Source organism: Gopherus evgoodei, chromosome 4 (assembly GCF_007399415.2).
Source record: "Gopherus evgoodei ecotype Sinaloan lineage chromosome 4, rGopEvg1_v1.p, whole genome shotgun sequence".
Taxonomy (NCBI): Eukaryota; Metazoa; Chordata; order Testudines; family Testudinidae; genus Gopherus; species Gopherus evgoodei.
In genome coordinates, this window is record NC_044325.1 from 43,616,348 (window position 1) to 44,193,063 (window position 576,716).

General features: G+C 44.7%; 6 protein-coding genes and 1 long non-coding RNA gene across 12 annotated transcripts; 3 read left to right on the plus strand and 4 right to left on the minus strand.

Annotated features, from left to right (window-relative positions):
- Window positions 1-15,936: 15,936 nt before the first annotated feature.
- Window positions 15,937-37,331, minus strand: LOC115649916. The gene is made up of 4 exons (XR_003999964.1): window positions 36,932-37,331; window positions 34,079-34,085; window positions 18,982-18,985; window positions 15,937-15,949 (listed from the first exon to the last, which is right to left on the minus strand). It is a non-coding gene; the product is annotated as an uncharacterized LOC115649916 (long non-coding RNA).
- Window positions 25,078-32,686, plus strand: ZDHHC22 (zinc finger DHHC-type containing 22). The gene is made up of 3 exons (XM_030559068.1): window positions 25,078-25,250; window positions 26,457-27,032; window positions 31,012-32,686. The coding sequence occupies exons 2-3, from the start codon at window positions 26,471-26,473 to the stop codon at window positions 31,275-31,277; spliced, it is 828 nt and encodes a 275-aa protein (XP_030414928.1). The 5' UTR covers window positions 25,078-25,250; window positions 26,457-26,470; the 3' UTR covers window positions 31,278-32,686.
- A 20,223-nt stretch (window positions 37,332-57,554) lies between the features above and the next one.
- CIPC (CLOCK interacting pacemaker) lies at window positions 57,555-78,904 on the minus strand. The gene is given in 2 exon segments (XM_030559066.1): window positions 57,555-59,255; window positions 78,630-78,904. Coding segments are annotated over 2 exon segments (1,062 nt in total). The 5' UTR covers window positions 78,801-78,904; the 3' UTR covers window positions 57,555-58,364.
- Window positions 78,905-80,338: 1,434 nt separating this feature from the next.
- On the plus strand, window positions 80,339-385,029 carry ANGEL1 (angel homolog 1). Of its 4 annotated transcripts, XM_030559059.1 has the most exons (11): window positions 80,339-80,377; window positions 306,224-306,326; window positions 375,110-375,709; window positions 376,271-376,497; window positions 377,511-377,580; window positions 378,155-378,588; window positions 379,328-379,454; window positions 380,275-380,385; window positions 381,427-381,496; window positions 381,994-382,157; window positions 383,201-385,029. In XM_030559059.1, the coding sequence occupies exons 2-11, from the start codon at window positions 306,290-306,292 to the stop codon at window positions 383,359-383,361; spliced, it is 2,001 nt and encodes a 666-aa protein (XP_030414919.1). In that variant the 5' UTR covers window positions 80,339-80,377; window positions 306,224-306,289; the 3' UTR covers window positions 383,362-385,029. The 4 variants fall into 4 exon arrangements, with proteins under 4 accessions (XP_030414919.1, XP_030414921.1, XP_030414920.1 ...); XM_030559061.1 differs by lacking the exons at window positions 80,339-80,377; window positions 306,224-306,326 and adding an exon at window positions 367,170-367,469; XM_030559060.1 differs by lacking the exons at window positions 80,339-80,377; window positions 306,224-306,326; window positions 383,201-385,029 and adding an exon at window positions 367,285-367,469 and having other exon boundaries at window positions 381,965-382,123.
- On the plus strand, window positions 181,410-185,428 carry IRF2BPL (interferon regulatory factor 2 binding protein like). Its single transcript, XM_030559057.1, has one exon. The coding sequence runs from the start codon at window positions 182,512-182,514 to the stop codon at window positions 184,696-184,698; it is 2,187 nt and encodes a 728-aa protein (XP_030414917.1). The 5' UTR covers window positions 181,410-182,511; the 3' UTR covers window positions 184,699-185,428.
- Window positions 320,446-368,870, minus strand: LRRC74A (leucine rich repeat containing 74A). 3 transcript variants are annotated; one of them, XM_030559063.1, is made up of 16 exons: window positions 368,700-368,870; window positions 357,281-357,406; window positions 355,656-355,831; window positions 353,122-353,229; window positions 352,076-352,172; window positions 351,274-351,323; window positions 349,664-349,745; window positions 345,658-345,743; window positions 344,360-344,554; window positions 343,896-343,991; window positions 340,761-340,904; window positions 338,488-338,595; window positions 337,621-337,706; window positions 332,703-332,798; window positions 332,098-332,222; window positions 320,446-321,854 (listed from the first exon to the last, which is right to left on the minus strand). In XM_030559063.1, exons 2-14 carry the CDS (start codon window positions 357,390-357,392, stop codon window positions 332,780-332,782), a joined length of 1,359 nt encoding a protein of 452 aa, XP_030414923.1. In that variant the 5' UTR covers window positions 357,393-357,406; window positions 368,700-368,870; the 3' UTR covers window positions 320,446-321,854; window positions 332,098-332,222; window positions 332,703-332,779. The 3 variants fall into 3 exon arrangements, with proteins under 3 accessions (XP_030414923.1, XP_030414925.1, XP_030414924.1); XM_030559065.1 differs by lacking the exon at window positions 343,896-343,991; XM_030559064.1 differs by lacking the exons at window positions 320,446-321,854; window positions 332,098-332,222 and adding an exon at window positions 332,228-332,288.
- A 6,554-nt stretch (window positions 385,030-391,583) lies between the features above and the next one.
- VASH1 (vasohibin 1) lies at window positions 391,584-409,956 on the minus strand. The gene is made up of 7 exons (XM_030559069.1): window positions 408,525-409,956; window positions 400,512-400,600; window positions 398,660-398,716; window positions 397,454-397,528; window positions 395,896-396,277; window positions 395,206-395,318; window positions 391,584-394,545 (listed from the first exon to the last, which is right to left on the minus strand). The coding sequence occupies exons 1-7, from the start codon at window positions 408,786-408,788 to the stop codon at window positions 394,473-394,475; spliced, it is 1,053 nt and encodes a 350-aa protein (XP_030414929.1). The 5' UTR covers window positions 408,789-409,956; the 3' UTR covers window positions 391,584-394,472.
- Between the last annotated feature and the right edge of the window lie 166,760 nt (window positions 409,957-576,716).

Below are 576,716 nucleotides of genomic sequence, written 5' to 3' on the forward strand. Positions count from 1 at the left end.
CAACACTCTGCACCAGCCTGGAGCTCCCTCCCATACCCAAACTCCTTCCAGATCCCACACCCTCTCCATTAATATAGTAGAAATGTGCGGCCCAGGATGACTTACCAAAATTCATGGAGTTATTGCCCATCCCTGCTCTAAATCCTAGAGAAGAAAATCATTAATTCCTCTTGTAAATGAGGCCTGAAGCTGCAGACCACAGCAGGCTGTGACTTTGGCCAGCGTGCACACTCTAGGCTGAGACTCATGACAGCAAGGAATGCAGAATAAATATTGTAAATGTGACAGAAGAGCTACTGCACTCCTTGTGCCCAGGAAGGACTCATTGTGCTATAGACCAGGGGTGAAAGTAACTTAAAGGACTTGCCGGTACTCCGGAATCCGGAGGAGGGGTGTGGCCTCCACTGGAAAAGGTGGAGCCTTTAAATCCCCAGGCCCTTTAAATCAGGATTTAAAGGGCCCGGGCTAGGGCTGTTGTAGCAGCAGCTGGGAGCCCCAAGCCCTTTAAATCACCCCCTGAGCTCCCAGCTGGAGAGGTGTCTGGGAGCCCTGGGGGTTGGGGACAATTTAAATGGGGCAATTTAAAGGGCCCGGGGCTCTAGCTGCTGCTACTGCAGCAGAGACCCCAGCCCTTTAAATTGTGGACGGAGCCCCAGGGCTCCAGCAGCAGTGCCTGGGGATCCTGCTGCCACTACCCTCCAGGGCCCTTTAAATTATCTCCGGAGCCCTGCTGCTGGAGCCCTGGGGCAGCAGCGGCAGGGCTCCGGTGGCTATTTAAAGGACCCAGGGTGGTAGAGGCAGCGGCAGCCCCGAACCCTTTCAATAGCCACCAGAGCCCTGCCGCCGCTACCCCAGGGCTCCGGAGGCTATTTAAAGGGCCCGGGCCCTTTAAATTGTCCTCAGAGCCCTGGGGTAGCGGCAGTGGGGCTCCAGTGGCGATTTAAAGGGCCCAGGGCGGTAGCAGCGGCAGGAGCCCTGGGCCCTTTAAATCGCCACCTGAGCCCCGCAGCCGCTACCTCATGGCTCTGGCAGCGGGGCTCTGGCAGCAATTTAAAGGGCCCTGGGCTCCAGCCCTTTAAATTGCTACCTCAGGAAGCCGGTCCACCCCGGTATGGCACACCAGCTCTTGCCGGCAGGGGTGGCAAGTTTGTAGAAATTTTGGTGGTGCCCAGAACCTGCCCCTGCCCAAACTCTGGCTCCCAAACTCCACTCCTCACCTGCCCAAGACTCTGGGAGGGAGTTTGGGTGAGGGAGGAGGTCTGGGGTGCAGGCTCTGGGCTGGGGCAGGGGACTGGAGTGCAGGCTCTGGGAGGGAGTTTGGGGATGGGAGGGAGTGTGGAAGGAGGGGCGCAGGTGCTGGGAGGGAGTTGGGGATAAGAGGGCATGTGGAGGGAGGGGGAGCAGGGGTGAGGGCTGTAGGGTGAGGCTGGGAGTAGATTTGGGATGTGGCTGGGGATGAGGGGTTTGGAGTGTGGGAAGGGACTCAGGGCTGAGGCAGAGGGTTAGGGTGCAGGGGGATGAGGGCTCTGGCTGGAGCTGAGATGAGGGGTTTGGGGTGCTGGAGAGGCTCAGGGCTAGGATAGAGGGTTGGAGTGCGGGGGGGATGAGGGCTCTGGCTGGGGGTGTGGGCTCTGGGCTGGGTCAGGGCAGGGATGAGTTTGGGCTGCAGGCAGGCTGCCCTGGGACTGGAGCCAGAGAGAAGGACTCCCCCCAGTCCTCTCCCTGCTGGCAGCAGCGAGCTCTGGGGTAGGGACCCCCTTCTCCCCCCTGGCAGCACATTCACTCCCCCCCACTGTCACTGCACGCGCTCCTAGGCCCCCTCTCAGGTCCAGGAATCCCCCTCGCCTCCCCTGTGGTGTGTGCCATGCCAGGGGCCAGTGTGGCTGCCATCACATGTGTGCCTCCTCCCCACTGCTGCCCCTCACTGTAGCCCCACTGGCGCTGCCCCTTGCCCAGCATGGGGCAAGAGAAGTGACTGCGGGCAGGGGGTGACTGTACTAGTGGAGGGTCCCACTGGAAAATGAAAGGGTCCAAGGGGGAAGGGCAGACTGCCCTGGCACTAGTAGAGGGGGGCACTAGGACCCTGTGGCAGCAGTGAATGCAGGCAGACAGCATGGAGCTGCAGGGGACAGGCAAAGACAAACACTCTGCTCCGGGACCCAGGGAGGTGCATGGAGGCAGCAAAGGGGGGCCAGGGCACACTCAGGGGAGGCACAGGGGGGGCAGCAGGTGAGGCCAGGGGGAGACCCGGCCCCGAACATTTGTGGAGCTGGGCTCCCAGACCCTCAATTTTGCTGGAGCCAGGAGGCGGAGTCAGAGAGGGAGAGAATGCTCCATTTTCTTGCCTGTAGCTACTGCACCTTTTCTTACCGGTCCTCCGTACTGGCCCACTTTCACCTCTGTATAGGGCTCAACTCCCAGCTCCATGGTCAGAGGAGCCTCCTGCCCTCCTTTGCTGTCATAGTCATTTTGCATTCTGTAAGGACACAGGCCCCCAGCATGCCTGAGCGGATTCATGGGGAGGACAAAACCAATCACTGGAATAAACCACTGGGATCCCTATAGCATAGCAGCAGGTGTCCAGCCTGCTATGCTGTGAAACTGTCTGCTCCCCTGCTGATTCCCTTATGCTGGGGCTCTGTGCACCCTTGTAATTTCAAACCAATTTGCAAAAATTACATGACACTCAGGCTACATGGCCAGGCCCCAACATGTTGTATTAAAATGTGCTAACTAGTTACAAGGTGCTACTTGATCATTACAGTCCAACTCTGCTCTGACAAGGGGCTGTAAAAATGGCAACACAAGGCTACTTGTTTATGGTTTCTCAGTGGCTCCAAGTGAAACCTGCTTGGTTTACAAGTAAATGGATGGCCTTTGGAAATACCAGCCTTGCCAACTCTGCCTGGGCTCTGAGAACCAAGCTGGGTTCTCTCCTGCCCATGCATCATCAATAGTAATGATAAAATTCTACAGGCCAATAGCCCTATGCATCCAAAACCACCGACAGGCATAATGGCATGTGGCTGCAGGTAACTGACTGATACTAGCAGTTTCTCTAATGGTCCTCCTGCCCTTTCCCTCATCCTCCACAGCATTGCTGCTTGTACCTTGGCCATCCCATCCCCATCCTAGACTCCTGTCTGTTCCCCACTTTCTTCCTACTAACCACCCAAATCTTGCCTGATTCTTTGTCTTTCCACATTCTTCTCCCTACTTCAATTGCTGTCTCTTGTGAACCTCAGCATCTGTTCCAATATCCAAGGGAGGTCTCACTGAAGACCTCCACATGTACCTGCAGGCCTGCACCTGCTTCAAACACCCCTGTTCTGGGGCACAAAGTGTGCCCACACAATTCTGAAAATAGATGCAGTGTCCCTATTGATGAGGCCATACCCCCGCTCACTAATTTGCACATACCTGTCCTTTGACACACACATGCTCTGAGCATGCCCAACGTCCTCTCTGCATGTGCATCTCTTTCTTATGCCCCCACAGGTGCATGTACATGGGGATTTGTGCCCATTCAAGCTGTGGAAAATGTGTTCCTATCTCCTCTGTGTGTGTTTAAAACAAATTATATACTTCCCTGTGAACAGCCTGCCTAGAGATTGCTAATACTTCATGACATGGAGGCCAGAGATCCAACGCAATCCTTCCCTACCTTTTGTATGACAAAAGGCCTGTCCTTCAACTCCTGACAGATTAGAAGTTCCAGGCTGAGCATCTGACCTACTGACTAGGTAAATGATATTTGTGTTGATGCTTCCAGCAGTGAAAGACTAACTGCAGGGATGTCTGAAAATGATAGTCCAGTAGTTTTAATGAGAATGTTAGTGGATTATGGGGGGGAATAGCTAGACTTCCTTTGACACCTTGGGAAAGTCACCACACTCTCTGTGCCAAAAGGCTGGTCTACACCACAAAGTTAGGTCATGTTAACTACAGCACTCAAGGCTGTGAAAAATGTCACACGTGGGGGATGTAGTTAAACTGACCCAAGGCCTCATGTAGACACCACTAGGTCAATGGAAGAATTCTTCCATCTACCTAGCTCCCTCCTCTCAGAGAGGTGAGGAAAAACCTTTCCTCACTGGAGAAAATGTCTACAGTGCAGCTTTTGTAGTGTTTCTAGTGTAGCCATAGCCTTAGTGCCCAGTCTTATGTCTGAATGGAGTATGTCTTCCTTCCACCTTTTGTCTGTCTCACCTGTTAAAGCGCAAGCAAGTTGGGGAAGGGAGTGTTTCTTACTGGTTATTTGTACTGGGGTACCAGTCTCAAGGGAGCCTCTTGGCACTGCTATAATGAGTACTAATTAGGGCTGTCGATTAATTGCAGTTAACTCATGCAATTAACTCAAAATACTTAACTGATTAAAAAAATTTATTGTGATAAATCGCACTGTTAAACAATAGAATATCAGCTGAAATGTATTAAATATTTTTGGATGTTTTTCTACATTTTCAAATATATTGATTTCTATAACACAGAATACAAAGCATACAGTGCTCACTTTATATCATTATTTTTATTGCAAATATTTGCACTGTAGAAATGATAAACAAAAGAAATAGTATTTTTCAATTCACCACATACAAGTACTATAGTACAATCTCTTTATTGTGAAAGTGTAACTTACAAATGTAGATTCTATTTTTGTTACATAACTGCACTCAAAAACAAAATCAATGAAATCCCTGCAAGCTGCAAGGGCGCTTTTTAAAGACACCATAATAGAGGCCCAACTTAAATGTATACCCCAAATTAAGAAATACAGTAAAAACTAAAAAAGAGCCACCATGGCTTAACAACCATGTAAAAGAAACAGTGAAAGATAAAAAGGCATCTTTTAAAAAGTGGAAGTCAAATCCTGGTGAGGTAAATAGAAAGAGCATAAACAGTGCCAAATTAAGTGTAAAAATAGAATAATTAGAAAAATAGAATGGTAATAAGAATAGCCAAAGAGGAGTTTGAAGAACGGCCAGCCAAAAACTCCAAAGGTAATAACAAAATGTTTTTTAAGTACATCAGAAGCAGGAAGCCTGCTGAACAACCAGTGGGGCCCCTGGATGATCGAGATACAAAAGGAGCTCTTAAAGATGATAAAGTCATTGCAGAGAAACTAAAATGGATTCTTTGCTTCAGTCTTCATGGCTGAGGATGTGAGGGAGATTCCCAAACCTGAGCCGGCTTTTGTAGGTGACAAATCTGAAGAACTGTCATAGATTGAAGTGTCACTAGAGGAGGTTTTGGAATTAATTGATAAACTCAACATTAACAAGTCACCGGGACCAAATGGCATTCACTCAAGAGTTCTGAAAGAACTCAAATATGAAATCGCAGAACTATTAACTATGGTTTGTAACCTGTTCTTTAAATCGGCTTTGGTACCCAATGACTGGAAGTTAGCTAACGTAACACCAATATTTAAAAAGGGCTCTAGAGATGATCCCAGCAATTACAGACCGGTAATTCTAACGTCAGTACCAGACAAATTAGTTGAAACAGTAGTTAAGAATAAAATTGTCAGACACACAGAAAAACATAAACTGTTGAGCAATAGTCAACATGGTTTCTGTAAAGGGAAATCATGTCTTACTAATCTATTAGAGTTCTTTGAAGGAGTCAACAAACATGGACAAAGGGGATCCAGTGGACATAGTGTACTTAAATTTCCAGAAAGCTTTTGACAAGGTCCCTCACCAAAGGCTCTTACATAAATTAAGTTGTCATGGGATAAAAGGGAAGAGCCTGTCAAAGTTAGACTCAGAACTCACAATTTGTCAGACCACTCTGTTTTATTAGCAAAGCGCTCTGCTAATACACCCAGATAATATGAGCACCATGCAAGACTCAAACTATCTTATTTATACAGATAAAAGGGCGTGAGTTAACAAGATAACGAAGGGAAGCAGAATCTGATAAGTTTACCTGGGCTAGACATGCATATCTTATGTCCTTACTAACTATTACCAATCTCCTGTTTATGCCCCACCATTAGCTTAAGTGGACCCATTGTTTTGTACCTTAATATTTCTCTTCCTGACAACTATATTTCAACATTCCTTATTTCTGCTTAAAGGAACATACGGCATTTCTTTAATCTATTCTATTTTTACAATATAATTCATTCTACTTTCACAGTCCTTTAATGGACTGAGAACTGGTTAAAAGACAGGGAACAAAGGGTAGGAATAAATGGTAAATTCTCAGAATGGAGAGGGGTAACTAGTGGTGTTCCCCAAGGGTCAGTCCTAGGACCAATCCTATTCAACTTATTCATAAATGATGTGGAGAAAGGGGTAAAAAGTGAGGTGGCAAAGTTTGCAGATGATGCTAAACTGCTCAAGATAGTTAAGACTAAAGCAGACTGTGAAGAACTTCAGAAAGATCTCACAAAACTAAGTGATTGGGCAACAAAATGGCAAATGAAATGTAATGTGGATAAATGTAAAGTAAAGCACTTTGGAAAAATTAACCCCAACTATACATACAATATGATGGGGGCTAATTTAGCTACAACGAATCAGGAAAAAGATCTTGGAGTCATCGTGAATAGTTCTCTGAAGACATTCACGCAGTGTGCAGAGGCGGTCAAGAAAGCAAACAGGATGTTAGGAATCATTAAAAAGGGGATAGAGAGTAAGACGGAGAATATATTTTTGCCCTTATATAAGTCGATGGTATGCCCACATCTTGAATAGTGCATACAGATGTGGTCTCTTTATCTCAAAAAAGATATACTGGCACTAGAAAAGGTTCAGAGAAGGGCAACTAAAATGATTAGGGGTTTGGAACGGGTCCCATATGAGGAGAGATTAAAGAGGCTAGGACTTTTCATCTTAGAAAAGAGGAGACTAAGGGGGGATATGATAGAGATATATAAAATCATGAGTGATGTGGAGAAAGTAGATAAGGAAAAATTATTTACTTATTCTCATAATACAAGAACTAGGGGCCACCAAATGAAATTAATGGGCAGCAGGTTTAAAACAAATAAACACACAGCACACAGTCAACTTGTGGAACTCCTTGCCTGAGGAGGTTGTGAAGACTCTGACTATAACAGCATTTTAAAAAGAACTGGATAAATTCATGGAGGTTAAGTCCATAAATGGCTATTAGCCAGGATGGGTAAGGAATGGTGTCCCTAGCTTCTGTTTGTCAAAGGGTGGAGATGGATGGTAGGAGAGAGATCACTTGATCATTACCTGTTAGGTTCACCCACTCTGGGGCATCTGGCATTGGCCACTGTCGGTAGACAGGATACTGGGCTAGATGGACCTTTGGTCTGACCCAGTATGGCCGTTCTTATGTTAATGTAAAACTTTAGAGCCTACAAATCTACTCAGTCCTACTTCTTGTTGAGACAATTGCTAAGACAAATAAGTTTGTTTACCATTACGGGAGATACTGCCAACTGCTTCTTATTTACAATGTCACCTGAAAGTGAGAACAGGCATTCGAATGACACTTTTGTAGCCAGCATTGCAAGGTATTTACTTGCCAGATATGCTAAATGTTCATATGTCCCTTCATGCTTTGGCCACCATTCCGGAGAACATGCTTCCATGCTGCTCATTAAAAAAATAATGCATCAATTAAATTTGTGACTGAACTCCTTGGGAGAGAATTGTATGTCTACTTTTCTGTTTTACCCACATTCTGCCATATATTTCATGTTATAGCAGTCTCAGATGATGACCCAGCACATGTTTGTTTTAAGAACACTTTCACAGAAGATTTGACAAAATGCAAAGAAGGTACCAATGTGAGATTTCTAAAAATAGCTATAGCACTCAACCCAAGGTTTAAGAATCAGAAGTACCATCCAAAATATGAGAGGGACGAGGTGTGGAGCATGCTTTCAGAAGTCTTAAAAGAGCAACACTCTGATGCGGAAACTACAGAAGCCAAACCACCAAAAAAGAAAATCAACTTTCTGCTGGTGGCATCTGACTCAAATAATTAAAATGAACATGCGTCAGTCTGCACTGCTCTGGATCGTTTTCGAGCAGAACCCATCATCAGCATGGACACGTTCTCTGGAATGATGGTTGAAGCATGAAGGGATATGTGGATCTTTAGCGCATTTGGCATGTAAATATCTTGCGATTTTGATGTGACATTCTGTACCTTCGGTGAGCGTATTGTAACCCTCATATTCTTCATTTTCATATAACTGTGATCTCACATATAAAGCATACCTTGTAAGGTATCAGGGGAAAAGTTATGATCCGCTGAAAGTCGTTTCTGTATCCATATATGTGTATCATTAATGCATATGAAGTTATGAAAACTGTGTTGTATGGTAGTCACTAAAGCATGCTGTAAGTTGGGGGAATCAGCCAGATATTAGCTCCCCAGAGGCAACAGCAAGGAAAGTAACCAATGCCCGAGTGGGGTGTCAAACAACCCATCAACAGCCATTGTCCAGCAAGGGAGCTACAATGCAATGACTCATCTGATTGAGGCCCCACCAGAGGAATTGCTGAACCTCGCTTGAAGAGACTCAGCAATGCCACCCAGACATGCCTGGTCTTGTGTACTACAAGCACATAGATTGAGTGTATAAAACAGGCAGAGGGGACACATACTGGGCCCTTCTCCTGTCCCCACCTATGCTGCAAGCACCCAAGACCCTGAGAAGAAGATAAGACACCAACACAGGAGATTGGCCCAGGTTTAAGGAACAACCCTGTGTATTAAGGACTGCAATATCCAGTGGGGCAAGAAAAACTGCTTAATCCAGTTGCTGCCCAGTCTAATAGGGTTGAGAGTTTAGACTGTGTGCTTATATTTTATTTTGTTTTCGTTACCACTCTGGCTTGTTATGCTTTGACTTATAATCACTTAAAATCTTTCATTATAGTTAATAAATCTGTTTGTTTATTCTTCCTGAAGCAATGCTTTTGGTTTGAAGTGTGTCAGAGGCTCCCTTTGAGATAACAAGCCTGGTACATATCAATTTTTTTGTTAAATTAACAAACTCATATAACTTTGCAGCGTCCAGCAGGCATAACTGGACACTGCAAGACGGAGGTTCCTGGGGTTGTGTCTGGGATCGGAGATATTGGCTACTGTCATTCGCTTGCAAGTAGCTGGGAGCAGTTTACATGTCAGAGGCTGTATGTGAATAGCCCAGGAGCTGGGGTTCTCACAGCAGTGCAGGGTCAGGCTGGCTCCCAGAGTCAAGGATTGGAGTGGCCTAGCAGATCACCAGTCCAGATAACACCAGAGGGGAACATCACAGCCAGATACAACAGTGCTATGTGAACGCCTGTTCTCATTTTCAGGTGACATTGTAAACATGATGTGGGCAGCTTTTTCTCCTGCAAATTGTAACCAAACTTGTTTCTCTGAGTGATTGGCTGAAGTAGGACTGAGTGGACTTGTAGGTTCTAAAGTTTTACATTGTTTTATTTTTTAATGCAGTTATTTTTTGTACATAATTCTACATTTGTAAGTTCAACTTTCATTATAAAGAGATTGCACCATGGTACTTGTATTAGGTGAATTGAAATATACTATTTCTTTTGTTTTTTACAGTGCAAATATTTGTAAAAAAAAATAAATATAAAGTGAGCACTGTACACTTTATATTCTGTAATGTAATTGAAATAAATATACTTGAACATGTAGAAAACATCCAAAAATATCTAAATAAATGATATTCTATTATTGTTTAACAGTTCGATTAATCACGATTAATTTTTTTAATTGCTTGACAGCCCTAGTACTAATAAACCTATCAATGTACTGGTCACTGTCTGTTTATGTTTCTGTAACACTCATGATCATCATTGGCCTAATGGGACCCTCGCTCTCCCAGAAGAGGCTGTACTGTCTTCTGTCACTTTTGAAGAGCTTGTCCAGAAATTCTAACCTGATCTTCATGAGCAAATCAAGTCTGTCCACAGAGGGGGCCTTTCCAATGAGAATGCTCTTCCCTCAGAGGAGTTTCAACATTGTTAAGGTTAGTGTCCTTAGTCCTTCATACCGTCCAGGTGCTTTACAAACATTAACTAGTTCAGCATCACAATACACCTGTGCAGTAGGCAGATAAATATTGCAATGATCCTGCTGGCTCACCATGAGTATCTTACACCCAGTGCAGCTGAGCTAGAGGGAAAAAGCCAGGAGAGGGTGCTATATTAACCATTTCTACAACCAGCCAGCAGTAAAGGGCTTGATAATTCCTGCATCACAGGAAATAGGCTATTAAAGAGTCACAGAGGACTGGCTCAAGACTGACCCAGGGGTTGCATGTGAGCAGCAAGACAGAGGCTGCCACCTGGGAACTGGCTACTGAGGGAAGACCAGGTAGCAGGCAGCCTGAGAGCAGGGAGTATAAGGTTGAGAGCTGGGCTGGCACAAGGCCAGCAGCTGCTACAGCCAGTCAGAGGGCAGCAGTCTGAGCACAGGGGGTATGGGACAACTAGGGTGTCAGGAGAATAGTCATTCAGGCCCCAGTGACATAATGCACAAAAGAACTGTGCTCTGGCTGGTGGAGGTGCTTCACTGCCTCCAGGAGAGGGGTGGACTGGAGGGTGTATCCCTGGCTTGCATGAGGCCTGAGGTATCCACTGGCTACTGTTACCTTTATATTCCTGGGTAGGACTGCCCCCAGGGTTGATATTGGGTTGGCCTGTGCTGAAACTGTTAAAGTAATTGTGCCAAGGGTCTTTGTACTTTTTGGTTTCTGGCAGCCCTAGTAAAGTAATCCCCCTGACTTGGAATGTGTCTCTGGGTACCCGGTGAGGGCTACAGCTTGTAGAATCCACATGCCACAGCAGTCACCGCAACACCCTGCAGTGGAATCAGTTACAGTATTTGTATCCCCATTGTACAGATGGAGAAATTGAGACACAGAGGAGGGAAGTACCTTGCACAAGGCCATACAGCAAGTCAGTGTCAGAGCTCCGATTAGAATTCAGGATTTCTGGTTAAAACTCTAAGCTCAGTGCACTACATTACTCTGTGTCTCATTTCTTATTGCAACACTTGCAACAATAGATCAATCCAGCCTGACAGGTGTGACGATGCAGTTCTGGCAGGACCCAGCTGGGAGTGCCAATTCAGCACCAATTGCTTAAACAGGGCAGTTACAGCCCTAGGCTGGGGTTCTTCCACCTCTAAGGCAAACCAAACCAGCCAGACAAAAATGACTTCGGTTTCACCCCACTGGCTAACCACAAGTCACACAAGCAATTTCCTTAGACATTCCAGTCTCCCAGTATCACCATCAGTGTCACCCGTCCTGGGGATGAATGGTTATGAAAACCAACACCCCAGTAAAAGAAAAAGGTTCTCTCGATCCCAAAAGACCAAGCCCCAGACCCAGGTCAATATACACATCAGATCTTACCCACAAATCACGCTGTTGCCAATCCTTTAGAATCTAAAATCTAAAGGTTTATTCATAAAGGGAAAAAGGTAGAAATGAGAGCTAGAATTGGTTAAATGGAATCAATTACATACAGTAATGGCAAAGTTCTTAGTTCAGGTTTGTAGCAGTGATGGAGTAAACTGCAGGTTCAAATCAAGTCTCTGGAGTACATCCCCCTCTGGGATGGGTCATCAGTCCCTTGTGTAGAGCTTCAGTTTGTAGCAAAGTCCCTCCAGAGGTAAGACACAGGACTGAAGACAAGATGGAGATGAGGCATCAGCCTTATATAGGCACTTTCAGGTGTAAGAACACTTCTTTGTTCTTACTGTGGAAAATTACAGCAAAATGGAGTTTGCAGTCACATGGGCCAGTTTCTGCACACCCTGCTGAGTCACAAGGAGTATTTGCCTCCTCTCAATGGGTCAATTGTGTAGCTGATGGTCCTTAATGGGCCATCAAGCAGGCTAAGCAGAGCTAACACCCACTTGTCTGGGATCTTTCCCAGTAACACAGCACAAGTTTGAAATATAGACAGTATAGAGCCAATACTTATAACTTCAACTACAAAATGATACAGACAGCATAATCATAACCAGTAACTCATAACTTGGTCTTAGACACCTTATATGACCCCCTTTACATAGGATTTGGTGCCACTACAGGACCTTGGTTGCAACCCACGTTCTATATGGTCCCAGTTTATATCAATAACGTCACAACAGGGCTGCGGGATTCCTCTTCCCACTGTTCTTTCTGGCCAGCACCACAGAGGGGTGAGTAAACCACATCTTCAAACCCTACAACCATCTAGTTTGGAAAAGTAACATAATCTGGTAGTTCACTGTTAAATCCTCTGTTAAACTGAACAGAAGATTGGATGCTCACATATCAGCCAGGTAGGAGGGACTCTGGAGTTAACCATAGAATAATCACTCAGGCAGAAGTATTGTCTATAATCCATTTACAGTAAACAGTTACTCAGAGAGGTCTCCGGAAGCTAGGTGTGGATTTAATTGTCTTGATGTCTCATCTGCCAAACAGTGCTGCAAATCTCTTCCCAAGACATCAACCCCTGTCATACTCAGGTTATGAAAGGCCACATAAAGTGATGAAATGAAGCAAAAGTTTGTAGAGATCTGGGACCAAATTCAGGCCTGGTGTAATTGGTGCAAATCCATTTGTTGTTAGTAGGAATTGCACCTGTTTACAGAGAGTTGAATTTGGTACCCTATGCTTTAGTATCAGTCTCCCTATCAGTGAGGTTTTATCCAGGTTCACTTCAGTAGCTTCATTGGCCAATAGCAAACTTCTCATTTGGAGCTCTTTAAGAGGTCTGTGTGAGGGACACTGTGCTTCAGATCTGTACAAAACCTGATGCTGGAGTCCATCCGGTGTGGCAATGTCTCTTTTCCCTTGGTTACTTGGTATGTGGAAGTTTGGGATTAGCTGATAGGAGTGGAGCCAGCTGTGGGAAACTGTTCTTTTCTATATGGCTGTTAGGTAAATAAAGCAAGTCCTCACTCACCTCTCCAGCACCCGAGTTCGTGCGGAGTTGGTATGGGGCACACAATTCTGTCAGAGACCAGACACCAATGCGTTGATCAACGGGCTCACACTATCCTTAGCTCTAAAAGCTTTAGATTAAGTGTGGCCCCTTTATTAGGGGTGATCATCAATATTTATACACAGAAGTAAACAAAGTGATTAACAAAAGATAATGGTCATGCATAATCAATCAAGATTTTACAGGAAAAGCAAGTTAACAAGTAAATGCCTAGAGATAAAGGCTAATGGCTACTTGAGAAAGGGGGTGTCATGAGTAGTTTGCAGGTCAGTGTTTTGTTCAAAAGGGTTCAGGAAGGATTATGCAGAGACAGCCAGTCTGGGTGTGTTTTGGCTCCCCAAAGTTCACCAAAAGTTTAGACCCAACATGGCTCTGGTGTGTAATTGTACCAAAGCTTAGCTGCATTGCTCATCAGATCTCTCACTGTTTCGATCACAGAATCACAGAACTTAGAAACAGAAAAAAGATCTTTTAGATCTTCTAATCTATGGGTTCTCAGTCTGGGGATTGTGACCCAATAGATGTCAGGAGGCTGAGTACCCTGCCTTTCCCATATTGTTATGTGGGAGGAGGGATTCCCAGCTAGATAGAAGGGGGAGTATGGTAAAGGTTTAGAACCTCTGATCTAATCGATTTCCCAGCCAATGAATGATTGTTGCTTGTTGTAAATTTACTAGGGCAGGGGTGGGCAAACTTTTTGGCCTGAGGGCCACATCGGGTTTCCAAAATTGTATGGAGGGCCAGTTAGGGTGTGTCTCCATAAACAGCCAGGCATGGTCCGGCCACCAACTCCTATCTGACCGGCCCCCTGCTTCTCGCCCCATGACTGCTCCCCCAGGACTCCTGCCCCATCCAACCCCCTGTTCCCTGACAGCCCCCCCGGGACACCTACCCCATCCACCACCCCCTGTTCCCTGTCCCCTGACCACCCCCAGACCCCGCACCCGATGCCCCCTGATGCCCCATTCAACCCCCCTCTCATTCCTGACTTGCCCTCGGAACCCTGGCCCCATCCAACCACCCCTTCTCCCTGTCCCCTGACCGTCCCCAGAACCCCTGCCCCTGACTGCCCCCCACTGCCCCATCCAACCTCCCCTCTCCTTCCTGACTGCCCCCTCTGGAACCCCTGCCCCCATTCAACCCCCCTTTTCCCCACCCTCTGACTGCCTGACTCCTATCCACAACCCCGCCCCCTGATCACCCTCCCTGCAACTCCCCTGCCCTCTAACCAACCACCCTGCTCCCTGCTCCCTTACCATGTTGCCTGGAGCACTGGTGGCTGGTGACACTACAGCCGTGCTGCCCAGTGTGCTGAGTCAGGCCACGGCTCTGAAGCTGCTCTGTCTGGCCACCCAGAGTATTGTGTTGGTGGCACAGTGAGCTGAGATTGTGGGGGACGGAGGAGAGGGGCGGGGGACTAGCCTCCTGGGCCAGGAGCTCGGGGCCAGCCAGGAGGGTCCCGCGGGCTGTATGTGGCCTGTGGGCCATAGTTTGCCCACCTCTGTACTAGAGCTTTGTCCAATCTCATTGTAAATGCCTCAAACAATGGGGCTTCCAGCACTTCCCTTGGGAGATGATGCCACAGCCTAAGAGAGTTCACCAGAAATATATTCTTAGAGCAAGTTGAACTAACTCTGGATTGATTATTTCATATCTCTAAGCCAGCAGGTAAGAGTTGATTCTGGGCTGAAGCCCAGCCCCCTTCCTAAAACCTATGACCTGGAAATGCTACACACTTCATTTTTGCCAATACTTCCCTCTGGTCTGATATTTTCCCCCTTCCATGAGATGACAGAATGGCAAAATATTTTAGGGAAAGTGAGCATATCCTGTCTGGGCAGGAGAGAAGAGGTTATCTGTGTCCATCTATATTCTGTCTATCATCATGATAGCCAAGTGCCTCACAAACCAATGTAGTAACACAAGAAGGTCTCTGTATCTCTCTCTTTGTGTATTTCATAAGGAGGTTTTCTGTGTGTGGTTTTTATATACTGCAGAGCATGACTGCCATCTTACCCATTACAGCATTGTCTGTCCCAGAGGGCCAAGACCAGCTTTTAAAATGAACTTGATGGAGATATTCATGCTGGCTGTGTTTAATATTTGGCTTGAGCCCATTTCCTGACTGTGATTTATGCAGTGTCCATTGGCGGGGGCTGTGGGGAGTTTTAGCTAAACAAGCAGCACCATCTATGGGCTTCATCTGGGATTTCAAACAGTCGATTTTAAAATCCCAAAGAGGGGTGCCTCTTTCTATTCTCATTTTCCATGTTCTGAGCAATGGGTCTCTCTCCCCTAATCCATCTCACTACCACGGAGTCTTTCCAGACATTTAATCTGTATTTTCCCTTCCTAATATCATCCTATTTCTTCTAGTTATACTTTCTAGGTCCACTCTAAATAATTACTCTCTCTCCTTAATGTTTGCTCCCTTCTAATCCTTTTGGATTTATGTCCCTCCTTTAATCCCTAATGTAACTGTTCCCACAATACTGAGGAGTTGGGATAAAGTGATATGTACAAGCAGCACATAGACTGGTTTTATTAATTTTCCCAGCTACCTTTATCCCTCAAAAACCTTCCTATAGACCAGGGATTGGCAACCTTTGGCCACGCCATGCAGCCTGTCAGGGAAATCTGCTGGCGGGTCAGGCCGGTTTCTTTACCTGAAGCATCTGCAGGTTCAGCTGATCACAGCTCCCACTGGTCATGGTTCACTGTTCCAGGCCAATGAAGGCTGCGGAAAATGGCGGCCAGCACATCCACGTGCCAGAGCTGCCTATCCCTGTTGTAGGATGAGGCCTAGGGTTGGGGAAAAAATGAAAAATAATAAGAGTTCCCCCTTTCTCCAGAGTATCTGAAACACAGAGTTCCTGATAGCAATACAATGAATCTAGCTTGAACTTGCTCACAGGGGTAATAAGGATGTTATTTGTTTGTTTTAAATTAAACAGGTGTGATGGCTTCTGTGTTCAGTCATCAACTACTGTAAAACACTAAGAAGCTGTTTTTTTTCTCTTTGCCTGATGAAAATTTTCTGCTCCACTAAATGCTTCCAAACTCTCCGTGGCAGGGCACACCCCTCTCAGTGAATAGCACAGACTTGAGACCTGTCTATAACCTTGTTGGGGGACCTGGCTACCACACAGTTAGAGTTGGACAGCCCAGGACTTTAGGACAAGTCAGAGACATACTTAAGATCCTGTCTACATTGCAAAATGGATCTGTGCTTTAGCAGTGTTGCGGAATTCTGACCCTCAGCATGTTTGCACTTGCAATGTGGACACGCTCTTGGTCTCTCATTAGTTCACATGAAGATTAAATGATGTTTAGGCACCAGAAATTATTTTAAAATGGTCAAAAGGGTCCCCATCCTCAGGAAGACTCAGAAAGAGATAATCATCTATTCTATATTCACGCTGAAACTGAGGAGATCCCTGTCCCCTAGCACCAAAGACCCAAGTGGCTCCTTCAGGAGAGACAGCATTACAGGATCTGTGTGTGCCTCTCCACTTACCTCTCTATCCAATGCATATGGGAATACTGATGTTATGATATTGCATTCCCTCAGACAGAAACACAGGATTGCACATCTCAGGGGACAGGGAAGCAGGAGCCCTGCTCTGGAAATTTTGCCACCAGAGATCCTGGAAATAGACTACCAAGACCATATAACTAAGGGAAACAGGCCCAGCTGCCTCAAAAATTCCAAAACTGAAGGCCTGATTCTGCCACTTTTACTTCTACTGAGCAGCACTTTAATTTGTCCCATTAAAGCAAATTGGTTTAATTGCAGAATAAGATGATATTCAACCTAAGTAAGGGCAGCAGAATCAGGCCCTGGATTCCCTAGATAGCACTTACTTTCTTTTCCCAGAGTCCTGCTGAGACTGGTGAATTCATTACACAAAGCACTCAGACACTATAGTTTTTCAGACACAAAGATAAGCATGGAGTACAATGTTCATCTTACTGCCACTGATCACACTTGCTGCCTTGTCACTAAGGGTTGTGTTCTCTTCAATGCTCACTAGTTTATCTGAGTTATGCCTGATGAATGTTTGTGTGGAAGATCCCCAAATAGAGCCAGGTCGTTACAGGAAGTGGTGCTGATGACTCTGTAAGTAGCAATATTGCCCCTGAGTCAGTACTGAAACATTGCCAAGCCTGGCAGCTAGGGAGTGTTTTGCGGTGGGAGTTACTTGGCTTCAGATGAGAGGTTAACTTGAAGTCCTAATTGCTTGTTACCTTAAATCGTAAATCACTTGTGCACTTCTCAAAAAAGTTAGTAGATTAATCTTTGTGTTCTGCCCAAATTTCAATTTGGGTAGCTATACTCAGCCTTCCTAAATTCCCCAGTAGCTTTAATTACTTAATGGTGCTATGACAATTTACACCAGCTGAGGATTCCTCCTCCCTTCCCCAATTCTTCATTTCCAGTCTTAAATCATTGTATCTTTGTATGCTGTTAAACAGCTGCCATGTCCTACCCCAGAGGTGGCAGCCCTTTGGTAATGAGGGAAGTGATCCCTGCATAGGTATGCACTTTGGGAGCCTTTAAGATGGCGGAAGTTATATAATGTAAGATATTTAGTCTAACATATGTTCAGTTAGAATCACTGATATATGCACTGTTTAGCAGATATATATAACATAAGCATGTGCAGTACTTACATATATAATAATAATATTTTACATTTCAACAGCACTCAAAGTAGTTTACAAACTTATATTCCTACACCACCATTGAAATACAGTTAATCTCTAGGGCAGAGAGTGACAGCCAGGAGAAACTAGAAGCAACAAGCATTATCCCACAGGACACATTGCAGCAGCAGTCTATTTTATAGCACTGGTTTAGAAATTTGTTCTGTTCTCCATGGTGAAATGTGTCATATTTCATATCGGACTTCACTCCTTCCCAGACTGAGAGGTTTCTTTCTCTAGGCAGAGGCAATTTCTTCAAGGAAGAGCCCCAGGGAAATAGCAAAAGGAAAGAAACATTTTATCTTTAGCAACTGGTCATTTCCATTTTGGAGGTAGCAAAAGAAGAACCATCTGTTGGGCAGTGAATATTCAGCACGTGAGCAGTGACTCGATTATGAATATGAGAAGGTGTTATTATTATTTATTATTTATAGGGTGCCCTAGATGTGCATTATTACTACTCATGACACTTAAAAATCCTTGGGCTGTACGATATGAATTCGATCAAGAATGCAACACAAAATAGCAACAGATCACCATGGTGCGTGGGTGTGAGGATGTGGGGGCGGCAGCAGTAAACACAAGTAGGAGTGGACAGCTCTTGGAGATGGCAATTTTTCCTGTTGACAGGAGGTTGTTTGAGCTGATCACTTTCACACATTCCTTGCTGTTTATGTAGGTTTTTAATCTGCTCCTGTAATTAATATTTACATTTATTATTTTACATTCTATACTCACTGAAGTGCTCTGTTTCTGCAGAACTCTACATGGAAATGACCAAGCATTAAAGGAACATTAACCAGCTACTGGCTCTAACTACAATATTCTTCCATGAGCAGTGAGACTGCTGCCTTCTCAGGAGCTTTTAATGCCCAAAAGCTTAAAAAGAATCAGTTTTAAACAAAATGATTCACAGAAATCAAATTGATGTGGTTAGGCACCTTTGCTGTTAGCCTTCATGGGCTTTAGTTCAGATACTATGATAAATTCTTGTTGAGTTCACTGGGAGCTGGATCAGGTCCTAAATGAACCTACCTGAGGTGCATAGAGCCTGAAAGATGCTGAGCTCCCTCAAATTGCAGTGAAGAAAATCAGAATTGGGGGCATGTCACACTTTGCAGAAGGTGCTCAGAACTTTGCAGGATTGAGCCTTTGGTTATGTTCTCTGCTGTTGGCCTCTTTTTTATTTGCCCCCACTCTCTTTTGCAGGGCTGCTTGAGAATTTTCTCTTATAGACCTTCCTCCCTGGGCTTTCAGCCATCTGTTTGCAACTAAGTTAAGGTATGGGCACCTTTCCCTTCATGTGGGGCTCCTTTTCCACCTGTCTCCATGGGAGATTTTCCTTCCAATATTTTCTATTTTAAGCAGATATTTATTGGCTTGCTGATGTTTATTTGATCATAGAAAGTTGGTGTTTCCCAACATCAGCAGCTGGCAGCAAATGAGTCAAATCTTAATTTCTGCAACAGCTTTCATGACAAAAAAGAGTACATGCTAAATTGTTACTTGGTACATTTGTTTTAAACAGGCCTGATATTTCCTTGCTCTATTTAGCTACCTAACCAGGTACTTACATGGCCTTCACCAATACAGTATCCAAACACCCCTCATTACTTAAAATATGACACTAGTCTTTTGCTCTTCCTTTTCTGCCACCAAAAATGGGCTTAGGGCATTTCTTGAAGATGAATGACTGAGCAAATTAGGGTACTATTATGGGAAAGGCTGAGTGAAGAGATGGAACTTATAAATGACTCTGAATGTGACAAGGCTAGTGGCCATTCTTATTTCTTGTCGCAAGAGTTCCAAGTTCTTGGTCTGTGAAGGTTCCATCTCCCGTGGTCACAAGCCTTCCCCTATTAGTCCACAGCAACATCATTAAGTGAAGTGTTGTGTGAGGGCGTTGGTTGCCGCAGGATAGACAGTTTCTCACGTATCCAGGTCCAATTTCATATGGGACTTTGCAAATCAAGACAGCTAATATTTTTAAACTTGACTTGGCCTGTGTACACTAGGTGCAAAGTCTTGTTTAAAATCATGTTAGTTAAAATGTGATAGTGAATACATTTTAAAACACAATCACTTTTCCTTATCTAGATCTGACTTTAGAGTTCATGCTTCTTGGTCCATTTGATTTTTGGCTTTTCTAATGAGAATGACAATATCCTGATCTGCATAAATTAGTATTTAGTCACTTCTTTAAAAGGAGATTTATCCTGATAGACTCAGATCACCCAAAGAGCCATTACAGCCTGTTCTGTAAATCTTTATAAATTCACAGATTATTGACCCTTCTTTGCCTTGCTCAATCTGCTAAGTGTTATAAATCCATGTGCTAAAGTTCCTTAGAACACTGTCACTGGACAAGGTTAACACAAGCAGGTGCAAAAGAATATAGTTCTAAATGAAAAGTAACTGTTTTTTCATTTTCCTTTCCCCCTATTTACTACATGGATTAATGACCTGAATATGTCTGACATACAAAGACATGTCTGAAATACAGCAGGTTAAGAATGTGTCTTTAGGTAGCAAACTTTCCAGTTAGGCACCTTAAAACTAGCCCAGACTGATTTTTGGCATGCGACAAAGTGTGAAAACATAATGTGTTCCCTCATAGATATATTATATGCCAAATTTTAGCCCACAGCATATTTTTAGAGCTGAGTTATAAGCCCTGGAAAAGACAAGACATAATGAGACATCAACAAATAAACAAACCAGACAAAAGCTTGGCCCACATAGATGGGAAAATACTGCTGTCATTTTGTGTATTTCCCCATTAAAGCTAATGATTGGCTGGATCAGGGAACAACCTATATATATTATAATTGGAGATATACCAATCTCCTAGAACTGGAAGGGATATTGAAAGGTCATCAAGTCCAGCCCCCTACCTTCACTAGCAGGACCAATTTTGGCCCCAGATCCCTAAGTGGCCCTCTCAAGAATTGAGCTCACAACCCTGGGTTTAGGAGGCCAGTGCTCAAACCACTGAGGTATCCCTCCCCCTGAATACTTCATTTTCAATCTCTAGGCCACAGATTCAAATCCAGAACAAGTCTGATAGTATCAGAAAGTGATCACCTTCTATCAACTGTTTAATAGCCCTAATGTGAGCAAGCTGATCTCCATCCTTTCCCTTATTGACGGATGTCCTCATCACTAAAGCCACCAGCACAATTTGCACAGCATGACTGGCAACCTAGGTCAAAAAACAGGAACATAATGTTATGTTCCTAAGTTCATCCCAACTGCCTTTCAATACTGCTCAGTGGCCAGTAGCTCTCAATTATAGACAGGAGCTTAATTTTAGTCTCTGGTTTTAGGAAGTCTTGGCCCTTGTTGACAATTTCAGTAGAATAGCTAAGGACTGAACAAGACCCTGGTACTGAATTCTGCTCTGTCCCATAATGTTGGTGCTCCCATCAATGCAGGTTTGATGTCTCTTAGTGAGTGGTGTGGGGTAATCTTGCCATTCTGATACACATTCTTTACTTTATTTCATGGCTAAACAGAAGACATCAGGTTTTGTCTGCCACATTTGATTAGCATTCAATCTTACCTAACACAACGAAACAGAAAACCCTCTAGATATTATGGATGTCCAGATTTTGAAAAATAATTGACTCGAAAAAAAGCAACTGGAAGGATATAAGGTTTATTTGGACCTTAAGTGAAAATTTGAAACAAGCACCACTGAATATACTACAGATGGGATCCATTTCATCCAAACTATAGAATCAAATAACCTGTATTAAATTACTCACTTTTGTGAAATATAATCAATGGGCTGTCTCCTGAATGCAAACCTAATGGGACTGTTTGAAGCTATGCACATTTTTATTGGAAAAATATAAAAGAAAACATAATTTGGGCTGTGATTTAGTGAGAGTTCACTGATGTTCTCAGAAATGAGAAGCTCATGGTGCAGGAGGGGGCTCTGGACTCGGACCGAGGGGTTCAGAGGGTGGAAGGGGGATCAGGGCTGGGGCAGGGGGGTTGGGGCACAGGGGTGGGGTTGCAGGCTCTAGGATGTGCTTACATCAAGCAGCTCCCAGAAGCAGCAGCATGTCCCCCTTTCTGGCTTCTATGCGGGGACACAGCTCTGGGCAGTTCTGCATGCTGCCCCGTCTACAGGTGCCACCCCTGTAGCTCCCATTGGCCGTGATTCCCAGCCAAAGGGAGCTGCGGGGGTGGCACTTGTGGTGGGGGCAGCATGTGGAACCCCCTGGCTTCCCCTACGCATAGGAGTGGATGGGGAACATGCTGCTGCTTCCAGGAGCCACGCGGAGCTACAGCGCGGAGTGGGCAAACTCCCGACCCTGCTCCCCGGCAGAAGCTCAAAGGCTGGATTAAAATGTCTGAAGGGCCAGATGCGGCCCCTGGGCTATAGTTTCCCCACCCCTGCTATAGAGACTTTCATCTACTATGGTCAAGTGTAGCCCAGGTTAGTGGTGACCAAAAGATGCAATCAAATGATGGCTGTTTGACAGATTGTATGGAATGAGTTAGTGAATTCCCAGTCTACTTCCTAGTAGTCAGTTGTCCACATCAGAGAAATCACCTTCACACTTGGCACTAATTGATCCTGTCTCAGGAGAGTCTTTAAAGGGTCAGTGGACCATGGAGATCAAAATCCCTCCAAGTCAGGGGTGAGACACTGGGGGCTGGCTCTGGAGTGGTGTCTGGAAGAAGTTCACAGTGCCATTCTCCAAGAAGTACCAGTGTAATGGGTAATAATAATAATACCTAGCCCTTTTATATAGTGCTTTTCATACAGAGATCACAAAGCCTTTATGAAGGAGGTAAATGTTCTTATTCCTGTTTTTACAGATGTGGAAACTGAGGAGTGAAGTGGTCAAGTGATTTATCTAAAGGCATCCAGCAAGCCAGCAGCAGAGCTGTGAAAAGAACCTAGGTCTCCTGTACACTAGCCCACACTGCCTCTCTAAAAGAGAAAATGGGAAACTTACATTTCTCTGTCAATCAGTCTAGCTTCTTTCACCAGTATGACATTGGGGACGGGGGAAGGGAGAGAATAATACCAATTCCTGAAGTAAATATTGATGTCATTTGTTTTAATACATACCCACAAATTAACCATTGCTCTTGTTATTTCAGTGAGTGGACAAGCTAATTTGTTTAGCTTTTCTCAAATCTCTCTCACACACACACAAACACAGACTCAAATTCCTTCCTGATATAACTCCACTGAAGTCAATGGAATTGTACGAGAATTAATCCTGACCCCTCTTCCCCAATTTCCCAATGCACAAACACAATAATGTGATAAGAGAAAAACAATTTATACCATATTTTTAAATATGAAGTCAGTATTTTGCTAGTCACAAAATTGTGCGCATCAAAGTCTGGAAGAGCATGTTAATGAAAGCAGCAGGCATAACTTAGCCACTGTACCACTCCAGTGGGAAAAGCTGCTCACTTTCTCTTATACATTTCATTAATAAACTGTAGCTTGTGGTGCTACCAGTATAGGAAGAATTAATGTCTTTCATGTTATTCATTCCCTTCAATCAATGATCCTCCATTACATGAAAAGGTTTCAATGTATTTTTTCTGTTATTTTGATGTAAGCTGTTAAAATAAGAAAACACTGATTGTTTAACAGTAGAAGCTAGGCTGGTATATTCCTTCTTTTAAGGCTCACTCTAGTTTAAAATCAATATATCAAGGAAATATTAAAAGATTTTATTTATTTGGGATCATGACAGGGAGATCATTAGGATGGGAGTGAAGGCTGGGTGAATGCTGCCCAGTTTTCCCCACATTTCTGCTGAAGTGCATTTCAGTCATGTCTCATTTCAGCTCCACTGTGCACAGGCCTGGCTTCCTCTGGCTTTTGTTATCCTAAATGGCTTTTTCTCTGATATGTTGAATCATGAAAGTGAGCTAAGAAAAAAAAGTTATTTATGCAACAAAACAAAAACGTATTAAATAAAAAACATCTGACTGCCACTAACTCCCACAGTGTGTGTGTGGGGTGAGGGGGTAGTTCTTTGTCTCACAATGTGTATCTCCTTAGAAGCTGAGACACAGGAGCACACTTCAGTCCTTCCCTGCCATGCACTCCACTTAGATGTGAGTGATGGGCCTCCATGGCAAAAGCAGAGCCTGCTAATGAGTCTGAATCACAGGATGGTTCTTAGGAAAGGGATCAATCCTAGGACCAGTTTGCAGCCACCAACCTGTATTTTCTTTCACCTGTGACCAGTTCAGAATTTGAATCTTGGTCTCCAAAGGTTCAAAGCACTAAGCCAGGGAGCCTCCTTGTGCCCCTTTCAAAGGTCAGACATTTATTTGACAAGCTGTGAGTGTTTGTCAATGTCTTATGTGTGTGTGTGTGTGTTTGTGTGTGTGTGTGTGCACATATTTTGGAGAGAGGGAGCAGTGCATGTGTATTGTGTGTTGGGGGGAAGAGTGTGCTAGTTACTCAGCACTTATGGACGTGGAGTAATTAAAGCTCTGTGCACAGGTTCTCTGGGACCCGTTTAGCATACAGCACAGTGCACTTCACTCCCCTCCCTTCAATGCTCATTAGTTGACTAGGGTGCCAGAGGTCCTGAATCTGGGAAAAAAAAGAGGAGGCTGCCAGCCAGAGAGAGAGACAGAGAGAGAGAGAGAACCCCTCCCAGACTTTCCAGCCTTCACAAAAAATGTTCCTCAGGGCTGCTGCTCTTCCCAGGAGTGGCTCGTCGGCAGCAGGCGAGACGTTTCCACCCTCCCCCTCTTCTGAGGCACCTGCTGGAGCAGCAGTTTCCAGCCGGCCGGGCTGCAGCAGGCAGGACCTGCTCTGGGCTCTGGGTGACTGAGCTCAGATTCTTCTTCCTTCCCGTCTCCTGCCCCACTGCCAGCAGCTCCACGGTGCTACAACCGGTGGAACTGGAGGGCTTTCAGAGAGCCCAGGCTCCAGGGCTCATAGGGACACCTTCCCACTGGGTACGGGGTGCTGGTAGGGTGGGAGGGACCCCAGGTGCCGGGGCCCGGCGGCACACAATACTCTGGCTGGTGCTGCAGGGACAGCTGCCTCCAGTGCCGCGGCTCCCAGGAGGGCTCCTGCAAGAGGCACTGAAGGGACAGCTCCCTATTTCCTGCTGGGGGTGCTGAAGGGACAGCTCCCCACTCAGCACAGGGCGGTTCCTGCTGGGGGTGCTGAAGGGACAGCTCCCTATTTCCTGCTGGGGGTGCTGAAGGGACAGCTCCCCACTCAGCACAGGGCGGTTCCTGCTGGGGGTGCTGAAGGAACAGCTCCCTATTTCCTGCTGGGGGTGCTGAAGGGACAGCTCCCTATTTCCTGCTGGGGGTGCTGAAGGGACAGCTCCCCACTCAGCACAGGGCGGTTCCTGCTGGGGGTGCTGAAGGAACAGCTCTCTATTTCCTGCTGGGGGTGCTGAAGGGACAGCTCCCCATTGAGCCGCCTGCGGCTGTTGCGAGAGGGCTGCAAGGGGGGAAGCTCCTCGAGCCTCTGCTGTTCACACTGCGGCTGCTGCTAAGCCAGCGGCTGGCCTCGAAGGGCCACCAGCTTCTTCCCAGCTCCCCTGGACTCCGGGCACAGCAGATCCAGGCAGCCAGGTAACAAGACCAACAACTATGCACTGCTAAAAACAGCAAGCAAGGGGATTTCAAGGTTATTCCGTGCGCCAGCCAGACAGCAAGCCGGGCGAGCGGGGTGAGCTGATCTGGAGACTGCCCAGCGGTCCCGCCAGAACCAGGCTGGGGCTGCCAGTGTGGGCACCACACAAAGTTCCCAGTGGCTACTAAATCTTTAAAGTGTAAGGGACAAATGTGCTTCTGATTTAAGTTCCAGGCTGAAGTTTCCTTACAGTGGTGGATAAGGTCCAGCTGGGGAGTGTAAAAAGCGGGCAGCGCTGGAACAGGCGGCTCCCTGCTTCATTTGTCATAGGTCCTTGTACCCTTGTACCTTTTAAATGTGTCTGGCACGGATGGAAAAAGAAAGAGCTAAACGTAGTCATCGCTGTGTTGGGGGAGCTGACATGGACCTGCAGAGATGGCTGCTGTTTTGTACCTTTGGTTTTCAGGGGATTTTGTTTGCTTGTTGGTGTAATCACGTGTATTGACTATACAATAACGACAGACAGACACACACACAGCGCTCTGCCGCTGTTACAGAGTTCCTCGCACAACGCCGAAGGTTGCAGCTGGGGCAGCAATTAGCAGGTGTTTTGTGCATTTCCTAATTTTGCGCATGTAGGGACAACAGCTCTGTGGCTGCCTTCAACGGATAAATTAGAATTCTGGATCTGATTCGTGTTGCAGTGGAGTAGAGCAACCATCCTTTCTCGCTTCCCTTCTTCCCCCACCTTCCTTCTGACATGCAACACAAAAATTGTCCCTGCCTGTAACAGGAACTCCTGTAGCAGAGAAATGGGGAGCCGCGGAGCGAGCTTGGTGCTGATGCAGCCGGCAGACAGAAGCTCCAGGCACCGCAGCCTCTGGGATCTCAGTGGCAGTGCCGCCTGCAAGCTCCCTGAAGCCAGGCACTGACTGGGGCTGTGACAGTAACAGCTGGGAAATGAGGAGCGATCGTTCCCCAAGTAGCTTGTCTCTGTCACACGCCACTGAACTGGTGGGGGTTTCATTGCAGGGGGTGAGTGTGGCAGACGGGAGGGAGGGGCGGGGGAGGGCAGGAGAGATGGCATTACCAGGAGCAAACAGGGGAGCCGAGGGGAGGCGGAGGGGATGGGGAACCTGGAAGGAAATGGACGCAAGTATCCGTCCGAGGCGGTGATGTTTGTTCTCTTCTTGCTCTCTCTGCAGGAATGTAATCCACAATGCTAGTTCTCAGGGTGCTCAATGTTGTTGCTCCAGCCTACTTCCTATGCATCTCCTTAGTGACCTTCGTCCTCCAGCTCTTTCTCTTCATCCCCAGCATGTTCAAAGACCCTTCCACCACCCCACTTTTCTCTCCTGCTCTGCTGCATGGGGCCCTCTTCCTCTTCCTCTCAGCTAATGCCCTAGGGAACTACATCCTTGTGATACAGAACTCCCCTGAGGACCTGGGCAAGTGCCTGAACTCGGGCAGAGGAGCCGAAGTGGTGGCGGACCAGCCGGACGGAAGCAGGTCCCCTTGCTCAGCCTTGCCCAGCACCCACTTCTGTAGACTGTGTGCCAGAGTCACCCAAAGGCATGACCACCACTGTTTCTTCACAGGGAACTGCATTGGGAGCAGGAACATGCGGAACTTCGTCATGTTCTGCCTCTACACCTCCTTGGCTTGTCTCGACTCCCTGGTGGCAGGGGTGGCTTACATTTCTGCAGTGCTCTCTATGTCCTTTGCAAACCCACTGGCCTTCCTCACCCTCCTGCCTCATTCCATCAGCCAGTTCTTCTCAGGTAAGTGGCCTCTCTCCCAGAGAAAGAACATGGTCTCCCTTTGCTCAAATGTGTGACGTGGGTCCTGCTCTTTCCTAGGCAACTTTGTGAGGGGTGGAGGCGGGGAAAAGGAAGGAGCAGTTTCTGTGCTCATGGATCTCTTCATTGAGGTTTGGTGTACATTTCCTGCAGTACTTTAGCACTGTGATCAAAGGCCCTACTGAAATCGAGGCTGGGCCCCAGCCAGGTTCCAGACACAGCCCTCTTCATAATTTATTAGGTTCTAAAAAAAACCCCCAAACCCGGTGCCTAAGACAGAGCATCAGTGAGCAGGGCTGGTGGGCACAGAGACAGTCCAGTGCAACTAGGCAGCAGGAGAAAGAATTTCACTCATTATCCTCCCTGGGTGCCTGGGTGTGGTTCTCAATTTCTTCAGAGGGGGAAACCATATCCTAATAGAGATTGACTGGGGGACACTTCCCCTTCCATTTGCCATCACCTGGTCTCTCCTCCACTCCCATTAGACACACACCCAGCCCATCACCTTTCCCACTCACCATCATCCAGCCCCACCTCCCCTTCCATTCGCCATCATCCTGCCCCAACTCCCCATCATAAAACACACACCCAGCCCCACCTTCTTTCCCATTAGACATCACCCAGCCCAATCACCCCTCTCATTAGACACAAGCCCAGACCCAGTTCCTTTCCCTTCCCAATAAACACACCTCACCCCACATCCCCTCCCTGTGGCAAGTACAGCAGCTGCTTGCATGGAGAATCAGTGTTAGGAAATTATGTTAGCTTTTTTTAATGCTATCTAGCAGGTGGAAACAAAGAAGAGAAATAGTATGACATGACCAACCAGCTCTCCGCAGACCTCCAGCTAGTTCTTTGCAGACCACAGTTTGAGAACCACCATTGATCTCTGAAAGTGCCCCATGCCAAAAACAAATGTATTCAGAGGAATAATGTCTTGCTGATGACCCTGCCTTTTTATGTCTTTCAAGGTGCCCTTTCTCCATCTGCATCTTTTCCTGCTCCTCATCAGTTCTCCCCCTACTCCTCTAAATTCTTTTCCTGATCCTACTTCCACAGCTCTGCCTCTGCACCTCTGGTTCTCTCCCTCCTCATCTCACCATGCCCCCGAGCCCCTCCAAATGCACCAAGTCTAAATCTGAGACAAAACCCTAGAATGAAGGGCATTTGAAAAGTCGCTACACAGAAAGCTTATAGACTAGTGGTACTTTGAAAGTGACTAAGTAAAAATGTCATTCTTTTAACCATCAGACCTGCAGCCTGTGTGTATCAGAATCAGAACTCCTCACTTTACTAAAACAGGACTTCTGCTCTGACTCCTGCAGAGCCACTCAGTGCAGGGAGAGGACCAGGATTGTATTCTGGGGTCATGAATCCACAGGACTGTTACTATGTTTTGGTTTCAGAAACTTGCTAATGATACATGAGCCACAAGGAACCCAGCTTGATTTTCAGATTCCAGGCTGAGAAGGCTGGCATTTAAAAACAAACAAGCAGCAATTTACTTAGAAAAGTATCCCATTTTGGCATAGTAGTCACTGAAAGACAATAGACATGGAACCCTGCCATGAGATTTTGATCAAGTCACTTTTCCAAGTAGAACCACATTTTAAATAACATTGGATAAACTTCTTCAGAATGAATAACGCCAGACTTGATGCTCTCCTCTTCTAAGCTATGCTTGACACAGCAAAATGGAGTGAGGGAAAAGGTGAGGAGGTCACCAGGGGGCTGGTTATGGCTCTTTGATTCTGTGGGCTGATCTTTATCAACCCTGGCATATGTTAGAGCAAAACCCTAGGCTTCACTAACTTATGCCACCAGTGTATGGACCCTAAGGGACCATGTATTAACTGAGGATCAGTGCAGCAGAGCAGAACTCCACCACACTCCAACACATCCTTTTCCTCCTCTGACATGCTCTCTATGGTGGCAGCAGGTGACCACTGGAATAGGAGATGGATCTGCAAGTTTTATGCCTGCTAGATTAATTCTCAGCTGGCTAGTTGTGGCCAGAATCTGTGATCAGGAGGCACAAAAGAGCCAGCATGGATATCAGAATTTGTCCCAAAATCTATAAATTCAGCATCATGATTCAGCATTTCTGGCATAAATAAGGTGCAGCAATAAGAGTGAGATCACATCAAGTTCACAAGGAACAGAAGTAAATTTGCATTTAAAATGGTCTCTGGTAATGATGGGCAAATGAGGGGCATTTTTGTAAATGTCTGTCAGATTGGATCTACTGACAAAACTATAGACTACTGTTTATTTGGATAACCTAAGAATAGGATGAACAAACCTTATGTCCATTAAGTATGGCTCAGAGAAGCTTTATACTTGCAAAAAGAGACAAAGGATTCCTCTTCTCACAACATGGTGACTTTCTGAATTGTGGTCTCAAATAAATCTTGCAGGCTTGTTGCAAAATCCCCAGCTCCCAACAGAGCATTATCAGGAAAAATGAACCAATCTCTATCACTCTTGCTTCCAATAAATGCTGAGAAGCTCATGCTTGTATCTGACCTTTCTAGTCAATATTTCAAGTTACCCTCACTAACCAAATTAGTATGAGAATTCTTCACCTCCTTAAGGGGATCTGTTCTTCCCTTGCCATGTTGTGCATGATGTCTATTGGGATCTGACAATGAAAGAAAGGTGATATTGAATTTAAAAAGCAATGTTTAATGGTTCAAGTGTTCAGGACTGAAAAGCCAGATGCTGTAGTCTGTTTGAAAAAATTCATCCTGTAAATGTTCTCTCCTAGCCAAGTCCCAAACTTGAAGAGAAGTCAAAGTGTAATCTAGCCAACAGCTAGACTATTAATTTCAGCATTTCAAGATGGAGAAGCTGGAATTCATAGATTTTAAGGCCAGAGGGGACTATTAGATCATCTTCTCTGAACTCCTGTATAACACAATTCCAATAACAGGAGGAGCCATGAGCTACTTACTGCCAGCCACCCAGCCCTGTTTTGGTGACTCCTGGTGAGAGAGGATGAGGCAGGACTGGCTATAAGACTAGCCAGCACTCCTGCACCATTCCCTATGGTGACTTCTGCTGAGAGAGGCTTGGATTAGAGTAACTTGAGTTATCCTCCCTGCACCATTCCTACATTCTTCTCTTCAGGAGGGAAAGGTGACATTAGAGAGGTTCTTTTAAAAGACCTGTAAGGAATTAGTTATGATACATTTCATAGTTATATCAGTACTAAAAATATTGGCAGATCCTGAGCGGGTGCAAATTGGCCCATATACTGATATCATACTATAGAGAGAGAGAGAGATAGGGCCAGAACTATAGCTGCTGTAAATTTTCACAGCTCCATTGACTTCAATGGAATTAGGCCAATTTGCACCCACTGAGGATCTGCCCATATTTTTTAGTACTTATATGTGTATAAAATTATATATAACTTTTTCAAAACAATGATTAGAAGTACCTGTCAGATTCAGTGTTTCCATAAGTCTTTTAGCGTGCTGTAGCCATGTACACAAGAGATGCTACTGTCCTGCAAGCTAGTGCATTGTAGATTCAGACCCTGCTTTGCTGTGCAAAAACATCCCATGTAGACAGGCCCTATGTCATTGAGGCACTTTTGAAAATGTTATTAACAATGATTAAAATACATTTTATATTTTGTGGAATTTTCACAAGCCCTGATGCTACATATTAACAGTATTAACCCTAGTCTAGTCTAACCTTTACTATTGTAATATTTTCCCCCAACAGTGTTAGTTGCATTGATTATCATGAATGAAATACTTCAATTAGAATAATTAGAATGATTAATCCTCTTTTTCCTTCTTGCTCTCCAGTTGTATAATTGTTATAGAATATAATTCAGTTTCCAGGGCTCTGCAAATTGAATATTTCTGGATTGCTAATATACTAATATGTGGGGTGTGTATAAAATGTTGTTTCTATTTTCTCTTCCCCTCTCCTGGCTCTGGAACTGCAGGAGCTCTCCTTAGCTCTGAAATGTTTGTCATTCTCATGCTGTACCTCTGGCTTGGAATTGGACTTGCCTGTGCTGGCTTCTGTTCCCACCAGATACTGTTGATTTTACGAGGGCAAACTCGCTACCAGGTGCGGAAGGGGATGGTGGTAAGAGCCCGGCCCTGGAGGAAGAACCTGCAGGATGTCTTTGGGAAGAGGTGGCTAATAGGACTTCTCATTCCTATGCTAAATGTGGGAAGTGACTATCACAGGCATAAAGACAAGTAACTGTCCACAACACACACACACAGATATACCCCTACTTTCTCATACTCTGCTACAACATGGCAAAGTTGGGATAGTCCCCCTCTCAGTAGTGCAGACTCTGTGGGGGAGGGATTGGCTAGCAAACTGAACAGACATAAGAGATTGTCTTTCTGTTCTGTGCTTGTACAGTGCCTAGCACAATGGGGTCCGCATCCATGACTAGGGCTCCTAGCTGCTATGTTAATATAAATAATAAATATTAATAAGGAGATCACAAACCATGTAGATGAAGAGATACTGCCGCTTTGTAGACACATCACTGCACCTGTGTACAAGGCAACAGTCTCTGTACTATTAGAAAAAGAATATTCAAATCCTCCTTTAGGCGCCTTTCTCACTCTTTTATCTCCCCTCTGTCTCTTGCTCTCTCTCTCTTATTTAATCTATGCCTTCTCCCACAACTGGCAGCAGGATCCTTCTCCAACTAGCTGATAGCCTATGCTATCATGACTAGATTGTAAGCAAAGTATATGTTCCTGGGTGGGGGTTCCAAGTTGGAGCTTTATGAAGCATAAAGTGACCTGAGACAGAAAGAAGCATTTAACAATAAAACTGTAGTGCAGCCAAACCCTCTAGGAAGAGGCTGCTAGGAAGGCAGAGAGAGTCTAGTCTCCATAAACTAGAAATTAGGGATGGAAAGGACTTATTAGGTCTCTTGATCTCCAATTATTCTTGATCTCTTCCCTTCGTAGGTGCATGAAGGGATAGCAGCTAATAGACTGACCACGAGGCCTGTCAGGATTGCAGCTCTATTGGCTGCTTCTCAGAGTATTTCTTCTTCAACTCCCCACCCCCAACCCTTGCCTTATGACACAGTCCATGGCACAATTGTCTATCTGGCTCCAAGGACCAGCAAGCAGATCTAATAATGGACCTTGGATCAAATAAGGCAGAGATACAAGGAAAGAAAACTGTGAGCATGAATGGAAAAGATGCATTTGAGAGTTGGGCTGTGTGTGACAGCGGTAGGCTGGGGGTGACTTGTGTGAGTGAGTGACAGAAAGTGCAAGCACACAGACTGGCCTGGCAGGATAGTGTAAGTGGCAGCACTTAAATGTACATCCTGATATAGCACACAGTCAAAGATGGTTCTTCCATGTTGAGTGGTGGTCAGAGTTCAGACCTCACTGGAAGACAATGGGGTTCTCCAAAGACACTTTGCTATAATTTTGTAGTAGTATTAAAAATTAACAAAATTATTACCTCAAACATTGCTGCCATACCTTTATCATAGACTCTTCAGAGGTTCTCAAACTGGGTGGGGGGAGCATGAGAAGCTTTAGGGAAAAAATTACTGCACATATTCAGAGCTGGGTGGCCAGAGTGTGGTGGCCATACCATATCATGCCATCCTTACTTCTGCACAACTGCTGGCAGCGGTGCTGTCTTCAGAGCTGGGTGCCTGGCCAGCAGCTGCCACTCTCCACTCTGCCTTCAGAGCTGGGCAGTCAAAAAGTGGCAGCTGCTGGCCAGGTGCTGGTGGGGGGAAAGTCAAGTAAATTACAACAGACACAAAGAAGAGGGGGTGCGATCAAGTTTGAGAACAAATGCTTTAGGACATTTCCTCCAGGTATAGTGGAGTACATTCATCATGCTGTATCTCCAACAAAGAAATTAACGGAGTTACTATTGGGATTAATCAGCCCAGAATGTCAGTATGTCCTGCTGCAGCAAACCCCATCATATCAGTGCTGAGACACCATGCTGATAGGTGCCTTAAAAAAAGACACTACCACATTTCAAAAATGATCACAGTTCTTTATTCCCAGGGGCTTATTATAATGAGAAGAAGCCTCTGCTATGGTCATGTTTGCATCAGCCAGTGTGGCCTGGATGGGAATCCACTACTTCTCTTAATAGACTGGAGGGACCACTATTAAGCAATGAAAGCCGTATTTCTTTCTTGAACACCGCTCTTAATCTACCCTGGGGGAGGAGCATAATACTCTGCTATCAAAGTTGTGTTTCTCCCATAGCAGTGTACAGCTGTCATTCCTACAGACTTTAGAACTGGCTCTCAGACAGCTCTAGCATGATCCCAGAGTGTACACAAGTAACAGACACAGTACATTGTGATGAGCTGCGTGACCTTGAGAATATACTGCAGAAATAACTAGCTGTGTAGGTAGAACACACATAAACAATACTCTTTCCACATTGAATGTGTGTTTGCATGAACACACCAGTATTAACATGTATAGTATGCTGTATTTTCACTAACAGACAACAATAAATTGTTTTGATTTTTTAAGTTATCTTCTAGATGTTGTGATCTTTAACTGCTCTTTTGTTCTGTTTGTGTGTGTGGACATGTATGTGTATAACAGCATGTTTAGCCATCTTATATGTACAGTAGGAAGAAATTAGGAGTCAGGTCTTCTGGGTTCTTTTCCTGGCTCTGCCACTAATTCAGTGTGTGACCTTGGGCAAGCCACTTCATCTCTCTACTTTAGTCACCCCTTCTGAAAATGGATCTAATAACATAGGAGGGTTGTGAGGTTTAATTTGCGTTTGTAAAGTGTTAGGAAGTCCTCAGACAAAATGTGCTAGAGAAATGTTACTATTATTATTATTATCCACAGACTGCTTGTCCAAGTGAATTACTACCTACTAGTACCTATACAACAGAAAAGTTCACCTTGACAGTATCTCGACTAGGAAATGAATTGTTTCTGACAGTCCCCTTGTTATTGGATTGTGAGGAAGCACTTTGCACTGTATGCCTGGCCTTAGAAGTATTCCCAGGATTATTCTTATTCCACAGTCTAGCTGATCCAACTTCCTCTTCTCATCACTGATTCTATGTTTTATTCCTAAAGGGGACAGACTTGCAAGACTTCAGCCAGTAGCTTTTCTGTGTCAGCACAAATTATGAAATTATGTTATGGAATTCTCATCCTCTGCATGTACCATTTTATTGGCACTGTCAGTTTGGTCAATTCCTGCTATTCACTGCCTGCAGACATGTTACCTCAGACTGTCATCTCACCAGGTATCACATACTAAGAAGGGTGAGGCCAGCTCAGTACTTGGAAGGGGGACTCTTCCAAGGAAAACCCAGATATTACACAAAGTAATGCTAGTGATTCAGTAAAAATCACTATTCTCTCCAAGTCAGTAACCAGTGCCCCAGCCTGATGCTAGAGACAGCTATGCTGACAGAAGGTCCTGACCATTTCAGTCATAACAAATTTCCAAATTTTTAGCAAGTGTTAATCCTGGTATCATAGCCAAATTGCAGTATGGGGAACTTTATTGTGACTCCCTAAAATTCCTCCTGCAATTTCAGTTATTCCTCACTTCCTGACCTAAATTGATGTGTTGGGTTAATGTGGGCTCTTAAATAGCTTTTCTGAACCATGCTACAGCTGCCTGCATTTTAGTGGTACTGAAGTGACTTCTGCTTGTATATCTTCTAGCAATTAATGTCTTTTGGAATGAAAGGCACTATAGAAATGTAACATTATTGTGGTATTGTATGTTGGCTTATCGCTCTGCTCTCCTCCCAACTCTGTGAACTGCAACATCCAAAATCTAAGAGTGGGGAGTCCCTTGGGAGCAGCATATGTCAAAGCTTCTCACTTATCCAACCACCCAGACATCTCTTCTATATGGTACCTAAAGTTTCATCAAAATCCCAGAGGGAAAAGAACCCAAATTTTAACAACTCCAACCAGAACCTTTGCTCCTGGCTGAGACTTGGCAAATTAGGTCCAAGCCCAAGAGCAACATAGTTTCTTTCAATAAATTCTCAGGAAATCAGTTTGATGGTTCTAAAGTTTGATAAAAGTAAAGAAAAAAACTCTTCCCATTTTCAGCCTTTGGAAGCTTTTTCTTAATGTTCAGAATAACAATAACAACAATTATAATAATATAAACACATTTTGCAAAGTGATGGTTTCTAACAGCAACTAACTGCTTCTACTATTTTGAAAACTAAATATTAAGGGCTTAGTCATGTTTGAAAGCCCGGCATTGTGCTGAGAGTGGTGTGAAGGTGGAGTGCACCATGAAGTTCTCCAGGGGTTAGAGGGTATTAGATGCTGCTCTCTGAGTCCAGTCAGGTGTGCTTTATTGGCTGGTACAGGGTGAGAGAAGCTGATTCATGGCTCCATGTCTTGCACCCTCTTTGTTGGCTGTGAACATGTATGGGGACCAGGCACATTCTGACCTTTAATATGGTTTAAGATACTGACTTTGAAAAGTGGCTATTTCAAAAAATAGTGATTTCGCTGAAGTCTGAAAAAGTCCTAGAAGTGACAGTAGAGACTAAACCAAATGAAAGCTCGCAGTGCAATGTCATTGCCAGAGAAGATGAGCAGCCATCTTCTGCACTTGGCCACCATAAGCTGGAAGTGAGGACAGCACGTAGCAAGAAAGAATCTGGCCTTGCTTAGGCCAACAAAAACATCTGCACAGGTGCAGTGTTACTAACAGGGGTAGACAAAGTGACAGATTCATGAGAATAAAAAGGGAGCATGAATAACTGGTTTTGAGTCTGGGTGTCTGTAATTATAAGTTTCTTGCTGGAGTTGCTTTACTGATAAGTAGAAAGTATGAGCTTTTTTGCTGTTGGTATGGAAACAGTCAGTCCATTAGGGGTTTCTTTTAGTTTTACTTTGTTTTGAGTTACCTATAAAAGAGTTTAGTTAGTGTGGAGAAGCCTGGAAGAAGTTCTTTTAAGAGGATTTCTATGAGCTTGGAGCCTGACTGCTACCTCCCCAGTGGCTAGGAGGAAGGCCGGTCACCAGAACCCTGCTGCTGACACTCAATCCCATCTCAGACTTTGAGTAACTATATTTTGGGGTGCTCTAAACTATTGTGATTTTAGAGGTACTCAATAAAACCAAGGATTTTTAGGTGGAAGCACTCTTGTATGTGCCAATCAGATGGAGGTGCTGTATCCCCCATTAATTTATTTCCTGACACCACCTGGAAAACAGAGACTAGTTACCACAGCTTTGAGTTCATTTAACCCTGGGTAACACCTAACCCAGCCAGGAAAACTGAGTCCCGACTTCAAACCACAAGATCAAATTTCAAACCTCCCAACTTTCAGTCCCAGCCCAAACACCAGATCCAATCTATGATAGGCTGTCTGAGTTGAGCCTACAGCCATTTCAGATAGTCCCATGCCTGTCAGGTTAGCCATGAAATCTTGAGCTGATTCAGAAAATCATGTACACGGACGATGAAGTTGGCAAGCATAATCAGTCTGGCAAATCCTCTAATCCTGCAGCAAGAAATTCATTAGCTCTAAGTACGGACTTTGCTGCACAGTGGGGCAATCTGCACACTAGAATCATCTTAACTCAATCATGGGACTCACATACAAGATGGAAATTCTGTATTAGATCAAGTGTTTGAGTAGGAGATCCCCTGTATTTTAGGCTGGTTGCAAACACACAGCCACAAAATCTCTCATTTGCTCACATTGTATTGAATGTGACATTCTGTATTCCTATGTACATCCTTTTTTCAAACTATGATAAATTTTATACAAACTATGCCTTGTAAGGTATCTCCTGAAAACTCATGATTTGCTGATCATTATTGTCCTGGTAAAATGTGTGGCAACATTTTAAAAGTTATAAGATTCCAATGTATGATGTTACTAACACATATTCCAAATCTGGGAAAGCAGCCACAATCCAGTTCCTCAGAGATAAAAGGCAAATTGATGCCTCAGCCAGATGTCAACAGAATCAAATAGACTATCACTTGTTTAAGAGGCCATTCTTTGGCAGGAAAAAGGGTGTGAGTGAGAAATGGCAAAAAAAAATCTGGAGGTTCCCATCCCCCTATACTTTCTGTCTCCTGAACCCCAGCAGGAGATGATTCTCAAAGAAGAGGGAAAGTGTAAGAATGTGGGACAGACACCCTAAGATATCTCTCCCTTAATCTCTACTCATGGAATCAACAACACTTGAAGGACAAAGGAAGCATCACTGGACTGTGGAGGGATCCTGGCAGAAATAAATTCAGCCAGTAAGACTGCTAGAACATGTGGCGAGAGAGAGACTTTTGCTTGTTAAGTTAGGTATTAGTTGTGTTTAATCTTTTATTTCTTTGTAACCAATTCTGACTTTTATGCCTCATTACTTGTAATCACTTAAAATCAATCTTTCTATAGTTAATAAACTTGTTTTATTCTTTTATCTAGACTATTGTGTTTGGACTGAAGTGTTTGGGAAACTCCATTTGAGATAACAGGATTTGCGCATATCATTTTCTATTAATAAATGACAGATTTTCTATGAGCTTGTATTATCCAGAAGAAGAGACCTGGCAGTACAAGATGCACATTTCTGGGGGAAGTCTGGGACTGGGAATTTGCTGGCATTGCTCTGCAATGTAATTCATAGCACTCATACAGTATAGCAGGGAGTAATTTACATGCTGGAGGCTATGTATGAATAGACCAGGAGTGATTGCTCTCACAGTGAAGCAGTGTAAAAGACACACCAGGCTGGAGAATTGAGGTGACACAGCTGTTCAACAGTCTAGATTGTAACCTGGGTAATGTCACAAATTGGCTGGTAACAACTTCGATCCATCATCATTATCTAACCAGATCTTATTATCTTCTGGGAAAGAGGAGTTTAAGGGGGAAGATGGGTATTGTGTTGATGGAGAAGGAGAGCAAAGGAGTGGAAAACCTGGCAAACTTAGCAGTGGTGCCAAGACTGACCTAGAGATGATAGGGTGAAAATGGACAAGTTAAATATGAGGTTCCAGTTAAATATTTCAGCATTTTGGGATGCATAAGATGATGGATAACAATGCAGGAAGTTGGGAAATGATAACCTCTGTCTATATAACTCTGATGCAACCACACCTGGGATATTACATTCAGCATTATATAGCTCAGACAAACTGGAGGTATTTCAAAGAGGAGCAACAAATAATTAAGGAGATGAGAGATGGATTTACCAAAAATGATTTTAAAAAACCCAATATCTGTTTATTTTGGATAAATTAAAGTGGGGTGTGTGTGTGTGGAAAGGATATGAAAATCATCTATAAGTATTTGACAGGAGTAGGAAGAATTATTTGGATGGGATCAGCAGATATAACTAGGAGTGATGAGATCAATGTAAATAAAATATAGGTTGAATTTCAGAAAATACTTCCAGACAGTGAGATCTGTTAGACAGTGAAATAATCTTCCTATGGAAGAGGCTGAAGCTCCATCACTTGGGAGATTTAAAACTAGAATGGCTAAAGCACTAAAGGCAGGGAACAATCCTGCACTGGTGAGAGGATGAGGTAGGGAGATGGACTAGATAAGACCTCATATTTTTCCTATCTCCAGTTTCTATGAAGAAACAAAGATATTTGCACTAGTGCCAGATATAACAACTGGGAAACAAACTTAAATGAGAAAGGGCAAGATGCTGAAGGCATTTAGTTAGCATTTCTTTATACACGGTGATGCCTACAAAACACTTGGCAAGAGGAGTTAAGCTGCTGGTGAGCTAATATTGTCTCATTATTTCCATGTATTCCCCCCTGTCTATCTGTATCAAATCTGTGGTATTTTGTCTTATACCTAGATGTAAGCTTCTTGGGACAGGGACCATCTTTTTGTTTTGTTTGTACAGCACCTAACAGAATGGTCCAGGACTTGGGCACCTGGTATAAGACTAAGGCTCCTAAGTGCTAAAGTAATAAAAATACAATAATAAATAACATAATAAAATGAAAAAGGATGTTAAGTGAGTAAAAAAATTAATCGTGATTAATCGCATTGTTAAACAATAATAGAATACTATTTATTTAAATTTTTTTGATGTTTTCTACATTTTCAAATATATTGATTTCAGCTACAACACAGAATACAAAGTATACTGTGCTCACTTTATATTTATTTTTGATCACAAATATTTGCCTGGTAAAAAAGAAACAAAAAAATAGTATTTTTCAATTCACCTAATACAAGTATTGTACTGCAATCTCTTTATCATGAAAGTTGAACTTACAAATGTAAAATTAGGTACAAAAATAACTGCACTCAAAAATAAAACAATGTAAAACTTTAGAGCCTATAAGCCCACTCAGTCCTACTTCTTGTTCAGCCAATTGCTCAGACAAACAATTCTGTTTATATTTACGGGAGATAATGCTGCCTGTTTTGTGTTTACAAGTGTTCGCATGGCACTATTGTAGCCAGCATCACAAGATATTTATGTGCTAGATGGCTAAAGATTCATATGTCCCTTTATGCTTCAACTACCATTCCAGGGAACATGTGTCCATGCTGATGACGGGTTCTGCTCGATAACAAACCAAAGTAGTGTGGACCAACACATATTCTTTTTCATCTTATGAGTCAGATGCCACCAACAGAAGGTTGATTTTCTTTTTCAGTGGTTCAGGTTCTGCAGTTTCTGCATCAGAGTGTTGCTCTTTTAAGACTTCTGAAAGCATTCTCCACACCTTGTCCCTCTCAGATTTTGGAAGGCACTTCAGATTCTTAAACCTTGGGTCAAGGTCTGTAATTATCTTTAGAAATCTCACATCAGTACCTTCTTGTGTTTTGTCAAATCTGCAGTGAAAGTGTTCTTAAAATGAACAACATGTGCTGGGTCATCAACCAAGACATAACGTGAAATATATGGCAAAAGGTGATTAAAACAGAGCAGGGAACATACAATTCTCCCCCAAAGAGTTCAGTCTCAAATTTAATTAACATATTATTTTTTTTAATGAGTGTCATCAGCATGAAAGCATGTCCTCTGGAATGGTGGCCGAAGCATGAGGAGCATAAAAATATTTAGCATAACTGGCATGTAAATACCTTGCAATGCTGGCTACAACAGTGCCATGAGAACATCTGTTCTCACTTTCAGGTGACGTAAAAAAGAAGTGGGCAGCATTAGCTTCCATAAATGTAAACCAGCTTGTTTGTCTTAATGTTTGTCTGAACAAGGAGTAGAACTGCGTGGACTTGTAGGCTCTAAAAGGTTACATTCTTTTGTTTTTGAGTGAAGTGATGTAACAAAAAAAAATCTACATTTGTAAGTTGCACTTTCACAATAAAGAAATTGCACTACAGTACTTGTCTGAGGTGAATTGAAAAATACTATTTTTTATCATTTTTACAGTGCAACTATTTGTAATAAAAATAATAATATAAAGTGAGCACTGTACACTTTGTATTCGGTGTTGTAATTGAAATCAATATATTTGAAAAAGTAGAAAAACATCCAAAAATATTTAATACATTTCAGTTGGTATTCTATTGTTTAACGGTGCGATAAAAAACTGAGATTAATTATGATTAATTTTTTTTAGTTTTTAATTTTTTTAGTTAAGCGCATGAGTTAACTGCAATTAATTGACAGCTCTAAAAATAAAATAATAACAATAAAATACACCAGTGACCACATTCTACCCTGACTTACACTTTGTGCCATCTCAGCTGGTGAGTGCAGAATGAGGCCAACTAATTAGTTGATAAAGTGAATAAAATACCAAAGCTTGAAAAAAACAATTAACTGAGCAAATAGAAAAAATTGTATAAAAAAATGCTAACTGAAAGGAGGTATTAGATCTAAATAGAGTTCTCTGGCCTCCTTGTGCCTCAATCCTGCATCTGTAGCATTATTTCCACATAGTAATTATATATATTCACAAGGGGGAATTAACTATCTGTGGACAAAGTAAAGGATTCATGCATCTCTAAAGCTCTTTCCAGTACAATGACCGGACACAGTAATTTTCAGTGTCTCAATACAGCCAGCAGAGGGCACATCCAAACAATCTCTTCTTGTTCTTAGACAAAGTGGGTGAGATAATATCTTTTATTTGACCAACTTCTTTTCGTATAAGAGACAAGCTTTTGAGCTACACTCAAAAGCCTGTCTCTTTCGCCAACAGAAGTTTGTCCGGTAAAAGATATTATTTCACCCTCCTTGTATATCTAATATCCTGGGAGCAACACGGCTACAACAACTCTGTTGTTCTTACTCTTCTTTTGTCCTTCCAGCTCAGCCTGGGTAGAATGGTCACAGAAAGCTGTGTCTCCACATCAGTGGGAATAGAACAAAGTTATTTCCTATTTAACTTATGTTTTTTCCCTTTCAAAATAAACTATTTCTACCTGATTTTCAGAGGTGCCGAGTACCCACAACTCCATTTAAAGTCAGTGGGAGATATACCCATCTAGCATTGCTGAAAATCAGGCCCTTTATATAGGACATACAAATAAATACATGAAACTTCAGATAGAATAAGAGAGCCGATCTAAGACTAAACTCCAGTTCTGGAATGGTTTTAAAATGCTGGACAAAAACACCTTTCAGATTGGCTCAGCATGACATCATAACACCAAAAATAGATCATTCTGATTAGCTCCAAGTGATATACATTTGTTAGTCATACTCAGAAAATGCCAGGGGAAAACATTTTAAGGTTTTAAATAATTAGTGTTTCCTAATAGCAGTAAATGCCTCAAATATTTTGTGGGGACTGAGATGTGCCTTGCAGTATACCCCAGAGCTATACAAAGAAACAGAATGTGTACAGTGGGCACAACGAGTAGCAATGCCTTTGGTCGTAAAATGCAGTGTCTCAGTATGGCAAAAGTAGTGAAATGCAGAGCTGTACTGCAACTCTAATCTGTCTCATTGTCAGCAGCAGAGAAGCAACAGGAATCTGTGAAAACTCATGCTGCTGCTGATCTTCTAAATACAAGGCCTCAGTATAGGCAGAGGCTAGAGTTCAGATCACACTTCATATCCCCTCATTTGAGATGATGTTTCCACAATACAGACAGACCACAGGGACTAGGTTGGTAAAGTCTCATAACTTTTCACCTCTAGGTGGGAGGCATGGATCAGTGTTCATATCACACTCCCCATCAGTGCCTGGTCTGGGCTGGGGAAGCTAATGATCCAACCAGCAGACCAAATCTGGTGATGAATCCTGGTCACGTGCCTTCTGAGACACATTCCACATAGGCTTAGAAGAAGACCTCTAGGTCTTTACTTCAAATCTCACTCAGCTGAAAATTACAGAAAGTGACATTTTGAGTTGACTACATGAGATTGATTGGTCTTAGGTCAATTCCTAATTGGGACAGGTTTTTGCATTACAAAAGCCATCATCAAAATTGGCCCACTGTTGACAGTTGCAGCAGAGAGATGTATGATTGAATGGATCAGGGAGACATGAATTCTCCTTTCAACCCTGTGAGGTGAGGCATGTTGGTGGACTTTGCACAAAAACTGCCTCTGTTGTAGCTGTTTGGTGATTATGCAGAAGACTTCAGTCTCCTGGACTGTCAACCTGTCACTTTTCATACAAGGTAACGTGTATTTTTTAAATATATGAACAAGCTAAACTTGTTGCTTGGGAAGGTTGAATGGAATACAGAGAAAAATAAAAACTTGCTTGGATTAAAAAGAAGCAAAGGATTCTTTAAATACCTCATGGCAGAGTATTACATTATCTCCGAAGTACTGAGGCAGAATCGACTATCCCAATACTCCTACTCTCTCTCATCCCTTGTCAAATGCAGGGAAATATTTATTCTTTTTAAACATTGCAGGTCACTGTGAAAAGATCACATGGAAAATAGATTCTTTATAAACTGCCTGGGATAGAACTGGAACCTCTCTCAGTAACTGGACACAATCAAAGAGGAGGAAGCTGGTGTTCTACTAGCTCAATTAGATGCAGAACAAGAGCTGTCTTTTCTGCTCAGGAGATGGAATTTGCTTACTGAAACTCCAGAGGAAACATAATTGGGGCACAGTTTACATTTCCAATCAAAGCCTAAAGCTAAGGATTATGCTGAAGTCAAGGTGCTTGGAGGCTGTATGGATTCTTACTGCCTGCAGGAGGTCCCTGAGGCATTAAGAGGATTAGTCCATAGCTAAGAAGAGGGTTCAGAAAAGTTCTTAGTGCTACTTCACAGGAAAATAATCCTTTACGTTAAGCTAGCTAGCCGTTGGATTTCTCTTCCCCTCCACATTAATTTAGGGTGGGATTTTCAATAGCATTTAAATGACTTAGAAACGTAAGCCCCACTTATGAGGGACTTGTGCTCCTAAGTCACTTAGACACTTTTGAACATTCCACACAGTGAATGCAGTAACAAAAATTGCACTGCTAGCTTAGGGAACTGTACATACTTGAGCTGTTTAGATATCAAATTATGTTTAAAAAATGTCTTCTGTTCCCTGTCTCTCTCTACTCTCAGGACCCCAAAACATCTATGTTTCTCTAAGAGAATTTTAGATACATATAAAACAAACATGGCAGAAGACTAAGAGCCAGAGAGAAATTTTGTATCCATTACTGAAAATAGGCTCGATTCCATCCAGGCAAACGTTTAATCATATGCTTAACTTTACGTACGTGAATAGTCCCATTGACTGTAGCTGAAATAGTCACTTGCTTAATTTTAATCACATTCTTAATTTAGATCAGACTACAGCACTCAGCATCTTGCAGGACCAAGCTCAATATGCTCTTCTTATTAAAATCTTGTGACTTCCTTCAGCTATATGAAAACACAGCAAATATAATCTATCTTGAGGTTTTTATGACCCCGTATGACTTTCATTGCTGTAGCACTATGATGTCATGAAAAGGGGTGTGTGTGGAGGTGAAGTAATGTGTATGGGAATAGTAAGGCAAGCTCTGTTTACACTAGGGAAACTTTCTAACATGATTTCCACTTCACTAATGTTAGCAATGGCAGGCTATTTAGAAAATTTCCTACTGTTGGCAGGGCTGTGGAATTTACAGTCATTTAAATAAAATTTTCTCTTTTGTTTTTCAAAACAGAAATGAATCAGGCTTCTTGTTGGGTGGTGGGATCACAGAGGCAACTCAGCCACTCAGTGGACAATTGATTTTGTTTCATTTGGATAATGTTACGGTTACAAATAGTGTTGAGATGCCTAGGTATTTATTCAGGCTTTTAAGGTGGTCTAATATCACAGCTATGACAACACAGGCATGACACATAATAAACAATAATTTAGCAGTTGTCAGCTGAGCTCCTTGACGCGCTTTGTAAAGGTAAGTACCATTATCCCCATTTTCCAGCTAGGGAAACTAAGGCGTTGAAATGTGAAGTGACCTCCCCAAGTTGAAGCAAGGAATTGAACCTAGACATCCTCAATTATAGTCATAAGCAATAACATAAATTATTAGCAGTAGCATGTTTGTACCAAGGACCTTTGAGCTGGGCTGTGAGGCATAGGACTAAAACCCAAGAATTTAAGCCCACTCATATACTCTGAGATGGGTAGGTACTCAGTACAGCCTCTCCATCTAGATGCATTGTTACTTTCATCTTTTTAAAAATCAGAACAAAAAATATTTGTTTAGATTTACTCCCTGTTTTCTTAAGATAGACTAACTCCTTCTAAAAAGATTTAAGACTGTAGCTCCCCCGCCTCCTGGTTACTTTAAAGTCTATTTTTTTGTATCCTTGTAAGCAAATTCCTGTATGATTGCTATTCCAGCACTGCTCAGTGCTCAATATTCCGTTCCTCTCTGCCTTCTTCGGTGCTTTTTTTTTCTTCGTTAACAGCTGCCACCCACTCACCGTATTCATGGGATTTTCTGCATTTTACCCCCCAACTTTCATCCTCTCAAATTGCTGAGATTTTAAGTATGAACCATATGGCCACTAGCTCCTCTCTCAAAATTCTCCCATTTTATCTCTCACCTAATGTTATTGTTTAGAATGTGGGAAAGAAATGGAAAATTACAGGTGCTCTGAGAACAGCGGGGGGATTTTAAAAAACACCATATTTATTTATAATTTCAGAAGATTGTTCACAGTCAATAGCAGTTACTGAAACAAGACTGAGCAGACATTATTACATGCCATAATGTCAAATATAAACCAAGATCTTATACAGATTAAAAAGAAAGACCTCAACAATCTTGGAGAAGAAATAGAAAACCAAAGCATATATTAGGAATCTAGAAGTTATTACAACCTAATGACATGAGGTAAAATATTACCTATCTGAACATAATTGTCTATTTCAATTGCATGGGATTTTGAGATCAGATTAAAGTAATTCTGAAAGTTAGCTAGTAATAGTGGGTAGGAGTGCAATTGGAAACTTCACCAGAGAAACTGAAGCCTGTTCCTACGATGTCCATATTCTACAAAGAAAGGGAATTGAAATTATTGCAGTGGGCCATTCATTGAAAAATGAGGGACCCACAAACGATTATCACATCAGAGGCAGGCTATGGTATTAAAGCAAATTTAAACCCTTCCAAAGCGAAGACATTTTTGAGAACAATCAGCCCTGTTGGTCTTGTCCCTATATTGATATCAGATGCATCTGATGGCCTGAGATTTAAAAGAAAGAAATGATACTGAATCCTTGCAAAGCTCCCAGCTGTTTGTTTTGATGTTATCTCAGCAGATTAGCTGTTAGTGCAGTCAGATTAGTAATCACACAGGTTCTTGTAGCACATATGGGTAGAGCATGGGTAGAGAGCCCATGATACTGATGGGAACAGGAAAGACATGAGCCAAATCCTAGAATTTTTATTTATTTATTGGTAGAAGTTCATCTGCTCCTGTTACTTCCATTGACAGGCTTGTGTGTGACACTGTAATTAACTCTGTAGCAGCTGGTTCTGATGGCTCAGACGGGAAGGAATAGAAGTGGAAAACAAGCAAAGGGAACTGGGGAACTTAAAAAAAAAAAAAGAGAGAGAGAAATCCTGTTTTCAAGAAGCAGCTTTTAGGAACAGAGGGAAGAGAAACTATATGTGGAGGAAATAAAGATTTTCCGAGTGTAGACATTTTCAGTGTCTAGATAGTTTCAGTGTCTACTCAAACTATCAAGTATAAGCATCTCTTTAAATCTAATTTTTCTGCCTGTATTACTACTTACCTCAGAAACTGCAACCTGATGGTTGGTAGCAGCATAAAAATAAGACAGTGAGCTGACTGGCATAATGGGGCAGCAGCACAGCTCTCTGTTCCCTCCTAACTTCATTGCTCCAAATCTGTCTGGGGGAAAATGAACAAGGTAAGAATGTGAATATGCACGGTGCTCTTCTCTTTGCACCTCAGTCTTTCAGGAAAATAGGCCTATTGACCTTACCTACAGTGCAAATATCTGGAACTCCTAGCAAGCCAGTTTCCACTGGTGCATAGACTTTCACACCTCCGTTTAGACTGTACTTGCTCTAAGCAAGGCTAACCACTTTAAGTCACTCTTCACTGTTATAACCAGCGTAGACAGCAGTAAAATAGTCCCACAATGCAATTAATCTTCCTACTCCCACTAAAGTGCATTGGCCACTATTTAGGTGTTAAACATGAGTTTTTACATTCTAATAATGCACGTTCAAGTTTCCCAGAAGTCTTTTATCTGTGTAATTAGTGCTGCACAAAACTTACTTATTTGTTATTGCTGTGTTAGCAACCCACTTTGGAGCACTCTCAGAAAAAGCCATTGTACAAGCATGCTGCAAGCTAGCACAGAACCAATGGTCGAGTTTTAGTGAATATTCAGGATGGTGAAGCGATCTGGTCCCAGCTGAATTCTGTTATCAAAAACCCTGATATAGGATCATGTCTGAACACTTGCTGAGCAGAGAAAATAAAAGGGACAAAGTTGTAGTATAATTTAAGGACTGGGATGCCATGCACGGAGTCATTCTGAGACAGGAAGCACATATGTGTGCAATGCCTGATCTTTTGTTAGTCAAGCACAGTGGTCTTCTTAACCCTGAATTAGTACCCAACTGACCTGAAATGATCTGGAATAGCTGGCCTGGCACCCACATACAATCACCACTCCCTTTTCCATGGTAAGCACAGTTCTCGTCCTCATGATCTGGTCCTGTAATGTTGACGCCAGCTGGTCTTCCTCCTCAATGGGAGATTCTTCTGCCATGTTGCTCATCCAAAGTCTCAAGAATAACTCTGTCTTGCTAGTTCTGACCCAAAAGCTGCACTCCATCCACTCAGCTGCATCTTGGAGTAATGCACAGAGCTAGCTACTATGGGGATGGGGAAGAGCACAACTTCTCACTAATTTGCAGCATGAATTTTATTAAACTGATGGCTTTTTTCTTTAGCTCTCTGCACATACTGTTAGAACCACCACCTGTCTTGGGCCACCACCTGTCTTGAGCCACAGGAGTCATTTGGAAATTGATTTGTAGGGCTGCTGTAAGAAAATTGTCTCAGATCAGAACTTGCTGTTTGCTCATTCAACCCATCCTCTGTTCTGAGAATACAGAAATAGCCACATTCCCCAGGGTGTTGTGTGAGGAAGGGCTAAAATCTCATAACTCCCTTGAGGCGGCAAAAAGCCTTGCCAACTTTCCCACAAGCCACTGCTTTTGGGAGTTGTGTCCGTAACTGCAGTATAGGTACCTAAAGGGTGAGGCCACTGCAACCCTCAACTAGAGTTCTGTACGTGGATGTAGGCAGAACTGCACTCAAAACAGATAGCTAACGTGGTGCTCTGCACCACTGCTACTTACGCCAGTGCGATCCCAGTTACTAATAGTTCAGTTCTCTAGTGTTGATGCAACTTTTGAAACTGAAACACAAAGCTTGTTTGGCTGCCACGGAGCTGCTAACCAGTCATTACAGAGCATGTACAGTTTTTTTTAACTCATCCAATTCAATCCAGTATCAAAATATGTTAAAAACATAACAAATGGAAAGGGATAAAGGTATCCCCAGCCACTCCTCTTTTCAAAAACGTGTGTGACTAAAATTGGTTCACCTCAAAACAAAGAACTGACAGTACAGTCTCAAGCTAGGTGCTGTGTAACTTTCCATTACCCAATAGTTCTCAAGTCAGCCCTGCAGTATCCTCTGCTCCTCCAGTCCTACCCACCATAGCTTTATCCAGAGATGCTGGAACAATTTGTGTAGTTGGGGTGCTGAGAGCCATTGAACCAGACTGTAACCTCCGTATATAATGGAAACCACTTCAAGCCAGGGTGTGCAGCAGCACCCCCAGTTCCAGCACCTGCTATAGCTTTACCAGTGCAATTGATCCTGACTACAGCCTCTTGTATTCTAGTTCTGTTTTCCAGTCAGATCTGCCAGTGACTTCCCTCAGATTATTTATCTATAGCACCAGAAAGAGAGGCACTTTTTACAACTTTGTGGCTGAGCTGAGAAAAGAGGTGGCAGGAAAAAGCTGACAGCTTCATCTGTACTATGTGAGGCTGCCAGGTAGGGCCTATACTTTTTGTCCTCCTTCAGTGGACATGGAGAACAATTGATCACTATCCTCTTAATAACATTATTATGTTCTCCTCGGTCTTCTTTTCTCACACTAAACATGCCCAGTTTTTTTAAACCTTTCTTCATAGGTCAGATCTTCTAAACTTTTTATCATTTTTGTTACACACTTCAGGACTCTCTTCAATTTATCCGCATTCTTCCTTGTGTGCCACCCAGAATTGGACACAGTACTTTAGATCAAACTAACTTGATACATATATATAAAAAATGAGATTACAAGTTTTGTTGATAAAGGTAATAGCGCTGATGTAACACACAGACTTCTGTAAGCCATTTGTCTTGGTACTGTATGATGGTTTGATTAAGAAAAGAGAATGATATAAAATCAACATGGCACACAAAATGGATTAAAACTGGTTAACTGATCTGTCTCAATATTTCATTGTAAATGGGGAATCATCACTAAGTGTGTGTTTCTAGTTGGTCTTGCTCTTTCCCCTATCCTATTTAACACTTTTATCAATGACCTGGAAGAAAACAAAATAATTACTGATAAAGTTTACAGATGATAAAGATTAGGGAAATGATATATAATCCCATCACTTAGTAAACTAGGGGCAAATAATATGTGTTTCAGTATCACAGAATGCACAGAATACATCCAGGAACAGAGAATGCAGGCCATGCTTATAAGATGCGGGGTGGGGATTTAGGGGGAGTGAAGAGGGGACTCTATTCTGGGAAGCTATGACTCCGAAGGAGTTGGAAGCCCTAGTGGATAATCCACTGAACATGAGCTCCCCGTGTGATGCTGTGGCCAAAAGGACTAATGCAATCATTGGATGTATAAACCAAGAAATTATCGAGGAGAGACGGGTTATATTACCTTTGTATTTGGCAATGACCACTTCTGGAACACTGTGTCCAGTCCTGGTACCCACAATTCAAGAAGGATGTTGATAAATTGCAGAGGGTTCAGGGAAGAGCCATGATATTGATAGGAAAATATTAAGTAATTGAACTCGAGTCTGTTTACCTTATTAAAGATAAGGTTAAAGGGTGACTTGTTCACAGTCTGTAAGTACCTACATGGGGAACTGAAATTTGACAGAGGGCTCTTCAGTCCAGCAGACAAAGGTGTAACAAGAGCCAGTGCCTGGAAATTGAAACTAGACACATTCAGACTTAAAATCATTCATACATTTTTAACAGTAAAGGCAATTAACCATTGGAACCACTCAGCAAGGATTGTGGTGGATTCTCCATCTCTGGCAATTTTAAAATCACTATTGGATGCTTTTCTAAAAGATACGGGTTAGCTCAAACAAGAATTAATTCTGAGTCCTATGGCCTGTGTTATGCAGGTCAGACTAGATCACAATGGTCCCTTCTGGGTTTGTAATCTATGAACTTGATTAAAAAAAACAAAACAAAAAAAACACCCCTGTTTTTTGTCACCCAGACATATCCCAAAGAACCACATACCAGCTATGGATAGCCAGAGTTCAGCCACTCCCTTTCTCCACTTTGCAGCAGGGGTGATGAGGAAGATAGCATAGCAGCCAGCTACTCTGCTTCTATGGATGCGAGCAACTCCTGCATGCTGGGATAATCCCTAACAGGATAGTGACTGGTTTCTGTTTCCTTTCTGGCACTTGGGCAGCACAAAGGGTGGGAAACTGGGAGCAGAATTTGACCCACATCACTGATCTACCAGCTTGACCTTCCTGAAGTCAGGGCTGAAAATGCTGGATGCAATTGTATAGATTGTGTGGTTCAAGAACACCCTTCTTGGGGAGAGACTGCAATTCTTGGATCCTGAAAAAAGTATTGCTTCCTCTTTGAGAGGAGATAGCCCACATTAGCAGTTTGCAATTTCAACTTTTGCACATTTGGCTGACAAGATTAGCAATCAATGTAGGTGTCTACCCCTACACAGACAGCATGCATCTTGCAGTTTTCACATAATTATGGAAGCTCGAGATAGGCTAGATAATCAAACAAATCATTTCTATCTCTACGCCAGCGCAGGATTTTTCACAACATATTTTGAATGTTTTGAGAAATCTAATTTTACCTCTTCTTTTCCAAACCGTTTGCCCCTTTAGTGGAGATATAATAGACATGGATTAACATTAAAGATCCTGTGGTACTTTTTGTAGGGACATGCTATTACATGCCACTTGTTGGTATCCACTGCTCCAGAACCAGCTGCATGTCACTGTAGTGCTGTCCGTTAGTCCTGGAGGAATTCTGCACCAAGAAATTAAGAATTCTACACATAATATTTTAAAATTCTGCAGATTGCAAAACAACACAATATAATCATGCCAGTTTCAATTATTTTGGTAATTTATTTCAAAATACCTGTCAGCAAATACGTCTGTATCAATACAGACAAAAAAAATTCCTGAATCTTTTTTGGACAAATAGATTTCTTACTAGGTATATCAACACAGAACTTTGAGTAATAATTCATTTAAATTACAATACAGAACTGTATTTCCTGCACCCCTCAGAAGCAGTGCAAAGGCTTGGCTGAGTCAGGTGTAACAGAGGAGCTGAGGGAGAGGGCAGTAATTGCTGGGAGGGAGCCTGGGAGTGAACTTAGAGGAAGAAAAGTAGAGGGGAGGGGAGGATTGGTAGGAAGTTGGGGAGCCTCCCCCATGAAGACTCTAGCTGATCCCTAGCCTCTCCCATTTCAGTCAGACACATCTACCACAATCCCCATGTGTCACTTCAACTCCCTGCCCTCCCCAGCCACCTCTTCCCCTATCCCTATGTGTCCCTGCACCCTCTACCCTCATGTGGCTCTACACACCCATTCCCATTCAGTCCCTGACTCAATGCTGTTACCACACTAGCTCCTGTGCCCACCCTAGTCTGTTATCCCCCCCACTAGCCTTTGTGAACCCCAGCCTGTATCACCCCCCAGCAGCCCAGTGTTTCCTGCTCTGTCCATCTCCCCATATCTCCTCACATGGCCCTGCGGGCAGGGTGCTGTGAAGAAGACAGCCTCTGACTCTCCCTCTCCAGGGCTGGCTGAGCCAGCTGTCCTCTCTTCTGGTTCGAAAGCAGCCCCTGGTGGGCGAAAGGTGTAACTGCAGCGCCTTTCTGGCAGACTGTATCTTCTGCAGGGGGAAAAAAAACATCTGCAGGAGGCATGAATTCTGTGTGTGTGCAGTGGCACAGAATTCCCCCAGGACTGTGTTTGCATAGAGTACTCCATAGTTTAATAGTATTATAGCAACCCACAATTTTTCAGGCACATACTTTATTTCATTCATATTTCACAGTCTGTCTCAAGAAAGTTTTACAGAAAAAAAATCACATTTTGTAATCAAGTTCTCATACTACATATTCAGATTTTGCAATGCACTTGAAGGTATAGAAAATATTTACATTCAACCAGAGTTATCAAAGTTTTAAAAGAACTTCATTAAAGCAATTAAAAATTCAAGATGCATAAAGCAACAAGGAGTCCTGCGTCTGACAAATGGGTATTCACCTATGAAAGCTTATGCTCCAATACGTCTGTTAGTCTATAAGGTGCCACAGGACTCTTGCTTTTTACAGATCCAGACTAACACAGCTACCCCTCTGATACCTGCATATGTATAAAATTATTAAAACTTTTACATGAAAGCAGAAGTCTGCTTGACCCATCAATCTTCCACTTTCCTTGTCACTTCAGCCAGTTGGTGGCAGCAGCAACAGCTCAAGCTGCAGAAACTGTTTAAATTACCTTTCAGAGCTCAGGACCTCTGGTTTAAGTCTAGGTTGTTAAAGCAAATTCTAGTTCAGTGTTTCCCAAACTTGTTCCGCCGCTTGTGTAGGGAAAGCCCCTGGTGGGCCCAGGCCGGTTTGTTTACCTGTTGCATCTTCAGGTCTGGCCGATCGTGGCTCCCACTGGCTGCGGTTTGGGGCGATTTGTTTTTCTGCCACATCCACAGGTCCAGCCAATCGCGGATCCGACTGGCCGCGGTTTGCAGTGAACTGCGGCCAGCGGGAGCTGTGATCAGCTGAATCTGCAGATGCGGCAGGTAAACAAACTGGCCCAGCCCACCCGGGGCTTTCCCTACACAAGCGGCGGAACAAGTTTGGGAAACACTGTTCTAGTTGATTCATAAATCAAAAAACCTCCAAAACCTGCAGGGCCAATCCTTACAGAATTGTTTAATTGAAGAGGCTGATGTTTTTGGACAATCTTGCTAGGGCTGTTTCTGGATTCAGTCTAGAACTGGCTTCAGCTTCAGACCAAGTCTACTAAAAACCAGTGAATTCTCTCACCATAGTTCCATGCCCTTTTATTTTACTAAACTTACAACTAGGGTAGGAAAGCTTTTGCTATATAAAGCTTCAGTAAAGCTTCCAGCAATAAAAGCAGCTAAGAGACGTATGAGTAAACTGGGGTTTGACAGCTTTTTGTATGATAGGGAACCCCCCCCCCCAACTCCACCTTACCCAAGGCCCCAGGCTTTTTTCTGAAAATAAAGTAAGAGTAGGCCCTTAGCTAGAAGCAAGAGTTTTAACTCCTGCTAAACTTGTTTTTCTGTACAAAGGGCACGCTGAGGCAAAAAGATGTGGTCAGGGCCCCAAAAAGAAAAACTAGAATTGGATAAAGGGGAACCAGAAAATCTGTTAAGTTATAACAGCTTTTAGTTTATTATAGTTTATTAAGTTGCTTGTGTGGGCGTAAAATATAACTCATGATCATTTGACCAAAGGTACACCAATAGGTATTTTTGGGTACATGTTCCTCAAAAAGGCTCAAGCAATGTGTAATAGCTTAACCGCAAGTAGGAGAAAAACACCAGGTGTCAATGACCTAACACTTACAAAACTTTCTATAGGAAAGTAGAAAGAGAGCAGACTTGCAATTAGCTCATAAATGATATATTAATAGCAATTGTTTTTAGTAAATGTTTAAAAGATGTCATTGTATTAGCCAAATAAGGTATCATCGGATGTATAAGCTCATATGATAATTTGCGGTTTTCAGCTTTATAAGCACAGGTATCACTGCTGTAAGGCAGAGCGACTTGCCCCTTGCTAGGGGACCTGTCGTCTCTCCGTGCATATGCATGTATCTCTGATTAATCAATAAAGAGAAGCCTCAGGCTGTCTGATCAACTCAACACGGTGGTGGTCATTTCCATGACAATTTGGTGCATTGGCCGGGAACCCACGAGAGGGCTTCTCCTGGATCGGAGGATCGCAGGCAGTTTCCTTCCAACCCCACGGCCCAATTAAAAGGTAAGAGACCTTTTGAAATCTCTACCGGGGCTTGGCAGAGGACTGGTCTGTAGGCTCCGGTTTGGGGTAAGTCACAAGCTGGGTTCGAACTTTTAGCCATCAGACAGACCTGACGCCCTTTCTCTGAGGTTTCCAGGTTGCATAAGTCTCAAAGGTATAAAGTCTTTCCAAAGACTCCTAAGGTTTCAAAGGTATCGCCAGCAGTCCACGGACCACGCTCCTTTCGGTCCGGAGAGTCCTGATCCGCTCCTGGGCTAGCATGCCCTGGGAGTTGATCGGGGATCCCCTTCCTACTAGGTTTGGTGGGGATCCGGGGTTCTGAGGTTTCTCGCCTTGACATCTGTGTCAAGAAAGTGCCTGTGTGTGAGGGCCAAGCGGCCAGCATGAATGCAGCTGTGGGAAGACGCCCCGAGCCTCCTGCGAAGCAAAAGCTCGTGACCGGGAGTGTCTCGAAAGCAAGCCCCACAGCTGAGCTTGGAGTGATTGTGAAACTTCCCAGCTGGCAGGCCTTGGTAAGTGGCTAGCCTGTTGGGTGCTTGTGTGTTTCCCCGTCATTTTCCCTTCCCTTCCATGACCTATGACCCTGTGACCGCTCCTCGAGCACTGTCCTCCCAGGACCGCAGGGTCCCTTTCTTTGCCCACTGGAGCCATAAGCTCTCTTCCCTTCTCGGAGAGGAGGGAAGCCCCCAGGAAACCGTACCGCTTGGTCCATAGCTTCAGAGGCATCGTTGGCTTAAAGGCTGGTGCTCTGGGCTGGCGACAGGCGTACGGGGACCACGGGTTATCCGGAGAGAAACCCATCCTATCCTTTACCTCCTTCCTTGTAGGTACCTGCTGTATGCGAAAGCCTACTCCTATTTCCCCTGCCCAGGGCAGGTAGAGAGGCCATTGGTGTTAGAACCGTGGCAATCCTGATAAGCGTTCCCTTGTGTGAGTGGCTTGAGTGAAAGAGGGCTAAAGTGAAAATGGGGTCTGGTCAATCTAAACGGATTCCTATCCCACCAAAAGGCACTCCTGCTGCTTATATGTATGTACATTATAAATCTGTCGACATGTAAATATTTGCAGAAGTGGAATTGGTATACTAGGGGGTCTTAAGGACTCCCAGGAAAAGTTAAACTTTAAACTTCAAAAAAAAAAAAAAAAACAACAACAACTAGTCCTTGTCCAGGGACTGTCGGGCCAGTCTGCAGCTGGTCCGAAAGCCCCTCTTTGGGGAGCGGCGGACTCTAGACCGCTGCCTTTATCCCCACCAGATGATTTAAATTACTTATTTATAAAATATAAACAGTGGCCCCACCGGTAGCCACTGATGAAGGGGAAGGTCAAGCTACCTCTCCCCCTCCCATAATTGCAATTGTTAATTGGTAAGGTAAAAATTTAGAAGGTATTTTAGCAGCTGCTGCTCAGCATTTTCATCAGCAGCTTGAAAGAAAGAAGGATGAAACAGAATCTAAACTTATGGTCCTGCAAATTTAAACCATGCAGAATTCTTATAAAAAGTTCTCCAGCCAGAAACAGGGTCTAGGAGCACCTGGGGTAAATCCTCGACCTAACTCTGATTCCTGCTTTTTGTGCGGGCAGGAAGGGCACTGGAAGGCTAAATGCTCGTGGAAAGAGCTGCGCCTACTGTAAGCAGGAATGCTACCTTATAAAGAAGTGCCGGAGCTAGCCCCTTTCCCGAATTTCCAGTTCTTCCCTAATCCGCCTCCTCTGCAGCCAGGTTGCCAGGTTGCCCTCCAGCATACTTCTTTAATGACCTTAACTGCTAATTTAACTGGGGACATGGGTCCTAGGTGACCCCAGATTTATTCAGTAGCTTTGAAGAAGATTTTCCTAATTCAGAATTTACTGAATAAGAAGTTGGGATTCTGACAAGCAGTATGATTTCTAAGCAGTTGCTGAACTTCCGTTCACAGTTTTACTATGTTTACATATATTTTATATAAAACTACACTAGTTAAAAAGATCCACCAGCTCTGAGTATACCACTTTTAGCCCACCCCTCGTGACAGAGCCTGTGATGTTGTGTGAACTACAGCAGATTTACACTGTCCAGGGTTTTCCTACATCAGGAAGTACACTATATCCTGTTAGGGTAATTTTCTGCCCTCTCTGCTCCACCAGAGAGGAGCAAGTGGGAGCCTCCCTCTCTTCCCTTCAATCATCTGGGACTGAATTTCTGTCATCCCCCCCTTCATTCCTCTTCATCTCTAAAATGTCCATCATTAATTCTAGATCCATCACTTCACGTTCTAGAACAGTCATTCCTAAATTCAGACCCTATTTATTAAGATTCTCCACAGCCTCAGATGGGAGAAGCAGAGCTTCCAAGGAAAGAGAAGGGACTTCTGAAGATAGGACTAAGTGGCTCACACGTCTATTCCCCTCTCCAGAATCCCAAACACCTGTATCACTCAGATCAAGGGAACAACCTTTACTCCCTTTCAATAAGGGGGTTGGAAGCTCCACTGCAGTAACTTTGTTATGATTCTCTAGCAGGCTCAAATGTCTCAGTGTTTGAGCCAGAATGTGTGATGCCCTCCTGCCACATGCAGCCTTTTGTTTGTATTTGGTGACACTATGCTATGTGTTAACAGTAGCAAGCTAACTTCAGATATGAGGCAACACAGGAAACCCACATAAGATTTTGGCCAAATTCCCATCCACTGCCCCCTTCCCCCTGCTTTCTTTGGTGGTGCTCTACCCCACAGCTGGGATGGTGCTTAATCAGCTCTATTCAGTTGGGTTTTGAGGGAAATCTCTCTCTAGCTCCAGAGGTCAGTCCAAGTCTGACTTTCATGTTCCATCTCTTCTTGAGGCATGTATGCAACTCCTTTTCAGCGAGCTAAGTAAGCCGCTGAAAAGGGAAGACTCTTCTCCTACCTCCAAAGTTTCCTAAGGCATTTGTTACAGTAATGCTGTAGGTGAATTCTTTAGGACCTCCTGCAATGTTCATTTGAGACCATCAGAAGGATGAAAGGGTCACATCACTGAATTTAAAGACAAAAGGCCAACTCAAACTTTCTAACTGGAAAGCTTTTAGGTTTCTTTTTGAGAAACTGAAATATATACGGGAATGTAAGAATGTCCAGGCAATACTTGATCACATGAAATGCAAGTTTTGCTTGAAAAACACTGTCAAACCAAAGGGATCAGACTCCAATCATATAATTTAGAATGGGAGAAACTGTTCACTTCATTCTTAGATGACCATATTTTAAATCTCCTTATACAGAGGAGTATTTGAAAGACATGGCTCAAGTTGAAGGGAATAAAAAGGAGAATGACAAGTCAAATTCAAACAATATGAACGTGTCTGTAGAACAGCTTTTGAAACAAGATTGTCGGGCACAGCTAACACTAAGGTCTAATGCCTCTACCAGCATCAGTGTGTAAGTGCATGTTACAAGACAATCAAGTTGCGAATGATAATACTCATACTGAAGAGAACATTAAACAGTGTTTGTCATATTCTTGGAAAGATGTCACCAAGGTGACCAGAGTCTTTTCTAGTGATACATTCAGATGTTTCTCATAAAAAGAAAAACAAGGCTTGCTTCACTCTAGGACCTGTACAACCATTCCCCCCGCCCCTTTAAACTCAGCAAGCTGATTTTACATCCAGAAAAGAGTCTCTCCTAAACTGGATAAAGACCAACGGGTGCATAGCTGGTCTTGCTAGCTGTTTAGCGAGGAACATATTTTGGGGAAGTTCTATAGCCTATGATATACAGGAAGTCATACTAATTGATCACAATGGTGCCTTCTGGCCTTGGAATCTACAAATCTTCATTGTAATGCATTTAAAAAATATCACTTAGCTTTTTTTTGTTTTTTAAAGTAACAGTCAGTGTTTAACTCATTGCATACTTGGGAAATCCAAAGCCACCTTGCTTAGAACAGATGTTAGCTGTTAATGGACAGTACAAATAAACCTGCTTTGGAATAGACACTTCCAGTGCAGATCTAGTGTCAAACTTTCACCCAGCTCTCAACTTAAAAGAAATTAAAATAGGCAGGCTGATATCACATCCCTCACTTCCCCGCCCCCTCTTTGCTCAAGCAATTCAACGTATGGAGTGCAGCTTTGATGCAAGCAGATCTCCATTTGTTCAATGTGGTAATTATCCAAAAGCAAGGCCACCTTGTGTCTTCAGAGTATTGACACAAAGCCAGAGATACCATGTTACCCATCGAGTTTCCTCTTTCCCTATCAATTCATAAGCGGCTACACTAGACCAGGTCTTTTGTCCCATTCTGTGAATTGGCTGCCTGGAGATAGGGGGTGAAAAAAGGTGCTTGCCAGGAAAGAGACATTTGCAATGTTCTCCATCATAAGAATGGGAACACATCACATCATAGCACTTTCACACCTCATGGCCCAAAGAAGAGCACAGTTACTCAATTCCAGGTCACATGAAGCAGTACAAATTCCCGCCTATGCCTCCCATTGTGCCAGTCTCACAACTTACATTTGGGACAATTTATTAATGGCATGCTGCTTTGTGAATGAGTTTTAAAAGTAGTCTCAACTTAGAAAATGCTCTTGTCAAAGCTTGAGACACGGGAAGAGAGGCACTCTAATCACTTGACCAGCTATATATCTTTTGCGCTACGTTGGGATATGTAGGAGAAGCCTCAAGGCTGCTGTTAGCTTTATCTGTTAGGGATGCCTCTAGCTCTGCCCAGGCCTGAGGAGCATTGCTCTTTATTGCCTGCGTGAACAATTGCGTTTGCTTCTTCAGTTGGTCCAGTTCAATTTGGGTTACCTGGTTCTGATGAATCAGTTCCTTGGTTTTCAAGGTGATCTCCAGCAATCCAGACCTGTGCAGCACAACAAAGGTATTTTGAAAGCGCCTGTGCTTGCGTTGCTGCTGCAACAATAGCTCAGGAGTAGTATAACGTTCTTCGGCTGCCAAAGGTGGGCTGCAGGTTGCTAATTGCACCATATGATGTACTGGATTCTCCATCTCAGGAGATTTGGAGTCTGATATCTGAAGGAGTCCAGCAGGGGAAAAGGGACTCAAACCTGGGTCCTTCTATTTGGCAGTAGAAATATACTGAAAGCCATCAATAGTTGACATTTTTCCATCTGCCATCAAAGCTGGAGAACTCTGCTGAGGAAAGTCCTGATCAGTAGAGTCAGGTGATACTTGAGGGAAAGCACTAGAGGGCAATAAACTAGTCTTATTGGACATAGCAGTATCTGTGCAAAGCCATTTCTGTCCACTGGTTCTCCCTCTTTCCTCCAGATCCCAGACATGATCTCTTTTGCTGGGATGTGTTGTCGTCTTTGCGCAGGAGTTCAGGATGGGCAGGTAATTAGTAGAGTCACTTCTCTTTTCACCAAGAAGGTAAGGGTTAATGGGAGGGCAGATGGCTGAATGAAGAAACACTAGCTGTGGCTGAGCTGGAATCACTTCAAAAGATGGCTGACCAGTCCAAGACTGAAGCTGCGATGAACTGCTTCCCTGAGAAGTATGGGTGGAAAAAGTGGAATTATCACAACTAACAGTGTAAGAAAATATGTTAGAAAAGTTTTATCAGAACAAGTGAGCCTAGTGCCAATCTCTGTAGACATCGTTGCTAAATGCTGCCAGTTATAATGCAATCTGAGTAGGTTTTACCTCCTATAAAAGCATTCTTCCCTTCTTGTGACATTTGAGGACACTGTTAGAGACAAAGCTGTAATTCAGAATCTATTTACTGCTGAACAGCAAATACGTTTAGAAGCCATTCAGTTTTAGCATTCCTATTTATGCTAACACAAGCTGGGAGCAACCCTGGACTTGAGGATATAATAAGAGAATAACAACAAGTGTCCAGACAACTTTGAAAGAAAGCCACAACACTTAAAGTTATGATTTTAAAAAACCATTCAGATGAATGCTGCACAAACATTCTATCTAGAAGTTGAAATTATATATTAGTTGAGACATAGGAACTCTAATCCTGTCTCCTATTCTTACAGCAAGTGGGTGAAACAGTCTCAGTTATTTCTAACACAGTAGGTGGTCACTAACAAGTGCGATAGTTTTAAAATTTACTGAAACCACATATTATACAAAAACCTAGCACCTGAAGTGTACCTAACGCCTATTAGCCCAAGGAGAAACACCTGTTCTACACACAAAGTTGCACCCTTTCAACACCACACCTTTGGTTAAACTGGTGCAAATTTGTGTGTTGACAAGCTGAAACCTATTACTGTGGGAGAAAAACACCTGTGCCGCCTCTCCCTTCCTAAAGTTACACCTCTGGCAATATTAAAAAATGAAATATTTGTAACATCATCAACCATCTTGATTTAATAAAAAAAAAAATCACTTACCACACTGATACTAATCGGCTTAAAATTGTGCCCTCAGCTAAACCTGTCCTAAGACACCCTACCTCCCATTTATTTGTCTCATCTACTTTTAATGGTGGGTCTTTTAGATGCCAATGCAGCAAAGCATTTAAACATGAGCTAGAGTCCATCTGTATTTAACAAAGCACTTTACCACACAATTAAGTGTTTTGATGAACAGCAAATGGTAGAGGAAGAATGATCCAGTGGTTAGGATGCTAGCCTGGGACTCAAGAGGCTCCACTTCAATTCCCTGGTATGCTGCCAGCGACCAGTATTACTTTGGGCAAACCATTTAGAGGCAGAGAAATTGTTTTTCATATGTAAAATATGAATATTATCTTCCTACTTCACATTGTGAGGTGCTCAGAGATTATGGTACTAGGGGGTTGTCAAGGTTTTTTCCCCCACTTTGAACTTTAGAGTACAAAAAGTGGGGACCTGCATGAACACTTCTAAGCTTAATTACTAGCTTAGATCTGGTACACTGCCACCAGCCAGAATTTAGTGTCTGGCACACTTTCTGTTCCCCCAAAACCTTCCCTGGGGAACACAGATCCAAACCCCTTGGATCTTAAAACAAGGAGGATTTAACCATCCCCCTTCCTTTCCCCCTACCAATCCCTGGTGAGTTCAGACCCAATCCCTTGGATCTTAAAACAAGGAAAAATCAATCAGGTTCTTCAAAAGAAAGCTTTTAATTAAAGAAAGAAAAGGTAAAAATCATCTCTGTAAAATCAGGATGAAAAATGCTTTATAGGGTACTTAAATTTATATAGTCCAAAGGAAACCCCCTCTAGCCTTAGGTTCAGAGTTACAGCAAACAGAGGTAAAAATCCTTCCAGCAAAAACAAACATTTACAAGTTGAGAAAACAAAAATAAGACTAATCTGCCTTGCCTGGCTATTACTTACAATTTTGAAACATGAAAGACTGATTCAGAAAGATTTGGAGAGCCTGGGTGTACGTCTGGTCCCTCTTAGTCCCAAGAGGGAACAACGAACAAAACAAAAAGCACAAACAAAGACTTCCCTCCACCAAGATTTGAAAGTACCTTGTCCCCCTATTGGTCCTCTGGTCAGGTGTCAGCCAGGTTTACTGAGCTTTTTAACCCTTTACAGGTAAAAGAGACATTAACCCTTAACCATCTGTTTATGAAAGGGGTCCATAAATAATTCAAATATACAGAATACAGATGGGCTGTAGAATTTGAAGCCTCAGGCTACATCTACAGCAAGTGGTAGGGGTGTAATTCCCCTGCTCATGTACATATACCTATGCTACCTCTCATCAACCTAGCACAAGTATAAATAGCAATGGAGCTGTGGTAGCAATGGCAGCAGCAGCAGAGGCATGGCTGAGTCACGCCAAGCACATACCCAACAATTTCAGGCAAGTTTGAACTCAGCATGGCTCAGCCTTGCTGCCATTACCAGTGCTACAGTGGCTACACTACTATTTATATTTGAGCTAGCATGAGTATGTGTACACAGGGGAAATCAATCTCCTAGCTAGCAGCATAGGCATAGCTTTAAAGGGCAAGCGCTTTGGTGCAAGGCCTGTCATTTACTATATGTTTGTACAAAACCTAGCATAAAGTAGCTCCAATTTGGTTGATGCTTCTACATGCTATCTTGCTCTTCTTTACTTTCCTGGATTCCTTTCTCATAATACATATTTTCCTATATTGTCTATTTCTTCCCTCCACCTTCCATCACTCATTTTTCCCCTTGACACTGTGTTCTCTGGTCTTTCATCTCCTACCAAAACCTCACTTTGTATCATTCTCCCTTTCTTTAAGTCATTCTATTCATCTCAGCCAATTCACATTTGGAAAGCTCACTTTACAGCTTTCATTTTAAAAAAAAGCTTAAATTTTGCAGTAGTCAACACCACCTGTCCAGAAAGGCTTTGTGTATGCATGGGTGAGTGACTTTTACAAGACTTGTAAAAACTTCGCAGATAAATTGCACTGAGTTTAACAGAATAAATTTTATCTTGTTTTTAGCAGAATTATAGTACCCTGCATTTTCACTTTAAAATCACCACAGCTGATCTGCACAGATAGTATGTGTTTCTATGTAGGAGGATGGTGCTGTTCTAGTAGTTCTCTTAAGCTGCTTCCCTTGTCTGAAACAGAGGAGAAAAAAGACAAAATGCTGATGGTCTAACCTGTGATAAAAAAAAAAAAAAATCTGTCTCATAGCTGTTGCACCAAGAATTGTGTAGGACAACAAATCAATAAACTCCCTTATTTTTGGCAACGATCACTGTATTCAAAGGATCATTCCAACACAGCTGACTGACCCAACATATCATGAGGCAGGAATGCATTTCATGATCATTAACCTATAATCATTGCTTTTGTTTACTGAAATAAAGTATTCCATTTTACTTTAACATGACTCCCACTTTATTTTATATAGAGGTCTGGACATGAAGATCAATGACTCAATGGACTATCTTCCTTGTTTATTCTTAACTTCTCTTCCTCACTCTACTACATTACAAAATTTCATAACTTAGGTATATTATAAAAAACCGGTAAAGTTTTGCTTGCACCATGCCCTGAGAAGTTTGTTAGCATACCAAGAGAGCCAGTATTTCATTTTCCACCTCTCACCCTGAAGGCATCAGTAGGAGAAGCTAGCCTAACCCCTACCTGACCGGAGATTTGTGCATCTGCTTAAACAGTTTGTCCACAATTTGCATGGGGGGGGGTGTATTTTGTCAAGCTAAAGTGAGCATGTCGTGGAGATCAAAGAACTGACTTCCCTATAAATGCCTACTCCAGACGTCTCTTTCATTGCACATCTTATCAGAGCCTCACTCTCTCTAAACTATAGTGAAGTTTAACCACATTTGCTTGCAACCATGCCAGCCTGGCCTGTGAATTTGTCAGATCTCACAAGAGAGTCAGGAGAGTCTAAACTTGGATTGTGGTTTCTCCTTGGAGGCTTCCCATTCATTTTTCCCCACTGCATTTTCAGGAATCTTTTGCTCAGATGGAAGGTTGAAGAAATTTTGGTCCTGCTCTGATAAGAGAGTTAGAAACATGGTTTCTCCCACACCTTATTTTAAGTTGTACGTGTTTCAAAAGTGGTTTACAATGTGCTGATAGACTGACAGAACAATGTGGCAGAGAAACTAATCAATTAATAAGTTCATTCAGTTGTTACAACTTAAGCCTTGAAATCTACTTTTTATTTAGCAATTGTTTAACATTTGATGCCGAATCATCTTAATTTAGACACAAAAATATAGATTTATTAGAACAGAAAAAGCTTTGACAAAAACCAATATAAGCAGAGATGGTTTCATATTTTATTAATTTTGAATTACATTTTAACATTTGCTTATACTATTGGAATCCAAAATCCTTCTTAAATACTTGAGATCTAGCAAGTGAAACTGACTATTCTAGTTTCACTGTCTAAGCTGAGTAAAATACTCCTGGGGGAATTCTGCACCCCTGCACACACACACAGAATTCACGTCCCCCGCAGATTCCTCCCCCACCCCGCAGAAATACATACTGCCAGGAAGGCACTGCAGATACACTTTTCACCCACCAGGGGCCATTGTGGTGCCAGAAGAGAGGGCAGCTGGCTCAGCCAGCCATGGAGAAGGAGGGGGAGAGGTGGTCTTCCTCACAGTGCGCTGCTCGCAGGGCCGCATATGGGGGGGATGGGCAGAACAGGGCACACAGAGTGCTGGGGAGGTCACACAGACTGGGGTTCAGAAAGACTAGTGGGGGGAAGACTGGGGCAGAGGTACAGGAGCTAGTTGGGGAACAGAATTGAGCAAGGGGCTGAATGGGAGTGGTGGTGCAAGGCCATATGGGGACGTGGGGGTGCAGGAACACATGGGGACAGTGGCAGATGTGCCTGACTGAATGGGAGAGGCTAGGAGTGAACCAGTGTCTGCATGAGGGAAGCTCCCCAACTCCCTCGCAATCCCTCCCCCCCCCCCCAAAAAAGCCCTCTTCCATACTTCTCCCACCCACACCCAACAACCCTCCACGTGCACTCCCAGGCTCCTTTCCAGCAATTACTTCTCTTTCTCTCAGTTCCATCACTAGAAGTAACTACCACAAGCCTTTGCGCTGCTTCCGAGGGGTACGGGAAATACAGTTCTGTATTGTAGGTTAAATTAATGATTACTCACAGTTCTGTATTAATATGCCTAGTAAGGAATCTATTTGTCAAAACACATTTCCTGACTCTGTCGTCTGTAGACATACTTGCCGACAGGTATTTTGAAATACATTACCAAAATTATTCAAACTGGCAGTTTTTTATATTGTGTTATTTTGACAAATAAAATATGCAGTTTGCAGAATTTTAAAATATTTTGCGCAGAATTTTAAATTTTTTGGCATAGAATTCCCCTAGGAGTAGTAAAGTAGCAAAGCATCAATGCAGAAAGTATGCCAGATTTCTAAAATTCTTTCATTTAAATAATCTGAGGTGCTAATAGTATTTTTTCTAAATATGTCTTATCTTTGCAGGAGCCCTTTAAAATAAAGAGATTTAACAAAGGTTTATGAGGCTTGAGAAACTTACGTTTGATCTATCTTCGTGATGCTAGCCTGCCTCTGGCCACGGACAGACTTACTCTAATAGATCTTCTACTGATACTACGATTCTATGAGTGTAGCAACAAGTTAGATGAATGTCACCCTTTAAAAGAGGTATTTGCAAAGTGCCCTTCTGAAAGGAAAATATATTTTCCAATATATTATTATTATTCCCCCCACACACCTGTTTGACCAGTGCATTTTTCATTATGACCACAGGAGAAAGTTCTGGGAAGGAATTGCTTGTGGTCAGTGAGTACTGCCAGGGCCCATCCTCTGTGTTCCAATACAATGCATTCAGCATAATCTCTGAGTTGGTCAGCTCCACAGAACTCTGACCTTCCATCTGGTAGATGCAAAGTCCAGTTATTCATTGTTTTATATGCAGCAAGCTTTCTAAGCTCCCACCCATTTCCTGATTCCATACTGTTCAATCAGATTGTGCACAATGCTGCTAATTTGATTTTGGACTTCAACTAACATGGGCTTCATTCATTGTCTGATGGCTGCTCAGTGGCCTCTGATTTTAAGTAGTAATTTTCAGTGATGGATTTTTTTTTTTAAAGTGGACCTTTCCTCACAACTGGCACCCTTGTAGTAGTATCAGAGAGGCCAAGGATTGTACTCTGTCTTCATGCCTATTCAATCTATTAAAGCATACTAAAGTATGACAGTGTTGCAGAATCTTGCACTGTCAGTTTGCTATGGCTGTTCTGTACCTAGGGCCTCATATCTCCATCAATCACTCACCTTTCACAAAATTATTTTTTCTAATGAAAGGGAAAGATTATTGCATAGTTTTGGTGTGTATTAAAACTCTACTTGGATGTGCCATTTTAGTCAACCTTACAAAAATTACTCTAGTGTAACAGGCTGTTTGACATTCTGATCATATGTAACTCAATAAGTCATGCAATGACCAAGTAGGAGCCCCTTTTCCTAGACAGTAGCTAAAATGAAAAATATGCTCATTAGAAGTAGAGACTCAAGCAAACCTCAATACCATGCAGATTGACAAAATGAGCTTTAGAAGAGTATTAAATCTTGGTTTTTAAAGTTTTTAGTACACTTCTACCCCGATATAACGCGACTGATATAACATGAATTTGAATATAACGCGGTAAAGCAGTGCTCCGGGGAGTGGGAAGCGGGGCTGCATGCTCTGGCAGATTAAAGCAAGTTCGATATAATGCGGTTTCACCAATAACGTGGTAAGATTTTTTGGCTCATGAGGACAGCGTTATATCAGGGTAGAGGTGTAGTTACAGGATTTTCAAACTTGCCCTATACACAAGTTCTCCCACCCTTCCACATATGAGTTTTCTGGAACTGTAAAAAGATACATTTGTTAAGCAAACTGTGAAGTTTAAAGGAGACAACAGGAGGAAAATTAATTATCTTTTTCTAAACCTGAGACTACAGATTCTTTGTCAGATTCAGCTGCTGGCATGCTGAACTGATGCGTCACTCTCTTCATGTCCATCACATTGCCCAATTTGGTTAACAGCCTTCTGGGGCTCTCTCTAGATGGGTACTTTCTCTCCATGCTTTTACAGTGCTGGAGACAGAGTTGTCAACACTTTTTCCATTGGGGTGGGAGAATGGGGAGGAAGAAATCTGGAAGAAAAAAAACAAACAAAACCAACCCAAGTCCCTCTGAAGCTGAGGAAGCTAATTCCACTAATGCAGAATAAGCTTTGCAATAAGAGAAGCTTATCTGGGATGCATTAACAGGTGTGTTGCGAGCAAGACACAAGAAGTCATTCTTCCGTTCTACTCTGCGCTGGTTAGGCCTCAACTGGAATATTGTGTCCAGTTCTGGGCACCACATTTCAGGAAAGATGTGGAGAAATTGGAGAGGGTCCTGAGAAGAGCAACAAGAATGATTAAAGGTCCTAAGAACATGACCTATGAAGGAAGGCTGAAAGAATTGGGTTTGTTTAGTTTGGAAAAGAGAAGACTGAGAGGGGACATGATAGCAGTTTTCAGGTATCTAAAAGGATGTCATAAGGAGAGAGAAAAACTTGTTCACCTCAGCCTCGAAGGATAGAACAAGAAGCAATGGGCTTAAACTGCAGCAAGGGAGGTTTAGGTTGGACATTAGGAGAAAGTTCCTAACTGTCAGGGTGGTTAAACACTGGAATAAACTGCCTAGGGAGGTTGTGGAATCTCCATCTCTGGAGATATTTAAGAGTATGTTAGATAAATGTCTATCAGGGATGGTCTAGACAGTATTTGGTCCTGCCATGAGGGCAGGGGACTGGACTCAATGACCTCTTGAGGTCCCTTCCAGTCCTAGAGTCTATGAATCTCTCTCTGACAAGCCCTTGAAATTATATTAACAGTTGGTTATCTCACATGCAGCTCTAGATTTGCCACTTTTATAAAAAGTTCAGGTTAGTACGTGGACTGTCAATAATAGCAGAGCTTATTCCCTGTAAACCTCCCTCTCTAAACTTTATAACCTAGAGTGCTAAAAATGCACAACTCAATATTGCGTCAAATACATATTATTATTATAGGCTGTGCTAATAAAAATGCCTATAGGTAAGGTTGCCTGACCATTTACATTAGACAACATAGTTTTCAGTTGCTTAGCTTTACCAGACTGCTTGGGTTGAAATTTTCCATGCTGGTTGTCTGTCTCAGGTTAAGCAGTTTTATTTTATTTTTATTTATTTATTTATTTATTTATTTAAAACAGAGTTACAGCTAAGTTCTTCTCATTCTGAAAAATGGCTGGTTAGGAAATATGATGATTTGTTTTGTTGTTAAAAATTCTTACAACTATTTCACTGAGAATCTCTAGCTCCTCCATGCTTTGGAGCACAAACTTGACATCTGGCAGGGGAGTTGCCCTGGTGTCAAGAATGTGCCTTTTATCATCCTTGTGAAAGTCCACCTAAGTTTGGCCAAGTTGTGAGCCTCTGAAACTCTGAGTTCATGCATGTTCAGTAGAGACTTGTTGGAATTCACAGCTAAATTCTCCAAAGATTTCATCTACACCAGGCGTCTCAAACACAATTTACCTTAGGTCCAGTGCCAGTCCTCAAATCCTCCCAATGGGCCAATAGTGTCACTGAAGATGTTGTTCAGAAAAGAAAACATTTATAATGTATTTTTTATTTTGAATTTCTTAGAAATAATAAAACTGTCACACAGCTTTATATAATTCTTTGCCTGCCAGAGAGTTTTTAGTGTTTGCCAGACACCTGGCAATGCTTCAGTTCTGTCAGTTTTATTGTTTGGCCTCAGTGACTGAGCAGTTGAAACCTTCAGGATTGCAGCAAGGTGTGCATCAGATAGCTGTGTTTGGTATTTTGACTTGTTTATATTCATTGTGGGGAAAAAAGTGATGCTGCCTTCATGGCTGACTCTGCCTGGCAACTAGTGATGGTATCTCTGTTCCTCTACCTCAGCCAATGGGAGCTGCAGCAGGCAGCACCTGCAGCAGATAGCCACGCTGCCAGCTCTATCTGTCTCTCCCCTCTGCGGGACGCAGTGGGGAGGTTCTCGGGCCACTGATGGCCCATGGGCCGGGACGTTGAGACTCCTGATCTATATTGAGCATGCCTCTGGGGCTAGCAGGACTTTTCCTGCAGTTGTTCCTCCCAGCAGCTAGGGGCTGCTGAGGCAGCAAGCACAAGAACTATGGGAATCAATAAAGTTCTACATGACTACAATTTTGTTTTTTTCAGTGATGTTACAAGAATGCTAAAGTTGCAGAGTCACACCCTTGCAAGTCCACTCTAATCACACACTGTTTTTTCCCCAAAAGCCCATTGCCAACCGTTGACAAGAAGGTGTATCAACAGAGGGAAAATTACTTTTTGTAGTGACCCAGCCACTCCCTGTCTTTATTTAGGCCTAATCTGATGTTGTCAAGTTTGCAAATTAATTCCATTCTGCAGTTTCTCCTTGAAGTCTGTTTCTGAAGTTTTTTTTGTTGAAGAATAGCCACTTTTAAGTTTGTTATTGAGTGTCCAGGGAGATTGAAGTGCTTGCCTACTGGTTTTTGAATGTTACAATTCTTGATGTCTGATTTGTGTCCATTTATTCTTTTGTGTAGAGACTGTCCAGTTTGGCCAATGTACATGGCATTGATGGCATATATCACACTGGTAGATGTGCAGGTGAACGAGTCCTTGATGGTGTGGCTGATGTGGTTAGGTCCTATGATGCTGTCCCTTGAATAGATATGCAGACAGAGCTGGCAATGAGGTTTGCTGCAGTGATTGGTTCCTGGGTTAGTGTTTCTGTTGTGTGGTGTGTAGCTGCTGGTGAGTATTTGCTGCAGGTTGGGGGGCTGTCTGTAGGCGAGGACTGGCCTGTCTCTCAAGATCTGTGAGAGTGAAGGATCGTCCTCCAGGATAACTTGTAGATCCTTGATGATGCGCTGGAGATGTTTTAGTTGGGGGCTGTAGGTGATGGCTAGTGGCGTTCTGTTACTTTCTTTGTTGGGTCTGTCCTGTAGTAGGTGACTTCTGGGTACCCTTCTGGCTCAGTCTGATACTCACATCTTCTTGTCAACAGTTAGGAATGAGCCACATCCACCCTGATTGAATTGGCCTCATTAGCACTGACCCTCTACTCAGTAAGACAACTCCGATCTTTTCATTTGCTGTATATTTATACTTGCCTACTGTATTTTTCACTCCATGCATCTGATGAAGTAGGTTATAGCCCACACAAGCTTATGCCCAAATAAATTTGTTAGGGTATGTCTACACTACGAAATGAGGTTGATTTTATAGAAGTCGATTGCATACGTCCACACTAAGCGCATTAAGTAGACGGAGTGCGTCCTCACTACCATAGCTAGCATCGACTTATGGAGCAGTGCTCTGTAGGTAGCTATCCCACAGTTCCCACAGTCTCTGCCACCCATTGGAATTCTGGTTTAAGCTCCCCAATTCCTGATGGGATAAAAACATTGTCGCGGGTGGCTTTGGGTACATGTTGTCATTCTCCCCCTTCCTCCGTGAAAGCAACGTCAGACAATCGTTTCATGCCTTTTTTCCGTGCAGATGCCATACCACAGCAAGCATGCAGCCCGCTCAGCTCACCGACACCACCGCTCTTGTGTCCTGGGTGCTGCTGTCAGCAGACAGTGCAGTAAGACTGCTAACCGTCGTCATACACCGCTTCCGCTGCAACTGTGCTCTGGTGCTCGTCTCAGCAGTGTATTTCTCCATGTTGTCTGTCACGTGTTCTTCCTCGGGAAATGTTTGTGGTGCTAACTGTCATCCTCTACCACTTCTGCTGCAACTCTGCTCTCCTGCTCACGCCATACCACGGGAAGCATGGAGTCCGCTCAGCTCCCCGTCACTGCCGCTTTTGTGAGCATTGTAAACACCTCATGCATTATCCTGCAGTATGTGCAGAAGCTGCAAAAGCAGGGCGAGGAGGCGATGACAGCGCAATCATGATAGTGATGAGGACATGGACACAGACTTCTCTCAAAGCACAGACGCTGGCAATTTGAACATTGTGGTGGTAACTGGGCAAGTTCCTATTGTGGAACGCCAATTCTGGGCCCAGGAAACAAGCACAGACTGGCAGGACCACATAGTGTTGCAGGTCTGGGATGATTCCCAGAGGCTGCAAAACTTTCGCATGCGTAGGGGCACTTTCAAGGAACTTTGTGACTTGCTTTCCCCTGCCCTGAAGTGCAAGAATACCAAGATGAAAGCAGCCCTCACAGTTGAGAAGTGAGTGGCGATAGCCCTCTGGAAGCTTGCAACGCCAGACAGCTACCGGTCAGTCAGGAATCAATTTTGAGTGGGCAAATCTACTGTGGGGGCTGCTGTGATCCAAGTGGCCAACGCAATCACTGAGCTGCTGCTATCAAGGGTAGTGACTCTGGGAAATGTGCAGGTCATAGTGGATGGTTTTGCTGCAATGGGGTTCCCTAACTGCGGTGGAGCGATAGACAGAACACATATCCCGATCTTGGGACCAGACCACCTTGGCAGCCAGTATGTAAACCGCAAGGGGTACTTTTCAATGGTGCTGCAAGCACTGGTGGATCACAAGGGACATTTCACCGACATCAACGTGGGATGGCTGGGAAAGGTGCATGATGCTTGCACCTTCAGGAACTCTGCTGCAGGAAGGAACTTACTTCCCAGACCAGAAAATTACCATTGGGGATGTTGAAATGCCTATAGTTATCCTAGGGGACCCAGCCTACCCCTTAATGCCATGGCTCATGAAGTCATACAGAGGCACCATGGACAACTATAGGCTGAACAAGTGCAGAATGGTGGCAGAATGTGCATTTGGACATTTAAAAGCTCGATGGTGCAGTTTACTGATTAGGTTAGACCTCAACGAAACCAATATCCCCATTGTTATTGCTACTTGCTGTGTACTCCACAATATCTTTGAGAATAAGGGGGAGACGTTTACAGCAGAGTCGGAGGTTAAGGCAAATCGCCTGGCCGCTGGTTACGCACAGCCCAACACCAGGGTGGTTAGAAGAGCACAGCAGGGCACCCTGCGCATCAGAGAAGCTTTGAAAACCAGTTTCATGACTGGCCAGGCTATGGTGTGACAGTCCTTTTTGTTTCTCCTTGATGAAAACCCACCCCCTTAGTTGACTCTACTTCCCTGTAAGCCAACCGTCTTCCCCACTTTGATCACCGCTTGCAGAGGCAATAAAGTCATTGTTTCAAAATCATGCATTCTTTATTAATTCATCACACAAATAGGGGGAAAACTTGCAAGGTAGCCTGGGAGAGGTGGGTGAGGAGGGAAGCACCGGGTGGGGTGCTGGATCAGGGAAGGACAAGGCCACACTACAATCCAAAACTTATTGAATGCCAGCCTTCTGTTGCTTGGGCAATCTTCTGGGGTGGAGTGGCTGGGTGCCCATAGCCTCCTTCCTCTCCCCCTGCGTTCTTGGGCATCTGAGTGAGGAGGATATGGAAATTGGGGAGGAGTGCAGGCAGTTATACAGGGGCTACAGTGGTGGTCTGTGCTCCTGCTGCCTTTCCCACAGCTCCACCAGATGCCTAAGCATGTCAGTTTGCTCCCCCAATAGCCTCAGCACTGCATCCTGCCTCCTCTCACCATGCTCCTCCCTCCTCTCATCGTGTTCATTTAATGCTTTCCTAGACTCTGCCATTGTTTGCCTCCATGCATTCTGCTGAGCTCTTTCAGTGCGGGAGGACTGCTTCAGCTCTGAGAACATGTCATCGCAAGTGCATTTTTTTCACCTTCTAATCTGCACTAACCTCTGGGACGGAGATGATGGGGGAGCATAGAAACATTTGCAGCTGCGGGAGGAAAAAAGGAGAGAGTAGTATTTAAAAAGATACATTTTAGAGAACAAAGGGAAGACTATTTCACACTGAATCAAGCAATTCTCATTACATAGGACATGTGCTTTTGGTACAAGATCGTATTTTGCCTCTGTGACGAAGTGGGACTGTTCTTAATGTTTTCTCTGACTACTGCGTGGGTGCCTCAGTTTCTGGCCGACACACTGTCTCCTGGCAACTAATGGACCGGGCCCTTCCCTCCTGCAAGGGGATGCTAAAGCTGTGGGAGAACAAAAAGGTCAGGTGACCTCCTGGCCTAGGAAAGGAACTCAGCAGAGAAGAAGGGGCTGGATGGGGTTTCAGTTTGAAGCTGACTGGGGACAGGAAGTAAGAGCAGATGGGGTTGTCTGGCTCGCTGGGCCCCAGAATGGACCCGGCTGAGGGGCCCCGTTCTCTGTACCTACAAGCTCTGTTTTAGATTGTGTTCCTGTCATCTAATAAACCTCTGTTTTACTGGCTGGCTAAAAGTCACATCTGACTGTGAAGTGGGGGTGCATGACCTGGTAGCTTCCCCAGGACCCTGCCTGGGTGAACTTATTGTGGAAAGCGCATGGAGGGGCATGTGCTGAATGTTCCAAGGTCAGACCCAGGAAGATGAAGCCATGTAAGCTTCTTGCCCTAAAGACAGTCTGCTCCAAGGGAGAGGAGGCTCCCCAAAGTCCTGACTGGCTTTGTGGGGAGCAGTTCCAGAGCATCGCCCGGGGACTCTGTAACAGCCTCTCATATTGAGTGCCTGCTGGTTTGGTGGGAGACATCACAGACGCTCTGCTGGGCAACAGAATTTGGCTTGCAGGCAGCCATGGTAAGGCAAAGGGTTTTGGCTTCTTCAACCTCATAACATGCGGGAATGGTTTCAAACAGCAGCGCCCTCCTTTCCCATACCAAGCAAAGCCCACTGGACTGGCCATTTAAAAGGATGGGCTGCAGTATCAGGGAAGATCCCTGTCAACCAAACGTGAACAGTTCAGCATGAATGGGCCTCCCACCACTGCGTGGCTAACAGCGAGGATGATTTCTTTTCAGACAAAGGCAAACAGCCGAGCAGGAACGGGCACCTCTGAATGTCCCTTTACACAAATTTCCCGTATTTCAACCAGGTGACTATGAATGATATCACTTTCCTGAGGCTAACACAGAGAGATAAAGAACGAATGTTGCTTGAATGTCACCAAAACCTGGGACCATTTGCTGCAATGCTTTGTTCTGCAATGATTCCAGACTACTTGCTACTGGCTTGGCATGGTAAAGTGTCCTACCATGGAGGACGGAATAAGGCTGCTCTCCCCATAAATACTCTGCAAAGGCTTTTAGAGTACCTCCAGGAGAGCTTCATGGAGACGTCCCCGAAGGATTTCTACTCCATCCCCAGACACGTTAACAGACTTTTCCAGTAGCTATACTGGCTGCGAATGCATCCCAAGTGCATCCCAAGTTTTCAGGGCAAATAAATCATTAAACACGCTTGCTTTTAAACCCTGTATTATATTTACAAAAGTACACTCACCAGAGGTGCCTTCTCTGGCTTCACGGTCCAGGAGCCTGCCTTGAGAGGGTTAGGAGGGTATTGGCTCCAGGATGATGAACGGTTCCTGGGTGCCGGAAAGAAGGGATTCTCCGCTTGCCTGCTGTGTGCTATCCTCAACCTCCTCCTCCTTTTCCTCATCCACAAAATCTTCATCCCTGTTGCATGAGACTCCTCCCTTGCAGGTGTCCACAGACAGTGGTGGGGAAGTAGTGGGGGGTCACCCCTAGAATTGCATGCAGCTCATCATACAAGCAGCACGTATGGGGCTCTGACCCAGAGCGACCATTTACCTCCTTTGTTTTTTGATAGGCTTGCCTGAGCTCCTTAATTTTCACATGGCACTGCTGTGCGTCCCTGTTGCAGCCTCTGTCCATCATGCCCTTGGAGATTTTGGCAAATATACTGGCATTTCGTCTTTTGGAACAGAGTTCTGCCTGCATGGATTCTTCTCCTCATACAGCAATCAGATCTAGTACCTCCCGTTTGGTCCATGCTGGAGCTCTTTTGCGATTCTGGGACTGCATGGTCACCTGTGCTGATCAGCTCACCACACTGGCCAAACAGGAAATAAAATTCAAAAATTCCCAGGGCTTTTCCTGTCTACCTGGCCAGTGCATCTGAGCTGAGTGTGCTGTCCAGGATGATCACAATGGAGCACTCCGAGATAACTCCCAGAGGCCAATACTGTTGAATTGCATCCACACTACCCCAACTTCGACCCAGCGAGGTTGATTTTAGCACTAAACCCCTCGCCGGGGAGAAGTACCAAGATTGATTTTAAGAGCCCTTTAAGTCAACAAAACAGGCTTGGTCGTGTGGATGGGTGCAGAGTTAAATCAACTTAAAGCTGCTAAATTCAACCTACACTTGTAGTGTAGACCAGGGCCTTAGTCTCTAAGGTGTCACAAGGACTCCTTGTAGTTTTTGCTGATCCAGACTAACACGGCATCTCCCTCTGAAACCTGAACTAAAATTGTTTCATACTGGAATTTAGTTAGCACACTATATGATAAGATTCACCTGGAGAAGACTCTCTGCATAAATATTCCCAACTCTGTAAAGACTCTTAAATAAGCTACTAATTCCTTACGTGTGACATGTGAATTAGTAAATGGAAATGTAATTTCTTGTATTGAACTGAGGAAAGGCAATGCCTGGCTCTGCTTCATTACTGTGAAGCTCAACAGTATGGTGACCCAGTTAAGTTATATATATTTATAGCCACTGTCTTATCTGTAATTAAATCAATGGTCCTTTGTGTAAAGTGGAATACTCATGTATATTTTAATTTCCTTACAAAGAATGCTGTCAGTGAGCTAATTGGAGACCTTTAGGAAGTGGAAGTATATTCAGAATGTGCATGCATCTTCAGGGAATGAAGTGTAGATAGAAGACTAAAGATGTAGCTCCATTCCCATTTCCCCAAATAGAGAGAACTGACTAAAAATCGAAGATTATTCAAACCAAACCAAACCACTGTGTTAAGGGGAGTTAAGGTTGCTTAAGCCACGTCTATACTGAAGACTTCTGCCAGCCTAGCTATTTTGGACAGGGGTACAATCCCTGACCAACATAGATATGCTAGCAAAAGTCCCTAGGTAGACACAGCTATTTGTGCAAAACACAGTTTTGCCAGTGTAGCTTGTTTTGTACAGTTTTGCTGGAATAAGATGGGTCCACACCAGAAGTATTTTACCAGTACAGTATACTGGTATATCTATACTGGTAAAGTGCTCCTGGCATAGACACGGTTTCAGAAGTGCCTTTTCTTCCCACACCCTTTCAGAACATGAAAGCTTGAAGTCTGAAATTATACTATGAAAACCATAAAAAAGGTACAATTAAGATAGTACTTCCCACACTCCCACGTCCTTCAATTTGCCCTTTTAGAGTGGGACAGGCATAACTCAAACTTCTGAAAATGAAGGAAATGAAGAGCCATTTCTTCACTTAGAGAGACAAGATAAGGTAAGTCAGACTTTTGTTAGAGAAAGTTGAGGGGACTAGTGTTGGCAAGCTGATCATATGACTGGTTAAATAGCACCACCTGAATGCCTATTATTTGACCATGGGCAAATACTGTCAAATATTTGAGCAAGAATGCCCTAATGTAGGGGGTGGCCTACTTTTTGATTGCATCATGGTCTCATCTGTTAGTAAGACATTTAATTATATGCTAACACTACTGGGGGGGTGGGGAGCACTAACTGAAAATTCAACATCTTGATTGGTTGTAATCTTCTAAACAAACGCTGTACATACCTATATATTTATTTGTTCACCTGGCTATCAGTGTACATAGCAGTTTATAAAGTACATTAAACATTAAAAAACATGGTCTCTGCCCCCAAAGTGCCTACAATGTAAACTGACTGGACAAACATACAGAAATTAATTCAAAAGGGAATGGTAGAAGGGAGCCTCCTCCTTCAACACAAAGAGAATAGATGTACAGCCATTAAGCTGCTTGACGAATTGGGCCGCTGCCTGTCTAGCGTAAGTGCACTTTAAATGCTCTTTTTTATAGTTGATAAGTATTTAATTTCTGTTTAATTTCACGTCTGTTCTTTAATTGTTCAGTCTTGAATAACATTCACATTTAAATGCTAACATAATATTGTTTTAAAAGGTAATATTGTGTCTTTTTTTTTTTTTTTTTTTTTTACAATTTTATTCAATTTTTCTATACAAAAATAATTCAGTTAAGTAACTTGTTTTTTGTAATCATGCACAAGTATCTAAGGCTAAGCCTACTAGATACCATAAAAAATTACTTTGTTTTTAAACCGTTCTAATATATTCATGTTTTGATAATATCTGACCAATATTTGACTGGTCAGCTGACCAATTATTTTTGGATCAGTCAAATATCCAACCATTGGGAGGACAGGACAGAGGAATTTATTAAGCCTAATGCTTTTTCATAAATGTTTTCATGATTTAAGATGACAAAAAACAAAAAAAACACACAGCATGTTTGGATCCAAACTTTCCTTTGCAGTTCTGCAGTATAGACAACTGATTTGTGCTAATGCATGAGAAATAAAAAGAGAACCAGACATTTGCATAAACACTAAAAATTAATTTTAGAAATTATTTACGTTTTATTACTCTTAGATGTTATTAGTTACACAGGTAGGAAATGTGTTTTTAAAAGCAACATTTTGCTCTAGTATGATTGCTTTAGAGAATAGTTCTGGTATGAAAAGTGAACTGTAAAATGAGAACAGAGGAATTTCTATAAGGGGTCAGATCAGTGGTCCATGAAGTCCAGTATCCAGTCTCCAAAAGAGGACAATGCAAGATGATGCAATAAACCATGTACAGGAATAAACCTACTCATAATTTTATTTTGAGCTCATGACAGCTAGTAGTTGACTGATGCCTTGAGGCATAAATATTCATATCCACTACAAATTTTCATTCTGTCTAATAACTGTGGTTGGTTTCCTAATCCACAGCAGAATTTCTAAGAAGTTTAGATATTGTAAGTTCTTGGCCTTGACATCTTGTGGCAGAGAGTTATACAGGTTAACTAGATAATAGTGCTGAGATATTATGATGATTAACACTAGGTAAAACTAAGATAGACAGACTAATGCTTAATGAAAGAGTGTATCTTTAATGATCCTTTCCCTCTGCCTCTATTTCTGCTATCTGCATGTTAAATCCTATCTGCTGACCTGTTAGCATTTACAGAGCCAATGTAACTGTGGAAGACCAAGCCAGATTCTACCCCAGCCTGTGCATCATTAACAGAATCATTAGTTAAGTTTTTAATGAAGAATGTTTATTACTCAAGGGGAAATACAGTTTGAGAAAGTATGTATCTGATAGATTCTCACATCACAGGTGAAATTAACATTTACAGTAAATAAGAATAAGATCTGACATTTAATCTATTAATTTTATCTAGAGTTATCACTCACTAAAAATAAATATGGACCCCAGGATTCTGCAGTAACTGCACATTAGTGGCCCAACTCAGTGTATGCGAGAGATGGAATCATTGCCCCATCTCTTTCTTGATCACTTATCCCTCCCTAAGACAGATAGGGGCGTTTCTTTGTAATCAGTTCATATGTACTGATAAGACACATTAACCACTGAACAATTTAACCAGAGACTGAGTCACATCGGAGGGTTTATCCCTTGAAGAGATTAGGAAAGGGTATAACAGGAATATACCACCCATGGGCTCGATCACAGTAACACTGAAATGGGAAAAATTTGGAAGTGTGATAGGGAGAGCAATAACATTTGCCCATTTCCCCCTACACCATTTTTTTTATTTTTGTTTTTTAAAGCACTAGGAGCTATGCAATGCTTGAGTTTTAATAGGATACTAAATCTCATAAATGTAATTCACTGCTTTTAGTCTGGCTCAGATCACTTAGCCAGTGAAAGCTGTAACCATCCAGCAGTTGCTCAGTGGCACATATGAAATAAATAGGTAGGTCCAAGTCTAGTGAGCAGGAGTCTATTTCACAACACCCCCCGCCCCATCATAATGGGTATAAATTGAACTGATGACCTTGTGAGCAATCTAAGCACAGGGAAGGCAGCAATTTAAACACAGAAGTTAGGCAGTGGAAGCGGCCACACCAGTATGCCTTTCCTCTGTGCTCCCTCCAATAACATGGGGAGGAATTCAGCCTCCAGGACTGTTATCGGTAACAGACATACCATTAAAAAAGGGAAGGCTTTCGAGTAAGATGTGGGATCATCTCAGCACGGCGCACGGAAGCGATGTCATTATCAAACACCATTTCTCAAGGCTCACGTGTTCCCGGCTAAACCTGCAGGCAACAGCAGGGCCACACCACCGCCCTTGCGGGACACCCCCAAACTAGGTGCCCGCTGGACACCCTGATGTCGGATCACACAGCCCCCTCTTTGCGCTCCTTGGCCCTCTTCTCCGCTACACCCTAAATGCCCCCCCCCGACTGACCCGGTTATGCCCCCATCAGGCCGCCACCTCAAGCCCCCACACGTCATCCCCCCAGAGCCCCCACTTTAAGTGTGCCCCCCCTGCGCTCACCACCCCTCATTAGGCTCCCTCCTCACCTTCTCCCGCAGCTCCAGTGCGCCTCCACGAATCCAGCTCCCCCGCCCCTCGCCCACCTGGGCACAGGTGCTACTAGCGGCTCTCCCTCCAGCAGCACTCCGACTCTCTCCGGCTGCCCTCCCAAGCAGCGCATGCGTCCGACCGGCAACATAGAGTACAAACCGCACCATCGCCTAGAGTAGCCCTGTCTTGAGGTCCCTCTTCCGTTTCCATCCTGGAGTGGGTGGGGTCTGTGCGGCCACGCCCACCACTTCCGGCTTTCCCCGCACCTAAGATGGCGGGTGGAAGGGCTTTGACACTTTTCTAGGCTTAACATTGAGTCACGTCTAGGGTAGCTTCAGTGCGTTTGCGTGGAACGAGCTCCAGCCTCTCTTTTTCTGCTTGATCGACCTGAGCAGCTCTACTGCGCACGCGCGGCCAGGTCTGCCGTCCATTTTTTTATGGCGCCACCTGCGTCTCTAGATGCGAAGTACGCGAGGGAGAGTGCGCCTACCCCTTTGTGTGTGTGACAGGGAGCCTACGTGCTGGGCCACCGTGCCCGCAGCCTACCTTACTCCTCAGTCGGGGGCCGCAGGACTGGGCATGAAGAGGGAAGGGGCAAAGCGAGAGGGAATGAGGAGAGGGAGCTGCAACTGCTTGGTAAGCAGCTACAGCCCTCAATAAAACCTCCACGATGTGTATCGGCCAAAGGCTGTTATCTGCGCCTGTCAGCCTTGGGCATCCAAAGAGGCTCGATGGAAGAAGAGGATGGGATCTGAGGTTGCCAGGATTAGTCTCCCTCATGTTTAAAACTTAAAAGTACCGCAGACTGGCCTTTCTCCTACCATGATTTATCACCAGCACTACATTGGAAGGGAGCATCTTCATTAAAGGGCAAGTGGTTATCCCTACCCCAAACTGACTTGTACAGGATAGTGTGCAAGCCTTGAGTACTAGCCAAATGCCTGCTTGTGGGGTTTGATTCTTTTATGGCTCAGAGTGATGAATGGAGTCTGCAGGCTGGATAGACCATGAGTTCCTGAGGCTTTTGGATGGTCTGAATACAGTATAAAGGGGTAACAACACAGCCCCCTTGAGTGACAGTCTTTTCTACAGTCTTTTTGGCCAAAATAATGAGGGTGTTTAAGGGATGGGGAGAACAAAGGAGGAAACAGCAGAATATTAAAGTATTTGGCCAAAGGGAGGGGGATGCAGCAAAATGAGGTAATTAGGAGACCTAGAAAGCAAGTGAAGAGAAGTACCCCTACCCTTCCAGATGATTGTGAAAATCAGCTAGTGGAATAAATATGAGAGTATGATGCCCCATAAGTGCTGGAGAAACCAGGCCCAATGATCAAGAGAGAGACCCTGTTCAGGCCTAATGGAGACAAGATATTGTGACTAGAGTAGTCTCATGAACTCTGCCAGAAATGGGAATTTACCTGCTCCATGTGCAAGTCTGCCAAAGACAGAATGATTTGCCTTTGGATATGAAGAGCAGTTTTACAGAGAGTTAATATAAAGACTAAAATAAATTCTTTGAGCAGAAGTGGAGAGAAACAATAATAAATACATTCAGATGGTGTTTGTGTTCAAGAATCTGAAACATCCCCATTAAAAATGGCAAACATAGGCCAATAAATTCCTGAATGGGTGAGAAGAGGAAATCACCTCCAACCCAAACTTACAGTGGATAAAACAACCAGTCACAAATGGAAAAGGAAACAAAAATGCCTTGAGTGTCAATTGAAAGGATGACCCAGATGAGGTAGGGATTTCTCATCCTATTGAAATTGTACCACAGGATGGCAAGCACCTCCAACCTCATTAGTCTTAAGTGCTCTGAAGGGACACAAAGAAGGAAACAGGTAGGCTGTTCCTACAATATATTATTTGAGGCTTTAAATAATAACATTGGGCCTCTATTAGAACATCAGATCCAAACAACACACCTCTTGACTTTGGGGAATGTCAGATTCAGTGTGTTAGATTCAGATCTCAAGACTAGGTGTTGTGAATCCCTTTCTATTTCCAGATTTGGAGAAGGAGGAAAGATTACAAGAATACTGTTTTAATTTATCTCCTACTCCCAGGCCCGTCCCTGGTTTCTCCAAGCCCTTCCTGACCCCCAGAGGTATCCCTCACTGGGCTCTCAGTATAAGGTTATGAACCTGGGTGTTGGTAGGAGGGTTTGGGGGGTGGGGCAGTCTGTGTGTGGTGTGGGAGTGTTTTGGAAGTGGTGAAGATCAGCCATTCACCTCAGATGGTGCCAACATCAGGGAAGAATGACCCCAGACTTCCATGCAAAAGACAACACCAGGTAGGAAGACAGGTGTTGGGGAGGGTCTCTCAAGGGTCTATTGGATAGTTTGGGTAAGCATCTGAACTTTTAAATATTTATCTGAAACAAACACCAAATCATTTGAAGCCCAACCCACCCCTTTCATTAAAATGTTTGTTTGTTTTTTTGCAGTGTTGGGGCCAGTTTCCTTTGTGCTCTTATATGCATTTTTGCTTATGTGAGGATCTGGTTTACCATACGCTTTTATGTGGATATTGACAGTGCTGAAAGGCTACTTTTGCCTCTTCCTATGTATATTCATGCATTGCTGAAGCTATTTTCCTGTATGCTACATGTACATGTTTCTATATTAATTATGGCTACTCTAAAGATTGCTTTCCTGTGGGCTTGTATTTGAATGTGAGCAACGTTGGAAGTGTGTTTACTGCATGCTCCCATATATCTTTAGCTGTGTTGTGCCTCTTGTACTGCATGTTCTTCAGTGTGTGTTTTGTCAATTTTCAGAGAAGGAGAGAACATCATTTAGTTCTTGCTCCTATAAGTATATTTGTATTGTTGAGCTTGGAATTTGCATGTTTTTTATTTTTTTATCTCTATAATACTAGAAGCAGGGCAAAATTATTCAAAGGTGAGAAAAATATTATATTTATTTTAGTGAAGTCTGTCAGGGGAAACTTGGAAAGTATATAGTCCTCCATATTCTAAAGCAGGAGTCGGCAACCTTACAGTAGTGTTGTGCCGAGTCTTCATTTATTCACTCTAATTTAAGGTTTTACGTGCTGATAATACATTTTAATGTTTTTAGAAGGTCTCTTTCTATAAGTCTGTAATACATAACTAAACTATTGTTGTATGTAAAGTAAATAAGGTTTTTAAAATGTTGAAGAAACTTCATTTAAAATTAAATTAAAATGCAGAGACCCCAGACCAGTGGCCAGGACCCGGCAATGTGAGTGTCACTGAAAATCAGCTTGCGTGCCGCAGGTTGCCTACCCATGTTCTAAAGGCTACATTCCTTTCAGCTGTAAAGTGAAAACTAAAAACTAGAGTTGGCTCTCATATTGTCTTTATGTAGAAAAACCAGACTGTGATAACTGAAATTTTGCTAATACAAAAACAAAGGCTTCATGAGTCCACTGACTAATTATAACCTATCAAAACATATATGGTTTTATAGAAGTATTAGGAAGTATAGCTTTTTTTAGATTGTAGCTACGAGAGGCTGACATGGTCACATATACACAAACAGATCTGATCTCGAAGACACTTGAGCGGGAAAGGATAGCAGTGTATACATAAAAATAGGGTTGCAACTATACATACAAAATGATGGGATATAAAGTAGCTGTTATGACTCAAGAAAGAGATCTTGGAGTCATGGTGCATAGTTCTCTAAAAACTTCCACTCAGTGTTCAGCAGCAGTCAAAAAAGCAAACAGAATGTTAGAAATTATTAGTAAGGCTAAGATTTTGTCATGTTTATTTTTAGTAAAAGTCATGGACAGGTCATGGGCAATAAACACAAATTAATGGAAGCCGTGACCTGTCTGACTTTTGCTGCTGCAGCTCCGTGGTTTTCCCCCAGCACCATGGTGTCTGGGAGCTGTGGGATTCCCCCTCCGCCCACGGCAGCTAGGAGCTGCACGGTGACCATATTTCCCAAACAGAAAATGGGACACCCCAGCCACTTGCCAGAGGAGTCCCCCCCTTCCCGTGCAAGGCGGTCGCCCGTCGCTGGAATCCTGGGGAGGCCCCCTCAGGAATCTGTCACTTGTCGCTGGAACTGCAGAGGGCCCCCTGTCACTGCTGTCGCCTGTGGATGGAACACTGCCAGGGCCCCACTGGCTGTCAGCTCCAGAGTCCTGCAGCCCCTGGACCTGAAGCAGAGAATGTCACAGAAGTATCTGGAAGTCACAGATTCCATGCCTTCCATGACCTCTGTGACATAAACATAGCCTTAACTATTAGGAAAGGGCTAGATCAGGGGTCGGCAACCTCTGGCACGTGGCTCGGCGGCAAGCCGTTGCCAGCACTTCCCTCACCCGCACTGCTTCTCGCAGCCCCTGCTGGCCTGGAGCAGTGAACCACGGCCAGCGGGAGCCACGATCGGCCGAACCTGCAGATGTGGCAGGTAAACAAACTGGAAGAGAGGATAGTGGGCTAGATGGACCATTGGTCTGTCCCAGTATGGCTGTTCTTATGTTTTTTAAATGTTACAGTGCTGGGTTGTTTTGGTATTTCCCCCCTATAAGGATGTTAAATTTAATTACATTATGGTCACTATTACTGAGCTCTTGAGTTATATTCACCTATTGGACCAGATTCTGTGCACCACTTAGGACTAAGTCAAGAATTGCCTCATTAATAGTGCAATCACTAATGCTACTTCAGTCATTAATTGTGTCTAAAAATTTTATCTGCATTCTATTCTGAGGTGATACATCTCCAGCCAATATGGAAATAGTTGAAATTCCCCATTATTATTGAGCTTTCTGTTTTTGTAGCCTCTCTGATCTCCTGGTCAAGGTGATCAGTAGTATATTTCTACTGTTATACTTTTATTATTCAAGCTTGGAATTTCTGTCCATACAGATTCTATGATACTCTATACTTTCTTTCACATATAGTGCCATCCCTCCACCGTCTGACCTACTCTATCATTCCTATATATTTTATACCCTGGTACTACTGTGTCCCATTGATTATCATGATTATCACCAAGTTTCTGTGATGTGTGTTATATCAATATCCTCATTTAATACCAGTCACTTAAGTTAATCTATTTTAGTATTTAAACTTTTTGCATTTGTATGCAAACACTTCTAAAGTTTGTCAATATTTAGTTGTCTGCTTTAACTTATACTGTGCATCTATGGGCAATTTCAGCAGACCAGAACAGTTTGGAGATCAGTGTGCTCTTAGCATACTCATTCCCTCCTCCAGTACATCCCCTCTCTTTCCTATCCACATACCCAGCATGCCATACATGGGAAGTCTTCTTATGCTGTGGTTATTTTCTGGTGGAGAGATCTACTGTCTTGGTGGTGCTGTTATATAGGTGTTGTGTTCCCCAAAATCGAGGATGTGGTGTGGTAGAAAACTCTACAGGCAGCATTTTCCTTTGTTTTTGGTTTGCTATTAAAACATTAGGCACAAAGACTAAGACACCTACCTGGATGCTGCGATACAGTAAGTCCTCACAATGCTTTTGACCCTTTGCCTCCCTGCCAGGGGAGGTAGAGAATTGATGATATCAAATGACATGGGTGTGGCAATGAGAGATGAGAAAGGGTTCCTTTCAAGGGCATCACTTGTGTTAAGTGATGCAGGACAACTTTTTCATCACCAGTTGTCCACACCACATTATTATCCCCAGTTAAGCTACTTCCGTGTGAGATAATTATGTCCAAAAGACCTATGTTGTTTTTAAATAACTGCTCCGCATTCTGGGCAGACATCCTGTGGTGCATTACTCTATCACTAGGCCTTATAAATTCTGGAATTTTCCTCACTGCTCTTTGTGGGATACCAACTGGAAGACACAGGAATTGTGAAACTTGTGGTCAAACTAAATAATTTCTATGATTCCTCTCATTTCATCCCATCATCCATCTTGTTACAGGCCAGAGCCATTTTCAAAACACTGTCAGGAAGCATGGAGAAAAGTTGCTGAGTGCTGTGACCCTCATGATGCCTAATATTAACAGGCTGCTGCACATATATGTCAAGTTGTTCAGTGACTTTAGAACCAGAGTGATACAAGCATCTGAGGTAGAGATGGCTGAAATTGAATAGACACTTTTACTTGAACTTTTTCTGGAGTGGCTTCACATGGTGGACTGCCACTTTTGGTCTCAGCTAACTAGCACTGACTGGTGGGACAGGATAATGCTCCAGACCTAGGATGAACAACAGTAGCAGCAGAATTTCAGGATATCAAAGGCCACTTTCCTAGAAATCTCAGCAGAGCTCACCCTGGAGCTGCAGAGATTGCACACATACATAAAAGCTGCCCTGAGCATGGAGAAGCACGTGGCCATTGTCATGTGGAGGCTCACCACACCTGATTGCTACTGGTTAGATACTGACCAATTTGGTATGTGTTGCTGTTTCTCCTGTCATTCTTAGAGATGCAAATTACCTTCTACTTCCATGGCTTATGAAGCCTTTTATTAGACACTTGGATAGGAGAAAGGACCTGTTTAGCTGTACCCTGAGCAGTTTCAGAATGACAGTGGAATGTGCATTTAAAAGGTAGATGGAGGCACCTGATGTCGAAGCTGGAGGCAGCTGATAGCTCAGGGGTGGGCAAACTTTTTGGTATGAGGGCCACATCGGGTTTCATAAATTGTATGGACAACCGGTTAGGGGATGGGGTCGTGGCTCAGCCCCCACCTTATATCTGCCCTCCCCCCGGGACTCCTGCCCCATCCAACCCCCTCTGGGAACTCTGCCCCATCCACACACCCCCGCTTCCTGTCCCCTACTGCCCCTGGACCTCCGCCGCCCCATCCAACCCCTCCTCTCATTCCTTGATGGCCTCCCCAGGACCCCTGCCCCATCCACCCTCCGCTTCTCCCTGTCCCCTAACTGCCCCCGGAACCCCTGCCCCTGACTGCTCCCTGCAACCCCATCCAACCCCCCTCCTTCCTGACTGTCCCCAGGACCCCTGCCCCCATTCAACCCCCTGTTTTCTCCCCAACCACTCCCCGAACTCCCCTGTCCTCTATCCAACCTCCCCTGCTCCATGCCCCCTTACAGCACTGTCTGGAGCACTGGTGGCTGGCGGCGCTCAGCCGAGCCGCCTCGCTGGAGCCGGGTCACGCTCCTGCTGCCACCACCACCACCACCACGCAGCACAGAGCACCGCGTCAGGCCGGGCTCTGCAGCTGTGCTGCCCCAGGAGCTGACAGCCCCGCCGCCCAGATCATTGCGCTGGTGGTGGAGCAAGCGAGCTGAGGCTGCGGGAGATGGGGGACAACAGGGGAGGGGCCAGGTTCTAGTCTCCCGGACCAGGAGCTCAGGGGCCAAGCGGGACTGTCCTGCGGGCCAGATGTGTCCTGCAGGCCGTAGTTTGCCCACCCCTGTGATAGCTGCTCAGGGCCACACGGGGGGGACAAGTGGGGCAATTTGCCCCAGGCCCTGAGCTCCGCAGGGGCCCCCAAGAGAGCGGCTGAGGCTCCCACCCTGGCCCAACCCCGGCTCCGCCCCTCGCCCGGAGCCTCAGCACATCCAGGAGCATCCCTGAACAGCGCAGCAGTGTGGCTCTGGCGGGGCCCCTGAGCTCCGCCTTGCTCAGAGGCGCGTGGTAGGGGGCAGCGCTGCAAGCTCCAGCAGGACCTGAGCTCCCTCCGCTTGGCCTGGAGCTCACAGCCCTGCCCCCTACCACGCGGCCCTGAGCGGGGCAGGGCTCTGGAGCCACACTGCAGCTGTCGAGGGAAACTGCTGGATGCACTGAGGTTCCGGTTGAGGAGGGAGCTGGAGGTAAGGGGCCTGGATCTGGGGGTTGGCTAAGGGGCAGGAAGTCCCAGGGACAGTCAGGCCACAGAGGTTCGGGTGGGGGTCAGGGGACAGGGAATGGGGGGTTGGATTGTGGGCGTTCTGGGGGTCTGTCAGGACTCAGCGGGGGCGTGGATAGGGGTCGGGCCAGGGAGCAGGGGTGGGGTCCTGGGGTGGTGGTGGGGGGTGGGGTCTCTGGGGGAGGTGAGGGGACAAGGAGCAGGATGGGTTGGGGATTCTGAGGGGGGGTGGGCAGTCGGGGGGCAGGAAGACGGTGGGGGTCAGATAGGGGGCAGGGCCAGGCTGTTTGGGAGGCACAGCCTTCCCTACCCTAAAGCTCATTCAGCAGCTTGAGGCTTGCAGAAGAGCCAAGCTGTTAGCTTTTCCATTAGGGCTACCATCCCTTTCACTTCTCAAATGCCAAATTATAGTCTATATTTAATTTCAGTGCCATAGGGAGATTCATGTCAGGGGAGGGTAGCTTCATTTAAAATTAACCACTGAGGGAGAGATCACATGAGAAGAGCAATATCCTTCCCAACCCTACCAAGGGAGACCCCCCTCCCCTGCATTCCCTGAAGCTTCAGAGGGGTTAATTCAGTGGTTCTCAAACTTTTGTCCTGGTGACCCCTTTCACATAGCAAACTTCTGAGTGCAACCCCTCCCCCCTTATAAATTGAAAACACTTTTATATATTTAACACCATTATAAATGCTGGGGGCAAAGCGGGGTTTGAGGTGGAGGCTGACAGCTCGGGACCCCCAGTAATAACCTAGTAACCCCCTGAGGGGTCCCAACCCCCAGTTTGGGAACCCCTGGATTAATTTAATTTTAGCACCGTGTCTCCATTCACATGCATGTGCTATTTTGAGCATTTCAGTTTTCACAACATACGCTCATCCCAGATTCTGGAACAAGCTCAAATGCTCAGTTCGTGGATTATGTACATAAGCTATACTAAAGACAAACCCACAGTAACTGTCTCCAGTTTGTGAGGGACCCCATGGAGCCAGTCTCTAGGAAACAGATAAATGCATGGAAGTTAAGTCCATTAATGGCTGTTAGCCAGGATGGGTAAGGAATGGTGTCCCTAGCCTCTGTTTGTCAGAGGGTGGAGATGGATGACAGGAGAAAGATCACTTGATCATTACCTGTTAGGTTCACTCCCTCTGGGGCACTTGGCATTGGCCATTGTCGGTAGACAGGATACTTGGCAGGATGGACCTTTGGTTTGACCCAGTATGGCTGTTCTTATGTTCTAACTTAAATGAACCCAAAGTTATGGAGACAGATACAAGTCAAGGAAGCCAGCAGAGTATCAGAAACCTGGAAGAATCTCTGGCTGGATGGGCTCAGGCATTTGGTCACAAGCTGAGGTGTTTCAAAAGTTTTGGATTTTTTTTAAGCAGAATTTTTTTATTGTTTCTTTAAACAATGAAACACAGCAAGCAGCAAGTATTTGGCCACACACTTCTGAAACCTCAAACCATATTCAGGTTTTGGCAGACTAATTTCAGCTTTTCAATTAAAAAACCACAACAAATTTTGAAGGAAAGCAGACAATGTCCATGATTTTTTTCTGCTTTTTAAAAACCCCTAGTTTTCGATCCAAAAAAAGTTTTGACGGAAAATATTTGTCCAACCCTTTTAATGAGCTTTAGTGCCTTTTAGCACTAGCTGATGCTGAGAACCAGTGATACCTTGTAAAGAAATTTTCTCAAATCTGGGTTTGTGCCGAGATGTGGAAGGTTTTTTTTTCCCCAGGGCCACCTGTTGTGGGGGGAGCAAGTGGGGCAATTTGCGCCGGGCCCCGCAGGGACCTCCATGAGAATATAGTATTGCAATTTTTTTATGGAAGGGGCCCCCAGGCCCCCAAATCCTCTGGGCGGCCCTGTAGCTGCTTTCTTTGTTTTGCACGACATATGTGAGAACAAGGAAAAGAGACTTGCTGATGGATTGGAGAATGAGGTGGGCAGCCTTGCTGAACAGCCAGAGAGGTGGCGTCTATGAAATGCAGCAACTGGCCATGGATGCATTAAATACGAACTTTGAGGTTAGGACAAATTGTGAGCAAAGTACACCTGATTAGTGCTCATGTGTTGACATTTTTGTATAGTGGTAGAGGAACTTCAGTATATATCTGATGAAGATTTTATTAAATCATGCAAGGTTCTTATAAAAACAATGATTGTCATGACATTTTCAATGAAATTTTAATAAATGAAACAGACACCAACTTGAACATTGTGAATTGTAAAAGTTTTATTGAACAAACATAACATGATGCAAAATTAAAAATCCAGTCCAAAAGTAAAATAAAGAGAAAGTTCTGAGAGTACTAAAGTATGTGCTTTTGAGGTCACAGATTTATGTATGGAGGGAGATGAAGAATGTTCTCTGTATCTTGTAGTGTGGGATGGCAGTAGAAGAACCTATGCCTGGTGAGTGATGTAATTAAGATGTTCTTCCAGTATGCACTTTTCCCCTTGTAATCTTGGAGTGTGGAATGTGGAAGGTAGGGTCTGTTCCTTGGATTTGGTGAAGTGAAAGGTGTAGCCCAGTAACCAGAGTTATCAGAGGAAAAGAGTTGCAGGACATGGCTAAGCAGAGGCACTCTCCTTGAACATACTGCCACTATGTTCTGCAGGAAGGTTGTGTGCTTCTCCATCATCCCCAGCAGTTGTTCCTGGCCAGATCCCTGCCCTTCTCTGTTTGGATGGGCCTGAATATGATCCTATCCTCACAGGGCAATGAAATACAGGACCTCAGTACGGGACCAGGCACAAACATGAGGCATAGTTACAGAATATTTGGTTTTGAAATTCAGTTATGTAAACTCACCACAAGCTGGAATTGCAAAGGTCCACCCATGGCTGAATGCCAGCATTTAAATGAGAGGTAACATTCAATCAAAACGACCCTGGAGCAGTAGAGGGTGCCCAGGTAAACAGAGAGGCTGACCCTAGGTAGCCAGCAAAGCAATTTTGGATATTAAATGTGGAACTGTTGTTTTGGGATGAGTGGGAAAGACAATAACAGAAAATGTGGAAATGGCAGAAGTGCTAAATAGCTTTTTATTTTCAGTTTTCACCAAAAAGTTTAGTAGTTATTGGACAGCTAACATAGTGAATGCTAGTGAAAATGAGGTAGCATCAGAGGCCAAAATAGGAAAAGAACACGTTAAAAATTACTTAGATAAGTTACATGTATTCAAGTCACTAAGGCCTGATGAAATACATTCTAGAATACTCAGGGAGCTGATGGAGGAGATATCTGAGTCTTCAGTGATTATCTTTGAAAAGTCATGGAAGATGGGTGAGCTTCCAGAGGATTGGAAAAGGCAAATGTAGTGGCAATCTATAAAAAAGGGGGAATAAGGACAATCCAGGGAATTATGGACCAGTCATCTTAATTTCACTACCTGGAAATATAATGGAGCAAATAATTAAGCAATCAGTTTGCAAATACTTATAACCTTATTATCTTCTAGGTAACAGTCAGCATGTATTTGTCAAGAACAGATAGTGTCAAACCAACCTAACAGTTTTCTTTGAGAGGATAACAAGCCTTGTGGATAGGGGGGAAGTGTTAGATGTGGTATATCTTGTCCAGGAATCGGCAACCTTTCAGAAGTGGTGTGCTGAGTCTTCATTTATTCACTCTAGTTTAAAGTTTTGATTGCCCGTAATACATTTTGACGTTCTTAGAAGGTCTCTTTCTATAAGTCTAGTTTAGTTATATAATATATTGTTGTATATAAAGTAAACAAGGTTTTCAAAATGTTTGAGGCTTCATTTAAAATTAAAATTAAAATGCTGATCTTACGCCACCAGCCTGCTCAGCTCACTGCCAGCCTGGGGTTCTGTTCACCTAGGCCGGCAGCGGGCTGAGCAGGGCCTGTGGCCGGGATGCCAGACCTGGGGGCGGGGGTTTTCAGGTGTCAAGGCAGAGGGCTGGGGGATGTGGGGGGTGTAGGGCAGAAGGCTGGGTGTGGGGGGGTTCAGGGGTCAGGGCAGAGGGATGGTGGCTGTGGGGGTGCAGGGCAGAAGGCTGGGTGTGAGGGGGTTCAGGAGTCAGGGCAGAGGGGTGTGGGGGTGTAGGGCAGAAGGCTGGGTGTGTGGGGAGGATCAGGGGTCAGGACAGAGGGCAGTGGGGGTGCAGGGTAGAAGGCTGGGTGTGTGTGGGGTTCAGGGGTCAGGGCAGAGGACTGGGGGTGTGGGGGTATAGGCAGAAGACTGGGGATGTGAGGGGGTTCAGGGGTCAGGGCAGAGGGATGGGGGCTGTGGGGGTGCAGGGCAGAAGGCTGAATGTGTAGGGGGGTTCAGGGGTCAGGGCAGAGGGCAGTGGGGTTGTGGGGGTTGCAGGGCAGAAGGCTGTGGGGGGTTCAGGGATCAGGGCAGAGGGCTGGGAGTGTGGGGGTGCAGGGCAGAAGGCTGAGTGTGTAGAAGGGTTCAGAGGTCAGGGAAGAGGGCTGGGGGATGCAGAGCAGAAGGCTGGGGGTGTGGGAGGGTTCAGGGGTCAGGGCAGAGGGCTGGGGGTGTTGGAGAGTGCAGAGCAGAAGGCTGTGGGGGGAAGGCTCAGGGCAGAGGGCTGGGGTGCCTGGCTCGTAGGGGTGCTCCCAGCCCCCTGCCGTGAGCGGCTCATGGCAGGAGGCTGGAAGAGATATGCCTTGTTCCACAAGGCCCTGTCTCTACCTCTTCTCTGTCTCCTCTATGGAGCTGGAAGCACGCTGCTGCTCTTCCTCCTCCCCTTCGCTAGGGCCATCAGCTGATTGGCGCAGGGAAGGAGAGGAGGAGGGGCAGGAAAGCACCACGCTGGGGGAAGAAGCGGGAGAGAGGGGAAGCTTGGCAGCCGCAGGACCAAGCTTCTGCCTCCTGCCCCCGCAGGGGAGAGTGGTGTGCGGGGGGGCTGAGTGGGGCTGGAGGCTGGGACCGCAGCAGCGTTCCACTCAAAATCGGCTTGCATGCCGTGTTTGGCACACGTGCCGTAGGTTGCCGACCCCTGATCTTAACTTTAGTAATGCTTTTGATACTGTCTCACATGACCATCTCATAAACAAAGTATGGAAATACAACCTAGATGCAGCTACTACAAGGTTGGTGCATAACTGGTTGGAAAACCATTCCCAGAGACTAGTTATCAGTGGTTCACAGTCAAGTAGAAGGGTATATCAAGTGGAGTCCTGCAGGGATCAGTTCTGAGTCCAGCTCTGTTTAAGATCTCCATCAATGATTTAGGTCGGGGTGGGCAAACTATGGCCCAGGGGCCACATCCAGCCTTTCAGATGTTTTAATCCAGCCCTAGAGCTCCCACCAGGGAGCGAGGTCTGTGGCTTGCCCCGTTCCAGTGCTCCAGCCAGTGAGTGGGATCAGGAGCTTGCCTCGCTCCATGTGTGCAATGGCTCCACGTGGCTTCCAGAAGCAGCGGTATGTTCCCCCTCTGGCTCCTATGTGTACGGGCAGCCAGGAGGCTTCACACACTGTCCGTGCACCAAGTGCCACCCCTGCAGCTCCCATAGGCTGGAAATGCGGCCAATGGGAGCTGCAGGGGCAGCACCTGCAGATGGGGGAGAGTGCAGAACTGCCTGGCCACAACTCCATGTAGGAGCCGGAGGGGGATATGCCACTGCTTCTAGGAGCTGCTTGAAGTAAGGGCCGCCCGGAGACTGCACCCCTGACCCCCTCCCATGCCTGTACCCTAGCCCTGATCTCTCTCCTGCCCTCTGAACCCCTTGGTCCCAGCCTGGAGCACCCTCTTGCACCCCCAGCCCCTCATCCCCAGCCCTACCCTAGAGCTCGTACCCCCAGCTGGAGCCCTCACCCCCACCACCTGCACCCCAACCTCCTGACCCATCCTGGGTCTCCCTCCAGCACCCTGAATTCCTCATTTCTGGTCCCATCCCAAAGCCTGCCCCCACAGCTAGAGCCCTCACCCCCCCCAACCCAACCTCCAATTTCATGAGCATTCATGGACTGCCATACAATTCCATATCCAGATGTGGCCCTTGGGCCAAAAAGTTTGCCCACCTTTGATTTAGGAAATGACATAGAAAGTATCCTTAAAAAGTTTCCAGATGATACCAAGCCAAGAGGAGTTGCAAGTGCTTTGGAGGACAGGATTAAAATTCAAAATGATCTGGACAAACGGGAGAAATTGTCTGAAGGAAATAGGATGAAATTCAATAAGGACAAATGCAAAGTACTCCATTTAGGAGTTGCACGCATATAAAATAGGAAATGGCTGCCTGGGAACTAGTACTGTGGAAAGGGGTCTGGGGTTCATAGTGAATCACAAGCTACATATGAGTCAACAACAGTCTAATACTGTTGCAAAAAAAGCAAACATCATTAACAGGAGTGTTGTAAGCAAGACACAAGAAGTAATTCTTCCACTCTGCGCTGATTAGGCCTCAGCTGGCGTATTGTGTCCAGTTCTGTGCACCACATTTTAGGAAAGATGTGGACAAATTGGAGAAAGTCCAGAGAAGAGAACAAAAATGATTAAAGGTCTAGAAAACATGGCCTATGAGGGAAGACTGAAAAAATTCCTGTCAGTGTAGTTAAGCACTGGAATAAATTGTCTAAGGAGGTTGTCAGGTATCAGAGGGGTAGCCGTGTTAGTCTGGATCTGTAAAAAGCGACAAAGAGTCCTGTGGCACCTTATAGACTAACAGACGTATTGGAGCATAAGCTTTCGTGGATGAATACAGGACTCTTTTTCACTTTTTAGGGAGGTTGTATAATCTTTGTCATTGGAGTCTTTTAAGACCAGGTTAGACAAACACCTGTCAGGGATGGTCTATAATACTTAATCCTGTTTTGAGTGCAGGTGACTGGATTAGAAGACTTCTTGGGGTCCCTTTCAGTCCTACAATTCTATAATTCTGTGTGTCTATGTGTACTTTATTGTACGTAAACTCATCTTGCAGCTCAGTAAACCTGCTTCCAAAGTGGGTGTATTAACCTGGGTTAAAACACCAGATGATTCACAACAAAAAGGTGTGTGTGTGTGGACAAGGTACTTTATCATGAAATAACTCAAGTTAACTTGCAACAATTTTCAAGTTTAGACAATCCTAATTTTTTGCCTTGGTTTTCAGACACAATAGGAAAGAGTAAACCAACACTTCTTGGGCTGTGTGTAGGATTGAGAGGAGCAATGAATCATTTTGAATATAAAATTATCAGTCAGATGGGAAAATTGAAATAGATGTTGATGTTTCACCTTTGGCTGGTCTACACACAGTTATTATGCTGATTTAACTAAATCAGTTTAGCTGTAGATATACACCTCCACCTCAATATAACGCTGTCCTCGGGAGCCAAAAAATCTTACTGCATTATTGGTGAAACCATGTTATATCGAACTTGCTGTGATCCACCGGAGTGCACAGCCCTTCCCCCCCAGAGCGCAGCTTTACCGCGTTATATCCGAATTCATGTTATATCGGGGTAGAGGTGTAGTTAGATCAGTGCAACCACTTAGTGTAGACAGTTATACAAGTATAAAGGTATTTTAATTGGTGTAACTTATATCAAAACAAGCTGTATCGATTCAAGCACCTTTATACTAGGATAACTGTGTCCACAGTAGGGGGGTTGTACCGATTTAACTATATCTGTTTCTAAATTGTGATTAAACAAGCCTTAATATTCCACAGTATAAAGCATTGTACATTTTTCTTCATTATTTTGTTTGATTCTGTTTATTTTTGTTTTAAAATGAATTTGGTGGCTGTCACAGGATCAAGTTGGGGGCAGTCATGCCTAGTGGTCGGAGCAGGAGTCATGCCTAGTGATTAGAACAGGAGTCAGTAGCCAGGGATCAGAACCTAGGGCCAGAACAGGAGTCAGAATCTATATGCCAAAGCCAGGGGTTGAAGCTGTAGCCCAGGATCAGAACCAGAGTCAGAGGCCAGGGCCAAGGGACAGAGCTGAAGTCAGAGGTGAGGAATCAGAGTTGAGGGTCAGAACCTGAAGTGAGGCAAAGCTGGGTCTAAGTCAGAGCAGGGCTAGGTGCAGGGGCTGTCATATTCATGGGCAAATGTTTTGAGCAGCCACTGACCTGCTGCTGCGTTTAAGAGCTGATCTTAAACTCTTCCAACCGATGAGCCTACTACAGGACATCTGTGCTTATTAGGTTGCCTGGAGACTGACTATGCTGCAAAACTAACTCTGCTGCAGACCCTGATTCCTGACAGTGGAAGGTTTTAGAGTGGCAGTTCTGAGACCAAAGTTCTCTATTTATCCCCAGAAAAAGTACAGTGCAAACAGCAGCAGTGCAAACTTCCCCACACATCCTCAATCAGTTAAGATCTTAAGGGGCCCCAGGGCAAAAGGAGGGTTCAGTATCTGCAACTCATTCAGTCTTCCTCTCCTTGGATTCTCTGCTGAAACTGCCAAAAAGACCAGTTATTTCTCAATGTGTTGGTGACTTTTTAAAATGGACACTTGTTCACTAGGGACTGAAACATGAACGATGAATTCATTTCATGGAGACCACCAAAACAGTCATTGGATGGTAATTACATTCTGTAACTATTGACTTGGAGCCAGATTAGAAAGAGTGATCTAGAGCAGTGGTTCTCAAACTAAGGCCGCTGCTTGTTCAGGGAAAGCCCCTGGGGGGCTGGGACGGTTTGTTTACCTGCCGCATCCACAGGTTTGGCCAATCGCAGCTCCCACTGGCCGCAGTTCACCGCTCCAGGTCAATAGGGGCTGCGGGAAGCAGTGCGGCTGAAGGATGTGCTGGCTGCCTTTCCCACAGACCCCATTGGCCTGGAGCAGCGAACCACGGCCAGTAGGAGCCGCGATCGGCCGAACCTGCGGACGCAGCAGGTAAACAAACTGGCCTGGCCCTCCAGGGGCTTTCCCTGAACAAGCGGCGGACCGGCTTTGAGAACCTTGGTTGTAACACATGTGCTTGTGTGTGTCCCAGGAACTATCTGTGATCTCTGTGTCTATGTGTACTTGTTACTTCCTGCATTAGGTCTATGTCTAACCTGACTGGAGCCATCATGTAAGCTGACCAGTCACCGGTATTTAATAAAATAATAAGATCTTCCCTAAACAGGATTTGTCTCACCCTAATCCAGCCCCAAGATCTCACCAGTGAAAGGATCTGTATCTCATTTCCATTCCCTGAGCCATACTTACTTATTTTTCAAGTTGGACATGGCTTTCTGGAGGAGCAGTGACAATAGGAGGTACAAGGAGATATTTAAATGCAAAATCTGAGAACAGAGACAGTCTGTGGTATATCATTACTGATTTGTATCCTGTAGCTAGCATATTCCGTGTCCTCTAAACTTTCAGTTACTGGCTACCAAGTGCATCAGGGAAAACAGTGTTGAATTCATAAAGCCATAATCAGTATAAGGAAGGTATTGTGGGCAGAGAGGCAGGGACAATGGCAACTTTGGAAGATTTTAGCTGCATAGAAGAGGAGAGCCATTCTGAAAAGAGGCTGGAGAAGAAGATGGATTAAATCAGTCCATTTTCACTACATGACAACAATCTCTTTTTTAAAAAACAAACCCATCCATTTATTTGTTCTTCGAAGGAGCAGTTACAGCAGTGACACTCTGACCTCAGTGGCTCAGGAGCCAACTTAGTGTTCAACATTACCCAAAAGAGCCACTGTAGTGTGAATTCATTGTTTCATTTACTGTAGAACTATTCATATTTAAACAGTATGACGGGAAATATTTAGTTTTTACATATATAATTTTCACAGCAAATAAGATCAACTTGCACTAAGTTATGAAAACTTAATTGGTTAATAACATAATAAAAACATCCTGATTAGTTAATAACTTAGATTGGTTAATAATTAAATCACACAGTGTTTTAATATCATGTGCTGCAAAGAGCCACAGGAGGCACATTAAAGAGCCACTTGCGGCTCATGAGCCAAAGTTTGCGCATCATTGAGTTACAGTATCATGCACGATAGAGTACATGGCTACAGCAGGTACAAAGACCATGCCAAAGCAGGTACATAGAGTATACGTGAAGTTATGGAGGTAAAGGACGTATGCAGGCAGCAGCATAGGAATATTAACAGTCTGTTGTGCTAAAAGCTGGCAGTCGAGTGTGTATTTGGTGCAATAAATCAGTTTGTAAACAAGTTACAAATGTGCAGGCTAGCCAGTCTATAAAGAGAGCTTAGTGTGGCAGCATTTTATACACAAATAGGCATTTAAAATGTTTGGGGTGATGTCGTATTTTCCTGGAAAGCTGAAATTATTTTGTGTTGGTATTTTAGTTCTAGGTCAAGATTGTGTGTTAGGTTTTTTAATTATTTCATATGTTCCAAAGAATAACTTTGTTCAAGCTCATCTTTACTGTTGAAGTTGGGCAGCACCTTGTCCTATGCCTTTGCCTTATATTTTGTCCAGTCATGTCTTAATCCTGTACAATTATCGTTTGTGAGCTGCAGTATTGTGGTGTATTTTATAGTATTAAAAATGGCCTTGTTCAGCCAGGTACAATTACCTCTAATGACCACTAGGTGTCGTCTGTCACTTTGTATTATTATAATAACGAAAAGGGAGTTCAAACCCAGTCAAAGACCGTATAGTGACATTTTTTCAGGATCAAAAGGGCTACACCTAATTTACATAAAATGACATATATAACCTATGTTTAAACGATGGTACTGCATTTATGTTGCAAGGTGAGCAAATCAAATGAGGGAAGGGTCCTACAGAAAAACAGCCTCTTTCAGTACACAACCTTGATTTATTTCCTGAGCACCATCCTGTTAAAAGATGCAGTGGTCTAATGGAAAAAATAGGAAGTGTTCATGTAATTAAGACTGTATCATAAGATATATATATGTCACGGCAGAATTAAAGTTGCACAGGTAATCTTAAGTCTTTAATTTCCTAGCTTTTGAAAATTTGAATATGTAACTTACATTGTATATTTTTTCATATATATATATTTTTGCATGTAATTTCCTGTTATTTTAGGCAAAATCAAAAAGACAAAAATTAATTCTATTATGTGCAACAAATCCATATAATGCATCACTAGTAGGGTTTGATCCTTAAATCTTCAGCACTGCAGTACAGACCTACTGCTTGGGCCTGAAGGATTAGCTGCATTAGCTGGAGGCAGGAGCAGGCTATTTTCTTTGGACCAGTCACTCCTGAGGACACATAATACACCAAAACTGGGTTAACTCTGCAGGAGTAGCCCTATTTTACAGATAGCAGAGCCAAGAATGTATATTTGGCATAATCTTTCTGAGCTACCATATTACTTAGTGGCTGTCATTTGGGTTTGCCATGTTACAGATTTGAATTCTATTCTCAGCTTGTGTAACCTTTAAGTAGCATATGAGGCATTGCTAAATAATAAAGGTTATTCATAGATTGGAAGGCCAAAAGGAACCATTGTGATCATCTAGTCTTACCTTCTGTATAACACAAGCCATAGAACTTCCCAAAAATAATTTCTAGAGTATATCTTTTAGAAGAACATTCAATCTTGATTTTAAAATTGTTAGCGATGGAGAATCCACCACAACCATTGCTACATTGTTCCAATGGTTAAATACTCTGACCATTAAAAATGTGACCCTGTTTCCAGTCTGAATTTGTCTAGATTCACCTTCCAGCCATTGGATTATGTTATGCCTTTCTCTGCTAAATTGAAAACTCGATTATTAAGAATTTATTCACCATATAAATACATATAGACTGTAATCAAGTCACCCCTTCTCCTTGTTATGGTATGAATTATAAGAATTATAAGAGGTGAATATAAAACTCAATCTCCTAGGTCCTAGTGCAACATATCTTCCCGTAGGCCAAAGGCAGGACTGGCCTACAACATTTTGGCACCTGAGGCGGGGAGCTCAAATTACACTCCCATGCTCCCTCGCTTGGGCCAAAACTTCGAAAGGGTTCAATTCTGCCTTCTTCCTGTTTTACTCCTCTCATGGTACTGCTCTGCTACCTACCCCAATAAAGGAGAACTAACAACTTAAAATGCCTTGTTCAAAAATTTTAAGTAACACGTAACTTTCAAACGCCTGAACAGCAAATGTAACTTTTCTTGTCTGCATAGTAAACACTGGCATTTTTATCTGTTTGAATAATCAAACCGGTGCTTTCTGTGCCTTCTTGGTTGCAGAGATTTGAACTCCTTCCTGCTGAAGCTCCACAGTCTGGGCCAACTCATGCGCTATTGAGATGGTTGCAAGGCCGACCAGCCTCTCCTGTGTCATTGTGGAGCATAGATGTGTTTTAATTAACTTCATCTTGAAGAAGTTGCATTCTCCACTGGCAACTGTTACAGGAAGTGTTAGAAACATGCGCAAAGCAACAAAAACATTTGGAAAGAGGATGGTCATCTTATTTGTGCACATATATTCCAGAACAGCCTTTGGAGTTGATCCTGCTGAAGTGTATCCTGAAAGGGCTTTCAGTTCATCACCTGAATTACTCGTGTCAATATTGTGCATGTCATCATGTGTCAACACTGTCTCTAGTGACCTGCATTGCTGGTATAGGTCTTTTTCAGATATAGTGAGGAGTTTTGGAATATCATACAACATCCCAAATATACTGCTGTGTTCCTTGAGCTGCATGAAACGTTCTTCAGCTGACTGTATTGCACAATCTAGCATCTAGTTAAAGAATTCAACTTTGAATTGTTGTTTGGAGTCTCTTATGGGATTATCCCATGCCTCGTAATCAAAATGTTGTCTTCTTCGGTGACTCTCGTATTATTGAATGGGTGGGAAAATAGCTTCAGTGTGAAGTTCCTCTGCCAACTTCTGTGCACTCTTCAGAACGTTTTGAAATCCTTTATCTGACGATAAGACTGTAGGTATGACTTTGCTTTGTCCAGTTGTTCCATTGCTCCAGATATATCAAGGTCAGCACCTTGGAGTCTCTTGCTTACAACATTTATTTCAAACATTATGCCATGCCACAATACTAAGCCACACAGAAATTTGAAGTTATGTATGTTTCTAGTGATTCCATTTCCCTCTGCCACTGTTCTCCCACAAATAGCATTATTCTCCATAATGGCAACTATGGCATCATCTGTCTTCCCAATTTGGTGTTTGATAGTCTTTTTTGTCTCCACTCGACTTTCCCATCATGTGGCATTCAGTGGTTTCAGTGTCAGAGAGGATGTTCCCAGATGTCGCTTCAAAATTTGCTATTGATGAGCTGATGCAGAGAAAAATACATAGATGCTTTGAATTACATTAAACAATTCAGCAGCCTCACTAGAAGCTGATGCTGCGTACTGACCACCAAGTTCAATGAATGAGAACTGCATGGGACAAAAAAAGCTCGAGGGTTTAACTCTTGAATCTGTGTCTGCACTCCTCTGTTCTTTCTTCTTATGTTGGCACAATCGCAATTCCCGTATCTTCCATCTTTTTAAGAAGCACATTTGTCATACCAGCTCCTACAGTATCATCAATGTCAATAAATTGTAGAAAATGCTCTCTGACAGTCACCATTGCAGGGACATTTTCACTAGGTTCTGTTATTATTACAAAACGCACCATTAAAGTCATTTGTTCCATATGGCTGATGTCAAGTGTGCAGTCCAGAATAACAGAGTATTATCTTGCTGACTTCAGATCTGCCAAAATCTTCTGTTTGACTTTTGTTGCCAGTAACTGTATGATCTCATTTTGAATTGTTTTTCCCAGATAGTGGTGTGTGTACATTTCTTGGGTGGTGACTCTTCTTAGGTGCTCCTGAAGTACAGCATCAAACTCAGCCATCTGCTCCACAATTTTAAGGAAGTTTCCATTGTTTGGCACATACAGCTCATCTGAAGTGCCACGTGGTGCTTGGTTTTGGGTGGCAAGCATTCTCACAATGGCAGTGAGCCTTTTCAGAACATTTTGCCAGTAAAGAGACTCTGATGCAATCTTCTCTTGTGGCTGATCATCTATGGTGGCCTTTAACCTTAATCTCATCTCAAGCTCTTTCCACCTATGGAATGCTCTCTGGTGATTTGCTGCCTTCTCATGGCATGCCAGATTTTTCGCCAGATTTTTCCAGTCCTTTGTTCCTGTAGAACCCAGTGTGGGTGGAACATTAGACTGGAAGAGTTTGCAACAAAAACAGTATGCAGCATTTTGGGGTTTTGAGTACATAAGCCATGGCCTCTCCACTTTGTCACCATTGGGGATTTCACGCCAGTAATGTGTTGGATGGAAACTTCTATTTTCATTGTCTTTGGGGAACATGAAGTTTTTTACTTGCTGTGGCCCATGCAGTACAAGGAAGTCCCTCAGGCTACTGCTCAAGTGGGTCCACAGTCCTGGATCATCTAGACTTAAGGAACTAAACTCAGCAGCAGCTTTTTCATGCGCCTTCACCACACTCTTCTCTGATCTACACTTTTCTTCAGGAATGTGCATGGTTACATCCAGGGGTGGCTCTAGGCTTCAGCACGCCAAGCGTGTGCTTGGGGCAGCAAGCCACTGGGAGCGCTCTGCCAGTCGCCATGAGGGCGGCAGGGAGGCTGCCTTAGGCGGCTTGCCTACGGAGGGTCCGCTGGTCCCGCAGCTTCGGCAGACCTCCTGCAGGCGTGCCTGCGGAGGGTCTGCTGGTCCTGCAGCTTCAGTGGACCTCCTGCAGGTGTGCCTGCGGAGGGTCCGCTGGTCCCGCGGCTTCGGCGGACCTCCCGAAGGCGTGCCTGTGGAGGGTCCGCTGGTCCCGCAGCTTCAGTGGACCTCCCGCAGGCATGCCTGTGGAGGGTCTGCTGGTCCCGCAGCTTCGGCGGACCTCCTGCAGGCGTGCCTGCGGAGGGTCCGATGGTCCCGCGGCTTCGGCGGACCTCCGGCAGGCGTGCCTGCGGAGGGTCCGATGGTCCCGCGGCTTTGGCGGACCTCCGGCAGGCGTGCCTGCGGAGGGTCCGATGGTCCCGCGGCTTTGGCGGACCTCCGGCAGGCGTGCCTGCGGAGGGTCCGATGGTCCCGTGGCTTTGGCGGACCTCCGGCAGGCGTGCCTGCGGAGGGTCCGCTGGTCCCGCAGCTTCGGCGGGTCTCCTGCAGGCGTGCCTGCGGAGGGTCCGCTGGTCCCGCAGCTTCGGCAGGTCTCCCGCCTGCCGCGGGACCAGCGGACCCTTCACAGGCAAGTCACCGAAGGCAGCCTGCCTGCCGTGATTGGGGCGGCAAAATGCCTAGAGCCGCCCCTGGTTACATCCATTTGAGATGGAGATATGGATGCTGCAATAGCTGCCAAGTCACCTGCACTCTGACTAACTGGAAGATCAGGCATCTCCTCACCATTCACATCCTCGCTGGGGCCGGAAGGCTCATCGTGAACATTTGTGTCTATATATCTCAAGATTGCTCCTTACGGCTTAGATAGAAAAGCTTCCTTTTTCTGAATGCTGCCCCAGAGGGGCGTTTTCTTCTTTCACGCATGACTGCTGTTCTGTTCCAGCTATAGTGGCTCTCAAAACTCCATTGAAGGGGAGAAACAAGCAGGCTGGTAGTAGGGCCCGATTGAAGGAAGATACCAGCGTCTTAAGGGCCTAACTGGCTCCTACTACTTTAGTTGACTGTCTGTGCTCCTCAAGTAGGTTTAGGGAAGCAGCAGGAAACAGGAAGCTCCCTGAGAAGCTAGTGTAAGCAGTCAGGATGAGCACTACCCTGACATCTGGTGGTGAATTGTAGAGAGTATGGAAAGAATTTTAAGAATTTGCATTGGCATGCACCGCCCCATTTGGCATGACTCCACAGCAGCTTGGGATGGGACTGCTTTGTGACAGAAATGACTCAACCTCAGTTGGGTGGTACTTGCTAAACATGGGACATAGGTTCCAAAACCCCATGAATTGAGAGAGGTTGGGGACTGGTGTGTGTACCTGATGGTATGGGCCCCTTCTGAGGGCCTGGAACACCAATTGTACATCCTCCTCTCTCCAATGTTAAAGAGTAGAGCTAATTTTTAATTCTATTAGGAGTCTATCTAGAGACTGCTGAGCTGAATTCATGTTGGGCCAATGGTGCACCAGCACCAGGGCTCTCCTGCTAAGAGCTGAAATCACTGAAAGAGCTAAATTGAGATCACGGAGTGCTGTGCTAACTCGTGGGGGAGCATGAAGACCGATTGTTAAGCGGCTGGCAAAGCAGAGCAGTTTGCAGTGTGTTGGAGCAGCCCATGGAACAGTGAGCGGAGTGAAGCGGTTTGCAGGGACCAGCTGGAGGAGCGGGACAGCTGGTGTGGTGAAGCTGGTCGTGGTGAAGGCTGCAGCAGAACTCCATGGAGAGGCGGAGCAGTTGGCCCTGGCCCACGTAAGGTGCCCCTTAACACCCTGTATGGACTTCCTCCCCCTTTCCATCCAGGCTGGGAGGGTAAAACTGCAGATAAACTCTCGAATTCTAGGGGGCACTGACCAGAGACTTTTGGGTTGTTGAACTTTGGGGTAATTGGACTTAAGAATCCTAAGGGGAAAAGGACATTGCCAAACGTACCTGGGGGTGGAGTTTTTATTTTTTTGTTTGTTTATGGTTTGTGTTACAATCCTGTTTGTGGTGTTTCTCCAGTGGGATGCCGCATTGTTTCCTTTCTTTATTAAAAAGATTTTGTTACACTCAGACTCCGTGCTTGCGAGAGGGGAAGTATTGCCTCCTAGAGGCGCCCAAGCGGGTGTGGTATGTAAGTGTCCCAGGTCACTGGGTGGGGGCTCAAGCCGGTTAGGCATGGTGTTATTGAAACGGAACCCCTGAATACTGAACCCGGCCCTTGTTGCTGCCAATTCAGAGGGGCAGAAGGGCTACACTGGTGTTAATCAGTCCAGGCTCCTGGGGATGCTAGAGAGGTACATAAGAGGCTCCTCTTCCTCTCTTTCCCTGTAGTTCCTGCTGCTTTCTGTTATTCCCTCTCACCTTTTCTCCTGCCCACCTGTTATGTCTCTTGTGCCCTCCTCCCTCCAGCACAGCACTCCACCATCTCTGTGCATCCAGAGCAGAGAGAATACATATGCACCAGCAGCAGACACAATTTTCTACACTTTGGGTCCTAGTGGCGCCCCCTGCTAGTCTGGCACCTGAGGCGGCCACCTCAGTTCGCCTCATGCTAAGACCAGCCCTGGCCAAAGGGTATTTTGAAGTCCATCCTGTGTGAGCTGCTGCAATGAGACATGGGGCAGTATTAATGGAATCTTGAGAATGTTTAACAGCAAGGCAAAACCAGGTTGTGAAATGGTGATTTTCAACAGTTTATAACTTGGTTGAATCTGAATGGATTTTAATAAGGCCAGCAAAAGGCACCTCCCTGTTCCTAGCACTATTCCTCAGCAAAATTTCAAAGTCCTGCTCCAAACAATGGAAGCATAAGAGCTCCTCAGAAAAAGATTATGTTATGCTGGAGTGTGGTGGTGGCTATGGGCTTTGATCTATAGGCAATCACAGACCGCTTTGAGGCTGATGTACATGCTCACCACCCTTCATTCAGGATAAATGTAAGAAGCAATAAAGATCCTTTATGGAGTAAAATAGATGAAACAATAGAAAACACTGCCCAAGGAACTAGGCCAAATGCAAGACTGATCAGAAGTGATCTGTGTAGTTAGGGAGAGGGGGGTAGCTGGGGGATGATTGCAAAGACAGGCTAGGTGTGTCAGAAGCAGATAGGACAGAAAAGTCAGAAGGGAGTCAGTGAAGCACCGGTAGCATGGCCCTGGAAGAAGGAAAAAGAGAGAGCTTCCTGGAAAGAGGCTGCCTGGAAAGGGGCTTGGAATTGTGAGCAGGAAAACAGGACTTTGTGTATACACTTTGTAAAGGATGTAAATAGGATGGAAGTCATACTGACTTCCCATTGACTGTGCTGCTGTCTTCAGTGGGAAATGGTGGGAGGTCAGCACTTTTAAATATGAGGCTACTTGGTTGGGTGCCTAAATATGGATTTGGGAACCTAAATTTAGTAGAGCTGGCCAAAAAATTTCTAATGGAACATTTTTCCATTTGAAAATGCTAAATCAATTACATTGAAACATTTTGTGGGAACATGTCAGTTTCATAAAAAAATGTCAGTGGGAAATTATATTATTTTTTAAATGGAGCTATACCTATCTCATGGAGCCCCAAAAGGTCATTGAGTCCAGCCCTCTGCCTTCACTAGCAGGACCAAGTACTGACTTTGCCCCAGATCCTTAAGTGGCCCCCTCAAGGACTGAGCTCACAACCCTGAGTTTAGCAGGCCACAACTCAAGCCACTGAACTATCCATCTGCCCACATTTAGTTTCAGTAAGGTCAAAATATGTTGTTTTGACTAATATAACAGTTGAAAAAAATGTTTCAATATTATTTTGTAATATTTCATTTTGTGAACAATTCTGATTTCTGCTTTTCATCCCAATTTAGGATGAAACAAAATGGTGAAATATTGAAGTTTTCCCCAGAATAGGTATTGATCAGCTCTGGACTTCAGGCATCCACTTTTGAAAATTTAGGCCCACGGATATCAGATGGTTATATGGCTTGGTTGCTCACATAAAGATGGATCACTGCATGCAGGTACTTGTATTGTCTGTAGGCTGTAAATTTCTGATATAGTGATAATTTATATAATTGCCATGGTGATATTATTCATCATGTTGGTTTCTGTGTTAGTCTGGAGAAACCACAATGAATAGGGTGAAGAAGTGATGATGGTACTGGGAAGAATGTTTATTTTCTCAGACAGGTAAAGGAAGGGTGTGATGCGACAATTAAAATGGCAAATGAACCCAGTCTGTCACACTCATGGCCAGCTGTGTTGTACCGACAAATACAGTGCTTCCTTAGAAGGGCATCAAAATACACTAGGGATGGCAGAATATTTAACAGCTGTTTAAGACATGAGTAATGCCAGGGCTCCCCTTGTGTAGCTGTGGGAGGGAGGTGGATGTTTTTCAGTTTGCCAGAAGTAGGAAAAATAAAATCTATGAGCAAGAAGCTGAGAAGAAAATGTTGCATATTTAGGACATTTTCCACATGATGGCAGTAAAAACCCCCATGGAATTCAGAGAGAGTTTATTTCTCAACTTCAGAAACCAAAGGGGAGAAAACAACCCAAGAAAATGAGGGACTGAAGTGTATATGGCTGAGCTGTTATATTTCCAGTTTTTCTCCTGGTAATCTTTAGAATCTCCAGCTTGCTTTCTCAACAGTGAGGCAACATCAAGGATGGCAAAGGGAGAATAGGTCACTAGTTACATCACACCAGTGCAGAGTATGACTCTTAGGCACCAATTCAAAGGAATTTTTGATTTCCTAAATTGTACGTATATGTGGAAGGAGAGGATTCAGAGAAAGGAATTTATTATCATCCTTATCTGAAAATGCCTATTTGCGTGCCCAAGGAATTGAGGCAATGTAACTCATCACTTAAAGCTTCATAACTGAGTTTGTCAAAGGACACTTGGATAAGGATGCTGTTTGACCAACTTGGTTTGATTTATTTGACAGTGCGAGATAGGAATTAGTTTTGGAAGGAGTTTGCAGATGAGGCTAAATTTGCCTGAGGCACTTGGATAGTCTTGTGTGTGGAAGCAGTTATAGGGGAATGTATTTAAAGAATCCAGAAGCAGCTGTGTAGTTAAAATTAAAATGTGTTTTTCTTTAATTTATTTTTTTTTTGCTTAGTCTCCTGTTTCAGACTCTGCACTTGTCTATGAGAGCAAATGGGAGGGAAAAGGGGTGGGGCAGGTGTGTGTGTGTGAAATTGAGCTTAGAAATTCCTGGTTTGGTTTTTACATCTTGGAAGCACAAGATATATGACATAAAAGGGGCTATATCCAAACATCTTCTGAATGTCTCCTCTTCATATTTTATATTTATATCCACAGGCACTGACTTTCCAATGTGTGTGGGGGGGGGGTGCTCAACCCCTAGCTCTGCCCCAGGTCCCTCCCCTACTTCACTTCTTCCCGCCTCACCCCTTCTCCCAAACCTCCGCCCCCATCCCTCCTCTTCCCTCCCCCGTTCCATTCTCGCCCCACCTCTTCCTATCCCGTTCTGGCCTTTCCCCTAAGCACCTTACATATAGTAATGAGTGTATCCTCATAAGACCTCCAGTTCAATAAAGGGAGAGCTGAGGCCCAGAGTAATGAATGGACTCGGCTAAAGTCACATGAGATGTCTGTAGCAGTGCTAGGAACATGAGGATGATGTGGGCAGCTTCTGTTTCAGTTTCCCTCTTTGATCATGTATTTCCTGGAGGATGTTGAGTTTTAGGCCCAAATATGCATGGGAGTCCAACAGCCCTTGCAGTCTGGTATTCTGTCTCTAACTGGTTTATACCAATTGCTTTGGAAGAAGATGTAAAACCCCATTATGGAATTTGCAAAGCTTGCCTTAGTCTTCCATATGATCTTTAATCAAATGAAGCAAGTATATTTTTATTATGTGATAAAAGCAAAGGAGCTGTTCAAAATAAATAAGCAGGTCAACCAACACACTGAACTTCCATATTTCAAATTTCAAAACACTTTACAAACATTGAAGCCTCACAACTTTCCTATGGGGTAAGTAAATTGTATAGCCATCTTACAGATGGGTCAGATGAAGTGATTTGCTCAGCAAGTCATTGGCAAAGATGGGAACAGAATCCAGGAGTCCTGACTCCAAGTCCTTTGCTGTCACAACTAGAGCACATCACCTCTCAACCACAGATCAATCAGAAGCAGCAAATGGAATTATATGTAGAACATCCTCCCTGGTACAAGAATGTTTTACATTCAAGAAGGATTAGATTCCTTGTATACAATAAGATAATAATAATAATGAGTCATGCACTGTGTCCTGAACTCTCAAGTGAGCGTCATTGTGAGGGTCACACCAGCAGTTTGAATTCTGACCTGTCAAGGATTCCCTAAAACAAATGAAACCAAAAAGTGGAGGGTGGAAAGGAAGATGTTCCGTTCCTCCTTTTTAGAGTCATCAGAATCTGAAAAGGCCAAATCTAAAACTGTTATGCTAAGTCAGCTTTCTACATCAGCAGTCACCTTGACCATCACTTCAGATGCACTAGGTCAGGTCCGATGTGATGAAAGACACAGGTATGGCAGTCTGATAAGTGATGAGGCCTTTGCAGAACCCAAGCTCTGGTGTTTTCTGCAGAAAATGTGGCTCTGGTATCCCTGAAAATAGTTCATACCAGGGGATCATATTTACATTTCTGGGTTTGTTTTTTATTCTTCAGAAATAACTTGTTTGTGAGTGATAAGTAAGAGAAGCACAGTGAGCAATTTTGGAGCTGCACGAGGAACGGTTGGTAATTTCTGAGTATGTTTCCCAAGTCCTCAGAAAGGTCATTGGGGGTCTCCATTACATGCAGTCTGGAGCCTCTTACAATTTTCTCATACAATTTAATCTGCTTCCTGGATGGCCTCCAGTGTACAAGCAACTGACAGTCTACCGTCTTTGGAATTGATTTCCTGGAATTGTGGAAGGCCTGTTTGGCCTCCAGATGACAGATGTGTGTTTTGAATGTTCAGTGCAGGAAGATGCTTTGCAGAGATGAGAGAAAATTTGCCTCATTTCCACATTTTCTATTAGCTTTTGAATCTTTCTCTAGAGTTTTGTGGGATAAACTCATTGTCGCATGCTAATGCCCCATTGAGTGGGCATCACTAATAATCCTTTGTCCTTCTCTAGCACTTGTCATCTATGGATCACAAAGAGGTTTTATAAACATTTATTAAGACAAACAACATCTTTGCTAGGTAGTTAACTATTATAATAATTTTACAGATGAGGAAACAGAAAACTGAAGCACAGAAAAATTACTTGGCAAAGTTTACACAGTGTGATTGTGTCTTCATTAGGAAAAAAGGTGTATTTTTAACCCTAGAGTTCACCTAAACCAGCTAACTTTGTTTAAAACTACAACTGCCTTATCTTCACTGTGATTATGACATGGATTAATTAACATGGGTTAAAAATACATCTTTTTTCATAGTGAAGGCAAGGCCTGGGTAACAGAATTGACAGAAGGACCCAGGGGTCCTGACTCCAAGTTCCCTGCTCTAACACTTAATTTTCTCTCAGTAGTATTGTATACATTCCAAACATTACTAAAACTGGGGTGCTGTTCTCTTCTCTCGTAGCGCATAACAGCAAGGGTCACATCTGAGATCAAGGACTATGTGGGCAAGGTCTTTCTGGTGTCAGTGGAAGGAGTCTTGGTAGTGGATGTACAATGGTAATAGAATATTTCAAAATATATGAAAACAGTACCATCTGAAAACAGTGGCCCAATATGAAATGAGTTGGTGGTGCCAGTCTGGTTCTTAGCAGGACAGGAGTCTGAATTAAAAACAATCAGTACTAATTATCTCCATTATCGACAGTCTCATTGGAGTGGCTGAAAACTGAATGTGCGACATAAAGACCAACTTTCCTCTCACTCCTAGAAATGGTCCTTCCAGGGCAGGGGTCGGTATATGTCAAAAGCCTGGCCTGCTGCTATCTGTGCTGTTCTTATTTTGTGGATAATTAGAGCACTTCAGACAACAAGGATGTCAACCCAGCACTTTCACCAGCACTGAATTCACTAAGACTTTATATAAAGGAAAATCTATTTTCATCCTCCAAGGACAATGGATGGAATTTTACTACACCCGTTAAGTATGATCTTTGGGGATGTATTAAGCAATTTTTATCTTTTGGTTCTATTTGTAATAGATATTAAAAGCAAAAACAATATACAAGCATTAGCTGAAAAGAACCAGGGCTTTGGAGCAGAGCCCGGAGCTGGAGCGTGGAGCAGCTCTGGAGCAGTGGAGCTGCAGGTTTTTGCCTGGAGCTGGAGCGGAGCCAGAGCATAGCTGCAAAGCCCTGGAAAAGACTGCCAAAGTTTGTAACCTAACTTCCCTTTCCCCCTCCTTTTCTTAACCAGTTTGGGCTTTTTTTTAAAAAATGAAAATGAGAGCTTCAGACTAACTTCTAGTTTAGTCAGCTTGGTCCCTCTATAGAACTTATGAATGTCACAATTGAGCTCCAAGGGAAGCTGCAATTTCCCTTTGAAGAACAATATTAGATGCTAGCAAAGGGAAAAGGGACTTTAAAGGGAAAGTGCTGCTTCCTGCAGAATCTGCTCATGGGTCTTAGCAGCAGTATAGATGCAGCATGATGCCTCACAGCAGGAGTGCCATAGCCTACTAATATATACCCTGTTGTGACTTATTGCTGTATTAAAGTGAGTTGAAAACTGGTTCCAGAATCTCACTGGTTTTCCCTCACACTGCCACTGTCAAAAATTCTTGCTCTTTTCAGATAGATAGGCACCCCTCTGTGTTGTGGAAAAAAAACAGTGTTTTTTGGTTGTGTGCTGGTTTATTTTTTTTGTTTGTTTGTTTTTTGTTTTCTTGTGGCAGCTTAATCTGCTTTTATCTTTTTGTTCCCTCCTTCACTTTTTGAAGTTCAATCATTCTCAGCTACATGTTATGTTAACGTAAAACTAAAAACTAAAAATATTATAGTAAAAACATTAAGCAGTAATTTCAGTCTGTGAATTAAAATTTTAACTGTTTTTTAAAAGTAAAAAATGAAGTGGTGATAACATCAGGGTTCTTGTTCGGGCTACTAAAAAACAGTAATAAAATTACAGAACTGCTTGGAAGCCTAAAGAGATAGTATGGTGTCATAGGTTATTAGAGAGAGGTAAAGCTTGTGGTGGAATCAGCTGTTGTTTGATATTGAAGAGGGAGAGTTGATGGAGTTGTCATCTTTAAGGGGTGGACTTGGTTTGATAGAAACTAATAGAAAATGGGACTGATAACGTGACTAGCTTGTCCTATTTTTCAGTCTTCACAAGACTGAAGCCATTACGTGGTTATTTCTCATTCTAACTTAGTACATGTAAAAACTGCTGGTCAATACTGCAAATAGGAGATTTATGTTTATTTCGTACTAAACATCCATGTATACATTTGTCTGAGTCAACATACCTAAATCTAAAGAATGTGGTAGGAAACAAGTAATTGCAGGGATTGCTGTAATGAACACAGATAATTCTTTTAAAGTAAAATGTAAGCATTGTCAAGAGTTATTAAGTGGCAAGATGGAAAGGATTTACACTCATCTCAAAAAAGAAAATTAGTTTCTTCAGATTCTCCAAAGATCAAATGAATGAAACATTGAACATGAGTTTGATGATGTTACAGGTGAGTCTTCAATGTCACGTGAGACAGAAATGTAGCCACATTGAAAATGTAATTCCCTGTTTCACATCTTCCAGAAGCTCTTCAAAAACAGCTTCCTTTTAGAGCAGTCTCTCTTCATTTTTGACAACCAAAATATGACAAATCAATTGGCAACTATGCCATAAAATCAACAGACAGGCAAAGATTTGAGTTTGATAAGAAAGTTGCGACCTTCTTTATTCTAAAAACATCACTTTCTGTGTAGCACAAAATGAACAATTTAAACATGATTGAAGCCCTTCACCCTGAGCATTCTCCTCCAGACAGATTTAAGGTTGTAGGTTCATACTGTATGCTGCAAGTGAAGAAATAGAGGAAAAAAATTAAGGAACGACTACAAGAATCAACTTTGACATTAATAAAAGATGGTTGGTTGAACATGAGAAATGATCCAATAATGGCTACAAGTATCCATATAGAAAAAAATGAGTTCCTACTTAATGCTATTGATTTTATGTCTGAAAAGAAAAGCACAGAATATTGTATCCAAGTTGCTGATGATGCCATCAAATAATACAGAGGAAAAATATGACAAAGGGATCTTTGTCATTTGCTCAAATGATGAAAATAAAATTTAAAGATGAGAACTGCTTAGATGCAGTGAGCCTAAGCTTCTGAACTATGCGTGTTCAACACGCTCGTTATAATTGAGAAAGAAATTAACACCTGACACTGTCTATAGCCATCAACTTCATTGGTTGGTTGATTAAAAAAAAGGAGGATCGATGCCTCGTCTTCTCAATGATGTTCAGTAGAACTCTAAGAAAAATGGTGGGACCAATTCTCACTTACGCTAAGGTGACTGCTTTTACACACAGTTGCCTTACACACACTTTCAGTTCACTTTACACTCCCAGAGCGAGGTAAAGTCACCTTTAATGTCAATGAGAATCAGACCTATAGTCTGTGTATTTATATGTTCAACACACTATGGGTGCTGAAATTGGCACTGAGCCCAAGGAGCACTTTGATCAAAACATAGAAAACGTTATAGAATGGTAGAAATATAGGACCAGAAGGGACCTCATTAGGTCATCTAGTCCAGTCCCCTGCCCTGAGGCACAACTAAGTATTATCTAGGCCATTCCTGACAGGTGTTTGTCTAGTGTGTTTTTAAAAACCTCCAGTGATGGAGATTCCACAATTTCCCGAGGTAATTTATTTCAGTTCATAATTACCCTTACAGTTAGAGAGTTTTCCTAATGTCTAACCTAACTCTCCCTCATTGCAATTTAAGATCATTACTTCTTTTCCTATCCTGAGTGGATAAGGAGAAAAATGTATCACCCTCCTCTTTATCACAACTTTTTATGTACTGGAAGAGTATTACGATGTTCCCCACTTAGTCTTCACTTCTCCAAACTAAACAAATCTAGTTTTTTTCAGTCTTTCCTCATAGATCATGTTTTCTAGACCTTTAATCATTTTTTGCTGCTTTCCTCATGACTTTCTCCAATTTGTTCACCCCTTTCGCAAAGTGTGGTGCCCAGAACTGGACATGGTACAGCTGAAGCCTTATGAGTGATGAGTAAAGTGGAAGAATTACTTCCCGTCTAGCTTACAACACTTTTGCTAATACATCCCAGAATGTTGTTTGCTTTTTCTACAATCATATTATATTAATAGCTCATATTTAGTTTCAGAGTAGCAGCCATGTTAGTCTGTATCTGTAAAAAGAACAGGAGTACTTGTGGCACCTTAGAGACTAACAAACGAAAGCTTATGCTCAAATAAATTTGTTAGTCTCTAAAATGCCACAGGTACCCCTGTTCTTTTTACATATTTAGTTTGTGATCCATGCTAACCCTCAAATCCTTTTCTGCAGTAATCCCTCCTGTGCAGTCATTTCCCACTTTGTGTTTGTGCAATTGATTATTCCTTCCTAAGTGTAGTAGTTTGCAATTGTCTGTCCTGAATTTCATCCTGTTTATTTCAAACCCATTTCTCCTGTTTGACAAGATCATTTTGTATTCTAATCCTGTCCTCCAATGCACTTGCAACCCCTTCCAACTTGGTATCATCTGCAAACTTTGTAAGTGTATTCTCTATGCCATTATCCATGTAATTTGTAAAGATACTGTATAGAAAAGATATTGGACCCAGGACAGATACCTGTGGGATCCCACTCAATATGCTCTTCTAGCTTGACTGTGAACTATTGATAACTACTCTCTGACTGTGTTTTTCCAACCCGTTGTTTACCTACTTTATAGTAGGCTAGGCTATATTTCCCTAGTTTTCTCACGAGAAGGTTATGTGAGACAATATCAAAAGCCTTACTAAAGTTGAGATATATCACATCTACTGCTTTTCCCTTATCCACAAAGCTTGTTATCCCATTAAAGTAGGATATTAGGTTGGTTTAACGTGGTTTGTTCTTGACAAATCCATGTTGACTGTTACTTTTCACCTTATTATCTTCTAGATGCCTACAAACTGATTGTTTGATTATTTGTTGTGTTATCTTTCTGGGTACCAATATTAAGCTGACTCATCTATAATTTCCTAGGTTGTCCTTATTCCCCTCTTTAGAGATAGGTACTATATTTTCACTTTTCCAGTCCTCTGGGATCTCTCCTGTCAGCCACAAGTTCTCAAAGATAATTGCTAATGACTCAGAGATCTCTTCAGCAACTTCCTTAAGCATTCTAGGATGTATTTAGTCAGGGCCTGCCTACTTGAAGACATTTAACTTGTCTAAGTAATTCTTAACTTGTTCTTTCCCTATTTTAGCCTCGGAACCTACCCCATTTACACTGATGTTCACTATGTTAGTTGTCTGATCACTGCTAACCTTTTTTGTGAAAACTGAAACAAAAAAACACATTTAACATTTTGGCCATTGCTGCGTTTTTTGTTATTTTACATTTTATGTCCCAAAGAAGCACTACATTTACAAAAATAACTGAAGAAGGTTTTTGAGGGATTGACAGATTACAGGCAGATTAATCTACTGTCACAGGATCAGTGGAAATATGTGGCTTGAGTTAATAACATGGAATTGGAACCACATAGGAAAATAGTTTTAAAAAAATTAGAAATGCCATTATTTAGCCAGCATCATTAATCCTCATAGTTTGAATCCAGAATAGGAAGACAAAGCTAAAATACGGTTGATGGAACATAATCTCGATTTATTTATTTCTGTTTTAGCATTTAAAATTTAAGATCCAGATTTCTGTGTGAAATATTTAGAAAGGAGGTTGTATCAGGTTATTGCATCAAAATTACGGAAAACTATGCTATCAGAATCACTGAAGATAGGACAGTTAAATTCAGAATATTGTCAGTTTTAAAAAGACTGCCACTCCTATCTAGCAAGCTCAGCATCAGTTGAACATGTTTTTAGCATATTGTGATAGACCCAGATCAGTTGGGTACAGCAGAATAGCAGAAAGCAGATATACTGGCCACTAGGTTAACAGTTTTCTGTTCCCCGACTGACCAGAGCAGGGGCTGCTCCAGGCTAATCAGAACACCTGACTCTAATTAACCTGCAAAGAATCAGGTGAAGCCATTCTGTTAATGTGACCACCTGACTCTAATTAAGGCCCTGGTGATACTATAAAAAGGGCTCACTTCAGTCAGACAGAGAGGAGCCAGGGAGCCAGAGGCAAGGAAGTGCGGCTGAAGGACTAGTTACTGAAGAAGCCCTCAGACCATCGTTAAAGGAGCCCTAAGGTAAGGGTGAAGAACGGAGAAGCAGGAGAGCTGTGGGGAAGTGGCCCAGGGAAATGTAGCAACTCTGGCAGTGAAAGGTTGGCTGCCAACAACTGCTACCATTAGGGCCCCTGAGCCAGAACCCGGAGTAGAGGGCGGGCCCGGGTTTCCCGCAACCCACCACTACAAGAACATCTCCTGGGAGGGGAAGTCAGGCCCCTGTCAGGACAGGAGGCTGAACAGAGACCGTGGGAGTTCTCTCACCAACCTCCTTGCGGGCCTATGATGAAAAGGGCTCAGTAAACATGGCCCTAGAGAGAGAAGGGCTATGTGGAGGGTCACAGTGAGCCACTGAGGCTAGCATAAACCGCCTAGAAACGTAGGACCCACGGGAGCAAGCTCTGCCACAATGTTTATATTTATTTGGTTAAAAATTGTATTAGGCTACTTATAGATGCTGAAAAAAATCAAGTTAATGTTGGTAAAAGTAGTAGTATAATGGATATACCAGCTCAGTGAGACTGATGAGGGATGTATCTGGGAACATACCCGAGGAACAAAGGATGCAGTTACTGAAAAAGAGAAAAAGGTCTTGAAATGTCAGTTGTGATTTGGAGAGAAATCGAGGCTGCTAATTCTATGTAGGGCAGGAGTTCCAAGACTAGGATGGGCTGTACCCCTTCTCATTTCACTTTTGAGGGTCTGCTGGCAAATGTTTAGAGTCCTGGGTTGAAACAAGCATGCTGGGAGAAGGGGCTTCCTCCCTGAAAAGGAAGGACTTGGAAGGAACCAAAAGGGCTCAGAAATCTCTCTCTTTTTTTTCCTTTTTTTTTTTAAATAAAAAGGAAAAGTACTCCCATTGTTTACTTGATTTATTCATTATGAGCTTGATCCTGCAAGGTGCTAAGCACCCACAACCAGTGATGAGCTGCCAAAATATTTACAACGGGTTCCCTCCTCACCTCACGAGGGGGTCGTGTCCCATCCAACCCCCCATGTTCCTTGACACCCCCCCAGGGACCCCTGACCCATCCCCCCCTTCCCTGTCCCCTGCTGCCCCATCCAATCCCTGTACTGACTGTCCCCTGCTGCCCCATCCAATCCCTCCTCTCATTCGTGATGGCCCCCCGGGACCCCTGCCCTATCCAACCACCCCTTCTCTCTGTCCCTGACTGCCTCCCACCACCTCATCCAACCCCGGCTCCTTCCTGACTGCCCCCTGGGACCCTTGCCCCCATTCAGTCCCCCTGTTCCCTGCCCTCTGACCGCCCTGACCCCTGTCCACCCCCCCAACCCACCGAACACCCCCTCCCTGCTCCCTGCCCCCTTACCACACTGTCTGCGGCCTGGATCTGGTCCGCTCTGCTGGGACTGCGACTGGTGCCGCAAGGCCCGACTCCCTGAGCCGGGCCGGGCTGGAGCCACTCGGCTGGCGCCTTGGGGCCCGACTCCCCGAGCCAGGCTGGACCGGAGCCACTCGGCCGGTGCCACAGGGACTGGCACCGCGGGGACCAACTCCCCGAGTCGGGCCGGGCCCCGAGCCAGGCCGGAGCCGCTCGGCCGGCGCCACAGGTCCCGGTGCCGTGGGGCTCGACTCCCCGAGCCAGGCTGGAGCCGCTCGGCCAGCACCGCGGGAATCGACACCGCGGGGCCGACTCCCCGAGCTGGCCGGAGCCGTTCGGCCGGCACCGGGACCGGCGCCTGACTTCCCGAGTCGGGCCAGGCCGGTGGCGCTTGGCCAGGACCAGCCCTAGCCAGGGGCGCTCGGCCGGGACCAAGGGGAGCAAGACTGGGCTGCGCGCGCCATGCCTCCCTGGAGCCCCCCGCCTAGCTTACTTGCCTGCTCCTTGTTTCAGGCTTCCCACGAAATTTGATTCAGGGAGGAGGGGGAGGTGAACTGGGGCTGGGTGGACGGCTGCCCTAGCCTTTGTTAAATTTAAAAGCTTCTTTAGAACCAGTTGTCCTGGAACAACTGGTTCTAAAAAGGCTTCTAAATTTAACAGCCGGTTCCTACGAACTGGTGCAAACCGGCTGGAGCTAACCACTGCCCACAACTCTCACTGAAGTCAGTGAGAGTTGAGGGTGTTCAGCCTTTTGAAGGATTGAGCCATATAGGTGAAACTGTTAGCTGCACCTAGAGTTAAGGTTTCTTAACACTTTGCCTTATAAGACCCTGTGTTCAGTTGCTTATAACATTACAAAGCTGTAATAATTTGGGTTGAAGTTTTCCATGCTGGGTGTCTTCCTCATGTTTATTTCTCTCATTTCAACAAAAATAGTCTGGCTGTTTCTGAGAATCAGGTGAGGGGGAAAATATATTGTTTTGCCAATATTAAAATATTCTTACAATTAATTAATTGAGAAGCTCAAGCACCTTTACGGTTTGGAGCAAAGATTTGAAATTTGGCACTCTGGGGACAAATAGGTGTCTTTTGCTATCCCCAGGATAATCCACCCAAATTATAACTCTCTGACAATCACTTTTGGAACACATTCAATAGAGGCTTATTAGCATCTGGCAGGTAAATTTGCTGAACATTCTCTTTCTACTGAGCATGCTTTCTTCTGACAGAACTCCATGCCAAACACAATAAGAATGGTCTCAGAGAGCTCTCTGAGCAAGCTCCAGGCAGCAGTAAGCAAGACTTTTCCTGCCATTGTTCCTCACTGCTGCCAAGAGGTGCTGTTCTGCTGTCTCCAAAAATGAAAGCAGGAACTTAGAAGACTTTGTCTCTTGTGGTCTTAAAGTTCCCCCTTCAAGCATATATGCAGCATGGAGACAAAGGAAAAAGAGGCCTGACTGGACTGCAGATGAGTGAACAGCAAGAGAGGAACAGGGGCAGGCTAAGGATGCAAGGTGAGTGGGGAAATAGGACAAGGTAGAAGGGAACAGACTAGCATGGGGACAGGAGCAGAGTGGACAAGCAAGGAAACGGGGACAGAAGGGTCTTTACCACTGGAGAACAATCCCCTACATATAACCCAGGATTCCTGAGTCCTAGCATTCCTCTCCCATCAGCAAATATCTCTGAAACTCACTGGCAAAATGATGTGTCTCATCACTTTCTAGTATCTAGTGCATATAGAGGATAATAGTCTACTACTAGTACCAGTTACTCTGCTAGCAAAAGTGGTAGAGTTCTGTGCAGTGAATCTAAATTTTCAACCCTTCTGATGACCCATGTGGAGATCAGTGTGGTTCCACATGATAAAATTTCTGGGGAGGGTTTCAGAAGAAGAGTGTAAATGCTGTGCCAACATTCAGAAAAGGCAAGCAGGCCAACCCAGGTAATTGTGGCCGTATTAGCCTGACATCAGTCTTGGGCAAAATGATGTATGAGCAGATACAAGATTCAGTTAATAAAGAATTAATGCCAGTGAACTTGGTTTTTATGGAAAATGACTTGTCAAACAAACCTGACTTCATTTTTTTATGCGATAACAATTTGGTTGATTAAGGTAACTGTGTAAGTGTAATATACTTAGGCTTTTGTAAGGCCTTTGGCTTTGTACTGAACAACATTCTTATTTTAAAAAATAGCACTGTACAGTATCCATTAAACATATGCATTGCTGATTCTGAACTAGCTAACTGATAGGTCTTAAAAAGTAGTTGTCAATGGGAAATCATCATTGAATAGAGGTGTTTCTAGTGGAGATCTGCAGGGATCAGTTCTAGGCCCAGTGCTATTCAACATTTTCTATCAACGATCTGGAAGTAAATTTAAAATCACTGCTGATAAAATATGTGGGTGACACAAAGACTGGTGGAGTAGGAAATAAGGATGGAGACAGGGCAGTCATACAGAGCAATCTGGATTGCTTGGCAAGCATGGCCTGTTCAAACAAAATGCATTTTAATATAGCCAAAGGCAAGGACATATATGAACAAAGAAGTCAGGCTATACATGCAGAACGGGGGACTGTATCCTGGAAAGCACTGACTGAAAGAATTTACTGTCTTATTGGACAACCAGCTCAGCATGGGTTCCTGCCGTGATGCTGTGGCAAAAAGGGCTATGTGATCATTAGAAGTATAAATAAGGGGGTAGTGAGTAGGGAAGTGTATGAGGCATTGCTGAGACCAGTACTAGAATACTGCATACAGTTCTTGGGTCCACATTTTAAAAAAAGATGCTGAAAAGTTGGAGATGGTGCAGAAAAGAACCAGATAATTATTTGAAAGCTGAAGAAAATTCCTTACAGAGGGAGAGAGTTAAGGAGCTCAGTCTGTTTAGTTTACCAAAAAGAAGATTGAGAAGTGAGTTGATTACAATGTGTGAGTACCTGCATGGGGAGAAAATACCAAGGTACTAAAGGACTTTTGAATGTAGCAGAGAACAGCATAAGAACCGATTATTGGAAGATGAAGCCAGACAAAACTAGAAGTAAGACACAAATTTTGAACCAGGAAGGTGCTTAATCATTGGAACAAACTACCAAGGAAGTGGTGGATTCTCTCTCTTCTTGTCTTCAAATAAAGACTGAATCCCTTTCTGAAGGTATGCTTTAGTCAAACGCAAATTATTGGGCTTAACACAGGGGTAACTGGGTGAAATTTGATGGCTTGTGACATACTGAAGATCAGACTAGACATTACTGTCCCTTTTGAACTTAGAATTTATGAAAATTTTAGGAAAAATACATTAAAAAATCTACATTAAAAGAGTTTTAAAGTTGCAGAGTCTTGTACTCATAAGTTAACCTACATTCTGGTATTTTCTTTCTGAACAACCTTAACTCTGCCCCTTGCATGTACGCGTTATGGTATAGTCTTCAGTTACATGATCAACTACTACTTTTTCCACAGAACCCCTGCCTCGTTCTGTGCGCAGTATGGATGGTACTTGGAGAAAGATCAGGGTCATGTATTACTATTTATATTACCAGAGCATCTAGGAGTCTAGTCATAGAACAGGGGTTCTCAAACTTCATTGCACCACTGTCCCCTTCTAACAACAAAAATTACTACACAACCCCAGGAGGGCGGACTGAAGCCTGAGCCCACCCAAGCCCCGCTGCCCTGAGCGAGAGGGCCGAAGCCAAAGACTGAGTCCTGCTGCCTTGGGCAAGGGGGCCGAAGCTGAAGCACTTGGGCTTTGGCCCTGGGTGGTGGAACTCAGGCTTTGTCCCCAGGCCCCAGCAAGTCTAACGCCAGTCCTGACAATTCCATTAAAATAGGGTTGTGACCCATTTTGGGGTTCCAACCCACAGTTTGAGAACTACTGTCACAGAAAAATTGTCTGTAGGACCAAGCCTGATTTGATGCAGAATTTGGAAGATGTGTAGTGAATGAGGCAGGCTAGTAAAGGGAGAAAAAAATGCTCTTGTGATTAAAGCAGTTGAATACCACCCTGGAAATAGTATATGATTATAATGTAACCTTAAATCTGGTATTTCCCAACTTTTGAATACTTGACTTTGCAAGCTTAATGTTCTTTTAACATTATTTTTAATGTAATTTTATATACAGTAGACTTCTGCTTTGGGAAAAGATCTCTCTGAGGAGGTGCAGTGCACACTTCAGAATTACCATAGAACAGGGGTCAGCAACCTTTAGAAGTGGTGTGCCGAGTCTTAATTTATTCACTCTAATTTAAGGTTTTGCGTGCCAGTAATACATTTAAACATTTTTAGAAGGTCTTTTTCTATGTCTATAATATATAACTAAATTATTGTTGTATGTAAAGTAAATAAGGTTTTTAAAATGTTTAAGAAGCTTCATTTAAAATTAAATTAAAATGCAGAACCCCCCTGGATTGATGGCCAGGACCTGGGCAGTGTGAGTGCCACTGAAAATCAGCTCACGTGCCGCCTTCGGCACGTGTGCCATAGGTTGCCTACCCCTGCCATAGAAGAAGAACATCCATGCTAAGGGATGTTTCTGTTTTTAAAAGTATTTGATGGGCATGGCCCTTTGGTTGTTTTGGCTTACCACATATATGGAAGGATATATGTGAAAGAGTGTTATATTTACCTACTCGGTAGACTGAGGATTTGAGTATTGGCCTAGATGCACTAGGCTGGCTGAGCTGTGCTTAATGCAAGTCATGAGAAGTTGAACTGGGAGGAGTAGATGTGGCATTAAGTAAGCCACCTTTGTGACTTTTTTTTTTGATTCTGAGGCCGTGAATGCTGTCCCAAACACAATATAGCAGATGCAGGGGTAGTCTCTAGCTCAGGGATGGGCAAACTATGGCCCATGGGCCACATCCGGCCCATCAGATCTTTAAATCGGGCCCTTGAGGTCCCACCAGGGAGCAGGATCAGTGGTTTGCCCCGCTCCGCGTGTGCCATGGCTTCTTGTGGCTCCTGAGAAGCAGCCAGCATGTCCCCCCTCCAGCTCCTATGCATTGGGGCAGCCAGGGGGCTTCGCACGCTGCTCCCACCCCAAGCCCCACACCTGAAGCTTCCATTGGCCAAGAACTGTGACCAGTGGGAGCTGTGGGGGCAGTGCCTGCGAACGGGGCAGTGCACAGAGTCGCCTGGCCGCGCCACGGTGTAGGAGCTTGAGGGGGGATATGCTCCTGCTTCCAGGAGCTGCCTGAGGTAAGTGCTGCCCGGAGCCGTCACCCCCGACACCCCAGCCCCCTGCCCCAGCCCTGATCTCCTTCCTGCCCTCCAAACCTCTTGATCCCAGCCCGGAGCCCCCTTCTGTACCCCAAACCTCTCATCCATGGGCCTACACCAGAGCCCGCACCTCCAGCCAGAGCCCTCACCCCCACACACACTTCAACCATCTGCCCCAGCCTGGAGCCCCTTCCCACACCCTGACCTTCTCATTTCTGGCCCCACCCCAGAGCCCGCAACCCCTAGCTGAAGCCCTTACCCTCTTTCCCCACTCCTACCACCAATTTCATGAGCATGCATGGTCCACCATACAATTTCCATACCCAGATGTGGCCTGAAGGCTAAAAAGTTTGCCCGGGTTTTGGGTCTTTTTCTTATATAGGCTCCTATTAACCCCCATCTCCTGTCCCTATTTTTCACACTTGCTATCTGGTCACCCTAAGCAGGAAGTACCAGTTGGGATTATACCCTGTTGTGAAATCCATTTCTTGTTTTTTCTTACTGAGAAGTTTTGACCTTTCAGACAGCTGAACTGAAAAAAATCCATGGAGGTTCCTTTTAGCTACATTTTATCCAACAGTCTCTCCTACTATCACACTAACAATAGCAAGAATAAAATCCATGTGATGATTACCTGTTCTGTTCATTCCCTCTGGGGCACCTGGCATTGGCCACTGTTGGAAGACAGGATACTGGGGTAACTGGACCGTTTGGTCTGACCCATTATGGCCGTTCTTTTGTTCAAGTATGTCCAGTAGTTTGGGCCAGTGATTCAGTACATTCATGTATTTATTTATAATAAGATAACTTTATGATTTAGCAGAGATTGTTTATCCATGCAGGAGTATGTCTACGCTACAATTAAAAACCCACAGCTGGCCCATGCCCGCTGACTCAGACTCATGGGGCTTGGGCTAAAGGGCTGTTTAACTGTGGTGCAGATGTTCAGGCTCAGGCTGCAGCCCAAGTTCTGGGACCCTCCCACTTCGCAGCACCCTAGAGCCCAGGCTTCAGCCTGAGTCTGAATGTTTACACCTTAATTAAACAGTTCTTTAGCCCAAGCCGCACAAATCCAAGTCAGCTGGCATGGCCTAGCTGCAGGTTTGTAACTGCAGCATAGACATACCCCAACTCAGTATTGAACCAATGCCCCATCCTGAGGCTGGAGTGGCACTAGGTACTGCTTTACTGATTGAATGTAAAACTGCGGCCCTGGCTACTTGCTATCATTAAAGATTAGTAACACTTGTTGCAAGAATTGAGATATTAATTTTTGTGTCCCAGCCAAACTCCAGCAGATTAATTATATTCCTCCTAAAGTTTGAATTGAGTGCAGTATTCTTCCCTTCTTGCTTAAAATGTTGTGTAGTATTGCTGTACACTGTTCAGCATCTGCCTTGTTCCATTCCAGAGGTGAATGCATGTTTAGATGATGGAAGAATTGAAATGTATTATCACCATGCTGCCCTGTAGAGAATGGTTCCTGGGGAATATTATATTGAGACATTGTTTGTCATTTTATATGTAACCCTTCTGGCAGGTGGAGCTGCCAGGAACCAGGGCCAGGTTCAATATCTAGGGGTCCTTTTTCAACAATACAACACAGAACCGGCATGAACCCTCACCCACTAACCTGGGAAAATTACACACCACCCCTAGGCGCCTCTGAAAGGCAATACTTCTCCACTCACAAACACAGAGTCTGAGTTTTGAAAAGAAACTTTTAATGAAAGGAGGGAAGTCACCTGACATTAATTAGGGAAAATGCCACAAGCAGGATTGATAAACACAAAATTGTGAGCAGGACACCAACCACAGAGTATGTGGGATGGTGTCTTCTGCCTCATGTTCTTGAGTTCTACAATCAAAAGTTCCTTTACTGTGCCCCTCTCTGCTCCCTAACCATACCCTACTCACAGTGGTTGTCTTTGGTCAGTGAGGACCGAGGGTTCAGAGGTGCGCCTGTGTTAGTTCACCTTCCACCTGGGGAAGAAGGCACGTGGCTTGTTCCACCATCTGAGCCCTTGCTCTGTGTGGCTGCCTCACCAGCTGCTGTTCCTTGGCACCTGGCCACCTTGCCAGCTGCTGTTCCTCGCCGTCTGACCAACTGCCGTTCTGCTCATCTGTCACCTTCTGCCACCTGCCTCTCTGCTGTGATGTCTGCAGGTCAGTCTCTTAAGAGTCCACCCACCTCTTAGGCCATGTCTACATCTAAAATTTTGCAGCGCTGGTTGTTACAGCTGTATTAGTATAGCTGTATAGGGCCAGCGCTGCAGAGTGGCCACACTTACAGCAACCAGCGCTGCAAGTGGTGTTAGATGTGGCCACACTGCAGCGCTGTTGGGCGGCTTCAAGGGGGGTTCCGGGACGAGAGAGCAAACCGGGAAAGGAAACCAGCTTCCCCGCGGTTTGCTCTCTCGGTCCCGGAGCCAGCCAGCAAACCGCAGGGAAGGAGACCTGCTTGCTCGGGGTTCCGGGACCGAGAGAGCAAACCGGGAACGCCGCGGTTTGCTCTCTCGGTCCCGGAGCCAGCCAGCAAACCGCAGGGAAGGAGACCTGCTTGCTCGGGGTTCCGGGACCGAGAGAGCAAACCGGGAACGCCGCGGTTTGCTCTCTCGGTCCCGGAGCCAGCCAGCAAACCGCAAGGAAAGAGACCTGCTTGCTCGGGGTTCCGGGACCGAGAGAGCAAACCGGGAACGCCGCGGTTTGCTCTCTCGGTCCCGGAGCCACCCAGCAAACCGCAGGGAAGGAGACCTGCTTGCTCGGGGTTCCGGGACCGAGAGAGCAAACCGGGAACGCCGCGGTTTGCTCTCTCGGTCCCGGAGCCACCCAGCAAACCGCAGGGAAGGAGACCTGCTTGCTCGGGGTTCCGGGACCGAGAGAGCAAACCGCGGCGAAGCTGGTTTCCTTTCCCGGTTTGCTCTCTCGGTCCCGGAACCCCGAGCAAGCAGGTCTCCTTCCCTGCGGTTTGCTGGGTGGCTCCGGGACCGAGAGAGCAAACCGGGAAAAGAAACCAGCTTGATTACCAGAGGCTTCCTCCTTCCACGGAGGTCAAGAAAAGCGCTGGTAACTGTCTACATTGGATTAAATCACCAGCGCTGGATCCTCTACACCCGAGACAAAACGGGAGTACGGCCAGCGCTGCAAACAGGGAGTTGCAGCGCTGGTGGTGCCCTGCAGATGTGTACACCTTCAAAGTTGCAGCGCTGTAACTCCCTCACCAGCGCTGCAACTTTCTGATGTAGACAAGCCCTTAGTGACTTTCAACTCTTAGTGAAGCAGGCTATGCAGAAATGCTGTCCCACCACTAGTGTTTTTAGCTCTAGTAAGCACTTAACATAACAACAGACTCCCAATGGAGCCTATTTAGCTCTGTCTTTGAACAGTGGGGAGGAACAGGTTAAACCAGACAGGGGATCCTTAAGAAGAGTCCACACCTCCTGGTTGGGACAGCTGTCCTCACCCTTCTTATTTTCACAAGGGTTTGGTATTCGAGCCCCTGGCTTAGCAAGTTCTTTTCAACTGAGGGTGACCCCTCAATCAGGACAGGCTCAGAACAGTTCTGCTGCCCTTTACTCATATAGTAAAAATAACATTCTACTACCACTGCATTCAGCTAATGTTAAAATTATATAATAAACAGGTTAAAGAAAGAGTGTCTGTACATCTGGGTATAGTGCTTAGATTATCCAAAAATACAAACTTTGTTTTAAAAGCTGTAAAATACATATACTACATAATCTCCAATAACCCAAATTTAGATTAAAATTAATGATGCAGTTTAGTTATTAGCATTCAAATTTTAAGGTACATCACTAATGAAAAGTTATACAGAGAGTTGGTTTAGAAAGCAAATATAGCAATGAGTGGAGATTGTCTCTCAGTAATTGAGCGTTTACAATTGATTGTTCCTCATTGAATCTGAGTCCATCAGAGAAGTATTTCAATTACTTTCCTGATTTTAGCAAAAAGAACGAGGAGTACTTGTGGCACCTTAGAGACTAACAAATTTATTTGGGCATAAGCTTTCGTGGGCTAGAACCCACTTCATTGGAGCCATGCAGTGGAAAATACATTAGGAAGATATATATATACACAGAGAACATGAAAAAATGGGTGTTGCCATACCAACTCTAATGAGACTAATCAATTAAGTCCTCATTCTTTTTGCTGATAGAGACTAACACGGCTACCACCCTGTTTTCTGATTTTGCTTCTCAACGGTGCTCTGGCTCATCTTTCCTGGTATTGCCAATATCCGGTGCTGTGTTCTAGATAGATGTTCCTCAGCCACCTGATGGCATCCGATTTGTAACCCAGCACCAGTGAAAGTTGATCACTTTGAGCAATACATCTACTCTGCGTAGGTATCCAGCAGACAGGAGGTGTGTTGATGTAAAAGCAGTTTGCTCCTGAAGTCTCTTCCCCTCCCCAACTATCTGTCAGAGGAGAGTTCATTCAGACCCTGCTTACTTATATTATTAATAGATTACTATTACTAGTATTATTATTTAAATTGTTTTAATGCCCAGTATTTGTAGATATTTTTCAAACATTTAAGAAGCTATGTCCCCTGTCTCAAGGAGTTTACAATCTGCAAAGAAACAAAAACAGACAAAGGTAAGGGAAAGGATTAAATGACAACGTTCAAGGGACTATTCAAGCCAAATAGATGTCTATCATTTCAGAAAATCGAAATGCAGCCCAAATGAAGCCACAGAAAGAATAAACTCTGGCAGATAAAACACAAGATGGAAGTTGGATGAAGTAAAAGGCATTATGAAAGGAAAACATCTTTGTTATACATCCGTTCTTAATACCTTCAGAACTCTTGAAATGACTGAACTGCTGAGAAAAATATGCAGTCTTTTATTAAAAATCTGAAATAAGTTATTACGGTATATCAGAAGATTGCAGAGTAGCAACGATTGTACCTATCTTTAACAATGGCGTGACTTCAGTCCTAGATAAACTGGTTGAAACTGATTTAAAGTAGACATATAAAACACTCCAATGTGATATAAGGATGTCTGTAAAGAAAAACTATATTTTTTCCCTTCCATTACATTGCCTCCAGAGCCACACTATAAGAGTTGCATGCCTGGGTAGGGAACTTTGGAACAATTTTTGAGGCAGACAGAAGGCACATGCAGTTCCTTCAATCCTAATGTTCCATATACTGATGGCATTAATACTCTGCCCTCTCTAATCATCACTCAGTTACTCTTCAGACCAGGTAGTTAGGAAACTAACCTCTTTTTTTCCTCATATTACACAAACAAGTGTAACTGTAAATCTGTTTTAAAATAATGTATCTGCTAAAGGTAGGCGTGTTAGATGGAAAAGTTTGTGTTTTATTAAATTATTTTAGCAGTTTGTCAAATTTGGGGTATTTTTTTAAGTGGCCTTGGACCTTGCCCAAGATGCAGACCCATTCTTCTTGCTCTGTAATAGTCCTCACTTCAGATAGGCAAATAAAATGTCTTTTATGCCTTTGGGAAGCACACTGTGCTAACAGCTGTGTCAGCACTTCTTTCAAAGGGCTGACATTGTTTGTCCAGCCAAAGCATCAAAAGTCAAGGCTTGACAGTGGCCGGTGCCAGATGCTTCAGAAGGAATGAATAGAACAGGGCAATTAGCACGTGGTCCATCCCCTATCACCTAGTCCCAATTTTTTTGCAGTCAGAGATTTAGGGATACGTAAAGCATGGGATTGTTTCCACGACTGTCTTGGCTAATAGCCATTGATGAACCTATCCATTAAATGATCCCATTCTTTTTTAAACTCAGTTATTATTTTGCCCTTCACAACATCCACTGGAGTGAGTTACACAGCTTAACTGTGCGTTGTGTGAAGTACTTCCTTTTGTTTGTTTTAAACATGCTGCCCGTTAATTTCATTGGGTGACCCCTGGTTTTTGTGTTATGGGAAGGGGTAAATAACATTTCCCTATTGACTTTATCCACACCACTCATGATTTTATAGATCTCATTAGATCCCCCCCTTAGTCATCTCTTTTGTAAGCTGAACAGTCCCAGTCTCAAAAGGCCACTGTACTTTCAAGGGGCCCAAGAACAGGTGAGAGGGCTGAGATCCCTCACAGGCCCTACAATCTTCCTTCTCCTGCTCTGTCAGTGGTTTCTTTGGCAAGGAGTGCTGAGGAGAGGAGTGGTCTCTTCTTTTTCATTTTATTTTAGGTTCTTATACTATACTCATCACCATGGTATTTGAGTACCTTTTCCCTTTAGATGGTCTCTTCTTCCTAAGAAAATTCCTGAAGGGGCCTATTTTATTGGTAAGTGTGTTTGTAGGATGATAGTGATGGTCATGGGCTGGGGGAGTGAATCCCGGGCTTAGGGAGGTCTGGCTCATCCTGCTCCTTCCGCCCGAGGCCCCCCATGGGCTCCAGCAGGAGGGGCAGGGAGAACACCAGGCTCGGGGAGACTAGTCCCTAGCCTGCTCCACCCCTTTCTGCCAAAGCCCCACCCCTGGGCACCAGGTGGGCGACGCTGCCCCCAGCCCTGGAGCACCAGGTAGCCGGGGTGGCCCTTCACCCCCAGAGCGCAGTCTGGCCCCCATTAGTCCCAGCTAGGGCCCCGGCCATGGGTGTTTAAAGATGGTATTAAGTATCCTTGTTGCAGAAGAGATAAAAGTTAGTTTAGTTGGGGGTAGTCAACAGGTGGACCATGGGCCATATCCAGACCACCAGACACTTTTGAACAGACCGCAAAAATCTTTTTATTTACTTGTTATTATTGTGGTGTGAAAGAATGTTTTTCTGGAGTTTGGACCTTGACTATACCTTGACCAAAAAATGTAGTCCTTGACAAAAAATAATTGACAATTCCTGATTTAGATGGTCTTTAGCTGTTCTTGAAAACCAGTCCTGTTTCAATGTAAGGCAAAACAAAACAGACAGATACACACAAAAGAATAGTAAAGATAACAAATGCATCTTTTTTGTTTAAGTCTTGCTTGCAACCTAACTGTTGGCAAATTACAGGCACTACATAGAAAGTTATTAGATACTTGAAGATCTGGCTAACTTTTACCAGGGTTGGGTTGTTTAAGACGTTGTTAAAGTTTCTTTAAAAATCACTGTCTTTACACTAGTATTGCAAAAGGTGGAGGTGTCATGGCTGTTAAGTGGTAAGCCAGATTTTTATTAAACATAAAGCAACATAAGGAAGATAGAAAAGAGGAGAAAGAAGGTGGTAGAAGGGGAAAAAATGAAATTGGGGAAGAAATAATAGTGGGAACCTCAGGTTCGTATTCCAGGTGTTAAGAAGTCAGCTGAACGTGATGGAAGTGATTATTTCATCTAGTTCCTTGTTTGCACCCAAACTTGTTTGGATACCTTTCAAGAAGCAAGACAAAGAAGGCCCAAAGGAGGGATAATAGATTTTGGAGGGCCAGTAGGTGGTGGCAGCCAAGACTCTCTCTTTTTCGAGGTGTTCAGTCTGCCAAACTTCCAATTCACAGCAAGATGCTAAGTGGCTGCCAAAAAAAGAATGTCTAGAAAGGGCATTTTCCAGCACTCTATCCCAGTCCTGTTTCTGCTTTCTGCTGCAATTGAAGAGTCTAGAGCTGAGAAAATATCATTGGACCCTGGGGACAACTGAAAATATTTGGAAGAAAGATTTATTTTTTGGCTGCCCGGGTACTTATAGCTGCCAATTATCAGATGTTTATGACCAGGTATATAATTTTTCACTCTGATTCAAAGCTGCAACTTGGAGCTGCCATTTGGGCCCAGGGCAGCCTCAAGGATAAAACTCAAGAATTTCTGGAGTTGTTTAAAAAAGCTAGGAAGTGTCCAAACATTTCTGGAGGGGTTTCTTTGATATCTGACACTTCTGCCTCATCTTTAGGTATGGCTGTCCCTTTGGGAAAGATTAGTGATTCAGATGTCACAGTGATGGACCCAGTCTAAGAACTTAAATAGAACAAGAAAGTTCTGACTTCGCATCTTAGATATTTGATGTGTCATGGACCTGTCTTTTGAAAGCACAGATGTCTTCAACTCAAGACAGACAAGATTTTGGAAAAGTTGAAAGGCACAAAGTTCTCAGGCAGTTTTCAGGTCTTGAATCAATCTGCTTTTTGCAATAAAACTTTTGGATTCAATAAGGGACAGTAGCAGAAGTCCTCTGTAGAAACTGGCTACCAGCAGAGACCCAGAGAACTGGGATGCCCGCTGATCCTCATTGCAGGAGACAAAAATCTTCCTTCTTGGCCTACGGACTGTAAGCCACTCATTATGTTAAACATAGCTTGCAAATATCCATGTGTATGACTGGACTTAGAGACAATCCTGCAACACCCAGAAATCCATCCATCCATCTCTTCTACCTCTCCCTTTGGTTATTGTTTATCCCAGTTTTTTCAACTATAACCAGCTAGGGAGCCAAAGAAGAATACCAGAGCCTTACTGGGGGAAAGGTTTTTATTCCCAATATTTTCTTATTCCCAAAAGAAACACTAGTTCTGGAACTCTAGTTTGAACCAAATACCCGAGGAAAATCAAATTCCACATGGTTTGTCTGGAGAGCAAAAGTCTGTCTTTTAAACTGTTCGACTGGATTGGGGCTCTTGGCCTTTGAGTTGCTTACTTCCACATCTAAACAGGACAAACAAACAGAAAATACTTCCAGTTCATGGAGGACAGTGACTACCTGTATAAGGTGCGATCCTTTAGAAGGGCAGTAGTCCCCAGGTTATCAAGTGCTTGGTGATAGTTGCAGCTCATCTGCATTGTTAAGTTCTGGAGAAATAGCAGTAATGTAGATGACTGGCTCATTAGAGTATATTCTTGCAGCAGGATAGTTCATGCTTTTTGGGAGATTTGCTACTTCTTCAAAGTCTCCCAGTTGGAGTAAGTGGAGTAAAATTTACTTTGGTCCCATCTCAGGTTCTTACCTTCATGGAGACCACCTTAGATACCAAACGGGTTCTATATTGCCTGCCTACCTCAGGACAGATTCTGAGAGGTAATCCAGGCAGTGGTCTTAGCTAGGTCCAGGCCAAAAGGTTTTAGTGAAGTTTTAGTTGTGAGTTTTAGGTCTAACAATGTGCAGCTTTGGATATGACCCTTGAAAGGGTGATTGAATCTACTGTAAAACCAAACATTTGCAGCTTAGACCTGATGTATTTCCCCCTCAGCAGGTCAAAGACTATGGTAGACACTGCCTGAGTGTTCCTTCAGGAGATGCCCTTCTCTCAGCCTGCTCCTCAGATCATGATTGGCATGGAGCTTCCAATCTGATTAGGAAAACGCATCTAGGATCTTTGACTATTTGTGGTGTTCAGAGACCTCCAGAGTCATGGCCCCCATAAACTTCCTACAGCTGAAGGTCAGACTGGTTCTACATCCCTCCTCCCACCCCCCACCCCTCCTAGGGTGACCAAACGTCCCGATTTTATAGGGAAAATCCTGATATTTGGAGCTTTGTCTTGTATAGGCGCCTATTATCCCCCACCCCCATCCTGATTTTTCACACTTGCTCTCTGGTCATCCTAACCCCTCCTCCCCCACAGATCAAAGCAATGGCAGCAGATTCTCACAGATAACATTGTTGCAGTATATTACCTGAACAGAAAAGTGGGTGTTTGGCTGCCTCTGTTTTGTCAGGAGGCAATCTTTTTCATAATGAGGACAACAGTATGTGGGTTTTAGCCCACAAAAGATTATGCCCAAATAAATGTGTTAGTCTCTAAGGTGCAACAAAGACTCCTCATTGTTTTTGCTGATACAGACTAATATGGCTACCACGCTGAAACCAGATCCAAGACACTGAGTCACTGCTCTGTGCAGTGTTGGAGCCAGACCAAACCTTTCAATCACTGGCAGGAAAGTGTGGCTCCACATCTGAGAAACAGCCAGTTTTTCTTCTACGCCTTTAGCTGCAGGTAGGCAGATTCCGATCCTCCGTGACATCACATCTCCAAGTAGAGCTCGTCTGGGCTGCGTCCATTGGCTCCTAAGACGCCTTCAAAGAGCAGTAGGTACTTTATGGGGTTCTCTGCTTGGTGTCCCCCTTTGGATCCCTGTTTTTGGCCCTGTGACCCTCATGCCCATCCCTATTTTTTCATTAATTGTTCCCTGTGATTATTGGAGCCTTGGGTCCAGTAGCTCCTCCCCTTCGGCTGGGGGGTGGTGCCTTAAGATGAGGGTGGATGCAAGCCTGCCTATTCCCTCAGAGCCTCAATAGGTGCAGGTAGGCAGACCAGCTCCTCCTTGCTGCAGAGCAAATTTAAAGAAGAAAAAAATGGCTTAAAATCTCTAGGCTTTGCCTTTATTAGCAGATGGATTCCCTTTCTCCTCATAGTCACTGATGCTGTCCATACCCCCCACTCACCCAAATGGAGTACAGAATGATGGAGAAGGCTAAGAAGAGAGAATAAATGAGACACTGTCTCATGCGCCTCTCTGTGAATTGAGTGCCTGGATAGAGATCTGTGCCTGCTCTCAAGTGCTCAAGCTGGGATTTCCTGCAGTCTCCCTCCCTGAACAGGATTATTCCCAGGAAGCAATGGCAGCACTTCAGCAGCAAAATCCTCCAGATCTGGCACAGGTGACAGCCCAAAGACGAGTGGTGGCTCCACTTCCCACATGGGGAGAGTGTAGATTGAAGCATGGATAGTCAATAGGCAGACTGTGGGCTAAATCTGGACTGCCAGATGCTTTTGAACAGACTCCAGAATTTGCATATACTTATCAATTATTATCATAATCTCTCGTGTCTGTACCTTGACTATACCTTCACCAAGAAATTTGGACCTTGACAAAAAAAATAATTGATACTGTGCTTCAGGGGTAGTCAAAGTGCCAGGGAAGCTTCCTGCCAAGTTGCTGGAGACTGCACTCACAGCCCGAGATGTTGACTGCAGAGCAGATGCCTAGCCTTGCCTCTGTAGCTACTACAGCAGTAGGAAGCTAATGACAGGATCTAGGGTAGATAGGGCAAGGAGCGCCTGCTGAGGGGCTCAACACCTCTTTCTGTTCTGCACTGCAGTATGAACCCTCTACCCAGCCTTGCAGTGGCTCAGGTCTATTATCTGCCAGCAATGTCAGCCCAGCTCTGTTTCCCAGTGCAGTAAGTGTGCCAAGGATTCCCTTTGAAACTCCAGGATTGGAACCCGGTGCCCCCAGAATGGAGTCAGTCTATGTCCAGGTCATGTCCAGGAATCTCGGTTACGCAAAGTGTGGGACCCTGGGAAGCTCCTTTCTTGACCCAGTCCAGGACAACTCTCCAATCTGAACACACACACACACACACACACACACCTCTCTCTCAGGGAAAGAAAGCTGCTTGAAAGAGTAATCACAATAGGATGACAATCATTAAGGGAGGCATAAGAAAAAGGTCTCTCAGATATTCAGACTCCTTTGTTGCCCCCCCCCCAAAAAAAAAACAACCACACACACTAGAGAAGAAAGAGCCTCCTGATTTTTTTAAGAAATCAAAATTTGAGGTGAAGACTTTAAAATACACACTAGCTGCCATCAACAAAGGGGACTCCATGACTTCAGTGGGTTTGAAGGATGCCTATATCCATGTCCCAATTTGACAGTGTCACAGATGCTTCCATGCTTTGCTGTTAGAGGTACACTAGCAATACAGGTCCTTGCCCTTTGGTCTTGTGGCAGCACTGCGTGTTTATAAAAGTGTTGGTCAAGTTAATAGCAGCTCTCAAACAATAAGGGGTCAACATGTACTGCTCCCTGGATGTCCTTCTTTGAGCCTCATCCAGAGTCAGTCATAGATGATACCACCCAGACAGAATGCTGGAGAGCCATGAGCTTTTGAAAGAGGACTTTAACAGTCTCAGCTGATTCCCCAAATTTTCTTATTTCAGGAAAGACAGGAGAAGCTGAGGGATCTTATAAAAGCAATCAACCTTCCAAGGGAACTACTCATTTATATGCTTCTGTCTCTTCTGGGATTCGTGGTCTCCTGTGTAGATATTCTTCAGTTGGCCTGTGCTCACATGAAGCCACTATAGAGCACCCTCCTTATTTCTCTTTCCACAACTGTCTCTTACCCAGCCTTCAGAGAAAGTCTCTCTCCCCAAGAAGATTCTTAGGTCATTCAAATGGTGGAGCAACTTCAAGTTGGGCTTCCCAGCAGGTGAACCAGTCAGGACAATAGTTACCACAGATGCAAGCCTGGAGGGATGGGCTGGTCACTCAGAATCAAGGACTGTCCAAGGGATCTGTTACAAACAAGAAAACAAGCATGGAACAAACTGGTGAGAGATCAGGGCAATGTGATCTTAAGGCTCTTCTGTATCTGGGCTCCCCTCATGTGCTGATCATGACAGACAACACCTCAGCCATGTGATAAACAGACAAAAGGGGAACAAAGTCTACGATCTTTCAAAAAGAGGTTAACATCCTGATGACTTTGGCAGAGGAGAATCTAGTAGCCAATTTGTTCCCTTCAGAGTAAGGAGAAAATTAATGCCTGGCTGACTGGCTCACCAAGCAAAAGTTAGATCATCCAGAATGGGAACTGCACCCAGAGGGTTTCCAGCTGTTGATAAAGAAGTTAGGTCTCCTAGCAATAGATCTGGTTGCTTCCCACCTGAATCACAAGATTTCAGTGTTGTTCTCTTGCCAGAGAGATCACAAAGCTAAGATGCCATGTCACAAAGATAGCCAAAGGGAATCCGACATGCCTTCCTTCTACTTCCTTTCCTCATCAGAATGCTACAGAAAATCAGGAGAAACACAGCACTAGTCTTTCTAGTAGCCCTATTCTGGTCAAAGAGGCCTTGTTCTCTGACCTCCTCAACATGGCACGAAGTCCTCCTATCCATTTTCCTTTGGAAGGGATCTGATATTGTGAAGGCCAGTTATGCACTGGAACCCAGATAGTCTGAGCCTAACTGGCTGGCTCTTGAACTGAGCCTCTTAAGCCAAAGAGGTTATTCAGAAGAAATACCACCTACGTTTTTAGCTTCCAGAAAGAAATATCCTAATTTAGTGTATTCAAGGGCCCAGATAAGGTTCATCCCACATCTGCATCTGTACCATGGATTCTTGAATTTCTTAAAGATTAACTCACGGTAGATATGGCAGCTCAGATACTCAAAGGTCAAGTTGCTGCTTTGTCTGGCATCCTTTGTGGAGAAGACAAGAAGTAGATTTTGTCTTACCCAAGTATCCAGCTTTTTTTTTGTTTTGAAAGCAGCATCTCTTCCACATTGTCCTGAAGTGCACATCGTTCTTTTATGGAATCTTACCAGGTTCTCATTGCCATTACAAGCCTTCCTTTTGAACCACTCATGAGTATATCATTACTTTCTAATCATGAAAGCGACCTTTTTGATAGCAATCATGTCAGTTCACAGGATGTTTGAATTGGGAGCCCTTTTCCTGAAACCTCAGAACTGTACCTTCCATAAATATATCAGAACTCAGAATCAGCCATGTCTCCATTAACATTAACACCAGGCTCCATGGAACATGGGAAGTTGTCCTTCAATCCTTCTGTCTAGCACCATCACACCGCAAAGAGAAATTGTGGTATACTTGGGATTTTCACAGAGCTCTCAAAGTATATAGTCACCTTTAATTTCAGAAAGGTGAATGCTTTGTTTGTGCATCATCAGCTGGTGTCAGAGGAAAAGAAGGCTTAAAAAAATCTTCCATTTACAGGTGGTTAAGGTATTGTATTTCAGAAACATACATGCCAAAAAGCATAGTCCATCGTCCAAAATCAGAGGTCAGTCCCTCAGAGCTGTGGAAACTTCATGGGCAGAAAGATCATATGCCTCAGATGAAGAATTTGTAAAGCAGCCACCTGGTCATCTGTGTCCAAATTCTACAAGCTGGACATCCAGCCATCATCTAATGCCGACTTTGGTAGATGAGTGCTCCTTGCTGTAGTGTCCGGGTAACTATTAGGAAAGGGTTATCCCCTTTCTCTTCTACATTTAACTGCATATGGTTTCTCCCTCCTCTCCTGAGTGGATACTACTATGAAAATCCCATTATCATGGATCTGTGAACCTCATTATATATAAGAATAAGAAAATGTATCCATGAAAATGTCCTTTCTTGAAGTAATGAGGTACAGAGATACAACCCACACTGAATGAGCTGGTAATTGAGGAAAGAGATGAGATTATTAATAGGCCCTTAAAGTTCATTGTTAATTGAATGCCTTGCTCCATAGGACAATTGTTCTATTTAGTCTTAATGCTTAATTTTCCTTATCATTTGTGATGGGGTTGATAAACCCCACACTGGAGAATTAAGGATACAGGAACAGTAGGCCTGTTGGAGGAGGGACTTAAAAGGGAATCTCTTCAGCACAGCAGTGTGGTGGGTGAAGAAAGGCAGATCTGTGCTCACTGCTATAGAGGGGCTATATCAGGAAGGCATTCCAGGAAGGGCGGTCTACTGCATGGAGCCGGGACTCCCTAGCCTGCTGAAACCTGTGGACCAGATTGCCAGAGACAACAACCAGCCACAATGAGCCTTGGTGGAGAGGGAGCAGAGTGTTAGGAAGAGATCCAGGGGAGTGCATTAGCTGGACCACAGGTAGTGGACTCCTGCCTTACGATGCCCAAGATTGCCCTGGGTTGGAACCTGGTGGAATGGAAGGGCAGGATTCCCCTATCCCTATGCTGCTAAGCAGGGCTGCCACTACAGACACTGTCTGCTATAGGTGGAGGCTTATTCCACTCACACCAGCATAGAGTGGTTAGATATTTCCTAAGCTGCGGAAATAGCTCCTCTGCCAGTGATTGACAGGCTTGGTCTGTTTTCAAGACTCCATAGAACAGAGACCCAGTGCCATAGATTTGTGGACCTCATTACTCCAAGAAAGGAAATTTTCGGCTAAGGCACATAAGAATTTTGCTATTCCATGCCCATTTCCCTGGCCACATCAAGCGCTGGTGGCCTGAAATAGTGGTAGGGGCACTATCTTAGCTATAATCCTCTAAGGACTACCCTTGGCAGAGAGAACCCTTATGGGCTGGTTTCACTAGCTTTAGGGCAGCTTTGTGCTGCTGGAATGGGACAGAATTTCCTCTATTGTACAAATGGATCTAGACCAGAGATGGGCAAACTACAGCTCACGGGCCACATCTGGCCTACGGGACTGTCCTGCCCGGCCCCCGAGCTTCTGGCCCAGGAGGCTCACCCCTGGCCCCTTCCCTGCTGTCCCTCCTCCCCCACAGCCTCAGGTTGTTTGCTCCACTGCCGGAGCAATGCTCTGGATGGCGAGGCTGCAAAGCCTGGCCTGACCCAGTGCTCTCATGCCACTGGGCGGTGCGGCTGGTAGTGCCACCAACCAGCAGTGCTCCAGGCAGCACGGTAAGGGGGCACGGAGTGAGGGGGGTTGGATAGAGGGCAGGGGAGTTTGGGGGTGTGGTCGGGGGGAAGGGGTGTGGATGCTGGTTGGGGGGAAACGAGGGGTTGAATGGGGGCAGAGGTCCCAGAGGGGCAGTCAGAAAGGACTGGGATTGGATGGGGTGGCACGGGGCAATCAGGGGCAGAGGTTCCGGGGGCAGTCAGAGGGCAGGGAGGAGGGGTGTTTGGATGGGGCAAGGGTCTTGGGGAGGATGGTCAGGAATGAGAGGTGAGATTGGATGGGGTGGTGGGGGTCTAGGGGCAGTCAGGGGACAGGGAGCAGGGGTGTGTGGATGGGGCAGGGGTCCTGGAGGGGGTCAGATAGCCCTAACCAGCCCTCAGTACAATTTACAGAACCTGATGCGGCCCTCAGGCCAAAAAGTTTGCCCGCCCTTGATCTAAACCAAGAACTCCTGGTTCTAGTGGAGCAGCTAGGTGGCATATCCAGACCTCAAGCCCCTTCATGTGATAACTTCTTAAGCTTATTTTAGAAGATCAAGAGAGTCCTGTTGTTGCCCCTTATTTGAAATCTATAAAGGTGTGCATGTGGTCATGACCATCCCTCCCAGTCAGGCCTAGCAGGAGGCCATGCCTCCTTGCTGCTGCATCTCTGCAAAGACTGGCTTAAAGGGGAATAAGCAACCTTGGAGACCCTGACTCTCTAGGCAGGGTGGAGCACCAACCAGTATAGGGGCTCGGGCCCTCAGGCTATATACAGTTTCATCTAATGTCCTGACTCAGGCAGACAGCTGACAAATGCAGGCCTCTTGGCCCAAGGTGGGTAAGTGGCCACTCCAGGGGTGGGGCAGCCATAGGGGATAGGGGGACCCAGGCCCACCCTACTCCATCAGGTTCCAGCCCAGGGCCCTAACAGTGGCGGAGGGTTCTGCCACTGGGTCAGCGGGGGTCCCACCACAACACATCAACCAGTACTATGGCACTACACCCAGATTATTGTCTGGTATCCCTGGACTACTTCATACAGTCCCTTCGCTGTGTACCTGCATTTAGTGGGTGTTCTCCATCTCCCCAGTGTACACAGCAAGTGGCAGTCCCAACAGGTCTTTAGCATCCCTATCGGCTGGCAGATCTGGCAGTCCCTTAAGGTCCTCAGTGCCGTAGAGGTCCCACTCAAGCACCATCCCCAGTAGCAGGCAAGAGGCATCTGTCTCCTTTGCCAGCTCTTGTCCAACTGAGCTCTAGGGCCCACCTTTTATACTTCCTATCCTGTCCCTCTGCATCCAGCAGGGCAAGCATGGCTTACTTGGCTCCGCCAGGGGGTGGGCGGTGGTTCCTCCCCATCAGACCTAGAGGGAGGCCACAGCCCCTTGCTACAGGGTGCTACGTTGAATTTGATTAATACCATTACAAATCATTAATCTTGCAACATGGTGTCAGAAGAGGCTATTAAGCATACTAACTTGTCTCAGCTGAGAGGGAAAATAGAGTTATGGATTAAATGCCAACTAAGAGGCAGAAATTGTTAAATTTTCTACATGGCAAAAGGTTAAAAGGGGGACACCCTAAGTACTGTACTAGCACTGGTTATTTGATATATTGAGCAATGATGTAGAAAAGAAGATGAGCAATGGCATGGCAAAAATTTGCAAATGACACAATATTATTTAAGTCAATAACTGGAATTCAGAATCCATACCCTACTCCCCAAGAAACGGCTCTGAATCTGTTGCATTCTTATAATTGAGGGATTTTTTAATTCCTTTCCATGGGATTGAGCTGCACAGTGCAATCTGCCAGGCACTTTGTTTTCCATTCTGCTGAGTGAGTTCTGCAGCTTTTGATTCTCAGCCTTGAGATGACTTGAAAAACTGACTCCATGTCCCAGTCTGCAGTGTAGAAGCACTTCATTAGTATACAGGGCAGGTATTGAGAGGAGGCTGTCTCTATGCGACAGATCTCGATCCACTCCTCTGATTAATATGTCTCAGGGGAGAGAGAGAGAGAGCAAACAGAGAGGAAAGGAAGAGAAAATCCTTTGCAGTTTTCTTTTTTTGATTGTTAGTATAAGGTGGGTCTGGAAATATTAGCCAAAATCTAGTGTTTCCCCCCATATTGCCAACCAGTCATTCTTTAATAAATTAAAATGTCTGTGACGATAGCCATGTGACAGGTGGGCAGATGCAGAGGAGAGAATAAACAAACAAAAAACAAATATACGAATTACCTGTTGAATTTGTTATTACTGGACTATTCTGAGAAATAGCTACTGATTTATGCAAAAAGATTTCTAAGCATCAGCATCAAATAGTAACCTATTCTTGTTGCTAATTTGTTTGCCTTTTTCTTTGGGCAGTGGGCTCTTTATCAAGATCAGAAGGCTAAATCCATTATAAATGTCTATGCCTATGTGGAGAGAGAACAGGAGTGAGAGTGACAAATATATTTCTCTACTGTCTTTCATCCCAAAGAATAGAAAAATGTTTTACAGATCATCTTTGCATCTGTTTTTTTCTTTCTCTAACATTTGTATAAAAGTGGCTGTTCACTCACCATTGAAACATAGCCACTGCTGGGGTAGAACATGAGAGCAACAGTACATAACAATTTAGGACAGGAAGTTAAGAAAAATGTTCCCAGATAAAATTGTAGAGGAAATTTAGGATGAAGAATATAAATATCCACATTTAAATTTGACTCTGAAAATGGGGCTTTTTCCTCTGCTCTTGCTTACAAGTACCAAAAGGGGCCCACTCTGACATTCTTTGCACACTTGGAACTCCCATTTATTTCACTGAGTGTTTTCCTTAAGTATACAGGGCTCAAGATCTTTAACAAGTGGTCAGGGCCCCAAATATTTTAGAGGCATACATTTTGTTAGAAACAGAACCTAAAGTTGTTCTACACCCAACATTTTGATCTTTGAAGTTCAATTGAGGTATACTGCTGCTGGATCCATTTTATAAAGAGCTAGGAGGAGACAGTCCTCAGAAAAGAAGAGAAATAATCTTCAGATTGAGCAATTAGAGATCAACTCTGACATAATCACACAGTAACTTCCAAGGCTCTGGAGGTACTGGCCTTTCCTGTCCATCAGTCAAAGATGATTCAGAATTATAATGCTTAATTATTGGTAAAGATTCATAAATGTGTACAAATAATTGATAATCGGCCATGTAATTGAAAGCAATAAGCCCATCAAGGAGTTCTAGTGACACCATAAACCACCAGAATGGAGTCCAAATCGCCTGGAGCTAGGATTGGGATTTCCTAGGATTAAGCTGCTGTTTATTCATAACCCAGATGTTGCATTTTTACTTTTCTGAGTTTATCGTTTTTACATAATTTGATTATTTGCTGAATTAAGAAATTATTTCTTATTATTAATTTCATTGAGCCTAAACTTTCCAGGGTTTAAGGAATGAATTTATACCTCAAATATAAGTATAATTAAGAAAGACTATTGACAATAATAGTCAAAGGAGTTATATAAGGAATGAAATTACCCTATAGATTTATTTACAGTGTATACATTTTGAAAATAGCTATTGAGAATAAGTTGTAATCAGCTGCATTATTTGAGGATGTATTTTCATAACAAGTTTAAAGCTTCATTATCACTATCAACTAATTTGAGTTCCCAATGCCCCATTTCAGCAAAGCATTTAAGCATGTGCTTAATATTAAGCATGTGAGTAGCCCCATTGATTTCAATTATTTCAAGGGGACTACTCATGCACAGAGCTAGACACACTATCCATCCTATGCCCTGAATAAGGCAGGAATTGTGTGGAAAAACTAGTATGTGATTATGTAACTAAAGTCAGTCTCATAATGTAGATTCTGAAAGAAGCTGAATTAAAGAATGTTCATTTTGCATTTCATACTTATGAGGGCTTAATTTTTCAACCTTAACAGTCTGTTTACATGATCTTTTTAGTATGTATACATTTTTGAAAATGCAAGCTAAAAAACACCCGAAGTTCCATCATGTGGAAATAGATTGAACCCGACATGGTTCATTAGTTGGGTTGGAACACTTAAATCCAAAGTACAGACTTCTGCCACTTGAGCTAACAGAGTAACTGACAGCAGTAGCAGGCTGGTATCTTCTCTGTGGACTAGCCTGTCAAGGGGCATAAAATACACTTTGCCAGTTGGTTTCATGGCTATTTGTTAGACAGTAGCATAATAGAATCCATGTTCTGGATGTTTGTGTACTAGTGGTTGTTCCCCTACAGCCTATCCCTTTTTGCCCCATCCTCTAGCATGTTCAGCTCCAACTCCCCCTGCTTCTGTCTCCCCTCTATCAGCCTGTCCCTATCCCCGTCTCTAGCCAGCCTCTGGGCCTCACCCTCCTGCATTTGAGTCAGATTGCTTCCTCTTTCTTTTTCACAGTCACACTCCCTGGGTGCACTGAGAGCACAGGAGAGACAGTGTCCCTGCTCTCAGTTCTGGTGTCTGGTGCCATGGAGACCCCTGAGAGATGGGGTGGAACAACTGCAGAGAAAAGTCTCTTCAGTCCCTGCACTGCAGTCCTGGACTGAGCATGCTCAGTACAGATGACATGATAAGTGAATTTAGCTGAGAGCCTCTAACAAGCCTTTTCTGAATTTGTGCAAATGGTGATTCTCAGATGCCTATAACTTGACCAAATCTGGATGACTTTCCCCTGAAGACAAACAAAGGTACCTCCCTGACTCCAGGGTAACCCCTTCCCTTTTAAGTCCCTGCTGCAAGTATGGAATTGTTAGAACTTCTAAAAAAAAAAATTGTAAGAATTTTTTAACATGGGCACAACAATATGTTTTTTCATAACTTCATTCTCACAGATGGCTGAATCTTTTATACTGAACATCTACAAAAAGCAAGCAAACAAACAAAAACAGTCTGAGGCAGGCACCTGGCATAGAAAATTTCAGCCTGAATGGTTAAAAGTTTGATAGTTATAAGCAATCAAAACAAAGTTTTAATGGAAAGTATTAGGCAACCTTTACCAAATATGTTGCTACCTGCTCTGTCTATAAAACCTTTCTTGTAGTGTTTGAAACCCAGATAAGGATATTTATGTGAGTCTGAGAACCAGAAAGTGAAACTACACAGAGACAAAAGTGAAACTGACCAGTTTTGTTTTAGTGTCCATGTTGAGAGAAACAAACAAACAAAATAAACAGCATAAATGGTGAAAAGTAAATTAGATTTAAATGAATTTTCCAGATTAAATAATCACAGATGTTGCAATAACAAAGGGAAGGATTTTTTTAAAAAAGGGGAAGAACTTTATGTTGACTGTCTTCAGGTTTCTAGTCACAGTATAAATTCTGAGAGCAATCAGAACTCTAATATAAAATACAGGCCCATAACAAAACAATTTAGTATAGTTTAATTCTTAGTGGAAACAAAACAACAGATGCCAAATATAAACTTGAACATTTTTATCTAACAATTTCCATCAGTCCCCGTCTTCTTTAATGTATTTGTATATGACCCTTTTCTGATTAAAAAAAGATAAAAATAATAATATTTAACATTTATATAGTGATGTTCATCTTCAAGTGATTTACAATCAGCCTGTTCAAAGATGTTTTGCTCTAGTAACTGACATTTTTTTAAATATTTTGACTTATATGTGTCACCTCATCTGTAACAAGTTAGAGTGGATCATTACTGTGTATATGACATCATCTCCGATAATGATACAGTACATTGTTTTGGTTCAGAACATCACACTATACATTACCAGTTAATAAGGGCTTGTCTATATGTGGAGTTGTTCCTGATTAACTCCATGTGTGGACAGTCTTATTCTGGAATAAGACTGCCTTATTCCTGTCTAGCATAACCCAACTTTCAAAGTGGGTTAGCTAAGCACTTTTACTCCGGAATAAGAATGTCAACACATAGCCCTGGTCTACACTAGGGGATGGTGGTGGGGTGTTGATCTAAGATACGCAACTTCATCTATACTGAAGTCAGCATATCTTAGGTTGACTTATCTGGCCGTGAGGACGGCGGTAAGTTGACCGCTGCCGCTTCCCTGTCGACTCTGCTTCCGCCTCTTGCGAGCTGGAGTTCTGGAGTTGACAGGGAGCGTGTTTGGGGATTGATTTATCTGCGTCTAGATGAGACACAATAAAACGATCCCTGATAGATTGATCTCTACCTGCTGATCCTGCGAGTAGTGAAGACCTGCCCATACAGTTGTTCAAGAATAGCTATTGCACTTTAAATTCATACCCTGCTTTAATCTGATACAACATTCAAGTGTAGACAAGCACTAAAAAGCTTATGGGAAATTTTCTGAAGCACACAGCATTAGTCTATGTTCCCATGGAGGTTAATGGGTGTTTTATCATTGCCTTCAGTTGATATGTCTACACTAGACTTTTTTGGACCTTAAGTTAATTAACTGCCAGTTAACTCAAAGTAGTTAACATATTCGTAAAGGATAGATTGGACACATTTATCCAAAGTACATACGTTTGTAGTTTACCTGAGGCTCTCTCCCCCCTGGGTTTACCTGGACCAGCTAACACATAAACTACAATAGCCTTGTCCACACTAAGGGCTGTGCTTCACTAGCGGGGTGGGGTGGGGGGAGTATCGAACTAAGATATACAACTTCAGCTACGTGAATAGATGTGCTAAATTGAGCCCTGATACATCAAACACTATCCGCCGATCCGATGGGTAGTCTAGATGTACCCTAAGATTTTACTTGCATTAAAATATCTTTTTTCCTAGTCTAGACAAATGGCCAGTGGGAGCAGAGTTAGGCCAATGCTGAATGCTTTTGGAAATCCTACCTATAACATATAAAGCTCAATCAGTCCCCATGTGTTAGAACCTCAAGTGAGTTATGTTGTGTCTGCTCATTAGTGAAAAGAAACCTTTAAAGATCAGATAGCCAGTGTATATTATGTATTTCCTCCATCCTTTTTTCCTCAGAACTCAGGGTAAAGACTGAACATAATTGAAATGATGGGAGTGTGTATATTTTTGTTTATGTGAGTTAGAGAGAAGGATCTTAGTCCTGTTGAACTTCTAATTACCTGTCAGCTGTAATATCATCAAAGAAGTATCAGTACATGTGTGTGTTAACAGTTAACTAGTCAAATAGAAGCAAAAATGTTCAGATGTTGCTGGAAATAGTATTTGGTCACTCAGTATAGGTGGTACTCTTCCCACTTAGTCACTTCTCATCCCAAATGCTGAGGTGCACTGTCCTGCTGGAAGTGTCATCCTTCAGATGAGTCTTAAACCTGAGACTTTGCTTAATCCTGTCTAAGACTGGTTATTTATAATATTTTAAAAAATGGAAAAATCATGGCTTTGTCATGGCAAAAAAATACAAAACCACAATTTTAGCTTTAAAAAAAATCTATAGTCATAGCATACATTTTTGTGAATCTTAAGTTTTTTTAGTATGAAAGCTTACATTAATTCAAATTGGAAAAAAACATAATACACACAGAATATTGAGAGGAAGAGCAGAGCAGCAAAGTCTTTTGTTCTTTTGAATGTTCCACAACAATCCAGCTGGTGTTGATGGGGCTTCCGTGTTGGCCAAGAGGTAACACCTTCTGTTGGAGAACAACACTTTATTCTAGTTAATGTCTCTCTCCTGTCTGATGATTTACACAGGCTTACAATAGAAATGCAAATATACAAATATTACCTTACAATATTGGATACAGATGCCATATATGAAATTAATGCATGCAGCAACTCTCAAGCACCCAAAAAAGTCTAAACACTAAACATATTCTTATAATCCTAATAACTATTTTAACAATACTAACATATGGTGAACCAGGCTCAGGAAAGATATCTTAGAGTCATTGTGGATAATTCTCTGAAAACATCCAGTCAATGTGCAGTGGCAGTCAAAGAAACTAACACAATGTTGGGAATCATTAAGAAAGGGATAGATAATAAGACAGAAAATATATTGCCTTTATAAATCCATAGTATGCCCACATCTTGAATACTGTCTGCAGATGTGGTCACCCCATCTCAAAAAAAAATATATTGGAATTGGAAAAGGTTAAAAAAGGGTAACAAAAATTATTAGGGGCATGGAACAGCTTCCATATGAGGAGAGATTAATAAAACTGGCACTTTTCAGCTTGGAAAAGAGATGACTAAGGGGAGATATGATAGAGGTCTGTAAAACCATGACTGATGTGAAGAAAGTAAATAAGGAAGTTTTATTTACTCCTCATAACACAAGAACTAGGGATCACCAAATGAAATTAATAGGCAGCAAAAGGAAGTATTCCTTCACGTAACTCACTGTCAACCTATAGACCTCTTTGCCAGAGGATGTTGTGAAGGCCAAGACTATAACAGAGTGCATAAAAAGAACTAGATAAATTCCTGGAGGATAAGTCCGTCAATGGCTATTCGTCAGGATGGGCAGGGATGGTGTCCCTAGCCGCTGTTTAACAGAAGCTGGGAACGGGCACCAGGGGATGGATCACTTGATGATTACCTGGTCTGTTCATTCCCACTGGGACACCTGGCATTGGCCACTGTTGGAATACAGGATACTGGGCTAGATGAACCTTTGGTCTCATCCACTATGGCCTTTCTTATGTTCTTAACTATCCTGAGTAATTTTGTATTGTCTACAAATTTTGCTGTCTCACAGTTCATCCCTTTTTCCAGATCATTTATGAATATGTTGAACAGCATAGGTACCAGTACAGATCCTATTCATCTCTCATCATCGTGAAAACTGACCATTTATTCCTACCCTTTGTTTCCTGTCTTTTAACCAGTTACTGATCCATGAGAGAACCTTTCCTCTTATCTCATGACTGCTTAGTTTGCTTTAAAGCAGGAGTGGGCAAACTTTTTGGCCTGAGGGCCACGTCGGGGTTCCAAAACTATGGAGGGCCAAGTAGGGAAGGCTGTGCCTCCCCAAACAGCCTGGCCCTGACCCCCTATCCGCCCCCTCCCACTTCCCACACCCTGATTGCCCTCCTCAGAACCTCCCACCCATCCAACATCCCCTGCTCCTTGTTCCCTGACCACCCTCTCCTGGGACCTCACCACCCCTCACTACCCCCCCAGGACCCCACCCCCAATACAGTCCGCTCAGGACTCCCACAGCTATCCAACAACCCCTGTTCCCTGTCCCCTGACTGCCACCCAGGACCCCCTGCCCTTTATCTAACCCCCCTGCTCCCCAGCCCCTCACCATGCTGCTCAGAGAAGCATGTCTGGCAGCTGTGCCACCCGGCCGGAGCCAGGCACACTACCGTGGTGCCCAGCAGGAGCTCGCAGCCCCACCACCCAGAGCGCTGGCAATACGGTGAGCTGACGCTGTAGGGGAGGGGTGACAGCAGGGGAGGGGCTGGGAGCTCATGGGCCGTGCAGGACAGTCCTGCAAGATGATTGTGGCACACAGGCCATAATTTGCCCACCTCTGCTTTAGAGTGTTTGGTGGGGGACTTTGTCAAAGGCTTTCTGAATATTGAGGGGTCAGTGCCATGGGCCCATTCCTTCTTCTGTGCCAGCCCATGGAAGTGGTTGGCTCCAAGTGCAGGACAGGGCTGGATTAACTTTTTGTGGGCCCCCCGGGGAATAATTGTAAAAGGGGCTGGGGGTAAAAGCACAGTGGGGCAGGAGCTAGGGTTGGTCTCTGGAGCAAAGGAGGGGTCAGGGGTAAGCTGCAAGCGCAGCAGTGCTAGGGAGGGGATAAACAGGGCCCTGCCCACATAGAGTGGGTACCTACCCGGTTCTAGCCCATTCTCTTTGTCTCTCTCTGCACTGAGCTGCCCCTCCTCCCACAGCAGCAGGACAGGTTCTCTTCCAGCCCTCTGGGGTGGATGTTGGGAGTGGGAGGAGCAGAGGCTAATGTGGTTACTCCTATAACTGGACATTTAATTTCTAGTCAGCACTGCTAATCGGACACTCAGGTCCCATTTTCTACTGAAGTTTCCAGTCTAAAACTGGATACCTGGCAACAGGGCTGCCAGAAAAGCCTGAGGGCGGGAGAGGGGCAAGCAATCATTTTTAAAAGTAAGAGGGCTAAGCCTTAAAGGGGGGGGGGCAAGTGGTGGGTGGGTGGGTTAGGGAGTGGAGAGGAGCTAGTGGGCAGGGCCATGTCTGCTGTACTGCCCAGGTAGGTTGTAGACTGTGGGGATCAGCTGACACAGTATCCAGGGCTGGTGCAAGAATATTTTGCACCCTAGGCGAAACTTCCACCTTGCATCCTCCTCCTCCCCCGAGCATCACTTATTATAAATTTTAAAAAATGAATACAGTGGAGTCACATCTTACGTGAGGGTTAGGTTCTGAGGTCAGCATGTAAGAGGAAAACTGCATATAGTGAAAATTACCGTAATGTACAGTATACACAAGAACAGGGGTCCTGAACCTAAGGCACGCATGCCAAAGATGGCACGCAAGATGATTTTTTTTTTTTAATGGCAGGGTCCCGGCCATTGCTGAGCCTGCTGCCAATCTGGGGTTCCGTTCACTCAGCTGCCAACTGGGGTCCCTCCGCTCAGTCTCCAGCTGTTCACCCAGGCCGGCAGGAAGCTGAGCAGGGCCGGTGGCTGAGACCCTGTCTGGCAAGGGGCCAGCAGCTGGAACCCCAGATTGTCAGCAGGCTGAGCAGGGCCAGCGGCCGGGACCCCAGACCAGCAGTGGACTAAGCTGCTCAGCCTGCTGCCAGTCTGGGGTTCCTTCCACTGGCTACTGCCAGCCGGGGTCCCAGCCACCGGCCCTGCTCAGCCTGTTAAGCCCACTGCCAGCCGGGGTCCCAGCCACTGGATCCGTTCAGCCTCCTGGCGGCCGGGACCCCGACTGGTGAGGGGCTAGCAGCCAGAACCCGAGACCGGCAGTGGGCTGAGCAGGGCTGGCGGCTGGGACCCCGGCTGGCAGGAGCCGGCCCACTGCTGGCCCTGCTCAGCCGGCTGCCAGCTGAGTGAACAGAACCCCAGGTCGGCAGCAGGCTCAGCGGCAGCCAGGCCCACAGCCTGCCATTAAAAAAAAATTAGCTTGTGTGCCACCTTTGACATGCATGCCGTAGGTTGAGGACCCCTGGTCTAGTGTATACTGTATTTTATGGTAATTTTCACTATACACAATTTTCCTCTTACACGGTGACTTTAGAACCTAACCCCCGTGTAAGATGGGACTCCTCTGTAACGTAAAAAAAAATTTTGGGCACCGCTTTTTGCCACCCCCAAATCTTGGTGACCTAAGCGGTCGCCTAGTTCGCCTAGTGGTTACACCTGCTCTGACAGTATCCCCAGCCCAGGTGACGTGACAGCCAGTGGTGGATTTAGAGTTAGTGGGGCCCCAAGCCTTGTGCTCAGCTTCATTTTTGGGGCTCCTCCTTGGGACCCAGTCAAGAAAAAGAACATTCTCTCTTATCTCCCCCTGCCCAAATTTTTCATTCTTTTTTTCTTCAGCCTCCTTCCATAAGTAATAGCAAGTAAATGAAAATAAAGTGAGGTACCTTGATTGTTCTTGTAGTCTAACTTATTTTTCCACAGACCACTTGAAAATCACAGAGGGTCTTGACGGACCACTTAATGATCTTTCCAAATATTGTAAAAAAATGTTCGAGTGTGGGGTTTGGCCAGGAGCTAGGGCGAGAGAGGGGGCTCAGGGTTGGGGCAGGAGGTTGGGGTGTGGAGCACTTACCTTGGGCAGCTCCTGTTTGGTTCTCAGGATGGGGGTGGGGATGGGGATGTGGGGAGGTGCAGGAGTCAAAGCAGGAGCCTGGGTGTGTGTGAGGGGGGTGCAGGTTTCAGGGCTGGGAGGCATGAGGGGGGATGCAGGGGCCAGGGCTGGAGGCTGAGGAGGTGAAGGGGGGTCAGGGCTGGGAGTGTGAGAGGGGGTACAGGGGGCTGGGGAGGTGTGAGGGGTATGCAGGAATCAGGGCAGGGGGCTGAGGAGGTGTGAGGGGAGTGCAGGGGTCAGGGGCAGGGCAGGGCGGGGCCAGGGGCTCAGGGGGCTGGGGGCGGTGCAGGGGGTAGGGTGGGCAGGGAAATGAGGGGGTGGGCGAGGGTCATGGGGGTGCTCACGCAGGGGGCTGGAGGGGGTGTGCTCCAATTCCAATGCCTTCCCCAAGGCCTCACCCTGCCTCGTCTTCTCCTCCTCCCTGGAGTGGTGTGCTGTGGCTTGCTCCTCCTTGCCCCCCTCCTGCCTGCAAGGCTGATCCAACTGACCAGTGGGGGCGGGAGCGGGGGACGTAGTACGCTGGGGAAAGAAGCAGGGGAGAGGCCTCATCCCCGCCTCTTCTTCTCCTCCTCACCCCCGAACAGTGTGCTGTGGCTCCCTCCCCCCACTCCTGTCAGCTAGCAGTTGATCCAGCTGATTGGCGGGGGTTGGGGGGGAGGGAATGTACATAGCACGCTGGGAAAAGAGGCGGGGCAGGAGACAGGCTGCAGGCAGAAGCTGTCATGGAACCGCAGCAGCCTGCAGCGTCAAGCTCTGACCCCACAGGAGAGAGGGGGGCGGAGGAGAGCACGCCAGGGCCCCTTTCAACCATAGGCCTGGCGCCATTATAAATCTGGTATTGGTGCAGGATAAACACATGCTCCACCCTTTTAAAGACTCTAGCAGTAGCCTTTGTACAGCATGCTGTTTTGGATAATTTGCCTCCAGGAGCTTGTGCTTGTCACAACTGGCGCTTGGGTGGTCAGACCTAATAGTTGGAGCAGTGGCAAAGGTCAGAATCAAGAACCAGGAGGCAGAGTTCGGGTCAGGAGTCTAAGAGCAAGCCAAGAGGCACGACCATCACTACAACTGGCAGGGGAATTCACCTTGTTGCACAGATACTGTCTGGAACTGTTGCTGGAACTCCTCCTAGGCTTAAATAGGGTGCCTGCACCAATCAAGGCCCAGGAGGGAAGCTGTCAGTCTGCTTTCCAAGGTGGTACTTTCTGTTTGTTTTTTTTTTCTTCATAGGGTTTATATGCTAATGTGCACAACCCTATCATAGCTGCTGGGTAGGGGTGCAGAGGTGTTGACCTCCCTGCAGACCCGGGTTGTAGTCACTGCAGGAACCTCACATTGCTGAGACCAAAGACATACATGCCTCAGTATGATCCATAGTTTGCTTTAGAATCTCATAAAGGTATCCTATGAATGTCAGTCATTATCATCATTGTTATTACATATTTCCTTAAAAAGAACAGGAGTACTTGTGGCACCTTAGAGACAAACAAATTTATTTCAGCATAAGCTTTTGTGCGCTACAGCTCACTTCTTTGAATCCACAGAATGAAAAAAAACTTTTTTTTTCTTCCTGCTGATGATAGCTCATCTCAGTTGATTGGCCTCTTCCAGTTGGTATGCGTACTTCCACCTTTTCATGTTCTCTGTATGTATAAATATCTTCTGTCTGTGTGTTCCATTCTATGCATCTGAAGAAGTGAGCTGTAGCCCACGAAAGCTTATGCTGAAATAAATTTGTTAGTCTCTAAGGTGCCACAAGTACTCTTGTACTTTTTGTAGATACAGACTAACACGGCTGCTACTCTGAAACCTGACATATTTCCTTGTCATTCTCTATTAGAAATCAGAGATGAAAAAAATAAACTAGAGTATCCAGTGCATCCTCATCATTTCCTCTTCTGTCAGTACAAAAATGTTCACTACATTGTGTTTTCCAATGATTTATTCAATCTGATTTTAAATGGTTTCTGGACAATACAAATTACTTTTGTTTCCTCTTTTTAAAAAACTAGTTGATGTTGAAGGAAAGAGTAAAATTTTATTAGTTGTATTTGTCAAACTCCTGTGGCATCATGAAGGTGGGTCACTGGCTCTTTTAATTTATGTCATTGATGTGGGCCAGATCACAAGCATTTCACCTGGCACTGAACATTAACACCTTCTGACTCCCTTTCAAAGGTGCCATTTCATACTGTCTCTCCTATCATATCTGTTTTGTCTGCTTTATATCTCACAGCCATTTCTTTTTTATCCTTCCTCACAAGCACACCTTGCATTTCTTTGGCTCCTTCAAATTCTCTCACACATCAACAGTTTCAAGAATAAAGTCAGTCTTTATGACTGGCCAAGAGACACAATTTATTTTATATTTGACTTGCTGCAGGATGCAGCCATTCCCCCCATGCAGACAGTTAACACAAGCTTATTTTCAGGTAACGTTAATTAGGTAGGTTTAATTTTATTTTGCTAATCAAGAATCATTTTTGTTCAGTGTTTTATAGATTCGCAGAAAAGACCTCTTGGAATAAAATAAACAAATGCTTATTTAGCTGAATTCTCAAGTTTGTATTTGGATTAAAAAAATGAAAATTGGAAAATAGATTATCAAAATTTCAGGGATTTTTGCTCTTTTCTTTCTGGAAAAACAGAATTCTTCCAAGATAAATGGTGATGACTGGCTGGATCCTCACATTTTGATTTCAAAGAACTATTTGAAAGTCATGGGAATAACTATTCTACGCTTTCCGATTTGATCTGCTTATATTTGTAAGCACAGACATTTTTTCCTGCTTTTTCCTTATGCTGACTCTTCAGTAGTACAGAATGGCAGTTCCTATTTCCCTGGGATCCTAAGGCAACGGATAGAGAACTGAACTGGATAGTGATACAAAAACTTTACCTCCAGGTTAATATTATGAATTGAGCCCAAGTCAGCAGTGACGCAAAGCCATGACCATTTTAGAGCTGTTTGCTAGTCTATCTGAAATGAGTTGGGGGCGGGGAGACTTCAATCTAGATCCTACCTGACATTTGTCCACACTGTTTAGTACCAATGGTAATTGTTTTCCTAGTTTCATTGATGGCGACTGCTGCAGAGAGACCAAGGACTGAATGATCCATTGAGACTGAACTTTGCTTTGACTCCTGGAGGTGGTCTCTGCATTTCAGGGTTGAAGACATTGCTTACACATTCATAAAAGTGTGGAAGAAGTTTACTCTGATGCTCTCTGTGCTGTGGATTAATAGAGATTCCAGAGCTGTCAATCCATCTTTTATCAGTACAAAATTAACTTAACTTTTTTAACTGAAAAAACAAACAGGTTAAGGAATCAATATTTGCCAGAGAAGCACAAAATCAGCTGCAGGGAGTGGGGGGAGCGGGTTGGTGGGCCAGGATGATATTTTCAGGATTATAAGAGAGTGTTGCAAGGACTGGAGAGTAAAATTAGAAACTACAGAAATATCCTCAGTGGTCCCCTTGTCTTGATACAAGTCGTGTCATGTGTTGCTCAGTCCTGAGACTCAAGGCTGGTCTTAAGGAAAATGTGAACTTGTATTTTGGTGTCCCTTGCCCCTGCTGCCTCCCTGAGCTCCCCATCCACCCCCTTATCACCCCAGCCTCTGCTGCCTTTCCAGGCTCTCCACAATGGGTCAGCAGCCTAAAGGTAGGCACAGTGACAGAAGGACACCAGAGGGCTGTGGTGGCAGGGGAGCATGGTGACCTGAGAGCCCCAGAAAGTGTGGGAAGGAACCAGGAGAGTACAGATAGCGTCTCACTAGTGTGGGGTTGCAGGGGTGGCAGTGACATGGGGGTGCCGGAAGGGCAGATCGGTCCCCATGTCCTAGTACTGTGCATCCCCAATATTCAAGTGCCCCTTCCCAGTCCCAGGGAAGGTGGGGTTATTGGGAGGGAGGAGGGAGAGGTTACAATGAAACACTCCAGTGCATTTGAGGTAGGGTTACCAGATAGGAACTGTGAAAACACAGGACGGGGTGGGGGGTAATAGGCGCCTATATAAGGAAAAAGTCCCCCAAAACAGGACTGTCCCTTTAAAAATAGGATGTATGGTCACCCTAATATGAGGTAGCTTGGGAGGGTAGTGATGGGGGAAGGTTCACTCCTGAAATATATCATCTCAGTGTCCCAGACACTTCTTTAGGGACCTGAAATGTCCAATTTTTATTTAATAAATCAAAATGCTTGTTTTTATAAGTACAAAATGTTTATTCAAGACATATTGTTATACCTATACCTGTGTTTAACAGGAATAGTCAAGTAGAAAGAGTGTTTAGTGTGGTGAACAGTGTTTGGAGTGAAGAGAAAAACTGAATGAGGGCAGACACTAACAAAGCTGTTCTTTAGCTCAAAGAAAATGTTAAGAACACTTGTTCTGTGTTTCATTCAGTACACTAGGGACTAGAATAAATCCTCCACTAAGAAATATTTGTCACTGAGTCAGAAACTGGCAGTAGTGGCATCAGCACATTTTTTTAAAAAGTGTACTTTTATCTTTTGTATAAGTAACTTATATCCTTAAAAAATGTCACAAAATCATCCCACAAAGTTTCTGATGACATCACCCCCACAAATTCATGATGGAGTAATGACAGCAAGGCCCTCCCTCCCACATAGTCCCCCTTTGGGGTGATTTTTGGTGGAGGTCTGTAGAGCAATGGGTTTCAGAGTTAACCATTTAGATGAATGAAGCAGTTCATACCTCTGAGTGCAAAGCATAACAATAATAAAGTTTTGAGGTCACGGATGCATCAGTTATTGTGTCTGAGCCTGAATCCAATGGGAGAGTATGCGGTATGACACTGAGGCTCCTTGGCAAAGGGTCTCCTGTGCTTTGCAAATAACTCTCACCTCAGAACTTTCAAACTCAATACATCAAACCCACGTCTTGCAGGATATTTATCCATAAAGAGTAATGTGTAAGGTATCTATGGAAAGCTTGTAACTTATCAAGATTCATAATCATTGTGAGATACATGTACAGGTAATATTTAATGAATAATGTATTCATATTGAAATTATTCTTTATGGACTTGGAGTAAAAATTAGTCACCAGGACAGCCACACCAGCTGTTGCTCCAGCGGCCCGGGCAGGCACCATGGGCGGGCAGCAGGAGCAGCTGCGGTCTGCGACCCTAGGCAGCAGTCCCCGAGCAGCTGGCCAGAGCAGCATGATCTGTGGCCCTGGGCAGTTGTCCCTGGCCGGCCAGAGCAGCCATGGTCCACTGGCTCCAGCAGTGGTCTGCGCCCTGCCAGCCAGAGCAGCCACGGTCTGTGGCGCCCAGCAGCTGGTGCCGCAGGTTCTGGGCGCCACCCCTGATCCACGCCTCCCCTCCCCCAAGATTTAATCACAGGTATTTTTAGTATAAGTCATGGACAGGTCATTGCCTGTATGACCTAATCATAGCCTTATGGATAATAAGTCTTGCTTGTGGCCCATTCATGCAGAAGAGAGTTGTCACCCATTCCTGGTTAGTCAGTGATGTAATGCAAGGCTCAGTTATCTAACCTTGCTCTATCCCAAGCCTTTCAATGGAAAGCCATCAGAGACAACTGCAAACAATCAAAACCATTTGGAGGTAAAAAAGGAAAGTTATAACAGATAGAGCCATCATCTAGCCTATGAATAAAGACAATAGACTGTTTCAGTATAACACAGGGTGGGAGAAAGCATTCTGTATGCTTTAACCGAGGAGACATCTTGGGCATTGAGGATGTTCTCATGAAAAATTGGATCCTGGTTCATGTGAAGCCAGCCCCAGTTGTGCTAAAACCTACTTTATTAGCTAGGAAAGTTAACTATTAATAATCAGAAAATTAGGGTTGGAAGAGCCCTCAGGAGGACATCTAGTCCAATCCCCTGCTCAAAGCAGGACCAACCCCAACTAAATCATCCCAGCCAGGGCTTTGTCAAGCCAGGCCTTAAAAACCTCTAAGGATGGAGATTCTACCATCTCCCTAGGTAACCCATTCCAGTGCTTCACCACCCTCCTAGTGAAATAGTTTTTCCTAATATCCTCCACTGCAACTTGAAACCATTGCTCCTTGTTCTGTCATCTGCCACCACTGAGAACAGCCTACTTCTTTGGAACCCCCCTTTAAGTAGTTGAAGGCTGCTATCAAATCCCCCCTCACTCTTCTCTTCTGCAGACTAAATAAGTCCAGTTCCCTCAGGCTCTCCTCATAAGTCATGTGCCGCAGCCCTCTAATCATTTTCATTGCCCTCCGCTGGACTCTCTCCAATTTGTCCACATCCTTTCTATAGCAGAGGGGGAGGGGGGGCAAAACTGAACACATACTCCAGATGTGATCTCACCAGTGCCAAATACCTCGATGCCTCGATCTGCTGGCAATGAGAATAGACTCAGGCTAGCATTTTATTATTTTGTTTTATATTGTAACCATTTGTTTCCATCACTCTCTTGTTTCTAGTTAACTCTTATTTTTTTCTTAAATAAACCTATTTTTATTTTATTGTAAGTGCTCACATGTGCGAAGTGATTTTACAGGAGCGGTGATTTAAGGTAAAACTAGTAAACCAGGGTACATTGCACCTTTGGGGACAGAGGTTCTGGTGGGTAACCAGTGTCAGCAGCTGGCTATCACAGGGAAATGATTAAAAGGGACTTGGGAACTGGGGTGCACCTATTGTTAACTTGTAAGGCAAAGATAGGGCTGGCACAGCCCAGAGGAGAGTGCTTGAGTGGCTGGTAGGCTGGTGTTATTAGAGAGCAAATGCCCAGCCATCACAGGCAAGACTACCTCTCACTAGAGGCAGGAGGAAACAAGGTGACTCACAGTCCTGGGCACCCCAAAACCATTGCATGATGTTTTTGTTACCATAGATGGAAAGGGGCATTTTTGCTGTGGGTATCCAGCTCTGAGGAGTCCAGGTGGTCACCAGCATTAAATCATCTCAAAGCAGATAACCTCAATGGTGATGTTACAGAATTGACAAGTTCTTTAAAGTGCTTCCTTTTCTATACCAGCATCACTTCAGTTATTCCAGGATATATCTTCAGCCATTGCCTTTCATCCAGTTACTAACCTCAGTCAAGCCCTTGTATAGCTGGGAGATTGTGCTGTTTGTATCTAAATGAGAAGGCTTGCAGTATGTGCAATTTAACTGAGGCTCATGTACTCTGTGCACAAATGGCTCTCCTCATGTGAATGTTAAATGGCGCTCAGATAGAGAGAAGCTAGCCGAAGAAAGACATTTTGAGCTCTGACTTGTTAAATATGCTCATCTAGTTAGATGGAAACTGTTAGCTATTTAGGATTTTTCATTTGTTTGTAATATTCTAACACTCCCAGTTTTGACAGTTTCCATTTGCTGGCCAGTGATTGATTTCCTTCCACATTCCCACTCTGTTCCACCCCATGTTTCTAACTGGCAGAATACAACATGGCTCTCCTTTCATTTATTTTCCTATTTATCTACTCACTCACTCACTCATGCCCGTCACCCCAATCGGGGTATGGGCCGACTAGCACCATGGAAAATGTCATCAAAGATACATACTTCTCTAGGAAGAGAGTTTGTTAGTGTAATTGATTCTGGGAGGCCAGCAGGGGGCTCCTACTGCTGCTCTGTGAATAATGTTAGATGCAATATTGGTGTTGCTTGACCAGCTGGAGTGGGGTGGGTAACTAGGCCAGCTCTAGAAATAGGGCTTATTAATGTTGCTGCTGGTGTAGGACCAGGAAGGGTTGCCCAGCCTAGTCGTGGGAATGGGTTTTTTTAGTGTAACTGCTGATGTAGCAGAGCCAGTAAAGGACACCTATCTCTATTCTGGGGAAGGGGATTCTTAATATAACTGCATTCTCTTTTGAGTCTGGGTCAGCTGATCCTTAGAAGATGGGATGGATCCCTTTGCTGATAGTTTACAACAGCTGTAGAATAGACAACAGAACTGTCATACATTTTGTGTATTGTATGTTGTAGTTATATGTGTGGAGGCTGATAGGGGAGTGTGCTGGGAGAGAAGCTGAGCCTTGGTTAGGGGGCAGGACTTCTCTGCTTAGGGGTCCTATAAAGGTAGCCAGCCAGTCAGGCAGCGGCATAGACAGCTGCAGCGGCACAGGAGCCAGCAAACAGAGCTGTAAATGGGAGTTTACAGGGGGAGTTTGTGGGGGAGACTTAAGAGAGCTAGGCAGCGGAATAGACAGCCTAGTGAAGGGAGTGGGTGGTGTTCTGCTGGTGCTCTGGTGCTTGTTGGGGGTTTGTTTTGCTGTAGGTGGTGGTGGTTTGCTTTGGTTTGTGTTTCCTGGACTAATAGGTTTTAGGTGGGAAGGCTATGACCCATACAGAGGCAGCAGTGAAAGACACAATGAGGATGACTGGATGTGGAAGCTGTGGCACGTACATGATCCTGGAGGGGGTACCTGAAAAGAGTTTTGTCTGCATGAAGTGCCGCCTTATAGAGCTGATGGACGAAAAGAAACTCTAACAGCTTAATGCAGGGGTCGGCAACCTTTCAGAAGTGGTGTGCCGAGTCTTCATTTATTCACTCTAATGTACGGTTTCACGTGCCAGTAATATATGTTAACATTTTTTAGAAGATCTCGTTCTCTTAAGTCTAGAATATATAACTAAATGATTGTTGTATGTAAAGTAAATAAGGTTTTAAAAATTTTTAAGAAGCTTCATTAAAAATTAAATTAAAATGCAGAGCCCTCTGGATCAATGGCCAGGGCCCGGGCAATGTGAGTGCCACTGGAAATGAGCTCGCGTGCCACCTTCGGCACACATGCCATAGGTTGCCTAACCCTGGCTTAATGGGACGAAATCGGGGGGCCCAGATAAACTTCATCCAAGAATATTAAAGGAACTGGCACATGAAATTGCAAGCCCATTAGCAAGAATTTTTAATGAGTCAGTAAACTTAGGAGTTGTACCGTACGACTGGAGAATTGCTAAAATAGTTCCTATTTTTAAGAAAGGGGAAAAAAGTTGTCCGAGTAACTATAGGCCTGTCAGTTTGACATCTGTAGTATGCAAGGTCTTGGAAAAAATTTTGAAGGAGAAAGTAGTTAAGGACATTGAGGTCAATGGTAATTGGGACAAAATACAACATGGTTTTACAATGGTAATTGAGACAAAATACAACATGGTTTTACAAAAGGTAGCTCATGCCAAACCAACCTGATCTCCTTCTTTGAGAAGGTAACAGATATTTTAGACAAAGGAAACGCAGTGGATCTAATTTACCTCGATTTCAGTAAGGCATTTGATACAGTTCCACATGGGGAATTATTAGTTAAATTGGAAAAGATGGGGATCAATATGAAAATTGAAAGGTGGATAAGGAACTGGCTAAAGGGGAGACTACAACAGGTCATACTGAAAGGTGAACTTTCAGGCTGAAAGGAGGTTACTAGTGGAGTTCCTCAGGAATCGTTTTTGGGACCAATCTTTTTATTACTTACTTTGGCACAAAAAGTGGGAATGTGCTAATAAAGTTCGCGGATGACACAAAGCTGGGAGGTATTGCTAACACAGAGAAGGACCGGGATATCATACAGGAAGATCTGGATGACCTTGTAAACTGGAGTAATAGTAATAGGATGAAATTTAATAGTGAAAAGTGCAAGGTCATGCATTTAGGGATTAATAACAAGAATTTTGGTTATAAATTGGGGACACATCAGTTGAAAGTAACAGAGGAGGAGAAGGACCTTGGAGTATTGGTTGATCACAGGATGACTATGAGCTGCCAATGTGATATGGCTGTTAAAAAACTAATGCAGTTTTAGGATGCATCAGGCGAGATATTTCCAGTAAAGATAAGGAAGTGTTAGTACCATTATACAAGGCACTGGTGAGACCTCATCTGGAATACTGTGTGCAGTTTTGGTCTCCCATGCTTAAGAAGGATGAATTCAAACTGGAACAGGTACAGAGAAGGGCTACTAGGATGATGCAAGGAATGGAAAACCTGTCTTATGAAGGGAGGCTGAAAGAGATTGGCTTGTTTAGCCTAACCAAAAGAAGGCTGAGGGGAGATATGATTGCTCTTTATAAATATATCAGAGGGATAAATATCAGGGAGGGAGAGGAATTATTTAAGCTTAGTACTAATGTGGACGCAAGAACAAATGGATATAAACTGGACACTAGGAAGTTTAGACTTGAAATTAGACAAAGGTTTCTAACCATTAGAGGAGTGAAGTTCTGGAACAGCCTTCCAAGGGGAGTAGTGGGGGCAAAAGACATATCTGGCTTCAAGACTAAGCTTGATAAGTTTATGGAGAGGATGGTATGATGGGATAGCCTAATTTTGGCAATTAATTTATCTTTGATTATTAGCAGGTAAATATGCCCAATGGTCTGTGATGGGATGTTAGATGGGGTGGGATCTGAGTTACTACAGAGAATTCTTTCCTAGGTGCTGGCTGGTGAGTCTTGCCCACATGCTCAGGGTTTAACTGATTGCCATATTTGGGATCGGAAAGGAATTTTCCTCCAGGGAAGATTGGCAGAGGCTCTGGAGGTTTTTCGCCTTCCTCTGCAGCGTGGGGCACGGGTCACTTACTGGAGGATTCTCTGCACCTTGAGGTCTTTAAACCACGATTTGAGGACTTCAGTAACTCAGACATAGGTTAGGGGTTTGTTAGAGGAGTGGGTGAGTGAGATTCTGTGGCCTGCCTTGTGCAGGAGATCAGACTAGATGACCATAATGGTCCTCTCTGACCTAAAGTCTATGAGTCTATGAGACATTGGCAACAGGGTGAAGAGGCCTGTCCCGCTACACTATGCACAGTACCTTAGAACTCTCTGGCTTTCTTTCAGAGCATTCATATTTTTCTACACTTTCCCCCTAAACTTTCCCCCCCATCTTTTGGGAACCTGCCTCCATTACTTCAAGTTACCTTCACCTCTGCTTGGGAGTTGAAATGTGGATGATCAAACACAGAAGCATGCAGCTGAAGAATCAAAGGAAGACTAGATCTTGCTTTCAGTGCAAGTCTCCCCTCACATCCTGGAGGGGGGGAAAATATGTCTCTTTTACCCTCAAGGAAGATTATCTCTGAGGGGCCTCTTTGACCTGAAGGAGATGGCAGTTATCATAAACGGATAGTTAAGAGTTAATAGAACAGAAGTACTTCATCTCTCTTTTGCCTGTAAAGGGTTAACAAGATAAGTGAGCCAGGCAGTCACCTGACCAGAGGACCAATCAGGGGACAGGATACTTTCAAATCTTGAAGGAGGGAAGTTGCTGTGTGTGCTGTTAGTTTTTGGTTGTTGTTCACTCTGGGGGCTCAGAGGGACAAGACGTGCAACCAGGTTTCTCTCCAATCTCTCCGATACAGGCTCTTATAAGTTCAGAATAGTGAGTACTAGGTAGATAAAGCAAGTTAGGCTTATGTTTGTTTTCCTTATTTGCAAATGTGTATTTGGCTGAAAGGAGTTCAAATTGGTATTTTGCTGAAAAGATTTTAATTTGTACTTGTATACTTAGGCTGGGAGGGTATTCCCAGTGTCTATAGCTGAAAGACCCGGTACCTATTCCATTTTAAATTTACAAAGATAATTTTTACTGTTTTTCTTTCTTTAATTAAAAGCTTTTCTTGTTTAAGAACCTGATTGTTTTTTATTCTGGTGAGACCTCAGGGGACTGGGTCTGGATTCACCAGGGAATTGGTGGGGAGAAGGGAGGGAAGGGGGAGAGAAAGGTTAATTTCTCTCTGTATTAGGATTACTGTCTCTCTCAGGGAGAGTCTGGGAGGGGGAGAGAGAAGGAGGGGGGAAGGTGGATTTTCCTCTCTCTTTCAAGATTCAAGGAGTTTGAATCACAGTGATCTTCCAGGATAACCCAGGGAGGGGAAGCCTGGGAGAGGCAATGATGAGGAAAAGGGTTTACTTTCCTTGTGTTAAGATCCAGAGGGTCTGGGTCTTGGGGGGGTCCCCAGGCAAGGTTTTGTGGGGACCAGAGTGTACCAGGCACTGGAATTCCTGGTTGGTGGCAGCGCTACAAGTACTAAGCTGGTAATTGAGCTTAGAGGAATTCATGCTGGTACCCCATCTTTTGGACGCTAAGGTTCAGAGTGGGGAATTGTACCATTACAGCAGTGGAGAACCCAAACCCTTCTAGGAAAATAAGCATCAAGCACTACTATATTCAGTCCCCAAGAAAGCAAGCAGACTCTGATTCAGTTGCAGTCAGGCATCTGTAGCATTGCTGAAGCAGCTCCAGAGGCTCAACCTGAACCACCTAGGAGATTCAAGTGCCCTTTATGGATCCTGAATTTGGTCTTGAAATCAATCCCCAGATAAGAAGATTCAGTGAGGCTCAGCTTATCTAAAAATCTGGCCTCCTTCGTTGTCGTAGCTTCCGCCTGATGGGCCTCAAAACTTGGTGCATTATTGATCAAGGAACAATACTGTACTTTTCACATAGAGAAAGGGGTTCTTTGAAGTCTGGATGACGTCATCCCAAAACTGAAGTGAGTTTTCCTAGAATTATGGAGATAGTATGATGGGAGTACTGTCCAATGTCAAAACATGAATAAGGAAAATGGGGGGTGGGGAAATACTTGTGATGTCAGAAGAGACTGGAAGACTTACTTTATTGGGTTTCTTTTCTCTGAGAATCTGACCCTTGTGTTAAGTGATTTCACTCTGTATAAACCAGATATGACTTCCAGTGTGCACAAAGTTGGGGACTGTGGTTCCCTTAAGAGGGAATTTAGATAGTTTGAGGCAAAGTGCTCAGTAAAAATATTTTCCTCAAATATTTTGGCATTGACTGCTGATAATCTTAAATTAAGTTGTATTAACCATGTATCTTAGCATCTGAAGCTTTGGACAAACTATTTTAGGAAGAGAAAGCAGGTATTTGGACCCCTTCACTTTGGTTAAAGGACCCAACCCATAAGATAAAGATCAGCAGATCCAAGATCTCAGAGAAAAGAAATTGACATGGAAGGGAAATGTTTCTTTCTGAGAAAGTTAAAATTTCTGCAATGTCAGAAATGAAGCACAAGAACTCAACAATACACCATGGCTAGTCTAGTAACAATACAATGTGCTAACTCATGGAAGGTTCATGTTCCAGACCTAAGCTCCTCTTGGCAGAGGGAACATCTTATATGGTTTTGGAATGGTTCCCCTTAGATCAACAATCTCAGTTATGCTACTTACAGTTCTAGGTCCTGTGTCCAGTCCTCCTTGATCAGAGATTGTTCACTGGAATAAGGGGACTTCGGCAGTAGGCAGATTAAAATGTGGGAATGAGGAAAGTCCTCTGCAAGGGCCAACCTCATGGGTAAAAAGAGAGGATTTATATGGGCCTAGCAAATATATTATCTCATTTAGGAGCTGGGGTTCCATTTCAGAGCAGTTGAGTGCTGGGGTTAATAAATAAATATTTAAAATTTGGAGATTGTTTGCTATGAGTTTTTAACTGCTTAATGTTGGAAGCCTAAATTCTTTGACAGGAAACCTAAATGCTTTAAAACATCTTCCTAATAGAAGAGAGAAGTTTAGTGGCATTGTGAGTTACAAGGGTGATAAGTTTGATGATTATCACAGCCTTGCTAGAGCCAGTGGAGCATCTCATGAGGCAAGATCCCTTTAAGTCAATTGATAGCCAACCCAGAATGGCCAGTTGGGCTTTAAATTCCACAAAATAAAACAAAAACAGTCTTTTTTCTGTGTGATGAGGTTTAACCCGCATGATTTGCAAGGGAAATGAGATAACCCCAATTAGTCATGTTCCGCATTTATGGGGTGATTAACTAATTGCCTCATGGCCAAAGGAGGTGGAGCTTAGTCTTATAAGTTGACTGAAGAAGCTCAGTTGGTGAGAGACTATACAGGAGACAGGTCTCTCTGGGAGAAGAGAAGACCTGGGATAGGGTTTAACAGGAAACTATGGAGGAATACCACTATAGGAGTAGGTTAGGCTTCTGCAGGGGAAGCCTTGAGGTAGGGCCAACAAAGGAACTACAGTGGAGCTTGACAGGGGAAGCAGGGGTATTAGTTTGCAGAATTGTTTGGACTTTCAGTTGGACCTGTTTGTGTTTCCCTGGAAGGGGTTTAGACTTTCATGTGACTTGGCTGGAGAGCCAAGCTACAGAATATCCAGAGGGTGAATCAGGAGAAAACAAAGTCTGGGAAAAACCATTCCAGGGCTGTGGGAAAGCCTAGGGGTGCCAGAGATGAAGAGCCCATGCAAAACTGTGACCAGAGATGGAGGAGGGGTGCCCATGAGGTGTGGAGTGTGGACATGCTATTACATGTGGTATCAGAAATGGGACTTGAAACCCTCCTCCCCCAAGGAAGGAGGGAAGATTCCAACTACCCTAAAGGTGAGGGGAAGAGGGACAGACTAAGGGTATGGCTACACTTGGCAGCTGTACAGCGCTGCTGCAGGAGCGCTCCCGTGGCAGTGCTTTGAAGTGCGAGTGTGGTCGCAGCGCCAGCGCTGGGAGAGAGCTCTCCCAGCACTGCAGGAACTCCACCTTCCTGTGGGGATTAGCTTACAGTGCTGGGAGCTGCACTCCCAGCGCTGCAGCACTGTTTACACTGGCGCTTTACAGCGCTGTAACTTGCTGCGCTCAGGGGGGTGTTTTTTTACACCCCTGAGTGAGACAGTTGCAGCGCTGTAAAGCGCCAGTGTAGCCAAGGCCAAAGACGCTTTTTCTGGAGTTTGGGGAATATGGAGGGTGTAGTCCTCATGCTGGTGGAGCAACAGGAGCAGATACATGCTCTTTAGTTGTGCTTACTACAAGAGTAGCAACAACAGCGAGATGCTCAACAGGAACGCTTCCTGCAATGCCTAGAAAAGTGGACCCCAGGGAACCAGTTTGAGGAGAAAAAAATTCTGACATCCCAGTAGTGGACCTCTCAAAATTGGCCCGGAAGCATTTTTGTGCACCTTCAAGAGGTAGCAACTATGGCAGGATGGACCTGATCTTCTTGAGCAACTTGAGTGGCCCCGTTCCTGTCAGGAGATGCTCAATTGGCTTACCGAGCTTTGTCCAACAAGCAGGTAAGGTGCTACAAATTTGTAAAAAAGGCCATTCTGGATAGACTGGGACTGACCCTGGAAGCATATCTCCACTAGTTTAGAACAGAGCCTTTCCCCTGCAATGGTGCCCTAAAGTGGCCTGGCAACACAATGGTTGCGGCTATTGAGTTGCCAGACCACTTTTGGGCACCATTGCTGGTTCTCTGGGGTCCACGTTCTAGGCATTGGAGGAAGCGTTCCTGTTGAACCTTATTGTCTGTTTGTCTGGCCAACCAGGTCATAAAAAAGGACTGCCTGCTCAGGGAGTGTGGCTATTTGAACTGCTACTACAGCCAAGTCTGTGGTTGGAATGTTCTGTCAGAAGGGGGTGTACTGCAGCCTACTAAGTAACTGCTGAAGTGTCTGTATGGAAAATAAGAGGACTAACTGACTCCAGGTGTGAGCAAACACTAGTTTGGGGGAATAGCCTCCTGATAGTGAGAACAGATCAGCATTTTCCAATGCACATCTCTTGTGCACATGGAGAACCACAGGTCTACAGAAGAGGGAGAGAGAGAAGATTGGATGAGCAACCTCAGGGTCAGCGTGGTAAGAGACCTCCCCTGACGTGTAACTGTAGACAGAGATTGGCCTAATTTCCTGGCCCTATTACCAGACAGGGAACTGTTCGTGCTTGGACCAGTTGATCATAAGACAGCCTTCACTTGGACATGGGCTGTTGGGCTGGATGGCTCAGCGCGAAGAGCAAGAAATCAACAGGCTGTATCAAGCAGGTCAGGAGAGCCAAAGGGGCAATATCAAGTCAATTGCAAGCCCTGGCAACAGAATTGCTTGAGACAAAATTGGAACTGGAAGAGATGAAAGCTGCATGACAGAAAATAATAGAGGAGGCAACAAAACAAGAGCAAGAATTGATCAGGCAAGACTAAACCTAGTATATGAGAAGAATTGGCAACAACTCAAACAGGTGCTGGCTATACTGTGAACCATGAAGTCATGTGACAATGGGGCCTCAGCATCTAGAGGCCAAGAGCAGGCCCCTGTGGGAGAGGGAAAAAATTGAGTAATTCAGGGGAGATAGACATCCTGAGGGAGGAGATGAGAGAACCTTCTCCTGATTGGGGACCCTGACCTGGCAGCTGGGGTGGCAGTTGACTCTATATAGATTTGAGAGCTCTGGGATCTGTTAGCCATTGCAGAGGAGGCCCTGTGAATAGACATGCAAGACTAAGAATACTGGAAAGAATATTACAAATATGTGCTAGATGACAGAAACTATTTGTCCACCCAAGTACGTGAATTACAGGAAGAACTGGAATGCCTGCAGGACCCAGAACAGTAGCTCATAGAGTACACTGACAGGTACTATCGGAAAAAGAAGGGAGTTATGTGTTGGAGCTTAACCACCATCAACTGCAAGGCAAGGGAAAGAGCCCCAGTCATGCTCCATCCCAGGAGGTGATTAACTAATTTCTCTTGGCAAGAGGAAAGGGCGCTAGGCCTTGTAAGTAGATTGAGGGAGCTCACTTGGGGAGAAACTGCAGAAGAGAGAGGTCTTTAGGGAAGAGAAGCCCTGAGATAGTTTAACAGACAGGAAGCAATGGAAGAAAACCACTACAGGAACACATTAGACTCCTACAGCCGAAGCCCTGAGATAGAGCTAACGTGAGAACTACAGTGGTTCCTGAAAGGGGAAGCAGAGGCATTTGTTTGCAGATTTGTTTGGACTTGTTTGTGTTACCACAGAAAGGGTTTAGACTTTCTTGTGACATGGCTGGAGGGCCAAGCCGCAGAACACCTAGAGGGTGAGTCGAGAGAAGACAAAGGCTGAGAAAAGCCATTTCAGGGCTGAGGGAGAGCATAATAGAGGGCACCAAAGAAGAACGTCCTGTGCAACGCTGTGACCACAGATGAGAGGTCACTCACGAGGTGAGGACATGTTATTACATGCTGACTCAGTAAAAAAGGTGCAATCAGCATTAGGCACCCAAGCAGGCCAGGCTTTTGGGGTTAAGACGGGGAGATCTCTTCCTTTGCTTCACCCACAACTGCCCACTGAAAGCAGCAGCCAGCCCTTTTTACCCTGTGTGATGGGCCCTGATTGACTTCTGCCCACTTCCGGCTCTTCTTGCCAGTTCTCCTTGATTCTCCCAGCAGCTGATCCTGGGTGACCTCTCTAGGCAGCTTTTGGACATCTCAACCTGCTGTTCTTTTCCTCCAAAAGGACACCTTCTTTGGGCTGGTGCTCTAAGCAGTAGGACCTCCAGCAGGGAGCATCAAATGCCCAGTCCCCTTCGTTACACAGATTTAGGCTAGTTCCATGTGGACATTTGTTCTGCATAACACTAACATACCATTCTACAGCAGGATTTCTTTTTACCTGCATGGAGCTGTGAGATATGTGAGCCCAATGTCTGTTTGGAAGGTTTTCCTAGTAATGATGACAGTAGCTTTATGGGGCTGTGGAAGCAGCAGCAGGACTTGGTGTTTCCAGGAGGCATTTTGGGGGGCATGGGTGGAGTCGTAATCAGTGATCACACAATGTTTAAGATGCTTCCAAGATGTGTGTTATTTGGTGTCTAATTCCAGCTAGCTGTATATCACAACACCCTGCTCAGACTCTGACTAGGAAGCTTAGACCTTAAAGGCACATCTTCCCTTCCAAGCCAAATCTTAATACCACCACTTAAAAAAAATGTAATATAACAAATAATTACAAATACTTATAACTAACTTCCTAAACTTTCTAACAATATTCAATTAATCTTTGAGGTGCCCTGTGCTGTTGCTTGGACCTTTGAGGCTGTTTCAGTTTTGTTCTGTATTCTCAACAGCTTCCCTATCTCCTGGAAGATGTTCTCAATTGTTTTAGTTCCCTGTTCCTCCAATGAATAGACCCTCTTGATGAGACCAAGGGTATGATACATTTAGGTGATAGTCCGTTCATATTGTGCTGCAATGTTGTCCATTGCACCTGTGAAGAATTCTACTGAGTTAGTGGTGCTGTTATCATCCTCTTTGCCCATGCTTGTGCAGACTCTGCTGGTGAGTGGAAACTCTTGCAAAGTGACATAATTCATTGCGGTTTTACATCTTTTTCCATATGGTGAGCATTGTCTTGGCTTGTGTTGTTTGCCATTGTATGTGCAGCCACGTATGCTGTTTTTGGTAGACTCTGAATTTGAACCCTGGATGCCTTTCTGCCTCAGGTCTCTTTTCTTGAAGTGTTTTGGATTTTCTGTCATGTCCACAGTATCAGAGAACTGTTCATCCTTTTTTCTAGACTGGATCTCTTTCTTTGCTGGGCAAATTCTAATTGCTTTTTCAAAGTTTTAATTCTGTGTATCCAGTGGGCTCTCTGAGTGTTTTGTCCCAGATCCCAATCACAATCTGGTCTCTTATCCAGGACTCTGTGAGCCCTTCAAAATTGGAAAATTGGCTCTTCAGCCTTAGATCAGTCAGACTTTTCTATGGTTTCACCTTCTTTTTGTACTTGAAAAGTGTCTCTCTTACATATTTCATCTTAATGGGGAGAACTCAAATTTCTGTAATACAGTTTCATAGTTATCCTCCTATGCCTGAATTCACTGAAAACTATTAAACACATCAAGTGCTTCAGAACTAGCTATTGTCAAAAATAAGACTATCTTCTGACATCTTCCTTTCTGCTGGCCCTTATTGCTTCCAGATACAGAGGGAAGCACTGTTTAAGCCTTCTCCAGTTGTTTTCCACATTTCCAGAGAGTTACAGCTCTAGTGGGAACTGGAATTTAACTCACTGTAACAATGGGACGACTCGCTGGCACAGCACCTCCTGCTGGTTGTCTCAGGAATTAGCTCTCCAGCTCCAGAACACCCTCTGCTGGAGGATGTCTTGCTTGTTGCTGGCCCCCACGTCCCTTACCTCAGGGGTCTGCCCTCTGCAGTACCCCTGCAGTCTTTCGCTCTCCCCTCCCCAGAGAACCCCCAAACCTCTATCCCCACCTTGCCTCAGTGGCTACTGCCAGTCATTGTCCAGCCCCCACTCACTGGGCAGACTGGAGTCTATAAACCACTTATTATTGGCAAGAGGGGTTTGGACCTGCTGCCTTTCCTAACCCTGGGCTGCGCCTCTGCAACCCCAGTAATTGCTTTGGGTCTTTAGCCAGGCCTGCAGCCTGGGGAATTGCTAGGCTGGAGCTTCCCCACTCCTTTGTCTTTCCCTAGCCCTACTCTACCTCAGGCACCCTGCTCAGCTCCCAGGCAGCCAAGTCCTTCTCTCTCCACCACTAGAGACTGCCTCACAGTCCTTTAATAGGGCCAGCTGTGGCCTGATTGGGGCATGGCCCCATCTGTGGCAGCTTCCCCAATCAGCCTACCTTGTTGGCTCCCTGGAGCAGCCCTTTCCCAGGGCTATTTTAACACTTTCCAGTCTGGAGCAGGGTAACTGCCCTGCTACACTGACCAGTTCTTTCTCTCAGGATATTTTCTTAGTTTGTTTTATGCCTGGTACCGTATGGTTTTCAGTGATCACACAGTGCTTAATTAAGGTGCTTGCAAGAACTGATTCCAACTGCTGGTGCATAACAAGAACGTTACAGTGTCCACACAGATTCTTTGTCTGGGAAGCTCAGCCCTTAAAAGCACAGCCCCTAGTATCACAGATGATGATGAGGAGGATGCTGTGGCAGGATGGCAAGAGTCAGTTAGTGACCTATGGAAAGGGTTATTGTGAAACTCAGAACAGTATCTCTTTTGACTGGAGTCACTTCTTGGCTGAGGACTGGCCAGGCTGGAGAGGAAAGAGGTGAGTGACTTCAGTCGTTCCCTAATTAAATAGCTGCCTGTATGTCCCTTCCAGTCCCCGTGCTGCAAAAAAGCTCCTTCATCTCACTTCAAGATGGGGTTGTGGTTTGTTTTATTATTATTTTTGTTTTGCTCTCTCAAGCAGTGACTTCTTTCCTATGCTCTTTCCTTCCCTAATATATTTGCACCATTCTCCTGGAACAGACTCAGCCCCAGAGGCAACAGTGTTGCACTGCAACCCAGACTAGCGGAGACTATTTGGCTTTAGCACCACTTGGGAAAGCTTTCAGTTTGAGATGGAGTTATGTGTATGGGCAGCAGAGGGAGGACAGAATGTTTCCTGGTTTTCATTACACATCTTGGCAAATGACTGAGCCACTTGCCTGACACTGTACATTTGTTCACTCAAAATTCTGATTAAGGGAAAGGAATCTAGCAGTATATAACTTTGTGAGTCTCTTTATCCCTTAGAACTTCCATCAGAGAAAAGGGCTCAGAAGGAGAGATACATTTCCAGCTGTCCATCAACGCCCCTATATTAGCCATAGATCATGAGACTTTAATTAGAGCTTTGAATGTGATTGGCACCCAAGAATGCTTGTCACTCAAAATGTTTTGCCTTTTTTGTTGTGTTTTTTTCCCCGTGGATGGAAAGAGGAGGGAGATAACATTAACAGTTTACATTTTTAGGATGTCTTTCATGCTGCAGGATCCCAAAGTATAGATAGATAACATCACCTGAAGAAATACAGCCACATGTGGGGTTGAACATGGTAGCTGTTTAACAGCATACATCAACTCTACACACAACTTTTTAGGCCATAGAGTGAAAAAGAATCCCATCTCCAGATAAACACAAACAGAGAAGCAAAATTTAGTTAACCACCTTGGAATTTGACTAGGACACAACACCTTTACATTTGTGGGAGTGCCATGGGATCTTTGAGGAGTTCAGGTGGCCATGGCATTAGTTTAGTCTCTGATTCAGAAGACTGCACATCCAGCAGCATAGTATTAGCAGGTAACTAGTGTTTGTGTTAGAAGTACACCTACTGAATCTTCAGCAACACTTCCTAGACCACCCAAGTTTTCCCTGATCTCCTATCCAAAGACTGACCAAACCCCAAACCTTATGCTTTCTTAGGCCTGGTCTACACTGAGTGGCCGGGGGAAGGATTGATCTAAGTTACGCAACTTCAGCTACGTGAATAACATAGCTGAAGTCGACGTACTTGGATCGACTTACCAGAGTATTTTTTTAAAAGCCCCTGGGATGAGAGACTTTTGCCCAGATCCCAAGCTTTGGCTGAACTATTCTTAGCACAGCTCAGAAGAGGGAGGTGCAAAGACAGCTTTAAGCCATCTTTGCATCATCCTGAGGCTGTCTGACTGCCAGCGTGTAGTCCCCAGTGTAAATTAGAATAGCATCAGGGCTACTGTGTTTTTACACTGGCTGCCAGTGCCCCCAAAGGGGCTGTTCTTGCAGTTGGAAATAACTGAGCTATAGAGATGCTCTGGGTAGTTACCCTTTTTCCCAGCTACAACCTTTGCATGGGGGCCCAAAAGTAGGAGTGCTCTAGGAGCCACTACAGTGTCTGTATGCTGAATGAAGATTTCTCTACCCTATACTGGGGGATCCTCAAGTAACTGGTTAAGATGCTTCTAGGACTACTTTGCACTGATAGAGTGGCACAAAACAGCTTTAATGGACTGAGGATCTGGCCCTGTGTGTGTGTGTGTGATATCAGTAATCCTCCCTCAATTGCCTTAAGGGTCAATTTGTTGCCTGCTTGCTTCTGGATAAAATAATTTGTGAGGGTGTAATGGAGAAAATGGTGACTGAAATTCACTCCCTAACATCCATGAATTGCAGCAGCAGGCTATGGGGAAAACGTTTAAATTTGTCTATGCACTAATGTATCCTGTTTGTGATTCAGTTTGTAGCTCTGTACTATGTAGACAGCAGTGTCTGCTACAGCAAAGAATATTTGTCACATAGGGCTGGTCCAGACTAGGGTGGGGAAATCGATCTTAGATATGCAACTTCAGCTACGTGAATAACGTAGCTGAAGTCGAATATCTAAGATCGGATTACTCACCCGTCCAGACGGCGCGGGATCGATGTTCGCGGCTCTCCGTGTCGATTCCGGAACTCCGTTGGGGTTGATGGAGTTCCGGAATCGATATAACCGCGCTCGGGGATCGATATATCGTGTCTAGATTAGACGCGATATATCGATCCCCGAGCAATCGATTTTAACCCGCCGATACGGCGGGTAGTCTGGACGTGGCCATAGATACCTAGGTGATAGAAGCTTTAGAAATAACTAAGACAGATATTCCTGCCCCTTTTCTGTATCTGTGTGAATTTCTGTATGAATGTGCTTGACAGAAAGTCCTTGTGGATTTGTGTGTGTGCGTATGCACATGTAAGCATGTCTGTGCAGTTTGCTTCATTCACTGCAGCAATAACTCATTATTAAGAAATACCTTTAGTCATCATGTTGAGAACATACATAAGGGACATGAGTGTTGTGTTTAGTTTTTTTTGTTTCACTGTGAACATCTCGATCAAATTCCTAAAGTATTATTTATGGAAAAAGTGTGAATGTTCCCAGCTTGCAAATGAAGTCAAACCCTTGTTACTGTTTACAGTAAAACAGCTGCTCTCAGCATTTATCTCTGAGCCTCAGATACCTTCACTCTTCCATAATCAGCCTTACATCATAGCAGCTGCAATAATAATAGGCTGGAAGAGGTCAGGAGCAGGCAGTTCACCTATACCACACCTTTGTTTAAGAGTGTTTTGATGGTAAAATACCTCCACTGCTGAATTTTTCAGCCTGACTGGACTCCACATAGAGGCGGGATCTTCAGACCTATTTTGCCAAAATCACTCCAGCACCATCAACCTTTGTCTGTGTTCTGATTTTCTCTCTTTATACATTTTCCCTATAAATATTCTATAGATCCAGCCTGGAAAATGTTCCCAAGGTTTTTCAAAGCTGAAGATAATAGTAATAACATAATATTGTGCTTTTTAGTAATAACATGTCGGCTTTTTAAAGATATAGAAAACCTAATCTGCATGCTAGAACTTTCCTAATTTACACTAACTGGGATATCCTTTGCAAATTATTGAATTTTATGAATTTGCAAGTACATGAACAAATACAATTTTTAAAAAATGGAAAAGCATCACAATGTATTTTATTTTGAAAACTAATTTCTTTATCATTATTTATGATACTTCATAATGCACAAATAGATATACTGGAATGTATTTTGTAAAGATAACAGACATAACATGAGACGTGGCTACTGCACTCCACTCTTCCAACTTTACTGAAAAGTGAGAGACTGTAATTTTTATGCTGTTTATGAAGTGTGTGGACTAATGAGGTTCTGTTTTGTATACATATTACAAATGTATGAAAGGAAAAATAAGAGGCTAAAGTAAATTTAAGAACTTTTTAACAGGTTGTAAGTAAATGTCCTAAATGCTGTTTACTGAAATCCTCTCTTCCTTTGAACAGCTGTTGAATATGTGTGTGTATCAGCACATAAGTGAAAAAGGATTCCTTACTGTTTATCACACTATCAAAGAATGTAGTAAAATTTTATGTTTTTACTTCAAAAATGAAAATTTGGAAACAGAAGTAGGAAGGAAGTTAGACTGGTATAGCTGCAGAGTCCTTATCCAGACCTACAGCTACTTTTCTCTACATACAAGGTTTTGGCAGTATTTTATTAGGTTAAAATTAGCTAGATTCATGGTGGTCACATGCAGAATGAAACCTATAAAACTGTTTAGTCCCTGAGTACCTGAGGAACTGCAAGCTTTTCTGGTCTTACAGTTTCAGGGTGACGTCATGAACGTCTCAGCTGATATCACAGATTGCAGCAGTATGTTGCTACAGAAGAGAATGTCAAGGTTGGAATGCTATAGGATACTTAAACAGGATCCAGCTACAGGACTGCATCAAAATGGCTTCTATGAGAAACCACAAAAGAGAAAGGCATAGAGATAGAGAAAATGGCAGTGAGCTTTGTAGATCATATACGAATACATTCAGAACAAAAGTATGTGATGGAAATTGTTGGATCTAACTTATAAATGTTACATAAGTTACAATTATTATTATGAATTATTTGTATTGCAGTAAAACCTAGAGGCCTAAGTCAGGAATAGGGCTTCACTGGGCCAGGCACTGTGCAAACCCATGGTGAGATACATTCCCTGCCTTGAAGAGTTTTTAATCTAAATATACAATGAACAGACAAAGGGAGGGGTGTGGCACGGAACATACAAGCAAAGTATTCAGGGTAATGATAGCTGCACGTAGTTCAGTTTTTTGCCCCAAAACAAGCAGCATACAGAGGGTGGGGAAGAGAGGAACAATCAATCAAAATATGTACATTTTTATAAACATATATATTTATGTATACATAATTATATACATTGCATACTTTAAAAAGATACACAGCAAGTACCATGGCATTTATTTTGTTATTATCAGCGTCCATACTTATAAATATCTGTACAGACTCAAATTGTACATTCTGTAAGGTTGTGCATATCTTTCTTTGGGTTATGGTGATGCATCCATGCATTCAGCTTGGTTCTCCTGGATTAAGTGTCACCAAAAGCCCTTGATAAAAATGTTGCCTTCTACTTTGTCATACTGGTGGGGAGAATATATTTTAGTGCTCCCACCGTAAGTATAGATGTGTCTGTCACATTGCAAAAAACAAACAGCAAAATATATTTTTCTGCCATCAGAAACTTAGCAGCTAAAAGAACCGAATAATATGTGTATGACTGGGATCTGGGTCCTTGTGAATAGGATACTGAAATTCTATATGCAGTTATCTTTCCAGCATTTCCTTCTCTTTACTTTTATACCCTGTTGTTGACTCTGAAAGAAAATGTAAGCAGCTGTTTCAATGTATACGTTTATCTCCTTATCTCCATTTCCAGGTGAGTGGAGCAAACAGGTTAGCTTTAGCTGATTTTTAACATGAACAGCATAAGCTCTTCTGCTTTTAGAGGAATGAAGCAGGGTTGTGGATTTCTTTTTCGGGGGGGGGGGGAGAGTTTCTGAATAATCAGGAAATTCCAGTGAGAGGAGCAGAATGTGTAGAGCGGGCCAGAATTACCATGACAACCATAGGCAAGAACTCAGAGAGACTCAAGTAAATAAATTACAGTTGAATTACAGTTAACTTCTCAATTATTTTTTAACCATACCGTTATGAAGAAATATCTCCTTTGACCTAACATTGTGTGGTGTGGGGGCTTGTGGAAGTGCAGGATTGTGCGCATTGTTGAAATTGCTTCACAAATGTGTACATGTAACTTTTATCTAGATTTGCACATATGACCCTTATTAGTCATATTAAATATCAAATGTGAAACTCAGTAAAAATCACAGCTGCCTTACTACCCTTCAATATGGTTTTGTGTTTTGCTAAAATGAATTCAGTCAGTGTACTGAGAGTCTGTGTTGTAGATGTGTAAATATTTCCATGTTTGTTCCAGGCATAAGAAGCATCTCCTTGTTTTCCAAATGACCACCATCTTCATTCAAACCTTTACTTCAGACACTCTCATCCATGAACCTTTTTAACAGTAAATCCAACTATCAATTTAAATGACCTATTGTTGGAAAGCTTATATAGGAAAAATTAGTCTTAAGAAAGGGCTAGAATGAAGATGGTGGTGACTTGAATAATCTCAAGCAAAAAACTACAGATTAACCGTCAACTGGTTAACTGTATAATCTGTGAAAGTTAGATTGTAAATTCATTGAGCAGGGATTCACTTTCTTTTGTGTTTGTTCAGGGTCTAGCATGGTGACAGTACTATCATACACAGTTAGATACAGTTATATTGGTTTCCAAAGCAGAGAGGCCAAATTAGTTTTTTGTTTTGTTTTTAAATTAAGCATTCAAAACTGGAAGCATTAAAATAGATACTTGACAAAGCACAAAGTTCCCAAAATATTGTTTTTTTTGTGTTTTAGTTAAAATGTCAATCATGGTATGCTTTGTTTGCAGAATTGCTCTTTATGTATACTCTATCCACAGATGTGTTCTCATATTTGATCTTTGTAATGTTGTACTTTATATCCCTGAGTTGTATAGCATGGTCTCACAAATAGAAAATATACACTGTATTGTTCCATGATATGATGTCATGCTTAGAATTCTCCTTGTTTTAACAGAATTGAATTTACTGTGCTTCAGCAAGATGTCTTCGGAGGACCTAATTTTATTGCTATTGCAGAAACAGAAAGAGTAATGTGTTGAAAATTATGAACATTAAAATGGATGTAAATTGCTGGTTAAAATATATGTTTTTGTTTGTATGTATAGATGTACATACTCATTCATAGCCATACTCAAACTATGTATAGCTGAGGGCTGTATTTATTTTAATCTTTGGGACTGTGATGAACTGAGCTTCACTTCCAGGGTTTATATTGTCACCACAATCTCTTTTTTAAAAAATGCAGCATTTCATCTTTTTTCCATACATCAACCATACATGGAGTCTACATAATGGGTCTGATCCTGCTGAGCACTGCAACTCCCAGTGACGTCAAGGAGATCTTTTGGCATTTGGCAGCTTGCAGGATTGAGCTCCAAATTAACTCATCCCTGCCAACATCTGAAAACTACAAACAGGGATATTTACAGAAAGAAAGGGGGCAGCCATTTAATTCTGTTGAAAAGCATTGAAATGAAAGAGATTTCTGGTGGGATGGACTGAGGGGAAAGGATTTCCCTTCTCTTTCTCTTCTTGTCATCCCTCAAAAAATTCAAAGACAGACTTTCACAAATAAGGATAGTTTGCAGGTACGTGTTAATCTTGTTCAAAACTGTTTGTAAGAGAGGTGTGCAATACCTCACCCTGTCGTTTCAAACCATCGCTTCCCACCCTTCAAGAGTTAACCTTTTCTAGAACATTTATTTCACCATCAAAAAAAAAAAACCCGAAAAAAAAACCCTGCAGAGCTGAGAGGCTGCAGATCACAAGGCCATTCTGATAGCCTTCTGTCCCCATGGCAACAGCAACGGCATTTATCAGTTCCTTATGAGAGCAGGCACAGCAAATCTGCATTGCACATGGCAGCCTTCCAGCCTTTCAAATGAAAGAGCACTTTGAACTGCTGCCAAGTGTGGAAGGAGCAGAGCTGTCAGGACTACTTAATGCTGGCAGTTTGTACTTGGGAGCCTTTCAGTTCCCAGAATCCTTCAGCTATGGCAGCCTGCCAGGTACTTAGCGGAAGCTAAAAACTAACCCACAGACCATTCACTGCAGTGCACTCAAAATTTTCCACATGTACCATGTCACAAGTGCAGACTGTACAATGAAAGCAAACGCCTGCTGCTTGGGATTCTGATTTTATTAATAACCTAGGAAAAAGCAATTGCAGATTACTTGGCTGACAGCAATACAGTGTAGCCACTGTTTATAACTCTGTATGAGTGTGTCTCAAATGTATATTTCATCCTTCAGAAATAGGATCAACTTCAGACAACGGGGAGTGCACAGCACAAATTTTGCACGCAGTACTGGAGTGTAGAAAGATCAGCATGAGCAGAAAATGGAATGTTGTTATTTATGATAGAATACATTTTATATCCAGTGTCACTAAGTGCTGAACAGTGAGAGATGGAAAAGAAAAAAAGTTGAGTAGTGGCTAGTAGATATTTTCTGCCCTTGCCTTCTGCATTTTGCTGACATTGTGAGAATCTCAGAAACTGGCTGATGAATGCAGCAGAGACACATGGCTCTTGGTGGGTTTCCTTTCAATGGAGAGTTTTCATGAGAACTTCTTATTGTTTTGCATTACTCAAGGCACAAGGACTTCTACTGGCAGAAGAAACAAATTGGCACAGCACTGCTTTTTTTTTTTTTTTAAATCTGCACTGAGATCAAGGGCAAGGGCTTCATTTTCCAGCACTGGTCATAAGCCTTTAGCACAAATAGAATGAAAATTGTCTGTCGCTCAGGCAGTTGGACAGGGTTCAGGAAAACTATGTCTGGCACTAATTCCAAAGTGGAGGTTTGCTTCAATCCACCACCATTAATTTCAGTAAACTGTTTTCACTAGTCTATATCCCACCATTCAAGAACTGTTTATTACCTTTTATTACATTAATTTTTTCAGGAAAGTAATGAAAACTATAGTAGGTACAATATATATATGTGTGTGTGTGTGTTTTACATTCCAATTTTTCATCTTTCCTTTTTTGTTCTCATATTTTGCTTTTTTCTTATACTTCTGATTTCCAAAAAAAATCCATCATACTAAACATAAGACATAATATTCAAAGTACCCCATGGGGGAAAAGAATGAGATGAGAAGCCCAAGAACAAACACATCTCCACAAATTTTGGAGCTTTACCACAGAACAACAAAGAAATGTGTGCTTCTTTCTCATCTTGCAGCTATCTTGCGCTGCTGCTTGAAGACTTGACTTGATTCATCTAAGCAATACTGTCTAAAAGTAATACACCAAGACAGTTAATTTTGGCACTTGGGGTCCCTTAGGAATTTTACCAGCAGTCTTTGAAAAATTTTTTTTTTATTTTCCTCCAATACCTCATCTTGATAGAAGTCCAAATAAAAAGAAAAACTCCTCATCCTCCCCACCCTCGCCTATTCCCACCCTTGTCTTGTGCTCCTAAACATCATTCTTTCAAGAGTACTGTGTTAATCAGCATTTATAACGAGGTTGGGGAAGGAGGTGTTTCACTTCTCTCAAATGGCCTGCTTCCAGAGGGAATGGGAGGTTATATTTTGTCAAATAGCTTAAAAGATTTGAGTTTTCCTCCTTGCTTAGTTGATTTCTTCTTTTTCTAATTTGGCTTTCTCTCCTCCTCCTTCCCACCTCCCACTTCTTTTTTTTTTTAAACACAGTAAAGTTTTGTTTAATTCTCAAGTGTTGTTAATCACTGGTGGAGGCCAAAAGCAGGGATATTTTTCTTGGCAGCACGTTCGATAAACAATCTGTGTATGGGGTGGAGGGGAGGGGGAAGACTGTCTTGCTGGTAACTAAGCTAATGTTTGGCAAATTCTTAACTGTCATGAAAGTGCAAGTGGCCATCGGTGTGAATAGCCTTTAAAAAAAAAACAGAATGTACCGATTCAGTTTATTCATTATTGTTGATTGTTTATGATGTCCCCAGGATGTAAGATGAATACATGATCCATGGATAAAATAATAATGGTGAAGGACCCAGCCTCTGACCACTCCACATAAAATGCACTGTCCATCAGTCACAAGTCATTTGCAGAGCAAACAGAATTAATTATAGGTGTCTGATTTTGCACTGTAAAGTTTGGCAAATGTTGATAACCAAAAATCTGGTCTCACAGCTGTATGGAAACTGGTTGGAATGGATATAACAGAGGAACCATGTATGCTTTGTGGAGAAGAAACTGGACCTTTGCATGGTTTAGAAAAAAAGTCATTTATTTTGTACACCCAGATCAGTGCTTGACATCATCATTAGCAGCAACAGGACTCACAGGTAGAGGAACCTGTTAGCTCTGGCCTGTATTACTGAATGTTAGTGTGTGGGCAATAGTGCAGAAAATGGTAATATGACAAGAAAAAAGGAGGAGGAAAATCAGCAATAAAAAATTCCAGAGATTGCGCACGGGAGGAAAATGTCACTTGAGAGAACGGCACCATGTACAAAAATAAAAATAAAGGAATGAAAATTCCTACCTAGTAGACTGAAAACAAGTCCTTCACTTATCAAGAGGACCCAGTAGCTGAAGAATTTTAGCACAGGTACTGTAATCTGATGAGAAAAGTTAACTGAAATGATAAATAGAAACATAATTACACTCTTATTCTTTGTACCTAAGTGTTTTGATGCTTCCTGGCAGTTTATAGAAGAATACAGTGCTGTTTAACTTTTAATTTGACAAAATTCTGGAATTCCCTGCTAAAGTGTTTGTGATTTGATTTCACTAACACACTTCCCTGCACAGCCTGACTAGTTTTCAGTGTTAATATTGTCATTGTTTTAATAAAACCAGAAATTTTATTCTGATATTATTTTTATTTGTTTTTGTTTTGTATTTTATTATACAAGGGTAAATTTATGTAAATCACACTCCTGATCTTTCTTTTCCTTCCTGCTTTTTTTTGTCAGCTGTAGCTACTATTTTGACCACTGAGGGAAATGTCAATTCTGTAGATGAGCTCTTAAAGAAGGAATCATTTGCTTATGACTGCTGAATTGATTATGTGCAAAACAATTCACAAATAGAGCAGAATATCAACAAAGATTTAAAAATATCCCTAGTCTGACCATTTAGAACCAGATCTTTTATTCTACATGTGCATAGTTCATGTGGTCCTAATACTGCTGGAAACTTTGGGGTTGTACTGTATTGTTCATCATCATTAACAATGTTCTGGTGATCAATAATTAATAATATTCTTGCCATGAGATTAATACTAATTCCAGTATTTTAGAAGCTAATGCACAAGAATGGTAGGGAACAGAGACCAGTTAACTGGTTTTCAGTCAGGCACATATTACATTTGTTTTTATAGATGCTTAATGGTTCATTGTACTCTCTACTTCCCATATCTTGTAGTTGCATTTAGAAAGGTGCCTGCTGGTTTGTATTCATACAGTTATTTCCACTGATCATTTTGTTTCCTTCTCTGATATTAAAGCTTTGCCTGTGCTCTTAATTAATGTTTTGGGTAAATAACATGGGAAATAGGAATACAGCAAAAGGGGTTATTGGTCTCAGACTGTAACATTTATCCTTCAACTAAAGGTAGAAGATGGCAGATTTTACTTCTGATAGTGAAAATTATATCCCCTGGTCTTTGGGGTACTGGCAGGTCATAAACTTCAGCTAATCTAAATAGAATCCCTAAAGTTGCATCTAAAGTGCTGACTGATGATTCTGACCAGAAAGAAATACATATGTATCAGTTGTTTGCTGCTTTAGCTTCTTCTCTCAGCTAATCCTCTGCCCTATTATTAAACAAACCACTGGGTATTTTGTTTTCTGATTTTGTTTTTGTTTATTTGAACCAAATCAGTACCTTAATTGTTTGGATTCTTTCTTTTCCTCCTCCAAACGTAATTTTAATTCTGGGATTATTTCAGAGCTAAATAAACATCAGACTTGTTTGGTGTAAATCCAAGAAGACTGATCTGGACTCCTATTGCCCTACCAATAGCATGGTAAAGGACACAAAAGAAAGAAAGAAGGGAGGTGAGCAGAAAGGCACACTGCTACCCTTCCAGGACAAATGCAGCCATGGATTTTATCTTTGTTTGTTACATTGCCACCATTCAATCTATTTTCCTTTAACAGACTAGATTGATACTGACAACCCGTTCCTTTTGAAGGTGCCACGGCTGTGGCATTTATTTGCATTTACATTGCAGTTCTCTTCTTCAACTAGTATTCCTGATATCACCATTGCTGCTAGCCATATTGTTGAAATGCTGGCATTTCATCCCCAAGTACTACTTGCATAATGGTACAGTACATGCCCATGACCAAAGTTTAAATAAAGGTTTAATCACAATGGAAAAACAAACATGTGTATCCCTTCAAGTAAAAGTAAAGGCAGTTCTGTTGGGTCACAGATGCTAATCTTCAGTTTCTTTCTAGACACAAACTATAAAGGTTGTTGACAGCACCTGTAAATGGTTTTGAGGCTAGATTATATCTAAGGTGATGATTATTTACACCCTCTATAAAGACTGTTCTTGTGAGCCAACGAGTCTGCCTGTTACTATGAGGTGAGTGTTACCAAAAAAGGGCTTTATTGAAGAAGGATTCAGTGGAGCGAAAAGCTTGGATGATGGGCGGTTCAAACACGGAGTGCCTTGTCATTTGTTGAGTATGTATAACCCTGGGAGTGAAATATAGTCAGGATATCCTAGAGTTCTGCATTCCCAGACACTCAAGATGAAGGGGAAAACTTCAACTCTCTCAATTTGAGTTTTTAAGGGCGGAGGTGACCTTTTCCCATAGCCCAGTTCTCCTCATATGAAGATCAACATACAGCAGTAAAAAGGACAGAAGAGCTGACCTAGTATGAATCAGAGAGAACACACTTGTTTAGTCACGTAAAGTCATATTCATGTAGAAATCCTATAACCTTCACTAAATCACTGTTGCTGGAAGCAGACTTTCACTTTAGCTTTCCAGCTGTCTTGCTTGAATCTTGCTTCTGTGAAACCTTTATCTTGTCCACAATTTAGGTATGAAATTCCTAAGTGTGAAATCCACTTTCCCTTGAGATCATCTCTTTCAGAAATTTTGCATAGAGGAGACTCAAATAATTCAAGGACTTTTATCTCTATCTGGTGCCTCTGTAAGCTTTCCCCTTTTAAAAAATAAAGTCACTTTGTCAGAATTGATTCTTTTACTGTATTTTATCTGCTCCTACCACTTCTGTAACTTTCTATAGTGTGCATTTCTTCAAGCTTTCTCTTAAAAAATAAGATCATATAATTACCAAATTAATGTTGCCTTCTTTATAGATTATCAGCAGACATTGGGATGTTTTAGACAATTAGTGAATTGAGAAGTATTGGTGATTTGAAGGGAATATATTTATTTGAAGAAATAACATCACCAAAGTGTGAAATATGAACAGAGTACAATATAAATTGATTTTGTATAGCTATTGTTATAATCAGCATATAAAGTGGTAAATTGCTAATGCTGTATATATGCCTGTGTATATGAGGGAAAGGTGGCACTATGCCATCGAAATCAGAACTGCCTTTACAGGACAGAGAAAAAAATCAAATGGCAATTTTGTCAATGTTTTTGCTCAATAAAGGAGAGAGTTGAATAAATATTAATATAAAGGAATAAGTTATCCAGCATAACCAGCTGTAATATCCTACAGCTTCACTGACTGTAACAATATTTTCCCTTGTGAATCTTGACTCACACTGGGTAGCTAGTTACATTGTAAGAGCTGGAATATGAGTGAGTGACGCAATGCTGTTTGCAGTATGCAGAGGGATACTTGCAAGTTTCTTAGTAATCGAGTCCCGACAGTGAAATGTATTATTCTTTGGGAGTGGACAGCAATTTCATTGTTTGCAAAAACAGAAACTGACTGCAGTGAGAATAAAAATGGGTTATCCACAGCCCCTCCTCTGAGCATGGGCACTGGCATGCACAACAGGGAGGGGGAGGGGAACATTCAAGTTTCAGAATTGCAGTTTAGAAAGTAAAAGTTGTTTTCTGTTAGTCAAACTAACCTACAACTAATTTGCATTAACGTAGGCTGCTTTTAATATTACGCTTGTTACTATAATGCAAACGTATAAAGGCTATTTAAAAGAAAAACGAAAGCCTTGAATTCTCAAAGCACTGGGGAAATCCTGTCCCTTAGCATTAATGAGATGATATCACACTGATTACGCACCTGCTTGCCCTCTCTTACACCCTTGCGCTATACGCTGCGCGATGTTTCTCAGTTCAGTCTTAAACACTCACCAAATAGGGCCCATTTACACACAACAAACGTGGAACAGCTCCTGATGTATTCATGGGATTGTTTATGTCATTCTGTCACCAGAAAAATTGAAAAAACGAAATCGGATAAAGATTGCAAACATGGTTAGTTTGGGAACCTTGCACGTTTGCTTTAGTAGCTGGAGTGCATGTAAAACCCACCGAAAGACTTGGTGGCAGGAAGCTTGTGCAATTGCCAGGGAAGCTAAATGGAGCGATTCGTAGCTAAACTCCTGCAAACGAGACATTTGAATTTAGAAAGCTAAGCCAGGAAAAAAAATTATTATTCTGCAGTGCTTCCTGGCTGCGCTTTCGTTTTGGAGACGCTGCCATGAGAGGTGGGGAGGAGGGAGAGGGAGTGATCTTGTGTTTAAGTTTCCAAACATAGCCCTTGGTATGTCTCTCCCTTTCATTTCCAGCGGTGACTTGCATCGCTTCAGCTGTCGTACACACAAGAAGGGAGGAAACGGGCAGAATGTCGAGCATGCGCAATTTCAGAGCAACAAGAGGTCCATAGACAGAGGAAGTGGGGGGAGGGGGAAGAAGCTGGTCAGTGCTCGAAAGGGGAACTGCAGAGAGGGGGAGGGGGAAGATGAGAGAGCGTGGCGGTGACGTGAGGGCTCCACCCAGGAGGCATCCGAGCCGGGGAGAGAGAAGGAGGGAGGAAAAGAGGGGGGAGAGCAGGGGGAGGAGGGGCAGAGCCGGGCTTGGAACGCAGAGTAGCACACAGTGACACTCAGGATTCCAAATTGAAATTCCGAGGAGCGATCGAGGATGTGAGTGTGGAGCAGGCGGCGCCGCTCGCCATGCTGCTGCCGCCGTGAGGAGTCGCCGCCGCTGCCCTCGGGCTGCTCCCTCATCTTGTGCGCCTAGGGCTCGGGAAAGTCGCCAGGGCTCCCGGGACCGAACAGCTCCTTGTGGTCTCCTCTCTAACCAGCGGATCAGCAGGTAGCTGAGTTCGAGCTCGTAAGGCATCAGCTGCGAAGAGAAAGGGGACCCCGTCTTCCACCGTGCACCCCCTTCCTCTCTGGGAGGAGGAGCAGCGGAAATCAAGACAACGCAGGGAAACAGAAGAGGCTGGAAGACGACCCCCACCCCCATCGGAACAGTAACAGCGATCCCCCACCCCAGGGGCAACAGTGTCTGCACCAGATAGAAGAAGCCCCGTCCAGCAGCCACAGTGAGTGAAAAGCTAGACGACCCCTGCCCAAAGGGGCAATAGCACCAGGTCTGAGAGCCCCCCTCTTCAGTACTAGTAGGGGGTGGTAGACGGAGCGATACCCCTGTCCCACCCCCACCCCTTCCACAGCAGCAGGCAGCTCCAGCAGCTAGCTCCACCATGTCCGCTGCGCAGGTGTCCTCGTCTCGGAGACAGTCATGCTACCTGTGTGACCTGCCCCGCATGCCCTGGGCCATGATCTGGGACTTCACTGAGCCCGTGTGCCGAGGCTGCGTGAACTACGAGGGTGCGGACCGCATAGAATTTGTGATTGAGACGGCCCGGCAGCTGAAGAGGGCGCATGGCTGCTTCCAGGACGGCCGTTCCCCAGGCCCCCCGCCTCCTGTTGGGGTCAAGGCTGTGCCACTCTCTGCCAAAGAAGCGGCCGCGGCGGCCCAACAGCAGCTCAACCATGTGGACGCCTCCTCCAAAGCAGCTTCTGCCGGGCTTCCCCAGTCCAGCCTGGACCGCTACGGACTCAGTGCAGCTGCAGCCGAGCAGCGCAGTCGCTTTGAATATCCGCCGCCCCCGGGAAGCCTGGGCAGCAGCCATGCTGCCCGTCTGCCCAACGGGCTGGGCGGCCCCAATGGTTTCCCTAAGCCGCCTGAGGACGGCCCCCCAGAGTTGAACCGCCAGAGCCCCAACTCATCATCCTCTTCCTCCTCCTCCCGCCGCGGGGCACACGGGGGCCTCGTGCCCGGCCTCCCCCCGGGGGCTGGCGGGGCCCAAATGAACGTGCCGCCCAATCTGCTTCCACAGACTTTACTCAACGGCCCTACAGCTTCTGGCGTGGCGCTACCACCGCCGCACGCGGGGCTCAGCGGCCGCGGCGGGGGACCCCCAGTTTCCTCCGCCTCTTCCCAGGGGGGCACATGCGGTGGGGGTGGCAGCGGCTCGTCCTCCGAGGCCTGTGGTAAGCGACCAGGTTCGGTGTCCAGCAGCGATCAGGAGCGGGAGTTAAAGGAGAAGCAGCGCAACGCCGAGGCGCTGGCCGAGTTGAGCGAGAGTCTGCGGAACCGGGCCGAGGAGTGGGCCAGCAAGCCCAAGATTGTGCGGGACACGCTGCTTACTCTGGCCGGCTGCACCCCCTACGAGGTCCGCTTCAAGAAGGACCATGCACTTCTCGGCCGCGTCTTCGCCTTTGATGCAGTCTCTAAGCCCGGCATGGACTATGAGCTGAAGCTCTTCATTGAGTACCCGAGCGGCTCAGGCACTGTCTTCTCCAGCGCCTCGGGGGTGGCCAAGCAGATGTACCAGGACTGCATGAAGGACTTTGGCCGCGGCCTCTCCTCCGGCTTCAAGTACCTGGAGTACGAGAAGAAACACGGCTCCGGCGACTGGCGGCTCCTGGGTGACCTGCTGCCTGAGTCTGTGCGTTTCTTCAAGGAGCTGGTGGGCGCGGACATGCTGCCCCAGCCCTACCTGGACGCTAGCTGCCCCATGCTCCCCACAGCCCTGGTGAGCCTGCCCCGGGGGGGAGCCGGAGTCGGCGGGGCGCAGGGGGGCGGGGCCGCTTCCAGGGGCCCCGGGGGAGGTGGTGGCGGCGGGGGGATGCGCAAAAGGAAGGCGTCCCCGGAGCCCTCCGACTCGGCCGAGGGGGCCCTGAAGCTGAGTGATGAGCAGCAGCGGCAGCAGTGGATGGCCAGCCAGAGCGAAGCACTTAAACTCACCATGTCGGCTGGGGGCTTCGGGGCGGTACACGGAGGGGGGCCCCCTCCACCACCTCTGGGGCCTCACTCCAATCGGACCACCCCGCCCGAGTCGGCCCCTCAAAACGGACAGTCTCCCATGGCTGCCCTCATGTCGGTGGCCGACACACTGGGCAATGCCCACTCTCCCAAGGATGGCAGCTCGGTTCACTCCACCACTTCCACCCGCAGGAATAGCAGCAGCCCGGTGTCTCCGGCCTCGGTGCCGGGCCAGCGTCGCTTGGCTTCCCGCAACGGGGACATGAACCTGCAGGTGGCCCCTCCTCCCCCCAGTGCCCACCCTGGTATGGACCAAGTGCACCCCCAAAACATTCCAGATTCCCCCATGGCCAATAGCGGGCCCCTGTGCTGCACCATTTGTCACGAACGCTTGGAGGACACCCACTTTGTTCAGTGCCCATCTGTGCCCAGCCACAAGTTCTGCTTCCCTTGTTCCAGAGAGAGCATCAAGGCCCAAGGGGCAACTGGCGAGGTCTATTGCCCAAGTGGAGAGAAATGCCCCCTAGTAGGTTCCAATGTGCCTTGGGCATTTATGCAGGGCGAGATCGCTACCATTTTAGCTGGGGACGTTAAAGTGAAAAAGGAGAGAGACCCTTAAAGATAGGAAATCAAATTCCTTCAGCTGCCTGAAGATGTAGAATTGTGAATATAACAAACTGCAAAAGTTAGTCTTATGTATAGACATTATTTTCGTCGTATGTTTCTATATTTTGAAACAAAGGTATGTACTCTTCTTCATTTGAAGGATAGAGCTGGTTTTTGTTAAACAGAATATACTATTGTTTGGTTACTACATAATACCTGTTCTCATTTCTTTGGCAGTGTGTTGGCTAGGTACAAAGTTATAGCCCTTAGCGATTACCTGCTGCTGGTGTGTATTTTTGTAAATGTATGCACTTCTTGAAAAAAAGAAAAAATACAAAAAATACAATTTTTTTTTTGCCAAGGCCAGTGTTGATGCCTAAAAAAAAATTGCTACAAAAATGGTGACAGCTTATGTTTTAGGAGCCCTGAGTGTTAGTCTTTCACTTTATTTTTTTGTTTTGTTTGTTTTTTGTTTGCAAACGGTGGGGGTGGTTTGGGGGGTGTTTTTTGTTGCAAGTTTGTAAGGGAAATGTTTCAGTTTGTTTCTATTGATCTGAACGTTTTTAATCTTATGTGTTTTTTGTTTTTGCTTTATTGATGCACGGATGCTTTTGAACAGTAGAGCAAAATGCTGTACATGGAAAACATGCTCTGTTTGTCCTTTATACATTTCAGTAGTTAACAGAACACTGTAATGTGCCTTGGAGCTTAGTAAATTGTAATAAATTCAATTGATATTAATACTTCTTGAGTAGCAAGTTTTATTTTTCTCAGAGCTTGGGCAACAGATGCAAAATGTTGTCTTTTAAAAAGTCTGTTAATCCAAAATCTTGCATCTCATTCTGATAATTGTGGCATTTGTACACACACTTGCATATATGTATGATGATGTTATCAAACCTATCTAGATCTTGGCTCTGTGCCTATTTACATTTCACCTTTAATGTTGCAGTAACAGTTGCTGACTAAGCATTTTCTGTTTACTGTTTCTGCGTCTCATTTCCCCTCTAAAGCTTTCCAGATGCAAAGTGTTTTTACACTTTGCATGTACAATATATTGAGGACTGAAATGATAGAAAAATTCAACCCTCTTTTATGCAAAAGTCCAGCATTGTGGCTAATAACCTTAGTCAATTAAAAAAGTGTTCATTGAAGCTTGGCAATGATAATGGACTCTGGATAATGCACAGCTATGTAATTGAGCTCAGCACAAAAAGGATAGCTAACAATTTATGGAGTTTGTGCTGCACTTGAGTATAGCTATTGCCTCTAGTAACTGGATTTCTATTTTGTTTTGATGAACATTTGATGAAAACTAAGTTGATAGGCAGTTCAGGGTTTGTGATGTCCCCTCCCCCCCTCAGGTGGATAATGATTACTAACTGCACTGCATAACAATCTATTCTTACTGGCAGTGGGTAAATGTGATGGTTCATCGTGTTAACTTTTTTAAGTGATATTTGCATTTTCTGGAGATGATGGGGTGGGACATTGGAATACCTATTAGGTGGTCAACAGACAAAGTAAATACACAGGCCTCTTACTGGCTAGAAAATGCAAACAAACCTAGTGTGAACTTTGTCCTCTTTGTGAGGCAAATGGGAGGAATGATAAAAAACCTTAAACAAAAACATCGGCATAGGTCCCTTTGCAGTATCATTAACAGACCAGAGAGGTGTCCCTAGGGCATTGTGTCATAGGTTGTGAGCAGTGGGTTTCATTGAACGTTGGGGACCCTGTAAAAAAAAAAGAAACACTATGATGTGAAGAGGCACTTTTAAAAGTCTAGTTGGCATTTGGCCTTGTATCTGGTTGCTGCTAATAATAAACTTGGTTTCTATTCCTGGTAGAAGTGATAAATGAAATGGTGGAAGCCTTAAATCTATGGTCTTTTTGTGTGCATTATGCATCCTTACTCTTTTTTGTAGATACAGCTATTTTGTGGTTTCCTTTCCTACCTGCTCTGAGACTCATCCCTTGGTATTATTATACTCGAGTTTTAAGAAAATGACCTTATATCTTTTTTAATCTTATGCCAAGTTTTGTATTGTTGCTTATGAATCTCATAACCTATTCCTCTGAGGGAATTAACTTGGGCTAATAATGCACAACAGAAGGTTCTGAGTTAATTATTGAATACAAACTACACCTTTTAAAAAAATGTGGATTTATATTGATAGTATTTTTAAGTGTATATTTTTTAACATGGAGCTACCACATAAGATTTTATTCCCCAGTCAGAGATAGCGGGATTAAAATGATGTTTTATTGATTATCCAACAAGGTTTTTACCTACTGCAAATACATGAAGTTTCAATTTAACACGTAATAAGAATAAAGTCATACTAATGTGTGGACTGTAACCACAATTAAAACAGAAAACACTGCTGGCGATTCAGCATTTCACTGTGTCATAAAAACTTGAATATGCTGGTTTAAATGAATATATAAGTAGAGCAATCTTTGTAATACTGCAATCAGTCATTAATTATAGAAAGCTCTGTTTTGGTGGATTTAGATAATTGAAAAGAACTATAGCTAAGTATTCTCCAAAAGCTTTTGTTGTTGTTTAGTATTTTTTTTAAATAAGTCAGTTTTCAAGAACTGCCAATCTGATTTTTAGCAGACAAGAGAAAGGTGTGAGACAGTGAACGTGTATGGAAAATAAGCTTGAATTGAATTGTAATACTGCAGTTAATTAAAGTTAACCATAGCTAGAAGGCATTTGTTGTATGGAAGGTTTTTTTTTTGGTAACCAAATGACCTTTTCTTTTACTGTGACCCATTAAGCAGCCAGTCTGGGCATATCAGCCAGCGTTTCTTTGATCCCACTCCATCAGCTTTTTTCTTTTTGAAGATGTCCACAGCTGACAAACAAGCTGTAATCTTTGGGAGGGGGGCAGGGTTCAGTTACAAAGATTCAGTTGATATATATAGAAGCTTTAGACCTTTAGTTGCTAAGAAATGGGGAAGAATAAGCATGGCTGAGGATATTTTTTAAAAACTTGGCATCTCTTTCTTAGTTAGAGATTTATATGTTTGAACAAAACTTAACACAGTTGTAGCAAAGGGGATGGGTTATCTATGTTGAAAATGTTGCACAGTTTGATTAGGAGCTGTGATCTTAGCAACCTTGGCAAGTCTTACTTAAAGCAAATCTTTTTTATCTTTGTGGTGATTTTTTTTAGCAGTGTTATGCATACAAACATGATCCCAGCGTCACTCAACATTTTAGCCCCAAACTGGCCATGTGTGCCTTTGTTTTGAAATTACAGTCTCTTTAAACTCAGACTGGCTGCCAACATACCTTTGAAAACGTGTAGTAGTCACCGGATAGAGGTTGTCTTACTTCTTTAGGTGTCTTATAACTAAGCAGAATTTTTCTTCACCTCAAGGAAAGGGCTTTGTCTCTAGAGATCTGAGATTCACAACTGTACTACTATGTAGTGGTTGGTTTGCAATTCTTGCCATTTTCTTTTTGCTGGTATGCAGCCATTCTCCATTCATAGTAGGCTGGTTTATGTTGTGCCTTAGCAGCCTCTCTCTGTGCCAAAGTGACACATCCTGTAAATTTTCAGTAGACTATTGAACTGTCAATGTAATGCTGACTCTTATAAGGCTATTCTTGAAGTAGAACAGCTTCCCCCTTGGCTTTCAGCCATCAGAATCCATTACAGCATGCATCTTCTACCAGAAAAACACTGCACATATTCCCTAATATTCATTCCTTGGAGGAGGAGCGGATGTGACTATACCCGCCAAAATAAAAGGAAAAATATATACTTTAAAATATTATCAGTGTTGGTATAAATTGCATAAGGATATTGGGATTGTTTTGAAGGTCTTTGGACGTTTTATAATCAGATTTCATTCTATAATTCAGTCTTTGCATTTGGAATTGCTAATAAAAAGAACATTTGAAGGGAATGGATCTGTCTGCATTGTAATATGAAAACAATTGCAGACATATTTTTTTCTCTGTTTATCTTTAAAATTAAAAATGCATGTCTGTAGTGAGGCTGTTTCACAACTATTCTTCTCAGAGGAAAGTGCCTCTACATGTGTTTGACATGAGAATGTTACAGTACAGCCTAAATCCACATTCCTTACCCTCCAAGAAAGGGTTTTGGAGGAATCAAACTCTCTCTTGGTGAACATTGGTTTTTCCCCCATTAAGCGAATAATGAGAGATTATATGTTATTTTAAATTTCTGATAGCAAACCCACCATGCCCTGTCAGCCATCCACAGAATTAAAAACAACAACCTGTCCACAGAGAGAGAAAAGCAAAGGGGATCAGTTAGATAAGTGGAGGAGGTGGTGTAGAGGGGGACACTTGCTACAAGCCTGTCCAAGATGATTTTCAGACCGGTTGAATGGGTTAAATTACATGGGGGCAGCTAGTTTAAAGGTAAGTATATTTTATAGTCCGGCTAGCTTCCTGCCTTTTTGAAATGGAGCTTGTTTGATTTCTTTCTTTTGCTGATGGTGGCTGCAGCAGCCAAAGAAATGTGAGTGTCTCATACACACACAAGCTTGCTGACTGGGTGATACTGCATTCCTCCTGCTGCTGTGTGGATTGCCTTCCCATTGCACCCTTCTAAGGTTATTTGAAGGAGGTGGGGGTGGGGGGGTAAGGGTGAGGAGGGTCAGGCTTCTTACATTTCAGCTGAGTTGGCATCAGATCAGAACCCTTTCCCCTTCCCCTTCAAGCCAACCGTAGCTAAAACACATTCTCTGTTGGTTTAATCCCCTTCACCAAGAAAGCTCAAAAAGTTGTTTGCTGCTACTCTCCATGTTAGGTGAAGAATGGTTTCTTGGAAGGAAAAGAACTATTCCTTCCCTATTCTGATCTGTTTTTTCCCATTGTTTCCCTCACTTAAAGAGAGCTGGAGCAAAAGCTGTGTTTTCTCCCCAGCTGTGAACAGTCTGTGAGTAAATACCTAGAGCTGTTAGGGGGATTGGCTAACTCAAAGGCGGGTTTATTTTCTTGCTAAAGAGAAAGGAACTTTGCTTTGTTTAGCTGCGCTGTGAATAAAGGTTCAGGCTGGAAACCCCACCCCACTTTCTTGCTGCAGCAGCAGCTCTGTTCTTGGCTGCTTTGCAGAGGCAAAACCCTGGGAGAGGCGGCACTGGAATGCCATGGCATGTGAACACAGATGGAATTAACTCCAGTTGACTGGGCCCTGGACTAGACAGTCATGTGACACTCTCCCCCCTCCCTCTGCAGAAAGGATTGGAATGGGGGACGTGAAACATGTCTGTACAGCTTCAAGGAGCCGAGCAGAATTCCCCACTGTCATCATCCTCCTCCCCTCCCTTCCTGCAAGCTGCCAGAGGGGAGGGCTGATTACAGTTTTGCTATTGTTCAAGTAACCTACAAGTGGATTTGCATGGAAGCAGATTGGTAGGGGATGGGGATGGGATTTATTAGTAGAGGCTAAACTCCTCAGGATTACTGTTAGGTTGAGAGATTCTCAATGGGACTGATCCCTGTGTGTGCTCTTGGGAGCAAAGGAGTTTAAATCTCCTTTTCTGCAAGTAGGTGAAGGGGTGGCTATATGAAGCAGAGGAAGGCAGGGTACAGCTGGCTGGAGGGAAGGAGCTTCACCTTGGCTTAAACTGTAACTCTCCACTCAGAACATGCAGCTCCTGGCAGCTAGGCTCATTCCAAAGCCTTGACTCAGGGTTATCTGCAGGCTGGGTAATAATCAGAATCACAGGAATGTGCAGAGAAAGCAGCCATGGTGGAAGTTTAGGGCAGTATTTCCTCTGTCTTTTGGGCCAAACAACCACTTAAGCAGCCTGACTTTGACTGTGCCAGCAGCCTTCTAGTTTAATGTGTGTACTGTCTCTGATCTTAGAGTACTGAAGCCCAAATGCCATGAGGAGGGTGACTCCAATGGGATTTAGGGGCCAGCACAGAGGCTTCTCACTGAGGTAATACTAATATTTTGCCCTGCTATAAGCAAGGCCCTTTCATGCACAGTTCTCAATGCTTTACTAATATTAATTAAGGATCGCAACACCAAGGAAGCAAGGGTATACCCACTCTGTGTTAGTTTACCCATTTTCCACAGGGGTAATCTAAGTGATTTAGCCAAGGTCAGGTACTGTGTGCCCTTTGATTACTGCTCCAACTATCAGAGGGGCAGCCGTGTTAGTCTGGATCTGTAAACAGCAACAAACAGTCCTGTGGCACCTTATAGACTAACAGATGTATCGGAGCATAAACTTTTGTGGGTGAATATCCCCTTCGTCAGACGCATGCTCCAACTACTGATCCCCCTCCCTCCTGGGTCGGAATAAGGAAACGTGTAATAACCACAAACGTCTGAAATGGTTGCACTGCTTACAATGCCAGGCTGTTTGCTTTCTTCCAGTGTCCTTCATGCAAATGGTTTCAAGGCTAGAGCCTGCTGCAGTTCTTGCTGATGCAATACACTAAGGACTGGGGTGAAGGATAGAGTGTGTATGTGTCAGAGGAAAGGAGCTCCCCCTTTGGCTGCAGTAAGAACTTAGTACATTCAAATCAAAGGCAGGAAGGTTGCTTTAAATTGTTATGATCAAAATCTGTCTTAAGACACTCTCTTCTCAACACAATTAATGTTAACAAAGAGTGAAAGAATGCAAGCCAAAATAGGAAAAGAACAGATTCAAATATATTTGGATAAATTAGATGTATTCAAGTGGGCAGAGCCTGATCAAATTCATCCTAGCATACTAGCTGAAGCAATCTCAGAACTGTTAGCAATTATTGTTGAGAGCTCCTGGAGGACAGGTGAGGTCACAGAAGACTAAAGAAGGGCAAATATAGTACTTATTTCTAAAAAGGGGAGGAAAAAGGACATGGGGAATTATGGACCAGTCAGCCTAACTTCGATACTGTGAAAAATACTGAATAGGTTTGCAGTGAGGAATCCTTGATTTCAAAAGGGCAAACTTAAAAAATTAAGGGAAGTTGACTGGACTGAAGCACTCAAGGATCTGAATGTGGAGAAGGTTTGAGATTACTTTAAGTCAAAATTGCAGAACATATCTGAACCCTGTATCCCAAGCAAGGGGGAAAAATTCTTAGGCAAGGTTTGCAGACCAAACTGGATGAACAATCATCTTAAGCAGGTTATTAAGGGCTTGTCTACACTTAAAATGCTACAGTGGCACAGCTGTGTCACTGTAGTACTTCAGTGCAGACAGTACCTATGCTGACATGGGATTCTCCCATTGGCACAGGTAATCCACCTCCCCGAGAGGCAGTACCTAGGTTAATGGAGATATTCTTCCATCGAACTAGCACTGTCTACATGGGGACTTAGGTTGGCTTAACTACACCCCTCGGGTGTGGATTTTTCACACCCTGATCAATGTAATTAAACCAACCTAATTTCCTGCTTACCAGGTTTAAGAGAAAGCAGAAAGCCTGCAGGGAATGGAAGAAGGGATGGATCAGCAAGGAAAGCTACTGCTTGGTAGTAAGAAAGATCTGATCTACACTAGAAAATTGGGTTGGTGTAACAATGTTGGTAAGGGGTATGAAAAATTCTTTAGTCAACCTAACTATTGCCTCTTGGGGAGGTGGATTACATGTGCCAGTGGGAGAATCCCTCCTGTTGGCATAGGTACTATCTATACTGAAGTGCTACAGTATAGACCAATAAGAACTGCCAAAAGCCAAGCAGAGATGGACTTTGCGAAGGAAATTCAAATCAATAGTGAAAGGTTCTTTAGCCATATAAATTAAAAGAAAACGGAAAGTAGTAGAACTACTAAGCATTGAGGATGGGGTTGAGATTAAAGATAATCTAGGCATGGCCCAACACCTATATGAATACTTTGCTTCAGTTTTTAATATGGGTAGTGAGGAGTTTAGGAATAGTGTCACAGTGGCTAATGGGAATGAGGAAATGGAAATAGAAATTACCACATCTGAGGTGGAAGTCAAATTCAAACAGTTTAATGGGACCAAATCAAGGGACCTGGATTATCTCCATCCAGGAATATTAAAGGAACTGGCACATAAAATTGCAAGCCCACTATCAAGGATTTTTAAATGAATCCATAAATTTGGGGGTTGTAAGAAAGGAGAGAAAAAAGTAATCCAAGAAACTTCAGGCCCATTAGTTTAACCTCAATTGCACACAAGGTCTTAGAACAAATTTTGAAAGAGAAAGTAGTTAGGGACGTAGAGGTTAACAATAATTGGGATACAATAAAATAAATTTTTACAAAAGGTAGATTGCCACAGACCAACCCTGATTTATTTCTTTGATAGGGTGACCAGATGTCCCGATTTTATAGGGACAGTCCCGATTTTTGGGTCTTCTTCTTATATAGGCTCCTATTGCCCCCTACTCCCATACTGATTTTTCACATTTCCTGTCTGGTCACCCTAAAAGATTTTCTAAACAAAGGAATGCTGTAGATCTAATATATCTGGATTCCAGTAAGGCATTTGATACAGTTCCACATGGAAATTATTTCCTGAATTGGAGAAGATAGGGATTAATATGAGAATTGAAAAGTGGATAAAGATCTGGTTAAAGGGAAGACTACAGTGCGTCATACTGACAGATGAACTATCAGACTGGAGAGAAGTTACTAGTGGAGGTCCTTAGGGAACTGTCTTGGGACCAATCTTATTTAACATTTTCGTTAATGATCTTGGCACAAAAAGTGGGTGTGAGGTAATAAAATTTGCAGATGACACAAAGTTGGGAGGTATTGCCAATATGGGGGAGGACTGGAATATCATGCAAGAAGATTTGAATGACCTTGAAACTGGAGTAATAGAAATGGGATGAAATGTAATGGTGCAAAGTGTAAGGTCATGCACTTAAATAGAATAGAATCTCAGGGTTGGAACGGACCTCAGGAGATCATCTTGTCCAACCCCCTGCTCAAAACAGGATAAATCCCCAGTTGTTGTTTTTTTTACCCCAGTTCCCTAAATGGCCCCCTCAACAATTGAGCTCATAACCCTGGATTTAGCAGGCCAATGCTCAAACCACTGAGCTATCCATCCACTTAGGGAGCGACAAAAATATTTTTTGCTATAAAATGGGGTAGGGATATATCAGCAGGCGGCAACAGAGGAGGAGAAGGACCTGGGTGTATTGGCTGACCACAGGATGACTATGAGCCACTGATGTGATGCAGCTGTGAAAAAGGCTAATGCAGTCCTAGGATGAATCAGTCGAGTTATTTCCAGTAGAAAAAGGGAAGTGTTAGTACTATTATACAGGGACTGGTGAGACGTCATCTGGAATACTATGTGCAGTTCTAGTCTCTTATGTTTCAGAAAGATGAATTCAAACTGGAACAGGTGCAGAGAAGGTGTACTAGGATGATCAGAGGAACGGAGAACCTACTTTACAAGAGGAGGGTTAAGAAGTTTGGCTTGTTTAGCCTAACCAAAGACTGAGAAGGAGATATGATCGCTCTCTATAAATACATCAGAGGGATAGACACCAGGGAGCGAGAAGAGTTATTTAAGTTAAGGGCCAATGTTGACACAAGAACAAATGGATATAAACTGACCATCAGCAAGTTTAGGCTTGAAATTAGATAAAGGTTTCTAACCATCAGAGGCATGAAGTTCTGGAACAGCCTTCCAAGGGGATCAGTGTGGGCAAAAAAACTAACTGGTTTAAAGGCTGAGCTTGATAAGGTGGCTTATCTGTGACTGCTAGTAGCAAATATCTCCAATGGCTAGAGATGGGGCACTAGATGGGGAGGGCTCTGAGTAACTACAGTGAATTCTTTCCTAGGTTTCTGGCTGATAGATCTTGCCAACATGCTCAGGATCTAATAGATGGCCATATTTGGAGTTGGGGAGGAATTTTCCCCCAGGTCAAATTGGCACAGGTCACTTGCTAGTTTGAACCACAGTAAATGGTGGAGTTTTTGTAACTTGAAGTCTTTAAATCACGATTTGAGGACATCCGTACTTCAGCTAGAGGTCATGGGTCTAGTACAGGAGTGGTTACTAGTTCTGTGGCTTATGACGTGCAGGAGATCAGACCAGATGATCACAATGGTCCCTTCTGGCTTTAGAGTTCATGAGCAATTATCTTTGAGAACTCCTGGAGGACAGGGAAGGTCCCAGAAGACAAGAGATGGGCAAATATAGTACCTGTCTTTAAAATGGGGAAGAAAAAGGACCCCGGGAATTATAGATCAGTCAGCCTAACTCTGATACTGGAAAGATACTGGAACAAATTATTAATCCATTTGTAAGCACCTAGAGGACAATGAGATTATAAGGAATAGCCAGTATGGATTTCTCAAGAACAAGTTATGCCAAACCAACCTAATTTCCTTCTTTGACAAAGTTATTGGCCTAGTGGGTGGGGGAAGCAGTAGATGTGATATATCTTGATTTTAATAATTTTTTTGAAACAGTCCCACATGATAGTCTAATAAGCAAACTAGGGAAATGTGGTCTACATGAAATTACTATAAGGTGCGTGCAAAACTGGTTGAAAAACTGTATTCAAGAGTAGTTATCAATGGTTCATTGTCAAACTGGGAGGATGTATCTAATGGGGTCCCACAAGGATCAGTCCTGGGTTTGGTGTTGTTCAATATTTTCAGTATTGATTTGGATAATGACAGGGAGAGTATGCTTATAAAATTTGCAGATGACACCAAGCTGGATGGGGTTACAAGCTCTTGGGAGGACAGGATTAGAATTCAAATGACTTTAACAAATTGGAGATTGGTGTGAAATCAACAAGATGAAATTCAATAAAGAAAAGTGCTAAATACACAACTACAAAATGGGGAATAAATGGCAAGAGGAGTTGCTGAAAAGGATTTTGGGATTATTGTGCATCACAAATTGAATATGAATCAACAATGTAATACAACTGCAAAAAAGGCTAATATCATTTTTGGGTGTATTTACAGGAATGTTGTATGTAAGACACAGGAGGTGATTGTCCCACTCAGCACTGGTGAGGCCTCAGCTGGAGTACTGTGCCCAATTTTGGGTGCAACGCTTTAGGAATGTTTTGGACAAATTAGAGAGAGTCTAGTGGAGAGCAACGAAAATGATAAAAGGTTTAGAAAACATGACTTAGGAAAGGTTTTTAAAAATGGGCATGTTTAGTCTTAAGAAAAGCAGACTGAGAGGGGACCTGATAACAGTCTTCATGTATGTTAAGGGCTGTTATAAAAAGGACAGTGATCAGTTGTTCTCCATGTCCACTGAAGGTAGGACAAGAAGTAATGTGGTTAATCTGCACCAAAGAAGATTTTAGGTTAGCTCTTAGGAAAAACATTCTAATTATATGGGTGTCAAGCTCTGAAATAGGCTTCCAAGGAAGGACATTGTGGAATTCCCATCATTGGAGGTTTTTAAGAACAAGACAAACACCTGTCATGGATGGGCTAGGTATACCTGATCCTTCCACAGTGCAGGAAGCTGGACTTGATGACCTCTCGAGGTCTCTTCCAGCCCTACATTTCTATGATTCTATCTTTCGCTAAGCATGTTGCAGAGTGAAGGAGAAAAATCAGCCTGGATTTTTATTAAACATGTTTAGACTGGTGTACAGCTGGGGTAGGGCAGACACTTTTTGTGGGGAAGGAAGCAGGGGCAGGAGGACTGAGTATCTGGCCTATTGTTGGAATTACAGATCTTAGAATTTATAGTCCTCTGACTGAGCTTGTGTTGCTGCTGACTTTGATCTGATCAACTTGACATAATAGGCGTTGGCTCCTAGTACTGGTTCTTCCTTTACTTTTCTGTAAAGAAAAAAATATTTAAAATAATTTTAAGGACGGGGCAAAACCCATGGAACTAAAACTAAGGAACAAGCTTTGGCATGGGCTCCAGCCAGGGGTAAACCATATACTTTATTTTTACTGTAATGTATTACTTATTTAATGCTATTAATGTCCTTGATACTGTACACTACACATATAATAAATATAAATCCCTTCCCTTAAGAGCTTACAATGTAAAGGCGAAAAAGGGCATTTAGTGCATCTATTTTATTTCACCTCCTTCCGTGAAGGATTGTTTCCTATTCTACTTCAGAAAGAAGCATCCTTTGAAGAAATGTAACTTGGTAAGTGTTGAATGTACTCTTATTCTTTTGACATGAAAAAATTTCAATTGCAGCCTGGAATTTAGTTTTTTTCCCCATCAACTTTATCCCTGACCACCTCCCCAATGTATAGTTGTACCCCTTGATCATTACTGTTTTGGGGGTGGAAGGGATGGAGGCAAAAGGGACACTACCAACTGTGTGATCTTCGCATGGACATTTGTCAAGCTGAGTTAAAAAGGACCAGAAACCAAGGCAAATTGATGAATCAATTAATTAATCTTTCCTTGAAGGGCTGACTGGAAGTTCATGTGACAGGTAAGTATTGGGAAATGATGCAGAAATTCCCAGTCACTTGTGTATCTCTCTCTTTTAATGCAGACATCTCTGTGCTATCTGAGGAAGCAGTGCTTCTTGATAACTGAATGTGTCTAATGAAGGAGCAACTTGTATAAGGTCTTTCCGTGATTGGATTGCAGCATCTTTCCTGTATCTTTTTAGTTCTTATGGTTTTATTTTTATGTTAGTGAATTGCACATATTTTACAAGTTAGGGCTTGAAACTTCCTCATGGTAGAAGGTTCTGTCATTTGGTAGGACCCCACCCTTTTCTTCTTCCCTGGAGATCTGCAATCCTCAGCTGTGTTGGGGCATGCCTAGGGAGGCAGGTGTAAAGAATCTGGCTGGATCATAAATACACCTCACATTACTTACAACTAAATATTGTTTAAATGAATGGGGTCGTTATAAGAATTCTCATGATCAAAGCAGATAATTGGGACATTTTGTTGGGTGCACCTTGCTAAACACCATTTCCATCCACGGTCCCTCTGCTTCATAGTCTGTGTATGACATAAGTAGGTTGCCATGGAAATGCTTATGACATCAAAGTAAGCATTGTCTTTGCTGTCCAGCTATGTAAGGCCCCAATGACAAGTGTGGATATGCAGCACCATTGTTTAAGGGACAATGTGAGACTAAAAATCATTTAAAAATCAGTTATTCGCCTTTCTGCTCTTACAAATAAAGCATACAGGACCTACCACAATGGAGTCCCGGCCCATGACTAGGGCTTCTAGACAGTACGAAAATCTGAATAATTACATAATTTAAAGTGATTTTTTTAAATCTACTTTTTAATGTTGCTTTAATGTGCTTTTTATTTGGCATTTCATTTTTGTACTGTGAGGATAGATGAATCAGGCTAATTGTATTCCATTACAGTAGCCCACTGCTTGATTTGCAAGTATCTGAGTGGAGGTTTTACATACTGCTATAAGTACATTCTCATCACTGAAGTTTTAAAAAAATAATTAACATTTGTATTAATATTAGATTTTTAAAATTGTTTTATTAAAAAGAATCTTGGGTCAAAATTTTATTTTCCCTGTCCACTTTAAAAACTCATGTATGCAATATTTAGCAAACAGGTAGGAAGTATATGAAAACCAAGGAAATCATGTGTAAAATGGCAAACAACATGTTTAGGGAGAGAAAGAATGGAATTCAGACTTTGCTACTCAAGACTTATGGAATCACCACCCCTTCCCTGCAGCTGTGCTGCAGTCATGGGAAAAGTGGAAATAGTGCTTGATTCTTTAGTCGTTATTCATGTAAATTGTCCCATTGAAGTCAATGGGACTTCTCACATCAGTAAAGGCTACTGAAACCCATTCTCTTGATAATCCTGAGCCATATCAACAAATGGCAGGCCTACTGTATGATGCTTGGCTATGGGGCAGTGATAGATCTGTATTAATTATGGTACGTGCATCTCAAACTGCACTGGCTATTTGATATTTCTTTTTAATGAGGTGAGGTGCTGCTTGTTTTTTTAGGAGCAATTTGAGGTATTCAAACAACTCATTAAATCCCTTTTGTCATTTGGCAGAGAGAGGTTTTCAGTGCTTTAGGTGTAGGCTTGAGGAAAGCTGAGGTCCTCTTGTGTTGTAGTCCTGGCCCTGAGGACTTCACCTGGCCTTAGGCAAGTCACTTAACCTCTCTGCCTCAAGTTTCTCTATTTGTGAAATGGGGATAACAACACTTACCTACCTTATAGGGAGGTTGTGAGGTTTAATTAGATATATGTAAAGAACTTTGATTATAAAAAGCCCTGTGTCCATTCTAAGTATTATTTCAGTCATGGGTTTTAGGTCTGGAAGTCTGCACTGCCTTGTGGCAAGAAACAGGTCCCATTACCATGCATCTTCATAGCTTCATAACTTCGGAGTTACCAACACCAGAGTTACAAACTGACCAGGCAACCACACACCTCATTTGGAATTGTAAGTACATAATCAGGGAGCAGCAGAGACAAAAAAACAACAACCAAAATACTCAAACACAGTTCAGTACTGTGTTAAATGTAAACTACTAAAAAAAAAAGGGAAAATTTAAATAAAAAGATTTGAGAAGATAAGGAAATTGTTTCTGTGCTTGTTTCATTTAAATTAAGATGGTTAAAAGCATTTTTCTTCTGCATAGTAGTTTCAAAGCTGTATTAAGTCAGTGTTGAGTTGTAAACTTTTTAAAGAACCACTATAACATTTTGTTCAGTTATGAGCATTTCAGAATTACAAACAACCTCCATTTCTGAGGTATTCGTAACTCTGAGGTTCGACTGTACTCACATTCTTGTTCTCCAGTGCTTTCCAATCCCTTTTACCACAGCATAGGCTTATAAAGGTTACATTGATGTGCTGCTGTATTTTTTCACTTACCGTATATAAATGAAATTGTTGGGTGTGAGAGGGGAGGATTGCTCTCAGGAAAAATCAAGAAATGAAAATATAGATCTTTGGGGTCACATGTAAAGGAGATGTGGAGACCCCCGATCTGAAGCAGAGTATGAAGTGAGGATGTATGCCATAGGCAGAGAGAAAGGAGGCTGGGAAAGAAGACAGAAATACTGTTGTTGTTTTCTATCTAAGTATTTGGAAGTTACTCATAAACTGTTATGGGCAACACGTACATACCTAGATGGACTGATACATAGAAGTGTTTTCATGACATTAAGAATCAGTGTAGGCACTACAAACAGAATAAAAAGGTGCCACCTTGAGGTGAGGCATCCCTTCCAATCACACATCCAAGAATGAGGGACTACCTACAATCAGTGGTTTCTGGGACAGGGGACAACATATAATCAAATCAAGCATGTCACAAGATGACAGCATTTGAGTTTTGATTTTGTCAGTTATCTTGATTATTATTCTTTATTTAGTATCAGCTAAAGGTGTATTAGTTGCTTCACAAAAGACTAAGACAGAGTCCCTTATTTTAAGAGCTTATAATTTAAATATTAGAGAAGACACAATGAGTGGGATGATGAAGAGTAGGAAGGGGATGTGTGAGCAAAGACAAAGCTTATAGCAGTAGTAGTGATCGTGCTTATAGTAGGTGAATGGGTGGCAGATGAAATTAATGATAAATGCAGAGATATGCACATTGGAGGGAATATTATGAACTATTTTCACACCATACTGAGTTCTAAATTAAATGTATTAACCCAGGAAAAGCATCACTATGGACTCTAAAAACCTTTCTACACAATGTGCAGCTATCGTCAAAAAAAGCAATCAAAATACTGAGATGCATAAGGAATGGGGTGTTGAATAATACATAAAATATTGAAATGCCCATTATATAAATCAATGGTTTGTCCTAACCCAGAACACTGTGTTTAGTGCTGGTCATCCCATCTCAAAAAGATATTGCAGAATTATAAGGGGATCAGAGACAGGCAACAAGAATGATTAGGGGCATAGAAAAGATGTCATATGAAGAGTGATAAAAAAACCTTGGGGTTGTTTATCTCAGAGAGATGAATAAGAGGGAACATTAAAATTATATAAAATCATGATACAGAGAAGACAGATCTGGAACATCTATTCTCCCTATAATACAAGAACAAGGAAACATTCCATGAAATTGAAAGGTAGAAAATTCAAAATTGAAAAGGGGTAATACTTTTTCACATAATTAGACTGTGGAACTCATTGTCACCAATGGCATTGATTACAACGACTTAGCTAGAATTAGAAAGGGATTGGTCATTTATATGAACAACAAGAATATTCACAGTTATAATAGTAAATACTAAAATAGTTTTGGAAGAGATCTAAAAGCTCGTGAATCAGGGCTTAATCCAATCTCTAATTATTAGAGTATTAGAGGTTATAAAATTCCCATGGCGCAGACTATCCTACGTCTCTCTACTGCAGATTTCTTGCATCTTCCTCTGAAGCATCTAATGCTGGACAATGTTTTAGAGACAGGATTCTTAACTTGATGGACACAGGATATGATTTAGTATGTCTGTACCTATGTTCTAATGAATGCAGTCCAGACAAGAGGCATGTCTCCCTGAGGGGGTGTCCTCAGTCCTCCCCTCTTTTCCTAGTAATGATCATCATTAACATATAATACTTTCTTGGGAGGGAAATAATCTTTTCCACTATATTGAATACATCTAAACACATTCTAGCTGTATTTGTAAGTTATAACAGATCCACAGAGTGTAAAAGTACACCACTACCTTGATATAATGCCACCCGATATAACAAGAATTTGGATATAACGCGGTAAAGCAGTGCTTGGGGGGGTGGGGCTGCGCTCTCCAGTGGATCAAAGCAAGTTCAGTATAACACGATTTCACTTATAACGCAGGAAGATCTTTTGGCTCCCAAGGACAGCGTTATATCAAGGTAGAGGTGTATTACATAAATGCAGATGTTGCTTTTGGAAAGGAGTATAAACAAAGGTATAACATTTTCTGCAGGTTTTTCCCATGCCACAGAAGTGGTTTGCATATTTAAACACTAGCTGCAAAATAACACCCGGGAAAAATTAAAACAACAATAGTGCAAAACAATTACCCACAATACAATTTTATTTTACAGAGTGTTTTTCATATAAACTAGTCAAAAATGTTTTGAAAAGTTAATTAAATTACAGGGGTAAATAAATAATAACGGAGAAAGAATGATGAGATAGAAGCAAGAGAGAAAACAAAAGTATTAGTTGTGATTATTTGAAATGAGATAGAGAGTCTGTGAGGCAGAGATATCAGAAGCTTGTTCCAGACAGCAGGAACTATAGAAGAAAAGGCTCTTGTAACAACATTGCTGAAACTGGAGGAAGGAACAGAGAAGAGGTTGATGCTAGACAAGAGGAGAGAGCAGAGAGGGAAATACAAAGAGATAAGGTCCATGGGAGTCAGTCTGTGCTGGATTTTACAAACAACGAAGAGCCATTTTTAACTTAATCCTGAAATGAACGGAACCAGTGGAGCTGTCACAGGATGAGGCAACATGATCATGCTTCTTTGCACTTGTTAGGGGACAGACAGCAAAATTCTTTACATGCTGGAGTACTGAGATCTGGGACTTGTGGAGGTCATAGAGAAGAGAGCTGCTGTAGCAGATGTGAAAGGAGATGAAGGTTTGACTATTCACTGCAGCAGAGGTGGAATTATTTATTTATTCATTTTACTACTAGAGCACCATAGGTGTACATGGTGCTTTATAGACCAATAAGACCACTCTGTGCCTGAAAAGTTTACCTTCTGAGCCACACAGAGCACAACAAAGGAGGATGAACCAAAGGAAGCATGGTGGTACATGTGTAGAGTAGCAGAGGTATGATAGACAGATCTGCAGACATAGGAGATATGGGAGAGAATAAGAGCTCAAAGTCAGGGATGATCCCAAAGCCCTTTCTGGGTATATACTTGTCTTGAAGTAAGCCAGCCCCCTCTCCCCCACTTGTGTCTGTGTGTGAGGGAATGCTTCTAATTTGATTGTCCCTAAGATGTGGCTACTCTACTTTACACCATACTGTACTGTAGTTCTTTTAAAAGTAGTCATGTAAGCATGTGATTCTCTGGCTGATGAATCCCCCGGTGGCTGGGTTTGGTGGTGTTTGTGTGGCAGACTCTCCTCCTTTAGCACCCCCTCCTGACTGCCGTTCTGGCACTCTGGTAGTCTGCTGCTTCTTGCGACTCAGCCCCTAGTGGTAAACCAGTAGTCCAACAACTAATAGTGCTGCAGCTTCACATTGGACCCTCGATCCAAGTTCAGACTTACTAGTCCTTTACCCCTTGTTGGGGGCGTGGTGTCCACTCCACCTTCCTCAATGGGCTGGTAGGGGAACCTAGGTCCTCCCTCTCCATTGGGCTCTGGTCCAGTGACCCTTGAATAGGCAGTCAAGGCCTGACTACACAGACCCCTTGCTGCCTCCCTTGACTCCTTCCTACCTTGCCCTGTCTTAGGCCTTTGCTTCAGCCCCTTCCTGGACTCCCAATGTATCATCATCAGCTTTCCTCTCTCTGAGTCTCTTTCACAGGTTCACTTCAGAGCTTTGTAGCACTTTCTCCCACCCAGCTGGTTCTGCTGCAGGATAGTTTTCTCCTCTCCCCTCACAGGGCAGTCCCTGAGTCAGCAGAAGTCTTACTGTTCCTTTCAGGCCCCTTCACCAGCCCATAGAGTTGTGGGCAGACTCACTTCCTGACACTCTTTCACAACTTCCCTGGTTTGTCTCCCTGTTGCAGATATACCTTTCTTCCACGAGATTCTGCCTGCCAGCAGTCCTGCCCAGCTCCCTGACTCCAGCTAGGTTTCTTTCTCAGAGTGAGAGCCAGAGATCTGCTCACCTTTCTGGTCAGGGCCTAAATTAGCCAGATTCAGCCCTTTCATCTCCTCCCTCCAGGTTTGACACTTATGGAGGTATAGTGGGGTGAGGCTGATTGCACCCACAGGCTCTTGTTAACCCCGTTAGGCCCAGTAAGGGATTGGTATACTGTGGCAGTTCTCGGGGTTCCTAGGACTGTGAGTCACCTTGTTACCCCCTGCATCCAGCGTGAGGGAGTCTAGCTTGTGTTAACTGGGTGTGAACTCCTTAACACCACCAGCTTTTCAGCCACTCAAGCACTATCCTGGGACTATGCCAGGCCTGTCTTTGCCTTGCAAGTTAACAAAATGTGCACCCCAGTTCCCTAAGCCCCTTTGAATCATTCCCCATTGATATCCATCCCCTGACACTGGCTACTCACAGAAATACCCAACATCTCTGTCCCAAAGGAACAGTATACCCCAGTTTACCAATTTTACCTTAAACTACCCCTCCTTTGTCGCACACACCACTTGTATTAACATAAAATAAGGCTTATTTAAGAAAGAATAGAACTTCAACTAGAAACAAGAGAGAGCAATGGAAACAAATGATTACGATTCAAAATAAAATAAAGTAATAGTTACCTTTTCTATCTAATAAAGTAGTTTTTCCCCTCAAGGTTCACTCTGTTGTTGAGTTGACTGACTATACAGGAACCAGGATCCAAACATTCATGAGAACAACTACCCCTTCTCCCCAACAAGGTGTTTCCTCAGTGAAAGTACACAGAGTGCCTGTTCCCCTCTGTGTTATACTGAAACAGTCTTTTAACTCTTTTCAGAGATCCCCTTTCTCTTGTAATGTTCCATTTTTGCCTTCAGATATCTGTGATTGTTTGCAGTTGTTTCTGATAATTTTCCATTGGTAGTCTTGAGATGGAGAAAGGCTTGCATTACATCACTGGCTAACCAGAATGGAATGACAACTTCCTCCTGTTTGAGTGGGCCACCAGCAAGACATATTATGCCTTGGTGACTAACTTTTACTCCACAACCATAAATCATACTTTCAGTATAAACACATTATTCCTTAAATATTACCTGTACAAACATCTCACAATAATTATGAATCTTGATAGGTTAGAGACTTTCTGTAGACACCTTACTGGTTACCCTTATGGATTAAAAATACCCTTCAAGATGTGTTTGATGTAGTGAGTTTGTCAGGCTTGAGGCGAGAGTTGTTTGCAAAGAATAGGGGACCCTTTGCCAAGGAGTATCTGTGTTACATATACCCCTCAAAATCCCCAAGACTCTAAGGACAATGTTTTCAGTTAGCTTCTTTTTTGTGCATATGCAGCTGCTTTTGTATGCAAACCACATATTTCTACACACTGAATGCCAATTGGGTTGCATGAATAATGGGGGGGAAATCAATGAATATTTGAATTCAAAAGCAATTTTTGATGCAGCTGTGTTTACAACTCTTTATTATTCACTTTCCATGAACATTCTAATACTCAAGCTTTATTTGTGCAAATACTGACAAAAATTGAATTTTAAGCTTTAATATTCACTGACAGCAATTTTTAAATTGTAGATTTGATTGTAGAATTCAGAGTTTGTTCTGAGTTCATTAGTTATACAGAGTATCCAAACAGAAAATAGATCCAATACTATTTTACTTATGTAATTAAACAACTCAACCTGAAATATTCACAATGAACAGTTCACAAACAATCTGCAAGACCCAATATTATTTGCTTATGAAATAGACAAATAATTTTGAATAAAAAATACTATTTCCCAGTCTGGTTGCAGATAATTTGTGAATAAAATAATATTAATAATATACTTTTTTTGTTGCACATTACTTGCTCAGTTCTAGCATTACATATTCAAGTCATGTAATTTTGCACCTAATCACGCGATTTGTATGCATAAATGCAGATTGTACATGTGCTAGTGATTGCATTCAAATTTACTACATCCCTATAATGGAGGGTGTATGCAGTGCTCTTATAACTATGTTGGTCCCAGGATATGAGAGAAACAAGGTACATGAGGTAATATTTTTTTATTGGACCAGCTTTTGTTGGTGGGAGAGAGACACGCTTTCGAGCTTACACAGAACTCTTCTTCAGGTGAAAGAAGACTCTGTGTAAGCTCAAAAGCTTGTCTCTCTCACCCACAGAAGTTGGTCCAATAAAAGATATTACCTCACCCACTTCATCTCTCTAAAATGGAGGATGTCTGACAATTTGGACCCAACTAGATAGATTTGAACTACTCATAGAATCATACCAATGAAGGGCTAAAAGGGACTTTGAGAAATCATCAAGTCCAGCTCCCTGCATTGACTGAGGCAGGACCAAGTAAACCTAGATCATCCCTGACAGGTTTGTCCAACCTGTTCTTAAAAACTTCCAATGATGGGGATTCCACAACCTCCCTTGAAAACCTATTCCAAAGTTTAACTACCATTATAATTAGAAAGTTTTTCCTAATATCTAACCTAAATCTCCCTTGCCGCAGATTAAGCCCATTACTTCTTGCCCTACCTCCAGTGGACAAGGAGAACACTATCCTCTTTATAGCAGTCCTGAACATATCTGAAGACTTGTTATCAAGTCCCCTCTGAATCTTCTTTTCTCAAGACGAAATATACCCGTTTTTGTTTTTTTTTTAATCTTTCCTCATAGGCCAGATTTTCTAAACTTTTATCACTTTTGTTGCTCTCTTCTGGACTTTCCAGTTTATCCACATCGTTCCTAAAGTGTGGTGCCCAGAACTGGACACAGTACACCAGCTGAGGTTTCACCAGGACTGAGTAGAGCGGGGCAATTACCTCCCATGTCTTACATACCACACTTCTGTTAATGCACCCAAGAATGATATTAGCCTTTTTCACAACTACATCATATTGTTGACTCATACTCAATTTGTGATCCACTATAACCCCAGATACTTTTCAGCTGTACTACCACTCAGCCAGTTATTCCCCATTTTGTAGCTGTGCATTTGATTTTTAATTCCTAAGTGAAGTGCTTTGCACATGTTCTTTTTGAATTTCATCTTGCTGATGTCAGATCAATTGTCTGATTTGTCAAGTTCACTTTTCTTTTTCTAAGAAAGACAAAACTTAAATTCATCACCATTTTAATAGGTCAGACTAAACTATATGTGAGCTTCTTCTCATGGTTTTGCAGGAGCAATAATCCTAGACCTGTGCACTTTTCTGCAGATATTAGTAATGACGTAAGTGCCCAGAGAGATAAGTAAATAAAAAGGGGTCATGCTGATTTCAATTCCCTTTTATTTACCATTGGAAAGTCACAGAAAAATATCAACACTTGCCAAGTGGAAAAGGATAAAGTCAGTCAGAAGGAAATGTGCGTTTAAAAGACTAAAAGTTGTTTTTTACAGAAAATGAAAGGTAAGAAAAATAGCCTATAAAAATACAATACTGAAAAACTGAGTGCATTAAAAATTCTTTCAGAGAATTTAATGCTCATGAAAGGCATTGGACTGACAGCTCTAATGACTGAAGTTCTCTGTCCTTGGGGAAAAGAAAGCACAGGCAGTGGAAGTACAAACTTCACCCACACTGTCCAACCAATGTACTCCACCCCTGACGTGGAGATAACGGAAAAGAGGAGCTCACGCTCCATGGTGTATTTCATCCTTGGCCTCTCTGCTGAGTTTCCAACAGTGGGATCAATTGTGTTGCTGCAGATGGTTTTTGTAATGACATGAACAGTTGTCCACCAGGAACTAGACTGATACCAATCAATGCCAGAATTTTTTTTGGTCTCTACACTGATCCCAGCTATATTCTAAGAGAAACTACTTGGCTATTGTCACACACTTATTCAGATTCCTTGTCATGTTTTATTTATACACTGGTCAGTATGTGACAACACCAGAATAAACATTCAAAGAAATTAGTAGAGACTTGCAGGCAGATATGCTTATTCATGCCCTAATTCTCATGTACACTAAGACCGCTTTACACTGTTTTGCAAGGTCCCTTTACACTGCCAAAACAGTAAAATGGCATTAGTGAAAATGAGAATCGGGATCATATTATTTTAAATCTTCATATTACTGACATAGGTAATACTGCATTTGAATATGATACTGGCTGAATAACACATACTGCTGCTCTGGTAGTTTGCTAACCGTGTCAGAGATGCACATGAAAAGATATTTAAAAAATAAATGCAATAAAATCATGAGCTATATTTCCAACTCAATGCTTGAGTATTTGACCAACACAACTTCCATTACATTGGAGAAATACTCCATTATTTAGAAAAATACTGTTACTTCTGCTTATTTATATTCCTCCGTAGAACAAAATATAAATGTTATTTATTTTATTTTTAAGTACTAATTAAAAGTGCTGGCTGACAGCCCTGGAACTGAAGGTTTCTGTTTATTCACAGACCGATAGCCTCGGTAAAACCAGTGGCAGCTTCTTACTCTCTACAGTTTCCAGTACCTCACCTCTTAACTGGAAAGGCTGCCTCTAGGAGTGACAGGTTAGTTAGTCTTCATGGCTCATTCAGTCCCTGGCCTCTTCACTGAAGCTGTTAGCAAAGGGCCAGTTAGAGCCTGTTGAGATGTATTTTTTGTGGCAGGCATTAGTCCTGTGCAACTGAACTGAAACTACAAACTCATCTGTGTTTGTACAGCACCTAGCACAATGGAGTCCATGTGATGGTTTTTGGGGCACCCAGGACTGTGTGTCAGCTTGTTACCCCCTGCCTCCAGTGTCAGGGAGTTTTGCTTGTGGTAACTGGAGGTTAGCTTCTTAACACCACTAGCCTTTCAGCCACTCTCTGGGGGCTATGCCAGGCCTGTCTTTGCCTTGCAGGTTAACAAGAGGTGGACTCCAGTCACCAAGTCCCTTTGAATAATTCCTCTGTGTTATCCAGCCCCTGGCACTGGCTACTCACAGAAATCTCAGTTCCTCTGCCCCCAGGAGCAGTTTAACCCATTTTCCTAGTTTTACCTTAAATCAGCAACTCTCAACCTTTCCAGACTAGTGTACCTCTTTTAGGAGTCTGATTTGTCTTGTGTATCCCTCAAGTTTCACCTCACTCAAAAACTACTTGTGTACAAGATCAGACATAAAAATATAAGTGTCACAGCACACTATTACTGAAAAACTTATTACTTTCTATTTTTACCATATAATTATAAAATATATTGATTGGAATGTAAATATTATATTTAAATTTCAGTGTATAGTATATACAGCAGTATAAACAAATCATTGCCCATTTGAAATTTTAGTTTGTAATGACTTTGCTAATGCTTTTTATGTAGCTTCTTGTAATACTAGGCAAATATCTAGATATGAGTTGATGTACCCGCTCAAAGACCTCTGTGTATCCCAAGGGGTGCACATACCCCTGGTTGAGAACCACTGCCTTAAACCACTGCTCATGTATCACACTCACTTGTAATAAAACAAAAGAAGTTTTATTTAAAAAAAATAGAAATTCAACTAGAAACAAGAGGGAGTGATGGAAATGGTTACAGTACAAAATAAAATTATAAAACATGAAGAAGGGCATATACTTATTAATAGTTACCTTTCCTAGCTAATAAAGTATATTTTTCCCCAAAAGTTCAGTGTGTCGCAGAGCTGGCTTGTTTCACGAGAACCAGGATCCAAACATTCATGAAAACACCTCCATTCCACAAGGGGTTTCCTCAGTGACTGAATACAGAGTCCTTCTCCCTCCTCTGTGTTGTACTGAAAATTGGAACAGACAGCAAATGTGAAAAATTGGCACAAGGGCGGGGGGTAATAGGAGCCTATATAAGAAAAAGACTCCAAAATTGGGACTGTCCCTATAAAATTGGGACAAATGGTCACCCTAACTGAAAACAGCCTTTTGTTTCTCTTTATAGACAGGCGAACTCGTCTTCTTGTAAAGTTCCTTTTTTACATTCAAGTGGGTTGATTGTTTGTCTCTGATGGTTTCCCATTCAAAGTCTTAGTATTGCACAAGGCTAAACAATTGCATCACCAGCTAAGCGGAGTGAGTTGACAACCTGCCCTGTCTGAATGGGCCATCCTTAAACACATTTCCCCTGGTAACTGATTGGTACTCCAAGTCCATAAAGCATACTTTCAATATAAATACATTATTCCTTAAATATTATCTGTACATATAGCTCACTATGATTATTAATCTTGACAAATCACAAGTTTTATATATATGTGCCTTAGATATTACTCTTCATACAAAATATCCTATACGCCATATGTTTGGTGTAATGAGTTTGTCAGGCCAGGGGACATTTTGCCAAGTGGTCTCTCTGTCACAGTCCATGAGTAGGACTCCTAGGTGCTATGATAATACAAATGGTGATATTCTTGCTAACAAAGGCTACTGAATAGCTATCTGATGGCAACACATTTTGGTCACTAACGAATCTGGATAGAATTAATATTTGTAGCCCTGGGGTGAAAAGCTTCATTTCACATTCGTGATCCCCTTAACCATCTAGTTCCCCCCAAAGTGGAGGCTTTATGAAAAGCGATGACATCATAGTTGTGTGTGGAACAGACAAACCTGAACCATTATCCGAACAGAGGAAAAGCATTTCAGAGCCATAACCTTTTCACTATTGCTTTGGAGATTTTATTTACTTTACTTTCTTGACTCAGATCTAACATTGTCTAGTGATCTATTTTTACAGAGAACTATGGCTTTCTCCTAAGTGCCTGTCTTATCCCAAACTGGCAGTTAAGGGGCCCCCACTATTTCTATGCATCTGGTAGCTGAAATGATTGCCAAGGAGCAAATTGTTTCATGATTACATCCATCCCATTTAATTAAATACAAACTGCAGCCTACCAGCATAATAAAGAAATAGGGAACCATTTATGCTTTGGAATAGTTGACTACAACATTCAGAATTGTGAAAGTTGTACAGTAGAACCTCAGAATTATGAACTCCAGAGTTACGAACTGACCTGTCAACCACACCTCATGGAATAGTTGGGTCATTACACTAACTGAATCTATTTCCCTGTGTTAAGTTCTCCTCACACCTTCTATAGGTCAACGTAATTATCACTTCAAAAGTTTTTTTTCTCCTGCCGCTGATAGCTCATCTCAATTGATTAAATTCTTCCTGTTGGTATGCATACTTCCACCTTTTCATGTTCTCTGTATGTATAAATATCTCCTGTCTGTGTGTTCCATTCTATGCATCCGAAGAAGTGAGCAGTAGCTCACGAAAGCTCATGCTGAAATACATTTGTTAGTCTCTAAGGTGCCACAGGTACTCCTGTTCTGTTTTCATTAGGGACTGGAAGTGCCCAATCAAGCAGCAGCAGAGACCAAAAATAAATAAATAAACAAACGCAGTACAGTACTGTATTAAACATAAACTACTAAAAAAATAAAGGGAAAGCAGCATTTTTTCTGCATAGTAAAGTTTCAAAGCTGTATTAAGTAAATGTTCAGTTGTAAACGTTTGAAAGAACAACCATGACGTTTTGTTCAGAGTTACAAACATTTCAGAGTTTCAAACAACCTCCATTCCAGAGGTGTTTGTAACTCTGAGTGAGGGTCTACTGTACATGCAAAAGTGACCATAATTAATTTCTAGTTAATGATCTTACAATTTCAAATGTAATTCAGCCTCTCTCATACTGTTTTTCAGTCTGTATGGCAAAACATGTTCACTATAACCTAAAATCTCTAGTCTCTCTGTTTTGTTACACCATGCTTTGTGATTGTTTGCACCACACTAGTTTGTTATTTTAGGGCTGCTTATGTGCAGTGGATTGCATACACGAGTTTGGTACTGCAGGATTGCACATGAATGCTGGACCCAAAAAGTCCAATCTTTTCCATTATAAACCATGAGAGTGATGCTTGAGTGCTTTCTTAAGAGCACCCCCAGATAAAATTAGATCCTCCTCCCACTGTTTTCTCTGAGCATATAAAGAAAGCTGCTCTGTAACCTAAAGTTGGCTGATCCAATGCAGTGTGTCACTGGGATTAGAATCCATAGAATTTTGTAGTTATAGGGTAAAATCCAAATTGTAAAATAAAGTCTCCAAGACTCTAGACTTTCTAATGCTGAAACATTTCCATGTATTTTCTGTATACACACAGATCATACACACATTCACAATCTCATCCAGGCATTCACAAGCTCACACATTCATAATCTCAAACACATTCACAGTCTCTCTCACACACAAAATGTGTTCTGTAATGTAGATGATACACAGGATATTTTTGAAGATGGAACAAGATGACTATAAATTGACACTTACACCCACTAATTAAAAAGAGCCAAGAAAACCTCAGTAGAGAATGAGTTTGATAATTAATGCTGAAAATTTTTCATTGACAAAGCAAAAAGAAGCAAGTGGATGATGATTTAAATGTTGAATGATTAATGCATAGAGAGGGGGCTGAGGAAAGAGACAATTTCAAGAACAGCTATGGATTTTTATATATGAGAGAGTGAGGCAGATTCTGATCTTAAAGGTTGTAAATCTATTACCTTTAATAGGGGTAAATGTGAGCTATTTCAGTGGGCTAAATTCTGCTCCTCCTTATGGTACAGGGTGTGTTCATGATTGTGTTTGTATGAGCCAGGGAGAGAGAAAGAGGGGGGGGGTGTGCGCGCACCTGAGAAAGGAATAGATTGTGAATATATAAGACTGTTTCTGAGTTTGTGTGTGAGAGGCAGAGGAAGAATGTGTGATTGTGTATGTGCGTGAGAGTTGTGAGTTTGTCTGACTGTGAGTGGGAGGATAAGAATGTGTTTGTTTCTAGACTCCCTGGTTCAGTAAAATGGCTCCTGGAAATGCCGTTTCAGATTAGAGAGCGCGGCTGGGGAGATGGAGATTTCATTACCTTCCTCTTTGTGTGATGTTTTGGAGTTGGTAATGTAAGAGCAGAGCTATAAATAATCCAGTCACAGCTGCAGTGTCCTGGAGATTTATAGTGCATGCTAATGCCAGGGATCTTTGGGGTGTTTAACTATGCAAAGTGAAATGAGAAATGATCACCCCACAAACAACAAAGCAACAGACCCCACCTGTCTGTCTTGACTTGCCAGGCAGGCCTGGGGGGGAAGAAGAATTCTGTTTCTTCCCAACAGATACAAAAGGGTTTATTGATGTGTTTGTGTTTAGTGCCCATCACCATGTAATAATGGTGATGTTGCTCATCTTTGCCTTTGGAGATGAGGTTGCTCACAACCTGCTTTTGGTGTCTGCATCGGGCATGGGAAGGGGTGTAGAGGTCACAAGCAGTCACCTGCTGTGTATAAGCTTTTGAGGCAGCAGGGTCTGTATTTTCAGCTACTCCATATTCCCTCTGCTGTCATGGCTGGGATGTGATGCTGAGGATTTTATTGCCATAGGGATGTCCCTACAGTATGGGACAGTCTCAGAAATGGACTATGCGGCAGAGCCTGGACTTAGTGCAGCTTTGTGACATTGGTGTGCTTCTCCCATTGCTGGAGAGAGAGAGGAGGAAAATAGTTCCTCTTGCGTCCTGTTGCTGCAGGAGGCAGAGGGATAGCTGCTGTGATTTATTGAGAGCGTTGCTGTAGGGAGTTACACAAGTTCCCATATCAATCTAAACTGCATTTTGAAGAATGAAACGTTCCTTTACATTTCTCCCAAACCTATCTATATTTTGTCTAAAGATTTGAAATTAATGTTTGCTATTGTTTGTCAGTGCATTTCCCAAGCATTTCTATAATCCCTCAGTAAATATTATTTTTAGATCTGGATACTAAGCATTTCCCAAAAGCTAGGGGCATTTCACTGGAAGTGATCCGACATGGCATTTCAGAGGAGGCTGCAGAGGGACTGCCAAAAATATAATGCTATGAGGACTACACTATTAAACTGGATGAGGTCTCAGGAAAGTATCCAGGGTTCGTAATGCTAGCAGGTTAGGGTTTGCTGAGGGCGTTAGAGAATCCCACAGAAAGGTAAATAACATTCTGGTCCACTGATCAAAGCACCTGCAGGTAGAAGTGTGTGAAATATTGGTATCAAGCCTGAATCCACTCGAATTGTAAGGGCACTACTTGTGAAGCTCAGTCCATGCTTTTGAAAGTTCAGTACTTCAACCACCTTGTTAACCAAAGCCTGCAGTGCACACATAGCTCCAGCTACAAATGATAATAAATGCTGAGTGAAGAAAGATTTGGAAAGGCATATTGAGTCAAATCTAAGCCTATCTGCTGGAAGCCAGAGTGGGATACTGTACTGTCTCCTGAGCTGTGTCTATTTCTGTGTCCAATATCTCAAGTGGTGAGATTGCCAGCACTGATCTAAGGAGATAATAAAAATAAGGAGTACAAATTATATCAAGGCAGTAGTGTTGACTCTTGCTTAATTCCAAATTCTAACTGAGGCTCCTTGCTGCCCCCTTGTTGCTGGAAATCGCAGTGAAAATAACATCTAGACTGCAAGGAGAATATTTTCACAGTTGTGATGTTGCAAGAGTGATATTCTCACATTTTGGGGGACATGGTAGCTCTTACATGAGAATATCTGCCTCATTGTTTTGGTGCCTGGAATAATAACTACAGTAATGACAGCAGTAATGCTTAGCATGTATCTAATGCTTTACATTATCAAAGTACTTTCTAAACATGAATGAAATTAATGAACTCTAAAGAATACGATTCTAATGATAAACTGTCTCCTGCAGAATACAGAAAACACACACTCCTGAGCAGTTTAGACAAAATGGGAAATAGGATTTAGAACTTTTTAGTTCCAGGTTACTGGTTCCATGCCGATCTTGACTCAGTAGTGCCATCTATAGTATATTTGGAAATCTGTATGAAATTATTTTGTCAAGTCAGCCCAATTCTGGATTGGCAGGTTGTCTCTATCATAGAAACTATCATCACAATTGATGCTAAATTGTCCCCTTATTTGGAAAGGCTAGTGACTGAATGAACCATACAGAATGAACTTCACTCTGTCCCCTAGAGGTAGCTAGATCAAGTCTGAGTCATGTTGGCAGGAGTCAGTAATGTGGAAAACTTGCCTTGCCATTATCTGTTCTGTGAACTAACAGAGCATTTTAGTCACACCTGTACTAAATTCATAATAAAAATTAAACACACACACACACACAAACAGCCCAGCAGGAAGTGGGATGTTCTGTTTGTCCTCAGTACTCATGAGTAAAAGTAGCTGTCATACAGCAAGGGAATTGTGAGAAAATTTGTTGGAGACTTGATAGGCAGTGGAAAGAGAATCCCAGTATTTTGGTGTTATCTCCAAAAGATACGTATTTATGCACTCAATATAAAACAAACAACATACAAGAATGTCTACAAGCAAACACAATTTTCAGGAAAGATAGAACAAATATACAGGTTGCTGCAGACGGAAATCATTCCTGGTTGTCCCTGAGAATACTGGAGCAAACCTCTCTCTCGGTTTCTCTCACATTCTCTCTCTCTCTCACACACACACACATTGAAAGCTCACAGTTTTCTTAAACTGGCATCGTTGGTGACCTCATGCACCTACTCGTCATCTCAGCAGTTTCAGCTTCACTATTCCTCCTTAGATGCATGACGAAAATATTTAATGTCCAAAGAAAGGAAGGGGCCTGTGGTCTCAGAAGCTTGTCCTGCTGTTCTCCTCACAGCCAGGCCAATAAAGAGAGAGCCCCAAAGCACTTTTCTGTGAAGCATATACTGAAGGTCTATGGGTGATTCCAGGACATTTCTACCCCTCATGAAGATGATAGAAAAGCTTCACATTTACATAAGACAACCAAACCCCAACCATGGTGGCCTTGAACATTCAGAGCTCACCAAATGGCAATTAGAAGGATCTCTCAACAAGGTTTTGCACTATTTTAAAAATACATATTTTTCATGCTTATAATAACTCTTCTGGAAGCCTGAGGCTGAAATCACTTTATTATTGATCTTTTTTCTTCTCAAATTTTCTTCTTGATCACATGCACCCAAGCTGGATGATGTAAGGTTGCTCAGATTTGTGGGGCATTGATAGAGTTTTTATATTTATTTTTATAAAAAATAACACTGAAGCTTTTTATTTGGAAGGTGCTTTCCTCAGATAAAGAAGGATAGGAGCTTTACAAACAGATTAAAACAAAATGATAGTAAAATATTGCCTCTCCATCCCAGTTCTTCATATTGGGCACGAGAGTTTCTTGTTAACTTGGCTGCTCACAAGTTGATCTTGTTGCTCTTACATCCATCTTGGTGTTTGTGCAGTTCAGTCTCCAGCCCTTACTTTCTGCAGGATCAAACAACAATAAACTCTGTGAGCAGAATTTTGACAGCATGGATGGGGCACTGAGCTGGTGGATGATTGTGCTGATGCTGCCACAGCTCCATACACCATGTGGAGAAAACTAAATTTGGGGAGTGGAATTCCACCTTTTCCCCCTCAGCCAGGAGCGGCGCCAGGGTTTTTGGCTCCCTAGGCGGGGGTCCTTCCGCACTGCCGGTCGTTGGTGCCAATTCTGCGGCGGGGGGGATCCTTCTGCACTCCCGGTCTTCGGGGCACTTCGGTGGCAGGTCCTGGAGCGAGTGAATGACCTGCTGCAGAATTGCTGATGACGACCCAGAGTGCGGAAGGACCCCCTGCCACCTAATTGCCGCCAAGGGCGGCCCTCCCAAATCCTGGTGCCCTAGGCGACCGCCTAGGTCACCTAAATGGAAGCGCCGGCCCTGCCCTCAGCCAGACTTGGATGAGCAGCTCCATCTCCCTGTGAGTATCCAAAGCAAATTACTTCAAGTCTCTGCCCTTTCCCCCCACCTCTTTTAGGGGCCAAAAAAAAAAGTCATTAAGTGCTGCAGTAAGAGCTGATTCAGGCCACTGTGTTTAGTCCTCTCAAAAAATGGGGCTGGGAGGGATGATGGAGGAGGGATTGCAGAGTGTGCTTGGTGCTGACCTGCTGAATTATGACTTTAATGCAGTCGCTTTAATAACTTGCTGTAGCTTCAACCACCAGATGCAATTTATGGCAAAGCAGGCGCCCAAGCGTTTTTCTTTCTCTGAAGACTAAGCAGATCTCTGATTATCACCTCCCTCCCCCAAGCCCATTACCTCCCGCTGCTTTCTCTGCTAATGGAAATATGCTCCGTGTCTGTGAGCTTTTTCCCCAAAACCCTGTTTTCAGAAAACAGTGGAGAATGAGAAACTAACACACACACATTGAACTCTTTTTACTCTCCATTTTTCAACCATACACAATTCCTAGTGCTTCCAGATCCTCTGATTCTTTTCCTAAATGCTTTAAAATTCCAGGTGGACAGAGGCAAGGAAAACAATGGCAAATTCAGTGATTTATTTGTTTGGGAAAAGCCCCCTAAACTAATTAGATCAAAATGAGCCCAAGCCTGACTGTTTTCACAGCACACTGAAAACCTTACCTTTTAATGAAATCCATCCTGCTCTCATGAATTCTAAAGAACAAATAAAAACAAAACAAGTAAAGAAGCTGAACCTAGAAGTAGTGCAGAGCAGAGTACTTTATAGAGAAACCTAATCCAAATGTATTTGGTGCCTGGATACTGTGGTGATGAGTGCGTTAAATAGAGAGGATAGATAGATAAATAGATAACAGGTTTCAGAGTTGCAGCCGTGTTAGTCTGTATCTACAAAAGAACAAGAATACTTGTGGCACCATAGAGACTAAGGCCATGTCTACATCTAAAATTTTGCAGAGCTGGTTGTTACAGCTGTATTAGTACAGCTGTATAGGGCCAGCGCTGCAGAGTGGCCACACTTACAGCAACCAGCGCTGCAAGTGGTGTTAGATGTGGCCACACTGCAGCGCTGTTGGGCGGCTTCAAGGGGGGTTCGGGGAACGCGAGAGCAAACCGGGAAAGGAGACCAGCTTCGCCGTGGTTTGCTCTCGCGTTCCCGAACCCCCCTGCAAACCGCAGGGAAGGAGACCTGCTTGCTCGGGGGTTCGGGGAACGCGAGAGCAAACCGGGAAAGGAGACCAGCTTCACCGCGGTTTGCTCTCGCGTTCCCGAACCCCCCTGCAAACCGCAGGGAAGGAGACCTGCTTGCTCGGGGGTTCGGGGAACGAGAGAGCAAACCGGGAAAGGAGACCAGCTTCGCCGCGGTTTGCTCTCGCGTTCCCCGAACCCCCCTGCAAACCGCAGGGAAGGAGACCTGCTTGCTCGGGGTTCGGGGAACGCGAGAGCAAACCGGGGAAGGAGACCAGCTTCGCCGCGGCTTGCTCTCGCGTTCCCCGAACCACCCTGCAAACCACAGGGAAGGAGACCTGCTTGTTCGGGGAACGCGAGAGCAAACCGGGGAAGGAGACCAGCTTCCCCGCGGTTTGCTCTCGCGTTCCCCGAACCACCCTGCAAGCCGCAGGGAAGGAGACCTGCTTGCTCGGGGTTCGGGGAACGCGAGAGCAAACCGGGGAAGGAGACCAGCTTGATTACCAGAGGCTTCCTCAGGTATGCTGGGATACCTGCTTATTCCACGGAGGTCAAGAAAAGCGCTGGTAAGTGCCTACACTTGATTACCAGCGCTGGATCACCAGCGCTGGATCCTCTACACCCGAGACAAAACGGGAGTACGGCCAGCGCTGCAAACAGGGAGTTGCAGCGCTGGTGATGCCCTGCAGATGTGTACACCTCCTAAGTTGCAGCGCTGTAACCCCCTCACCAGCGCTGCAACTTTGTGATGTAGACAAGCCCTAACAAATTTATTGCAGCCTAAGCTTTCGTGGGCTACAGCTCACTTCATTGTGAGCTGTAGCCCACAAACGTTTATGCTACAGTAAGCTCATGAAAGCTTATGCTACAATAAATTTGTTAGTCTCTAAGGTGCCACAAGTGCTCCTATTCTTTTTATAAATAGATAACTATTCCTCTACTCTAAAAAGCCATTCTCTTCCCAGCAAGAGGATGGATTCTTCCTCCCCTCTTCTCTACTTTCTGTGATTTGCATTATCATTTGCTAAATATGTTATGAACTATTTACCTTGGTCCACAGTTTCAAAAAGAAATGTCACAAATAAATCATGACCTGAACAATAACCCCAGATTCTGCTTTTATTTTCTCAGTTGAGGGAAGGAAATTAACTTAAAAAAATGTTGCTTTTTAATATCAATCATTCTTAAAAAAACAAAATCTTAGTAAGACAGGTGCACCCATGTCAGAGTTCTTGGGGTTCTTGTAGCTTGATTAGATCCTAGGATTAAACAAAAACATTTTGTATTTTATTTTTTCTCTAGTATTTCCTTTTCCCAAAGAGTGCAAAATTCCAACTGCAGCACTGGACAAAGGCATCTTTGAAAGGGTCTCTATAGACAACATCACAGAATAGACCTTTATGACTGTTAAATATCTACCAGTAAGGCAAACCCTTCCTAGGTTACAGCAAGTACAGTTTGCAATGACCTGCCTTCTGATCTTCTAGAAACAAGCAGAAGGTTCCTTCAAAATGTCCAGCTTCTCATTCAGCAAGAACAGCATTTCCCTCCTAAACATCTAGATTAACAGGGTTAGTATGTAACATACTCTTCAGCTTGCTCAATAAAGAAGTGGCAACATATGGGGGCACAAGAGTTCCAGAGAGAAAATTGTAATTTGCATGTTTCCATGTGAATTTAATCTTGTGTGTCTGTTTGTCCATGTTTGTCCATGTTTGTCCAATGATTTGGCCTTCTCAACCTTAACTACAGTAGTATTATTGCCTTGAACACTAACGTATAATGTATATAAATAAGCCTGTGAGTCTGTCACGGAGGTTACGGATTCTGGGACCTTCTGGGACCTCCGTGACTTCCACAACTGCAGCAGCTGGTGCTGCTGTCCCCGGGGATGCCCGAGCAGTGGCCAGTGTGGCTGGCCCTGGGGGCTGCCCAAGCAGCAGTCCCGGAGCAACAGCAGTGCCTTGTGTCCGTCCCCCCTCCAAGCAGCAGTGGCTCCAGGCCTGCCGCCTCCCCAGCAGCACCCGCATCCTGCACCTCCCAGCAGCAGTGGAAGGTCCCCCCACAAGAAGCAGCAGTGCCCCAGGGCCCCCCTGAGCAACAGTGCCCCCTAGAGCAGTGGCACTCCATGTCCCTCCCCCAAGCAGCAGCGCCCCAGGGCCCCAGGAGCAGCTAAGATTTGGTCAGGGGTATTTATGGTAAAAGTCATGGCAGGTCACAGGCCATGAATTTTTGTTTACTGCCCGTGACCTGTCCATGACTTTTACTAAAAACACCATGACTAAATCTTAGCCTTATGTATAAAACATTTATTTCCAATATTGCACCATGGATATGCATGTCACTTTACAGATATACAGCATACTCCTGATCATGAGGGTTTTAGAATCTAATTCAGATTGATATAAAACCAAAAATTAAAGGTATCAGAACAAATAACAATGAGCTAGATCCACAAAGGTATTTAGGAACCTAACTGCTACTTTAGACACTTAAATCCAAAATTTAGATCCCCAAAAACTCTGCTCACCTGCTGCCTAAAGTTATTAGGTGCTTGTTTCCATTGGCAAAGTGACTATGGTGCCTGAATTTCTGCCACTGGGCATATGCACTACTGCCTCAGACCTGACACCCAAATGCCTAAGCCTCAGCAGGATCGTCAAATTAGATGTTGCCCTGCCTGTTGGTCCCAGTCTGGTAGGTGTACTCAGAACACACCTACTAGAGTGGGCCTGACACAAAACACATCTGCTGCCCTTATAACTTTTTACCCACAGGCTGAAGCACTCATACCTACAGGATGGGGGAGACCCAGGTTCACTCCTCCTTGCACAATATCAAGCAAGGATTTGAACCTAAGACCAGGGGTGAAAGTAATTTACAGGACTTACTGGTAGTGCCAGAGTCCTGAGGGGGGCATAGCCTCATTCAGAAGGGGCATGGCCTCAAGATTTAAAGGCCCTGGGGCACCAGCTGTGGCTGGGTGACCCAGGGCCTTTAAATCAACCAGGGCCTCCCAGCTGCAGAGGTAGCTGGGAAGCCCTCAGAGCTCAGGGGCAAATTAAAGGGCCAGGGCTCTGGCTGCCACGGGGAACCCTGAGCTTTGTGGGGCTGGGGCAGGTATTTAAAGGGCCAAGAGCTCCTGCCTCTGAAGGGACCTCCAAGCCCTTTAAATCCTAGCCCCAGCCCGGCCACTAGAGCTGTGGCGGGGATTCAAAGGGCTCTGGGCTGCCCGCAGCGGTGGGGAGCTCTGAGCCCTTTGAATCTCAGCTGCGGCGGGGGATTTAAAGAGCTCTGGGCCAACCACAGCTGCAGCAGCCCAGAGTCCTTTAAATCCGGCCCCAGCCCAGCTGCCGGAGCCGCAGGTGGGGGTTTAAAGGGCTCTGGGCTGACCGCAGCCATGGCAGCCCAGAGCCCTTTAAATCCGGCCCCAGCCCGGCCACCAGAGCTGCGGGCAGGAGTTTAAAAGGCTCTGGGCTGACCGCAGCCGCAGCAGCCCAGAGCCCTTTAAATCCGGCCCCAGCCTGGTTGCCGAAGCCACGGACGAAGGGTTTAAAGGGCTCTGGGCTGCCAGCTGTGGTGGGGAGCCCAGAGCCCTTAAATCCCTGCAATGAAGGCCGGTGCACTCTGGCACGGCATACTGGCTCTTGCCGGTATACCGTACCAGCTTGTACCAGCTTACTTTCACCTCTACCTAAGACTCCCACTTCTCAGGAGAGTGCCCCCAATCACTGTGTTATAGCATATTACTGGGGGGGAGAGGATGCACTGTTTCAAGTTCTCCTGTTGAAAAACCTTTCCCCTGAATGTATATAGCATAGGATCAGGGACTTGAACTCGTTGCATCATAGATAAATGCTGTAAGCACTGAGCTACAGAGTCATTTGTGTGCAGTCTTTAGCCCAGCGATTGTTAAGTAGTTCATACAACATGGAACAGCTTTAACAAGAGAGATTGTAAAACTTCTCTAAAAATACCCCACAGCTCAGTGGTTAGGGTACCTGTAACAATAGGAAGCCCTGGGTTCAAAACCTTACTCCACAGCAGGCAGAAGGGGCATTTGAACCTGTGCTCTGGGCGAGTGCTTGAACTACTTGGTTATTGAGTATACGTGAGGAGCAGTGATATCACCATCACAACTTTCTGTGAGAAAGGGCATATGCAGCTAGCTCCAGGGGAGGGCGTGCAGCTGTGAATCCTGAGCAGAGGGGAGCATCTCCCTCTGACCCACAGTTATGTGCCTAAACAGCTTTGAGGGGTATAGCTTCAGCATTTCCTATTGACTAGCTTAGGTGGCTCTCTGCTGAGTGTGCTGTCTTCTGTGGGCCCCATTCTTAAGCACCTAACTGTCCCTGTGCAAAGTACGGGGAGCCTGGATGCCTGAGTCACATAAAATTGCAACATGGTATCTAAGTCCCCTTTGTGGATCTAGACCAACATCACTAGTACATGCGCATGCTATACATAAAAGCAGATTGTATCTAAAGTATATATTTGCAGATGTTTTTTGTACATCGAGACTGTGATCCTGGGCTATTGCCAAGGAACCTAAAACACAACTCAGGAAGAAAGTGCAAAGTTGTTTTTGCTTTCCTCCAATCCTGGACTACCTTTGCACCAAGGTAGTCCATCAGCATAAATTGGAGCAGCCTGAGGGCTTCTTTAATTTGTGCCAGATGCCAACAGCTCAAAGAGGAGTGGAGTTCTGTAAGAGGCTCCATGGCACTAGAAGGATACCTCATGCTGAGTTTATCCTCCTATGGCCGGCAGTGCCAGCTTCAGAGCCACTTTGCATTGGTGGTTAGTGCAAAGCTGCTGCGGTGCAGTTGAGGATTGAAATCTAAGACTGAGAAGCTTGAGAGAGAGAGAGAATGTATATGTCTTTGCCCAGAGACAGGTATAGCTATGTATAGTGTAGGGTGACCAGATGTCCCGATTTTATAGGGACAGTCCCAATTTCTGGATCTTTTTGTTTTATAGGCTCCTATTACCCGCCACCCTCTGTCCCAATTTTTCACACTTCCTGTCTGGTCACCCTAGTATAGTGCTAGTTTAGCCCATCCTGAAGGTTGCTGTGATTCTGCTGTTTTTTATTCTTCTTTGAAGCAGTCCTCTGATTAAAAATCCTTTGCTTCCAACTCACAGTGTCTTTTAAATGGCTCTGCAAAGTCCTCTCATGGTTCCCAGCTCACATCAGAAGCAGAGAGCTGTAAGTGTTTCACTGCAGAATAAACATATGGGCTGTAAATCCTGTGATTCAAAAGATTCGTCTGCAATATTCCCCTCTGCTGTTGCCATAGGTAACCAGGCTCTGCAAAACACCATTTACCCTGGAATGCAAGGAGACGTGGAGCTCAGCAAGGGCATTCTAGTTAACCCCTTCCTAGCAAAAACAATAAAAACAAAAGCTCTCTGGTAACTCCAGCAAGAACAAAATGAATTGCTGCCCAATAGTCACATGTGCTCAAATACACATACAAATATATACACCATACCCTGTTCAAATAACATAAAAACAGATTATCCCCGCCCACATACACTTTGTGACATAGTACCAGGATTCTCCTGTCACACCTTGTTAACAGGTGTTGAACCCTTGAGAGACTGGCAATTCAATTAATGGAGACTCATTGGGCAGGTGTGACTCATTAGACTCTACCCTGAATAAAAGGCAGATGGTTGGCATCTGCTGGTGGGAGGATGAGTTGCTGTTGCTTTTGGAGAAGCTGAGTCTGGGGCAAAGTCTGGGCTGATGGTCATGAAGTGTTATTTTAGAATTACATTTTGCTAATGTAAATGGATTTCAGAAGAGATGACTTTGACTTTGTAACAAAAATGTAGCTTTTGTTTTAAGCTGGCTGGAGACCACAAAAGCCTATAAAACATATACATCCATACATACACCAGGTATGTCTTGCATATACACACCAGCAATATGTTGCGTAGGCACATACCACATACTGTTATCACGTGAACACTACAAAGATACATATCTATGCTACTTAAATACATGTTGCACATACTGAATGAACCTACTTGTAGGTTTGTCAAGTACGTGCAATTTCAAATTATTATTCTTTACATATAGTGCTGTAGAGGGCCATGCACTTCTCCAAGCAGGTAAAAGGACAAGGTTCCTGTTCCAAAGATCTTACCATATATATTACTTTTGCATCAAAAGTCTGGCTGGAATCTAGAAAATCTGGGAAATTCAATTAAGGCTGAGATTACATCCATAAATAATTTTGTGGCATCTAGGAATTGTAGTCCATGTATGGAAAACCTGCACTGAAACTGCTGTAATTCTTGGTCAAAATGGGGAGTGGAGGAGACATCAGTGTTTCTTTCAGATTCCAAGGCATTAATGGAGGGGAAGGATGGGAGAGTTAGTCCCTTTGGGTTATTGAATAGTGACTAAGGCCGTGTCTACATGGGCAAGTTTCTGCACAGTAAAGCAGATTTCTGCATTGTAACTCTCGAGGTGTACATACTGCCAAGCCACTTAGTGCGCAGAAACTGCACTGTTGCAGCGCTGTAAAAAAACAGGGAAGCCCATTTGTGCAAAGCCATTGACAATGTCATGCATGTTGCCCAGAGTCACAGTCTTTCGGAGCAGGATGCGATTAATGGCCCTGCAGACTTCCGTCAACATGAGTCCAATGGTCAACTTTCCCACTCCGAACTGGTTGGCGACCAATCGGTAGCAGTCTGGAGTAGCCAGCTTCCACAGTGCAATCACCACACGCTTCTCCAACAGCAGGGCAGCTCTCATTCTTGTGTCTTTGCACCGGAGGGCTTGGGCAAGTTTATCACACGGTCCCATGAATGTGGCTTTCCTCATCCAAAAGTTCTGCAGCCACGGCTCGTTATCCCAGACGTGCATGACAATGTGATTCCAGCCACTCATAACATGTTAGTCAGAGCATACTGGTCAACAGTGTGGGATCCATTTCTGCAGACTGAAGAGGCAGAGCACGCAGTACAGAAACCATTGAAAGATGGCGCCAAATGCAGGTGGAAGCACAGAGATTGCTGGGATGTGAAGCAATGCATCACGGGGCATTGGGACAGGACCCAGGATGCCCTGCGACCCCGTCCGCCTTCCCACAACTCTTAGCAGCAGAAGAGGAAGAGATGCTCTGTGGGATAGCTGCCCAGAGTGCACCGCTTTGAATACTGCTGCAAGTGCCTCAGGTGTGAATGCACTATTGCGCAGGGAGCTGACTGTGTGAACACACAACAGCAGTTTCCCTTCAGCACTCTCTGAGCACCACTGTAACTACCAGTGCTGTAACTCTGCCATTGTAGCCATATCCTAAGCGGTTTTTAGCTTCTCTTTTGGCATTACACTAAAGTAAAAAGGAGCAAAGAGAAAAAATTGCCCTGAGATTTCTTGGTAGTCAGGGGGTTGCTGGTCTGGGAATTGTGCAAATATGCAGTCAAATCATCTTCATGAAGACCATTCTTCCCTGACCAGTTTCAACACTACAAGAGGGAGATATAGATGGTGAAGGAAAGGGTTAAGGCCCAGGAGCTTTCAGGGATCCCCAATGATTCTCCCATGAGGTGCTGCATAGACCATAGTGAGCAAAGTTCTCCCAATTACTATTATACCAGCTATCACACAGCCTAAAAACCATGCAGTGATACAGGTGCACAATGACATTTCAAAACATGACTTGAAATCTCCTGGGCTGTGCTTGAACTATGCTGGGTTCCTTATTTCCTTGAAGTTCCCTGGGCCACTGTTCAGACCTAGCACTGGATTCTCTATTCCCCTGGAAGATCCTGTGGGCTACTGCCCAGATCTACCTTCTATATAATATGCTTGACTCTTGTGACATTGTGGGTACCTGCCCAAGTGTGAGATTAATGTGTGCATGTGTAAGTCAGAAACAGCAGCTGTCTGGGAGGCAAAGCAGACTCTAGTCAACAATAACGTGGCCATTCACATTTAAATAAACTACCCGAAGGCCAAATTGCAACTGGAACCTCCTTTCCCCCACTACAGGTACTGAAGGAACAGAGTTTGGGGTTTTTCTTGGATCTAGATCAATTGCTTCAAGACTAAGGTTTTTAAATGTCAAATTTTACATAGCTTCTATAAATAGATATAGGTGTGTTTATGTATAACATGTATCATATATACATTGTGTGTGCCTGTTTATATATTTGTGTGTGACAAATACCACTGGTTTCATAAAGTTCTTGTGTCATTGTAAAACTGAGATGAAACACTCCCATTGTTCCCTTTCTGGTAGAAATCAGTAGCGTTTACTTCTTGGGGGATAGGAAATCATCAAAGAGGCAAAGAAGGGAATTTTTCAGTTCTAAGCTGGGCCAAAAATATTCTTCCCCAAATCCAGCAGTGGTTGTTCTTGTTGGCTGTGTCTGCAGAAACAGAACGAGAAAGAAGGGATTGAGGGGAAAGCCTGACAGAGTCTGGACTGGGGCATGAAGGGGTTACTGACTGCACTGCATTCGCTGTCTGCAGCTCCAAGCAAAACCCAGAGAGAGACAGTGATGTCAGCACTACCTTCCATTGCCCAGGGCCCCTTGCCTGACAATTGTGGATGATCCAACACATTCCGAACTACCACAATAAGAGCGTTTATGCTGCTATTTCATGACTCTTCAGATTAAAACATGTGGAGTTAAATATATATATATACAGCCTGATGCACACACACATACATTGCAGCAGAAATAGACTGATGGGAAACTAACTACAGCTTTCGCCGCCTGGCACTCAGTATCTGTGTCGATCTCATCATTGAGAAAAACATGTTTAGGGGAATGAACAGTGTATATTCATGTAGCTAAGATACAGTTCCCTTGTGAATGTTTCAATACTGAGTTCAGCCAGCGCCATCGCATGTGAAGGAGCCAGAAAGGGTTGGAGATAGATTAAGTAGAAGATGGGGGTTAGGAAACTAGGAGAAAGAAAATTCAGACTTGTAAACAGAATAAAACATTCTTTATTTTCTAGTGCTGCCCTTTTAAAGCACTTGTGACAAAGCAAGGTCACAAGTGGGTTGCTCCTGCAGAGCAAGGTCACAAGTGGGTTGTATTGCTTACGCCCAGCTGATGGAGATAAAGAGCATGTTACAAGGGATACCTGTGCATGTTGCCATGTTGGAGTGGAATGAAATGCTCTGGAGAATCTCTGGCAAAGAGAAGCTTTTTGTTCTCCTTTCTCCTAGAGTGGGAGCCAAGTGTTGAAGGAAACTTGTAGTAATAAAATGATTTTATTGATGATGTCTACGTATGCATGTGTTTGTTTTTGAATATGTGTGTGTTCCTGTATCTATATGGTGCTTTATATGTTATCTGTATGTCTCCATATTTGTCTGTCATTCTATGTCTATATTTCTGTGTATGTCTCGTTTGTAGGTCTGTGTTCCTCTGTGTGTACATATGCAGGTAGATCTGAGGATAGTTCTTGGTTAACAAGAGGTTTCAGGATTCAGAAACATGAGTGAGAAGGAAATTCAGTCACCTTTTTCTTTCTTTTCTCTCCCTTTTGTTTTTGTTTCCAGCTTCCTCTCCTTCCCTCCGCCCCACGCCACAGCATTTATTCCTCTTTTCTTCAGCTCTTTCCATCTCCCATCTTGTAAATTCTTGTTCCTGCAGAAAAGTCTAAAAATTAATCTATCATGCTTGTTCTTAGAGTCAGGCTCCTTTCCACAATGTGCTCCTTGTACATTCTTCTCTTTCTTTTATTTTTTCTTTTTAAACTTGTTGAAGGCTTCCACTTTGCAAATTCCTGTGGGCAGTTCTGGTTTATGTGTCTCCCCTTCATTTGGCCCCTGACTAGAAGACTCATAATTTTTTAGAAAAAGATACAAAAGGATGCAAACAAAAATAACTTGCCTAAAATGCAGCTGTCTCATTGGGGTTTTGGAGGCAGGTTTAGCTGGTAAAACCCTAATCAGGTGCTGGAAGGGGTGAGGCCAAAAGTTTAATGTAGGATAAAAATGCAAGCCCCTTAAATCTCTTAGTGTTCGGCTTAACCTCGCCTTGACTCTGCAGAGATGGCTGTAAGGAAGGATGAGCTTGTATTAAACAGGATTCTCTCTTTCTGGCCAGCCGCTGCTATGCCAGTTCCAGTATTAATCAGTATCAATAGTGAAAATTTTCTGTATTGATTTCTGTCAGTTTAAGGGTCAGACCTGCCTAGCTTCCCCATTAGTGTAATCAAAGCTGAGACACTGGCATTGCTCTCAAGTGCCTTTTTCCTCTGTTTGCTAAGATGAATTCATGCCCTGCCCTGGTGCAAGATCACTCATCCCTCATGTAACTTGGAAGGTGGAAAAGCTGTCAAGAAAACTTGGGGCAGGTTTTAACAGACATTGTATTTCACTAGTGGTAGAATGGGGAAGCTGCCCCAAATGTCAATCAAATGTAATGAAGCATATAGACAGAATATAGTAGTAATATGCATAGTGCCTGTCATCCCAGGATCTTAGCGTGCATAGCAAGCACCAATTAAGCCATTAAACAGAAGAACTTGAGATGGGTCTGAAACTAGAGTGCTAGTAGGCTTCCTGGGAAAGGGAGCATAGTCTAGTGATCTGACTGCAAGAAATCTTGAGTTAATCTCCCATCTTTGCACCTGACTTGCTACTGCTATATCATCTTAGGCAGCTCCCTTCGCTACTTTGTGCTTCAGTTTCCCCCCAAGTAACAGCTCCATAACTCACAAGGGGGTGTGAGGATTAATGAATACTTCTAAAGCTCACTGAAGATACAAAGTGCTACAAGTATTAATTGTATATTTACTATTATGTATTAATGAACCCTCAAAAGCAATCTGTGAGATGGATGTAATAATGGATATACAGACCTCTTTAGCAGACAGGATAACCTGAGACAACAGAGTTTTAGTGACTTATGCGATAGGTTTGGTCTACACACTAAGTTAGGTTTGGTCTACACACTAAGAACTTATGTTGGTATCACTTCATTGCTCAGAGGTGTATATAAAATCCACACCTCTGAGCAACATAGTTATACCGAACTAACCCCCGCTGTAGACAGTGCTAGGTTGACGGGAGGGCTTCTCCCGTCAACATAGCTACTGCCCCTCGGGAGGTGGAGTTCCTACGCCGCTGGAAGAAATTCTCCTGTTCGCGTCTTCACTGAGCACTATAGCAGTGCAGCTGCACTGTAAGTGTAGACAAGCCCACAGTAAAAATGGGAATAGAACCTACAAATCTTGACTCCCAGTCTCTTACACTATTCAGGAGAGCACTGTCCTGAAATTTGTGGACTATAGCACGAGGTTCCAACAATTTTGTTAGTAACGTTATTTCCATGGAGGCCTGGAGGCTTTGATTTTTCAGACAAAATCAAGCAGTGTTTTTGTGTGGTTCATGGAGTCAGCGTATGCAGCTGTAACTCTGTGTTACCCAAGTAAAGCAGAATAGTAAGGGGCTCAGCTGACTATTTTGATGGAAGAAAAGGGGAAGAAATCTATGTAGCTCAGGTTCCCAATACCATCTTCCCCTTAACAGCAAATATTCAATCACGGCTGCCCAGAGGACATATTCTGGAAGATTTCAGAAATTTATTGAGTAAATGCTAGTTTTCATTTATGACTGAAATAAACAAGGGTGTCAGCCAAAGCAGTGCTCCTGAGGAGCTTGTCGCACTCCAGTGCCAGGCAGCAGTGGCTGCTGCTTTGGAGACAGATTTATTAAGATTATTAGTAAGTGTTATTTGGAGGTGACTGAAATCACTGGGTGAGCTCCAGAGGATTAACTTTCCAAAGATAGCAAAGGCAAAAAAAGAAACTCCAGACAAATAAGCCACCTAGTACCAGTTGTATTTATTTAATGAAGTCCCTACACAGGATTAGCTCACAAGCAATCACTTGTTTTCATGGCAGGAGACACGGGGGAGGGAAAACAGGAAACATTTTAAGAAGCAGCTCACAATGTGGGAAGCACCCTCTCTTGTCTGGTTCAACAGGTAGGAGATTGCCTGTGTTGGGAAGGCGGGGCGAAGAGGCATCACCTATTCTTGGGTCCCACTACATTTAGGGAGCCCGCATACAGCAGCTGTGATACAGAATTAACCTTTATTATGAAGGCTGTATACAGGGAAAAGAAGTCAGTTAAAATGGATACCTGTGTCTTCGGCATTGGTCCAAACTGGTCTGAAACAGAGGGGCAGTCTGAAGGAGGATGAATAATAATCAGAGTAATTTTCTGCCATTCTCCAGAAACTTTCATCAGAGGATCTCAAAGTCCTTTGCAAACATGAATTCATTAATCATCAGAACCCCTCCCCTCCAGGAGGTAGGTCAGAATTATATTTCCCAGATAGGGAACCTGAGGCTCTAAGAGGTTGTCCGGTGACCTGTAACAATAGAGAGAGAATGGACATAATTATCATGGACTGAATAGACACACTGGATTTATGGCTTATTATAACAATCTATAAGCCACTAACAACCACCCTCCCAGCTGCCTTCCCCTCCACCCCCCTCCCCGCAACTGGAGGGGTGTTAATAGGCCACTTCACCTTGAATGGTCCCTTGAAATATGTGTTAACTACTTAAGCTAAATAATCTGTTCCACCTTGTATTTAGCTGTGATGTATGTTTCCCAGACCTGAAGAAGAGCTCTGTGTAAGCTTGAAAGCTTGTTTCTTTCTCACCGGCAGAAGTTGCTCCAATAAAAGATATTACGTCACCCACTTTGTCTCTCTAATGGAGAAACTTTGAGAGAGAGAAAGAAGAAAAAAAAAAGGATCTCTACAGAATAACAGCAGGAGCACCGAAAGAGGAAAACAGAGTAGTTTATGGACAAATATAACACAACTCTTAATTTTGTACTTGTGGCACGTTAGAGACTAACAAATTTATTAATCTCTAAGGTACAGATACTGACTAACAAGGCTGCTACTCTGAAACCTGTCTTAATTTTGTATGTGGTGCCTAGATAGTATAGTGATGGGCACATCAGAAATGCCATTGATGAATTGATTGATGGATTATCTAGAATGGATAGATGGGGAGGAGGGATAGCTCAGTGGGTTTTGAGCACTGGCTTGCTAACCCAGGGTTATGAGCTCAATCTTTGAGGGGGAAGATCTGGGGCAAAAATCAGTATCTGGGCCTGCTAGTGAAGGCAGGGGACTGGACTCAATGACCTTTCAGGGGCCCTTCCAGCTCTATGAGATATAGATGTGTATATATATAATGAACCCCAGAGTCCTGATTTCCAGTCTCCTACTTTAACCACTAGACAACATTGCTTCCCAATAAATGTATCATGTTGGGGAGATTCAAGTTCAGGTCTCATCCTTTCCAGGCACTGAGCTGACAGAGCATGCTAAACCCAAAGAGTAGGAAGTGCCTTGTGGTAGTCTCTAGTGCTCCACTAGGGCCATTCTCTAGCGTGGTTTTGATGGACTCTGGAGGAGACCATGTTCAGGACTAAGCAGCCAAGGTTGCCCTAATGTGTGGCAACAGGGATTCCCCTTGAAATCAAAGGGAGTTCCTTGTATTCTGTGTTGGGAAACTGGACCTCTGGATCTATGCTTTCTCCCTGCTTAGGGGCTTGGTGACACTCAAAACTCCAAAGTTCTTCCCGCGGGAGTGCTCCCGCGGCAGCACTTTGAAGTGCGAGTGTGGTCACAGCACCAGTGCTGGGAGAGAGCTCTCCCAGCACTGCAGGTACTCCACCTCCCCAAGGGGATTAGCTTACAGCGCTGGGAGCGCACTGTTTACACTGGCCCTTTACAGCACTGTAACTTGCTGTGCTCAGGGGGTGTTCTTTCACACCCCTGAGCAAGAAAGTTGCAGCGCTGTAAAGCGCCAGTGTAGCCAAGGCCTAAGTCTCCAGAAGTTGTAGCCCTCTCTCCTTCCTTCAGAGCAATGCACCATTTTGATCTGGGACAATATACACCATTGCTTGTGCCTCTCTTGACTTCATTAAAAACCACACCACCAGAAATTGAGCTCCTTAATTTGGTAAGCCTGTTCAGACAGGAAAGGCCTTTAATTTCACTCAGACTTGAGCAGAAGGGAGACTATGAATGTAACTTAGCAACTCATTCTTCAGCCAGAGGAAGGGCAGGACACACAGCTCAGCTCTCTTGGGATAAGCTGTCACAATTGGAAATTGGAGGAAAACATGGACGAATGGGATGGGAATCTGACTGAGCAATCTTACACTTGGGCAGGAGAGTAGGAGTAGAACCCTCTGCTGAATTTGAGCTGTGTATTTATTTCTATGCAGGGACTAGAGGGCGTGCCAGCAGTGCTCAAAGAAATAGACACTAACTAGCTGGTGTAGTGCCCTGGATACACACATGCAACTCCTATAGATAGCAGTTTATGGCCCTAAAATTCTTATAATTTAAATAATTGATTTCCAACTAATGAAAAGAACTGATAAAATATTGGAGAGAGACTGAGAGCAGAGGGAAAGGAGAGAGAGAGAGACTGTGAAATTACAGGGTCACCTCCTGACCTCTTTTTGGCAGGCTCCAATTTTCCTGTAGCAGTAGTTACTTCTTCAGGTGAAGCTGGTGAAAGCAGAAGCCATTTCCTTTCATAAATAAAATTAAAGAACATGCATTGAGATAAGAGAGACAGAATTTTCTCCTCTTGAGAATTTCTTTCTACATCTGAAAAATATTCTCAGGCAAAAGAAATAGAACTTAAAATTTCCCTGGAAAACCTGAGGAATTTTTGCAGCAAGAACAAAAATATAATCTGAGTCTGGTATTTTATAACACTTGATATACAATAGAGTCCAAGGAGTTTTACCTTTTCTCTTTGGAACCAGTTATCTAGAACATATGGGCCATTCTGTGGCATTCTGTTGAGCCGTAGGGCTGGTCTACACTAGGGGGGGAAATCGATCTAAGATACGCAACTTCAGCTACGTGAATAGCGTAGCTGAAGTCGAAGTATCTTAGATTGAGTTACCTACCGTCCTCACGGCGCGGGATCGATGTCCGCGGCTCCCCCTGTTGACTCCGCTACCGCCGGTCGCGTTGGTGGAGTTCCGGAGTCGACAGGAGCTTGTTCAGGGATTGATATATCACATCTAGATGAGACGTGATATATCAATCCCTGAGAAATCGATTGCTACCCACCGATACGGCAGGTAGTGAAGACGTAGCCTTAGGCCATGTCTACATCTAAAATTTTGCAGCGCTGGTTGTTACAGCTGTATTAGTACAGCTGTATAGGGCCAGCGCTGCAGAGTGGCCACACTTACAGCAACCAGCGCTGCAAGTGGTGTTAGATGTGGCCACACTGCAGCGCTGTTGGGCGGCTTATGGGGGGGTTTTCGCGGACGAAGAGAGCAAACCGGGAAAGGAAACCAGCTTCCCCGCGGTTTGCTCTCTCGGTCCCGGAGCCCGCCAGCAAACCGCATGGGAAGGAGAACCTGCTTGCTCGGGGTTCCGGGACGAGAGAGCAAACCGGGAACGCCGCGGTTGGCTCTTCTCGGTCCCGGAGCCAGCCAGCAAAACCGCAGGGAAGGAGGACCTGGCTTGCTCGGGGTTCCGGGCACCGAGAGAGCAACACGGGAACGACGCGGTTGTGCTCTCTCGGTCCCGGAAGATCCCAGCCAGCTAAACCGCAGGGAAGGAGACCTGCTTGTCCGTGGTTCCGGGACGAGAGAGCGCAAAACGGGAACGCCCGCGGTTTGACTCTCTCGGCGTCCCGGAGCCAGCCAGCAAACCGCAGGGAAGGAGACCTGCTTGCTCGGGGTTCCGGGACCGAGAGAGCAAACCGGGAACGCCGCGGTTTGCTCTCTCGGTCCCGGAGCCACCCAGCAAACCGCAGGGAAGGAGACCTGCTTGCTCGGGGTTCCGGGACCGAGAGAGCAAACCGCGGCGAAGCTGGTTTCCTTTCCCGGTTTGCTCTCTCGGTCCCGGAACCCCGAGCAAGCAGGTCTCCTTCCCTGCGGTTTGCTGGGTGGCTCCGGGAACGCGAGAGCAAACCGCGGCGAAGCTGGTCTCCTTTCCCGGTTTGCTCTCTCGGTCCCGGAACCCCGAGCAAGCAGGTCTCCTTCCCTGCGGTTTGCTGGGTGGCTCCGGGACCGAGAGAGCAAACCGGGAAAGGAAACCAGCTTGATTACCAGAGGCTTCCTCCTTCCACGGAGGTCAAGAAAAGCGCTGGTAACTGTCTACATTGGATTACCAGCGCTGGATCACCAGCGCTGGATCCTCTACACCCGAGACAAAACGGGAGTACGGCCAGCGCTGCAAACAGGGAGTTGCAGCGCTGGTGGTGCCCTGCAGATGTGTACACCTTCAAAGTTGCAGCGCTGTAACTCCCTCACCAGCGCTGCAACTTTCTGATGTAGACAAGCCCTTAGACTGGTTTTAACTGACCTCTGGAGGATTCTCCCAGGGCAGGGTTAGGGGAATCCTGCAGTAGAGCAGCTGTGGTACTTCCTAAACCACCCTCTTCCTGCGTGACAGTACAAGGAAAAAGGAAGAAATGGGCTGGGTGGGGTTTCGCTATGCTTGTCTGATTCCCAGCACTTCAAGAAAAAAACTGGGAGCCATTGACAGCAATCATCAGTCTGGTCTAATTTACATCAGGGATCAGGAATGGGGCACTTCTCTTCAGGTGTCTTAAAGCCACCTTTGCCCCCTGCCTCCTTCAGGTGTACACTGAATGCTTGTCAGCCATACTCAAGAATAAGGATCTCTCATATATACAAAGAACTGTGGTAATGATTCCATATTTAGCACTGTAAATAGTTTTCTATGATAAGGTTGGTTTTGAAACCACTACCTCCAACTTCCTTGGCACGTATCCTTTCTACCTGACATTTTTGATATTTGGTCTCCTGCCAAAGGTTAATTCATTTGGAGAGACTGAGATGAATTGGCCCAGATTCTTAATATGGGAGTTTGAAAAATGAGAGGTTTTAACTTATGGAAAAGTCTTCTAATAGTTGGAACATCATATCTGAAAAATGGTTTGGCTTAGAAACTCCACATTTGTTTGATTCATTCCTCTTCAATGAGAATTAGTGTCTTTGAATATTTTAGGGAGGATGAATTTTTTTTTTGAGTCATTCATTGTGGAATTTTGAACTATATAAAGTCTATATAAAACTATATAAAGTCAGTAGGCTCAATGGCATAGTTTAGAAATTCCCAGGGGCTGAGAGAGCCACAAGGGCTCAGAGCTAAACTGGGACGGGTAGAAAGAAGTCTACAGTTAGCCTGCTGTATAAACTTCTCAAAGTCTGTAACCAAAGCAGACCACTTGACATACTAATTATGGGATAAACTCCTGAAAGGAGGAGAACTGGCTGAATTCAAAAAAGTTCAGAAGTGCATGGGACTAGCCTGCAAAGTTCCTTAAGTCTGTAGCTGAACTGACATGGTTGAAGGACTTTGTCATCAGAAACAACTTGAAATAATCATTGGTTTTTAGGGCTCCTGTGAAACAATAAACCTGAGATTAAAAGCCTGCTATATTCTGATGACCTGATCATATTATTATCCACAAAGACAGCCTTCAAAAGAATCTTAATTTGTTTGAAACATTCAGCAACAGATGAGTCATACCAGTCAGTCTGCAAGAGACCAAAATCATAATCTTGGAGAAAAAGCTGTAAAACAAACTCTATTAGAGATAGAAATTGAACACACCCCAAATTATCCGCTTCTGGACCTTTATACATTAAAGAGTTTCAGACTGTCTAAAAAAACATTGTGAGGAAGCACTCTGCAGGTTCTCTGTATTATAAAGAGACAACTATAAAATACAATCTACTGATGATATAGCTGGCTAAAACTTAATGAAATCCATGTAACCCATGGAATCCAGCTCGTTCTACTATGTGAGAGTGAAGTGTGATGTAACTGCAAACTAAATTGAATGGAACAAAGCCAAAGCTCTCCAAAAGATGGAAATATGTATTTGTAATATTTATTCAACTAAAAAAATGTGCAAAATTCACAGTGAATATTACTTGCAATGAATTATCCAATCGGCTCCAGACAAAGTTTCAGTAGAATCCCTGCCCATACAGTTCCGCAAACAGGTATTATGCACACACGAGCACTCCCCCAACAATCCTACAGGCAGAGCCAGGATGATTCCCTCTGCCACTCAATATACCGGAAATGATTCTGCACTTCTGGTAGCAGCTCAGCCGAAGTAACACATGCTTCCTACCCGGCAAAGCATAGGAGGCCAAAACAAAAATGCGGTAAGAATGCACTTCATTCTTACATAGTTTCACATTCAGTCACAACTAATAAACTGCAGTTTTACTCAGGCAGAATTCTCACTGAAGTCAGTGATAGTTTGCTTTAGTAAGGACTAAATAAAACCTGTATATAAACCTCAGGACTTAACTAGTTATTAACAAACTATAAGACCCATGATACAACAGTCCAACTGAGAATGAGTAGTGAGCAGCGTCATACATAGACCAAACCCTGAAGAAAGTACACAGCATTATGGAAAGAACAGATCGTAAAAAACTAAGCTAGATTGCTAGAATAAAGCCCTTCACTCTAACAGACTACTTTTCTACAGCAAAATTCACAGAGCACATGCAGACCCTCACAAAATACAGAATCAGTGAACGCATGTAGCAGGGGTCTATGTGTATGTGTGTGGATGCAGGGGTGTGTGTATGTGTGTTCATGTGACACATTTGTGCATGTGGCATGGGTTCATGCATGTGTGCAAAGATAGGCATGTATGTATGTATATGGCATGAGTGTATAGAAATGAATGTGTGAGTGCTGTACGCGGCATAGGAACATGAGGATGCATGTTTTTGTGGCATGAGTGTGCATGCATATGAATATAATATGGATGCATGAATGTGCATATATGTGTCTGATTTTGGAGCACAAGTGTGCTTTCCTATGAATGTGGCTTGGGATATGTGTATATGTGGCATGCATTTTATGTCTATAGAGTGGTGCATATGGATCTGTGGAGTGGTTCCATGGGTTTGTGTTTCTGTGTATGGAACATTGGTGCATGGATGTGCGTATGGTTGTGTGTGCATTTTCCATGTCATTTGCAAGTTAATCAGCAAGATTTTCTGCCCTTGGCTAGGAGTCTTTTGCTTGGGCACAGATCCAGAACTCCTGTTTAGCAGCAAGCAGTAGCAACACTAATTAAGTGAGGAAGTGCTGCATATTACAGGCAGATTTGTGGGGCATTTGCTTGAGACAGGGCCTGCGTGTTGGTGTCGCTTGTCTTTATTCCACACACCACCTATAATTCAGGTCAGCACTTGTCTCCTTGCTGCTGCCTGATCGTGCATATACTGTGTTCCCCAATCCACACATTCCCCCTCCTTCCCTCCACTCTGGAGCCTGTTCATTCCTTTAAGATTTAATGAGAGGCCCTCCCAGCCTGGCAAGCAGGGCTCTTGTGTCACTGCTGAAGCCAAGATCAAACCTTGGTCAGGAATTGTCCATAAGTGCAGACACCAGTGTGAAGGGAAGGAAAAAACAATAAGAGCCATTTATTTCCAATTGCACTTAGTGCTTAAAAAAAAGTGACCCAGAAATGCTAAGTCAGCAGTGTCTGACAAATTAGTCAACAGAATGAATGGACCTTGGCTGCTGGCAATTAGCATTGACAAAGCTCTGTGTGTGTGCATTTGCGTGCATGTGAATGGGTGTGTCTGTTTTCCTGTTAGCCAGGCTTGCATGCCCAAGGAGAGAGGAGGGATTGAAGAAGGAAATGACTTGCTTTGACTTCACAAAGGGATTTGCATTCCCAAGGACATGCAGCAGTCTGCTGCCTTTCTGTTTCAGAGGCTTACAGGCTGCAGCTATCAGGAATGTGATATGCTGAGTCTCTTAGAATGGTGATGTATCAGTAGAGCTGGGGGACAGGGGAGCCCAGGTCTGGAGTAGTAGGGGGTGCTACAGGTCAGGAGTGATGTGTATTGAAAAGCTATAGGATTAACTCAGGGCTAGACGAGCAGGGGAATGCTGTATATCAGGACTGAGAGTACTGATGGAGATCAGGAGGAGGTGGGTTTTTTTGGGAGAGCCAGGCGGGGGATGGGGGGAAAGAGTTAGGATTAGAATAAGGATGCTGAAGACCAGGACTGAGGAGTCTTGGTAGAATTTAGGAGGGGGCGGGGAGTGTGTGCAATGGCAGCCCAGGACTGGAATAGAAGAGAGTATTGCAGATCCAGATTAAAGTGCATTGCCAAAGCTGTTTGGGAAGCCCTGGGCTAGAATAGCAGGTGGGGCTGCAGGTTGAGATTAAACTGAACATGTTGAGCTGAGGTTTATCCCAGTCTGTCTGAAATCTGCCTCTAATGCTTCCTGGCAATGTCACAACTCATGCAGTGCACAATGACAGTTCCTGGTTTCATCTTTATTGAAACTGCACATAAGCTTTTTGTTGTTATAATCCTGTGAATCTCCTCCTGTCTTCCGAGTTTTGAATGCTAGGTCATCACTGGACTCTGACTGGATGGGGGTTGGGAGCAGTGGCATAGCCAGGTTCTAACATCAGGGGGAGTGAAACACTTAAAAAAAGGTGCCACCCGACATATCAAATTACTAATTACATACTTTTAAATTCGTTATACATATTTATTTTGTACTTAAAATAAAAACACAAGAATGATATTGTTTTACAAGTACCTGAGCCCACTTAACAAGTTTTATTGTCCTTGGGTCTGGCTTCCATCCTCTCTCCAACTATTGCAGCTGTCTAGAGGTGCCTGCCTTCCATGCCTTCCTTATTCACACCTCATTCATTCAACAGGGCAATTGATTAAGGGGTGGGGGAAAATCTTAGTCTATTCTTAGCAAAGAGACATTTTTCTTCTGTCTTATTCTATCCTTAGGGGCTATAACATTATACCAAGGGCAATGCAAAGTTTCTACATGAGGCTTTGATACAAAGTTTTCTATACCAAGGCTCATCAGTACAAGGTTTCTATATGAGGCTTTGATACAAAGTTTCATGAAAACAGAGATCACACGTGGGTAGACCCACTACAAGGTTATATGAAGTGGCACAATGTAAAGTCATATGAAAATTATCAGAGATTTATCTACAGAAGCCCATCATTGGGGAATCATGTGGGGGCGGGGGGCTGACTGGCTGGTCCTGCTGCTCTCCTGTTCTACAGGAACAGAAGTGATTCTAGGTATCAGAGCCAACAATCCATCACCTCTCTCCCGTGCGCCATGCAGTCCAATAAATAAATATATTTTTTTAAAAACCTCCCCAGTTTCATTTACTGCTGCGAAATGTCTTCAAAGGCTCAGACAAAGGTATTACCAGTGACATGCGCAGAATATCAACTACAAACCCATTCGGGAAGGCAGTGAGCAATTCCAAGTGGCTGAAGGCTTAGTGCTGAAAGGCTAGAGAGATGCCTGAGAGCTCGGATTAGGTGTCTGGGTTTTATTGCTGGAACCTACATTGTGCATAAAAGAACCTGTGGCGAGGGGTGCTGGGGAGCACCCCACCAACCCAGATATGCAGGGGGACTGCATGATATGTGAGAGGGATTCAGTGGGGACCAGGCCATCTTCTGTGCCGGTATGGGGGAGGGGTCTGATCCTGGATGTATTTTTAGTGTGTATGTGGGAATCAGATTCACTCATCTATGGGTGTAACCATTGGGTAGGCTGTGGAAGTGCGGTGCCCCCTAGTGGCTGGTTCCACTTACAGCCAATGAGGTAGTTCCCTTGGCTCAAGGGGGTTGGGACTTGTGGGGCTACAGGTCCAGGGTACAATTTCTAGGGTGGGTTTTTTTGTAAATATAGCATTTAAAGCAGCCAATCCTGCTGCTGCTAGAGAAAACTCAGCTGCCATCTTGGAAAGTGTGGGGTACAGACATGAGCTCTGGAGCATTTCCCATTCTTTAGGGGGCATCTGCAGCTTAGAGGATGGGCTTCTAGATAAGGCAACAGACTGGGTCTTGGGAGATGTAGGTTCAGTTCCTGTGTCTGCCACAGACTCTCTGGGGGGATCTTGGGTAAGTCACTTAATCTCTCCGGGCCTCAGTTCCCTGTCTGTAAAATGGGGATAATACTCCAACCTCTGTCTGTTTGGAGTGAGGGGACTGTCTCTTACTAGCACAATGGGCCCTCATCTAGCTGGAGCCTCCAGGAGCTACCTTCCTAATACCAGAAGAGTTTTTTCAGACCATATAGGCTGCTTCCATAAAGGTGACCTGAATGAGTAGAACAAGAAGAGATCAAACCCAATACATATGTGGGAGGTGGCATGGGTCTAGTGGATGGGGCACTGGACTGGGAATCAGGAGAGCTGGGCCCTGAGTCTCACCATTCCTTTGCTAGGAGCAAATAGCGGTGAAATCCACTGGCAATGTGTGTGTCTCCATCCCTTTTCAGTGGCAGGGCCACAAAGAAATAACAGCCCTCTAGTACTACCAGTTACTTCACAAACTCAACTGATAGAGGACTGTGCTGTGAATCTAAAGATCCCAACCCTGCTGATGATCTATGGAGGGATTAATATCATTCTACAGGATATTTTTTGTTTTTCATTTTTAAGTTTTTACAAAACAGGAGATTACATCCAAAAAACTATATTTAAGAATGTTAAGGTTGCAAAGTCAAGGACTTAAACGTTAGAAAATGCCAGAAATAAGATTGCCCATGAAATTTTAATTTGGGCCTGTTGTACCTATGCATCATGATACAGTCTTAAATTACATGATCATATGTAATTTTTTTCCACACTCACCTCATTCAGTGCACAGAATGGACTTTGCTTTGGGAGTGTACCAGAATTATGTAATGAATGAGGCTGTTGTTTGTAGGATTCATGCCTCGTTTGTTGTAAAAGGTTGGAAAGTGTAGAGATTGGAAGTTGTGTAGTGAATGAAGCAGGGAACTGCAGAAAGGATGGACAGTTGAATCCCACTCTGGAACTAGAGTCTCTTCCTGCCTCTGCCACGGAGTTCAAGTGTGAGGCAGAGGAAGTCATATAAACTAGAATTTTGAGAGGTGTGAGTTCCTCTTTATTTTGGGTACCCAACTTGAGACACCTGGGGTATGATTTGAAGAAGTGCTGAGTGCTCACAGCTGCAAACTGAGGTCAGTGGAAGTTCTACTCTGAATTTATAAAGTACTGTGACAAATCAAGTTTTGACATTCATAAATTGGGCACCCTAAATTAGCTGATACAGAAATAAAACCCAAAGTTGACAAAAATATCACAGCTACATCTGTGTAAAATGGGGATAATACTACCACCTCACTTCACAGGAGTGTTGTGAAGGTAAATTCATTAATGTTTGTAAAGAACTAAGATATTAAGATGGAAGTGTGTGGCAGTGCAGTGCTGCCTGCTGGTTATCTCAGGAATTAGCTCTTTCCAGCCTAGAGCGCCCTGTGCAGGCTGGTGTCTCACCTGCTACTGGCCCCCATGTCCTTCCTGGACCCTGGTGCCCTCTATGTCAGGGTTCCATCCCCAGCAGTAACCCACAATCTGGTTCTTTCCCCCAAGGGAACTCCCAACCCTATATCCCACTCACTGGGGCAGACTGCAGTCTATAAACCACCCATCATCAGCAAAGGGGGGGTTGGACCTGCTGCTTTTGCCTATCCTGGGCTGCACCTCTGCAACCCCAGTACCCTTCCCAGCCTTTAAGCAAGGCCTGCAGCCTAGGGTTTTTCCAGGCTGGAACTCCCCAGCTCTTCTGCCTTTCTCTAGCCCTGCTCTACCTCAAGTACTAGACAGCCCAGTCCTTCTCTTTCCACCACTAGAGAGAGACTGTGTCCTTCTAGCCCACCACCCTCTTATAAGGGCCAGCTGGGCCCTGATTGCACTGGCTACAGCTGTAGCTGCTTTCCCAATCAGCCTAGCTTTTCTCTGCCACAGCCCTCTGCAGGACTGCTTTAACCCCTTCTGGGCCGGAGCGAGGTCACCACCCAGCTACAAAGTGCCATAGAAAATCTCATGAGGAAATTAATAATTCTGTTTTCAATGCAGGGTTTGGATGGTCTACAGTAAATAATGTATGAGGCCACATAGTGAACAATGAAAATAAAAAGAAACATTGACTAGCTATTCATTCATTCTGCACCATCTATCTTATGCACTGAATGAGACAGTGATCCTGTGGAAAAAAATATGTGATAATGTAATTAAAGACTTGTGTTGTAATATATACACATTTCTGGCATTTCCCAACTTTTGAGACTTGACTTTGCAACTTTAATGCTTTTTAACTTAGTTTTTTATGTTATATTTATAAAACATGTAGAAAAATAACTGTATTATTGCTGCCAATTGTTTTTTCCAGCCATATTAGCCATATCCCTCTTCCTTATACACAGCACTGCAAAACACAAACACACTGACTAAGCTAGTACATATGGGAGCCATGCACTAGGGACTTTAAAACATACAGAATCTCTGCCTCTCCTAGAGTTATTTTTTCATAGTTATGTCTCATCAAACATTGGACATTATGCCATGCTGTTTTGTGGTCCACATAGTGTTATCTTCATAGATCACTCTTAATCAGCCCTGGACAGAGCCCTGATGGAAGAGCTGTGCTCACTGCCACCATGGTTAGAAACAGATCCTGTTAGTCATGTCTGTTTATTGGGTTTAAGCAGAATTTCCTATTTCAATATATTTGACTGGGATAAACTCTAGGGAATAATCTGGCGTTAGTGCTCAGATTAAGGACCTGATAGATGGGACCTTATAGATTGTTTCCTTCCCTAGGAACAAATGAACGCCAACACAAGTTACATCAGCATAAAGCTGCCACAGTTAGTATATCGCTTGTGTGCATACATATTGGCTCCTTACATCAGTTCTGCAAGTACTCACCAGGAGTATGTTTCAATGCATAGTGCAGTGCACCCTGGATAAGTATGTCAACGTGCAACTTGCCACCATCCAGCACACTTTTTGGGAAGTTTTGGCAATGTATGGTGGCAGGGCTGCCCAGAGGGGGGGGCAAGTGGGGCAATTTTCCCCAGGCCCCGGGCTCCGCAGGGGCCCCCAAGAGAACAGCTGAGGCTCCCGGCCCGACCCCGCCCCTCTCCCGGAGCCTCAGCACATCCAGGAGCTTCCCTGAACAGCTGCAGTGTGTCTCCGGCGGGGCCTGAGCTCCGCCCTGCTCAGAGCCATGTGGTAAGGGGGCAGGGCTGGGAGCTCAGGCCCCACTGGAGCTCGCAGCCCCGCCCCCTTACCACGAGGCTCTGAGAGGGGAGGAGCTCAGGCCCCGCCGGAGGCAAGCTGCATCGCTATTCAGGGACACTCCTGGATGCGACGTGCTGAGGATCCCGGTGAGCGGGGAGCAGGGGGTAAGAGGCTGGGGCCGGGGCCAGGGGTGTTGGGTAAGGGGCAGGGAGTCCCGGGGAAAGTCAGGGGACAGGGAGGGGGCAGAGGTTGGGGGGGCAGTCAGGGGACAGGGAACTGGGGGGTTGGATTGTGGGCATTCCGGGGATCTGTCAGGACTCAGCGGCGGGGTGGATAGGAGTCGGGGCAGTCAGGGGACAAGGAGCAGGAGTGGGGTCCCGGCAGGGGCGCCTCTAGGGATTTTGCCGTCCCAAGCATGGCAGGCAGGCTGCATCTGGCAGTTTGCCTGTGGAGGGTCCGCTGGTCCTGCGGCATCGGCAGACCTCCCGCAGGCGTGCCTGCGGGAGGTCCACCGATGCCGCGGGACTAGCGGACCCTCTGCAGGCACGCCTGGAGGAGGTCAACCAAAGCCACAGGACCAGCAGATCCTCCGCAGGCAAACCGCTTGAGGCAGCTTGCCTGCCTCCCTCATGGTGCCGGCAGAGTGCCCCACATGGCTTGCCACCCCAAGCATGCTCTTGGTGTGCTGGGGCCTGGAGCTGCCCCTGGGTCCCGGGGTGGTGCTGGTGGTGTCTTTGGGGGATGGTGAGGGGGCAAGGAGCAGGATGGGTCAGGGATTCTGAGGGGGGTGGGCAGTTAGGGGGCAGGAAGTGGGTAGAGGTCAGATAGGGGGCAGGGCCAGGCTGTTTGGGAGGCACAGCCTTCTCTACCCTAAAGCTCATTCAGCAGTTTGAGGCTTGCAGAAGAGCCAAGCTGTTAGCTTTTCCATTAGGGCTACCATCCCTTTCACTTCTCAAATGCCAAATTATAGTCTATATTTAATTTCAGTGCCATAGGGAGATTCATGTCAGGGGAGGGTAGCTTCATTTAAAATTAGCCACTGGGGGAGAGATCACATGAGAAGAGCAATATCCTATACCACCTACCTCCTTCCCAACCCTACTAAGGGAGACCCTCCCTCCCCTGCATTCCCTGAGGCTTCAGAGGGGTTAATTCAGTGGTTCTCAAACTTTTGTCCTGGTGACCCCTTTCACATAGCAAACCTCTGAGTGCGACACCGCCCACCCCCTTATAAATTGAAAACACTTTTTTAATATATTTAACACTATTATAAATGCTGGAGGCAAAGCGGGGTTTGAGGTGGAGGCTGACAGCTCGCGACCCCCAGTAATAACCTATAACCCCCTGAGGGGTCCCACCCCCCAGTTTGGGAACCCCTGGGTTAATTTAATTTTAGCACCCTGTGTCCATTCACATGCATGTGCTATTTTGAGCATTTCAGTTTTCACAACATACGCTCATCCCAGATTCTGGAACAAGCTTAAATGCTCAGTTCGTGGATTATGTACATAAGCTATACTAAAGACAAACCCACAGTAACTGTCTCCAGTTTGTGAGGGACCCCATGGAGCCAGTCTCTAGGAAAAAGATAAATGCATGGAGGTTAAGTCCATTAATGGCTGTTAGCCAGGATGGGTAAGGAATGGTGTCCCTAGCCTCTGTTTGTCAGAGGGTGGAGATGGATGGCAGGAGAGACAGATATGAGTCAAGGAAGCCATCAGAGTATCAGAAACCTGGAAAAATCTCTGACTGGATGGGCTCAGGTGTTTGGTCACAAGCTGAGGTGATTCAAAAGTTTTGGAATTTTTTTTTTTAAGCAGATATTTTTATTGTTTCTTTAAACAATCAAACACAGCAAGCAGCAAATATTTGGCTACACACTTCTGAAACCCCAAACCATATTCAGGTTTTGACAGACTAATTTCAGCTTTTCAATTAAAAAAAACCACAACAAATTTTGAAGGAAAGCAGACATTGTCCGTGATTTTTTTCTGCTTTTTAAAAACCCCTAGTTTTCGATCCAAAAAAAGTTTTGACGGAAAATATTTGTCCAACCCTTTTAATGAGCTTTAGTACCTTTTAGCACTAGCTGATGCTGAGAACTAGTGATACCTTGTAAAGAAGTTTTCTTAAAACTGGGTTTGTGCCGAGATGCGGAAGGTTTATTTTTCCCAGGGTCACCCGTGCCCAGAGAGCAAGTGGGGCAATTTGCCTGGGCCCTGCAGGGGCCCTCACGAGAATATAGTATTGCAATTTGTTTTATTAAAGGGGCCCCCAAAATTGCTTTTCCCCAGGTCCCCTGAATCCTCCCTGCATGGTGGGGCAGAAATGAGTACTGCAGGGGTGACTGGGACTGTGAGGTCAAGTTTCCATCATGCTGCTTTCTCCACCTGATAATGCCATCTCTAGCCCATAATTTTTGCACCTATTTTGAAAATCCCACAAACCTGCACAGGATGCCATCTCTGACAGAAGCATGAAGCCCGCATTGCTCTACACTATTGTCATGAGTGTTGCAAGCACAGGATGCATGATCCTCTGGTATTTGCAGAGCTGTAAGAAGAGCCACAGGGAACATGATGATTTCCTGGAGGGCAGATTCTGTGGGACATAGTGAGAACCAATTTCAGATTGTTGGTAGCATTCGCAGAGCAGCTGCAAACAGTAGAGTGCCATTTCTGGGCCCAAGAAATTAGCACTGATTGGTGGGATTGCATCGTAGTGCAGGTTTGGGATGACAAGCAGTGGCTAAAGAACTTTTGGATGCGGAAGGCCACATTGCTGGATCTGTGTGCCAAGCTCACCCCATTCCTCCAGCACAGGGACACGAGAATTAGAGCCATACTGACAGTGGAGAAGTGAGTGGTGATAACACTGTGGAAACTTGCAGTGCCAGTCAGTGAGAAATCATTTTGGCGTTGACATATCCACTGTGGGGGCCTTTGTCATGCAAGTGTGCAGGGCTATTAATTGTCTCCTGCTATGCAGGACTGTGACTTTTGGCAATTAAAGGACATAATGGATGGATTTGCAGCATTGGGGTTCTCTAACTGTAGTGGAGCGATAAACAGAACACATATCCCTACTTTGGCACCAGACCACCTTGCTACAGAGTACATCAACAGAAAGGGCTACTTTTCTGTGGTTATGCAAGCACCGATAGATCACTGGGGATGTGTCACCAACATCAATGTTTGCTGGTTAGGGAAGATACATGACACTCACATCTTTAAGGACAAAGGACTGTTCAGAAAGCTATAAGCAGGGACTTTCTTTCCCAGCTGGCAGATTACCATTGGTGATGTTGAAATGCCAGTAGTGATCCCGAGGGACCCAGCCTACCGCTTGCTCCCCTGGCTTTTGACATCGTATACCAGCCACCTCAACAGCACCAAGAAAAGATTCAACTACTGTCTCAACAGACATTGAATGTGCTTTTAGTAGATTGAAGTGGCACTGGTGTTGTTTACTCACAAGATTGGACCTCGGTGAGAAAAATGTGACAATGGTTATAACTGCCTGCTGTGTCCTCCATACTAAAGTAAAGTAAAATATAGTAAAGAGGGAAAAGTTGCTGCTGGGGTGGAGCTGGAACAGCTGTCTGCTGAGTTTGAACAGCCAGACATAAGGGCTATTAGAAGAGCTCAATGCACAGCTATACAGCTCAGGGAAGCTCTGAAAGAGCAGTTTAACAGTGAGCTACAGTAATGCACTATGGTGTACTGTGCTCTACTGGTCCTGCAGTTTGGGAGCCCGTTAGGAAATGTGTGGTGCTTGGTGCACATCTATGAATATGCACCTATTAATTTTGTGGTGCTCGCTGTACATTTATGATTACTATACTGTGTTTGTCACTGATCTTGTGAGTTGGATCACAGTGTATAAAACAACTAGGTGGGTGCTTTCACTACCACCCAGGGCTGGCGCTTCCATTTAAGCGATCTAGGCGGTCGCCTAGGGCGCCAGGATTTGGGGAGGCGGCATTTTGCCACCCTCAGCGGCAATTCGGCGGTGGGGGGTCCTTTCGCGCTCTGGATCAGCAGCGGCAATTCTGCGGCTGGTCCTTCACACGCTCCAGGACCCGCCACCAAAGTGCCCTGAAGACCGGGAGCGCAGAAGGACCCTCCCGCCACCGCAGAATTGCCGCCAACTACCAGGAGCGTGGAAGGACCCCCACCTAGGGCGCCAAAAACCCTGGCGCCGCTCCTGCTACCACCAGGCATTCTACAGCATATGTTGGGGAACTAATAAAGATGAATTATTTTGCAAACAATAGAATCTTATGAAGTAATGAAAATACTTAAAAAAAAACTGTACAAATTAAAAGAAATACATTAAACCTTAATAAATTTATGCAACAGGGGTTAAAGAAGGGGAAGGAACATTCATGTCCATTTTAGCTACACATTCACTGAACTGTGAGAGCCACAGTTGATGTATGTGACGCTCTGGTTGTCCTTTATATCCCCCAGTGTGGAGTGGTAGAGGTAGGGATGCGGTCCCTGATGCCAATGCAGAGAGCAGGGGTGTAGCGAGGTGCTATATTGGGGTTCTCCCTGGATTGCAAAGGGAGGTGAGCCCAGGGCCAGGATTGTTGAACCTGTAGGTCCACAAGAGGCTGTGACATCTGTGTTTGCTGCCAGAGAAGCCCCATTATGTCTTGGTGCATCTCCCTCTCCTTGTCCTGCAGGAGTCCTGGGCCTTTCTCCTGTCTGCTCTCCTTCTCCATGCAGCCTACAGTATTCATCCTCCAGGGCCTCTGTTCATGGTCTGATGCAGCACTGGCTTTCAGGATCTCATTGAACATGTCATCCCGAGTCCTCTGCTTTCTCCTCTTTATCTAGTACAGTTGTTCCACTGGTGTGGAGGGAGAACCCCTCAAGGCCATAGAGATAGCTCAGTGGTTTGAGCATTGGCCTGCTTAAACCCAGGGTTGTGAGTTCAAGCCTTGAAGGGGCTATTTAGGGGTCTGGGGCAAAAATCTGTCTGGGGATTAGCCCTGCTTTGAGCAGTGGGTTGGATTAGATGACCTCTTGAGGTCTGTTGCAACCCTGATATTCTATGATTGATTGTAGGTGGGCAAAGTCCAGTGGTACACTCTGGCTTGGTTCCAGATATGAGAAAACACAGCAATACCATTGTCAGTATAGTCACAGTGGAAGTTAAGATTCAGAGCTCCCTTCCCTTGCTCACCTAAAAGTTTTAAACAAGACATGTTTATTGACACTTGTCTTTTGGAGTCCTTGTACACAGCACCACTCAGAGCAGTCACCATGGATTGTATGTCCCACTGGGGGTGAGGGAAATGAGAAGGGAATTGCTCAGTTGCATGAAACTATGAGTGTAGTTTGACACTGAGTACTGACACCATTTTCCACAGACAGTGGGAATTTTAGCTGATAGCTCACTCCTGAGGGTTACAAAGGCACAGAGAGTACAGCTGCTGCTGGTGTCCCACCCTGTATGCTGCTAGCCTTTACTGCAGTGATGCTGGCCGAAGTTATAACAGACTGGCATGGGAAAGCGTCCTACCGCGGATGAAGAATTAAGGCTGCAGAGTACCTCTATGAAAGTTTCATTGAGATCTCACAGGAAGATTCAAGGGACATCACTGTGTACATAAATTTCTCTGCACCCCCATCCCCAGCCTTACTCTACACGGAATGAAAAGCAGATAACAACACTATCTCCCTTTGTTGTACTGCTACCTCTTCCAGTATGAGTAAATTAATGAAAAGTTGATCACAGAGTCATGCTAAGCTGGGGGCGCCCATGCAATAGGAAATAAATGTACACACTTACTGGAAGTTCCTTCCCCTCCATCGGGCTTGCCCATGCTTGACTCTTGAGACTGACTGGACTGCAGTGTAGTCTTAAACAATTCTGCCTTGCAGCACAGATGGATCCTCTGTTTGCATGTCTCCCATTCTTCTCCTCCTCCTCCTCCTCCTCCTCCTCCTCCTCTTCTCTTCTCTGTTCCTGCCAGAGGCCTATGATGTGGGCTTCTTGGAGGTATCCTCAGTGGTGTGCAGGGTAGTGATGGGGTCTCTGCCAAGTATGGCATGAAGCTCTTTGTAAAAGCAGCAGGTCTGCAGCTCAGCACCAAATCGACTGTTGGAATTCCTGGCCTTCTGATATGCCAGCCACACGTTCTTTGCTTTCAAGTGACACTACTGTTGATCCCTGTTGCACCACTTCTCCTGCAGAATCTGCTCATAGGTGTCTACATTTCTACAGCTAGTCCATAGCTGGCTTGCACAGCCTCTTCTCCCCACAAGCCCAGCAGATCCAAAATCTCCTGTGTGCTCCAGGCTGTAGTGCATCTAGAGCAGGGGTGGGCAAGCTATGGTCCGGGTGCCACCCTTCAGATGTTTAATCCAGTCCTCAAGCTCCTGCCGGGGAGGGGGATCTGGGACTTGCTCCACTCTGGTGCTCTAGCTGGGGAGCGGGGTCGGGGGTTTGCTCCGCTCTGCGCATGCTGTGTCTCCATACGGCTCCCAGAAGCAATAGCATGACCTCCCTCTGGCTCCTATGCATAGGGGCAGCCAAGGGGCTCCACATACTGCCCCCACTCCAAGTGTGGCCCCCACAGCTCCCATTAGCTGGGAAGTGCAGCCAATAGGAGTTTCAGGGGCAGCACTTGTGATTGGGCAGCATGCAGAGCTGCCTATGTGCCTCCACATAGGAGCCAGAGGGGGACATGCTGCTGCTCCTGGGAGTTGCTTGAGGTAAGCGTTGCCCAGAGTCTTTACCCATGAACAGCTCCCACTCCCCAACCTCCTGTCCCAGCCCTGATCCCCCTGACACCCTCCAAACCCTTTGGTCCCAGCCAGGAGCACACTCCTGTACCCCCAACCCTTCATCCCCGGCCCCACCCAGAGCCCACACACCCAGCCAGAGCCCTCACCCCCCCAACCTCCTGCCCTAGCCCGGAGACCCCTCCCAAACCCTGAATTCTTTATTTCTGGCCCCACTCCAGAGCCCGCACTGCCAGCCAGAGCCCTTACCTTCTCCCACACCCCAACCCCCAATTCTTTGAGCATTCATGACCTGCGAAACAATTTCCATACCTAGATGTGGCCCTGAGGCCAAAAAGTTTGCCCACCCCGATCCAGAGCGTGTAGCCAGCATGGTCAGCTGGGAAGTTGCACATAACAACGGAGAATTGCTAGGTGCACTTCCAAGATTGACAATCAGGAAAACCCTTTTGGTTAAAAAATTCATGGCATTATAAAGAGTGGAAGGGCTTTTGGTCTCCATGACCCCTGGACAGTAGAGTTCACAATGATGACCATACTGGTCAGAGTTGAGCATTGTGGGCAGCTGCAGGAGGATTGGTAGGGTTGACATAGGTAATGCAATGTCTACATTAATGCTTTGTTGACTTCAGTACATTAATCATGGCTTAATTCAGCCCAGGGAGGTGGTGTTTCTATGTCAGCATAACAGAGAGCTTACACTGATGGGAGACAAACTTAAGTGTAGATACATGCACAATTAGGACAACGCAAGGCGGCTTGCATTGACGTAACATTTTACTGTAAACCAGAGCTAGGTCTCTGATTCCTTGAAACAGCTGATCTGTGGGTGATGTGGTGACAGCAGGCAAAGAGTTATTTGAGGGCAGGTTCTTTTTCATTCATTTTGTTTCCCTCTTTCTGTAGCTGTGTAGCAATTACAGTCCCTGGCAGCGGGGAAGCCAAAGGGGATGGGGGAGGAGCTGTATTAGAGACAGAGGATTCATCATGACCGTTTGTCCTCTCCGTGACTGCAGCACCAGCTTGGGGGAGGGAGGGAGGGAGGAGGAGTGGAGCCTCAGGCTCATTCACAGCTGACCCATGGTTATTTTTAGCAATGGAATGCTTCTTCCAAGACCTTCAGGGTTTATTTCTCTTCTCTTGGCAAATGGCACTTTGTGAGCTCCTCAGCAGAGGCATTGGAGGGCACTGGAAAAAGTCAAAGGGCAGCCAACCAAGATACACCCCAGAGAGAGGGGCATTTGGAGGGCCAGTGCATGCCTGGGGAAAGGGCAGGGTCACCTCGTACAAGCTCCACTTGCTTATCAGTTGAGGCTATCCAGCTCACCAGGATAAGGTGGTAGGATCTAATTTGAAGGAGAGAGGAAAAGATGAGAATGCAGAGAGGAAAGGAGGAGAGAGAGAGAGAAGAATGAAGCAAGAGATGGAGAAGAGGAGAAAGAGAAGGAAGGGATGTGGAAGAGAAGGAGCTGTGTTGGGAGGTAGATGGGGTGAAGGAGGGTGGGATGAGTGTGACTGAGAAAAAGGAGAACTAGGAATACCAGTCTGCTCCCCAAATCCTCAGGATGGCTTATTTGGCACTGACATGGTTTGTCAGGCTCCTCCTCAGCTGGGGAGCTCCTGAAGTACCCAAGTCAGTCCCATGAAATAGAAACATTACAAGAGGAGGTTTGGGGTTTGTCCACTAAGAGAATGGGACTTTTTTCCTTCTCCTCAGTGTGGGAGTCAGCCCCAGCAGAGATGGCTAGCTGGCCTAGATTCAGTGAGGTGAGAGAACTCAGATGAGATGGCGTTACTATGCCCCTGGGAAAGGAACCAGGCAGTTCTTAGTTTTTAGGAAGAGAGTCCACTCCAGCCAACCCCTCTAGAAAGCCTTTCCCTGCCCCTTTTGGAGAACTCCCTGTGACCCAGCCCAGCACCTGCCTGGCAAAGCCCCAAGAGAAGTCTCAGATTGAAGACCTAGTATCTAGAGTCCTAGTAAATGTCAGAAGCCAGATTCCTGGAGCTCTATGACAATATTAATGTAAGATCTAAAACACAGGCAGCCTCTGGTGCCTGTGAAAAATGAAGCAGTTATTGTTTGGAAATTAAAGATAGTAATAAGTGCTCAAGTGCTCAACTGTGGAGTCTCCAAATGTGTGGGAGCTCCAAGTGCTTGAGCTGCTGTGCTTGCATGTTCCAGAATTGCTTTCTTCCTATCTGTTTACGTCAATGGCAACTATTCAGATAGTATTTGAGCCACACAAACATTAATGAATTTATCCTCACAATTCCTGTGTGACTTAGGGATGTATGATTATCCTTATTACACACATGGGGAACTGTTCCTGGGAAATGCATTAATAACCTTTCACCATGTATTGTAAATTTGAAGATAAAATATGCTCTGATTTCCCTTCTCTTATCAGGGACCTGGCAAGGAGCTTGCCTGCTCCACACTTGGGCTTCTGCACTGGTGATCATTGCTAGGCTGAATGTCATGCCAATGTGAGACAGAAATAACCTACTCAAAATAACATGGCTCCCCCCTCTCTGCTTCTCTCTCTCTCTTACAGTAGCTTCTCCTTAGCTTTCAAAACTCCCAGCTGTTTCTGCTTGTGTAAGGCAAAGGAGGCTTGTTGCCTGGATACCAGTCCCTTTGATGAACAGTTCAGTCCCCCAGGAACTCACACTGCAGCCAACACCCTCCCCCCTCAATCATGCAGCATTGTTGCTGAGTGTGAAAGATGGAAGCCAAGCACAGTTTGGTCCTTGCAGGGCTTTAAAATTCAAAAAAGGGAAAGTAATAGATGGTAAAATGCCCTGAATGGCAATATTCTCTTTCTCCTCTCAAAAGAATAACCAGCTGTAGTGATCGTAGAAACAGAAGTGGCCAGTAGAGAGGAGACCATCCTGGCCCTCTGCTGGGGGGCCAAAGCAGGATGCAGTTCCTAAACATATCAAATACTAAATTGATAAAAACTGATCCTGTGCTTGAGTTGAGCCAAGAGGCCAATTCAGAAATCTGCATTACAGGAAGCAGAGATGCAAAATGATTGGCATATCCTGGCATGGGGAACCATAAGTGTGTTTGCTCTACTACTGATATAGGCACTGCCCTCAGTACAACTTCACATGCAGGGACAGAATTGGGAGGGAGCAGGATGATGATTCCCTTTCACTCAAGCTTTCTGTGCTCCTTCATCACTACACAGTTGTTTGGCTCTGATGCAGTTAACTCTGGCTGGTGATGCTAGAACAATCAGTTAACTTGGCAACGTTGCAACAAGGAACAGATCTGAGAGGGCCTATAAATGTCCAAGAGTGTAAACTCCAATGAGGGAGAGGAAATGATCAGGTTGTTGAAAGGGGTTTTAACTAGTAAGGCAGAGATTAAAAGAGACAATGGCATACTTAGGGTCAATATCAGAAAAAGTGCTTGGATCATGAGCTTTCTTTTTATTTAAATACAAAAGAACACACAAATCTGAGTTCAAAACACCCGGTGATTACTTAAAACAAAAATTTGTACTAAGAATACTACTCATCAGCATAGTTGACACAAATTGCTGTTAAATTAATCAGTCAAAAATTCCTAGCAACCCAATATAGCTTAAAGCCGCATCACATCCTATCCTCTGCCCTCTTCCAGGTTTCGTGCTCCTTCCTCTGAAGCATCTGATACTGGTCACTGTCAGAGACAGGATAATGAACTGATCAGATTCAGCAGCAAAGAATCCTGTGGCACCTTATAGACTAACACACGAGCATGAGCTTTCGTGGGTGAATACTCACTTCGTCAGATGCATGATCAGATTCAGTGGCATTTCTTCAGTTCCAAAAGCCTAGCAAACAGATACTCTTTGCAGCATGCCATGAAGTTCAAGAGATTAAGGCTATTTCAGAACAAGAAGGGAGCAAATTCCTAAACTGAGAGTCCCTAACAGATTGTCCTGCTAGCAGCACCCTCTCCTATTCTGACTGGGCTTCAGCTCATGTGCCTCCGCTGATCACAGCTGTGCACTACCTCGCCAAGAGAGAGGTATTTCTCAATTACTCATGGCCTGGGCCATTCATGGCTCTGTAGGTCAGAACAACCAGTGTAAACTCCACCAGGAAACCAATGGGAACTCACTGCAGATCCCCAGGCACTAGTGTCTCATGACGAGAAATCACAGTTAACAAGAAGGCTATTGCATACTGCTGTAGCTTCAGTTTTGAAATAGATTTAAAGTAGATCCCCTCATAGAGCACATGACAGTGGTTTTAAAGTGACAAAAGGCATAAATGACAATAGTAAGGTCCTCATCTGAGAGAAAAGGTTGTGAGCTCCTGATCAAGTACAGATGGAAAAATGCAGCACTGGTGACTGCTGCACTGTGATCATCTAAAAGCAATTCAGACTCTAACAGCACCCCTGTGATGCAAACTCAGATGACCAGTGGTAGACAGATACCTGCAGTCAAAGGGGCTGATAATTACCTTTGCCATCTTCTTTGGCTGCTTCTCTCAACCTACCATCAATACCTCAGTCTGAACTGAGCTTTCGGCCATGGCTACACTAGAGAGTTGCAGCGCTGGTGAGGGGGTTACAGCGCTGCAACTTAGGATGTGGCCACACTTGCAAAGCACGGCCAGCGCTGCAACTCCCTGGTTGCAGCACTGGCTGTACACCCGGTCGAGCCTCGGGTGTAGGGATTCCAGCGCTGGTTATGCATACCTGAATCTCAACCAGATATTGGCTAAAGCATTCAAGAACACAAGATAAAGAGGCAGAGCATTTACCTACAGCTACCCTTTAGGATCTCTCTCAGATATGGCTATGGAAGTTTCCCAAGAAAAAGAGGGGAGTCCCCATTGCTTGGATTAAAAAGAGGGATACAGAGCAGGCAGGGGAGTTTAAAAAGCAATTCCCTTAAAACCGAATTAGATGAAGCACTGCAATATATGAAGAAAGGAGCTATTCCACAAATGTCTTTGGGCTGGGGACAGGATAGATGAGCTATCTTAGGGATTTTCCCTCTCTAGACTTCATGAGATTTGGATCAATATAATAGGGACAGATTTTGCTGGGGATTTTCCCAGTTATGTCCCTTCTGCTCCACTTCATTCTGTACTAGACATTCATTCAAATCAAGAGATCAGACACATATTTTGTGAGTTGTAGTGTGAGTGGGGAAGGGGAGAAGGAGGGAAAAGTCTAATCACAGGGTCTTTTAAAAAAATTTGCTCATTCCCATTTCAGAGAGAGGGAACAAGAGAGAGAGAGAAAGAGAGAGTGAATCATTTAACATATATTTTAGCTGCATGAGGACTGACATAAGTGTGCAAAATTGGAAGGAAGCACATGAGTAATGCAGAGCAGGGCTCTTTGCAGCAGGAAGATAGTTACTGTTTCCTCTGCTCCCAGCTTCCCAATGCAAAATGAAGTGAAGACGGAGGGAATATGAAAGGTCTGTGTGATCATTTCACTCAAATAAGGTATTAAGAATCCATCCCATACTGAAAATCATCACCTTCCTCACCTTTCTGTCTCTATGCAAGATTAATTCCTATGCCAGCACTGAGACCAGCACTGAGACAAAGAGAACATGGATTGCACTTCACTGATTCTGAGGCCTCTGGGTGCATGTGAAGTATTGCCTTAAGTTTTGCCTCAGCCTCAGTGGCCCCTCTAAGATACTGCAGAAGTACAGAATCACTGGGTATAGATCTGCTCTGGCTACCGCTTGACATGCACCCCCTACTCAGCACGGCAGAATGCTAACATTCACCAGGACCTTCGGTGGGAAGCCATGCACAACCAGAATTGACACTCCAGAAGGGGGTCTTTTGCATTAAGGATATTACTGGAAGGACTTATACCTGCCCTCCACTGCTCCACTGGTGCAAAGAGACCATAGGTCACAGATAAATTCCCCCCATCTATCTAGAGGATCAAATAATAGAAGTGTAGGCCTAGAAGAGACCTCAAGAAGTCATCAGGTCCAGCCCTGTGCAGAGTCAGGACCAAGTAAACCTAGATCAATCATGACAGGAATTTGTCCAGCCTATTCTGAAAAACCTCCAGTGATGGGGATTCTACAGCCACCCTTGGAAGCCTATTCCAGAACTTAACTACACTTATAGTTAGTACATTTTTCCTAATACCTAACTTAATTCTCCCTTCTTGAAGGTTAAACCTATTACTTCTTGTTTGACCTTCAGTGGATATAGAGAACAATTCATCACTGTCTTCTGTATAACAGTTCTTAATATATTTGAAGACTGTTATCAGGTCCTCCCTAGTCTTCTTTTCTCAAGGCTAAACATACTCAGTTTTTTTAACCTTTCCTCATCGGTCAGGTTTTCTAAACCTTTTATTATTTTTTGTTGCTCTACTCTGGACTACCTCCAACTTGTCCACAACATTCCTAAGTGTGGTGCCCGGAATTGGACACAGTGCTCCAGCTGAAATCTCACCTGTGCTGAGTAGAGTGGGACAATTATCTCCTGGGTCTTACATACCACACTCCTGTTAATACACCCCAAGAACATTATTAGCCTTTTTCACAACTGAAGCACGTTGTTGCATCATATTCAGTTGGTGATCCACTGTAACACCCAGATCCTTGTCAGCAGTACTACCACTGAGGCAGTTATTCCCCATCTTGTAGTTGTGCATTTGATTTTTCCTTCCTAAGTGAAGTACTTTGCACTTATCTTTATTGAATTTCATATTGTTGATTTCAGACCAAATCTCCAATTTAACAAGGTTGTTTTAAATTCTGATCCTGTTCCCCAAAGTGCTTGCAACACCACCCAGTTTGGTGTCATCTACAGATTTTATAAACATACTCTCCCTTCCATTATCCAAGTCATCAATGAAAATATTGAATAGTACCATATCCAGGACTGACCCCTGCAGGACCCCACTAGATACATCCTTCCAGTTTGACAATGAACTATTGATATCTACTTTCTGAGTAGTCTTTCAACCTGTTACCGTGTAGTAAATTAATCTAGACACATTTCCTTAGTTTGCTTATGAGTATGTTGTGTGGGACGGTGTCAAAAGCCTTACCAAAATCAAGATATATCATGTTTACTGCTTGCCCTGCTCCCCCGGCATCCACTAGGCCCTGTCAAAGAAGGAAATTAGGTTGGTTTGGCATGATTTGTTCTTGACAAATCTGTGCTGGCTATTCCTTGTAATCCTATTATCCTGTAGGTGCTTACAAACTGATCGTTTAATAATTTGTTCCAATATCTTTCCAGTCATTGAAGTTAGGCTGACTGGTCTATAATTCCTGGGGTGCTCTTTGTTCCCCTTTTTAAAGATTAGTACAACTTGCTCTACCACTGGCCTGCTGGTTGACCTCAAGCAAGTGACTTCATTGCTCTGTGCCTCAGTTTTCCCATTATAATGCACTTTGAGATCTACTGATGCAGTATGCTACATAAGAACTAGAGTATTACTATTTTTTGTCCGAGAGAGCCCATCACCATAGTATGTGGCCTCTTACATACTGTCATTAAGGCACAATTCTGTCCTGAGGATAGTGTTCTTATTTCCTCCCTTGTCTTACACTGTTTGTTGATTGGGATTTTGGATCAATTCTGTGCACTGTACGTTTGCTTTCCTGACCCATATTCCCCAAGTTCTCCTGCACATTGATGGGGGACCCTGAATCTATTGTGTCTCTGAGGAGTTCAGTAGTAGCACAGCTTCCACAGTCATCCAGAAGCGCTGAAAAATTCCCAAAGTCATTTGAGGGAAGATGTTGACTTACCCAGTGACTCTCTCTCTCTCTCTCTCTCTCTTTAATTTACTGCTATATTAGGACAGTGAAAGATATGATCCATCATTAAACAGGTTTACAGATGTTACTGAGATCGGAGGACGAGAACTAGGATGTGAAGGCTTCCAGATGAAAGAGAGGAGCTTACGTGGAGAGCCATGGATGGGCATCTTCCAGAAGGGCTCTGGGGACTGGTACAGGAAGGGGCGGGGGAGTAGGGCTAGGACAGACTGGGATGTGAGGACAGAAAGCATGGAAAGAGTGGGGCTAACCTTTGGATCTGGAAGGAGGAATAGAAATGGAAAGATGGAAAGAGGCTGGGGCTCAGAGGAAAGGAATGTGGAAGACCCAAGAGGACTCTAAATAGAAAGAAGCTTGTTACTGAATCATATCCATGGTAGAATAGCCCTTCCTGCACAAATAGACATTCTCATACCCATCCTGTCTATCCAGCCAACCTTACAGGATATAAAAAGGCAGACTGCGAAAAGCCCTGTTTCACGTAGAGACACGTACAATTTTAAATACAGCAGCATTAAAAGCAGCCACTATGGAGAAGCAATGACGCTGCTGCAATGTGGTGATGGAAATAAACCAGCCTACTGCTGTGAGGATTGAAAAGGCACAGTGGCTGCATTCCACCTCGTAAATCTCCTGCCTATCAAAAATTTGCATTGTAACCCCTCACCAACCAATAAAGGCATAAGACTTTGGCCTAAAACAGCGTCCCTCTGTTTCCCCCTTGTTCTTACTCCATTTTCCCATAGTGTGCAGCAAAAGGCAAGGAACAGCTTGGCAGGAGGCCAGCAGGAACTATAAGGATTTCAATGTATTGCATTTTCTGTAGCATTAGTAAAGTGCCCTGCATTTACATTTATCTAATATCTTTTCACCCTGAAATGGGAGCTGAAAGGTCTGTCTAGTGCAATGCTACTCAAAGTGGTGGTCCGTGGACCGGTGCCAGTCCACAAGCCATCAGCTGATGGTCCACAGCAAGTTTCCAGTGCACTGCCCCGGCTCATGCTGGGTCGACCCCGGCCGCCGCTGCAGCAGCTGCCAGCAACTCTGCCATGGCCATGGCCATTGGCCAGGTCGCCCCCCTCCCTTCACCCTTATGCCGCGGAGAGGGAGAGGCGCTGCCTGAGCTGGAGCGTGTGTAATGTAAGTGTGTGTTTCCTGCACGTTGTGCCATCCATTCACGCTGCCCCTTGCCCAGCCCCAAGCAGGCAAAGCCCACGGACACACTAATAAGGAGAAGACTCATTAATCTCTGGCAATTCCTTGGGCTTGGCTGCCACCCCCTCTCCTTTCCTCACCCCTCCACCCCACTCCAAAAAAATAAAATAAAAGTAGCCCCTTGATGCTGAAAGACAGTTTAGCACAGGTTTGGGGAGAGGAGGATTAATTATTATTGTTGGTGTTGTTGCTCCATGAAATTTGACAGCATCTGCACTGATCAGCGGAACTGGTGGAGGAAAAAGACACTGCAGCAGGTTGTCGGGTGGGAGCAGATAAGCCCCCTGAAAAGGAGGCACATGAATGATCCTCTCTTTTCTGCCCTCCCCCACCTCTGCAGGGCTGCAGCTAGTTTCTCATGTGATCATATTTCTTTAAGAGTTTTGCTGCATGCAATAAAGCAGAGAGAAACATTTCTAATAGCTCCCCCCTTTGACAATTGCAGCCCAGTTTGCCCAGTCGAATACATCCAGCTGTTCATTCTGCCCCCAGCAGAGAAAAGTAAGAGATAATAATATGGCTCAAATATGGTACAGGTCCCTGGCAAATATAGTACCAGTCCCTGGCACATTGGGAAAAAAAAATTGCCTGTCCGCCACATCAGATAATAGTTTGAGAAGCACTGGTCTAGTGTCATTGCAAGTCTTTCTTATGTGCTGCTGTTAGAAACATTTAAGTAAGGGTAGCATAAAATCCCTCCTTTACCTGTAAAGGGTTAAGAAGCTCAGATAACCTAGTTGGCACCTGACCGAAAGGATCACTGGGGGAAAAGAGACTTTCAAATCTGTGGGAGAAGGTTGTTTGTTTTGGGTTTTTGTGTGTTTTGTCCGGGTTAGTGAGAAACCAAAGTTTTGCCTAAAGGGAAAATCCTCTGTGTTTTAAATCTAATTACCCTGTAAATTACTTTCCATCCTGATTTTACAAAGGTGCTTCTTTTATTTTTTCTTTATAATAAAGTTATGTTTTTTTTTTAATCTGATTGGGTTTTTAGTGTCCTAAAAACCCAAGGGTCTGGTCTGTGCTCACCGTGGTCACTCTCAAGCCTCCCCAGGAAAGGGGGTAAAGGGGCTTGGGGGGATATTTTTGGGAAATAAAAACTCCAAGTGTTTCTTTTCCTAAGTCTTTGTTTAACTCACTTGGTGGTGGCAGCAGTACTCATCCAAGGACAAGGAAGAATTTGTGCCTTGGGGAATTTTTTAACCTAAGCGAGTAAAAATAAGCTTAGGGGGTCTTTCATGTAGGTCCCCACATCTGTACCCAAAGTTCAAAGTGGGGAGAGAACCCTAACAGCTGCTGAAATGTTACCAGTGGACTTCCCACAGCAATACCCCTTCATGATTCCCAGTGGTGATCCTTCCACTTGTCACAGCAACAGAACATAGTGAAACTATTTGTCCTTCTCTAGTGTTAGGAGGACAGCAGGGTAAAGAGTATCGGGTTCTGTGTCTGGTTCCCTGTGCACCCCTCTGAAATGTACCCCATGTATTATTGATTCCCATATATCACACCCAGTAGTTATAATACTTTCTCCAGTATAATACTTCTCTAGTTATAATGTTCTTACCAGTATAGCGTCCTCTCAAGGTGTTCACTGGTGAGGTAGTTGATAGTGGAGAGAGAACAGATCTGGGAATCAGAACTTCTGGGCCCTATTCCTGACTGCGACAATTGCTTGCTGGGTGACTTTGAGCATGTCATGCCTTAACCTCTCTGTGCTTCAGTTACCCCATCAGTAAAATGGGGATAATAATGACCTACCTCCCATAGGGCCTCTGAGGCTTATTTAGGTAATGTTTATAAAATGTTAAGTATTAATAGGAGTGCAAGAAGAGTTCAGGCTCTGTGCTCCTTTCAGTCCTTGGCCTTGCTGCAATGAGGTGGCTAATTATGTTGGTATTTTTTTATGATTTGTTCTGGCATATGTACTCTAGGAATTATACTGAAACCCACCAGCTCGTGTCACATAGACCCCCCCATGACCATCAAATAGAAGTCACTTTCAGTCATTGATAACCTGAGCTACAGTTAAACCAGTAACCTAAATGTGAAAGACTCCATATCCCATTCTCCACTGTACCTGAGCCAACCAATTACAGGAAGCTTGACTTTCAGTAGGCGATTACAGAAAAAATCTCATGCTTCCCTGTTGGAGAGGGATCCTTTGGGGGTATATATAGGATAACTGTGATTAGTGTCCTTTTGAGAGAAAGGAATAGGTCTGGAACAGTAGCTCAGCAATGCAGAAGGATCAGCCACATCCTTGGAGAATGCATGGTGTTGTGATGAAAGAATTATGCCAGCTATAGATCTCATGGAGAAGCTGCTCAGGAACCTATTGCCCTTCCTTCACATTCCTTATTGCGGTAGCCCTAATGCCTCTGCCTGATGATGCCCCGGGGATCTGTAAAGAAGTCTCTTACCCTCTTGCACACTTAAAGATGCTGCCATAATGGTGTGGATCTGGAATCCATTACACCCATTTCTCCACTTGCACAACTGATTTACAACTCATAACAATACCCTATAAAGGAAAGCAAGCCATATTGAATCCAACCTTCATAAATAAATAAGAGCAATATTAAGTCCATCCCCACATAAATGGAGGGCTGTGTTGAGTCCATCCCACTATAAAGGAAGGTGAGACATATTGAAATACAGCTTCCCACACACATAAATGGAGGCAATTTGTATTGAGTTTACCCCCCACATAAGTAATGGTGATCTGTACTAAGTTTCTTCCCATAAATGAAGGCAAGCCCTATTGAGCCAGCACCCAGACATGAAGGCAAAGTAGTCTGAGTCCAGCCCCACCCATGCATAAAGGCAAACTATATTGAGTCCATCCCTTCATATATGAGGATGAGACTTTTTGAGTCTATCTTCCTCACATATGAAGGTGAGATGTACTAAATCCATGATCCCATATATGAAGCCCAGCTTTATTGAGTCCATCCCCTGCAAACATGAATTACAAGCTGAGCCATAATGAGTCCTTCCGCCCGTACATGAAAGCGAGCTGTATTGAGTCCATCCTCCCGTACATGAAGTTGAGCTCTGTTTAGTCCACCTCTCAGATAAAGTAAGACAAACTGTCCTGGGGCCTCTCCACATAAAGGGAGAGTCATATTGAGTCAACTTCTTCTAAAGGAAGATGGGCCATGTCAAGTCCAACCAACCACCCACATGAAACTTCTCTGTAATGATTCCCCACCAATAAAAGAAAGCAGACTGTGCTGAGTTCACCCCCAGAAATAAAGATGGGACATACTGAGTTGGCCCCAATCCATGTAAGTGGAAGTGAGGTCCATTGATTCTACCTCCCATAACTAAAGGAGAGCTGTGTTACATTCCACTTCCCAACGTAAATGATGGCAAGGCATATTGATCCCACCCTCCATAAATGAAATGTGAGCTTTATTGAATTTTCTCCAAAATAATTTCCTTTTATGTGCCTCAGTTTCCCTGTCTGTATAAAAAAGATAATAATCCTCACACAGCTGTTAGAGGTTGGTGTGGATTCATTCACAAATGCTCACAGTGTGCTGTCTTGATGTTATTTTGTTATGATGAAGTCCCATAAGTCCTGGGAATGCCAGTGGAAGTGGTTAGAGGGCTGGTGCTTATTGCCCAGTCTACTGTAGGCCAGGACAGTTTCAGGAACGAGGTGAATGATATGCTCTGTGTTTTAGGCGGGATGGGCCTATACGCTGCCAATAAACCATCTGCCAGAAGCTTCCTGGGAGCCCATGATGATCCCTTTTCCTCTCTCTTTTCTCATGCTTCCTCCCTCTCCCTCAACTAACAGCATATTGGGTTTAACTGAAGGGAAAGCTGCCAAAGGCACCCCACCTCAAAATCATGCACTGGTGCAGGAATTGGAATGTTTGGATTGTGACTGCTTTCATGTAAAACCACTGGAAAGCAAGTGCACATCTTCAAAGGGAATTGCTGAGGGTCTGCTGTCCATCTTTGTATGGAGTTGATTGCAGTCCTCTGCAGCCCAGATAGTCAGTGAATGAGCAAAATGGGGCTCCTCTAAGATGGAGCTGCACCAACCATACTAGGTGATGTGCTTCTGTTGGCAGCACCTGCCTTAGAGAGGAAGAGCAGAAGGAGAGTCAAGTAACTGGAGTAGAGAACATACCACATTTAGCACACTCTGACTTCATGCTGCCTTGAGTGCTCCCTGCCATAACCCCTGCCCCTCTTGAGGGAGGCAGAGAGGAGCTAGAGACCACTCCCCAAAAAAGGAACCTGAGTGGGGAGTAGAGAACAAAGGGGGCGGGACAGAGGTGAGGCTAAGGGTTGACTGCTCATGTCAGATTTTCGGATGCCCTGACTGAGTTCCCATGTACCCAGACATATGCTGCTTATCTAGTCCTGGCATGAGTAGGACTAACTCAGCAGGTGAAATTGGAGTTGCCTTTGACTATCCTCCTGACCTTTGTTCAGGGCATGCCCAGGATCACATGAGGCAGCACATGTGTAGCCTCGGCTCAGCCCTCATGGTCCCAAATCCCATTCCCAAAGCAGTCACAAAAGATGAAACATTTCTAAAAACAAATATTTTATTTATTTTTACAAAACATCAGTGGGACCAACAGAGATTCCTCTGCCAAAATAAACATTAAGGAAAAATTACAGATTGTACAGTCTGCACACAGCACACGTCTCCCTTTCAAAATTCCCTTTATTCTGGGTTGCCTGGGGGCCTGCACCCCATCCAGAGGAACATGTACAGCCTCCAGAGTGCTGAAAAACATAGGACAGAAAGGGAACATCAGTGAGGAAACAAACATAGGCTCCCCATTTCTAGTTCCCCACCCAAAATATCCCCAAGGAACTATATTGACTTCCCCATAGTACTCCATCATTGAGTAGTCATTCCCTGTTACCCCTGATGAATAACATAATCTCTGGGGAATCAACTGGAAAAGATAGAAGAGGGTGGAAATTGACTGGGCCTCATGAAGGGGCCTAGTGGTCTATCATCCTGTCAAAGATGATCTTCACCACTCCAAGTGATGGCTCCTAGAGAGAAAAACAAAGAGCAAAGAAACATTCAGGCAATGGCCGCAACACCAACAGGTTATACACAAGTCAAAAAAACATGGAACATCAAAATAAGAATTTAAATAAACACAGAACAAATAATGCAGTCATAATCAAACCTTCATCTCAAGCACTGCCACTCAAAGGCAATATGCTTCCAGGCACCATGCCCAGTGGTGGTCAGGCAGGGATTCTGGAGGATACTCCTAGCTTGTTTCCAGCTGTCCTCCTGTGTGAGGATTTAGCAAGGTTGGGGCTGGCATAGCAACTATCTCACATAGTATATATGCAGTATATATGCAGCTACTCCTGCAGGACAGAGCCATATGTGGAAAATCAAACAGATAAATGGAAGTATATTTACTCTATGGCTCTTTGGCATTATGTAACTAAAGCATGGAGGAGAGCATCCTAGTTTGGGCCAAGACCCATGGTTGTACAATCTTTGGCCTTGTCTTCACTAGGAAAAAGGTGTATTTTAAGATGTACTAGCTGATGTGCTACTGCAGGGTTGGGCAAACTACGGCCTGAGGGCTGCATCCGGCCGATCAGACTTTTTAATCTGGCTCTAGAGCTCCCACCAATGAGTGGGGTCTAGGTCTTGCCCCCTTCCAGTGCTTGAGCCAGGGAATGGGGTCGGAGACTTGCCCCGCTCCATGCATGCCATGGCTCCTGGAAGCAGTGACATGTCCCCTCTCCAGCTCCTAGGCATAGGGGCAGTCAGGAGGTTCCACGCGCTGTCACTGCCCCAAGCACTGGCCCTGGAGCTCCCATAGGCCAGGAACCATAGCCAGTGGGAGCTGCAAGGGCAGCACCTATGAAAAGGCACACAGCCACCTGGCCATGTTTCCATGTAGGAGCTGGAGTGGGGACATTCTGCTGCTTCTGGGAGCTGCTTGAAGTAAGTGCTCCCCAGAGTCTGCACCCCAGACCCCCTGCCCCAGCTCTGATCCCCCTCCTGCCTTCCAGACCTCTCGGTCCCAGGCCAGAGCACCCTCCTGCACCCCAACCCCTCATCCCCAGCCCCACCCCAGAGCCTGCACTAGATGTGGTTCTTGTGCCAAAAAGTTTGCCCACCCCTGTGCTACTGTGTTAAAATCCCAGTGTATACAAGGCAAGGCATAGTTTTAAATGTGTTAGCTGGCTGAGGTAAACTCTAGTCTCTCCCTAGATGGCCAACTTGTAACTAGTATTTCCAAAGAAATTGGTGTGCCCACAATACACTGAAAATTCCTGTATGACCCTGAGCAGCCAAACCCAAGTGTCCAATTTCTCTACTATGTACCCATTTCACCAGCTTTCAAAATCCCTCTGAGAAAGAATTTAGTTTGGGTTTTGTATTGTATTTATATAGTGTGCCTCATGTCCTCCCCAAGAGAGTCAGACAAGGTTTGCTCCACACAGCACCAGAGATGCAAATCTCATTCCTGTTTCAGTGCAGCCTTTCAAAGGGGCACTAGCACCGTTTCCATGGCAACCACACATATGAGTCAGCTGTAGTTGCCATGGAAACAGGAGGAAATGACTGGGAACCAGGAGAACTAGTCCCAGAGGAAAAACCATGTTAACAAAAAATAAATAAAATTAAAAGTCCTGCTCTGAAATTCTGAGGTCTCAGAAACAAGGGAGCAAAACAGAAGTGGGTGCAGTCACTCTCCCATCATATTGTTTGCTTTATTTTTTACCTTCTTGGGAGACAAAGGTAAAGAAGCAGGTACTATCCTGGTGATTACTATGAGGTGAGCTTCTTGAGGTCCTTGGCCTGGTCTGCTGACCCTGTTGGGATGATTTGCACTAATTAATCTCTAGCATGGAGCTGCAGACCAACACTGGCACTTCAGATTTCTCTCCCCTCCACATTGTCTGTGTCCTGGAGTTGGGGCTGCTCCCGAATTTTGAAACTTTTCGTTGGAGAACCGAAGCTTCATCGAGGGGTATCATGTCCACTAATAGGAGGCAGCATGCACTGTCTGGGACAGTCAAGGCCTTAGTCTGGGGAACTCACGTAACTGCTGGAAATGTTCCAGAATCATAGAAGTTAGAGACAGAAAAATCCTACTAGACTACCTAGGGGCCAGGGCAGGATTATTCCCTGCAGTCTTTTCTCCACGGGTGTGTCCAGCCACATTTGAAATGTACAAAAGATTTCACAGCTTCAGATATCTCACTATAAGGGCATTTGGCTGGAATTTATTGGTAACTTACATTCTTCTTGGAGTGCTTGCACATATCCATTCCAGTGTAGGTGTGTGCTTACCTCGAGCACAGCTGACAGAAAGTTTTCCTTCAGTGGAATCCATCTGGTCGGCTCTGGTGCCTCCTGGAGTCGCACGCTCATAGCGCCGGTATAAAGGGTCCTGCAACCTGCAGCCCCCTAGTTCCTTCTTGCCAGCCAACTCCAACAGAGCGGTAGGAGGGAGGCTCTTGGAATGGACAAGTGCAACACATCTCAAAGAACAACAGTTACAGAAAAGTTAGGAACCGTTTTTTCTTTCTTCAAGTCCTTGCACATGTCCATTCCAATGTAGGTGACTCCCAAGCAGTTGTGCAGGTGAAGGGTTTGGAGTTTATTCCTATGCTGATTGCATCACCACTTGGCCAAATCCAGAGCTGACCTGACAGATACCACTGAGAGAAAACTTTCCAGGGGCTGTGCTCAAGGCGAGCACACACCTACATTAGCATGGACATGTGCAACACATCTTGAAGAACAACAGTTACAGAAAGGTTAGTAACAGGTTTTTTTCAGTGTTAAAATTTATTATTAATTAATAATAATAATAATAATAATAATTAATAATAACAATCAGACAAATATAAAAATGATTAAAATAGAAAAAGGAAGGGTGCTGGAGGGTGGGACGAGGGAAGGTAAATCCAGCCTCTATCTAGTCAAAGAAGGGTTCTGAGTTTTCTTTAGATTGAGAATGAAATAGGGAAGAGCACATGGTCTGAGGTGGAGAGTGACTGCTGAGGGGAGAACGGATGGAGGGAGAGCAAGCATGGGAGGTGAGGTTGCAGAGGTATGGGAGAGGAGATGGAGACAGGGGCAGAGCTAAGGGGATGGGGATGCCAGCAGAGGAGATGGAAGCTGGGGCAGAGAGTGCGGGTTTAAATTAAATGCGATGGGAAAAAGGAAAGGAGATGGAAGTAAAAGAGCAGAGCACAGGAGTCAAAGTGCGGAATAACTGGTGAGGGGAAATGAGAGCGAGGCTGGGTCAGTGTTGGCACCAATGTGGGAAATGACAGGAAGGAAGAGAAGAGGGGAGATGGAGGCAGGGACAGTATTACAGGAGCAAGGTGGAGAGAAGAGAGGGGAGATGGAATCTGGGGAGAGCACGGGGACAGGGGCTATGTTTGATTTTCTTGAATATTTCATATTTCACCAGAGTTCCATGACTTTTCTAAAATCAGTGGGTGATGTATGTTTGTTAGCTAATTCTCTTAACACCCTAAAGAGCAAATAATTCAGCCCAGTGTACTGGTATGCATACATTTTCCAAGTATTTCTCTCCCAGCTCTTTATCCATAGTTAATAGTGTAAAATCTTCCTTATGTTCTAATTGTCCAACCATTTTTCATTGTTTTCTTATTAAAGACAGATTTAGAAAATTAACTCAGTATCTCAGGAGTCATTAATTTCATCTGTCTTCTCATTTTCTGATCTCAAGTTCTACCTTTCTGCTTTAGGCTCCCTCTCATTCTGACTGTAAATAAGGGAGCTGATCCTTTAGTCTTTACATACATGTAATTCCTATTGAAGTTGATGGAAGTGTATGTGCGAAAGGATTGCAGGATTGGGCTAGAGGACTCTCATTTAAGGGGATAATAAACTGCTCACATTTACTGAGGAGGAGAAAGAAAAAATTCTTTATTCAAAATGTAAATTTCTTCCTGCTGAGGAGCAAACCCAAAAGTCAGGTTTCAGGATATAAATATTTATGCCTTTTTGCATGAACAGCAGACATAACATTTTCAATTTATTGTCGATGTTTCCATTTCTCTGGCTGCTGCCGCTTTCACTCACAATATAGGAAAGAAATATGGATAAGGGGCCCGCTTGATTTGCCTAAGCTCAGATACCTCCCATACTTCCACAGTCAGTAAGATGAAATCATTCCTTGAAATGTTTATTTATTAGTGTTTAACTTATTTTTTCCTGTCTTTTTTATTTCCTGTATTTTATGTGAAGTGAATCTGGTGAAAGATGCCAGACTAATGCCCGAATACATAAAATCTCATGGGACAGGTACAGTCCAGGAGCAGCAGTACAAGTTTTCTCACATATGCACACATCCTGCCCTGGCAATATTATCTCAACCCTACCCTGGAAGGACCCGTCTGAAGATGAGAAAAAAGTTCAGTATCTGTGACTCATTTGGCCTGTGACCTTTCTGCCGGGGCTGCCAACAAGGGGGCCAGTTAGTGCCAGATGTGATGGGTTTTATGATATGGACACCAAATAAGTAGAAACTAGATTGAGACCCACCAAATTTATTTCACGTGGGCCAGTGAACAGCTTTCAGTCACTACTGGCCTGGACTGGAACATGCTGACTGAGATTAAAGGCAGCAGCCGTCCTGTATTCATTCACAGATATCAGAGCTTTTTTTTTCTTTCTTTCTTTTTTTTTTAACTGAACAAAGGAATTCAAGCCAGGACACCAGGATTATCATCAATTCTTTTTTAAAAGTACTGTGTGAGGCGGCATTGTGTACTGGTTAGAGCAGAGGTCTGCTTGTCAGACAACCTGTGTTCTCTTCCCAAATCTGCCACTGACTCACTGGATGAGCTTGGCTTTGGAGGCCTACCTGTAAAATGGGGATGATACATATCTACTTTTGCAAAAGGCTTTTAAGTCCTCAGATGACAGGTCCTATATAAATGCAAATAATTAATTATTATCTACTTCCTACTCTTTAATTTCACTTGAGCAGCCACCAGAGCTTTGCAGAACAGACTTTTGAAGATCTCTTCTGAAGGATGCAAGTCCAACAGTAAAGCACACCCACTGTGCTCTCGCTGTATTACAGCATCAGCATTGGGAAGAAGCCCAGTCCAATTCTGAGACTTGAGCCCTTTGACCTCAGAAATATATATTTGAGATATATTTTGCAATATTTTAAATCAATTGTAAAATAAAATCTGGACTGAGATTGGTCCATAGAGATGGATAGTTAGGAATAGCACTGAAGAGGCCTTCTTCCTGCAGGGGGACTGACAAAGGCTGATGATTCTGAGCACAGCTGGTTGGGAATTTTTTGACAAAATGTTTTTTTTTCTGTCAGAAAATGCAGAATCATTGGAACCAAAACTGCTTGCGGGAAAGGGTCGGTTTTGATGAGTTTCTCGTTTCAGAAAAAAATCAGAAAAAGAAGTTTTGAAATTGTCACAAGATCCTATTTGAAAAGTTTCATTTTTTTGGTTTGAAATTACTTTTCATTTTGAAATGTAAGTTCATTATAGTATTTTTTGTTAAACAAAAATGGTCTGCATTAAAACAAAGTGATTTCATTAGCCCAAACTGAATTTTTTTTAGCTTGTTGGTCAATTAACATTTTTGAGAGATTCAGGATGGGAAAACATTTCAAATTCTTTAAAAAAAAATGTTGAGACAGGAAAACCATTTCCTTCTCGGCTTCATTTTTGAGTAACTCTGTAGTATCTGCTGGCCTTTCTTTGACTTCTTTCCTCCATCACTTCTCTACAATCTTAGTTTTTACTGATATCTCTCATTTAATCCTAATGATGAAAATCTCCAATTTCTACAGCTCCTTTCTCAAAGGGGATAGGTGCGGAGCTGGGTAAGCCAGAAAATAAAACTTACTAGAGCTGGCAAATTTAACTTTGAAATTGGCTGGATGCAGACAAAACCAAAGGACTCTGCTGGAGTCTGAGATCAGAAAACATTCAGTGGAGAAGGAGCAGTTAATGGGAGACAGGGGAAGGCAGGTGTGCAGGAGGCAGATGTTGAAGGGTAACTGTTCCCATACTCCTTTCCCCATGGGATACTTCTGCTTAGCCTCCTATCCTGGCCACAGGCCAGCACCTACAGTGGGTTTGGCTCAACTTCTTACCATTTCCTGATACTTTGTGGGGACACAGAAACTGGGTGGGGGGTTGAATCAAGCCAGAAGATGCTCTTTCATATGGTCCTGCCTCCCTAAGTGGCTCTGGCAGAGAGCTCTTTCCTCTCTCTGAGGTTGTCTACACTATTAGTTAGGGGTGTGATTCCCAACTCACATACACATATTCATGCTAGCTTGGTGAGAGGTAGCGCAAGTATATATAGGGTAATTGCGGTAGCATGGGCAGCAGCAGCTGTGGCATGGTTTAGCTGTGCTGAGTACAAACCCACCTGAACGCTGTTGGTATGTACTTGGCATGGCTAAGCCATGCCTCCACAGCTGCTGTCAATGCTACCGCTACTACACGACTGTTTATAATCATGCTAGCTCACATTAAGCAAACATGAATATATGTATGCAAACTGGGAATTCATACCCCTAGATCATAATGTAGACGTAGCCTAAGGAGACAGGACTCGCCTGAGAGCTGCACAGCTTGCCTGCGATGTGGCTGTTCACTGAGCTTTTGTGTGAGGTCAGCCTTGCTTTTCACCTTCCTGAAGAGTTGAATTGCTCTTCAAAGGCAGCTCTCACATGTACTGTTGCTATGGAAACAGAGACTGCTCTAAAACCATCCATGTTGCAGTGCAGGGACTGAGGTTCTGTGATACCACAAACTCCTCGGGTGTATATCCCACACAGATCCGTGTCTGATGCCTTGCTTATCTAGGCTTCTGCTTGCCCACATTTACTGTACTCTGTGTTACTTTTCTCTTCTCTCCCTGGATTCCTCACCTGGATACCTTTTTCTTCCTCTCTCTGCTGCACTGACTAGGAAAAAATCTCAAATCTTCTACTGAGTATTATGCAACCTTGAAAAATGTGAAGCAAGGGATTATCCTTGTTCCACTGGATGGAGCACAGCATGGAAATGGGAACTGGGGAAGGACACAAAGGGAATGGTGAGGCTACCATTGTTGGCAGAGTGAAGAGGATGGTGGGGGGATATGGCAAGAAACAGGATCAGAGATGCAGGTCACGGTAGAATTGTGCAGAGCCTTGAAGAAGAGGTCAAGAATTCTGAGCTGGTGAGCAAATGGAGAGATGTAAATATGCAGTAGGTGTAAACATAGTGCCTAAAGGTAAAAGGAACTCAGACACTGAATATAGAGGCTTCTTAGGCACCAGGCATGGTGTCCAGCCGTGGTGTTAAAACCATCATTGCCTGTACCTTGCTGGTGACATCAGCTGGCTGTTTTACCCCAGTGACTGCCTTGATTCTGCAGTGAAACCATGAAGCTGGGTCCCACCTGTTTGCCTTTGTCCATAGGACAAATAATTGCATTGTGAAATTGAACCAATAGACCAAGATGATACCTGACTCAGTCACTCTCCACTTTTGTGTCTCCTTAGGGGCAGGGGCAGCTGTGCAGCAAAGCCAGCTCTGTGCTGCTGTGGCCTTGGCCTGATTAGTGAGGGAGAGGTAAGCTATTTCACAGGTGAAGAGTAGCAAGGGTAAACTAGCTGGTAAAGGAGAGGGAGAGAGGAAAGAGAGAAATAGTGGAGCAATGCAAATAAAGATTGGGAAAAGAGGAAGACGTAACAAGAAAGAAAAAGTGAAAAGAGATAGGGAAAGAAAGGGATAGATAACAAGACAGAATATATCATAATGCCACTATATAAATCCATGGTATGCCCAGACCTTTAATACTGAACGCTGTTTTGGTTACCCCATCTCAAAAGAGATATATTAGAACTGGAAAAGGTACAAAGAAGTGCAACAACGATTAGGGATATGGAACAGCTTCCATATGAGGAGAGATTAAAAAGACTTGGACTGTTCAGCTTGGAAAAGAAATGACTAATGGATATATGGTAGAGGTCTATACAATCATGAATGATGTGGAGAAAGTGAATAAGGAAGTGTTATATATCCCTTCACATAACGCAAGAACCGGGGGTTAGCCAATTAAATTAATAGGCAGCAGGTTTTGGACAAAAGGAAGTACTGTATTTCTTTACACAAGGCACATTCAGCTTGTGGAACTCGTTGCCAGGGGATGTTGTGAAGGCCAAAAGTATAACTGGGTTAAAAAAAGAATTAGGTAAGTTCATAGAAGATAGGTCCATCAATGACTATTAGCCAAGATTGTCAGGGAAGCAACCCCATACACTGGATGTCCCTAAGCCTTTGATTGCCAGAAGCTGGAGCTGGATGACAGAGGATGGCTCACTCGATAAATTGACCCATTCTCTTCATTCCCTCTGAAGCATCTGGCACTGACCACTGTCGGAAGACAGGATACTGGGCTATATGGACCACTGGTCTGAGCCAGTATGGCCGTTCTTATGTTCTTATAGTGGTGGATAAGAATTATTGGAATGGCTTCTGAGCTGGGCTTCCTGAGTGCTGACGCTCAGGAGTCACAGTCTTGAGTGGAGCAAGATGGCTTTACGCTATCTTTGTACTTGCCAGATTCTGTGCTTATCTCACAGCCAATGTAGCCTTCCACAGACCTCTCTGATTTACATCACTTGCCACAGCTCCTTATGAAATTGTCTCTCACCCTACGAAAGCTGGAGCATAGAGTCATATTTGCTTCCATATGTTTGTTGTCAGCTTTGTTCAAGAGACTATATGTTTCTTTTACATTCTTTGCCTGTTGCTTTTTCCATGGAATAACTATTTTGGTTAGACTATTGCTCAGATTGACATTAAAAGGCTGATGTTCATACCTGTTTGTGACTGTATGTATTATAGAACTGGAGAACTGATGTCCTTCCTCTAGCTTGGGACTGCACACACTAGGGTTGCCAGGCGTCCGGTTTTTGACTGAAACGCCCAGTCGAAAAGAGACCCTGGTGGCTCCAGATGGCACTGCCAACTAGGCCATTAAGAGTCTAGTCAGTGGCGCAGTGGGGGCCCGGGACTAAGGCAGGATCCCTAGCTCTGCACAGCTCCTGGAAGTGACCGGCAGGTCCCAGCAGCCCCTAGGCATATGAGTGCCAGGAAGGCTCTGTGCACTGCCCCCGCCCTAGTGCCGGCTCTGCAGCTCCCATTGGCCAGGAACCACGACCAATGGGAGCTACAAAGGCAGTGCCTGCAGGCGCAAGGGCAGTGTGTGGATCCTCCCTGACTGCCCATGTGCCTAGGGGCTGCAGGGACCTGGCGACTGCTTTCTGGGTGCCACGGTAAGCATTGCTGGGACCCCACACCCCCAACCTGCTCCTTCATGCTAACCTCCTGTCCCAGCCCGGAATCCCCTCCCATACCCAAACTCCATCCTGGAGTCCACACCCCTCCGTACTCCAACCCCCTGTCCCAGCCCAGAGCCCCCTCTTGCTCCTCAAGCCCCTCATCCCCGGCCCCACCCCAGAGCCCACATCCCCAGCCAGAGTCCTCACACCCACTCCTGCACCCTAACCCCTTGCCCCAGCTCGGTGAAAGTGAGGATGGGGGAGAGCAAGTGAGGGAGGGAGGGGGGATGGAGCAAGCGGAGGTGAGTCCTCAGTGAAGGAGTGGGGCAGGGCCTCTGGAAAAGAGTGGGGGCGGGGCAGGAGTGTTTGATTTTGCGCGATTGTGACGTTGACAACAATAGCACACACATTTCTTACATCCTGACAGATGGGCTACTCTGTGTTATCCCATCATATTCTCCCCAGTAGCTGAGCTTGACCACACACTAGATGTATACTTCTCTTGCTTTGTGAGGAAGAGGAACTATTCCTTTGTCAGTGACACTCCTGGGCAAATTCCTAGAAAGTGGCATTTTAATAAGTGACAGCAATTTTGAACTGATACCATTTTCAAGGCCTCTGTGTGGTTAGGTGTGAAAGTATGTTAAAGGATATTTTAGATGGGCTGCTCCATTTTTAGCACAGATTTGACCCCAGAGATTCCTTGCAGGACTCTTCTAAGAAAGATGTAGGCTGCTGGTGCATCATGTCATGCTCCTTACAGATATGCTCACGATGCATTTGGATTACATCATCCTTCCAAGTAATAAGACTGTGTTTCAGAAGACTGGGGAGGTGTCCCTTTGGATTTGCACATTAACTGGCTAGACACATGTGGATGACTCTCTGGAGTTATACTGAAATTTCTAAGACCCATCCTACATTTCTCAGCATTACCATGTGGCCTGTTGCTTCACTAGTGTGTGTCAGACAGGCACAGTGATTCAGCAATAAGATATCCTTCTTAACAGAAGCAGTGCATCTCTTACTTGATGCTACATTAGAGGAATATATGTACTTTAATTTATTTGCTTGCAGGGCAGACCATATATTGTTGTCCTCATCTTGAGGACCATCCTACCTTTGACTGTTCACCATATATACAACATTTTGCCCGATTTTACTACTTCGTTTTTGTGTGGAAAGCATGTCTGCTGGTGTGGTGGACAGCTTTTTTTGTCCCTTCATGATTGGTAGAAATTCTTTTATTCCCTTAAACATTTTAGTCTGATTGGACTCCTTCTCACCTACCTGTCTGCCTTCCCTGAAGAATTGATAAGTGAACATTTGCAATAACTTATTTTATAATCAAGTATCAGAGGGGTAGCCATGTTAGTCTGGATCTGTAAAAGCAGCAAAGAATCCTGTGGCACCTTATAGGCTAGCAGACGTTTTGGAGCATGAGACGAAGTGGGTATTCACCCACGAAAGCTCATGCTCCAAAACGTCTGTTACTATAAGGTGCCACAGGATTCTTTGCTGCTCTTATTTTATAATAATTCTATCATACTTCTATGTATTTCTGGCATATTTAATGCCAAGAGGTTAAGAACCTCTTAGTTTCCCATTCATTAAGAAAATGAAGGAAAACATTTTAGAGGGCACAGGGGCACTTGCTGTTAGTATGTACATAAGACACACCTGCTGGTGTCTAATGGGTTAAAAATACCAACTTGAAAGCTGGGAGTTTGTTTCTGTCTCGCAAAAGGGCCTGACCCAACTCTCATTGATGTCCTTGGAAAGGCTGTCACAGACTTCATTGGGAATTGGATCAGGCTGTAGAAGCACAAGACTCAAAAGTATGAATCTAGCAATATAATTTAAGAGAAGCAGAATTGTAAGTGGGTGATTTTTCATTATTAACTCATAAACTAAGACAAATTGGACTGAGCAGTACTTAGCAGAGAAACCTCCAAGAAAAATCCACAGATCTGAAGGAAGAGATGATGGTAATTCAGTAAGTGGAGTTTTTCCCTCTTCTTTAGTATAGTCTTAAGGGGGTGTTTACTGCAGGAAGTGGTGTCAGTTACTCTGTGGAGGACACAGTGAACCATTACCCAAAATTCAGATGTTTTATTAAGTGCAAAAAATGTGCGTAACTATTTTGTTTTATTTCTTTGGTGGTTTCTCTGCTTCTTGGTTCCTGCCGGGACAGGAAATGCTGAGCTTCCACAAGAGAGGCTGCTCTTATGAAATCTCAGAGGCAGGTGAAAGGAGAAAGCACCAGAAATCCCATGAGAATAAATTCTCTTTGGCTCCAGTCTCCCCCATTAAATTCTCAGTGTCAGGGTGGGGTAAAGTCACTCTGAACAAAGAAGAGGTGGGTGGGAGAAAATGACTCGGGAATTTTAGCACAGTCATGACTCAGGTCTTGCAGCCAATGCTCATCTTTGACAGATGCAGCAAGAAATCAGGTTGAAGAGAAGCTGACAAGCAAACAAATGAATTAACTAGACAAACAAACTGGTTGATAAAGTAGAGCTGGGAATCTGCAGCTAACAAACAGATCTCTGTCCCTGCATCTGCTTCTCCTGAGCAGAATAGGAGTCAATTACCCACCTTCCAACAGCATATTGATCGAGCCGCTGCCACATATTGAATCTCAGACCCTATCCGCCCTGTGTGTGGCTCTTTGATTTTCTCTCCCTCTGTAGCAGCACGTGGATAGAAGCCAGATAAGCTGGCACAGTACTATCATCAATATGCTTCCCTCCTCCTTCTCCTCCGCCTCATTTCCCCCTCCAGTCACCATGGCAACCACTGCTACTGCAGTGCTGTTTACCTGGCCCCATTTGTTCTCCTTTCCGATATCTTTCCCTTCCCCCAGTTACTGTCACCTTGGCATGCTATTGGCAAAGCACTCAGTGGTTGTGAGAGATGAGTTTTCATGACTCTTAGGGACAATGCAGTGTTTTTATAAAAAATCATTGGCCAGTAGGTACTTTGGTCACCAACTAAATCACACACACCCTACTGTGGAAAACCCAGATTCTGTCATTGCAAAAATACAGGCCTCTGCCGACTGATCTAATGGAAACTTTAAGCTATAGTAGTATTAAGGCTTGTAGGCTTTGTTTATATATACCCCCTAACAATTGAGATAGTTCCATACCATGGTGCAAGTCTAAATTTCCATCCAGCACAAGCCCTATGTGATACATTCATATTACAGAAGTTCCCAACTTCTTGCTGCTCTGCATCCCATTTCCTAGATTCCTCAAATTCCAGACATCTTTTTCACTCTCCCTTATCATCTCTCCACAAGAGGAAGTAAATCCATCTGCCATCACCTTCCTTATGCTGCTTTCACCTCTCTAGAACAGCCTCTCTGCCTCTCAATAGGGTGACCATCTATGTTTCAAGAAAACAGAAGATCTTTTATTCATGGTACAAAAGCATACATCTGCAGCCTCACACTGTAGGATGCACTGCTGAAATGCAAGACGAAATGCCTTTTGTATGGACAGAGGATGTGGGATATTAGGAACTAAGTAAAGGACATCTCCTAAAATACAGTACATGTGTTCACCCTCCACCTAAATAACTCCCTGACTCTCTTTTAATCCTAATTTTTCACCATACTCTCATATTCCTGACTCTCTCTACAGTAAAGCTACCAAAACACATTCCATGAGGTTCCTAGTTTCCTTTATAATTCAGTACCATGATTCATAAAAGATCACTTGCAGTTGTCAGGCACAGATTCTCTCCCCTTGAAGCAGAAAGCTGCAGGATAAACTGTGGAATTTGCTACTGCACTATATTATTGAGACAAATATTAAGTTTTATAGAAGAAAGCCATTTATATGAAAGAGAATAGCAATTGCAATGATGATAGCTACAAAAAAGTTTTAACCCACAAGTTTTAGAGTAGAAGCTAATGGAGGGCTAAGAAAGAATCCTATCCCTTGCCCCTACTCTCCCCATTACTGAATATTGCACAGTGCACTATATTATAGAGTTCATATGCCTCCCTCTGAAGAATTTGGCACTGAGCACTGTGGGAAACAAGTTATCAGACTAGATGGGCCATTGGTCTATTTTTGTACAGCAGATGGGATACTAGACTGGATGAACCAAAGGGCTGCTTTGGAAAGAGAAATTGTTTGTATTTATTATGCATAAAGTGGACAAGTGAATAAAAGGAGATGGGAGGATGATCACCTATCTCTGAAGCATCTAGTATTGACCACTACCAGAGGTGAGATACTGGATTATTTGTAGTGATGGTCTAATCCAGGATGGCACAGGTGAGGCATTAGGCTAGACAAAGCAATGGTCTGACCTGGTATGGCAGGAGGCATGATACTATTATTATTTTTTAATTAATTAGATGGCTTTCATGCTCACAATGCACTCAGCACTTTCCAGACAAAGAAGGATACAGTTCCTGCCCTCGAGAGCATAAAAGCTGAAAAGCCAAAGTCAAAGAAAGGGTCAGGGAAGGGAATACTACATACAAGTAGAGGGATAAGGACGAGAAGAAACACATAGCTTAGAAGTTACATTTTTTAAAGCTTCCCCTTTACCATCTCTCTTCACAATTCAGCCTTCTTGTATTTCTCCCAGACCAATTCTCAGCTTCAATTCCAGTGTTGCTAAAGCCCTCTCCTAACATTTAACCCCTTCCCTCCACAAAATTAAGTAAATAAATTAAATATATATAAGAAGATAATTTAATTGGCTAGTTTTGTAAAGATGGTGAAGAAGTGGGTCTTCTGCAGGAATTGATGAAAAGGTGTTGGCCTTGTGGACCATGCGGTCCATATATTCCATGCATAAGAGGCAGCATAAAAGAAGGTGTGGAGACTTTTATGGGAGAAGCAGACAATTGGGACAATGAGTCTGACATTGTTGGAAGAGCAAAGGGGACAGAGAGGCAACACAGTAAGAGATAAGCATAAGCAGAATTATGCAGATGACTTTGAAGAAGACCACAAAAGCCTTAGAGGTGATGTGGTGGTGAAGGTAGACCCAGAAGAGGAATTCTAAGAAAGGTGTGAGTGACATAAAATGATGAATAAGAAAGATAATCTTAGCAGCTCCATTCTGTATAAATTGCAGCAGGAGATATGGGTATCAGGCCAAAGAAGGGGACGTTACACTAATAAAGATGAGGAATGCTGATGGCCTGGGTGAGATAATTATAGAGAAAAGGTCCGATCTTAGTAATATTGAGTAGGACAAAATGGCAATATTTGTCTTCTGCCTGGATGCATGGAGCAAGAGAGAGGAAAGGGTTGAAGATGACCCAAGGTTATAGGTCAGTATGACAGGGAAGATGCTGCAGGAGTCAGTTGTAACAAGAATGGGCCAAGTCGGGTGGGTTTGTAAAGAAAGATTAGAAACTCAGCCATGTTAAATTTTAGTTAATGTTGAGATATCCAGGAGGAAGTATTTGAGATACCCAACTAGACAGAGCAATAGTCTGATCTGGCAAATCCTACCTATTTCATGAAACACTCTGTTTATGTTTCAGTCATTGCCCATTTGTTTTGTATCAAATTGTATGGTACCCATTCAGTCAGGCCTAGAGTAGTTCTGGTTACATTGTAATTGGCTGGGGAAGAGTCTGAAGTATTTTGGTATGAACAATGATAGAATCATATCACGTGCATGATGTTCATTCCTGTTGAAGCCAGAGGATTTTTGGGTGTGGGTGTTGGTCCTATGGCACGTACAGATACTCCTGTGTCTTTGCATGAACATACACTCTCCTGTGCACTTTCACTCTTGCACATGCAGACATATTCCTGTGTTCCCTATGCCTGTGCATGTACAAACTCTCTTGTGCACATGCCCCTGTGCATTGCAGATACACCCCAGTGAACTGTCAGTGCAGATCTGACCAAACCATTAATCCATTCTCTTGTCTTGCACTTCTCTGGATTTCTCGGGTCACAGGTTTGTGGCTTTTAACAAGTCTTATATCCTCTACTACTCCAACTTCCCTCAGGCTGCAGGCCATAGTAGTGCCATCATGCTGAATCTGCAACATCACAGTAATTTCCATGGTAACATGCCCATATGTCACAAACACTGCACTATCAGCTCAGCTTGATCTCCCCCCAGAATTTGACAAAATGCAGGGCTCCTTTTAGAAGTGTTATGGAGCCAATACCCTGAGTTTTTTAAATGTTCTGTCTCATTATAGTTTGTTTGTATGTTGGTTGGCATATGTTGAAACCCTCCCCCAAAGGGCATCATTTTTAGTATGTGCATCTGGTCATTCATTTCCTCAGCTCAGTTCCTTGCCCAGTTAGCTCGTCTCACAGTAGCCTCTGCTGTACCCAGGGGCAGCTCTAGGTACCAGCAAAGCAAGCACATGCTTGGGGCAGCCCATTTGCAGGGGCAGCAGCTGGCAGAGATCCAGCATGGGAGTGGGAACCAGCAGGGGGCCCTGGGAGCTGTAGCTCCCTGCCTATAGAGCCAGCCCTGGAGCAAGGAAAAAACTACATTTCCCAGCATCCCCTTGGCTGCTATCAACAGGAAAGGAAGGGGGAGAAGTGAGGTAGCTGAGACCTCATGCTGCAGCTTGCTGTGAATGGAGAGCTGCACTGTGAAGGGTACGGATACCATATTTTAACATTCAAAAAACAGGACACTCCATGGGTAGGGAGGGTAGGCCCACCCTACCACTATCCACTCCCTCCAACTGCCTCCCACAGAAACCCCAACCCATCCAACCCCTTCTGCTCCCTGTCCCCTAACCACCCCCTCCCGGGACCCCTGCCCCTAACTGCCCCTAAGAACCCCACCACCTATCTAAGCACTGCTGGTCCTTGTCCCCAACTGCCCGCTCCTAAGACCCCCCCCAACTTCCCCCCTAGGACCTCACTCCCTACATGTCCCCTGACAAACCCCTGGGACTCCCATGCCTATCCAACTGCTGCCTGTCCCCGACTGCCCTCCCCAACCCCCGACCCATCTAACTACCCCCTTCTCCCTACCCCGACTGCCCACCCGAACCTCTGCCCCATCCAACCCCCCACTCCCTGTCCCTTGACTGCCCCCCAGAACCCCCTACCCCTTCTTCAATCCCCCAACCCCCTTACCGTGCCACTCAGACCAGCGTGTCTGGCTCCGTGCAGCGCCAGACACGCTGCTGCGTACATGCTGCCATGCTCCCCCGCAGAGCCACAGCCCCCTGCCCCAGCACCTGCCTTCCAGATTTAAACTCCTCAAAATTCAGGAGTGCTCAAACTCTGTTTGGGCAGCTGTTATTTAATTTCTCCCAAATCTAATATATTGATCCACTGTAACTTGCTGTAGAAAAAGTAGGATAAAATTGAGCAAGAAATGCTTCCCAGTGGTTATTGGGACTGGAATTGCTATTTTCAACAGCCATTGCCTTTTTTGTTTGTTTGTTTGTTTATTTGTTTAAAAGGAAGACAATGATATTGCATTGGCAAATTCGCCATAGAAAGAAAGAATGGAACAAAAGAATAATAAAGGCACCTCAACTTTTCCTCATTTATGGAGGACAGCCTTATAATATGCATCCAGATATCCTCCAATCACACAAGCTGAAAATTGTTCCACTTTACTGCAGTTCTGTAACCATATGGGAACCAATCCTGTCTGTGTTCTGTGCACATCCAAAATTCCTGCTGAATGACCTGCCCTGATAGCGAGTTACCAGTGACCCAGGGCTGGGGTGGAAGGAGGGTACAGGTGGGGGGAGGGGAGAGCCCAGGGCTGGGGCAGCAGGAAGTGTGTGTGTGTGGGGGGGACAATGGTGGGGGGGAAAGGGGAAGCCCAGAGCTGGGGCAGCAGGGAGGTGCGGTGAGGACCCCAGGGCTGGGACGGTGGGCAGCCAAAATTTTTTTTGCTTGGGGCGGCAAAAAACCTAGAGCCAGCCCTGGCTGAACCAAGTCATTAACACCCAGTCTTTCCTGTGAATACTGGGGAATGCTGCCAGCCTTCCTGCCCCATGGGAGTAAAGCTGAATCCAAATCCACCTCGCCCAGACATCCAGCTACAAGGCATGCAGCAGCCAGCTCCAGAGCCTTGACTGAACCAGCCGGCTCCTCCCCTCCCACCCTGGCCTCCCCGCCCCCAGCCATATCCCATACGCAAAGCTGGATACATTTTTTATAGATTCTTTTCCTATATTTTTTTTACCCCAGAGCCAATTTAATAGCTGGGTTTTGTCAGGACATAGCCTGTCAGTCTCAGCCCCACCTCAGGGGTGGGGTACATACAGGGGGATGATGGCTCCCACTGGGCTTCCCAGACAGGGAAATGCGCGTCTCTCCTCATACAACATGAGCTGTAATTTCCGGCAGACATTTGAGGTCCCTGACATCTGCATAATGTGTGCCAGTCTCCTAGCAACCGGCAACAGCTGTCTGGCATTTCCAAGATTAAACTGTAACTATACACGGTCATTGCCAGGGAACGAGGGAGAGAAATGGCCCCTCCTGGCTCTTTTTAAGTCATTTATGTTTTACTCATTTCCTGCTCCGAGTAATGAGGCCAGAGATTGGGGGGTAGTGCCGCTGCTGCTGAGAAGGCAGATTGCTACACACACATATGTTATTGTTTCTGAGTGAATTTTTAGTGCTCATGGAAGGAAGGAGATAACAGAGGACCCAAACTTCCTGGCAAAGCTCTGCCACAAAAAAGAAAAAAAAATCAATCCAAACTGGTAGTACCTGCAGCTATTCCAGTCCTGCCCTTCTCTTATCCCCAGCTCTGCCAATACATCTCAGTCCTTACCTGCACCACCTCCTGCTGTTCTTGTGATGGGATCTCCCCACTGCTGATACACCTCAACACTGAACCACCGAATCCTTTGCTATTCAAGTGCCGGTTCCTCACATAGTTCTGTGATGCACCCCAATCCTGACCTGTGTCACTACTAACCTCTCTTCTATCTCTACTCTAGAATGATGCTTAATCAGATGATGAGGTTGTCTGATATAAACAAATTTCCCTCAGGAGAAATCAACTTGAGACCATCCAGACTCATTGCATTAGTGACCTAAATCTGGTGAAGTGTGAATGCAGTCACCTAAGACCACATTTCCACGCCTTTGTTCAGTAAAAATAAATAAACAAACCCTCTAGCGATGTTATAATGTGTTCCCAGCTCATCCTCAAACCCAGCAATCTGTCTTCTTCACAATGAGATATCAGGGAAACTGGTCTCCTAGACTTACTGTTATCTCTACCCCCACATCCACAATATCTGAGCTCTGCCATCTGGATCACAGGGATTGACGTTTGTTTTTCCCAGTGTGTGCTCCACCCCTGCTCATCCCTGAGGCCCCATTCCCACTTGGCTTCTTCCCCTGAGGCCCTGCCCTTGCCCCTCTTCTTTTCACCTCCTTTCCCAAGACCCCCCTGCCCGCTGCTCGCTCCTCTCCACCCCCTCTCCCTCACCTCCCGCCAGCTGCTTGCTGATCAACGGCCAGCCCCAGGCCTGCCAAACAGCAGATCAGTGGCCAACCCCAGGGCTCACGGAATAGCTGAGCACCCCCTATTTTTTTTTCTGTGTGTGCTTAAGCCCCACAGCACCCAGGGAGTCAGGGCCTATGATCTGGATCCTTCATTATAATTTACTAACAGGATTCTGTGTTACTTTTAGTTTGTTTTTAAACAAAAAGGGAGGGGGAAACAATTGGCTACAAACAGTTCCCTTCAGTCTCTCTCTAATGCCAAGTCCAGCTGGATCCAGGAATTCCTTTACTGTGCCAGCAAGAAAGCATTGACCCAAACAAGGAATCCAGAACTTGGGCTACAGTCCTTGCCAGGGATCAGCAAGTGGCCAGAGAGACCATGCTGCTGAGTCATCACTGCTTCATTTGCTACAAGCCTTTTCTGGGGACATGACTGTTGCTACGGTTCCTGGGAGTTGACTGATTGCTCCTTCTATAGTCATGTAACACACACACAAATCAGAGGAATAAGAAACGCCATCTGCTGGGCCCAGCTCAGACCAAGAACACAGTCTGCTGGCCACGAGCAGGCAGTCTCTTTGACTGTGTTGATCCACAGGCAAGGCAGTCATTTAAGGCCCCATGTACGTATTCCAGTATGCAGTTTGCAAGTCTTATGTTTTCTCTCCCCTGTATCTAGCTTTTCTTGTCACCCACTCATTAAGATGTTTCTAAAGGTCAATGATCCAACCAGTGGCTCTTTAGAATGTTTTCTCCTTAAGATTTTTTCCTTTATTCTCACAAATTCCATCCCTTTATTTTCAGATCACTGGAGATCACAGGGTCAGAGACATTAAGAGATGGGAAAGACCTTAGGTCCTATGTAGTCCATTCCCTTGGTGGTGGGGGGGAGGTAATTAATAAATTAGCTCTTCCAGAGCACTTTCCATTTTTTAAGCCCAACACTGACTTAAAACTAATGACGTTATTTTATTGTCTAGGGCTTTGTCAAGTCTAGTTTGAAAGGTCTCAAGCAATGAAGCTTCTCTAACTTCCTTTGGAAGACTATTCTACAATTTCATAGATTTCACAATTATGGATTGTTTATGTTCAGCATAAATCTTCCTTTGCCAAATTTCATCCCACCACTTCTATTACTCCCCAATCCCACTTTAACTGACCTGAACAATTTCTCTCCTTCTTGGGTGTTTACATCCCTCAAATACTTCAGCTATCCTTGTTCTCTGCTCCATAACTGATATTTAACCAAGTAAGATATACTTAGGTCTTTAGATCTCTCCACATCAGATTTAGATTAGGCATGACACTTGTCTTCTTACTTCTCTGTTCTACACCATGAACATCAATGACTCCACATAAACAAATACATAGCTAACAGTTAATAATAAAATTAATAAATCCAGTGCCTAATCTTTTTGTTTCTCTTCTCTGATTTCCTTGTGGAGCATAGCATTTGGCGGGAGGGGTAGCTCATTGGTTTCAGCATTGGCCTGCTAAACCCAGAGTTGAATTCAATCCCTCAGGGGGCCACTTAGGGATCTAGTAGTTGGTCCTGCTAGTGAAGGCAGGGGATTGGACCCAATGACCTTTCACGATCCCTTCCAGTTCTATGAGATAGGTATATCTCCACATATTTATAGAGTTCAGAATCAGACACTGCAAAATTAAGTTTAGGGAGTTTATCAGTTTCCTGTGGATGTGAGATGAATCTGCCAAAACGAGTTCTCTCAGGAGATTTAGGCCACAAGGAAGGGACACTATGGGTCAAGCTTTTTTGCTCCTCAGAAAAAGAGGTTTGCATCTGAGTAGTTTCTTTTCTCACTAGAGAACAGACACGGTAGCTGGTCTTCCCACAAAGGTCTTTTAAGTATTCAGTATGGACACCACCACCCACAAATCCAATCACATTCAAATCAACAGCAAAATAATTCTCTCTGTCCCATGAGGTCTGTGATATGGATCAGCTTCCTGAAGGAAGTGATAGAAACCACATTGTGCAAAGCTCTGGAGAATATACATTAGGAGACCATCCAGCACTGACTCCCAAGGGGATGGACTAAATAGAATTTTTCCAGTTTCAACTTCTAGGATTCCCTGTGAATTGTGGAGAATTGAGAACAACACACTACAGACACACAGGTTTTCCTGATTACTTACATGTGCAAACTTAGAAGCTACATTTGAGTCCTAATTAGGCTCTAAATTACACTGACAGTGTGCCTACATGTGCAGTTATGGCCTGGCCCACACAGTACTCACATGTAGGAGCAAATTAGTGCTCTCTTAAACATAATTTTTCTCTAAAAACCTCTGCCATAACAGTGGCTAAATCCTACTCTCTTTATCAACCAAGAATGCTTTTACACCACCTCAGAAATTTGCTTTTTATGCTATGAGGAACTGGTAATGTATGGTCAGGGACCACAGGTCTCAAACCTGGGCCCATAGGGCTCTTAAGAACTGCTACCCACTAACAATTGCTAGGGCAGAAACTGAACCTAAACAGAGAACTGCAGTTCTGGAACCTGATTGGCAGAATGCTGGGGTTTCAGATTGGTCCATAGCTTCTATATAAACCCAGCACAAGACAGGAACAAGAAGTTGTCTATGTAACATGGATTCACCTTGCACTCAACTGTGTGCATTGTGCTTCCCGCACCCCAGGCTTGATATCCTTGTATCCCAAACTGACCTGATTCTGGTCATCGATCTGTGATTCTGCTTCTGATCTCCTGGTAACCTGACCCTGCCTGCCTCCTGACTCTCGGGTTGCCCTATGACCTGTCTCGGACTCTGATCTCCCAGTATCTGACCTGGCCTGACTCTTGCTTTAACTCCTAGATCAGACCACCCATGTCATTTAGGCCCCAGGAGGGGTCCTGATGCCAGCAGAGTGGATCTGGCTAACCCTTCAGGAGCACCACATGCATTCAAGTGGGCCACCCACCTTCAGGCGGACAACTAAGCCCTGCAGGCCTGTGTCATCCAGCTGATTTCAGAGAACCAGCTATGGCAGGAACAAATCATGCAGTTGTGTACCACAATCCACACACAGCTTATGCAGCCCTGTTCCCTGATACAACTGCTGGACTGCTTTGATGGTAATTGCCAGTGATTCTGGGGTTTCATAAACCAGTGTTGCCTCCTGTTCATGATGTACTCTCAGTCTTCTACTACTGATCATGCAAAGGTAAGCCTGGCCATCAGCCTGCTCTCTAGGGAAGCATTAAACTGTGCCTCCCCGCTCTTGGAATTCGACAGCCCAGTTCTATTGAACTGGGACCCATATTGGTATTATTTGACAACCCACACTGAACTAACTTGAACAGCGGAGGCTGCCCTAAGGAAGCTTCAGTGGGGGCAGGGCACTGTAGCTTCCTATGCTGAGCAATTCTGCCTCACAGCCAATACAGACTGGAATGAAGCAGCACAGGTGGGCCATTTATGATGGGGCCTCCAAGAAGAAATTAAAGACAAACTATGCTGGGTACAGATTCCCTTGAGCCTGGATACCCTCATGAATCTTGCCATCTATATGGACAACTGGTCACAGGAGTGAAGAGAGTTAAAAATGGGGTCTGTCAACTCTCCAATCTAGGTACTGTGACCTTTTCACCACTGCTTCCCACCGAGCCAGTGCAGGTGGATGCGGGCCGTCAATGGCTCACTCCACAGAAAAGAAGTGACAAAGCCAACACCATCTCTGTTTCTACTGCAGTGAGTTGGGTCTCTCCATCTCTGCCTGCCCTGTATGAACTTCAAGGAACCTGGGAAAAGAGCTCCACCACACTTTGGTCTTGATGAAACACATCCAAAGCTCTGCCCAAGGGCTCCCCATTTGCAGGTGCTGGGCCAGTTGCACATACCTGGGGCATCCCTGCAAAATCTCATCCTACCAGCCCTCATTGACTTACATGCACCTGATATCTTCATAGATGCAGCAGCAGCCCAAATCCAGCAGATACCTTTGCGATGCAAGGTCATTCCTGATCTTGTAGAGAGTCTTGGCAGTTCCCCTTTATCTTCTGGTCCAGTAACAGAGGAAAAAACTCCCCTGGAGGCTGTGATTCAGGGGTACTGAGAAGTGTTACGGTTTGATGTGATCCATTCTCCACACTTTCCCCAATCCTTGGTATCTCTCGGCTGACCCTCCACAATTTGGTGGCAAGCACAGGAAATCTGTTTTCTATCAGAGTTTTGTCTCCAGGCTGCGCCAGCATCCAAACCTTGAGAGACTCAGGTGGGATTGACCATCCAGGCAGAACCTTCGGTGACGGGTTGGTTCACAGAAACCCCCTTGGGAGCTGCCACCCGATGTGTCAAGACTACTTCTACCCCTGCCTTCTCTTCCAGCTCGGGGCCCCAGCACCCTGTCCTGCCGAGCCAGACACTCCCGTCTGCTCCAGCAAAGACCAAGGGTCTGAATTACTTGCCTCAAAGCTGCAGGTTTACCTGAAAGCAGCTCACAGAAGTGTTCCTGTCTTTAACACTCAGATGCCCAACTCCCAATGGGGCCTAAACCCAAATACATCCGTTTTACCCTGTATAAAGCTTATACAGGGTAAACTCATAAATTGTTCACTCTCTATAACACTGATAGGGAGATATGCACAGTTGTTTGCTCCCCCAGGTATTAATAAATACTCTGAGTTAATTAATAAGTAAAAAGTGATTTAATTAAATACAGAAAGTAGGATTTAAGTGGTTCCAAGTAGTAATAGACAGAACAAAGTAAATCACCATGCAAAATAAAATAAAATGTGCAAATCTATGTCTAATCAAACTGAATACAGATAATCTCACCCTCAGAGATGTTTCGGTAAGTTTTTTTCCTCAGACTGGACACCTTCCAGGCCTGGGCACAATTATTTCTCCTGGTATAGCTCTTGTTCCAGCTCAGGTGGTAGCTAGAGGATTCTTCATGATGGTTCTTCACCTCCCTTTGTTCTGTTCCAGCCCTTTATATATCTTTTGCATAAGGCGGGAATCCTTTGTCCCTCTCTCGGTTCCCACCCCCTCCTTCTCAATGGAAAGACACCAGGTTAAAGACAGATTCCAGTTCAGGTGACATGATCACATGTCACTGCAAGACTTCATTGCCCATTTGTCACCACACACATATTCAGGAAGACTTACAGGTAAACACAGCCATCTGCAGACAATTGTCCTGGTTAATGGGAGTGATCAAGATTCTAAACCACCATTAATGGCCCACACTTAGCATAATTACAATAGGCCCTCAGAATTATATTTCACATTTCTAGTTTCAGATACAAGAGTGATACATTTATACAAATGGGATGATCACACTCAGTAGATTATAAGCTTTGTAATGATACTTAACAAGAGACCTTTTGCATGAAGCATATTCCAGTTACATTATATTAACTCATTAGCATATTTTTATAAACCCAGATAGACTACAAAGTCACACCTTCCATTTCAGTTACAGCCTGAGCTCCCTTTGAAATACCAAGACCACACTAGTGTTTAAAAAAAGAAGAATGAGGAAACTCTACCTCTGCCTGGGACTTTGACTTCCCAATAGAGCTGAAGCCTGGAGCCAAAATACCATTCGGACCAGTTTATGCCATATCAGAACCTGAACTGGCTGTGGTCTGAGAATACCTCCAGGAGAATTGTATCAGAGGGGTAGTCATGGCTTGCCAATTACAAAACCAGTTTCTCCTCCCTTGGCTTTCACACCTCAACTGCTAGAACAGGGCCTCATCCTCCCTGATTTAACTACCTCATTATCTCTAGCTTGCCTGCATATATATACCTGCCCCTGGAAATTTCCACTACATGCATCTGACGAAGTGGGTATTCACCCATGAAATCTCATGCTCCAAAACATCTGTTAGTCTATAAGGTGCCACAGGATTCTTTGCTGCTTTTCCCGGAGAATTATCCACAAGTCAACCTTGCCTGCTGGCGCACCAGTCCTGCACCTCCACACAGACAGGCCTGCTCGCAAGCTGGACTTCCTGTTTCTTGGCCCTTTTAAGACATTACTACAGGTTAATCCAGTCACTTTTGAACACTAACTACTCTGCTCTCTAAAGCTGCACCTGGTGTTTCATGTATCACTTTTGAAACCCTACACAGAAAACCCTTTCCCTTACTGGACCCAGCCACCTCCCCCTCTGGTACAAGTACAGGGTCATGAAGAATGTGTAGATCATAAGATCTTGGACTCCAAACATAAATGTGACAGGCTCTGGTATCTTGTGGACTGGGAGGAATATGGTCCTAAGGAATACATCTGGAAGCCTGCGGAAAATATACGCACTCCCACATTTGTGTGGGTATTCCATAAAATCACCCCAAAAAGCCTGGTCACACACTGCCTGGAGGACACCCCATTGAGAAGGGGTGATGTCAGGACTGCACGTCTCAAACTCAGGTCTACAAGACTCTTTGGCCAACCTGCTAACAGTTGCTAGGACAGAAGCTGAACCCTGACAGATTACTCCAGTCCTGGAACCTGACTGGCAGAATGCTGGGTGTCCTGATTGGATCACAGATTCTATATAAACCCAGTACAGGAATAGGAAGTTGTCTATGCAACTGGGATCCACCTTGCTCTGGACTGTGTGCCTTGTGCTTCCTGCTCCTGCTTCCATTGCTTGACATCCTGGTATCCTGACCTAGCCTAACTCTGGTTATTGATCCGTGGTTCTGTTCTCAAGTTTGTCGCCTGCTTCTGATCTCCTGGTAACCTGACCCTGCCTGCCTCCTGACACTCGATTCTTGGGTTGCCCTCTGGTCTCTCTTGGACTCTCACCTCCTGGTATCTGACCCAGCCCCGACTCCTGCTTTGGCCACTAGGTCAGAGTATGCATGTCCCGGTCATGACACATATGGGTCACAGGTCACCCACATCCAAGATGCCCTCTGCAGAGAGCAGAAAAACTACAGACTGAATTCCATGCCCTCTCCTCCAGATTTCAGCATATTCATTAAGTAAGACATCTTAGAGGTGATGTAAGAAGATAGTCATCACGTGTGATTCAGGACCATGTCACAGTGGCTGATAAAAGATGCCTGGGGGCACCAAGTGCTGCTGATGAAAGAAACTGTTAACACCACCTTTGAAGAGGGAAACCTACAATCCACCCTAAACCATGCCATAATTCAGCCAATTCTGAAGAAGCTTTCTCTAGACCTGTCAGATCTTACAAACAACCACTTGGTGTCAACCTTCCTATATATAAGCAAAATAACAGAGAAACAAATTAAGAACTGCTTCCAAACACACCTATCCATCACCAAAAATCTGGACACTCCTCAGTAGACTTAAGTGCACAAAGTTAAGCATGTGCTTAAGTATTTAGGGAAACTGTGGACTTAGAGAAGTACTTCTACTCTAAGTTCTGATTAAATAACTATTTCTTGGGGTAGTTTCCTTTTAAATAGCCCTGGCTAGAATTATTAATATTTATTAGTTATATTACAGAGTTTTCTAGAGGCCTGAGTCAGAATTGGGGTGTATTGTATTAGGTACTGTACAAATGTATACGGAAAGATAGTCCTGGCCCCAAAGAGTTTACAACCTAAGAAACAGAGATATCAGCTAGGTTATATAATTAGTTAATCTAATTTAGAATGTCATGACTTTAGGGAAGGGAACATGTCTTCGTTTATGACTTGTACAGCACCAAGCACAATAATGACACTAAATAAAGAAGTAATAGTTCTGCAGAGGCAGATGAAGGTTAGAGAGGAAGCTAGTAGGGCATAGCTGCACCTGCTGCTGGCAAGTTTCCTATCACAGCCAGTCTGAGAGGCAGAGATGTGATGCTTGCCGTTCATGTGTGCTTTCCAGATTCCTGTCATCTAAAGTTGCAGCCACTTAGCCATCACTCTGAGTGGCATGTGTCACAGGGACAGTGAAGATAAAACTGAAGTGTGTGCACTAGAGCTTGCAATAACACAGGAGCAGCAATAACATCTGAAAAAACTGCATTCCAGAATCAAAAAAATATGGATCTGAATCAATTTCAAATGGCCACTCAGTGTGTGACTTATAGTCTTTCCAAATCAGCAGTCACAACTGCCATAATCAGGTACAATACAATATAAAAGAAGCAGAAGAAATCCCTCTTGTCTTGCTTTCTGTCTCTCTCGCACACACACAGATAGTCATCTCACACACAGAGAGAAGCAGATTACATAGATATAGGGATACAGTATATCTGCACACAGAGCCACATGCACTGAAATATTTACCCACAGTTGTGTGTGAACAGAAATACTAATACATACATGCACAGATGCACGACTCATTCATGCACAGAGATACATAAGTACATACATACACAGACTTATATTCATTCACACATGTACAGTCTCTCTCTCTCAGCACTGACACCTACATAAACACACAGATCCATACAGACACAAACACATCAATGCTAAGACACTCATAAACACACACAAAGAGATACTCACACACATAGAGAAACTTTGAAGCCTCTTGTGAATTTCCAGCTTTCAGTTCTATTTTTCTCTCCTTGTTTCCTAAGAACCCAGCCACAACTTCATGGCTGCAACTGTCACTAACTCATATTCCCAGGGAGTCATGTGAGAGGCACAAGTCCTAGCTGTCAAGGAGCAGCAAGCCAGAGGCTTTGCTATTTTGACAACCTCTTTCGAACTCAGATTGTGCACAGTCACAAGTACTGGGACTTTCAGGGCTTTTACTATGGAGTAGAGGTTTTGGGCAGGTGGAAGTTGTGCTTCCTACAGCCAAAGAAGTAGATATTGGTATTAAAGTATGAACAATCTGAATCCCAAATAACTAGAGTGTCTAAAGTGAGACTCCAAAATCCATATTTATACCTCTAAATAGAAGTAGCTTCACTTTCAAAGTGCTGAACACCCACAGCTACCATTGGCTTAGGGAGAGCTACAAAAGGGTAATATACCTGTTATATGATGAGGGTCATTATTCGCTGACTCCAGAGGCTACTGTAAAAATGGTCAGAAAATTTACTCTGTAAAAATGCTCCTGTGTTCCTGTCTTACTCAACACACAGTAACTGTTCCATGTGTGTCTCCAAGTCACACTTGCTGCCTTTACTGACCCAAACAACTGCTAACTCTGAAGTAAGGTGTTGAGGCCTATATATCCGTCTTTCCGTGATTTTGCCTAGGATCGATGTCAGGTTAACCAGCCGAGTATTTCAGTTCATTCCATGTGCCCTTTTTAAATATTGGCACAATGTTTGATTTTTTCCAGTTCTCCGGAACTTCCCAGTGTTCCAAGATTTGTTAAAAATCAACATTAGTGATTCAGAGAGCTCCTTGGTCAATTCTTTTAATACTCATGGGTGCAAGCCATTCTGCTGATAAATACCCACCATTCCTGAAAGTGCCCATGGTAAATAAACATTTTTACTCAAATGATTAGGCCATGTTGGCTCCAAATATGTCATTATCTGTGCTCCTCATGATTTGCATCCCAGCACCTGCTAATTTTATCCCATAAATTATCTCAGACACATCAAAAATTATCCTATCTAAGATATCTATTGCCAGACACCTTATGGCATGTCTACACTGCAAAGAAATACCTGCAGCATCAAATCTCAGAGCCCTGGGAAGTTGTCTTGGTTTCAGACTGCATGGATAAAAATAGCGGTGTAGATGTTCAGTAAACATGAAGTCAGGTTGGAAGCAAGTAGCCATGTGGCTGGAGCAATCCACAGGGTTTAATGAAGTTCCATCGGTTAACCTGAAGTCAGCATCACACTGCGAATGGAACACTTTCCTGCTGCAGCTGTTGTCCCCATAACAAACTCCATAGCCTGCTACAACATGTCATCTCATAGCAGCATCTCATCATGTGGCAGGAGACAAGCACAATGAGTGGCCATGCTATCCAACTGAACTTTACCCTCATTGTCTCTCCTCATCATAGGTAAGAAATACGAAGGGATGGAAATACCCCAAACTGCCATTTCCCACCTCAACATGTCAGCCCTTAATGGCCATTAGGACTTGGAAACAAAAGTCTCCCCAAGGGGCTGCCCTGCTGTTGCATCCAGAGTGTAAGCACTGAAGAATATTCTGTGTTTGTACGGCACACTAGGGCCTGTGTCTGGGGCTCCTTGGTGCTACGTATTAGATGTAATTAATAATAATCATACTGCTTTGTTCTTTGACCTCTAGGCTTCCCTAGGAGCCAAGCGGTCAGGCCTTGTTCAGGCTATTCCACTTGTTCCCTACTCGTAGACCAACTCCAAACTGTGTAGTGAGGCTGTTTTCAGTCTGTCTGCTGGCTTAGTCTCTGCATTACAACTCTGGAACCTGCCATCAGACTGTGTAGTCTCAGTGTTCCTTGGAGCTATTTCTAGGGCATTTAGTCAGCTACTTTTGGCTTGCTTCATCCTCTAGAGATTAATACTCTACCTTCCCTATCTATCGTGGATGCTCTTCTCTTGGCCACAAAACCTTTTCAGCAGTGGGCCCGCCTTCACAATACCTATGCTCTCCACACTCCTATACCACAATACTGTCTTGCTGCACCAGGACCTGTTTCCAAGGCAGATCCATATATATATTCCCCCTAGGGCTGTTGATTAATTGCAGTTAACTCACGCGATTAACTACAAAAAATTAATCACGATTAAAAAAAGTAATCACTATTAATCCATGATATTTGTTTCCTCTGAGATTCCCTACTTGAACCTCCTGAGAAGTTCTGGCTGGCCCTTCAGAGAAGTTCCAGGTCTCTAGTCAGTCCCCTTGATAGCCCCAATTCACATCAACTTCATGAGAGTGTAAGGAGTAGGAACTGGGAGGAACAAATAACCTCAGAACCACCATATGGGGGAATCAGGACAGTCAAGAGATTAAAAAAATTAATCGCGATTAATCGTGCTGTTAAACAATAATAGAATACCATTTATTTAAATATTTTTGGGTGCTTGTACATTTTCAAATATATTGATTTCAATTATAACAGAATACAAAGTGTACAGTGCTCACTTTATATTTATTTTTATTACAAACATTTGCACTGTAAAAACCAAAAGAAATAGTATTTTTCAACTCACATAATACAAGTACTGTAGTGCAGTCTCTTTATCATGAAAGTTGAACTTACAAATGTAGAATTATGTACAAAAAGTAACTGCATTCACAAATAAAACAATGTAAAACTTTAGAGTCTACAAGTCCACTCAGTCCTATTTCTTGTTCAGCCAATTGCTCAGACAAACACGTTTGTTTACATTTGCAGGAGATAATGCCACCTGCTTCTGGTTCACAATGGCACCTGAAAGTGAGAACAGGTGTTCACATGGCACTATTGCAGTCAGCGTCGCAAGATATTTACATGCCAGATGCACTAAAGATTGATATGTCCCTTCATGCTTCCATCCAGCATTCCAGAGGGTATTTGTGTATAATTTCTGGATGCACTACCATGGGAAGCAGTTTATCTAGTCCTGGAAATGTCAGTGGGCCGATACTAGGAGGGATATGGTACAAAAGCTATAAGATGCCTCAGATGCCAGTGCAGGAACAAGACAAAAAGGAGGATTAACCTGGTCACCTGGGAGGTCTCTACCCCCAGCTCAGAGCTCTTCTGTTGCCCGAGGATGAGACACGGGCTGGTGTATCAGGTAACTACATAGGATATTTTTCCTGCGGAGGTATGACATCATGCCTGGCAGCCTCCCAAGGCACCATATCCAATTACCTGAGTCATCAACAAAGAGAAATTGTCAAGGGATTGTCTCTGAATTCGGCCCCAGTAAACACAAGAGCAGAAAAGGCAAAGAGAAATGACTGACAGCAGAGGAGGGCACACATACACACAGACAGAACACAAGAATTAGAAGAGATACAGGAAGCCCAGATAGATGCAGATATTGGGAAAAACACTGATTTGCTCTTTTCACACGTACATGCTTTTGTCCACACAATCTCACACATGTCTGTTCACACTCCTACACGTGTATGCTCACAAACACCTATTTTCACATAGCGCAAAATATATACTCTATCATATGCACACACAAATACACTATAGCAGACATGCACAAACATCAATGCAAACTGAAATCACACACTTGGATGCGTATAACACAGCACCAACACATAAACATGTATGCACCCCAGCACAATGATGATAATATATGTATAACAACTGCTTAATCACATAGTAGCTGTTCTTGTTTACAACATAATGAGGAACCAAAAACATTGAACCAAATTATTCCCTCCACCTTCAGTGTCAGAGGAGACAAAACACTATGGAATCGAGACAGGGGTATCATTCCACCTAGCTACACAATAACCCTCCTGTGGGCATGGAGATCTCTGTGTAAGGAGGAGAGAATGAGTATGGGAGGGGGGTGGGCTGCAGGGAATAAGCATGGTGACCCTACCAGCCCCCTGTGGATTTTATAGCAGAGATATTACTGACTGAATCACTGTGGTGATTAACTTTGGTGCACTACCCTCATCCTATGGAACCTCTCATGAGGAGAGTCCAGGGGTATCAGCCAGTGGGAGAGAGGCAGTGCTAAGGTACAGAAACTCCACATAGACATCGATGGTCTTTGGCAAATCCCCTAAAACTATGATATAGGGGGGCAGGGGAAACCTCCTGCCTATTCCAGGTGTGTATATATGAGAGTAAAGTCCCTACTCCAGTAGAACAACACGGAGGAAACCCTATGACGGGAATTTCATAGAGTTCCCAGTCTTCCACATAAGGATTGATCTGGGCTACAGGACAATGGCAGGTCTATTGCTTTTTTGTATGCAGTGTAAACAAATCTTCATTGGAGACCAGACTGAGACCCTTTTCTCTTATGACTCAGCCTGGATTTTAACCTGGGTCTCTACCGCATTTACTTTGTCTTCCTGCCTTTGCAGCGTCAGTTTTCAAAGGCTGAAAAATAGACATTCTTAGCCCTAACCATTCTCTGTCTTGGATTATGCTACCTTTGCAGCTGCAATGTGTTCCTTTCCTGGAAGAACTTGCAAGGAGCACAAGGTTCTTCTGAAGCTGGCATGTGCAACGTTGTTTTCAAAGCCAGGCCTCTGGAGGGTTCCGATAATTACTTCCCCAGAATTCAGTTCTATATCTGAAATTCCCCCAGCACATTGGAGAAATAAAGGTCTGTACTGCCTCATCTGCCAGGCACTGAAGTGACAGCTATAAATAATGCTATGATATAAAGGCCATCATTGGCATAAACAAACAGATGCACACAAAGTCTTTCTGTCTCTCTGCCACACACACATACATACCATTTCACATGCACATGTAGCATAAACGTTTACGTTCACACAAAGAAACAGATATGCACACATAGTCACCACATATAGGAATACAAAGAATTCCACCCCTGGCCCCAAATCACCCACATGCACACACACATCTAGCTGCATGCACATTCAGACCCACACTCCCAGAATTACATTCACAGGTCAATACAGACAGACAAAAACATACACACAAAATTTACAGAGACCGAAACACCCATTCCATAGACAATAGAAATACACACCCATACATAAGCATTGCACTCACACAAAAGCTATTAAGATGTAGATCTGACTTCATTAATCAGTGCTATTTTACAGACCTTATTCCCTGGCTTTCATGGGATATTTAGATGATAAATGAGGCCATTTTGAAACTGGCAAAATGCCACTTCCTCAGAGTGTACTACAGAATGAAATTATGAAATTCTTACATAATATGTAGACCATGCAAGGTGAGGTATAGGCCAGAGTGGACATATGTCTGTGTGACTAAATGTCAGGTTCAGTCTGAGCATATGCATGCATACTGTGTGTGTATCAGCCCCTGAGATCATCTGGGATGCTTGAACTGATTTATCTATCAGGAGGACAGAACACTTAACTCTAGAACTCACTACCTTCCCAGTCTGGGAAATCCTGAAATTGATAAGCTTTGTATTAGGCCCTGAAGGTTATGTGGGTCAGTGAGTTTTCTAGTAATAAAGATATGCTGTCAGCCTGCATGTCTTTTGCTTTATGAATGTAAATGCCAAAGAAATTTAGGAGAAAATCATTATACAAGTATAGTTATCTAACCACACATGTGATGGTGCTATCCCACGATTAAGTGTAGAGCCACATGATAAATTAATTTAACATGTTTGACTTCCTCACCTGCATTCTGCCTACTATAGTTTGGTCACTCAAAAATTATTATTAATGAGTCTGCACCAGAACTACCTCTAACATTTCAAACCACTGAGTAGCTTTGAGCAGGTACTATTTTTTTTTAATTAACATGACAGAGCAATGCTTCTTTGTTTCCACCCAGATATGGAACTTTCCTCTGAACATTACCCTGGCTCAAGGTCCAGATTAGGTAAGATTCAGTCTAGAATCACTAGCAGTTTTAAAATCTGAGGTCTCAGCTCTGCAGAGCTGGAAACAGGGCTTTTATCCCATTGGAAAGCAATCAGTCAACCATTGATGATAGCCAAGGAGAGCTGGTTTTATTTTATGCATTTAATTAACTAAATTTTTAAAAACCTTTTCAGATAATCACCTTCAAGATGTGCAATACCTGACCTATGTAAGTGGCAGTTATCACTGTTCCCATTGTCTATTCTCCCCCATTCCTCTTGTGGTGTTTGTCACACTCACCTGTTGCTTCTTGTTTCAAATTACACTGTAAGCACTTTAGGGCAGGAACTGGGTTTTCCTGTGTGTGTGCAGAGTGCACAGATCCTGATGTGGACACATGGGTGCTGCTATAATAATACAAATTATATACTTAAATCAGAAAATGGAGATTCCCAGTGAAACACAAACTACTTTGATTCCAACTTGGAATGTACCAATACATTGAACATCCAAGTCAAGACATGTTTATGTATTGAAAGGCTATTTTAGCTCATTTTTAGATGTTTAAATATTTTTTTTGTACTGCCCCTCCAAAGATTTTGCAGTTAGGCTCATGATACTAAAGCATTTATGTAGCTTTACAAATAGACATATAACGTGTTTTGAAGCACCTGGAAACATTTCTAAAATAGCTTATCTTTAACATGTGTATCAGAGACAGAATACTTGATAATGTATTGTGATATAAAGATGTTACCAGCACTTTTTTTGGATGATCTGAATGACTCATTGACAAGGGCAGTGTGTGTGAATGTATTTGTATAATAACCTGCAATTGTCAAAAGCAAAACTTGCAACATGTTTGTGAGTAATCCACTGTTCAGTGTATGTTACATATCCCCCCAATGCCCAATCCACAGAGAACACAAGTTTGTTATAGCTCCAGCCACAGTGCTTGAAGGTTAATTCAGCTATTGAGGTTCATATATTTAGCTTTGGAACATGGTTCAATCCCTTGTGTTGGGCAAGATGGTGGCTGTTGCATAAACAAAGCTTTGTCAGGGATTCAAAGGCCTCAGATACTTGGGGACGAGCTTCCTCTGTCCAGAGGAAGTATGTAACTCATTGGTCAATGTGTGTTCCACTCTGTGCACAATCCACAGAGGATACTGGTTTGATTATTTTTGAGCACCTGCTTCTTTAGCTCAGGCTATCTAGATTTATGCTTTTTATTCTGGAGATCACCAGTTCAATCTCTAGTGCAGATCAAGATGGTGGCTGTTACATGTGACTACACATATATACCTATTTATGTAGAGGTTTAGGCCTGGGGTACAGTTATAACCTGTATGTACATATGCAGAGCCTGATTTATGCTTCAGTGAATATATCAGTATGTAAATTGCCTTAAGTTTTTTACTATCTGTATCCAGTAAGGAGTGAAATTTCACAGCTGAATGCCCTGAAAATGGTGTATTATAGACATAGGCGGCAGGTATGTATAATTTTTGCTGGTGCCCAAAATGGTGGTGCCTGCCCCGCCCCCCCCCCACTGTCGCCCTGTAAGCCAATATAAAATGAAGCTACAGTGCGTCAGCACCACAAGATTACAGGGGTCAATTAAAAGTGTAAAGTCAGAAGCAGCACTTGCCTGCTTCAGTATACGGTATTATATTTTGTTGCACTTGTTGTGAAAAAGTGGGAATGTTCTTAATGTTTTCTCTGAATACTGTGTGGGTGCCTCAGTTTCCCCTGCAAGGTGCCAATTGAAGGTGCTGGGGACAAAGAGATCAGAAGAGATCCAGAAGAGACACAAAAGCAAGAGGAGGGAATGTCAGTTTGGAGCTGGCTGGGGAAATAGGGAGAGGCCCAGAACTTGGGTCTAGGCTCCCCACCCTCCAAGATGGACCTGACTGAGGGGTCCTGTTTTCTGTACCTACAAGCTTTGTTTTAGACTGTGATCCTGTCGTCTAATATACCTTCTGTTTTACTGGCTGCCTGAGAGTCACGTCTGACTGCAGAGTTGGGGTGCAGGGACGTCTGGTTGCCCCAGGACCTGCCTGGGCACACTCGCTGCGGAAAGTGCACAGTGTGGAAGGGCATGCTGAATGCTCTGAGGTCAGACCCAGGAAGGTGTAAGCATCTTGCCCTGCAGACAGTATGCTCACAGAGAGGACGCTCCCCCAGAGTCCTGACTGGCTTTGTATGGAGTAGTTCCAAAGCATCCCAGCATCCTCTTCCACAGCATGCGCTTCCCGGAAGTCCAAACAGACACTGACATGCTCTCCTCTGGCCTTTGTCTCTTTTCCAGGCATTAGGAGGCCCCCTGATCTCTTTGTTCACCAACACCTTCAGTTGGCACCTTGCAGGAGAGCAGCCCAGGCCATCAGTTGCCCGAAGATAGGGTTTCGGCCATTCTCTGTGCAGATGGCATCGCACTGGCACTCTAGGGCTCTACAACAATCACACACCCTTATCCCACCATCTAGATCCTTGAGAAATGCGTAGGGGAAACTGAGGCACCCACACAGTAGTCAGAGAAAACATTAAGAACATTCCCACTTTGTAACACCTGTATACTTTAAAGGGTGTAAAATAATCAAGTATTGTGCTAAACACAATGATACTCCAAACTGACCACCAAATTTAAGTTGCATGTTTTCCCCTCAAGTGAGGGCTCTGGGATGGGGCTGGGGATGAGGGGTTCACACTGCAGCAGGGTCCTCAGGGTTGGGGTGCTGGGGGCGCAGGCTCAGGGGTGGGGCAGGGCTGGGGATAAGGAACTTGGGATGCAGACAGGCTGCCCCAGGGCTAGGGCCAGAGAGGACTCTCCCCCCTCCTTACTGGCAGAAGCAAGCTCCAGGGGAGGGACCCCTCCTCCCCCCCACCCGCAGCACACTCACTCTGCACCACAGTCATTGCATATGCTCCTAGGGACTCTCTCAGCTCCAGAAAGCCCACTCGCCTCCCCTATGATGGGTACCAGGCAGGGGGTTGCCATCATGTGTGGCCTCCCAACCCCTGCTGCTGCCACTGGGTGCCGGGGGGGGGGCCGGGGGAGAGAGCTCCCAAGCATGTGTGTGCCTTCTTCCCCCTCCTCTCTCCCTCTTCCCCTCCCCTGGTGCTCCAAGAGGCTGCCTGCCACTGATCTCTATAGCCTTAGGCAAAAGCAGCACAAACAAAAGAGAGAGATACTGGCTGTTTTCTTTCAGGCAGGGAAGCTCCAAGGCAAGGCAGGGGCAGAGGAGAAACCCAGCTCCAACTATTGGTGGACCACAGCCCCTAGCCTTGAATGTTCCTGGTGCTTGAGCATCTTGAGCCCATATAAGCTGCTGCCCCTGATCATAGAATATCAGGGTGGGAAGGAACCTCAGGAGGTCATCTAGTCTAGCCTCCTGCTCAAAGCAAGACCAATCCCCAGACAGATTTTTGCCCCAGATCCCTAAATGGCCCCCCTCAAGGACTGAGCTCACAGCCCTCAGTTTAGCAGGCCAATGCTCAAACCACTAAGCTATCTGTTATATCAAAAAAGGGTCTGGAGTGTCTAACTGGCACTTCTGCTATGAAGTTAGTGGGACAGGAGAAACAATAACAGAGCCATGATCCTCCAGGAACTCTGCCCTGGACCAGCAATGACCAAAACAGGCTCCCCCTCCCCCACTTTTTGGAAAAAGGCTGAGCTAGCAGAGGAGGCTCTTTGTAGAGGGTTTTGGGACTCTCACTGTGTCTAGAATGCTAGTGATCTATTTTTGCAGTTTAGATTATGTAAAAACATGCACCAGCATATGGATTTGCAGCATTACCAGAAATGTGGATCATAAAGCTGTGTGTAGATTGCAGAGCTGGAGCAGAAAATATATAGATAAGAGTTTCCTTTCTGCTTTACACAATCTCCCCTTCTCCTTGCCTATGCCATCCCATCTCCCTCATCTTTTGGATGGTCCTCAGCTGTGCAGAATTCCAGACATGTGGAACTCCCATAAGAAAGTGTCATTTTTGTGTTAAAGATGCATATTGAATTTGACAAACAATGATTTATGACAGGGCAACCGGCACAGGGTGCACTAAGGAATCTCAGCTCCTCGTCACAGCCTGGGGATCTGTTGCATTCCAGTCTCATCTTCTCAGTGCCTCTCGCTCTCACTAGAGCTCTGAGCAGATCAGACTTGACAGATGCAGAGAATTTATCTCTTAGCAGAGAGAGAGAGAAACGGCAAGACAGACAATGCAGGCAGAGTGGGGGAGGTTACTGCAAAGAATTTCTCTCTCTGATCCTTGGCTGGATCAATCTTAATATATTAAATTAATTTTAACTACGCAGGAGACCTAGTGCAACAAAGCAGGGTTGCTCTCCAGCTTGCAAAGGGTCCACTGCCACACCCACAATTTCTTTTATAGTTTTATTTCTCAGACATAGGCAAAAGAAACAAAGTTCTTCAGCTCACCCTGTGCTACAATCCCCAGGGAATTTTTCCTTTTACCTCTCAGGCTCTCGCTGTGCCCTGCCCCCCACAGGGGATACTGGCAGTCCTGCAACCCTTATTTCCTGCAGCTTCCCAGCTCTGACTCACCTAAGGGCTGGTCTACACTACGGGGGGGAATCGATCTTAGATACGCAACTTCAGCTACGTGAATAACGTAGCTGAAGTCAAATATCTAAGATCGGATTACTCACCCGTCCGCGGCTCCCCCTGTCGATTCCGCAACTCCGTTGGGGTTGGTGGAGTTCCGGAATCGATATAAGCACGCTCGGGGATCGATATATCGCGTCTAGATGAGACGTGATATATCGATCCCCGAGCAATCGATTTTAACCCGCTGATGCGGCGGATAGTCTAGACGTAGCCTAAGTCTCTCTCTGTCACTGGGTCTCTTCCTCCTTGCCCAGATGACCCAAATCTGGGTCAGCTGATGCAGCACAGATGCACTAGCCACTGCACCCTAAGCCCAAGCTCTGACTCGGGTTTGAGACCAAGCCCCCTGCAGTTCACTGAGTCTGAGTCAGGTCAGCAAGCACTCAGGATGCAGTCCTAGGACCCTGCTAGGGACTTGAATCATAGCCCAAGTCACACTATGACTCAAGCCCAAGCTCTGTCATTTTGCAATGTGAATGCAGCTCAAACTGCAGACCTGAGTCAGAACGTCTGTGTAGTGCAGTACAGATGAGTTAGCATGGCTGTGTGTCCCGAATCCAGCCATTGTAAGCCTAGGTTTACAATGCAGTGTGGACGCTCAAGTGCAGGCTTGGAAACACTGAGTCTACAAGCCTGGGTCCCTGGATCTGGCTTTACAAAGCCATGTAGCCATACCCTTAAAGGGCTAGTGTCATCTGGGGACACTTCAATTTGAATCCAGTTCCTCAAATGTTCTGCATTGCCACTAGGATGTTCTGGGTTCAGTTCTCAGGCCTTGTTTCCTGTTCTCTGGGCCAGTGTAGGGATGGATGTATGCCATGAGTTGACCTGGAGATCTTGTGATTAATACACTGTACTTCCATGTAGGAGGCCTCAGTTCAGTTTCCCAGTCCAGTCTTCCCCCAGACTGGCAGGGGCCAGGAACACCGTGGAGGCAGCATGCTAAGCCCCTGGAATGGGGAAGGTGCACCCTCTGCTCTCTGACTAACCCAGTAAGAGATACTGTTTGGCTCTCCTCATCAGAAGAAAAGGTTGGCACAACAGAGAGACCGAGTCAGAGGGGTTTGAAGCAGGGAGTGAAACTGCTAGCATATTTGTTTCCTGTGCCCCAAAGCAGGCCACTGCCTTCAGGAGGTGGTAAGGGAGTATTTTGTATTTTCATAAATTGCTAGTGGCCTGTCCCCACTCAGCCTCCTTCCCCAAGGCTCCCCTACTCACGCCTCTCTGGTCCCTTCCCTGAGGGGCCACCCATGCCTCTCTTCTCCCTTCCCTGAGAGCCCCCCCACTGCTCGCACCTCTCTCCACCTCTTCCCTGAGGGGCTTGGCTGCCTGTGCCTCTGTCTATCTGAGGGCGAAGAGGTCTGAGTGGTGGTCAGGAGGAGGAGTATGGGGAAAGTGGCGGAGGAATGTGAGAGGCAGGTGGGCAGGGCCACGAGGGCAACCGGGGCAGGAAGAGGGGTAGCGTGGGTGGGACCATGGGGGGAGAGCGAGACACGGGAGTGGGACCACGGGTGCCCTTACAGCGGTGGTGCTCCAAAGGCAGCAGGCCAGTAGTGCACCTCCATGGGCCACTTGGGAGGACTACCTCCATAGTGTAGCTTGCAGTCAGCACTGAGGGATTGTTGGGCTGTGATCCAGATGCAGCCAGAAAAAGGGACAGTGTAGGCTTTGTAGAATTAGGAAATTCTGGATTCTCTTGCGAGGAAACTGAAGGAGGAAGAGAGGCATGGCTGAGCTACTGCCTGTGAGCAGCACATGGTCACTAGGCTCACTCTCCAGAGGCCTCCATTCCCCACATGTAGCCCTACCTCCAACTTAAGTAAGCTGCTAGCTATCCTAGGTCCTCTCTTCCAAGGGGTCTGTTTTTGCAGTTTTTGGTCAATTTAATATATATTAATGTTTAAAAAGAAGCAACTCAATCCTGCCCTTTAGCCTCACCCTGCTCTTTCATTCTTGCCACCCTTGGCCCTCCCCTCACCCCAGCTGTGAGTGTGCACCTCTTGTCTGCAACACTCCCACTGCTGCAGCACTGGGACCCATACACAACCCTGTCAATATACCTCAGGCTTGCCCTGTGGCCCTGGCCCCACACATCTCAATCAGTGCTCCCCTACTTGGGCCCTGTAGTTCCTGCCATTCCAGTTCTGCCTCCCCAAAAAACCCTGTTGATGCACCTCAGTCTCGCTCTGCAGCACCCGCCACTTGGCCTTCACCTGTAAGCATTCCAAGACCATAAGCCTGACATACGGCATGGGCTGGTTCATCCAGAAATATGGAGTCCTAAACTTGCTTGAGATGCATAGTGATTTTTGGTGAAAATATTGTGGAGTCCATCTTACACATGTGAGGCACAGACAGAGAGCAAGTGAGCCTTGGGGAATTTCTGAGGGGACAGACCCAGCATGTACCAAACCATTGCTGTGAGGACAGCACATGACGTGCAAAAGTTGGGAAGGGTCTGGAGGGAGACACTCCTCTGTTGGTAGGAATGCCAGCATGGGAGTGGGCTGTGGAGCACATGGCTCCTGCAGATGGAACTCATTAGCCTGGAATGTCTGTGATGTGGTCTGGAGCAGTGTACACAAGAGCCATGAATAATCCAGCACTTTTAAAGAAGGGCTGGAGAGGATCCCCTGCCTTCCTCCCGCTCTTTTCCTCTCTCTCCCTCCTTTCACCTCCTATTGTTCCCCTCCCTTGATTCCCCCATATTATTAAAGTAATTTCTTTATTTCACACATTAGTAAGTGAAGTTGTTTCTGTCCGCTCCTCCCCCCACCCACAATGTAATTGATGGAGCAGGGAAATGGCTGGGATCAAAGAGAGGCCTTGTCTAAGCTCACATATTACCTCTAAGTTAAATTCAGCCCTCGGGTAGGTGGACACAAATCTCATCTACTCCATAAGTATAGCAGTCTACACAGGCACCAGTGTCCACATCTGTTCCCTTCTAAGTGGCCCTGCCAGCACTTGAGACCCCAATCCTGGCTTTTTTGTCCTACTAGCTGATTCAGGAGGAGAAAATGGGACACCAACACTGAACTGGGACTCCTAGACTAGGCCAGGGGATAGTTTTCCTTCTCTAAAAAGGACTCCAATATTCTACATCAGTGGTCTCCAACCTTTTTACGCACAAGATTACTTTTTGAATTTAAGTCCAACTCAGGATCTACCCTGCACCTTCCCTGAGGCCCCACCCCTTCCCCGAAGCCCTGCCCTGCTCACTCCTCCCCCGTCCCTCTGTCGCTTGCTCTCCCCCATCCTCACTCACTGGTCTGGGGCAGGGAGGGTTTGGGAGAGGGCGTGAGCTCTGGGCTGGGGCTGAGGGGTTTGGAGTGTGGGAGGGGACTCTGAGCTGAGCCTGGGGCAGGGGATTGGGGTGCAGAAGGGGGTGAAGGGTGCAAGCTGTGGGAGGGAGTTTGGGTGCAGGAGGGGGCTCCAGGCTGGGGCAGAGTGTTGGAGTTTAGAAGAGGGTGCGGGCTTTGGGAGGGAATTTGGGTGCAGGAGGGGGCTCTGGGCTGGGCAGAGTGTTGGGGTGCAGGAGGGGGTATGAGGTGCTGTCTCTGGGAGGGAATTTGGGTGCAGGAGGGGGTTCCGGGCTGGGTAGGGGGTTGGGGTGCCGGAGCGGGTATGGGGTGCTGGCTCCAGGAGGGGGAATAGGGATGAGGGTTGGGGTGCAGGAGGGGTGCAGGCTCCCGCCAGGCAGCACTTACCTTGGTCGGCTCCCAGTCAGTGGCTGGGGTTGTATGTTGTGGGACACGTGGCTGCACACACTGGTCCTGTCTGCAAGCACCACCCATGCACCTCCCATTGGCCGGGAACAGGAAACTGCGGCCAATCGGAGATGTGGGGACAGTGCTTGCAGGCAGGAGCAGTACACGGAGACCCTGCCCCCGCCCCCAACGGCTGCAGGAGCATGCTGGACACTTCTGGGGGTAGCATGGGGCCGGGGCAAGCAGGCAGCCTTAGCCCTGCTGCACCGCCGGACTTTTAGTGGTAGGAGATCGCAATCGACTGTCAGAGGGTCCAGGATCAACCAATCGATCGCGATCTAACGGTTGGTGACCACTGTTCTAGATTATAATCTAAAACACAAAAGTGATAATGAAGCAGTCTGTCCCTTATTACTGTAGAATATTGTATTACCTTTCACTTTGTCTAAACACGAAGAGCAGAGTAAGAAGGAGTAATGGGACTAATGGGAGGCTCTTCCACAGAGATTGTGGTGCGATGGAAATCTCCTTTACCTACCATGTCCCCACAATGTAGCCTCACTGACAACACTGTATGTTACTCCCCATTAGCGACTCCAGTTTCCAGAGAACAAAATCAAAATATATGTTTTTATAAAATTTTCATCCCAGTGATCCCAAAACACTTTACAAACTATATATACAGAGATCCCTTTACCCATTACTGAAATTATTGTTTCTGGGGAGGAAGAGGGAACCTGTTTAATAGTGCACATCAGCACTATCCAGCAGTTTAATTCAGGTAGTGAAGGGGAGCACTGTATCCAACTGAAACTATATGGGGAATTAAGGGAGGCAGAAAGGAAATGATTGAGCTGGAATTTGGATTGCACACCTGAATTAACACCCCAATTCTTGAAAAGCGCTGTAGGGGATCGTTAAGGATGGGGAGAGGACCATGGTTTCTGTTCCTTTAAAAAAGATGGCACATCCAACAGTACAGTGCTGCCTAATGCAGGTGCATTGGGTTCAGTATTCACCACTTCACCTCTTCCTGCAGAACCTGGGCCTAGAATTTCCAATACAAGTATCATCCTGGCCTGACCCTGCTTAGCTTGTGAGCTGTGATGTGATCACAGTCCAAGGCAAACTGGCTGCAGAGCAGAAGGCCTAACTGTATAATTTCCACTTCTGTAGTGTTTTAAATAGTTTCTCATAGACTCATAGACTCTAGGACTGGAAGGGACCTCAAGAGGTCATCGAGTCCAGTCCCCTGCCCTCATGGCAGGACCAAATACTGTCTAGACCATCCCTAATAGACATTTATCTAACCTACTCTTAAATATCTCCAGAGATGGAGATTCCACAACTTCCCTAGGCAATCTATTCCAGTGTTTAACTACCCTGACAGTTAGGAACTTTTTCCTAATGTCCAACCTAAATCTCCCTTGCTGCAGTTTAAGCCCATTGCTTCTTGTTCTATCATTGGAGGCTAAGGTGAACAAGTTTTCTCCCTCCTCCTGATGACACCCTGAATTGTTCTGAATTGTTCCACTTCAGCCAGTCATTGAGGACTATCCCTTTCCTTTCTCCACAGGGGAAGAGAGCTCTAGTCCTTTGCAATGAGGGCTTGTGCTGTCCCCCCTGGGTCTCTGTTGTTGGGATGGATGTCGCCTCTGCAGGACAGTGGATGGGCTATGGTAAGTGCCTGTCGTGACATGTCGCAGGACACTGCACAGCTGGGTGGCAAAATGGCTTTTGACAGAATATAATATGAACAACAATACCTCAGAAAGCAGATGTCAGGAGGAATAAGCCCTGGCTAGTAGAATCGGTGCATGGTTTAGACAGCAGCCTAATGTCTCTTCCTAAACCCCTCCATGAGGGTGTCTCTGCTAATAGAGCTTCTTCCTGTCAACAGCCCTTCTCAGTTTTTTGAGCAGTAATGAAGCAAAACTGCTTTGGGGAGGAAACACATAGAAGGAAATGGGCAACACTCCAGAGGAGGAGACCTATCCCAATAGAAGAGAGAGAAGTTTGGAGTGCACATAACCAAGAGGGCCATATGGTAACCCAGAAACATAGCTCTTCTAGAAAAAACAGAGCCTAGTCTTTGCTGAGGGCAGTTTGCTCTGTTCATTTTGTAAATCTCTGGGCTATTGCAGAGGCAAGGAGCCAAAAATAGTCTTGTATAATTCCAGTTTACTCCACTGACTTCAATTAATGTGTCCCCTATACACCATGGATCAATCTGGGCCACAAACAGGATGTGGGTTTAAAAAGGGTCTGAGTAATTTTCTGATCAGTAATAATATTTGCAGTTCTGCCTGGGAAGATTGTGACAATCAAATGTGGGTATTCAGAAACCATTGTGATAAGAACCATGTAATAACTTAGAAAGAGAGAAGTTTCATGCTATAGGGTCTTTTCCCACCACGAGAGTCAGGAAGGAGTTCCTGCCCCCCTCCCCCTCATACAGCAGTGCGTAATTGGCCAGGTGGGTTATTAATTTTTCTCACCGTTCTCTGAGGCATCACTGAGTGCAAACTCTCAGGGGCAGCACTTGGTGGATCAGTATTCTGATCCTGTCTGGTAAATGCTGTGTTCATATATTCATAGATTTTAAGGCCAGAAGGGACCATTACGATCATTTACTCTGACCTGCATAACACAGGCCATATTCTTAGTTTAGGTGGGACAGGCCCTATTCGTCTTAATTTTCAGAAGTAATGGTAAAACACATTTCCAGAGAATCCTAGACTATAGCTATGGAAAAGCCATGATAGGCTATCTCATGGGCAACTGTGCAGGATTGTTCCCTTCAAAGTACATTTTCTAGTATATTTTCCAATCCTACTTTCATTTACTCAAGTGATGGAAGCTATACCTCAACCAAATAGATCTTACTAAGCTTTTCCTGATATTTAGTCTAAATTTTCCCTTTCTTCGTTTCATTATTCCTAGTTCTGCCTCTTTTTATTATATGCAGTGTTATTGTAACCATGTCGGTCCCAGGATATTAGAGAGACAAGGTGGGTGAGGTAATATCTTTTACTGGACCAACTTCTGTTTGAAAGCTTGTCTCTCTCATCAGCAGAAGTGGGTCCAATAAAAGATATTACCTCACACACCTTGTCTCTTTTTATTGTGGGAAATAATGAAGTGAATACAAATATTATAACCCTTTAAAGATACTGCCATCTTAGATGAACCAAAGCTGTCATTTTAGATTCCATTCTTGGATGCAGACTCCAGAGCCCTACATGAAGGTTTTTGTGCACTAACTCAGGGCTTCGTAGGGGATGTCTATACACTACAAGAAGCGAGTCTTATCTCAGTGGGGTTGACAGACTCTCACTAACAGGGCCTGAACTAGTGCGCTAAAAATACCTGTGTGGATGTTGCTTTGATATTCATGCTCAGGCTCTGAAGGCCACCCTCCTTCATCCACATTGCTATTTTAGCACATTAGCACGAACTCTGCTAGCACAAGTCTGTCAACCCCAGGCTATGAGACTCACTCCTAGCAGCTGTGTAGACATACACTTACTGTTTCCCAGTTCACTTTACTTTAAGTATCCCTTCATGAATAAAGTCATTAGTGTCCTGTGTCCGTGATGTTCTCCTCCCTGAACATCTTGGTAAAGCAATGCCTGCCAGTTAAATTCAATCCTCTGCCTTTAGAATCTGTTCAGAAGCATCTATCACACTCAGGCATTAGGCCTTAGGCCATTTCCACAGCTAGGAAGCTGCTGCCTCCCACTGGGTACATCAGTGCAAGAGATACTGTCTCCATAGCAACACAAGGCTTTTTGTTTTTCAGAGGAACAGTTAAAAGGATAGAAATAACACATCTGGAGTTGAAGTATCAGTTCCCCACCCCCTCCTGCAGTCTGGAGGAGCCAACCAGACACAATACCATGGCTTTGGCAGACTTAAGACTGAACATATCAAAAGATAGAAAGAGAGGAAATAATATATACGATATACTGACTGCTGGGCTAGGAAGGGTTTATTTATTAGCATGAGTTTGGGGCAACCACATTACTCACAAGTGTCTTTCCTTGTAAAATCTTTAGATGCTTTCAGGTTGTTGTATATATGCCATTTTTGGTACAGAACATTTTATTAGGTCTAATTGTTGTACCCCTCTAACTGTAAATCCTGACAGCCAAATGCTCTTAGTATCACGAGTTCAACTGTACAGGCATTTTCTTAAGTTCTTTAAAAAAAGTCTTTCTAGACATATCATGATGCTAAAGACCAATGTCTGCTGCTTCCAGAGTAAGAAGCAAATGTGGTGTTGCATTCTACTGGAAAAGTGGGAATCCCTCCTTCCCAGTGAGATAAAGCTCTTGTTACAGGGCCATGAGATGTCAGACATTAAAGCTGTTATTGATACAGGACTGAACATTGCCCATCATGGACCTTCGAATCCCTAGCCCTCTGCTTCTTTTCCTTTTCTGGATCCTTCATGGCATCTCTCTTCAGCAACATTCTTACTTGCCTTCTCAGAAGGCCAGGAGAGATTGTAATGTTCTATGTCTTTTTGATTCCGGCTTCCCCAAGCAGCCATTTTAGCAGACAACTTAAAAAGAGCTCAGCTGCTGGCTGGATGTGTCACTCACAGGAAGAGACAGAGGAATCAGGCTCCCTGCCACCAACCTCTAACTTCAGCTGGTGGATGTGGGAAAAAGCAAACGCCAGTCCCAGCCAAGTTAAACTGGCCTGCAAAAGACTTTCATTCCTGAGGAATTTTTGAATTAAATACTGGTTAGAGCCAGCCAGATTCCATTGAAAGTGACTATGTCAATTAGTTTTAAATAACAACAGTCTTTCATGCATATGTTTTTATGTTACTTTCCATTGTATGTTGATTTCCCTTCAGACATGGGGAAATTAAATCTTTTGCTCAACAAATTTTTGTTCCTTTTTCTTTGGCAAACAAATACTTTGTTTCCAGTTGAGCCTGAGACAAAATGACTGGAACTGTTAGTGAACTGCTGCTGCACAGCCAGAAGGAGATGCTCACACCTTGACCTTTTGTAGGTAGGGTGACCAGATGTCCTGATTTTATAGGGACAGCCCCGATTTTGGGGGCGGGTTTCTTATAGAGGTCCTATTACCCCCCACCCCCGTCCCGATTTTTCACACTTGCTGTCTGGTTACCCTATTTGTAGGTCCTGCAAAAGCAGTGCATTTTTTTTTAATCCTGTTTGGTTCTGAATCCTCCACTGCTCATGCTGTACTACTGTTTTGTTAATGTAGCATAGTGCTCCTGCGCTTTGTGTTGAACAGGCTAGTCTTATTTGCACTGATCTCCTTTGTGCAGTTGTATTTTGATCTTGACTCATTCCTGAACCGCCTTCCAAAAGTGCAACTTCAGAATAATTCTTGTATCTCCTACCTGTGTCATTTGATGGGCCAGGAATGAAAGCTAGTCCCTTACCAGCACTCCTGTATGTGCCACACCTCTTTTTACATGGTGTCAGAAGAACTCTGCATTTTTGGTGAAAATGGAGCAACTGAAGCCGCCTGAATTCCTAAGCCTGTAAGAAAACTGGAGAAGGTGACTGCAGCAATTCCAGATTTTCTAGGAAGTGGTACTGAAGAGAAACTGGAGAGGGTGGAATCTTCCACTCTGCTACATTTGGCAACCAGATAAAAGATACCCAGCACGCCTGTGTGGCACAACTCTTGTTACAGTGTGGGTTCACTTTCAGTTATTCCCAGAATTGCAATAAAGCAAGTTAGTAGCCTCAGTCCTTCAGCTATATCTTTAAGCAAGATGCAAAAGGCTGCATAGTCTCAGAACAGGCTGAATCCATTGTCTTTTACACCACCACTGCAATTAATGGCCTTCCTGCACTCAGAGTGGATTTCTTTGAATTAGTGGCATACTACGGTGTAGTTGAAACATTCTGCAGTACTATATCCTTTGGACATAAGGCAATATGCTCTGTGGGTTACATCATAGGACTGAGACCCAGGGCTCCTGGATTATTTTCCATGCTCTGCCACTGATATGATGTGTAACCTTGGGTGAGTTACTTCTCCTTGCTCCTCAGTTTCCCCAAGTATAAGACAGGCATAATAATCCTGAACTTCCAGAGAACTGTAATTCTCTAATATTTGTGAAGTGCATTTGGATTCCTGGAAGGTACTAGTGAAGGACAAAAAAATTATTATCATCATGACTGTGTGATATTGGGGTTGGTAATCCTTAAACAGGAAGCAGCTGATATCCGAGGAGCATGTATAGTTTTGTTTTCCTGTGCTATTAGGTTTCTAAAATAAAGTAATAGGCTTCACTTCACCTAGCCAAATATTCAGCTAGATGGCATTTCTGTTTTTCTGTCTGTAATACAATTTTTGAAGATCACATCCAATCAATTCCAAAATGTCATGGAGTATTCTAGGTATTGGGGGAGGGATAGTGCAGTGGTTTGAGCATTGGCCTGCTAAACCCAAGGTTGTGAGTTCAATCCCTGAGAGGGTCATCTGGGGCAAAATCATACTTGATCCTGCTAGTGAAGGTAGGGGACTAGACTCAATGACCTTTCAGGGTCCCTTCCTGCTTTATGAGATAGGTATATCTCCATTTATTATCAGCAAGAAGAATCCTATTGATTTTTGATGACAACCAGAAACATCTGATTTGCTGATTTGCCTCTGATGGCCCAATCCCACTGAGGAGTTGAGGCAACAGAGGGTGGGGGGTGATTTGCTGTTTTTTGATGCCACTAAGGAGCTTCTGGGAGTTGAGGAAGGGGAAATCAGAAATGCACAGAGTTCTTGGAATGGGAGGAGGAGAGGGCACAAAAATTCCCTGGCATGGGAAGGGAAGAATGAGGGATTCCGGTGTGGGGGATGGGGAAAATGGGGTATACAGAGCCCCTGGCATGGGGGAAGGGTTGGGTGACATACAGGATTAGGGGGATGGGAAGGTGGGACACAATATTATGGGTAGGAGTAGAACTATTTGGAAATTTTCCAACAATATTTTTTCTGTCAGAAAATGCTGACTTATCAAAATGGAAACATTCTGCGGGAAGTGTCATTTTTCACAAAATATTTGCTAGAAACCAGGCAAGCTGCCTGGACTGCTGGCCCACCAACCAACCAGGAGTCCTTGGTGTGTACAATGAGGTCAGCCTTCAGAAGCAATAAAATGTGCAACTCTCTAGTAATACTTGTCACTTACACCTTTTTCCATTCAGAACTTTCCAGAGATCCAGTGTTGCTATTGCTCATGATTTAGTGCAAAACTCATACTATTTACTAGGCCAGGCTGCCTGCAGAAGGACAGAATTATTCCAGTACCAATAATCTCCAGTTCTGAAACCTTTTGCATGTCTTCCACCCAGATCCCTGGCTTTTGAAAAGGCAGCAATTCTGTCCTTTTCCAGGGAGCTACTACTTCTGTGACTGCTTGGCCCTACTGAACTCTTCAGACTGGGTACAACCTATTTTTATTTATTAATTACAGTAGTGCCCAGAGGCCCCCAGTCAGGATTGTGGGCATCTTGTGCTAGACACTGCACAAATGGACAGGAAGGCATGATCTCTTCCTTGAAAGACTTACAATCCAATTTAGGACAAGATGCCACTGATGAGAGTAGCAAATAGTTGGAAGAAGTGGCATTGAAGGTAACAGTTATTGGAATATGTATAAAGTTGTGCACAGTTAGATAGTTTTAAGTCATTTCAGTATAATTATAAGATACAAATAATTACATAAAATAGATATAGGAAATCCCTACTGCCATCCTGGCTAGTCATTATCAGTTGGTAATTGATCCCTGATTCCTGGAGGCCCCCATGGCAGATGTGGATCTTGAGGAAATCTTTGAAGGAGGAGAGGTTTGTGGTAGTGGGTTCATAGACTAGTCAAGGGAGGGGTTTTCATGCTAAAGTGTGGTGTGGGAGAATGCTTGAAGGCATCTGTGAGACAGACTGACAAACAGGCAATCAAGAGCAGTATCCTTACTGAGGTGGGACAGGGCCCAGGGCAATGCACTAAGACAAAAGTGTTTCTCTGCTGGCATAGTTGCTGGCTGGTTTTTTAAATCTGGGAGAGACAAGCTGAGATAGCCAGTTTATATCTCTTTCAGCAGGAAAGTACCTTTAGCTCCTATTATGTTTTCCCTTTTTCTGAACAGGAGGGACACTTTTTGTGATCATTAGAACATAATACCTTTGCAGTGCAGTAGAGATGTCCTTAGCAGATGCCATGGGCCATACCTGGGATGCACAGAAGGTGTATCCGGCTCAGAGAAGAGTCCACAGTTAACACCCTGACTTTTGGGAAAATTACATGCAACATTTAAGGAGCCCAGAGAAAGTTGAGACTAAAGCACCATGAAATATTTGTAACAAAACCTGAAACTACATGATATTTGCATTTGATTCAGGTTCTCTTACATGCTTGAAATTGGGTCAAAGTTCACTGTAAATTCTCTCTCTTTCAGTGAATTTGGGTCTGATTTAGAGTGTTGCATCAAAATCTTGTGCCTTACATAGTTTCGTGTGATTTCAATAAAATTCCAAAAGGAATTTGACCATTTCACATGAGTTCCAGATCTAAAGAAAATGTTTTCGTGGAACCCCTCCACCTGTGAAGAGGACCATTGACATGGGAATAGTTTGTTGGTTTTTTTTTGTTTTTGTTTTGTTTTTGAAGGGGCACTTGGGCAAGACACTGAATTTGCCCCCCCCCCCCAGCTCCGTTGGCCTGACTGGAGCTGACCCCCCCCAAATATAGAAGTCAAGCTATGCCTATGACTACTGAGTTTTACTAAGTTACAGTTGGAGCCTCAGTTTTACACCTCTAACTGTGCAGCACCCAGTTGTACCACACTGGATGCTTGGGGGTTACTACTGACTCAAGAGGGGAGAGTATTCCATACCAAGTCACCCACATTAATTTCAAGCACAGCATCCCCTAGGACCATGTTGGTGCATTGGAGTAGAGATTCACTGGGGAGAGAGCTCACTCATATTGCAATTCTGAAATGTTCTGGGAACATGCACATGCCCATTGCAGGTTTTCTACTGAATTTCAAAAAAATTTAGCATTGACTGTGCTCCTCCAAGGCCATCCAAATTCTTCTGAGTTTTCAGCACTCTTCTGCCAATGTCACCAGGCACACTGAATTGTTCAGTCTCCGTTTTAACCAGAAGTGGGCAACCCAGGTCTCAAAAATAGAACAGCCTCAAATTCAACTGCCAGTATTTACAAATAAAAAATGAATAGTCAGTAAAAAAATTCATGTAGGTCATTAAAATATTGCAGCATTTCTCTGGCATAAATTCCAGACTCCCTGAGCGCTTTCAGTACATAATCTAGATTTACTGCCATTTAGGGGGGGTTGAAATGGTGAATTCTCTAAACTTGACATGTCTGATCGTAAGCATAAATTGTTCAAATCCAGAATTACAATTTTTCAGCCTTTGTGAACACTTTTTACTGTGTGCTCTAGAGATTTAGTGAGCTTTTGTACGTTTGAAGTGTTGTGAAGTAAATTGGAATGCTAGTTAAAAATGTGATGTCACCAGTAAATTACCATCTTTTTTGAGGAGTGCAGAGGAGATCCGGTTGACTTCCTGTCCTGAACCTTCTCCTCAGATGAAAACCAAATCATTTCTTTTTTCAGTTAATCTAGCTCTAGAGAATGATGCCAGACTGAAAACCTTGGAGTCTACGGGCCTGTGTATATATCTAACACCTGCAAAACAAGGACAGTGCAAGTAGCAGTAGGGCAAGTTTCCCATATGCGCTGACTCCCAGCCAGTGCGTTGTTGTTCTCATTCATGCAGATCCCAGCTACTTAGAATACTACAGACACTTGTACACTGGGAACTGGATGGAGACCCTATAACTCATTTCAAGTAAACCAATAATCAGCCATCAAATTTCAGTCACTTCTGCACTAGGCACAGGGCCGGCTTCAGGGGTTTTGCCATCCCAAGCAGCCAAAAAAAAAAAAAAAAAAAAAAAGCCACAATCGCGATCTGCGGCAATTCAGTGGGAGGTCCTTCGCTCCGAGCGGGAGTGAGAGATCGTCCGCCGAATTGCCGCCGAATACCTGAAAGTGCCGCCCTGCTCTGGAGTTGCTGCCCCGAGCACCTGCTTGATAAGTTGGTGCCTGGAGCCGGCCCTGACTAGGCAGATCTGAATTGGTGACAAATATAAATGGTTTCAGATCTATCCCTCCCCTTCCCATGGAACCATTATTGAGATTTAACTAAACTCTGCCATTTTTTCCTCCCACTGTCATAGTCTCTGGGCTTCTATATTCCAGCTGGAACCAGCTGCAGAATTATCAAAACACTATGAGGGAGGGTTTTTTCATGGTATTTCTGACCTGCAGGAAACTGCAAATAATCAGAAATCTCAGGAGAAAACCCAGCCTGCTAAAATATTCTATTCCCAGATAAAAGAGAACTGGAGATGCAACCACTATGTTTTAGATGCTTTTCTGGCCTCTGAACCTCTGAATCACCTGGTATTTGGGCCATCACTAGTTTGATCTAATCACATCTAATTTGTCTGTGGATTTCTAATGCAGCTTTCATTTTAGTATCTAGGAGACAGATTACAAAAATTAGAAGAGACATTGTTGCAGTTCCATTTGTAGCATATTCTCTGTACCCCCTTAGGCACTTTGGGCTGGATTCTCTGGTCTCTGTCTGCCAAGTTCACTGCATGTTACTTATGCAGCAAAAGTGAACTTAAAATGGCTGGTGATTCCCACAGGAAAATTCCTCCTCTGTAGGGGGAATCTCTGCCGGTGTAAGTCTGGCTCAGATGACATTGCTGCCTCCTCTGTGCTCGCTGTCCCCCACCCTAAGCATAAGGAGAGAGGGGGTTGGGCAGATAGAACCGAGAGCTCCAATACACCTGAACTTCCACTGGCGTAAGCTCTATTACAGAGCTTATGCCGCTAGTGTAAACTAATACATTCCCTTTTGCACTAATTTCCATCAAGGGCCGGTGGTCGAGGATCAGAACCACCACCAGCTCCCTTCAGCCAGTGCTTTTCACTAGTGGAGAATCAGAGCTTTTGTCTTTCTGATTAATCATTTTACAGGATGATCATTGGGAAGATGTCTCCAGGTCCTTGAGCAAATGACTTTGTAGGGGGGATATCTGTGTTCAGAGGCATCTTGTTTTGTTCTCTGAAAGTGGTGAGATGTGAGCTCAGCTTGATCTTCTGTGACGGGGACTTCACAGCTGAAGGCCCTCCACTAAGAACCTCCTTCTCCTGGCACCTGAGGTTTTTAACTTTGGGAATAGGGAGGAGAGGCTGTTGGCTTCCCATCCTAAACCTTCTGTTCAAATGAAAATCTTGTTCTTTTTTTTCTTATAAAGTACATCTTCCCTGCAGAGTTAGCCCAGGCTCTTCCTGTGGTGGTGTTTCTAATCCCCATCCTGTCCACACATGAAAACCTCTCACCTGACTTTAGCAGTACTCTTAACCTGGGCTAGCTGGCATTGCTGGGGGGATGGATTAGAGGCTGAGTTCCGCTTTATAGTGAAGATGCAGGATAAATAGCTTGAGTTCTCCAGTACCTTCCCACAATTCCCCCCATATGTCCAGAAAGACGGACACATTCTTCCACAATTCACTTTGTTCTTTGTGATTCAGTAAGCACAGTGGGATGTGCCCCCAGAAGTCCTAGCAACATGCAAGGTGAGGGTTGCACCAGCGAGGAAACAGTAACTTGAGTGCGGCTTTGCTGTGGGGCTACACAAACCTAAGCTAGGCTAACATGGGCATTCAGACCCAACTGCTGATCCTCTGAGCTCACTTTGCAGAGAAGACATACCCTTTAGTTAATTCAGCACTGATGAATGATGCCAGACAGAGCATTAAGGGGTGCTGAAACTCTGCCTTGTTTGGGGCTGCATGAGCAATTTGGCAGGAGCTAAGAATCAGCACCCACTTTTTATAACTGGGATCGATTCCAGTTGCTCTTACCTTTAATGCAAAGTCTCTCAGCTCAAGTTGAAATACTGCATGCTGGGATTTGTAGATTCTTCACAAGCCACACCTCCATTTTTAAGGTGAAGTCACTTGTGGGTCTCATATGATGCATTTTGTCCACCCCTGCTTTCCATATCAAAGCAATTGTATAATAAGTAATACATTAATCATGCCAGGGGCTCATGTTTAAATTACAGCAAGAAATAACAAAATGGGAGCTCCTTTTCACACTTGACTAGGAAATATACGATAGGCAAGGATCCTGTGGTGGCCCTGGAAGATGGACTGGAGAAATTAATGGGGCTTTTCCATCTCTAACTTTTATGATAGTCGTAGTTAATCCTTTATATAGCACCATAAATTACATAGCACTTTGCAGACGGGGCCTGCTCCTGCTTGCATTGAATTCCATGGCAAGACTCCCAGGATCGGGCCCCTAGCTAAAGTACATTCGCTGGTCAGAAGAACTTACAATCTAAATTCTTTGACTTTATGAGTCTATGATAAAACTGACTCCTATGTTGTGTTTGTAGGGGGAGGTAGCAGAGAGGAGGAGGGCTGAGATGCAGTTTCCCAACTCCCCCATATCACAGCTGGACTTCTCATCTGTCTCTCCATGGTCTGCTTCTGTATTGCCTGGATGGAGGGTAGGTTTCTTGGGGTTTTGATGCAGTCTGGCTGTATTCCAGCCATCTCCATAGCACTCCCTCCCCTCCCATATGTTCTCCATTAACATAATTCCATCTGCTGAATAAAGAAAGAATAACTCTTCCAGCAGCCCCAGCCCAGAGCCCCTGAGCCAAGGGAATTCATCAGTCAGACTAGTTTCTCCTGAACTCAGAATAGGCCTCATTAATGGGCCAAGAGGGGGTTTTATTTTGCCTTTCAGCTAGCGGCTGCCCTGAGCCAGGAGTGGAATCAAGTTACTGTGTCTGGGAATCTAGGCTATTCCGAGTGAGCTGCTGACTCAGGAGGTTTCCTAGGATTTTCAAGCAGAGCCCAGTCCTGTCAGAGCAAACTGAACCATGGAGTTGTCTTGTTTCCTCCTTGCCCCATGACTGGTACTAAGAAAGATCTGAGGACTGCTGGAATATGCTGGCAATAGAATTAGAGTGAGATTCCTCATCAGGTCCCTTCTTTTGCACAGACAAAAGCCTTTTCAAAATGTCATATCAGTCCTTTGCCCTTTCCTAGCCCCTATCCTTTGAGGATCTCAAAGCACTGCACATTCATAAGTTCCTTCTCACAACTTACATCAGTGTCATTCACTCCATTTTACTGAGATCAGAGAGTGAGGCTTGCCAAAGTCACGCAGCAAGTCAGTAGGGGAGGGATAGCTCAGTGGTTTCAGCATGGGCCTTCTAAACCCAGCATTGTGAGTTCAGTCCTTGAGGGGGCTGTTTAGGGATCTGGGGCAAAAATCTGTCTGAGGATTGGTCCTGCTTTGAGCTGGTAGTTAGACTAGACAATCTCCTGAAGTCAGCACCAGCACTTTAAGCATATGTGTGGGGCAGCAAGCTGTGGGGTACCCTGCTGGTCCCTGCAAGGCTAGCAGTCAGGCAGCCTGTGGCAGTGCACCTGAAGGAGGTCTGCTGGTCCTGTGGATTTAGCAGCCATTCAGGAGCAGGTACGCCAAAGCCAGAGGACCCAGCAGCCTCCTGCTATGCTTAGGGCAGCAAGAAAGCTAGAGCCAACCTTGATATTCTGTGAAAGAAATTAGGAGTTCTTGACTTCTAGTGCTTTACTTTAGCCACAAGACATCCTTCTTCCCTATTGTACAGAGTTGAGGGAGGACCCCTCCTCTACAGAATACTCTTTCTCTGGGCTTCAGGAAGTTGGAAACTGAGCAAATTATGGTGGGATATGACTACCTGCCAACCTGCTCATGGTGATGGCCTCCTTATTGCTGTCATCATCTACTATCCTGACTACTTCAACTTCCACCTTCCACCTTCTCAACACCTGCCTCACATCCCTCCAGTACATTCAAAGTGCAACTAGTAAGATCACCACCCTTGGCCATTACTCTGACCTTGTTACCCTCATCTTTAAATCCCTCCACTGTCTGTCTTTCCCATCACATTAAGTTCAAGCTTCTTATCCTCACTTCAAGGTCATTTACAGCTGTGCCCCTCACTACTTATATGCTGTTGTCTCTTATGACATTGCCCTCCACCCCATCTGTTCTGCCATTTAAGCCACCTTTGACCACCCGTTTTCTTCTTCTATACTGTCTCCGATGCTGTCTCCATGCTTTCCCTGAACTAATGCATATACCCACCCCCTCTCCTCCTTCAGGTTCTTTCCCAAGACTCACCTCTGCAAGGAAATAACCGACCTATGTGGCTAAGTGGAGGAGCAGCTATGGGTAGCTGATATTTATATAATAAAAACAATCTACCTATAGATATTGGCTCAGCTCTTTGGATCCAGCCAAACTTCATTCAGCATAGGAGCCAAGGCTGAGGGCAAGCGAGGCTTACAGCTTTAATTTATGCCATCTTAAGGGCTGCTATAAGGATCATCATTGCTCTGGCCCTGCCCTCTCACACCCTTCACAGAAGTAGCACCAGTGACTGCTGACATATCTAGTTTCCTATGTAACTTTAAGAACTTGTCTCTGTGTCTGCAATAGAATGAAAATTCCCTAAGCAGGCTTAATTTGTTTCTGAGCAATAGCAACAAGAAACCCAGTTCTGGATTCACCCTTTTTCCAGAAACTCTTGAATCAGAAGAGACAAAACAATTGTATTTTGGTGATTTAGCTGGTGGTTGGGGGATGGATGAAAACAGGTGTGCGTGTGGGGAGCAAAGCTCCCCATCTGCTGAAAGCAGAGAGACAGATCCCATTCTGACTTGTGCAGGTGCTGCTCCTTCAGACTTCCCCTTTCTCTCCGTTTGGTGAAATGAGGACTCTTCTGGCAAGGGGCTGTGAAGGTGGAGCAGCATGAGGAGCTGGTGCTTGGATGGGGACTTTTGGGGGCTTTGTATGAGTAGGTATCACCACAAGGTGAAGAAGAGGTGTCTCCTAGCTGGGATTCCCCTATCCACTGCCTCCTTTTCACAAGAAGATCTCTCTCTTGGCCTGCTCCTCTATCCCTCTAAGGAGGCAAAGAGAAAAAGAAGGCAAGCTCACCACCTGTGTCTGTCTCCCTGCCAGGGAAAACGGGAGATCTTGCCCTGGCTCTCCTTCCTCTAGCCAGACATCAGAGGAAATTGAATGGCCCTGTCAATTCCACTTCCCATCCTGGCTCTCCACAATGTGTGTGTAGGTGGGTGGATGGGTGGTTTTTTTGGGGGGGGCGGGGGTAGGGAAGAGAATGGGAAGGGTGTGGCACACAAGGGATGTTTCTCCATACCCTGTCCTCTGCAACCCGTAGCTGTCTTTAGGAACACACACAGCTCCTTCCCTGGCACACATGGATATCACCCCCTAGTAACACATTAATGCAACTGCCTCCTGTAATACACACATGCACTTAATTCCCATACACAAAGACATACACACACACAGATATGCATACACACGTACATACTCATAAACACATATATGATGCTGCATTAGCACGACAATGGCCACCACATATTTTTCTGATTTGGAGGGATCTATAGGGAGAAGGGCTAAGGTCTCCTTCTTACACTGCTCCCCTGGGAACTCCTCTTAAGAGCCTAACTGGCTACAAGTTCATGTGGTATTCCCCCCCACAAACATGACAAAGGCAATTCTGGGGAACGAGCAGCTAGGATTCCCACACACACACATACCTCAACAACTTCATTGGTAACTTTTATTTCCATTGAAATGCAAACACAATGCCTTTCCCCCTGCATTGCCCTTTTCCAAATTATGCTCAGGGAAGAGTTACAGCAATGCCCATTATAGCCCAGATGATGGAACAGAGACAATGGGGAATTAAGAGAGGCCATTATTATTAGGAAGTCCAGCTCCATGGTGGTCTGAATCTGCTAAGAAGATTTTCAGGATTCTACGCTGATAGTGTTATTTTCTCTTTCTGAATCCATTGAATCACCAATTTTAATCTGTATATCCATCCACCATATTTGTAGGGCCCACCATAAACAAGGAGGCACTCCGCCTACAGATTCTATATCAACAGTTAACTAAGACTAATCCCAGAATTGATGTATATGGTTATACTGATAGAGGTAAACAAGAGAAAGTTATATTGGCCTCAGTTCCTCCGGAAATATAGGGGACGTGGGGGGAGTTGAAGGGGGTTGAAAATGGATGGGCGAGACAAGGGAGGAGGAGCATTTATTCAAGAGAGGAGGCCAGAAGATGGGCAGTAAGGGCAAACAAGCTGTTTTATTTCCCAGCACTGAACTGGATGCCCCAAGTTCTATAAGTGCCTCCTGGAGCTGCTTTTGGTTCCTTCCCTTCTGAACAGCATCAAAATGCTGCAAAGCAAAAAGAGGCACTTTCCTTTTGTAGATGAGACATTATTTTTTATCTTGTTTCAGGCAAAACCAACTGTGTTCAAAATCTATGACTGCAGCAGCCACAACACTGGGGGAAGGGAAATCTGGTCCCCCCCGAGCAGTTGTGTCGGAGGTGGACGGGGAGGGCTGCACACTCACATTTCCTTGTTTTCTTTTGGAGCTTCCAATAAGCAGCAGGACTGTTTTTTTTAAACCTATTTCTACAGCCTGAAAGAAGGAATTAAAAAAATGAGTTCTGGAATAGGAACAAGTATGTTCCAAATTACGGAAAAGGAAGTTAAAGGTTCAAGTACTTGAGATCTGACTCCGCCTGTGTCTGTCTCCACCCCCTAGAGAGAAGCTTGCGTTGTGGCTTTTCCACTGTGCAGCAAAACAATGTGACATTGGAACTGGACCGCCCAGTGATCCATGGAAGCACAGAGGTGGTCCTCCTGCAAAGAAACAGCCCTGCAAGGTTCAAGCTTAGTGATCCAGCCTCTGCTCTGTCTCACTGGCAGCCCTAGGCCTCACGCACCCTCTTTGGCTCACAAGCCTGTTGCCTGACTGGATTTTAAGGGGTTTAAAGAAACCTTTTCTCAGTAGAGTTTGTTTTGAGTTGGGCCTTTTTGTTGTGTGTGCATTTGTGTATTTGTGTAGGAGTTTTCCCTGGAATGTGCCAGGGATGTACTTCTAAGAGTAGAGTGCCCTCTGCCGGCTGTAAATGGAAGAACAGCCAACCAATCCCATCCAGAGCTGCTGTGTGAAGTTCGGGGTTGAACAGTATCCTCCTGCACACTCCTAGAGAAAGACACACAATATATTAGGTGTAAACTTTAAACTACATTCAAAGGGGACAGGTGACAAAACACAACAGTTATAAAAAAGGTGACTGTAACTGAGGGTTGGTGAGGGGAAATGGAAAATTACAATAGGGTAATTAGGCACAACAAGTAAACTAAAAGTATGTGGTGGTGAGAATTAGCTCAGCATCTTAGACCTGCATTACGTATGTAAGAAGTATGGGAATAAAGAAGAAGAACTGGAAGTATTAGTATATAAGCTAAATTATTACTTAGTTGACATCACAGAGTCTTCATGGGATAAATCTCATGACTAGAATATTGGTATAGAGGTGTATGCTTTGTTCAGACAAGACAGGCAGAGAAAAAAGGGAGGAGGTGTTACATTGAGCATCAAGAATATATACTCTGAGGTCCAGAAGGACGTGGGAGGCAGACCAACTGAAAGTCTCTGGGTGAAGATAAAAGGGGAGAAAAAGAGGGGTGATGTCATGGTAGGGGTCTACTACAGACCACCAAATCAGGAGGAGGAGATGGATGAGACATTTCTAGAACAAATAAACAAAACACAAGACCTGGTAGTAACGGGGGACTTTAACTACTCAAACATCAGTTGGAATAGTAATACATCAAAACACAAAATGTCCAATAAATTCTTGGAATGTGTTGGAGACAACTTTGATTCAGAAGGTGGAGGAAATAACCAGGGGGAGGAGCCATTTTAGACTTGATTCTGACCAACAAGGAGGAATTGATAGCCAATCTGAAGGTGGAAGGCAATTTTTGTGAAAGTGAGCACAAAATGATAGATTTCATGAATCTAAGGAGAGGAATGATTTAATGAACTGGAAATCAAAGAGAAATCCTATAAAAAGCGAAAATGGAAAGATTGCTAAAGATAAGTACAAAAGACTAGCACGCACATGTATGGACAAAATCAGATGGCTAAGGCACAAGATCAGTTATGCTTTGCAAGGGATATAGAAGGCAGTATAAAAGGTTCTATAAATACATTAGGATCAAGAGAAAGATGAAGGAAAAAGTAGGTCCTCTACTTAGCGGGGAAAGAGAACTAATGATGGATGATATCAAGAATGCTGAGGTGTTTAATGTCTGTTTTGCTTCAGTCTTCATAAAAAGGTTGATTGTGACCAGACAATAAAATGCTAACAACAAGGGAGAACACAAGTCAAAATAGGGAAAGAAAATAAGTTAGATATATTCAAGTTGGCAGGGACATATGAAATTCATCCTAGGGTACGTAAAGAACTAGCTGAAGCAATCTTGGAACCATTAGCACTCATGGAGGACAGCTGAGGTCCCAGAGGACTGGAGAAGAGCAAACATTGTACCTATCTTTAAAAGGGGGAACAAAGAGGACCCAGGGAATTATAGACCAGTCAGCCTAATTTCAGTTTCTGGAAAGACACTGGAACAAATGATTAAACAATCAGTTTGTAAGCACCTCAAGGATAATAGGATTATAACGAACACCCAGCATGAATTTGTCATGAACAAATCATGCCAACCAGCCTAATTTTCTTCTTTGACAGGGTTACTGGTCTAGTGGATAGAGGGAAAGCTGTAGACATGATATATCTGGATTTCGCTAAGGCTTTTAACACAGTCTCACATGATATTCTCATAAGCAAACTATGGAAATGTGGTCTGAATGCATTTACTATAAGGTGGGTGCACAACTGGTTAAAAGACTGTACTCAAAGAGTAGATATCAATGATTAACTGTCAGAATGGGAGGCTGAATCTAGGGAGGTCCCACAGGTTTGTCCTGGGTCTAGTACTAGTCAATATTTTCATTAATGTCTTGAATAATACTTTGGAGAGTATGCTGATAAAAATCTGTGGATGACACCAAACTGGGTGGGGTTGCAAGCACTTTGGAGGACAGGATTGGAATTCAAAACAACCTTGACAAATTGGAGAATTGGTCTAAAATCAACTATATGAAATTCAATAAAGACAAGTAGAAAATACTACAAATCAAATGCACAACTATAAAAAGGGAAATAACTGGTGAGGCAGTAGTACTGCAGAAAAGGATCTGGGGGTTATAGTGAATCACAAATTGAATAAGAGGCAACAATATAAGGCAGTTATAAAAAAAGTCTAACATAATTCTAAGGTGTGTTAACAAGAGTTTTATATGTTAGACACGGAAGATAATTATCCTGCTCTACTTGGCACAGTAAGGACTACTGGGTCCACGTCTGGGCTCCACACTTTAGGAAAGGTGTGAACAAAATGAAGAAGGTTCAGAGAAGAGCAGCAAAAATGGTAAAAGGTTTAGAAAACCTGATATATGAGGAAAGGTTTTAAAAAACTGGGCATGTATAGTTTTGAGAAAAGAAGATTAAATGGGGTCCTGATAACTGTCTTCAAATATGATAAGAGCTCTTATAAAGAGGATGGTGATGAATTGTTCTCCATATCCACTGAAGGTCAAACAAGAAGTGATGGGCTTAATCTGTAGCAAGGGAGATTTAAGTTACATATGAAAAACTTTCTAACTCTAAGAATAGTTAAGCACTGAAACAGGCTTCCAAGGGAGGCTGTGGAATCCCCATCATTGGAGGTTTTTAAGAAAGGTTAGACAAACACCTATCAGGGATGGTCTAGATGTACTTGGGTCCCTCTTATCAGAGGGGCCTGGACTAGATTACCTCTTGTGGTCCCTTCTATCCCTACATTTCTAAGATTCTACATTTGTGGAATGAATCAAAACTAGGACCTGTGTGAAACAGTTCACAAATTGAAGAATCTGAACCAGCTAAACAGTTTCATGGAGCTCTGGGTCTTCGATCTTTGTAGAGAATCCTGATTGCCATAAATTTTGTTCCTATTGGGTAACAACACACATAAGAATTCAGTTGTAAGAAAGAATGGTTATCGTATGTTTTGTTATTGTTAATTTACCAAAAAAAATTACATAACTCCAGAGCGCCCACTAAACTCTCACAATGTACACACACATTTTTGTCTTTCTACAGTTTGTTGTTTTTAAAGTAGAAGGTCCCAAAAATCATGACACTCAAAATGTGAACTTTTTTGGCCAACAATTAGAACTGAAAAAACAATTAAATGATTTTCTTCAAATGCCTCAGAAAATTCAGGCTTTCCTCAGATGTGCTGAAAATTTGGGCAGATACACTGTGTTTTTTATATAAAACAAATAGGTTGAACTTCCATTTTATATGCAAAACAGAACACAGCCTTCACTATGTTCACCCAATGGCACCACCATAACAACATTGCCTTTGTGGTGATTAAAGGGTTTATGGCAGAGGTGGGCAAACTACGGCCCAGGGGCTGCATCCAGCCCCTCAGACATTTTAATCTGGCCCTAGAGCTCCTGCCAGGGAGAGGAGTCTGGGACTTGCCCTGCTCCGGTGCTCGAGCCAGGGAGTGGGGTCAGGGGCTTGCCACACTCTGTGCGTGCCGTGGCTCCACATGGCTCCCGAAAGCAGCTGCATGTCCGGCAGCCGCATGTCCGGCTCCTATGTGTATGTGCAGCCAGGAGGCTCCACACACTGTCCCTGCCCCAAGTGCTGCCCCTGCAGCTCCCATAGGCCAGGAACCAGCCTATGGGAGCTGCAGGGACAGCACCTGCAGAAGGGGCACTGCGCAGAGCTGCCTGGCTGTGCCTTCTCATAGGAGCTGGAGGCAGGACATGCCGCTGCTTCCAGGAGCTGCTTGAGGTAAGCATTGCCCGGAGCCTGCACCCTGACCCCCTCCCATGCCCCAACCCTCTGCCCCAGCCCTGATCCCCCTCCTGCCCTCCAAACCCCTCAGTCCCAGTCTGGAGTACCCTCCTGCACCCCCAACCCCTCATCCCCAGCCCCACCCCAGAGCTTGCATCCCCCGCTAAAGCCCTCACCCGCCCCACCTGCACTCCAAGCCCCTGCTTCAGCCTGCAGCCACCTCCTGCATCCTGAACTCCTCCTTTCTGACCCCACCCCAGAACCCGCACCCACAGCCGGAGCCCTCACCCCCTCCCACACCCGAACTACCAATTTCGTGAGCATTCATGACCCGCCATACAATTCTATACCCTGATGTGGCAGTGGCCCTTGGGCCAAAAAGTTTGCCCACCCCTGGTTTATGGTAATTCCTGAAAGGAACTGATCAGAGTATGGACTAGCTCACCTGATACGACTTTTGAACTACTGAACTTATTTCTTCAAAAATCAAAACTTTCTTCCGTAGCACCCATTTATTTAGTGATACATTCTCAGACACCACAGGTGTATGAGCTATTTCTGCCACAGCTTAGAGGGAAGTCAGAAAATGGTGGTTTCAGTAGGCCAGAACTTTTCCAAATTTGTGCTTTGTCTGAACTTCTCTTTACATTTCTCATCCTGTAGCTAGGGCCTCACTGTTTACACATTCATTCACTCGCATACTTGCCTCTTACTCTCACATATACACTCATTTACATTCAGTACAGGTATTGTCTATCACATATATGCCCCCTCTAGCTCTCTTTTACACACATTTTCTCTGACACATCTGTTTCTTTCTTATTGTTTTTCCCAAATTGTCCATTTAATTAAAAAAATGTTTTTGTTGCATTCTGAGGTCTTATTTTATGGTCATTGGCATTCTCGTGTGGATAGTGATGGGGACACAGCCACGTTTCTTCTGCTCATATTCACACTGCTTTGTATTCTACCATTTACCTTGCCCACCTTTACTTTGTGTTCCTGCACCAGTTTAATGCTGCAAACCTTTCATTAATGCTATTTGCACTGCTGAGGTGGCTCTGTGAAAAGTAACTGACAGAAAGGAGGACTTTGAATAGGTCAGTCACTGCTCCCTCATTTCAGGCCACCTTGCAAGCCAAGCTTGGTCTTTCACACTTACGGTAGCAAGATCAGCCATGGGATGACCGGGACTGCTAGCAGCTGACACCTAGGGCTAGTCTATGCTGTCAACGCTAAAGTGCTGCCGTGGCAGCACTTTAACATGGCTTGTATGGTCATGGCAGATCACTGGGAGAGAGCTATCCCAGTGCACTAAAAAAAACACCTCCACGAGAGGTGTAGCTCAAGGGGGTGTTTTTTTACACCCCTGAGCAAGAAAGTTGCAGCTCTGCAAATTGCCAGTGTAGACAAGCCCCTAGAAAAGTGTTGGTGCCACGGCTAGTTCTCCTTAGAGGATAGGAGAGTCACTGTGGCAATGCTTTTCAGGAAGAAGAGAGCAAAGGAGATCCACAAGGGGATCGGAGGACAAGCTTTGGGCAGGAGATTGTCTGAGAAGGGTCTAATCTCCAAAAAGAACCTACGCTACATGCGCAAAATTCTTGGTGCTAGTATTAGGGGCTACTGACATCAACTCATCTCTCCCAATGGATGGCCAGACATGAGACAGCCCATGGCATCTTCAGACTTTTGATACTGACATGACACCTAGTGGCCAAGACAGGAAACTGTCCCTCTGAATATCATAAAAATTCCTGCAAAACAGGATTGCTCAATTCCAGTAACAAGCAGGACCCGCACTAGGGTTTCTCGTGCCCTAGGCGCACGGCCATTTTGCTGCCCCCTGCGCTGATCCAGCGGCTCCGGTGGAGCTGCCGCAGTCATTCCTGCGGAGGGTCCGCCGGTCCGCAGCTCCCGTGGAGCTGCCGCAGTCATGCCTGCGGGAGGTCCACCGGAGTCGCGTGAGCAGCCGACCGTCCGCAGGCATGACTGTGGCAGCTCCACCGGAGCCGCGGACCAACGGACCTCCGCAGGCACGACTGCGGCAGGTCAACTGGAGCCGCCTGCCGCCCCCCTGGCAAAATGCCGCCCCCCGAATAATCCTGGTGCCCTAGGTGATTGCCTAGGCTGCCTAAACGGTGGCGCCGGCCCTGGTAACAAGTCTGTGTTTCTCAAGACATCAGGAGGCAGGGGCCTGAAGTTTAAGTCTTCCATTCTGGCTATTATTATTATTAGTTTAATGTAGCACCCATGATGTCCTAGTTGCTTTCCATCCATACAAGAATAGATGGTTCCTGCCCCAGAACGCTCACATTTTCAGGCCTGATTGACAGACAGATTTTGAACTGGTCTAACTATTTCAGACAGGAGTGGGATTATTTTTTATCAAAATAGCTATGCCAGTACATCCCTGGTGTGGATGCAGTTATACTGGTATGAAGGTATAAAGGTGCCTCATACCTGTATAGCTTTTTTCCCTTCCCAGGAGATGGGGTGGGGGTGTTCTACTGTTTTAACTATACAGCATAGTTAAAACAACATAATGTATGTATGTAGACAATCCCTAAAGAAGGATAGACAGACACAGACTGAAGTCAGGGATTTTCTCTACAAATCAAGAAGCTTCACTTCAGTCACGTACATGCCAATTGTAAATGCTTCCCCTTTAACTACCTCATTGCTCAAAGCCTCTCACTCTGTGCTATACAACATAGAGTCCTTGCAGAAAGCAGGATTTAGGTATTAATTTGTATGGAAAACATTAGGTCTTTATTTTCAAATTGTTTGTTTTTTAATTTTTGTAAATCTGTAAAAATTTTTGCTCTTGCAAGAAAATAAAAATAACATTCAGATATTACTTGTTATTTATCAAAACATAATGACCATAAAAGCCAAATATCATAACAGATTCAGTAATAAAATCATGATAATCATTTTTCCCAATATTTAATGTAAGTATCATGTACTGCAATCAAGCCAGTGCCTCATTTGTCTTGTTCCATCATCACGATTCTCCTTCTTCACTGGTCTCATTTGTGCCTACTATTCTGGGGGCTCTTACTAGGTGTCTACTGAAATTTTTCTAAAAAAGTCTTGATCCTGTAAATGCTGCTGCCCCGGGACACTCACTGAAGTCTTTGGAAGCCAGGGAGCTCTGAGGCCCAACTTGTTTAACTTTCTTTCTTTGTAAATTCCAATACTAATGGTTGAAATTTCATTGGGTAAAAGGAGAAACAGACTCATTTGTACATATGTTAAGAGAGTACTCAGACTGGTGTATTTTGAACACAGAAATCACATCTAGTCCTTCTAAGGTTTTATTTGTTGTGTACCCATATTTTATATACATTAAGCCTGATTCTCCTCTCATCTACACTGATGTAAATCAGGAGAAACTCCATTAAATTCAGTACATTTACAGAGGAGTAAAACAAATAAAACAAGTTCAAGTAAGAGGACAATTGGGCCCATTATGTGTTTATGTGTATATATAAATTAAAATGTACACGCATATAGATGGGGCTGGGAGGGATAAAGGACTACTGCAAGCTGAAACAGGAGAATGTGAAACAAGCTTTTCCTGAAGAACAACCAACTTGTAACAATTGATGCAAACTCTAACAATGTTAAAGAAAATTAGGCATCTTTTACAGACTTTGTATGCTCAGCTTCATCCAATGCCCTCTGTTCCATCACACGTAAACATCAAGATTGGTTTGATGAAAACGACATAGGGGAACTACTGAAAGAGAAACAGCAGTTACATAAAGCCTATTTAGAAGACAGCACTTCAACATCTAAGAAGCCAGCCTTCAACAACATCAAAAGGCCTGTCCAATGCAACTTAGAAAGATGGAAAACTCATGGCTAAGCAACAAGGCAGATTAAATTCAGTCCTACCCAGACAGGAATGACATTGAAGAACTTCTGTGATGCTCTGAGGACAATCTACGGGCCACGGTCATCAGGAACATCTCAAATACTGAGAGCTGATGTCACCACACTGCTCACTGATAAAGAAAAGATACTACAAAGGTGGGCAGAACACTTTAACCACATCCTCAATCAACAGTCACCTATTAGTGAGACGGCAAATGATTGACCGCCCCAGATTTATATCAACATATCTCGTGCTGATCTCTCAATGCTGATTGAAACTATGAAAATGATTGACCTGCTGTCAAATGGCAAAGCACCTGGAGCAGATGCTATACCAGCTGAAGTCTACAAGGCCAGAGGCTCACACATGGCTCTGAAACTGACTCAATTTTTCCAGTCAATGTGGACTTAAGGAACTATATCCCAGGAGTACAAGGATGCATCCATCGTCCACTTGTACAAGTGGAAAGGCAACAGACAATCCTACAACAGCTATTGCAGCATTTCCCTGTTGTCAGTAGCTGGCAAAATTCTTGACAGAATTCTGCTGAATCACCTTATGCAACCTGCACCAGGAAAGCCTTATGTATAGTCTACTATCACAGTGAATGGCCAAACCCTCCTGGCAGTGGACAAGTTCACCTGCCTCAGCAGTACACCCTCATGTGCAATTCACATCAATGATGAAACCAATGCCAAAATTACCAAAGCAAGTGTGGCCTTTGGCAGACTACGTGCACGTGTTAGAGCATAGAGGCATTAGTCAACAAACAAATCTGAAGGTCTACAAAGACGTATTGCCAACTTTGATGTATGCATGAGAAACCTGTATGGTGTACAGCGACGATGCTATAAAGCTGAATCATTTTCACATGGTCTATCTGAGGAAACTGATGAGGATAAGATGGCAAGACAAGGTCCCAGATACTGAGGTTCTCATATGGGCAGACATTCCAAGCATCCATACTCTGTTGATGAAATCACAGATGAGATGGGCAGGCCATGTCACCAGAATGTCAGATGAGCAACTGCCAAAGAAGATCTTTTATGGTGAGCTAAAGGAGGGAGGCCAAAAGAAATGTTGCAAGGACTTCGTCAAGTTATCCTTGGAGCGGTTCAACACTGATCCAGAGTTTTGGGAAGATCTTGCTCATGATCGTGCTACCTGGCACAGCCTCATCCATGCTGGAGCTACAGTCTGTGACAGGGGTAGGCAATCTATGGCACATGTGCCAAAGGTGGCACGCGAGCTGATTTTCAGTGGCACTCACACTGCCTGGGTCCTGGCACCGGTCCATGGGGCTCTGCATTTTAATTTAATTTTAAATGAAGCTTCTTAAACATTTTAAAAACCTTATCTACTTTACATACAACAATAGTTTAGTTATATATTACAGACTTCTAAAAAGAGACCTTCTAAAATGTTAAAATGTATTACTGGCACGCGAAACCTTAAATTAGAGTGAATAAGTGAAGACTCGGCACAGCACGTCTGAAAGGTTGCCGACCCCTATTCTATGAGCAGAGGAGAACTGCTGAGGCAGAGCAGAAGCATCAGCAGCATAAATCTCACAACAGCAGCACGTCTGCTCTTAACCAAGCAACCCATAGCAGGATCTATTGTTTAATTTGCCAAAGGCAATTCAAAGCTCAAATTGGCTGATCAGCCACTCATGTGTTCACAGAAACCAAACCAACCAGTTATATCATGGTCATCTTCGAATTCTAAGTATGAACAACAACAACAACGAGCCTCTAACTGCCAGAAGCTGGGTCTGGACAACAGGGGATGAATCATTCAATAATCACCCTGTTCTGTTTATTCTCTCTGAAGCATCTGGCACAAGCCACTGCCAGAAGACATGATCCTGGGCTAGATGAACCATTGGTCTGACCCAGTCTGGCCGTTCTAGTGTTCTTTGCAACCACAAGGGCTACAGACCAATTTTCTAATGCCAGTTTAAATTTTGCAGTTTTGTGTCTCCCCTCACAATTAACACATCTTTGGGCCACAGCCTGGGTCTCAGTCCCAAGGTTGAGAAAGAGAACCAACAATCACATCCACTTGAGGTACCCGAAATCACCTAGCATTCAAGGGGAGCACACCCAGGACACTCCTACCCATCCAGCACTCTAACCCAGGGAGCACTGTAACTCAAGGCACTGTCAGGTACAACACCCTAACTAGAGGAGCAAACCCAGGGTACCAACAGCTCACCCAGTACTTGAGATAGTGAAGCATGCTTACCTATTCCATCTAACTTGTTCATCAAAGCATTTACACTGTGCGCATCACTGTGGTATGTGACTGCCTGAACACCAGGTTCACCTTTGTTTTGTCATCACTTCAGCTTCCAGGTGACTGTGAGCTAGAATGTGGAGTCCCCCTGTCCCCTATGGTGCTGGGTATTATTTCCCCTCACCTGAGTGTATGTGAGAGGTGTGAATTTTAGTAGCTTGCACTTGGCTAAGTAGGGCATTTCTGTAGCACAGCACAGATGAACTGCAGTGAAAAGTAGATAGAAGAAAAGGGATGGGTTTGTTACCAGGAAATAAACCACACACATCCCTATGTACTATCACCCTCTGAGACTCCCATCACCACTTCCCTGACCCCTTGTTGGGCTGGTCATTTCCCATCACCTCAGTCTTGTCATTTGGATGACTTAGCACTGTGCCCATGCTTCTGTGGTGATGAGGCAGCATGGCAGTTCCTGGCCAAGTAGTGGGACTCGTGAGCAGAACGTCTGGTCTCCCGTGGCATCACCCTATAAGAAGTGGCATTGTCACTAGACTGGCCCTTGGAGTATGTTCTGGTCTCCCGTGACATCACCCTGTAAGAAGTGGCATTGTTACTAGACTGGGCCTTGGAGTATGTTTCCAGGTCAGAGGTTGCTATGATGTACTGGGAGTGGGTTTGGGCTTCTGAGATGCTGAGGTTGGGCTGGGAGTAAAATTTCACTTCCAGGTCAGAGGTTGACATGCCCCGTGAGGCCGAATGTGGTTCACTCTGGGACAGCTGATGGCTGGAGGGGCCCTTTTGCTCACTGAATGCTGGCTCAGCAGAGTTCTGGCTGCTTGTGGATTCCTCGGTGATGGCTGGTTGGCACCATGAGCTGAGAGAAGTGGTTGGGAAGTGGGCAAGGTCAGACTTGGGCAGTGCCAGAGGCTTCTGGCCAGAACACATCACCAGGGAACTGCGTGATGTGACCATTTCCACGGCAATCTTGAAAGTCTGCAGCACTTACTCACACTTGTGCTTCTCCTTCTTCTGCCGTGACTCTTCCCTCCTTAGCTGCCACCGCTGGTCTCGTACCATCTGCTTCTATGTGTCCACTAGGCTCCTGTGTAGCAAGAGATAGTGAAGGGGGGGGGGCAGAGAAAATGGGAAGAAAACAAAAGGTTATTGTGGTTGTAGACATCCACGTGTTCCCTCAGGGTGCAGAGCTCTATAGTTAAGGGCAACTTGCTGCTCCCTATTGCCTGGGTCCATTCTCTTTTCTGGCCACAGGCAGGAGGCTCTAGATACTGATGAGCCCAAAACACTATCTTGGATTCGTGTTCTCATGCTTTGGCTCCCTTTGAAGCATACACTGTCAAAATCTTGCAGATGCTACTGCCCCCACACATCTGAGAGGGTCAGTGTACTGCAGCCTATGCTCTCTGTGCAGTGCAGTGTGGCGGCACAGGCAAGAGCTGTGGGATTCTGTCTGGACTGGAGCTGGGTGACATTTTTCAGATGAAACTTTTTTTCACCAAAGGCAGACTCCGATCGACCAAAACATTCTGTGAATTTGTATTGAACTGGCTGACTTGTTTCAGTTAAAAAAAAACAACCCAAAAGCCCAAAAATGTTTTTACTTTTTGATTTGAAACAATGTTTTGTTTAAAATGTTTTAAAAATTCCTAGAAATTAAAGAGTAAAATAAATACTTTCTCTGTGATTTCAAATTGTTTATTTTGTGCATTTGAGTGCACTATGGGTACAGTCAGTTTCACTGATTCCCTGTATAGTCAATCAGGGCCTGAGCCTGCAGGCATTTACTGCCAGGCCTAGTGATTACTACTGAGTAGTACCATAGGGCCTGGTTCTCTGCTGCCCTGTATCTATGTAATAATTTACACCTGTGCAAACTGAATGTGAAGTGGGTATAACATACTATTAAATCACCATACTATCATTCTAACACTTCCCCAACTTTGCATTCAGTTTGTATTGGTGTAAGTTACTACATAGATTGTAAACTCTTTGGGTTAGGGACTGTCTTTTTGTTCTGTGTTTGTACAGCACCTAACACAGTGGGGTCCTGGTTCATGACTGGGACTTCCTGGCACTATGATGATGATGATTAGTAATAATAATAATAAAAAGAAGCATAGGGCAACAGAGGATCAGGTCTATTGATTTCAGTGGTCCTACTTATGCTATCTTGCACTAGGCCCGGCAGTAACTGCTTGAAGGATTGGATCCTTACTTAGTCAGTTTGCCTTGTCATTTGAGTGGATCTTTCACATAGCAACAGAGGAGAGAAAAACATTTTCTAAAAATAGAAAAAACGTAAAACTACAAACAGTAGCAAGGGCTGTCAGGGACTGATGTAGTTTCAAGCACTATATCTAACACTCTTTAAAAAGTTTAGTAGGCGGCAAGGTGATGGTTGTAGAAATTACAGAGGCCCAGGACACCATGGTTGGAGTGAATGCAAGATTGTCTTTATTTTCTGTTTACCAAACTCTTAGTTCCTTGTTATATGCCCACTATGTAATAGTGACCTCTCTGAATAGTGGCTATAAACATTCACCTCTAACAAAATAATGGTATTTCTTTACCTTTATCCCACAATTCTAAGTTATACCCGCGTGGAGCACCCTACATAATTCCTCTTTCTCAGCATTTACACCCCACAGTTACTTCTAAACTGTCATCATGACTACCTTAGTCATATCTTAGCCAAACTACCTATTTAGCTTTTAATCTTTCTTCATAAATCAACACCTCCAGCCCCTAATCATGTTTGTTTCTGATTTCCCTCAAGTGTCTCTCTAATATTATTAATTATTTAGTTTGTAGTAGCATCCACCATGTGGCTGGTGCTTTCCAAATACAGAGGAAGTCTTAGTCCCTGTCCTGAAGAGCATATATTCTTGCAAATCAAAGACAAACAAAGGAAGGGAGAAAGGGATACCAAATATAAGCAGAGACATCTGGTGAGATGGGGCTTTCAGATCATTAGCTACAAGCTTGTTGTAACACAAGAACCAGCGGTCACCCAACAAAATTAATAGGCAGCAGGCTAAAAACAAACAAAAGGAAGTACTTTGTCACACAACGCATAATCAGCTTGTAGAACTCATTGTCAGGGCATGTTGTGAAGGCCAAAACTAACTAGGTTTAAAAAAGAATTAGATAAATTCATGGAGGATAGGTCCACCAATGGGTATTAGCCAAGATGGTCAGGGATGCAACGCTCTGGGTGTCCCTTGCCTCTGACTGCTAGAAGGTGGGTGTGGACAACAGGAGATGGATTACTCAGTAATTGCCCTGTTTTGTTCATTCCCTCTGAAGCACCTGGCACTGGCTGCAGTGCGAAGGCACGATACTGGGCTGATGGACCATTGGTCTAATCCAGTATGGCCATTCTTACGTTCTTTTTAATTAAACATTAATTTCCTCTCCACTCATCATCTCTCCACTGTTCAACCACTCAGTGTGCACACACAGAAATCCCTAACTTCAATTCCAGTGTCCTTACATTTCATCTTCCCAGCATTCAACCCATTGCCTCCACATAAAATTTGAGGGGATTATTTAAACTAGGATCTGGGGGAGAGTTGATGGCAGCAGAGAAGCTCTCAGGTCAGACAAAGGCATCTGCTCGGGATAAAGATACCAGTAAGAGAAAGGACAAAATGTATTGGAGGAGAGAGAGATTGAGAACACAGAGGTAAATTCTGGAAAAGTAATAGAATTATGATGATAGTGATCTAATGCTTGGAGATCGTTCTTGTGTTGAGTGTGACTGTTGCCTCAGTTTCCAGCTTCATTTCTTTTAAGAGTTTGCATTGTTGTGAGGAAATACACTTGAGTAACCTTAACTGTAAGTCAATGGAGTTTTTGGATGGGAATTTTGGTGGGGGCAGAAGTTAAGACTTACCAGATAGTAATTGCCAGGATCATTCTTCTTTCTTTTTTTGACAATTGATTCCCCCATAGCTTTTTTCCAATCCTCTAGTACAGCAATTCCCCAGTTGTCCAAAATTTGTTAGCAGCACAGTCAATTTTTAGCAACTCTCCAAACATCCTAAAGTACATTTCATCTGGATATGCTAATCTGTACCTGTTCATATTTTCCAAGATATTACCTGTTTATCATATTTAAAAGTTCTCCATTACTTCTTAGTTATTGTCAGACTGCTTCATTTTTCTTGTTAAAGATTTTAAAAAGCAATTCAGTATCCCAGCAATTTTAGGTCTGTCATGGATTTCATCCCACTCCTGCCTTTCTAGTATATCTCTCCCCCTGGATATATTTGTTTAAACCCTTATTCCTCTTAATCCTTTTGGCAGCATTAAGTGTGGCTGTTCCTCTCTTTAATTCTCCTCCTGCCTTCAACGTCCCTGTATCAAGGCTGCTAAGATCTGTCTGGTGGTGTCTGACCTTGACCACACTTCTCCAGAAAGGGAGCAATAGTAGCATATAACTCCACAGGACTCCCCCATTACAGCCCTCCTTCTCCTTCTCCCTCTCTGCAAATAAGTGCGGCACTCTCAGATTGTGGAGCAAGATGCGCTTGTACGTGGCCTCTCATGGAGCTATATTCTCACCCCTTGGTCAACAGGACTATACTACAACCTTCACAAACTTCTCCCAGACATGTAGGGGAATGTAAACTTTATTTTCTAGATTCAGTAGCCTTGACTATCAAAAGTCCCACATTCCTCTACTTTTCCAAGCCATGGGTCATTTTGTTTTAGCTTCTTTCCAGCACTTATCCTTCCACCTTTCACCAGCTGACCTGCCTCCTGGCTTCTCTCCTAAGGTTCCTCCTCCTCCTCCTCTTCTTTAGGCTTCTGTGCTGGCTGCTTCTCTTTTAAATAACTGATTTCAAAGGTGAAAGAAGAGAAATCAGGATTTAAAACCAGTTTAATGAACCTCCTCCCTCCTCCCTCCTCCTAGATGCCTGAAAGATACTGAGAAGGCCATGAAAACATTGTCTGAGATGGGAGCGACCTGGACATCAAAGTTAGACCTGTCCCATCTCTTGGCTACATGTGTGACAGTAACGCTATGGCACATGAAATAGACCCACCTGGATAGGAATAGATTAACATTTGCAAAACTGGCCCATGTGCTTCAGACCTTAAATGTAGGCTACAATATGAAATATTTAAAATCCATGGTGGTGTTTGAAGGGTGAGAATATTCAGGCAAAATTATCAGAGCTTTGAGATCATCAGTCGCATCTGAGACTGCAAATCTAGGGGCAATTTCCATTCCCAGGACAAGTGACTTGGCCTGCAGCTCCTAACAGCCTTGGAGTGTCTGAGCACTCAGAGTCTCAGAACTTCCACACTACTGCTGTAGGCTAATATTTATTCAAAATTATGGAAGGCACTGAGGTTTGAAAGCAGGTTTGGTGAGAAGTCCGGGACACTTAAGAAGAAGGATCATAGAAGGACGCAAAGAAATAGAGGTCTCAGGATGGAACAGAGGGTCTTAAAATAGAGATTTGCTGCCTTTCTGGAATCTTCTCCTGGGTTTCAGAGTGGAGAGTGATGCTGAGATGATACCTGGAGAGTCCATAACTGTCACACAACATGTGCAGCAGTGAAAATGCCATTCCGCTGTGAGATTCATGCCATTTCACAGCAGGCTTGGGAAACATGAGGGATTTCGTGGTATATGAGAAGAGTGCAGAAAAATATAGAACTTCTGGCCTGGATCAAAAGGGTTACTATGCATACAGCTGGTAATCTCACCTCTAGACTACCAAAAATGCAGTCTGTAACATGTGATATGGATCCCTGAATGATCATGTGCCCTAGCTGTGTCCTCCCCTCCAGAGCGAACTAGTATAGGTTCATTCAGTGTCAATCAGAACTGAGACAAATAAAGAAAAGAAGAAAATGAGAGAGAAAGCAAGTGCAGGAGATGCTTCACTTACCTGTAATCCACCATTCCGGTCCGGTGCCGGTCCAATTTGTGCACCAGTTCTCCAATCTGGGCTCGATCTAGTGGAATTCTTGATTGCTGGTTGGAGAAGGGAGAAAGGAGACTTGTGATTATCTCCCCTTCTGTGGCTCCCAGTGGCTGAAATACAAGTGGTGCCAGACAGCCTGGCTTCTTTGCACACAGAACTTTTTTTACCAGCATGGGAAGCGTTTACTATTTAATAACTAGGTGAATAGCCTGGAGCAATTAGAAAGGGAGGGAAGAATTTCACCAGGTGGCAGTATTCCCTTACCGAGGATTCAAGAAAAAATGCATTTTTTTTGCACCTCTTGTTTGTCAGGTGTAAATAGGATTAACATTGAACTGTGGATGCTTTCTCACAGGCACAATGTTGAACTGATCACCAGTTAGAGCCAAGGAGGGATTTTTCCTCAAGATGTGTCGGCAGGGACTGGAGTGGCTTGGCTTTTTCCCATAGCACTGAGCAGAGATTCTCCATAAAATCCAATAGACATATTCCACACAATTAGTCTCCTTTCATCATCTATGTTTCTTTTAAGTATCCTGGAGGAACCAGGATAGGTGGGAGTTGGAATCCTGGGATTTTACATGGTTAATGTTATTCCAGAATGGATCCATGGCTATTTTGCCATCCACATCAGATATTAGGTCTTGTGGCATTTCCTCTGGGCCTCGTTCAGGGGTAAGTGTTTCTCATGGCACATGTGGAGTTAGCCTAGTGGTGTGAGCTTCCTCTCAGCAGAACTCAACAAGCCCCATCTGGGGGCTTCAGCAATGTGAGCTTCGTCATAACAACACCCTGTCCTGAGAAAATTAGAGGACACTTTCTGAAGCACACCTGCATCATGGCTTTCCGGAATTCTGCCACAGGGATCTTCATACTTCCATTTTTGTCCATATTTCTAAAGAAATCCCAGAGTCTCAACTTGTGCTCATCTAAGTAATTCTAGGAGAAGCAGAGAAACAAAGATAAAACTTCCCTAGGGAGACTATTCTGCAGTCTAGTGTTTCTCTAGGTATTTATACTGTGCTCATTATTGTGGTATCTGAGCATCTAATGGAGCCCTTCATTTTGATTTTCAGGCTAAATTTTCCTTTACTCAGGTTCATCCCATTCTTCCTACCTAGACCTCATTGGAACAACCCTAAATAATTCTTCTGTCTCCTTGTTCTTCATCCTTCAAATATTTATATATAATTCTCAAGACCCCACTCCACAAGTCATTGTTTGATAAAATGATAAATAAATATTTAGTTCTTTGGATCTTTCCTCCAAAGTCAATCCCTTCCTCCAGGTGCCTGATTATTTTTATTGGTCTTCTCTGAACTCTCTACAGTCTGACAATGTCTTACTGGTCCCAAGGAGTCCAGACCTGAATGCAGTATTCCAGGAGAAATGGGCTAGAGTGGCATTGAGAAGTGAAGTCAGGAAAGTAACTGAAGTACTTCTCTGATGGATTGTATTTACTGGGGAACAACCTATCCTATATTCTTAATTACTGAGGGACAATCTACACTCATTACTATATTTGCTTTCCACAAGCTACTTTTAGTATAACTTTTTATGAGTATTTGGAATGCTTGGATATTTAGATGCTAATATTTAAACTATATTGTTAAATTTATCAGCCTTAATTTGGGATATTGCAGATTATGTACCATCTGTATTTTATGACTTTTTAAACCAAACTTTGTACTTTTGGATAATTTAAGCATTATACCCAGATGTATATAAACTCTTTCTTTAACTCATGTATTAGATAATTTTAACATTAGCTTTAATAATTTTTTTTTATTCCTGATGCCATGCAGCGAGGAACTAGCATTTTCTTGCTGTAAGCTGTGGTGCTTCTGCACATGCAACCCAAAACAGCTTTGTCTATTTTTGATATCATATTCTATTGCAAACATATGTCGTCTTTGCTGTTAACTCACATCCCAGGTCTGTGTTGGTCATCAAGATCTGTAGGCGCAGTGAACAGTTCTCTGTGACTCTCACCACCTCTCCCATCTTCAGTGCAACCAGCTATTCCAAGTGCACCCAGGTTGTACACTAGGGCTCCTAACACCTTGTATAGATCCCAGCACACTTATTTAAAGCCACATATACAGTGTCGCAGAGGCTAACTAGCTAATATTCTGCTCAGCCATTAAGGAATGCAGCCAGATTAGTAATAGCAGCCTGATCGTGAAAACTTTTTTTATACAGATCACTTTCTTTTTGTGGATACAGACTCACACGGCTACTACTCTGAAACAGGTTTGATGGTATGACTCTCCTGTCCCAGCAAGGGGGACATCGCCACCTGCTGTCACTTGTAGAAATTACAGGCCTTTGAAAATAACCATATATATAGTTTCTGGCAATATTTGTTAATAAATAATATAATATCTTGTATTTATATAGCTTAATCTTGAAGACTCCAAAAGGGGTCCTATTCAGTTCAACTGGGGTAGTGAGGGTTTTGTGATGATCTGAACTGAGATCCACCAGCATGTTTTAGACAGCATATCCAACACCCATCAGTTGGATAAAGGAGCACTACTGTCAGGTGATTATAGAATAGGACTGGGAATCAGAAGAGCTGGGTTATTATTCTCAACTCTGCCACTGACTTGCTGTGTGAAATTAAGCAAGCCATTTAACTTCCTTGTGCCTCAGTTTTCTCATCTGTAAAACACAGATAATACTGACACATATCTGTAAAGTGCTTTGAAATCCTTGGATTGAAGATGTCATACAAAGTCACAGAATTATTATTACTAATGATTTTTAGTCACTAATGACCTGAGTGAGATTCAAACCATCAGACTAGAGATTAAAAAAAAGTTTTTATCTATTCAGATGTCAGACTCCTGTGAGCCATCCAATCCCCAGCCATGTGTTTCCCCTAAAAAACAGAAAGATTTGCTAAGTAATTCTACATGGAATTAAATGTGTGACTGTGGAATGCTCCATTTCACAATACAAGAGGAGACTGCGTGGCCTCTTCTGAAGGGTCCTATACTGGCTGAATTTTCTGCTGAGAAGAAAGCTCAGCCCTCCCTGCAGTAGCCCAGAGTTTGTGCACTAGGTGTGAAGAGACTATGGAGCCAGTCTGGACTGCTCACCTGAATCAGCTTCATGGGGTCTGGACGCTGTTCAGGCTTCTTGGAGATGAAGCCTCGAACCCCACCATAGATGACATCTAATTCAGGGTGCACCTGACACACCACATCCAGCAGCTTGAGGAAGCTTCCATTCACAAGCACATTCTAATGTAGGGGAAAGAGAACACTACACTCAGCACAGGCATCCCAGCCATATAGTCCAGCCTGCCTGAGGGTTTAATGAAAGCAAGAAACCTCCTGTATTAATGAACCCCATCTTATCTCAATATTAACTATGCTCCCCATGCCTCATACCTTTTTTCCTCCCCACACTTCACTTTAGTGGATCCCACTGGGGGCCCAAGACTCTTCAGTGCTTCAGCCTCTAAGCATATGTTCCCTTTCTTTATCCTCACCACCTATCACCACTTCTGATACACAAAATTTACTTCAGTTTGACACAAGACAAATGCCTATCAAGCTGAAACACATCTGCCACCTTGCTCAAATAGTTGGTCATCAGAAGATTACTGAGAGATGGTCCCTTCCCCACTTGGTCAACATATGACCTGCTCATTATTGCTTGGCTTTCTGCAGAAAAAAAATTATTAAAACTGTGATCTAAAGTCAAAGGGGTTAGTTTCTCCAATAATGCCTCTTTACAGTCCAACCTACAGGGACAGGGGAATCTGGGAGGGGGTTGAGTTTCACCTGACACCTAGAATTTTCAGTGCTTTTCATAAAACTCTGTTTCGTTATGTATATAGCTGTGCGTGGATACACAAATGTGTATCCAAATCTGATCTGCTATCCACAAAAATGATCTGCAGATATCCACATCCACAGATATTTGCGGGTTTGCAGGGCTCTACAGTGGGGGCCAGGCTGAGGCTCCGAGGCATCCCCCCTGCCTAAGCCCAGTTGGGGAGAGCTGTGTGTGCAGCTGTGGGAAGCCCGCATGGTGTCAGGGACCTTCCGCCTGCCCTCGTCTGGATGGGGAACCTGGGGGATGAGGACACTGCCAGGGACTGCTCTCAGCCCCTCATCCACACTGCAAGCAGGTGGAGAGTCCACCATGGCTCCTCACAACTCCCCGGCTGGGCTTCATGCTGTGGAGCTGCCCAGGGGCTGCTTGGGCCCCCCACCCAGGGCAGGTGGAGGGTCTGCTACAGCTCCCCACAGCTGCCTGCTCTTACTGTGGCTGAGCTGCAGCTCTGAGCCACCCTCCCTTCCTGGCTGGAGCCAGGCCGGGGAGAGCCACATTGGCAGCTGTGGGGAGCTGTGGCAGACCCTCCACCTGCCCTGGGCGGGGGGCCCAAGCAGCCCCCTACCCAGTGTCCTAGCTCTCTGCCCAGGGCAAGTGGAGGGACCCAGGCTCCCCACAGATGCCAGTGTGACTCTCCCTGACCTGGCTCTGGCAGGGAGGGGGGTGGCTCGAAGCCGCAGCCTGGCCACGATAAGAGCCAGGCTGGCAGCTGTTGAGAGCTGCGGCGGAGGCCCAAGCAGCCCCTCACCCAGTGTCCCTGACCTCCAGGCACCCGACCAGGGCAGGTGAAGGATCCATACCATGGTTCCTCACAGTGGCCTGCCTGGCTTTTACCATCAGAGTCTTGTGCGGATACAAAATTTCTATCTGCATTCATGCTGCTATTCGCAGAAATGGTCCATGGATATAAAGTGGATACCCATGGTTTTGCAGGGCTCTAAGTATGTAGTGCTAGCTAAAGGTTACATATTGGCAGTATCTGGAGACTGAGAGTTTGGTTTTCAGAGATGCTGAGCAGCTGCAGTGCTCATTGATTTTGATGGAGTAGTGGGGGCTCAGCATTTCTGAAAATCAAACTTAAGTCAACTATCCCCAGAGCAGGTGTAGCAAGAACAACACTAATACAATATTCTTTCTTAAGGTTTTATAGCTACCTGTAGGGGGTAAACCTTCATATTGATGCAAAAATAGTTATTAATGAAATAATTGGTTTTTTTTATATTAGGTTATTACAAACTTGTCTTTGCCTTTACCGAAATTTTTAAGAGGCACTTAAAATTATTTTCCTACACATTATGCTTGGAGAATATGATTGCTCAAATGCTTGTTAGTTGCTTATTTGATTATATAAAACATCAAGCTAGGTAAGGAGATTCCTGGAGGCCTTGGCTTTCTGTCAGTGTGACAGGCTTCCAAAGCTCAAGGAAAATAACACCATGTTTACTACCCCAAGTGAACCTACCAAGACTCTGAAATTCATCTTGATACCTTCTATTTTGCTTTAGTATTTCATACTATTTTCCTTTATCATATGATTTAGTATTAGTTATTGTCATTCATGTTTTGTATAGAATATTTGATATGTCTTCACTGGCAATTTGTAAATGCTATAAGTGGTAGACTGTGTAAAAGAATGTAAGGAGGATTAATGCTTAGGATGTGTTATCCAGAGATAAACTAAGAAATCAGAAAAATGGGCCTTTTCACCCTTTCCTCTGCAAAGAAAATAACCTCTTGGTTTCAGTCCCACGCAAAGGATTCTAGAAAAAATTCTTGTTGAAAATGATTTCTCTTATAGACATTCTAAAGTCTTAGTTCTCCAAGTGATAAGGAAATATTTATGATTGGGAAACGGCGTGGGCTGAGGGACATACTGGCCGCCACTTCCTGCAGCCCCCATTGGCCTGGAGCAGCGAACCGCGGCCACTGGGAGCTGTGATTGGCTAAACCTGCGGGCACGGTAGGTAAACAAACCACCAGGGGCCTTCCCTGAACAAGCGGTGGTCCTAGTTTTAGAACCACTGCTCTACTATACTGCCCTGGAAGGTCATATTGTAGCATGAGAAGGGAGTTTAGCCTCCAAGGTGAACTCATGCTTTGTCCTCTTTTCTGAGATTGCAGCCAAGATGGTCAATTACTGCTAACTGTGATGGTGATATGGATAACTATCTACCAGGAACTAGATTGAGACCTCGCAACTTCCACTCATGCCATTGAAGAGCTGTTAAATAGTAACTTTTTGTCACTGGTAACTGGAGCTGAACTAATACAGGTAACCCCGAAGACAGAACTCAAAGAGTTCTGAAAAGGTTTAGCGCTAGAATTCAGGTGGCTCCAAAAGGTTCTAATGCATATATTTTGGGACTTTACCAACCCTAACACCATCTTACTGAGATGTTGATCTCTTCTATCTTGGATTTTGGATTCTTCCTGATGGATGTGACAAGCGCAACAGCACCCTCTACAGTTAGGGGATTATGAGACAGCTGTGGTGGGAGACAAATGGAAACAAATTAGGAAGAGAATTTCACTTCCCGGTAATAAGTGTGGGTGTATCTCTTTCCCCCTCAGTTTAGACTTTTGGAGGGTCATGGCCCAACTGTGCCCTTTCAACAAGTTTATCTTCATTATCTGTCCATCTTGTCACCTTCTCATTAAACTCTGCAAAGCCAACTACAGGAATACATTCTGGTCACCTCCTCCTTCTCCTCCTTTGCCTGTCTCTTGCCTAGCACAAAACCAATTGCTCTCCATTTCAGCTTAGGCATCTCATACCAGAGTTTTCCTCGCCCCCTGGCTCAGGGTTTTCCACTCCCTTCCCTTACTCCTAGCACAATTCAGGCTTTGTCTTTACCTTCAAGATTTTGAGATTTCCATTGACCTCTAGCCCCTTGGCCAGTTTCCCAGCCCCTTCATTGTTGATATGGTTGCTGCTGATGTCCAGTTGGACCAGAATGTTGTTGAGTTTGAGAGCTTCTCCAAGGGCCAAAGCCCCTTCATTCCCAAAGCCATTCCATGAGAGGTCAAGTATCTTCAGAGTTCCATTGACCTCCAGAAAGAGAAGAGAAATCACCACTGGCATCACAGCCATTGCAAATCCAGCTGATGCATCAATCTATTCCTCCTGTGAAGCCCCCTTTCATGACTGAGGCAGTGAACCAACTGGGGACTTAAGACCTCTGCCTGCTTCTTCACTGTTGTCTTTGCCAGATAGAATTCTACCTATGTCAGTGGCCTCACAGCAGAACCTAGCAAATGCCAGCTGGGGCTCCAGCAGTGTGAGTTTCCTCACAGATGTGACCTACCAGTGCCAGCCCTGAGCACAGTGATACAAAATTCTTCCCAGCAGTGCTGAATGGGACTGCACTGTGTGAGCTAACCAGGGCCAGCCCACAGCCCACTGGTGTGAACTTCCTCCCAGCACTGATGGTCAGTGCCCTCTAGGACTACATTTGTGTGAGCTACCAAATCCAGCCCAGACTTCAGTGATGTGAGTTTCCTCTCAGCACTGCTCTTATTATTACCAGCGGAAACTCCCCACTAAAGGCTTTCTCTCAGGGGTGCCCTTTATGCTAGAGTGCGTTGTCTTTTACATGCTATTCTGAAAATAGGTGATTATGAAAAGGCCAAGCAGCACCCATGAAGCAGTACACTGGAGAGGGAGGTGCTGTGCCTGAATAGTTTTTCATGAATCATGTTAGCCATTACGTCATCATCAGACAGACTTTGGCTCAGGTATGGGTGATGTTTGAGAGCGTGGGTAGGGAGGTGAATCTGTGCCTCTGCCCAAAGAGTGATCTCTGAAGCAGATTAATCTAAAGTAAACTAAAGCTTGACAGATGAGAAGCCTAGATGAGGGGTCATTGGGAGTATGTGTCATGGGAGAAGACCCCTTTGTCAGAGGAGGGTATGGATGGGAGTATCTGTTGTTTCTCTGTTGCTAGGTTTTGAGTGTTGCCTAAAGTTGACCCCTCGGTAAAATTAGAGGGGCATAGGTTATTGGCAAACACAGGAAGTTGAATGGCTAGTGATGATATAAAAGAACCATTAGCAGAACAAGGGCAAACCAGTGCTTCAGCCAGGACATGCCAACCTTCCAAGCTCAGCTAACAATCAGGGTCAGGTGTATCGCTGTTCAGGAGGGAGGCTTACTCTGAGACCAGTGCCCAATGCCACAGCCCCCTTCATCCGCAAGTGGTTCCAGCTCAGGTTCAGAAACTCCAGTGCTTCATTGTTGGCTGAGGAGGAAGAAAAGAGATGTTAGCTGAAGAAGGAGAATGAACAGAAATGCATTTTAAAAGGCACTAGAGATTCATGTTATTGAAGGAGTGGGGAGACATGAGGTAATCCCAGACACATACCATCAGGGCTGGCTCCAGCATTTTTTGCTGCCCCAAGCGGCAAATACAATGGACCACAAGCGGCAAAAAAAAAAAAAAGTGATTGGCGGCAATTCGGTGGCAGGTCCTTATCTCCAAGAGGGACTGAGGGACTCGCTGCCGAATTGCTGCTGAAGACCTGGACGTGTCACACCTTTCCGTTGGCCGCCCCAAGCACCTGCTTGCTGTGCTGGTGCCTGGAGCCGGCCCTGCACACCATACAATACGTGCTACAAATGAACACAGATAGATAAATAATATGGCTAGACACACATGGTAAGCATGCTCACAGACAGACTCATACAGTCTCTCTCTCAACCACACCAGCACACATTTACAGTTACTACACACTGAGCTGCATACAGATACATGTACAAATACATGCAAATATATTCATACAAAAGACTCTCCATTTCCCCATCTCCCAAGACACTAGACCAGGGGTAGGCAACCTATGGCACGTGTGCCGAAGGAGGCACGCAAGCTGATTTTCAGTGGCACTCACACTGCCTGGGTCCTGGCCACCAGTCCATGGGGCTCTGCATTTTAAGTTAATTTTAAATGAAGCATCTTAAACATTTTAAAAACCTTATCTACTTTACATACAACAATAGTTTAGTTATATATTATAGATATATAGAAAGAAACCTTCTAAAAACATTAAAATGTATTACTGGCATGCAAAACCTTAAATTAGAGTGAATAAATGAAGACTCGGCACAGCACTTCTGAAAGGTTGCCGACCCCTGCACTAGACACAGACTGCAGAAACAGGCTACAGACACTATTAGGGATCTTAAAGGAATAATAACACATCCTATGTTAGAGAAACAACCTGCTGCTGCTACCCTCCGTATTGATTCCACACTGGACAGTACTGCTGCCGTCCCCACTAATAACACCCCCATCACTGATACATGATAGTGATACCAGGGACCACTGCCCCTTCCTCCAGTAGGAATCTGATAGTGGCTTGAGCACCAAATACTCCTCTTGTAAGGTGTGTGTGACAGACTGACAATTTCCTGCAATGTCATGAATGAACTTTATTTATTTAAGTTAAACCTTATTAAATTAGATTCAGTACCTTTGTGGTCCATTGTATTAAATATGCAGCTGTGTATGTGTTAGTGGGGAATTGTCTGTAACTGCTCTAAGGAGACTGACTAATGCCCTCTATGGAAGGGATTAGGAACTTCAAAGGACTTTTTGGAATAATACGGGTAGAGTGGATTTCCTAAGAAGTACCTGGGATTAAGGGGAATGCAAATGACCTACTTGGAATCCACCCTTTTGAGCCCTGTCCAGGGAGGAAAACCCATTGTCTACTAATTACTTGCTCCTGGAAATTCCTGATCAAAGACCCCTGAACTGTATAAAGGGTGGACTAAACATGTTATGAGTGTGTTTGTTCTGAGCTGAAGCTGTGATGAATTTGAAACCACAAGAAAACCCCTGGTGGAGATTGAAGGATTGCTCCTGCCAGAGGCCATGTAAGGGTTGGGGTGATCTCTGATAAAATTATTAGCATGTGTGTAGGTTCTTTTATTGTTTTTAATATTTTATCTGTAATGCTTTGACCTTAAGAATCAAATAGATTTGCTCAGAAAGAACTGTATGGTAACTTGTAGCTGTGAGCAGTCACACCGTTAATCATCTCTGAAGAGAAATCAAGCAAGCGTGCTTGGGCAGCCTGTTTGCACCCAGAAGTAGCTCAGTCAGAATGGAGTGAGATACAGGAAAGACAACAGTTGGGGAGCTAGAGGCCTGGGAGAGGATGCCCTTGTTGGCCTACTGAGGGGAAATACAGGTGCAGTTGCCCTGAGCTGTGACAGTGTGTAGTGGAGCTCTCCGAGTTGGTAGCTGGTCCTGTGAGGCCCAAGAGTGCTCTGTACAAGGGGAGAGCATGAAATAGCTTATGCTCCAGATGCTTTTTGGAGCAGGGCAGGCCCAGCAACATTCTGAGGGCTATCAACCTGATCAGAAAAGCAGAGATGCCACTGAAGAGCAGCTTAAGTTCCAGAGCCCAGATTCCTCCACCAAACAATTGCTAAGAGACCAAGAAAAAAGGGTTGCTACAGGTCCATCAACAACATGAACTGACTTGCAGAAGGTGAAACCTGCCTCTGTTTTAACTTTAGCCAGAGTCTCCGTGCTCACCAGAGAATCTGAAGAGCAGAGAATATGTTGGTGATGCAGGGTACGACTCCACTTCGAGCTGGAGGTGTAATTTTCAGATCGAGGAGGCAGAAGAACACAGTTTCTCTGGCTTATGCAAAGAACATGTTACACTGGATAGGTGAGGGAAGGGAGATGGTTAATACTAGTGGACGCTCACTTTCTGTAACAGATGGGTGGGATTCTCCCTCCTGCACACACACAAAAGCAAGACACACTCTGCCTGCAGCTGATTAGCTATCAAATAGAAATTCAACCCTTTGTGTCAGATATACACAGCTGTATGTGTGCCTGTGCCAGTCCAGCTGCAAAGCATGGCACATGGTAGCAATTTTACTCAGGTAGGATGTGTGTGAATCCTTTAGTGCTGTGTGTGAATCCACTAGTGAGAGAGGAGTCCTGCTACAGTATTGGGAAATGACCTCTGATTGGGGTGAGAAGCTTGCTGCTAACAGTTCCTGTCTGATTTTATGATGATTCTCCATGGACAGCAGTTTGGATCCCAGCAGCTGGCAGGTTTATCCAACTTAAAAAAAATCTATAAAAATGGTTTTGCAAAGATCTTTTCATTTTGTGCCTCAATGGAGCTGGAAGGAAGGACATTTATTTCCATGGGAGAGCTGGGCTCAGACACAGGCTCTGCTTGCTTTGTGAGGGCTCCTGTTTATCTTTAGACCCCATTTTCCCACTGGATTAACTAAGGTGCAAACACAGTCCCTTCTCACTCATCACAGGATTGAATTTATTGGTCTTCTAAAGACCTGAGCTGATCCTAATAGTAAATCCATGATGTTGGAAACACTGAATCAGGAAAATGAAAGTGTTATTTGGACCAAAGAAAGGATTTTGGTATAGTTTAAGGGAGCACTGTGTGGTTAAAAAGCATACATTTGCTGCCAAGGGGCCACTGTGACAGACAGGCAGAAATGCTAAGAGAAAGAGAGAGATTTGTAAAGATCTTTCCCTGTGACACTATTAGCACTTGAGATTTGGATTTTGGCAGATTGAGAAGTCTCAGCCCCAAGGATGTTGAGAGAGCAGGGCCGGCTCCAGGCACCAGTTAAGGAAGCAGGTCTTTGGGGCGTCCAATACAAAGGGGCGGCTGTCCATCTGCTCTTGGGGCAGCATGTCTGGGTCTTCTGCTGGAATTTAGTGGGGAGTCTCTCAGTCCCTCTCTTCCTCTTTCAGCTGCCAGTAAAGTGATGCCAAAGAGAAGAGAGGGAGTGAAGGACCCGCTGCCGAACTGCCGCCAAAGAATGGAGCGGCGCGATTGAGCTGCTGCCGACTAAAGTGCTGCCGATTGGCTTTTTTTTTTTTTTTTTTGCCACTTGAGGCAGCAGAAAACCTGGAGCCGGCCCTGTGAGAGAGTCACCCAAAGTAATATGGAATTAAGGGTGAATCAGTGGCTCAGCCAGGAGGGTTAAAGCCCTAACTCCCAGTCCTTTACAGTAGCCATCAGGCCCCACAGCCTTCTTGCTGTAAAATGTAAGAAAAGTGGTGGATTCACTTCTGCATCAGGGCTGGCCCCCAGAGGTCTCTAAGGGAAAGGATGCCTGTACTGACTGCCCAGCTGGCTCTGTGGAAGTAATGAGTGGTGTTACCTAACATCTGTCCCAGATGCTCTCCTCCCTTCTCAGAGAACTCATTGTGGCTGAGGTCCAGCTCCTTCACTCGGTAATTGCCCTATGGAGAGACATAATGCAGAGAGAATCAGATCTTCCATCCAGCTGCAGTCAGCTGCCATCCTAAGACCCCAGAAGAAAATGAAATATAGGCTCTCAGCTATTCAAGTGCACAGCAGTTTGTCAGCACGGAGATAGAGGATTATGATTCCCAGAACAAAGCAGGTTTGTCAGTCTTTTAATATTGTATTTTTTTCTCATGAAACAAAGCAGTCAAAAGGACTTTATGCAGCTAGGCACAGTAATAACAAATGCTAATCAAACTTCACTCTCACATTCTGTTTATGGACCCAGTCCTGTTCAGCAGCACACCTTGCTATTCCAGTTTGGTCCCCATATTCCCCCTCTACCAATGCGCCTCATTCCTGACCTATAGCACTTTGTGTTACAAATTCAGATCCTGGGCAGAAACGTCCAGTGTTGCCAAATTGTGTAATGATTTTTGTGATAGAGACTAAACTGAGAAAGACACTAAGCTTCTTTTCACTTGTGACTTTCAAAGTCATTTAAATCAGACCACTTATGTTTCCTAAAAGCTTTGCATCCCCAAAATCCCCTTCTGTACTCCTGTTACGCACTCCAGGGGGTTTATCTCCAAGCCAGACCCCAAGAGATGTCCTGTGAACACATTAACCTGGTACACACTTCTCCATGTTCTCCTCACCTGTCTCCTTTCTAAAGTGAGTGACAAGCATTCATCAGAATTATGTCAGGAAATCATGTGGGCACTAGCAGGTGGGAATCAAACCAAGTAAGTAAGGGCTTTAAAATGGGGAGAGCCCTTAATTAAGGCTACAGTTTTGTCACAGCTATTTTTTAGTAAAAGTCATGGACAGGTCATGGGCAGTAACCAAAAAGTCATGGCCTGTGACCTGTCCATGATTTTTACTAAAAATACCCCTAACTAAATCTTAGGTGCTGGGGAGGGGAGGTGCTCCCGCGGATGCTGCTGCTGCGGGGGAGGTTTCAGGAGATGCTGCTGCTCCGGCGGATGGGGGGTGCTCTGGGGTCATGCTGCTGCTGGGGTGGGACAGTCTCGGGCCCTGCTGATGCTGTTTCTGGGGGAGGGCAGCTTGGGGCCCTGCTGCTGCTGGGGGTGAGGTGGCCCAGGACTCCGCTAAACCTGCTGCTGGGGAGGGGGTAGCCCAAGGCTCTGCCGCTGCCTGGGGTCCTGCTGCCACTGATGCTGGGGGGGGGGAGGGAGCAGCCCAGGGCACCGCTTCTGTTCCTAGACAGCTGCTCCGGGGCAGCGCCCGGGACCAGCCTGGGGTCACCTGAACAGTGGCCAGTGCAGCTGACCCTGGGGCTGCCCCAGCTGCTCGGGCAGCCCTGGGGTCAGCTGTACTGACCGCTGCAGAAGTCAAAGAGGTCCTGGACTGTCACGGAATCAGTGACTTCCATGATCTCCGTGAAAGTTTTGCAGCCTTACCCTTAATACATATAGGACTGTGAATGGTTCTGTGCAGAAACCTGCTTCCTGCCAGGCCCACTCTCCCTTCCACTTCCTCCCTGCATGGCAAGTTACTTACCACTAGTGCCTCGGCAAAGTACTGTGCAGTTTCCTCCCTAAAGTTGTTTCCTGCAGAGGAGAAGCATGTGTTAACAGAACCCAAAGGTCTCCTTTATGACATTACACTATGTCTGGGAGAACCTCCTGGGCTGGCTGGAATGGTATCCCACAATGATGAAGAACAAATAGGGCTGAAAGAGGTTACCTCTCCCACTTTCTCTTCTTTAGACCTTCTTACTAGTGTTGTCTTAGGACCCACAGAGCACTCAGACATTGCCTAGCTGAGGGTCATACCTAAAATGTTCAGAGGTGGCTGTAGTTTAGAGGTGCTCTATGTATACAGGGCCAGATCCTTATTTTCAGGGCTGGCTCTAACTTTTTGAGCACCTCCCCTCTGTAACACTCCCCAACCCCGCGAGCGCCGTGCTGTCGAACCCCCCCCTGCACTGTGCTGCCCAAAGCCCCCACCCCCCCAAGCGCAATGCCGCCCGAAGCCCCGCCCCCTGAGCGCCGCACCGCCGAAACAAACACAAACAAAAAAACCCCTCCAGCGCTGCCCCGCCAAACTAAAAAAAAACCCCAAGCGCCGCCCCGCCTCAAGGTGCTGCCCCAAGCACATGCTTGGTTGGCTGGTGCCTGGAGCAGCCCTGCTTAACTTGGTATAAATATAAGTATGAATCTAGACTTCAATGCAGTTACTCTGGATTTACACTAGAGTACATATACATGAAAGCAGAATCTGGCCCATGGTCTATAATGTGCTTTCAGGATGAGAAGAGCTATAGAAGTGAAAATATTATCATATCAAACTCCTACCCCACCTGAGAGCTGAACAGCCCGGAGACTAGAAATATTATCCAGGAACATCCTGGAGATGGCTTCCGCTCCTTCTGTGCCTATGTGGTTATTGGAGATGTTCTGAAAGGGAAGTATCAAGCATATGAAAGGAAACATCCCTCCCAGAATGGAGCTGCTTTTAGTGTTGTTTGTGGCTGAATGTGCAAGAAAGTCCAAGAAAATCCAAGACCAGCAGGACAGAGGCACTAGTCAGGCAGGGTCACTCCAAGACAGTAATTAAAACCAGAAGTTTCCTTCTTTTTTGATACTTGTATGTGCAACCTCAACTCCTTCATAATAGGAGCAAAACTCCAGAGCCAACAACTTCACTGAGGTCTTGTTCTTCAATGAACCAGCAGTTACTTTGTCAAATATCTTCTTCGACACAACACAAAGCCCAAGGCCTTAAAAAATCCATTCCATATGCCCCCAATTTTTGGATACAGGAAATATTACTCAGGTCATATATAAAAAAGTAATTTTGTATTCCTCTCTTAATCTGTTCAGAAGGGCTTCCACATACCCTGTTGGAGCATGAAAGTCTCCGATACAGAACATTTTCTCCATTGGCTATGTTTATGTGAAAGAAGGTAATCATTTTGTGTGTTTCTGTAAATTAACTAAATAATTCCATAGCTCTGATGAGCCCATCATGCTCTCAGTATTTTGCTTTTCTGCGGCTTGTACTTTTTAAACTAGAGGGGCACAAAAATTATGACATTCATAATGTGAATTTTTGTGTGAGGAGGCAATTAGAACTTGGAAATTAATTAACTGATTTTCCTGAAACTCAGAAAATTCAAATTTCCTCAGATATTTTGTGCAGAAAATCTGAGGCAGATCCTATTGTTTCATATTAAAAATGCAGTGTATGATTTGGTATAGCACAAGGTAGGGATACGAGACCTGAAAGATCAGTGGTCTGACCCAATAAGGAAGGATACTGGATGAGATGACTAATGGTGGGAGCTTGTATGTCTCCTATGTTGCCATGTTCCTATGTGTTAGAACTAGGAGGAAAACTGAATACCAGTTCTTGAATGTAGCAGTTCTCTCGCAGCATCTGTACCAGACACGTGACTCCTTCAGCCAGGATCCAGTTATCTTCCAGCTCCAGGTGAGTGATGGTTGTGTTGGACTAAAACAGCCCAAACAAGAGAGAGAGAGAGAGAGAGAGAGAGAGAATTGCTGGAACAGTAGTGAAATGGGCAGTGTCCTTGGTGTATTTTACACAGTCCCTGTATACCTCCCATATAAGGCAGGAACTGTGCCTAACATAACTGTGGTCAGTGAAAAAGGGCTGAGGGTATTGGGACATGAAAGAGACTTGGTTAAGTGGAGTAGCTTCCAAGTGACTCATACTCTGCACTGCTATTATGGGAGAACCAGGTTCAATTCCCAGTCTAAATCTTATTAGACTCCCTGGGCCTGTGCAGTGATTAGCAGAGAAACAGGCTTAGGGTATCAATCTTGCTGTCTTACTCCCTGGGCCTGTAAGGGGTAGATGTGCTGGAAAATCAGGCCCTGCAGGGGCTTGTAGAACCCTTCTACAGTCTGCAAAGAGGTTCCTTTTTTTGGTTGGAAGGTTAGTGGCTGCAACAGCTTTGATAAATTAAACTGATAAATTAATAAGTCATCAGGGCCAAATGGTATTCATCCAAGAGTTCTGAAGGAACTCAGATATGAAATTTCGGAACTACTAACTGTGATATGCATGCATCTGACGAAGTGGGTATTCACCCACGAAAGCTCATGCTCCAAAACGTCTGTTAGTCTATAAGGTGCCACAGGACTCTTTGCTGCTTTAACTGTGATATGTAACCTATCATTTAAATTGGGTTCTGTACCAGATGACTGGAGGATAGCTAATGGCACACCGATTTTTTAAAAAAGGCTCCAGAGGTGATCCTGGCAATTACAGGCAATAAGCCTAACTTCTAGACCAGGAAAAATGGTTGAAACTATAGTAAAGAACAGAATGATCAGACACACAGATGAACATGATTTGTTGGGGAAGAGTCAACATGGCTTTTGTAAAGGGAAATCATGCCTCACCAATCTTTTAGAATTCTTTGAGGGGGTCAGCAAACATGTAGACAAGGGTTATCCAGTGGATATAGTGTACTTAGACTTTCAGAAAGCCTTTGACAAGGTCCCTCACCAAAGGCTCTTAAGCACAATAAGATGCCATGGGATAAGAGGGAAGGTCCTCTAATGGATCAGTAACTGGTTAAAAGATAGGAAACAAATGGTAGGAATGAATGGTCAGTTTTCAGAATGGAGAGAGGTAAGTAGTGGTGTCCTCCAGGGGCCTGTACTGGGACCAGTACTGTTCAACATATTTATAAATGATCTGGATAAAGGGGTAAACTGTGAGGTGGCAAAATTTGCAGATGGTACAAAATTACTCAAGATAATTAAGTCTAAAGCAGAGCTACAAAGGGATCTCACAAAACTGGATAACTGGGCAACAAAATGGCAGATGAAATTCATTGTTGATAAATACAAAGTAATGCACATTGGAAAACATAATACAAAATGATGGGCTCTAAAAATTAGCAATTACCACTCAAGAAAGAGATCCTGAAGTCATTGTGGATAGTTCTTTGAAAACATCTGCTCAAAATGCAGCAGCAGTCAAAAAAGTTAACGTAATGTTAGGAACCATTAGGAAAGGGATAGATGATAAGACAGAAAACATCATAATGCCATTATATAAATCCATGGTAAGCTCACATCTTGAATAGTGCATGCAGACCTGGTTGTCCTATCTCAAAAATATATGTTAGAATTTGAAAAGGTACAGAGAAGGGCAAGAAAAATGATTAGGAGTATGGAACAGCTTCCATATAGGGAGAGATTAAAAAGACTGGGACTTTTCAGCTTGGAAAAGAGATGACTAAGAGAGGATATGATAGAGGTCTATAAAATCTTGACTGTTGTGGAGAAAGTGAATTAAAAAATGTTAATTACTCCTTCATATAACACAAGAAATTTCAGGGGTCACCCAATGAAATTAATAGGCAGCTGGTTTAAAACAAACAACAGAAAGCACTTCTCTACACAATGCATAGTCAACCTATGGAACTCATTGCCAGGGGATGTTGTAAAGGCCAAAACTATAACAGGTTCAAAAAAGACCTAGATAAGTTCATGGAGGATAGGTCCATCAATAGCTATTAGCGAGGATGATCAGAAATGCAATACCATGCTCTGAGTGTCTCTAGCCTCTGATTGCCAGAAGCTGGGAATGGATGACAGGGGATGGATCACTTGATGATTACCTGTTCTGTTTATTCCCTCTGACACACCTGACATTGGCCACTGTAGGAAGACAGGATACTGGGCTAGATGGACCATTGGTCTGACCCAGTATGGTGGTTCTTATGTTCTGTGCAGAGGGTTAGAAATGGTGGGGTTTCTCAGGGTTCCTACAAGGATAAAGTAGATTTACCCACCCCTTCCCCCCCACACTAAATAATAGCCTCCAAAATTTGGAGAGGCCCAGTATGCCTGTTGGCTTTGAGTTGACACCACTTCTTCCATCCTTGATCAGGTACTCACCACCAGTGCGATGGCAATGGCTTTGGCACCCTGGGGTCCTAGACCATGATGGTTCAGGTTCACGTAAGGCTCCTCCATGTTCCGAAGGAAGTAAGAGACAGGCACCACCCCCACCAGTTTGCAAGCTTCTAGATATAGCTCTGCACCCTTCATGGTTGCAAAGGACCTCTCGGGATCTACAGAAACAAAGGGGGCTTGTGAGCAGTGTACTCAGTGTCCCGTCTCTCTTCCCCCCCTCATTGCAGCTATTTCTTCACCTGCAGAGGGAACTGGTTGATTCCTTGCTGAGGTCCATAGGTTACCTCATGAGGAAGGGCTGGAAGGCATGAGCCTAGCAACCCCCGAGAAGAATCAAGCTAATAAGAATCTCAGTGCATTTCTCCCTTTTGCTCAGTGCTGGTCTTGCAATTTGATGGAAGGAGAGATTAGGATCATGTGAGAAGTTCTCTCCCCCTCAACTGTGATGATTGGGTAGACTGGGACAGCCCAAGAGTTGCCAGGCTTTCAGAGAGCCAAGAAGCCACTTGTGCTTTTTGTGTTCATGAGACCCTCACTCCGCATGTTTTCAGATTCATGAATCAAATTCAACCTTTCCGTCAACAGACCATGCCAGATTCATAGGCTGGTCTTTTTGTGGCTGGCCTATGTCTAATTTTGCCTTGTTGAGTTAAGCTGAGGGCAAATAGATTCCACAGGAAAATAATAAGATCTCTGCTCTTAAGGACATCTGTTTCTGGGACAACTTATCCTGAACCCACTCCTTCTATGTTTGACTGTCAGAAACATGCTTTGGTTTCTAATATCTAACTTCAGAAACCTGAAATATGACTAAATCATTCCAGGTCTAAACAAGCACTTCTGACATGAGGCAAGGAAGCTTTCTTTTATTGATCGTAACTGAAGCCTGTGGCAGTTTCTGCCAGAGGAGGCTGGTCAACCCTCAGCATGTTGGCTTACAAATGGCAGAAAGAAACTCTGCATTCTCATCATCTTGGCCACTGGAAGTTGCTGACACAGCTGCAGTAGAACAGACCAGGACAGCTGCTGGCTGCATTTCCGTAAAAACCTGTCATTTGGACTTCATCAAACCCAGTATTTAGCGGTTGTATTCTCTGTATTGCTACATTTATGCAATGGTTTAACCTCAGCACAAACTCCACTCTAGTTAAAGTACTTTTGCCAGTTATATTTGAGGACTCTCCCAAACATCTCATTTACTTATAGTCTTCTGGGTATTAATTTTCTTTCTTTCTCCTTTCAATTTATAGTACATTAACAAAGTGCCGATCCTAGGCTCCAGACACCTTTGCCATATATAAAATGTGAGCAGAGTTTGATTAACCAGACATTTACTAGCTACAGGGCTAAACCCACTAGCTAGAGAATGATACTAAAGATAAGAGGGGCTCCACCAGAATGGTCTAGAGACAGAGCCCTTGGTTAGAAGTCCATCCTTTTCCTACCCATACTGCTGGAAACCGGGAAGGGTGCTGGGATTCCTATTAGAGCAGTGTCCTTGGTCCCTGCTCAGGGACTCCACTTCTTATATTAATCTCTTATTAAAAGGTGCTGCACTGACTGTGAAGGAAAGGGTTTAGCTGGAAGTGTGGCCAGCAAATGCTCACCTTCAATCTCTAGGTCTGTGTCAGAACTATCTGCTCTCGTCTTTTCCTCTGCTGGGCTGTTGGATTGGTCAGCAAGCAACAGGAATTCCACAGACAGGCTGCCCTGAGACATCTCCTCATTCTGGTCTGGAATGAAACTGATCTGCTTCATTATGTGAATGCAAACTTAAAGTATATGCAACACCCCACAAGACACTGCAGAGAGAACCTTTTTCTCCCTTCACTGAATCGCAGGGCCTCCTTAAAAATGTTTCAGGTACTTTCTTCCCCAGCCCCAAATCTATGTGCGTCCCTCCACTGCACTATACTTACTTGGAAGCTGTCACCGGTGTATGGATGTTCTCACTCAAGCAGTTGGAGGTGCCTGGACTCCCAATGGCTTGGCATCTTTTAGAGCAAACTCTCCAATAAGCCAGAAGCCCAAGTTTATAAAGGACTATTTGTTTTCTCACACTAATCCTTTACTGATTCTGGTGACCTGCTTTTTTCCTCTCCCTGATTTCTGAAACCACCAGTCACTGGCAATCAGATCCTCCCACCCCCTGTCTCCCAGACCTTCTGTTAACCCTTAAGCCAAAACTATGCCAGTTACTTTAAACTTTTCCTTCTCGGGTGGCTTTCTCCTAGCTTGCATGCTGCCTTTGCTATCAGTCTGAGAGGGCTTTGTTGTGTACTTCAAGTAAGGCAGAGGAGAAATGGTTTGAATGACACTGTACACCAGGATTGAGCTGTCACTTAGGAGCAAGACTTGTAATCAGATCCCAGCGGATGTGATACAGCCTCTCTTGCCCCCAATTCATAATTTATTTTACAATTAGAGCAAAAGAAAGATTAGAAAACTACCCTATGGGGGGAATAAAATGATACAACAGCCAGGAAGAGTAATGTCACCACACCCAATCCTGGGTGACAAGTGGAAGGAAAAGTAATATTACTATTTATCTTTCTCTTTTTTCACTGTTACCCCTTTGCTGCCTTTTCCTCTGACTTCTTACTTTCCTTTACTGACTGGTTATTGACCTGTAATTTTGTCCCCTTCTCATTCAATATTAAAGCTTGACATGGAATCCACAGCTTAGCTGTCCAGCCACAGATGTATGTAAGAGGATGACTGTCAGTTGGGGCAGGTGACAGCATCTCACTCACTCCACTCAGTTAGCCTCCAGTCCTGACCTTCCCACCTAAGACCCAGGCACTTTTGCCAGACTTTGCTTGTTCAAATGAGTCATTTGCTAACTTTGTTTTTAAAAAGAGGAGAAGGGGACAAAGAAAGAAAAAAGGATCTCTAAACTCTGTATAAACAACTGAAACGACATGCCAAACACAAGTTACTAGATGGAGACATACAATAGTTTATCTTGTGACTTTTCCTTGTTATTATTTATTTGTATTGTGGCAGTGCCCAGAGGCCCTCTCAGGATCAGAGATCCATTGTATTGGACATAATGATAAAGATAAAGCCCCAGCTCTGAGGAATTTAAATTCTCCTTTTGTAACACTAATTCTTACAGATTCCCACCACCCTATGACATCCCTTGTTGTTTTGTGTCCAACATAGCACCCAATACTGTGCCACCTAGGTAATTCCTGTGAAGTAGGGGCCCCAAATTTGAGTTCCTTGGGGTTTTTGTCTGTGAAAAGCCGTGCACACGTGTGGTGCTGTAGAATTTAGTGGTATATCTACAGCGCTGTTCAAGAAAAGCAAAGGCAAGGGTTTTAAAAAGTGTAACATTTTATAAAATTATATTATTATGCACTAAATATATTAATATCTTCATTGTTAAAGAGACAGGGCGGGTGAGGTAATATCTTCTATTGGACCAACTTCTGCTGGTGAAAAAGACAAGCTTTCAAATATGCAGAGCTCTTCTTCAGATCTGGTGGAACAGATTGTTTAGCATAAGTATTATTATTATTAAAGTAAATGCAGTGAAAGATGCCAGGTTGAAGTTCTGGAGATTCAGGTCCTTTATTTATCCAGACTACTGGTACTGCTAGGGTAGCATTATGGCAAACATCCCCCTGATACACAAACTGTCCTTATCAGTGTACTTCAGCCATAGTGGTAAGAGGAGATTTCAGTTTCTGTGGCTTGGAGTGAGACAGGGTAAATGGTGAATTCAGCCATCTTGCAGGTGCTTTCTTTTACATGTCCTCAACACCGCCGCCTGCTCTATCCTAGACCCATCCCTTTTGTTTGTTACCTCTTTAAATTGTGCCACATGGACATTAGACAAGTCAAAAGAGTAATTCATACTTAAATGGTAAGATGTCTGGGGCAATGTAGTGAGGCAGAGTGGCCTCCCACTGACCCAGAGGGGGAAGGGGCTACCGCTAACCCATCACAGACAAGGACCATCTTTTTGTTCTGTTTGTATAGCACCTCGCACAATAGGGTCCTGGTCCTGGAGCTTCTAGGCACTAGGAGGATACAAATAAATAAATAAATAATATAACATACAGAATTTACTAAAAGATTTACTGTTATCACTACACAGTGAGAAGGCCTTTGAGAAAGTAGAGTGACCTTTCCTAAAAACACTACTACCAACAATGGAGAATATAAACACTTGGATAAGTGACTCTCTCTCCACTAGGATAAAAGTTAATGAGGTATACGCCAAAGAATTTCATCTACAAAGAAGAACCAGACAAGGTTGTCTTCAATTGCCCTTTTTGTTCATTCTCTTTGTTGAATTTAGGAATTGGTATTTTAAAACATGAAATTATATAATTTAGTTACTTTTATTTCTATTACCTGCAATAAAGCAACATACAACGTACAAAAGTTGTAACAGATGGTAAAAGAACAAAACTATAATCTAGTTTTCAATGCTACTTTAAATGCACAGAGCTAGGAGACACAAACAACTATTTCAGTATACTGAATATTGATATTTTGGAAAAGCAACTGTAGTAGGTGATCACATATAGTAATATTCAGTTATGTAGAATTAAGAGTTATCTGCAAATAATTAAATTAGCAGGCAATTAACATACTTGTTAAATTATCAAAATGAAAGATTTTATGATTTTTAGGTAAATAATACCTCAAGCTTTTGTCAGAAGAAGTACAGTATCTTCCAAAATGGAACATTGCTCTTTTCTAGTATTTTATTCAAACTAATCAAATGGAACATAGAATTGTGTGATATGCAGTACAATCTATGACTTATGTTCTGTAAGAAATTAATTAATTCAGTGATATATGAGGCTATCAAATTACTTATACTAAATCTGAAATATTAAATATAGTGGGGAAGAATCTATTATTTAAAAAGTACAATATATATTTGAGTTTTTATGATCCAAACAAATAAAGTACTTAGGAGTCAATACTCCTCTTAATCCTACTTGGCTAATTGAAAATAATTTTCCTCATATTAATTCAAAACTGAAAAATTATTTCCTGGATTGGAAAAAACTACATTTGTCTTAGCTTGGCCATAAAGGAGAAGTAAAAATGAATTTGTTACTAAAACTTCATTTGCCATTTCAGGCCCTACCAGTAGTGATACGAAAAATAACTCTAGAGGCAAACAAAAATTATTAACTTTGTATGGGACAGTAAACTCCTAACTTTAAATGAGAAAATGCTTTATAGAGCAGATCTGCAAGAGGGATTGGTAGTACCAAATTTACTAAAATATTGGATGGCTCAATTAAAATCACTATCAGCCTAGTACATTGGATGGAACTCAAACAGGATTTTAAATATAGATGTAGTGCATTGTTTTTTGTACCCCAAAAATTTAGACATACACAACAGGGAAACAATATATAACATCACTTGGATATGGAATCTGACACAGATAAGAAGTAGCCTCTTCCCCTTCCTGCTTACACCCATCAGAAACAATCCAAAATTTTAACCAGAGTTATCAAATCCAGTGTATACTGTATGTCAGGAAAAAGTGGCTCAGTATTGTGTAATGATAAAACTATGTAAATTAATATGATCAAAGAACTGATGGGGAATATTAATATAACAGTTGGGCTTATTGCAACTAGAGCATTATATCAAAGCCCACGTAAGAAGTTCATATCTCAGAAGAGGATAGAAACACTAATTACAGGAAAGACCACCTTAGAGGGCCAGATCTCTGTATGGTACAATGAATTGTTACTGATGGACCTGGAAGGCAAGACTACCTTTATGGGAAAAGATCTAAAAATGGATATAACTTTGCAACAATGGGAAAATATCCTGAGAAGGGTCAGAACTTCATCTATCTGTGTAACAATTAAGGACAATTATTGCAAAATGCTTTATCAATGATATCTCACTCCATTGAAGCTAAAGGAAATATATAAAAAAGGAAGTCATAAATGCTGGAGAGGATTTGGAGGAATATGGACCGTTCTGCATGTTATGGTGGAAATGTCTTGATATAATAGTATTTTGAACACAAAACCAGCAAATAAAAATTTCAAAATAATTAAAGTTAGGCTACTCACAGAACCCATAGTGATTTTATGATGTTACAGTCCAAAGGAGACTATTGATTTGGGGAAGGACCCTTTGAACCTTGGATGCATAAACACTAGAATCTCAAGTAGGAGTAGAGAGGTTATTTTACACCTATATTTAGCTCTGGTGCCAGCACTGCTGGAATATTGAGTCCTGTTTTGGTGTCTGTACTTCAAGAAACATGCTGATGAACTGGAGAGGGTTCAGAGAAAAGCCCAAGAATGATTAAAGGATTGGAAAACATGCCATATAGTGATAAATTCAAACAACTCAATCTATGTAGCTTAACAGAGAGCGGGCTAAGGAGTGCCTTGATCGCGGTCTGCAAGTACCTACCTGGAGAACAAATATTTAATAACGGTCTCTTTAATCTAGCAGACAAACAAGATCCAATGGCTGGAAATTGAAACCAGACAAATTCAGAGTGAAAATAAAGTGTAAGTTTTTAACAGTGAGGGTAATTGTACACTGGAACAATTTACCAAGGGTTGTGGTAAATTCTCTGTCACTGCTAATTTTTTAAGCAAGATTGACTGTTTTTCTAAAAGGTCTGCTTTAGTTGAGACAGGAATTATTTTGGAAATGTCTATGTCCTGTGTAAGGAGGTCAGATTAGATTATCACAGTGGACCTTTCCGGCCTTAGAATCTGTGCATCTATGAATAACACAATTATTACTAGCACCAGATGCATGATAGTTCACTTTTAGAAAAGTACAGATCCCCCAACATTAGTGTATAGGAAATAAAGTATGTGAAATGCTTCCAATGGAAAAAAATGACAGACAGCCTTACAGCAGGATCAAGTCGATTTTAAAATATATAGTTACTGTTTTTTGAATTTGAACAGAATAAATACACAGATAATTATAAGATGTTGACCAAACACAAAGTGAACTTTTAAAGGTCACAAATACCGTTTATGAGTAAGATTTGTTTAATATCTATATAGAAAGTTTATGTGTCTTAGTATGAATGCTTGGCACTTCTGTAACAATAGCTAAATTACTTGTACATTTTAAATAAAGTGTATTTTTACAATTATTAAGTTATAAAGCCAAAACTTCATTATACTGTGGCCAAAAATCATCCAAGCATGAGTCTCACTGAAGAAATTAAATATGAGCAGCTATAGTCAGCTAGGAATTTGGGTCATAATACTACAAAGGGATACAGACTTTAGTGCTTCAGAGTATAAGCATGATGGCCAACAGGAGGATCAGAAAAGTATTTTGTCCCCTCATCCCTGCCGTGTCACATTCAGTGACAGCAACTGCATAACTAGAGCCTAATTCTGCATGGTGTTGAGCACCTGCATAAGAACATAAGTTATTGAAGTCAATGGTAGTTGAGGGTGCTCAGCACCTCCTAAGACCTAGCTCTTCCCCTGACCTATTTTAGAGCTTTTTATTTTCCTCTGAAAGATCAGACCTTGACCACAGCTGTTAGCAAGATCCCAGACTAGATAGGCCATTGGTTTGCTCCAATATGGCAGCTCCTATGTTTTTACCTAAGTGTATACTCACTATACATCCCGGTTTACTTCAGCAGGCTCCAGATCTTTACCAATGGCTGCCTAATTGCTCAGTTTGGGTGGGCAGTGAGAGTCTTACATGTATATGGAGCCCTCTTATAGCAGTGGTAACACCTGTAGGGGTTCTGGTGGTTTTCCTTATTTTTAAAACAATTTATTAACTAAAAATCCCACCTTCATCCTCCTCAGAGTCAGAAAACTCATGCTCCATGGTGCGTGTCCTTGTCACCACACTGAAAGTGCTGCTTGTTACTTTGCTTTTTCTCCTCTGCAGATTAGTAGTTTACAATCATCTCTGTCTGACACCCTCACACAAAACCCCTGTCACAGCCACCCGACTGTAATTATCAATCACAGAACCTCCAAGAGCAAGGGTGTCATCTATACGATTTGTAATCTTGATTTATACTGTTTCTGAACAGGAAGGTCACATTTCCCAGTCACTGGGGCTGCCAGGGTCATGTAGGAAGTTTTTGCAAGGCCTCTCTTTCATTTCTTCTCAAGCATTCCATGACCTCATCTAGACATTATGACTCAAGATAGATGAAACTTACAATGAGATATCCTGCAGTCATATTACATCAGTCTTTGGATGCATCAGATCCCACTAAGTAGGATCAGAACCGGTCAGCATTTGGGTAAGTGTTTCAGAAAGTGGTGCTAATAAGCTGGTAAGGGGTGCTCATCCCTCAGAGTTACTAGTGAATCAATGTCCCAGCCTGGTACATTTTCAGATGAGAAATTCAGTCATGACCATTTGTAGTCTTTAAAGAACTCTCAGCACTTTTTGCAAAAGTTGGTTTATTAGTCCCCATGTTCTGAACAGATTCCAACTTGAATAATTGCATCTTAACTATTGTATCTAGATGTGCTCTGTAAAGATATAAACACCTAAAAGTGCCCCAAATCCAGGTATTTATTATTTATCCAAGCAATCTTAACTGATGCCAAAGTTGAGGCTCCATTGAATTGTCAAAGGAATTGGATCAGTGCTTTTTATTTATTTATTTACAGTGTTAGGGGACCACTCAAAAGGCTGACAAAAATCATTTTCTTAACAAAGGAGGGTTTTTTGATAAAAGTGGAGAATTATACTCAGTACATTTAGGGGCAGTCTTCCTCTACAGGAGGTAGCCCAATAAAGACAGTTTCTCATAGAGGTTTCACAGTGTATATAGCACACACAGATTGCTAAGTGCTATATAAAGAAAAAGTCCCTGCCCCAAAGAACTGGGTATCTTAGACACTTTGGTAGTTTTGTTTACCCATATTTTACATAAATCTCTCAACCATTCCAGTTGTCAGAGTTCAAACAGGGTTATACTTTAGTGCAGAAGAGTAAAATGTTGCATAAGCCAATGGAAGTTTTGACCTTGAAATGTAGGCCCATTGTATGTTTTGATTTTGTTTGTGAATAATTTTTCTAGTGCAGGCATTACAATTTTGGTAGCTCAGACATTTGTTTGTGGTACTAATTAATATTCCTTGTGATACTAATTAACAGTCCTCACATGTTTCAGTGTGATTGTCCCAATGCTGGTTGGTTCTTGGATACTATACCTTTTCTCTCAAAGATCAACTTTGTTTTAAAAATGCCCAAGTAATTATCATTTGCTGTTTCAATAGCCTGCTGCTCTGGGCTATTAGTAATATCACCTTCCATTTCTGTAGTTGAACAAAGAGGAATAGTCCAGTAGTTAGGATGCTAGCCTAAGACTTATGAGACCTCAGTTCAGTTACCTGCTCTGTCACAGACTTCTTGTATGACCTTAGACAAGTCACTTTGTCTGTGCCTCACCTGTAAAAGAGGGATAATAGTAATGTCCCTTCCTCACAGCGGTGTTGTGATAAATACAGTAAAGACTGTGAGGTGTTGAGATGGTAATGAGGGCCATATAAGTACCTTAGGTAGACTAATGCATGGTAAATTTTGCTCTGTGGTTTTGAAACAAAATTATTTTGAAAATACTCTACAGATCACCAGTCATTTTGTTTTATGAACCATCTTGCAGCAGTCAATGCGGGTTCTGTTAACAACATGTCAGCAATGTCCATTTTGGCTAGAGGTTTGAGTTGTTTTTGATGGAGATATGATTAATGTGCTCATTAGCAGATGATGGGTTTGGTTTTAAGGGATGTTTGGAGATACAGTCAGCAGATTTAGTCTTTCCAGTTCTGTGTATTACTACTTGTGTATAAGACATCAAGAGTATACTTGGAGTAACAGGGCATATTGGTAGGTACTCAATTTTACATGGTCATAATGATGAATGTAGCAAAATGTTCAAACTCTTCTCTTCCAGATGAAACTATCAGGTTTCAATATGTGACAGGCTTCAACTTTCATGGGCTACAATCTGATCATGCCTAGCTGGGTCTGTTTGATTCTATACAGCTCTGAGTTTAGAGGGCTTCAGTCTTCTATTAAAAGAAGGGTTGAAGGACAACATGTTCATATATTCATCAAGGCTACATATGATGACATCACCTGCTTCAGACTGTGCTTTTGTCCACACAGATTTTGTATAATATTTTATAAGATCCTGAAGAGAAGCAATTACACTTGCAAAGTTAGGAAGGCCGCATGATCAAGAACTATTCATGCCTAAAATGACTTGATATCTGCAATTGTTCAGTAAGACTATTTGCTTTATTGTTTTGACTTTCGAAGGATATGAGATAACCTTTGTTTGAAAATACATGTCCAAAGACTTTTAAGTAGATTTTAAAAAAATTGATCTTGTCCCTGTTTGATATGGGAGCATTCTAGGATTTTCTTTAGTGCATCATCATGGTCTTGATGTCTTGTTCTGCACACACTTTACAGGATGGATTAGATGCAGCAGATACTACAATCTTTTGTAACGCATTGGCCAATGTGAGTCGAAAAGATGGTTAGGCATGTGAATTCAGGGCCCATTTAGAATTGATGGAATTCTTGTTTAGGCCCAGTTTTGATAAACATCCAGCACTATTAAGGCAATGTACAATACAGCCCAGATGAGTGTAATATACGCTGCTCCTGATTGATTTCCTCCATGGGACACCACACACAGGTCTGAGCAGGTATGATTAGGGTTACCATATGTCCAGGTTTTTCCAGACATGGCCTCTTTTTTGGTCCACCAATCTCTGTCCAGGCAGATTTTTCAAATAAGAAGAAATGTCCAGGGTTTTTCCTTGTGCATCTGATATTGCAACTCAGAAAGAGCCATCTCCATGCCCTGATTGGTCCCTCCCCTGCAACCTCAGCTGTCAGATCCTGGCTTGCCAAATAAGCGGCGCCACCAAGCACCTCTCCACCGGGCTAAATGTCCTGCTGTGGGGCCTCAGAGCCCAGCTAGGAGGGGTGATGGGGCCAGGGTGATGGTGACAGGGCCAGGCCCCCACCCTAGGGAGAGGGATAGGCCTGCAAGGAGGTGCTGACTGAAGGCTGGTGCTGTGTCCCACACCTGCGCCAGTCACCTTACCATTGTGACAAGGAGCACGACACTGCCACCACCTCGAAAGTGAAGACGCCGGCACCCCCCAAATGCCCCCTCCATCACCCCCAATACTCTCCCTGTACACACACCCTCCAGTGCCTCCCAAATACCGTCCCCCCAGTACAAACATCCCTCCTGCACCCCCTCAAATATCCCTCCTAGTACACACACCCCTCCCGCACCCCCTCAAATATCCCTCCCAGTACACACACCCCTCCCGCACCCCCCAACTGTACCCCCCCCTCCCGCTGGTGCAGCGTGCTCTGTTTAGGAACTTGCATGGTAACCCTGCTAGGTGTGAGCTGGGCGGATACCCAAACGGGATCACACACAGCACAGCTTCACAACGCAGACTCATACACACAGGGTGGGGACGCGGGGCCTGCGGGCTCCAGGGGCGGGCGGGGCTGGGTGAGCTCCTGGGGAACTTTACAGGCCTCATCCCCCCAGCTCTGCTCCCCGGGACCCTTCTCCCTCCAGCCCCAGGGCGGGCGGGCGGCCTGCGTCATTGCGGGGGGTGCGAGGCAGCGCTGTGCCAAGGCCGGGTCGGGCCGCCGGCGGCTCCCAATAAAGTTGTTGTTGAGGCGGAGCCGGCTGGCGCGTGGGCAGAGGCTGGGAGAGGCTCGGGCAGGGCAGCATGATCGGCACCGTGCTCTGCTACCTGCTGCTGCCCGCGGCGCGGCTCCTCCGCGCCCTCCGAGGTAACAACCCCCCTCCGCGGACCCCGCCCCCGGCCCCGCCGTGCGGACTGCGGCAGGCTTCTGCATGCGCCCAGGGGTGCAGCCCGGAGCACGGGCCCTGCCGACGCTCCTGCAGCCCGCCCTGACCGGCGGGTCGTGGAGCAACTAGAGCACCTCGGGCCCGAGGTGACAGCCCCCCGGGGCGACCCCCCTCAGCTCCTGGGCCTCAGGTGACAGGCCTCCCCCACCCCCCGGGGGACCCGCTCAGGTCTCGGGCTTGGGGTGACAGGCCTCCCCTACCCCCCTGGGGGACCCCCTCAGGTCTCGGGCTTGGGGTGACAGGCCTCCCCTACCCCCCCGGGGGACCCGCTCAGGTCTCGGGCTTGGGGTGACAGGCCTCCCCCACCCCCCCGGGGGACCCCCTCAGGTCTCGGGCTTGGAGTGACAGGCCTCCCCTACTCCCCCCAGCTCCTGGGCCTGGGGTGATAGTCCTCCACTACACCCCTGGGGCTCACCCACCTCAGCTCCTGGGATGACAGGCATCCCCTACTCCTGCACCCCACCCCATCCCCCAGAGTGACCCCCCTCAGTTCCCAGGCCTGGGGTGATAGGCCTCCTCTACTCCCCTGGGGCTCACCCACCTCAGCTCCTGGGATGACAGGCATCCCCTACTCCTGCACCTCACCCCATCCCCCAGAGTGACCCCCCTCAGTTCCCAGGCCTGGGGTGATAGGCCTCCTCTACTCCCCTGGGGCTCACCCACCTCAGCTCCTGGGATGACAGGCATCCCCTACTCCTGCACCCCACCCCATCCCCCAGAGTGACCCCCCTCAGTTCCCAGGCCTGGGGTGATAGGCCTCCTCTACTCCCCTGGGGCTCACCCACCTCAGCTCCTGGGATGACAGGCATCCCCTACTCCTGCACCTCACCCCATCCCCCAGAGTGACCCCCCTCAGTTCCCAGGCCTGGGGTGATAGGCCTCCTCTACTCCCCTGGGGCTCACCCACCTCAGCTCCTGGGATGACAGGCATCCCCTACTCCTGCACCTCACCCCATCCCCCAGAGTGACCCCCCTCAGTTCCCAGGCCTGGGGTGATAGGCCTCCTCTACTCCCCTGGGGCTCACCCACCTCAGCTCCTGGGATGACAGGCATCCCCTACTCCTGCATCTCACCCCATCCCCCAGAGTGACCCCCCTCAGTTCCCAGGCCTGGGGTGATAGGCCTCCTCTACTCCCCTGGGGCTCACCCACCTCAGCTCCTGGGATGACAGGCTCCCCTCTCCCTGGGTGACCCCCCTCAGCTCCCGGGCCTGGGGTGACATTCCTTCTCAAGGAACACCCAGCTCTCAGCAACGTATCCGGGAGATACCAGCTCTCCCAGGCCCTCTTGGGTACCTCCCCCAGCTCTCACCGAGGAACTCTGGGTAGACCGAGGAGACCAACTTCCCCCAGGCTATTTTGGATAGTCCCAGGCTTGATCCTTTGTGTTTATATAGGCCTAACAGTGCTAAAATTGTGTGGGGAGGGGAAATAGGGGGGCCCTGATGTCATGTATCTTGCTTTAATTTAAACAGTAGTGAGACTAAAGGGGGCCATTAAATGGAAGTTAGGTAGCCCCTAAAACTGGTAAGGGGCCCACTGCCCAGCCCTCCCTTCAGTTCCTCTGTAATTTAAGTGCAGCTTAGCAGTGATCTACGTGCTTTCACATCAGAAGACAAGGTACCTGCCCTGAGGAGCTTGGGTTCTAGGCAGATGGAGGCAGGGCTGAGGCATCTGAAGCAGTGCTCTAGAGCTGGCTGAACAGTTACTCAATTTCTCTCTCTCTCTCTCTCTCTCTCTCTCTTTGTTTGTTTTAAAGGAGTAAAGATTCTCAGTTATCTAATTATATAGCTAATCAGAGGAGGGTTTAAAAGAAAGAGTGGAGGCTTGGTGGAGTGGTCAGGTGAGACCATCTCTAGGTCCTCCTCCCAGCTCTGACCACTGTGTACAAGGGAGAGCAGCTCCTCCAGATCTCAGGAAACTTCAGTTCTGATTGCTAAAAAAAAAATAGGCAGCAGTGTATCTACTGGAGAGACGGACTTCTCCAGGCTAGTGCTGACTACTAGCAATAGAGCAGAGGTCCCCAATCTGGGGGGCATGGGGCACGGGGGAACATTTGGGGGGTCGCACCTGGGGCTCGGGCCAGCTTCCACAAGGGGTAGGGAGAGAGTGCCACTCAGCTCTGCTCCACTCTGCTCCTGGCTCTGGCTGCTGGCCCCATGCCTGGGGATCAGCTGCCAGCTCCGCACCCGGGGCTCTACTCTCTCAACCCCACGTCTGGGAATCTACTCCCAGCTGCCGGCCCCATGACCGGGGTCCTGTCTGCCAGACCTGCGTCTTGGGTTCCACTCTTGGCCACAGTTGCTGATTGAGGCTCCGCTTCCGCCCCCAGGTGTGGCTCCAGTTTCAGCCCCCTTATGCATGTCCGTGCTCCCCCCCCCCCCGAGCCACAGCCTCGCTCCCAGCTCAGGAGTGGTGTGGTATGTGGACAGGGGTAAGAGGGGGGGATGTGAGGCAAAAAGTTGGGGGACCACTGCAGTAGAACATTCTTCTTGGGGGAATATACTTAAAGCAAACAATTTCGAGGGGAATGTCTTTAGAAAATTATTGTATTTTAATTATTTTTTCGTTTTACTTTATACATCTGCCCCCATCAAAATAAAATGGATGCATCCAAAGCTAAGTACCTTGAGAATACTTAAAAATACATTTTTATAAGCACTTGTCTACATATGCAGTTACTCTGAAATACCTAATCCATTCTAAATTCACATCCTACCTTATTTTGGAATAGCATTTATATGTAGATAAACTCTGATTTGTAGTTCCATTCATTTCTCTTAACCATTCCCACTCCTCAATCTTCAATGAGCAATATCCAGGTTAAAGATAGAGTAATAATGAAAAACACACACACTCATCACCCTCTTAATTGTCACCTCTCTTCTAAAGACCAACAGTCAAACTGTTTCTAAAGAAAGGTGGGAGAGGAGCAAGTTGTAAATGCCCTGCTAACACTTGTGTAATATGGGGGCTTCAGTGCCTCCACTGAACATGATTGCAGTAGTATGACATAGAGTAAAGGTGGGCTTTTGGGTTGGAAGGTTTTAGCCATTTATGATTTTATAGGAAACTTATAGACAGGGCAGATCAGAGCACCTGTGTAATAGTCTTGTGTTGAGATACTTACTAATCAAGTGGCTGCCAAGTTCTTTTGATGAGTAAGTGGTCATTAAGCCCTACTCCTGTTTTTGCTTCTTAAAATGGGATTTCAAGGTTTATCCTATTTACAGATCATACAAAGGCTCCCAGTGTAGCCCTGAGCTAGGATTGGGGAATCAGTATCATTATTTTAAAAAACTATTTCTATAGCACCTTTCATCCCAAAGTATCCCCAGGTGGTTCACAGATAGAACTTTATGTATCTACAGTAAAACCTCTCTGTAGCTTTCTGGGTGTTGCCAGTACTTCAGTGCTATGCTGATGCACCAGTGTGCAATCATGATGGCATACGAGGCTATCCTCCACTTCTGGGGGATTTGTGGGAAGCAGGGATCTTTTCTGGCCCCCTCTTCCTTGTGTAATGACTCCTCTGGCCGTCTTAGTTACATGGTGCTTACATGGTTACATTTATCCCTTTATGGCCAGAGAAGCAGAATGTGGGGATGGGATATTGATGCAATACTGACAAATACTGGGTGGGGTTCCTCACAGCTTGAAGGGAAATCCCCCATCCCTCTGCTATTGCTTGGTACATAATGGTTTGTTTGTAAGCAGACTCTGGGAGAAATGGATGCCCCCTCTTTACTATCCATCTCTGGTAATACATATATAACTCGGTTTCTAAACAGGATTGCAGAAGGTATTCTAAGAGAGATGGGCTCTTCCAGATCCTCACAGCATGAATTAACGTTCATAATGATCACTATGACCTGCTTAGCCGTGACTGTAATGACCTTTCTGTAATCAGACTTACATACTTGTTCATTATAATAATACTTAGTTCTTATTATTACTAAAAATTCTAATGGTGTGCCTAGATACGACAGTGTTGAGCATATTAGAAATACTGATGTGGGGAATATGTCTCTCTGTGTCAGTGCTTTGCTTCTCACACATACAAAATATTTTGACTTAGAAAATGCCAGTAAAAGCCTGTAGTGATATTGCTGACTCTTGCATGCTGTTATCCAGGGTGACCCTACATTACAGGGTATACAGAGTGAGCAAGGAACAGGAGAGGAAAATGAATGATTTGCAGAGAACACAATATGCTCATCAGTAATGGGGATATGATTGCACAGAGATATTAGCAAAAACACAAATGCTTTTATCATCTTGAAAAGTATAAAGGGGAGATACTAGTGAAACAAGTATGTTCTTGTGTTGAGTGTGCACTGAAGTATTTGGCCCATGACAGATGTCAGTCAACCACTGGGTGAATATCATGGTCTTCCTATTCTCAGACCATGGTTTCTTTCATGGTAGTGTTTTCCCTAATGGGACTTTTCCATCTTTAACTTCTGTGTTTGTGCTTCCTGTGTTGGTCTCTCCACTCCTTTTCTTATATGCATTTGAAAAGACAATCCAATGTGGAATGGGTCTTCTATATAGAGTCTCTGCAATTATGGACATTCCTGATATCTAAACATGCTTCCCGCTGAGGACCCCTAGTTCATTCCCTGAAAATTCACCCATTCCAAAGGTCAGCTGCTAGAACTCCTTCCTGATATCTCTACGCCATGTGGCTAAATGGGTCTGTATTTGTGTGGAAGATAAGAACAACCATACCGGGTCAGACCAAATCCATCTAGCCCAGTATCCTGTCTACTGACAGTGGCCAATGCCAGGTGCCCCAAAGAGAGTGGACCTAACAGGCAATGATCAAGTGATCTCTCTCTTGCCATCTATCTCCATCCTCTGACAAACAGAGGCTAGGGACACCATTCCTTACCCATCCTGGCTAATAGCCATTAATGGACTTAACCACCAAGAATTTATCCAGTTCTCTTTTAAACCCTGTTATAGTCCTAGCCTTCCCAACCTCCTCAGGTGAGGAGATCCACAAGTTGACTGTGTGCTGTGTGAAGAAGAACTTCCTTTTATTTGTTTTAAAGCTGCTGCCTATTAATTTCATTGGTGACCTCTAGTTCTTGTATTATGGGAATAAGTAAATAACTTTTCCTTATCCACTTTCTCCACGTCACTCATGACTTTATATACCTCTATCATATTCCCTGTTAGTCTCCTCTTTTCCAAGCTGAATAGTTCTAGCCTTTTTAATCTCTCCTCATACAGGACCTGTTCCAAACCCCTAATCATTTTAGTTGCCTTTTTCTGAACCTTTTCTAGTGCTGGTATATCTTTTTTGAGATGAGAAGACCACATCTGTATGCAGTATTTAAGATGAAGGTGTACCATCGATTTATATAAGGGCAATAATATATTCTCAGTCTTATTCTTTATCCCCTTTTTAATGATTCCTAACATCCTGTTTGCTTTTTTGACCGCCTCAGCACACTGTGTGGACATCTTCAGAGAACTATCCACAATGACGCCAAGATCTTTTTTTCCTGACTTGTTGTAGCTAAATTAGCCCCCATCATATTGTATATATAGTTGGGGTTGTTTTTGCCAATGTGCATTACTTTACATTTATCCACATTAAATTTCATTTGCCATTTTGTTGCCCAATCACTTAGTTTTGTGAGACCTTTTTGAAGTTCTTCACAGTCTGCTTTGGTCTTAACTATCTTGAGCAGTTTCGTATCATCTGCAAACTTTGCCACCTCACTGTTTACCCCTTTCTCCAGATCATTTATGAATAAGTTGAATAGGATTGGTCCGAGGACTGACCCTTGGGGACCACCACTAGTTACCCCTCTCCATTCTGAGAATTTACCATTCCTATCCTTTGTTCCCTGTCTTTTAACCAGTTCTCAGTCCATGAAAGGACCTTCCCTTTTATCCTATGACAGCTTAATTTATGTTAGAGCCTTTGGTGAGGGACCTTGCAAAGGCTTTCTGGAAATCTAAGTACACTATGTCCACTGGATCCCCCTTATCCACATGTTTGTTGACCCCTTCAAAGAACTCTAATAGATTAGTAAAACACGATTTCCCTTTACAGAAACCATGTTGACTATTGCTCCACAGTTTGTTTTACTATGTGTCTGACAATTTTATTCTTAACTATTGTTTCAACTAATTTGCCCAGTACTGACGTTAGAGGTACCGGTCTGTAATTGCCGGGATCACCTCTAGAGCCCTTTTTAAATATTGGTGTTACATTAGCTAACTTCCAGTCATTGGGTACAGAAGCTGATTTAAAGGACAGGTTACAAACCATAGTTAATAGTTCTGCAACTTCACATTTGAGTTCTTTCAAAACTCTTGGGTGAATGCCATCTGGTCCTGGTGACTTGTTTATGTTAAGTTTATCAATTAATTCCAAAACCTCCTCTAGTGACACTTCAATCTATGACAGTTCCTCAGATTTGTCACCTACAAAAGCCGGCTCAGGTTTGGGAATCTCCCTAACATCCTCAGCCATGAAGACTGAAGCAGAGAATCCATTTAGTTTCTCCACAATGACTTTATTGTCTTTAAGCGCTCCTTTTTGTATCTCGATCATCAAAGGGCCCCAGTAGTTGTTCAGCAGGCTTCCTGCTTCTGATGTACTTAAAAAACATTTTGTTATTACCTTTGGAGTTTTTGGCTGGCCGTTCTTCAAACTCCTCTTTGGCTTTTCTTTTTACATTCTTGCACTTAATTTGGCAGTATTTATACTCCTTTCTATTTGCTTCACTAGGATTTAACTTCCACTTTTTAAAGAAGTCTTTTTATCTCTCACTGCTTCTTTTACATGGTTGTTAAGCCACGGTGGCTCTTTTTAGTTCTTTTACTGTGTTTCTTAATTTGGGATATACATTGAAGTTGGGCCTCTATTATGGTGTCTTTAAAAAGCTCCCATGGAGTTTGCAGAGATTTCACTTTAATTACTGTACTTTTTAACTTCTGTTTAACTAACCCCCTCATTTTTGCATAGTTTCCCCCTTTTGAAATTAAATGCCACAGCGTTGGGCTGTTGAGATGTTCTTCCCGCCACAGGGATGTGGAATGCTATTGTATTATGGTCACTATTTCCAAGCGGTCCTGTTATAGTTACCTCTTGGACCAGCTCCTGCGCTCCACTCAGGACTAAATCTAGAGTTGCCTCTCCCCTTGTGGGTTCCCGTACCAGCTGCTCCATGAAGCAGAAGATGCTAAAGGAGGGCCAGTACTATAGCTTAGATGCTGCTCTGCTAACCACTTATTGCACTGTATAAATAATAATATAATATCAGCCTAAATTTTACTGTCAGTGAAACCAGCACCACCTCACTGAAGTCAGTGGTATAGTACCGACATAACCAAAGTCAGAATATGTGGGGGCTCCAAGAGGCAGCCTTAATTACTCAGAACTATAACTATGCACCTTTTTCGAGAAGCTACTCCGTGCTGTTGATGCATTCAGATGGTTCTGTTGCACCAAATAGTAACTGATTTCTCTAGCCTAAATGAGCGAATAAGTGAAGAGACTCATAGATTTTAACCATTGTTTTGTATTGAATTTTTGACAGATGCTTTCTTTACGTGTCGAAAGAAAGTGCTTCTGGCGAAGAGCCCGACCACCCAGGTAGGGGGCATCTCTTCTGTGCCCAGCAGGAGGTCAGTCCCAGAAGAGGAGGAAGCCCTGCTGCAGCAGCAGCTGGAGGAGGAAGCTGGTGGGCTACACAGCTGTGAGAGTGCTCCAGCAGTGGGGAACGTGTCAGCCACAGTGACTAGTGACTGGCTGGAAGGCTCGGAATTATTGATGACCAGCCTCAGCAATCTGAATGTGGCATCAGAGATCACATGGTGCAGTGATCAGCAACATGATGAGCTACATACCTTAATGTCTCTAGGACCAAAGGAACATGTTGGAATCACACTGGCAAAATTACCAGAGGAGGAAAGTGTCGCTATGGTAGGCATTGCACCATGGTCAGCTGTAAGGACACAGACCGATCACCAGATTAGTGGCTGCACCCCTTCAGCCCTGGAAAGGGAGGATGAAGATACTGCTGTGCTGGGCTGGAGCTTTGCGCATGACACAGAGATAGTGCCAGTGGAGGCCACAGCCTGGCCTGTTTATGATACAGGACAATTCCAGCCTTTTCCAGCAGAAAGATCTTACCATGGTCAGTAGTAGTACAGCCTTGCTTGATTCTAGGTGTGGTGCTAAATTGGGGTGAGGTAGTGTAACAAAAGTTTCTGATCTCACTGCATGTGGATGCTAAATCCTGGGTGAGCTTAGTATGTCTGCACTTGCTGGCTGTTAGGCATAGGCTGCATCTTTCCATGCCAGGATGATTGCACGTGGTAATGAAAATGATAAAAGTAATCTTTCCTGATGGAAAGGCCAAGGCTTCTGGCATTATTGGGCTGGCTAGTGTTGCTAATCACAATTCCTGTGAAGTTAACATAGGTGCCCACTTCATACTGGAGATGGCCTCCAAAGAATGGTTGAGTTTTTCCAAAACATTTTCTCCCACTTGGACTGACCTTGCCATTCCATCCCTGGTGACGGCTATTCAGGTTAATCAAAGAAAATCCAAGGGCCCATTTAGAGTTCAAAATGTCCAGATTCAGGGAACAAGAGAACAGCTAATCCCTATGTCCCAGCTAGCAGGAGCATTTCAGGAAATAGGACAGGAAAGGCTACCCAGCATACATCTGATCTGTCTTCCTCTCTCTTATAGAGATTTTATGGAGGGACTGGGAGGATCTCTGTATCCAACCTGCTGTTCCAGAGCTGGGCTCAGAGAATGGGCCTCTGTTTGAATTCCGAGTCATGTCTTACAACATTCTGGCCCAGGACCTGGTGGAGCAGAGCCCTGATCTCTACCTGCATTGCCAACCAGATATCCTGGACTGGAGCTATCGTCTCCCAAACCTCTTGCAGGAGATCCAGCACTGGGACCCTGATGTGAGTACTACCCAGGCTCTTTCATGTCAAGTATCACCAGAGTTTTTGGGGTTTGAAGCCAGTGCCTCTGGGTTTATTAGGGTCCTTGGTTATGTGCTCACTGGCTCCTATAACCTTATTAGGATCTTTTCTTTGATTTGGAGGGGCTCAACTTTTCCTAATAGAAGTAGGAGCAAGACAGCCTGCTTCAGTCCTTGGGGAGAAGGCAGAGCTTATAGAGCAATCTGGAACAAGCCCAGAGATGAGGCCTACATGGGGATAGACTTCCTGTTCCTTGCTTGCTTCTGTATTCCTTAGGCTAGCTTAGCATGCTGAGGAAGAAGTGTGCTCACCACTAAGGACGAGAAGTGAATTTTATTTCACTTTTGCTTTCCCACTGGGTAACTGAAGGAGAAGTATGCGCTTCAGAAGTCGTAGAGCATGCTCTGTCTCGGTGGTTCTTAACCAAGGGTATGTGTATCCCTGGTGGTAGCAGAGGACTTCCAGGGGGTACATTAACTCGTCTAGATATTTTCCTAGTTTTACAGCAGGCTACATAAAAAGCACTAGCAAAGTCAGTACAAACTAAAATTTCATAGACAATGATTTGTTTATATTGCTCTGTATACTATACACTGAAATGTAAGTACAATATTTATATTCTAATTGATTTATTTTATAATCAAATGGTAAAAATGAGAAAGTCAGCAATTTTTTAGTAATAGTGTGCTGTGACACTTTTTTGCATTTTTTATGACTGATTTTGTAGGCAAGTAGTTTTTAAGTGACATGAAACTTGGGGGTATGCAAGACAAATCAGATTCCTGAAAGGCGTACAGTAGTCTGGCTGTCAACCTTTCCAGTGCTCTAGCTGGAGGAAAAGTTGCTTAGATAACTCCTTCACCGAGAAATGCTAAGTGTGGGAAACTGTTTTTCCCTCTCTTCCCTCACAGTTCCAATACCCCCCCCCCCCCAAAAAAAAAAAAAAAAGCCAAACAGTGGTGGAGTGAGCTAGATCTCTGCCTTCCGTGCAGGTTCTGTGTCTCCAGGAAGTGCAGGAGAATCACTACTGGGAACAGCTGGAGCCAACATTCAGGATGATGGGTATGTCCCTGTCTTTTCTATAGGTTTGGTTGAGACTTACTGAGAAAACTCCATGTCAATTTCTCCAGAGCTATACTTCTGTTTACAGAAGTAGTCCCCACCCAGTTTATTTTGGCCACATTTCTGAAGCTATCTGCACCTCTTCAATTGTTGTCCTGTTCCTGTTGTGACTGATTCTTCCCCAGATTGGCAGATAAAAGCAACAAAACTCATCAGGGGCCTGGTTTATATAGAGAGAACAAAAGACACTTGATGGTACATGATGGCTAACAGGACAGTCCTGCCTGCAAGGGCATGAGCCAGAGGAAGAGAGATTGATTAGAGCATCCCTGATGGCATAACTAGAAGTGTGGACCAAAAATGAGCAAGAGGAAAATTCAAACTGGGTATTAGGAAAATCTTCCTGCCAGTGAGGTCTGCTGGACTACAGAACAGTCTACCTAGGGGAGTAGTGGGAGGTTGTGCTATTTAAACCCTGCAAAACAGATTTCCTATGCTTTTCTACATCTCACTAAAGAGGAGCCGAGGATTCTGGTCATTTGGACCCTCCTGATGGGTGGTGGTTTCTTTTCAGGCTTTATGTGCTTATACAAACGGAGAACAGGAAAAAAGACAGATGGCTGCGCAGTTTGCTACAAGCACAGCAGGTTCCAGCTGATCAGTGCCAGCCCTGTAGAATACTTCCGGCCTGGTCTGGACATCCTAAACAGAGACAATGTGGGTCTAGTACTCCTGCTGCAACCTCTACTCCTAGAGGGTGTAGGACAAACAGCAACGAGCCCCCTGTGCGTGGCTACCACTCATGTACTGTATAATCCCCGCCGAGGAGATATCAAACTTGCACAGATGGCCTTGCTCCTAGCAGAGGTCGATAAGGTTGCAAAAACTGTTGATGGCAGCTACTGTCCTGTCATCTTATGTGGAGACCTGAACGCTGTGCCTGATTCGCCATTGTACAAATTCATCCGGAATGGTCAGCTCTTCTACCATGGAATGCCAGCCTGGAAGGTAGGTATAGATAGGGAATGTAATGGAGCAGCTCTTTGGATTGCAGGGAGAGGAGTATTTATGTAGTTGTGTTTCTGATCACTATTATAAGGCTACTTTCTCATACAAAGAATGAGCCCCACTCAGCATCAAATTCATAGACCTACAGTAAATCACATTGTGGTCCTAACAACAGTGGAGGTTACTGAAGCAGAGAGAATTTTTAAAATCTTGTTTCTTTTTCACCACTGATGTTGCTTGTTTGTGGTGTTAGCTCAGATGGTGAAATTGGACTGGTCAGTTCTTCATTCCCCTTCACTCATCCATCGCTGTTGTACTTGGGTGATAGTAACTGTAGGGGAAGGTGCAAATCCATATTCATGGAAATGTTATCTAAATGTTGGGCCTAAAGCTAGTTCTCTTCCTCAAATATACACCCATGCAAGCACTGCTCATTAACACATACTCTCTGTGGTTGTGCACCCAAACACACGTACCAAGCTTGCTCTCAAGCACTGGCTTTCAGAATATTTTTTCCTCTTCCCCCACCCCTCCTTTTTACTACATGTTCCCCAGCTAGTAGTTGCACCATAGATTTACATGATACTTATTCTGTGCAAGTGGTTTTGCTGGGGCTTGGTTCTGTGTGGGTGCTGTGTATTCTCTCTGAGTGTGTTGTGCCTGTGCATATTTCTGGCCTTGCTTTAACCATTTCCTGGTGCTTTGTTCCCCTCACCTCTACCCTGCTGCCTTTATGCAGGTTTCTGGACAGGAAGACTTCTCCCAGCAGCTGCACCAGCGGAAGCTGCAGACCCCACTCTGGCACAGCAGTCTGGGTATAACAGACAACTGTCAATATGTCTCTCTTTGCCAGCCAAAGAAATCAGGTGAGCTGTGTACGTGGGCTCAGCGAAGATGATTATTGTGTGGGTCTTGCTCCCTCTCATTGATCTGCAGTCTCCACTCTTGGCAGGACATTGGCACAACCTCCAGGGCAGAACTGGGGAATGTGCTGCACCAGGCACTCTCCTTGACAAGGATTCTCTCCTCTCAGAGTACCTGATTTGAACTGTATCACTTGTATGCCCCACAGCTCATCTCAGCCTGGGTTTCTGCCATCTTCCTGCACTTGCTGGAAGCTGAATGTCCCACAGTACTTCACATATCGTAGTCATATTTGGGGTAAGGTTGAAGGGCTTCGTCTTTTTCTTCAAAGCGCTGTGTGGTGTCGAGCCCACTTAGGCTCTCATTCTGCTTTCCAGAGATGCTTCAGCATATGAAGCCCAGGCCAGGGTGTTCTTGGTGGAAGCTCAGTGGATATGAACTCCCTAGAAATCAGGCTGAACCCATATCTCTTTCCCCCCCTTCAAGCAGGGGTTTCCTCAGACATCTGTGTCATAAACACCCCAAATGCCTTGCTTAGAAATTGACTAGTATTTTGCCACTGTAGACCATTTTTTGGGACAGGGAAGCTCTTAATTTGTGGAACCCCCAGATGCCAGAGTGATGAGTGCATCAGCAATAGGTATTAGAGTAGCTGGACTGCAGTCTAGACTGTCTCTTCCTCTTCTATCACCATGTCTATTCTATATCCAGGTTCTTGTATTGTGCCCATCATTCATGTACTCTGGTAGTATTTTTGGCATGGAAACCTAGAGAGCTGACTTCTTGCTTATTTCCTTCCTTTGAACTGGCTCTGCTCTGCAGACAGACGAAAGTACAGCCGGGACTTCTTGCTTCAGTTCCGTTTCTGTGATGCTGCCTGTGAACGACCTGCACATCTGATTCTGTGGAAGGGTGTGACAGATGTTAAACCAGGTACTGGAGCAAGTTCTCCCTACTTCAACATCTTTTCTGCAGGCATGAGCTGCCTTTGGCAAGACTTGAAGCCAACAAGTGGAGACTAGTCTTGGCTTGTTACTGGCTGGATGAGTCCCAGAAAAGGCAAGGATTGGGGAAGGTGGGAGCCCCATCATTGCATCATACTCCCGTGGGCACAAGTGGATTCCGTAAGGGCTCAACAGCAGCTCTCAGCTACTGACCTGCTCCTTGTATAGCAAGCCTTGATTTGCTGATTTATGTGTTTTACCCCCTGTGTGGAAGACTGAACCCTCTCTTCCATTCCATTTTCTGTCCTCCATTTTGTTTTGGAGAGGAGCAGGTATTTTTCCATTCCTTTTATGCTTCCAACTCCACTGGAAGAAATCCGTGGTGGCACCTGAGCTGCCTCAGTGCTAATGTGGATTGACATCAGTGGGTGACCACAAGCTGGCATTAGATCTGCTACTAGAGAAGCAGAACCTCGCCTCATCTCTGGGCCTTTTGACATACTTGGTTCTGTTCTCCTCATTCCCCACCTCCTCTGGGCTGGCATCCCATTTCATGATCCCAGTGCTGACTGTCTGCATTTCTCTGACAGCAGAGGTTGTAGTACAGGGCCACAGGGATCAGCCTCTGGGCAGTGGTAAAGTCCACAGCTCTGGGCACAGGAGCTGATTGACCTGGATAAGTTGGTTACACTGTGCCAGGATCGGCCCACTGACTTTTTTGGGGGAGGGAGGTGGGGGTTAGACTTTGTTTTTGGCCTGATATCAACTTGTTGTTCTTTCAGCACCACTGTACCTAGGCCTCCTGTCTAAGACCAGGACAGTTTGCATTCAGCTTTGGAACCTTGCCCTGACTTCCCAGCATGTACTATCACTCCTAAAGGTGCCTATCCAGGCGGCCATGTTTAGGATAAGGAGAGACTCTTGGGGTTGGAATAAGAGACCTTCCTGGGGGGAACTTTCAAACTCAAAATGAACGAACTGCTCCAGGCCCAGTGACATGTCAAATTGGAATCTCTCTGCTCCTTTTTAGACCGCCCTGCACATTGGCCCAAGCATCTCCTCATGATGAATGATCCTGATCCAGAGCTCTTCTTCCCAAGGTAACATGGAGGGAGGGAGACTTCAGCTGGGCCTTGTAAACCTAGTGGCACCCCTCCATGGAGTGGCCATAGTGGGGTGCTTGGAAAGTGGGCACAGGAAGCTAAATTAATGTCAAGGTTTAAATAATTCCATGGTCCCTTCTCCCAGGCTAGAAAAAGAACACACCAGGGATGGGAAAGAATCAGAAAAATCTGTCTACAGCTGGCCAGATCCATACCAGGCTGCACTAGGGTTGGTGCTGCAGGTCAGGAATGCAGTGCGTTGGCAGAATTGTATGTTGGTGGTGCGGGAGCCCCTGTACACTCAGTGTTTTAATAGAATTGGTGTTAATAGTCCCTCACTTATATGAGCATTAAAATATATCAAAAAATTATGTGTAGAAATAGTCTACAAACAGCTGCATTAGGAAGGTGGCTTAGTTTGCTTAGATTCCAGCACTGACTTTTGCATCCCCTCTCCCATGTGAGGGAATGGGGGAGCTGTTTCTTCTCTGCAGGTCTCCAGGTGTTATCCGGCATGGCCTTAATCTGACCTCTGCCTATAGCCACTTCTTGCCCCAGAGAGGTCGCCCTGAGGTCACAACCATGCCCATGGGCCTTGGAGCTACAGTTGATTATATCTTCTACTCGGCAGAGCCCATTGAGAATGGGAATGAAGGGGGTGAGTGTGGCAACATGGGGCCTCCTGAGAGCTTATCCCCACCGTACTAGGAGGGAGCTGTGTGGTACAGCAAAATGGAGCTCATCATGGTGGGCAGTGTCCCCCCACCATGGCAGGAGTGGGCCGCTGGGGGTGGCAGCATGCAATTTCCAGGGATCTGTGCCCAGTAGGGGCTGAGTGATGTACTGTGGGGAAATGCTGTCCTCCCCAGCAGGGGTGACGATCTCTATTTCATGCTATTGAAGAGATACAATAGTTCTGCCTGTCCTGGCCATAGTTTTTAAGGCGAAATCAAAGTAGAATGAATGTTACTTTCTTGTTGCCCAACACTTTGCCTTGAGTTTACCTAGCATATGCTCTGGAAGAGCCCCACCTAGGTGGTTGGCATTGAGATCTGGGTTCCTCTGGCCTGGTAGTTTGTATCCTTCGAGGCAGCATAGTCCATCTGTAGGAGGCACCTCATTTCACCTCCCAGTGATACGCCATGCAAGAGTCACACTGTTTGAAGAAGGAATTGAGTTGATGAGGTTCTGCAAGTAACTGCATCAGCTCCCACTCCCTCTGAGGCCCAGACCAGCTCAGCGGCTCTTTGGGGATGGGGTGGGAGTAGAGTGCGAAGAGTCTCCACATGTCAAATTTTGTTTCCTCCGAGCCAATGGCTCATTGGGCTGACATGGTTAAGGCACACCAGTTTCATAGCCAATGGTACACAAGTCTATTCACGTAGAAGCCCAAATTCACCTTGGGGAATTTGAGTGCAACTAGAAAGAGCTTCCCTGTGAGCAGCTGCATGCTGACTGCAGTGTGTGTTTGCAGCTCCTGTGTGTGCCAGAGCATGAATCTATATATCAGTAGCAGTCTAGGGTGCGTGTTGCTATAGTATCCAGGCATGAAGAGGGACATGTTGTTTTGTATATGCTATCTGTGTAGACACACCCTTGCGTCCCCGACTGCAGCATATCCTAGCTGCCCTGTGTCTGTGCAAGAGTTTGAGCATGAAGCCCCAGTCTCCATCTGACATGTCCTTCCCGTTTCCTTGCCAGGTCGCAGGCTATATCGAGATGGAGCCCTGAAGCTGCTTGGCCGCCTCTCCCTGCTCTCCGAAGATGTCCTGTGGTTGGCAAATGGGTTACCCAATCCCTTTTGCTCATCTGATCACCTCTGTCTGCTGGTTAGCTTTGGCTTGGAGATATCCAGTGCCTGAGTGATGGGGATTGTGTGGGTTGAGCTGGACTGAATGCAGAATACAGAAATTGTGCATTCAGAGCCTCAGTTGGCTCACAGGAAACTTCCTTTTCATTTCCCCTGCACCCCTCATGTAACAGGAGCATGAGGGGGCCACAGAGGTTGAGATCTTCCCTGCATTGCTACTCCATGGGACTCCATTACTGGCTGATGCCAAGTTGTTCTCTGGCTGCACTATCTCTTAAAGGGACCTGGGAAATTAACTTCCTTACCTATTTGGTTCTGCTACATCTGGCAGACATTGTAGTTGTGATGTTCTTACACTGCAGGAATCAACATGACTTCCGCTTATTTACTTGTCTCTGTGTGCTGCTCCTCAGTGATCTGGGAAAGAGCAGGTGCAGTTTTGAGATGCCTGTGGGCTCTTATTTTTTAGTTGGCTACTTGCTGCCAAACAGCAGGCGGTGCTCCCAATCATCACCTGCCACATCAAAATGGTGATTCTTTTCAATTTCCCAGCAACAGTGTATGGAATGCATTCCCCCTGGATTCACCCAAGCATCCCTTTTGCCACCTGTAACTTAAGACAGGACTGGGCTTGATGATTGCTTGGAAATGGAATTGAAGTAGCCTTTACCTAGGGATACCTAAAGAGAGTTTCTGTCTGGTTCACCCAGGTCTGCTCCCAGCACACATATCAGCAGAGTGAGAGTTTGAAGTTTCAATAACTTTCTTTAGGGAGCTTTGTCATTATGAGACCAATGTACCAATAAGGTCTGACACAAGGATCAGCGTGATATGGAGGTACTGGTTCTTCAGAACCATCATAGAAAGCTCTGGAACTGCCACAGCAGAAATCTGAGATCCTTGGAAAGGCTGCCTCACTGCCTTCCTGACCATCTCAGAACAGTTCCTAATACCTCTCTTGGCACCTATATGTGATAGTGAAGGATTTGCCAAGGCCCTTCCTAGGGGTTTCATGCAAGAGAAACGGTGGACAGATCTGGACTGATAATGTGAGAGTGCTGTGGGACTGTGGGCATAGTTTCTCCCAGAACAATGCTAAAGAGAGAAGGGTGCCAGAGGAAGTGGAGTAATAGCTGCTTCCTCTTCCTTTTCCTTTTAGTAGGCACTTCACTGGTCTGCAAAATGTAGTAGTCAAGGCTCAGGACAGATCAGATGTCCTCCTGGCCAAACATGTTGTTGTGTGTGCATATTATTGCTCTGTTCTGGAGTCTACCCTCTAAAGGGAGGTGAGCTGATAGAAGCTGCTCCTCTGTCTGTGGTTTGGAGCCAAAGCTTCAGTTCTTGGATCCCATTGTAGCCTTATTGTCATGTGTGTTTTTGATATATTCCCCGGTCAGCAGTGGCTCGTTGCTAGTTCTTTTGCGTTTTTTTTGGTGCTGGACCCTGCAGGTCAGATTCCTCAGCATGACCTGACTGTTGGTGCTCAGTATTAATCAATGAGTTATAAGAAGAATGTTAGCAGAAAAGTTCTCCACCCTTAAACTCCACTTCTGGGGCTGAGACTGTCTTAGCCAGGTTTTCCGGGGGAAGGAGAGTGAGAAGCTTGAAATAACTTTAACTGGATTGTTTTGAATAATGTATTGAAGAGGTTTCAGTGTTTTAATTCTTATTTTCTTAAACATCTTATTTGAAAAATAAAATTTTATAATTTCAGAAAAAATGCATGTAAAAGTGGCTGCTGAGGCTTCTGAGGGCAGACACGCCCCCATCTTAGGGGCCTGGTTACACTTCGGTTGGACCATGAGATTTTGTTAGCTAGCTGTGTGGAAGAGGGGTGGGGTAGGGTAGGGTGTTAGCTGTGCAAGGGTCATGGCAAGAAGTGGGGAGAGGTTGGGCCTAGCTGATAATCTGTGTAAACTAGGCATTCCCATCAAACAGGCCACCAAAAGCCCCAACCCTTGATGCCATTCTGGCATAACTCATTTGGGCTGTTCTAAAACAGCGTCTAAAACTAAAGGGAGCTCAACCCACGAACCTGTCTTCTGAAAGTAGGAGAAGCAATTGCTGGTTCCTAGAGCCTATGTCCAACCTTCAGGTTGTCTCAGCAGTTCAGCCAGACCTCCGTTATTGGGCTCCCATGTTATCTTTACAGTGGGGTAAGAGAGAACTGTACTTGTATGTCCTTTTCCTCTCACCCCATTCTGTTGGGAGTGATGTCTGCCTACCTGTGGGTGACTAGACCCATTATTATCCTGATGTGGGAAGTGGGTGAGTAGGATTCCATGGTCCACTTGTGTGCATGCAGTCCAAAAATCTGTTGTGGGGAAGTAGGATTGTAGGGGCAGATCCACAAAAGGACTTAGGCACTTGAGTCCCAGTTTTAGGCACCAGTGCAGTCCATAATGCCCCCGCTCAGCTGCTGCCTACACTCTGTGCTTAAACTTCCATTGAAAAAGTTCCCCAGGTGCCTGTTTCTGCCACTGGACATGTGAACTGCTGCCTCATTGGCCCTTTACAGCGCTGCAACTTTCTTGCTCAGAGGTGTGAAAAAACACACCCCTGAGCGCAGCAAGTTACAGTGCTGTAAAGCACCAGTGTGAGCACAGCTCCCAGCACTGTAAACTGATCCCCACGGGGAGGTGGAGTACTTGCAGCGCTGGGAGAGAGGTCTCCCAGCGCTGGTGCCGCGATCACACTCACATTTCAAAGCGCTGCCGCGGGAGCTGCAAGTGTAGCCATACCCTTAGTCTCACTCCTAAGTGCAGTGCAATCCACATTGCGGAAGTGTGTCCTAACCGCTGAACCATGAGAGAGACTCACATCAGAATATCCCAATCTCTCTGATTGAAGCCGGTCCACTTTAATTGGGCCAGAGAGAGTGAGAAGCATTCCATAGTCCAGAGGCCATAGCGCTTACCTGAGAGGTGGAAGATCTCTGACAGGAGGAGGAAATTGAACCATTGTCTGCCACATCCCAGGTCAGTACCCTGACCACTGGGCTAAAAGTTACAAGGGAGTCTGGGGCTGCCAACCTCCTCCTCTTTCCCTTTCCCTCCCCGGCTGTTTTTTGCAGAGTTAGATACTCACTTAACTCATTCTCACAAGAAACAGCTTAGGCACCTAGGCTGCCTGACTTCAGGAGAAGGGGTTCCCAGCTGTGGATTACAGGCAGAGAGAGCTAGGTGCCTCCCTGCAGCTCGGATTTAGGTGCCAAACTCTGTGAGAGGGGAAGTGCTTGGGACACACCTTCCTCACCCGCATCTCCCATTGGCTGCCTTAGGCAGTTCCTGGCAGTAGCTTGCTGGCTTTTGTGGATCAATTCTTAGGTGTCTCACTCCCTATTCATTGTATTTGGTGCCTGACTCGGGGTTTGTGGATCCCATTGTTTCAGTGATTTTCTAGGTGCCTAAAAATTAAGTGTTGCAACAATCTTAAATCCCTTTGTGGGTCTAGGCCAGGGGATCTCAAACGGGGTCGTGACTCCTCAGGGGGTTGCAGCTGTCAGCCTCCACCCCCAAACCCTGCTTCACCTCCAGCATTTATAATAATGTTAAATATTAAAAAAAAAAAATTGTAGTTTTAGTTATAAGGGGGGTCACACGCAGAGGCTTGCTGTGTGAAAGAGTCACCACTACAAATGTTTGAGAACCGCTGGTCTAGGCCATAGTTGCAGTCATTCTTGTATGTTTATAAAGTACCTCTTTCCCCAACTTACATTGGTTTTGTGGTGGCATTGTTTGGTGGGGTAACTGTCATTGTGCAAAAGTTCCCATCTAACGATTGCATTAATTGCTGTAATACTTCTATTTTAGGGGGGTTTCTGTATTCACAAACAAACAAATCCATTTAACCCTTTGCCTGTGAGCTTCTGTTCCTATGCCTGATTGGCTCAAGGTTCTAGGTGAGCCTGAGACTGAAAGTGGCCCACTCTGCACTAACATATTCACATGCTGGAAACGCACAAAAGGGGAAAGACTGAAAGTTGGTACTTAGGGAGAAACTCACTGGAAAACTTAAGGCATTCAAAACTAATGCAACTAAGTGCAAAGTATTGGGTAATCACAGCTAAAGCTAAGATTGCAGAGCTTAACTTCAAAAACACTGGCTTAGAGTCTAATAGTTAAATTACGCAAGTATATATCTGGAGTAATTCCATTGACTTCAATGAACTCTGGAAATCCAGATTTTAACCACTGTAACTGATGCAAGAATCTAACCAACTATTTAAACAGTTTAATCTTTTTTTAAATAAAAAAGTTATAATCACACCGAACTGTTTCTAAAGCTGGTCACAACCCAAGGGGGACTTTTTAAATTTTGAGGCAAAAAGATGTCTTGTGCAGCCTTCTTTGTATAGCTCTAATGCTGAAATGGCTGAAGGTAGAAAGTTTAAAATTTAGCATAGAAGTAACCCTCCTTGAGAAATGCTTTTGTGTGTTCTGTGAAAATATCACTTTGTGCAGTTCAAACCTTTTTTTTTTTAAAATCGCCAATACTTGGAAAGAAGATTAGGTATGTTGAATGAGGTGGGTTGAGCCCTGTTTCATTCACTGCATATTGAAGTGTCAAGGGAGCTGCAGATTTTCTGTCCCCCACCCCCCGAGTTTGACTTTCACGTGGAGTTGCCTACAGTACACAGGGGAGAGAGGACTTTGTGGGAGCCTCACTGAGTGTGCACCATAGATTGGACAGTATTCTATTGGGGTCCCCGCCAAATTGTAGCAGATTCTGGATGGCTTTTATTCTTCACCACCCCCCATAAGTGAGGAGGCAGGGGAGGAAAAACTTGGAAATTCAATTAAAAAACCTAAGGTTTCACAACTAAGCACTCAAGTCAGAAAAGGCCAAAGCTGAAACTGCTGGTGCAGCCTTAACTCTGGCATCTATCGTTTCCATGCAGTTTTTAAAAATGATGTTGTCCTGTAGTATTTCTGAAATAATACCAGACAATTTATCTTCTACAACCTTGAATATAAATGATGTATGGATTCTGGATGTATATAAAACATGTATTAAATTATATATAATGTCACTAGAAGACATAACATATATAGATGTGGGTGGGGGGAATAGCATAATATGATATTATTTGAGACTAGCATGTGGGGAGATAATTAAAGATTGTATCATAATGAGTAGTTTGCAGCAGCACATGATTAAGATTGCATATATGGCCTTAACTGAAGCACTTCCAGACCCAAATGCTTAACCAGGCAACGCTAACACTTGCTCTGCATAGTTTTTTGTTGGATTGTGAATGGGCCTGGAATCCAAACTATGGAAACAAAACTATGGGAGGAAGTAGAAGGGTAAGAATATCTTTTATTTGCTGAAAGTGATAGGGAGGGAGTAAATGGTGAGGGGATCAAGAGAGTTCTGCTGTCGCCCTCTGATTATCTGTAGTGCTGAAGAGTCTCAGGACCCTTTTATCTCTGAAGACTAGAGAGTTTTGAGTGAGTGTGCATGTTGCTTGTTATGAGCTAGTTCATCTGCAGGAAACCATCGTGGCCAGGGAGGCATGTTTATGGTGGCTGACTGCATTTGCTAGATGACAATTCAGATTGTACAGCAGCTTTTAGCATACTCTTACCATCAAAATATGGGACATACTAAATAAAGTTGATTCCTCCCTCAGGGGGAAGGGACCATTTTGCAGCTGCCTTAGTAGTCTACTCTGTGCTTTAAGAAAGAATAACCAGAGAGACTGAGTTGGTGAGGACATATGCTTTAGACAGCCCTGACTGTGAGAACTCATAAGTTTGGTCAGTACCTGCTGATCTCGTGAGGATGACTGTCTGGCCGATCTATTGAAGTTTGGCTGAAGAAAGACCTATCTTACCCACAGAAGGAGAGTTCTGCTTCCAGGCCACAGCACACTTTGGACCACCCCATCATCTCAAAGTTTGCCTCAGCTCGATTAGCAGTATGAAAAGAGCCTGGTTGCTCAGCTCCTTTCCTCTGGTGCTAGAACACTATGTATTTCATCCCTGCTCTGAGTAGGCTTTGGCTAGCATGGGCATATTGACCAACCCAGAAGATGAATGAGGGGGGATGGTCTAGGGTTCTTTCCACTTCCCTATGAAAGCCACCTGTATTTATTCCCTTTTGGTGCTTGAATAGGATGCATGTCTTCTCCAGAGAGTTAGCCTCACCATACAGCCAGACTAGAAGTTTAAACAGCACCTGGGCTCTGGTTTTATCGATCAACAACAATGAAATCAGAGGCAGTTTTCATTTTTTTCTCTGCACAAGGCAAGGGCTGTGCAGACAAGAACTTTATTTTCTAATGTGAAAGGAAGAGGAAATACTGATATGATACATAGGTGCAGTTAGAACTAAATCTAGATACAAGTTCTGGGTTAACTATAGAAAAACAGACCCACAACTGGTTAGTTACAGAAAAAAAACAAAAAACAACACACATGGAAGTCCATAAAGAAAGAAACCCTTCGTTTCTTGGTTAGTTCTGGGCTGTATCAGTGATAAAATGTAAATGGTTCTGTTGTACCGTAAACAGAATAAATACTGATGTGCATGGAAGAGACTATGCAAGTCCCACTAGCACCATCTCAGCCCTGCCCTGCCCTGGAGGCTGGAGGGAAAACTCTGCTCTGCAGAGGTATAAGATTCAGTTGCCTTCTTGGCCTAAGCTGGTTTGCTCCTGAGCAGACAGTGAGTGCCTAGGCACCACCCTGAGGGTGAGTGGTGATGATATGAACAAACATCTGCATATAGACTCCACCTTGTTTTGGCAGAACAGGAGCCAAGCAAGAACAACTGCTGACCTGAGTTGGATCACAGGCTCCCTCCTATGCAGATTCTATACATTAGATACAGGGCAACAGTGCAAGACTGTTCGAGCACATGGTGCTGTTTCACCGAAGCAGACTCACAAGTAAGACACGGGTGAAAGCATGCCCAGTTTACAGCTGTCCCGTGGATATTTCAATCACAAGGAATAAGTGCCTAAAACAACCTGCCCATGTCAGTAGCAAGGGCCTCTGCAGTTGGATCAGGCCTACTTCTTCCTATCTAGTGCAGACTTCTACCCCTTAGCAATGTAGGATTCTTTTCTACCCTGTGATTTCTTGGCCTTTGTAAGTGACTATTTTAGGGACACTTGTTTCAGTTTATATGTACCACATGTGAACCAGCCTTTCAGGTGACTGATGGGGTCAGAGTCTGGTTCAGGGTTTTAGCTGCAATACAATGGCAACATTCTTCACATAAAACGGCTCTGGTAACATCAACACAGCAAATAACTTCTTTTTCTGCTACTGTGCAAATAACTTACCTCTCCTTCTCCTGCTAAATACAAACTACATCCAAGACAAAACTCTGGAGTCATCTACTCTAAGTGGCAAGGTATAGAGTACACTATAGAGATGTGCAGTACATACAAACTGGGTGTCACAAGGGGCAGGATAATCACACCTAAATACAAAGCATTACAGATCCCCCAGCTGGTGCATACCATGAAATGCAGTAAGCCACTGCAGAGTGGTTTCAGAGCAACACTGGAGTCTCAGAAGCCTAGACTATTGCCCACACGCTGATGGAGACCTGAGCCCACTTTTCAGCTGTCAGCCTGGTACATTTGTACCATGCCAGAGTACCCCCAGGGAGGAACCCCTTGGTCTCTATTCACTGCCACTTTAAGACAGTTGTAGAATTAAGTTGAAGGGTGTGGAACAAGAGGCCCTGTCTACACCAGCACCACAGAAGTGTTAGGAAGAGCTGTGTTTGAACCCAGCATTCATATTTAAAAATGGTCTTGCTAAAGGAATTCAGTTAAGGCCCCCTCTCCGTAACCCTGGTTGACCACATATACCAGGGCTGGCAAAACTTACTGACCCTCCAAGCCACATAAGATAATCTTCAGAAGTTCGAGCGCACAAGACATGGACAGCCTGCCCCACAGTGTGTCGCCTGCTGGGGCACGTCCTGAGCCCAACGCCCTCCTGCAGGGCTAAAGCCCCGAGACCCCACTCCCCACAGGGAAGGCAGCTAGTAGGTGGAGAATGAGGGTGGGGGCATGGAGGGCTCCACAAGCCGCACTTTAACTGTTAAGGAGCCACACAAGGCTCACAAGCCACAATGTGGTCACACCTGACATATACAATGCAAGTATGGTCTGGCTCATGTATGGAGGCACTTCCTCCCCAACAAGAGAGACAAAGAGTCCTGTGGCACCTTATAGACTAACAGACATATTGGAGCATAAGCTTTTGTGGGTGAATACCCACTTTGTCAGATGGATGTTCCAATACGTCTGTTAGTCTATAAGGTGCTACAGGACTCTGTCACTTTCTACAGATCCAGCCTAACACGACTACCTCTCTGATACTTCCTCCCCCCAGGTTTCAGAGCTGCATAGACTAAGGAACATATAAGGAGGAGAACCTGAAGAAGTGGAATTTAAACACATAATAAAAACCCCACTGGTGATATTTTTATAAGACCTTATTAAAAGGACTCCAAGCTAGTACTGGACAAAATCATCTGCCCTGGACTCCACCTGGTTCCATGTTTTGCTCTGGAACCATTAAGGATTAATTGCCATCATTCATTCCTAATAGCATTAAACTCACTTTCTTACAGAGGTCTGGGATACAGTGAAAGGGCCAATTTCATCCTTAAGCTACAACACGGTCCCATCTTTGGGTCTAGCAGTCAGGCTACTACTCTTGGGGGAAACAGACCAGGGCAAGCAGCATGGGCAGAGGAGAGAAAGACAGCATTGTTACGCCAGAAAGCCCAGTTATCTACCATAGTTATAGTCAGTCATGATTCCAGCATCCACTCAGGCAAGAAAGAATACAGAATGTTTAACATGATTTGGATACAGCCAGATTGCATAAATATCTAGACACTTTTTGTAGTGTAAGAGGACTGAATGTTAAACAATTTGCCATCCCCTATGTCAACATGCCTCAGGCTTGACCCACTCACCCCTTGCTTCTCACTTCCCTCTCTGAATCAATTCCGCCATGAGATGCAGCACCCCTGGTATGTCAAGTTTTGGGCCCCACACGCATATCTGCCAATGCTCTTCAGTTCTGACATGCAGCATGTAGACTGCTTAGCTGTGCCTCTCCTTTGAATGGAAATTTGTGAGCTGCCAAGGCTTTAGTCAGGTGGAAGGGCCAGCCCCTCTTGCTGGAGAATGGTACTCATTAACAAATAGTGTTAAGTACACTGTCAGAACAAACAGGAAGAGGACAGGCACACAGCTATGCTGCCTACTCCTAGGACAGACGGACCACTGCAATCAAAATGGGCCAGACTGAACAGTTAGGAGAAATGGGACACCCTGGAACAGTGATTCCCCACAGACATTTCAATCTTGATTGAGCTGGTACCCGAGGTTTAACTTGGGCATGAGCTTCTGGCTTGGACTCAATATGGCAGCACATCCCATTTATTTCTGCCACTCTTGCCCAGCCTGAGCATAGGTTGCTCCAAAACCTCCACAGATGAAAGGAAGGAGGGAGCATGGAGTGGTAGACCAGTGCATGAAAGGGTTGGAAGCTATTACCCTACAGCAACAGTGCAGCACCCCACCTTATTTCAATCTGAGAAACATTTCCCCATCCTACCTCCAATAGCATGTTTCCTGAAAGCATCCTCAGGTATACCACATAGGATTTGCTGCGGCAGTGCCCTGTGTGTTCCTAGAGGTAGTATGCCTCACTTTTAGAGGCACTCCAGCAGGCACTGGCCAGCTGTGGATGTTGACAAAGGGTGAGGGTGAACACGGCAACATGACCACAAAACACTATCTTATTTTGCTTAAGGATTCACCAGCACACTGGCCCCTTGAGCAAAGCACTACATTGGACCCTGTACCCTTCTGTTTCAAAGTTGGTTCCCAAAATTCCACTGTGGCTCTGAGCATCCAGGAAAAGTAGCCCTTCCTCACAGGGTGAAATGAAGCCAGACTCTAAGGGGGAAGTGCAAGGTGTCACAATAGTAGCTCATAAGCACAAGAGCGAAAGTGGGAATTTGATGTGGTGCCTTGAATATTCCAGGGTTAAGCAAGTGGCCAGGATGGGAATGAAGAGCCCCCCCATGAGACTAATGTTACAACCCAGCAAGGAAAAACTGAAGCTCTTTCCTTTTTGGAGAGAAAGATGCTTGTGAAGGCTACTCATGTGCATCAGAGTCACTTGCTTCCTGATGGAGTTGCACCTCAGTGGCCAAAGCTTTCCCTGCAGCTTCCAGTTACCACCACTGAGAAGGAAGTGGGGGAGACAGTTTCCAACCATCCTACTGGTTAAGCACTCATCCCCACAGACAGAGCTGTCCAGCAGCCCATTTCCAGGTTACAGTGGCATGGGCATTTCCTGAACAGCCTGCCATGAAGGGAAGTATCCACAGCACCTCACAGGAAAGGAGACACACTCATCCCCCATAGAGTCAATGAGCCATAGGGGGGATACATTGCAGACCCAACGGAATGTTAGAGTGGTGAATTCACTGCATATGAGGCTCTTAACACCACTGACAGGTTGCATTTTCATTAGTGATGCAAATATTAATTATTCCAGGGCTTATTCCTCTTCCCTGCAGGCACAGGGGATGGGGAAGGTGATCGTGTATTTCACTCCCTCCCCAACAAGAGTGACAGTAGCAAAATACACAGAAGTTACAAAACCAGAAATCCTTCCTTCACCAGAGGCAGGGGCCTTTCCATTACAATACCTTCCCCTCCTTCAAGCCCAGGGGCTTTGTGCTGGCTTGAGACCTTCGGCATAGAAGAGGAAGTGGCACTGTGGATAAAATGCCCCACCTGTCGTCTTTGTCAGTCCAAAGGATTCCATGCAAAGCCTGAGCTCTGCTTGGCCTCACTCACTCCACCCCTCACCACATCACAGTAGGAGCCCTCCCAAGCATCCTGCAGGACCTTCCCATCAACTGGCAGATCTGTTCTCTTATAAACTTGTTTTGTTGAATTAAAAAAAGTGTTCTTCCCAAGACAGGCAGGTGACTCGTCTGACCCCCAGGATACAGCTCAGGGATAGGCCTGATAGAAGTACCTTGGAAGACCAGCCCGCCACTCCCACTTCCCCTTCCCCATGTTGAGCTTGCTACAGGTGATCCTGGTTTCAAGTGTGGCCAATGAGGAGTCAATGGAGCCCGGCACACAAGGTGTGCCTCTCTTCACACCCGGATTTGATAACCATTGAGGTCTGGCATGGCTTTGGATTCGGCAGGCTTCTTCTCACCAGACAGCCTGTGAAGACAGAGAGAAGTAGTTATTCAGAGGCAGTCTCAATTTCTCCTCTGACAGGGTAACCCACACAGGCTGAGAGGTGCCAACATGAGAAGAGAAATTTCATCCCCTTCACCAGATCCTATACTCCTAGAGTGACAGGGGTGGTTCTTCTTCTAGCCGCTAACTCCCACAAGAGGATGAAACACAGAGTGGGAAGCCAAGCACCTCCACTTGAGATACTTTCCTGGGAAGATGGATTTGGAGTAGGCCTGGAAGCAGCCTCAAAGGCACACCAGTTCTCACTGACCAGTGATGTAGGTTCAGACATCTCTTTTGGGGGTCATCTGTGTGACCCACCCCACATTAGGCATTAGATGGGGTGACCTTCCTCTATCTGCAGCCCGCCCCTAATTCCAGCTATAGTTTGGAAAGTGAGAAGGCAGCAACTCATGTAGAGAAAGCAATGAGAGAGCTGAAAGGGAGAGAGACTGGGGGTGCGGCGGGGGGGGGGGAACACACCACACCAATGCAGCTGAGAGACATCTCCCCAGTTATGGACCGTGCCAAGAGAGTTCTCAGAAATCTACTTTATCCAAGTGTGAGAGGGGATGGAGGGGAAATCCTATAGCACGACTGAGAAAGATCCTCCAAAACAGGCCATCCACCAACCCCACTCACCGCCTCTCCCCACGGCTGTTGTGGCGGTGTGGACTGGACTGGCCCCGCTGTGGGGAGGACACATCTTTCTTCCTATCCTTCGTGGGAGATGGTGGCCCTGTTCCTTTGCCGATCTGCAAGAGGAAAACAACAAGGTGGGAGAGAAGCCAGGGCTAGCAGTGGCTGGGGAACACAATGCCCAAGGTACTTCATTGTCTAGGAAGGAATGACAGTGAAATGAAGAAAATTAAAAGTGAAAAAGAAAAAGGCAGTGATGAGCATTATGTAGCTTTACTATACTGTACCCTGCCTTTAGAGAGTCTCAAGCACACTCTTCCACCCAAAACTTCTGAGCAAGTACGTATCTTGGCTCATCTGTCTAATGCCTAGCAGGCATACCTGAAGGTACAAGATTCATATTCCCAGCTCTTGGGCAAGAGCTATACTTTGATGCACAGCATCTACACCTGCCAAAAGAAGAGGGATCTGCACCCCATTGGGGTCAGGGTCTGCAGAAAGGAGAGGAGAATCCTTACCCCGTTCCTCCACCTCACTGCCTTCCCCCACCCCCACCCAGCAGAATCTGTACCTCCCAACATACTAGCACCAGGATCCAATTAAACTCCAAGGCTCTGGCACCAAGAACAAAATTCACACCTGCAGCCTCCAATAGCAGCAGGCAGGTTTCCCAAGCACTTCCCAGCTTCTCACCTTTAGCCTCATGTCCCGGGCATGTCTCTCGAGCTCCTTGCGGAAGTCCTCACGGCTCAGCTTTTCCACGTCCAAAATGGAGTGCTTCCACTCAATCTGCTCCACACTGTGTGGGTCATGGGACACACAATGGCCCAGCTTCACCTTTCTGAGGACGTGCCAGCAGCGGTGGTATGCCTCCTCGTAGTTGAAGATCAGCTCACTCAGTGTGCGGAAGGTGGGCGCCTTATACATGAGTTCCTCTCGCCGGCTAATGCCCAGTGCTCCATAGCGGCCCCCAAAGTTCACCCCCAGCACAATGTGGCGGAAGTAGTTCCCTGAGAAGTGCGTTTTGAAGCTGATGGGGAAACGCTCCAGTGTGGGCATGTTGTTGGTGAGGTAACTGGCAGCGTCACACCATTCAGGAGATAACTGGTGATGCCATGGAAAGGAGGAAGATTCTTCCTCCCCATCCCCCAGAACATCTCAGCCAGCCTAGACTGGAAAGCAGATTCACTGCTGACGACAAATACCTCATTGACATCCCTGGAGACCAAATCCTGTTTATCCCTAGAGCAGGTACAGCTCCAGCCCCCCATGAGACAAGTCTACCCTGTCCTGGGATCAAAGGGATGCTCAGTCTTGACCTACTCCAACAAGACTGCCCACAAAGGGAAGCCAGTTATAATAGCAATTTTGTGGTGTGTACACCTGTCCTGCTAAGAGCTGGGAGGACCAGGGCCACCATCTCATTTCACACAGAGGCCACCAGGCAAGTTAGTTAAATTGACCATCACTATCAGCCTAGGAGAAATGGACCTGGTGCCCTACAGGTAAAATGTAACCCATTCTCCTGAGCCATCGAGATCCCCAAACTGGCATTTCATAAAAGCACTGCCTCTGAAGACAACTAACTTTCCAAAATACACAGGCCAATTAACCTAGCTTTCAAATACTTCCCCATCAATGAGGCAACTCCAATAAATAAAGAAATGTGGCCCTAGTTGGACTCAGCCTGGCAGGTCCCAGAGATGTGCTTCCCAGGACGTGTGTACACGGAGGGGCTGGCACAAATCTGGGACTAAAAGCAAGCATTATCCAGGGGAGAGTCTGACAGGTTCCCTTCCATGTCTCCCTGCACTGCAAAGAAAGTGCAAGGTGATGTACAGTGAGTGAGACATACCCACTATGCAACAGGGTTTCTGACCTGATGCTATTTCTTTCCTGTTTAATCCCCACATCCTTCTTCTCTCCCTCTCCCTGTTATGTTCAAAAGGAATAAACACTCAATCCTAAAGCAGGGGAGAGAAGTGACCATGAAGAACTAACTCTGCTACTTGGGTTCTCTGCTTGGCACTTTGCAATGCACCAGCAGCATGAGAGGATCATAAGGGAGCAGAGGGAGTAGAGCCCTGAGCAGATACAAAGTTTGTATCTGCAGCCAATCCATGATCCGCAAACATGCTCAACAGATCTTCGCATCTGATATAAAGTGGATATCCCCAGATCTGCAGGGCTCTACAGGGGGAGAACGCATTAGGGTGGGCACACATGCATATTTCTAAAGAGGAAAGGATACATTCCCAGGATCACAGCTTCCAGGCATTTGATTGGCAGGGCCTCTTTGGTCATTTCTTTGGCCAGGTCCATTAGCCTGTTAGACAGCACAAGGGGGAGAGATGGAGGAGGAGAATTAAAGGGGTTTGCACTGAGCAGGACTGGTGAATTCAGTCGCTAGGCAGCGTATATGCAGGGCAGGTTGCAAGGAGAGAGGAAGACTATTAAGGCAGACAGGAGAGGAGAAAACCCTTTAGGAATAAATTAAATTCAAACTCAGTCTTTTGTCATTCCCCTCCAGCACTGCTGCTGTGGAGTTTCCCCTCAATGAGCCAAACAGGCTCTACCCTCTATGCCAGACACTACTCTCAGCAAGTCTGGAGTCATTCCCTTTCATCTCAGTGCAGTTCCTCTGGATTTATACCCATCTAACCAAGATAAGAAGCCTCAGGCAGGAGGCCGAGTTCCAGACACACTTGCTTTCCCACATCTGAGGGCAGGGAAGGGGCCTGCAGCAGATTCTGCCCTGGTTACATCATAAAATGTTTGGAATGCCCAAATATTCACCTATACCTGATGGCTTGGGCCAGCAGTATTAATGTTAGCACAATGGTGTGGTTAGCAGACTAAGAAGTCCCTAGCTGTATCTGTGGAACCCAGGTGCACGAAGATGATTGACTTCAGCCTATGTACATACCTAGGGGTTTACAAGGCACAGCCATCTGGGGGTGTCCACCACCATCACCACCTCCTTTCTTCCCCACACATTTCTTTTTCCTTTATAAAGTTTCAGTCACCAGAAAGAGAGTCTAGCAAGTCCACATTCTGCACCAAACGCACTCCAGGACACTGGGCAGCAAGAATTGTAGAGACGTTTGGCCTTTGGGGACCTTGTTTTACTTTACACAAAATCCCTCAGAAGCCCATGATCTAGATTATAAATTAGATTGTGCTCAGAGACTGGGCACCTCTGGCTAACAGATAGTTTACTGATTCTTGGCAACAAATCCAGCCCTCATGCTTGAATAAGGCTAAATTATGGCTCTGACCAACTGCACCCTGAGCAGAGTTCAACCTCCTTAGGAAGAGCAGAACTGTGACACTCAACAAAATCCCCATAGTCCAGCCTGTACTCTTGGCCAGACTCAGTACAGAGGTAGCAGGCATCAAATGTGGCAAGTTCCCCAAACAGAAAGGCAGGAGCGTGGGAAAGGCTGACAGCACTTACCCGGTCAGAGGTCTGCTCTTCTTAATTTCAAAGAACTGCGTCCCAGTATGATTGTACCTGGCGGAAAAAGGTTAAGGGGCCATGCAGACTGGAAGAGAGCTGAGAAGCCAGAGCTGCCCACATAGTGCAATCTGCCTGGAGGAATCTCTTTGTACCATCAAGGTATCAGTTACCATTCTCACAGGGAACCTCAGGATCCAGCAAGCAAAATACCAGCACGAGAAAGTAGGCGTTTCCATTTGGCTACTCCTCCCACTTGCATTCTTTGGCTTAGGGGAGGAAGGAAACAGAGTGGCAATCTATTTCCCTCCCTATTCCTGCTGACAAGCACATTTTCTGGTCAGCCTTCTCTCCAGCACCACAGATTCCCAGACCCAAACAGGGTTGAAACAAGTCCTGTCTTGCTGCTGCCTGCAGGGGATCATCATCACCAGTCTAATGATGCCAAAACTTTACCTGGCTTTCATGCTGGCTGGTATCTATCTCTAAAACAGCACAACCCCAGGATTAGCAAAAAGGTGCTGGCAAGCTCCCTTCCCCCCTTGAGTCATCTCCATATCCAGGGCCATCCCTAGCCATTTTGGTGCCCTACACAGCCCCCCACCCCGCCCCGTGTGTGTGGGGGGGAGGGGTGTTGGCCCCAGGCCTCTGTTTGGGGGGGGAGGGAAGGGCAGGCTTGGGGGGCAGGGAGGAACCACCCCCCAGCATGAGCTGGCAGAGTGGGTTGGAGCTGGGTCACTCCACTTCCTGCCGCCTAGCAAGTGCAGAGCGAGCCCAATGCCACACTCATGGGGTGGCAGGAAGGGGAGTGACCTGGCCCCAGCCTGCTTTGCTCCCCTGGCTCCCAGCCTTGGGGCGCAGGGTGGAAACCACCCCTCAGCATTCACCAGCAGCACAGCTGGGAGCTGGCAGTGTGGAACAGGCTAGGGCCAGGTTGCTCCATTCACCGCCACACAGTGAGTGCAGGCTCGTCCTCTGCTGCAAGTCCTCAGGGAAAGGGGTGGAGTGGAGGCGGGGCCGGGGTGGAGCAAGGGTGGGAAGAGGCAGAGCAGGGGCTGGAGCAGCATGCAGCTGCACAGGGCACCAGGAAATTTGGTGCTCCAAATTTCCTGGTGCCCTATGCAGCTGCGTACTTTGTGTATGGGTAGGGACACCCCTGTCCATATCCCATCAGCAAGATAAAAATGCACTTGTGTTGCACATGCCCTCATCCTCACTCCATCCCAGCACACAGAGCGCAAGGGTATGCAGGAGTCTTGTTCCCAGGCCATAAACATACAGGCAGCTAAACATGGTTGGGAGTTGGTCATCCATCTGACTCTCAAAAGCAGGAGTGACTATCATATTCTGGCCACCTACCGAGCAGAAAGCACCCAGTAAAATGACTCAGCATAAAGCTCAAATTCCCCACCACCAGCACACCCAACCTTGGCAGGGGAGATTAGCATCTTCTAATCCTATGCTTTAATCTGTCCCGGGCCCTCCCTGCAGGGTTAGGCAAGCACAACAGCTACAAGGGCCTTCAATTAGGATGTTTTAAAAGGAACAACCACTTGAATTCAAGGAGTCTGGCTTAAAGAAAACCTACCACCCATTAGCTTGGCCCTGCTGACGCACATGCTGCTGTGACGAAGGGTTAACCACAGGAGACACAATTGGGCAGGATTAGAATAAAACAGCAAAACCACTCACTGTCACAACTTCAGTTTCCTGCTTTTAGGGAACAAGTTTCATTTCCCCTTCTGGCTGAAGCAGAGTCAGCTGTTCTCTTATGGTCGGCTATTGGAAGGTCTCCTTGCTTCCCCTTCCTGGATCATCATTCCTTGGTGTCTTTGATAATAGTAAAGGATACTGAAGCTCCTTGATGTAGCGCTGTATGGCTTCTAGGCGCTCAGGGATGGGGGTGGACGGCTGGAGCGCAGGCACACTTGGTATGGGAATCTGAACAAGGGAAGGCAGAGCGAGTCAGAGAGCAGACATCTCCTGAACCTGCTAGTCCCTTTGCTCAATGCTCTGGCGCATCATCATAGGAACTGCATTCCTCTGTAACCCAAGGAGCTAATCCCTTTTTGCTGTCCACCCAAGTTATTCCTTGAGTTGACAGTCACTTCATTCTTCTATCCTCAAGTTGACAAACTGGAGGGGATTTAGAGAAGAGTGACAGTTATAAGGGAGATGGAAGGACTAGTTTTTAAAATGAAAAACTAAAAGAAAGTCTGCAGAATGTTGTTAAGTGGCAAGCAATGAGGTACACAAAATAGTCTACAAACATCTAAAAAGCACAAATACAAAGGAGAAAGAGGAGCTCAGGACAGTACATGGGTCTAAGATGGAGGCATGGAATGAAAGTATAGCCAAGAAGTATCAGGGCATGGAACAGACTCACAAGGGAAAGGGTGAAAGCCCCACCTGTTGGCACTGTGAAAACTAGAAATGAAGTGGGAATGAATTTGCATTGGCAGGCAGATGGACTGGATAAGGCAATAGGGTTTTTCCAGCTCTAACTTTTATGACTGTCAGTTACACAGCTGTGGCTATTACCTGGATTATTGCCCAGCCAAAACAAAAAATAAGGCTGAACTCACAAAACAGGGACAAGGAGACACTTGGTCAATGAAAGACAATGGAAAAACAGATTTGGTGTGACCATGACAGGGAGAACTTTGTGCCAGAACTTCCCCAAGCCTACTAAGGAAGGTTAATGCCCTCGCACGTGGATCCAACACCAGAGCCACAACTCTCAGTGGCAGTGTGGTTTTGTCAGTTCCATTCTTCAGGGAACATGCAGTAACCCACCTCTTGTATAACAAAGTTAAACTGAGACAGACACCTCCCTCTGGTCCTTTCATTGTATTTGGTGGTGTCTGCCTATTTAGATGCAAGCATCTCAGGAGAGAGGCTGTTTGTTTTGCGCAGCTCCAAGCACAGCAGTATTTACATAACAGCAGGAAGCTGTAAGAAGTTCTATGTCTAGATTTTCTCTTGAGTATTTTGATCTCTCTTATTGTCTTAAGATTTTCCCCATAAGTCAGTTTGATGAAGATGCATTTTGTGACTGGTGTCCATTTTCCAGCACCTCTCAGAGCTGTGACTAGACATAAGAACCAACAAAATGTGCCAGCTGTTGTCTCCAGTAACCTTTGTGAGCAAATACCTCACTTCAGTCCCCTGCTGAGGACATGCAGAAATAGGAGCTCCTTCTACCGCAACCTCTCCCAGCAGGAGGCACTGCAAGGGAGAGGAAGGATACAATATCCCCAACAGTTTGAGCTCCTATCCCCAGGGGAACAGGAAGCCCCCTCGAGAATAATGCAGGGAATTTGGCCATCTCTGAAACTAATATATGCTAAGCTGATTTAGAAGCTATGACATAACATACTGAGTCACAGAAAATTATTCTGAAGCAGAACCAATGAAAGTGGTAAAACCAGGCAGGCTCAGCATTTAGCCTTAATTCATTTCTTCAGTGGGTGACTTCTGTGCAATGTTTGTGAAGAGACAAACAGCTAAAATTAACTCCCTGGGTTCCGGTTAGATACACATTATCAGCACAAGTTACTGGTTCCTTTTAGTTACTCCTCTCTGCTGCTGGAAACCACTCCTTGCTGTCAGATCCCCTTTCCCTCCAGGGAACAAGCAATATCCTTAGACAGTGTAATGGAAACCACTTCACTGGGGGACTAGTTAATGTAGAAGCAGCACCTTAAGTAATTAAGCTGTGCTCTGGCTCTCAGATCTGGCCATGCAGCCCAGAATGGGCTATGATTTCTTTGGTGGCAGGTCTCCAGTATGTTGCCTGGGGAAAAGGTGGAGAGGAGTGAGAGAAGGGATAAGGAATCTGTCCCTCTCATCACTGTGCTGAATGGAGGAGTGATAACATTTTGGCTTTCTCCAGCATCCTCCATCCACAGATCTCAGAGTACAAACAGGTATCTTCACAATCCTCAAGGAGGTGGATGGAAATTTATTTTAAACACAGATGGGAATGCAGAGGTGGATTACCTTAACCATGGTCACCAGCAATTTGGTGGGACAGCAACGCAGGTTTCCTGGGCCCTCCTGCTCCAGTCACTGGAATACATGCCCCTGGAAGGCTGGCTGCCTTACCCATTCTTGTCTCTCCAAACTTGTATGGCTGGGTTACATCCCAGCACTCCCACACTTGTAAACATTTGGATATTGCACTGAACTCCTGCCTGACACAGCTGAGTCCCAACCCCATCAGTAGAGCCCATCTTCGGAAGGGAGCCTGGTGAAGATCTGAGATCTCCATGCTTAAAATGAGTCAAGCAGAATGAAAGCAAGCCAGATGGAAGAGAGGCACAAACAGAGCTCCCGCTCCCTGAGGGAGGAGGTATTTGATAATGTAACTTTAAAAAAAAAGCTGTCTCTCTCAAAATACTTATATGGTCCTATCATCATTAGAGTATCATAGCTCTAGCTATTCAGATGCTGCTACTTCCAGCAGAGTACTGATGTTATTCAGATAGCAGATGTATATATTAACCCCTCACACACCATAACTAAAGCTCAAGCATGCATATCCCAGCCTATCCTTCAGGGATGCTAAAATCCAGCTTCTTTTGTGGGCGTCTCCCCCCACTGTCACTGACGAGCTACAAATCCGCTTGTTTCCACCTTTATCTCTCTGCCATTTAGAATGAAAAACTTTTACAAATGCATAGACAGACCTGCTCCCTGCCATACCACCCATGGAGCCACTGGTGCTACATAAGCTCTGCAGACAGACACCACCACCTCTTCTACCAAAAGCAGCAAAGCCAGCAACTGCCAACACTGCTATCATCAACTCAGCCTTTGGAAGCTGATGGCAACTGAATGGAGTGGCACTAACGCCCATTGCCTCTGGAATAACGGGACGGCCAGTGGGTTATTCTGAAAGGCTGTCCTGCCCTACAGAGTGAGGGAAGGTCGGAAGGATATGCTAAAACGCAGGACAATCCAGGAGGTAGGAAAGTGCACCAGAAGTCAAGAGATCTGGGCCCTTTTCCTAGCTCTGCTTCTGACCTGTTGTTGACACCTTGGGCAAGTCACTTCAGCTTTGTGCTGCAATGTGATGCTTCTTGGTGGTATCCAGGGTTGTAAGGAACCTCACTAGCACCTGCCGTTAGTGTGAGAAAGCTTTGTCTGCACCTGCTGGGGGTTGGTTCCCCAACAGTTCTGGCAACACAAGCACACTGCTTTAGACCTATGTAGCCCCACCTCCCCCCACAGGTTAGCAATAGGCACACTCCAATCCCAGCGCCGCCCCCTGCAAAAAAAAAAAAAAAAAAAAAAACAAACACCCACCATCTCCGTGGAGTGTTTAGCCCCTGATCTATTGAGCACTCACAGTATGCACAGATTTGTTGGCTCCAGAGAAACAGTACATCTCAGCTTACCAGTTCCACCTCAGATCACTGCTCTCTTAACACACAGCATTTAGATATGTTTAGTGAAATTAAATATAAAATGTATTTACACACCAGCATAGATATTTAAGTAACAGCAAGTATTGGAAACAAATGGTTACATATAAAATTAAATCATAACACATTCTAGAACAGACTTAAAACTAGATACTCATGTCTCATTAAACATCTGAGGAATGTTTCATGGGGCATCTGAGGAAGTGGGTATTCACCCACGAAAGCTCATGCTCCAAAACGTCTGTTAGTCTATAAGGTGCCACAGGATTCTTTGCTGCTCATTAAACAATGTTCACCCAAAGTCCAAACAGCCTTTTACAGCTGTTTGGCTGTGATCCCTCTTCCAGGAGACCAACACTGTGAGCTTGTCTCGTACATGAACAATCCAAAGTGTTACTTTGCTTCCCAAGATATACAGGTCCCATCCTTGTTTATGAATGAAGACCAGGATACCCACCATGTGTTTTTGTTTTTTCTTATAGCTCTTGCAACCTTTCTACTGGCATCTGGCTCAGTGTGCAGCAGACCTCCATTGTGAGGTGGACAATACATAGATGACCAGACACAGAGGTAAGCGTCTGTTGTCTTGGATGTGTTCCTTTCAGGCAGGAGAGTAGGTCACCTCCTCGTGACCTGCCTTACCTCCAAGTGCTTAAGAACATGGTTTTCAGTACAGATACATAACTTGTTAAATATTATCTGTACATACATTTTATGGTGACTGGTGGGCTCTTGGCTCTCAGTAGAGACCTCACATGCCACCCACAGGTGAACTATTATGCATATATCTGACCCTGGGGATCCCTGCAAACCCTATGCACCTCCTCTGCCTGTTGGACCAAAAGGTCACTGTGTCAACACTCACTAGTTCCCCCATCTGTAAAATGGGGATAATTATACTTTATTTCTTTCATAAAGCACTTTGAGACGTACACATAGAGAGCTATGAAAGCATTATTAACTAATGAGTTCTGAGGCCTCACTCACTTTGCCACATGAGCACAAATGGGATAAACAATAGGCTTCTAAGGGAAGTAAGAGATGTTTCAGCACTTGCTCCCAACACTGCCTGCAACGGAGGGGCTAGGAGAAGAAAGGCCACAGAGACGATGCCCTGTTGTGACTTCCACATCACAGTGCTCAGCTAAGGCCACAATCTCACCTCAAATCAAACTGCAAGCAAATTACTAAGGTTACCTTGTGGGAAATGCTATTCATCTACTGCAGCTAGAAGAGCCCCGATTCCTGGCTTGAAAAGTCATAAAAATGCCATCCTAGTTTGTCACCACATGCAGTCACAAATCCTTTTCACTACAGCATTTCACTCCACTTAGGATAGCAAAACTGGACTAGTTCATTTCCATTTCTCTACTAGTCCAACACTCCAACTAGGATCAAAAAGGGCCCTTGCATGCAGGTGACAGTCTGGCACAGCCCTGGCAAACAGCAGCATGAAGCAAGAGTTTAGGCAACCTCCTGTAAACAACGCCAGACTACTTAGCAGGATGTGCAGCACCAGTGAGCAGGAGACAACTCTGCTCTGTATTTTGTATTGGGTGATAATGCTGGCCAGTGATGGGACAGCCTCCCCTGCCATGTTAACATGAACTTAACAGGAGTCAACATCTAGATATTTATATGGATAATGAGGTCATACAGGGCTTCAGGGCTCAAGCCAAATGCGAAGTGACAGGGGTTATTAGTATCAGAGGGGTAGCTGTGTTAGTCTGGATCTGTAAAAGCAGCAAAGAATCCTGTGGCACCTTATAGACTAACAGGCGTTTTGGAGCATGAGCTTTCATGGGTGAATACCCACTTCGTCGGATGCACGTATTATTAGGAAACTTTCCATTGGCAGGTTATTCCTTTCATGCCCCCATACTTTTGTCCATGTATCTACAGGATTCATACAAGAACAGTATGGCATCCTGCCACTGCCTTTCAAGCTGCCATCTTGTGATCTAGAATCTCAGCTTTTTCTTTTTTTCCTTGTCTGCCTGAGTCTACTATGAGAGAACACTGCTCTCTTCATCTCACTGAGGTGTTAATTCAGATAAATGATCAACACTGGGTAAGTGTCACTGTTAACTAGGTCACGACTGATCAAGTCATGTAAGACAGGAAATGGGGAAACATTATGAAAATCTACACAGCCTACAGTGAGTGACCGCTCATTTACTTGAGAGTGTAACCCCATTTTCTCCCTCCCTACAATCAGGGAGGCAAGGCTAACAAACCTAGCAGAGCTCAGCATGCCACTGTGAGAGAGATGCCCCAGAAGATTACATGTGATGACGTTTTTAAACACCTGTACAACATACTGTGATTACATCTCATTGTAGTGTCTCCAGGGGTGGAGCTTATTTTGTTATCTTCCCCAATTCAACCCCTAAGCATCCTGTACTGACCCTCATCCAAAACAGTATTTTGGATTAGCTAGGCCACTGGGCTGATCCTGCTAGAGCAACTCCTGCATTCCTCCCAAGGCCTATTCAGCCTCAGGAACCTAATGGGCATCATCAGCCTCTCGCAGGAGCCAGCCCTGCAGAGTAAATTTACAAAATATATTTTCCCCTGGAATATATTATTGCCAGGATTCTAATCTGTTGCATCAGTTCTTCAAAGCAACTAGACCCACTTCTGTGCATTTCAGTACAAATGGTGCTCAGAGACATGGAAACATCACTACAGGCAAGAGTGGGCTCTTCTCATTCCCTTGCCCCAATCCTTCCTACCACATTCACCCCTCTGTATTCCCCGTAAAATGCTGAGACCGATAAGCAGTGAGCCCAGATGGCAGAATGTGTTCTGCACCAGCCTCACTAAATACAGTGCACAAACCAGGCTACTACACAATAGTGCTGCAGGTACCAAAAATAGATGCTTGGCTAAGTTTCGGTCAAAGAAACACCCTCAGTGCTGATCCAGACCATGCTTAAGAGTCACAAAAGAGAAACAAGGGTTAGAGTTTCAGAGTAGCAGCCGTGTTAGTCTGTATCAGCAAAAAGAACGAATACTTGTGGCACCTTGGAGACTAACAAGTTTATCTAAGCATAAGCTTTCTTGGGTAAGTCTCGTGATTCAAACAGGGGACTGGACCCCTGAATTCCAACATTTCCTTACTGGCTCTGCCACAGACTTGCCGTGAGAACCTAGGCAAGTTATTGCATCTAAAGAAGTGATTTTTTTTTTTTTTTTTACCCACGAAAGCTTATGCCCAAATAAATCTGTTAGTCTTTAAGGTACTACCGGACTCCTTGTTGTTTTTGTGGATACAGACTAACACGGCTATCCCTGGAAACTTAATCTTTTTTGACTCAGTTGTCTCTATTTGTAAAAATGGGAATAAAAATATCTATTTCAAAGGACAGTTGTGAGACAGTGAATATTTGCAAAGCACTTTCAATCTGAGAATCTAAACATACTCTAGTTTTATCACCAGAAGCCATGCACATATAAAAATGGCAACATCTACAAAGACTCACGAGGCCCAAACGCAAAGGACTCAATACAGCATCAATATTAAGTTGCATGATCCTGGGTTCCCCTTTTCATAGGTCTCTCAGCAGTACGGCCAGAAAAGACAAGACATGAGATCATCTAGTCTGATTCCTTGTCAGTAACAAGTTTCCTCCACAAATTCTATAAGTGTTCTCTAATATGCTCTTAACTCTGTCAGAGCCACCTTTAGAGGCAGGCACCATTCCAGTGCAAAAATTCCCCTTGTTGAGGGGAAGGCTGTCCCTCATGTCCAACCTAAGAATTTCCTTTTATAGCCTATAGCTTGTTCCTGGTTATAATTACTCGACTCCCACTCCTCCAGCTTTCCCCCATCTCAAGTATTTAACCAGTCATAAATCTCATCTTTACTTTCCGTTTCTTGGGATGCACATATTAAGTTTCCTTATTCACCAAACAGGTCCCATCACCTTGTACTTTTAGCAGGTTGCCCTTCTGGATTATTTTTAATTACAATCTTTTAAGAACAAAGTGTTCAGATCAATACACATCACTCCAGAATGCAGCTGGAGCACAGTCACCTCCTCTTTCAGGCCAGGCAGGCTGCCTCGAAAGCTAAATCCCAATTCTGTACTTTGTCTCAGAATCCTGGCCTTTCCCCATATGCTCTAAGGTTACTGGACATGTGTTTTTTGCATCACCACAAATAGTATCAGAGCAATTAAATGGAAAAATTCTATTAAACCAAAGCAAAAATCCTGAGCAGCACAGGACAGAGACTTTCCTTCTGATGTGGAATCCCCATACTTTACACCCTTATGACTGTGCTTCTATTGAGTGAAACCCCCACTTCAGGATTATTGATCTGGATTTCAATGTTACATAACACAATCCCAGCTTCTCTACCATTCTCTGAGTGGACAGTCTAAAGCAGTGTCATTTGATTTATTAGTATCAGTTCTTTCAGGAATTCTCACCTTGGGTAGGTCTGTGGCTCCTCGAATCCTCTGAGCCACCGTTTCTCCCTCAGGGTGAATCTTGGCCACATGTCTCCACATTCTCTCCCAGGTGGGCTCATCAATGGGTAGCCCTCCTCGGTTCACAAAGAAAGGAACTCCACCATCTCGCAGATCTTCATCACCATCATCTTCCTGCTCCTCTTCTCTCTGAGTTGCCTCTTCGCTGGCCTCAAAGCGCTTGGTGGCAGCAGCGCCACTGCCCCCCGTTCTCCCCCCGGGCATCCCAGTCTGCACTTTGGAAATTGCTGGATTACAACCCTATGCCCACCACCCCCCTCAGCCTGCCAGAGACAGAGCAGCACATGGCAGCCTAGTGCAGAGGCCCTTTAAGGAAAAAAGGGCGTGGCCCGTTCACATAAGAACAGTGCAATATCAAGGTATATTTTACCCAACAGGAGGTTGTTTCCTCACATCAAACCAGAAGGAAGAGTCAAGGCAGGGCCCCATAAAACAAACGAAGTGGCCTGGAGATGCACCATAGATTAGACTTTTTTTCAAAAAATGGTCACCCGTGATGGAGCAGGCAGAACCGGACAGGCGCAGAACAACGAAAAGGTCGTTATAAAACAGCAAGGACAGCAGGGGGCTGTATATTCAGATCAGGCCACACACACCCCTCCCCCAAAAAAAGGGAGGGGAAAAAAAAGGTTCCACTGACCTAGCAAGAGATTGCCCGTTACAATCAGTAGGAGCAGATCGATGAAGTACTACACCAAAGCAGAGCTAAGGGGCAGGGGCAGGGGCAGGAGCAGAGGCAGATCACACACCTGAGTGACGACAGGCTCATACCACCTCAAAGTATTTGTCTCGGTGCAGGAAAATTAACCCGCTAGAGACACTGCCTGCCAGACACCGGGGAAACTGCAGCCACCCTTAGACAATAAGCCCATTAGACCCAAACAAAAGCGAATGGCCACAGACTAAGGCAATCAGCCCCCGAGGCTTTGTTCGCTCCAGGAACAAGCCGCCCCGGGGCAGTTCTGGATACCCGCCTCAAATGCCATCGCCGCTTTAGTCCAAGCTCCTGCTTGCGCCTGCTGAGCTCAGGAAGGGTCACAATGCAACAGGGGCCGGCGACCAGGGCAGGGCAGGCTCCGGCCCCCGTGCCGGGGGAGGAGGACGCTGCTGGAGCCGGAGCGCGGAGGAAGCGCAGTCCGGGGGGTGGCTCTTGGTGAGGCTGCCGGGCAGGAGGCTGCAGAGGCCGAGGGGCGGGAGACAAAGGCCCGGCGACCCCTGGCTGCCGAGGCGAGGAGAACCGGCTGGACAGTGGGCTGCGGCAGCTGCTGCATGCGGAGTAACAAAGCCCCCGTCCGAGGCCGTCCCGGGACCGCTGATACCTCGGCTCTGGCTGCCCCAGCCGCGCGCCGGGATCACACGCCCGCGGGCTGCATCGAGCACTGCCGCCGGCTCCGCTCCATGCCCGGAGTCAGAGAGACGCTCCCCGCGCATGCGCCCCACCCAAAGGGACCAGAGAGCCCCCAGCCGGGCAGCCTGAGCCCCTGGACTCGGCGAGGGGCGGGCGGAAAGGGGAGTCTCTTCCCCGACCCTGCCTGAGAGCGACGCGCAGTTCTCCCTCCAGCCTGCTGACTGTGCTGCCGGCTGCTGCTGCCGCCGCTTACGCTACTACAGCACAAGGGCAGCGCTGAGGCAGCTGGCTACTACTGCAGCACGGGAGGAGGGGAGGAGGCACGCACATGATTGGCCGCCCTGCCCTCCCCGGCCAGCAGGGAGACGTCTGGAGTAGCCTTCACTCACCTGAGCAGCTGGTGGGACTTCGGTGAGTGTCTGAACCTGTGACCCGCCCCCCAGCCTGCAGTCATCTCCTGCCCCATCCTGGGCAAGGGGCAGCCCCATACCCCATGAGGCTATGGTGAGGGGCAGCAGGCTGTAGCAGGGGAGGAAGGAAGCCACATGTGATGGCAGTCCCCTCCCACCCACCACAGGGGAGGCGAGGGGGGAAGCTCCCTGGACCTGAGAGTTGGAGCTTGGGTGAATGTTGTGACACCCTTCCCCTGCACAGCCACCACTTCTGCCCCATTCCCTACCCCCACCATTCCCAGTGAAGCTATGGTGAGGGACAGCAGCAGAGGAGGCCACACGTGATGCTCCCCCCCACACCCACCATAGAGGAGGCGAGAGGGCGTCCTGGACCTGAGAGGGCCCTAGGAGCATATGCAGTGACAGTGGGGCAGAGTGAGTGTGCTGCCCGTGGGGGTCCCTCCCCCAGAACTCGCTGCTGCCAATGGAGGGAGTCCTCTCTGGCCCTAGCCCTGGGGCTGCCCGCCTGCACCCCAAGCTCCTCATCCCTGGCTGTGCCCCACTTTAGAGCCTTTGCCCCCAGCACCCCAACCCTCAGCCCCAGCTGTAAGCCCCCTCCTGCACTGTGAACCCCTCATCCCCAGAGCCCTCACCTGGGGGGAAAAACACACAATTTAAATTTGGCAGTCAGTTTGGGGCATGATCGTGTTTAGCACAATACTTGATTATTTTTCATCCTTTAAAGTATATAATCAGTTGAAGCAGGCAAGTCCTGCTTCTGACTTTCCACTTTTAATTGGCCCTTGTAATCTTGTGGCATCGGCGCATTGTAGCTACATTTTATCCCAGCAACAAATTCTTGATTTGTAGGACCAGTAATAATCAACAATGGATAAATTCTTAATAAAGTTACCTGGAGAAAAAGGTAATTCATCAAGTGACGGCCTGAGTTCAACATCCAGCTTTCAAACTGAAGTTATACAAAAGAAAGACGCAGCAAATCTACAAGATAAGAAATGGAGTTTTCAGCAGTCTTCGCTATCAAGATTTAAGTGGTTGGAGTACAATAGCAAATTAGAGTTTTTTTGTTCAGTCTGAAAAAATTGTTCTAAAAAGAAGATCTTAATATTTTCTACAAAGGCCGAACCAATGTTTATTTCATCTGGATTTAAAGATTGGAGACACGCATTGCATGGTTGTACATCACTCAAAAAATCCTCTTGTGACAAGGAAGCAGTAATGAAATATGCTGCTTTGAAATTTCCGGGGGGACCCTCCACCAGCACAGGAGAGCTCCCCACCCACAGTCACTGCTCCTGCCCCACGCTGGACAAGGGGTAGCCCCTGGCCAGTGAGGCTACAGTGAGAGGCAGCAGCAGGAGAGGACGTGCACATGTGATAGCAGTGCCCACCCCACTCCAGCACCCACCAAAAGGGAGGTGAGGGGACTTCCTGGACCTGAGAGGGGCCCTAGGAACACGTGTACTAACAGTGGTGCGAGGTGAGTGTGGTGCAGAGAGGAGTTGGGAGGCCCCTCCCCCGGAGCTTGCTGCTGCCTGTGGGGAGAGGCCTGGGAGGAGTCCTCCTCTCTGGCCTGCCTGCAACCCAAACTCCTCATCCTCAGCCCTGCCCCTCTCCAGAGCCCTCTGTCCTACCCCTGGGCCCTCTCCCACACCCCAAACCCCTCATCCCCACCCCACAGCCCTCATCCCTGCACACCAACTCTCTGCCTGATCCCCCTCCTACACCCCAAACACCTCATCACCAGCCCCACCCTCACATTTTTACATTTTAAAAAAATATATACCATAACTCCTTACTTAACATTGTAGTTATGTTTCTGAAAAATGCTACAGTGTACTTTAAGCGAATCCAATTCCCCCCATAAGAATTAATGTAAATGGGAGTCTCGGGGTTAGGTTCCAGGGATTTTTTTTTTTGCCAGACAAAAGACTAATATATATACACACACAGTATAAGTTTTAAACAGTTTAATACTGGTACACAGTATTGATGATTGTAAAGCTTGGTTGAGGTGGTGGAGTCAGAGGGTGGGATGTTTCCCAGGGAATGCCTTACTGCTAAATGATGAACTATCACTGGCTGAGCCCTCAAGGGTTAACACATTGTTGCTAATATAGCCTCACACTCTACACGGTAGCAGGAATGGAGGGAGGGGAGACAGCATGGCAGAGAGAGAGACAGAGTCACATACCCTGTGTGTGTGGGAGAGACGCACATTGCCTCTTTAAAGTACGCTGACTGCACTCTAAATGCATTGCCTTTTTAAGCAGATCATCAAGTTGAGACAGCAGCTGCTGCCAGCAAGCTGCCTCTGTCCTGAGCTCTATCCTGTGTCACCCCCCTGCTCTGTGGAGATGGGGAGGAGACACCCTGACAGCACCCTTCTTCCTCCCCTGCACAGCAAGCAGGAGGTTCATGGGAGCAGCTCCAAGGCAGAGGGCAGGAGCAGCACATGGCAATGAAGGCAGGGACACTTGAACTGCCCCGCAATTGATAGCCTGCTGGGTGGCTGCCGCACAGGGAACTTAAGGAAGCTCATGGGAGGTGTGTGTGGGAGGGGTGCTGCTAGTCCACCCTGGTTCCAAGCCCCCACCACTAGCTCTAAGGGGCTGCTCCTTCTGCAAGCAGTGGACAAAGCAGGTGGCTGCCAAACAATATTATAAGGGAGCATTGCGCAACTTTAAACAAGCATGTTCTCTAACTCAGAGTTTCTCAAACTGTGGTCCATGGACCACCAGTGATTCACAAGCTCCATTCAGATGGTCTGTGGATAGTTCCCTCTAAGGTGCGTGCCTGTGCAGCCTCACATGAGAGAATGAAGAGCCACACACCTAATTAGTGGAGCCGCGCAGCTGTGGCTCCACTAATTAGGTGCCTGGACCCTTGAGAAGATGCACACATAAGCTCAGGTGGTGGCCTCGGGGGGAATTGGGGCGGGGACTTGGGAGGTGCAGGGCTGTGGGGGCCAGAGAAAGAGGCAACTCCTCAGCTCCAGAACTGCAGCTGTCGGGGAGAGATGGCCCTCCTTCCCAGCCTCAGCTCTGTGGCTGCTGTGGCAGGGGAGGGACCCCCCCTTCCATCCCAGCCCCAGTTCAGGGGCTGCTGTGGTGGGGGAGAGAGGGAAAGACACCCCGCCCTTCTTCCCAGTCCCAGCTTGGGGGCTGCCATGTTGGGGGAGAGAGGGCATATCCATCACAGTAGAAAGGTTGACTACTGATATTAAAATATGAGTTGTGTGCTTTTATGTGTAGAACAAAAACATGGTTATTATGAAGAGTTTTTTATATAGCACTTTATTGTAAAGCGCTTTACAATAGTTAGCTAACAGTACAAACAACATTTGGAAAGATCATTCAGTGGTCCTGAGACCCTCAGCAATTTTCAATTGGTCGATGGAAAAAAAAAAGTTTGAGAACCACTGTTTAATTGATCAGCAACATAACAAGAAAATAACGTTAACTGGGATGACTTTAAGTGAGGAGTTACTGTATACTGGCTTACAAGACAGGTGTCAGGGGGGCGGGACTGGGACCTGTTCTGGGCATCACCAAAATTATACAAACCTGCTGCCTCTGTCAATCACAGGTAAATGTTTCTGCACTAATGTTGGCCAATTACAGAAAAGAATCACAATCAGCTAGGATTGCACTGCACAGCATTTTGACTGGTGTTCAGTACCTAGCTCAACCAGCAATAGCATTAAGTGGACGTAATGAGAGTGATTCAAATTTGATGCAGCTCTTGTTGCTACGCAGTACAGATTCAGAGGAACTGAGACAGTGGTTTAATCACACAAAATACAAGTGGCTGTCACATGAGATTATTAACAAAATAATTGAAATGATGGCAATGATGGTGCTAAGACAAACTGCAAAAGATAAAGGCTTCTAAGTTTTTTATGCCATTGTAATGAATGAGACTACTGATTTTGTCAAGAAAAGAACAAGGAAATTTTTCTTTAAGGTTCTTTTCTAGTGAAGACTGGGAGATTTATGAGGAGTTTATTGGGTTTTACCAAACTGATGCAACGGATGCTGCTTCTCTTTTCAAAATTGTGAAAGAAACATTTTTCAGGTGTGATTTGCCCTTTTCTGATTGCCGGCAGGGCAGTGTTACAACGGAGCCAGTAATGTGTCTGGCAAATTTACTGGGGTCCAAGCCAAAGTGAAAGAGCGAGAGCCGAGAGCAGAATTTGTGCACTGTGCTGCACATTCCCTTAACCTTGCCACACAGGATGCCCTGCATAATATTCAAGAACGTCATGATGTGTTTTTGATGGTGAAAGATCTCATCAGTGCTGGCAGTGAGTCACCAAAACACATGACATCATTCAGAGGATTTCAGAGTGAAGGGGAACCTTCTTTACAACCATTGTGCCCAACAAGATGGACACTAAGGATCAATAGGATTAAATCACTTCACCACAACTACAAGGCCATGATGAACTGCCTAGTTGAACTTTTAGTTTCTCTTCCAATGAATTTGGCTCAAAATGTAGTGGATTCTCAAAACAGCTTTAGTCTTTTTCAATGTCCTTTACCTAACAATTCTTGTGAAAGCCATGGGTCCTGTAGAAGAAGCAAATGCAAAAATTCAAAGCCCAAACATGTCATTGGCAAGCATTATGAAGAAAGTAGGCCTGTTGCAAGAGGTGTTGAGTGGGATGTGCACCTACTCAACACCTCTGTTGTTTCTGGGAAACAACAGCAGAGAAGGCAAGAAATCTTTTAGATGATCCTACACTCCGAAGAAATACAAGCCACCGAGCCAGCTCGACCACCATGGAAGCTTCTCTCACACCTTCAGTGACTCCAAAGAGTATTTTTCATCAAATATATGTTGGGATCATTGATGCTTGCAAAGTTGCCATTGAACAGAGGTTTTCAATAACTGAAGCTTTCCATGGTGACATCGCCTGTGGGGGAAGGTGGGAAGACCTGGGCAGGTTTAGCCTCGGGCAGAGAAAGCTGCAGGGGACCAGCTAACAGTCTGCAATATGTTCAGGGTCGGTACAAAGAGGAGCATAATCTATTGTTCCACCAGATCCACTAGGACAAGAAATCATCAGCCTAGTCTGCAGTAAGGGAGATCTAGGTTAGACACAGGCTTTTTAACTACAAAGATAGTTAAGCCTAGCAACAGGCAGGACTAGCCCAAACCATTTTGCCAACCAGGGCAGAAAATGTTTTTTGTTGGTTTACCCCTAGACCAGTGCAAAAATGAAACAAACAAGATCAGCCAATCAGTGTGTGTTGGGGGGGGGGACAACAACCTGCCAGCCAGTCAGTCATCAGCTGAGAAAGAAAAAAAGCCAAGTGGTGCAGCAGGCCAGCACTCCGTGGAAGCTGGCCCCTGGGATGACCGCCCTTCTCACCTGTCCATAGAACTGGCCTTGGAAACAGGTTGCTGAGGGAAGTTGTAGACTCCCAGTCTTTGGAGGTTTTTTAAGAATAAGTTAGACAACTGCCAGGATTGTCTCAGCTTACTTAATTCTGCCCAAGCATGGAGATGAATGAAATGATCTCTTGAGGTCCCTCCCAGCCCTACATTTCTATGATTCTATATGCAGGAATTTGAGAATGGCATGGCTGAGCCGCTAACAAAAATACATGCTCTCATTTAAAATCAGGTGCTTTGCTGGAGGCCTAGAGCAAATGGTGTAACCCCTTCCCTTCCCCCCCTTTTTATTCTCTCAAAATGCTAGAGGTGATCCTGGCAATCACAGATCAGTGATTCTTTGTTCAATCCCTGATACATTAAATAAAACTTTAATTAAAATAGAATTATAAAGAGCTAGATGATCATGCAGTAATATTCAGAAAATAGTATACCTCATCTAAAGGAAAACTGCCTCTCATCTACAAGTATCTATTGGGTTTCCGGGAAGTGGGCGGGCAAAGCCCGCCCACTACTAAAGGATCCTCCCCCAGCCTAAGGGGAGGACCCACAGGACCCACTGATTACGGGGGGACAACTAATAAAAGAACAGGGACAGGAGTGTGGTCAAAGGGTCATAAGAAGGGAACCTGACGGGGACACGAGCAGAGAACCCCGGACAGCAAGTATTCAAGTAAGTTAGCAAAATAATGCATAAAGGAGAACTGGTTGATGTAATTTGTTTGGCTTTTCAAATAGCCTTTGACAAATTGTCTCACAAGAGGCTAGTAAGGAAACTAAGCAGTCACAGCCTAAGAAATAAAATTCTGTCACGGATTAGAAACTGGCTAAAAGACAGAAAACAAAAGGTAAATGTTTAAATATCAACAAGGCACAAGGTTAACTGTGGGGTGCCACAAGGACTCATACTGTGTTGTTTATTCTGATGGTGATGTGGCTAACTTGCAGATATATTTATTTCAGTAACTCAAGGCTAGAGGTGGCTGTTAAGAGTGTTAGCAGTTTAACAAAGCTGGGTAAATGAGTAGTTTGATGGCAAATGAAAATCTGTGTTGAGAAATGCAAGGTAATATGCATTGAAGAAACAAAATGAGCCATTGCTGGGTTCTGAGTGAACGGCAACCACTAGAGGGCAAGACTTGGATGTAATTGGGAACAAGTCAATGAAAGCCTCTGTTCAGAAAAAGTTTTAAAATATTAGGCTGTAGGAGGAATGGTATGGAAAAATAACACTAAACATTAAACGTTATTGTTGTTATTATATGCACACACTATATGCCTTCACTTGGGATACTGTGCTCAGTTCTTGGCCCTCTGTCTCAAAAAGGAGAAACAGAAGGGATTTAAGAGACGAGTAATAAAAATTTCCATATAAGAAGCAATTGAAGAGAATGGGACTGTTTATTTTAGAGTAGACTAATACAAGTTTTAAAATTAAAACTAATTCAGTCAAGATTGGATTTTTTTTTCTTAATTATGTGCTCTAGGAATTATTTGGAGAAGTGCTATGGCCTTTGTTATGTAGGAGGTCAAAGCAGATGATCACAATCAGGGCCGTCCTTAGGCATACGCAGCTGCGTAGGGCACCATGAAATTTGGGCCACCAAATTGCCCCAAATTTCATGGTGCTCTAGGTAGCTGCATGCTGCATATGCAGCAGCACAAGCCCTCTTACATGTCCGTCCGTCCCCCCGCAAGGGACAGGGCTGTCCCCAGGGGCTGTGGGGCCCCGGTCAACTCTGTCTGCCCTGCCTCTAACCCTCTCTCCCTCCCTGCCCCACCCCCGGCCCGCCTCCATGCCACCTCTTCCCCCAGCGACCCCGCACTCAGCGGCGGGAAGCAGAGAAACCCTGCCCCAGCCCACTCTGCTCCGCCAGCTTCCAGCCGTGTCGCTCCGCTGCCCGCCGCTGGTGAGTGCGGGGAGGTTGGGGAAAGGTTCGCCCCCTGCACTCACCAGCAGTGGGAAGTGGAGCAACGCAACCCCAGCACCTGCCATGTTGCTCAGTGGAGGGAGGGTAGGAAAAGGTCCCCCCCTGCGGAGTCACCATTGGCAGGAATCGGAGTGATCCAGCCCCAGCTGCGTCGCTCGGAGGCGGGTTATTTAAAGGTCCCCCCTCACCGGCAGCTGGGAGCTGGCAGCGTAGAGCTCACTGGGGCCGGGCTGCTTCGCTTCCCGCCGCTGCCAGTTAGTGTGCGGGGGGAAATACCTTCCCTCAAGCGACGCGGCTGGAGCCGGGCGAGGGAAGCAGAGCGGGCTTCTCCCAGCCCCCCGCCCCCCCCCACTAATCCCTCTGGGTCTGTGGGGCCCCCAAAAGTGCCTCCCCACAGCTCCTGCCTCCCAGACCCTGGGGGGGAGGCCTGGGGCCCCACATGGGGTCCCACACAGCCCCCCCATGGGGGGGGGGCTGCATAAGGCACCCAAATGGCTAGGGATGGTCCTGATCACAATGGTCCCTTCTGGCCTAGGAATCTATACAAATAGGAAATAATAGAGGTAGAGAAAACAATAAATGGGATGCTCCAATGTATTGTCTTTTATAATATAGGAGGAAGGTAACACTAAAAAGTGCTAATAAAATAATGGAGGGAGGAACTCCCACAAGGAAGTAACTGACCTGTTTCTGTGCAGTTATGTTCTTGAGGTTGAGTCTCCCTGGTTTGTCTTTATGTACTGCTGAACCTTGGTAAGCGCTGATAGCCTGAGATTTTGTTTTCCCTGGACTTCTGTGGAAAGGAGCTGGCTTCTAAATGTTAGGACACAAAAACCAGGATGCCACTACAGGAAGAGCACAATGGTCATCCTTATTGCCATGAAAGAGGCCTCATCAGTACAGGGACATCTGGTTATTTAAATGTCATAAATTTAAAAACTCAAGCTTGTCCCAAACCAGACAATCCAGATGCTGATTTCAAATGCCTCATAATTCAGCTGTGTTTGCAGACGGTGTGGGACTATCTCTATGTGAAATTGAATAGATGTGGTGGCTAGTTCTTGATCTCACAGCTCCGTCATGGCACCTCTGTGACCTGATCTGCAATTCCCATGCTATTTCTGCCCTGGGCAGTGACTGCTGGTTGTGGTTCTTCCTTGCCCAGTTATATTGCCATTTTTGAAGCTTCCAGTATGAAGAAAAGGTGGTTTGTAATTTAATCACCGAGAAAAAGAAATGACACACACGAGCTGTTGATGAACATCCCAAAAGGACATCATAAAATTCCTACATTTTACACCCTTTACAAAGGGCCCTTGTTTAGCCTCAGTGGAGGAAGTGGGAGACTGAGGGAAATGAGTCATGGAGCTGATTGCGGTGGGTTAAAAGAGGGAATGTGCTGTGCCACTGGGAATTGTGTGTGACCCTCATGCAAAGCAGAAAGGGCTCCAAGAAGAATTAGGGCCAGGATGACATTTCAATCTGTGAAGCCATTTGTTTGAGATCATGCCACAGCCAACACTTTGGGCAAAATGTTCAAAAGTAGTATCTGTCTCATCTTTCTAATCTGTCTAACCCAAACTTTTGAACACTGAATTCCCTTCAGGAAAATTAAACCAGTCATGTCCCACTCCCACAGTCAGCCCTACCATGTGGTCTTAAAGGCCTCCGCATCTTAACTGAGACATTGTCTGTGCCTCCTTCCTCCTGGCTGGTCCTTGGTGATGGTGGGGGGGATCCCCACACTTTGTAAAACGCTCACCTATTCTGTCTCTGAATTCACACCTGTCATTTTGTGCATAGGAGACAAAACTTGATAACCTGCTGCATTTCCAAACATTGCTTTCACACACAGTTTCTGTCTCTGGTAGGTACAAATGGTTTGTGCATATGAAATGGCAGAAGCCAATTTTGTGTCAAGGCTGAGACCCCCTTTGGAAATAGGTCCCTTAATGTGCATCTTGATTTGCCAGTGAAAACAGTAGGATGGGATGTCCTGTGGGCTTGAATTGTAGCAAAATTATTTTTATTCAAATATTTTAAATTAATGTTGTGCCTTTGATTGACAGATTGTCCTAGAGACTATTTAATACATCCCAGGATGGCTGTAACTTTAATGCATTGCCAAAAAAATCCCTGCGCTTTCTCACTGGAATGACACTAAAACCTAGACTGATGAGGTGTAAAGGAGAATTTACATAATGACAGAAACAGATGCTCACTAGAGGTGCAGCATGCAGAATGACAATCGTTCCATAATCCCAATTAATCAACAATTTTAAACCATCTAAACCCAGCACTGATATAGTCTGAAATTAGTGCTAAATGGGAAACTTTTAATATTCTTCCTGTTAAGACAATGCAAGAGGTGTATGTAGACTGAAATGCAATACCAGATTCCAAACAATAGTGACTGAAGTGTCAGGATCTTGTTCAGGTTCATGTAGTCCGTGACCATTCAGAAAGAGTGTCCCCACTACTGATGCATTGTCTCTTTTGGCTAAAGTATTTAAACCTTGGGCTGGAAACCATAAGTCCTGCTTCTGAATCACTATTACCTCTGTGATGTTAACTGAAAAACATGGCACTCACAGCTGGCTGTGATGTGGCCATCTAGTGGCTATTGGGGAAATGTTTAACAGATGCCAAAAAAATGGCCCCGATTCTGCAGCATGGCTGAACTGAGCTTGCCATGGGGATGGGGAGGTAATATGGCTTTATTCTGCTTTGCAGCTCCTGGATTCTGGAGGTGAATGGGGACTGCTATGGCCTTTGGTACAAGTTAAAGCAACTTCAGGGGGCAGTTATAGGGGCCTGCAACTGCCCTTGTAGGGCCACTGCAGCAGACCAGAACAGAGAGCTTGCAGTGCATACCAGCTCCTCCCTCAAGTTTAGTGCAGGGTGCAGTCTGTGGGTCCCAGGCTGCAATATTCTGGGCTAGATTTTCCAATCTGCTGAGTTCATGCTATGCTGCCTACATCTATGTTTGACTCCACTAAGACTTAAGCATGAGCTTAATGCTGTCCTGCGTAGGGATGCTTTCCTGATTCGGGCCCTTGCACAAAGCTGAGTTGCCCTTGATTTAGGGTCTGCTGCCTGGCTTGGGATTGTTTGTTTTTTACTAAAAACCACAGGCATTTCAGCAGAAGCCAGTTTCTTACATTTCTTCATTAAACAGTGGCAGCGTGGGCAAAAGGAATGAACACAGATCTGGAAGTCAGGACTCTAGGTTTCTAATTCCAGCTCTGTCATTGACCCCCTCTGTAGTCCGGGTAATTCAGTTCACCGTTTGAGCCTCAGTTTCTCCATCTGTAAAATGAGGGTGATGATCATAATCATGCTGACCCACAGCCAGGAGTATTGTGAGGCTTAATTAATGTTTGTGAATTGGTAAGAATGGTTACTAAATAAACATCAGGATAATGTGTTAGCCTAAAAGTGAAATGGAATCCCTGAATTTTTAATGCTTTCAAAAAAATCCTTAAATCTCACCCAATGAGTAAATGTAAATGTAACCAGAATATCACTAGAAAGCATGAGGACAGGATTTCTGGGGAGCTTTTTGACCACTTAGTACTAGTTAACTGCCAGGGCCGTCCTTAGCCAGAGGCAGAATAGGCAGCCGCCTAGGGCACCACTGGGTCTGGAGGCACCGCTCTGCTGGGAGCCTGGTCAGACGGGAAGCAGTGGAGCATGTAAGGACAGGGCTGCTGGGTCCTAGAGAGAGCCGAATGCAGCACAGTCTGAGGGAGGGGATTGGCTGCTGGGGTCTCCCCCGGCGTGAGGTGAGGCAGGCTCGGCTGCTCTGGCAGTATCCTTTGTTGTCCCCCATAACATCCATTCTTTGCCCCTCTGTTCCACGGAGAACCCCACCTTTCTCCCTTCCCCCCCCCCCGGAGCATCCCTCTCCCCCCTCCCCTCCCTGGCAGCCTGCTGAGGAATGAAAGTGAAAGTAATTCACTTCCTCCGCAGGCAGCCAGGATTGGAATGTCACACAGGACTGCGCTGCGGATAGCCAGATAGCAGCATGTGCAAAAAATCAGGACGGGGTTGCGGTAGGGTGAGCAGATGCCCCACTTGTATAGGGACAGTCCCAATTTTGAGGTCTTTTTCTTATATAGGCTTCTGGTGCCTATATAAGACAAGCCCCAAATATCGGGACTGGGCCTATAAAATCAAGACATCTGGATCTGGTCACCCTAGCTGGGGAGCGTGTCTCTCCCCTGGGCGGAGCTGCACAGGGCAGGATGAGCTGCTGTGGCTCCATGGGTGCCGTGTCCCTGAGATCAGATGCTGTGCTAACTTCACCATGGTCTGTTGGGCTGGCGGTGGTGCGCATTGGCGTGTGATCAGACCTGAGGGTTTGCAGTTGCTATTGCCACTCTGCACCCCAAGAGATGGATTTTGGGGTCCTGCTGTTTTCCACCTATCTCCTCCTCTACTGTAGCTGTTGGACCACCAGGCTGGGGGGTGAGCCAAGCATGAAAGCAGTAATGTGTTGCCATTTAGATTGTCATTTAACAAATTTGTTTGCCAACAATGCTTGCTAACAATCATGAATTCAATTTCAATTAAAAAAAAAAATCAATATCTTAGCCAAAAACAGAAAATTAAGTTGTTGACAATTATTTGTGACAAGTTTGGTATGGGGAAGGTAGTGGGCCAGTTTTCATCAGAGAAACAAACAATATTGACTGACTTTCCTATAGCCCTGTTACTGCTAAATAGAGCCCTCCAACAACTGTAATATGCTCATCTCCTTACTAGTGTATAGAGCAGGGGTTCCCAAACTTTAACAGCCCGCTAACCCCTTTCACTAAATTGTGAAATCTCATGAACCCTCACCTAAAAATGAATATTTTCAGGGATATAAGTTTAAATTTCCTCAGTGTGATGGATGCCCCAACTGCCTGCCCCGCTCTTTCTGGGGCTCAGGCTGGGGTTCGAGCTGCTGGCTAACCTGCTGACAGGGGCAGGGCTCAGGCTGCCAGCCCCAACTGCCCAGTCCCACTCTTCCTGTTACTCGGGCTGCCAGCCCCGCACAGAGCATTGGGGTTCAGGTTGCCGGCTCCCTTGCTGACTGCCAGGACTTGGGCTGCCAGCCCCAACTGCCTGGTCCCACTCTCTCTGGGGCTTGGGCTGCCAGTCCCACGCAGATTGCTGGGGTTCATGCTGCCAGCCCCCGCGCTGACCGCTGGAACTTGGGCTACCAGCCCAAACTGCCCAGCTCCACTCTCCCTGGGTCCCGGGGTGTCTGTCCTGCAACTGGGTCCCACCTGCTGTCTCCAATGCCCGGGGTCCTCTGGCCGCCATTAGTGAAATTTTTCTGGCGAACATCCTGTAATGTTCTGCGAACCCCCAAGGGTTCGCGAACCCATTTGGGAACCACTGGTATAGAGCAGGGGTTGGAAACCTACGGCACACGTGCCAAAGATGGCATGCCAGCTGATTTTTGATGGCACACAGCAGTGGGCTCTGGGGTTCTGGCTGCTGCCCCATTGCCAGCCAGGGTCCTGGCCGCCGGCGCCACTCAGCACCCGCTGCTGGCCTGGGGACCCCCAAGGAACCCCAGGCTGGCAGCAGGCTAAGCAGGCTAGCGGCTGAGACCCTGGCTGAGCACTCAACCCACTGTCGGCCAGGGGTTCCATTTACTCAGCTCGTAGGTGGGCTGAGCGGGACTAAATTCAACGAAATAGGAAAAAAAGAGTTACTAATGACAAAGTGCAAGAACCTAGAGAGCCTCCTGAAGCACGGTGATAGTTTTAATTTATATAGACTTGAACTGTATGAAGAATTGAGTACATTGTCATCAGTGTTGCCACATGCAAAATCAATATTGGGCATTGTACCGTTTATTCATACCAGCAAACTTGTTGATATAGATATATATCTATATCCTAATGTGTACATTGCCACTCGTATTCTACTGACAATTCCTGTAACAGTAGCATCAGGAGAATGGAGTTTCTCAAAACTAAAGCTCATTAAAAACTATCTCCGCTCTACAATGAGTCAGGAACGCTTGACTGGACTTGCTAGTCTTGCAGTCAAACAAGACATCACTTTGTCTTGTCATACAATGACTTCACTGATTTTGCTGCCAAAAAAGCCAGAAAGATTGCTTTTAATTAAAAAAACATCCTTGTTTCAATACCTCTTCATCTACATTTCCAATAAAATGTTGACAAATTAAAAAAATTATATGATTTGCATAATTCTGTCAAATCAGAATTTTTTCTATAGTGCTACTTCTTTTGTGCTAATCCATCAGCATTACAATATGCTTAATTAAGTTAAACTGGTTTTAATAACATGCATGTGGCAAGTTTTCCAATACTGTAAGCTTATGTTTGTGTTGCTCAGAGCAAGTCAGGCACAGGGGCACCAGTTTAATAATCCCACCTAGGGCACCATAAATCCTAAAGACGGCCCTGTTAACTGCTACCCAATGCCCGTCCCTTATGCCCATGATTTCTTCATTTTGCAACAGCAGGGATTCAGAGTTTTAAGATGATGACCCAAGCATAGTACTTTGCATGGTGGTGGGAGTGAAGCACATTGTACTGAGTGTGCCAGTCACTTGCAGCAGCATGGGCTGAAGAATGGTGCAATAACAAAGGACCATAACGTATATTGCTACTTAGTCTGCACAAAACATATTTTCTTATGCCTGAGCATTGTTATGCATCATGCAGGTTGTTCATAACGGAAGTGGAGTATTGACTTCTGTCATAACATTTCTTCCCAGATCTGGACCTTAGCGTCCAAAATATGGGTGCTAGCATGAAAACCTCCAAGCTTAGGTACCAGCTTGGACCTGGTATCGCTGCCACCAGCTAAGAATTATACAGTGCCTAGCTCACTGTGGTCTCCCCAAAACCTTCCCTGGGGGACCCCAAGACTCAGATTCCTTGAGTCTCACAACAAAGGGGAATAAACTATTTCCCTTCCCCCTCCTCCCCTCCAGGTGTTCCCTCCCTGGGTTCCTGGAGAGATATACAGAAGCAAGCTCCGTGAATCTAAACAAAGGGATTCTACCCTCCCTGTTTCCAGTCCTGGAAACACAAGTACCGAGAGAGCTAATCTCTCTTCCTCCTCTCCCAGAGGGTATGCAAAGTCAGGCTTAGTAAATCTAACACAAAGAGATTTTCCCCCTGACTTCTTCCTCCCACCAATTCCCTGGTGAGCTGCAGACTCAATTCCCTGGAGTCTCCACTAAAGAAAAACTCCAACAGGTCTTAAAAAGAAAGCTTTATATAAAAAGAATGAAAAAAAGGACATAAAAGGATCTCTGTAATAAGGTGACAATGTACAGGGTCAATTGCTTAAAGGAAAAAAATGAATAAACAGCCTTATCCAAAAAGCATACAATTTAACACATTCCAGCAACTACACACATGTAAATACAAAAGAAAACAATATAAACCTATTGTCTTACTATCCTTGTACTTACAACTTGGAAACAGAAGATTAGAAAGCCTGGAGATAGAAAAATCACTCTCAGAGCCAAGAGAAGAGAAAAAACAAGACAAAGAACAAAGAACTCACACCCAAAACTTCCCTCCACCCAGATTTGAAAAAGTCTTGTTTCCTGATCGGTCCTCTGGTCAGGTGTTTGGTTCCCTGTGTTAACCCTTTACAGGTAAAAGAACATTAACCCTTAGCTATCTGTTTAAGACAACTTCAGCATTCTGGCAGCAGCTGAACTCCTCAGAAATCCAATGGTAAGACAACAAGATACTGAAAGAGCATTCTGTTTTGTGCAATTATAGAAAAATAATGCTTTGCATTTATCAAATATCTTCCCTCAAACACATGGAGAGTGTCTGGAAGTAGGGTAAAAGTCACATCTGTGCAGTGGTTCTGCAGAAAGTCTATGCACTGCTTAAGTTCTCAAAATAAGACTTAAGCAGGACTTTAGTAATGCTAAGGCTTGTGCTATCCTTCTGCATGAGGGTGAATTTCACCCACTAATGAATTAAAAACTGTATGTGGGGAGAGCATTGTTACCTTATAGGTAAGGTTACTAAGCCATTAGTCAAAGAATAGAAGAGGTAAAATTAATAAAATGGTGACCAAAAATCAACCAATCAACCAAAGAAGCAACATTCATCAAGATGTAAATGGAATTAAGAAATTGCTACATGAGTCCATTATTTACTATTGCACACATTAAAAAAGATGCAGAGTGAAATCCTGGCTCTCTTTGAATCAGTGGCAAAACTCCCATTGATTTCAATGGAACTAAGCTTTCATCCATAAGATCAGAGTTAAGGGTTTGTTAATAAATAAATAATATGGTTTGTTAGGATACAAAACAAAATCTCTTATCTGAATTAAAATTCTGTAAAGATCATTCAGAATAAAAAGAAAACCCTTAACTCTGATCTTATGGATGAAAGCTTAGTTCCATTGAAATCAATGGGAGTTTTGCCATTGATTCAAAGAGAGCCAGGATTTCACTCTGCATCTTTTTTAATGTGTGCAATAGTAAATAATGGACTCATGTAGCAATTTCTTAATTCCATTTACATCTTGATGAATGTTGCTTCTTTTAATTTCCACAGATTGTTTATAATGGTTATTACATGAAATAATATTAAGAACAAATTAGTTCTGTAACCCCCTTTCTTCCCTGGGTTACCCGGGAGCAGGCAACGCTCACCTGTGTGCCTGGGCACCTGATGTTTGTTGACATTAGGAAGGCTTGCAGGTAAATAAACCCATTCACAACCAATGGTCCTAGTCAATAGGAGCCATCAAGCTTCTAAGCCAGGGGTGGCCAGCCTATGGCTCTGGAGCCACGTGCAGCTCTTCAGAAGTTAATATGTGGCTACTTGTATAGGCACCGACTCGGGGGCTGGAGCTACATGCGTCAACTTTCCAGTGTGCTGGGGGTGCTCACTGCTTAACCCCTGGCTTTGCCACAGGTCCTTCCCCCACTCCACCCTTTCCCATCCCCTCCCCTTAGCCTGCCATGCCCTCCTTCCTCCCCCTCACTCCCTCAGAGCCTCCTGCACACCACAAAACAGCTGATCAGGGGAGAGGGGGAGGTGCTGATCGGTAGGCTGCCAGTGGGCAGGAGGTTCTGGGAGCAGGGGACAAGGAGCTGATGGGGGGCTGCTGACATATTACTGTGGCTCTTTGGCAATGTACATTGGTAAATTCTGGCTCCTTAGGCTCAGGTTGGCCACTCCTGTTCTAAGCCACCATTAATGGCTTACACTTTGCATAATTACAATAGGACCTCATACTTATACTTTATATTTCTAGATTCAGATACAGGAACGATACATACATACAAATAGGAGGGATATATTCAGTAGGTTATAACCTTTGTTATGATATACCGTACAAGAGACCTTTTTCATAAAGCATATTCCAGTTACATCATAGTCACACTCATAAGAATATTTCCATAAAACATTATGGAGTGCAACATCACCAACCTGTCTTTTTTTAACCTCCATAAGAGTTAACAAGTGAAACAAGTAGCAGAGGTTTATACTTCTGCATGTCAGTTTGTCAGGGTTCCCTCCCCACTCTGAACTCTGGGGTACACATGTGACGACCCGCATGAAAGACCCTCTAAACTTATATTCTACCAGCTTAGGTTAAAACTTCCCCAAGGTACAATTCATCTCCTTGTCCTTGGATGGTATTGCTGCCACCACCAAGTGATTTATGAAAATATTTAGGAAAAGGGTCGGTCACTTGGAGTCCCTATTCCCCCAAGCCCCTTCACCCCCTTTCCTGGGGAGGCTTGAGAATAGTGTGAATACCGACCAGACCCTTTGGGTATGGCTACACTTACATTTGTGCAGCGCTGGGAGTTACAGCTGTGTTCGTACAGCTGTGTAGGGCCAGCACTGCAGTGTGGCCACACTGACAGCTACCAGCGCTGCAGTGTGGTGACATTTGCAGCATTTGCAGCGCTGTTGGGAGTGGTGCATTGTGGGCAGCTATTCCACAGAGCACCTCGTCCCATTTTGGCGCTGTGGGTTGTGGGAAGGGGATGGAAGGGTGCGGGTCTTTCCGCTTCCTGTTCCAACACCCCGTGGTGCTTTGCTACACATTCCAAGCAGTTTGGCGCCATTGTGAGTCTGCAGCGCGATTTCTGTTACAAATGGAGCCCGAGTTGCTGAGGACCTTGCTGATGAATGTTGCCAGCACATCATGTTTGGCAGTGGAGCTATTCCTTCAGCTCCAAAGTGACAGTGAGGAGTCAGACCATGATATTGATTCGCCTGACGCACAAGACACTAAATTGCTTGTGGCAGTAGCGGACGTGCTCAGCACCGTGGAATGCCGCCTTTGGGCTCGGGAAACGAGCACTGAGTGGTGGGATCACATCGTCCTGCAAGCCTGGGATGACGAGCAGTGGCTGCAGAACTTTTGGATGAGAAAAGCCACTTTCATGGGACTGTGTGCTGAGCTCGCCCCTACCCTGCGGCACAGGGACATGAGATTGAGAGCTGCCCTGCCAGTGGAGAAGCGGGTGGCTGTTGCAGTCTGGAAGCTGGCAACTCCAGACAGCTACTGATTGGTCGTGAACCAGTTTGGAGTGGGAAAGTTGACCGTTGGAATAGTGTTGATGCAAGTTTGCATGGCCATTAATCGCATCCTGCTAAGAAGAACCGTGACTCTGGGGAACGTGCAGGACATTGTGGATGGCTTTGCACAAATGAGTTTCCCTAACTGAGGAGGGGCAATAGATGGGACGCATATTCCTATTCTGGCACCACCCCACCTGGCATCCGAGTACATTAATCGCAAGGGGTATTTCTCTGTGGTTCTCCAAGCGCTTGTGGATCACCGTGGGCGTTTCACTGACATTTACTCAGGATAGCCTGGAAAGGTGCATGATGCACTCATCTTTCGGAACAGTGCCCTGTTCAGGAAGCTGCTGGCTGGGACTTTTTTCCCAGATCGCAAGATCACAGCAGGGGACATCGAAATGCCCATTGTGATCCTTGGAGACCCCGCTTACCCCTTAATGCCCTGGCTCATGAAACCGTATACAGGGAAGCTTGACAGGAGCAAGGACCGGTTCAACTACAGGCTGAGCCGGTGCAGAATGACTGTGGAGTGTGCTTTTGGCCATTAAAAGGGTCGCTGGAGGTGTCTCTACGGGAAGCTAGATTTGGGGGAAAGCAGCATCTCCGCTGTTATATCCGCATGCTGTACCCTCCATAATATTTGTGAAGGGAAGGGTGAAACATTCAGTGAGGAATGGACCTCCGAGGTTCGACGCCTAGAGGCTGAATTTGCACAGCCAGAGAGCAGGGCTACTAGAGAGGCCTAGCAAAGGGCTTCAAGGATTAGGGATGCCTTAAGGGAGCAATTTGAGGCTGAAAGCCAACAGTAATGTTTGGTGCCTTTGCTGTGCCCGTTTTTCCCTTGGGGTACAGTATTTCTCACTTTCTGCAATAATAAAAAATGTTTTAAAAGCCAAGAAATCATTTATTCAAAATACAGTACATAAAAGGGCAGGGGGGTAGGGTGGTGGACTGTACATTCAGAGGTTTGAATATGTCCTGCTTGGATTGCTGTTCAATGCCTGCTGCACTTTAGGATTAATATGCTGCATCGTGATGGGGGTTGAGTGCATAGGGTAAGGGTTGTAGTTCTCAGGGCTGGTAGGTGAACATACAGGTGTTGGGGGCAGCTGGTGGTGGTAAGAACCAGGCTGCTGGAGAAAGGTGTTTTGTGCAAACGCTGGGGAACAAGGGAGAGAGCTTTGGAAGGGGTGGGGGTTACCATGGTACTGATCTGCCTGCATGGCTACGAGAGACTGCATACAGTCCATTTGGCGAGCCAGGAGGCTTATCAACTGCTTTGTGCTTTTCTTGGTAGCCAATTCCTTTCTCCTGCTTTGTGTTTGCCTCTACTCATGCATTTTCTCTCTCCAGTCCTGCAACCTCTTACTGTCTCTGGCGTACTGATTCATAACTGCTTTGATCAAATCTTCTTTTGATTTCCTAGGATTTTTCCTCCTCAAATTCTGTAGTCTTCGTGCAGGCGGTGATAGGGCTGGAGGATTCAAGGACACTAAAAATAACAGAAATAGAAACATTTAATACAGAGGCTACATTGTTTATTATCACAGTGAAGGAGTTTGTAGACTATTTGTAGCATCATTTACACATACCAAACATAGCACAGAGAGGCCACGGCAGCGAAGGCATGGTGAGTAATGGGGTGAGTGTTTCTGCCATGACTTCACCTGGGAAAGGGAACTGCCTGAGGGCTCACTGGGGTTTCTGTGCATTGGGGAAAGCAGAGAGCAGCTACTTGGGGACCTGCACTGAACACCCCCCCCAATTGCCTCAGCAGTTACTCCTCTGGGAAGGAGAGCTGCCTCAGGGCTCACTGGGGTTTCTGTGCATTGGGGAAAGCAGAGAGCAGCTACTTGGGGACCTGCACTGAACACTATCCCTACATTTTCAACAGGATTTTCTACTGCCAGATATATCACTGCTGCATGTTACCTGGGAAGAGAGGGAGGGTCTTCTACAGCAATGTAGATTCCGCCCTGCAGCTTGCCTGTTTGCAGCAATGGTCCCCCCACTCCTCGTGGCACAGTGGCTCGGACAAGTTAGCCTGACCGGGACAAGGACCACGGCGGCTCTCCCTATAAACTTGCGCAAGCACGTTGCCCACGCTCTGGCTGCAACTTTTGAAGAGATTACCGAGGCCGATTACAGAGACGTGATAGACCAAATCAATGGGCTATTCCACATTTAGGCATACATGCAGGCAGCCATAACCCCCCCCCCCAAAAACATTTCCATCCTAAAAATAAAATCTGCTTACCAGGAACACGCTCCTCTGCTGCTTCTTCACCAACAAGTTCCAGCTGCTGCGACTGGCTAGCCTCCTCCTGGCTTGAGAAGAGCTCCTGGCTGCATGCCTCCTGGGACTCCGGGGTGTCTCCCTCCACCCCAGTAGCCTCACTCTCGGCTTCCTCTACACCCTCCCCCACTTCTCCCTGCTCTGAACTCTCCATCGTGCTCCTCGGATTGGCAGTGGGGTCACACCCAAGTATGGCATCCAGCTCCTTGTAAAAACGGCAGGTCTTGGGGACAGCTCCTGAGTGGCAGTTTCCCTCATGGGCTTTGCAATAGGCACTGCGCAGCTCTTTTACTTTTACCCTGCACTGCAACGCTTCCCGTTCATGGCCCCTTAGCAGCAAGGACTTTGATATCTGCCCATAGGTATCATAATTTCCATGGCTGGAGCGCAGCTGTGATTGCACAGCTTCCTCACTCCAAACACTGATGAGGTCCTGCAGCTTGGGGTGTGGAGGCATGGTCACTGATTGATTGATTGATTGATTGCACTCCACACCTGGCTGAGCAAACAGGAAGGGGATTTTTAAAATTCCCAGGGCATTTAAAGGGTGGGTCACCTGAGCCCAGGGCAGTGGAGTGTGAAACGATGAGCAGAGTGGCTGAAAAGGTATGCTGGGATACCTCCTAATACCCTGGAGGCCAATAAAAACGCTTTTTTGGTGGCCACACTTGATGACCAGTGCTGCATCACCAGCGCTGGAATCGCTACACCCCAAGCAGACCAGGTGTACAGCCAGCGCTGCAACCAGGGAGTTGCAGCGCTGGCCATGCTTTGCAAGTGTGGACACAGAGTGAGTTGCAGCGCTGTAACCCCATCACCAGCGCTGCAACTCTCCAATGTAGCCATGCCCTTTGTCTTTAGGACACTGAAATTAATCAGGTTCTTAAAGGAAGAACTTTATTATAAAGAAAAAGGTAAAAGAATTACACCTGCAAAATCAAGATGGAAGGTAACTTTACAGGGTAATAAAAAGATTTAAAACACAGAAAACTCCCCTCTGGACTCAACTTTACAGTTCCAAAACAGGAATAAAACTCTCTCTTAGCATTCACAAGCTAAAACAAAAGATAATCTACTGCATTTCCTTGCCCTTACTTACAGTTTTTGCAATCTTAGATGGATCATTCCGATATGTTTTTAGGAGCTGTTTTACCTGCCTGGTCTCTCCCTCCATCTGGAGAGGGAACAAACAAAAAGAGCACAAACAACCCCTCCTCCCCAGATTTGAAAGTATCTCCTTTCCTCATTGGCCCTTCTGGTCAGGAACCAACTAGATTATTTGAATTTCTTAACCCCTTGCAGGTAAAGTGATTTAAAACAGCTTCCCAGGAGGGATTTTATGTTACCCATATCTCTATGTTTATGACACAGTTATATATCAACAATAAAAGCAGCAAAGAATCCTGTGGCACCTTATAGACTAACAGATGTTTTGGAGCATGAGCTTTCGTGGGTGAATACCCACTTCCTCAGATGCATGTAGTGGAAATTTCCAGGGGCAGGTATATATATATATGCTAGCAAGCAAGCTAGAGATAACGAGGTCAGTTCAATCAGGGAGGATGAGGCCCTGTTCTAGCAGTTGAGGTGTGAAAACCAAGAGAGGAGAAACTGGTTCTGTAGTTGGCAAGCCATTCACAGTCTTTGTTCAATCCTGAGCTGATGGTGTCAAATTTGCAGATGAACTGAAGCTCAGCAGTTTCTCTTTGAAGTTTGGTCCTGAAGTTTTTTTGCTGCAGGATGGCCACCTTAAGGTCTGCTATAGTGTGGCCAGGGAGGTTGAAGTGCTCTCCTACAGGTTTTTGTATATTGCCATTCCTAATATCTGATTTGTGTCCATTTATCCTTTTCCGTAGAGACTGTCCAGTTTGGCCGATGTACATAGCAGAGGGGCATTGCTGGCATATGATGGCGTATATTACATTGGTGGATGTGCAGGTGAATGAACCAGTGATGGTGTGGCTGATCTGGTTAGGTCTTGTGATGGTGTCGCTATACCTGCCCCTGGAAATTTCCACTACATGCATCTGAGGAAGTGGGTATTCACCCACAAAAGCTCATGCTCCAAAATGTCTGTTAGTCTATAAGGTGCCACAGGATTCTTTGCTGCTTTTACAGATCCAGGCTAACACGGCTACCCCTCTGATATATATCAACAATGTTACTTTGTATATATTCTTTTATTCTGAATTCTTCCTGTGCTGGCAGACATTTGGGAATGAACAAGGCTTCTATCCTGGGCTGCTCTTTGCAAGTCCTCTATGTTGTTAACTCCCATAAATTCTCTGTCTCAAAGGTGGAAGGATTCCTTCACTCAGCCCTTTTAAATATTCCTTTAGCTGCCTGATGGCACACATGCCATGTTAGACATTCTGGGTTCATTTTTAACGTATCCCAGGTATTTCCATCTTCTTGCCTTTATAACTTTGGCAATGAGGAATAGATGAACTCTTGATTAATCTTGGCATTTGTTATACATTCATTCAATTTAATGCCTAGTATTTTTCCTGAGGCATTTGCTTTTGAAGGCATTTAGACAGCTATCTGTATCTTTGATGGATTTCCAGCTTTGCCAACCATATGTGAAGGTGGAAATAACATTTTAACTGAAGACTTGTAGCTTGTTTTTTAAGTTGTGGATTTTCTAAGCACAGTAATTTTGTTACGTAAATTGTTATTTCAGGAACATAAAATGCACAGTGTTTATATGTGCATATACATGAATGTAACCTTGTTTTCAACATTAAGGGCCTGATCTATTGCTAACTAAAGTCAATGGGAGTTTTTCGATTGACTTCAGTGGGTGCTGGATCAGTCCCCAAATGTCCCAATATGCTAATCTTACTCTCTCATGAGTAATCCATACTCACAGAAACAGTCCCATTGAAACCGATTAGAGCACTTGCATGAGATATCAGTTGTGTGAGTCAGGACAAGGGCCTGTGAAGTAGGTTAATGGCCATCTCTTTTGTAGCACTGTGATTTTTTTTTAACACATTGGCAGAGTTAAGCCTCCCCCCCACCTCTCTGACTGATTTTATAGATGCTTTTTAGTTAATGTCAGAGGGGTTTTGCGTCTTTTTAACCGCTTTTGAAAAGCAAGCACTCATTAAAGCTGTTTATTTTTCCATGGGGGAAAATGGTTACGTTTGCCAAATACAAGGGTAGCAAATTATTCACCCAGCTCCAGGAGCCACAAAAGAAGGTATAGGGCCTTCTCCTCCTCTCTCGGTGCTGTAAATCAGGAATGTCTCTAACAACAATGAAGTTTTACCAGTGTAAAATTGGTGTGAGATGAGAATCAGACCATGAGATTTCAAAGTAAAGATCTTCTCCATTAAGCCTGAGGCTCTGGCTGAGTCTGGGAAGTTGGCCACTCTCTTATCAGAACAATGTGATTGTTCTCTGAGGCATGCTAGGCTCAGCCTTGCCCATGACTTAGCAGCTATCCCTCAGTCTCACTGATGAGCTGGCAACATCAGCTGTATGTAGTGGGGCTTAATTAGAAAGTCTGACCTCAGCTGTTACTTAAATAAAACTGTGCCCTCACTAGAGGGGGAGTTAGGGAGAATTCCCCATTAGGAAGGGTCAGTAGTTTAGAGTGACTAGGGAGCAGGCCTACAGGAGTAGGGTTAACTCCTGGGGGCTTACAGTAGAGAGGAGCCCTGAGCTAGGATCCATAAGGACCAGAAAATGCAATGGAGGTCTATGTGAGGAAAAAGGCTAGCTTAAGTGTATTTGAACTCCAAGTGGGAAAAGCCTAGTGGAGTTGGTACCCTGCTAAGGAGGAAAGAATTGAAGCTGAGCCCAAAAAGGGCAAAGGACCTTTTGTTTATGAAGCTGAGCCCAGGAAGTGGACTAAACTGTTGTGAGACTTGCCTAGAGGGCTGAGCCACAGAAGACTTGGGGAAGGAGTCTAGAAAAGACACTAGCTAGGAGTGGTTACTGTGGCTGGGAAAGTGGCCACCAGTGTGGATGCAAGAGGCAAAGTCCCCTCTGGTGCTGTGTTCAGGTGCAAGGAGACAACCTAAAGGTAAGGACATACCCCAACTGCGTGTTTAAGTTATTAGGGTATTTGGGGGGTTACCAGTAGTCCTGGAGGCCTAAGGCAGATGGCTTGAGGGACTCCATTTTCCTGAGGGGTTGGCAGACCATGTTGGTGTCCAGAAAATATGCCAGAGAGGCTAAGGAAGGAAACAGAGCTGTTGCCTGCTAAAAATCCAGGGAAGCTTAAAACACCCAGGGACCCAGGATCTGGCTTGTCTCACAGCAGACTAACCAGTGGCCAAGAAGGGATGCTCAACTGGGATCTGTGACAACTCGTTTCCAGCAATGGTCCAATTTCTATTGTGGAATTCCTCAACACTTCTGTAAAATGCACACACTCCCGTGCAGACACAGATCTGAGTCCCACACCAGCAGTGCCGAGTGCAGATAAACAAGCTGTGTATTTATCTGTTGTGGGTCACAAGATAGAGCAGTCTGAGTGAATAAAGTAGCTGCACCACTCCCAGTACAGTTACATTCAGGCACTGTCCATTTGACTGTGTTTTGTTTTTGTCTGTTACATAACCTTAACTCTTAACCAAAACTTTTTGTCTGAGGATTCCCTAGGCTTTAAAAGGAGCATCAAAAGTTTAAATGAGGTTGACATCAAGTATACACAGCTTAAAACAGAACATCCTCACCACAATCTTCCTTAAATCCCCCAGATAATGCTCTCTTACCAGTCTCGGGTTTCCAGCTACCTCTTAGAACTTGTTTCAGAGTAGCAGCCGTGTTAGTTTGTATCAGCAAAAACAACTGAGGCATCATTCCTGATGAAGTGGGTTTTAGCCCATGAAAGCTTATGCCCAGATAAATTTGTTAGTCTCTAAGGTGCCAGAAGGACTCCTTGTTATTTTTTCTTAGGACTTGTGTTTATGCTGACAGTCTTCTGGCTTCTGCTGCAGGCTGGAGATTTTTTCACTGGAGGATAAGCATATTCATGTTGTAAGACAGCTGGAGCACTACTATCATCACCATTGTTGATCTGGAATGTAGGGGGATGTTTGTTTTCACTGATCTTCACAAATTAAATGTGCCTATCCTCTGTACTAAATACCTGTAAAATCACGCTCCATGTAAAATACCTCCAGATGCATATCTTTACCCACAAGCCAAAGCTCACTATTTTGGGGAAGAGGAAAAAAAAGGGGGGAGGGGCTAGAAATGTAGGGCTGGAAGGGACCTTGAGGTGGCATCTGGTCCATCTTCCAAATCCTCCCCTGCCCCATGTTGAAGCAGAACCAAGTAAACTTAGACCCCACTCTATCATCCATCTTCCTTCTCCCCAAAATTCCAAGCAAATAAGTACTGTGGGTTTACAGTGTGCCTTAAAGGTCAATAGATTCAATCTGCTTTAGAACAAAAGGGGGGAAGGTGAGTTTCAGATGAGGAGATCCCCGTCCTTTTGAAATCACCCAGGCTGGAGGTACCATATCTCCATTGTCCACAACTGCAGCTGTATCCTACAGAGCAGCAGCCTGTCCAGTGGGCTTTATAGGTCTAAACCAGCACCTTAAACTGCATCCAGAAACCAAAAGGGAGCTTGTCCCACCCAGGCTGTGCTGGTGTAATGTGATAACTAGCGCTGCACTGGGGCAACAGTCCAAGGGAAGGGTATCTCTAACTGTGACAGAGTTATAGAACTCTTCAGGTCCAGTTGTGTTCCCACTGAGGTGGGTGTGAATTTTGCCATTGACTGCAATAGAGCAGAGACACTGGTTTTAATGAAGATATGAATCCACACATCATACCCAGCTCCCTTATCTTGCTGCTGATTTTGGTTGTATCCCTCATTTTGATCCCCTGGCTTCTGAGCTGTAGGTGGCCTGCCAGTTGCCAAACCCCAGTCAGCATCTATTCAGAGATGTCCTGAGGGTAATAGTGAAAGTCCCATAATGTAGTCACTTAAAACTGGAAGGACAAAGCTTCTAAGAAACTGACAGGGCACAGTCCTGGGGCCAGGACCATGGGTCGAGGAGGGGAAGAGGTGATTCGAATGGACCAAACAGGGTTTTATTATCACTAGTTTCTAGAAGTCTGATCCTGCTTTCACTAATGCTGGTGTGAATCAGGTGTAACTGTACTGCAGTTATTGGTGTAAGCAATGAATGTCTAATGCCTCTCCCAACAATGGGATGTGAATGAGCTTTGTCTCTTCACAGATGGGGTTGAATAGATGAGCACCCCTCCTAGAGCTCCTTGATCAGTCTCCAATGATTTCACCTCTGTCCATAGCAGTTCGAAGTCTAGCTCTGTCTGTAACTCTTGTGACCTCAACTGAATTGCCTCCCTGGTCAGGCTGGCCATTTGCGGTCCGTGCTGAGTGATTATTTGTAGAAATGTCTTCTAGGAATTCCTGAAAACAGCTAAAGTGAAGCAGCTAAACAGTCCGGTAAACAATTCCCATCTATCCCTCCAAGTACCTCTGAAAGGAGCTGCCTCCCACAGTGAAGCCTTAGGTCTTGATTCAAATGTCACTGCCCTTCTTGGAGTCTGGAGGGAGATTTCCACTGCTGAGAGTGTGGAGAAACTCCACTTCCTAATGACAAAGGTGGGTGTCTCTCTTCTTTAGACAGGGCATGCTGCTCCCTGACAATATGCTGCCTCTATGCACCAGAGGGCACAGGTATCTTGTCCTTGCTTTGCTCAGCTCCTTGGCTCATGGGATTCAATGCAGATTGTATTTGCAGACTGGAGGAGCAATGGCTGCCCAAGGGATGTTTTTGGGATGGTGAATGGTAGGGAGATGTTCATGAGGCAATGCTCTATTAATGTGTGGCCCAGGCTGGGGGATCCCTGTGCTAGAGCACTGGCCTTGAGCTGCTATGACTGAAGCTTTGCTGATACTTGTATGCCATACCTATGGCACTGGAGTTAATCTCACTGAATCCCAAATTGGACCCTCTGACCCACCCACCCTGGAAAAAGCTCCAGAGTACTTTTTAAAGAGGTTAGAAGGCTTATCCTCAAATTACCTTATAATTAGGGCTGTTGATTAATTGCAATTAACTGACATGATTGATTTTTTTTCTCTCAGTTAATCACAGTATAATAATAGGAGATATACCTATTTCCTAGAACTGGATGGGACCTTGGAAGGTCATTGAGTCCAGCCCCCTGCCTTCACTAGCAGGACCAAGTACAGATTTTTCCCCCAGATCCCTAAGTGGCCCCCTCAAGGACTGAACTCACAACTCTGGGTTTAGCAGGCTAATGCTCAAACCACTGAGCTATCCCTCCCTCCATTGTTAAATAGAATACCAAATGAAATGTATTTAATATTTTTGGATGTCTTTTTCTACATTTTCAAATATGCTAATTTCAGTTACAATACAGAATTTGAAGTGTGCAATGCTTATTTTATTTTTTTTTAATTATTTATTTATTTATTTATTTATTTTATGTATTTATTTATTTATTTTGCTCATTTTTTCAGTGAAAATACTTGTAATAAAAAATAAATAGTGTTTCTCAATTAACCTCATACAAGTACTGTAGTGCAATCTCTTTATTGTGAAATTGCAGTTATGTAACAAAAAAATCTGTAAGTTGCATTCAAAAACAAAACAACGTAAAACTTTAGAGCCTACAAATACAAGAAGTAGGACTGAGTGTTTAGCCAATCACTAAGACAAACAAGTTTTGTTTACATTTACGGGAGATAATGCTGCCCGCTTCTTGTTTACAATGTCACCTGACAGTGAGAACGGGTGTTCATGTGGCACTGTTGTAGCTGGTGTTGCAAGATATTTATGTGCCAGATGCGCTAAAGATTCATATGTCTCTTCATGCTTCAGCCACCATTCCAGAAGACATGCATTCATGCTGATGACAGTCTCATTGATAACCAACCAAAGTAGTGCCAACCAACCCATGTTCATTTTCATTATCTGAGGCAGATGCCACCAGCAGAAGGTTGATTTTCTGTTTTGGTGGTTTGGGTTCTGTAATTTCTGGATTGGAATTTTGCTCTTTTAAGACTTCTGAAAGCATGCTCCACACCTCATCCCTCTCAGATTTTTTGAAGGCTCTTCAGATTCTTAAACCTTGGGCTGAGTGCTGTAGCTATCTTCAGAAATCTCACATTCATACCTTCTTCGTGTTTTGTCAGATCTGCAGTGAAAGTGTTCTTAAAACGAACATGTGCTGGGTCATCATCCAAGACTGCCATAACACAAAATATATGGCAAATGTGGATAAAACAGAGCTGGGGACGTACAGTTCTCCCCCAAGGAGTTCAGTCACAAATTTAATAAATGTATTTTTTTTAATGAGTGTCATCAGCATGAAAGCATGTCTTCTGGAATGGTGGCTGAAGTATGAAGAGGAATTAAAATGTTTTACATATCTGGCACATAAATATTTTGCAACACCAGCTTTAACAATGCGTGTGAATGCCTGTTCTCATTTTCAGGAGACATTGTAAACAAGAAGCAGGCAGCATTATTTCCTGCAAATGTAAACAAACTTGTTTGTCTGAGCGATTGGCTGAACAAGAATTAGGACTGAGTGGACGTGTGGGCTCTAAAGTTTTACAGTGTTTTATTTTTGAATGAAGTTTTTTTTTTTTTAATAATTCTACATATACAAGTTCAACTTTCATGATACAAGTACTGTAGTGCAATCTCTTTATAAGGTGAACTGAAAAACACTTCCTCTTTTTTTTTTTTTACAGGCCAATATTTGTAATCAAAGCGAGCACTGTACACTTTGTATTGTGTGTTGTAGTTAAAATCTATTTGAAAATGTAGAAAACATCCAAAAATATTTAAATAAATGATATTCTATTGTTTAACAGTGCGATTAATTTTTTTTAGTTGCTTGACAGCCCTACTTATAACTCTCCACCTCTACTGTCTGCTCTACTTCGTCTGCTGCGAAGGTCATCCAGGAGAAAGAGTTTTTACAGATGCACTGCCACTGTCCAATTTCATTCACCTCCCTACTTATGTTGCTGGAGCTCCAATTATCTGTGTACTAAAAAGAGAATGCATATTGAATGGATGAGAGACTCTCAGAAATGACCCCATGAAGGCAGATGACAACTGCATGTGTGGTTGTACATGGCTATGTTTACACTCCAATCCACATTTGGCAGCATGTAGGATATGTGAACCTACATGGCACAGTGAAAAGTAAGCTGTGTCCATATTGTAGTATGTAGCTACACATGTCAGTGAAAGGCTCTGGCAGGAGGAGGCAGCGGGGAAAAGTTCAACCTGCCAGTCTACTTCCCTGCTGCCAGAGTCTTCCCCTGCAGAGGGGAAGGGCGCCAGTGGTGGGGAACTGCTAGAGACTTTCCCTCTGCCTCCCCCCCCCCCTCCCACCAGAGCCTTTCCTTGTTGCTGGAGTCTTTTCCTGCAGTGGAGAGAGGTTCTAGTAGCTATACAGCTAAAACTAGCGGTGTTGACTGGAAGGCACAGCTTGAGCATGTAGAGACCCGTAAAGGGTATGTATTCTGGTACATACCCACATCCTTCAGGTGTGCTTGTACTCTACTCCCCTAAGACATGCCTCTCTGTCTATACAGGTACTTAAACCTATGCTGGGGGGACTATCCGAGTAGACTGTACATGCTGCCCAAGAAGGCGTGCAGTGTAGACATAGCCTGTGTGGTTAGTAAAAATGTTAGTGATAATTGGGTGTCTGGCTCACTCTGCTTCACTTTTTCATGTTACTGTAAAGCTGAGAATGCTGGCAAGAGTGAAAACACCTTAGTTAATGACATACTGTCCCCCAGCAACTTCAGTTTGCTGCTGCCTACTCTACTATTGCTGCACTTTGATGCTTGTTGAAAGTGACTCTTAAGAGCAGGGCCGCCCAGAGGATTCAGGGGGTCTGGGGTCTTCGGCAGCGGGTCCCGGGGCGGAAGGACCGCCTGCCGCCGAATAGCCGCCGAAGACCCGGAGTGGAAGAAGTGCTGGGGGCCCGGGCCCCATGAAAGTTTTCCAGGGCCCCCAGAGCAAGTGAAGGACCCTGCTCCAGGGCCCCTGAAAAACTCTCGTGGGGGCCCCTGTGGGGCCCGGGGCCTGGGGCAAATTGCCCCACTTGCCCCCCACCCCCCCGCTTAAGAGTACACGAGTAAGGGCACAAATGATCAAGCAATAGTTCTGTAGACAAGGGACAGCTGAACACTTGGCTGTTTTAATTTTTTTTTCTTACTGTAAATGAGCAAGGGAAATAACATTCTGCAGCTGTATGGGACATTATTTGTATCCATTAACTTCCTTTCTCTTATGTTTTCCCTCCCCACACCCAAAGCAGAATTCTGCACTGGCATAATTCAAGCTTGACATTTAAAACATAAACTGTTTCTGAGGCTTTGTTTGCTTAGCTCATAATGTCTTCCTAACCAGCAAAATATGCAATTCTTAATATCTCTGGTAAACTGAAAATGGCTGGATGGATTTTATTGCAACTTCCAAACAATTAACTTAACCAGTTTTCTCTATTCCCACATATATATTCTGCCTGCTTGAGTAGGTATATGGAAGATATGCTACAAACAGTGAACTGTGGCATTGCTGGAGGCTTCTGCTTATGCACAATTATCTTGAGTAACATCACTGAGGATGCAAAAATATGGAACAATACAGGATAGCTGAATGGGGGTTTGGTGGAATAATGTATTAGCAAATGCTTCTTGTTGCTATTTTCCTATCCTTCTGCACGTGGGCAGTAGCTTCTATTAAAAGTAATAGAACTGTATCTTGGAATCTAAGTCAACAGTTTTGTAGCAGTTCAGTCACCTGGAACACAGTTTCTTACAGAAAAACAAGTAAGAGTTGATCACTTGTTCTTACAAGTATATCAATAATTAATGTATTGGATGAACTGTAGCTAAGTGCTTCAGTGTAATTAGATGGAGTTTACATTTACAAAGCAATCCCAGTCACTGCTCTGCTGGTTCTGGGTAAGCTGTTGGTGCCAGAGAGCCTCCAGAATGCAAAATGTGTTTTGTCATTAGAGCAGATTGAATCAAGTGCTCAAGTGAATATTGTTCAATGAACATGAGTGTTTGCTTGGTCCATACATTATTTGATTAATATTTCACATAGCTGGAGCAGCTCCAGAAGCCATATGAACGGTACCAATTAAATCACTTATTGGAAGGTGTGTGTTTCACATCAGGTGTCTGAATAAATTGTGAACAACTTTAGTTGCATTATTCAACCAGATCTAGCTGTGAGTGAATTCACAAGCAGAGTGAGTTGTCACATTACTGCATCCCAGTGAGGTCTGAAAGTTTTGCATGTGATCTCCAGCTTCCCTGTTTCTTTTTGTGTTGCTTGTCCTGCATGAACTGGGGTGAGATTCCAGACACTATCAGCAGATTGACTTTCTAAGAATCTAATCTGCAGTGTAGGAAGTTGGGGGAGAATGCAGTGGTTTTTATCTTCCATGTGAATGAGCAGCAGTTGGACATCAAAGGGTAGGTTCCTAAGTGCCCAGCATGGATGCAGTCTGAGTGGAATAATTCAGGCTGGTTTAGGCTAACTCACTTTCTAGAGGTGAGATCAATGAAGCTGAGGATTTGTCTCTCCAAGGGAAAGCATGCAAACCCTATCAATTTAGACATTTAACCTGGTCTCGTCAGAGCAGCAGAATAAGCTTCCTTGCCCAGACCCCTGCCTTTGTATTAATTCTTATACTAAAATCTCCTTTGTAGCTTTGAGTGATGGTTTCTGGCATAAAGAAGCAGCCACCCTTGCTGTAGTGACTTCGCTTCTCTAGCTCTGTTTTACTGGGGCGGGGAGGTTAGTTCTCTATGAGTCTCCTGGAGTTCTGAGGTTTCCCCCACCCTACACTTCCATCCTTCCCCTCTAGGCAAGCAGCAGACTACTGATTTTGGTTGACTTAATGTACCCTTTCTACACACACTCACATAATGCATCATTTGAAAGCTTATTATGTCTACTTTAAGATGAGGTTTGATGTGCTGTTACCATAGATACAGAGAAACAATGACACCATCATCACATTAAAATGATCTTTGAAATATTTCCATTCATTTCTGTGAGCTCTGACAACAGTATGTGGGTTACCACAGTCATCTTTGCCTTGACACGTGTACATAGTGCAGGGAAGGTTCTGACTACAGACAGCTGATTTTTCTTACTGACTCTTTCATGGCAAGTCAGTTCTGGGTGTGTTCTAGGCATTTCAAATCTTGCACACTGTGTAAGAGACTGCCTGGGGAGCATGTGATTCCCCCCTCCCCGCCACACACACACTTCAGTGATACATCTTGTGATGCTGAACTGTCTGCAGTCTGTACCTGAAATACCCCTTCAAGCCATTGAATAGAAGGTATTCTTTCCACCAACTGCTACAAAATCATGTCTGTGTATTATCTCCTTCATGGATACAATTCCATTTGGAATGAATACACCTCCCTGAAGTCTTTCTACTTCAGTCTTTGCCGCACTAGTAGTTAGCCGCCTCAGCTCAGCATAACTGATACAGAATCCACAAAGATGTAGTATGTCAATTAAATTGCAAAACCCACATTCACAGGGTAGCTATGCAGCAGAGCTTACATATAGTGGTGAGACAGTTCTGGAACTGTTAAATACTATGTACTCCACAATTGAGGGGCACCACCTTTGTCTTCTGAGGTATGATACTTGCTGCTGGCCAAATTAGATGCTTCTTCATCTGTCAGGCAAAGGACAAACTGCACCAAGTGAGACAAAAAAGTAGCTGACTTCTACTACAATCACTTGGCTTTGGGATAATATTCTGAGGTTTTCATTTTGGCTATTTCAGTCTGAAGGGTTGGAGCGGCATTATACTAGACCACTTGTTCATTTGAAAGCTGTTCTTCAGGCTTACCTGCCAGAAAAACATCCACAAAACATTTGGATAACTTAAGTTCCTGCTTCAGATTACTAGCTGCTGGATAGCATCACTAATATTGTTGTGCTGCATAAACAATGGTAGACTTGCCTCATCCATGCTGTGCATGGACTGAAACTGCAGAACTGTAGTGTTTTCTAATCTTGCCTGTAACTTGCTCCTGGAATAGCTTGCAGTTTGTACTTGTGAGGGAAGTAGAGCTTTGTATCTTTAGCAGCTTGGACAGAAGGAAGAACCTTTTTGTTGCACATAAGATCATTGTCTCTTCCATCAGCTGATTAAAATACACTGCAACAATAGTCACCAAGTGCTATTGCATTAGATGGCTTGACTTTGATTTTGTTTTACTCAAGTAAGAAGAAAGGCATGTTGAGTGATAAATTCAGCCCTGGTGCAGTGCTGTTATCTCAGCAGGCTCACTGGTGAATAAGCTTGGCACATTTTAGCCTTAATAAACCTTTTGGGTGGGGTCAGTAGGGGGATCTGTAACAAACCTAGCACAAGTCATCAGCAGGGCTGGAACCCAGGACCTTCAGCACCAAGTAACATAAACCTTGTCACTTGAGTTGAGGGATTGGCTCTGTTAACTGTTGGTAAATAGCAGACTCCAGCTCTCTGAGCTGGATGCTAGGGTCTCTCTCTCTCTCTCTCTCACCTAGTGCCTCATTCTACTCTGGAGCATGCGTTGAGTCATGTAGCCATGCGCACCTTTATTGAGGCATATGGCTTCACTTGCACACTTTCATCTGATGATATCTATTATTAATGACTCGTATCTCTCAGAGGTTCTAAGAGTGGGTCAGCTAGAAACCTGAATCTCTGTCATTGCTTGTTTGCTTTCCTTCTAGTGCTTCTCCCTGAGGATGAAACACCAGGAAGGCTGCAGACTCCTATTTTACAAGGTTACTTCTGCCTTCACAAGACACCTGGGAATGGAAAACTGTCCTCTGGGCTGAACAATGTGGGTGAATAGCTGTGCCACCTGTTCTACTGCCATCATCCTCAGTGTTTGGAAAAATAGACTTCAAAGAAATATTGACAACCCTGCCCCACTCTCTTAAGCAGATGGACCTGAACCCAACCCCCGATCAGGACACCCTGTCTCTGGGAAATGTCAGAGCTGGATCTGGGTTTTGCAGCTCAGCCCCATCGTTATTTTAAAGCTCAAATGTCATGGCTCATCTAGCAATAGTCCCTCTACAAAGCACCACCACTGTCTATGCCAGAGCCTTCATCCTCTGCATGGTGTTCTGTAGCAACAGGCCTTAACCACTGCAAGAGACATGGCCCTAGGCTATGAGAGAGTGCAAATAGCCTTATCTAGTCTAGCAAAGGCTGTGTCTGGCAGCCCTAGAATTTTTTTCCTGTCAAGTATCTTACCTGAGGCTCATGCATTTGGCTGCCCAGCTGAGAGGTCACCCTTTTAACAGGGCTGAAGGCAGAGACTAGTGGCCCCTGCCCTAGAGGCACTGCCTCTACCCTCTCTCTCCCTTCCAGGTGGGATCAGAGAAGGCACCAGTAAGTGGCTGATGGGAATGGACAGTAGGAGGCTCAATGCATGTCTCAGCCTCTCTCAGTGAGACCATAGCTACTTTCTCACAGACTTTGAGGTCGGATGAAACTGTCATGATCATCTAGTCTGACTTCCTGCATGTTGCAGGCCACAGAACCTCACCCACCCCCTCCTGCAATAGACCCTTAACCTCTGGCTGAGTTACTGAAGTCCTCAAATCATAATTTAAAGACTTCAAGTTACACAGAATTCACCATTGTGAGGCAGTACTCAGCACCCCTACCCTCGACAGCTAAGAGCCCCTCTGCACCCTCAGCTAACTGGAGAAACGCAACACTTACCATGTGTCCAGTATACCTTGACCCAAACGCCCTCCAGCACCCACCTATCTATCTATCTAGCACACTCCCTTCTGCCTATTTCTCTCTTTTTGCTCTTACACAACACATCTAATATGAAGGAGACACAGGAATCCAGTGGGGTCCAAATAACCTTGTTTACCAACCCCCTGCAAGGTGCACGGCCTTACTGCAGGGTGTACAATACTGTTCTGCAGGGCTCCAGTGGCATCAGGATCATAGAAGACTGTGAGGGCTGCTAATGGTATTTAAAGAGATCTACCCAATTCCTATAAATTGCCCTCCCCTAGCTTGGCAACCCAAGTCATAGCTGCCATGTTTTGTGTAGCTCTATGCCTAACCCCCACCACTGCCCCTATGTTGATTGAGGTAGGGCCAGTCAGCTTAACTTTGATATCTGGAAAAATACTGGAACATATTATTAAATTGAAGTTTATGGTTCTATGCAAACTATTTGCAAGTATGCAATTAGCTAATTAAATAACTTGCATAACACAACATATGTAGCTGCACAAAACTCGATGGCTATGGAAAAATTTTGGAAGGAGAAGCATTCAGAATGTCAGCCAAAGTAACCAGGGGGATAGTCATTCTAGACTTGATTCTTACTAATAGGTAGGAATTAGTTGTGAATCTGAAGGCAATTTGGATGAAAGTGGTCATGAAACAATAGATTTTATGATTCTAAGGAAAGGAAGGATTGAGAGAAGCAGAATAAGGACAATGGAGTATTTAAAAAAAAAAAAAGGCAGACTTCAACAAATTCAGAGAACAGGTAGATAAGGTCACATGGGAAGAAAATCTACCAGAAAAATGATAGAGGAGAGTTGGCAGTTTCTCAAAGAGACTATATGAAGGGTACAACAGCAAACTATCCCAATGTGAAGGAAGGATAGCCTAAAAAGAGGCCAAGATGATTCCATCAAGAGCTTTTTAATGACCTGCAAATTCAAAAGGAATCCTACAAAAAGTGGAAGCACAGATGGTTTGCTAAGGAGGAGTACGAAAGAATAGCACAAGTGTGTAGGGACAAAATCACAGAGGCTAAGGCACAAAATGAGTTACATCCAGCAAGGGACTTAAAAGGCAATAAGAGGTACTATAAGTATATTAGAAGCAAGAGAAAGATGAAGAAAAGTGTAAATCCTCTGTTTAGTGGGTAAGGAGAGCTAAACAACTGATGACATCAAGAGGGCTAAGGTGCTTAATGTCCATTTTGCTTCAGTTATCACTAAAAAAGTTAATTGTGATCAGTGACGTAACAAAAAGGGGGAAGGAACAGAAAGCAGAATAGGATAAGAATAGGTTAGACTCAGTGGCAGCTCCAGGCACCAGCACTCCAAGCACATGCCTGGGGCGGCAAGCCACGGGGGGGCGCCCTGCCAGTCCCTGCGAGGGCATCTGTCGCTCCCTTCAGTGGTGCGCCTGCAGGAGGTCCGCCGGTCCCGCGGAGTTAGCGGCAATTTGGTGGCAGGTCCGTCGTTTCCACAGGACCAGGGACCTCCTGCAGGCAAGCCACCAAAGGGAGCCTGACTGCCTTGCTTGGGGCAGCAAAAAAGCTAGAGCCTCCCCTGGTTAGACTATTTAGATAAGTTACATGTATTCAAATTGGCAGGCCCTGATGACATTCATTCTAGCATACTTAAGGAACTAGTTGAAGCAATTTTGGATTTTTAGTGATTATCTTCACGAACTCCTAGAGGATGTGTGAGGTTGCAGAAAACCGGACAAAGGTACATTTCCCTATCTTTAAAACGGAGAACAAGACCACCTGGGGGATTATAGGCCAGTCAGCTTAATTCTGATACCTGGAAAGATACTGGAACAAATTATTAAACCATCAGTGTTTAAGCACCTAGCATATAATAGGGTGATAAATAATAGCTAACATGGATTTGTCAAAAACAAATCATGTCAAATCAACCTAATTTCCTTCTTTGACAGGGTTACTTGCCTAGTGGAGGGAAGGGGGAGCAGTAGAGGTGATTATATCTTGATTTTAGTTAATCTAGTAAAGTTTTAGCTTTTGACACAGTCCCACATGACATTCTCATAAGCAAACAAGGAAAATGTGGTCTAGATGAAATTACTATAAAGTGGATGCACAACTGGCTGAAAGGCCATATTCAGAGTTATCAATGGTTCCCTGTCAGACTGAGAGGTTGTAAGTAGTGGGGTTCCATAGGGGTCTGTCTTGGTTGTGGTACTAGTCAATATTTTCATTAATGACTTAGATAATGGAACTGAGAATGTGCTTATAAAATTTGCAGATGACACCAAGCTGGGAGGTGTTGCTTGCATTTTAGAGGACAGGATTAGAATTCAAAACAATCTTGACAAATTGGAGAATTGATCTGAAATAAAAAAGATGAAATTCAATAAGGACAAGTGCAAAGTACTACTGTTAGGAAGAATCAAAATCCATGCCTGCAAAAGGAGGAAATTAACTGGCTGAAAAGTATCTCGGGGTTATGGTGGGTTATGAATGAGTCAGCAATGTGATGCCATTGCGAAAAAGGCTAATATTACTCTAGGGTATATTAACAGGAATGTTGTATGTAAGACATGGGTGGTAATTGTCCCACTCTACTTGCAATGGGTAAGGCCTCCGCTGGAGTGCTTTGTTCAGTTCTCGGTACCACACTTTAAGAAAGATGTAGACAAATTGGAGAGAGTCCAGAGCAGAGCAACAAAAATGATGATACAAGGTTTAGGAAATCTGACCTATGAAGAAAAGGTTTTTAAAAAAACCTGGGCATGTTAAGGTCTGTTTTCTCAAAACTAATCAGGCCCACCTCAGTCTTCAAATATGTTAAGGGCTGTTATAAAGAGAATGATGATCTATTGTTCTGCATATCCACTGAAAGTCAGACAAGAAGTAATAAGCTTAATCTGCAGCAAGGGAGATTTGGGTTAGATAATGGGAGGGATGGGGACTTTAACTATAAGGATAGTTAAACTCTGAAACAGGCTTCCTAGGAAGATTGTGGAATCCCCATGATTGGAGGTTTTAAAGGACAGGTTGGACAAACACCTGTCAGGGATGGGTTAGGTTTACTTGGTCCTGCCTATGCATCTATGAAACTCCTTCTGAGCTTCCAGTATTCAGCTGCTCCAAGTCAGGGAGGCTAACCCCCTGCCCCCACAAATATCAGCTGTGACAACGTGCACAATTTTTACTGGCACACTTCAATTTTTATTCATGGTAGCTATGCCAGGGGTCAGCTGCCCTGCTTGGTGTCCAGGAAGCAAGGAGTAAATTCCAGGCTGGGTGGAGAGTAACAAATCTGAGGCGGGGATTGGAGGCCTAATCTGGCTTTCAGGAGGAAACCAGGAAACTCTAGAAATAATTGGGAGGTCTGCTAAGATGGGCGGTTGTGGTCCAGGAAGAAAGCTTTGGATGAAAATCTCACTTGGCCAAAAGCTTTTGTAGCTGAACAAGTTGATCCTCTCCACCAGTTCACAATTGTCCTCAAAGGAAACACTCAGGCTGTAAGGATAAGGTAACCAATTTGGGTAAAAGCTCAGAGAATTGCAGGGCCTCAATACAGTTAACCTCCATGCACAGGTAGAAAATGTGGTGCCTAACAAAATGGTAGACGATTATAAAAATGTCAGCAGGACACTTTAGATCAGTGAGTTCTGGCTTAGTTAAAGGCTTTTAGGCTGTTTAGATTAGTAGCTTCCCTTGTTCCATTCAGTTGAAGGAAGTGGTGACCAGCTAGGGAAATGTTACCTGAGCGTTTTTTCAAGCTCAAAATTTCAAATACAAGCGGCATAAGGTGCAGTTTCAACACTAAAATGCACCTGCAGAGTCTGGGGAATTAGTGTCCTCAAGTTTCACCAGAACCAGTAGGGCAGAAGGCAGGTGACCCCGAGAAGGACTAGCTCTAGGTAGTTTGATATAGCCAATATGTAAGGGAGGAGGATTGTACATTGTGTCTTCATGGCTGTATGGCTCATGTTTTACAGAAACCCACTTTTTAAAGCACAAAATATTCCCCTAAACCTGGGTTACGTATTTAGGTTGGGCCTCGTCCTCTGTAGGTGCCCAGTGTGGGAGGGCACAAAGAGCTAGCCTGTCCTCTTGCACCCTGTGCATGGACCAGGTGTAGTTTTGGTATTTGTGCTTCCAAGGTACTAGAATCCCCATAAGGGAAGGTAAGAGAGAGAGACACACACACACCATGTTCTCCCCTCTCTGCCAGTTCCAGTCAGTGGAACTGGGCTATTGCCAGGTGGCTGTATGCTATATCCTAATAAAGGTAGAAGTGTGGCACTGCTGCAGCACCAGGGTGTCTCTGCACCTGCCTCCCACAGGCAGGGCTTAAAGCCACAATCCTACTCTACTGAGAGCTTCAAATTGTGATGATAATTTGAATTCTGAGCTGGATTTCTCATGTCTTCACCCCCAAACAATTAGGGCCATTTGTATCTTGGGTTTAGTGTAGGTCCATCCAGGGCCGGCGCTATCATTTAGGCAGCCTAGGCAATCGCCTAGGGCGCCAGGATTATTCAGGGGGCGGCATTTTGCCAGGGGGGGGGGCAGCAGGCGGCTCCGGTTGACCTGCTGCAGGCCTGCCTGCAGAGGGTTCGTTGGTCCGCGGCTCCGGTGGAGCTTCCGCAGTCATGCCTGCGGACGGTCGGCTGCACCGCCCGCAGGCATGCCTGAAGCAGCTCCACCGGAGCCGCAGACCAACGGACCCTCCACAGGAATAACTGCGGCAGCTCCACCGGAGCCGTGGGATCAGCGCGGGAGGCGGCGAAATGGCCGTGCACCTAGGGCACGAGAAACCCTAGCGCCGGTCCTGGGTCCATCTCTGGTAAAGTGCATGTGTAAAACTTCATGTTGGCTATATAAGCCTTAAACTACCTGGGGTTAAAAGAACAGGAGTATTTGCGGCACCTTAGAGATTAGCAAATTTATTTGAGCATAAGCTTTCATTTGTTAGTCTCTAAGGTGCCACAAGTACTCCTGTTCTTTTTGCTGATAAAGACTAACACAGCTGCTACTCTGATACCTGGGGTTAGTCTTTCTACGGGTCACCTGCCTTCTGCCGTGCTGGTTGATGTGAAACTTGAGCATGGCCTGCTGTCTACCTCCATGATGTAATCTGGAGAGGGTCATGGGCAGAACCTTCCCAGTGAAGGGCCATAACGCAGGAACACTTACACCCCTCAATGTGCAGCATTTTGTCCTGGAGGCCATTCAAACATGCTGGCTTCTGATTTTTCTGCTTCCCAGTCAACATTAAAAATGGGGACTCATTCTGCCATCTAGTGGCAATTTGTGTCACGTTGCTCAGTCTAGAAGTTTAGCTAGCCTATGCTAAACTAAATTGTTCCGTCTTGTCTTATTTCTTTGTCAAAAATGATTACAGAGGGATAAATCCCTCTAATTTTTGTACATAAATCTGGGCAAATACTGAAAATAATTTTTGTGACTGTTCAGCTAAAGATTTAAATGAATTTGCTTCACTTTTATCTGGCTTTTGTTTGCTTTGCAGGGATATTCTAGAGCAGTGGTCCTCAAACCTTTTACCTCACTCCCCACCCCAGAACCAGGCCAGGAGCAAGACTGTGGCTCCAGGAGGGGGCACATGGACTGGGTAATGGGGGCATGGGGCTGGGGCCAGGAGTGGAGCTGGGTGGCGCTCTCTTCCTGGCTCCCATGGGGGCTGGCCTGGGCCGCAGCCATGCCCCCCTGACTGTTTCTCCACATCCCCCTAGAGGGGTTGCACCCCACAGTTTGGGGACGTCTTTGCTAGAGGTTGAATTTGCTGGCAGGAGTAGTCTCAAGCAGCACATTCTAGGCGAGAATATTCACAGAAAGTGAACTTTTGAGTTCATAAATGTGAATAAACCTGCTTCTACATTGGGCTTACAGAGAGAAAATGGAAACAACAATTGATACCTATGTCCAGTCAAAACTGCTCTAAACCACAAATGTCAATTCCTATAAAATACATTTAATTAACGACTTGTGCAGTCTACAGATCAAGAAGTAGTCACACTAATTATTCAGTGAATGATTCTGATTACATAATGAAGTTGAGAAAATTGTAAGCTGTTTGCAGACAATTTGCAAACAGAAAAGTTAAATTTGTCTTATTATTTGACTCTTTGCATAGTCTTCCTTTTGTGAGATAGTTTTAGGTGACACATAAATGGGACTTTTTTTGTTTTGTTTTGTTTTCATTTGGTGGTCTGTGATGTGTTTAAAGAAGTCATGAAAGGATTTAAAAAAACATTTCCACACCAAAAGTTCAGTCCTGTGTGTGGGGTGTTTTTTTTTTTTTAATGGAAGATTCTGTAGGGAGCCAGCAGCGTTATGAGATCGCAAGTAACAGGAGTGAAGCCAAAGAAGGGATCTTTAATTGGAATACTCTAGGTGTGTGAGTTTTGTATACACTTTGAACTTAAATAGCTGATAAACAGTTGGGAGAAGCTCCATTGGAGAGAGGTTTGACATTTCTCAACTCTCATTTGACAGGACAGAAATCTCCCTCTGAAATCCTGTGGTTCTCCTGCAAAAACAGGGAAGACAAGACTGGATATTCCTGATATTTGTAAAGTAAACATAAATGACACAGACTTACAAGTCTGTTAACTTACTCAATGACCTTGGTCAAATCATTTCCCCTCTCTTTGACCCAATTTCCTCACTTATAAGCTGGGGACAATGATATTGACCTACCTTTGTAAAGTGCTTGGAGAGCTACTGTTGTAATTTCAAGATATTATTCTCCTCTGATACACACTGAACAGCTGCTGATGCCAAGTGCTGAGCGTGAGAGTTGAGCAATTTACTGTCTGAGCTATGGTTGGACCTTAGAACTGTGTGGAAGAAACAAATAACAATTCTCACATAAACTCAAAATGTGGTCTTTTTATTCTATGTTTAGCACCTTTAATTTTCTATTGTCCATGAAAACGTCACAAAATGGCCTTTCCCACATCAAATGCAAATGCTGGGTTCTAGCTGCAAAGCCATTTGTGCAGAAAAATGGGCCTATCTTTACCTGACCTGTGAAACACAAGAACTTTCATCCCATTGGGGGTCATTTCCGAATATGATCGTAGATTGATTTAAGATGCTGATCTTACTCATTATTTAAATCAGCAAGCAGGAAACCTTGATTTTAAGTAATTGACATTAATGTTTTCCATTTGTGCTTTTCAGTTATTTCCCTAAAGAAAGATTTTATTATTATCGGTTAGTATAACCATTAATACGTGCTGATTGGCAACCAAATAAAGTCTTTATGTTAAATTTGGTACCACTTTTTGTTAATCAAGAGGATACACTATATCTGTACACATTTATTTAAAGTTAAATAGCTTAACACACTTATTGAGATTTGTAAATTTAATATTTTTGTTTTAAAATGGTGAATGACGCACTTTTTTTATTTACTAGGTTTAAAAAACAACTTTTTTTTAATCAGGAGTTTGTGTCCAGGTGTAGTCAGCATTTCAATTTCCATCCATTAAAATGCACAAAGACAACATTTTAAAATTGTTTTTATTAAATAAATCTACCTTAAGTATTGAATACATAAGGGAAAAGTAAGTTTATCAAATTATATTTTGCATTTAAAATTAACTGTCTTATTAAACAATGGACATATTTAACTATAGTTAGTGAATATTTCTGGTCACAGTGGGCCAGATTTTCAAAAGTATTGGAGCACCTAAGAATGCAGATAGGTGCCAAGTGGCATTTTGAAAAGTGAAATTAATAGAAGTTCTGAAATTCCCACTAGACACCTGTCTGCATCTTTAGGTGCTGAAAATGTCCTTAAAGTTTTTAGCATTAGTAGGCTGCCTCTTCATCTCCCAATCATTTTCTCAATTTTGAATTAACTAGTCCAAGTGAAGAAAATACGCTCTTTGCACCTGCTATCTAAAACCGAAAGAAAGTAAGGCAAAAGCTTTTTTCCACAACAGAAACTGAATACACTTTTTATATTTGCTCCATTGTAAAGACTGAAAATAGTATGGTTACTTAAGGCAGTCAGTGGTGGATTAGCCACTGGGCCAATAGGGCCCATGGCCAAGGTGCTGAGGGCCACCTGGAAAAATGGGTGTCCCTCCGCCAGTCCAGCACTCCTGTTGGGGAGCAGGGGAAGCCCCTGCAACCTGGCAGGAATGTTGTGGGGGGGCAGAACTGGGTAAACCCCCACACTCCAACTCCATTTCTCAGGCAGGAGCATGGAGGGAGGCAGGGGGGGACTGCAGGCAGAAGGGGTGGAGAGGGGCCCCCACTTGCTCTGGCCCAGGGCCCCACAAAAGCTTAATCCGCCTCTGATATGCAGTACATGACATTGACATTTATAAAGCTTAAGTTGACCTCAAAGAGAGAGAGGTTTTCTCTCCGGTTCTGTAAGTATTTAAAAAGGTGAAAGGATGCTGTATTATTGACACTTACAGAGAGCTCACTGACGCAGTATACTGGGTATTTATTTAAATGATTTTAGTAAATTTAGGCCTTCATATAGGTTGTCAAAATTTCAAATTTAATTTTAACAGCTTTATTTTTGAAAAGAAAAATGTATTTTATTTAAACAAAACATTTAAATACAGTGGAACCTCAGACTTAAGAACAGCTCAGGAATGGAGGTTAAATCAATGTATTTGTAATAAAAAATAATATCAAGTGAGCACTCTATAGTTCGTATTCTGTGTTGTCACTGAAATCAATATATTTTAAAATGTAGAAAAACATCCAAAACATGTATAATTTTAAACTGATATCATGATTAATTTTTTTAATCGTTTGACAGCCCTACTTTAAGATTAGCATTAAACCCAAATACATGAAGTGTGTGTTGCTCCTTCAGAGGTGCTGGAGAATACTCTTCCCTCTGAATCTGTGGTGACAGGGCGGGAATGATGTGCTGCTTGGAGGGGTAGCAGCAAGGCACTACAGCATGATGTTGTCAGTCACTGTTCTGCTAGAAGTGCTAGGAGGCAGCGCTGAGGTCACTGGCTACTTGTGCTAATTAAAGGTCTGTGGCTGTTTTCACAAATAGTCTTTGTGTTAACACCTAGCTAAAGTCTAAGTTTGGTAATTCTGCTCTGCCCCTCCACACTTTCCTTGTACAGTAATTCCTTACTTAAAGTTGTCCTGGTTAACGTTGTGTCATTGTTACATTGCTGGTCAATTAGAGAACATGCTCGTTTAAAGTTGCTCAGTGCTTCCTTATAATGTTGTTTGGCAGCTTCCTGCTTTGTCCACTGCTTGCAGGAAAAGCAGCCTGTTGCAGCTAGCTGGTGGGGGCTTGGAACCAGGGTGGACTGGCAGCCCCTCATCAGCTCCCCTAAGTTCCCTGCGGGGCAGCCACCCAGCAGGCTATCAATTGCTGGCAGTTCTGTTGTCCCTGCCCCCACTGCTATGTGCTGCTCCTGCCCTTTGCCTTGGAGCTGCTCCCGAGAGCCTCCTGCTTACTGTGCAGGGTGGGGAAGAGGAGGGTAATGTTAGGGTCTCCCCCTGAGCCCTGCTCCTGTCCCCCGCTTATCCCATCTCCATAGAGTGGGGGCAAGACACAACAGGGCTCAGGACGGAGGGAGCTTGCGGGCAGCAGCTGCTATCTTAACTTGCTGATCTACTTAAAAAGGCAATGGACTTAAAGGGGCAATATGCATTTCTCTCTCAGACACACAGGGTGTGTGTCTCTGTCTCTGTTTGCCATGCTGTCTCCCCTGCCTCTGTTCGTGCTGCCTTGTAGAGTGTGAGGCTTCATTAACAACAATATGTTAACCCTTGAGGGCTCAGCCAAGTACTAGTTCATCATTTAGCAGTAAGGTATTCCCTGGGAAATATCCCACCCCCACCCCCATTTACATTCATTCTTATGGGGAAATTGGATTCGCTTAACATCGTTTTGCTTAAAAGTCGCATTTTTCAGGAACATAACTACAATGTTAAGCAAGGAGTTACTGTAGTTCTAACTGGATATGGGATTTTTCTTCTCTTCTGCTTGTATGGTATCATCTGCTGGGTTCCATTCCAGACATGGCTGCATTTCACTGGTGTATGAATTGATTGGGTTACAAAGTGCTTTAGGTGTCTCTTGGAGGGAAGATGAGTTAGAAATGGAAGATTATTATGAAAATTCACATTTTGGAGCCTCAAATGCAGAGTGGCCACAGGTTAGGCTAGTGGTGTTATGAAAAGTTTTGGCATAATAAACTGAATTCTGAAGTGTTAATAAACCCTCAAGAGACAGACTGGTTGTAGGGATGACCTTGCGCTTCTTTTAACTACAAAGGCGTCTAGCTCAGATTGACAGCTGAACCTTTTGGAAATATCCAGTTCGCACTGGGCATGCTCTGAGAAGTCTAGCCCATGAGTTTGCACAGTTGTTTATACTTAACATGAGGCCTAGTCTTACAAATCCCTTGAAAATGTGCACACTTGAACAAAATATAAAATAAGGAACAATCTTGCTTTGGGCTGGATGAGACATGCTAGGGCCCTGCTGTGATCCCTATGAGTACATCAAGGGATTCAATGGTCAAGTTATTAACTTCGATGACAAGACTCCCACTGACATCAGTGGAGTCAGGTTTTCACCACAATAAGATAACCAATAATCTCCGATTTCTTCAATCTCTGTAGTTATTACTTTATGTATTTGTATCATGCCCAGAGGTGTTTGTCAGTTGTTTTTGCTCTGTTACACCTGTGTAAATGAAGAGGAACTTCACCATGAGGGCAGGGGACTGGACTCGATGACCTCTCGAGGTCCCTTCCAGTCCTGGAGTCTGAGTCTAAGGGTAATGGAGTCATCCTGATTTACACAACTTTGCAATGGAGGGTAGAATCAGACCCTGTTATCTGAAAGGTTCTTTCCTTCTCCCTTTTGATAACTAATCTAATAATAGAGGCTGAAGCACCAAGGAGCAAATCAATCTACAATGGGTTTCTTTTTATTGTGCACCTATTGCAATCTTCAGCCACATATGGAAAAACTGCAGAAAGATCCAGGCTACAGAAAAATATGTACAGGGACAAAATGTCACCAATATTAGGGGACTCTATCCTCTCAGAAGACTGGGGGAACATGATTTCCAAAGTTGAGACCCCTACAATGAGAACGTCCTTCCCCGATGTGTGATTCTAATGGTCCTCCAGCTCAAGCACATCCGAAGTAGAGTAGAAGGATTAGGAGAGAGGTGGTTTCTAAGGTGGCCAGCCCCTAATTTGTAGGTCAGAAGTAGAATCAATGGATTTTCTACTTTGATGGATGTCTTCACTTTTCCTTTGGGCTTCTGTTTTATCCACTCTACCTATGGAGCAAACTGTGGTGTAAAGTGGGCTCCTATGCAGGAGGGTGGGTTGTGTATTTTGTGCCAATTAATTTTTTACTTGGCTTATATTAACGTAGTAAAATATTTTGAAGGGTTAGCTGAGATCTAGGAGTACAAAATACTGTACCTATTGGAAGCAGGTCCATGTCTGATTTCCCCCCCACCCCCCAATCAAGACTTGCAGTTGAACTCAAATACTCCATTTCCCCATTTTGCAGCTTGCATTTGGTAGGCAGAGTCCTTGTAGACAATGGGAGGAGGGGGGAAATCAAGAGCCAGTTGGAACAATAAACTAAATGTGCTCCCTGACCTTCCTGTTGCTTCTCCCAAACATTGCACAAAGGATGCACTTCTTCAAGTTCCTCTGCAGGTCAGGATCATATACAAAGCTTGACCAGTAGGACCAAGTGCATTCCGCAGGCTTCTCTTCTGTGAAAGACTTGTTTCCATGAGGTGCATGGAGGTGCTGGGAGGAATGTGCACTAGACCTTGGACTTTGTCTTTTAATCAAGCTGCATGTAGGAGGTGCCCATGTCTAACAGTAATACCATTTTATTTTGGGCTTTTCCCATCTTTCCTACCAGAGAGGAAGAGGCAGCAATATTGTACTTGGTTAATGAAGACGACTCCATGCTAAGCAGTGGAGGATGAGATTTTTCAAAAATTCATGGCACTGAATTCTCTCTCTAGGTGCTTGGGTCTTAGTGCAGCCTGGGTAAGGTGGAGAAATGGATGCCGTACTGGTGAACAGCAGGAAGAAGTTTGGGTAGCATGGTAGGGCCCCTCAAAGTTCTGCAGTACCTGCCTCTCTGAGTTAAATGACACCTAACCTTGGTCAGCCCTGGAAGGACACTTTTTGTTCAAAAAAAGAAAAAATGTACACGGTGATAAGACCATTTCCTTTCTCACAGCATCTCCTTTAATGTCAGGCCTGAAATATGAAGTCATTAGGGGATATTAAAACAGTGCTGACAAACTAATTAACAAAAGACATTACGCCGGATGGGCTCAATTTATCCTTTTTAATGGTTCTTATAAATGGGTGCCGCCAATTAAAATTAATAAAGATTTACCAGCGATTGCCCAGCATACACTGTTAAGGAGCTCCACTGAAGGTCGCCTTAAAGTCAGCCTTGTCAGCGCTGGAAGTTCAGCTCCCAACACCAAGCTCTGCTAAGTTGCTCACAGTTATGTTTTCCAAAGCAGTTTCCCTGTCTCTGTATTTGGCTTGAGTTTACCCACTTCCGTTTCCATCTCGCTACAAATCCATCTATCTGTGTGTTGACTCTGTTAAAAAGAAAATATATCTCCACCCCCCTCAACACACACACTACTGAATTTGTCACAGTTTTCTAAGCAGAATCTCATCTGTCAATCCTTATGAGAACATGCTGCTTCCTATAGCTCTTTGTTTTGAGGAGGTCAGAGCATCTGGAAACACAGTTTCCTCTTTAAACATCTCTTTATTTTCTTCCAGTGTGACTAATAAAGTGTTCCCACTGCCTGGGAGCGTACTACAGACAAGCAAGAACATATTGGGTGGTTGTCGGCTTGTTGACTTAATTGATCTGTCTAAAGCTGGGTGACTATTCTGAGCATTGATCAAACAGTTTGTTCAGATTCTAAATAACTGTTACCTTCTACTATGTTCATATCCCATTTTATTCACAAACATTCTGAGAACAAGCTGCTGTTTGGAGAATGGCTGTTTGAACTAACCCCTGTATTCATAAATCCTGATGGCACTTGCTATTCTGATGTTGGAAAAGTTTCAGTCAAGCATTCAGGGAGCAAAAATACCAGGTGATCAGTCCAACATAGCAAATGCCTAAAGTGAGCAGTTTGCAAACAACCTAGTGGCTGAGAATTGGCATCAGCTGTTCAAACATTACAAATAGAGTGAATCTTTTTTTAAAAAGTCTGCAGATAATTCACGAACAGAAAAATGGCTACATTTGTTGGATATTTTATATACAACCAATAGCTGAACAGCTCAATTCCAGTCTTTTCCCCTCTTCTCCCTTTCTGTAAAATGGTAGGACGGGTATACTGGCTGTACATTTATCCTCCTTTCCTCTCCTTTGATCCTCCTCAAAATAAACACTGGCATGAGGTCTATGTTGTAAGTCAATAGGTATATTGCTTCCTGTTTGGAATAGGAGTTTCTGTTTCTGGCTCTTTTGGGGAGCCCGTACAGATCTCTGTGCAATGGATGCTTCATATGGGAGTTTGCTATGAAGAGGCAGAGCCTACCGTAAAAGTAGGAAGTACCTGTTCAAAACGTACAGATACTTGGCATAGTCAAATACTCATGCTACCACCATTTATGATGCTCCCCAACAACTACTGCCAGCCCAATCTTCTGGTGGCAGCATTGAGTGACCTGAGGATACATTCTGGATTTTCATGTGCATACTGAAGAACATCATCTTTGAGACATCAAGACGGTGCAAATACTGTTGAAGAGCAATAAGCAGTACCAGATTTGTTCTCTTATGGGGCTTTGTAGAGGACTTCTCTGGGTGGAGGACATAAGAGACCAGCACAAGGGTCTCCATTCTATCCTATTGCTTAATTACCGAAAGCAGATCCCTGGAAGAATCAAACATCAGGGACTGAGGCTTTCTTTGAAGCAGTAAATCATTAGTTGCAAAATAAAGGGAAAGAAATACTCCATGCTAAAGGTAAAAAAGGAAACTGTCTGTGAGCTGTAAAAATGGCTACAGCAGCTCCTTCAGTGGAAAACTACCCTGATTAGTGAGACCCAGTGCAAAGTTCTCCTTTCACATCAGCTGATGCAACCCTAATGAAATCAGCAGGGTTGCATCAGAGGAACTTGGGAGAATTTGAGCTCCTATAGTGAGCTGCTAAGTTGATGCATAGCTGTAACTAGCCAGTTAGTCTTAGTTTACTCCTGCCACTGTCTCACCATCCCAGCTCTTCACTCTACCAGGTGCACACACAGAAGATGTACAGTAAGTTCTAACAGTGAGTATAGCCCCTACTGTGCAGCTTGCGGGACATGCTCCAGTGGGTAAGAGCTTTATTTATACTCTCATACCATCCTGGAGATAGAAAGAAAGGGGAGAGGGTAGCTTGAGGAAATGAGAAGGAAGGGCCAGGAAGTGAGGATGGAAGGAAGGAAAGAAAAGTAATGGGAGAAAGTATTTTTGAATACAATATCTTTCAAGTTTTTTTCCTCATGATGAATTGGTGCATTTTATTAAAACTTCAGCACAGAAGCCAACCACAGGCAGGGGCAGGAAACAATCTCCCCAGCCTACATGTTGCATAGTTAGCCAGGTGCATTCTCATTCCCCTTCATAAGCATTAAGTATTGACTACTGCTAGAGGCAGGCTACTGGATTGGAGGGAATGTGAAAATGACCACTACCCACCCCAGACCTTATAACTAGAAAATTAAATTGGTAGAAAATGAAGGACCCTGGATAGATTCCCCTCCCCCCCAAAAGATTTGTGATTTCACTTTGGTTCAGCTTATTTGTCTTTTTGTGCTGTTTTCCCTGTGAGGAGACATCAGATAAAACTCACAAGTATTGACAAGATGCATGAGTACAGCAGCCACTAGTGCCTGTGAACTCACTCTCAATGGAGTAATGTTAGGTTTCTTACCAGGAGTCGGGTTCTGATCTCTGAACCACATAGCCATTTGAATAGCAGCCTCAGTGTGAAAGAATTTGCACAACTTCCAGTTTTACTATTCTCAGGCTGGCAAACTGAATAACTTGTAATGACCCACATCCATGTCAGACCAGTTTAGGTAGGGCAGGCTCCCTCTTTGCTCATCTGGTAAAACTGATGTTTACAGACCAGGTATCTGCATGCCAGCTTGAAACCTTGGTTGTGGTAATGTGCAGGCTTTTGACTCTTCCTTTTCCACTTGACTTCAATTTTATATATTCCATAAGAGCTCAAAATGTCCCTGCAGCAGGTCTCTGGTTGAAGTTCCACCTCCTGTGCTTTATCCCATTACTCTTAAAATCAGAGGGATTTAACTCGGGTACCGTCCCATGGTATAGTTTTGAAACTGCGTGAGACAGCACAGATTGGCAAGGGTCTGTAGATTTGGAATGCTCCTTCCAGATATCCTCACTAACATTGTTCAGGTTGGGGACCTCTTGTTTCTGTATTTCCTGGCTATTCTATCTGACCTGATACAATGTGGGTATTCATTGGGGGAGGACCACCGTTGTTCCTTTTCTCTTCTATTCCAGGCTCATTGACTGATTTGAACATGTTGCTCAGTCTGGTGGCTCTTTGTAATGTTTTTAAAATATTCAGAGGCATTTGGGTGCCATGATATTAATGAATAAAACAGATTATTTCTCCTCAGTTTTTTTTTTTTTTTTACTTTGCCTGTTCATTTTCTCCACTCTACTGATTAATTCAGATTCAAAGAGGAGTGGTCACAGCAAGACCACAGGCCATGTTATTTGTGAATGTCTCAACACTTGTTATATTTGACATTGTTGGTATGAAATATTGAGACTTTCTTCTGCCTGCCAGAGTGTGAATTCTCCAGTGTGCTCTGAAGGTGAGGATGCAGGGTGGGAGAGCTCACTCTCTGCAAGGGGAATCTTTGGATGAGTAAGCAATAGCCAGGGGCCAGTGGTTCCACATGACTGAGCTTTGCAGGTTCCTCAAACAGCCCTGCAGAGTGGGATCACAGGCTTTTGTCTGCACTCTCAGTGTGCAGTACATTAATCGTGCCCTCCTTAATTCCTGCTTCAAGATAAATCTCTTGCGCTCCCATTATTTGGATAATTGCTGTGGATTATACGGCAGTCGGGTGCTCTTTGGCAGGGAGAGATTAATGGGGGATGATTCCTTTGTTTTGATTTCATTTGCTAATTGCTGTGTGGAAAGGTGGCTATGTTCATTCATCCTCTCACCCTGTTAGGTAGCAGGGTTTGATTTGCTTGTTCTGGGAAAGGAGTAGGCTGCTGGAAATCCTAGATGGTTCTGCACCTTTATTTTGTTCTCTTGACTTGGTGATTCTTGAGAGGCAGTACACTTGTTTTAGCATGTAGTATATAGGGTGCTTCTGTGGGTATGTACTTGTGTACACATAAGCATGATTGACCAGTGGTGCACAGGGAGGGGCGAGGGCACAACAGATCATCTGGATTTAGGTCTGAAGCTGAGTCATCATGATTGTGAGTCACTCAGTCTTCTCGTATTCCTGTCAAACTCTGCTGGTAAAGAGCAGGCACCTCCTAGAAAATCTGAGGGCTTGTCTACATCAGAAAGTTGCAGCGCTGGTGAGGGAGTTACAGTGCTGCAACTTTGAAGGTGTACACATCTGCAGGGCATCACCAGCGCTGCAACTCCCTGTTTGCAGCGCTGGCCGTACTCCCGTTTTGTCTCGGGTGTAGAGGATCCAGCGCTGGTGATCCAGCGCTGGTAATCCAATGTAGACACTTACCAGCGCTTTTCTTGACCTCCGTGGAAGGAGGAAGCCTCTGGTAATCAAGCAGGTCTCCTTTCCCGGTTTGCTCTCTCGTTCCCGGAACCCCGAGCAAGCAGGTCTCCTTCCCTGCGGTTTGCAGGGGGGTTCGGGGAACGCGAGAGCAAACCGCGGCGAAGCTGGTCTCCTTTCCCGGTTTGCTCTCTCGTTCCCGGAACCCCGAGCAAGCAGGTCTCCTTCCCTGCGGTTTGCAGGGTGGCTCCAGGAACGCGAGAGCAAACCGCGGCGAAGCTGGTCTCCTTTCCCGGTTTGCTCTCTCGTTCCCGGAACCCCGAGCAAGCAGGTCTCCTTCCCTGCGGTTTGCAGGGTGGTTCGGGGAACGCGAGAGCAAACCGCGGCGAAGCTGGTCTCCTTTCCCGGTTTGCTCTCTCGTTCCCGGAACCCCGAGCAAGCAGGTCTCCTTCCCTGCGGTTTGCAGGGTGGCTCCGGGAACGTGAGAGCAAACCGCGGCGAAGCTGGTCTCCTTTCCCGGTTTGCTCTCGCGTTCCCGGAACCCCCCTTGAAGCCGCCCAACAGCGCTGCAGTGTGGCCACATCTAACACCACTTGCAGCGCTGGTTGCTGTAAGTGTGGCCACTCTGCAGCGCTGGCCCTATACAGCTGTACTAATACAGCTGTAACAACCAGCGCTGCAAAATTTTAGATGTAGACATGGCCTGAGTCAACATGTTAACTGAGCTTCCATGGGTGTGTACAACACTCATTCTAGCCATGGGACTGTACCAAAAGCCTCCTCCTGTGAGATGCTAAGTGTCCTCACTCCTGCTGAAGTTGAAGGGAATTGAGGACGTTTGGCGTCTCACAAATCTATCGTTAAACCAATTCCTTTGCTAGCTCTATTTTTTTATTAAGCAGCTTCTAAAATAACTATCTCCAAATATGCAATTTATTCAGATTTGAAAAGATGCAAGTCTGAGAGGACTATCTGTCATAGGGAAATGGGCTTATTGGAGTCTTTCAGACTTGTAATCTAGAAGGAAATGCAAGCCAGGGCTATAGGGACTGAAAATTGTTACCATCTGTTGGCTGTTCTTTGGCCTCTGAAATGACTTGAGTGTTACTGTCATTCCTACTGAGACAGATGTCAGCATTCCACAGACTCCTGCCAGGATTGGCACTAATTGCCCCTTTGGTTGGTGGCTTCAGCAATAGTCATGAAGAGCCACTCTCATCCCAGCAGAGGTCCCTTGAGAGCAAGGATTCCATTGGTACAATGGCAGGAAATTATGTGTATGAAGAAGCTCCACAGCTCCTGCTGTAATGTAATTTTTTTCTGTGGATAAATGTGGCACTTTGCCCTCCAGGACTGTCAGTCTGATACTCTTCACTAGAACTAAATTCATTTGGGTGTGGTAGTGTACTAGTAGTTAATAATAATTAAAGTGTACAGTGGGGCTATATACCCTGTAGTGTACTGATAGAAAGAGTTCACTGAAGCCAGGGAGCAATTAGTGCACTCATGTGCACCTAGAGGGGTGGGCCAACCCCAATTTAGGATGAGTCCCAGCTGAGAGGAGCGAGATGACTAATAAAGAAAGGATTTCAGGGCCGTAGAAGGAGGTGGGAGGCCCAAGGGGAGAGGAGGGAGAGGATCCTAAGAAGGGAGCTCTGGCAAAGTGCCAGGAGAGACAGTGGAAAGCCACAGTTGGCATGAGCCTTGACTGAAAGGCTAGAGTCCAGGGAGGCAGCCTGGGGGTCTGGTTTCTAAAGGAAAGACACAGACACGCAGAGAGCCTTGGGAGAGGCAGACAAGAGCAAGGCCTCCAAAGAGAAAGCCCTTGGAGGTGCCGCTTGGTACAACAGCTGCTCAGAACTCTGCAGATCCTGGGAAAGGGCAAAGAGTCTGTGGAGGAATGAGCCCAGGAAGGGCCTGGGGGAAAGGGCCTAGAGACAGGCTAAGGTAGAAAGGAGGCAGGAAGGAGTTTGAGGAAGCACACCTTAGCTACCTGCTGTAGGGTTCCTGAACTAGAACCCAGCATAGAAGGAGAGCCTGGGAGTGGCCTACTGGCCACCAATGTAGGTGGAGTGAAAGCAGGGCCGGCTTCAGGGGTTTTGCCGCCCCAAGCAGCCCCCACCCCAAAAAAGCCGCAATCCTGATCCCAATGTGCGACAATTCAGCTGGAGGTCCTTCGCTCCAAGCGGGAGCGAGGGACCCTCCACCGAATTGCTGCCGAATACCTAGACGTGCCGCCCCTCTCCAGAGTGGCCGCCCCAAGCACCTGCTTGCTAAGCTGGTGCCTGGAGCTGGCCCTGGGTGAAAGTCCTGTTATAAAGGGTGTAAGTTCCCATTGAGACCAGAGTCAGACCAAAGACCTGGCCTATGGTCATTGAACTACTCTTTTGCGGACCCTGTTTCCCTGGATGGTGTGGGACTGAATGTGACCTGGCTGGAGGCCCAAGTCACAAGAAGGAGCAAAGCACTGCAGGACTGGAGCATGTCTGCAGAGGTCGCCAGAGAAGGACCAGTGAATATGGACCAGTGAATCGCCCTCCTACAGGCTAGATTTATGCTTTTATTTTTAAATGAATTGAAGTCTTGGTCATTGACAAGAGTGTCTCTCTAGCCCTCTTAGCACTGCAGGGAGCAGTGAACTGTGTTGGGAACTTTAGACTGTTCAAAGCATTTTTCAGAAGGCTTCTCACTATGATTCTGTACATCATATGCTCAGTGGAGACATTAATAATTTATCTGAGACTTTGTATACCTGGGAAATCCTCCGGGTGCTGTCAGGGACACACACCCAGCTGAATAAGGCAGATCTTGACTAGTACTTATGACTTAGCATTCTGTACTAGTATATTTCATGGAGAAATGTAAGGATGCTGTGTTACCAAATAGTTTTTGCATATAGGAATTGCCACACTGGATCAGACTAGGGGTCCACCTCGTCCAGTATCTGGTCTCTAACAGTGACCAGAACCAGATATGTCAGAGGAAGGAGCTACAATATCCGTAACGGATAACTGTAAAATATATTTTGCCTACTCCTGTTTAGTTTATGCACAGGGCATTATATAAAGTTATATCTTTTTAACATTGTCTAAAGTAACTACAGATGTTCTCATTCTAAAAACTTCAGACACTTCTATGAATAATCTTACTAAACTCTTGTCTGCTTTTTCCCCTCTTTTTTTGTAAACTGAGCAGAGTATCTCATTGAGCTGATCACAGCGATGCTCAGTTTCCTTACAGTTCAATTTAAACTTTGGCCACCAATGGCACTTCCAATATTAGTCATTGTCCAGTGAGACTACGGTGACCAGATGTCCCGATTTTATAGGGACAGTCCCGGTATTTGGGGCTTTTTTTTATATGGGCTCCTATTACCCCCTACCTTGTCCTGATTTTTCACACTTGCTATTTGGTCACCCTAAGTGAGACCCAGGCCAGAGGTTTTCCATCTCCTTTTCAGAAAATAATAGAATTATGTTCTTATAGTACATCCATATGCAAGATATTATAATGATCTTGTAGGGAAAGGATACTGCCTTTTTAAAACATCCCTGGAAGTAAAGAGAACTAGCCCATCTGACTGGATTTGGAGTGAGTGTGTGAGTGCACGCTAACACAATTAAAAAGCATGTGAAGGATAGTGAGCTCTCTAGAAGAGTAAAGCCATGGCACAGGCTCTAGAAAGGTCACCAACAAGTTACCACTCCCTACAGATCCAGAGGGCCATTTGGTACTACGTTACAAATGTAGTCTAAACTTAAAATACATCATACTGCCTGGGAAGGATTAGGAAGAGGTCTTTCTGGGGTAACTGGTATTTGCCATGTTGTGCCCACCACTTGGAATGGACTTAGGGGCAGTATGCAAACATGATAATAGGCTATCATATCTGAAACTCAAAGTGGGACCCTCAGGGTCTGCAGGCAGCTACTCTGTCTGCAGTAGGAGCTGAGCTTTACTTTCAGAAAGCCACTCTTATGCACACCTGTCATCTGAAGGCAGTGTTTTATAGGACATCGTTAGCAGTCGGGCCTGAGGAAGATCGGTTATATGACATAACGTCCTTGAATTTCAGATGAAGGGGAGGGTGTGTGTGACTGTGGGATGTGGATGGTAGGAGAGGACATTTAGTCACATGTCTTCTTCCAATTTGCCAACCGTTGTGATTGCTGGTAATAACCTATTCCTTAGGATGACCTTCCAGATCTCCTAATCAGGTACTGCTAATTAAAAGATAACAGGCAGGTGACCTCCACAATGAAGGCAGTGGAAATGTTGCTAATTCCTGAACAGAGATGGTAGATCTTAAACAACAGCATGAAACTTTTAAAATACTGTAGCAGCTTTTCCGTATTCCAACTTGTCATGGAATGAGGTGTTCTTTCTTCCCTTTTTAAAGCAATTTGAATGCAGGGAAGAGATGCCAGAATGAGCCATCTAGAAATCTGCATACTCTGGTTATTGTCAAAACAGTTACAGCATGGGGAAAGGTAGGAGAAGTTACCCACTGTGCCTCACATTATCTGGTCAATGTACTTCAACTCTGAGCAGGAGAGTTCCCATCTAGTGGTGATGGGGGAAATTGAGTCACCATGGCTCATTCAGTCTTTTGAAGTCTGTCACCTTGATGGTGGCTGTGTGATAGACCTCTGTCTTCAAAGATACTGTGCTGAGACCTGCCAACTCATTTCATATAGGGGCTCCCAAGCAGCTATCAGATGTCAATAACATTCAGTTATTACCAGCTTGGGCAAGGGAAGCAGTCACCTAAAAGTGGCAGACACCATATCCTTTTCCTAATCCTCTGAACTATTTTATCTTCTACCCTGGGTCAGAATGGAACCAGTTCTCTAGAAGGGAAAGGCTCATACTTCTCGGCCCTTTTTGGTTTTGGATGTTCTTTGGGGGGGATACTTACAGCATGAGCCTAGTAATAACACTGCCACGCTGAGCTCCTTTATAGGAGGGAATCTTGAAACTTCCACTTTCTCTGTGCCCAAGAGGCTACAGAGGTTGGTTTCTGCTCCCTGACATGTAGCAGACAATGCAGTAGACTTTGGAAAATGGGTAAATGTATGGGCACATGCTAATATTTCCTGAGTTGTGGGCAGTCTCATCACTAGACAACACTGCCACTACTGCCTGAGAACATCATGAAGCTCCTGCAAAACCTAATGGAAAAAGTTATTGGTTTAGTGCTTCTGTCCCTGCCCCTCTTCCACAAGAGAACAATCTGGGCAATGCATTCCAGAATATTTAGCTGGGAAGTGTTTCTAACTTGAAAGTTTAACAGGGTGAATGCCCAATTCTCTACTCCTTGGATGGACTGATGGAAGAGAGACTTGGGGGCAGATTTTCAATCTAGGTAATTGCATTCTGCCTCCTTAGTATTCCTCTTGCAACTTTAGTTGGAAATAGGATTCTTTCACTTTCCCTTAACATACTTTGTATGTTTGCTGTACAGCTATTAAATAATTGCCATGTTCCAGTGCAGAGGTCACTCCTGTTACTGGGTGTGTTGATTCCTGAACTTCTCTACTATTCATGCCTAATAGGGTCAGAAGCAGCCAGACTTGTTCAGAACAGATGCAGAAGCCACCTGTGGGTTTATGACACTGTGAATCTTCAATGGGGAGCTGATCTGCTGAGGGTGGGAACTGGAGGAGGACCTCTTTTCATGGCATCATCCTCCACACACCACTTGAGCTTGTCAGCACTCTGCATGAAACCCCTTTTGTTCTGTGTAATGTTCCTGACAAGGTGGTTGGAGACCATGACCATGACAGCAGGGTGTGCAGGAGGAAGCCGTGCAGTTATGGGGCAGTGGTGTATGAGGACCTACTCTCCTTTGCTTCACTGTCCTACCACTCTCAATTCCGCCTTGTCTTCAGGCTGTGGCCTTGCTTGATCTAAGACAGGAAGTTAATCCTCCTCCCCCAGTCCCAACAGGATAACCAGAAACTCAAGGAGTTGGAAGCTGTTGTTTGTGCTGCCATCATGGGACCAGGACCCCATGGTGCTAGGTGCTGTTCAAACACAGAAAAAAGAGATGGTCCCTGCCCCCAAGAGCTCTACTGAGTGAATGACTTCCCTGGAGGAGGTGGTTTTCCTATAGTTTACAAAGCATTAAGTCTCTCTAGAAATATAAGGTATTATCAAAGAGAAATATGATCTCCAGCCAGAGAAAGCTCTACATGATTAATATTGAGCCTGAATATGAGTAATGATTAAGAATGTGGCAGCCCAACCTGAACTTTCCCAGGGGAAACACAGAAAAACAAACCCAGCCCATAATAGCCACTAGTCTTTGTATATTTATTAAATAAATAACTTTACTACCAAATGAAATTTAAAATGCAGCATGCAAACAAGCAGTGTCCTCACCAGAGATCACAAAGGTCACAACCATTGATATTTTTTTCCCCCATGGGATGTTGTTTCAGGATACTAGCTGGCCTGTCCCAGGCTGTATTCAAGAAGAGAGAGCTCACAGATGTATTTAATCAATCAGAATTATTGACTGCGTTTTGGGGGGGAAGAATAAATAATGGTCAGTGACCTGATTTAGTTGAATTTACTTTCCTTGCTCCCCATTAGGTCAGGGGAAAGAGATCATGCCAGCCTGGGGCCATGGCCAGAGTCTGTCCCAAGCAGGTTTTCTGGAGTGATTCATCTCACCCAACCCCTTGCATTAGGATAAGGGACAAGAGTGATGCCCTGCACTCTTGTTGAAGTCAATGTTGGGTATATGCATCAGAGAGAGATTCCTCCAGTGTGGCAACTCTCCAAAATGGAGTAAAGCCTGAATGACTGCACCATGGAAGCCTCTGCTCTTGTAGGAAATAGCAAATGCACATCAGTCAGTGTGAGAGGAGGAGGACCGCACAGCAGCCTGTAAAATATTAACAGACCTGACCATAGTCACGGCATCCTGGCCTTGCGGCAAGTCTAAATGTACCCTGCAATTTCTGTTCTTCGGTTGCATCTGGTTGTATTGCTATTTCTTCTAAAATGATGAACAAAACCTTTTGGGCAGACTCCCTGTAGTTTCTACAACAGGGCAAAGTCCATGGGTCTAAAACTACCAAAGATTTTCTTGTTGCCTTCCAATGTATCTGTGTGTCACTTGAAAAATAGAGTGGTTTCTGTCACAGACAAAGGGACCGGTTTCTAGAAAGCACAGTATAGGGCAGGGGTGGCCAGAAGTTAATGAGGCTCCTTGTATAGGCACCGACTCTGGGGCTGGAGCTAAAGGCGCCAACTTTCCAATGTGCTAGGGGTGCTCACTGCTCAACCCCTGGCTCTGCCACAGGCCCTGACCCCACTTCACCCCTTCCCACCCACTCCCCTGAGCCTAGCATGCCCTCACTCCTCCCCTCCCCCCCCAAATCCTCCTGCACAGCACGAAACAGCTGATCAGGAGATGCGGGAAGGGAGGAGTAGCTGATCGGCTGGGCTGCCAGTGGGCGGGAGGCACTAGGAGCAGAGGGGGAGCTGATGGGAGGGGCTGCTGATGTATTACTGTGGCTCTTTGGCAATGTACATTGGTAAATTCTTTCTCCTTCTCAGGCTCAGGTTGGCCACCCAGGTGTAGGGGCTTGAGCAAACTCGTGAGCATGGCACCATGGGTGGAAGCACTCACATTCACTTGTGTACAAGGCTGGAGAATTCTCAAGGACAAGAAAAGTAAGATGCAAGAGATCAGATTTGCACATAGAAATCGGAATGCAGGGAACACAAAGTTGCAAACAGAGGCCTGCTCACAAAGTTGAAATTTAAACTTAAAAAAGCCATTGAGGGTAGAATGGTCACATGCGGAGACCAAATGAATGTACAGTCAAGACCGCTAGTGAAAAGGTAAACCTACAGAATGAAGTACAATAACTGTAGTGGAAAGGGTGAAGGAAAATAAGGGCTCTCACAATATAGTGGGAGCAAGCAGGAAGAAATGGGAACATTAATAAAAGGAAAGGATGAAATCGGTTGATAACTGTAAAACTGCTGAGCTTCTGAACTGCTATATAAAATCCATTTTGAACTAGGAACTAAAAAGAAGTATGGATAAAAAGTGAGGAGGACTTTACAAAAATAGCTAGTGAATGTGGTCTTCAAAAGAGGAGGGATCCTGACAATTATCTTAAATACTTAAATTACTAGTAAAATTACTGAAGTAAATACTTGTTTTCTTTCCCTTTTGAACATCATCAGTGTGCACATAACAGGATAAACTGGAGCAAAGCCATCCCTATCCAAAGGAGCTTGTAGTTCACATTGGAGATAAATAGATCTGATTGGGGGATAATGGATGCCTGCAGGGCCACTGAGAGTGGGTTTGAGCCCCGGTGAAAATTTTTTTTCCAGTCCCCCAGCAAGGGTGGAGCAGCTAAACAGGGCCAACGAAGCCAGGGAAGCTGGGCCCCCTTCCAGACCACTGGGCCCCAGTAGTTTGTACCGGTTTCCTCACTGCCTGGTTGGCCCTGGATGTCTGATATATACATAGAGAGAGAGAGATTGAGAGTGCGTAATGGAACCATGAGCCATTAATATAGACATTTTAACAACAAATAATGCCAGACAAGATATCATGTGGCTGGAGAAACTGGTCCTTGTAGATTGCTGAGCAGGATCAGAGCCTTGGACTGTAAGCTTCTCAGTCTGGAGCATGTATATTGTGTCTGAATAGTACCTAGCCCACTTTTGAGTACTTGATCAAAAATTTTCAAACTTGGGTCCCTAAAGTCAGGCATTAAGGCTCCTAAATAAGTAGCCTGATTTTTCAAAGATGCTGAGCACCCAGGTTTCCCATTATTGATTTTAGTGGGAGTGAATTCCATAAATGGAAACTGCCTGTTGAGAACACCATTATGCCTGGCACAAGCCATTTTGCTTTCATGAGCTAGTATAAAAAATGGCATTAAATTCTGCATTTACAGACAATAGCTACTCTTTATGTATTGTCCCTCCCACATACTTCTTCTCTTTGATGGCTCTGAGACAAGAAAACACATTAATTTTATTACTATTATTTAGGGCCAACAGCATGCTTGGCACTGCATAAAACACAGAATATGCAGTCCCTGTCCTAGAGAACTTGGTGTGAAATCTTGGCTTCACTGAAGACAATGTAACTTTTGGTATTAACTTCAATGGGGTCAAGATTTCTCCCTTTATCTGACCAGAGGGAGCCAGAAAAGAAGGACATGCTGAGACACCAACAGAAGTGACTAGGATTTTTTTCTCCAAACATCATTCTTGGTGCTTTGATAGGATAATTTTAATTGCTATTCACATTCCTCTTTCCTTAAAATCATGAGATCATAAGAAAAGCAAAACTCTCTTCACTGCCAATCCTTTGAGTGAGTGAAAAAAGAAGCTATTTCTGCCAATAGAAAACTGTCAGTTGGCCATAAAAGTGGTAATGTTTCTCTGCACAACAGCATTTCCACCTGGGTCAAATAGGGGACTGAACACATTTCTACTCTGGCATCCTAGATCTGTGATACTGAATCCTGAACTGTTGCTAAAATAACGCTGCTAGACCCAGGGGCCAAGGAAGGTCTGACAGTTAGCGCTTCAGTATCTTGTCAACTTCCAGGGCAAATACATACCAAACTATTTACCAGTTGGAACACTTACCGTTTATGTGATAGGTCTAGATGTGAATGACACAAATATTCTTGATGTGCTTTGGTGTCTGGTGCTTTGCAAAACACCATATCTGGTCTTTAAAAAAATTCTAATTTACCATTTTTTCTCTGTGAATTATGATGGGATTTTTAGTGATCAGTAATAGCACCGAGAAGCCGTCTTTATACTATCTGGAAGCCTAGAATGCCAGCTTTCAAATGACAGAACATCATAATCTTGAACTCTAGCAGACTGAAAGATTGGTGCTAAAACCAATGGCAGAGACGTATAGCCTGGAAGGAGAGGACAACATTTCTTGTTTGTTTTATTTTTTTATAACTATGCAGAACTTTGGTTTGCCTGTGGATTTATCCCTGGCTCAAATTCATGCCAGAAAATCAGTGTTGATTTCACACCACTCTGAAGAGTGTAACTCTCCTAGGATTCAACCAATGCTCACCCTTCATGTTCTGGCTGGGGCTCTACTAATTATCTCTGTCCATCTTACTTCTATTCCAGAAAGGGCTGGCTGTGGCTGTTGAATGGTGGGGGGTTATTTGCAAAGTTTCCTGCCCTTTTCTCCCTGCTGAAAAGCTTGCCACCACTGTTTCTAGATCAAGCCATCAAGAGCAAAACTGAGTCTGATGAAAATTTTCCCTTGATGCTGACAGTCAAAAATTGACTCTGAGAAGCCTGAATGTTAAGGAGCCAGTGTGTTAACGTGGTCCAACGCTTGTCTCCCTTAGCCAATCTGCATTGGCACAGATTTGGCTCCCTTCCATTCTGAATAGTAAGTGTCCATACCCATATGGTGAAAAGCATCTCTTGGCACCATAAGTTATTAAAAGAGAGATGCTGTTCAGAACAGCTGCATCACAGGAACCCCAGACAAAACAAATTCCCTTCACACCTTCCCATTTTGGTCCCATACCAGAGACCTTCCTTTTAAATGGGCTCTTGGTCTTCTCCGATCCGCTCTGCTAATCTGCATACACTAAGCAGCAATCGATGACCTCCTGTCTTGCTCACTGATTTTTATGCTAATTTATGGATCTCGCTAATCCTTGTCTTCTTGCCGAGTGGCAACATTTATAATATGCTCGAGGATCTGCACCACCAGCTGTCCAACTGGGCTCCGGAGCTGCTAGGCTATCACCAGCTAGAGCTGAATTCTGTTCTTACCAAAGCTCCTGAGAAGTGATGAAACTGTTATCTGACTTATCTTGTTTAAAGTGCTGTTGTTGTTTGGCACAGGAATTGGATTGTGGGGACAAGGATGCTTCTGCTACTGAAGGGATGATTACCTTAGAGGAAGGTTACCTGCTAGCTCAGGAGGATGGTAACAGGATATGTAGCCTTTCAGTGGAAGGTCCTTGATTCAAATTCAGCCCAGGTCACTAGTAACTAAATTGTTCCTATCTGACTGTGTGGTGGCCTTTGTGACATTAGTTGGGGTGGATTTCAGTTCATATCTTAGTGGAAAGGTGTTCTCATGCTCACCACAACTGGCCCTAACTGTTCTTGTTGGCCAGGAGCGGTGCCATGGTTTTTGCCGCCCTAGGAGGCAGAGCTCCCCCTCTGAGCATTTGCCGGTGGGGGGGTCCTTCCACTCCGCATCTTCGGGGCACTTCGGCAGGGGGTCCTGGAGCAAGTGAAGGACCTGCCGCTGAATTTCCACTGAAGACACGGAGTTGAAGGACCTCCTGCTGCCAAATTTCCGCCGACGGTGGCAAAATGCCGCCCCCCAAATCCTGCCGCTTTAGGCGACCGCCTAGGGTCACCTAATGGAAGCGCCGGCCCTGTTGTTGGCAGAGATGGCCAACCATTGAATTAACACAGGGACTAAACTTCTCTCCCTCTGGAGTGGGTCCTTTCGGAGCAGGTTGGTGTGGAGAAGCTGGCACCACCATTGCCTTAGATGTATCAGGTCTGGTGACAGACTAACAACACTGAACAATAAGGAGAGCCCCCGCCCAAGGGAGGGAAAGTTGGATGACCACTGCCATTCTGTAGCGCTTCTCTGGGCCTGGTTATTTAGCTTGTGTAAGGCAGTATGTAGTAAACAGTGTTCTGTGGAGCACTTGCTGGTGGTCTGCAGAGAGCTGGATGGTCATAAGGCACCAGCTCTTTATTTCCTCCTAGTAAACTTCCTATTTAAAAAGAAGCTTGAAGTACACTTCTTTCCTAATGTGAGTATTCTGTGTGAAGAGTTGCTATAGTTCCTGCAGGGATGTTTAGTGATGAAGAACAGGGCAATGACACATGGGAAGGAGGGTGTCAAGAGGTAATCGCTGTAAAACGTGTCTGTACTGTGGGAGCTTGAGGTCCCCTGGTGTAACATGAAGCTGGTCTCAGGGTGTGGGTTGAAAGGACTAGTGGGAGAGGAAGATGTTAGATTCCAGCTATCATGTGCACTGAGTTTGTATATTCTGATTGTCTTAAGTGTTTTAAATCGAATGCACAAAATCAGACATTTAAACTTCATAATATTGCTGAAAGTTAGAAGCTCCTGACTGACCATTCTCCAGCTCTTTTGCCAAGTGAGTCCTGCTTCTGTTCCTCATGGAGCATGAGAAGTAGGCTCAGGAAACCTGTTCAATGTAAAATTGTGTGTGTATCTCGGGTTTGTGATCCAGGATTGGGATTCAGGAACTCTGGTACCCAGTGATACATGTGCTATGAACACTCAGGTAGAGGAGCTGCACTCAAAAACTGCTGCTTTCCATGTCAGAGGAAACAACTCAAACATGCCTTTAGCTCCATGTTTCTAGTGTACCAATCATGATGATACCTAGTTAACAAATACAAGAATGAAAAGCATCAGCGGTGTTCTGGAAAACCACTTTCTCTGCATCTCCCTTGACAGGTCTTGTTCCTTCTTCAGCAGGAGACACCTAAGGGAGAAAGAAGAATCACCAGCTGAACTGACTCTGAGGGAAGGGCTATGCAGAGGGGTATATCTTATTCTGACTCCTTTGGAGCCCAAGGCATGAACTCCTGAACTCATGCAGCCACCCCTGCAAGCTTTGTTTTGGGTACCGTTAGCTCCCTCTGTACTCATCCTAGTATTCTAAAGGAGACAGGGACAAAAACAGATATCCCGATTTTATAGGGACAGTCCAGATATTTGGGGCTTTTTCTTACATAGGTGCCTATTACCCCTCACCCTCTGTCCCAGTTTTTCACACTTGCTATCTGGTCACCCTAGGAACAGGATTGGATTCTCTTACTGGTTCAACCCAGCCCTAAGGAAACAGTCACTGGGCTTGTTCATCCACGTCTGTGAAAATGATAAAAGCTGTGCCCCCATTTCCTGCTGGGGGAAGGGTGGGGCACACAAATGATACTAGATACCTGCCTTTGGGTTTTATATTTTGTGCTGTATGAAACTGCTCCGTATGCATGTCTGTTGGACCAAGCCCCACACAGTGTCTTGCTCTGTAATGGTGTCCAAGAAATGGAAGAAAGACTAGGTCTTAGGTACTCTTGAAAAACATACCCAAGTGCCTAAGTCACATTGACTTTCAATGAGACTAAGGCCATGTCTACACTATCAGGTCTACAGCAGCACAGCTGTGGTGCTGTAGTGATGTCAGCATAACCCCTTGATATAATTGCAGCCAGCGGTGATGGAAAGGGTTTTTCCATCAATGTAGGAACACCCCTCCTCAAGCAATGGTAGTTAGGTCTATAACCGCATTCTTCCATCAGCCTAGCTGTGTCTACACTGGGGGTAACATTGGCATGGTGATGATGCTAAGTGGTGTGGATTTTTCACATCCCTGAGCTCCATAGTTATGTTGACCTAACTTTTAAGTGTAGGCCAGGCCTGCGGCTCCTTCGGGCCTAAACACCAGATTTTATAGAGATATTTAGGCATTGTGTAAACCCCATGAGGTGTTTACCTCCAGCTTTACGTGCCTAGATACCATTGTAAATATGGTTCTAAGTCACTGTGGAAAAGGGGACTTAGTCTTTCAAGTCACTTAGGCGCTCTTGCAAATTTTATCACGTAGCTTGCCCAGTAACCCAACTCGGGGTGCAGGATTGTTCCCTAAAGTCTCTCTGTCTCGCCATTGCTTTTTCCAGTGTTTTATTTGGTTTCTCACCTTTGTGAAATTATTTCACACCCTGGGGAGACCATTTCACATTCTAGATCTCACTGCTAGGAAGTTTTCAATTGCTTAATTTCATCTTGTTCCTCCTAGCTTTACCTGCTTGCACTGCCCTAAATTCCTCCCCACTTGACTACTAAACCTACCATGCTCCCCCTTAGTCATCATAGTCCAGCCAGCTAAATTTAGCTCTTTTAATCTTTCCTCCTAAATTAGTCCCACCAAGATCTTCGCCATTTTTGTAGCTCCTCCCTCAATTCTACCCTTTGCTTAAATGCCCAGAAGTGAGTTTGCTATGCCAAGTGTAGTCCCACCAGAGTCATTGAGAGAGGACTTACCACCTCCCTGCTCTATGATGTGATGCCTCTGCAGCCAGACAATCCCAAACTTCATTGCTTTTTGGTCATTCTTTTGAACCGCAAACTTGCATCTAATGTCACACCTTTGTCCACTCTTGCCCAGAGGTGTCTAAGCATTACTGATTACAGTCTTCATTCTCCCACTGAACATTGGTTGCTGTTGATTTTTTCCTTGCTCTATTTCCTGCCCACTGCTCTTAATCTTTCTAAGTCCCTTTGGATCATCTCAGTTAGTCTTTGGTTCTTTACAATCTTTTATGAATTTCACTAATATGCTGTTTCCCCTACACCCTTTTTCAGGTCTGAGTTTAAAGGTAGGTTTGAAGGAAATTAGACTTGTACACACTTGGATTTTTTTGTGACATATAAATGCCTGAAATATTTACTCCTCCCACCGTCAAAAATTCCCTCTATCTTTCCCCACCACTAGAAATATAATGAACATCAAGTCTAGTTTGCCATGGGTTTTACAGAAGGATCCCTTGGATAATTATTCTTAGCATATGCACAATGTGCCTGAGGTGGCAAATGACCAGGATCATCATCAAATTTGGTCCACTGGTTGGATCACTAGCTTCCCTGGCCCAGGGTGGGTACTGATGGGGAGTACAACAATGTAGACAGAGTTTTCTCTGCTCTTCATTGAAAAGACAAGAGAATTTGAATCCTTTTCTCCCAAGTGCGTTACCAAACAAAACAGATTTAAATAACTTAAATAAAAACCATTTCAGCTTCTCAGGTTTCATTTCTTTGGTATATCTATCCTAACCCTGGTAGTTCTCTAGTCCTCCAGACAATCTTCCAGAGTAAGTGAGACCTGAATTATAATGTAACAAAGAAAAAGCAAAACCCACTGTGACAGACCCAGGCCAGTGGGGTACAGGAGTCTGGTAGAGGGCAAATATACTGGTCACTGGATGAGTAGTTTTCTGTTCCCTGAGTGACCAGAGCAGGGGCTGCACTAGAGTAATCAGGAACCTGCTAGAACCAATTAAGGCAGGCAGACTGATTAGACCACCTGCAGCCAATCAAGGCAGGCTAATCAGGGCACCTGGGTTTAAAAAGGAACTCACTCCAGTCAGGAAGTGGGGAGCCAGAGGAGAGGAAGTATGTAAGAGGAGCTGGGAGCAAGAGGTGCAAGGAGAAGGTGTGGGTGTGCTGCTGGAGGACTAAGGAGTACAAGTGTTATCAGATGCCAGGAGGAAGGTCCTGTGGTGAGGATAAAGAAGGTGTTTGGAGGAGGCCATGGGGAAGTAGCCCAGGGAGTTGTAGCTGTCATGCAGCTGTTACAGGAGGCACTATAGACAGCTGCAATCCACAGGGCCCTGGGCTGGAACCTGGAGTAGAGGGCAGGCCTAGGTTCCCCCCAAACCTCCCAACTCCTGATCAGATACAGGAGAAGTTGATCCAAACTGTGGGGAAGATCACTGAGGTGAGCAAATCTGCCAAATAAGCGCAGGACCTACCAAGGTAGAGGAGGAACTTTGTCACACCATCCACGCTTTGTTTTTCTTGAGGGGTGGAGGGCAACCTTTCAAACCTTCATTATAACTTGTGGTACAAATAAGGACATTCCCCATCTATTCCCATTTCCATATAACTTTGAACCGTTCCTTACTGGTCAGATGGTCTTACTGGTCAGATGGAAACAGTTTGATGCTAGAACTTAAGTTCCAGTCAGACTTCACCAGCTTGAGAATGTGAGCTGTGAAATGATATGAACTAGGAACTCCCACCTCCCTCTGCATGGTTAGATATTATGGTGATTTGAGTTGACAGTGATGGAAACTATTGAAAGACCAGAGGGAAAGAGGTGTCCTTTACATAAAACAGTAGGGGACTCACGTTTATTGCCACTTTCACTGTCACTGGCATCTTTGAAAGCATAGAGTAAATTTGCAGCTGTGTATTGCTCCTTCAGGAAAAAGCAGACCAGGAGCTGTAAAGGATGTGAGAGTTTCCAACTAGCCAGTAAATAAGTTACTATAATATGCCAGGTTAGGGGCCAAAAGGGTCTGCTATGTTAGGCCTAGAGAACAGAACCTGCTCTTTAAGTCTTTAACCACATGGGGGCACCAAAGCATCACATTTCCAGCCATAGCATTCCATTATGCTATACTCAAGAAGTCACTTATGAGAGAGAGCATTGGGTTCTCAGCACAGGGAGGTGTGCTGGAAAAGGACAATGGCTTGTGCTATGCAATCCACACTCTCAATAGACATTTTACTGATTATTATTCCATGTGGGGAGTGTAATTGGATTCCACATAGGAGGACTGTGTAAAATGTGTATCTTCTCTGTCACCTAATCACCCACAGGGAGTAATTAAATTCTTGGCGATGGGCACATTAAAGATTGATGCTGGCTAAGGATGGAAGTGGCTCCATAAACCACCACCAGCAGCTGTAATGGCCCAGGCATGGGTTCTTGGCACCTACCATTGTGTGATTAGTTCCAATCTGTACCCAGTTACTGCTTATTCTTTGTGCTCTGTGCAGCTTTGCTATGATATAAAGAAGCCCACCTTGTATTTGAAGTTGTGATGTCTGCCTTTTGGTAACTTACCTGGTAGGAGAGAAACTAGATTATCCCCATCAAACCTTTTATAATCAAACCAATGAGTGCAGAGCTACTATTGGTCAGTAATGTCTGTGTCATTGTCAAAATGATATATGCATTGTCATATTGACATATTTGACACATGCATGTCAAAATGCACTGTTTCCTTTCAAGATACTCCAGTCTCCTGCCCTATGATGAGTCCTTGTGCACAATCACCCTTCAGTGCCATGATTCAAAATCAGTAGTCAGAAATCTGGAGGAGGGAAACAAAACTCATGAGTAGCAAAGAGCAATGCTCTCCATGGAGTAAAACAGCCACTCAAAGAGGTTGCATAGGATCCTCCATTCATAAATATACGTATATTGCAGATAGTGGTGCAAGTTCATCCTCTGTGAACTCCGTTGGTGTCTGTGCTACAGAGAAATGGGGCCCAACATATCTTCCACATATTAGGTGTGGAGTAAGCTGTCTGCACATAACATCTTAGATCAGTGTTTTTCTAGCACTTTTTTCTGCTCACACTGATTTTTTTCTGCAGAGTTAATGTCTGTACCCCCTAGAACACACGGTATTACAAATACAATAAAGACGTTTTGAAAATAAATGTGTTTTAAATAAAAAAGTTGTGTGCCAATTCAATCCCAGTAAAGGCTACTGAGTCACAAAGGAGGGGAGCTCTTATTCTGCCTGGTGAGAAGAGCTAACCACAACAGCTGGTGAGGCAGAATAAATTGCTGATTGGTGGCAGCTATTGAGCAAGCTGCAAGTGGGAGTTGGAGTGGGGGATGTTTGGATGGAGTCTCTACTCTTCAACCTTGTGAATAAAGTAGGAACCCAGAAAACAACATTGGTTCTATCTTCGAAACTAGAGGAGAGGCTACAAGAGGCCTGTGTAATAAGACAGGTCTTGCATATCTTGCAGCACGCTGGGACCAGATTCCAAAACGGCAATTCCTACATTCTGCTGCAACATTAACTTATCCTGTTGCTGTGAAAAACCTTTGTTCCCATTTCCACATGTGCAACTGCACCTCAGAGTTGAAAATACGCCTTGTATCATTAATAAATATTAATATTAATACTTATTAATGATTTTCAAGAATTAATGGGTTTTGGTGGATTTTTTTGTTTTGTTTTTACCCTGTGACTCCACACCTCAGGTTTTGGCTCCCGTTATGTTGTCCAGACAACCCAGCTCAGAGCCTCCTTCTTTCCATATGTGTCAAGCAAAGGGATAAGATCATACTGGTTTCTGCAGCTTATTTCCCTGGTTTTCAGGCTTTGGCAGTACAGCAGCTTAGACAACCTGCATTGTCTCTCCATCTCTCTGGCTGCAAGCTGGCCTGGAGTTCTTGCTCCCTAACCTCCTGCTTCCTAGCTCCATGGAACAATACAGGGAGCATACCCTGTAATCCAGTTAATACCCCTTGTGGGGAGAGCTACAGAGCAAAAGGTCTCAGCAGAGCAGGGTGACTGATGCAAAACGAAATGTCCGGCACCTAGCAAAATAGTGAATCCGTGGCACAATCACTGCAATCCATGACATCCTGGGGGAAAACGCCACCGAATTGCAGAACCCCCAGGGCTTTGACTGAGATGAATGGGGCAGGCCACAATTGTCTAAGCAATTGTTTCAAGCTCTTTCTGGGGAGGCAGGCAGATGATCAGGTCCGGCTCCAGGCACCAGCATTCCAATCTGGTGCTTGGGGCAGCAATTTGCAAGGGGCAGCAGTCCCTGTTGTTTTGCTCCCAAGCAGCGCGCTGAATTGCCACCGCGGACAGCGGAGGCAGTCTGTGTGCCCTTAGGGCAGCACGCGCTTTTCCGCAGCGGCGGCAATTCCGCAGCAGCTTCTATATTTAGCTGTCCGCAGCGGCTTCAGCTAAACATAGAAGCTGCCGCCGAATTGCTGCAGCCGCGTAAACGCACCTGCTGCCCTAAGGGCACACGGACTGCCCCCGCCGCCCGTGGCGGCAATTCAGTGCGCTGCTTGGGGTGGCGAGAACTAGAGCTGGCCCTGCAGATGACAGTGTGCTGACTTCATGTTTTTGAGGTTTTCTCCACAAGGATAAGAGCTAGAAATAATTTTTTTAATGGAAGGTTGGATTCCGGAGCACAATTCTGCAGCAAGGGGGTGAATTGTGTGACAAACTCTGCTGCTGTGGAAGACTCAAGCCCCTGCTATCAATACTCTGAAGTTATAGAGTGCCTTCCCTAAGAGGTTCCCAAAGCACTTTAGAAATAGCCTTGATTTAAGCCTTGCTGCTCTCCTGTGAGGTGGCTCAGAATCCTAAATCCCCAAGACCCTGAGAGACAGAAAAGGGGAAGCAATTGCTCCAGGGCACACTGGTTTATCAGCCCCAAGATCTCTGCTCTATACTCAGGTGAAGGTTTGCAAAGCTTCAGATGTTAAATCCCATCTCCATTCCTGGCTTTCTATTTTTTCCCTTCACTTTTGTTTATAAACCAGTTTAGTTTCTCTTGAGGGCAGGCTGCTTGGTTGGTAGAAGACCAGCTAATCTAGCATGTAACGGGAAGAGACTTTCCAAGCTGCACATCCTAGGCAACAATCCTACACATGCCAGGCATCCAGACGCTCATGCAGCCTCCTTGTTGAGGTATACTGCAGCATATGGACAAAATCCCTGCTGACTGGGTATTGTCTTGTCCTCCATGTGCAGACTGTGTAAGATACATGCCATGTTACAAACTGCTTGCAGATCTATAGCGGTGGTCAGTTTGCTTATCACTGGCTGTGGATGTGAAAGAACAATGGCAAAGAATGCTTCTGCAAACAGTACTCCTTATATCTCCATCCTTCCCACCTTCTGGATTTTAGCCAGTGCCTCCTCTATCTCCATCCTATTCTTTAGCTTGCTGGCCTCTATGAGGAGGCCATGTCTACACTACAAGCAACACAGCTGCAGCGCTGCACCATGCCACTGTAGGGTAGACATTTGCTACAGTGATGGAAGGGATTTTTCTGTCGCTGTTGTAAATCCATCCCCTCGAGAGGTGGGCAAAGAAGAATTTGTCTGTCAATCTAGCTGTATCTACAGTGTAGAAAAATGTTGTGCACCAATGAGCAATGTAGGTAGGTTGACCTAAGTTTTGGGTGTCGTGCAGGCCTGAGTCTCTGGCTTTTCTTAGCTGCCTGCCTTCTACCTTCTGCTGTAGGTGTCTTTCCCCCAGCTGGGCAATGCCGGCTGCCCAGAGTGAAGTGAGTGTACTGAGAGGGGGAACCCTAGGTCAGGAAGTGTGCTCAGGCAGTCTCAACTGGCCTGGAGATTCAAGCAGCAGTTCCCCTTCCCCACTCCTTGGGAAGGAAAGGATGCAGGGTCAGGAACAGATTAGGGGTGTTCAGAGACTTTGTATGAGCAGTGACCGAGATAGATGGATGCTTCTGAAAGGGGGAGATAGATGGGGCGGAGATGAGGAGAGGGATGGGAAGCCTCCTGCAGAAGTAAGGCCAGAGGCCTTCTTTGGGAATGGGGGAAAAGCTGCCCATGGAGCTATTGGGATATGGAGGTGGGGAGTGGAGAGGAAGGGCCTGCTCTCTGTCCCTGAGAACATGGGTACAGAAAAAAACACTTCACTTTCCAATAGAGGAAGAGAGTCTGATTGCATATGAAGTTACAGGGCAGACTTGATCACAAGCTGCGTGCCGGCTGGTCTGCATGTGTTTCAGGAAGTCAGTGAAACATGGCCTTGGCAGTATGATCAAGTAGTTAGAGCAGGGGCTGTCAATAGGGACTTCTGGGTTATATACCTGACTGACACAAACTTGTTGTGACCCTGGGCAAGTCACTTTCTTGCCTCACTTCCCCATCTGCAAAATAGGAATACCATCCCAAAACACCCTTGAGAGGTGGGGAGAATCAATTTCTGTATGTGAGTTGCTTGCACCGTGGAAAAGCCTGTGAATGAGCAAAATCTGTTGTTGTACAAGCTACTGGTTGTGACAGCAAGCCACCTTCTCTGTAGCCTTCATTGAAATACTATGTGCACCACCTTCTTGTTACCATATCTTAGTGGGTTTGTACTAAAGAGAGACCCTGCTGCAGTCCTGTGCACCCACAGATGTGGGTCATCACTGAGGAGCTGAGGGTCTCATAACTGCTGCTGCTGTGACTTTCAGCACTACTCCTTGGCAGTCATAAGTATTCTCACAACAAAGGCTGACCAGATGGAACCTGGGAGTCACTGACCTTGTGATCCTTCCTTGCCTTTTGCCCTTCCTCTCTTCCCGGTTTAATGGTATTCATGCTGATTTAATAGCATTAACTTTTAAAAAGCCTTTCTCAGACCATCCAGCTCCCACTGACCCATGTCACCAGTTCTAAGCCATCCTAGCTCAAGGCAGCAACAGCCTCTTCTTGCTGGTCTGTGCTGGGGCTGGAGTGAATGGGAGGAGTGGCCTAGTCACAGCTGCTAAGTCCTATGTACTGTCCAGCGTTTGTACAAGTAATTTGCAGGGGGACAAGGAAGATGATGTATCTACTGTAGCGGGATAGTCTGCTGGGAGACTCCCCTGCCTAAAGCTCTTCTCAAATCCCTGTCATTTGGCCCATAAGGGATGTATGGATGGCTCTGGTTGTTGGTAATGGGGTCCCTGGCTAAGCATGTGAGAGTGAGAAGTTACCTTCTAGGGATAATTAGATATTTGTCTGCTGCCTGAGCACCAACACACTCATCCCAGCTCTGCTGCCCTCTGTTTTCCTAAATCCCTGAAGGTCTTCTCCTTACCTGGGGCTGACTAGCGCTGCCACAGGGAAGGGTTTATCTAGGGCCCTTGCTATGAGTGAGTTGGTTTGTGTTGACTGTGTTCTGTAATGAGTGCTAAAGCTTGCGGGAACAGAGTGTGTTTCTGTCTATTGCCCAGATACCTCTTCTTTCACTCATGTCTTTTATGTGGGGGTGGATAGTGAAAACTGCTTGTTGTCGTGGTAGGGCGATTTCATATGCAGAAGTGAAATTCAGGACTGTGCCTTTAAGCTAGCAAGAGCTCCTACTGTATTTTCTACCTTGTCTAGGTTCTTTTGCTGCAGCCATCATGGTGGTGTCTGGGCACCCTCTGGGATATTTACTTTAGATATAAAGCCAACTCTCCTGAACAGGTTCAGCTGGGTGAGGGCCACTAACCAGTGCAGACCAAAAGGGGTTCCGAGTGGGATTTCTCTTACTTGCTGCATTCTATTTCCTAGGATACATTTTTTGCTTTTTGTTAAATATATTGTTGAGGCAGGGATTTGTTCCTTCCAGACACTTGGCTTCCCCTCACATCGATATAAAACCTTTAGCGTTTAAGATGCTGGTGTACATCCAACCCTGTTACAGCTTGGGAATTACCCTGTGATGGCTCTTTGGCCTCTCTGAAATGCATTTGATGGGTCTCAGTCCTGTCCTAATGGATAATGTCTGGATCAGAAAAAATAACATCACAATTGGCACTAACGGGCCCCCTCGACAGTAGTCTTGGCAAAGAGAACCAGGACTGAATGGACCATTATGTAATTAGATGCTTCAGTTGTGATTTGCAGTCTGAAAGTTTAGATAAATGGAGACTAAGCTCCTCTCTCAACCATAGAGGTGGCCCTTCCAGAACAGCACAAGTGAGTTTCTAAACCAAGGGTGGCCAGCCTGTGGCTCTGGAGCCACGTGCAGCTCTTCGGAAGTTAATATGTGGCTACTTGTATAGGTACCGACTCTGGGGCTGGAGCTACAGGCGCCAACTTTCCAATCTGCCAGGGGGTGCTCATTGCTCAACCCCTGACTCTGCCATAGGTCCTGCCCCCACTCCACCCCTCCCTACCCCCTCCTCTGAGCCTGCCGTGCCCTCACTCTTCCCCCCTCGAGCCTCCTGCATGCCATGAAACAGGTGATTGGGAGGTGTGGGGAGGGAATGGGAGGCGCTGATCAGCGGGGCTTCCGGTGGGCTGGAGGTGCTGGGAGCCAGGGAGCAGAGTCGGTAGCTGATGGGGGGCTGCTGATGTTTTACTGTGGCTCTTTGGCAACGTACATTGGTAAATTCTGGCTCCTTCTTAGGCTCAGGTTGGCCACCCCTGCTCTAAACTGAATCCTTGTTCTTTGTCAGACCTGCTCCCTGCACGTGTCAGGGTAACTTCTCCTGACATTGCAGACTAAAGGCAGACTTACTGCTTTTTACTCCAGTGAGCCCCACAGAACCGGTGCAGCTACAGGAAAGAGCCTGGATTCTATTCTGACTCACACACCAACAGAATTGTTAACTGTGTTTTGACTGCAGAATCTTTATTGTTGCTGATGGGTGAGATCATGGACAGAACCCAGCTTGATGCCTGGATTCTAGGCAAGCTTGCAGGGTTGGCAGTTAGATAAATTGTCTTTACTCATAAACTGGGCACATTGGCTATGAACTAACAGAGCCAATAAATAAACATAGACCAAACATATACTGGTTTTTGCAAAGTCACTTTTCAGAATGTAAAGGACTGTTCAGACAGGCTCAAAGTAAGTGGATGCTAATTTCACCCCTTAATCCCTTATTACTCTGGATCAGATTTCTTTGAATTCTAAGCTATAGTGGTGGCTCTTCAACTTCTGTTCTCTGGGCTACTTTTACAAGTGACTTTTTTAAAAGTTCTGATTTTTCGGAGTTTAAAAGCGTATGAAATCATTTGCAGGATACACAGTGAAGCTGCTCAGTATTTGAACCTGTGCTTTGGAATGGTGAACAATGAAGATTTATGGCATCCTCTTTTCTTGTTCCCCATGTGTGAAAATAAACTAGATCGGTACTAGTGCTTTCTGTGCCAACTCATAAACTACTTACAGTATTTTCATAGTAACATATTATGAATGAAGTGAAGCAGGATTTCTCCCTAAAAATCTTATCTTATATCTGTGAATTGGTGAAAGACCTCAATCTGCAACTGATTTATGGCTGTGAGTGTTCCACTAGCAGTTAATCTGGTCAATAGTGTAAAAAAATGAAGGCTCTAGCGATTAGCCTTATTAGTCCAAAGAGGCCAGTATCTTCAGATAATGAGAGTCTCAAGCCTGCTCCCTAGAAATCCTGGCCTTTCTGGTCACACTTTTCAAGCTCTCTTGCTTTGGTATTCCAGATCTATTTTTAAAAGACTAGCAAACAAAAACAAAGGCTGTAGCAGAGAAGCTAAATGAATTCTTTGCACCAGTCTTCACTGCAGAGGATATGGGGGAAATCCCCACAGCCGAGCCATGCTTTTTAGGTGACAAATCTGAGGAACTGTCCCAAATTGAGCTGTCAGTCGAGGATGTTTTGGAACAAATTGATGAATGTTACCAACAGTAAAAAGTCACTAAGGCCAGGTGGTATTCACCCAAGAGTTCTGAAGGAGCTCAGATATGAAACTACAAGAACTAACTGTGGTATGTGACCTATCGCTTAAATCAGCCTCTGTACTGATGACAGGAGGGTAGCTAATGTAACTTTCTTTCTTTTTTTTAAAGGCTCCAGAGGTGATCCTGACAATTACAGGCCAGTAAGCTTAATTTCAGTATCAGGCAAATTGGTTGAAACTGTAGCAAAGAACAGAATTATCAGACGTACAGATAAACACAGTGTGTTGGTGCTTTTGTAAAGGGAAATCATGCCTCACCAATTTGTTAGAATTCTTTGAGGATATTGACAAGCATGTGAACAAGGGTAATCCACTAGATGTAGTATACTTGGACTTTCAGAAAGCCTTTGACAAGGTCCCTCACGAAAGACTCTTAAGCAAAGTAAGCAGTCATGGGATAAGAGGGAAAGTCTTCTCATGGTAATTGGAAAAAGATAGGAAACAAAGGGCTGGAATAAATAGTCAGTTTTCACTATGGTAAATAGAGGGGTCCTGAAGGATCTGTACTGCGACCAGTGCTGTTCAACATATTCATATATGAACTGGAAAAGGGGGTGAACAGTGAGGTGTCAAAATTGGCAGATGATACAAAACTACTCAAGATAGTTAAGTCCAGAGCTGACTGTGAAGGGTTACAAAGGGATCTTACTAAACTGGGGACAAGGTAACAAAATGGCAGCTGAAATTCTATGTTGATAAATGCAAAGTAATGCACACTGGAAAATATAATCCCAATTACACATACAAAATGACGGAGTCTAAATTAGCTGTTATCACTCAAGAAATGGATTGTGGATAGTTCTCTGAAAGTATCTCCTCAATGTGCAGTGGCAGTCAATCAAGCTAACAGAACGTTAAGAAACATTAGGAAAAGGGATAGATAATAAAAAACAAATATCAAAATGGTATTATATAAATCCGTAGTATGCCCCTAGCTCAAATACTCCATGCAGTTCTAGCCTTTTCCCCCTCCTACCCCGATCTCCAAAAAAGATATTTTAGAATTTGGAAAGATAGAAGGGTAATACAAATGATTAGGGGTATGGAGCAGCTTCCATACAATTAGAGATGAAAAAGACTGGGACTGTTCATCTTAGAAAAGAGACAACTATGGGGAATTATTTTAGAATCACAAATGGTATGGAAAAAGTCAATAAGGAAGTGTTATTTACCTCTTCACATAGCACAAGAACTAGGGGTCACCAGATGAAATTAATAGGCAGCAGGTTTAAAATAAACGTAAGGAAGTACGTCTTCATACAACACACTGTCAACCTGTAGAACTCGTTCCCATGGAATGTTGTGAAGGCTAAAAGTATAACTGGGTTAAAAAATTAGGTAAATTCCTGGAGGATAGGGCTCATCAATGACTATTAGCTAAGATGGTCAGGGACACAAACCCATGCTCCAGGTGTCCCTAAACTTCCAACTGGCAGAAGCTGGAACTGGATGATGGGTTGGATCACTCAGTAAATTGCTCTGTTCTATTCATTCCCTCTGAAGCACCTGGCATTGGCTATTGTAAGAAGACAGGATACAGGGCTAGATGGACTACTGGTCTGACCCAGTATGACGATTCTTATGTTCTATACCCCCAGTGGTTTATTTGTATTGCAGTAGCACCCAGAGGCCCTACTCCTGACTGAGGCCAAGATCTGAGCAGGATTCTGAGGAGGACTAGACATTTTTATGGATAATGAGAATATCCAAATAAGTAAGTATAAATATTGTTTTTAAATCAAGGGTTATGGAAACCCTCATGTTTCAAGGCACACAGGGATCACTAAGTACTGGAGGTTCAAAGAAAAATTCCTCTGGGGAGAAATTATCTCATTAACTGCTTCCTGCAGGGCATCCTGCACCTTCCTCTGAACCATCCGGTGCTGGCTGCCATCAGAGTCAGGACACTGACCTAGGAGCAGGGCCGGTGCAACCATTTAGGCAGACTAGGCGGTTGCCTAGGGCGCCAAGATTTGGGGGCGCCAAAAAGCAACCCCAAATTTTATTTAAGTGGTTGAGCGGTGGCTGCTGCTGGGATCGAGAGGGAATCGGAGCTGCCGGCAGCATCCGCAGCCGGCAGCCCAGGGTGTCCCCTGGGTCAGGGCGCGGCCGCGGCAGCCAGCAGCCCAGGGTTTGTAGGGGGCAGGTTCTGTATGTTTGCGGTGCTCGGGCACCAGCAATATTCAGGGCTGGGGGCCCTGCTCCAGCAATATTTGGAGCTCACTCTCTCCCCCAGCCCTGCCTGGATCGGGATCGGGCCCGGCCCCCGCGGGGCTCCCCCCTCCCCGCCCCGCTGTCCGTGTCTCACAGAAAGCAGCGCAGCACCTCTCCCCTGCCTGCTTCTGCTGCTGGAGTAGAGCGGCTCCCGGCAGAACTGCTGTCTGCTGTCCCAGGGTCCTAGTGCCCCCCATCTCCTACTGGCAGGGCAGGCTGCCCTTACCCTGTGCTTCCACCCTCGCCCTGAGTCTCTCCAACACCCCAAACCCCTCAGCCCCTCACACCCTAATCCTCTGCCTCAGCCCCCCCACATCATGAATCCCTCATCCTCAACCCCAATCCTCATCCCCCTGCACCCTAATCCTCTTCCCCAGCCCTCAGCCCCCCACATCATGAATCCCTCATCCTCAACCCCAATCCTCATCCCCCTGCACCCTAATCCTCTTCCCCAGCTCTCAGCCCCCCACATCATGAACCCCTCATCCTCAGCCCCAACCCTCATCCTCCTGCACCCTAATCCTCTTCCCCAACCCTGAGCCCCCCCTGCAGCATGAACCCCTCATCCTGAGCTCCAACCCTCATCCCCCTGCGCTCCCTCCTATCCCCAAACTCCCTCCCAGAGCATGCACTCCCTCCCAGAGCGTGCACCACCTCCCCTTTCCCACACACTCCTTCCTACCCCAAAACTCCCTCCCAGAGCCTGCACCCCTCACCCTTTCCTATACCCCCACCCCCAGCCTGCACCCAAACTCCATCCCAAAGCCTGCACCCTTCACCCCCTCCTGCACACCCACCTCCTGCCCCAGCCCGGAGCCTGCACCCAGCACCCAAACTCCATCCCAAAGCCTGCACTCCTCACTCTCTTCTGCACACCCACCTCCTGCCCCAGCCCGGAGCCTGCACCCAGCACCCAAACTCCATCCCAAAGCCTGCACCCCTCCTGCACCCTAATCCCCAGCTCAGGGCCTGTACCCCAGAGCTCTCCCCCCAAACCCCTCCCAGAGCCTTAGGCAAGTGGGGGCGGAGTTTGGGGGGCAGGTTCTGGGCACCACCAAAATTTCTACAAACTTGCCACCCATGCCTGGGTCAGCATGCCACCGGCAGCCCAGGGGTTCCACTGTGCAGTTGCTACTTCACTTCTCCCGCCTCCCAGGCTTGCGGCGCCAATCAGCTGTTTGGCGCCGCAAGCCTGGGAGGAGAATTAGAGCAGGACAGTGTGCTCGGGGAGGACGCGGAGCAGAGGTAAGCTGGGGTGGGGAGGTACCGCAGGGCTCCTTGAGCCAGGGGGAGGGGAGCTGCCGTGGGGGCGGCGGGCACACTTCAGGGCGAGGAGCTGCTGCAGGGCTGGGGGGATGCAAGATGGAAGTTTCGCCTAGGGCGCGAAACTTCCTTGCACCGGCCCTGCCTAGGAGGGCCACTGGTCTGATTCTGTATAATGAGGCCTATGCTGGGAGCTGGGTACACACACAAAGTACACCATCCCCACCCCAGACAGGGATGTTATTCTGAGAAGGGTGCAGAGGTAGCACTGGAGTTTGAGTCCAGGATCTCCTGTTTATTCTGGCTCTGATATTTACCTCTACTAGCTAAGCCTGAATAAAAGCACTCCCTCATTAATATAAATCATTTTTCATTGGGAAACAATAAAATAACAGATTTAAATGCCTGCGGCACTGTCTTCCTAGAGAGACTTTTCCCCCGCTCCCACCCCCCAAGAGAAACTCATCACTTTCCATGATATATAATCCTCCTCCTGGAAATAGGGTTAGAACCTGTGTCGCCTGACTCTCCATTCAATTACACTAAACAATGCTGCTTCTCCATAGGAGCTGCAGACTCAGGTGTTACACTGATGGGGTGCTGTATAAGCACCTTGATGGAGAAAGCTCAGCAAGTCTGTGGTTCTGAATTTTATTTGTGTGACAGGGAAAAATACCAAATACTGATAATGTAAACAACAAAAATCCTTCTCTTCTTCTGCCTCCACCAAAGCTACTACAGCAGGGGGCTGCCTGACTTAGGTGGCTTGTTCTGTATCTGTTTTTGGTGGAAGTGAGGTTGCTTACAGCTGTGGTAAAGGGCGGATTCTGCAGTTGCTTCAGATATGGCCAAAGGAGCACTTGTCATGTAGAAGCAAAGCAAGCAGCTCTTTTCCATATGTTGTGCAATAACTCTGTTCAGGGCTCTATATCTCTGATCCAAGTTCCATTCACACCCCCCTTGCCCTCTCTCCTCCACAAATAACACCTGCCTCCATACTCCTTTCATTTCCTCTTCTTCCTTACAAGAGTCTTCATGCCTCCTTCCAAACTGTCCTGTATGCTTGGAATGGCCTCTCCAAGCTTGTTCTCATAATTCATTCCTAAACACTCATTTCTGCCATGAAGCCAGTGAGACGTGAAGGAGGAGAACAAGAAATTTTAAACACAACTGCACCAAGTCACTGGGATCTTACCATTGTCCCCCTCTTTCCTCTCCACCTCTTTTTGCATGTGCATGGCCATCACTGGAGAGTGCATGATTTCTTCTCAGTAGAGATTGACCCTAGGCTTTTTAATATGAGGTAGCTAGAGCACTTGTAAGTGTTTGAAAAATATTGATTAATGCAACAACCCTCTTTTGTTCGCTCTTTGACTATTCTGGTAGCAGCCCATATTCCGCTTAGATTTGACTATCTGCATTTGGCCTGTGGCAGACTTGTTTCCTTTGACAATTTTCTTGGCTGAAATAGAACTAATGACTCGTGAATGCATTCTCCATGTTGGCGGCTTCACACCCAACATAACCATCACCTGGAGTAAGTAAATGTAGCTTTTGTTAATTGTTAGACTGACCTTTTGGGGACCTATAATAGAAAAGTCTCTTTAAAAAAAACACAAAAATCAACTTTTTCCTCTAATCAGTGATCCATAAAAAAATGAGTGAACCAAATTTCAAGACTGTAGCTCAAAAGGATATTTGACCTATTGAAATCCAATATGAAAGTCTGACCTCTGGGTGACCTGTGATGGAAAGGTCAATACTGTACTGGGATAATAAATGAGCACACCAAATTTTGAGATTCTACTCAGTGAGAACATGGAATTTAATATCGTTCTATTCTGTGTGATATAAGATTAGCCCCATTTTGTAAATGCAGAAAGCAAGGCAGAGAGGCTTAAGAGATTTGCCTAAGGTCACAGAGAAGGCTTGTGTCAGAACTGAGTTTAGGATTTGAGAATCCTTTGCTATAAGTCCTTTGTTCAGGCCATACATCTCTCTAGTATGCATCAAGATGGACCATCTTAAGCTGGGACCTATACACTCCATGGGCTGCACCTTGTGTGCAGCTGGATAGGCCCCTGGATTCCCGGGAAATCCCCGTGACAGCCTCCAAGTTGGGCAATGTTTGGACAGCCTAGTCTTATGGATTCTAAGTGGAAGGTATCAAGGTGGTCATGTCCTTACATACTTGCATCCTGGCATGAATATGATTAAAATAATATTCTAACATCTGATCCTATAAAATGATAATGGACATATCTAAACCACGTCACAGTGTGTGCAGGTAAAATGTTACTTTCATATGGATTAGCTGATTTCTCCCCAGCCTTGATTTTCTCAGTCTGATTGTCACATATCATTTTAAGAGCTAACCCCATCTCCATCTGCAGCTATTCGTTATCAGCCCTTTTGCCTGTACCACTTCCATTTGTAATTTAAACACCCTAATTTAATAGGTTTGTCTCATTATTTTGATTAATCATATTAACTCATACTAATTAAGAGATGGATTTAGGTAATGACAGAGGTTAATGGAATCAGTTTTCACTTTCCCCTGTTTTTCCAGGTTTGGAGGGAAGAGTCAGGGTAGAAGGGGAAAATAAAAAGAGAGGCTGGAAAGAATGAAAAAGAGAAACTATTGGGGGGAAAATCACAGCTGGCAATCAGAAATTTCCTGCTAATTGAATGTCTGATTTTATTAATGATGAAATTTATAAAGGTCCTTAAGAAAAGAAAAGAATTTAGCCAGTTCAGCAAAGTGTGAAAATTAACTAACTCTGAGATAAAAGTTAAAAATATCCATTTTCTTTTCTTTTCTTTTCTTTTCTTTTCTTTGAAAAAAAAAAAAGCCTTGTGTGATATTTCATTCCATTAAAGCTTTAGTTTCCTTTGCCTTGCACTGCCAAATGGCTGGGGGCTGTGCAGAGAATAAAATGTGCTGGATGACTGTAGAGTTGCAGACCATAGAGGGTAGCAAGGTAATGCATGGGTCACCAAGTTCAGCCATAGTGCTGATTCTCCCTGACACTACCCTCAATGAGATGTTGAGATGTTAATTTAATTGTTTTGGGAAGGTTTACAGCTATAACACCTGCTCTCTGGTTCTGCCTTAACACACCTGTCCCTCTTATACCCAGGAAAACAGACACCCAAACACAGTGTCAAACTCCGTATGAATCCTGCACTGGTTCTGTGGACTGCAATTCCAGATGAGCAAAGACATCAAAGATGAATCCTTTACATACTGGCATCCTTCCAAGACCAGGGTCCTGTGATTATTACTCCTGGGGGTCCAGAAGCACATTGATCTTATTAACTTCTACCCTGTACCTGTGTTGTCTTTTATGCCTGTGCAAAGTAAGGGTAAAATGCTACCATTCTGATATGGGAATGTTTTACACCCATTCTGCCCAAGTGTAAATGACAACACAAAGGGCAAGTCAGAGGAGAACTCTTGTAGTTTGTTCTCTATGCCGCTTTAATTGGCCTGATTGCTTGGATACACGTTTGAGTATATAAAGCACATTTGGAGTTCTCACTGGGGTTCCTTTTCCGTGAAGAAAAAAATGGTTCCAGGTGCTCATGTTACTGGGCTCTTAGACTCAGATTTCCTCATTTGCAGTGCAGCACTCGCTGTGCCATTATTATATTAGTGCATGAAACAAGCAGAACAAAGCTCCTTAGACCCATTCCTCCATCTTCCCTCCCATTGTCTTAGTCATCTTCACATCCCACGAGGAAATTCACCGGGTGGCCTGATGATAACCCAGAGTAAATGGAATGAGTTCACAAGACAAAACACAGCACTTGCCCTCCCAAGGCTGGGGCTGGAGCATTCAGTACATAGGTGGGGTAGTCAGTGGGCAGTTAACACTGGTTTTACCATCCTGTGAAAAGGAAATGGAGAACACTTCCCTTCTTTCGAAAGCTTTCATCCCTTCGTAGAACATCCCACGAGAAAGTGAGTTACTGTGTAAATGCTCAAAACACCAAAGTGAAGGTATAACTCCTCTTTGTGGGAGAGAGAAGAGGGTTTCTACTGAAAGTTATAACTGCCCATTCAGTTCCAGTTATATAGAAAGTGAAAATAAAGACTTAAAATGCTGAAAAGACAGCCATTAATTTAAATTAATAAGAACATAAGAACGGCCATACTGGATCAGATGAAAGGTCCATTTGGCCCAGTATCCTGTCTTCTGACAGTGGCCAATGCCAAGTGCTTCAGAGGGATTGAACAGAACAGGTAATCATCAAGTGATCCATCCCCTGTTGCTCATTCCCACTTTCTGGCAAACAGAGGCTAGGGGCACCATCCCTGCCCATCCTGGCTAATAGCCATTGATAGACCTATCCTCCATGAACTTATCTAGTTCTTTTTTGACCCTGTTATAGTCTTGACCTTCACAACATCCACTGGCAAAGAGTTCCACAGATTGATTGTGCGTTGTGTGAAGAAATACTTCCTTTTGTTTGTTTTAATGTACCTTGATATCCAGAACATGTTCATATAAAAACTTTAAACATCCAAATCACAAAGTTGCTTTGTTAACAAATACATAATTTATCCTGAAGTATCTAAATGTGCTTTACAAATCTTTCTCAAGAAGGACTTCATCCACCAATGAAATTTATTTTTATTATTTCTTATTAATTTGTAGTATTGTAATGCCTAAGAGCCCTAATAATGAACCAGAACTCCATTGTGCTAGGCAGTGTACAAACATTGAACAAAAAGTTAACCACTTGTGGGATGGAAAGAGTGTGGAGTAGCTATTGTTGTGTGTGGTGTTTGCAGACGTTAGAAGATGACTCTCCATGTTGGAATGCAGGGCTCTCTGATTGCTATACTCTCTCTTAACTATAACAGCTGGACTTTGAAACTTGCTTCAAATAGTCATTGAGGTGCATGGTGAACATGTATGATGAAATATTTGTAAAAGTTTTTCATGAAGAAAATTAAACAATTGGGAAAAAAAAAGACCATCTCTGGTTACTATATTTGTGTTTGAAGTAATAATATAGAATTACAAGTTGACAGACAAGGGTACCCTTTGGCTATCAACCTTGGTTACTGCAGTGCATTCACACACTTTCAACAATTTTTTTTGGCTGAAAACTGTTAAACTGATGATCTCAAATGAGTTTAATTTCTCCGGACTGGAAGCCTCATACCTAATTTGACTGCCACACAGAAGAAATTTTAATATAAATTTGTAAATTGTTTGATTACCTTCTAGTGAGCTATGATTGAAATATTGAACTTTGAATTTGAGATTTTTCTGTCATCAGCAATTCAGAATAAATGAATGAACTAAATGTAAATATTATATTTCAGAGGCACTAGAGCAGGTGAAATCTGATGAAGACTAATGACCTTTCTGTGCCCGCTGATGGAAAAGTCAAAGGCCAACTTTCTCCTGTACTCCGTGGTTTATAACAAATAAGTGTACCACTTTTCAAGATTATAGTTCAGTGGGAACCTGGAAATTAATTATCAGACAATCCCCTTGTAACAAATATCTACATTGTATTAGATGTTAACTAAAATCATTATAGTGCCTTCCATGTCTCTTGTGTTTAAAAGTTTGCATAACTTAAACATAAGTGAACTTGGATTCAGTTCCCGTGCAAACTTTAGAGTCAACTTGAACGGAGAATGAGGAACTGAAAGAATCAATTGATATCACCAGCCTCGTATCTCTTTCTTGAATACAGAGATCTAAGGCATCCAAGGCTTGTGGTTGTGAAAAACGTCCAGATTTGGGAGATGGAGAATTTTAAGAATGTAAGTTTCATGAACTTGAGGAATAGGCAAGCAGGTAGAGTCGAGACACCGACTGAGACAATAGAGGGACCTGATGAAACTCTTAAGCTGGGAATTGGAACATGGGCTGGGATGTACTCTGATTTGGCTTAAGAAAAAGAAGGCCCCAGTCCTGAAAGGAGAGCTACTGATGCATACCCCTATGCCTGTGTGGAGTTCCACAACTCAGAGTTGCCAGCCTTCATGTCTTGATCACAAGTGTAATTATATTTGGTCTTTTTCTTAAAATGCTAGCCCCTAGAGTTTAACTTGTTCCTCCCCAATGTTCAAAGATCAAGCTAAACAGGCTCCATTAAAACCCTTTGCTATTTTAAGTGCTTATATGAGAGCTGAAATCACTTGTGGTCGGACAGCATTTCTACCCAGCCTGCTAAAAGCAGAAAATCACTAAGGCTACGTCCAGACTACCCGCCATATTGGCGGGTTAAAATCGATTGCTCGGGGATCAATATATCGCATCTAATCTAGACGCGATATATCGATTCCTGAGCACGCTTATATCGATTCTGGAACTCCATCAACCCCAACGGAGTTCCAGAATCGACAGGAAGAGCCGCGAACATCAATCCCGCGCGGTGTGGACGGGTGAGAAATCCGATCTTAGATATTCGACTTCAGCTACGTTATTCATGTAGCTGAAGTTGCGTATCTAAGATCAATTTCCCCCCCGTAGTGTGGACCCGCCCTAAGAGTCTAACCTGCAGAGGTCACAGCAGAGAGACAGGTGGCAACATAAGATAACTGAAAGTTGGCCCGCAGGAGCAGCCAGCGGGAGCAAGGAACAGGTGACCAGTGGGAGTGGAACAAGCTGATGGTGGGGTGGTCAGTGGAGAGGAATGAGCAGCTGACAGGGCAGCCAGCATAGCCAAACATCAGTTGGTGGGGCAGCCAGCCAAAGCAAGTGCTCAGATGGTGGAACAAGCAAGTTGCCTTCATCCCCAGGTGGAAGGTGAACTCACACAGATGCACCTCTGAACCCTGGGTCCTCACTGACCAAGGACAACCACTGTGAGTAGGGTATGGTAAGGGAGCAGAGAGGGGCACAGAAAAGGAACTTTTGTTTGTAGAACTCGAGAACATGAGGCACAAGGCACTGCCCCACGCACTGTGGAGTGGGTGTTCTGCTCACAGTTTTATGATTATGAATCCTGCTTAGGGCATTTTCCCAAATTAATGTTGAGTGACTTCCCTCCTTTCATTAAAAGTTGCTTTTCTACATTCGGACTCTGTGCGTGCAAGAGGGAAAGTATTGCTTTTCAGAGTCGCCCAGGGATAGTGTGTAATTTTCCCAGATTACTGGGTGGGGTCTCGAGCCAGCTCTGTGCTGTACTTTTGAAAAAGAACCCCTAGATCTTGAACCCGGCCCTGGTTGCTGTCGACTCCACCTGGCAGAAGGGTTACAAAAGCAATGATAAAACAACATTTTCCAATGGATTCTGATTTAATTTATACTGATTTTTATATTGGTGTAAAATCAGTGGACCTACTCCTGGGGTTTACAAGTGTAAGATTAGAATTTGGCCCTATGTGTGTTTTTTCTAACATGTATGTGAGTATTCACATATCTGTGTGGGCACACTGTATATCTTTGTCCATGCATGTGCATGTGTATGTATTTCCCAGCACCAGACTGCATCATTCACTTTCAAACCCAGCATGCATTCATTTTCATAACTTTTTGTTCCATTACAATATTAATGGGACTATCAATGGGAGAGGACAAGGGAAGCATTTTTAATGTTTATCTGACAGTTGCAAATTTCACTTGAGGTTGTTTACTGAAATCTGATTGTTGGCAAAAAGGACTAGGAGAGGCAACAAGATGAATGGGATCACAGGAAGAAGAGATGTATTTATGGGCCTTCCCAACACCCTCTACGAGTAATAAAAAGTCCTATCTTACCCCTCCTCTAGCAAGTCTTAAAAAGTTTTAAACAGTGAGAAATGAGGCATTGTTTTAATTAACTTCCATCTAATCCAGGTGGCCTGTTCAAAGTGAATCATGTTGCATTTATATCTCTGTCAATTATAAATTAGATGGAGACCTCTGTGGACATGTTCACTCCCTCCTTCCTTTTTTCCCCTCTTGTACTTTGTGCAGGAGACGAGTGAGTGATAAAGTCTGTCCTCTTCTGGATGATCCTGCCGTATAATGACATCCTGGGTACCACATTACTGTCATGGCTACAACTTTTCTGCCCTTCAACTATAGGACTGGAGTGATTGATTGGAGGTAGGTGTCATTTAGAGCAGGAAGGGGTGAAAGCATTATTGTGGCAATACTGTGAACATCGAGCAATCCAAAATAATGAGTCAGGGCCAAAAAAATCAGTAACTTAAAAATCATGAAATTAAAAAAAAACAGATCTGGGGTTCTGTTTATTTGCCTTCTGTTTTTTTGAGCCTTCATGCTTCGTGTTTTCAAACTTTTTTCTCTGTGAATAGGAGGAATAGAAACAATTTTTTAAATGAAAGCTGAGAGTCTCACATTATCCCATGACTCCAGGAGCTGGGGCTTTAAGAAGAGCACCAAATATTGAGATATTCATGATAAAATGGCAGAAATTGGCAACCCTGCATTTGCCTAATTTTGAACATCCAATGTTCAAAACCTCCACTTGAATGCAACTGTTATTGGGCTCGAGTTCCACAGAGGAAACACTATGAAAAGAGAATAGAGAAGAAAAGATCCAGTGACAGTCTATTTGGTGTCTGTAGAGTATCTATTTGTATCTGACCCATTTGAGGGGGTTATTCTCTGTCTCACACCTAATTCAGGCTGTACCGTAACCAGAAAAACATGTTGTTTTTTATAAAAATAAATTGAATCCTCCTTTGAAAGATAGTTTTTAATTAGAGTAGGGGAGGGGAAGGGCTGGAAACTTGACCTAGGTTTGTGAATCCAAAAATTAGCTTGGAAGATTCACAGTCCTCCAACTTTATTTGCCCAGCTGACGAGGCCTCAGATCCCTTTTGTTATTTTGCCCCCATCCCAACTCTCTGAGTAACGTGTTTAGTTCTGGTCTGTTATATTAAAAAGAATATAGCAGAAATAGAGGGAGGTCAGAGAGGGGTAATGAATAGAGCTGTCTCTCCATGGAAAAGTTCAATTTTTCTGCAAAAAATAGAAAACTGAAATATTTTCACCAAAAACTGAACTAATGTATTTCAGAAATGTTGCGATGATGCCTCAAGGGAGCTTATAGTTCAGATGGCTCATGCGTCCATTCAGGCCAGGTTCCCTGGTTGGACTACGTCTGGTCACCCTTCATGAAGTTCGGGAAGGCAATTGCATCATGAGTATTCTGTCTGGGTTGCATAATAGGAGATGTAGTCTGGCTGGAGAGCCTGGGCCATTGAGTACAGTGGGACTTGAGAAAATCGAACAACTCCTCCCAGGCGACATGTGTTAGGATTTTATTTTATTTTTTATGATACGTCAATATTTTACGCAGAAAATGGACACTTTCTGGAAAAAAATAATTGTCTTGAAAATCCAATTTACTGTTTGAAAAGAACAGTTTCAATAGAAAATTTTCAAGCAGGCTGATTAGATCATGGAAAAATTATCATATGAAGATAAACTGTATAGATTGTGATTGTTTACCTTTGAAACAAGAGGAATAAAAGGGAAGCTGATAAAAATATATAACATCATAAATGATCTGGAGAAGATAGGTCAGAAACTTCTATTCTTCCTGCCTCAAAATACAAAAACAAGGGGAAATTCAGTGAACTTGAGAGCTGGCAGATTCAAAACTGGTGAAAGGGAATACTTTTTTTTTTACAAATCATACATCCTGTGGAACTCATCGCCACCAGAGATCACTGAGGCCAAGAGTTCAGCAGGATTCAAAAAGGATTGGACATCTATATGGATAACAAGAATGTCCAGAGTTTGTTTTCCTTGGGGTTATGCTATCCCATATTTGCTCACTGCAGGATTTTTTGCTGCTTTCTGAGTTAGCTGATACTGACCAGTGTTGGAAACATGATCCTGGCCTAGATGAACCAGTGGTCTGATCCAGTATAGCTGTCTCTATGTAATGGATGGAGACTGCTTTCCCCTGTGATACGCTAATGTTCAGAAAAGTTGTATGCACAGGGAGCAGTAAGAGAACAGGATCTTGCCTCAAAATGGGCATGAAAGGAGGGTCTGGAAACTTGTGCATTGAGAGAAGGAAAAGAAGGATAAAAATGCAAACCAAAATGAATATATATAGGCAAGATACTGAGAGCTGTCTCGGGACATTTTCCAGGAGGACACTAGAGGGGACCTAATGGAAAATGGGGTTCTTTGCTTTGATTGATTGATTAGCCCCCTATCTTCTGTTCTGCTTCTGGCCATGCATCTTTAGAGTTGAGCTGGTATGTTGTGTTAGTACCAAAATTTCCTGTGAGAGAGAGATGCAAGAGCGACTTTCATAGGCAATGTGTGGGGGAGAGGCTGTAATGTTGGAAGTCCCAACAGTGGAACATAATGATGAGGGGTTTGGACAGTCAACCAGGAAACCATATATCAATCTGTTAGACCCATAGACGACCCTTCTGGACTACCAGCATGTGGGTGTGACCTTTTTTTATGGGGAATCCCCACTCCAGAACAGAGTCTTTCCCTTTTTGATCCCCTCCTTCTGACTTCTGTGAATTGGGCAGAGATGCCTGGAGTGAGTGTATATGGGCATGCACGTAGTCTAGCTGAAAGAATCTGTTACGAAAAGAGATTCTACTTCATTATTGCTGGTGTGGAGGACCCCGGAGCGAGTGAGAGACATCGGTGGATTCAACGCATCACTGCCTGGTAACTCCACTTCACCGTTTGTCAATTACTAGGACTAATTTCTGTTCAGTGTTAGGTTTAGGTTAATTACAGTAAGGTTTCTTTCAATACTTAGGTTAATCACAGTTGGATGTTCCCTGTGGTCACCCACCAACCCTCCCCCTCCAGGGGACCATTGCAGGCCTTGTTTGCTGCTTGCATCCTCTGAATTCAGGCTGGGACTGAGGAAAGATGGGTCAATGCTTTATTAAAAAGCACAGGGAGCAGCTGCTACCCTGTAGATATTTTCATCATCTAAGCCTCACTAAAGCTTTTAACCAAAGAATTGGGACCTGAGGTGCCTGAACTCAAGGGAATTGACACGTCCTTTATAAAGCTTGTAACACAAGCTTGGATGTTCTCATATTCCTGGGATCCTTGTGGAACTGTTCCCATGCAAGGTCAATCTTGGGGAACCTGCAAAGCCCAAAGCTTCTGATTCAGGAGACCTATACATGCAAAGAAGAATCTCCACTTTCAGTTAAAATGTATGTTTCTAGCCTTTTATGTTATGGGAATAATCTCAAATCTAAACTGATTGCCAGTGTTGAGGGTTTCACTGATTTATCCTCAAGATCACTGGTAATTCACTGTCCTTACCCACCTCTCCCTTGCAGCCTGTCAGGCTGGCCTGTGAGATTTTTATATCTCACAACCATGGGTCACTGAATCTTTTTGGGTTTTGGGGATGGTGGCCTAAAACAAGTTACAACTGTGAGGGTGGCTTCACTCAGGCTGTCTCTGGCCCACTGTGTTCTGTATCCTAGATAGTTGCCTGTGACTGAGCTGGTTCCTGTGCTGAGGAACTAGTACAGCCTCTGGTCACAAAAGATGGACAGCTCAAGAGTGTGAGAGGCAGCGTGGTGTATGGGGTGAAGTGTGTGACTGAAAGCACGCGACTCCTGTGTTCTAATGACTCCATCTGTAGCATGGCCAGGTTACTTATTCTCTGCCTTAGCTTCCTCGCCCCGCAGGGGGGATCATACTGAGTACCTCACTAGGGGGTAGTGCTGACTGATTAGTTTATATTTGTAAGGTGTTACTATATCTGAGCTAACATTCACCAGAATGCACCCAAAACCTTCTGGTGGATCAGGGTGGGCAAACTTTTTGGCCTAAGGGCCACATCTAGGTGGGAAAATTGTATGCAGGGCCATGCATATAGGGCTGGGGTGTGCAGGAAGGGGCTCAGGGCAAGGGGTTGGGGTGCAGGAGGAGGTGCGGAGTGTGGGAGGGGGCTCAAGGCAGGGGGTTGGGGTGTGGGGTGCAAGAGGGGTTCGGGGTGTGGGCTTTGGCCCGGCACCGCTTACCTTGAGCAGCTCCGGAGTGGCAGTGGTACGCTGCCGGGCTAAAGCAGGTTCCTTGCCTGCCCTGGCCCCACACCACTCCCAGATGTGGCCAGCATGTCCGGCAGTGGCTCCTGGAGGTGGGGTGAGGCAGCACACGCTGCCTTCGCCTGTGGGTACCACCCCTGAAGCTCTCGTTGGCAGCATTTCCCTGTTCTCGGCCAATGAGAGCTGCAGGGGGCGGTGCCTGCAGGCGAGGGCAGCGCACAGAGCCCTCTGCCCCCCTTCCCCTAGGGGCCATGGATGTGGTGCTGGCTGCTTCCGGGAGCAGTGCGGGGCCAGAGCAGGCAGGGAGTAATCCCACGGGCCGGATTGAAAGCCCTGACGGGCTGGATCCGGCCCGCGGGCTGTAGTTTGCCCTCCCCTGTGGTGGATGGAGCTTGGCAGCCCCCAGCTGTCCTTTGGAAAAAAATCTAAGTGTTGCCACCTTTGTAGACAGTCCTTGTCCTGGAACACAGGAGGAGCTGAAGATTTTCCTCCCCCTCTACTCAAAACAAGGTCATTTAAGTAGAAAGGGCAAAGAATTGCCTTTTTGAGCCTCCCCACAGTTTTAAATCTGTTCCCATGTGTAGTGGGGTGTTCACAGGACAGCAGCTGGTTACGCTGCATATTGCCGTGGAAGCTTGTTTCACAGGATCACCCCAAAATCAAAGGACAGGGGAACTGCCAACCCACCAAGAGATGAAATTCCAATACTGGTCACCAGTATTGAAAATGTACTGTGAGCCAAAATGCTACCATCCAAGTTTCTAGCTGGAGCTGTAAAGGGAAGAGGAGTCATTTTCCAGTTTTATCATATCTCTTATATGGATTTCCTTCATGACAGGATGCATCATGGCAATCTGGTAAGAAGCATAGTGATAATTAGCATGTTTATGGCAACCTTAATCGGAGGTTCATACAGCACTTTACCAACATTAATAATGTAACTTCACATCATACTCTGGAGATAGGCAGGTGTTATATCCAGTTTACAGATGAGGAAATCAGGGCACAAAGATCAAGTGACTGGCCTAAGATTGCAGATAAAGTCAGAGGCAGAACTTGAGGAGTTCTGATTGCTAATCCTGTATGCTAACCACTAGACCACATTTCTATAAATACATGAGACAGGAGAAGTGTTCAACAACAGCTTGATCATGCTACTTCATGACAAAAAAAAAATCTCTGAGCCATGCCCCTTGGAATGGGAGTTCTGGTCTGGGACAGGATCCAACAGCATCCTTATGTTCCACTGCTTCCTTTTCTCTCTTGCAGTCATTGCATGTAAGGCCCCAGTCCTGTTAGATATCCCAAGTTACCCAAGGTCAGAGCTAGCTTATGCTTAGGTGGAAGCCCCCTCAAGAAAACCCAAGGTCCTGTTGCAATGGTACTGGTGTTTCTTTTTCTGTTGAGTCCATACTGACCAAATGTCCTGTCCTGGTGCTTGACAGTGCTGTGCTTCTCAGAGTGCCATTTTTTAGAAGCAATACAAAATCAAGTCCCCATCTATGTGTGGCCATTACAAATCTTATGGGATGTTTATGTAAGAGTTGACATTAATCCTTTTGTCTTTTTCAGATTCTAACCATGCTAATTATATTCTCCTTCCGTAAATTCTCTTTGCATTTTTAGTTAGGACAGAAAGTGAATAATAGTATTGTATCTAAACTGTTATGTGAACTGTTAAACAGCTGCCAAATTCCACGCCAGAGGTGGCTGCATTTCATTGTTAAAGTGATTTTTCTACACAGATTTTTGTGATTTGTTGTGATTAAAGGCACTATAGGATCATTACCTAGTAATAGATGATACAGATGCATTCTTTCAAACTGATTAACGAAGCTGAGGTCTAGAAGTATTAGGAAGGCATCACACTCAGTATTCAGGCGAAGAGAGCATCTTGGGTGATACCCCAGCAAACTTCTTTGGTCAATACCTGTGGGCCTTTCTAGGGAGGGGTATGTGGGGGGGGGTGGAGGGAGAGTGTGTGTGTGGTGTCGGGGAGAGAGGGAAATGAAAGAAGAAAAACTAGGAAGAACATAGAGAGAATTTCCCACTCCCTCTAGTCCAGTGTCTTGTGATTGTCCTGATGAGCCATGTTGATGAGATTCAAATTCACTCTGAAGATGTGAATAGAGTGGGGGGAATAAAGGAAGAAGAAATTTTGGAGCGCATTGAAGTTTTGATATAAATCACAGGCCTCCTACCTATCTGTTTGGACAGAATGTAAATGCAAGTGTGTTTCCTGGTGATCGTCCAGGTGATAGCCTCTTTGGAATTCCATGGAACAGCCAACTGTCCACGCGTAATAAATGATGGCTATAAAGGAAAGTGATCCCAGCCCTGATACAGCAAGAGGCATTTGTTTATATTCTTATAATATGTATCAGATTGAATAGAAATGATCACTTAAAATGGACAAATGGAGAGCAGAGAGATTTGGTGGGGATGGCAAAGCTCAGCCAGGACTGGGCTGGCTACAAACTTTCTTCTGCAAAAATTCTCCATGGAATCCATGCACCAAGCCAGATGGGGTTTGAAGTCATGGCTGGGGGTCTAGGGGCTCATACATAATAATGATTCACATGTCTCTGAGAGCTGCACGATGGCAGGAAGGTTATTTTGTGGCTTGTCAGAAAGAGTGCTGTGGAACTTGTCCTAGCTTTGTGGGGGGCTGCCATTCTGGGGGGAGGTGCGTCATTCCCAGTAGCTTTATTTCCATTGGAGGGTAGCACTTCTGTCATGAAATTTTAGCTCTTGTTTTGAAATGGGCTTTCATTAATGAAATCCCACCTCTGTCACTATTCCCTGGGCTCCCCTGTAGTATTACAGAAATAACAAGAGGCATATTATCTCCTCCATATAGGGAGGGAATAGAAACTCAGTAGATCCTTGTTGGGGATGGTGGAAGGGTTCCATCTCTATGGCATCATTACCCCCTGGACTAAAAGAACTGGGAGGGGATTCCACAAGTAGAAACATTTAGATCCCTTTAGATAGGGGAGCAGCCTGGGTAGGGACCTATGGTCCAATGTCAAGAAACAGCTCTGATTACATCTCAGAATATCAATACCTCCAGTGGCTCCTGGAAGCTTGGATGATCTCTCTCATTCCAGTCTCTTCTTTTCCATATGATCTTGCATATTATAGAGGTCCCAAAAATCCAGGTGAAATGAACTTATTCTTTGTCTTCTGCCCCCCCTGCTAGCTTGATACCCTGCTGGAATGTCATATAATGCTTACAGACTGGCACAAGAATGTCAGTCCCAAAGAATCTCTCTCAGCATTATAAATGGAGATGTTTATAGTCCTCTGGGTTGAAATACCCATGGGGACATTCAGGGAATAGGCATAAACCACTTCCTGTCCTGTTAGGGAGTGCTGTCTGCTTTCTAAATGCTCTTCTCTCTCAGGAGGTGTCCAAGTAGATAACGACATAGAGCTCCAGCTGAGGGCAGCTCAGCTCGCTCCAGCAGGAGGCACTGTAGGGAACAGGGTAAGAGTGCTGATTGTGGGGAAGCTCCAAGCTACTGCAGTCCTAGTCTTTTCTAGCAGGAGGCGCTATAGGGAATGTGGTAGAATTGCGAGTTCTGGCTGAGGTCCCACTACACCCACCAATCGCAGCGGCAGCTCTGCTATACCCAAATCCTCATGCCAGCCCATCTCTGCATTGAGTCAGAGACTCATTCACTCTTGGCTGCCCTACTGTGGATTATATTGGAGTGTGAGGGATGGGGCCAAAAGGGAGTCTGGTGGGAGAAAGATGAGGGTGTGAGAGAGCAGGTTGAGAGGCATGAGAGCTAGGTATGGCAGAGGAAAGAGGGAGCCGACTAAAGGAAGAAAAGAGAGAAGGAATTAGCAGAAAAGTAATCATGTAATGGGGTATACTGGCCCTTTAACACTAGAGGGGGCCAAAGACTCCCTTGCAGGAATGTTGGAATAAACAGAAGCCCTGGAAATGGCCTGGTAACAGGAAGAGAAGTGGTCTTGGGGGATTAGTAGTTGGATGGGGAAAACCAAGACACTGTCCCTTTAAGGGCCCTGGACCAGGAGTCCTGTTGGTTAGGGCAGGACTCCCCTCTCTCCCAACCAAGGGAGGGAAGCTCTGAAGGAGGGCAGTACAGTATATATGCTGTCTTCTCCTTCAGAACACGGACCAACCACACTGACAGGGAGAATGGAGCCAGAGCCCCAGCTAGGAACGACAGGACTGGCAGCTCCATGAAGAACCGTCTGAGGCAGATTAAGAGCTCCGTGTGCGGCAGAAGAGCCAGACATGAGTATGAAGTTCTGTATTGCTGAAATGGACTTTACATTTGGGACACTGAGGACTATTTTGAACTGGTTTTGACAGTTAACTCAGACCTAGGCTCTTGGTGGTGGTAGTCTCGGACAGTCTGTGGGAAGCTTCTAAGGGTCCCCAAAGAGGGTGAACAGAGGGTGCTGCAGAGGCACTTCTGGCCAAGAGGGGGTGCTCAGTTAACAGCAACAGAGCAAGAGAACAAAGAGGGGTAAAGAGAAGAAGAGAGTAGAATATTAGAAAGCCTGGAAGGACAAGGCTAAAGGCAGGAAATAAGCCAGAGCTTAGACAAGAAGGATATTACAAAAACCCTGAGCCAGCAGATGCAAGTAGGACATACAGCAAAGGGAATGCAGCATGGGTGAGTACTGTCTATTCCCACCTGGCCTCTCGCAATCATGTGGCTCAGGTTTTATACTGAAAGGAGTCCTGGGGAGTAAAAGGTGGTGGCTGTTTGTCTGAATTGTGGACTCCATTTTCGCTCTCTTTTCCAGCTCCTTGGATACTTCCATGCCCTTTTTTGAGGAACAGGAGTCCTGTCTTTTGCCATGAAAGTCTGGTCACCCTGTACAGGGGATTGTTCTCTGCAATGTTTTGCTACCACGCTTGGGTTCTGCAGTAATGGCACTGCCATGCATTCCTATGCTGCAGCCAACAGGCTGGGACTGTAATGAGAGAGAACTGGATCTTTGTGTGACAGAAATCAGACAGTACTCTCTTCAGCTCATATGATCAAGTAGATCTGGAATAGGGGACATGGACAAAGCTTTCATATTGGCTGTCAGTGACTATGTCATTAGTACCCTATAAATCCACCAATCCTTTTTGTAGAAGGTGGAAAATCCAATTCCATAGTGATTAAACGCTCCAATCCCTGCTTGGCCTGAGGACTGTTACATTTTTATGTTCTTGAAGTAATCCTCCCTTCTTGTGCCATCTAGTCTCCCTACCTGAATTATGTACAACTAATAATATAAACAGTGCATTTTTTAAGCTGTTAGTGGAAAAACTCTTGCTCCAGAAACTGAGAAAGTGGAGTAGAACTTCAAAGCCATAAGCTAAGGATGCTACTGGCTATTTCCTCTGCTCCGGGGTGTGGTGATTGAGGTGCAATACTCTTCTGTTCACAGCAAGCCACACCACCCTGTTTGTATATGATTCATTGTGTCCGTCCCTCACTTGAGAATACTTCTGTGTTGTGGCACTGGCTCCAGCAGTTATAGCAGCAGTTGTATTACAGAGAATAATTATTTAAAAAGCATTATTTAACTATTTAATAAGCATCACACAAAGTACACAGTACTCGGCAAAACTCAGAAACTACATAATTCCTGCCCTGTGTTGTCTACAATCTAATATAGACAAGACAAAGCACAGCACAACAGTTCAGGTAAGGCTAAGTATGAAGAGCAGAGATAAAGGTAAGTGTTCAGATACTTCAGAGATGTGTAGTATAAACCGTTAGACTCTATTAAATAGAGATCAGTGGTAAATAAGGCAGGAAGGGTTTTTCTGTCAAACACTGCATCCTTCAGAATTTGCAAACTGTATTATACAGTTGGGTGTGGCTGGTCTATTAGTTTTAAGAAAAAGATCCCTAGTCTACATAGCTCTGTGAGATCCATTTGTGGAATGAATCCCCAAAGAGTTTGTAAATAAAGAATAAAGGAACAGGACACAATTCTGTGCCCCCAAACGCACACAGAGCACATTTCTGTCTTGATGCAGAGATGTTAATACCCCTGGGCCTCTTTCTGAAAAGGCTGTGTCAGTTTGTGCCAACCTTCATCTACAAAACTTTGCCTTGCCTATAAAATTACTGGTTTACAGCTCCCTGATGCCTGTGAGAGCACAAGAGCCTAAAACCGCTGCACAGCACTGGAAAAGCAGCAACACTTTTATTCTGGGATCAGTGTCATCTGCACGTTGTGGGCAGTGGGAGAAATCTCAGGGTCTTTTTGAGATAAACAGGAAAATAGGGACATCTGTGACTATTTTCTTGTCTGGTACCATCCATGATAAGTTTAGCTAAAAGTTTAGAAATTCCTCTCGCTCTGCAGCTGGACCCTATGTAGCATCAGTCTCTGTCTTTGATTGGCAATAGCAGGATGTCCTCTTGCAGGTCGGAAAGGTGCATATGTCAAAATGAAGAGAGTCAACCGAACTGATCAGGGAGGTGGAGACATGTATTTATGAGGAGAGATTTAAAGAGCTAAATATGTTTAGGAGATGGCATAAAGGTCTGCAAGTGTAAAGATGAAAGAACAAAGGAAACTATTTTTGAGTGGTCCCTGGAGTTATAATGAAGAGTAATGGAAAAATTTTCTGTTGAAAATCAGAAGAGCCTTAGATCTCACTATTCACCAGGGAATAGTCTCCCAAGGGTAATGGTGTGAGCCGCATTGCTTGGGACATTTTAAAGCTAATCTGGACAAAGCACTAGAAAATGTATGGTAGGGAACAATCCAGCATTGGACAAGGAGTGGGCTGGAATGACCTCTCTTCCAACTGATCTTTTTCATGTGCAGATGTGAAAACCTGTTATACCTGTACACATCCATAATATTCAAGAAAGAACATGGCAATTTTTTGATGCTGTGCAGAGGCTTGGAATGTCGAACATAGTCCTGGTAGCAATGGATTAGTGCTCAGAGTGCCTCCAAAGGTGCATGACAATGCCATTCATCACATTATTTTTATAGGTAATATGGTAGTACTTGGGCAGGATCATTGAGGGCACCATTGTGTTGTACAAACATACTGGAAGACATAATGCATGCTCCAAGGAGCTTACAATGGCCCTGCAGTTTATTATGTGGTTGTTGCCCATATCGCCAATACTTTGAGAAATGGAGGCTCAAACCAAAGCCTGGAAAAACAATAGTAAGCACATTTCATTTTGATAATAGCAGTGCCCAAAACACACTGAAAGTAGCTTTCTATGATAAAAATGTGCAACATGATTAGAGCCCTACGTACCTCGACGTGAAACTCGACCAGACCCTCACTTTCCATGATCACCTTGAGAAGGTAGCTGCAAAGATAAAAATGAGGGCCAACATAATTCAGAAACTAGCAGGTACAACCTGGAGTGCATTGGCTTCAGTGTTTTGAACATCTGCAGTGGCACTTGTATATTTGGTGGCTGAATATTGTGCTCTGGTATGAAGCAGATGTCGCCGCATGCGACTTGTTGACAATCAGCTGAATACAGTGATGTGGTGCATCACCAGAACCCTTCAGTCGACTCCAACACCATGTCTACCTGTTTTGTCTAACATCGCTCCTCGACTGATATACTGAACTGTTGCGACACTCTGCAGTGCTCAGTGAATCCAGGAAAACAGATATCTTCCTATCCACCAAGACCTCGACAATGGCCCCCTCAACACCTTAAGTCAAGGTTTCTGAAACTGGGTTTCTCGGGGTTGCGAGGTCATTACTTGGGGGGTCGCGAGCTGTCAACCTCCACCCCAAACCCTGCTTGCCTCTAGCATTTATTATGGTGTTAAATATATTAAACAGTGTGTTTAATTTATTGGGGGGGGTCACACTCAGAGGCTTGCGATGTGAAAGGGGTCACCAGTAAAAACATTTAAGACCCACTGCCTTAAGTCCTGCAAGCCTTTCTGGAAACATTTGCTTAGCCTCATGCAATCAGGCTGTGATCAGAAAGAGGTTTGGAAAGCAGATTGGGCTAAAAAATAGGGCACCTTGTTCTGGATCCCATGCAGAAGGTTCCTGAGTTCACCCTTCCTTGGTCATCTTGGTCAACTTTGAAGCAAATCCGAACTAATTATGGTAGATACAGATATCTAATGCACAAATGGAAAATCAAGGACTCCGCAGCTTACAAATGTGGCTCCCCACAATAGACTATCAAATATATTACCACCTACTACTCAGTCTATAAATATGAAGGAGTCATCACTCTAGTAAATTCTGCTACTCCTGATGTAGCAACTTGGCTGGATCAACTTCAGGTGAAATTGTAGTTGTGCTCTACACCAGCCATACGAAAGAAGAAGAAGTCCATAGGTGTGGTGAGGAAGCACTATATAATTTTATAGCATACTATTTAAAAAACAAACAGGATGAGCGCCACATCTCAGTATCCTAGAATTGAATGCCTTTGTCCTGGCCATTTCCCCCCATTCCCACTGCTTTTGTTAGCTATGGATGCCTGTGTGATAGGGTACTGCCTGCTGGTCAGAGCTCCCTGCCATATGGCATGGCCCTTTAAGAGATTGGGAGTGATCTGATACCGATGGTCTGAGGAAATAGTAAAGGGGTCCTGGCAAGAAGTAGCATCCTGTTACTGTAAGGGGTGAGCTGGAAGAGTTGGCCTCCATCATCTCACAGCAGGGCAGATACTTGTAGGCACTGCAGGAAGCAAGAAGGCTCCTGCAGGGCCCTGAGTTAGTGGGAAAAGACTGCAGCAGGGATTTGTCTGCTGAACCCTCCCCGCCTGACTCTGGAGGGACTGATTGGGAAAAGGGCCAGCTGGAGCAGCTGACTGAGGCTCTACAGCTTTCCTAATGTACAAATCCAACTCCAAGGAAGAGAGGAAAGCGGCTCCTGTCTTAAGGAGAGGGGCAGTGGGATTGTATGAGGTACAGCCCAGCTCCAGGAGGAGGGCTGCATCCTCCTGAACAGGGGAGGAAACTGATCAGGATTCTTGCATGGACCCAGAGTGGGCATAAACTAGAGCAGCTAAATAAGTGAATGAGTAGAATAAACCAGTCTGTAGAATGGGTGAATAAACCAGTCCCTGCAAACAGGGCCGGCCTTAGGATTTATGGTGCCCTAGGCAAGATTATTAAACTGGTGCCCCTGTACCTGATCTGCTCTTAGCAACACAAACATAAGCTTACAGTATTGGAAAACTTGCCACATTCACGTTATTAAAACCAGTTTAACTTAATGAAGCACACTGTAATGCTGATGGACTAGCACTAAAGAAGCAGCACTATAGAAAAAATTCTGATATGACAGAATGATGCAAATAATATATATTTTTTAATTTATCAAAATTTTATTGGAAATTTATATGAAGAGGTATTGAAACAAAGATTTGTTTTTAATTAAAAGCAATCTTTCTGGCTTTTTTGGCTGCAAAATCAGTAATAATGTCATCGTATGACAAAGACAAAGTCGTGTCTTGTTCGATTGCAAGAATAGCAAGATCAGTTAAGTGTTCCTGACTCATTGTAGAGCGGAGATAGTTTTTAATGAGCTTTAGTTTTGAGAAACTCTGTTCTCCTGATGCTACTGTTACAGGAATTGTCAGTAGAATACGAGTGGCAATGTACACATTAGGATATATGTCAAAAAGTTTGCGGGCATGAATAAACTGTACAATGTCCATCACCGATTTTGCATGTGGCAACATTGATGACAGTGTACTCAATTCTTCGTACAGTTCAAGTCCATTTAAATCAAAACTATCACCGTGCTTCAGGAGGCTCTCTAGGTTCTTGCACTTTGTCATTAGTTGCTCTTGTTTTCCTATTTCGTTGAATTTAGTTATGTCATACAAAAATCCAAACTGTTCATGGTGTACTTGCAAGGTATTAAACCTTTCATCAACAGCAGATACTGCTTTATCCATCACAACATTAAAAAATTCAACCTCAAATTTCTTTTCTGGATCATCTATGGGCATGATCTGCTGTACAGATTCTTCACAAAGAAGTGTCCCTGGCCTTTTTAACTCATATTAACTATGTATTTACTTTATGAAAGTTCGAGAAAACATTGTGAAAACGTAAAACATTGGCTGCCCAACTTCTGGGCTGGCAAAAGTTATACTGACTCACAGGGAAAAAAAAAAGCAGGAGAATCTTAGTACAACATATGGTCACTCTATACCAGGGGTCAGCAACCTTTCAGAAGTGGTGTGCCAAGTTCACTGTAATTTAAGGTTTCTCGTGCCAGTAATACATTTTAATGTTTGTAGAAGGTTTCTCTCTATGTCTATATTATATAAATAAACTATTGTTATTATCTGAGGTATTGGCCACCGGTCCTGCTCAGGCCACTGCCAGCTGAGTAAATGAAACCCCAAACCGGCAGTGGGCTGTGGCTGGAACCCTAGACAAGGATCCCAGGCCCTGCTCAGCCCGCTGCTGGTCTGGGGTTCTGACCACCAACTCCTGCCAGCCAGGATCCCGGCCACCAACGCCCCCTCAGCCAGCTACCAGCCTGGGATTCTGCTCACCCAGGCTGGCAAGAGGCAGAGTGGGGCTGGCGGCTGAGCTCCTGACTGGCAAGGGGCCGGCAGCCGGAACCCCGGAGTAGCAGTAGGCTGAGTGCTGCTGGCACCCCAGACTGGCAGCAGACTGAGCCACTCAACCCCCCACCGGCCCTGCTCAGCCCGCTACCAGCCCACTCAGCCTGCTGCTGGATGAGTGAATGGAACCCCAGGCTGACAGCAGGTTGAGTGGTTCAGCTGGCCTGCTCACCCACTGCCAGCCTGGGGTTCCTTGGGGGTCCCCAGGCCAGCAGCAGGTGCTGAGTGGGGCCGATGGCTGATATCCCAGCTGGCAATAGGGCAGCAGCCAGAACCCCAGAGCAGTGATGGGCTGAGCCGCTCAGCTGCTGCTGCATACCATCAAAAATCAGCTCACCTGCCACCTTTGACACATGTGCCGTAGGTTGCCGACCCCTGCTTTATACACTAGTAAGGAGATGAGCATATTACAGTTGTTGGAGAGCTCTTATCAGGAGTAACAGGCTATAGGAAAGTCAGTCAACATTTTTTGTTTCTCTGATGAAAACTGGCCCACTCCCTGCCTCAAACCAAACCTGTCACTAATAATTGTCAACAACTTAATTTTCTGGTTTTGGCTAAGATATTGATTTTTTTAAAAAAAAATATTGAAATTGGATTCAGGATTGTTAGCAAGAATTTTTGGCAAACAAAGTTGTTAAATGACAATCTAAATGGCAACACAGTACTGCTTTCATACTTGGCTCACTCCCCAGCCTGCTGGTCCAATAGCTGCAGTAGAGGAGGAGATAGGTGGAAAACTGCAGGACCCCAAAATCCGCCTCTTGGGGTGCAGAGTGGCAACAGTAGCAGCAAACCCTCAGGTCCAATCACATGCCAATGGGCACCACCACCAGCCTTATGGACCATGGTGAAGTTAGCACAGCATCTGATCTCAGGGACGGGGCACGCATGGAGCCATAGCAGCTCATCCTGCCCTGTGCAGCTCCCCCTGGATGAGATGGATCGCTGGCAGCTGCCAGCCTGGGGGAGAGGCGCTCCCCAGCTAGGGTAGCCAGATCCGGATGTCCTGATTTTATAGGGCCAGTCCCAATATTTGGGGCTTTGTCTTATATAGGCACCAATTACCCCCACCTAAAGTGACCAGACAGAAAGTGTGAAAAATCAGGACAGGGATGGGGGGGAGGGGTAAAAGGAGCCTATATAAGCAAAAGACCCCAAAATTGGGACTGTCCCTATAAAATAGGGATATCTGATCACTGTACCCCTATCCTGATTTTTCACACATCTGGCTAACCCCAGCCAAGCCCTGTGTGACATTCCAATCCTGGCTGCCTGCCCAGGAAGTGAGTTACTTTCACTTTCATTCCTCAGCAGCCAGCCAGCCAGCCCTCCCCCACTTATCCCCCAGCACCTCACCCAACCCAGCCCTGACGGAGGGGAGGGAGGAGAGAGACAGGGGTGCTCCTGGGGAGGAGGGAGAAAGGAGGGGGTGCTGCGTGGGGCAGGGGGGGAGAAGAATGGATGTTATGGGAGACAACAAAGGATACTGGTTCCAGAGCCACAGCCTCACCTGACCTCAGCCGGGGGGAAAGAGTCACACTCACAGGTGAGCTCCTTCCCCAACCTCACCCCCTCCCCTTCCCAGAGACCCCAGCAGCCAATCCCGTCCCTCAGACTGTGCTGCATTCGGCTCTCTCTAGGACCCAGCAGCCCTGCTTCTACACTGTCTGGGCTGCCTGCAGAGTGGTGCCCTCAGGCAGAGTGAGGCCCTACGCCACTGCCTATTCTGCCTATGCCTAAGGACAGCCCTGCCTGCAAAGAAGGCTTGAGGTAATCTGGTCTGGGTAATTTTCTGAAAAGACCCAAGGGACACTGAGTGCAATATGCCTGCAGAGCCATGATAGACCACAAGGGGAGAAGAACATGCTCTCTGAAAGGCTGATCCCTTAAACCAGTGTTTCCCAAACTTGGGACGCCGCTTGTGTAGGGAATGCCCCTGGCAGGCCGGGCCAGTTTGTTTACCTGCTCCGTCCGCAGGTTCGGCTGATCGCAGCTCCCACTGTCCGCGGTTCACTGCTCCAGGCCAAGCGATGTCCCGAGTTTGGGAAACACTGCCTTAAACCCTTGACATGCAGAGCTGACTTAAATGGAAGCTCTGTGTGAGATTGTTAGCATAGGGCGCTAATGTTGTAAATTTAGTGGGGTGGGGAGAAAAACTTTGTCATATTTATTTACAAGGCACCATCCATCTGGATGGCATTACAGAAATAACAAATAATACCAGCTGCTTGACTTCCTTTGGCCTGGACACAAGAGATGCTGATAATGGGCGTTGGTAAGGACTGATTTTTCTTAAGCAATCAGGAGCTGTACTTAATGTTCCTAATAGAACTTGTGCTGTGGTTGTTAAAGAAGTGCAGTGTCTGTAGGGAAAATGTGACAGAAAACAAATACCGAAGTAGTAAAAGCAACGGAGTGGGTGTCAGGAGATAGGGGTTGTATTGCTGGTGCTGCCATTGACTTTGGCAAATAATTTAATATCTTTGTGCCTCAGTTTCCCCACCTGTAAAATGAAGATACTGTTACTTACTCTCCTTACTAAAGCACTTTAAGGTTTTTTTATGAGATGCACTATAAGCGCTGAGTTGTTATTAATAAATATAAGTAGTCTTGATCACAGAGAGAAACACAGAACACCTACTCACTGACTTCTATGTTTTTGTCATTTCTTATTGTTTAATTTTTCAAACCATCCTCGCTGAAGTGTTCAGAGGCAATACTCCACCCAGTGTTGAGTTTTACAAGCCCCTATCAGTTCTCATGAACTTACCTAGTAAATGTTTTTATTTTTATATTTTTCCTACCTATGCTACACTGATCTAGTCTTGCTCTCTAGTTCTGCCCTGGAGCACTGGTATGTGACCACAGCTTCTAGCATTAAGTATTAACATACTTTGTTTTCTACAGCTTTCGGCAGTTCTTTCTCGCTAACTATTAAGTAGCTTTCATTGTTGGGCTACACTCTCTACAGCTTCACTATACCAGCTGAGTATGAAGCTGATTGTTTTTACTTTTAACACTTTTCCAGTCATTGAAGTTGAAAGTTTAAGTTGCTGTGTTTATTGGTAATATTATGCTTTTATTCACAGGATACATCTGTGCTATAAAATTTCTAAACTGAAGACAACTTAGTTATAAAGCTGGTGACAGCATGTTACATTGGGCTGCAGCACTCAAACCTTTCAGCATCCTATATTGTTACTGGCATAACGTTGAGAACTGTAGAGAGATGTATAACTATGAGCTTTGTTGATCTACTGCTTGGCTATTCACACAGCGACAAGTGAACTCCCAAAGTCCTGTCCTTACCATGTGCTTGGCCTTAGTGTAAAAACCTGGCGTGGGATGTCTGGGGGCAGAATTCTCTATTTTGGATGTTCTGGGATTGGGTCAGGATTCTGGGGGGGCGGGGAGGGGACAGCCTGTTCCACCATCCCTTCACAGATCTGCTTGGATGTGAGGGTGACTGGGGAGGAATTCTGTGATCACAAGGAGGGGTTGAAAAAGACCAAACTAGTGCAGTGTACAGAGGATGCAAGCAGAGAAAACTCTTGAGTGTAAGTATGAGCTGGTATTGTGGCTCAGTGCTCTGATATCTTGTGCCTCAGCAGCTCAACCCTTTGTTCTCTGGGCCCACAGTTAACATCTCAGTTTGCACTCTTACATGCAAAGGGAGGAAGACATGCTCCCATTTGTCTCTAGGGCATCATTCTGAACCTGGCTCCAGTTTGATTATGATCAAAAGTTGTTTCTGTCTGATAACGGGCTGAGGAAGTCTCGGTCCAGTTCCTAGTGGGTAAATATCTAAATTCAATCCTTGGCTTCTCCAGTGAAACTGTTAAGGAGGCCAGTCACAAGAGTTTGAATGAGCCATAAAAATCAAACTCCTCTCTTACCTGTGGAGGGGGTCCCTCCTCAGTCCTGCCCTATTACTTCGGGAAAGCAGTGGCGGGAAACCATGAATTGCCATTTTCTATGCTATCCCTTGTGAATCCTCCATCTCATTTCCAGTCTTAACTGAAAAAACACTTGTCTTCCTTCCATATACCTCCTAACTTCTGATTTGGGTACTATTTAATACCAGTGAGTGGCAGTGCACCCTTTAAAAGGCTGCTGCTAACAATATTGGTGCCTGTAGCATACTTGCTCACGGTTTTCTTGGTTAAAATACACTTAACTGATGACCTGGATGCCTTTTAGTACCATAAAGGTCAAAGTTCAAATTCTGGGGTTCTTTTTTTTGTGTTTACATGGCAATTACCAAAGTATGAGCTGATTAGGATTCAAGACTGTAGCTCTGATGGGCACCTGAATGTTTGACATCCAAAACTAAAGTCTGGTGAAGTTTTGGTGAACTTGGCTAGTAAATTCAAAAGCCATCTTTCAAACAGGACCAGGCGGGAGCGTAGTGAATTACCGATCTGGTCTGATCCCTGTTTGTTCCAAAAGATCCCCTCTGTGTAGTGAGTTAGTTCAGAACAGGAGATCTCGGGTTCAGGGTGGAAATTCATAGAGGGAAGTTGTCCTAAATCTATAAATAAAGAACAATTAATTGTCCTTCTGACAAATCTGGCCATGAAAATGTGAATGAGTTTACCCTGCTTTTGCTCCAGATATTAACAAGGAGAACTGATTTGTCCTTTAACCAAGACTTTGCTATACATTATACCAGGGAAGCCCAAGCTTTGGCTACTCAAAGGCAGATCTCTGACATCTTGCTAAGAGCCCAATAGCCATGGAATCTTCATAAAATGCAACAAACAGGCTGTAGCCACCCCTTTTTCATACCAAGGTTTGAGTGGCCCCTGGAGATTACAGGACCTGGCCTGGCTGCTCATTCAAGATGGAGTGTTGCATGTTAAGATCTGTAGGTCTCACATCTATATTAGAGATGAGGGAACCACTGGGCTGCATTGCAGAAGCCCATGGGCTGTGTTTGGTTTGTGGACCATGCTTTGGCTACCCATGCTGTATAATGTCTCATCTTCCAAGCCGAAGACTATAACTAATTGTGGGTCCTCCACCAACTCTCAGTGGATCCAGCCTCAGTTTTCTGATGAGTTGCTGCTGCCTAGACAGGCAGTTACTTAAATTGGCCCCAGCTGTATGAAGCAGCTGACAGCTACTAAAAAAAAATTAACCCAGGTCTCTCTTGATTCTCCCACTTTCTACAGTTCCTATCCACTCATTTTTGAGGTTTCTTTATTTTAACTTCTTAGGAATCTTTCTTTCCAGGTCTTCCATTTACTATGTATCTTTTCTCTCTCTCCTTTTTTTCTTTTAAAGGAAAACCCTGTCTTTTGTTCTTCCTCTTCTTCATTGGCTTCCTTTGTCTTCCCCCCCCTTCCCACCGTCTCTCATTTCTCCCCTTTGTAGGTACCTAGTAGCCAGGAAAAAGGAGTGGATACCTGGGCCTGCAGCTTTGGCATGAAGTCACCTCCAGAAGCACATGACAAACACTTCTGGAATCAGCCAAAAGGACTGCAACAAAAACAATAGAGCTGGCATCATCTCCACTCCTCACTCCCCTAGGGCTCTCTATGCTGCATTTATTCACTGTTAACAAGGATGGTGCCCCAAACTCCCTCCATGGTAAATGGAAAATGGCTCCCTGTGATGTTAGGGTTTTGTCTCACTCCTGAGCTCTTCCCTCTGGCTGTCTTGGACCATCATGCTTGTATCCTCAGTTTTGTATTCTCTAGCCTAGAAGACTGCCTCTTCGTTATGCTCCATTTCAGTGTATATAAGCAGCAACGTATCCTGTGGCACCTTATAGACTAACAGACGTTTTGGAGCATGAGCTTTCGTGGGTGAATAACCACTGACGAAGTGGTTATTCACCCATGAAAGCTCATGCTCCAAAACGTCTGTTAGTCTATAAGGTGCCACAGGATACTTTGCTGCTTTTACAGATCCAGACTAACACGGCTACCCCTCTGTTACTTCAGTGTGTATGTGTGGGTGGGGGGGTTGGAAGTCTGGAATCTCACCATTTCCTCCCTCCACCAAGGTTCCACATGTGGGTGACCAATTCTGGCCAGGAAAAACTGGCCACAGCTCCTTTTGGAGCTCATCAAAGCAGCTGCTAGTCTAGCTGAAGGGGGCTGCTGCAGAGTGGTGAGAGACAGACCACCCACCTCAGCTCTGCTTGCAAGGCTGAATGTGTTGTTTCTGCAGCACAGCCAGCCCCATGTGGGAGGGGCATATGGTCCCAGGTTCCCATGGGGGTGGGGGTGCTTACAGCCCAATGTATCGCCACCCAGTGCTGGTTTTTAATGGCAAGTTAACACTTTGTCCCTACCCAATATCTTTCACTCAAGGATCCCAGAGCACTTTGCAAACACTGGTGAATTAAGCCTGCCTACACCCTGTGTGAAGTGGGTTGGTATCTTTACCATTTTAGGGGATGGGGAAACTAAGCATGTGACCAGAGTCACATAACAAATCAGTGGCAGAGTCAGTTAGAACTTGGCAATCCTAGCTTTTCCCAGCTCTAACCAATAAACCTTTTCCATCCCAGGGGTGGAATGCAACCCCTGTGTCCTGATTGTCTCTGACTGCAACGACTAGACTACATTCCCTCTCTTTCTCTTTTCCTTCACTACTGATCCTCCCACCTTCCTTTCTTCTTAATTTTTTCCTTTCCACTCTTGTTCTTCCTCCTCCCCCTACCAACGAGCTCTAGAAGGAAGGAGCTGATAATGCAATAAGTCAGGGTGGGAAACTCCCCTCAACCATTCCTTCTCCTCCCCCCTCCTGTCCATACAAGATTGATAATGAAACCGATACCTTTCACCGGCGTAATTTTCATATTTAATGAGCGTGACTCAGAAACTATTACATTAATTAGTCAAATCCCACAAACTGTTAATGGTGCACACGGTAATTAATATTGTATTCAATTAAAAGCTGACCCGTTTCAGGTGCCTTCCCCTGGTTTGGGGGGCTCTTTGGAGACGGCGTATGTTACAGTGCCTGAGGCCAAGCCTTTTATTTTTTTTCCAGCAGTGGGAGAGGGAGGTATTCGTCTTTTCTGTCTTGCTTCTGTAATTTTTTCTCCACGACCATATGCTGGGTTCTTTCCCCCTCATCTCTGAATGTGGCGGCTCTCGCTATACAGACAACCTGCTTTCTGTGATTTATGGGTTAGCCCAGCGCAGAGCTCACAGACTGGAAAATTTCCAGTTTACACAAGAATTCCCTGAAAAATGAGCTTGGTTAATTTATTTCTTTCATTAACGAGTTCGAACTGTGAGATAATCTTTCTGAAACCTGCCCCCTCCCCTACATGAACTCTGACAAGCTCAAGGCTCCCCTACCCGACTCCCAGCAGATGCTCAAATTGACTCCTCAACTAGCTGCAAACAAAGCCATGCTGATTAAACTCACTTTCAAAACTTCTGCAAAGAGGGATATTCTCATTCCTTGTGAGCCTGGTTGCCGGCCACAGGCTCACATCCCAGGGCTGGTATTTCAGGTCTGGTAGTCTGGGTTCCCTCTCTAACAGATCCTGCTCCCATTGAAGACACTGGGATTGTAGCCTTTGACTTCAGGAGGAACCTAGTTAGATCTTTGTGCTGGGCCTCTGTGTGTCACAGCTGCCCACTTCCCATTCAGCTGTGTGTATTCAATAGCTTCTCTGTACCCCAGTCTCTCCAAAGCTGTCTGGTGGGTTAGGGGACATACAGGTCAACAGGAGGCAGTAGGTCAGGGATGGGCAAACTTTTTGGGCCAAGGGCCACATCTGGATGGGGAAATTGTATGCAGGGCAGGGGGTTGGGGTGCAGGAGGGCGTGTGGGGTGTGGGAGGGGGTGCGGTGTGCAGGAAGGGGCTCAGGGCAAGGAATTGGGTCAGAGGAGGGGTGCAGGGTGTATGAAGGGGCTCAGGGAAGGGGTTGGGGTGCGGAGTTCAGGAGGGGGCTCAGGGCAGGGGTGCAGGAGGGGGCTCAGGGCAGAGGGTTGGGGTGCACAGGGAACTCAGGACAAGGGGTTGCGGTGCAGGAAGGGTATGAGATGTATGAGGGGGCTCAGGGAAGGGGGTTGGGGTGCACAGGGGTGCAGGGTGCAGCAGGGAACTCAGGATGGGGTTGTGGTGCAGGAAAGATGTGAGATGTATGAGGGGGCTCAGGGAAGGGGGTTGGGGTGCACAGGGGTGCAGCAGGGAACTCAGGATGGGGTTGCAGGTGCAGGAGAGATGTGAGATGTATGAGGGGGCTCAGGGAAGAGGTTTGGGGTGCAGGAGGAGTATGGGATATATGAGGGGGCTCAGAGCAGGGACTTGGGGTGCAAGGTGCAGGGAGTTGGGGGGCTGGGTGCAGGAGGGGTTCGGGCTCCAGCCCGGTGCTGCTTACCTAAAGCAGCTCTGGGGTGGCAGCAGTGTGTACCAGGGCCAGGGCTGGCTCCCTGCATGCCTGCCCTGTCGCCGGCCCCGCACCGCTCCAGGAAGCGCTGCAGCCCCTAGGGGTGGGGGGCTCTGTGTGTGCTGCCCTTGCCGTGCCTCCAGGTACCTCCCCCGAAGCTCCTATTGGCTGTGGTTCCCCGTTCCCGGCCAATGGGAGCTGCAGGGAGCGGTGCCTGGAGGCAAGGGCAATGCACGGAGCCCTCTTGCCCTCCCCCCCGCCCGGGGGCCACAGGGACATTGAGCCGGCCGCTTCTGAGGGCGGCACGGGGCCCAGGGCGCCACAGAGGGCAATCCCGAGGGCTGGATTCAAAGCCCTGAGGGGCTGGATGCGGCCCGCGGGCCATAGTTTGCCCACACCTGCAGTAGGCCCTAGCTGCTATCACTGTCATCTTTGTTTATTGAGCTGATCCAGTTACTAGGTGGTTTGGAAGCTGCTGGTTACAGTGACCTCATGGTCAGTAGTTCTCTGCTTGAAATCCCTTTGTTTCGATTCAGGCCATTACTCCTGAATAACTTCTCCATCCCATCCTTTCAGAACTATACTGGCCTCAGGTTTTTAGAGTCTGTGCCCAGCTGCTGCCTTTGCTTCCTCTCTCCCATGCTGAACAGTTTTGGGATATGCAGTCTAATTCCTTGAGTATTTTTGGCACCTTTCTTTGGACTCTCTCCAGTGTTCCTATGTGCCTGCTGTAGGCAGGGGCCAGAACTGAGCACAAGAGTCCTATGCACTCTCCCTAAGGCTGAACAAAGAGAAATGATCACTTCTTCTTTCTCACAGAGGATAGCCCTATAGATAACATCCCAAAATAGCACTAGTAATAGCATCACGCTGCACATGTCTGTTTAATTTGGTGTCTGCTCTGACCCGTAGGGCCTTCTCTGGATCACTGCTCTCTAACCAGCTCCCTCTTGGCTTCTCTCTCTGTGTGGTATTATTCCCCCCAAGTGTATTGCCACCATTTATCCATATTAAGTCTCTTTGGAACAGAACAAAGATCCTGTTGTCCTGTATATATCCTAATATAACAAAGACCCAGGAATGGAAAATACAAAAAATGTTGATGCAATTGGATTTCTAAATACAATATTTGTCTGGCCTTTAAGGAAACGTAATATTTTCAATGACAGCAGCACAAATATCTTATAATTATCCTTTAGTAAACTTTGTAATTTAATAGGACTTACTGATGAGGACTCTGTATCTACAGCCATTAGGTGCCTGCAGGTTACTGAGTAGTAGGTCCAGTAATTTCCATGTACAATACACTGACCTGCCCTCTGGTTCAGAAGAAATGATCATGCATTTACACTCTGTTTGTGTGGTGCTTGTCATATCTAGATGGTATGATTACATGGTATTGTTAGACTGTAAATTAGCTCTTCAAGGCAGGGACAGTGTTCTCTCTTGTTTCCTTCACAGAGCACAAAGTTAACAAATAATCATAATATGCCGTCAATGTAGAACGTATATCTGGCCACTGATTAGTGTGTGCAATATCATTAAATAGCTGGAAGTTATCAGCTGAGTAAAATGTTACCAGCCCAACTGCTTATGCCAGGGGAGAAAGGAAGGCATCAAGTTGGTAGAATGAGGGTGACTATACAAATAAATTAAGGTAAGGACACTGTTGGAATGAAACCTCTGAGCATGCCCAGTGTGAACTAAGGCTGGAATTTTGAAAGAGACCTAAGGGATGTCAATGTGACTTGTGTGCCTAACTTTCTCAAGCCCCTTTGAAAGTCCCAGTCTAATGTTTCCATCAGTCTGAGCTGAGCACACAGGTAGTTGTTAAAACATGTTGGACCTGATTCTCCCCTGCCTTGCACCTTGAGTCTTCATTTACATCTGCATAATGTGGGTGCAAAGACATTACCAGTAGGGTTGTGTGAATATCTGGCTGTTTCAAAAAATCAGGAAAAGAAATTCAGTTCAAACCCAACTGAAAGCAACATTTTTTTTAGAATGTTTGGTAAATTGAAAAAAGTTGGAAAAACGTCTTTTGAGATTGAACAAAATGTGTTGTTTCCTTGCTAAGCATTTCAAAAATAAAAGCAAAGAAAATGAAAGGCTAGATTCACAAAACTGGTGGTGGTGCCACCCACTCCCCATCCTCCTCCTATAACTTTCAGCCCAGTGATTAGTGCACTCACCTGGGAAGTGGGAGACCCAGATTTGATTTCCCCCTCTGAAGCAGTTATTTCTTATGAGGTATGGCAGCATTTCTGTCCTGGCTACCTAGCCCTCAGCTTGATCGAAATGGCAGTTCTCATCTGCATAAGCAAGTTATTGCACTCTGCATCTAGAACCTTGACTGTCATTTGGGCACTGCCAACTTTATGATTTTAGGATAAAATCCCTATAACAGCCCCCCCTGTGGCCTGAGGGTTCCTATTACTCTCCTTGCAGAGATGGTACTGTTGCTTAGTAGTTGTATAACCATTATATACAGGGGCTCCAATCAAGCTTAGGTCTGTGCAAAAATATAGTCCTTTCCCACAGAGTGTACCCTTTAAAACGTGGTAGGCGCTTAAAAATGTCTTGTATAGACCTATGTTCTTCTCTCCTAGTCTCCTAATTGTTAAGTCCCATTGCCTTGTCATCTTTTTGCTTTGTAGTCATTGTCTTTAGTGGCTTTAGGTAGTTTTTGTACCTGCATTTGTTGACTCTTAACTGGCCTGGGGGTACACTAGAACTCCAGAGTTACGAACACCTCAGGAATGGAGGTTGTTCATAACTTTAAAATGTTGGTAACTCTGAACAAAACATAATAGTTGTTCTTTCAAAAGTTTACCACTGAACATTGACTTAATACAGCTTTGAAACTTTACTGTGCAGAAGAAAAATGCTGCTTTCCGTTTATTTTTTTAGTAGTTTACTGTATTCACTTTTTGTGGGGGTGGGGGTGAGGGGTTGTCTTTGTCTCTGCTGCCTGATTGCATACTTCCGGTTCCAAATGAGGTGTGTGGTTGACTGGTCAGTTTGTAACTCTGGTGTTCGTAGCCTGAGGTTCTAATGTATTTCATTTCCTTTGCAGTGTGAGCGCTCCTAAGAGATGCATCTTTCCTCCCTGGCTGGTGGCTCTGCCCACAGGGGAGGAGACATTTTTACTGCTGTGGCAACATCCATCATGCCCATGTTAGCTGTGCGCAGCCAGGTGGAAGTTCACTGATATAATTTGGTCTGTAAACCTGCCCATACATACACTTGCACATACATTCATGTCCATACTGACAGGCACATAAATATAAATACTTCTGCTGAAATCTGGCCTTATATAGTCACAAGGAGGCTGCATCTCAAGCTATATTTGAAGTGAATCCTGACTCCAGTGTCAGAGTGTTTCTTACAGATCGACCCTACAGCAAAAGGGTTTTAACTAAATGGCCCCACATACTTTTGCCCTAACTATTTTCCCTCTGCTGGTAGCTGTGTGATTGCCTGCTTGTACACACAGCTCTCTTGACTTCTTCCTAGAATACTGATCATCACTCATGTGGCTTACAAACCCTTGGCTTCCCTGCCCTCCATCAGTACTTCTAGCCCTGTCTGTGCACACAGACCCCTTGCTCTCACACATTGCCTGGCTGAATCAGTAATTCTGCTTCTTGGTTGATGCCCAGTTTTTCACTGGTACAATGCACGCTGGTATCTTCTACCTGCTAATATTTTGGTTAGTGTCAGGAGACTACGCGTTATTCTTTGATGTGATCCACCCCTTGCTATTTTAGACCTTGGCACCTTCTCCCACCAGTAGCTCATTTGATACACCTCAATCCTGACCTACAGCAATCCCTGCTATTTCACTACTGCACCTTCCTTGGGTGCCATCCTGTCAGACTGTTACGAGGTTTTGTGTCTAGAACAAAAACCACCAAGCTCCCATTTCTTGTGCGATGGGCCCAGGATTTGAACACTGATGTGAAGAAGTGAGCAGCCACTATACTAACCCACAGTGCCATCCACACCATGTATCATTTGCTCTTACATGTACTTGATGTGTCTTATTCTGTTGCATTATGGTGATGTCATAAACCAGGGCTTATGATGATACCAAAACTCCTGTGGCCTAGGGCCTGGCTGGGTTGTTTCCATCTGGAGGAGATATTGCTGGGGTCAGTTATTTCTTTGATTAAACCCTGTTTGTGTGTATGCTTTGTAAATAGCGTCCTGTTTCCCTGAACACAAAAGGGGTAAACAAGAGGCAGTTTCTCTATTCAAAAATCTAAGCCTGTTTTCCAGCCAGTTCGGTGCCTCAAGGATATCTCTCTTTGCTTCCTCTCAGGGTCATGCTACCCATGTTTCTCTGGCTTTCTGGTTCCTTTCTGCTTCTGACCTGCACAGACAGACTCAGTCTCACCAATCAATGTCCCACCCACTGCATTTTCAATCAGTCCCAAGGAAATCTCTTTTATTCTTCTTCAGGTGGTATTTGCTCAGGCCTTCTTTTGTGGCCTGCACCTTGGATGGTGGTTTCAATTGTTTCCTCTGTCTTAATCCATAAAGATTAATTGTTCTTACATTTAGCCTGAATGAAAGGGCCTAGCATGCCCATCAGCATTAATGACATCTGTGATAGCCCATAGATCAAAGACCTGCTTGATAGCAGCTACCAACATCCTCTAGCACAACAACACAGTATGTTCTTGAGGGGGTTGATTTTAAAGGTTGTAAACATTCTTGTGCTAGTCTAGATGCAGCTAATCTTGAGGCCTCCTTTAATCCATGGGAGTTTGCCTAAGTATCTCAGAGTTTGGCTTACGGGAAATAGAAACCACTACAGAAGGCAAGGCACATGCCTACTCTGCAGCTCATGATGCTGGGGAGCCACTTGCAGGGGTAGGTGCTTTCCAAGCACTGGGCAGGCAGTCCTGAACTTTGTGTGTGCATCTCTCCACAGCACAGGGAGCGAATCTAACAATATTTCACCCAAATGAGAAATGTTATTGTGCAGATTAAAGCCACGCAGCGCCTGGTTTTGTCTTTATTTATGTCTTTCTATTTCCTTCTCTGCTGACATGGGTGCACATGCTGGGAAGCACTGAAGGACATAATTGGCGTTGTGAAAAATTATTGGGAAGCCAGGACGTTCCCTTGCAGTGATCCCCCTCCCTTCTCTTTCTCATCTGTCACCATCTAATGTGACAAAGTTTTTATCGGGCATCGAGGCAGAGGAGATTAAAAGTAAATACTGCAATCAGGAAGCAGCTGGGGGGAAAATGTAACACATTTCACACTAAGCTGAACAGCTCATCAACTTAGCCTTGTATATCTACGGTGGGAGGGAGCGAGAGAGGAAAGGCTGCAGGGGGATGGGTAAGTTCAGCATGCTCCTCCACACTGGAAAGGGGATTGTGGTTTCCTATGTACACAGTGCTCCCACTTTCGAACATTTGTTTTGCTTGGGGAGAGAGAAACCTCAGAGCAGTGTCTTCCTTTTTGTGTAATAAGGTCCTGTCAAGCAGTTTGTTTGCAGGCCCTGATCCGTGTATTCACGTTTGTGCTCTAGGCTCCCCTCCCTGCTTTAGAGATTATCCTCTGTGCTGGTGTAACTTTTGGATGGGCTAGAGTTCACTTCATTTCCTGTCTCTGGTGCCTTAAAAAAGCACCCTCAACTCCCACAGAAAGCAGCTGGAGATCCAGAGTTCAGTCTCTAAGGATTTTCCAGGCGGCAATTTAAAGGGCTGGAGTCCGGGGCCCTTTAAATTGCCGCCAGAGCCCTGCTGCCAGAGCTCTGGAGTAGCGTCGGGGCTCCGGGGGTTATTTAAAGGCCCAGGGCTCCCGCTGCCTCTACTGCCCTGGGCCCTTTAAATAGCTACTGGAGCCCCACCACTGCTACCCCAGGGCTCCAGGGGCTATTTAAAGGGCCGGGGCAGTAGCAGGGGAATCCTGGGCCCTTTAAATAGCTCCCAGAGTCCTGGAGTAGCAGCGGGGCTCCGGGGGCTATTTAAAGGGCCTGGGGCTCCCGCTGCCTCTATGGCCCCAGCCCTTTAAACTGCTGCCGGAGCCCCCAGCTGCTGCTGCTGCTACCCCAGCAGGGGAGGGGAGGGCACTTACTGGTACAGGGGGGGCCGGGGCTGGCTCTGACCCCCTCACCCCAGCCCCTTGTTCCTGAGGCCCCGCCCCTTCCGAGGACCAGAGCCGTCCCCAACCCAGCCCCGTACTGGTAAGTCCCTATTTCTACTTTCACCCCTGTCTCTCTCCCCTACATATGCAGCACCTCAATTTCTGGAATTTTGCTTAGTAATTTTTTTTTCTTTTCACAGAGTTTGTGAAAGTGTATTTGTGTTTTCTTCCTCTTTTTTATGCTATTAGTTTTATGTGAATTCAGTACTCGTGAAAGAGGCTGTATTGACAGCGCTGAAGGCTGTCAGAATCCTCTGTTTATTCCTAGGGTTAATAGAGCTTCCTATATACACCACCACCCCCTGCTAATGTGACTCACTCCAAGCTTGGAGTGAAATGGATCCTCCTCGGAGTGAAAGGAGTTCACTTTCCGGAATCCATTCAGTCTTTGGCTTTTCTGCTGAGTGCCAGTACGGGGGGCAATTATTGGCACTTCTAGTGGTTTATGTGAAGTAGACAGCTGTCCTGCTGGGAACTAGACTCAGACCCAGCACCTGTAATTCATTTGATGACGTTTCCCTATCACCGGCTCTGCAGTCTTGAAGACACTTTCCCATTTTTGCAGGTGCAAAATCTTGCCAGCCAAATGCTGAAAAACCAGATCTGTCATTGTCTTTGTGTGATACGCCTTTAGCAGTGCATGGTAACTTCCAGGGTTTCTGAACATCGGGAGTGTGTTTCACCTCAAGTCTGTGATGGCTCGTGTGTGAGATGGGACACTGTCACTTTGCTTTCTTCTTAGTGTGCTGCTTTGAGCAATAGAATTAGGTAAATCCAAGGGCTTGGAATGGCACTCGGTGTTACAGGTACAGACTTGATACCGACTCACAATTGCCACAGTCAGATTGCTGTTTGGTGACCTATGAGAATTATGCTGATGATTCGATCTGGGGTCTTCCAGCTGTAACAACTTGGTCAGGTCATGGAATCTGTGCTCTGGGTACAGCAGAGGGAAAGCTATGTCCAGATTCAGTACTGTGATTGTGCTGTGGCTCTGTGGCCTCTTCAGTGAAAACAAGAGTTTGTCAGCCATTGCAGCTGCCTGGCTCCAGCACTGGGCTTTGACCGTAGTCAGTTATGGCTATAGGATAGTCTAAAAGTCAGGGCACAAGCATGCCAAAAAAGATGCACTCAGTCAGTTGCCATTATCAGAACAATCTGGTTCCATGGAACTTCCAGGAGAGATTGTGGAAAACCTTGAGCAAAGGCTTCCCCGTTAAGGAAATGGACTAGACAGGTTCCTATCTTGTCCAAGTGCATTGGCACTTTCTCTGAGTTGTCCAGCCCTGCAGTTAGGGGAAGAGTTCTGTCCATTTATGACTAGGAGTACTGACTTGAATAACAGAGAATGGATGTATGTTGTAAGGCACAAGAGTCATTTTTCCCCCCACAAGGATGGGATAAAGTCCTGACAGTTATCTGAAGCACAATCTAGCATTTCACACATGAAATATTTGGCTCAGAGTTGTGTATAGTGGCCAAACATGGATGATGACCGGGAAGAAGTAGTAAATGGATGTCATCAATGTTAAATACACCAGCAGACTTCCGTGCTGGCATGCCTTCATCTTTGGGAATGGCCAGGCCACTCATGGTTCTGCCCACATATAGACTTTGCAGGCCCAAACATGGGGAAAATGGTTCTAATCATAGTGGATGCAAATTTTAAATGGTTAGACGTCTATGTGATGATCTTGGTGACCTCCACTGCTACCTGTGAAAAGCTCCGATGTCATACTTGGGCTATCAGGAATACTTGTCACAGACAATGGACCACATGTTATAAGCATTTAAAGACTTTCTGATCAAGAATGGGATTAAACATATTAAAACATCCCCATATCATCCAGTGGCCTTGCAGAGACAGCTGTAAGGATTTTTAAAGTGGGGTTGGAGAAGAAGATTAATGGGAGCTTGGGGACAAATACAGAACCACTCCTCCAACTGCAGGGAGTGTGAACCTGGCTCAGCTGTTGATGGAATGGAAGATAATTGGGACTTCATCCATCCTACCATGGAAGGAGGAGTGTTAAAGCAAGTTTTTAAAAAAACCATGACTGTCATGCTCAAGACAAAGAGCTAAGCACAAAGAACCTGCTCTATACCAAAAGTTTCAATGCTTGCCAGCCAACATGGATTCTGGGTACTATCCCAGGGCAAGTTGAACCCTGGTTGTTTAAAATCTGTTAAAATGATGGGCAAGTCATAAGATGACATCAGGATCATGTCTGCTTGCAGGGTGATGTGTAAGAGCCAGAGCCTTTGTCCTTGGGGGATGACCATCTGGAGGGACTGAGGCCAGGAGAGGATGCAGTTTTATCAGGAATGCCTGAGACAGGGGTATTAACAGAATTGCTGGACCAGGGGACAGAGGAAAGGGCTCTCTGCTCCTGGAGGAGACTCAGGCTGCTGCATGCAGGTGCTACCCTCTGAGAGAGAGAGAAGAGCCTCTGGTTACTTAAAAGATTTACATCCAGGATCAGGGCCGGCTTTAGGGCGATTCCCCCAATTCCTGGGAATCGGGCCCCGCAGTGTCTGGAAGAGGGGCCTTGCACCCTCAGCTGAAGTGCCACCAGAAACAGCGGCAACCGATTGAGCTGCCGCCGAATTGCTGCCACTATCTTCGGTGGCATTTCAGCGGCAGCTCTTTCGAATTGGGCCCCACACATCCTAAAGCTGGTCCTGTCCAGGAGAGGAATATAGAAAATGGTCATCAAGGGGTTAACTGGGTTACTTAGATTATTATGGGTTGGAGCTATGCTCCACCCCTCTCTTACTTCTGATAACTGGTGTGTGTTCCCCCACTCTGTTAGGTAGCTGAATAGAGCAGTCTATTCCCCACGTGCAGTACTGTAAGTAAGTGTGTTAAAAATGGTTGTTTCTCTAATTGTTTGTGAGACATCTAGCATGCTTTTAGATACTGAAAAAATAATTATAGGCAGAGCTGGTAGAGCCACCTCTGTTTAAGATTACCAGAAACGTCCAGCTTAAGACCTTGTTTTCAGTTGCTTATAACTTTGCCAAACTTAAACTGTTCAGGTTGAAATTTTCCAAGCCAGGTGTCTGCCTCTGGCTGAAATTTTCTATAAAGTTTCAGGTAAAATAGTTAAGCTGTTTCTGAGAATGAAGTGACTGAAAAACACATTTATTTGCCGGTGTTAAAAAGAATTCTTACAATGTTTTTGTTGAGAAGCTCTAGTACCTCCATACATTCCAGCTGGGATTTGAAATTGGCAGTTCAGGACATCCCTTTGAAAATTCACCCAAATTTGGCCAAGTTTTAAGCCTCTGAAAAAAACTATTTGCATGTGCTCAATAGCAACTGCTTAGAGTTTGGATAGCTAAGTTCTCTGAAAAGCCTGTGTGCATTGAGAATGCTTCTGCCTCCTACAGCACCTGACTGCCCTGCACGTGTCTTCCTCACAGTGACTGAGTATGCTCCACCATAGGCCTGCAGGCGCTAAGTAGGACTTTCTACCACCTAATCTCACAGGGATCAATTCATTAATGTTCGTAAAGTGTTCAGACATTATGGTAGAACACCCAGGAGGAAATTAATACTTTTTAAATTCAGTGCAGGCTTTGGATTGTGTGCATTTTAAATGAGGCCTGGTGTTATAACTTTCCTACTCAGGTCTGAACCTTAGAGTTCAGAACATGAGAAGCTAGCATGAAACCTCCAAACTTAATTACCAGCTTGGATCTGATATCGCTGCCACCAGCCAGAAGATTCCAGTGTCTGGCTCACTGTGGTCTCCCTAAAACCTTCCCTGGGGGACCCCAAGACTCAGATTCCCTGAGTCTCACCACAAAGGGAAATAACCCACTTCCCTTCCCCCTCTTTACCGCCTCCCAGATTTCCCCGCCCTGGGTACTCTAGGAGATTCCCTGCTTCAAGTCCTTGAAACACAAGTACCGAGAGATCAAATCTCTCTCTCCCCTCACCCAGAGGGTATGCAAAGTCAGGCTTCGTAAATCTAACACAAAGAGATTTTCCCCCTCCCTTCGTTCCTTAGTCTTAACCAGTGAAAAAACTCAAACAGGTCTTAAAAAGAAAGCTTTATATAAAAAGAAAGAAAAAGACATAAAAATGGTCTCTGTATCAAAGTGACAATATACAGGGTCAATTGCTTAAAAGAAAAAATGAATAAACAGCCTTATCCAAAAAGAATACAATTTAACACATTCCAGCAACTACACACATGTAAATACAAAAAAACCAATATAAACCTATTGTCTTACTATCCTTGTACTTACAACTGGGAAACAGAAGATTAGAAAGCCTGGAGATAGAGAGAGCACTCTCAGAGTCGAGAAAGAGAACAGACCAAGAACAAAAGACTCACACCCAAAACTTCCCTCCACCCAGATTTGAAAAAGTCTTGTTTCCTGATTGGTCCTCTGGTCAGGTGTTTCAGGTCATTGTTTGTTAACCCTTTTATAGGTGAAAGAGACATTAACCCTTAGCTATCTGTTTATGACACCTGGGCTGCACATTGAATGAGGAGGGTAAAAAGAAATGTTGTATAACTACCCATTCACTGGGTGAAACAGGGGTCCCAGGGAGAAATAGGTTGTGATTATGCAATTTAAAGACTGGTTGCATGGGCAACCTTAATTTTGGCATTTCCCAACTCTTATGAGTGTGTAGTTTTAATGGTGTGTGTGTGTGTGTGTGTGTGTGTGTGTGTGTGTGTGTGTGTGTGTTTTAAAGAAATTCCATGGTGTTTAGTTACAATTAAATGTTGCCCAGTGGTCTTAAACAAGTGAAGGTTTTTTCTTTCTTTTTTTAATTCCTAAGCCAAGTTATAAGGAAAGAAACAACAGGGTATTACATAAACATAGGTTCAAACAGAAAAAGTCAAGGCTGGGCTATGATCCATTAACTACAAAACTGGGTTTGGGCCTCTGCCTGTTGAGGGACCCCTAGGTTCCTCTAGTTTTTTTTAGAATTTCTTTGAGTGTCTGATTGGCCCTTCAGTCCCCAGCCTGGCTTCATTATGGTACGCTTGCGGGAGAGCTGCACAAAGAGTTAACCCTTTGCTTATTGGCATGTAGTTAGGGATCTGCATCCTATTGTATCTGTTTCTTTATATCTGCCAAGTTGCTCTCTCCGAGACCATTCACATTTCCCATGTAGTCTGCCTCTTTCTAGGATGTGCTTAGAATTGGATAAGAGTCCTTCTAAATGTCTTTGCCAATCTAGTTACTGTAATTTTCAAGATACTTGCATTTTCAGCCTCATTTTCAGTCTGTTTTAGCCTCTCTTCCTCAGCTTCCTTGATCCCACAGTAATGATAAACTTGGCAACAGTCTGTGCACATAATAAACTTGGGAGAATTCTATTCATATTTGTTATACTGTGCCCATCACTGTGGAATCTGAGGACGGTCTCAGTGGCAGATTAGGGAGGAAGAGAGACGGTCTGGGAAACAGGTGGCACATGCAGTTTTAACAATGTGTTAATTCCTTTTATCTTGGGGCACCTGAAAACTACTACTACTTGGTTACAAGTGAAATGAGTTAGGTTGTCTTACACTGGTCCCTTGGGAATGTTTTTACACCACACAAGCATTGCATAACTTGACATGACTGCATCTGTGATCAAAAGAGGATCAGGACTGGAACAGTAGCAGGTGCTGTAGACCTGGTACAGTGGCAAAGTTGCATGTGAGAATCTTGCATAACGCACATCCATGCTATGCCTGGCATTAAGCAAACACTATCAGCACCTCACTTTCATCAGCACCAAATTCACTGTCTTTCAAAATAATGAAGCAGGGAAGCTTTTATTCCAACACAGATATGTGACTGAATAGCTGGGAATACGCAAAACTGCTGACAAGGTCAGTTGCATTTTGTGTAAGTGATGAGCCCCTCTATCAATTCCTTCATCCCTCAGTTCAGTGGCAGACGTCGTTCATTGCTTCTGTTTCTCAAGGTCCATCTGAGCAGAGCTTTGGTTAGATGGCACCAGTAGGTGAATTTAATGATCTCTCATAGATTCAGAAACCTTGGGTAATATTATTTGTCATTATACAGGTACCCCTTTGCTAAGAGCTAGCAGAATTTGGAGCCTTGTGAGTCAGTTTCCTATATGGAGAAAAGTTGGTAACATGGAGTCAGGTATTTCCACAGTGTAATTTGTTTATTTACCAGAAGTACACATAACCAATTCTTTGAATTGGGGTGATAACAAATGACAGCGGAGGCCTCTCCCTCTATCCCAGAGGTTCTGAACCAGGGGTGTGTGTATGTCTGGGGGTACACAGAGGTCTTCCAGGGGGTATGTCAACTCATGTAGATATTTGTCTAGTTTTACAACAGGCTACATAAAAAGCACTAGATAAGTCAGTAGAAACTAAAATGTCATACAATGACTTGTTTATACTGCTGTATATACTATATTGTATGGTAACGTGATGTGCATATATGCACTGTATTAGATATGTGTTTTATGTCATTTACTGATGCGTGCAAGCACGTTAATGAAACTGAAGTTGTAGTTTAAGTGAGGCGACACTTGGAGTATGCAAGACAAATCAGACTCCTGAAAGGAGTTTAGTAGTCTGAAAAGGTTGAGAACCACTGCTCTAGCAGAAAGCTCAGTTAAGGGACCCCTGCCCTGTCTTCAGAAGCAGCTTGTACTCTGTGTCAGTCTAAGGCCTCAGACAGGTCTCTCTCTGGTTAACGTGCTCTCTGCTCCTCTTCCTACTGCCTGGGCTGCACCTAAAATGTCGGTCGACCTAACGCTATTGGTTAGGGGTATGAACAATTCACATCCTTGAGAGACGGAGTTAAGTTGACCTAAGCGCCGCTATACCCACAGCTAGGTTGATGGAAGCGTTCTTCCGTCAATCTAACTACCACCGCTAAAGGGGATGGATTAACTACAGCGATTGAAAGCCCCCTTCCATCACAATGGGTGGTATCTCTGCTACTGCTGTGTAGCTGCATCTGTTCCACTTGTAGTGTAGTCATACCCTGACTCAGCTCCTGCCTTTCAACCTGTGAAAGCCCTAGTAAAAGGCTGCTCAGTGAGACTATGGTTTAGAGAGGCAAGTTTGGACATCTGTCCTCCTTTTATGCAGATGTTTTGTGACATAAAGGAACCTCAGAGTTTCAACTGGCATACAAAAAAGAGTGCTTTAATCTGTACAATACCTTTAATGACTATCTAGGGACAGTTACTGCATGGCATCTTTAACTTGTCCTGTAGCATTTCATCCTAGTTAGTTATACATCAGTGACTCCTAACATGCAGCCATTGGCACAGTTCTGTATAATAATTTATTAAGAGGAGAAATACCTGCTACTTCAATTGTATGCAGGAGCCACCACCATGGGGTATGATCTTGTCGTCTTGCTAAGTGGAATCTGGCATGGTCAATACTTGGATAGGAGACCTTCAAGAAACAGGTTATGGTGGGAAGTCCTATTGGTGGTTTACTGTGGCATTTTCCCAGCCCTAGGAGACACTGAGCTGCTGGAGATGATGGCTTTTGGGTGATGCGCTAAACTGAGGCCCTGAATGCTTGCATATTTTTATAACTGCTCCCCTGGCTGTCTCCTATGTGTATTTTAAAGAGCTCATGTATTTTGTTTGGGCAATACTGAGGACCATGATGAAGTGCAAGTAACTCAATGGGATTTATATGAGCTTACGAAGCGGAGAATAAACCCCATAGTTTGTGCAGTAAATCAATTTGTAAAGCGCTTTGGGATCTTTCTGGATGAAAGGCTCTATATAAATGTAAGTCATGACCATTCATCATTATTGAATATGAAATAGAGATATACACTCTATCAAGCAGCAGCAATAGGCTGAGGCTCATGATTGCTCACAAGGCCCAATCAATCATCAGATCACGAAATAAAGCAGCTAGAATAAAAAAGAAAGAGAACCCACTGCAAATCATTCCAAGCAATGCAATTAATGGGTGTCCAATATAAATAGTGATCTTAGAACTGGGGAGCATGGGCTTTTCCTGAGCAGCAAAGTCCAACAGGGTTGCACAGTGGGGGAGGCAGGAATTAAAGAAGAGACCCCTCCCAGATGGTATTCCAGCCATATACATATCTAGGGCTTGCTAAGAAGACTATGCATATTTGTTTCAGAATTACCTTTTATTCCATCTGGTTTGGTTTTCTGCTGAACTTTTCAGGCTATAAATCTGGGGATTGAGCTGTACCTTCTGCAAGTAATTAAGACATCCTTCCAATTATTACATCACAATGCAGCCACAGGCCAAATGTGCCCTGCCAGTCCCTGCCTTGCTCACTCTTATCTTCAGCATGCAGGTGTGGCCTATATAAAACTACAGGCCCCAAAATGCTGTTCTCCATCTTGATCCAACCAGAAGGAGGCTTGGCTCAAACAGAGAATGTATGCTGAGACCTGTAGTCTCTTTTGGCTTTTAACCCTTATAGAAGATGAGGACTGGTGCAGTCTGTTCCATTTTACGCCAGTTAGGAAGATAAAGCATGGGAAGCTCCTGTAGTCTGTGCTGTGAGATCCAGTGTCAGCTGAAGGCTATCTGTGGACTAAAACAAAAAGTCCTCTGTCTTGTGAGGGAAGGCAATGTCTAGTATGCTTTTTGACTGTGCTGAGAATGCTTTTGCCTCTCAAGCTCTTGAGGTGTTATGAAATATAATATTCTGCTCTCTCTTTTGTTTGTTCACAATTATAGAAGAGGGATTGAAAATTAATAAAATATAAGGAGGGAATGGCATAAGATAGTAGGCAAGTAAAAGTACAGTCTTGTTAAACATAATGCACAGAGCCACAGCTCAGGAAAGGAATGGCAGGTAACTTCCTGTCTGCTATTCATGCTGGCCATTCAGTTTCTTAGTGGAGGAATCAGAATATCAGGGTTCGAAGGGACCGCAGAAGGACATCTAGTCCAACCTCCTGCTCGAAGCAGGACCAATCCCCAACTAAATCATTCCAGCCAGGGCTTTGTCAAGCCTGACCTTAAAAACCTCTAAGGAAGGAGATTCCACCACTTCCCTAGGTAACCCATTCCAGTACTTCGCCACCCTCCTAATGAAAAAGTTTTTCCTAATATCCAACCTAAACCTCCCCCACTGCAACTTGAGACCATTACTCCTTGTTCTGTTTCTGCTACCACTGAGAACAGTCTAGATCCATCCTCTTTGGACTGCTGGCCAGATATAGTCTGCACTTTCTAGGTCTCAGCCTGCAGCCATCTTCATCTTTAATACAGAAGTGCAGTCCACAGATGCTGCAGATCTTAGAATGTCCCAGTAAGCTCAGTGGGCTGGGACTGAGCTCTCTCAGACACTGCTTCTATGATCAAGACATTGCAAGACTTTTGCAATTCAGTTTTGAATGGGAAGGCTAAGGACTTGTAAGACTGGGAGATGGAGAGTTAGCAGCAGCCAGTCCATGGCTGTGGAAATCCTGTGCACGAGTTCAGGATGAAGTGTGGTTTCCTTCAGGACAGAATGTAAGACCCACCTTTTACCAACAGTTCCTCGTAACAGTTTTTCTCCCCCCCAGTAATGATTGTCAATCACTCTGCCTGTTGTCAGAATGGAGTAAAGAATAAAATTAGAAGGATCAGATTATTTAAGAGAGGAGGGATAGCTCAGTGGTCTGAGCATTAGCCTGCTAAATCCAGGGTTGTGAGTTCAATTCTTGAGGGGGCCATTTAGGGAACTGAGGTAAAAATCTGTCTGCAGTTTGGTCTTGCTTTGAGCAGGTAGTTGAACTAGATGACCTCCTGAGGTCCCTTCCCACCCTGATATTCTATGATTAAAGACCTCCTGAGTCCTAGGCACCATGCTCAATGCTGAGAGAGAAGAAAAAACTCAGGGTTAGTTGTAGTTTTCTCATATTTTATAATTTAGTAAGATTCTCAGTCACTAAATGATGGGCCTAGTATGAATGCCTGGTTGGATAGCATACCATTCTTCAAGTGACCTGTCTTCAGATCAAGCTGGAGCATAGCCTACATTGGCCCGCCGATTCCATAGTCTACTTCTTAGTGTTAAAGACGAGGGTGCCTGCAGTTTATTCCATTTTATGCCAGATGGAATGCAGCCCTTTGTCTCCCCTTCTTTTGAGGGATCTGATACAGGCCAGCAGACAGACACTTACAAACTCTTTTCAGGTTGTAGCTTAGGTACTGTCACAGGGTGAGTAGCATACACCGAACAAGGTATTAATTAACCTCTGTGGGGATGCTGTTAAATGTAGTTGCAAAAATCACCCGTTTTACTTCTCATTCCAGCAGGTGCCAGAGAGTCTACAGTAGACAGCAGCTGATACCAGGGATGGAGGACCAAATAGATCCTTAGCTCATTTTTTTTTCTTTTCTTCTCAGGGTTTGATTACTATATTAGCAGAGCATCTAGGAACCCTAGTCATGAATGAGGAGTCCATTGTGGTAGGCACTGTACGAGCACAGAACAAAGAGGCAATCCTGGCCCCAAGGGGCTTTGATGCTCTCTGCTTCCTTCACGTCAGGGATTCCTTGCAGTCGGGGTCTCATAGTCATTCACGTTTGATAGTCATCCAGCTAGTTCTGGAGTTGGGGTCTGTTGTGGGGCTTCAGAAGTTCAAATAAACATTCACACTTATAGCAGCTAATACAAACTTTGAATCCTTTCAGATTCTTCATCACAGATTTCTCTGGCACATCTCTAATCCATCCACATGGATAGCTTAACTTTTATTTCCTAGGTCCAGAATTCTTATCTTTCTGTAGCAACATTGTAATTACATTGTTATTTCCAGCAACAATCGATAGCCTCTCAGTTGGGATTTAATAGCTTTGTGATTAATTGATTAGTTAATGTAGCTAATTTTATAGCTTCTTGATTAATTGATTAATTAGTGAATGTTTGTATAGCGCTTTGAAAATGTAAAGAGCTATATAAGTGCTAAGTATTATTATTAATTATTAATATTATTATTTATTATTCTGTCTCAGTTGGCCAAATCCTAGTGAATAATTAGGTCAGGCTGAGCGTTTTAATGCTGGACTTGGTTTAGAATTCAACGGATAGCAAAGCATTTGGTGTTCAGGACTTCGTTCACACTAGTTGACGCTACATGCAGGTGTAATATCTTTGGGAAAAATAAATGAGACAATATTAGCCATTTAAATAATCAGCTAAGTAAAATATCTGTCCTGTTATCCAAGGCCTGTGTGTACTGAATGTGCTTGTGTTGTGTTTTTGTCTCTCTTTAGATTGCAAGCTCCTAAGGACAGGGACTGTATCTTTCTAGAAGGTTGTACAGTTGCAAGCCTGTTTTGGTACTTAACATTAACGTTGTGTTTCTGTAACTGTTGGAAATGTCACCTGATGAACCACCAGTCTCAATGGAAGTTAATGCCACTCTTCAGTCAGCTCTACACTCTACACTGTTTCCCCCTTTTGAAAATAGCGATGATACTGACTACCCCTTTATGAGGTCAACGAGGCTTTCATCATTGGGTGTAAAACACAACAGAAGTGCCGAGGCCTTGTCTTTGAGAACATAAGGACATAAGAACGGTCGTACTGGGTCAGACCAAAGGTCCATCTAGCCCAGTATCCTGTCTACCGACAGTGGCCAATGCCAGGTGCCCCAGAGGGAGTGGACCTAACAGGCAGTGATCAAGTGATCTCTCTCCTGCCATCCATCTCCATCCTCTGACAAACAGAGGCTAGGAACAGCATTCCTTACCCATCCTGGCTAATAGCCATTAATGGACTTAACCTCCGTGAATTTATCCAGTTCTCTTTTAAACATTGTTATAGTCCTAGCCTTCACAACCTCCTCAGGTAAGGAGTTCCACAAGTTGACTGTGCGCTGCGTGAAGAACTTCCTTGTATTTGTTTTAAACCTGCTGCCTATTAATTTCATTTGGTGACCCCTAGTTCTTGTATTATGGGAATAAGTAAATAACTTTTCCTTATCCACTTTCTCCACATCACTCATGATTTTATATACCTCTATCATATCCCCCCTTAGTCTCCTCTTTTCCAAGCTGAAGAGTCCTAGCCTCTTTAATCTCTCCTCATATGGGACCTGTTCCAAAGCCCTAATCATTTTAGTTGCCCTTTTCTGAACCTTTTCTAGTGCCAGTATATCTTTTTTGAGATGAGGAGACCACATCTGTACGCAGTATTCGAGATGTGGGCGTATCATCGATTTATATAAAGGCAATAATATATTCTCAGTCTTATTCTCTATCCCCTTTTTAATGATTCCTAACATCCTGTGTGGAAATTTTCAGAGAACTATCCACGATGACTCCAAGATCTTTTTCCTGACTTGTTGTAGCTAAATTAGCCCCCATCATATTGCATTGGCTTAATTGATGGTGTGATTTTTAAGCCAGTTTAGTCAAACTGATGGTAATCCTTCTGCAGACATTTTAAATTCAAATTAAGAGTGGCTTATTTCAGTTTAGTTTAAGCTAAAGCAAAATAAGAGTGCCTTACACTGAAATAAGACTATCTGTCAAGGGGTTTGCACAGGTTTAATTTAAATCAGTTTCAAAACCTGTGTAGAATTTTCTCTTGTAGACAATGTCTGCGTAATATTGCCAAGCTTTTCTTGATCAAGCTACAGTGTTGATGCAGCTGTTTCACTAGCAATCACATGGTTTATCAGGAAGTTATTAACAGAATGGTCTTCAATGTAGTGTTATATTCCTGAGTCTGGAGACTATTAGCTTCATTTCTTGTGTTGCTGCACTGAGATTTGCCCAGCAGCAGCCACAGAGTAAAATTATGAAGACTGGTCAGTTTTGCACTACTGTTCAGAATCTGAGGTCAGTTATTACATTGCATTAGTTTTATTGCATTTGTTTGCTCTTGGACTTTGGTGAATTGTTAACCCTACTGACGCTGGAGAAGGTGAGAAAGAAGAAGAGTGCAGTACGAGTGTAGAGTTAGCTGGGCTCATCATACTTGCATGGTTAGATTCTTTAGCAAGGAACTGACCTGCTCTTTTGGGTTCAGTCAGAGTAGGTGGAGTTTATGTTCTTGCCAATAAAGAAGAAAGTTGTATTTGCTTGAGGGGTCTTACATAAGGTAGGGTGAGCCCAGAAATTAGGGGTTCAGGGTACGGGAGGGGGCTCTGGGTTGGGGCAGGGTGTTGGGCTGCAGAGGTGCATGAGGGCTCTGACTGGGGGTACATGCTCTGGGGTGGGACTGGGGATGAGGGGTTTAGGGTGCAGGAGAGGGGTCCAGGCTAAGGCCAGTGGTACGGCATGTGGGAAGGGGCTCGGGGCAGGGGGTTGGGGTGCGGGAGGGGGTGTGGTCTCTGGGATGGGGCCGGGGATGAGGGGTTTGGGGTGCAGAAGCGGGCTCAAGGCTGAGATGGGGGGGTGGGGTGAAGGAGGAGGTGTGTGGTCCAGGAGGGAGCTTGGATGTGGCTGGGGAAGGGGGGTTGGGGTGCGGGCTCCAGGAGGGAGTTAGGGTGCAGAAGGGGGTTCTGACCTGCGGCAGGGAGTTGGGGTGTAGAAGGATATTCAGGGTGTGGGCTCTGGCTGGGCAGCGCTTACCTCAGGTGGCTCCTGATTGGCGGCACAGCAGGGCTAAGGCTGGTTCCCTGCCTGCTCTGGCTCTGAGCAGCTCCCAGAAGTAGCGGCATGTCCCTGTGGCCCCTAGACGGAGGAGTGGGCAGGTGGCTCTGCATGCTGTCCGCCTCCGCAGCTCCCGTTTGTCGTGATTCTTTTTGCGACCAGGCAACCCTAGTGCAACCCTCTAGTCTGGACACTTCTATTTCAGTTTACAAGTGTGCCTTACATTAATTTAGCTTACATCGATTCCTTACCAGTTTAGGCTAACTTGATATTCCAAGATTTTAAAAAATAAGACATTAAGATGGTGATAAGGTTGAGGGTATACATCAGAAGCTTAAGGTTTAAAAAAAAAAGGGTATATCAGTTATCCCTAAATCAAGCAGTATAAACAAAGAATATTCAGATTTAAGGTTACATTTAAAAGAATACATACATGTTATGGTATGGAAGGACATGCTTAAGGCACCCAAGCAACCATAACTCTGCCCTGTAGTGATTATACAACAACTATATGATTATAATAAAGGCATTTTCCTTTCTGTGGGCCCAGATTAGATTGAAAAATTTTAAAGTTATTCCCCTCTCCCCCACACACCATATTTTTTCTTCTCATGGTGTTACTACAGGGCAGAGTTAATGTTGTGTCTGCAATTCCTTGTGGTGCTGTTGCTTTTTAATTAAAAAATTCATATGTGAACACTAAGCAAAAACCATGAATGTTACCATGTGGCATTTCTAATGATATGAAGATACGTAGTATCAACCTTAAATTATGTTTAAAAATTTTACTCTTAAGGGCAGACTCACTGTTGCACCAGAGCAGCACAAAGCAGCCAGAATGCACCAACCAGTTAAGATGAGATTACAATTGCCTTGCATTGCCAGAGCAGTACAAAGCCATCAAAATGAACTGGTGAATCTAGCCCATAATTTGCAGTTGACTTATTGGGTTAGAGCAGGGGTAGTTAATTCTTTTTTTGTCAAGGTCCACATTTCTTGGTCAATAAATGGTTCAGGTCCAGACTCCAAAGAACATAATAAAAAAACGATGATGATGATAATAATAATAAGCAAATAAAAAGATTTTGGGGTCCATTTGAAAGTGTCTGGTGGTCTGGATTTGGCCCATGATCTGTCTGTTGACTGCCCTTGGGTTAGAGAGTGGGGCTATGTGAGAGGAGCCCAGTCCTGAGTTCCAATGTGTCTGCACTTTCAGGGTTCCCTGGCACTTATGCCCCAGTGCACAGTGAATGGCTGTTACCTCTGATGGCACAGTGACCCTAGTTTAAAACTGACCTGTCTGTAACCTATAACAACAATTGGATATAGGATTTATTAATAACTTGATGTAATTACAACTTATTTTCTTCAAATATGGATTGTGCACAAGATTTCAATGAAATTTAGTCAAAGGGAACATTTGAAGAGTCTGTTGTTCTGTTACCGAAATAATTCTGGACAACCCACCCCTTCCCAAAAATGCAGTACCAATGCGAAATTTCCTAAAGAACTCATGCTAAGTTAACTTTAACTCATTAAGTAATAACTGTACTTTTTGGTTTTTCATATGTAACAGAAGTTAAATCCCTGCTTTAAGGGCAAAATGAAACTCCACCTTATTTATGGAGGCACTGGTTGTTTGACTCCATAATTAATAAGGCACTTAAACCAAAATAAGTTTCCCTCCCAAGGGTTTGCATTAATTTAACTAAACCAGTTTCTAAACCACTTTAGTTAATTAGGTACACTTTTCCTGTGTAGACAAGGCCTTAGAGACAGGAGAGCTAATACTAGAGCTAGTTGGGATAAAGTTTTCCAGAAATTTTGTTCCCGTATTTAACCAACTGTAGTGAATTGTCATTGACTTGTAGTACCTACAACTGCCTTTCCTATTTTCATCAGGCACTTGCTGCCTGCAGCTTGACAAGTGAGGTTGTAGGCCCATTGTTGTATGCTGCATTATTTTTGTTTGCTTTCTAGGTTCATATCCTATAGGCCAGCTTTCCTTCAAGTGTGGGGTACACCCCCATGCATGGGATGAGAAGTGATGGGTGCGTAAGGGTATGGCCTTTAACAACAAATGCTGTGGTTGCAGGGGGCTGTATCAATTTAATTTTCCTGCAGGAGGCTCAGCTCCCAAAAGTTTATGAAATATGGCTGTAGGCAGCAGCTGTGTACAAGAAAATCAGTCAGAGAGAGGCTAAGGCAGCAAACAGACTTCACTGGTGAGATGCACAATTTCTTAAAAGAACTGCACCACAACTGACAAAAAGCATTTATTCAGCCTTAACTCCTTCTGTACAGTGAGCTAAGCAGCACTTATAAGGCTATCTGTAATACTGCCATCTAGCTATTCCCAAATCCTACAATGCAGCCCAAAACTGCCACCATTTTTTTACAGGAGGCATGGCCCATTGAGAGTAGAGGTCTTAGCAAGCAGTGAGGAAGGTCATTTGGATTGAGGTAATTGCCAGCTGGAATTTGTAGTCTCTAGGAGTTGCACCACCATATTGAAAAGGAGGGTGCCTGGGATCTGCTTCATTAATGCAAATGAAGGCCTATGTGCAGGCTTCTGGCAAGCTGCTGATTAGGCTCCTGGTTAGGCAAAGTTTAGGTGACCCTGATCTGTTGAGTCACTGAAGCTGCCACTGCCTCTGCTGCTTTTCCTTTTTCCCAGCTCGTGCTTAACACTTGAGATGGTGCTTGCCCCTTATCTTCTTCCCTTTGTCGGGAAGGAGGGCCTGTGCTATGCGTGAGCATCTCTGTGTGTGTGTGCGCGTGTGTCTGGCTGCCTGTCATTACAGCACTAATGGAAATACTGCACGGATCACAACTCTCAATTAGCTCCTTGGGAGATTGCTGTGACAGCCAGTTACTGAACAGCAAGGCCTGAAGGAATGAATTAATTTGTAGTACATGGCCGTTAGAGTCACAGTGTTAGCGATGGAATGAGACAGCAATAGACCCTGATTAGGCTCAGGCTGTGTGATGCAAAGGAGTGTTACCTGCAGGATGGCCTTTCCTTCTCCCTACTGCAACCCCCTCCGCCCCAGGACTGGGGATGGTCTCAGGCCATAGATGAGATGAGTGTGGTGATCTCAGTTTAGCTCTTGGAGGCACAGCCTGCCTGAGGCTGTCTGGCAGCCAGCAATGGACTTTTATTCAGCACAGACAAGGGCATGCTGCACTCCAGCTGGCTTGGAGCCAGGCCAAAGCCACTGAGTGAGTAGTGTTCAGGGAGGGTAACACTATCTTTCTTTCTGTCTTCAGACAAGATCTCTCTTCCTTATTAGTTTAGATAAGTGTAGATCAGAGAGTGTACCTTGGGGCTGCTGCTCCCAGAGATGCCAGTGTCTTGGCTTCTCCGTGCAGCATAGAATCTCACTATGATACGGGGAGAGGCAGGGGTGCAAAATCTACGCAGCGCACACCAGCAGGCAGGGAAGCTTGGAAGCGCATTCACAGAATGTGTAGGAATCGTCACACCTGAATAAACAGCCTGAAGTTTCCAGAGCCGCTGCCTGGAGCCAGTCGTGCATCCTTTATTACCCTGAAGTTCCCTAGTACCCAGCCCACTACTACATTATTGCCCATAAGCCTCTGTAGCTGCTGCTGCCCAAAGGCAGCATGACATGCTCTCTGATCCTGAAATCTCCAGGTCTGCTCCCCAGAAGACTTGCATCATCTTACCCTGAAATCCCTGGGGTTGCTGCCCAGACCTAGCTTTTCATTTTCTGTTGTATATGATTTCGTTTTTAGCGATATATAGGGGTGCAGAATTATAAACTGGTTTTTAAGAATATGGAATTAGATTTGTTAGGACAGGATGTCAGCTTTTCTCCCCCTCGAGGGAGCATCAGTCAGCTGGAGAAAAGAACTGTGAAATTGATGAGGTGCTGGGAAATTATGATGATTTAAAAGGGGACAGGCCCTGGGCTCCAGAAGTGCGTGATCTGCAAATGGGTACAGGAGCACGGTTGAAGCATCAGGGGAAGATTAGGGCCTATGTGATTTGCACTGGAACAGCCCTTGCTAAAGGCTGGAAACAGGAAGGGATTTTTTTCCGTTGGAGAGATTTGTTTTTTAATGAATATTGTGCTGGTGAACAGTACAGCGAGGTAGCCCTGTTGTTTGATACTGATGTGTATTCCAGAAGCACCAAGAACGTGCTGGGTGCAGCACAGAAATGTATGAAGAGACAGTCCCTGTCCCAAATTGCTTACATTTTAAAAAGACAAACATGTGAAGGGTGAGGAACAGAGAAATAACTTGCCAACAATGCAAGCCCTACAGGCTGTTGCCCACTGTTTCTCCACAGCACAGGGCTAGCCCAAGCGGCACCAGAGGAAGTTTCCTCCGCTTATTTGGAGTGTGAGCTCTTTCGGGACAGTAACCATCTTTTTGTGCTGTGGTTGTTCACTGCCTAGCACAGTGGGCTCTTGATCCATGACTATGGCACCTAAGTGATACAAATAACTACCCTGCCAATGCCGTCACTCCTGACCTGTAGGGGTAAGTCTACACTGCAATTAAAAACCTGCAGCTGGCCTGGGATGCAGGGCTGTTTAATTGTAGTGTAGATATTTGGATATGAGCTGGAGCCCGGGCTCTAGGACCCTGCAAGGTGGGAGGGTCCCACAGCTCAGGCTACATCTACACTGCAAATCAACAGCTCTGCAGCGTGAGCCCGAGTCAGCTGGCATAGACTAGCTGCAGGTGTCTCACTGCAGTGTAGATTTACCCTCGGTGTCATTTTTAGGAGTGAAAGGAGTGTTTAGCCTCCAGGAGCCATTCAGTCCTTGGCTTCTTAGTTGAGACCACCAAAAAGAGGGCCAGTTAATGGTGTCTGTGTTGGTGGAGTGAGGTAAGTTTTCAGTACCTGCAGAATCAAACCAGATTCCATTCAGCTCCTGTGGCTTAATGATTTGGGAGCTACTGGGGATAATGGAACCAACATTTAGGATTATGGCCCTTCCAGCGTGGCCTGGCAAATAGTAGTCTAGGTCCCACAGGCAGCATTGTATCTGGCGCCTGTTTATTTTCTTGTAATTGTGTGTGTAAACAAGATGAGCAGGCCCATCAGCCAGATTCTTCCCGTACCCATCCTGCCTTGTGTAGCCTCCAGTTCTTCATTGATCTTTGGGTCTATTGCTTGTGGTCATTCTCATGTGGAGCAGGTTCCAATAGTCTTACCCTGGACACTGTAAGTGGTCCTCCTGGGCCGCCCAGCCTCCCAGTCATTGTGCAGAGCTCAAAAGCACCATTTTGCTTCAGTATCCCTGTAGCATTATCTGATTAAAATATCACCATATATATCATTGTTGCAATCACTGTTATATTTGTAACAAATCTTAGTCAGCATGTGGCATGTAAGATGTCTATGAAAAGGTTATGATTTGCTGAATATAATTATGCTATTTGTATGCATGTATCATTTTTGTATTTGAAGTTATGAATATTGGCTCTATACCTGTATTTCAGATGTTTGCTCCTGGGGTAACACCCACAAGGTAGTTAGCCAGCACATCTTGAAGGGACTATTCAAATTAAGTGGCTCATCAAGGGACACTTAACTCACAATGAACCATGGGAGATGCCCTTCTACACTGAGTGGACATTCCATCTGAAATATAGGTAATGGCTTCCTGGAATGACTAAGCGAAATCAGGCATGCACAGGTGACTTGCTCATGTGACTCAGCTCTCACCTCCATCATATGTAATTTTCCACTAGCTGTGCTGAGGGCTTTGTTTGAAACAATGGGTTTCCCTCCTCATGGCAGAACATATAAAAGGCCCTGGAAACCCCTCCATTTTGCCTCTTTTCTGCTCCAGCCTCTGGACTTATATTAATGGAAGCATCTAACTAAGGAACTGAGGACCTTCCAATGATTTGGAAGCAGCCGGAGACTTAACTTAAGCCAGCAGTTTATTCCATCACTGCTAAAAGCCTGAACTAAGAACTTTGCAATTACTGTATGTATTTGATTCCTTTAACCTATTTTAACTCTCACCTTTTTCCTTCTTTCTTTTTATGAATAAACTTTTCGATTTTAGATATTAAAGGATAGACATCAGTGTGATTTTTGGGTAAGATCTAAGTTATATATGGTGGCCTGCTTGTGTGGCTCGTCCTTTGCGATCAGAAGAACCTTTTATTTGAAGAGATTGGTTTTAAGAACCAGTCATCTCTAAGTCTAGTGTTTTCAAGGGTAATACGAGGATTGGAATGCCTAAGGAAACTGCTTTTATGACTTCTTGTTAGCCAGTGTGGTGAAACAGAAGTTTACTTCTGTTGCTGGTTTGGTATATCCTATGGGGGATTAGCCACCAGTCTTGGGGTGTATCTGCCCTATTTTTCAGCAGTTTGTCCTGAATTTGGCATCCTCAGTTGTGACCCACTGAGGCACCGTTACAATAACTTTCACATTTTTCTGGCCTAGGGTGTTTGATATGGATTCTGATGTGATTTAGTGATGTAACTTAGCAACATTTCTGGGATGGGATGTACTGGTGTCTTCACTGTGATGTTGGCATTGCACAATTGTCCTTTATTATTGTAGAAGTGTAGAAGCCTCAGGCATGGACCAGGACCCTCTTGTGCTAGGGGCTGTACAAACACAGAACTAAAAGAGGGTCCCTGCTCCAAGAAGCTTATAATTGAAGTATAAGACAAGAGACAACAAATGGATACACACAGATTGGGGAATATAAGGAAAAAATGAGACGGTATTGGTCAGCATGATCAGCTGTGATCTCAGCACACCAGCAGCATAATAGGGATTTTACATCTGCTGGTAAAGCTGCTCATACTGTCCACTGGCAGTGATGGGACACCAGTGCAGCAATTTCTCTTGATTATTTGAATCCCCTTTCCTCATGGTTGTATTGTGGCCAGTTAAGAAATCTGTTTCCCTGCTGGAACTACTTGCTTTGGGCGTTGGGACACACCTTCTCCCACTAAGCTAGTTAGGCCAGCACCTTATTTAAATTCCTCTGTGAATTTCGGTGGCTTGCAGCCTGAAGTCTAATCACCTTGTCGGCAGTGACACCCATTTTTTCCAGGTGTAAAATGCAACTCTTCTGTTTTGGGATCTGCTGGGCACTTGCTTTGTCCAGATCTAAATGAGGAAACACGGAGTGGGGCTGAGAAGAATGGTACTGTGGGGAAGCTCTTGGACCTAAAGTTGCAGAGAGCTATCTGAACATTGAGACAGGAAGCAAAACACAAATGAAGGAACAGGGGAAACAGCCTGAAAAAGAGGCAAAGAAGAGAATGAGAAGAGAGGAAAATTGATAAATAAAAAAAGGTGACTTAAGTGAGAAGAGAGAGGGTGATTCTCTCCTGATTAGAATTCATGAACTCCGTTCTTACATTAAGTCTATATATGACACCTGGCCTTTAATGTGAAGCTGCCTACAAGCATTAAAAATTAAAAGCAGAAGGTAGGATCCATCCATCTCAGGCAGCGCTGCTCCCCTCCTATCTGAGCTCTGCACAAAGCTATTACACATTGATAAATTATTTTGGGTAATAGCTGAGATATTACATTGTTTCTGAGTGAAGGTAAAATCTCTCCATGACATGGGCATTTATCAGGAGCGCATTTCATCCTATTTATTATGGTCGAGACGAGATCGCAGGCTGCGGGCAGAGCTGGCACGTCGTACTGATCACCTCCTCCATCGCCTCCCTTTCCTCTGTCACTTGGGTGATGGGATATTGATGGAGCTCATGACAAGTTAATTATTAACTAAAGATATGCAGTTCACCTTTGCCAGGGGAGGAGGCATGGAGAGGAGCAATGATGGTTCTTTAAAAAAATATATCCATTGTGTTCCTGGAATTCTTTCCCCTCTACTCAATACATGGTCCCCTCATTCTGCAGCAACCAAATTAATGTATAAGTTGTTTGGAGCTCACCTAGGCCCAGGTGTTGAGTAGGGCTGGATGAAGCTCTGAAGATGTGGTGTTTGGGTTCAGTTAAGCTTCCAAAAGCTAAGATACTTAGCTTGTTTTCTTGGCTCTGAAATAAGTGCTGTAGAAATCCTATTGGAACAGCTATTTTTATGGTACTTGCCATATCTGGTTCTTGTGCTGGCCAGAAAACGGACTTAGCCAAAGGTATTAGAGCCACAGATGTTTGTTTGAGTTCTGAAAATGATTTTTTTCTCTTTGTGGGGAGGATTGTTCTCATTTGCTCAAAAGCCTTTCAGCCATCCCTGGCTGTGTGGAGTGCTGTGTGAAGGCTGGAGGACAAGGGCAAGAAGGCAGGTACTGCAGCTAGTGTGGTTATGTCCTTGGACACTCACGCTCTCTCGATACTTCCTCGGGTGCTGGAGTAAGTGGGGCAGAGTTGTCCCCCATTACACTAGCATGCCAGTTACCATCTTGTCTGCCACCAGGGATAGAACGAGGGACTTGAAGAGCTAAAAGTTTGAGTTTCTACAGCTTGAGCTAAAGTGCCTGGCTGTGTGGCTGGGGGGCTGTAACAGATTCAGATCCTCTGTGGATTGGGCATGGAAAGGTATACACAGCAAACACTGACCAGTGGGTAACATTAGCACATACATCAGCACATTAAAATATCAGAGTGACTGAAGGGATTGGGAATAGGACACACATCTTTTACCTTTAGGTCGGCAGTTTCTATAGAGGTAGGTCACTCCCATCTGATGGCGGTTTGGCCTGTATGAAATGAATTTGGGTTCCAGTTGAGTTCTTATTGGACCCAGTGCCATGTCCATGGAAAATCACCAGCATAGTTGCACTAACTAGTTTTGTTGTTGACCTTCTCAGAACAGATTGAAAGGGCCACTAAATTAGGTGTTGAAGCATTTTGTTGGGGAGAAGTGAATAGAAGCTTGCCATGCTATTGGTTGTGCTATGTCTGTTCTGGAGAAATCCAAGCTTCAGTCTCTACAGCAGCCAGTTCTGTGCACTGTATCAGTGCTGTGGTCACAACAAAGGAAAATTGTCTGTCAAAAAGCATGTTGATTATGTGGTTTTACTAAGATATGAGCAAATGGTATCTCTACCTGTTGTAGACCGCCACAGCAAAGATCCCATTTAAAATGCAGTTGCAGGTAGAAGGATCATTACCTAGTACCTGACAACCCCTCTCTCTGTCCCTGTCTGGAGACCTTCTAGAGCTGCACTGGCTCTGCAGAGGCTCTCTGGTAAGGTTCATTCCTGAAGTGAACATTGGCAAAACTGGGCAGCGGTTTTGTTTTGCAAAACTAATGGTGGTTTAGATTCAGTTCCCAATATATGCATCCTCAAAAACTTAATGGTGGTTTGGATAAATCACAGAGTTTTTCCATCTCTGTTAGGCCTCATCTTCAGGGAGTCAGGCCAGGGTTTTTCTTTACACTCTATACTCCAAAGCTGTGTCCTGTCATACTTGAAATGGGGCTTCTGGTTTTGGCTTATGTCTGTCTTCAAGTGTCGTATCTTGATACCAAGTCTGCCAGCTGGTGATCAGAAACTAAAAAGCTATTTAGCCAACCAATATGGTATTTTCTTGGGACTGAAAATGGAGGCCCTATTCCATCCCTCCCCATTTGGGTTTGTTCAGATTCGAACATGGGGAAACTGGTTCCTGTTTGATACCTCTATACAAGAGACCAATCTTTCTCCCCCAGGGATGTCATTGTACATTTCATTAGTGCCTCTCACACTGAAGTACCTCAAAGCATATTACAGACTGTAGATAGGCATCTCCCATACAGTGCAGCCACTTCCTGGGTGGATGGCAGTAGCCAATATGCAGCAGCACTGAACAATGGAAGGGAAAAGAGAGAATTATCTGCTTGATCTCATTTCACTTTCTGATACCAGGGCCCCATTTTGGATTATTTGGAACTGGTTTCATCTAATTGATTTCCACCCTTTCTGCTTCCTGACCCCACGGTTCCAATGATTCTGAGTGAAAGCCACAGCTCCAAGAGATTGTGTTGAAAATCCTGTTAGCCTGGATTGTCACTGCCTGAAAGAGGCCCAGTTTAGCCTGGGTAGGTTTAAAAAAAATAGTCCATTGGACATGATGTTCAAGCTGGATTCATCAATGGCCTCCTCAGATTTAGCTCTTCCTTGCATTTGCTCCTGCGTTAAAATTGCAGTTTATAAAAGCAAAACTTGCAGAGATTTCACCTGCTTCATCTGTCTGGCCTTTATAAATCCTGGTCAGAAAGTTTTTAATCTCTTGATGATATCAAAGCTTTTGGGAAAGAGAGATGGACCTGGCTCCTACCTGCCAATAAGGTAAGCACTAACGGGAGTTCGATGGGCAGATAAGCTGTCTGGAGTCCAGGTAAAAAACTGCCCCACGCTGCAGTAAGGCTAATCTCACTGTCCTTGTCTGGTCATAGTGATTGGTCTGCCCTCTACTTAATATAATAAAATACATAATAAAAATATATTAGCAACAATGAACCTTCCTCCTCCCTCCACTTCCCTTCAGGATCTTTCAAGGTTACAGGAGTTATGTAACATACTCACCTGAAAGAAACTGCATGGACTTATTGTCTTCACTCTTATTTCCCGCACCTTATCCTCCCAAAATGCCTTTCTTCTTGTTGTCCTCTCTTGCTGATGTCTTTTGTATAGGGGCCAACTCTGCAATCACTTACTACAGAGTATAGTGCTTACTGATATAATATGTGCATTGAAGTCAGTAGGGCAGTACTCATGGTAGTAAACCACTGGGCCTGATTCATCTCCCATCATCAGTAGGAGTCTTTCCATTGATTTGAATGAGAATTAGATCAGACCACATGCCCAAAAATAAGTGTTTGCAGGATGGGGCCCTTAGATTTTTGTAAGATCTCCAGGGAAGAGAATCCGTTTTTCTTTGTTTCATAAAACAGCTTGCACATCTAGCCTTACAAAAGTGATCAATAATAATAATCGTAGAATCATAAAAATTAGGACTGGAAGGGACCTTAAGAGGTCACCAAGTCCAGCCCTCTGCACTGTGGCAGCACCAAGTAAACCGAGACCATCCCTGACAGGTATTTGTCCAGCCTTCAGTGATGGGAATCATCCCTTTGAAACCTGTTCCAGAACTTCACTTCCTTTATAGATAGAACATTTTTCCTAATTTGCAGCAGGGAAGACTTAGGTTAGATATTAAGACCATTATTTCTTGTCCTACCATTGGACATGAAGAACAATTGATCACAGTCCTTTATATAACATCTCTTAACTTTTTAAGATTGTTTTTGAGTCCCTGTCATAAACAGAGAGCAAAGGGTTAATGTTCTTTTACCTGTAAAGGGGTAACACCAGTAACCTGAAACACCTGACCAGAGGACCAATCAGGAAACAAGACTTTTTTAAAATCTGGGTGGAAGGAAGTTTGTGTGTGAGTTCTTTGTTCTTTGTCTTGGGTCTGACCCTCTCGGTTGTAGGGTCTATTGTCGGTGTGCCCTCTGGTGTATGCGCTCTCCTTGACAGTAGCTTTCTTGCTTTCTGCCACTTCCATCCATCTGGCTCCAATCTCCCCCGCCTCGGTGAGATTTTTGGGTTTTCCATCTTGTATGTACCGTGTTATGTCCTCAGGAACACCATCCAAGAACTGCTCCATTTGTATGAGGAGGTGCAGTTCGTCTATGGATTTAACATTGGTTCCTGATATCCAGGCCTCATAATTTTTCCCAACGTAGTAGGCATGTTTGAGAAATGACACATCTGGTTTCCACTTTTGGGTTCTGAAACGCCGACAGGCATGATCCGGGGTTATCCCCATTCTGTATCTGGCCTTGGTTTGAAACAGTTTATAGTCGTTCATTTTCTCCTTAGGCATTTCAGCTGCCACCTCTGCTAAAGGTCCACTGAGCTGTGGCCTCAATTCTACCATGTACTGGTCTTCAGGGATGCTGTACCCAAGACAGGCTCTTTCAAAATTTTCCAAGAAGGCCTCAGTGTCATTACCTGCCTTGTAGGTGGGAAATTTCTTGGGATGTGGAACCATAATTGGTGAAGGGTTGTTAGGATTGGCTGTGTTCTGTTGCTTAGCCTTTTCTAATTCCATGGCCTGTCGGTGGGTCTCCCTCTGGATTTCTATCTGTCTTCTGTAGGCTGCCTCTTCTTCTTCTTGTTTCCTTCTGTGGGCCACCTCTTCTTCTTGTTTCCTTCTGTGGGCCACCTCTTCTTCTTCTAGTTTCCTTTTGTGGGCTGCCTCTTTGGCTGCTTGTTCTCTTTTGTAGGCTGCCAGTTTGATGTTTTCTTCCTTTTCTTTCAGCTCCACCTCTTTTTGTCTTTTTTCCAGTTGTCGCCTGTGTTCAGCTTCTTTGATTTGTTCTTCGGCCTCCATTTTTGTATTGGAATGCATGGTTCCTGTTTTCTTGTGTTGGGGTGTCCTCCGGTGTTTATCTTCTGAACTGCAGGCTCTCTGTTGCCTCCTGGAGTCTGCCTAGCAACAGTGCCTTTTTCCCTTTCATCCTCTAGCTAATCTTTTAAATGTAAAGTAAACCAGAAAAACCACTTTATTTGCATGTGTATTGCTGGATACTTGACTCACAATTGGAGTGCTATTGTCTGACAAAAGACCCGTTTGTCACAGCTTAATGGTTCCTTGCTTAATATGCAAGCTACTGCCAGGAGAGAGCAGAAAAAAAAATTCTCTCTGGTTCCTTTTAAAACCAAACCCTTTCTGCTTAAAAGCCCCTAGCAGAGAAAAGAAAAATATAATATTCCTACTGGCTTCTGGATTCTATCTATCCCACCTCTGCCACCATGTCATAACATTTTTCCCAGATCTGGACCTTAGCATCCAAAATATGGGTGTTAGTATGAAAACCTCCAAGCTTAGTTACCAGCTTGGACCTGGTAAAGCTGCCACCAGCCAGGAATCTATACAGTGCCTGGCGCACTGTGGTCTCCCCAAAACCTTCCCTGGGGGACCCCCAGACTCAGATTCCTTGAGTCTCACAACAAAGGGGAATAAACCATTTCCCTTCCCCCCTCCGGTTGTTCCCTCCCTGGGTTCCTGGAGAGATATACAGAAGCAAGCTCCGTGAATCTAAACAGAGGGACTCCACTCTCCCTGTTTCCAGTCCTGGAAACACAAGTACTTCCCCCCTCACCCAGAGGGTATGCAAAGTCAAGTTAGTAAATCTAACACAAAGAGATTTTCCCCCCTGACTTCTTCCTCCCACCAATTCCCTGGTGAGCTGCAGACTCAATTCCCTGGAGTCCCCACTAAAGAAAAAACTCCAACAAGTCTTAAAAAGAAGGCTTTATATACAAAAGAAAGAAAAGGACATAAAATGGTTTCTCTGTATTAAGGTGACAAATACAGGGTCATTTGCTTAAAAGAAAAAAATGAATAAACAGCCTTATTCAAAAAGAATACAATTCAAAACATTCCAGCAACTACACACATGTAAATACAAAAGAAAACAATATAAACCTATTATTGTCTTACTATTCTTGTACTTACAACTTGGAAACAGAGATTAGAAAGCCAGGAGATAGAAAGATCACTCTCAGAGCCGAGAGGGTCAGACCCAAGACAAAGAACAAAGAACTCACACACAAACTTCCCTCCACCCAGATTTTAAAAAAGTCTTGTTTCCTGATTGGTCCTCTGGTCAGGTGTTTCAGGTTACTGGTGTTACCCCTTTACAGGTAAAAGAACATTAACCCTTAGCTATCTGTTTATGACAATCCCCCTTAGTCATTTTTTCTCAAGACTAAACATACCCAGTTTTTTAAATATTTCCTCATAAGTCTGATTTTCTAAACCTTTTATAATTTCTGTTGTTCTCCTTTGGACTTGCTCCAATTGGTCCACCTCTTTCCTAAAGTGACGCCCAAAATTGGACACACTATTCCAGCTGAGGCCTCACCAACGCAGAGTTCAGTGGGACACTTACCTCTTGTGTCTTACACGTGACGCTCCTGTTAGTACACACCAGAATGATATTAGCTTTTTTTGCAACTGCCTCGAATTATTGACTCATGTTTGGTTTGGGACCCACTATAACCCCCAGATCCTTTTCAGTAGTACTACCAGATAGCAAGTTAGTCTCCATTTTTTAGTTGTGCATTTGTTTTTTCTCCTTCATAAGGGTAGTATTTTGCACTTACCTGTATTGAATTTTATCTTGTTGATTTCAGAACAGTTCTGTAATTTGTCAAGGTTATTTTGAATTCTAATGCTGTCCTCCAAAGTGCTTGCAACCCCACCCAACTTGGTGTCATCTGCAAATGGTATAAGCATACTCTCCACACCATTATTCAAGTCATTATTGAAAATATTGAATACTACTGGATTCAGGACTGACTCCTGCAGGACTGTACTAGATATGTCCTCCCCATTTGACATAGAACCATTGATAACTACTCTTTGAGTATGATCTTTCAACATGTTTTACATCCACCTTATAGTAAATTCATATGGACCCATTTCCCTAGATGGCTTATGAGAATGTCATGTGGGAATGTGTCAAAAGCCTTATTTAAACAATAATGTTTCAGACTCTTTCTATTCTTACCCATTCTTGATGCTACTAAGGCACAGTATTGTACTTTATTTCATACCTAGTGCAAGCACATCCAATTATAATTACTCATTAGAAGAATGCCTCTTGCTAAGATTCATGTTGCATGGGTACCAAGGAGCAGTGTATCTTTAGATGCTCCCCTTGGATTTTTAAGAGCATTACATTTCTAGGGAAGGCATGCCAGCAGGGCCGGTGCAACCATTTAGGTGACCTAGGCAGTCGCCTAGGGCACTGGCATTTGGGGGGCACCATTTTCTTCGGTAGCGACCGCGGCGGCCAGATCTTTGGCCGCCCCAGTTGCCGCTGGCATTTAGGTGGAGGGAGCTGGGGTGGGGAAGCGCGGGGAGGGCCCCTGCAGCAAGTGTGAGGGTGGCGACATGCAGGGGAACTCTCTGCCCCACCTCCTCCCTGAGCACGGTGTGGCTGCTTCACTTCTCCCGCCTCCCAGGCTTGTGGCGCCTAAGCTGATTGGTGCCGCAAGCCTGGGAGGCGGGAGAAGTGAAGCAGCCACGGTGTTCTCGGGATGCTCATGCGTGGAGCAGGGGTGAGCTGGGGCGGGGAGGTGCCTCAGGGCGGAGGGTGGGGGGTGGGGAGCTGCCACAAGGGGGGCGCCTCAGGGCAGAGAGGGGGAGCTGCGGGGGGAAGGGTGCGCAAGGTGGAAATTTCTCCTAGGGCGTGATACATCCTTGCACCGGCCCAGCATGCAAGGCCCCTTATGAAAATGGGATATTTATACTACTGTGTATAAATATAAGTATTCTGAAAAGTACGTGTATACATATCATTTAGTTCTTGGAGTGGGATAAGAGGAAGTTCTTCGAGTGATTGCTTATATCTATTCCAATTAGGTGTGTGCGAGCTGCATGCACAATCGCTGGAAAGTTTTTCCATTTGCAGCTCCTGTTGGATCAGCTGTGGAGCCCCCTGGAGTGGCGCCTTTATGGTGCTGAATCTATACCCCTGCCGACCTGGCCCCTTCTCAGTTCCTTCTTACTGCCAGCGATGGTAGTTGGAACTGCGGTCGCTTGTGTAGTGAGTGCTTCTCTTAGTGTGCTTAGTAGCTGTTAGCTGTAGTTTAGTTTAATTTGTGTATATAGTTGTAGATAACGTATTAGGAGTGGGGTTCACCTCCAATACCTTACTCTTCCCCTGGGTTCTGGGGCATGCCTGAATCCCAGCAGTTTAAGCCCTGCAGTAAGCCTATGCCAACAGGGGAGCCCCATGACTCATGTCTAAGGTGTCTGTGGGAGACTTATCAGACTGAGAAGTGCAGGATCTGCAAGGCATTCCTCCCCAGGACTAAGAAAGAGCACGATTCTTGTCTAAAACAATTCTTGATGGAGTCCGCTTTTTGCCCCCAGCCTGCTGTGGACCACCAGGACCCAGCACCGAGCGCATCCGTGTGGCGTGCCCCAGCGTTCATATGCAACGTGTTGCCGAGGAAGAACTCTGGTCTAAGAGACCCTCGGCACTGGCGCTCCCAGCGCTGTAGGCTGTGGAGACAACCTGGCACTGCTCCCACTGCCCTGTGCCACACAAAGACTGATAGGAGTTGTTCCCCTGTGCCAGACAGAGGTGCCAGTGGGCACAGCAGCAGTGCATCCTATGCAGGAGCACTTGGCGCCAAGAGTGCAGGAGTCATTGCCATTAATTTTGGTCCCATTAAGGGGACCGTTGAGTCCAGTGCCCAGTAACACTCCTAAAAGACAGTGACAGGTGGAGGAGTTGGAGTTGCCCTCCATCCTGGACACTTTTGCAGCTACCAGGGATCTGATCGCCATGACGGCACCTCAGCCCTCGGCAGTCAGAGACAAGCCTCTGGTGCCACAATAACCAGCAACGTCTAGAGGCAAGCCAGCCATGATAAGTCAGTCACACTCCCTGGCTCGGCACTGCTCCCGATCTCCCCTGTTGTGGCACTGTTAGTCAGCACCAGGTTCCAGGCAAGGTTCTCTAACAGCATTGAGGCGACAATGACTGGACCAGCATCAGTCCCTGGCACCTATTGAGCAGCACTGGCCTGTCGGCACCAGTCCCTAGTGCAATATCCATTGGCGTTCCTGCAGTCCTCACAGTCGAGATCAGCCTTGTTGGACTCAGATGCGGACTCCTTCTACTCCAGAAGCAGCCGTTACAGGTTCGGTAGGCACCAATGTGATGCACCGGTGGTCCCCTGGTACCTCCAGCGGCAGCTGCCTACATAGTGGCCCTTTTGGACCCCCAGAGCTTATCACCAGGCCCAAGGCAGCTCTTCCAGGGGCTCCAGGTTGGTGGCCTCTGAAAATCAAGCTCCGCCACTGCCCACAGACCAACCTGCGCCTCGGGGCTCTGAGGTGACATCAGCACAAGGACTGCCTCCCACTCAGGCCACCGCTACCATGACATGAGCTGATGTCCCTGGCACTGGTCAGGAGGATGCTAGAGAGCTGGAGGGTCAGGAAGACCCTGCACCGTCTTTGGCCTCATCATCCTTGTCCCTGGACAAGGCGGTGGCAGGGGCTTTGGCCTCGGGACCACCCTTGATTGACCACAGAGCCCACCAAGACCTGCTCCACAGGATTGCCCGCAACATGGGGTTACAGTCAGAGGAGATGGTCGAAACTGAGGGTCCCATCATGGACATTTTTGGCATTGATAAAAACTGTCCAGAGCAATATCAAGACCCTGTGGCAGACCCCTGCATCCATTCCACCTACTGCAAAAAGGGTTGAGTGGAAATACTTCGTACCCTGTAAAGAGCTGGGTTTGCGGCGATAGTAGAGGAAGGGAAGGCGGTGGCATGAACCTCTTTGCAGGCCTTGATGGATGCTGTGGATTCTGCCGCCTGCACCCTTTCCTTCACGATAGCCATGAGAAGGTTGTCATGACTGCAGACATCTGGCTTGCGTCTGGAACTGCAGCAGACCTTACAAGACCTGCCCTTTGACGAGGCAGGCCTATTCTCAGAGCAGATGGACTCCAGCCTGCACAGCCTAAAAGAAGGAGGGGTAGAAATGGAAGGCTCAAGCCTTCCCCTCCCCTCCGCTCCCGGGCAGGACCTGACCAAGCCATCATCGGGCTCAAAACAGGCCTTTTGAAGATACACCCGAGGACAGCACACCAGCCACATCACCGGATCCTTCCTCTTGTTTCTTGAATCATCTGTCCCAATTCTGCTGTGCTTGGTCCTAAATTACATTGGACTGCTGGGTTCTTCGCATGGTAGATGTGAGATATTCTCTCCAATTTTGCTCCTCCCCTCCGTTCCACCCCCCTTTACCCATCCCTCTTCAGGGACCCTTCTCACAAGCAACTCCTTATCCAGGTGGCAACAGAAAGCCCTCCACTAGGGCCACATACCTAGCAAAGTGGAAAAGGTTCACTTTCTGCTCAGCATTGCACACCTCTACTCCAGGTGCCCATACCACTCATCCTGGTGTACCTGCTGCACTTGAAATAGCTTGGTCTTACAGCATCGTCCATCAAGGTGCACCTTGCAGCTATTTCGGCCTTCCACCCAGTAGTGGCCAGGTGTTCAATCTTCGTCAACCCTGTAGTTGCCGATTTCCTCAAGTGCTTGGAGCAATTATACCCACAGATTAGACAACCGCTCCCTGCATGGGACCTTAACCTGGTCCTCTCCAGGCTAATGGGGGGCCCCCCTTCAAACCACTGGTGACTTGCTCCCTTCTCCAATTCTCGTGGAAGATTGCTTTTCTTGTCACCATTAGCTTAGCAAGGAAGGTGTTGGGGTTAAAGGCCCTCACTTCTGACACCACGCCTGCCCCACAGTTTTCCTTAAGGACAAGGTACGAGTTAACTCAGACTTCACCCAGCCTTCCTTCCAAAGGTGGTATCATATTTTCACACCAACCAGGACATTTTTCTGCCTGTCTTCTTCCCTAAAGCCTCACTCTTACGTCTGAGAACAGAGGCTCCAGTCACTGGACATTCGGCAGGTGTTGGCCTTTTACAAAGAGCGCACAAAGCCTTTCCGGAAGTCAAGCTAGCTACTTGTGGTGGTTATGGACCGGATGAAAGGCCTTCCAGTCTCATCTCAGAGGATCTCATTGTGGATCATGTCCTGCATCCAGATGTGCTACAAGCTGGCGAAGGTTCCAGCCCTTACGGCGCACTCCACAAAGGCTCAGGCGTCTTCAGTGGCATTCCTGGCCCAGGTCCTGATACAAGAGATCTGCAGGGCAGCAACATGGTCCTCGGTACGTATGTTCACCTCTTATTACGCCATCATCCAGCATGCCAGAGATGATGCAGCATTCGGCAGAGTGGTGCTCCAGTAGTATTTCCATAACTCTGACCCCACTGCCTAGGTAGGGCTTGGGAATCACCTAACTGGAATCGATATGAGCAATCACTCGAAGAACTAAAAATGGCAATCACCTTCTCGTAACTGTTGTTCTTCGAGGTGTGTTGCTCATATCCATTCCAATACCCACTCTCCTTCCCCTCTGTCGGAGTAGCTGGCAAGAAAGAACTAAGGAGGGGCTAGGTCAGCAGGGGTATATATTCAGTGCCATAAAGGCACCACTTCAGGGAGCTCCACAGCTGACCCGACGGGAGCTGCTAAGGAAAACACTTTCCGATGATCGTACGCGCTGTGTGCGCACATCTAATTTGGAATGGATATGAGCAACATATCTGGAAGAACAGCAGTTATGAGAACGTGAGTAACCATTTTTTATGTGGATACACTGACCTATCAGCTATGGATACATTAATTTAGCTCTGACTCATGGTTGGTAAATCTTTTTCTAGTGGTTAGTGGAAATTCACACAACCACCACAAGATTCAGCATGATTTGACAGAGCTGTGTGTAGGAGTGTATCAGGACTGGGATAGCAGAAGATGCTTCAGCTAAGAGCTAAGAGGCACTGACAGAGTGGAATAGGAGGGTTACTACTGGTGAGAAATGAGGTGCATTGGCATAGCTGTATGTGGGTTGCAGGTACAGCTGCTGCCCATTCTGCACTGAAATCTTGCCCCCCAAGATTTGTTTGTCATTCTTATGAGCTCAAAATTCACTCAAATTTTAAATACGATTTTTGAAAGTGCTCCCAATAAAAGAGCACCTGCTCCTGGCTTGAATATTCCCAGATGCATGTGGTGTAGGTGAGGACAGATTGTTTAAAATTCCTTAGCCCCTAAAGCTTTTTCCTGTGAAATTTCCATTGAAGAAATGCTTTGCCTGTAAAGATAGGTCATGGGGTTTTGCCTAGCTCCTGAAAGGTTGTGAAGATTAATTGGGTAAAACAGCCTTGCATTTTCAGTAGTAACTTTCAATATTGTGCCTACATTTATCTGCAACCACAAAATGTGGTTGGAAACACTAAGTCAAGACCATTCTGAAAATCAGGGGCAAGGTTTGCAAAGTGCTCTATAATTGTTAAATACAATAGTAGAGTATCTTTAATTTTCGTGTGTGTAACTGAACATATTGAGACTTTGGTAGTAAGTTGTATGAAGAATAGTGTGTGGTTCATAGCTGTTTAGAAGCACAAATTCTATTCAACATGCATCCGACGAAGTGGGTATTCACCTACCAAAGCTCATGCTCCAAAACGTCTGTTAGTCTGTAAGGTGCCACAGGACTCTTTGCTGCTTGTGCTTCTAAAGTCATCCTCAAAAAGAACAGGAGTACTTGTGGCATCTTAGAGACTAACAAATTTATTTCAGCATGAGCTTTTGTGGGCTACAGCTCACTTCTTCAGATGCTGTAACTCACGAAAGCTCATGCTGAAATAAATTTGTTAGTCTCTAAGGTGCCACAAGTACTCCTGTTCTTCTTGCAGATACAGACTAGCACGGCTGCTACTCAAATAAAGTCATCCTGTGCATTCTTAGGGCTTTGAATTGATCCCAGTGCTCCTGAGATGAAGAGATGTAACATACATATTCCCAACCAGTGCGTCCACTAATTCCTATAGAGTCAGACAGGCGCACCAGCCCATCAACATTTACCAGACTGCAACTCCTCCACAAGAACATAGTCACTGTTGGAGCCACTTATGCACTCTAATAGGCGTATGTGACTGGACATAATAATGTCTGTTCGATGCAAGCCCTGTGGGGCAGAGAACCTGTTTGTTTGGCTGTTTTTGTAACTATACAGCATCATGTAGGAATATAAGAGCTGCCATACTGGATCAGACTTGTCTATCTCGTCTGGTATCCTATCACTGACCGTGACTAATACCAGATACTTCAGAGGAAGATGCAAGGATTCCTGCAGGAAACAGTTATGAGATAATCTCCCCCTGGGGATAATTTCCTCCTAACTCCCAATAGTTGGCCCGTGCCCTGACGCTGCACAGTGGCTATCCCTTCCAAAACACTTGGGATTTTTTTTATTAGTAGTATCTCTAGAGGTTCTTGTTATCTGTATGTAAAGGTCTGATCCTTTTTAGAATTATGCTAAACTCTTGACTTCAATTAAACATGTGGCGATGAGTTCCACTGGCTAATTGCGTGCATTGTGTGGCAAAGGTATTTCCTTTCTTCATTTTTGAATTTTTGCTACCTTTCAAAATCATTGAGTACCCCCATGGTCTTGTATGTTACAGAGCTAGACAAATAATAAATCAACCTCCCTGCTGGCCCATTCTTACATCTTCTCACATTTCCTGCTGTTTTTTCTACTCTGCTGATGATGTCAGCCTTGATTGTGGGAGAAGCTGACAGACAAACACTGTGAAGCTGTCTCCCACACTGCCCCTCATTCATGGAACATCCTTCACAAACTGACTTGTAGAGCCATTTCCCTCAACTTCTTCAAATGCTTCCTCAAGACCCACCTATACTGTGGTGCCTTTGGGACACTAACTGGCTCTGTGAATGCCAGTAAGGAGATTCATTAGTATTTATTTCTATCTTGTAACTTATTATTATAAACCTACTGTTAAATGTCTTTGGCTCTAGTTCATCTAGTTCTGCTCACGGGGAATCTATGTAACTATATGTGCCTATCTCTGTTAACCCTGCCCGCTCTCTTCTTTTTCCTCCAGTTGTTTGTTACTCCCACTTGTTGTATCTTGTCCAAAACTCCACTGTAGGCTCTTTGGGAAAGGACTTAGGGCTTCTGTACACTACCGCTTAAGTCGATGTAAGTTATGTCACTTAGGGGTGTGAAAAAACCATCCCCCTGAGCAACATAACTTACATCGACTTAAAGCAGTGTCTATACCACACTGTGTTGGTGGGAGAGCATCTCCTGCTGTCTCAGCTTCCATCTGTTGTTTAGGTGGATTAATTATGTCAATGGGAGAGCTCCCATCGATATAGCTTGTCTTCACCAGATGCGCTAAATTGACATTGCAAAATTGATGCAGCGGTGCTGATTTAGCACGGTAGTGAAGATAAGCCCTGAGTCTTTGTATGTCTCTATATGGTGTGTTCTGCACAGTGAGGCCCTGAGCTTGACTGCAGCCTCCGAGTCGTGTCATAAAACAGGTCCATAGTAACTGATATGCACCAAGGTATACACCTTGTTACATTTCAGCACAGCAAATGTAACATTGCATGCCTCCCATACCAATATGCGTTCTACATGTTAACGCAGGCACACATCACCCTACACACACTGCAAATGGATAAGGAGAACCACATCCCATATGCTCTCAGGTCCACCTTGAGGAAGAGTTTAAGTCATTCTGTTTCACAGAGATGTTTAAAGAGATAACCTTATAATAATTGTATGGGGGTGGGGGCATGTGCTGGAGGGGTGAAGAGTTTCCATAAACCCATTGCCTCAGCTCAGAGAACCTGCTAAGGGGCAGTGGTCAGAGAGAAACAGAGGGAGAGAGAGAGATATCAAGTGTAGTAATCAGAATGAAAAATGGAGCTCCGGTTACTTTAAGCAAGAGCTAATTTATCACGAGAACGAGTGGATAAGTAGCTGAGTTTCAGGCGTTTAGTAAGTTCCCCGTTCTGCTCCAAAAATTATTCCACCCCTGTCTCCATGCTCCCATAAATCATCCCCTTCTTCACTTCTGCTCCGATTGCCAATTACTCCTTCCTACGACATGCTTTTCCCTGCCCGACACAATCTGATGGGGCCCTGCCTTTTAATTTTACAAGTGCTTTTTTCTTCCTCTCTCCATACCCCCCCATTTCTTTTGTTCTGATTTTTTTTATTTTATATTTTAATTTATTTATTTTTAAATAAGACCAGTAGGGCAGAGATCTCTTTTTGGCACTTCCCAACTGGGAAGCTAGCTGGATTGCAGGAGGGATATGGGAATTAGTTATTTCTGCCAATGTGGAGTGTCTTTGAATTTTTTGTGTCCTCTTTCTAGGTGCATGGCAGATTCTAGAGCCATCAAATCTCTACCAGACCTAAATGGCTTGTTGGTGAAAGGTGTTTTTTTCACCTTATAGAAAACCCTGTATTCTCAATCAATTTGTGTTTGTTTTTGAATACTGCATGTGGCAATGTATAGGTTCAGTTTTCTGTAAAACATGGTTGCTCAAAAGAGTTTCTGTGTTGCAGTGACTGCAGCTACGGGAATCATAATCTCCGAGGCAATTCATTGCTTCTTCTGCAGGGTCCCAGTACTAGGTGCTGTACAAACACATAGGAAGAGCCCGTCTGGGCTCTAATACAGGTAACTTAGGATAGGTCTGTATTAGCAACTTTTGCCAGTGGGGCAATGCTCGTTAGTGGTGTGGGGTTTTGAATGACATTTCTGTATTAGCAGAAACCCTAGCATAAACACTGTTATATTGGCAGAAAAGGGCTTTTGCCAATATAGTTTATTTCACTTATGGTATAAGCTGTAGCTGCCCTCCTTTGACAGCATAAGTTTCATCTACACTAGGAGCGTTTGTGGTATAGATACACAGACAAACTTTGTCCGTTGTACAGCAGGACTTAATATAGTGAGAATCACACCATCCTATTTAGGCACTGGATGAGTCTGATTTCAAATCACAGAAAAAAATCAGAGCAAATATATTTTAAAGCTAGAAGAATAAATGTCTTGAAACGTTGTTTTGTCTGTATATTTAGTTTCATAGCATAAACTACTCCATATCTAGTCGAGTTATAATCTGTATGTTTCACATAACTGCATTTTTTGTTCACTAGTTCAGCATGTGAGCAATGTGGTTTTTCGGTAAGGATACCAAGAAATCCAGCAGCTGCTGAAATTCCATAGGGAAAGAGGTTGGTGGATGCTATGCTGCAGAAGGGTGGTGCCTGGAAACCACAGCAATGGGTCCGTTACAAATGCTTGATAGGTAAGACACCATAAAAACTGTCTGTCTCTCCATCAACAAGATATGGACAATAACATGGTCTTTGAAGGGTTAATTAGATGATATCGATACCGTGTGTAGGAAACAAAAAGAGCTTTTTAAGGGCTAATGTGTACACCCTTATTTATGTTGGTGAGCACTTATGTGAGTTGTCCCATTGAAATGAATGGGGCTGCTCTGGTGGATAAGTGCTCACTAACCTGAATAAGGAGTATACAGCCTAGCACTAAGTACCAAGAGTTAGTAGTTCTTGAAAGACATTAAAAACCAAAGTACATGAAACTTATTGAATCTGAAAAAGGAGATCCCCCTGCCCTACAGAAGAGAGAATAGGCGAAGTGACAGCTCCAGCTGCCTTACTGCTGAGAAGGCTGCTGCCCAGAGCTGATTTTTGAGCTGGATAATGGATGGAGGAGATGGATTACCTAGTGATAAATCACATGGAGGAATCGCTGATGCCAGAACTCATGAGCGAGGGACTTTCCAGCACACACTGCAATGAGTATTGCCATCTCTGTCCTAGGAGCGCTCTTCTCTAAATGTGCCACTGTGAAATATAAACAGATTAGTCTGCTCATTGAATAAAGACTTTACATGGGAGCAGATGTGAAAAAGGGAGCATTTTCTTTGTACATCCATCTGGCCACGTTTCCTGTGACCCCTTTATGTGAGACAGGCCTCTGGGCTCTTGTTTTCACCTCTTACTCCTATCTTTCAAAGGCCCTGTGTCATCATTGCATCCCCTTCGCTGGCCAAGGAGGGTGGGAAGCATCTCTTTCTGGGTCTTGTCAATGCCAGATTGGCTAGAGGAGCTAGCTACAAGTCCTTTCCTTCCCATGGGGGCCGTTCAAAGGGTGATTTCTCAGGAGAACACTTCTCCCTTTCTCACCCTAATGTTAGTCCCTGTTACTGTGTCTGCCACTCCTGGCTTTATTGTGAGCGACTAAGCATTGGAATAAAACTAAATTAAAAAAGAAAAATAAAGGGTAAGAGGAATAGGCTGAGCCCTGCTGAAGTGACCCAGTGCCAGCGATATCATCATTGCAAGAGAAGAGCCTTCTCCTATCAAGAGATCTCCAGGCAGCATTAATGTTTCCTGCCACATTCATTTGTGTCTCTAAAACAAATCTCAGTGGGGAAGGTTATCTCAGGGGCTCTTTAGCCAATCCCCTCGTATGTCCGTCACAGCAGGAAACCAATTAGGCTGCACTGGTTGTGTACTTGGATGGGGAAAGAGCCAGCAACGTTTTGGATTAACTGGGAAAGAAGGGAGTTGAACTCAATTCAGAATCCCTGCCTGACAGTGTTAGGTTGGTTTGTTTTTAAGTGAATTTAGCACTGGTGAAAGGGGCCACTTGGAACTTAAGTTGTTTTGAATTATTCTGTTTGCAAGTGAACTCACATTGAATTTTCCAAATGTCATTTGTTGCATGTTATTTTCTGACAAATGGTTTAGTTCATGTGAGTGAATTTCACCCACAGTAGGAGCAGAGTTAAAGTTGTGTTTGTGTGCTGTAAGGATGTGAGTACTCTTTCTTTAAATTTGTAGCCAGAAGGGGGATTGTGGAGGGTTCTGGGCAGAAGCTGTGTAGTGAGGCAGAGAGAGAGAGGCTTTAGAGATAATCCTGTTTCTTATTTCAATAAAGTTCCTTGTTCAGCATTAGAAGAAAGTAACTTTTTGTGATTCTTTAATGTTGTGACATGACACATGCAGCCTTAACACTGGCATTTCCTGACTCATGAGAGCTTTGATTTGTGGTATCAGTCAGTTCTGCTCGAAAAGTGACTTTGAATAAGGCACCTTCTTAGTGGGCAGATCTGCCCTGTGTTTGGATCTGCTGTTTTTAGTGACAATTATCAGAGGGGTAGCCGTGTTAGTCTGGATCTGTAAAAGCAGCAAAGAGTCCTATGTCACCTTATAGACTAACAGACGTATTGGAGCATGAGCTTTCATGGGTGAATACCCACTTCGTCGGACGCATGCATCTGACGAAGTGGGTATTCACCCACGAAAGCTCATGCTCCAATACGTCTGTTAGTCTATAAGGTGCCACAGGACTCTTCGCTGCTTTTAGTGACAATGTTTACTGTGTTTTACTCTTGTTAGTCTGTGTCACAGATCACAGAGCATGCTATGCCTTGTATTCTTCTACAGTCTCTCACGAGCGCAACTTCCTAGTGATAGACCTTGAGCCTCCACTTCCCTCAAGGGGGATTTCCAGGACTTTGTCACTCGTGGGACTGTAGGTCCCTATGTTTCAGCATTCCTGTTTCACACTTCAGCAGGGCCAATTTGGCTGGGCTGCCCCTAGGAGTCTTTTCTCTAGGCAGTTGGTAACTGGAAATAATATGCAATGACATGGGTCAGCCTTTTTGCAAAAGCAGGTATTTGTTAACAGGAACACACTGGGCAGAGATGTGGATTCAAAAAACAAAGAAGGCTTGTATGAATGTATCTTGCCTTTCATATTAGCTTCTCCTTCGTTACTTAAGCAGGCCCTGCTTATCCCTGAGAGCCTTCAGCCTTGGGTTGGGGGAGAGAGCCTGAAGCTCCCACCTCTGACTTCGTGCCAGCATCTCTCCCAAGACATGTCTACTCTACAATGTATGCTCAGGGTTAGTGGGACTCAAGTCAGCAGACACTGAGTTTGAGAACTGAGGGCTTGAGCATCTATGCTGGTTGCCAGTCCTAGACACAGGCACCAACTTTGTCATTTCCCAGGGGATGCTCAATCCCTACTCCACTCCTTCCCCCAAGGCTCCACCCCACCTCTTATTACCCATTCTGCCCCTGCAACCAAGTGCACCCTGCCCTCACTCCACTCTCTCACCCCCAGCGCCTCCTGCACGCCGCTCAACAGCTAATCGTGACAGGCAGGAGGCACTGGGGGGAAGGAAGAGGAGCTGATCCATGGGGCACCCACTATTTTTTTTCCCATGGGTGTTCCAGTCAGAGCACCCACGGAGTTGGCGTCTATGACCCTAGGTTAAGGATATTTTTATCTTGGGCCAGAATTCAGGACTCTGGCTTCCACACTGCAGTATGCAGCCCTGAATGTGATTAGGGGAAGGGAGAGGGTCAGTGCTTGGGATGGATGGTGGGATTGATTGCCATGCAATGTACTTATGAATGACCTGACCGGTTAGCAAGTGGGAGGGAGGTGAAGGGGTTGATTCACAGTATGGATTAGTTAGTGTAAGGAAGTGATTGATGTATGGATTGATGTAGCTAATTGCATTGAGCAATAGTGTTTGCATACAAATTCCCAGTTGTCCCTGATTGTGTGTTTACCTTTATTTGCAATACATGTTGTATGATGTGATGCAGTGATAGCAATAAACTTGCTTAATAAAATAAAAAGCTTTATTTATAAACATTTATTAGAAAAGTACAACATTAACCTATTGCCAGGCAGGCCAGCTGCCATTCCCATGCCAAAACTTAGGAAAAAAAAAAAAAGGGTGCATGAACAAGAGCAAACAGTGAAACCATGAACAAGACAGAACCCCTTGCTATTACAAGTTCCCTGGCAGCCTGTTCTCCTTTCCCTTCCTTCCATGTTTGCTGCACACTTGGTGCTGGGGGAAGGGGGTAGAGGCCTCCACAGGGAAAGGGGTTAATATGGAGGAAGGCATGGGGCAAAGTTTCCCTGCCCAGCCACTCATAGGGCCTGCCATAGAGTTGTCCAAGCTGTTCCTGGACTGTTCCTGTCCCGGTACTGTGGAGGTGATGCAGTCAACAGGAGCTGGCACTCTTGTAGCCATTAGTGATAGCAGCCACTCAAACCGTTCTTTCTGCTGAGCTTTGTCCTCCTTCCTTAGGTGCCATTCCTGTTCCAGGAACTGCAAAGCAAGTACCTGTTTCTGTGCTGCAACCGTGTCCTCAAGCTGTGAAGCCTGCCTGAGCCTTTCCTCTAGCCATTAGTCCCTCTGTCTTTGGTCTCTCTGCTTATTGGCCCCATCCAGAACTTCAGCCATAAGTTCATCATGAAATGCTTCCTCGTGAAACAGTGCGTGAATGCACCATGTTGGGCCAGGCTTCCTGCGCTGTGAGCCCAGTTGTGGAGGTACTGCAGCCTGCAGAGATCAAGGGGCCTGGAACAGGACAAGACACAGAGGCTGATGGTCTCAAATAGCTCAGTGCAGGAGCACAGCAAAAATCCCAGGTGGAATTTCAAGGACATAATGTTACTTTTCTAAACTGAACTTCACTATTTTGTGAGAGGGATGCCTCAGGCACTCCCTGGACGCAGCCTGGTTAATTGCAGTGAAAGAAGTGCAGAGACAATGGTAAGTTAAAAATCAAAGCCTTCCCCCCCACCCTAAAAATTGCAGAATAATTTGGATTTGGGGTGAAGGGTGGACAGTTGGTGGCCATACTACGAAAATTTCTCTATCATTTCAGCCCTTCCACATTTTGAAGGACATAAGTCCTTGTAATGCCTGACTGACAAAGAGAGGTATTAATAAGCTATTGGTGGGAAACCAGCCATATATACCCTTGGAGTAGTCAAAATACAGTGACTGAACAGCACATCTACGAGTGGAGTCTGCTGCTCAGCTACTGTGAGGGCCTTGGAAAATACTCTTTCTTTCCTGAGATATGACTGGCCCCAGAATCCAGCATGGAAACTGATGGGAGGCAGCAGCTGGTGCCGAATTATATCAGCTAAGTGACTCTGCTGCTGCTACCAGTTCTAGAGGAGGTTTTGCCACAGGAGCCAGTAGATCACCATACCAACTGACCAGGGCATCATGCATTGGTGTTTGCTCTGAGCTTGACACAGTACCCAGTAGCTGGTCAAACTCCTCATAAAACAGGCATGAGGTCAGTGAGTTGCCCAAGATGTAGTTTTGGTTCCTGGTTTTCCAGTAATTGGATTTGAGCTGCCTAATCCACTCCCTGCACTGGTCACTGGTCCAATAAATTTCCAGTGCTGCCTGTTTCTTTGATAATAAGTGTGCTCATTCGTAGTACACTTACTAAAATCCATCATTTTGAGCGCCTTGCACCCATGATTAATCAATTTGGCTGTGCTCCTGTAACCAGGAAGCAGCACGCTTTGCAAAGGATGACTTCCGGTTGGTGTCCATTGCAAACACAGAATCTTCTCTGAAGGGGTGTCTGCAGCTTGATGGACAGAATAAAATGGAAGGGTTAAATGCTGACTTGCTGAGCTACTGTACTACAACAAGGGAGGTTGTTTCTGTTTCCCTGGAGTCAATTGGTAAATATTCGGGGAGAAGACAAAGGAAGTTGGCCCATGGGATTGTGGGATACTTTTGACAGACTCCCAGGACCTGAGTCTGGGCAGGGTTCCATCTACACTGCAAAGCAATAGGGTTTGGACCCTGGGTCCCAGCTTGACTCGGGCTTGATCCCACCCCCCCAATGAGGTCGTAGCTGGAATGGGAGATTGGGCTCAAGCCTGAGTCTGAACCTGGGCTTACATTGCAGTGTAGACATTCCCCCAGAGTCCTCTTTGTTCAGTTTGTCAGGGCTTCTTTTTAAGAGAATCAAATACCTTTGTTTCAGCTTTCCTACCTCAATAATTCCCTCTCCTTTAGCCCAAGCCAGGGCATCTGCCCACCTATGTGGAGACAGTACTTTGCAGCCCTGATCACCTGTGTGATTGGTGAAGTATTGAGTGACAGAGTCAGTTCAGATCATTGTCTCTCTCCTGGGAGGAGAGTTCCAGGCAGGAGTCAGCCCTTTGAATCTCTGTAGCCCACAATACAACAGTAAGTAGGTAAACTGAGTCACACATAATATTACAAAAATAGTGCACAGATCTCCCACAGTCCCCAGAGTGCTGTAGAGTCAACACCACTATAAAAGTGGAGTGTAGGTTCTGTTCCTTCTCAAGCGCTACCAACTGAATGAGTCCAGTCACATACTTCTGTGAAAATCCATTGATGGCAGCTGTGAGTGTAATTTGGGAGCAAAAATTGATCTGCAGAACCTTTATTACTAATGATGCATGCAAAGTAAAGAACCCAGTTTGACTCTCAGAGCCCAGGAGAAGTTTGTGTTGGGGGCAGTTAGTAAAAATCTAATTGTACACATAAACTGAGGACATTTGACCTGGAATTACTGAGAGACCGTAAACATGGAGCTCCCTGCTGTGCTGCCATTTTATATGTGGGTGTGGGGTGTGTTTTTGTGTGCATATATAAATAGGCAAATGTAAATACCTTGAAGAACAAGTATTGTCAACAGAAAATCTAGAACAGTGGTCCCCATCCTTTCGAGCCATGGAGGACCGTGGTGGCGGATGAGCATCCGCTGAAATTCCGCTAACAAGTGGCAATGTCAATAGGCGCTGCTGCGAAATACTGCCGAAAATCAGCAGCATTTCGGTGGCGACACCTCTTCATGACGCAGCTTGTCGGTGGCATTTCGGCGGATGCTTGTCCGCTGGCCAGTATGCAGGCGCACTTAGATGCCCCTGCGGGCACTACATTGGGGACCCCTGCTCTAGAATATGCTTGGCCCAATCAAGCCCAATTTTGTTGACCTTAAGGAAATTCCCCTGGACTCCTCTCTTTCTTCAGACTTTTCCCTGACTGGGGGGGGGGAGTCTGTGGGGGTTGGCATTTCGATTTGATCAAAAGGCATGTTGAGCATTCATAACTCCCATAGAAATCGCAGTTAGTTGCTGGCTTAGTTTGTTTTTGAGGCAGGCCTGTTCTTTTTATTTATGTGCTTATTATTGTAGATGTTCTGCGATGGTTTTCTTTTCTTTCCAGTCTTGGACACATGCCTTGAGTTTTTATAAGATGCATCGTATAAATTAAAACATAAATCTTTATTGCGGTCACTTCAAAATCCTCTGTACAATACACAGTGCGAAGAATTTGTTAGCTTGGTTTAACACCAAGTGTATCTAATTCGGTTTACTTCCTAGACTTCCATTTTCTACTTAGTGGGTTTCTAAGGATGCTTATTGAGGTGTATGTTTATTACTGTTGGCAAGTGCCCCCAATCTCTTTAGGCCCCAAAATGCATCTTCCTTAATTCCATGCTGTATCATCCCCGTGGATATGTCTTTATAGTTAGTTTTTATACAAAGAGAGAAGGAGTGAAAAGACCATTGAGGATTTAGGAGAATATACGTATTGTAATGACTGGCTAGAGTATAAATGTCACTCTGCTCTTTACTTCATGGAATCAGAATTGTTTAACACTGCATCAGAGGGCATATACAGCTAACGGTTAATTGAGATTCTCCCTTGCTCAAGTGGTAGGAGTCTGTGCTTTTGGAGTAGAAGGATCTGTTATTTTCCCTACTGTGAATGTGAAATTCCAGGTGGCCATGGTGTGTTGTGTAATGACAACTGAAGTCCCAGGTGGCCATGGGTTCATTGCGCTACAGAAGCCTCCAGAGGATAAGAAGGAATCTTCTACCCCACTCTCCCAATGCATAGATATATTCCAGAAGTAATACTGTAATGGATTCCACTGCTGGAGACAGGATACTGGACTAGATGGTTTGATTTGGGGTGACACATTCTGTGGTCTGTAAACCTGATCTAGAGATTCTGTATAGTATGAGCCTGCCTTTCCAGAAGGTACCTTTGTCGGCCTACACAAATGTAAGTTAACGTTTTTAATATAGGGCCACGGAGTTTTAGAAGTGCACATGGGCATCACAAGAGCATTGTGGTGTGTGCAGTTTTAACAGTTTCTTATTTTTCCTTCTCTGAAATATCATCATTATCATCATCGAAGAAATTTCTCCATTGGGCCTCACTATACGTGGAGTTGAACAATGCTGCTTGTGTGCTACAAAAAACGTTACTGTTTCTCTAGTCCATCGTCCTGTGTTTTTGCAATAGCTATGTCATCACTGGTTTTAGCCTCGTTCGGGTGAGAAGGTAGAAATAAAACAAGTAGCTGAGGATTCATGCTTTGCACCCACCTCTGCTTATGCAGACGTTGGCCTGTGCAGACTCATCCTCTGGGATTGTTGGGAGATGTGAAAGAGATGATTGCACAAAGTGACAATCCTCCTTATATCAGTGGCAGGTATTGTGCTGTCAGGTATATGACTAGGTTGGTTTTTTTTCCCACCACTCCAAAGACTGGTAGTGCTCTCTAGGCTGCTGTGGGGATAAAGATACTGACCCATAATGCAGGGTGGTTGTGAGGTTTAATTCATTAATGTTTCAAAGCACTTTGAGAACCCTTGAGGGTCAAAATATTATTAATGGCAACAGTGGAGAGGGGAGCACAAAGAGGGTACATGGGGAGACGGGAGGCAGAGAGTAAAGGAGAGGCAGGATATTGGGGGGAGAAGGAGCCACCAGTAGGTTAGACAAGGAGAGGGGACAGGAGTAGAGTACTCTGTTGTCTCTGCCCATGTCCCTCTCTCTTTCACTTGCACTCTGAACTCCACCTGCTCCCATTCTGAAAGCAGCTCGAACCCCTTATCAGAATTCAGCATTGCAATAGGTTGTTTTTAATCCTCTCCATATCTCCCTTATTTTTTTTCCCTCGCCGAGCTTGCTGGGCTGTAATGTTTCCCTCTGTGTAATCCATCACAGACACAATGTCGCTTGTGCAAATTAAAATGCACCTCAGAATAATAAAAAAGGGGCTTTTTTTTCTTCCTTCCCAGCAGCAGTCCTCAACACAAACCATTTGTCTCTGGGCAGGAATTCAAGAAAGTTAACCCTGTATGTGCTCCTCTGGGGTGTACATGCACGTATGGTGGGGAGAGCCCAGGAAACTTGGACAGTGGGACAGCAAGTGACAAGGGTGTCTATGTTGTGCAGCAGGCTGCCCTGTGTTGTTGAGCTCCCAGATAGTTGGAGCAGTGAGTCAGTTGTCTGGCCAGTCATGGAGCAGATTGCAGCACTCTTCACCTTCAGGATGGAGGTGCAGCCCATGAAGACTACATGTCCCAGCATACAGTGCTCTATGTATAACCCAGCTGCCAGGATCTATATGAGTATTGCATGTTGGTACCTATAGTTTCCATAGGTTTCTTCTTCTATATCTGAAACATAAAGAGGGCATTGAGATGCATCATACAGCTCTGTGGGCTATGTTTGGCCAGTGGGTCACATGTTGAGCACTTACGAATTGGCTACTATATAATGAGACCATACTGAGAGAGGAGTATTCCATCCTAGCTGAGACTTTGTCTGTAAAAGCTTGGCTCAAGGGCAGCATTTTATTTCTTCTTTTGTAAATGATTTTTTTTAATGGAAATTTCTCCTTAGTGACTTGTAAATTCTAGGAAGTTGTATATACATTCTTAAAATACCTTTTGTAGGGCAAGGAAAGCCCAGAAAACTGATGAAAGGTAGGTAGAGGTTGGAAGAGCTGGACGGGTGGGTGTAGGATAGTGGAGTGGAGTGGAAGGGGAAGGGGTGCTGTAGGGCAGGACTGAGGTGCACTAAGAGCTTTCTGAGGAGACCAGGATTGGAATGAAAGAGGCGTCTGTGGGTCAGGCTTGAGGGATGTCAGCAGAGTGGTATGATGGACGTTTACACAACACTTACCTGCACCATTCTCCTAGCTCAGAACCAGCTATGAGAGCTCTTGCTTTCATGGATTGCTTAACCCCCAGACGTCTGACAGAAATGATGCTTTTGTGCATCAACCTGCTCCTAGAGCTCTCAGTCAAACATCTTTGTCTCCATAGGCGCTGACGTCTAGTATTCCCCAAGTATGTTCCACCTCGAGGCCCTGCCCCCACTCCACCTCTTCCTTTCCTTGCTCCACCCCCTCCCCCAAGCTCCTACCCAAGCTGCTGATCAGCTGTTTGGCAGGATGACATATTAGCTCATCGGGGGCACCACCAAACAGCTGTGGCTGGTGGGTGCTGAGCACCCACTTTTTTTTCTGTGGGTGCTGTAGCCCCAGAGCACTGATGGAGTCGATGCCTATGTTTGTCTCCCTCAAGACTCCCTTCCTCATTTATTCTCCTGGCAAATTTGGGGATTTATTAGGTTAGGGACAGATAGGGTGACCAGACAGCAAGTGTGAAAAATGGGGATGGGGGTGGGGAGCCTATATAGGAAGATGACCCAAAAATCAGGACTGTCCCTATAAAATCGGGACATCTGGTCACCCTAGGGACAGACTTCCTTTTAACTTCCAAGCTGAAGAGATTTTTCCCTAGCCTCCAACATCTGCATGTGCAGGATTCTGTGCTACAGCTTCAAGCTTGTCTGGGAGGTGTGGGACATGGGAGGACATCTGAAGCTCCTACTTCTCTGCTCTGGGTTAGTAATATCTGGGAGCTATTGTATCAGGAGTAAGGTGGAAAGGCCAGGGCCTGAGGGGTGCAGGGGAGCTTCGCTGCTATGTGATGTAATGGCAGTGAGTGGAGCAAGTAAAGAACCAGGCTCAGAGTGGGCAAAATGAACCCAAAGCTTAAGTCTGTGGCTACGGAGATTTTCCCATTGTTCTTAATCATTGCTGAGAATATTGGAATAATATGGTCACTCTGAAGAGTTCTAATCAGAGTTAATGAAGGGTAATGGGGCTGTGAGTGGGCTTTGTTGTGACTGGAGAAATGGATATATATCTGGCTGAGGGGAAATGCACAGCTGGATATATGCCCTAAACATCTAACGGCACTCTGGGAGATCTTTTCTCTGTGTGTGGGCCTGATTTTACTGTCACTTACAGTAATTCCAATGTCCAAATTACAGCAGTGTAAAAGTGGTGTTAGTGGTCAGCATTTGCTACTCCCAGTTCTCCTGTAAATTAGCAAATTTTATTTAGATAGTGCATTTTGTGCTAGCTGCTCAGCTGCTTCATTCTGGATGTCCTTCAGGACTCTTGGGTGAATGACATTCAGTCCTGTGGACGTCTTGCTGTTTAACTTTTTTATTTGTTCCAGCACCTCACTTTCTGGCAGTGTCTTGTCTATATTACCTGGAAATAATAATTCTGGGGTATGTATCTGCCTAGCTACCATTTAGCATCTCTTCAATGTCCTTATGCTCCTTAATTGTTCCCCTTTCCTCTGGTAATCCAGCAGATCCACCAAATCTCTTACAGGCTTCCTGCTTCCAATATACTTTACAATGTCTTATATTTTTATGAATGTGGTTAATTGCTTCAGCATCTCCTTGACATTCTTAAGTCCATCTTACATTTTACTATTTATAGTCCTTTTTACTGGCTTTGCTTAAGTTGGTTTTCGTTTTCTGGGCCTGAATAATCTCTTTGAGATTTGTTAAATGGCAAAATATATTTATGCCTGAATCCAAAAGCTGTGTTCATTTAATATTCATGAGCTCTCCTTTGTCACGGGCATTCCTGCCAGAGCCATGTGAGAAGTGCATGCTTTCAGTCATGATATTCTGTCCACTTCAGTCTCCCTATGTTCCTGCCCCCGAAGTGCGGGAAGGCAGCCAACAGTGCCAATAGCTTTGGGCCCAGCCTCATTGCTGGTATCCCTTAGCCTTCCCACACTTTGGGAGCCTGTGGGGAGAGGTTGGGCGTGTGCCTGTCACATGGGGAGGTAGAGACCTAGCCTGTGGAAAGGCTGGGAGCACATACTGTGGGGTATGAGAAGTTATAAACCATTTTAAGAGAGAAAATGTGTGCAAAAAGGAGAGAATTTGTGAGCAAAATGGAGGACTGGGAACTAGGAAAACTCAGATTCTAACCCCCTGCTGTCTGTGATGCATGACAGATCACTTCCCTGCTCTGCCTCAGTTTCCCCATTTGCAAAAGGAGGATAATGATAGTCACCCGTGTCTCTCCCGAGGTGGGTGAAGATGGACTATGTTTGTAAGATGAAAAATGCAAAGTTTTATCCTGTTAAGGGAGACTGGAATTTGGGCCTAAACAACTTCTTTGTGTCCCTCAACTGGAAAAATAGGCTGCCAGCACCAAGAACATGTACCAACAGCCATGCTCCCCCTCTCACACCCACTGAGTTGTGATGGGAGTCAGGGGAGACCCTGGGTTTTATGTTTGATGTGATCTGTTCAGCTGGGGTGAGAACACATTCTGGTGGGCCAGATGCCCCTTGTTCTGCCTCTTCCTGGGGGACTGAACCTATTCTGTGAAATTTCTCTCATGATGGTGTTCCCTTAGTGCCCTTGCTGACTGCTATGGGAGATAGAGAGGGGCACATGAGTAGGCAGTGCTTTCTTAACCAGCACACTTAAGTCCCTCATAGAAGCTCCATGTCTGGAACCTTCAGCACCAACTTTCAGGACTGACCTGACCCTGCAAGGAGATGATGTGTCCAATACACTGTGGAGAGGCTGCAGCGCTGAACTAACCAGAGAGAAGCATCTCACCCCACCCTGCCCCTGCCCCTGTTCCATGGGAACCCAAGGAAGATGAATTGGTCTGTTGATTCTGAGCAGAAGTAACTTGATAGTTGTGTGCCTCTCTGGAAAGCGCTCTGCTGCCCTGTGCCCATGTCTTGTTATATGCTGGCTTCATTGCTCTGACAGCATGAAGGATGTTTGGTTTTGTTCCTAGTGCTGTTATCATTTATCATCTTCTTGTAAAGCCGGAACCGTCCGCTCACATCCCCCCACTCCCCAATCCTGGCTTTCTGCTCCCCCGCCTCTCCAGCACTGAGATGTCTTGTATCCAAGAAGCAAACACTCTCTCCACCAGTAGGGATGAAGAAATCAGGCCTGGAAGTGCAACGACACCCTTTCTACTCTAAGAACAGGAGTACTTGTGGCACCTTAGAGACTAACAAATTTATTTCAGCATGAGCTTTCGTGAGCTACAGCTCACTTCTTCGGATGCACAG

Excerpts from the sequence above, each read along its gene's own strand:
- LRRC74A (XM_030559063.1), bottom strand. The coding sequence starts at position 357,392 with ATGTCTCAGGGCAGCCTGTCTGTGGAATTCCTGTTGCTTGCTGACCAA. Across the intron at positions 352,173-353,121 it reads ACTGCTACATTCAAGAACTG|AACATCTCCAATAACCACAT; the intron begins GTATTCAGTTTT and ends CTTCCCTTTCAG. Across the intron at positions 345,744-349,663 it reads GCATCTGGGACAGATGTTAG|CCAACAATGAAGCACTGGAG; the intron begins GTAACACCACTC and ends CTTCCTCCTCAG.
- VASH1 (XM_030559069.1), bottom strand. The coding sequence starts at position 408,788 with ATGCCCGGGGGGAGAACGGGGGGCAGTGGCGCTGCTGCCACCAAGCGC. Across the intron at positions 396,278-397,453 it reads GAAGCTGTGATCCTGGGAAT|TTACCTCACCAACAACATGC; the intron begins GTATCCTTTCCT and ends TGACGCTGCCAG. Across the intron at positions 394,546-395,205 it reads AACAGCCGTGGGGAGAGGCG|GCTGTCTGGTGAGAAGAAGC; the intron begins GTGAGTGGGGTT and ends CTGTCTTCACAG.
- ANGEL1 (XM_030559061.1), top strand. The coding sequence starts at position 367,406 with ATGATCGGCACCGTGCTCTGCTACCTGCTGCTGCCCGCGGCGCGGCTC. Across the intron at positions 367,470-375,109 it reads GCTCCTCCGCGCCCTCCGAG|ATGCTTTCTTTACGTGTCGA; the intron begins GTAACAACCCCC and ends AATTTTTGACAG. Across the intron at positions 377,581-378,154 it reads GCCAACATTCAGGATGATGG|GCTTTATGTGCTTATACAAA; the intron begins GTATGTCCCTGT and ends GTTTCTTTTCAG.
- IRF2BPL (XM_030559057.1), top strand. The coding sequence starts at position 182,512 with ATGTCCGCTGCGCAGGTGTCCTCGTCTCGGAGACAGTCATGCTACCTG.
- ZDHHC22 (XM_030559068.1), top strand. The coding sequence starts at position 26,471 with ATGCTAGTTCTCAGGGTGCTCAATGTTGTTGCTCCAGCCTACTTCCTA. Across the intron at positions 27,033-31,011 it reads CATCAGCCAGTTCTTCTCAG|GAGCTCTCCTTAGCTCTGAA; the intron begins GTAAGTGGCCTC and ends CTGGAACTGCAG.